We start from the raw sequence: 576716 nt of genomic DNA on the forward strand, positions 1-576716 counted from the left end.
TAAATGTGCCTATTATTATTATTTATTACCACTGCAGTCCCGGACACTAAAGGGAGCTACTTTGGACATGGATATGGTCCTTGCGAAAGGTCAGAATACCATCACTCACAGGTAAGGCATCCAACAGATAAATTGCAGTGTCAGAAACATACAGACAAACCATGGTAGCTTGAAACTTGGATGGGTGAAAGTCAAATCAGGATCACATATAATGATTGTATCTTATAATCCTTACAACTTGTAACAATATTTTTGGAGCCAAATACCCAGAGGCAAGTAAGAAAAAGCACATGAATCTCACACTAAATTGATGATGCTGAATTAATCTGTAACTTCAGGCTTCTGCTCTCAAATTCTTCTGTCCACAAAAATATATTTTAGTGATCCAATATTCAGGATTGACAACCGATAATAAACCTATATTGAATATTAAGTTACACAGCTGTATCATTAACTGTTGAAATTCAGAGCATAGTTCCAGTTTGGTCCCTTTTAATTGCACTTTTTTCATATTCCCGTCTTGTAAAGTGCATTGGAAATCTGTTACTTTAACAAAATATGTGACAATTGTTTCTTAAATAGACTTTCTTGTTGCTTTTATACATACTGAGTCCCACTGAATGTAACATTTATACACCCATGTAAGTACTCTAAAATACATAGCATTATGCCAACTTCGTCTCTTTTTAGGTCTCGCCTGGCGTTAGCAGCGCGCATGCGCTACTCTCGCCATGCAAGGGTTTTTGGTATGAATATAGTTTCGGAAGGGGACTTGAAGCCCCGCACCTCTTTGCCATTGGCTGCCGTCATCGTTTAGGGTAAACGCTGGTATCATTGGGAATCGAGCTTCTTTGTTACCGCCCTGTACATTTTTCGGACGGCCCATCTGGACAGACAGACACCATCTTTCTTTGCCATGACGTATGAGGGTGTGCTGGTAGCTTGTTTACTGGCCGCTCCTCCCTTCCCTTGGTCCATCCAAAACCAAACTTCCCACAGTTGCCGAGTTCACTCGCAGACAATTCTGATCAGGTCGCCCCTGTACTTAGACACCATGTTGCGCACATGCGCGGTCACTGAGGAACAGACACAAACGCTCACATTTACCCTATGCCGCACACGCCTGCCTTCGCCCTCTTCAGTCAGAGACAGGCCCTAGCTGCACTCACAAACATTAATATTCTACACCCAGGACGTGCGCGCAACTGCTGACTTCGGATGGGTCTGTGGGGCATCTGGCTGGACCCACACATCCGCCTCTTTGGTATTGGCCACAGCTCGCTGCCGGCGCCCGCAGACACATAGTCCTCCGCACACTCCAGCTCCGCACACCGTGAAGAGTCCCGAGCTCGCTCACAGACACCCCGTTCTGCCCAGCTTATGCTCTCACTGATTTGTGTACAGAAGCAGGTTTTGTGGTCTTATTGCCAACGTGCTCACTTTCCATGAGCAAAGCCCAGGCTGGCTCTGGCGTCGGAAAGACACACTGTTCTGCCTTACTTACTTTCCACCCGCAGCACTACCCATAAACAACAGCAAGCATTTACAATACAATAGGTCTCGCATTTAGGCGACTCTGAGCTATTAGCATTGTAAATTACAATTACTTTTATTTATGTTTTAGTTTTTAAAACATAAATAAAAGGCCTTGTCATTTACAATGCCAATACCTCAAAACTTCGACCTTTGCAAATGTTTGTTTCTTCTTACTTTGGGTAGACTTGTTCAATTCGTCTGGAAATGAGCTACACTTGTCTTAGATATACTGCTGCACTTGTGAATGCCTGGTGTTTGATCTATATTTCATCTCCAGATTTTAAATGTAATAGTGTAACTATTTACCCTTGCAGTTCTTAGGAACAGTGAACCCAGGCGATGAATAATTATTAATCGCCCGAGGAGTTGGATCCTGCCAGACTGCCATACGCGATTGCTTGCCCGTGCCATAGGCATCAATCCAGGCACAATATCGCCCCATTGCCGGCTCCATACTAAAACTGTCATCTCATCGCTAAGACCGCGGATCATCCATACAGCTGCCATTTCACCACGTACAGTGAACCCGGCTGGGTTCACTGTGAGTAATTTTTACTCTCCTTCACCCACAGTTTGACACACTTCACCCCACATGTGAAACAGCACTGTATACTCCGATGTCTCACACATCATAGGTCCTGACGAGACCCCATATTCTAGTCGGGTCGAAACGCCGTCAAGATACCATCAAGATAGCTCTCATGACTGTATAAAGTTGCTACATTATTCTGTATGACCTCTTTTCAAAAATGGTCGCTTCCTGAGATGAACATTCCTTTGAAACCTTGTGTATATTTTTTCACTTAATGTCACTTAACTGTGGATTTTCTTGGTTCTTATAGTACACTTGGGACACTTCGAACTGTCAGAAGTTTATTTTTGTACAATACTTATATGACTATGTAGAACCTTTTGCGATTTCTTTGAAACAATACAAAACATTTCTTTCAAACAAGCCTTGGTGTTACGCTCGCTCTCTCTTTAACATTCTTAACAAACCCCCTGTTAGATTTGCTATTATGCATTTTAGTTACCAATGAATATTATTCTAATACTCCACTGGAACCGTTGTTTTCTGTATAAAATAGGGTTCTAAATCAGGTCCTATATCTTGGGAGGTCTCGACTAAAAACCTGAAAACAGCTGTTTCCTCATCTGGAATAACTAAGACAACAGCACACTGGTGATGTTTTAAAAGATATTTATTCACTTTCAGTTTAAATATTCCACATTAGCCCACTGCAAGTCGCCATCTTTGCAAGGGGCTTGTTTTCGTCCTAATACAGTACAATTCAGAGGCAGAGCTCCGAAATCACACGAAGGAGCCACAAGAGAATCTCATCTAGCTAAACATTATTTCAGCACATCCAACGGTAAAAAGGAACAAGACACATTGCAAACTGACCCAAAATAAATAGGCATGTGTTCAACATTAACCAAGAATACAATAAGAGGGATGGCATTTCTTACATCCAACTGAATGTCCAAAATGTTGCTGGGAGGGAAGATGACCAGTGCTGGTGACACCTAGCAAATCGACAGCAAAGAAAGTAACATATCTTATACTTCCGGAGCGTACATACAGAGAGGATATCCAGCAGCCAAAATGTACTATTCATCCTTTATAAGGCTGCAAAACATACTACTCAGTTTTAACAAGCAGCTATTTACCTTGTCCCATAGCAATAATGGAGCACTTTAACATTTTTGCATTTAAGTGCTTTCCGTAACTGGGTACGTTTCTGGCACTGTCCATAAATGAAAGGATGGACTTTAACTAAAGAAGAAAAAGACCAATAACCTCAAGTTAAGATATAGTTTAATTTAGTGCTTTGCTCCAAATAGGTCTCTACTTTGGCAGGTCAGAATGAGGATGTGTGGATGCTGCAATCCGAGGGCAGTAATATTTTTAGGAGGGTGTGCCATTAAGAAAACTGCAATCAGGAAAGGGAGAAAAAAAATATCACCATGTATTCACATTTACAGTCAGGACCACAAAAGGCATTTGTAATCACTTTCAATAACAGAGATTTTCTACTCCCTTGGAATCTGTAAACATAGAATAGGAACCTGAATTCATAACAATCTAGTTACTTATGTCAGCTACAAATACACAACCCTAACACTGTTGAATCATGACAAACCCTGCCTAATGGGGAACACTATACTAACTTCCTTTACAAAGGCAGGTAGGACTTTTCCTGCCTTGTGCTAGACACAAATACTGAAAACACCACGTCCGCAGCACATTGTTCACAATTGGGAGGATGTGGTACTGGGAACATTTCCATTTTTTTGTTAGGATGGGATTTATGCGGCTTGGGAAAAAAACTACCAACATGTCCAAGAATAGATAGAAGCACTGCATTTAGGACAAAAAGAAAACACAACATTTTGTATACAACTTCTATGGCATGTGTGGGGCTTGGAATAGGGCCACGCTTTACAAAACCTTAATTCACGTATCAAATATATAAATATATACATATATATAGGTTTCATACACTTATTATCAAAACCCTGGGTTGAGCATCAGAAAAAGGGACAACACAGCTAAACTGAGGTACTATAAAACAGAGTTTAGACTCAACGTGCTCGACGGTCACAGCATCAAGAGTGCAGCTTTATCCAGCAACTTCCCGCCTTTCTAGATTCTGAATTAGTCAAGAGCCCAGAGTGAAGGCTTATGACTGGGGTAAAAGACACAACATAGGCCAAAAGAGCACCCCTGTCACCTGCAGGAGTGATTGGGACACCGGTGCAGGGCTTCAATAGCACCCTCCTTTGGCCGGTCTTGCAACATAAGCTCTCAAGGAAGTACAATGCCACATATACACAGTGGGGGCTACTTGCGCATAAAGTGTTAAACCTTTCAATCTACCCTTATTTGCTTTTCCCAGTTTGAGGGATAATGAGAACAACTACACTACATTAAGAACACTCAGTTGCAACTCAGCAATATCAACAAATGATTCACATGGCGCTAAACAGAGCATGGCGGTCATTCGGACTAGCTCTGCATTGGCGATATTCAGAAGAAGGCCAGAGGCCCCTCATTTGAAGAGCCAAGAGGAGAGCTTTCTCTGTATGCTTGTGCCAGTGAACCCCCTCAGCCCACAGCAAAATCATTTTAATACTGGTTTGTACCTCTCAATTAGGACTATAAGATTGCATTGGCTTGAGAGTTCTCTGCTTCACTCATTTTCAGAGCCAGTAAAATCAGCAATTCAACTATCCTTTTTTGCAACTAACTGGTGACCACAGGAGGTTGCAGCTACTTTTCCACAATGTTGTTTATTTTTAAAACTCTAATTAAATTATTACCCCAGCTATGTCACATAGACTGTTCTATGGAAAACCGTGGCATGTGACCGCCCATCCAGGAGAGGTTGTCCACCACCATACCTTCAAGTACCGCAAAAGCAGAGGTTTGACGGAACCTTATGATACTAAAATACTAGTACTTCCATATGTGCCTCTTTTCTGACTCAAACATATTTTGCGCTTAGTTATGTGAAACAATTAGTATAGGCCAGATGTACAAAGACACTGTAAAGCAACCAAAATAGCAATAGGTCATGTTGCAAAATTCCAGCTAAATGGGTCACAGAACGACCTGCCTAATGAATAATTATTAGTCAGGTCACTACATTCAATTCCCTGTAATTAGCTCCAAAGACGGTGACGGTGGCCTTTAAGGGACAGTAGACCACCATGCCTGGGTTTCCATTCCTAAACGGAAACCTTTTTCTCTTAAAGCAGTCCTTGTTCCTTAACAAGTATTATAGTAAAGCTGAAAGATGCCTCTGAAAACTGTTGGCCGTCCTGGGCGAATACTTGGATTTTAAAGCGCCCGCCTGTGAGAAAATTAAGTTAGTCAAACCTAAAAACTTGTGTGTGAATGAGGACACACAGAAGCACAGAGACCTTAGAATGACTCTCAGTTGCAATCTTCTGACATTATTGCCAGCAGCAGCTGTCAGTGTGAGGCCAAGAATTAAGAAACTGGAAAAAGAGTGAATACAATGAAATCTATTCTTCCTCTTAGGAGCCTGGAACCGTGTGACCTCTACTCTACAAACTAGTCCTAAAGTGGATGAATCATTTAAGGACGGTCTGATCATCTGATTTCATGGTTCTACAATGCAAATTATGGTGCTGATTTCTTTCATCTAAAACCACAGATTTGAGCTTGTAAACAAGGCAGAAAACACAGACGTTCAGTAAAATGCTCCACTTGAAGGTACACCTGCATGTCCATGTTTGGAATTCAATGTGCAGAAGAAGTGTGACTGTTTTATAATGTTTCTAAAAAAAGGAATACATCTACATAGGGATCTAGCTGTGTCTCTGTTAATGAAATGCAAAATGATCTATTTACTTGTACTATGTATGTGTTTGAGGCATTTGGAGCCATCTTATTGGCCTCTCTCTCCAAAATGTCAAAATATTGTACTTATTACCTTGAAAAACGATTTGTGTAAGCCAGTGGACCAACTCCTACACAATCCTTGGATAACGTCTTTGGTACCTTCATAGCATTTAGTGCCAAGCAGTTTATTTGTTCTGTTTGTGTTCATTCAGCAAGCATGTACTATATGTTCTCTGTTACACAAGTGTCTACCACAAGCAGGTAATTAGCTTCAATTAACGTTTAGTTTTTAAATTCAATATTTTCCTGGAGCCTCATATTTGGAGAGCATGACTCCCTGCATTTTTTTTTTGCAGAGGACCCTAACCAATTTTGGGGTGATCCCATCCAGAAAGGGATTTACTACTGCCCCTGTAAAGGATAAAGGTATGTCCAACTGTTAACACAGTAAAAATAGGTAACAAACATTTTTGCTGATACCCACAAAATCTTGAGATAGTTGAAGCCCACAAACATGCAGTGGCGACCTAAAAAGTCAAGGTTATGCCAATTGATTAAGATTTGCTTCTGCAATATTAAGTCATCGAGAAGTGAATCTGCACATGAATAGATCAATTTACGAATACAAATGGACCTGTTATTCATTCCTTATACTTGCAATTAAGTCCATTTGCCTATGTACATTGAACTTCCGCAGACACGTGACTGTTAACCTGGGCCAAAGTTGTCAGGTGGGCACTTGCAAAATTGTGGATGCAACACTGTGGACACAGTAACCAGGTTTGGCACAGCAGCCATGTGCAATCTTTCGCTCCAACATCCACCGACAGCTCCCTACCATACGGGAACTAGTAAGTGTTGCCACTGAACGACTGACAAATGAAGATTTAATTATACTTGTAGTCGAGCTCTGGACAAACTACCCTATTTTTACCTAATTGGGGGTCCTTTCTTTTCTCACACCGTGTTTCTGCCAGATTTATTAGGTTGGCTGTAATGGTACAGACAGGTGGGAGCCGGAAATAGGTCACTGCCATCTATGAACACTTCAAAGGGTGAGAAGTAGGAACTTCGAGAATGATCTTGACTAATAACATCTAATATAAAAGTTGAAATTGATTCTAAACGATATAAAATGACAGCTAAACATGAAAAAGACGGCTGCAGAACCCTGCATCTGATATAAAGATGCGTGGATCTTTAAAACCATTCAATGTTTGACATCATTCCTCATGATCTGCTCTATCAATTATTACTGACTTAAATGATGGGAGCATAGGTGGAGAGAATATTGAACATTTCAACTTTAATATTTCAAACAAACCTATTTACGTAAAAGCACAAGTAGGATCTACTTAGTTTGGAGCATGCGTCTATTCTGTAAACGCTTGCAGTCGGGTAGGCCTTAGCGAAGCATTTTAACTAAAATGAATTAAGGAACCATGTGTGCATGGGAGATCACACACATCACACAAGCACATGGAACCTGAGTACTAAAAACACAATTGTGCTCTGTTTACACTTGCACCAACTGTTTAGTGGGCGGTCAAATTTGTAGATTTGGATATGGTACAAGCTAGTCAACATCCCATAAAGTAAGCTGATGTCTGTTTTATTGTAAATAAAATCACAAAGGTAAATGACCAAATGGTATGTCGCAACTCAAACTGCACACCACATTCTAAACTTCAAATGCTGATGCAGTCCCAATCTGAACCTTCACATGCTGGACTGGGGAATGATTTGATCCTCAATGAGACCGCCCATGGGTTGACCAGTCTGCAGAATCGAAAATAGCGGTTTAGGGCACAACCTCAACAAGGAGAGACTATCACACCAAGGGCTACCACGACAGGTCCTGTGGCCCATAGTTGGCCTCTAGATTTTAGGAGGTATAACGTATGTGTTCTCAGCAGCATTTAAGCAGCAGGGAGGGCCACAGCAGTAAATCTTACAGCCAGGGAGGGTAGGCTTTAGCTAGAACATTTTGGTTAGACATTATATAAGGCATTACATATAATTCAATATTTAATGGCAACCAATGAAGCGGGTACAGAGTGGAGGCGATGTGGCCCCATTAATAAGCTATCTACACTAGAAAGGCAGTCACATTCTGGGTGCACTGAAGACAGGCGAAGGGATAACAGCATTATTAACAATGGCCCTGTTGGGGCTGAGGAAGTAAGTCCGAGTTCCTTTAAACATTGAGGTGGTAAAAGAAAAAAATAAATAAACAGACAGCATTTAGTACAGCAAAAAAGACAGGTTGCGGTTCCACACTAGTTCTTAATAAATGGAATAGGTGTGGAATGGGCCAAGAGAGTGCGGCTAGAATTGAGATTCCATCCATTAGCCGACAGCACCAAGGAGGCCAAGAATTTGATATCTGAAGTGGCCTCAAAATTGTGTCAATGTCCTGTTTAAGCGAAACTTGGACAAATGCTCAGCAATTACTCAATGCATCTTTGTTTTGCTTCAGCAGGACAGCCTCACCTGGACTTTCTATCCTCCCCATCAGCTCACTGTGGCACTGACAGCTCTTGTGCAATTATAGCATTTGCAAAATTCATTTGGGGTGCAGCCTTCCACCTACAAATCTCAAAGATGTATTGGGATGATTCCATTGAGCTTGAGACAGTAGTTTTCTTAAAATTCCTGTAAATGTGTTTCAGACAATCAGAGTATTTCTAGTTTAAAAATAATTAGAGCATTTGAATGATTGGGTCTCTTGAAAGGAGTCCAAAATAATGTAGTAAACAAAACTCAGGGCAAGAATGTTACACCTTTTGACAGTCCACGTAGAGGTTTGCTTACAACTACTGCGTAAGGTCTTGCAGATTGGCCATCCCATTTTACAACTGTATGTGCAGACGTGTGCCTTTAAAAAACAACAAACACGATTCTAAAACAGCAATCACCTTGATGGACGCAATGTCCTGCCGCTGTGTTCCGGCAAGTCGTCTCAGCGTGCTGGAAATGGTATTGAACAAAGAACAGCAATGACAACTATAGCACGTTTGTTTCGAAGGAGACTCCCAGATAACGGAAATGTAGGGTAGATGGCACAATCCCAATGAGAGACCCCTCCAGGCCACTATCGCTTTTCTGTAGTTCAACTACCCCTCATGGCGTATTACAATGTACATTTCTCTTTGCCAATTCCAAAGCAGAAGCAATGCAAGCCTTTACCTTACTGTCTGAGAGAAAAACCAATAGGGCAGATCAGGACACCAGACCAACACAGTGCCATGGTCAGTTCACTCTTAAGCAATGGACATCCACAGTTGATTATGTATACACCATAAATAACCACAATTTCTTCATGAACATCAAATACAGGGATGTATCTTGCTCCACTCCCTTCCTGCAGTTTTCCAAACATCCCTCAGAGTATGCTTGGAGGACCGCGGGTGTTGAGTAGTGCCATGTTCATCTGAAGGTGTTTCAGCCAGCATTGTAACCGATGCCCTTAATTGGCTACCCCATGAAATTAGCCACATTATTTGCTCCAATGGTGGAAGGAATGCTGAGAGCATGAATAGGTCCTACCCAAACTGCTGATGAGATAATTGCCAAGAGAATATGGCCAAGGTTTAATTATTTTAGAGTTGATAAGAAAATGTCAAATAATTAACAGTTTTCAGTGAACATCTAAGAGACGGAAGCCATCTTCCTTGAAAAGGAAGCAGTGGCCTTCTTACAGGCGTGGTGCCTTAAAGGAAGGTATTTCTCATTCATGTGCCTTTAGGTTTTGGAGCAAGGCAACCAAAATGGTCGCAACAATATTCTCCAGCCAGTTCACTTCATCTGATCCCTGAATGACCGTGCTAATTGCCAGTGTAGTTGGACTGGGACCCATACTGTGGATTAACTGCAGAATAGTTGAACAAGTCAATAGTGGTGCTCTCTGGTGGCCAATAACTGCTTGATAAAACTTTAAAACTTTTACCTTCATCTAAAAGGCCAGTAAGCGCCTTCTATTTTATCTGGATGTTTGCCGTACATCCAAGGTCGGACACTTAGGTCACCTTGTTTGTCCCTCACGTCCCCGGCTAGAAACTGTCCAATGATATTTATTTCCTGTAAATCGCCAGCTTCATTTGAGCAATGAAACTAGTATTTCAGTTCTCTGTGTTTTACTTACACTATATCAAGCAATATGGCTATTTCAGTCCATTCACGTGAAGAAGAGGTTACTGTGTAAGTCAGTACCGTGTGCCTGGGTTAGGAGAGGGGTCAAATATACAGTTTTCCACTGCAATAGTAAATAATCCTAACATTTCAATGCTCTTAAGTTGGGGGAGCAGCTATAGTAAGTGCTGATGAGTCAGATAAACTATTAAATGAACTCACAAGTATTTAATTAGATACTCTTGGATGTCTCTGAATGGTCAATGTACAGGATGCTGAAGTACATTCAATTGCAAATTATTTATTTACGTGCTTGTGTATCCCAACATTGCTAGCAGACTTGGCAGCTTTTAAGCTCACTTTCCCACCAATGAGCCTGTACATTGTGCACTCCTCAAAAAACCTTACACATATTAACTATTGGGTAAAATGTGTGAAAACCATGTACAGGTTAGTTAGCCCTTCTGACAACTCTCATATGTGACATGCTGGAATATTCCATTCTCAGATTTGGCCACTATGCTCAGGGTGATGCCAATCCAGTGGATCCTGCAGTCCCCAAATTCTCAATGAGGGGTGGCTGTGTGGAGAGGACAATCAAGGATGGTGTACACAAAAGAAACAAACAGGCCTATGCAGGACTTTCATGTGGAATCATCATTGCAAGAGTGATACAAGTACCATAACCTTTTTGTCATATTTACTGTTCAACTAAATATGGGAAGCAGTGGCTGCTTCTTGAGAAAAAAAAGCCCCAGAACGGTGAAGGTGAAAGGCTGTTAGAACCTACCCTGCATGTAGAAGACCTGTTTTTATCTCATATTTTGAAACTGGCCTATTATCATAGTTCTAATATTCCAGTGCATAATTCTTGGTGAAGGCTTGTTCGCCGACTAGAACCAAACATGATTTCCTGCAGCTCTACAGATGAACGGGGTAGTAATAAATTACTTAAGTGCCTCACAGCTGAATTGACTTTTTACAAGCTAGAAAATAATTCAATGTAAAAAATATTTTGAAATTGTGAACTTTTCTCAATTTTATCCTAGAAATTTTACAGCATGAGATACATGTACAAAATGTGCACAACTTGAAACATACACCATAATCCCTGAATAAGGCCACAGGTTTTGCCACTTTCTATGGACAAGAAAAGAAAGCAGCTGGCAAAACAGTCAATGGTCAATGAAACGATCGGAGGCAAGAACCTGTCTACGATATTGTCCCTCTTCTGCTGCACTCGTGCCACACACACACACACACGCAGAGACACACACATACATACAAACACACACGCACGAGCACAAACGCAAACACAAACCACACACAGCTAGTTTCTTTTGTTGGAAAACAAGTGCATTTTCTTCTCCTAGTTAAGTCCATTCCTTGGGCAGATCCATCAGTCAATTTTCTTAGCTGGAAGTTGAAGAAGATCCACAAAGTACTTATAAGCAGGAGCAAATGAATAGAACAGCAGGGTGATGAGCTTCCCGTGCACCATGGTCATGAGAGTCTGATGTCCGGATGCCCATATGCGGTATCGCGGTCCGTAGAAAGGATCAGACACTGCCGGGCACAACATATTGTTTAAATTTACTTCTGTGATCTGGAAAAAGACAACAATGAATAAGAATTGATTGAGTCAGACAATGGACCAATGACCATGGCAATACAAGTGGTCTCCAAAGACGTACACAGGCACTGACTACTGAGCACTGGCACACTGGAGTATGATATACACACATGCATACATGTCTACATAATTAGTATATATGCAAATGTGCAGAGAGTAATATGCTATATATTACTACTGGTGAGGGAGAACATCACCTCTTCTGACTCATGGTCCCTCCACACATTTTAAACTGGAAATAAATAGCATGTTACACGCTGTGCATTTGTGTATATATATATATATATATATATATATATATATATATATATATATATATATATATATATATATATATATATATATATATATATATATATATATATATATATATATATATCCAGTCATACCAAACTTGTAAATTTTGAAGAAAGCGCTGACACCATGAATCTGAATCCAAACTCGATTTATTCGATCAGTATCTGCTTAGACGCGTTTCGGCGTTGCCGCCTTGTTCACTACATCTGCATTTACTTTTCAATTCTACTTATATACATGAAACGAGTTATGGGCATGTCTATCAATTAACATACAGGCTCAAACCGGATGTTGCCATGGTTACAATGAGGCTCACCTGCATGTTAGGAAGGTCTTTTTTCAGTGTTAGACATGTGACACATTTACACTTAAAACAAAGTATTAAGTAAAACATGATCTAAAGTCTTAAATCACCCTAATGTGTTTATAAAATAATATCAACCTATAAGTAATGTAGCATGTTAAATTTCACAGCTAACATTTAAGGTACATAACATTGCAGGTGATTCTCTAGTGAGAAAGACAAAAAGAAAGTCTCATGCATTCATTAGCATATTTTGCTACTGCTTTCCCGTGTGCTTGCCATAGATGTTCCTAATAAAAGGACCTGATTTGGTAGGCCCCATGGTTTGCCTGTGTTTCACTTGTGTGGTTCAACCCAACATGTCACCATGGTGTTTTATGTCCTGCTCGTCAACCAGGTAAGCAGCAAAAGCGTTACAGATAAGAATTACCGCTGTGGGTTGTGCGCGCGTTTAGGATGCTGCTGTGACTTACAGTGATTGCATCCCAAAACTAAAGCACTGCTTCGCGCGTCCAAGTGTCCTATGGTGTTGCCCGAGTGGGCCTGACTGTTTGTGCGATCTTGGTGGTTGTTCCCCCAAATGTTTCGAAGGTGTCTGTGTATGCTTAACAACCATAGTTGATTTAAGTCGCTTTGCAGATTAAGATAAATCGCTGTCAGCGGCGCGCGCGTTTGGGATGTTTCTGTACATGCTTGTGTACTTGCTTCCCAAGTGTTGATATTGATGTTAGCGCGTCCGAGTTTTGTGTCGTGCTGCCCGAGTGGGCCTGACTGGTTATGCGATCATCATTGGGGCACTGATATTGAATGACATTGAATGACCACTAAATATATATATATATGTCAATCTCTGCTTCAAAGGTTGCAACCACAGAAAAATACGGACCACCACACAACTCCTCGAGTGTTCACAGCATAGGTTTATTATCCATTGACAGTTAAGGTAGGCATGACGCGTTTCGGGCAGGGACTGCCCTTGATCACATGGCGGACATGCAGTAGTGTTCACTTTAAATAGGGCACACACTCATTTTTTTCTTTCTCGTGATGACACCACGTGCTCTAGTGGTAAACAGTGAAGATATACTCCAAATGTAGAGTGTTTACATAATCAAAAGATTGGTAGCATTACAATTCAGCGTTTTACATAAGCAAAAGCACTTTTTAAGCCACATAATTCTTAGATTTTTCAAAGTGATAATTATACCTTATTACCGCATAAATGCGTTAGGCTGTGCAAAATAAGCTAGCAGCATGAAATTGTATGTCAAATACACAAAATAAATAACATATAAATATGTTAAAAACTATTGTATAAAAGACCATTTATAAAAGCCATTTAATAATTTTATGTTGCATACAAAACTTTTATAATTAAGCTAAAATAGATGTGCAAATAACATTATACGTTGATGCAATGGAAGTTCTCATTACATAAATGCTTTTTGTGTAAATCTATACTACTATAATAAAGGAAGAACTTTCAGCCTTTGAGGCGGGTAAACTCGGGAACCACAGCGCCAATCCACACACCCGATACACCGTTGGAATCGTCAGGGTGTGTAGATGGTTATAGGCTATATAAATGTAAAAAAAAAACGTTATTTAAAAAATGTACAGAAAAAAAAAGTAGTACCTCCGAAGTAGCGCCGGCCGCAACGTGCGTGCTTACGTCAGGAGCGCGGGGAGGAGCGGCGTCCAGGAGTGCGACGAGGAGCGGCGGACATGGCGCAGGGGAGGAGCGGTGACGTGAGGAGAAGCGGACAGGCCAGCGGCAGTGCGAGCAGCGGACAGGCTGGAGGAGCTGCGGCGGACATGGCGCGGGGGAGGAGTAGTGACGTGAGGAGCAGCGGACAGGCCAGCGGCGGTGCGAGCAGTGGACAGGCGGGAGGAGCCGCGGCTGAGGTAAGGGGACCCATGTCGGGGCAGGCGGGGCTCGGGGCAGGCGGGGGTCGGGGCAGGCGGGGGACGGGCCGGGGCTGCTGGACAATGTCGGGGCGGGCGGAGGTCGGGGAAGCCTGTTGCTCCCGGACAAGGTCGGGACGGGCTGCTAGTGCATAATAAAGCTGCCTCGCTAAGATCTTATGCTTGATCCTTACACTTCATGTTATGTGTGCAGTTGCAATTATGAACAACTAAAGTGCTATTGCTAGAATGGTTAACATGGAGTATTGGTCAGTCCCGCTCCTGGGAGAGATCCGTTATTTAATAAAGTAACCATATGTTGCAGATTCCCAATCCAAGTTTAAAGTGCTGAGTGATAATAGTGCAAAAAGGAGTTAAAAAAGTGATTTAGAAAGAGATAAAATTCAATGTCGAAAAGATGACGATAATAGTAAATTTCATGATATCGCAATTTTACAAGACAGCTATAGAAATTGCTAACAGGAATTACAGGCTATTTCTGTGACATTAATCAGAGAGACGGATGTGAGGACAAGACAAGGTAAGTTCGTTATAGAAAGGTTTGCATGTCCTCTCTATCGTTAAGACCGTTAGGGTGTTTACTGTTGAGATTGAGAATATATCTTGTCTCTAGTTGTCTTAATGCCTTGTCTCTGTCTCCGCCTCTTTTAGATACCGGTGCCTGATCAATTACAAAATAAGAAAGACAATTAACATCTTTGTTATGGCTTATTTTAAAATGTCTGGCTACCGGGTAGGCCGGGTCACAATTAATGATGGCACGAATGTGCTGTAGGATTCGCATGTATACAGGATTCTTTGTACTACCTACACATCTCAAACCACATGTACAGGTGAGAACATATACGGCATACTCTGTACGGCAGTCGTATTTACCCCTGATGGATTGTTCTTTAATTTTAAAGGGGGTCCTGTATGTGGTAGTGTTGGCTCCAAAGTTACATGCCCGACATGTCGCGCATTTGCGAAAACCATTACTTGTGGGTAGCCACGTTTGGATATTTTTGGTCTCAGTGGGGGTCTCTTTAGATAAAAGATTCGCCATGTTCTTAGATTTTCTGAATGTTACACTGGGACGTTCTGGTAACGTGGCTTTTAGAATTGGGTCAGTCAGAACTATGGGACAATTTTTATTCAAGATACCCCGTATCTTGCGTTCCTGTCTGCTATACGTGGTAATTAGTCTAGGTGAACTGTTTTCCTCTGTTATGTGAGTGTCTTGCTCAATGGTGTTAGGTAACAAGGCAGATCTTGGTCTTTCATTGGTTTTAGCTATGGCTCTGTTAAGGATGTCTTCAGTGTATCCTCTATGTCGCATACGATCCAAACACAACTTACTGCAGGTATCGAATTGTTCCGAAGTGCTGCAGATGCGCTTGGTTGACTCATGCAATTCCTCCTCTCCTCTAGTGTGGCTGGGTCAGCCACTTGCGAAAGGAGCAGATGAAAACTGACCATATGAAGTCAATGCAGATGAAAACTGACCATATGAAGTCAATGCACTATCATTGTGGGCTTTGAATTGTCTCTGGTTTACACCAGTCTTGTCTCAGAATAGGTCCAGGAACACAAGCAGGTTACTGTGTCTATCAGAAGTATGGAATGCTGGGTTGTAGAAATGTTGTGGGGCCAGCAGGTTTAGGAACTTTCCCGCACAGTAATGTAAGGAAAATGTATCATTTTAGCCAAAGTTTGAGACTTGCAGGGCAGTCTGCGTAGAAAGAATTAGTGGATCTTGCATGAAACCTACCCTGGACTCCGAAATGTCTGGATTTAGTAAGATTGTCAGGGTGTCAGTAGAGCCCGGCACCAAAGACTCCAGCTACCCACATCCCCAAAATGGGTCAATTTTCAAAGTGAAAACTTGATGTCTCCATATTACATTTCGGGGAACGGAAAAGTTTGGGTCCTGTCTCTGACCGGTTTGGACCTCAACTATCTTTCAAAAACAGAACAAAATAACAAGTCAGGATTACTTATCTAATGATTTGGACGGCACCCAGCCTGCCTGTACTGAGTGATTCCTTAATTGATTTGTGTATAGTCCAGCTTTTGGTGTTTCTGAATTTTGAGTACTTATTGTGTACAGTTTCAACACTTGTATATATTGCGCACACATTTTTGTCTGAATGTTTACTTGATTATTTTGATAAATGTGCCCTTGAAAACATGCTGATAAGACAACCAAATTTTGACAAAAAATAATAAAAAAGTTTTTCTAACAAACCCTGTGTATCACTTAGTACAGGCAGGCTGGGTGCCCTCCAAATCATTAGATAAGTGATCCATATTACATTTGGCGGCCTTTCCTGTTGCGGGTGATAGGCCCAGCCACACAAATCATATATTGTTTTCATTTGAGAAGCGTGAGAACATGTGTTATTGTAAAATGAATTTCTTCTGGCTCCCGAATGTAAGACGCTGTGCAAGAAAGATCACATTTTGCAAAATGTATTCTGAATCACACGATGGTATTGGTAACCATATATAACCACTACATCTAAACTCAGTATGTAGGGCATATTTAAAAGATACTTAGATTTCCGGGTTGCCTGTTTTTCCTTTATTACATTTTTCCATATGAATTGATGCATGGTCGGTACACGATGAAATATTGTCCATAAGCTGCAGCACACTTGTTCGTGCTGGGTGTCGCCCATTTTTAGACAACCAGCAAACGCAATATCTCACTGCTACCAGGCGTGTCTGTTTTTGAGTGCTAGATATCTAGAATTCCATAGCATGTCAACTGAAACCTTCAAACTGCAAACACACCTAGAGTAAGCCCTACCACAGAAAAAGCAGCAAAAATCAAAAGAATCGCACCAATAACAGCACAAGGAGATTTAACAAGTCTTCCATCTTACCAGCCCCAGGATCTGCAATAAGCTGAAGTGGTAGAAGAACATCAGGCCTGTGGCTAAAAGCGCCCACCAAAAATTAGAGAGGGGCTCAGGAGTGTAGATACCTGCAAGACACAAAAGCAGTAAGGGTGTAAATACTCATGGACCTTCAGAGCAATGGCATCCTATCTTTCCTAAATATATTTTTGTAATTATATTTTTTATTGAGCGTGAATAACAGACATAATAATCATGGTACATAAAGACAATCTTTCATAAAATCGAATCTCGCATTTCAATAGACAATAAATGACATAAGTTTAGTATTCTATTTTACTTAGTAATAACCAGCATTTTATATAGCACAACATAAAATACCTAGAATACAGATATAAGAAAGTACAGATTTAACAGTTAAAAAGCAGACACATTATGAATTAAAACCCTACATATTCCATTACACAAGGAGTAACCTGCTTTACACATTTTTGTCTGCACGTGAGGCCAGGACATAGCCCCCTCAAGTTGCCCTGATTCTGCAAAGCGCCCCTACCCTTTTTTCATTCGCCTCTTCAAATTGGTATGTCCGGTATAACTTGGGGAGCCACTGTCCCATTGTAGGCACCTTCTGAGATCTCCAGTTTTGCAACACCAAGGATCTGGCTACCGGTATAGCTATGAAAACAAAATATTGCCTGTAGTTTGATAGTTGACTGACTGTGTGAGAAAAGCCGAATAGGGCCAGCGATATTGAGGGTAAGATAACCTTAAAATTCAATCACTAATAAACCTAAAAGCCTCCTCCCAAAAGTGTTGTAGCCTAGGACATGGAAAAAATATGTGCGTCCAATCGCCTGCCCCGACAAATTACATCAAATGCATTTGTTTGGGAGTGATAAGAACCATTTATGTAGTTTGAGGGGAGTATGATACACCAAGCACCTAGAAAGAAAGGACATTCTCTTGAAGTTAGCTGCCCTCAGAGCCCTTCTCCCTAACTCAGACACTTATTGCCATTCCTTAATGTTAAATCAGCAATTAGTTTCCTGAGCAATTTTAGAGAGCATTGCCGCAGCGAGACTCTTATTTGAACCCTGTTGCAATAACTGATACCAATTTCCAACACCACTTAAATTCAACTCGAAGGCTGCTTTTAGGATTATTCTTTCCCTCTCATTAATTATTTTGTACTTATTTACAAGAAAGCATGTTATCTGCCTAAAACTAAACCAGTGATCCCGACTCTGAGGTTCGTATTGACGTACAAATGATTCCCACAATATCAAATTGGCACTGTTATAGAAATCTCCTAACTTGCGAAAGCCTAGACTATTATAGGACTGCAGTACCTTTTGAGAAAACTGAAGACCCCATAACTCACAGTCTTGAAGGGAGGTGTATGCGTGGCATGTTGGGTTATTGTAGGTTTTATAGAGCCGCTGCATACAGGTTGCAATTGGATTCGCAACCCTAGATCTTGTCTTTTTAGGTAGCTTTGCAGTGTGCAAGAATGCTGGTAGCTTGATTGCACTTTGTTAGCATGAGGCTTAGTAAAACATTTCGAGGAAGGGACCACTAGCTGAGTTAGTAAACTAATTAGCACAGCTTAGTAATAAGTAGGTTAGTGAGGTAATGCAAGTCCCCCCTGCTCTACATCTAATTATAAAATAGAGGTCTTAATGGCAAATATTTTAGCCCTTCAGGAAGATCAGCCTCCAGAGAATTAAATAAAAGACGCTTCGTTTTGGACTAATTAACGTTATACCCCCCCTCCCTCTTTATAGCTAATTGCTCAATAAAAAGTGAAACAAAAGGGGGGAAAGAGGGCAACCCTTCCTAGTACCCCGTCTTATCACTACTTCGCCTGCCTGATCTGCGTTTATGATTATTTTCGTAATTGCCCCCTTATAAATTCCTCTTAACATCTCTATCTAGCGGAATCGATAACCAAACGTCCGAAGGATAAAAAAGGGCCGGCCAAACCAACAGATCAAATGCCTTTTCTGCATCCATCATTAAAATAGCTGCTCTATCCTTCCTGGCTGAAAAATAGTCAATAACTCAAATAAAAATAAGGTATTTGCAGACATCGATCTGCCAGGCAGAAACCCTGTTTGGTCCCCATGTATCACCTGTTGCGCACATCGTAAAATGCTATTCTCCCAAATGTTCCTAAAAAGCTTGTAGACTAATTGGGCAATAGGAGCTTGGATCCTTAGGGTCCATATCCTTTTTCAAGATAGTGATCACTACCGATTCCTTAAATTTGTCAGAGATGGGCAACCCATCCATAATCTGATTATACAGGGATACCAAAAAGTGAGAAAGTTCATCTAAAAACAACTTATAGACTTCAATCGGTATTCCATCATTTCCACTTGCCTTTGCACTGGCTATTACTTCTATAATTTCCCTTAGTTCTGTAGATGTAATCGGTTCATTCAGAACCTTACAATCGTCTTCAGTGATCGTAGGTAGCTGAACTGAAATAAAATAATCCTAAGGGTCCTGATTGCTTAACTACCTGGTGCTCTGTGTAGATTTTATTAAAGTGAGACATAAAAATGTCAGCAATTCTATTGTTATAGCAAATCTGATTAGCATTACTGGGGTCTCTTATTTGATGAATTAGTTGCTAATCTCTGTTGCGTATTTGTAGTCCAAGCTAAGAATTTACCCATGTGTTGGCTGTCTTCATATACTTTCTGTTGAAATGCTTTGCTCCCCGAGATCTCTTCAAGAATAAAAATGTTTTCTAATTGCTCTTTCGCCTTTGTTAATTCCTGCTGAAGAACGTCTACCTCAGGATCTCCTGGGGGTCTGGACATAAGTTCTACCCTTGCTTGATCTACAGCATTCTGAAGTCTTTGGAACTTGTGTTGTCTAAATGTATAGAGATTTGCCCTGTATGCAATCACCCTACCCCGGAAAGCTTCATTAAAAGCTTCCCAGACTATAAAACCTGATACTGTATTAAAATGTTGCTTGTAAAACCATTGTATAAACTCACGAGTTTCAGAGATCCATATAGGATATGAGCGCAATATCGAAGTACCACCTGCTGTTATTTTTTTTTTAGGGTGGGTAGATGTATTTCCAAGGAGACTAAAGAATGGTCTGAAGACAACTTCGAAAAAATAGTGGTTTCGCCTCTTTCAAGTTGTTTATTTATCTTTAAAAAATCTAAATCGGGAAGCTGTTCAATATATAGCTGAGAAGTATGTAAACAGAGCAAGGCATAGGCGGTCGAGCCACCATGGATCTACTAGGGCGACATCTTCTTTCATAATTCTTAATAATCTAGCTGTCTTTGGTTTTAAATGCTGCTTGCCCTCATTGGATGTATCCAGATCTAGGTCTTGTATGAAATTGAAGTCAGCTCCCATTACTGTAGTGCCATGGGCATTTATCAACAGATCGTCAATCTGTTTCAAGGCCCTAGTATCGTCAAAAATTGGGCCGTAGTAGTTCAGCAACAAAATACATCATTAACTGAAACCTTGATCCAGATCCATCTTGCTCCTTCATCCCGAATCATCTTTCCTATCTCCCAGTCTAGGGCAGTGCAAAGTAGGATACCCACCCCGTACCGCAGTATGTGCCAAAGCAAAGTACGCATTCTTCTGGGGGAGTGTAAAGTTAGGGAGAGGATTTAATGCGTGTTTCTTGTAGAAAGATCACCTGCGGGGAAAATGAGGCCAGCCATTTTAACATTGCTCCTCTTTTCTGTGCATTTGAAAAACCTTTACATTACATGTGATTACCTTTAGTGGTTGTGGCATCTTTCAGAATAAAACATGCCACCTTAACACAACCCACAAATACACATTATGCTCTCTCCTTTACCATTTGTACTGTCCCTATGGTTGAAGTTACAAACCCCTTAGTGGCATACAAACCTCTGCATATCCCTTGCTACCTGAATTTGATTACATTCCTGTTCAGTTTCCTGTCCATTACTTTCCTGCTATTTCCCCGCCCCATTTTTTTCTGCTTTTCCCTCCAACCCCACCACCCTTGCCCCCACTAAACTACCCTGAGGAAGGAGGTAGCTCTTGCCTCGCCTCCTCAGCCCCCCCATGCCCCCAAGCAATCAAGGGCACCTTGTCTTAGCACCTGGTTACACATCTATCCTCCCTACCCCCTCTGTACCGTATAACATGTAACGTTTAGCCGCCACATTACCTCCTGCAGAGTATTTCTCGCTTAAAGCGCTATCATTCTCAAAAAAGTGCTTGAGATTTAGGTTTCCATCCAGATCAATTTGAGCTGGTTTTGCTGGCCATGGCCTATAATCCTTTTATCTAGGAATATACAGAACAGCTCATTTCTTGTTGAGAAAGGAAAAGTAGAAATCAACTTTACAACGTTCAATAGTTATTCAGGAAGAAGTTGCTACAAGCTTTTCCCTATCCACCATAGAAACTACCATAACTCCCTCGAAAGAAGAAGAAAATAAAAGTGCCATAGTAAAAGTGAACATCGTGCATAAAGCGCAAAATGCAATCAAGTTTTCTAGTACTAATACTTATACTAAAAAGATAGTACTTATCACAGGAGAGAGTACTAGCAGCTTTAGCCTATACATAATCCCCGTAGAGGAGAACAAAATGCAATAATAAAAATGCGCACAGTTAAAGTGAACATAGAGCATAAAGTGACTAAAGCGCAGGAAAACCGGGCTTAGATGCATTTCAAATTTCCATAACTATATATAGTTCCAGAATTCTGAAGTTCTAAGGATCTTACTCTGCTCAGATACCACCCCTTTCACTATTTTCCATTTGCTTGAGTAATCTTTTGTAGCAGTTCTTGAGCTTCTTCCATAAAGGAGCAAAGATGGAACTTTCCTTTCCATAGAACTTTCAATATGGACTGCTGGGCGATAGAAACCTGTGCCCCTGCACTCTTGAATTGACCCATCATGCCCTCGAAGTCCCCCTGCCTATGTGCTGCAGACGCTGACATATCGGAGTACACTCATACTTTGGCTGCATCGAGTAGAACAATGTCCCTCTTTTGAATCGCCTTAGTTAAAATAGCCTCCCGTATACGATAATCTGAGAAATTCACAATCATCATCCTGGAATAATTAGCCCCCGGAAGTTTCTGGAAGGGGACTCTATGGGTCTCCATCATAGTGAGATCCTCCGGTGCTTTCTCGAGTATATGGTCTCTAATCAGCGACTATGTAAACCAAAGGATTGGGCTGACCGTTGAGGCGTTCACTGTCCTCCGGAATCCCTATGAAACGCCAATTTGAACGTCTTTTGTAATTCATCATCTCATCCATCTTTAACTTTGGGGCCTGCAGATTTTGCTGGAGAGAGGCAATATCAGAGTAACATGCCAGGGATTGGTCTTCGATGTCAGATACACGTTTCTCCAGTTCTTTAAATCGCTCTGGTATTTGCTGTACCATAGTATCAATTTGATCTAACCTCTGGTGTAATAGAGAGAGCTCTTGGGCCAGCGAGGCTCTACAGTCTCGTATTTCTCCCAAGATTGTTTAGAAAAGCGGTTGCATTTGGTGGATCGAGGCCATTGGAGACTGGGCCATAGTGGTGCTTCCCCCAGCAGCGACAGACATGCTTGCAGCCCCTTGCTGACTATACGAATCCAGCTCATCGGCCAGGAGTGTAAACTGGAGACTGCGGGATATGGAGGGAGACAAAAGCCCTAGGCCACCTGGTGTCACTGGTTCATGAATGGGGCGTCCAGACCTTTTCCTTGAGCAGACTGTAGGCAATTCTAAACCTCTCTCTTGGGCAGACTGCCCTCTCTGATCCGTAGTGATATCAGATGGCGTATCCAGGGTGGTTTGAGCAACCTCTCCAGATGGTGGCTGGACCACTGGAAGCAGCTTGGTGTCCATCTGGTTTATCTTAAGATCTTTTAAAATAAAAAGGTAGTCTTTAGGAGTATTGGCTGTTTCGGCCATCATGTTCTTTGCCTCAGTTATTTCCCTAATAGCCATTTGGGGAACCAGAACCTCACTTCCATTGATCTCTTGATGCATGCTGGAAAGCCGTGGTCCACGCCTAGCTCCTTCTGCACCCTGCCTGGGACTGTGATCTCACCCCCCCTCCCCGAGACCCCCCCTTTTTCCCTAATGGCCGCTACCACTGGTAACACATTTCTGGTGAGGACCCTAAGGACACTGAGGAGGTCCATGAGGGGGTACACACTGGGGAGAGAAACCTGGGAGTGCAAGATCCATTACAGCGTTCATTGCCTCACCCTTTTTCTGGATGGCTCTTCTCCTTATAGTCAGAATTCAGGATTACGCTGCTTTTCTCTTCGCCTTTTGGGTCAACACTGGAGGAATGGGGGCCTCAGCTGCAGCTCTTGCTCCTGATCCTCTCCGGACCATCTGCCGCATACTTTCCAATCTCGACCTCCAAATGAGTAGCTCTCGTCTAAGCAATAGGACCTATAGGGCACTTCACTGCAGTTTAGCTTTGTGGACAGAGGTTGTTTTTTCAGCCAAGGCTATTTTCCCCTTTCAGTTATAGAGGCACAGAGCATCCGCGGAAAAACCGCCCAAGCCACCTGAACAAGGTGTCCCAGCAGAGAGTATACCCTTTTCCTCACATAAGAGTCTCCTCGGGTTTCACCAACAACCGCGATGGCCGTAAGGGGGTCTCGCCCAGCACCTGGTTACCTCTTGTCAAAGGGACAGTCCATTATCCCTGCAGCGCCTTTCTACTCCTCACCGGGTCCGATACTTGTCGGAATCCTCAAAAATAGCCGCAATCCAAAGTCTCCTTGCGGGATTCTCCCTCTGCCGGTTCCCGCTGTTATACTTGTACATCGCTATGGCCTTCCTCGCTGCACCCTGCTCATGGCTGAGCATGACCCGCAAGCAGCCTCACAGGAAAGAGGAAGGGGAGGAGTGAGGCGCCTCCGCAGCAGCGTAGCATCGGGATCGCCCACTGCCGTCTAGATTTCCAATGTGGCAGCTGCATCTTCAAAACAGCATCTTAATTTGCCAATGTGGAGAAACCCCAGGCACAACAATATGGATTCAAGGTTTTAGCAAAAGCTCATCTTGGAATCGCTATGAACGCAGAAAGCAATGATAAGCTCACAGCATCATGCTCTTGAAAGAGAATGAATGATCTTTCATCGCAACAATGAGAAGTACCTCAAATGTGCATGGACTTCAATGTGGTCTGTGCCAATATCACAGAGCTGAAACGCGTATCTCAACAATCTGGGCCAAAACCAATGTCTCTGCATTTTTATTTCACACACCTGCCCCTCAGCAGCAAGGTGGAGGCTGCAAGGAGAGAAAGGTGGGGCCTGGTCTTCAAGTGGTGTAGGTTTCTAAGGTTCAGAGATATGTCATCAAATTTTCTTTTGGACGACATGAGTCTGGTTATGGAATGAAAATAGCAAGAGGACCAAGCAGTGCAGGTCAGAATGGCACTGCCATAATGCAACAGGAGACGATTAAAGCGGGTGCTGCAACCATCAGCTGATTTGGGGATAGAAGGTGTTGGACTTTCTTTAATGAAGGAAGACAGAAATCGCCAGACATGGAAAGTTTGTGTGTTTGTTAAAATCAAAGACCAATGATTTTGCCACAGGATCTTGGAGAAACTTTTTAATTTGAGTTTTTCAAGGCGTTCTAGCTAGAATGCGTTTTAAATTAAGGTGTGAAAAGAAGGAATTCAGGTTTTTGTGGGTTTTAAATAACTAAATTGTCTGACGTCCACTGCCATTGCCTAGCTGCAACATTGTCTTCTCGCCACACTTTTCACCTACAGTACTGATGCTAGCACAAGGGCCTAAGCTCTTTGTCCAGTTCATCTGTAATCACTTTTGCCTCTGAGGCACTCAAATGTCTTTCTACAGTATTTTTGAATGGAAAATATGTTAAGGGAAAAGAAGCATGAGTTTAGAAACAGATTAACTGAAGCCCCTGTATTAGGTGATCTCACTGTGGTCCAAGTGGCCCACAATCCCACCTCTGGAATTTAGTAAGACTAGTCCGTATTCCTGAAACTCTGTAAGGGTGGTAAGGGGGTGATGGGTGCAGCCATGTTCCAAATCTTTTAGAATTGTATCCAATATTGCATGGATGTAAATGGGGAACAGGGCACGAAGGGCGTTTCCTTCTTGTCAGCCAACCGCATGATTCCTTGGGTCTGAGCCTAATCACATGTGGCGTCATGCAGTATTTATATTGCTGGAAGGAGTTTCACATTTCTGACTAGGGACAACAAACCAAAAGGAGTAAAAGGTAGTCTTGGTTGATCAGCAGTAGAGTGACAATACAGACGGTACAGAATTAATATAACGCTGTTCTAATAAAGTGCATCATACCATCTGTGTGCAATTTATAAACACTGTAAAACAAAATATGGGTTACTGCCACAACCAACGTAAGGGTACTCAATTTACCAACTTTAAAAGGATGAAGAGTTGAGCAGGCCATGCCAAGATTTGAACGCTCAGATGATGTCCGGGGTGAACGTTTAGCTCTTTGAGCGATCTTGCCAGTTAGAAGGATAAAATGGTCAACAGAGACTACCTTTTCTTCATTTTAGTTTGTTGAACCTAGTCAGAAATGTGAAACTCCTTCCAGCAACATAAATACTGCATGACGCCACATGTGATTAGGCTCAGACACAAGGAATCATGCGGTTGGCTGACAAAAAGGAAACACCCTTCATGCCATGTTGCCCAATTACATCCATGCAATATTGGAGAACATTGGGTGTATGATGTGTCACGTATATTCTATGCACAACCAACAATGCATAAATTTAATTTACAAAAAATGGTGCAGCTGAATAATTCATCCCACCCTAGGGAAGATGAGGAGAAACTCAGCCTGGATCTTTAAGAGTGAAAGGAGTTACTAAACCTGTACAGTGCCCACTTCTAAACACCATCAAGTCTTGATTCAGAATCCAAGGCAAGAGCCATTCATTTTTAACACGCCGCGATAGACGCATTAACCAAGGTTGAACACCATGAGGAAAGGTGGGAGTTTAAATTGCTTAAGGGCCCAAGGTACTTCTAAGGAAGCTTTGCATCTTCCACCACCCAGTTCCCGTCAGTGATACTTAACACCAGTGCCAACCTTTCCACCTAACCATCACACTCCTACAAATGTGACAATTTGTGCTTCCATGTCACCTAAACTTGTAAGAATGGCATAGAAGTACCAGCATTATTATTATTGTTCACTCTGCTGACCCAGAACACCAAGCCACTCAGTGTGGTCTTTTAAGCCAGCGTGTTGAGTTTCAGATCTGGAGATCCACCCTCTCTCTTTGCACATTAGCAGAGCTATGGGAAAGCTGTAAGGAAGAATGCGGTGCATGCAGATGTTACCAATAATCACCAAGAAAGCACTTGTTGCTCTTCCCTTTTGCCTTGGAGCACGGTTTAATACGATGGTAAAATGAGCTTTTCCAAGCTAAGGGCATGGAAAACTGAAGCTTCTGCAGCTGAAACAAACAACCAGAAGTTCCTTTTATTAGATAAAGATACTTATTAGGAGAATGGACAGTAGCCCTGCAGATAGAAAAATCAGTGTGCAGAAGATGGTGGATGATGACCCTCGTCCAAGTGTGATGATGAAGGGGTGATGTCAGGAGGAAAGGCAACAGATTTAACAGGAACCAAAAAGTAAAGTTTGTAGGCTGTTTTACCGCAAAAGAGGCCAAGCCCATCAAGTTGGCGCTTTCATACCCTCATTGTTCTCAGTGTCCTCTTTCAGGAGAGCAACATCGGCCTGGTGCCCCAAGGACACTCTGCCTTTTGCAGGGGAGCAACAATACATTGCTGTTCCCTCTGTTGTGAACCTGGGCGTCATGGCTAGCTGCATGCTCTGTGCCGGAGGTCTACAGTCACAACCCAAAGAAGAGGATAGGACTCGAGCATGTATGCAAGTATATGTGTATGTACTTATATTCATACACAGCAAACCTAGCTGTGAAGCAACAGAGTGCTGCACAAAACATGAGGTTTTGGTAGACTATCATAGATTGTGTACATCAAGTGGGGATTACACGAGTACATTTTGCACACATTTAGGCACAGAAAGATTGAGTGATTTGTCCAGAAACACACCATGTTGTGTCTATCGCAGAGGCCAGGATTCGAACCGGGGTCCCCAGGTTCCAAAGCTGGCACCTCGAGAGCTGGGCCAATCTACTCATTGATGCTTTGCTCGCTGCCCGGAGCAGACTGCCTGTTAACTTTACCAGGAAAATACCTTAGCTGCTTTCAGAAAGACTTCAGGCCGCTGCGTCAGTGCAGGTCTTCACATTTTTTTAGTCGCCCATGTACACAAATGCTGCCCACTCAATACATGTTTGACAGACATCCGAGGCACCCTCTGTTGACTGGCTGGAAGCACATCTCAAATCTATTTGAGCTTTACATAGAGCTATATGTTAAATCCTGCCTTAAGCTCATTACAATTACAAGCTTTATCTTAAAGGTAGTCTAAATATTTTTGCACTACAGGCAAAGTGTGCTGCACTTTCCTAAATGCTTAAGTAAAAAAAAAAAGAAAGTATAGGCGAGTGGCAGAAACCAGCAGTAACTGACCAGTGGCTTGCAGCCCAGACGTTGGGCACCCGTGTCAGAGGCAGAATGGCTCGATCGCCCAGGTGGAATGTCTCATGCACCCTAAGCGCTGATAGAGAAGGAATATGAACCAGAGGCGGCCGGCACGGATCGGGAGGGCATGGGGGTGTAAGAAAAGAAAATGTACCTCATCGCTGCGTCTCTCCCATGTAGTCTCTCCTCTGCATCGAGAGGAACAGGAAGCACCCAGGCTCCACTGAGCCAATCACAACGCTGCAAGGAGAATGTGCACAGTGCGCATGACTTGTTTGGCCGGCTAAACAGTCGGGTCTAGCAACTTGTGTCCTTTCACCTAACCAACGCTCAAATCACAAATTTACTGAAGGACATACAATGATGTCGCACAAAACTACGTATTCCTCTACTAAAGAAGACTACTACTCCCACTTAGAGAATTACAGGCGTACAAATAAAAACAAAATGAAAAAAAAAATCAATATCAAACTGCACATCGAGCTGAGGAGATGATAACAGCTGTGAGGAGGGACTCGGTAATCACAATGGGCCATTCCAGCAAATGCCATTTTACCTTTTCAGGAAGAGGGAGGCGGAGGGGAAGAGGAAGAAACAATACAAACGAAAAGAGTGGAATACTAGCAACAATTCCCCGAGTTATCTGGCTGTAATGGCGGGCTTCGCTCGCATCGCCTTTCTCGTGGGTTTTGGCTCGTGGGGTTTGGCTCGTGAGTTCGACTCGCGTCTTATCACGAGCCAAAGCCCGAGGCTAACTTTGTTTCTTTTCAAAAGTCGTATCCACGAGCTGAGGCCCGTGCTTACTGTACTAGCATGTTGTGTTTCAAAAGCCCTTCCTCGTGCTTGGTCGGCTGTGTCTTCCCATTAGCCATTGTAACCGCAGGCTTAACGGAGACAGGACGTCCATCACGGGTGGAGTCATGTACTATGGATTAAACTTCTCTTACCTGGAATATTCCGCCTCTTCCTAATTTATTACATATTTTGGCGACAAGACGGAGACTCCACCCCACCCACGCTGATATTTTTCCGTGATTCAAACCTCGTCAATCACAAGCATTTTCATTGGACGGTCGAATCTCTGGCTTTTCCAATCATTAGAGCTGCCTCTACAATTTCCCAAACCGGCAACTCTTATTGGACGGTGACAATCCTCTTCGAAACGATCGACCTCATTGGATATCCCTTTTCACAACTTTATTGAGGTATCGTACGAAGACTGGTTTCAAGACGCAGCCACAAGGTACTGTGTTGATTTAAAATATTTCTTTATTGTGCGCTCCTTCAACGATACGCACGTTGTAATTGAAAACTTTGCGTGTCACTTCAGCGACACGCACGCTTTCGACTTACAACGCACCTGGCAATTTAAATATCTTCTGTTAAGGATCCAAGCATCGCGTGTCATTTTCAACGATACGCACGTTGTTGTTGGATCGACATGTAAACATCGCGTATCATTTCAGCGATACGCACGCTTTCAGCAGATAATTTCAGGATATTTACAAGGTTGTGTACAGCGTATCTTTACAGCGATACGCACGCTTTTTCATGTGTTGAATTTACATATCTACAACGTTTTAGACGTTTTTGAAACATTCTATCATCATTTAAATAACATATTGTTAATGTTAAGATAATTGTGATTTTAGAACTATAAACCCCTCTCGTTATTCTACTTTCATATTTAACATGGCTAATAACCAGTGGCATCAGATCACCCAACCTCCACCGTTCTTGAGCAAACCAGGCACTCCAGACATAATTTGGTCTGAGTGGTTCGGGTTGTTCGAGAATCACTTAATTGCTATTGATGCCACTGAGTATTCTGACAAAAGAAAATTCGCTATTCTTTTTGGTTGCTTAGGACAAGCTGGTCAACGAATATTTAAGAGTATTGTTCCCATAGCACCACCTATTTCATTAGATGAAAGCGGAGACAATCTTTGGAACGTTTACATTGAAGCCATTGCAAGATTAAAAAAGCAATTTTGTGATGAACCTAACATTATGTTAGAAAGACACAACTTCTATGCCAGGAAACAAAATGAAGACGAGAAGGTAGAAGAGTACATCGCTGCACTCAGAGTTTTAGCTATCACTTGCAATTTCGAACCTTCTCCTGATAAATTTATAAGGGACCAATTCGTATTTAATTGCGCATCAAGGAAGATTAAACAGAGAATTCTGGGGTGCAAGAACCCATCTTTAAGTGAAGTCATAGACCTTGCTCTTAGCATTGAACGTTCTACTTTAACCAGCAAAGTTGTCATGGACCAACCTAAACAGGGTGTTAATGTTATAGACTGCTATGACTCTGATGAAGGAGAAACTCTCTGTGCCATTACTAATAAAGGCAGAATTCAACCAAATAAGTTTAACCAAAAGAAAAAAACTTACTTTTGTTATAGGTGCGGCTCAAAGGATCATATTGGGAACGCACCAAATTGCCCTGCCCTCAAGAAGCGATGTTCTATTTGTAAAAAAATCGGACATTTTCAAGGGGTTTGCAGATTCGCGAAGAAACCACCGAATGTTAATATGGTAGACTTTGATGCATGTACTGAGTCTTTTAAGAACATTATCGTAACTCTTGATGCTAATGGTGACATTGATTCTATTAAGGGTCCACTATGTGCAGCTATTATTGATAATGTACACCTTCAGGTCATGGCGGATTCAGGCTCCCCATACACTATCCTTAGAGATTCAACCTTTTATGAAAAATGGGACAAAAGAGTTAAACTGATTGAATCTGATGTTAATCCACTAGCATTTGGGGAGAAGAATATTAACATGCTAGGGTATTTTGTAGGATTAGTACAGTGCTTGGGGAGGGAGACTGTCACTAAAATTTATGTAGCAGAAAAAGGCAAAGACATCGTAGGCTGGAAAGACTTAGCCTTGATGGGTCTTTATTTAGTTCCAGGTGACGAGAACCCCATTAAAGTTGGGAAGTTACCTACCTTTAAATCTGATTTATCTGTTACTGTGATTGATGATCATAGCGCAAAGGTTCAAGAAATTTTGTCAGAATTCAAACCAGTATTCATGGAAACGGTAGGGAGTGTCAGAGGATTTGAGCATAAAATTAGACTCATTCCTGGGGCACAACCAGTTAGTCATAAAGTTAGAGCTGTCCCATTGAGTGTCAGATCTGAATTAAAAATAATGTTGGATGATTTGTGCAAACAAGGTATAATTTCCCCCATCAATTCTTCACAATGGGTCGCACCAATCGTGGTCGCACGCAAAAAGACTGGGGAAATTAGATTATGTGCGGATTTACGCACATTAAATAAGAACATTATTGTTGACTGTCACCCGCTACCGAGAATCCACGAGCTTCTGGCTAACATAGGCGACGCTAAATGGTTCTCTTTGATTGATCTGAGGTCAGCGTACCATCAGGTGCCTTTGGCGAAGGAATCCCAAGAACTTACCTCTTTTATTACTCCTTTCGGAGCTTTCAAATTCCTTCGCCTCCCTTTTGGGTTAGCGTCTGCTGGAAGTGTTTTCCAGAAGCTGATGGATGTGATGTTTCAAGGCATAGCGGGTGTGCAAGCATACCTTGATGACATCCTGATTTTTGCCAAATCATTAATTGAACATGACGCTATTCTTAGAAATGTGCTTTCAATTTTAATGTCTAGAAACATGACTGTTCGCGCTGACAAATGCAAGTTTGCAGTTAACAAGATTGATTATCTGGGACATACAGTATCAGACCAAGGTATCACCCCCAAGTTTTCAGTCATTAGAGCCATTGAAGACGCTAAACCTCCTCCTGATAAGGATGCTTTACGATCTTTCCTAGGTCTTGCAGAATATTATGCAAGGTTTGTCCAATCATACTCCCAAATAGTGGAACCTTTAAGAAAGCTTTTGAGAAAAGGGTCTAGTTTCGTTTGGACACAGGAGTTAGACAAGGTTTTTTGTGAGATCAAGAAAATGATTGTTTCCGCAAAAGCCATACATGCCTTCAGAGAAGATGCCACCTCAGTTATCACTGTAGATGCGAGTATTTCTGGTCTAGGGGCAGTTCTTACACAAAAAGTGAATGGTCAGGAACAAACTGTGGCGTTTGCATCCAGAGCACTCAAAGAGTTTGAACAGAGGTACAGCACCATCGAAAGGGAAGCTCTAGCTTGTGCTTGGGCGGTCCACAAATTTAAAATGTACATTTGGGGTAGGAAATTTGAGTTGGTCACTGATCACAAACCACTAGTTTACATCTTTGATAAATCCAGTTCAGCGTCCATGTCAGCTCGATTGATGAGACTAGTCTCAAAATTACAAGAGTTCAGTTTTACTGTTAAACATATTGTCGGTGGCAAGAATTTTCGGGCTGATTGCCTATCTAGAATGGCTATGGAAAAGGACGATGAGGAGGATTTTCTTGTAGAGGACGTCGAATGTGTTACCCTTGTGGATGCAGTGGATGAAGTTAGTGATGTGATTTCTGAGGGCGATTGGAAGGAAGCCACTGCTTTAGACAATGTATTGTTAAAAGTGATAGAGTTTACCACACGGTGTTGGCCTGAACCAAGATGTCTGAATGGCGACCTACGTAGTTTTGCCCAAATTTCTGAGGAACTGTCTGTCGAGAACGGCATTGTACGAAGAGGCGAGAAATTTGTCCCTCCTTTTAAACTGAGGGAGTCTATTATTAATAAGGCACATCAAGGGCATCTGGGGACAACTAAAACCTCTATGCGCATTAAGCAGCGCTATTGGTGGCCCTCAATTGATGCCCAAGTCAAAAAATTGATTGACTCGTGCCCAGAGTGTTTATTATCCGATAAACATTGGCGCACACTGAAAATTCCCCTGCATCCCACGGATTTCCCTAGTTCCCCTGGGAGAAAGTGGGGGTAGACTTTTCGGGGCCATATTCCATTCTCCAACAGGAGAATAAGTACATTATTCTTTTGGTAGACTATTTTTCGAAGTGGATGTACTTTGATTTTGTTAAGACTCCTGATTCTGATTCCACTATATCCTTTCTCAAGCGGGTGTTTGAGTTAGAGGGATCCCCCAAGTTTATCGTCACTGATAACGGAACTCATTTTGTTTCGGATAAGATGTCTAAATTTTTGAAACAATTAGACATCAAACAACTCAAAGTCTCCCTTTATTCCCCAGCTTCGAATGGTCTCGTCGAGAGGGGGAATAAGGTGCTTAAAGAGGGTGTTCAAACGGCGATTTCTTGTGGCTACAATGTGGTTGATTTCGTAAAACAAAAAGTGTGGCACTACAATACCTCCCCACACTGTGTAACTGGGATCTCCCCGTTTTCCTTGCTTAGAGGTAGAGAGGACCGTTCTGTACTATTCCCTTCATGGTTGCATCAGGACTCTGCTGGTAAAGTTATCGATTTGGATTCTGTTAAGAAATCTGTTCTAGAAAAACAGAGTCAAATGAAGCTACAGTTTGATGGTACCTCAGTTGGTAAATTAGTAGACCTGCAGGTTGGTGACTGGGTTTTAATCAAGAGTCCAGGTAAAGTAGTGAAAGGACGCTCAAAATTTTTTGCACCCATTCAGGTAATTAAAGTAAGTAGGGGAGCAGCCTTTCTGGGAAAAAAGGGTTGGTGGAACAAACGCCAACTGGTGAAAGTCTCTGATCACCAAGCGGAGATTATAAAAGGAAGGAAGCATAATGGTTACTCCAATAATTTGGATTGGAGTTTTTGGATGGATGTTCCTTCTGTTTCCAGTGTTCCCAACCATTCCTTTTCACAAGCTCCTCAGTCCTCATTGCAAATCCCTGGGGAGATTTCTCCGGATCCTGTTGTTAGTCAGGGTGCCCCTTCTTACACAAAAGTTTCTTCTTTCGGCAGACACATCAGGGCCCCCGAGAGATATAATGAGTTCATTAGATTTTAAGCATTTGTATTATTTTTGGTCAGATCCAATGTGTTTTTTTTTTTTTTTTTTTTTTTTCTTCTTTTATTGACTGTTGTAAGGGGGAAGGTGGTGTAATGGCGGGCTTCGCTCGCATCGCCTTTCTCGTGGGTTTTGGCTCGTGGGGTTTGGCTCGTGAGTTCGACTCGCGTCTTATCACGAGCCAAAGCCCGAGGCTAACTTTGTTTCTTTTCAAAAGTCGTATCCACGAGCTGAGGCCCGTGCTTACTGTACTAGCATGTTGTGTTTCAAAAGCCCTTCCTCGTGCTTGGTCGGCTGTGTCTTCCCATTAGCCATTGTAACCGCAGGCTTAACGGAGACAGGACGTCCATCACGGGTGGAGTCATGTACTATGGATTAAACTTCTCTTACCTGGAATATTCCGCCTCTTCCTAATTTATTACACTGGCCCAGAAACTGGTGCTCTCTCGTGGTAACAGATCCTCCAGAAGTTCCAGCCATCTTCTTCTGCACTCCCCCCAAAAACCAGACTGAATACCTCTACTGCCTCTTTCAAGAAATAAGTAAAGTCTCTACTCATGAGTAATCTCACACGAACAATGTATCTAACCCTAATAACTGATGTTTGTACAGCAAGACATAATTATGGCAAACAGTGTTCTTTTGTTCATCTTTCTTCCCTTGTTAAGCACTCTGATAGCCGCAAGGGTCATGTTCGAGCTATATAAAACCTTCAAAATTAATAAATTGGTCACTATTTTTACTGCTTGGTTAGACATTATGTTTTTAACAAACATTGGAGAATACTCAATATCAAATCCCACTGTTGATGATGAATGCAACTTTTATTGCGCACGGCTACTCTGCAGAGTGTCCCGGCGCATTTGTACAGGTCAGGAGAGAAGGCCATTTCTGTTGTTTCCATTTGCCTTTACAAGAGGCAGAGGTACTCAGGACTATGCACTCGTCGCATAGCTGAGCCATGGACACATGTGATGTACCCTGTGGAGCTTTCCAGTGGCCACTGGTCTCTTTCTATTTCAGAGCACAAGCAAAACCTAAATCTTGGTCTGAAAAGAAAGTGGAAACAGCAAAAATCACACATACTGCACTAACCAGGAAGTGATTTACTTGTTAAAATATGTCGGCATATACGCCAGGAGTGACACCACGAGGAGTGGCGCCAGTGAGCAAAAGGGATTTACTTGGTGCAAAAGGATGCAAGCTTCCATCCTCTTGCAGGTCAGTTAAAAGTTAAAGGGATTGGCACAGAAAAACAAAAGGGGACCAGACCCCTAGGGCTTTGAGATAGCCGGCCCATCTGACATTAGGCAGATTTAGGGAACTGTCCCTCCGCCCATCCCATATCGTTCTGAGTACTCCATTTAGAGGACTTGGAATAGGTGGCATCCTTCAATGCAGATGGTCTAGGACCAAGTATTAAGCAGCTGGGACATGATAGATAAACAGCTAATCAAGATGGGCAAGGGAAAGCTGAAGAGCCACTATGGTCTGCACCTGGGGAGCGGCCCTACGTATCCTGAGGAAGGGGACGGTGTGCAGTCTCGGTCAGAAATAGGCCAATGGACCGCTTCTGTGTCGCTGAAGCTCCCTCTGGTATGAAAAGTGGACGTCTCTGTTGCTGAGCAGATGCCACAGCCTCTGGCTAGCACGAGCAGGGAAGATTTCAGTACACCCACACCAGACTAATATAATCCTCTGACACAAAAAGTATTAACATAAAGATTGACACTGTATATCCCTGCTGGAAAACACTCTTCTGAGCAGGAGATTAGAATTAATTCCACGCCACATCTTTTGTTGAATGACGAGATGTTTCTGCAAAATGACTTCCACCCACAGAGATAATCCACAGAGTGTTTGTTACTATTCAGCAACGAAAGAAAGGAAGGCCGCGTGGATTAGATCGAGGAGCCGGAAGTTCCACGCGTGGGAAGGAGATCATGGGCAGCCAAGAAATTTAGATCATAAACACAGAGAAAAGAATGAAGCTTGTAGGCTATAAACACTGATATAAACCTTTATTGGTAAGTGTCAAAGTAATTACATGTCATATGTGTACAAAGGAGGGATTTAACTCTTGTAACCTGGATTCAGCAGGTCGACACAAAAAAGTGTGGCAGTAAAAGTGCTCAATGCCAAATCAAAAACCACAATGTTGAAGTATACCACACTACCTAGGCCAAGTACGCCATACTACCTAAGCCATGTACACTCCATCATGCACTTTTCAATAACAATCTGAGCACTAAAGATTATATTTCTTCACTTAAAACATCACTCCTAGAGGTCCAAAAGAGCCCTGCTTTAATTTTGTGCACTGTAAGTGCTGCCAAAAGTAAGTGGACCCTGAAAGACTAAAAAAAAAGAAAAGGTAAGTTGGGGGAATAGCAAGAAAATGGGCATGGGAAACTGAACACATCCAATACTAACTGGCAAAATTCGCCCAAAACATATTAACCTGTAAACATTCAGCCATCAATTGTAATGGGGGAATTTCAAACTATCTGTATAGTGGTGGGGGATCTCACCCCAGCAGAAGCCCCGAGATGCAAAGCTTGTAGCAGAGTATATCTTGCGGTTTACTTTTTAGAAAAAGATTAAATAGAATATATGTAAAAATAAAAGAAGACAAATACGTAAGAAACTAGGCAATGGTTTGTCAAGAGGTCATGCATTGTCAAGTCAAGTCAAGTCATAAAATTTATATAGCGCACTACATACCCAGAGGGTTTCAAGGCGCTTAGGAGGGGGAGGAGGATTATTTGTCAAATATCCACGTTTTAAGCTGCTTTCTGAACGCTAGGTGATTCTGGGTGAGGCGAAGGTAAGCGGGGAGTGAGTTCCATGTTCTGGCAGCCAGGTATGAGAAGGATCTGCCTCCCATGGTGGTCTTGTTGATGCGAGGTACAGTGGCGAAGGCTTGGCTGGAAGAGCGAAGTTGGCGGGGGGGGGGGTGTAGAAGGACAGTCGAGAGTTGAGGCAATCTGGTCCGATGTCGTAGAGTGATTTGTGTGCGTGGGTAAGCAGACGGAAAGTAATCCTCTTATTGACGGGTAGCCAGTGGAGGTCTTTAAGGTGACCAGAGATGTGTTCGTTGCGTGGGATGTCTAATATGAGCCTGGCTGAGGCGTTTTGGATTCGTTGTAGTTTCTTCTGGAGTTTAGCGGTGGTACCTGCGTAGAGGGTGTTTCCATAGTCCAGTCGGCTCGTGATTAGAGCGTGGGTGACTGTTTTCCTTGTTTCGGAGGGGATCCAGTGAAATGTTTTTCTGAGCATGCGAAGAATGTTAAAGCAGGAAGAGGATACGGCGCTGACTTGTCTGTTCATTGAGAGTGAAGAATCCAGGATGACGCCAAGGTTCCGTGCGTGGTCTGTCGGGATGGGTGCATTTCCGAGGGCTTCCGGCCACCAGGAGTCGTCCCATGCAGAGGGGGATTTACCTAAGATGAGGACTTCTGTTTTGTCTGAGTTCAGTTTCAGACGGCTTTGTTTCATCCATTCGGCGACTTCTTTCATTCCTTCGTGTAGGTTAGTTTTGGCGGTGCTGGGGTCCTTGGTGAGAGATAGGATCAGTTGAGTGTCATCCGCGTAAGAGATGATGTTGAGGTTGTGTTGGCGGGCGATGGCCGCGAGGGGGCTCATGTATACGTTGAAGAGGGTGGGACTGAGTGAGGATCCTTGTGGTACGCCGCAGATGATTTCAGAGGCCTCGGACTTGAATGGTGGGAGGCGGTGCCAGCGCAAGTTCGCTAGAAGGACCCCGGATGGCAAATCTAAGCCTGTTAACAACAGGAGAAGATCCCAAGGCTGGGAGAGTTCCATTGGTGTTAAAGGGTTTAGACACAATTGCAATGAGACAACAAGCATTTGCAATGCAATAGGAATCGCATTTCGAGAATTTGAGCTATTGCCATTGTAAATGACAATGTCTTTTATTTATGTGTTTTGAAATCCTGCAAGCGGTGCCTAAACACGCACTTTGTGCTTATAGTCCTTGCTTATGAACAACAGGGCTGGCAGTAAAAGAGGCGCAGTTACTGCCAGCCTCGCTTCTCATAAACAACAACTAGAAGTACAAAGTACAATACAATTAGTCGCTTTGAAATGTGATAAAGTCACTATATTAATTCGAGATTAGGTTGTACTCTATGTGGAGCTGATGAAGGGACATTTATAGAAGGCCTAATATAAATGAGATATGGTAGGTGCAGTACAGCAAGCTGCGCCTAGATGTCCCCAGTGAGCAAGGCACCAGCACTGCTTGTCTAGTGCCTAGAGGGCCCTAGTGAGCAGCATAAACTTTGAAGATATAGTAAACCTACCCTACCCATAATACATTGCATGCAAGACAGTGCCACAAGTACATTCAAATAGCTATGTCCATGTATACAATGAGTAGCTTTGAAATGTGACACAATAATTATTATATTAATTACAGGTTATGTTATAATCTATGTGGAGCTGATGAAGGGAAATGTATAGAAGGTCTCATATAAATGTGAGATGTGCTAGCGGGTAAAGTAATCACTGCCAATCTAGTTTAGGACTAAGTGAGTGTCCTGTCTCAAGGCCTTTAACAAAGTAGTGCCTTGAGGATTTAATTAAATCCTAGGGCGTAACAACACATGTACCAGGGGGTGTCCTCATGGGAGGACAAGGCAGTACTAAGGAGGGACTAAAAAGCATAATGACCAATGAAAGGCCACCAATACAAAGGACAGGGACAGGAGCCATTCATAAAGATGGGTGGGAAGTAAGTGGAGCTTCATCCGCATATCCTGAATACAGCAGGTCTCGAAGAGACAGAGCAAGCACTGGGTAGGCGAGACCGAAAAAGGTCCTGAAAATAATCCAGCCCCCTCCTCATGAAATGCAGGCAAAAGCTGATGAAAATTTTAAGTTTAACCGTATTCCACAGAATATGCGGTTTGCAATTATTCTGTACTTTTTCAACTGACCCTACTTTGTGATCTAGGAACCCAAGCGAAGTTGGACTGTTTTATTTTCGTTTGATGCTCTATCTCGGGTGCTATAATTCCTTTATTAGACTGCTAGGATATAGGAATAAGAAGTCAAATAATTTGCTTCCTGCTAGAAAACAAATCTAAGAGCTAACAAAGCTTTAGGCGCTGGCACATATTCTTTTACAAATTAAGCGCTGTAAAGGTTCCTCCGCGTTAGACCGCGTCCCTCCTATTCTAAAATGTCTGGCACAGGCTCTATTCTAGAAACTAAAGATTTCAAGGGCCTAATTTAACTTCCTACCTGAAAAACGTATCATTTTATCTTCAGGTCAATGGCACTGGGACAAATTTAATGGCATCACTTATGTGCAAGGTTTGTGAATTACTGGAAATGGCTTGCGGACACTGAATGTGACAAAATGGAGGCTATTCTTTTGAGTCTTTAATGCATATTTACCTTCGCCCAATTTCCTCAACTGCAAATATGTTGGAAGTGCCTGCCTAACTTAAGTACTGTCTTAAAAAAGTTTTGTTTGGAACGGAGACTAGAATCTGGTCCTGCAGACAGATCAGAGACCGTTGACCGTATAGGGAGAAGGACTGTTGATAAGGAGCCTGTCCTAGATTTAGAGCACTCTGGACTGTTAACTCATCCAAAAGGCAAGTGCGGACTGGAGATTCCTCTAACTCTCGCAGGAGCAATGGATATATCGTCGTATACCCTGTTTTAATGCTTACATCTGAAGTGCTCGTCACCTAGAGGCAGGGGAGCTCAGGAGGGAGGGCAGCTGGTATATATGCCAGTTTGTCCGATTTCTCATCGTAGTACTCAAACGCATATTGGATCAGAACTGAGCGGCGAGCTGACCAATCGTCAAATGCCTTATTACAAGTATCTGGGAATTCACGTTATTGAAAATTTTATAACATTTCAAGGAATTTTAAAAAAATGCTTGGACCTTGACAATAACGTGCTTCATAATGTGGTCAAATTAGACTAGAGCAGCTGTGGGATTAAAAAAGGCATTATACGGTCCTTAGTCATCTCACAAATTCCTGGTTTTGAGAGAAGTTGATGTATAGTACCTATTTTGGTGCATGACATATAACAGTCACTGAAGATAGTCAACACTCAAGCAGGGAAATATACTTAAGAGCTCAGATGGTTGAGAATACTGCTTGGTACAATACTGTGAAAATATAACACTGTGACCTGCAGTCATAGGGGCCGACTGTGCAAACCTGGGCCATGAAGCCTCTAGCATCCCTACATGATGTTCAGATCTCTCCCTATGCCAGAAACTCTTATTGACAGCCCTGCCCTGGGTAAAGCTGGGCACACTTAAAAGTGGGTATCTATGTGCTAGAGGACTCAAACTGCAACTCACTGATGAGGCGTAACCAGCTCAAAACTGGTCTGTGGTTGCTTTTGTTTCCATGAACAAGGGACATGGCCCAGAATTTCCTATCTGACTGTTCCCAGTTGAGCGGGTCCAATACTGATTTGCATAAAGTTGGATTCTCTCTAATGGAACAGTGAGCATAGGAAGTAATGTGCTGGGGTGTATCCCACAGCAACCACCAGCAGCAGATGGGATTAATTAAAGCGGTACCCCAATCACATTCTTGTTTTCTCTGTCAGTTTGCAAAAGTCATGAGGCTCAGACACTTAAAGGTAATGCACCAGCCCTTACTGTTGTGAAATCCTGGGGACGAGGGGATGACCTGCTCTTCCACTATGTACCCAGCTGCCTATTACCACTACGTACCACCCCTCCTTCTCTCAAGACAGGGAATTCTCATAAGTAGCACTCTTGTCGCAGAAAAAGCACTGATATTGGGATGCCGGCAGTAGCAACATCCCGAAATAACAGCACCCGCCAAATATACTTATTTTATACCTTAAATAGAGCGCACATCTTACTATTATTATAACTTATTATAAGGGCTTTGAGCAGTCTTCTCCATCCACTGGTCTGTTATTGTGACATTGAAATGTTTTGACTTCCACTACGGCATGGGGCAATGTGTCGGCCCACTTACACCATTGGCTAACTTCACTGTGAGTGACGGCATTAGACCCTTTCACAAGGTGCACATCCGCACACAAAGTAGTCCTCTCCAGTGCTTGGAGCTACTATAACCATGACACCGCTAAAATATTTTGGCTTTCTGTGCAGAAAAGGCACTGATAATGAGATATGGACAGTATCACCATCTCCAAATAGCAGCACCAGCCAAATAGACCTATTTTATTTTACACCTTAAATAGAACGCACACCTAGTCCTCAAAAGAGATGGAGGTTTTCAGTACAAAGGAACATTAAAAATAAGGCTGTCAAACAAACATTGCTACACGACACAAGAAAACAAAATAAGGAGAAAATGATCCAATCCAAATATAGCATACACAAAAAGAAAACACGGCAAAACTCAGTAAACTGCTAAAGTTAATTGACCTAAGGACATTTTCATGTATCCTCAAACGTTCAAATGTCCTCAGAAGAAAGATTGAGCTTGGGTAAGATGAGGTGAAGCAGAAATCTAAAGCGAGTTCATTTTCATCAGCTTCAGTCTGGCATACTTGGCGCATATCCACTTCTTGATGACACAACATAACCCTGCACGCTGGACACCAACCAAGCATGACTCGGGTTATAGTAAGTCAAGATGGAGAAAAGTACAGCAGCCCAGACATTGTAAAGTGAAATAGGCCAATTAAATAGGACAGGACACCCAGCCTCACTAATACATCAGATCTTCTTAGTGTCCCCAAACTTAAACCACCCAAGGACCCCAAATAAGCAAATTACACCCCAAAGCCGAATATTATAATTCCTCAAATAATTCCCAGGTCCTTTTCAAAACACCTTCTCTTTCCCTCTTACCATAGCTCTTTGACTCACAACAATTTCCCCCTCACTAGCCACGCCAATATATGACCATCGCCCTCCCTGCCTAGGCGCTGTTTGCACACTCAGTAATGAGTCAGTCCTTGCAGAGTCCTCAACAGTGTGTCCCACCTCCTGCCCACAGGCTGTCCTCTAGTGGCAGCAACATATGAAGACTTCAGACCTCTTCTACCAGAGGACCCTCAATGTGTCCATTAATAGCATTTCATCACCCCAGCTTTATGAAGCAAACTGAGAACCTATCTCACTTGTTACCTTCACAAGTCCCCATGCTCTACAATCCCACCCCACCTATCCCCTGGTGAATTCATCAATTTAAGCGGCAGGAAACGACCAATCTGCCAATCCACGGCAAAGGTGGCTGCTCCTGACTTGGCAGTGACCTACAACCCTCCTACACTGTCCCTGTTCTGACCCCTAGACAGTGCAACGCACCTGAAAAACCTGGCAATGTGATTTTTTTTTTTTTAAAAAACATCTTTATTCAAGCGTTGCTCAGCATACCAGCATGGGTTTAGACAAAATATCATGCTTTACATCGATATTACAGAAGTACATTTTGATGGTTGGCAGGGACAGTCCGTCAATCGGGGATGGTCCAGACCCACAATGCGTTCATAGTGCAATCTATAGTCCTGGTACAACTTAAATCCCTATGCCTGATCAGACCACATTTACAATTCAGATACAGTCTCAGTGACCCCTGTACGACCCCCATTAAACCCCACACCTTCTCCCACTTTTTGGGGCACCCCTACTCTGGTAAATCACCTTTTCGGCTTGTTGGCACCAGTCCAAGCCACTTTTCCAGTTGGTGGTGTGAAGGGTACCCTTAGATACCCTTCACACCTCAGGGACCTATGTTTAAATCCAGTCCCATAATGTTATGTAGTCCACAATTTCTGGTTTGACGCGCTAGAGTCCAGTGTGCTGCTAAGGGATCGGCGGTACGATTATTATTACTATTATTATCGAAGCTTATAGAGCGCATGGCTTTCTCCAACCGAAGTGTCCCGGTGCTAGTAGCACATCCATCCTGAGGGGAAAAACAGACCGGTGTTGGGCCGTTGATTCTAGGGCAAGCCGAATAGCCATGTTTTTAATGCTTTCCTAAACACGGTTTCAGAGTTAATTTTTCTCAGATGGTTAGGAATGGAATTCCATAAGGTAGCGGTTTTCACCAATCCTAGCCTTCGCAAAACGGGGAGTGACGAGAAGATTCTGACCTTTAGATCTGAGTGCTCTGGATTGGCTATATTTCTGAAGTCTCCGCTTCAGGTATTGAGGACCAGTCCATCTAACTGCTCTACATGCCAGGACCAGAGCTTTGAACTCCACTCTTCTCTTTACCGGGAGCCAGTGTAGACTGCTCAAGTGGGGGGTAATATGATGTTGTAGTGGCGCATTCCTAATTAACCTGGCTGCTGCATTTTCGATAAGCTGTAGTCTCCTGATCAAGTATTCCGGAAGACCAAGGTAGAGGCAGTTGGCACAGTCAAGTTGAGAGCTGACTAATTCATGCACTACTAATAAAAAATCCAGTACTTTTATATCGCACAAATTACCCCGAAGGGGTATCTCGGCGCTGGGGGCCGTTGGGAAGATTAAGCGAGCTATTGCCCAGAGTCGCATGGTGCTGGGCAGACCACTGCCGCCGGAGCCAGGGATCGAACCGTGATCCCCAGCGTCCAGCGTCAGTCGCCCTGGCCGTGGCGCCACACCTCTTCCCACTACTTACTTCCTGCAATACAATCAAAATATTAGCTGGGAGTACAGAAATTTTTGTTGGATAGAACAGTGATAATATTTAATCACAATTTTGTCACCACCAACTCAATAATTATCAAGCAACAGTTAATCAAAAGAGACAGAAAATATTTCATATATTCTTGGTATATTTTTTTCCTTTAAACTTCCAACAGCCGACGCGTTTCGTCCCGGATATAGGACGTCATCAGGGCTGTGAATGTAAACATAAAATACATATGTATAAGTAACATTTTCCTTTACATAAAAATAAACAAAGATGATTTGTACATTTGTATGTTACAATACCATACCATTTGGTGCCAATACTGTAATAATGTTCTCATGAACTATTATTATTTTCACTCGCAAACCAAGGGATTTGGCGGCAATTATTACCTACAACCTCTATCGGGATTTATCGTACCCGGGCGGTCGGAGAGAAGCGAGGCTCCTATTTTTTCGGTGAGTTATTTACAAGTAAAGAATGGTTGTACTAGAAGGAGTCAAGTTCTTGTAGATTAACCGGGTGGTGCATTTGTCTTTCTTTTTATCCTTATAGATTATGACTTTGGCAGGAAAGATATGAGGTTAGCAACAGGCATTTTCACAACATTAAATTTGGGGTGAGTAATGTTACCTTTGCATTTAGGTGGATAACTTAAGGTATTAGCCTGGACATAATTAAATAAACGAGAAGTTTACAGTTTGTACTATTTATATCAGAATAGGCGCAATAATTGGAGAAGCCCATTTGAAGAATAGAACAGTTGAATGAAGGAGTGGATAATATCAAGCTCAGTGGCTGACAGGTATATTCTTTTTTTTTGTGGATAATGGACTTAGCAATGAAGAGACATTGGCAGTAAAACTGGTTATGGCTTACATGTGCCTCTAGAGATGTCCAGGAATAGAACAATAGATGTGGGATTATGTAGGGGTCATACACACCCAGTACTTTCCCTGATTTAATAAATCATTATGGTACTGTCAGCTTATATTAAAATAATGATCAGGGTCACACACGTGACTTTACGAATGTTGAAGAACAGAACAATAGACATTGGAGTATAGAGGGTCTATATACAACTGGCACTTTCTTTGATAAAATATGCTGCTGTAGGTATTAGGTGCGAGGCATATGTCACATGCCCGGTGACTGAACCCTTTGATTAAAATATTAAGTAATGGTATTACACTTTTAGATTAACGAAGACACATGCTTGACGGTGGGAGCCGCGGATACTCAAAACGTTGAAATTTCGCAGATATTGGAAACATTGTGTTAACAATAGTTCAAGGTGAGCCCACAATTTGGTTCAACAGTTAATAATTTTTTATATGGCGTCATAAATGCCACATCAACTTAATTTTGAACTGGTTGCCTACATCATCCCGATTTGTGGAATACATGCGACTAAAGCAAGACATGGATATTTTTGTAGGTAATAATTGCTGCCAAATCCCTTGGTTTGCGAGTGAAAATAATAATAGTTCATGAGAACATTATTACCGTATTGGCACCAAATGGTATGGTATTGTAACATACAAATGTACAAATCATCTTTGTTTATTTTTATGTAAAGGAAAATGTTACTTATACATATGTATTTTATGTTTACATTCACAGCCCTGATGACGTCCTATATCCGGGACGAAACGCGTCGGCTGTTGGAAGTTTAAAGGAAAAAAATATACCAAGAATATATGAAATATTTTCTGTCTCTTTTGATTAACTGTTGCTTGATAATTATTGAGTTGGTGGTGACAAAATTGTGATTAAATATTATCACTGTTCTATCCAACAAAAATTTCTGTACCCCCAGCTCATTTTTTGATTGTATTTTAGGCTAGTATAGGGTTGGACGGTGCCCTAGTGGCTGGTAGTAGTACAACTAAAAAGACTAACTAAACTATCCCTCAGAGTGCACCAAGGCATACCCTACGTTGTCCGTTTCTTTTGAATAAGTACTTACTTCCTGCACTCCATGTGCAGGAAGTGAAGAAATCTTGGCAGAGCCTTCAGTTTCCAGAAACACCGTGAGGAGACATGAGCAATTTGCACCTTGCCAGTAAGTTGAGTCAAACTTGAACCCTAGGTTCCTGGCAGAGGAAACTGGTGACGGAGGCGGATTTTGATTAATTACGACCTATCACCAATATCCCTACCTTGGCCAAACTCTTAGAAAAACGTGTACACTTCCAACTGACAAAACACATTGAGCACTTTCACCTCCTCAATTCACATCAATCAGGCTTCCGAGCAGGTCACAGCACGGAATCAGCCATGACACACATAATTGATGACGCACTTTAAATTCTTGATCAGAACGATACTTGCCTCCTCATCCTTCTCTACCTCTCATCAGCCTTTGATACGGTCAAACACGAGAACTTACTCGATCTGCTGAATCTCAGAATGGGTATATCGGGGACAGTACTCAAATGGTTCACCTCCTTTCTGCATAACCGGACTCAGACATTCAAGATTAACAATACTATGTCCACACCAGTTCCTGTAACACTAGGTGCCCCACAAGGATCCTCCCTATCCCCTACTTTGTGCAATCTAGTCATGGAACCACTCACCTCACTGCTCCAAGCATCTAATGTACGATTTCACATGTACGCTGATGATACCCAGCTCTACCTTAAAATACACACCCTTGAAGACATCAAACTTCTCAACACAATGCTTAGGAACACACAGACTTGGCTGGCAGAGAATCATCTCAAACTCAACGCTCTAAAAACGGAATTCCTCCTAATAGCTCCTCCCTCCAAAGTCCCCATCACTCAGTCCTGGCTTAACCATCTCACTGCACTTAACGTTCAACCTACAATCGTGGACTCAGCGAAATCCTTAGGCATAACCCTCGACTGCATTCTCAATATGTATCACCATATCAGCAATGCTACGAAAGGAGCTAATTTCCAAATCAACACATTGAGGAAGCTGAAACCTTTCCTCCCTGCAAATGACTTCAGAACTGCAGTCTAAGCCCTAGTAATCCCTCGAGTGGATTATGGAATTGTTGACCTCTGTGGCCTCTCCATATTGACTACCGCACCATTAAGAGCCTCTATGAATGCTGCAGCCAGACTAATCACGGGCTCAAAAAAACAGTCACACATCTCTCCCGACTTAACCCTTTCTATGCTGATGACAGAACCGCTCCGTCATCAGCTGCGGTGGCGCTGTGCTGATGACGGAGCGGTTCCCTCAAGGCTCTGCCGCCGCGCCTGCGCGGCGCATTCTATTGAGCGGGCGGGGCCATGACGGAACCGCTCCGTCACAAGCACAGCCCAACCGCGGCTGGTGACGGAGCGGTTCTGTAACCAGCATGCGGCCGCCCCGCCCACTTAGCGCTGCGGCGGGATAGCCGCCGCAGCGATGTGGTTAATATCCTTGAACTGGCTGCCATACGAAGCAAGAATACACCTAAGAAAATCGCTTGCATGACACACAAGGCTATACACCATAACTCACCCAGCTACCTCGCTCAGAAACTGACCATTTTGGGTGGCCCAAGAGCTACAAGAAGCGCAGAAAACCTTCTTTTGAAACCCCAAAGATTCCACAAGGAAAAGATATATAAACGCTACTTCTCAGGAATGGCGCCCAGGATCTGGAATGATCTTCCTCCAGAAATCAGACTTATCTCCTCCACGGCATCTTTCAAAAAAGTAAAATCTCTCCTCTTAGCTAAATTCACATGAATTTAGACTAATGTACTCTCGTTACTCATTTTGTCTCCTTCAAAGACTATGTACAGTTGACCACCTACACACCGTTGCTACCTCACCTTGTTTCCATTTGTTTAACTTGTTTGCGCCTCTTTGCATTATATACTTGTTTAATTATTATTCCTTTATCGGATTATCCCATCTGTGTGTAAAGCGCTCGGATATCCGCAAGGATCTTGTTTGCGCTCTATAAAACTTTCAAAATAAATAAATAAATAAACTCAGTTGGCCACCACAGCACTGATCGGGGTGGAGTAGGTTGATTGAAAAATAAGACCTCCATCTTATCGGTGTTTAGTTTTAGGCAGCTGTCCGTCATCCATGATGAGATGTTTAAAAGACAGTCTAAAATTGGCAAAAGCGGTCTTGTTGCGTACTCTAAAAAAAAAACACCAGTTGTGTGTCGTCAGCATACGAGAACTTTCACCCCAAATTGCTCGACAATTAAAACGAGAGGCGTGAGATAAACATTAAAAAGTGTGGGGCTCAGAGCCGAGTCCTGAGGAACACACACATCAGGGGGCTGGAACTATAGACATGGGGATGAAGAATCACTTGTTGAGAGCGACCCTCAAGAAATGACCAGAACCTCCATGATTGATACTGGGCCCCCTCCACTGGCGATAGGACACGTGGATGAATGTGTGACCCTGAAGCAGCAATCTAGTATAGTACATACAACTCGGATCCATATAAGTGTTGTGGGGAGCCGGGGGCCACCCGGGGACACCGTACGGATGAAATATTTTGCACAGTGTATGTAATGTTTTGATGACAATGTCTTGTTTTCCTCTATGGACATGCCAATACGGCTGCATATTATTTGTACCAATGCTTTTTCTTATTAATAAAATCAGTTTTTAAAAAAAAGAAATGAACAGACCCATGCCAAAACAGTTCCTGTCACTCCTAAATGATGGAGTCTGTTCAGGAGGATCCTATGTGACATTGTGTCAAAGGCTGCAGACAAATCCAACAGCACCAACATTGCACAACTACCCTGATCTAAGGTTTCATGGATCGATTTGGCCACTTCAAGCAGAGCTGTGTCCGTGCTGTAACCCGACCTAAAATAGACTGAGAATCGTGAAGATGGTTGTTCGATTCCAGGAAGTCTGAGAGTTGCTCTGGACTTCTTTTTCCAGAATTTTGGCCGCGGCAGGGAGAAGAGATATAGGCCTAAAAATGTTTAGCTCTGCTGGGTCAGCATCCTCTTTCTTGAGGATAGGCTGGACATAAGCTTTTTCCAGCTTGTTGGATAGACACCAGTCTCAAGTGAGGAGTTCCAGATAGGGTTCAGTGTGGAGTTGAGCCAGGGGGCTAATATCTTAAAAAATCTGGCCGGGCATGGATCCAACGGAGAGCCGGATTTTATTCTATTTAGTTCCCCCAGTGATGCTTCCATCCCAAACGGGCGGAAAGCCGACCATGTATCCAGTGCGGAATGAGTTGTCATATCGGATAATCCGGATGATGGAAAGGAGGAATAAATAGTTAAAATTTTGTTCTGGAAGAAAGTAGCTAGATCTTCACAGGGAGCCAAAGATGGGGGGGATAGTGCTCTTCAGGGTTAGCGGTTTCATAAAACCTTGGACTATCTTAAAAACTTCTTTCGCGGGGTTGTCCGAGGACTTGATCTGCTTTGCCACGTAGTGCCTGATGAGCTTACGCTTCAGACTACGAAATTTCCTCGATGGGAAACAAATTGTGACACAACCTGAAGACGATCTTGAAATTTGATCCATTTAGAAACAATAAAAGGGGGCTTGGTAGATAATGAGTAATGCGGAGAACAAAAAAGCATATTTAATTTAATGTGAATGGCTGGAGAGGGTTGCAGTTAGAGCACTACAAATTAATACTGACAGATCTTGTGGGCAGACCTACTTGGTTATAGGATACCTCCACTAATGTCTGCACTTGCTGCTTTGATAACCGCGCAGCCTGCAGGTCACCGGTTTAAAGCCCAGGGCAGGACTCTGCCTTTCAATCTTTAAACATCATTAAATTGGGTAAAAATGAGCAGGGCAATAGTAGCACCAGTTACCTCTAGCGCCACCTAACACCAAATTTGTGAACGCTACAGTGCGCTCTGAATAAATGGCCATTTTCGGTTCAAGAGTAGAGAAAACTTTAGATTTTATTAAAATAATATGTATAATATAATTATTATAGGGGTTTTCCGGCAGCCCTCTACATCCATTGGTTTGTTAGTGTTTTAGTCACTTTATTTCCTCCCACTACAGCAGAGGGCTATGGGTCAGTCCACTTCAGAGAAGAGAGGAGACGGTAGGGGGGGGGCAGTGGAGAGAGGAGGCCGCAGTGGAGGGGGCGAGGGGGTAGCAGAGGAGAAGAGGCCGCAGCGGGGGGCAAGGGAGAGATGATCGAAGAGGCGCAGGGGCAGAGGAGAGGAAGCCCAGCGGGGCTGTGGCAGAGCAGAGTGAACGCGTTAAAAGGAGCCGAGGATAAGGCGGGGGAGGAGGCGAGGTCAGGTCGGTAAGGCGATTATTACAGAATCCGCATTAGAGCGGTTAAAACGAGCAGAGAGAGCGAAAGCAGCGTTGCAGGCCCCGGGGCCCTCCTGGTGCTTTCCAGTTTGAAGAGAAATTAGGCAACTGGGCTAAGCGTGGAAATACACAGGTCGCGAGGAGTCTATAAGTGGAGAAATGGGGAAATATAATTAGCGAGTTAAGCACTTCTAAAAAAAAGAACATTTCCCAAAATGTTTTCTGAGCGTTACTAAATTACAACGAATAAATTCGAACAAAGCACTCTTGTTTGTGCCAGTAAAGGAAAATCGCGGACAGCGCACTGCATGGACGTGACCACCAGGTGGCAGTAGAAGACTAAGAATACACAAGGAACTTTTGCGCCAGGCTATCCGCTTATTGGCCTTTATCAAAAGGTATATTTAAACCGCTAATCTTCACCCATGTTTACAGTTCTCAATACTGGCGTCTAGGATATTCTTTAAGCAGATCTAGGATTACCCAGGCAGGTAGCCAACAAATACCACCATTCAGTTGGGTTTTCGTAAAAAAACAACAAATAGGATTTTATGTTACAGAGTTCCTATCTAGTGCAGCGTCCAGCGATTTCACTGCCCCCTAGGTGTTTGGAATTGATGTCTGGTGATAAAGAATGCTTCACCTACCTGGCTATGTGATGCAAAGGGATTTATTCGGTATGACCACCGGCATACCCTGAAAACAGACACAGGGATAACATCTAGACCTGCCTACAGTGCAAATTAAAGGTTCTCCGCTGTCCTGCTTGGAATCTTTCTTGGAGCATAGAACTTGTAGCGCGGCCCAGGTCAGGTAGGCATCAGCTGCGCATCAAAGAACTACTCGAGAGACAGTGCTTTATCTCTCGGCCGGAAGACCACAAGCGGTCTTCAGCCCATTTATTTATACCCTCGGGACGAGCCAGCCCCGAGGGGTGTATGGATGCGTGAGTGTATCGCAACATTGTCGGAGAGAGTCCGGGGGGCTCTCTACATCCCTGATTTCTTTTGGTTCGAGACCATTAAGTTCTCTCAGTTCAGGGTGAGGTATATACAAGGTCTCTCAACCGTTGACTCGGCACCGGATTCGGCCGGAGACCATACTTCTGTCTCGGGCACAGGGAGACGTTGCAACCCTAGCCAGGGTTCCCTCAACCGACTAGGCAGCGGCGTCCTGGCCGGTCAAACGGGCACTACCATCACTTCCCTGACTGGCTTGTCTCGGCACTTCCGGCAAGGCGTTTTTCACATTTGGCGACACGGGGAGATAAGTTCTGATACTCAGAGACCTCGGAGACTACTTCTGCCTCCGTTGTCTTCTTGAAACTGGACACATTCCTCGTGACAGATTGTTGTCCCTTTTGAGCGGTTACCATGGTCCCTTGGACACTTACGACGACCCACGCCTCCGGCTCGTAGTACGTCCGGAACTTCCACCTGGGGTGTCGGTCTTTGATCACCACACGGTCTCCCACTCTGAGCTGAAGTTCCTGAGCTCTTCGGGCCTCAGTCGCCTTCCGGTTCGTTGTCTCCCTCCTCGACTGGACGGCTGCATCATACCGCTCCACGGGCACCCAAGTCGGGTCAGACGGGATACAGGAGATGAGCCAGAGCACACTTAGTCGTGCTATGAGGAGTCCGAAGGTACGTACCAAGGAATTGGTCCAAAGAAGTCAATGCTCTCCTGATGGAATGAGCACTTGGATTTGTGCAGATTTAGCCCGCAGTCTACCAGCCTTTTCAACGCGGTCCTGAGGTGCGAGTGATGTTCCTCAAGCGTGGTGGAGTACACAAGGATATCATCGCTGAGGTGGATTACTCCCTGCAGCCCCGACAGTGCTTCCCAGATAGCATTTTGGAAGACTTTTGCAGCTGATGACACTCCGAAGCTGAGCCTCTTGTACCTGCGTAGGCCCACATGCGTCAAAAAGGTGGTAATGTACCGGCTCTCCGGCTCCAGTTTTAGCTAATGGTAGCCGGCGTTCAGGTCTAGTTTGGAGAACCACTTTGCTCCATTTAAGTCTGCCACGTTGTCGTCCATTGTGGGGGTGATGTGGCGTTCCCTCTTCACAGCTGTATTCGGTAGTCTCACATCGACACAGAGTCGACTGGCTCCTGGTTGCTTGGGTTTGGGTGCCACGACCAGCAGGGACACCCATGGGGTAGGCCCAGACACCTTCTTGATTACCCCTAACTCTTCGAGCTTCCTTAGCTCCTCCTCTACTTGCGGGCGTAAGTTGAATGGCACCCAACGGTGCCAGACGGCCACTGGAAGGGTCAATGTGAAGCTTGAACCTCTTGCCTTTTAGTTTCCCCAGTCTTTCGAAGAGCGCCGGAAACTCCTTCAACATCGCCTCCGGATGGGATTCATGAACTTGATTGGCGAAGAAGACAAGCCCAAGGTCTTCGGTTTTGTGGCAGATGAACTAAGTCCCTTTCTTACCCTCCGTGATGAGGAACTTCACTTCGGTGGAGTAGCTCCCACTTGCGACCGTGGTCTGAATGACGCCACGGAGAGGGAGCGGCTCCGTCCCTCCATACGTGTAGATCCTTGCAGTGGATTTTGCGAGAGGAGGTCGGGGTGATAGGCGATCATATTGGTCGGAGTCCATCACATTGACGGAGGCTCCAGTGTCGATGAGGGCTCGTATGACAGTGCCTTCAATGGAGACGGAGCACATGGGAGGTGGCCTTCGACCAGTCCCCGTCCGGCTGACGTATGACACCACAAACTCTTCGTCGTCGTTCTAATCCTCATGTATTGGGGCGTCGATCCCGGGGTTGGTCATCTGGCACCGGCGGTAGGTCATCAAGGGAGATTTGGAGAACATGCTGGGACATAATTCTGGACCTTGACACTGTCGATCGGAACTTCCCACCGTGGCACACTCTGGCGTAATGGTTTAGCCTTCCGCAGCAAGAGCATGTTTTTCCTTTTGCCCCACAGACGCCGTCACAGGGTGATCTTCCCCACAGTATTCACATAGTCCACATGGTGGCGGTCCAGGATCCTGGTGCGACATCGGGGGCCGTCTCTGGATGGCATCCACCTTTTCCTTCTTGATTGGCGGGTGCCGGGACGGCCTCCATCTCCTCTGCCCTGGCGTCCGATAGAGTGTGGGAGCAGGGAAGGATCACGATCTCGTCCAGCGAGATTCCAGGTTGCCGGAGGATTAGCTTGCGCAGGAGTTTTGAGCGGCATCCTAGGATGATCTGGTCCCGGATTTCGTACCTCTGGTCCGTGAAGGGGTACATGCTGGCCAGCCGGCGTAGTCGCGCATAAAACATATCCACAGATTCGGTCTCGGTTTGCCACGCCCTCTTGAACTTCTCAAAGTCGTGATTGAGCTGTGGGTCTAACTGTCTGTTGAGCGCAACGACCGCCACCTCGTAGTCATCATCGGTTCTGGTATTGGGAAGCGTCTCAAAAAGATCATAGATCTCCGCAACGCCGTAGTAGATGAGGAATGACCGCTTGACAGTCCCATCGGTTTTGCGGGTCCCCTTGAAGTAGTGGTTGAGCCGTCCGACTCAGGCCTTCCATCTTGGCGCAGCTGTTGCGGGGTCCGCGGCCTCACTAAACGGGGGTAGTGGTGCGACTGCCATATGGGTGTGCACTAGTGGCGGAGGATTGGCGGCGACCGCCGGAATGCGCCCTCCATCTTGCTGGGCGGCAGCCCCTGCCGCCAGCATGGTGTTGCTCATTGCGGCTGGACACGAGTGTGTGGAGGCGCAAAGGCGCGGCTTGCGTGCTGATGTGCGGCTCAGGGGTATATCCCCATACGTGTCCTAGTTACCCTGACTGCACGGTGGCTCCTTGTGCCTGCAGGTGTGGGTGTGATACACCCTCTTGCTCACTCTTCTGTGGATGCTGGAGCGTGGGTAGGCTCAGTCCCCCAGTGTGGTGACCCACGAGGTGGCGCTTGCTGCACCAGCCAAGCTACTCCTTCCTTCCTGGAGTCCTGCGCTCCTTTTTCTACTTGCACCTGTCTCTGTGGGCTTGCAGTTGCCAATGCTTGTTCAGAAGTCCATGAGGCACTTCTTTACAGCACTCCCCTCAGCGCAGCATCACACGGGTCTCCTAGCAGCACGCGTAGCTGCGGGTGCAGGCAGCGGAAGGGGCGGTACAAAAGGGGGGTGGTGACTGGGTGTGAGTGTTTGATTGGTTCAGATGCTCCGTCCATTACCACCCCCTTTTGTACCGCTTTTGGCCGCCATAAGTGTGGCAGGGTATGCTCAGACATGAGTCCCTTGCTCACTTTGCCACTGGATTCAAGCAAGCTGGGCTGAAGATGGCTGGAATGCCAGAAACCGGTCCTCGGAAGCTTGTTTCCAGTCCAGGGAAGGCATGGCTTGGCAGTTCGGGCTGGACTGTTCCCATGAGGCACAGGGTCAGACTGATTTGCATATAGCCATGTCTGAACTGGGGTGGCAGAGTGGGCTAAAGAACGGTGATGGATTAAACCCAGATCTTTTGACTGGGTGTGAGTGTATGATTGGTTCAGATGCTCCGTCCATTACCACCCCCTTTTGTACGGCAGCGGAAGGGGCAGCACAGATCTGGTGCCTCGCTGCTCTGAGGCAGGCGTGCAGGAGCTTGTGCCTCGCGCGTGGCCGGGGCAGCAGGCCCCGATTCTACAGCGTGTGAAGAGCGGCGTGCGGGGTAGCAGGATGGGGCGGTGTTAGGTCTGTGGTGGGTCTTGATATTAAATAGTATGGGATGGTGGTCAGACCAGTCGATAGGTGTGATGGATTGAAGTGAGATCAGATACATTTTTGCTGATTATAGCATCTAGAGTGGAGCCTTTACAATGGGTTGGTTCATTTTAGAGTTGTTTGCGGTCATTTATTTCAAGAGGGTTAGTAACGAGGCGAACAGTGGCGTCTTCCGAGTAATTCCATTGAATATTGAAATCACCCAAGAAAACGTCATTTTAGTCAGTTAGGGATAACAGCGTTACTAAGTCAGTTAGTTCCTCGGAGAAGAGGGTGCGGTCACCAGGTGGGTGGTAGATGTTGTGAAGTTTGATAGGAAAGCTGCCTTTGGTTGCAAATTCAACTCTTCCAACAAGTTCGAGGTATTCAAAAGTGGAGTATTTTGAGGTCATTAAGTAAGCAAGATGGATTCCTTCTTTGTGTAGGATTGCCAGACCGCCACCTAATCTCTTTGGTCTGCCCTGTCGAATGATGGTACAGCTGGGAGGAATGAGCAGGTCTAGAATGGGTGTTGAGTGTTCATTGAGCCATGTTTCAGTGAGGAATACAATATCTATTTCATTATCCAGTATAACTTCTGCGATACCTGTGGCGTGTTTACCTGCTGATCTGCAGTTTTGGAGCATGCATGTTAGCAGGCTAGAACTATTGTTTGTGGTATGCAGTGTCCGAAAAGTGGTGTATTGAGCAGGGGGTCTAGGTGAGGTGAACATACAAGGGATTCTATTTGTGCTCATGATTACCGAGATACTGGACAAAGGAGTGTGGAATGTATTCTGGGCCATAGCGATGTAAGATTCTGGGGAAACTTCAGCTTCCAAATCTGATACATGGTTGAGAGCTTGGTGGGTCTGCAGGATGCACAACTCAATGGACTAGTCTTGTGGTTAAGGAAGGTGAGTGAGCTGCAATATAGGGAGGGCCTGTGTCATTGAGGTTGGAGAGGCGGACATTTTGTGTGAACTGAGAAGGGCCAACATTAGTAGAGAGGGGTGAGTCCAAGGCGAGTGGAATGGAGTTAGGGCTTGCATCATCCGGTTCTCGGTGTAGGTCTGAGAGTTTTGATACAGTTTGTTAATTGGTTAGGGTGGGTGCAATTGAAGTCATTCTAGTGATTACTTGGTGAAAGCGTATGTCAAGAGGGCAGCACAGTTGTTTAGTGTGTCAAGGTTTCAACAAAGGTGCACAACGGGTCAGTGGAGTCAACAGGTTACGGTCTGTTAAATTAAACTACCTTTATAACGTGTATCACAATTATTTCACTTATACAACCACTTTTTCAATTTGCAAATTCTTATTCTGTTGATATTCTTAATCTCCTACACAATGAATTATTAAATGTATTCATCTTTGTTTACAGAGATATAACAAAGTGAACTTAATCTACATATAGTATTGAATTGATGTGGGAACAGTGACTTGCAAACAGGAATATCAAATTAAGCGTCAAACTCTGGATTAAAATAGTCAAATCCTCTAAAGCCTCTAAATACTCATTATAATACACTACTGATAGCACATGTCACGTTAAGTAAGTTCTATGACCGTTGTGACACACTGTGTTCATATTTCAAATCAGGGGACTTATTACATATGTAGCTCAATAGTGAATGTGAAACACACAAGAGGTGATGAGAGGAATGCTTGCAATTAAGTGTATCCGCAGACAATCATTCAGTGCAGTATTCCAACCCATCCTTCTTTTGCCAAACATGATGCCTCAGTTTGACCCAGCCATATCCAAATTTAGGTTCATCTTTCTATTCCCAATGACATCAAGATCATTAATTCCTTTATATTCTTTACTTTTCAATGTGTGCATGCATGTGGAATTTCTATGGCCTACGCAGACGTGATCATGTTGGAAAGACTCCTCTAAATTGTATTTTTTTTTGTAGAATGGAATGTGTGTTAACCACAGGGCAGATGATTTTCATGCTTTTACAACAAATTCAAAACGAATAGTTTTTTTTGTTTGCCTTTAACCAATGTTGTTTTTCTAAAACACGGTTAACAATAAACTTACCGTGACCCAAAGTTATATCTTTAATCCAGCTTGAATATTATGCTTTACATCGTTTTCTTATAACTGTTTTTAGTCACACTATTTTCTTTCTCTTTCCTTCTTTTCTATCCCATTGTTTCTTCACTTGCTCTTAGTCTTCAATGTTTTTTGTACATTAATATATCTTCCTCACATCTGTTTCATGTGCTTGGTGATTTATACAAGGTAGGTTTCTACCAAAATGGTTATATACACTCTATATTATGGGTTTTAATTAACAGTGATAGTATACGTCTGTATCATTTTTAAACACTAAAATTGTGTTTGAATCACAGTTTTATTTATTACTCTTTTTAACATGCCTACATTCTTTAAGTATGTAATTAGATCTACATTTGGCTTACAAGGGTTTTGGCTATCAGAGAGCTCTTCTACTGACTATCTGGTTCCAAAGATTATATTTAGTCATTTGTAAAAAAGAATGCACCAGGTACATGATAGGTATAGACAGAGCACTTCTACTCTTGACTCCATGCCCTTATGCACCTTACATGTCTGCTGAGGTCATGCACCGAGGCCCAGATTCACAAACTATTTTGTATACCTAAGTGGTAGATCTGTGTGTTAAAATCAATTATGATAAATTCCACATCCTGATTGATAGGATCAGGGTAAGTAGAAATTTGGGTAAGATGCGCTTTCCACAAACGTAAATTCAGACTAAGGGACAGAACATGGGCCATTTCATCCCATCCTCGTCGCCAGTGTTATGAAGAAGAATCTTGAAGCTGAAGTAAGTGAACGCAGTCTTTATTCTATCACCTGCTCTCAAGGACTCCTGAAGAGGTGCCAACATTCTAAGTCAAACTCTAGTGGGGCATACCAAGAGGGGAAGGGTACAAGGGGGGCAGAATGTATCACCCGCATATAATATAGGAAAGAAGATTACAACACATACCCTGTAGAATTAGGTCAACAACTATACACAGGCTGCAGAGCTTCAGATATCTCTTGCAGGCAGCTTTCCACCCTGGCAGCCACAGAGCAGTCACAAAGAAATAGGAGGCAGTACAGTTTCAGTACCTCTACAAGGATAACCAATGTTATGATAATGATGCTTACATTCTTTCTCATCCTTAAAGAACCTCCAGCCACAAAATTAAATAAATAAATCTATAGGTCACTAAAATGTACGTAAGCAATACCAGTGTTATCAATATAAAGAGTGGGGTAGATTTACACACATGGGGAAAGGAAGTACACTTGCTAAGTGATCTGCAAAACAAAATGGCGACAGTACAGTACCTCCTTTTCGAAGTAAGTAGATTGGGATGACGTAGAGCATCACATGCTGGATATAATAGACTTCCATCTCAAAAGGAAGCTAGGCAAAGAGAATAAAAGGAAGACATTAATAAAGATGATGAGAGCAGTTAAAAGCAATTCATAAACCTTCACAAAATACTTATTACGGGCAATCACGACCCACAGCGAGTTTTTTCTGGATGCACACCTCTTCCGGGGTCATTGGTGTACAAGTCGCTGTGACAAACCTTGCTCCACTGTTCTGACACTACACAGTTGGGAACCACTAGAGTGCAAACCAATGGTCACCACAGGGCCAGACCATACGGGTGACACGGCTGCAGACCAAAAGAGAAACAAGTCTGCACACCGACTGAATGCCAAATCAATCCACACCAATAAGGCACCACATTAAAGCACAAAAATGTAATGCCAAGTGAGTACACAGAAATCGGATTTCACATTAATGCAATGCAACAAGGCCAATGCACACTAATCAGAAATCCTATTAGTACATACGGAGTAGTTGTAGAGCAGTTTACTATCAAATGATCACAGTTTAACGTTAAATAGTCATAGGTGCCACATCAGTGCATAAGCAGATGTCACACAAGTGTAAACCAACCATCAACACACAATCCCAAACTAATCCGGCATCACATTGAGGCCCACCAAACAGATACAGGGTCGAGGAATTACACTCAGTCATGAAACAGTCAAATGACAAGATCTACCGTACTTCACCAGCAAACAGCTTTTGGATGATGAATAACGAGATTCACTCCACACATCAGCATCAAACTGGCAAATGAGTGGAGAACCTGCTTTCTGTTGTGAATTTCAGTAGTATTACAATCAGTCTTGGAACATATTTCTCAGCTACACCAACAATGATGCATTAAGATGTTTCTCCCAAGGAGGCAGAGTTGGCCAGGCTCCCGGACAGAGGTCTTTCTGCGAAGCTCCAATGCTCCTCCTGCAGCAGAGCCTGGAACAGTGGCATCGGATGAGAGAGAGGCCGGGCAAGATCCTTGGAGCGGGCGTAGGAGCCGCAGCATGGAGTGGCCACAGCATGGAGTGATCCGATTCCAGGCCCTTATCTGCAATTTCTGCCCTCTGACGCTCTTCCCCCTCCACCACCAAGGTTTGTACCATGATAGCACCGTGGCCTCACCTGCCCATTTTCTTGTACAACGATACAAAGCAGAATAGCAAGTGTCTTTGGACTTAAATGGCTAAATCGAAAAGAGGTATATATACGAAAGATCTCTCCTGAAGCTTATCCACCGGGCTTCAAACTTGACACCATGGCAACCATTAAATAAAGGTGATCCTAGCGGCGACTCCGCTGCTATGGTGGAGGAGCGTCGCACCCGCTGCTGGCCAGCTTAGGGAAAGTAAAAAATATTATTATCATTATTAACAGTATTATCATTTTATTTTTTCTCTGCACGGAGCGGAGTATGTGGGGGCGGGGTCATGACATGAGAGGCATGGAAGGGGAGTGGTGGGCAGCATTGTTGTAAGTGCGCATGCCAGTTTGGCGGCCGTCTTAGGACGGCCAAACCGCCATGTGCCTCGACATCTCCCTAACCCAAGCTGCGTTGTGGGTGGAGAGAACCGCAGGCGGAGGCTTCCAGTCACCTTTGGAGATGAAAACAAGCCCGCTCAGGCCAATTCCAGCGCTTCTCTCATGCGGGCCAACATGAGGGAAGTGCTGGGATTGGCTGTGGGAGTCTGGGAGCCTCAGCACGTAAACAGCAGGAAGAAGAGAGGCAGAGCGGAGATAGTCGAGGTGCAGGTAATTTAATTCATTTATTTGTTTCGTTTGTCGACCCCCACCACCGCATACCACTCTCCCACCCCATACCCCTCCAGCCACTCTGCCGCAAGACCAGCCGCTACTGGGTGCCCCCCTCCAGTCACCGGTCCTAGGAAATATTGTCTTAGGCAACAGGTGTCACGGGGGACTGCAGTGAGGGGGGAGATGGCATTGTATTCCTAGAAATAGTATTAATGGTTGTCAATCAGATTATAAATAGTACACCAGAAAAACTGTTAACGTTTTTTCTTTAGATACACGAGGGACTGAACAATGTGGTAGTTAGTCCTAAAAATAAACAATATGAACCAACTGAATAAAGATCTCTGCAAACTCGTGCAGTTTTTGCCTTTAGAAAATGGATATTTGAGGAAAACGTATTAAGTGTTTTTATTCCTGCTTCTTTGAAAAAGGAAGACTTCAGCGGGGTTTTATCTTTCTTTGAACCAGCACAAAAAACTGCACCTATTTCGGCAACAAGAAAGAAGGCCATGATCTCTTGTTTCAACTTAAAAAGTAGTGGAACAACATTCCCTGAAGCTCATCTCCGCAACAAGGCTGTGGTGAAACGCTTAGTTCCCTCAGGGTCAAATACGGGTTTCAAAGCGCCTCATGTATTTAGAAACTGCAGCTGAGATGAGCTATCAGACCCAGAGGAGCCACGAGGACAAGGTTCCAAGGGCTGCACTCTGAGCAGCAGGAAAAGACAGCAGCCACCTGGGCTTGTACTGCATCTCCTAGGAGGAATAACGTCCTGATCCCAATTTGGAACGCTGCCCAAGCAGCTGGGTCTAATTGATACACGCCCCTAGGTAATGATGTCAGACGCACAGAGCACAGCAGTGCACAGAGCATGTCCACATGAAATGCAGCCTCAATTTGCTAAATAAGAAACTTTTTGTTTCCTGTGATTTGTGGGGTTTTAATTGGTGAGGAGAGAAATGTGTTCATTTAAGAATACATTATTTTTCATTGAGATCACGCATAATCCAATTATCATTTCTGAGCTGGCACGGTGGGCAAATAATTAATTTCATAATACCTGTAAAGATATTAATGTCAAAGCGAGGCAAGAGCCACTTGATATGCCAAAGCTTTGAAAGGGGATCACCTGATGCAGTAAATCTAGAACCAATAATCAGAAACAGGTACCTACTACTCTAAATGACTGATTTAGGTCCTGTGGTTTTTCCTGCTTTCACCGTTTCCCACCTCCTTGACAACCCCTCACTCCTACTAGGACTACTGATGGTGGCCGCTGTGCGGCCGCGCCAAAGGTAGGGCAGTCAGAGCCTGGACCGCACCCAGCGCCAGAAATCCAGGCCCTCTGCACTCCCACAGATACTCAGTTTCAGATCTCCATGCCATGCAACCAGACGCAACAACTGCTGCCTCACATTGCCTCGCTCCACAACTGGACCTTTTCTCCTGCATCCACTGCTGGTTCATCGCCACCCTATGACCCACTGTCATCACAGTAACCAGCGTCATACCATCCCTTTCGGCCGAGACTTCCCCGGAACAAATCGTCTGCTTTCTGACCAACGCAAAGCCGCTCTTCTCACCCCCACATTCGTCCCAGACATCACCATCACAACACCCCATTGGCTTCAAGATGAAACACAGTGACCGTGCCAGCAGAGGCGGCATCGCCATCGTAAACAAAGAATCAGTCGTCTGCATGACCACCGATGAGACCATGCCGATGATCATGGAACACATGAACTTCCAGCTCCACACAGACAACAAAACCACCACCAAAGGTCCACAGCCTACGGACCATGCACCAGCCTCAGTGATTCCATAGCGGAATTCATCACCCCGCTCGCCGTTGAATCCGATCACTTTGTATTCCTGAGAGACCTCAACTTCCACAAGGACGACCCCATTGACACCAACTCCACTGACCTCCTGGAATGATTTGACATCCGCAGCCTTAAGCAGCTGGTCACAGACCCCACGCACAAAGCAGGACACGCTAGACCCCATCTTTAAGTCCAGTCACAAAATCAGGGACAGCCACACCACGTAACTCACCTAGTCGGATCACTCCATCATATGCTTCACCATCGCTGGACCTCCCTGCACCACCCCCAACCGCCACAGCGCCCCCTCCCCAGCACCAACGGATCGACGCCCTTAGCATCACCCAGTCCAAAGTCAACTCAGAACAGAACCATGCAGAACAGAACCATGCAATAGAGAACTTTAACGCCTGCATCACTAGCGCTGCTGACGAGTTGGTCCCACCAAACCGGCCAGAACGCACAGATCCTCCAGACAAGCCAGTTGGTACACCCCAGAACTTAGCACATCAAAACGCAGACGCAAACAACTGGAAAGAAAGTGTTGAACCAGCAGGAACAATACGGATTGAGCCACTCTCCAAGTCGGCCCTCAGCAACTACCACTGCCAGCCAAAGCTGCGAAAAAGGAGGCCCTGACACACCAGATCAAGACCAGCACCAACCAAACCAAGGAACTCTTCACCCTCGTCCCAGAGCTCACCTGCCTGTCAGCCACCGAAAACTCAATCCCCTCCGCTCAGGAAATCTGCGATGCCCTCACTGACTACTTCCACAAAAAGATAGCAAACACCTACAGAAACTTTGATCCCTAACCCACCGACCTCCTCAGCATCCCATCGACCACTGCCACCAACCACACGCTCACCATATGGGAACTCAGTATTCCGAACACAAATACTCAAATGAACTCCATCCACTCGGGAGCATCCACCAACTTATGCCCCCACTGACTTTTCAACCTCGGAAGAGACCAAATAAGCCAACGGTTTACCACCACCCTCAACACCTCTATTGTCACAGCCACCTTTCCCGATGCCTGGAAACACGCAGAGGTCAGAACTCTACTCAAGAAACCCTCCGCAGACCCCAGAGAGCTCCAGGACTACTGTCCTATCTCACTGATCCAGTTTCCAGCTAAAGTCCTGGAGAAGGCCATCAACCTCCAGATGGGCAATGCCAACCTGCTGCGCACCCAGAGAATACACAAGGTTAGGATGGGTGGTAGAGCCTTCTCCGTCACTGGAATAAACTGCCACAGAACATCAGGGCTTGTAATAAGTTAACCAGCTTCAAGAAACTTCTAAAGACATGTCTGTTCTAGTTGCATTTGCCCAACTAGTACCTTGTCCTCGAAGCGCCGAGAGATCCCTTTGGGGATGATTTGTTTGCGCTATATAAATCAACAAGTAAAGTAAAGTAAATCACGAACACCTGGAGAGAAACAACCTGCTGGACCCTTACCAAGCAGGATTCAGAGCAAATCACAGCACTGAGACAGCCCTGATCGCGGCAACAGATGACATCCGCACCCTACTCAACAGAGAATCACCCGCCCTGATCCTGCTTAACCTCTCCGTAGCCTTCGACATAATTTCCCTCAACACCATCATCAACCGACTGCACCAGATCAGAATCATATGGCGTGCTCAAATGGAGGTGGACCCAGAACATCTGTCTCCCTCCCTTCATCTATCAACCCAAGCGCACAATCTGCGGTGCCCCTCAAGGCTCAGCCCTCAGTCCAACTCTCTTCAACATCTACAGAACGCCACTCAAGGTCATCGTCAGAACCCACATCACCACAGAGTCTCCCATACGGACGGCACCCAGCTCATCCTCTCGCTCTCAGCAGACACCACAACGATGAAGCCAACTTACACAACTGTATGAAGAGCATCTCAGCCTGGATGAACAACAACTGCCTGAAGCTCAACACGAACAAACCTGAAGTACTGATCTTCAGCAGACACACCTCTCTCTATAACGACTCCTGGTGGCCATTGGAACTCTGATCCACTTCCATTCCGAAAGACTACGCCCACAACCTTGGCATCAACCTGGACAGCAAACTCTCCATGAAACGTCATATCAATGCTGCCTCCTCAGCCTGCTTCAACACCCTCTGCATGTTCCGCAAAGTCTTCAAGTAGCTCCGAATCATCACCAGGAAAACTGTGACGCAGGCTCTCATCATCAGCTGGCTGGACTACGGCAACACACTCTATGAAGGCACCACCACCGAACTCCTGAGATGATTCCAGACAATCCAGAACACAGCAGCCTGACTAATCCGCAACCTTCCAACACCTGAGAGCCCTCCACTGGCTCCTCATCCATAAAAAATACCAATTCAAGATCCTGACCAGCCTACAGAGTCCTGCACGACCAAGGACCCGCATACATGAACCATCGCCTGAATTTCCACCTACTTCCAATGAACCTCCGATCTGCTCACTTAGCTCTTGCACAGATACCATGCATCTGCCGCTGCCGCACTGGAGGGCGCTACTTCTCCTACCTCACCGCCAAGTCCTGGAACACCCTTTCCCTCCACCTTCAAATTTCACCCTCACTGATTCACTTCAGTTAGGTAATCAAGACCTGGCTCTTTGACTAGCATTGCAGCACAGTGCCTGGATACCCTCTCGGGTGATAAGCAGCGCTATTTAAGTACTGATTGCATGATTGATTGATTTAAACTTCATAATGTTCAGAATGTAAACTATGATCCCAGTAGGTCCACACCTGAAGCAAAACTTCACATATGCCCCAGGCACTTGGATACCCGACACCTGTGATGTCAGACAAGTCCATGCACCCTAAGCTATGCATGTGTGAGAAATGCCATAAAAATAGCCCATCTCCCCATGTCTCGTGGTACAATCCTTTGCTGCTCCGATCCAACATAGCTGAAGACCAAGTTACTTAACTTCGGTAGCGCCTTATCTGGTAGAGGCTCTATCTAGCTGCAGATTCATTACCTTAGAATTATTTTCAGGCGTACCACTGAATCTGGAAAGTTTTCATGAGCAGTACCGCTGTGCGCCTGTAAGTGGTGCCTATCGGCTCCGTGTGATGCTGTCCGGCATTGTCCATGCCGGATGTGGTGTGCGCGGTGCCTATAGAGGTGCCACCCCAGTACACGGATGTTAGTTTTTTTTTACGACTTTCCACAGCAGGAGCACGAAGCCACAAAGAATACTGACCACTGGTGTGGAAAACTAGGTCCCTGAAAGAGGAAAGCCCCATCCCTAGAAATCAATTTGAAGAGCAGGGAGGAAGGGTGGGTCGGTAAGGAATCAGCAACTACATAGAGATTTTACCACACAAGGCATTAGCGAAGGTAAGTAACATGTTCATCTGAGACTTCTAGTCACAGATTCAAGACCTTAGAATAGATACCTAAGCAATATCTTGCCGGAGAAGGGTCTGCAAAACAATATCAAACCAAAAAGTCCTACAGGATCGAATGAGCAAAGTGACCATCCCTGCGGACCAGACTGTCCAGTCAGTAGTGTTTAGTGAATGTGTGCAGAGAGGCCCACTTTGCTCCCTGGAAGATGTCCAGGACCAGGACTCTGCATACGAATGCATTGGCCGCAGCCTCAGCTCTGGTGGAATGAGCTCGCAATCCCTCAGCGAGTAGCTTCTTGGCCAATGCGTAGCGGATCTTAATACAGAGCATGATCCATCGGGAGATGGCCCCCTTTTGCACAGCCTTTCCCTTCTTCCCTCAGACATACGCCACAAACAATTGGTCATCCATCTGAACTCTTTCGTGCTGTCAAGGTAGAATGACATCGCTCTTCTTGAGACCAGTCGGTGAAGTTGCTACTCCTCTTTAGAGGGATGTGGCAGTGCGTAAAAAGTAGGCAGGGTGATTGACTAGCCAATATGAAAGGGAGTGATGATGTTTGGCAGAAAGGAAGCTCTATTTTGAAGAAACTGCTTGTCAGGGTAGATGTTTAAGTATGGAGGCTTGGATGGCAAAGCTTGGAGCTCACCGACCCTCCCGCCAGATGTTACTGACACCAGGAAGGCAGCCTGAAAGGACAGTTGTGCAAAGGCTCAAAGGGAGCGCACATCAGGAATGTTAGAACTAGATTAAGGTCCCACTAAAGCATGAAGGAAGAAGGAGGAAACCAATGTTGCAAATCTTTCAATAACCTATTTTAACAGGGAATGTGAAAAAGGGTGTCGGGTCAGACAACGGCAAAAAGGCTGATATAGCAGAAAGGTAGCCCCTTAAAGTGGCTACGGCAGAGCCCTGCTGGTCAAGGGAAAGATTAAAGAGAGGAACCTGAAAAAGGGGGGAGCAGAAAGGGGGTCAACCTGTTTTTCTTCACAACATGCCACAAACTTGTACCAATGGTAGGCGAATACCGTTGTGGTGGAGGGGCCACCTGGCTGACAGAATAACATCACAGACTTCAGATGGAAGATCGAAAGCTATCAACTGTTGTTGCCTAATTTCCACGCAAGAAAGCGGAGCATTGACAAGTTCTAGTGGAGAACCCTCTCTTCTGCTGAGAGAGAAGATCTCCCAAAGAGGCAGTCTGATCGGAAGACCGATGGACATGCCCAATAGCTCGAGATACCAAATCCTCTGAGCCCAGTCTGGAGCAACAAGTATAACTTGTGGTTCTGGAATTCTTAAGAACTCTGGGCTGGAATGGTATGGGTGGAAAGGCATGCAGGAGGCTTGAGCTCCACTTGAGATGAAAAGTGTATCGGAGCAAGAGTCGCTTAGTTAACTCCATGGCATAGAACAGCCAACATTGTGTGTTCTCAGGGGTTGCAAACAGATCTAACCCATGCTGCACCCACTGCTGAAAGAATCCTTGCACCACCTCCATTTGGAGACGCCATTTGTGATCCGTTAGGCTGCTTTGGCTGAGTTTGTCCACCCTGGTGGTCAGAGAGCCCATCAGATGTTGAACCACCAGGGCTATGCTCTCATGTTGAGGTGGTAAGACTGGCGTCATTCTGGATCTATTTTTGGATCCAAAAGGCCCCCCTGGCGCCAGAGCCACCGCCCTGGAATCGGTAAGGGCCCCCCCCCCCCCCGAACCCGCGGTGCCCAGAAGCACACTGGCTGGAACAGGCTTCTCAAATATGAGGTGTATGTCCTCATAAAACTCATGGAGTTGAGCAGGGGTCAATCCGGCTACCGGAAACTTGGGGAAGCACAGAGCCGATACAGGTGCCAGCTCAGCCGTAGAGCCAGGACTCACTGGCCGACGGGTGAGGTGAAGTCCTCTTCGACTTCTTACTCTTTTTCTTGTCGTGAGACCTACCCTAGAGGTCCAACGACTTGGAATGCGACCAGGAATGTGGACCTTGCAACTGATCCTGGGAACTTTCTCTTGAACAGGATCGGAAAAATTGTGGTGTCGCTTGTTGGGCAGCAAGGATCGTGAGGTATTGCTCCCTCAAAGCCTAGGGTTGCAAGGCATAGCAAACTGTGCAGGTCTTTGCAACATGGTTGTGCTCGTGGCACCAGAGGCAAACGAGGTGCAGATCCATCACTGACATTGGTCTATGTCAGGCATTGCAGGGCTAGAAGCCGGTTTTCCTAGTGGACATCCCCGCCTCACCAGGAGAAGAATGACAAAATGTCGAAAAAGCAGAATCAAAAAGTGACTGAAGGGGTAGCTCTTTCCGGATCTGTGCTGACTGGCGTGGAAGAAAAGAACTGATGTCAGCGCTCTGGGGTGGTGCCTATATAGGCACTGCGCATGTCACATCCAGTGTTGATGACTCCACATGGAGTCTATCAAAGCCACTTACCAGGGAGTTCAGGTTCTGCTCAAGAAAAATTTCCGAATCCAGTCTGATGCCTGGGGATAATTCTAAGGTAAGGAATCTGCAGCTAGAAGTCTATCAGATTATGCTTTGCAGTGCATCTTGCATAGGGGAACAGACAGTAGCAATGTTAAAAGGGGCATAAAAGGCCAAAAGCCTGGACGAATGGTTTCTGAATTTTGCATAAGCACCACAATGTATTTTAAATTGCCATCTTGATTTTTAAACCCTGGCCTTCTGAAACCCACATGAAATTAAATGCTAGCATTTGTAAAGTGCACAGCTACCTCCAGAGGTGTCCCGGCGCTGGGGGCTGTTGAGAAGATTAAGCGAGCTATTGCCCAGGGTCACATGGTGCTGGGCTAACCTGTCACCGGCGCTGGGGATCGAACCGTGAACCATGTGGCCCGAGTCAGGCACACTGGCCGATGCGCCACACCTCTTCCACTGTAATCCACTTTGCTTTTATTTCTCTTTAAAACCAACATTGGCAAAGCTACAAGGCCCAACAGCGAACCAAAAGCAGACCTGGCAAAAATGTTCAAACCAACCACACACTCTTGCTCCTCTCATTTCACTCTCTCCTTTTCGCGGTCCTTTCTTTTTCCTCTCTCAAATGTAAAGCACCTGCTGTGTCTGCTGTAATTATCTGGGGAAGCTGGAGAAAGTAGCAGGGGCGTCAATAGCAGATTTCTGCCTTAAAAAAACCGGCCTCGAGCAGTTTGGGTCTAAATAGCTAATATTTTTAGATTTAATGCGCTAACCCAAGCACCTATAGTAAAGTAGATAGACTAACATGGGAGGGACCAAGCAGGAGAGAACAGAGGGCCATAGCTAGAAAGTAGTTGCTCAAGCAGTTCCTTGTAAGAACTCAAGTGGAGGAGGAAGGATATACCCAAACAGCCAATGGTATTAGGTGAGAGTTGAACACTAGGCTAACCAAGCCATGATTGACAAAGTTTCAAGCCAATGGCTGAAAGAGACTGGCCAAGGAAAGCCAATGGATGAAAAAGCGGGCTCTATGTCCAATCTATGTATATTCTTAGGAACAGATCTTATTGCGCTGCAGACCAAATACAAAAAGCCGCCTTTAGTAGCATCGATTAAAAATGGCATACAAAATGCAGGAAAAAATATTGGAGCAAAATCCACCTTTTTTCCCACGACTGTCTATAGGACGAAACTGGGTTAAAATAATGTCTGACTAAGCTCTTTAGGCGAACTGGGAAAAGGGCAGATTTCTATTTTAGGCCTTCGCTCCTTTACAACATTTGGTAAGCAGATTACACTGAAATCTGCACTATTTCGAACACAAACCTACTGTTTTCGTTTTACAGAGGGTGGGTTCAAGGACACCAAGAGCTACATTCCTTTAGCCAGTCGCTGGCGGTGCTGCGATTAATATTTACTGGCACTGCGGGCGAGCTTTCTTCTCAGAAGAGCACCAGAGCATGGAATCCCACATCAGCTATTAACTGTAAGAAATGCACAAGCCGACTGTAGAAATGTGAGGAGGGCTGAGGAAAGAGTTTTACAACAGGCACTGACAAATCCAATAGGTTTTACCTATGCAAGAGCTATTGGCTTTAGCATATGTTTTAGCCATGCTGTACACCAGTGTGGTGCTGATAAGCGCGGCTAAACATTAGTGGGGTAGAGGCGAGTGGTGTGGAGCGACAGAGTGGACAAGGGTCAAGTGTCATGCAGTAGAGTGTTTGTAGGGTGGAGTGTCATGAAGTGGAGTGGTGTAGAGTGTCATGGAGTATCATGTAAGGGCATAGAGTGGAGGAATGCAGAATGGAGTAGTGTGTTGTGGAGTAGAGTGGAGTAAAGTGTCGTACAGTGTCAGAGTGGAGTAGCGTGTAGTGACAGAGTGGAATAGAACATTGAAGAGTGAAGTAAAGTGGCATGGAGTGACTTAGAGGGAGTTGCATAGATAAAGTAGATTGTTGTGGCATAGATTGTAGCAGATATAAGTAGAGGGGAGTGGCACAAAGTGGAGTAGAGTGCCACAGAAGAAAGTGGCATAATGTGGCATGGAGTGGAGAGGAGTGTCATAAAGCGGCGTAGTGTGGCGGGAGTAGAGTGGGGGCGTAGAGAGTAGTGGCATACAGTGTCAGAGTGGAGTGGCGTAAAGTGGAGTAGAGTGTCATAAACTTGACAGGTAAAGAGTGCTGTGGAGGGAGTAAAGTGTCATGGAAGGAGTAGAGTGTTGTGCAGTGGAGTACAGTGGAGGGGTGTAGAGTGGAGTAAAGTGTCGTGGAGTGGCATAGCGAGTCAGAGGAGTCAGAGAGGAGTGGCAGAGAGTGTAGAGTGTCGAAGAGTGGAGCAACTTAGAGTGAGTAGCATGTTTTAGACTAGATTGTAGAATGGAGTGGTGTACAGCGTCGTAAAGTGGAGTGGCAGAGTGGAATGTTTTGAAGTAGAGTGGAGTAGTGTGTAAGAGTCTAGCAGAGTGAACTGGAATGAAGTGGCATAAAGGGAGTTGTGTAGAGTGTTGCGGTGTGTCGTAGAGTGGCATAGAGTAGAGTGGTGTAGAGTGGAGTGTCATAGTGGCATAGAGTGAAATAAAGTGTCAAAGTGAAGTAGAGTGGTGTGCAGTAGAGTCAAGTGGAGTAGAGTTATGTAGAGTGCTGTGCAGTAGAGTGTCATTTTGGAGAGTGTTGTGTCATTGAGTGGAGTCGCGTATCTTAGAGTAGAGTAGAGTGGCGTGTCGTGTCGTAGAGTGGCGTGGCATGTTGTAGAGTGGCGTGCTGTAGAGTGTCTTAGAGTGGAGGAGCGCAGAGTAGAGAGGCATGTCGTAGAGTGGAGCAGCATGTCAGAGTTGAGTGTCAGTGGAGTGTCGTAGAATAGAGTGGCATGGTGTAAAGTGGAGGAGCATAGAGTGGACTAGAGTGTTGTACAGTGGAGTGGTCTAGAGAGGAGTGGCATAGTGCAGTGTATGCATGGTGGGATAGTGCACTGCCATTACAGGCAACACATTTTCAATTGAAATTAGTATTACCTTTGCAGAAACATACAGTTTTACTGATAAAAGTATACAGCACACAAACAACAATTTGTGGAAATGTCTTCACCTAGTGTAATGATTTGTTTTGATTGTTTTAAAATATTAGCTTTCCCCCACACTTCAGAATTACAAAAAAATGCTTCACTAGTACTTCCCGAATTCTAATATACCCTGAAAATCTGCACGTTTCATTTACAGACGTTTAAATTGAGCTACAAAAAAGCCTTTACTTCCACAAAAGATTGTCAAATAAAGGCAGTAAACACTAAGCTCCATTGGAAGTCAGAACCTGACATTTGACGTCTGTCTCTTAATGCACAGCAGATGTGACATAAAGGCTTGTTTATATAGAGTGAACATTCATCGAAGAATACAAATAGATTATACTCCACAAGAGGGACGAAACCAAGCTGGACAATCTAAATCAAATAAAGTCTGCAAATAGAAAGCAAGCAAATGTGAGTTATAAAGCACAAAACCAAAGGTGAGCCATAGGAGGAATGCATTCCCAGGGAAGGTTTCAGAATGGCCACAAGATGTCGTCCACAAACCAGACAACTCTGCTCTCTGTTAGACTTCAACCTAACAAGGGGATGTAAATGATTTGTGGGTGAATGAATGACTGAATACAATTTGTAAAGAGCCTTGCTACTAGGTATGGGCGGAAAATCCGTTTCGCTCGCGGATTTTGCGGATTTTCGGTAAATTCGCAATCCGCGAGATTTGCGAATTTCCCGTGAAATCCGCAAATCCGCGAGCAGCGGATTTTATGGCTTGCTCGCACTGTTCGCGTGAGTTCGCGGCTTGCCAGTACAACTTCGCACCCCGCGAGTAAGTGCTAAATTGCAGAAATACGATCTTAGCAAAACTGAAACTACTTACCAGGTTCAAAAGTTCAGGCTCATCATTAGTAGCCATTTCCTGTAGTGCTTCCTGAGGGGCCTCTCCAGAGTTCAGTTGCCAGTTGCAACTATTATGTGACCCTGCTCTGAACCTCAGAATAGTTACACATATGCCACAAAGGTCCTGAATTACAGCTAAGGGAGACAAGCAGGAGCCAGGCTGGAAGTTAAAATCCATTAATCAGTCCCTAATTCATTATTGTCAGTTGGGGCAGGGCAGGTGTTGTAACTAATTTTGCAACAATGAAAGCACTTAGCAAGTGCAAAAGATCACTAATCAGGAAGCACTAAGGAAGCAGGTGCCAGCTAAAAAAATATTCTGTGACACATTAATCAGCCCCAAATTAATTCAGGTCACTTGAGGCAGGAAGGTGTGCTTTGCTTTGCCGAAAATAATGTACACTGGACAACCAGAGGGTGTGGTGATGAAACAGAGGGTGGCATGGGTGGGCCAGAGGGTGGCATGAGTAGTCAGAGAGTGGCAGTGGTGACAGAGAGTGGCAGTGATGAAGAAGAGTGTCCCAAACAGGCTGGACACGTAGAAACAACAAGTTCGCAAAACTTGCGACCCGACAGGTAAGTTCGCAAATTGCGAAATTGTAAAAACCCTCGCGAACTGGCAGAAACACGCGCGAACACACAAAAAAAAATCCACAAATTCGCGGGAATTCGCGGATTTTGCGGATTGCGAGTTCGCAAATCCGCAAAATTCGCGAACGCGAGATTCGCAAAATTCGCCCATGCTTACTTGCTACCCCAAAAAGGCGTACTGGTGCTGGCTATTAGCAGACAACACCAAAAAGAGAGGCAAGTTAAGACTAGGCAAGAGCAAAACAGTAACTGGGTTTTAAGGAGCTTTCTGACAATGGTAAATGTGACTGCCTACCGAGGTAAAGAAGAAGGGTGTTTGGGCACTAATAAGAACAAGCATTGGAGAAACCAATAGTTCTTGTCTATGAGAGCTATTGGCTTATGGGAATGTTTTGTAGCCATGCTGTCCAGCAGTGTGAATGCTTCACAGTGGGGCTAAAACCAAAGAAGACTTTAAAGAAGCGCAATGACAGAGCCAGGGTGAATGCACTGTCTTTAAAAGCGCATTAGCACTGGATAAATCATAGTCCTTTCATTTTTTTTATTGTTTGTAGTCATGCTGCACAGCTGCCATGCTGCTAAACAGCATGGCTAGAAATTATTTCCAAAGTCAGCAATGCCCATGCTGTACAACATGAACAAAAGGAAATGCCAAAGACTTAAAGGCGGGACATATTGGCTTTACCATTGCTCGTTAGGTCTAGGCACAACACCCCTAAGACTCAGTTAATCAGCCCAAGCATGAAAAAAACATAACATTTGACAAAAAAATCCTATCACATAAAGAAAGCAGTTGCACACATGTGTATGTCTAAATGAAAGTACATTTAGAAGCAGATAGCATCGGTTGTCACAACAACAACAGGTAACAACTGTATTCACAACAAATATCTATTTCAAAAGATAAATGGGTTTCTCCGGAAAGTGTGTGGCATAGTAAAATATAACCATAAATGGCAAGAGGTCCCACAAGTAGTGCCTCAATCATAGCACAATCAGCAGAAGAACAGCAATCAAGCTGAAGCAATCAGTACTTGGTCCATGTTCCCATTGAAATAAGATGTGAAGCCAGCAAAGGGTGTCCAATTAGAAGGCAGGAAATCAGATTGACAATGATGCCAATGAATGTTCGGCAATGGGTGGGCACCTAGTATACAATATATCTTGCGAGCGAAAGCGCATGCGCTGTCACTGGCAAGATCTAAATAATAACAGCCTCTTGATGAAGATTTAAAGCATGTTTGTGTTCTGATCTGCTCACCCCATGGCTACTATTAGCAAATAGACATGAGAAAATCTTGTTCTGCTTAAAATCTATATATGCATGGATCCATATATAGCTCTACCTTTGTCATCTACTAACACCCTAGACTTTGAGAAGTTATGGCTGCCTTGGAGACGTTGCCTTGCATTGCTTCTATCCAAAAAGGAATAGTTGGTTCTTAAAACTATTTATCAAGGAAACAGTTTGTGGAACGATAAATAAATTACATTAAAATCAGAACAATAGAGGTAATACAATTTGCAATCATGACAAGCAGTCGTTTTCCAGGGCCTGACCACAGCTACCTGCTCGAACTTATCAGTGAGATACAGTTTACGATCTTTTTACACAGAGACCCATGTAAAAATCAATAAAAACTCAGGAAACATTCCATTGAATAATTTTTTAACCTCAGCTTTCCTACAGATAACATCATGCACATCTGTCTCGTGATCAAAATGGATATGCCAGCCTCAACTGCTCTTGTTGTCTTGCCTGACTTCGTCTAATGGATATCAGACTGCAGACTACAGATTCCTCACCTAGTTGAAGTTAAGTCTCATAACAAATACCTCTATTACTAATGAAAAAGAGGTGACCTGGAGAAATGAATAAGTCGCCAAGGAGCAGAATATGTTGGGCAAGGGAGAAAATAAGTGGACAATGGGACATAAGTAAGCCTGAGAAGAGGAAACATGGGTCTAAGAATAGAAGAGGTGGGCCGAAGGAGAGGAGTGGCGGGCTAGGAGATAAGATGAGCGTGTCAAGAGGTGAGGGGGGTCAGGAAGCAAGAGTGATGAGTGACAGGAGAAACAACTTGTGCAACACTTTACCCCACAACAGGAGTGAATCTGCTTGAGCTGAGTAAGAAAAGGAATCTGTGCTCTATGATGTGTCAACCTTGGGTCAGGAAGAGTGTTGAAAGTCACTGATAGGACACTTCTGACAGTTCCCAGGGCCCAAAAAGACAACTGAGTACACAAATGAAAGAGAAGGTCAATGATGCAAGAAAGACTGTGGATGATACAGGGATGGTGTTTCGAAATTTGTGAAACCACTCAAAGTAATAAAATTGTTCAAACAAGTAGTAAAGTTAAAAGTTGGGAACATTTGGCACCTTGGTAACATTTCCACTGTCGTGAGGTGTCAGAAAGAGGACTGAGGTGGTCCATTTGCTCTGCCCATTAAGATTTCCTTCATTTACACTTACTGCTAAAACCTTACACTGATTTTTGCAGGTTTATGCTTTATAAATGTAACTGTTTGTGTATGATGTAGAGCTGTAATATGGTCAATTGTTTTCATTTTAATATTATTCCACACTTTTTTGTACCTGGGTGTGTTTTTCCTTCTGCTGCTTTCAGTGGGTTGAAGAGCAGAGGGAGAGAAGCATTGGGCCACTTGGGTTTGGGAGCAGGGTCGTAGTAATAAAAAAAACAAAAGCAAAATCTCTTGGACTCCTGGAGCGCACACTGTTTTATTTAGTATCCACGTTTTTTTTTTTACTGAACACTACATTCCAGTTACCAGTGAAGAAACCCTCCAGTCGCGTCATAGTAAAAAGTTCTACAACTCTGATCAAACGTTTTGGTTCGGCCATGTTGAAAATTTAGCACCTTTACCCAAAAATGCTGCTACTGTCCCACCAAAACAGTGGCTAACCTGTCAGATTTGAAGCTAGGCAGCTGGAGTTTTAATCCTGGCTCTCTCCCTTGGTCAAATGCAGCACTTCAGTGCAAACTATAATATCGTGACCAGGCCCCACCCACTCATAGAAGGAGACCACACGTGTTCTGTGTTAGTGGTCAGTCAAGTGCCTGCCACGCCCAGGGCCCTGGGCCTTTTATTAACTATACAGCGTGACCTCCGTCCCTACGTCGGGCGGAGCCAAATGAACACACGCTTAAGGGGGGAAATGTGTACAGTAACCCAACTCGTGGGCTAGGGTGGTTGCGCCCACTCCCACAACATTACATTCCTCCTTTACCCTAAGGAAAGAAAACAAACACAACAATATGGCTTCAAGTGTAAGCTTCTGTATACAGTCTTTTAGGTTTTCAAAAATGCAAAAGGAACAGTCTTACTTCTCAGGTGGTCGTGGGCCAGCTTGAGACCTCTCAGCGTCTGCAACAGGCCACAAAGTCCTGGTACTTCTGGGATGGCTTCGGGCAGGGGCGCAGATTGTACCTGCTCTGGCTGCGCTCGCCCGACTGGGTGGGGATTAGTTCTTCAGAGTCTTTAGCTTCTCCAGCTTCTGGGTGGTTCGGTGTCGCCTGTGGTTCACGCTCACTCCTGATTGGCATGGTCGGATCTGTTTGCGGAGTCTCTTCTTCTTCGCTGGGAGCATCTTCTCCTTCGGTCTCTCGTGGGCTTCGGGTCATCCTTGGGTGGTGGTCGGCTGGATCTGGAAGTTCGTCGTCCACCTGGTGCAACAACCTTTTGAAGAACGATACGTTCCTGGTGACTGTCTCTCTTCCTTTCACTGCAGTGATCATGGTACCATTTACACCGGTGACTGTCCAGGGGTGTAACTCAAATGGGAGGCGGAACTTCCCTCCTGGGTGGCGGTCTTTCACCAATACCCGGTCGCCAACCTGGATGGGGCTGTCTGCAGCTCTTCTTCGCCTGGACGCTTCTTTGTTAGACTTGGATCGTTGTTCCATGGACCGGTTGTTCGGGGCTGGAGTTGAGGCCCACACAGGATGGTGAGGGAGGGTGTCCACTACTGCTCTGTTGAAACACAGGCGGCTTGGAGGGACTCCGGTGGTGCAGTGGGGGGTCAGCCTGTACTCTCGCAAGAACTGGAAGAGGGATAATTCCAGGTTTTGGCCATCTGCCATAGCGATTTGGATAGTCTTATTCAGAGTTCTCATCAGTCTCTCAACTCCGCCGTTGGCTTGCGGCCACCTTGGGGTTATCTTCCTGTGCTTGATGCGGTGTGATTGTAGATATTCTGCTAGCTCACCGCCGTTGAAAGGAGGTCCGTTGTCAGTGCGTAGTTCCCCAATGAGGCCATGGGTTGCCAGGATTTTCTCTAGCTTGGGGATTACTTCGGATGCTGCGGTGGAGGGTAGTATTTCAATCTCTGGATACCTTGAGTAGTCATCTACCACTACAAACATATACTTCCCGCCTGGGAGACTCCCGAAGTCGGCGCTAGCTCGGGTCCACGGGGCGGTCGGCCCCTCTTCCGTAATTACTGGTGCAGGGGGGTTGGGCAGGCCGGTTGCTATGCACACTGGGCACCGTTGGATGACATCTTCGACCTTTTTGTCGAGTCCTGGGAACCAGAGTTTGGTTCTGATGCGATTCTTCAATTTCACAATGCCCTGGTGGGCGCCATGGGCCAGGAGGACTGCTTGCTGGGTGAGGCTGTCGGGTAGAACAAGGCGGGGGCCCCTCAGGAGGCATCCTTCGGGCGAGACGGATAGCTCGCTCTGGACTCGGTAGAGTGCTTTGAGTGTGGCCTGGGCTTCGGGCGTGCGAAACGACGCCGGGCTCTGTAGTGGTTTCCAGTTACCCGATTGGATGGCCTGAATGGCAATTTGCAGGCAGTCGTCATCTTTGGTGGCTCGAGTCACATCTTCCAGGGAGATGGGCAGTGGCCTTGAACGCTCCACAATCATCCTCACGTACTCCTCAGTGGCGTCGGTCTCAAATCCATCTTCGAAAACCACTTCGAACCCGATAGCTCACCGATGATGTCGTCGATGGTTGGCGTCAGGTGGCGTTCCCTTTTGATCGCGAAGTTCGGAATGCGCATGTCCACGCAGATCCGCACGGCGTCAGGTTGTTTCGGTTTCTTGGCCACTACGATGGGTGACACCCACGGAGTGGGCCCGCTGACTCTTTCAATGATCCCGGCTCTCTCTAGTACCTGTAGCTCTGCTTCCACTTTGGGCCATAGGTGGAACGCTATGCGTCGGTGTCTGAGGGCTACTGGGGCGACTGAGCTGTCTATGTGAAGACGGACTGCGGGTCCTCTTAAACAGCCGATCCCGTCAAACAGTGAGGTATGTTGTAACACCAGATGGTCGAGGCTGTGGGCTTGGACCGTGAGGGCGAAGTGGATCAACCTCAGGTCTTGGGCGGTCCGGCAGCCGAGCACGAACCCGGACCCTTCTTGTGACACATAGATCTTGGTGTGTACGTGGTGGGAGTCGTGTGATACTGTTATTCGGAACACTCCGCAGAGGCGGAGGGGTCGACTGGTGCCATATGCGTATACTTGTACTCTCGTGGGATGGAGTTCTGGTGGTTCGCTTAATGTCCGGTATACACTGGCCGCCATTAGGTTGATCGTGGCTCCGGTGTCTATCAGCGCTGCAAGTGCTTGGCCTTGCACATTTACTGTGCACATGGGTTCTGCGGATGGGGTGGTGGCTAGCGTGTTGAGCATTCGCACCACGTGGACGGACGCTGCATCCGCTTCGTCGTCGTCCATGTCACTGTTGGTGGCCGTATCTGGTATCGGTTCTATTTGTCGTACTCTTCGGGGTGGGCCGTTGGGCTTCTTCCTTTGTGAGGATAGACACACGCTTGCGAAGTGGTTGGCCTTCCCACAGGCGCTGCAGATTTTTCCATGTGCTGGGCATGTTCCGCTGTGGGGGGTTGCTCCACCGCACCACATGCAGGGGCGGTCGTGCGATGACTGAGCGGGGCTCGGCCGAGGTCTTCGGGGCTGTTTTGCGCGTGTGTCCGCGGTAGTCGTCTTGATGGCGCATACGGGTTCAACTTTGATGGCGACTGTTGGTTTTGGCTCCATATGTGCTGCTCGGGCTTTAGATAGTTCTTTAGATCGTCCAAGCGCCAGTATGTCGCGCATGGGCATGTTGTCTGTCTCTAGGACTCTTTCCCGCAATTTTGAGGATGCGCAGCCCTGTATAAATTGAGCGCGGATTTCGTCGTCTACATCCGGAAGGGTGCATGTGCTGGCCAGTTTCTTGAGTCTCGCGTAGAAGACATCAACGGACTCCTCTGGGAGTTGGCGGGCTTGGCGGAGTAAGAATCGTTCGTAATCCGCGCTGGCGAAAGGTTTAAAGTACTCGGTTATTGCGTCGCGTAGCGTGGTGTAGTTCCGGGGTGGGCCGCCTTCCACTACGTCCTTCGAGATGTCATGAATAGCTTCTCCTCCTAGATGTAGGAGCATCGCACGCCTCCGCTCAACAGCAACGTCAGCTGCCACAAAGTAGTTCTCTAAGCGTTCTACCCACTTTTTCCACCGGGCGGCTTGGGAGGGAGGTGTGCCCGTGATAGTGAAGGGCTCCAGCGGAGGTACCGTAGCCATCGCCATCGTGGAAAGCGGGGGGCTTGGCAGACAAAGGAGGTCCGGTCACCAGAAGGCCAGGAGTCCAGACACGCGCTGGTGGCAGCTGTGGGGAGGTCTAGGCAGCAGCAGCAGGGGCACGGCAGCGTTGCATGCGAAATGCGTGAGAAATAGCAGGCAGACCACACGCGAGATGCGTGGGATATGGCAGGCGGGCCGCAGCGGTGCACGCAGGAAGCGTGAGGGATGGCTCGGGAGGCGCGCGGCAGGCCGCGTGACGTCAGGCGGGAGGCAGGCGAGGTCCGGGTCACGGCGGAGCGGGGCTCACACCGGAGGTTGCGGGGAGGCTCACACTGGGGGCGCACAGGCCGGGAGCACGCACCTGAGGCCGAGGGCGGGTCCAGTCGGGAGACTGTCGGCTGGCAGGAGGACAGCGGCGCTGTACGCTGGAAGCAGCAGCGAGGTAGGCGGCGGATGGCCGGGTCCCGGTTGACGTGGCTGGGCCTCCGCACAGCAGGGTACAGAGCTGGGTGTTGGTGGGCCGGGAGGGCCTCGCAGGACGGTGGCTCCGGGGTTGGAGAGCGGGCCGCACCGCAGGGGGCCATACAGCAAAACGGTCTGCCTAGGGTGAGGGAAGGCAGTGCTTTGCACGCGGTGGGGTGGCGAGACCACCTCGTCGCCAGTATAATATCGTGACCAGGCCCCACCCACTCATAGAAGGAGAACACACGTGTTCTGTGTTAGTGGTCAGTCAAGTGCCTGCCACGCCCAGGGCCCTGGGCCTTTTATTAACTATACAGCGTGACCTCCGTCCCTACGTCGGGCGGAGCCAAATGAACACACGCTTAAGGGGGGAAATGTGTACAGTAACCCAACTCGTGGGCTAGGGTGGTTGCGCCCACTCCCACAACATTACACAAACCACTTTATATCCCTGGTGTTTACTTTCCCCATCTGTCTCAGAAGTAGAACTCCCCTTCGGATATAGAGGTCTGTGTGCGTCAAAGCTACGGTGCGACAGGAGCGATCTCATTAGCAAGAGAAGCCTCTATTTATGTTCAGGTTATTGCATGAAAAAGACAGACTGATTGGCTTTGTCAATGATAGGTTGACATAGTTCTTGGTTACTCACGTAGACAGCTGATAATCAAACACCCTAAGCCCATGTTAATGAATAACACTCTGAACAGAGCTTCACAAGGCTGTCAAGTATTCCCAGACAGTCTGATGTCAGAGTTAACAGCATAAATGCCCTCTAAGGGATCAGGTGGTTTCAGGGAAGTGTCTCACCACAAACATTTTATTGATTTTGTCATGCTTTCTCTTGAGCATCAACAGTGTTCACAGCTCCCTTGGGACCTGATGTTTGCGTAAACATATTGAGCTTGCAATGACTTACAATTAAGGCTCAAAATCTATATTGATTTTTCTCTGCACTGCTGTACACAAAGTCTAGATTGAATGACAAACCATGCATTAGGTCTACAGACTTTCAGCCCAGCACATTTACTGTGATATAGTAATACTATTAATAACATTTGTTTGTGTTGCATTAATATACTGGAGTGGAAATGATAATACAAGATTGAATCAATTCTTAAGTGAAGACTTTCTTTTCAGACTATCAAATCTTCTGCACCCATGTGTTTTCAGAAAACATGCCCCCTCTTTTTTGTGTACACTTTTATTAAATATATGTGGCTTGAATAATTCCATATTTCTGGATTCAAATATCTATATACCTGTCTATGTATGCCCATTAATTCCATTTATTTTGAAATCCTAAAATAATAATTTTCAATACGTCATAAAACTATTGATCCTCCATATTTCATACGGGTCCAGCGAAATAAGTAGGACTGTTCATCCGGACAACTTAACCGTCAGAATATGGGGAATGAGTCCATGCATATCAAAATAAGTCGGCTGAATTCCTAGCTAGCTCACAGTGCCCCTTCTGAACCCCTAACCATATCAGGGTACCAGATGGTATCAACCACCTCAGAACATGGCCACTCTAATTTCCCAAGGAAATCACGGAAACTGATCTTACCCTTTTGTTGTTGCACAGGCATGCCCAAGGGAGACCCAAGAAAGGTACAAAATGGCTTTTCAAACATTTATCGAAGCAATTGTATTCTTGTGTAAAGGACAAGAGCTGCAATTATTAGCAGGATGAAACATTGCACTATAACCAGCATTACAAGAATGGTGAAGAAAATATTCAGTGCAACCATTATGACAATAATATATGTTTATATGAATATATGATTATATTTTGTATGCTTATACTTCTACTCAATTCGACCTGCACTAGTGAGAGCATGGTGGGAGTCCTCTCTGCCCGATCCCTTGAAACAACCTGACCTCCATACCTGTATGTAAAGTATCTGGAAGTTGATCTGGAGTGGAACAGACTATGGTCCTTTAAAGGATGAAGGTTAGAGTCAGCAGGGCTACATCTCAGTCACAGTATACCGTGACAATCCCAGCAGAAGAAGTACTCCTGTGGCGAATTTGGGTCATAGACGGTTTATATAATAAAAGTACTGTTACAATTGTACAGTGTCAAAGGTGCAGAGCTGAGGTGATTGCTTGTCTTGAGAGTTGGAGCAGTCTCCCACCGGACAACCAGATGCAAGGGCATCACATTCAATGTTCTTAGCCTTGTACGGAGTCAGTGTACTAGGTAACTTGAGGATACACCTCCTCAAAATGTACTATATGCATCATTTTGAAGTATGTTATCAAGTACGTGAAAGCATGTAGAAAGCCACCATTTAAAAAGATATCAAGGTTAAACGTGTGATTTAAAAATGGAGACTTTGTTAGGGTGGGATAAGGGGTGGGTAGTGGGGTAGTTGGGTAGTGGGAGTTGGTGGGGGTAGGGGTGGGTGAGGGGGTTACTATTTTTGGTTTTTCTCCTATTATTGATTGAACATTGTACTTGTGATATAAACTGTGCCAAGACGCTTGGTGGTGATCTCCTGATTGTGGGGAGCCACATCTATTATTCTGCTTAAATCACTCAATAAAATTTGTTGTGAATAAAAAAAATGGAGACTTTGAGCTCAGGCCCTGTCGAACCTTACAACACATAGTTCCCTAAAATGTTTTGTGGGTCAATTGCATCCTTGTACCCATTACTTTCTGTAAGAGATATAAAATCGCCTTTCCATTGGCTAAGTAAGGTTGCAGCTTTGTCTAAAATCCTTTTTGGAGGATAATTGCTCATCATCATCTTTTCATTTACCGTACTAAATTATTGAATAAACAAGTGACTTTTTTAAATTAAAAAAACTGCTAGATCCTCTTTTATGGTGTGCAGAAAAACAACTTGCCTAGATTATGGGTATATGTGGGCATATAGGTGAATTTCGGAAGTACGTGTGAAAATCTGCATGACTTACTAGGCTTTTTCGTTCATGTGCCATTGGGATTTAAGTGTTGGATTCTAGAAAATCTTTCAAAGGGGCAGCAAAATAATAGCAATTATAACATTGGAATGTTGGGAGCACTACTGAAAACAATGGAGTGCTCCAGCCTTTAAATGGCTGGTAGAAGCCCGGAGCTCCAACATTTCAACGTTATCCTTCACAGCTGTTGCGGTGAACAAAGGCTACATGGAGCCCGAGGGGATTTCAATCCCCTCGGGCTCACTGAGGCCTTGGCTTTATTTGTTAGAACATTTTACCCTCTTGTGGCGAAAAGTTCTAATAGATTTATACCTCTCCATCGCTGGGCTATACAGGAATTAAAGACCTGCAACCTTGTTAAGGAACTCACCTTTGGCTCGGGCCTTTAACGGCCGGTATAGCACCCTAGGGCAGGCTATAAGGCTACCTTAGAAAACTGGAATGTTGAGAGATCCATTGAAGACGCAAGAACAGACACTAATTTAGGCCCGCTGCCGTCAACTTTTCCAATGTCCTAATCTTCAGCCTTTGACTCGCTCTCCCCTGCATCCATTCCGTGGACTGCGCAGGAGAATGTAAGAGCCTGAGGCTGTGGACGAATACACGGCGAGCCCTACCCTTACCAGCTCCTGTAGCTCTCTGACACTGAAGCTGTGGAAAGAAAAAGGGGATAAATCTCCACAGCTCCTGTATCTCTCTCAGCACTGAAACACTTTGGCTGAGCTGAGGCGAGAATAGGGCTGACGTCTGCCTACTTTCACACCTCATTCTGTCCATGTTTGATTTTGCAGTTAGTGCTGTGGCCCTGCGCGTGCACCGGCAACTATCGGACACACAGTAAATACTGTGAGAGGTACTGACGCTTCAGAGGCGTGAGGGCTAAACCCTCTGCCTCTATTGGGAGGCTGGTTTATTTTTTTTAATCAGGAAATTCTGCCCTCATGGGGCAGAATGGGGAGAAGGCCCACACCCGCAGGGGGCTTTGAGGGGCTGGAGCGTAAACCCCACCAATGCCCGGACAAAGGGCACACACCGAAACATTAGATATTAAACCAGGCCTTGCCTCCAACCTAATGGACCAGTTATGCGAGAACATCAGCCTAACCAAAACCTTATACCTTTCTGGAATAAACTAAAAACATACCTGTTCAAGATCCATCTACCAGATTAATATACTGTCCGCTACTCTTCCCTTTGCTTCTACTATTACAGTTTTATTGGTATCTCGTATGTTCTGTGCCATGATTTTTTTGTGTTGTGTGGGCCTGGGCGGTGAACTCTGCTCTGTTCGCTGAGTTTTCTGCACTCCGCGGAGCTTGCGGAGTGCAGAAAACTCCCCTCACCGTAGCGCAGCAGGGTTTTTTCCCCACTAGACAACGGTAAGTTGGTGAGCACGAGAAGCAGCTCGGGTAGATTTTGTACCTGAGCTGCAGGAAAATTGGCGTGAACGGTAGTTCACGCCATACTCCGCCGCTTGCAGCATTCCGCTGAGTTTTTATGTCACTTCATGGAGTTCGGTGCAGCGGAACTTTAACTCCATGGCTGCTATGCGTTTTCCCCCTCTGTGCTGCAAATTGTTGTTTTTCATTGTTTTATGACGAGCTGGGCTCGTCATGAGTGTACGAGGAGGCTACACCATGACGAGCCCAGCTCGTCATGAGTGTGGAAGGGGTTAAGGACTCCACCCAGGCCTGCGTGGTGCTCTCTGCTGCTCTTGCAGCTAGGTACGTGCTGTACAAATATCAAGAATAAAAGAAATGATAGGTAAGGCTTACCAAGTAGAGCTTCTAGAAGTAAGGCACCATACAGCGTTTGGACCTCCTTGGTAGATAACACAGGTGACTTTTTGACATGGTGCTTCCTGTATTATGTTTGTGTGACTTTACTTGCTCTCCAAAACACAGCCTGCAAAACATTTCCAATGAGCAACAGATGGTTAAAAAAAAAAAACCTCTAGAGCCAGTCCCTTAAGGGCAGTGGCGAATGCATCCATGCAGTAGCTAGTGAGGAAGCTTCCTGCTTGTGATAGTCCTAGCAAGTGGACAACTAAATGTACCCTCAAGAGACAACTGGCAGAGTAATGCTAACAACTGGGGGCTCTGATAGGCAGTAAGAATAAAGGTCCGCTCACGTCACCTGGCTATGTGGCTGATCGTGTAAAAAATTACCACAGTATGCACCAGCTGGACTTGGGAAGATGTTTTTTGCAGAATCGAGTAGTGAAGCAAGTAAGATCAGGCTCGGTTCTGGGTCTTCTTCCCCCGTTTTGCTAAGGGACCACTAAATGATTAGTGGGAGTTGCACGGGTGGCCTGGAGGATAGAATATGCTTTAGGACTGGTTTAACCCCTTCTACGCGGGGCTAATTACACCACAGTACGGGGGGCTGGGGGAGGGGCCACACACGGCGCCGCGGTACTCATGACAAGTCTGGCTCGTCATGCTGCACAATGGAGCTGTGCTCATGACGAGCTGGACTCGTCATGACTCTGCCCACTCTTATAGAATGCCCGTACAGGCGGGGAATTAGCCACGCGTGGGCCGGCCGCGGCAGTTATGTCGAGCTCAACTTGTTATGAGCACAGCTCCACTGTGCCTCATGAAGAGCTGAGCTCGTCATAAGCATTCAAGGGATTAATGGTATCAAATACCCAGAATTTGGACTACTGTCTTTTCACCATCTCATGCTAAATTTACCTTTGAAAACCCCTTGTCCCTTTCTGTCTCTTACCATGGATATAAAGGCATTTTTTGTACCACTGGCAGCCAGCTACACTTCCTTTGTGAGAAAGGAGGTAGTTTCGAAAAAAGCCACACAGCTACAGCATACGTCACAATTCCGAATTAAAAGCTGAGCCAGTTCAAATATTACTTCATTCTCCTCATACCTTCAAAGCAGGATGACAAGTAAGTTCATTTAAGTTCATGGTCAAGTTAGGAAATATTTTCTGCCAACTTTCTTCAGCTAAGCGCATTTTTTGAAAAATAATTGTTTATGCTGACAACTGGCTTCCGCGCTTGCAACAGGATAGCCGAAATCTATGGCAGCACATGAAAATGCCTGAATTATTCTCAACTATTTCCAAATATTCTAGTTACACTTCAAATTCATCCCTTTTTTGTTTCTTTTAGATCACCTTCGATTACAGACAAGGAGCAACCACTTAGTGGTAAACCAACCAGCTCTACTCATCAAGAGAGCATACACACAGGCTCACAGCTACCTGTGCAAACACAGGCTCCCATCGTACCTGTGCAAACACAGGCTCCCATCGTACCTGTGTCAACACAGGCTCAAAGTGTACCTGTGCCAACACTGGCTCAAAGTGTAACTGTGCCAACACTGGCTCACAGCGTACCTATGACAGTAGTGGCTCACAGCGTACCTGTGACGCACTGGCTCACAGCGTACCAGTGCCAGCCTTGGCTCAAGGCGTACCTGTGCGGACACAGGCTCACAGCGTACCTGTGCGGACACAGGCTCACAGCATACCTCTGCCAACACTAGCTCGCAGCGTACCTGTGCCGACACAGGCTCGCAGCATACATGTGCCACCACTGGTTCACAGCATACCTCTGCCAACACTGGCTCACAGCGTACCTGTGCCGACACAGGTTCACAGCATACCTGTGCTGACACAGGCTCACAGCATACCTGTGACAACACTGGCTCATTGCATACCTGTGCCTGCACTGGTTCACAGCGTACCTGTGCCAGCTCTGGCTCACGGCACACCTGTGGCCAGCACTGGCTCACTGCACACCCGTTTCAGCAGTGGCTCACTGCATACCTGTTCCAGCACTGGCTCACTGCATACCTGTTCCAGCACTGGCTCACTCCATACCTGTTCCAGCACTGGCTCACTCCATACCTGTTCCAGCACTGGCTCACTGCATACCTGTGCCAGCACTGGCTCATTGCGTACCTGTGCCAGCACTGGCTCATTGCGTACCTGTGCCAGCACTGGCTCACGTCACACCTGTGCGAACACTGGCTCATTGATACCTGTGCCAGCACTGGCTCATTGCATACCTGTGCCTGCACTGGCTCATTGCATACCTGTGCCTGCACTGGCTCACAGCGTACCTGTGCCAGCTCTGGCTCACGACACCTGTGCCAGCACTGGCTCCTTGCATACCTGTGCCAGCACTGGCTCCTTGCATACCTGTGCCAGCACTGGCTCATTGCATACCTGTGCCAGCACTGGCTCCTTGCATACCTGTGCCAGCACTGGCTTCTTGCATACCTGTGCCAGCACTGGCTCCTTGCATACCTGTGCCAGCACTGGCTCCTTGCATACCTGTGCCAGCACTGGCTTCTTGCATACCTGTGCCAGCACTGGCTTCTTGCATACCTGTGCCAGCACTGGCTCCTTGCATACCTGTGCCAGCACTGGCTCCTTGCATACCTGTGCCAGCACTGGCTCCTTGCATACCTGTGCCAGCACTGGCTCCTTGCACACCTGTGCCTGCACTGGCTCATTGCATACCTGTGCCTGCACTGGCTCACAGCGTACCTGTGCCAGCTCTGGCTCACGACACCTGTGCCAGCACTGGCTCCTTGCACACCTGTGCCAGCACTGGCTCCTTGCATACCTCTGCCAGCACTGGCTCCTTGCATACCTGTGCCAGCACTGGCTCCTTGCACACCTGTGCCAGCACTGGCTCCTTGCACACCTGTGCCAGCACTGGCTCCTTGCACACCTGTGCCAGCACTGGCTCCTTGCACACCTGTGCCAGCACTGGCTCCTTGCACACCTGTGCCAGCACTGGCTCCTTGCACACCTGTGCCAGCACTGGCTCCTTGCACACCTATGCCAGCACTGGCTCCTTGCATACCTGTGCCAGCACTGGCTCACGGCACACCTGTGCCAGCACTGGCTCACAGCCTGCCTGTGCCAGCACTGGCTCCTTGCACACCTGTGCCAGCACTGGCTCACAGCAAAACAAACAAGATGATGGACGGAATGTTGCACATTTGCAAAACATTCACCCCCAGTCACAGATCTGGGTTTAATCCATCGTTATTTGACAAGGTAGCTGCTGCTGCGAGAGCGCTTCGCGCGTTTTTGCAGTAAAACTGCTGTTTTAAAAACGTTATTCTATTATTTCTGTTGGTTTGGTCATTTTGACCCTTTTTAAAATTGCCCCTTACTTGCACCATAAATTGTGCCCCTTCGCCGCCGTTTGGGCGGGTCTGGTCCTGGGGTGGGTGCCCTACTCGTTTTTGGCGGACATCTTGGAGTGGGGTGAGTGGAGTGAGGCGTTTCCATCTGCTAGCGCTTGAGTGCGCATGTGCCGCCTGGGAACACCTATTTAATGCTTCTCCCCTAGCGCAGCGGGATCGCGCAGCGGGCGCGTCCTCGCGTGGCCGGAGTCGTGCCAGAGTCCTGCCCGTCTGCGCCCGTCCGCGCTAAGGCCGTGCGGGATGTGGCGGACTCTGGGCAGCGTTTTCACCTAGCACTGCCGCCATGCTAACATACTCTAGGGAGCGCTTGTATTCCATCGGCAAGGTGAACTGTCATTGCACTCTACAGCCTGTTCATCCTTTATGCGGTCCTTACCGTTGCCCTTGCAATGGTTTGGTGCTTGACCCCCCATTGCCTCTGCCCCGGCGTAGTCCCTCTGCCGCCCTGCACAGCAGGGGTTTACTTTCCTCACTGCGGATCATGAATCTCAATGATATTTGATGTCATTTGTAAAGCGCTAACTTTCGCTCCGGAGGGAGCATCTTGGCGCTGAGCATACAGAAGGTCATCTAGGGGGGCATGGATCAAATAGCTGCAAGAACCAAGGAGTCGGACTGAGAATAAATCCAAGTTTTCAGAGACTTCCTAAATAGGCTTTCTGAGGGAGCGTGCCTGAGGCTTGGGGGGAGACGGTTCCATGCCTTGGCTGCCAGAAAAGAGAAGGTCTTTCCACCCTTGGATTTTAATTTTATACGGGGTTCAGAAATAAGATTGGCGCCAGATGATCTCAAATAGCGAGTTGGAGTGTAGCGTTGGAAGCGCTTGGTCAGGTAGCATGGGCCCAAGCCCCTGTTTGCTTTGAATACAGTGACCAAGAGCTTGAATAAGATTCTCTTATGGAGGGGCAGCCAATGGAGAGTGTCAAGGGCTGCAGAGGCTGAGGACCTGCGGGGAAGTTTCAAAACAAGCCTAGCTGCCGCATGTTGGACACTCTGCAGCTTTTTCAAAGAGGACTTCTTGATGCCTGCAAGGAGGCCGTTACAATAATCCAGCCGGGAGAGGATAAGTGCCACCGCGACTGCTTTCCTGGCTGTGATAGGCAAAAATTTAAAAAATTTCTTTAGTTGCCTGATCAAACTGAAACAGCGCCATGCGGTAATACGCACATGTTTGTCGAAGCTGAGGGACGCGTCGAATTGAACGCCCAAGTTGCGGGCTGAGGCGACCGCGCTTGGCGGTGCTTCAGAGTTATGAGGCCACCAGTCTTTGGGGGAAAAGCTGGTCTCCCAGCCGTCTCATTCCGGGGGACATATTCTTGACCCTTTTTTCACCAATCTGACAGAGGCTAAAGTCACGTCGATTGCTCCTGTAGAATGGTCTGACCATTCTCTGGTGTTCATCTGTTGTCCTACATCAGCCACTACCTCTACCTCTTCAGCCAGACGGGTACCCAGGAGACCCTGGAGTAAACTCAGGCTGGAAGACTTCCACCATCTTCTGTCAGTGGAGCCCCTGGGCCCATTGAATAATGTAGAAGAGGGGTATGACCTCTTCTGCTCTTGGCTCACTAGGGCTCTGGACGCCTTGATACCTGTTGTAACGACGAAGATCAATCCTCGTGTGTCGAGCCCCTGGTATGATGACGCTCTGCGCGCCCTGAAGGGAGCCTGTAGACGGGCGGAGAGGGCCTGGCGGAAGACATATGGGGCTGAGCTAAAAGCTGCATATACCGCGTCCGTCAAGCACTACCACCGGGCCATTTGTCGTGCCCGAGCGGCCTTCTATGCCGAGGAATTCCGGAACAGCACTAACCCGTCGAAGGCCATCTTTAAGGCGGTCAAAGATCTTATGTCAAAGCGGATTACCTCTACGGCTCAGAGCTCGGTCGCACACTGCGAATCCCTCGCTTCCTATTTCAGGTCGATCAGGTCGATCCTGGTCGATCCTGGAACATCAGCAGAACGTGTACGATCTGATTGAGAATGAAGCCCCGGATATCTTTGCCTTAACCGAAACATGGCTTCAGGAAGCCGACACTGCCATCCCCAATCTTGTATGCCCTCCTGGCTACTCTATGTACACTGCGAATAGGCTATCTAGAGGGGGGGAATAGCCTTGATAGTGAGGTCTAGCTTTTCCTGTGTGTGGACCATCCTTAAGACTGCTGGCTGTGAAAGTGCCTCTTTCAAAGTCTCTGTCAGCCCAGAATTTACACTCTCTGGGATGGTGGTGTATCGTCCGCCGGGCAGTGACGTGGCGTTCAGGAATGCCTTCCCGGACACCGTTGCCACCTTGGTCACTGACTGCGCCAATTTTTCCATTCTAGGCGATCTAAATTTGCATTTCGACGCACCTTCCAGTCTGTCAGCACGTAGTATTCTTATGGACCTAGAGGCCTTTCAACTTTCCCAGCTGGTCTCCCAGCCTACTCATTCCGGGGGACATTTTCTTGACCCTTTTTTCACCAATCTGACAGAGGCTAAAGTCACGTCGATTGCTCCTGTAGAATGGTCTGACCATTCTCTGGTGTCCATCTGTTGTCCTACATCAGCCACTACCTCTACCTCTTCAGCCAGACGGGTACCCAGGAGACCCTGGAGTAAACTCAGGCTGGAAGACTTCCACCATCTTCTGTCAGTGGAGCCCCTGGGCCCATTGAATAATGTAGAAGAGGGGTATGACCTCTTCTGCTCTTGGCTCACTAGGGCTCTGGACGCCTTGATACCTGTTGTAACGACGAAGATCAATCCTCGTGTGTCGAGCCCCTGGTATGATGACGCTCTGCGCGCCCTGAAGGGAGCCTGTAGACGGGCGGAGAGGGCCTGGCGGAAGACATATGGGGCTGAGCTAAAAGCTGCATATGCTGCGTCCGTCAAGCACTACCACCGGGCCATTTGTCGTGCCCGAGCGGCCTTCTATGCCGAGGAATTCCGGAACAGCACTAACCCGTCGAAGGCCATCTTTAAGGCGGTCAAAGATCTTATGTCAAAGCGGATTACCTCTACGGCTCAGAGCTCGGTCGCACACTGCGAATCCCTCGCTTCCTATTTCTTGGGAAAAGTCCAGGCTATATATCGGACATTCCCTAATATTGGAAATGTGCTGGGTAGCTCCAAGGAGACACCTCATCAGACCACTCTGCTCTCATTTCCCCCTCTCACCTTGGATGGGTTTGACAAACTTGCCATGCAAGTTAAATCTGGGTCTCCATCTGATCCAGTGAGGCCTGCCCTCTTTCGAGACCAGACCTTTTTGGGACGCCCGGCTATACGCTCCCTTGTCAATCTTTCCCTGGAGTCGGGGGTAGTCCCCACTAGTTGGAAGCAGGCGGTGGTGTCTCTGATTATTAAAAAACCCTCCCTTGACCCGTCTAAGCCGGAAAGCTATCGTCCCATTTCGCTGCTACCCTGGCCAGCTAAGCTGACAGAGGCCCATGTCAATCTGGCCCTGTCTGAACATCTAGCCCGGTCCAATGCCCTCGATCCCACACAGAATGGCTTCCGTGCTGGCCACAGCACGGAGACTGCCCTTCTTGTAATGGTGGAACATCTCCGTGCGAGGTTGGATGCTGGTCAGACGGCGGCGCTGATTTTGTTAGACCTCAGCGCCGCCTTCGATACTGTTTCGCACAGCATCCTCCTGCAGCGGCTCGAGGAGATCGGTATCGGTGGCCAGGCGCTGCAATGGTTCCGCTCCTTCCTGGACAACCGTTCCTTCTGTGTTGCCATCCCTCCCTTCAAGTCCACGTTCCAGCCTCTGGCCATGGGGGTTCCGCAGGGGTCCTCGCTGAGTCCCACGTTGTTCAACCTTTACGTGAGACCGCTGGCTGATGTCGCAAGGCAGTGGGGCCTAACTCTGGTCTCATATGCCGATGACACACAGCTGGCGGTTACTCTCAGCGGGGATGCGGAACAGGATGCCCCCAGGTTTCAGTCTGGACTGAAGGCGGTGGCCAGCTGGTTGACAGGTAACTGTCTCCAGCTTAATGCCACAAAAACAGAGGTTATGGTTGTCGGGAAGGGAGTGGAGCTCTGGGGCGATCAGTGGTGGCCTTCGGAGCTGGGCCCCACTCCGACCCCGGTGTCGGAGGTGAAGAATCTAGGGGTCTGGTTAGACGCTGGTCTCACATTCGTAGGGCACACCAAAAAAATTGCAGCCTGTTGCTTTGGACTGTTAAAAAGGTTTAAGACCGGTTCTTAAATTCTTCGATGCCCCTACCAGACAGCTTGTAGTCCAGGCAACCATCATCGCCCGTCTGGACTACGCAAGCTCTTTGCTGGCTGGGGCTAACCAGGCTGAGTTAACTCGTCTGCAGCGGGTGCAAAACGCCGCGGCGAGAGCCATTGTCGGCCTACCTAGATTCTGCCCGGTGGCTAATGTCCTCCGCTCCCTGCATTGGCTCCCTGTAAGGAAGCATATTCTTTTTGAGGTCCTTTGTTTGACCTTCAAAATCCTAAGAGGTATAGGCCCTGAGATTTTGGCCAACTCAATTTCCTTCTATGCCCCTACCCGCAACTTCCGATCTCAAGGTCAGGCCCTTGCTGTTGTCCCCAGATTTAGGCTCAGCAGGATGGGGGGTCGTTCCTTCAGGGTGAAAGCTGCGTTAATCTGGAACACCCTCCCAGTTGAAATCCGACTGCTTGAGGACCTGTTGTCTTTCCGTAAAGCCATCAAGACTTTCCTGTTTTAGCCATTTCTCTGAGGCCCTATCTCCCTGTTGTGTTGTGTTGCTCCTTGTCTCTGCGCCGGGACGCTCCTTCGCTGGAGTCGCTGTGCGCATAATAAATTGTTATAACATAACATAACATATTTTGTTCACCAAGCCACCCCAGTTCAGACATGGACATATGCAAATCAGTCTTGGCCCTGTGCCTCATGGGAACAGTCCAGCCCGAACTGCCAAGCAATGTCTTTCCTGGACCGGAATCAAGCATCCTAGGACCGGTTTCTGGCTATCAGCCGTCTTCAGCCAGGATAGCTTGACTCCAGTGGCATAGTGAGCACGGGACCCACGTCTGGGCATACCCTTCCCACATAGGTTGAACAGCAAAACAAACAAGATGATGGACCGAATGTTGCACCATGGCAAAACATTCACCCCCAGTCACAGATCTGGGTTTAATCCATCGTTATTTTGCTCACCAAGCCACCCCAGTTCAGACATGGCCATATGCAAATCAGTCTTGGCCCTGATTTCATTTGATTTGATTTATCAACTTATATAGCGCGCAAATGCCCGAAGGCGTCTTGGCGCTTATGACAGCCAGCAGTCCCCTCTGAAACGGGCCACCTAACAGACCGCAGTAAAAAGCCAAGTTTTCACTGCTTTTCTAAATGAGCCTAGAGATGGGCAGTTCTTTATAGTGAGTGGCAGCCGGTTCCAAGCCTGTGCTGTGTGTACAAAAAAGCTCCTTCCACCCCAATTGGCCCGTCTAATTTTCAGGACTCTAATTAGTTTCAATTGGCTTGATCTGAGCAATCTGGAAGGTTCATACAATTTCAGATATGTTCTCAAGAACTTTGAGCCTGATCCCTGAACAGCCTTGTATGCCAAACACAATGATTTAAATTGCACTCTTTTTGCAATTGGAAGCCAGTGTAAGGTTTTTAATTTATGTGCAATTGGCTCATATTTGGGAATACCAAGTACCAACCTTGCAGCTGCATTTTGTAGGCGTTGTAGCTTAGATAAAGTCTGCACTCTCGCCCCGGCATATAAAGCATTCCCATAATCTAATCTAGATAATGCTAATGCCGTCACTACCGTCTTTCGAGTGTCATCTGCTATATAAGGTAGTATTTTTTTAACCATCTTCAGAATAAACCAGACTGAGGATGCCAGTTTACTAGCTTGAGCGTCAAATGAAAATTTGGTATCTAGGATCATACCCACATTTTTCACTTTTTCTGCTGGATCTGGACAACTGCCCAAGCTGTCGGGCCACCAGGCTGGGGACCAGATGTTAGAATTGGCTCCCAGCAGCAGCAATTCGCTCTTATCCCCATTCAGCTTCAAGCAATTATCCAGCATCCACTGGCTGACCTGTGACATACAGTGTTTGAATTTTTCTGCCGTCTCGTTCACCTCCTTACTGATGGACACCACTATCTGGGTGTCGTCGGCATATGACACTGGAGTGAAACCACATTCCCTTATAATTTCAGCTAGAGGAGCCACATATAAATTAAAAAGGGTAGGGCTCAAGGAGGACCCCTGGGGTACCCCACAAGGTGAGCTCAATGAATTGGACTTTGCCTCTCCCAGCTCAACTGAAAAAGTTCTATTATACAGATAGGAGGCAAGGAGGGCTGAAGCAGAGTTATGGACCCTTGCTTCTGTCAGACAGATCAGGAGTGTCTCATGACTGACCGTATCGAAGGCCGCCGATATTTCTAATAGAACCAGGGCGGCCGTCCCTCCATCATCCAACACACTCCTGAGTTTTTCCACCTCGGTCAGTAAGGCTGTTTCCGTCCGATGACCCTCCCGGAATCCAAATTGAGAGTGATCTAACCAGTTACCTTCCACCAGATATCTGGACAACTGTTTGTTTAATAGTCTCTCCAGGACTTTTGCTGCAAATGGAATCCTGGCTATAGGTCTATAGCTGCCAGGTTCCTCACTATCCAAATTCAGTTTTTTTAGGAGCGGTCTTACCGATATAATTTTCCAGACATCTGGAAAAATTCAGATTTTAGGATTTGTGAAAAAAGTTTCTCCAACAGTGAGCTCAACAACTCAGAAAAGAGCTGCATTACTTTGGGTGGACAGGGGTCCAATGGACTACCTGAGTGGATAGTGTTCACTTCCTGCACAATATGTTCTATTGTGGGTGGAGTAAATTGGAACAGTCGGATCTGCGCCGACCACTCAGCTGCTTTTATTGGGTCCAAAGAAGCCTAATCTAAGTTACCTGAATGGTGACTCTTCAAAGAATTAAAAACCGAGGATACTTTCTTAACAAAGAACTCACCCAATCTGTTACAGAATTCTGATGTCATTGTCTCTGAACTATTATTGTCAATTTTTACTAATTTCTTAACGGTGGAGAACAGAGATCCCTTTGAATCATTGATTTTTTGCACAAAATAATTGCTTTTTTCCGTAATAATTTTTTGTAGGCACCTAAACCCATTTTATACTCTTCTTTAAGCCTAGCATCATAGTTTGATCTCCATTTTTTCTCTGCTCTTCTGCAGCTCTGTTTTTGAGCCTTAAGTACTTCCGAAAACCATGGCTGTGAGGGGTTTTCCTTTTAAAAGTGATTTTCCTTAAAGGGACAGCCACCTGTACTGCAGTGTTTATCCACTCGTTAAGTTGTTCACAGGCTCTATTACTGTCTGAGGCAAGATCTGGGTAAGATACATGAAGATTATGTAGGAGAGTCTGAGAGTTAATCTTTGACCAGTCAGGATAGGTGGCATTCCTCAGCATTTCAACGGGTCTTCCGGTATTTTCCTTAATTTCTAATGAAAAAGTAATCACCTTATGGTCAGACCATGGGGCCTGGAGGGTGGCAACTTTATTTAAGCCCTGACAAGAAGTGAAAATACCGTCCAAGGAGTGACCAGCGGAATGCGTATCTAGAAAAACCTTTTGTTCTAAAGAGAAACCAGCCAAAGCGTCCTAAAAGGAGGCTACCTTAGGGTCGTCATTTTTCTCCAGATGTAGATTAAAATCCCCCCAAATAGTGTAATCGGGACCTATCAGACTTGATTCTAGGAAAGGACTGAGTAACTCAATTAATGGTATCTTTGCACTAGGGGGCCTATAAATTAATAGGCCATTAAAAGTGAAGTTATTAGTGGTCTTAATTTGGTACATTAACGTTTCACAATTAGAATTGCTGCCTTTATCCGAACTCTTAACCCTAAACCAGTCTCTGGCTATAATTGCTAGACCACCCCTGTGTTTTCCCTCTCTGTCCGCTCTGTATATAGAGAAACCCTCTGGGACAGCCAAGGCCAGATCAGGGTCAGAGGCTACATCAGCCCAGGTCTCCGTGATAAACAGTAGATCCAGGTTTTTTCTGCCGTGTGAGTGTTATGTTTTACCAGTGACCTTGCGTTTATCAGACCGGCCTTGATAATAGTACGTTTCCAATCAGATTTACTAGACTGAAAGTGAGACACACTCAACCCCTCGATATGTGAAAAGGCAAAGGTCTGAGAACAACAAGTACCGTTTTTGGGTTCCTGGTGTAGCTTAATAAAGGGACAACTGACTCTAGGTCTCATCGAGCGAAGTTCATGACTAGAGTACCTATACTTCCTTTGAGTTTGTGGAAATTGCACAGGGGTTGTAGCCCTGTGGCTCATGGGAACAGCCCAGCCCGAACTGCCAAGCCATGTCTTTCCTGGACCGGAATCAAGCATCCTAGGACCGGTTTCTGGCTATCAGCCGTCTTCAGCCAGGATAGCTTGACTCCAGTGGTGTAGTGAGCAAGGGACCCACGTCTGGGCATACCCTTCCCACATAGGGTGAACAGCAAACCAAACACGATGATGGACGTAATGTTGCGCAATGACAAAACATTCCCCCCCAGTCACAGATCTGGGTTTAATCTATCGTTATTTTGCTCACCAAGTCACCCCAGTTCAGACATGGCCATATGCAAATCAGTCTTGGCCTTGTGCCTCATGGGAACAGTCCAGCCCGAACTGCCAAGCCACGTCTTTCCTGGACAGGAATCAAGCCTCCTAGGACCGGTTTCTGGCTATCAGCCGTCTTCAGCCAGGATAGCTTGACTCCAGTGGTGTAGTGAGCAAGGGACCCACGTTTGGGCATACCCTTCCCACATAGGGTGAACAGCAAAACACACAAGGTGATGGACGGAATGTTGCACAATGGCCAGGTCTGAACTGGGGTGGCTTGGTGAGCAAAATAAAGATAGATTAAACCCAGATCTGTGACTGGGAGTGAATGTTTTGCCATTGTGCAACATTCCGTCCATCTTGTGTGTTTTGCTGTTCACCCTATGTGGGAAGGGTATGCCCAGACGTGGGTCCCGTGCTCACTAAGCCACTGGAGTAAAGCTATCCTGGCTGAAGACGGCTGATAGCCAGAAACCGGTCCTAGGATGCTTGATTCCGGTCTTGGGAAGACATGGCTTGGCAATTCCGGCTGGACTGTTCCCATGAGGCACAGGGTCAAAACTTTTGCATAAGGCCAGGTCTGAACTGGGGTGGCTTGGTGAACAAAATAACGATGGATTAAACCCAGATCTGTGACTGGGGGTGAATGTTTTGCCATTGTGCAACATTCCGTCCATCATCTTGTGTGTTTTGCTGTTCCCCCTATGTGGGAAGGGTATGCCCAGACGTGGGTCCCGTGCTCACTAAGCCACTGGAGGCAAGCTGTCCTGGCTGAAGACGGCTGATAACCAGAAACCAGTCCTAGGATGCTTGAGTGCCGTCTAGGGAAGACATGGCTTGGCAATTCGGGCTGGTCTGTTCCCATGAGGCACAGGGTCAAGTCTGATTTGCATATGGCCAGGTCTGAACTGGGGTGGCTTGGTGAGCAAAATAACCATGGATTAAACCCAGATCTGTGACTGGGGAGAATGTTTTGCCATTTTGCAACATTCCGTCCATCATCTTGTGTGTTTTGCTGTTCACCCTATGTGGGAAGGGTATGCCCAGAAGTGGGTCCCGTGCTCACTAAGCCACTGGAATCAAGCTAGCCTGGCTGAAGACGGCTGATAGCCAGAAACCAGTCCTAGGATGCTTGATTCCGGTCCAGGTAAGACACGGCTTGGCAATTCGGGCTGGACTGTTCCCATGAGGCACAGGGTCAAAACTGATTTGCATATGGCCAGGTCTGAACTGGGGTGGCTTGGTGAGCACAATAACGATGGATTAAACCCAGATCTGTGACTGGGGGTGAATGGTTTGCCATTGTGCAACATTCCGTCTATCATCTAGTGTGTTTTGCAGCACTGGTTCACGGCACACCTGTGCCAACACTGGCTCACAGCACACCTGTGCCAACACTGGCTCATTGATACCTGTGCCAGCACTGGCTCGCAGCGTACCTGTGCCAGCACTGGCTCATTGCATACCTGTGCCTGCACTGGCTCCTTGCATACCTGGCTCTGGCTCCTTGCACACCTGTGCCAGCACTGACTCCTTGCAAACCTGTGCCAGCACTGACTCCTTGGACACCTGTGCCAGCACTGACTCCTTGGACACCTGTGCCAGCACTGACTCCTTGGACACCTCACCTGTGCCAGCACTGGCTCCTTGGACACCTGTGCCAGCACTGGCTCCTTGGACACCTGTGCCAGCACTGGCTCCTTGCATACCTGTGCCAGCACTGGCTCACGGCACACCTGTGCCAGCACTGACTCCTTGGACACCTGTGCCAGCACTGGCTCCTTGGACACCTGTGCCAGCACTGGCTCCTTGGACACCTGTGCCAGCACTGGCTCCTTGGACACCTGTGCCAGCACTGGCTCCTTGCATACCTGTGCCAGCACTGGCTCACAGCGTACCTGTGCCAGCACTGGTTCATTGCATACCTGTGCCTGCACTGGCTCCTTGCATACCTGAGCCAGCACTGGCTCCTTGCACACCTGTGCCAGCACTGGCTCCTTGGACACCTGTGCCAGCACTGGCTCCTTGCATACCTGTGCCAGCACTGGCTCATGGCACACCTGTGCCAGCACTGGCTCACGTCACACCTGTGCCAGCACTGGCTCACGGCACAACCGTGCCAACACTGGCTCATTGATACCTGTGCGAGCACTGGCTCATTGCATGCCTGTGCCTGCACTGGCTCATCGCGTACCTGTGCCAGCACTGGCTCACGGCGTACCTGTGCCAGCACTGGCTCACGGCGTACCTGTGCCAGCACTGGCTCACGGCACACCTGTGCCAGCACTGGCTCACGGCACAACCGTGCCAACACTGGCTCATTGATACCTTTGCCAGCACTGGCTCACGGCACACCTGTGCCAGCACTGGCTCACAGCGTACCTGTGCCAGCACTGGTTCATTGCATACCTGTGCCTGCACTGGCTCCTTGCATACCTGAGCCAGCACTGGCTCCTTGCACACCTGTGCCAGCACTGGCTCCTTGGACACCTGTGCCAGCACTGGCTCCTTGCATACCTGTGCCAGCACTGGCTCATGGCACACCTGTGCCAGCACTGGCTCACGTCACACCTGTGCCAGCACTGGCTCACGGCACAACCGTGCCAACACTGGCTCATTGATACCTGTGCGATCACTGGCTCCTTGCATGCCTGTGCCTGCACTGGCTCATCGCGTACCTGTGCCAGCACTGGCTCACGGCGTACCTGTGCCAGCACTGGCTCACGGCACACCTGTGCCAGCACTGGCTCACGGCACACCTGTGCCAGCACTGGCTCACGGCACACCTGTGCCAGCACTGGCTCACGGCACAACCGTGCCAACACTGGCTCATTGATACCTGTGCGAGCACTGGCTCATTGCATGCCTGTGCCTGCACTGGCTCATCGCGTACCTGTGCCAGCACTGGCTCACGGCGTACCTGTGCCAGCACTGGCTCACGGCACACCTGTGCCAGCACTGGCTCACGGCACACCTGTGCCAGCACTGGCTCACGGCACACCTGTGCCAGCACTGGCTCACGGCACACCTGTGCCAGCACTGATTCACGGCACACCTGTGCCACCACTGGCTCACGGCATACCCGTGCCAGCACTGGCTCCTTGCACACCTGTGCCACCACTGGCTCACGGCATACCCGTGCCAGCACTGGCTCCTGGCATACCTGTGCCAACACTAGCTCACAGCGTACCTGTGCCAGCACTGGCTCACTGCAGGCCGCTGGTGTCTGGTTCATCTGGGGTGGGGCCATGAGGGGATCTAAACCCCAGCCCCCCCCCCCCCCGCCCCTTTGACAGGGCTCTGAACTCATACTTCAAAATCTATTTACAGATTTTGAAGTAAGCCTCTCCTGTTCATGCACAGCAGACAACAGGGTTAAAACTATTATATCACCAGTTACAGTTCCCTCTTAGAACCGGTGGGTGACGAGGCACAAGAATTATGTTATTGACCCTGGCCCCGCAAAAACGTTCGCCTTGCCTGCCTGGTGTTCCTAGCATGGGCCTGCTGTGTCCATTCTGCAGGAAAGGAGAGGATCAAAACAACAAATGGATTTACTCTTTGGAATAATAATGCTAGAGTAGAAAGGACCAGGTTCTACTCAAAGAACATTGCATTTTTTCAGTAACTGGGGCAGATTAACAACCTAGTTGGAAGAGACCAGAAAAACACGCGGATTCTCAGGCTCTAAGAGACCTATCCCTTAAAGATCAACAAGCATCGAAACTCGCCAAAGAAAATGCTAACTCTTTTACTTCTTATGGTCCTTGGTAAGGAAGAAGGGAGGTGGGAAGGAAGGTCTGACAATGTTGCTGAACAAATACAGCCATCAGCCACATCTGCCTATTTTGTGGCGCAGGGTCAGGTCATGCGAAAGGAACAAACAAAAAGACTGAATACACCGCCGGAGAGTTTTGAAAACTTTCTTCCACAGGAACCAGGACTGTGCAAAAACTGGCCCTGGGGAGAACAGGTGGTTGGGCAGGTTTCTTTCTAAAGCTTGTAATTTCCAAGGACCCACCCCCTTTAACACCTCAATGTCCAAATCTTCAATCTTTGACATCCAGGATAAAACATTTAGAAAGGGTCCTTTAGGCTAAGCATTGACCAGGTTTGGGGCTTCATGTACTTGCCTTTTGGTCACATTGACTTCACTGGTATAATAACAGAAGGAAAAAAGCAGAAACAAAATGATGACCAGAGCGTTCAATGAAGAAAGCGATTACGGCTGTAGATCCAACAGGGTTTGCAGCGGGAATTACTCTTTGGCGCATGAAAATACGAAGTAGAGGCAGGGATGTGAATGGAAAAAAGATAAGTTGAGGAGCTCGTGTGGTTGCTGAGAGCTCTCTATTTAGCCGGCATTCACACTAAGACCCTGAAGAAGATAGTTTCCACCTCTGGAGAGGGGTAGAGTAAAATGTAAATGTAAATTGATACTTGTATAGCGCACTACTCACCCGCAAGGGTCTCAAGGCGCTTGTACGAATACCGCTGTGGAACCCATCTTGGCTTTCCCTGTGGGCCATCCACTCCTGGGCACCCCCAAGGTGGAGGCCAGGCATCCTTAGCGTTGTGGGGGCTGTTGTGGAGCTAGCTGTTTTCGTGCCAGATAGCTTGCGAAGTGTATCCTGATGCAAACAGTACCTCTACTCTGATGCTATTGGCCTCATCAGCAGCATTTGGTACACTGATCATGCTATTCTGGTGCCAAAATATAGGGATTATGGGAAGGGGTCAGCACTGGTACCTACCTTCATTAAGACTGCTGGCTCAGTACTACCCACAATGTACCTAAGTAAACTGGTGCGTTCCAACAAAGCTGTGCATTACCTCTCCATAAACCCAACTGCACAGATGATATCACGATTCTAGCTAACCTAACTGATCAGTCCTATGACAGCAACATTTGGTAGATAGCTGGTCAAATGTCATCAAATAATAAACAGTCATTCTAGAAGGTCTGAAAACCTGGCAGCTGGACCCCTCCACTTTGGCCTACAGATGGTTCTCCATGGCCCATCTCAGTTGTCTTTAGGAAGCCATGTTTTCTGGTAGACAAAGTATTCCTCAGCTACTTCTAAATCCTGGTCATTGCTAATTCACCCCTTCACTGTCTCTAACTATTGATAAAAAGGCTAATCTATTAATGGTTTCCTCACTGCATCACAGCAGTTGCACCTTGAATATGCAACTGGTGTATGCCTCAGTAACTGCAGCACAGACTGCTGCAAAAGGAGACTGCACGAGTGCTGCTGCGTCAGTGACACTTGGATCACATACGGCTATATTAACTGCCGCTTTGTCAATGATAGAGTTAAAGACTATGGGCCCGATGTAGGTAAATCTTTTTTACCACTTCATAAATACCGAATCATACCGAATCGGTATTTAAGAAGTGGTCAAAAAGAGAAGGGCAGATGTAGGTAATTTTATTTTAAAAATTACCGAATCGGAAGGAATCGTTATTTACCGATTCGGTAAATACCGAATCGGTAATGCCCATTGATTCCTATGGGCATTGAAGCCCATAGGAATCAATGGGCATTACCGATTCGGTATTTACCAAATCGGTAAATACCGAATTTTGCAAGGGTGCAGGGGGTGTCACTTTGACACCCTCTAGCACCCTGAATTCAGGCACGTGTGCCATGTGGCACACAGACATGCCCTAAGGGCATGTCTGTGTGTCACATGGCACTGGTGTGCATGCACACATGTGCATGCACACCTGTATTCGGTATTTTACCATCCAATAGGATTGGATGGTAAAATACCGAATCTGACTGGCCTGTGGGACTCAGAAGAGTCCCACCTACATTAGGAAATTACCGAATCGGTAAAAAATACCGATTCGGTATTTTACCGATTCGGTAAATTTACAGATTCGGCAAATTTACCGAATCGGTAAAATGGCTCACCTACATCAGGAATGTCCATTTACCGGTCGGTAAATGGACACCTACATCGGGCCCTATGTGCACTACTGAAAAAGCATTACATGGGGGGGGCGTGGCTTGAACGCCGCTCAGGATGGCGGCTTAACTGCGGAGCTCCGCCAGTCGTCCACCGGAGCCAGCGACTTTCTTCGTCCATACCGGACCTACGGATGCGCAAATGATACCTACCGTCGTCGGAACGTGAGGTGAGCGGAATTAGCTGTCCTGCGCTCCTCTGTTCCGACGATATGTGCAGTTTTCGCCGGTGACGCGTTTCACCACTAGGCGGCCGCCATTTTCATACGCACCTCAGCGGACCTCTCAGTCACCGGGCGCCGCTCTCATGCTTCTGCGTCTGCGTGTGTAACACGGTAATTGCACGCATAAGCTACACGCTTTAATGAACCCAGCTCCTGCAGCAATACCCTTATAATGTGACTTTGTTTAGCGGTTTTTATACGAATTTACCGCTCTTTGTCTCTTCACTTTCCTCAGCATTGTCCCTCATGCCTCAAGCATTTCTCCCCACACGTTGGAAGCACGCTATTCTATATATAACCTCTTGAATCCTGTCAAGCTACTTTCAATATTTCAATCATTTGAGGACATGTGGTGATAATTATATTTACACAGACATTATGGCTAATTCTCCTTGAGGAAATGTTATCTGTTTTGTAACTGCTATTAGGTCACTTCTCAAAACCCCTTGTTGCAGTTACTTACGCTTCTTATCATTTTTCTTCATAAACCGTACCTCCTACTGCATATTTGTCACAGCTTCCTCTTCCTGAATTTGTGGAGTCTTTGCTATTCTGTATTTTGCCATTTATGGGGAAGCTTCGCACCCTTAAACTTACAGCATCCAAAACCAAGCCACAAGCTTCTTCAGACTCGGACTCCGCAACACCTAATACAATGGAGGAACCTGCTCTCCTCAAACCAAACGCCGCCCACGGCGCAATTCCCAAAACTACGCCACCCAGTAAACCTCTACAACCTGGTTCAACGAAGCGTTTGAAAAAAGACCCCCCTTCTCCAGGCTTCTCATCACACTCTGCCTCAATGGATCTTATTCTAGAGGAACTCCGTGCACCCAAACCCTTCATGGCTGAAACCACTAAAACCTTACAATTTCTCCATGACAAGTGGTCTACGCTGGAATCAAGGGTCCTTTTGGTAGAACAATCTACAGAGAATCTTCATGCCTCATGTGCAAAAATCTCGCTCTTGGAAAAAGATGTCTCTCTCCTCAAACGTCAGGCGGAGGAGTTGGAAAATCGCAACCGGAGGAACAACCTTCGCCTTTATAATCTTCCGGAACTTACAGAAGGATCCAACCCAACAACATTCTTCCAAACCTTTCTACCAAAAATCTTGGACCTTCCTTCTTCCACATCTCTGAATATCCAGCGTGCACATAGACTTGGCCCGAAAGTTTCCAACAAGCCTCGCGGAGTCATCATGCTGTTCCTTCAATACACGGATCTCCTCCAAGTTCTTTCGGCAGTGAAGGCTAAAAAACAAGTTATGTGGGAGGGCCGCAGATTATACCTCTCTCAAGATGTTGCTAAGGTCACAGCCGACCGTCGGAAGCATTCCTGGATTTGAGACCGCGTTTGAGAGCACTTGACGCCAGATATGGACTACTACATCCCTGCCTCTTCAAAGTGACATATAAAGACAGGACAACTACATTTGAAGATCCACTCGTCCTTGAAGAGTTCCTGCGTCGCCATGAAGCCGAAAACATGGACACTGCAAGATCCGTCTAACCGTTTTGTTTGTTTATGATTGACGTGTTTCCTCATTTGTCTGCTTATACGTTTCTCTATCATTCTTTGTTTCTGATCCCTGTATATGACCACATGCCCTCCACCCCTGTATATCTTACCTCTTTTTATATGATGTTCTAGTGCTATTTTTTGTCTCATTTACCATATGTATTTTTGATGTTCTTATCTACTTATCTACTTTTTTACCTTTTCACAGATCCTTTTCCCCGTGTTTCTTCATCCCGGTGTATCCGTACTTCCCTCCATCCCGTTTCTTCGCTGGTTCCCCAGGTGTTCGACGATGTGAGTCTCCGTTGTTGATGTCGTCTTCTTCTGGCGTCGTCATCCCTCAGTTCTTTTTTATCTCTCTTATCTGTTATCATATTCCTACTCTCTACATGCTTTGTTCTCTCTTTTCTACTGTTCTCTTTCTCTATCCCTTTCTTCAACTCTCTCACTTCTATCTCTTTACTACACTCTTTATATTCACTTTTGATCTCTTCCCTTTTACATTTCTTATTTCTTGCATTTCTTATTACTTTTATCTCTTTTTTCCTATTCACTTTTCAATATATCCTCTCTCATATCATTCTACTGACCTTCCAAATTCCGAGTAGTTACTTGGAATGTTAAAGGGTTAAATAACCCTATTAAACGTCAACGTGTCTTAACCCACTTGACGCGACTCAAAGCTGATGTAGCTCTCCTCCAAGAATCCCACCTTTCAGACAAGGAGGCTAGCAAACTTAAACGTTGCTGGGTGGGACATGTATTTCATTCTCCTGCTTTGGGTAAGAAAAATGGTACTGTTATTTTATGTCATAAAAAGTTAAATGTTTCAGTTGTATCCCATGAAAATGATGATAATGGTCGTTGGGTTATTACTAATCTTCTTATTGATAAAATTCCTATTGTTATCTTCAATGTTTATGCTCCTACAGGTATTGATAAATTATTTTGGCCTGCTATTTCTGACAAATTAGTTACAATTAATGAGAAATATGTTATTTTTGGTGGTGATTGCAATCAAGTTCTAGACCCCTTTCTTGACAGGAATTCCAAGGTTAAGTTTATTCCCTCCAAAATGCACTCCCAGTTTATTACTTCTATTCGAAATTATGCTTTAGTAGACATTTGGAGACTATGTAACCCTGACCTTAAAGAATACACGTTCTATTCCCCCACCCATCACTCCCAATCTCGAATTGATTACCTTTTCCTTAGCAAACCCTTAGCACAATTAGCCACTCATTCAGACATCGGTTCCATTTTAATCTCAGATCATGCCCCCGTTTATGTTGACATTGACCTTATTCCCTTCTCTCCTCATTCAGGGCGTTGGAGATTTAATAACTCTTTACTCCTAGATCCCATATTCTCCACTAAATTTACAGCTTTCACTTCTGAATTCTTTACACTAAATCATCTCCCTGGATCTTCCTTTGTCACGGTGTGGGATTCCTTCAAAGCAGCTGCTAGAGGTTTTATCATTGACTTTGTTTCCCAAAAGAAAAAACAATCAATCACCAAATCAACTCAATTATTGGATAAAATAAAGAAACTTGAATATACATACTATAACTCTTCCTCTGAATCCTCTCTTCGCGACCTTATTTCAGCCAAAATTGAGTTCAATAAATTTACCACTAACGCAGCATCAAACTCTCTCCTTAAGTGTAATTCCCGTTATTATGGAGGACAAAACAAAATGGGCAAGCTTCTAGCTAATTATCTTAAAATACGCAAAGAGAAAACAAAGATCGAATCGTTACAAGGTCCAACTGGTATTTCCCTCTTCAAAGATAAAGAGATATTAGCTCAATTTGTCTCTTTCTACCAAACCCTATACACTCCCGAATCTATCCCTGATCCTGATGATCTTCTTGCTTATTTTCGAGATATTCCTTCCCCGCAATCTTCACATGTAGATTTTCAAACGCTGAATTTAGATATTTCCCCCTCTGAAATCTCTCATGCCGTCTCAATCCTACGTAAAGGAAAAGCCCCTGGACCAGACGGTTTCACCATTGAATTCTATAATCATTTCTCTTCCCTTCTCCTCCCTAAACTTTTCCTGTTATTTCAGTCCTTTGTTGATTCTGGTTCCTCTCGGGGGACCTTCCAAGAAGCATTAATCTGCTTAATACCCAAACCAGACAAAGATCATACTTTATGTAAAAACTATCGCCCGATCTCCCTGGTCAATACAGATTATAAAATTTTTGCCAAAATTATAGCTCTTAGATTAGACCCTCTACTACCAGACCTTATCGGTCCGGAACAATCTGGTTTCGTTAAAGGTCGTTTGTCATCAGATAATTCTCGTGTTTTCTTTAACATTTTGAGTAGAGCCTCTTCTCTTACTTCCCCATTAGCCGCCATTTCTCTCGATGCCGAGAAGGCTTTTGATAGAATAGGCTGGGATTTTATGTTCCAAGCTCTTCGTTGGTTCGGTTTCCCACCTAAATTCATTTCCCTTATCTCTCTACTTTACTCTAGTCCCCATGCTTCTATTTTTGCTAACGGCATCACTTCTGATTATTTCCCCCTCCAAAGAGGAGTTCGTCAAGGTTGTCCTCTATCTCCCCTTTTGTTTATTTTGGCTTTAGAACCCTTTTTAACCAAAATTAGACGTGACGAAAATATTTCCGGTTTTCAATATGGTTCCCAACAACAACAAGTAAAATTATCGGTATACGCTGACGATATTTTATTTTACTGCTCAGACCCTCAAATAACCCTTCCTTCCTTCCTAAACCAAGTCTCCGCTTTTTCTAATGTCTCTGGGTACAGACTTAACACGGACAAATGTGAAATACTACCCCTGAATTCCCTTTGTCTAAAGCATCTATTCGACTCCTCTGGATTCTCCTGGCAACCCTCTAAGATTAAATATCTAGGGGTTTGGTTTGCCCCTCGTCTCTATGACACCCTCAAATTTAACTTTGAATCCCTTTCCACTAAGCTCACTTCTTCCATCAACCGCTGGAACCCTCTCTTTCTTTCCTGGTGGGGTCGCCTGGACTCCATAAAAATGATGCTAGCTCCTTTGGTTCTATACACTATTTCTATGATTCCCATTCGTATCCCCAATCATCATTTCAAATCAATAGATTCTATTTTATTGAAGTTTTTATGGAAAAACAAGAAATCCAGAATAGCCCTCTCTGCTTTAAAGAAGGAAAAATCTCTGGGTGGAGTTAAATTTCCTAATTTTCAATCTTATCATAATGCCTTCTCTTTAAAACAAGCCTTACGTTGGATTTCTTCGGATCTTCCGTACTATCCTCCACTTTGGCTCACACTCGAATCATCTTTCCTTCACCCTTATGATTTCAATGAAGTTCTCTCCTTCTCCTCTAACGTCACCTCTCTCCGTTCTCCCATCATCTCCCACTCACGTTCTCTTCTTCAACCATACTTAATATCCACTTACCCTTCTGCATCTTCTACTTCTACCCAACCCATCTGGCATAATAAACTCATTAAAATTCGAAATCGTTCAATCTATTGGAAATCCTGGCATTCCCGTGGTTTAAAATGGGTTTCTCAACTTGTTACTGACTCTTGTCCTCTCCCATTCCACCTACTCCAAACCCAATTCTCGTTACCCTCCTCTTCCCGCAAACAATACTTATCTCTACTTCCCTCCCTTACTCAATATCTTTCCTCTCTCCCTGCCACCAACACTATTCCTACACTTCACCTTTCCATCTCAAATGCTCTTGACCAATCCCCTTCTGCATCTTTTCTTTATAAATCCCTTCAAACATCTATTGAGCGTACTAAATCTAAAATTGAGTTGGCTTGGGAGGATGATTTGTCTCAAAATTGGCCTTCTATGTTTTGGGATAAAATTTGGTCTAAAATTCAAAGTACATCTAGAGCTGCCAACACTACGCAAACCTTATTTTTTCTATATAACCGTACGCTATACACCCCCGCAACCTTATCCTCTTTCTCTCCAGACACTTTTCCCACCTGTTGGTCCTGTCCCTGCCCACTAGCTGACTTGAAACATATGCTCTTTGAATGTCCTCCCATTCTTCATTTCTGGCATTTAGTTTGGTCTCAAATACAAAAACTCTTTAATCTCACTCTCCCCTTGACATTCCTTCATGTTTTCCTAGGCTCCCTTTCCCCTGATCTTTCTGGACCTCACCATAAACACAAACTACTTGATCTCCTGATAGCCATTGCTTTCCATCACATTACATCACATTGGAAACAGGCCAAAGATGTTTCTTTTTCTGCATGGTGGAATGCGGTTTGTTTCAATCACCGGCTAGACACCAATTTGGTCTCCCCTATTTCTCTAGCAATTAAACGTGACCTTCTATGGCTTCCCCTCACCGAATATTTATCTAGAATTGCCAGGCCATCTCCCAATCCTCCACCACGTACTGTTGAAGTTCAAAAACCACCGTGAATTGTTTTATCTTAGTATATGTAAAATTATTAATGCATCCTAATTTTAACTTCCAATGTTTTTACTTCACATTATTTCTTGGATCAATACCATTCTGTCGTAAGTGATTTTTTGTTTCTATAACTGCTGATTGTTTCTTCATGCTCTGTCTTTTCTTCTTTATGCCTTAATAAACTTCAAACTTAAAAAAAAAGAAAAAGCATTACATGGAGTTCAGACCTTTTAGGTGAGCTCGAAATAGCGCAATTCATTCTAAATTGTAGTCCGAGGTCTCCTCAGCCGTTCCTAGAGACCGTAGCTGGTATTCGGAAGCCTCAAAAGGCTGGCCGATCCTTCCGTTCCCTGGCTCCAGTATTGTGGAATGCACTTCCAAACGCTTATGTTCCAGCTAGGTCACCCTCTATTCAGAAAACACTAAACACTAATCTTTTCCAGAAGCAATTTTTGCAGTTTGGCTCTAACGCCAGGAGTGCAATAGTAGCACTAGTTTGATTTACAAGACTTAGTAACAATCTTCTGGAATACTACTCATATGGGAAAGACGCTTCGTCAGTTAGACTGGGAGGACTTCCTGAATTGATGAGATGTTACACTGTTACAGGGAACTTGGGTTCTGGATGGTGGTTTAACCAAGGGGTTTGTTGTTCTAACTATATCAAGAAAGGCATGGGGCAGAGGACGCCTCAGCGGTGGGAATAAAGGTGGCTTGCAGCTGGGAATCTGAAACAGCTAGTAATTAAAGTGATTTTACCATGATAGGAAGATTGGTGGAAACAGATTCGAATGTAGTCAATATTAATTTACTGGTAAATGAATATTTCCCATTTGGATCACGTTTCAATATTTTGGTGAATCAAAAAATTCCAATAGTGTGTGGTAAATGAAGAAATGTATATTACCACCGTGATATTGTCCTGATATTCGCAGAGATAAATGCTCTATGTACCGCTGGTAGCCGTAAAGCAAGTAGGATTAGCAAAAACGTACAATGTAATATTTCCAAACATACATTTAGCTTTCTGAGTAGCCAAGTGTTTGGATGTACTGACATGTAGGGGTGGTTGCCCGACAAGATTTCTAAGATAAACGGTAATCACACAACACATATGCACTATGCAGGGATAGCTAGGGATTCTTTGGTGAAGGAAAGGCGATCTGTATGGGAAATTGGACAAAAACAGGCTATATCTCAATGTATGGTGCTGAAGAATGACCTGGGAAAGGAAGATTGCATCCTTCTATAAGAGAACCAAGAACGTGAGATTCGAAGAAATAGAAAGGAAACTTAGACAAAGTCACACAGCACTCCTATACACAGATGGGCTTTCTAAAGCTGAAATAATATGGTGGACAAATTGAACATTAAACTTCAAGTGAATGCAAATGAGAAAGCACTTGGCCATAGTGGGATGGACCCCGGTACATGCCAGGCAAGCGACCCCAAGCAACGTCGCCCACCCTCCCCGAAAAAGGCCTGATGGTAGGCAAGAAAGATGAAAATGTTGATAGAAGATTTCGATGTATTAATCAACTATTATGACACTGTTTTCTTTCTTTCTTTATTAGTTACTGGGGAACCTTTACGCAAAGCACCTTCACCTGTGCTCATATTTACTAAATTATCTTATCTAAATATTTTATAACTCATATTGCACAGGTGGAATTTGCTCGTCGTTCACAGTATGCTTTGCAGGGGTCAAATCTGGTAAATGGTTCCGGTGCTGGGTAATTGTGCACAGACATTAGTAGCGGCCAGCGAGTATGAGAATGATATTCACACTGACCTTCCGGTGCGATAAATACACGCATGACGTGTGTTGTGCAAACTCTATTGCACCATTTCAAAACTCCATAGCACTGACGCCATGACCGCAATCAGATCACCAGATGTTTATCACACTGTGTAAGTGCAGGAGAGGTCACATCCGTCTCCGCCTCCCTGGGTGGAAGGTGCAGAGTTAATATTTCACCTGCTCTGCACCTCACCTCTTCCAGGTTGAGGAATGTGACCATCAGGTGAGATCAGGCGAACGGGTCATAGACCGCTAGAGGTCACGTGATGGAAGGGCTGCTTCTACCCAACAGGGGGCCTCTCCCACCTTCTCCCACTATTAATCCCTACGAATATGCACATTCATTTCACAAGTATAAGAGACTGGGTAATACACTGGAGCCCGCAGCCACATAAAGCACAATCAATCAATCAATCAATTAATTTGTAGAGCGCTTCTCGTCACCCGTGTGTGTATCCAGCCGCTGCATTTCAAAAGCGCAAAACGATTTAAAAGGAAGTGCCTAACTAACCTATAAGTGCACGCTATTACTGTTCTAGTTAATACATATTTAGATGAGTTTAAGTGAGAAAGTGTTACTCCTAGCTTTCATATGTCGACAATTTTATATTTAAAAAACAGAAAGAAAAAAAGGAACTTCGAATGAGGTCTCAAAGTGAACCTGTATCCAACTAAGCCTTAATATCCTGGTCGAATGGACAAACCAGCAGAAGTAAGAGCAGCGCCTATTTCAAGCGCACAGGTATACACAGCACTTCCTGTTCAGAGCAGACACCGGGCGGCTAAGAGGGTATGTGCAACCCAAAGGACACGGGGTGCAGGGATTCATCAACAACCCTTCACTTGGTCTAATGCATCTCTACTTTCTCTGCCAGGTGAGCTCTCTCGACGGCCTCACACCCTGGTCTGCGCGTTCATTCTCCATGTGCTGAGGTCAGGCTGAAGGGATTTCCGACCTGATGTCAGGTAAATCTATCAAGATCCTGGCCACCCACTGCTTCGATCCCTTTCCTACGCCTCCGGATTTAGGGATTTCACGAGGCGGCTTAAGGAAGCCTTAGGGCCCCAAATTACAACAAAAAGATTTTTTTTTAAGTCCTATTTAGGTCTGGCTTGACAGATCAGAATCCGCAACACCTGTTACGAATTCTTTAAAAAATACCTACAGTGGGTTGAGGCTCTGCCTACAGAAATACTCTCACCTCATACTACTGGCTGATTCATGTATCATTCCACCTCCTATGGAATGTTTGCACAACAATGACTGAGGGACTATTTTCCATCTCAAAGGTAACCTGAACCAAGACATTAAAATATTTGTCTCGTAGATGCTTCATGTATAGGGAGCAACATTTTGGTTTTTCTTTTCACAGTTGAAAGATTTTTCTGTTTTAATGAGGACTCAAAATACAACCCGGACCTGTTGGCTGTGCCAATGCTTGCTTGTATAGGGGGAGGAATCAAACTTGCTATAGTACCAGGCTTCCTGTCTGAGGATTCTCTCAATATCCACATATATTATTTTATTATTTCCCCAGTTAGTGTGAGCTTCTTCAGACTTTCGCAGTCCTTTCTCCAAGGGTCTCTCTGTTCGCCGACCTGGGGTGCGTCTACTTTGAGGCGATACTGGCCAGTGACCTCGGCAATCACTAGCCAGGGGGTGCCACCTTGGCTTGGCTATAGAGGCATCTCATACGACTTACAGTGGAGGGAGGCCAGATTCGGCAGAAGATCATTGGGTCTATGGCATCAAAAGTCCTTGCAATGGGCGGTCACTGCGGGCTCATCTACTCACGTAGGTGAAGGCGGGAGGCTTGCTCACGGCGGGCCGTAGTACGCCACCAACACGTGGAGAACAATTAATTAAAAAATGATCTCTACCTGCAGGGATATGAACGTCAAAAGACTCCTGAAATAGCAAACATTCGTAACACACCACGACAACAAAAACAGGGGCCTCCCAGTCTAAGGGCCAGCAAGGCTGAACCTGGAACTCTTCAGACGTAAAAGTGCTGAATATTGAAAGCCACACTTGGAATGTTCTGTATGCAGTCTCATCTGGAACACCCTTTGCAAAGAGAGGAGTTCAAATGCACGTACAAAACGGTGACTCCAAGGTGCAGAAAATAATGGGTCAACTCATAAAAAGGCTTTACAATAGTTACATGGCGTTTTAACATGACTAAAAATTGTATTTGGATGCCCCTCCTTTCATTTCCCTATCCTGAGGCATACAGCAATTGCACACACACTAGTCCAGAGGGCGTTGCCTCGCCAAACAGGATTAGTGAGAATAAACCTCGCTACACACTGTTATCATGTGTTTTCCCACTGTCACAAACTGGTCCGATTAGCCGGACTATTCGAAGTTCTGTTGGGTTATTATATGTGTACTGGTAGCCAGGACTGACAGAAAGGCAGAGGAAACCTCTCATAATTATGATAGAAAAGGTACAGGGAGCCGAAGGCGGATTTAGACTGTGGCGGAGGCTACAGAAGCCTCCCTGTGGGAAGGGGAGGCCACTCACGCAGCAATTAGGAGGAGGCAAGGGTAGCCAATCAGACGGGGTATCATCAACTCCTGAATACAAACCCAAAATGATGGTGCGGTCACTAACCTCCATCTCAATACCACCACCAAACACTATTTCCTGCTCCCTGCACCCATTACTCCCAAATCCCTACTTCCTAGTCTTGCTCATCCATCCAGTGTTGTTCCTCTGCATCTCAGCCAGGTTTTGTATTCACCTTTGTACAACAAAGAAGATTTGTTTTCTTCTTCCTTTTTGCCTTCAAACTCTTTAATGTAGACCACTGTAGTCGCAATATCTTTTCTGTTTCATAGATCAGTCTTCTTTACTACAATCTACTTTCACTACAATCCAATATTGGCTAAGTAGTAGTGGCACCGCCAACTCTACGAGAAAGTATCTTCTTGAGCTTTAAAAAGAAAATCCGGCTACCTCTGTATTAGTGACCCTCTTCATAAGATGCTCCCATTTGAAAATGACCAGAAGACAACACCTCTAACTGAACAACAAATTGCCAAATATATAAAGAAGGCCGGAGTTTTAGCAGCAGTGGGACCAGATAAAATCCCAGTGAAAGTCCTGCAGAGTAATCCAGAAAACTTGAGCATGTTCCTAGCCCCCCTTTTACTTATAGTTACTAAACTGGCACTGTCCAGAGCTCTTGGAAAGGAAGCATTATCATTCCACTCTTAAAAAAAGGCTTTTGTCTCTTACCCAGCAACTACTTTCAAATCACACTTCAAAACTCAACAGGGAAGATCTTCACGGACAGCATCTAAGACCATCTGAAACACTGGGCGACATATCTTTATCTGTACAACACGTTAGTTAGGATGGCTGCTGACCCTCACTTCCTCCAGATTGTGCTTCTTTCTGATTCACAAAACTTCCAATGGACAAAGGGAGAGATCTTTTGTGCCAACTCTACATATTCAAGCCAGAGTGAGCAGGTGTGAGGCTCGGAATCAGTATCACTTTGAGAAAGACTGTGGGCAAGGAAAAAGTTGCATCAACACCAGAATCAAGCAGATGTGTTGAAGGCCCATCTTGTACCCATGCCATCAGCTCTGATAGAGGAGAACTGAGGCAGGTTTCCAAGTACCCGTTTGATGTAAGAACTGGAAATTGAATCCGGACTGCAGTCATCACAGGACTAGAACTTTGAGATCACAGGATGTTCATCACTAAGAGACCAAATCTGAGTTTGAAGAAGATATACGTGAAGCCAGTTTGTCTACCCCCCCCCCCCCCCCCAACTACTATGAACGTCTCTAGACAGATAGAGTGGGCAGAAGAATGGTGAAGAAGGGAGGTGCTAGTGAAGTGACACGTAGGATAGATGAGAGCAGGACATGGATATAGCAGACTAAAGTGCCTAAAAAGGTACAGGGTGGATAAGAGAGTGGAATGGGGCAGAAGATGGTTGCGAGAGAAGAGCAATGCACAAATCGGACAAGAGAGCAATAAGAAAGATCATACAGGTGAATGATGGGAAGAAGGCACATGATGGATGGCAGGAGTAAGTCAGAAGACGGATGACAGTGGAGAGAATCACAGTTGACAAAGAAAACCAAGGCACACAGTTGGTGAGCGAGTGGACAAAAGTACAATGAAAGAAGTTAATACAAGACAGATGAGAGAGTGGAGCATGCTTAAGATGGCTAAAAGAAGAGCTAAGCCACAAGGTGGGTGGGAGAAGGAACCAGAACACTCAATTGATGAGAAAGGCATGCTGGACACAAGGTGGCTTATGAAGAGGAATAGCGTGAAACGTAGATATTAGTGAGACTCAAGATCACAAGCTTGCGTGTCCACAAGTGATATGCAGCACCTGGTAAACAATAAGGTGAAGAGCGGGAAGCTAGTCTGTTTGGAAGGATGCATATCTTATTACTGTACAGTAATTGCATTTGTATTGTGCTTACTACCTCTGAGGAGGTGTCAAAAGCGCTTTTTCGGCGAGTAGCATGCTACTCCGGAACCCATTAATGATTAGTGGTGAATTAGTATAGTGAAATATGAAAGTAATCGGAGTTTTGGATAAGTTAGTCAGTTATTTGGATTGAGAAGGATAGCGGAGGGATAGAAGAGGGAAAAGGGTTTGCATTTATATAGCCCTTGCTACCCCTGATGAGGTGATGAAGTGCTATTTTGGTGAGTAACACGCTACTCCAAAACCCATAAAGGTTTAGTGGTTTAGTGGTGAATTAGTAGAGTGAAATATGAAAGTAATTTCAGTGGTGGACATGTCAGTCTGTTATTTGGATTGAAAAGGATAGTGGAGGGATAGAAGAGGGAAGGATTAATGAAAAATTGAGCTCATAGTAGTAGGAGGAGGCTTGGGATGAGTAAAAGGGAGGTGGTGGGGGGATGAGTCAGAGGGAAAGGTTTAGGGAGGCTTGTTTGGGAGAACTGAATAGTAAAAGAGGTATGAGATGATGCAAGGAGGGGTAGAGTAGGGAAGAGTCTAAAGAGGTTTATTATGGGGATCATAGTAGTGGTATGGGGTTTGGGATGAATGAGAGAGTGGAGGTAGTGGATATATTGATAGAGGTATATGGTGAGAAATAGGGTAGTGCGTTGGATAGAGAAGTAGAATAAGGTTTGAGACTTGAGGTAGAGGATATATTGAGAGTTGTTCTTACAGCATGGTCAGAGACATTTTATACATTTGTGAGATGGTGCAGTAGTGTCAAGTGATAAACAATGTTGAATGTGGCTCTGAGGTCCAATTATTCGGGTGGGAAGTCTTAAGCAGGCAAACGCATCTACTGCAAGAACGTCTGCATGACCCCAAGTATACAGACGCAAGTCCAGCAGGTCTACTGAGCCTTTCATCATCCTAAGGTGGGATAAATGTGTTCCATTGAGTTACATAACACTAAACATTGGTGTTTCAGCTCAAAGATGGCCAAAGGTGAACCTGTGCTTTTCAAACACGTTATGTGTGTCTAGTAGGATGACCACACTGAGGAAGCCCTGGCCAGTCAGGGTTCAGATGTTTCTCGCAGTGTTAAGAGGGCTGTCTCTGTTGTGGCTGGACTGGAAGTCACATTGGTGAGAAGTATATGTAGATATTCAGTTTGGATTTCCGGCTGAAATAACTTCCTTTTCTATTATTTTGGACAACCCTGGGAGCTTTGGTATCAGGCAATATTTGCTGGAGTCATCAGGTTTGAAGGAAAATTATTTTATGTAAGGAGAGGTGCGTTTGAGAGAGAGAGTTGAACCTACTTTTAGGAAAACTGTTAATTATAGACGTGTGTGTGGCTGGAGTATCCATATAAGGGGCAGCTATGGACACGGACACTGGGCCGGGGTCACTAGAATGTTTGATGAGTCTCAGACCTATAAGCAGAGGAGGATGCCCTTTTCAGTGGTTGGATGAATACAACCTTGTTTTAGGTATCTTAGAGGATTACAGATGGCATGAGGTCTAGCCTGTCTTAGTTGGGTTTAGTTGAGGTGATGGCTATTCTCATCGTAATAGAGACCATGCAGATGTGGTGACAAAATGTTCTGAATGACCTTGAAAATGTCACATTTCCTGTGAAGCATATTTGTTTTTTTTGGGATGGGGATATTCAGATACGGCGTTTGAGAGGCTGGATCTGATGAAGAGTGACTGAGCCTTTCTCCAGAGTTTCTAGTCTGCGGTTTCTAGATTGCTAAATACACTTTCCATCTTATGCTATCCCCTCACATTGCTTTTTCTATCCATATCTATCAGTAATTTAAATAGACCCATTTGCTTCTTTTAAATTAGGCCTGAGCTAGGAAATGCAGTAAACCAATGATTCACTGCAACTTATGACAATAATTTAGGACAGTGTTTCTGACAATAACGTTTCACCTCATTGTTGCATATTTTAACCTGCCTCAGGGCACCAGTTAAATTATATGGCTAACAATCCTTAAGTGGATAGGTTCACACCTGAACAAAACATCATGACACCCGACACAGGCTAGGAACATGTTTTTAAAGTTTTTTCTGAAGAGGCAAAAATAAACTTCTTACCCGAAACAAGGATTATATGTGGCATGGAATATATATTTCATAACCAAGCTCGTAGACCAAAGGAATAAACTTGCATCTGGTAAATTATGACCTTATGAAATATCCATGTTTTCTGATGTCAAACTCATGCGGGTGATCATGAGCATAAAGAGCGGTGATCTCCCTTCCAAGATCTGATGTCGGAGGATGGATAAAAACTGCACATTTTTCTCACACCCTACAAAACAATTAAACAAACTGGAATAAATGCTTCATTTTTTCCAGATCATCGTTATTACACTGCATGTAGGGCTGAGACTCCTCACCCAATGAAACAAGGAACTGAAATCTTCAATTGATTCTGGGTATAGCCGCTAATGTCATCTCCTTGCATCGTCACACTGGTATTCACATCGGTATAAGTTTTATGTAGGTTCATGTTTCCTGTATAGTATCGTGTATAAACACTGTCTACAGAAATATGGATAAGGCACTCATGAGAAGGTAAACAAGCACCTGGAAAGCACTTAATACAGAAACTCATTACCAGAACATTGGCATGGTTCCTGCTATCCATATACACATCCAGGCATAAAAGGAAGGATTAATTAACAAATCCCTTACCTCCATAGACTTGCCTTTTTTGGTCACAAAAAGGGCTAATGGGGAGCAATTATTAACAGCTCAGTCCTGAGGACTGCTGGGCTAATGCAAACTAATGTCTGTAAAAGCCCACAAGGACTCTCCAAAGGACAGGGCACCACTTTCACTCCACTTAAGTCTCCTCTAATCCAGCTAATGAATTTGATAATTGATCTAGTGACATGCAGCCCATCTGCTGATGCTCTTAGACGTCTCATTAAGGCTCCTCCAAAGCGAAGACTGGTAGACGAAGGGCGCCTGGGCATACATTTGCCAAAAAGGAAGAATGGTAGATACAATCATGTAAAAAAAAATTGCGTCTCTGTACGTTATGATTCATTTTGACTTAAGTGGGAAATAAGTTTTTTGTTTTTTCTGAATACCCATTGACCTGTTTGATGTTTCTGCACTATATGTTCCAGAAAGTTTGTACAACGAATGCAGGTTCCAAACTTGGCATAGAGTAGCTTTAAGGCATTTCAGGAGGACACTTATAGAGTGTGCCACTAAAATCTTCAGTTTCATATTCGTTAAAAGAAGAATTGCTGGAAGCCTTATAAGACGAGACAGAAAAAAGACCAGATCCAAAGTAACGCTTGGTTACATACTCCTAGCAAATTTACCTGGTTGTATTTTATGGACAGCAATGGCGTTGGACATGTGGAAGGGTAATGATGGAATACTTCCCTTGTATGTGTAAAGTAGCATGATGAAGGACATCTGGGCAGTCAAGTTTTACAGATGGTCTGGTATCATCGAAGGTAAGAACATTGTGGTGTATAACGGGACTAGAAAGATGCTAGACCTATTCTTGGAGTTTTGTCTTTCTTTTCAAATGGTCATTAGATCAATACAGATATGATTATTCTAACGGTACAATATTCATGCAAATATTGCGTCTGGCTATGTTTCTTTTATGAAATATACATATTGTGTCTTTTAAAATCATTAAAAATTTGGCGGAGGAAGGTAAGAAATCCTTTAATGTTAATTCTAAGTTTTCCATTGTAGCCTAAACTACCAGACATTACCACCAAACATGGCATGAGAATACTCCAGAATAGGTACTTTTTGGTGGTTCCGTGTAAATATTTTTAGCATTTTTGGAAATATTGTAGGCAATTAAAAAATCTGCCATCTACACGTAGAAAGGTTATTTTGTGTGCGCTATCATGATTCCCAGATCTTTACACTGACTTATATCTCACATTTTTAACAAATCTAATTGCCTGGTGTCTTTCCCAGTCTGCAGGCCCACCCAATGTTACGTAAATTGTTTTCTCCGCCGGTCTTGTTGGTCAGATGCCACCTTGAGAGTACTTTGCCTCAGTGTCCTAAAGAAAATGACTGTATATTCCTGCAGGGTGAAAAATGCCTACAGGACCTCAGAAACTGTAGAATTTTATTCTCTGATGTCCCCAGATCAAATATTCCGCGTTTGTGAGCACCCAACTACATGGTGATCACGATCATATATAACCTGTACATTATACATGTTGTGACAACCTCTACATGAATACCACTGTTCATTTACATCACAATAGTAATCGCAAATGCAAAACGATCGCGGACAGTCTGTGGGCTAATAAAAGGATTTAAAAATCATATCAAATTCCACTAAAAAAAGAAAACATAAAGAGATACTAGGCTTGAGATCCACTTAAACTCCAACATTTAAAGAAATTGACCACGTATACTACTGAAACCACAACACACAAGGGCCACGCTTCAGCAGACTGAGCTTTGCATTTAAAAAGGGAGAGCGAAGAGGTGTCGATAATCATAACTTGCCAATTTCAGTGATTTTTTAAATTTACGTAGATTGCAACCATAATGAGGGAGGGAAGGAGAGAAAAAAAGCGAGAGACTGTTTCACAGGTGCCTCTGTAGATGAAGGTGGACATTTCACTGCATAGGAAATACAGAGAGAGTAGATGTGGCATAAGAGCCAGAGCTGCCAACCTTGGAACTGGGGAACTAGGTTTGCGTCTCGCCGATGACTCGGCATCCTGTGATTCTGGACAGATTACTTAATCTCCCATGCCTAAATAAAAAAACAGAAATGAATGTGTTCTTGTGTAATGTAACTGTTCCCACACTTTCCTTACCCACTAACCTTTTCTGCTCTAAGTGGAGCACGTGTTCCCCAGTAGCTGATTTATGCCCTGCGTGTAAAGCTTGCTCAGAATCTATTGTTCCTTTACTCTTTTTCTGTCCCTACTATGCTCTGAGAAAGAAATTGATAATACCCCTATGCAGAGCTGTTGGGCTGGGTCATTACCTTGAAATCTTGAGGCTACTGTCTACAGATACCCGTAGACTAGTGGTCTTTGGTAGCTCTCGGTTTTTCTATGCTCTGTGGATCAGGAGGGGAAAATCATTGAAATGAACTTTTTTTTTTAAAGATATTTCTTCTTATGTATGATTTTGTATAATTAGGAAAATGAATTGTTGTACCTTGTGTAGTGTAAAAAAAATTATGAAATTAACTAAGGATTTTATGTACCTGTGCTGTGATGTACTTTTTTGAATCCTTGAGATTGTAATAAAGTCAAATGATGATGTTCCTACACTTTCAAGTTGAATATGCGCTATATAAAACTGCAAAAAAAAAAGGAATTCCCATATTTATATTATAATTGAAGACTAAGCTGAGCTGAAGTTAAAGCAAAAGCTCTAGGAAGGTTAGAGAGGTTTCAAATCCATTCATGTTTCAAAAAAACATGGAAACAGCCTTAGGAAAAGCCATATACAAACAAGTAGTGGTAAATCGTTATTGCATGTTTAATAAAAACCTTTGCGATAAATTGTGTGATGAAACATCTGTAAAACACATAACTCGATCCATTTCACAGCATTGGAGTCAATTGACCCGCAGCAAAACTATTTGTACTGCTTTATCCTTAAGAGAATTAAAAAATAGGATCCGTACCAATACAGGCACTTAATAGGCTGTGAGGAGTTGAAATGCAGGTTCAACAAGAAAATTTCCTTTCTGTGCTATTATACTTCTAATGAGTGACAAAAAGGCCTACACACAAACCATGATTAGCTTTTACATCAAAATTATGACACAGATGATTAATACTACACACCACAAGTGATTACTATTTGTTTCTCAGATTTTATTTACTTTAAAAACATTTTCTTATCAATTAAAAACATAAGCAAGCATTCATTGTATATTGACACGATCACGTGCTCTGGTACATGTCAAAAAATTCTATCTAACAATTCCAATTACGGTTACTATCTCAGAGTCACTGATCCTAATGCTTCAATCAAACCAAAATTTGAATCACAGATTCTATAGATAAACTTGAAAATTACAGTCAATAAAAAACATGATACATAAAAATCCTTGGTCAATGCAGGTGTCATTACATAAAATTAGTTTTTCAAGAACAGAAAACACAATGAACACATGTTCAGTATATTTTGCAGTCAGAGACACCACCATTTCTTGCATGTCCTTGGTTTTTAGGTCTCGTGGCGTTAACCGCACGTAAGCGCGGTCTCGCCAGAGACCTTTTGTCAGCAACACAGCTTTCCAGGAGAAAAGAGCTGGCCGCGCCCATCTTGAAGAAGGCGATCGGAGCGGGCCACACGCGCACGAACATGCTCACTGTGGCCATCTCCTTTCTCCTGGGAAGCGCAAACACACACGCATGCGCAGACACACACATGAGCGCCCATACACGCACGCACACATACAGAGACTTCCCCCCCCGCACACATACACACACGCGCACACACACACACACACACACACACGAGCGCACCGACCCCCCCCCCCCCCCCCCCCCCGCCGGGGGATTACTGTTGATTTAGTTGTTCATCGTCAGCTAATGATGTCCAAGTATTCCCGTTTCAATAGAGTAACGTAATGGTCTTCCAGACAGCACGCTTAACTTGGAAAGTTGAAATGCACGTTCTAGAGCGCACACATTTCCATAAATGGCCGAGCGCCGCTGCGAAGAATCGACAAAACAGGGATGCAACTTCTCAACAGAAAAGCAGCAATATGTGGCGGACTACTGTAATATAAAAGGACTCTGTACGGATCAATTAGCTGGAGGAAGTACTGGCAGCGGTGGTGGAAAATGGGGATCCCACCCCCCCCAACAAACCGAACTAACCAATTAAACTTATACTAATCCCAAACCCACTGCACTCACCCTCAGTTCGTCACCCGCAGCAGGAAAGCGCAGCTGATTCACATGCGCAACACTAACCTTACGGTGAAGACGTCACCGCCACACTGTATCCTTATAGGCTGTATGTCTTTGACACCCAGCAGGCTCTGCGGTGTACGCGGAAGTACAACTAGAGGCAGCGTGAGTGGCTTTTACAGCACGTGGTGCGGGGAGGTAAGACTGCACCATCTCTTAACTTGCATATAAGCCACTTGGCCCATGTGTGTGTTTGGAGGTTGGCTACACCGTGACATTTTGTGGCCTCTATCAGCCTGATTCTAACATAGCCACAGCTACATTGGTTGTACGACGTCTGTGGTGGGAAAATTGTTTACTCTCTGGTATTGAGAAGTAGCATTTACTTTTAAACAAGGTCTCAAAGGACATGTGTATTGGACGTTGTCTTCTGCTTTACACAAGCAGTCTATTTGTTTTTTGTTTTTTTGGACTACAGTGGTAGTACGTATGTTATTGTGCGCGTGCTACCAGAGCACTTAGAACACATAAACAGTTGAAAAAACAAAATAGTCAGCTCCTGTCCTATATGGCAGGGGGTATAAACCCTGGCGTGCTTATACACAGGGGCTTTCTAAAAATGTGTTGTGTGGCTCATATTTTAGTTTTAATAAAAGGACCCCTAACCCCAAGTTGGAGCAGAATGGCTACAGCTGACAAACTTGGTGTTTAGGAAGCAGATTTGAGTCCCAGCGTTGTTTTTACATCCTTTGTTTCTGGGCAAATCACTTACTCCTCCGTGCCTACTACAAAATAAAAACATTGTTTGCGATCTTTAAATTACGTTGCGATGTACTGGTATTAAACAGTAGCATTTGATTTCAGACAAGGCCACAAACGGTGTGTGCATCAGGCGTTGTTTTCTGCTCTGCACAAGCAGCACAAGGGTTTTAAATTTTTTTTTTAAAGACTACGCATGTTATTGCGCGTGTGATACTACTGCTCATTTTCCAAAAGTTTGCAAGGTGCTGCATTACCTCAGGCCCTCTTCTCCTCTCATTCCCCTCCCTGTTCTCTTGTGTTTTAGCAGCGGCTCAGGCAGCTTTCCAACAACATACATAGGTGCACCCCTGTACTATGTAGATCTTTAAAAAAATTATAAATAGTAAAGTGGAATGCTTAGCTTGTTTAATATCGCAAATCCTTCAACAGTAATGCTATGTGTCAGCCCCGTGCGTGAGGTGCATCATCAGAGCTGTGTGAATAACAGCTGTGAGCCCGTGCCTGAGGTGCATCAGAGCTGTGTGAATAACAGCTGTGAGCCCGTGCCTGAGGTGCATCATCAGAGCTGTGTGAATAATAACTGCGTCAGCCCCATGCATGAGGTGCATCATCAGAGCTGTGTGAATAATAACAGCTGTGAGCCCCGTGCCTGAGGTGCATCATCAGAGCTTTGTGAATAATAACGGAGTCAGGCCCGTGCGTGAAGTGCATCAGAACAGTGTGAATAATAATAGCTGTGAGTCCCGTGCCTAAGGTGCATCATCAGAGCTGTGTGAATAATAACTGTGTCACAGCCCTGTGCTGAGGTGCATCATCAGAGCTGTGTGAATAATAACTGCGTCGGCCCCGTGCGTGAGGTGCATCATCAGAGCTGTGTGAATAATTCCTTTTTTTTGTATCAAAATAAAGCAGGTGCACGCGTTGTTAAAAAACGTCGGGTTGTGCCCTTCAACGCGTGCACCTGCTTTATTTCGATGACATGCCTTGCGATGTAACTGTAAACGCGCAGTATGCGTTGAGAAAGCATGCGATGTAACCGCCCCCGCAATGTAAAGGTCGCGATGAGATGGCAGTGTGATGTAATACTGTCGGTGTAATGGGTGTACCCCGTAGCGAACAGTGCATTCCAGGAGGAAAAAGTGACAAGTGTACAGGTTACAAGAGAAAAAAAGTACAATTAGAGGTATAATACTGCAATATATGCTAGACACTCAGGAACAAGAACAAATGTTATGTAGGCAATGGTGGCACTTGTGCAAGTATCAAAAGCAAACAAAATGTGAGAGGTGGCAAACAGTGTATTACAAGAGAAAAGTGGCGTGTGCATGTTACAAAAGAGTACCAAACACATATACAAGGATAATACTGCAATAAATGGCAAACACTCCAACCACAAGAACACACTGGAAAGGCACTTCCATAGTCATGTAGAATAGAATTTTCTGTAATGGGAGGTCTTCCTTCAGATAATAGAGAGGGCACAATGTCATCTTTGCATATTACTTTGTCCTATTAAGCGGCTAGAGTGCTTAGATGTTCACTGTGCTGCCCAAATTCCACCTCTAATGATCACCTTTGCATACTTTTCACACCAAAGCATGGGCAAGTAAAGGGCACCTTGAGTAACAAAATAAAGAAAAATGTTATAGCTCATATTCCCAAACGTAACTGCCTCTAGGTGCTTGAACAATTGGCGTTATAATTTCTCAATAGAACAAGTACGGTTGAGTTGTGTAACATTTAGAACTTATAAATGTTACACAACTCAACAGTACTGTGTTTATTGACTAGAAGGATAAACAGAAGACTTGGCCCTGCCGTAATTTGAAACTCTGGCTGGCAGGTCTACAGCAGGCGCCTAATCCACTCAACTGTCTCACTGACCTACTTTGCAGTATTACCTTGGAAGGGAAAATGTAATTTTTCTCGCATTATAGCTTAACTGGGTTCCCTCTTCAATTCTGACCTCTTGTTTCACTTCCCTGAATAGATATACCTCTTTAACACATCCTCAGTATTCAACAATCTCTGCCCACAATTGGATTCTTACTACGAGGCAGTGCTTAGTTTGTAAAGGAATGAGTTCCTGTGCTGAGAGGTCGGCGCCCTGAATTCGTAGTCTTGAATCCACCTCAGGCCTCTTTAGTCCACTACCAGACACTCCCCGACCCCATAGCTCACTCTTGCAGCTTTCTGCTTTCTCTCTTTGTGACCGTTTTAGGTCTTACTCTTCCTCCTTCGTTCCCATATGTTTATTTTTCTATCTCTTCCTTTCAGTTAATGCTTGAAGAGGAAAAACACGTTCCATTCCCCAATATATCGTCCCCACTGTCTCCTAACGGTCACACCCGTGTACACCCTCTACTAAACGTTCTGAGGGTTCTCTTTCTTTCTCTCACTCACAGACACACGCACGGATGCACACACCACACACACATTCCATATCTCACTGGTATCCAATTAAACACATTTTGTCGAGTTACACTCACTCCTGTCATCTCACCCCATCCACATTGCTCAGGTCACCCAAATTCCTGCACTCTCTACCACACTGCTTTCAAGAACAGCATACTCTTGCACACACTCTCACTGCTCACCAATTCAAAGTTTGCTAAAAAGTTTATGCAACGCATTGTCATACACAATGCCAATAACTCAAACTTTAATGCTGCGAGACCTATTGCATTGTAAATGCTTCTTAAATTTGTGGTCAGTTGTTTTTAAATTAGTAACCAAAACAAAAGTCCAGTGCATATGCACTGGTGTTGCACATGTCCACAGATGTTTAAAACAATAAAATCATAGGATAATCCTTCAAACCAATGTAAATTGTATATTGTGCATGTACCATGTCACAACATTTGCCTTAGCGCACTTACATTTTTGCGAATAGCAGTGGTTGCAGACACTACATTCTAAACCATACAAAAGCTTGCCACACAGGGCCTCACGTACCTCACACGCACAAATACGTAAGAACAGGCCACACTTTACGCAGGGTGACAAATAATAATAATAATAATCCACATTTGTAAAGCGCGAACCATCACCCGTTAGGGTCTCTAGGCGCTGGGGGCCGTCGGAAAGATTAAGCAAGCTATTGCCCAGAGTCACATGGTGCTGGGCTAATCTGCTACCGGCCCCGGGGATCGAACTGTGATCCCCAGATTCCAGAGTCAGTCACCCTGGCCGCAGCGCCACACCTCTCCCAAATCACTTTACTGCACTGTTCATTGACATCAAGATAAAGACATGAACAAACGCAGCATGGGCAAAATCCTGACATCTCCAGCTGTCACCCCTTCTCCAAACAGGGTAACCGCTTCTGTTGGATGCAAAACTCAGATTTCATCCAAAGTTAGAAGTCAAAGTAAACACATGAACAAAATCCATGTGGTTGAAGCCCTGACAAAAAACACATATGTCACACATGCAGGCCACAAGTTACATGAAGGTTAAAAACCCAACAGACCCTACTGTTTGCGAACATCTAACAACACACATCCGCAAGGCCCATTTGATACAATTACTACATCCATACAGACAGCAAGATACGCTGTCTTTCAAAATAAAACTTACCCCACTGTTCAAGAACAGCAAACTTAACACATCACAAAACAAACTTAAAATAATTTGCAAACTTCAATAATAATACATCACAATAGTGTACAGCAGCTTTAAAAAGCTTTGTAAAAAATATACATTTCAATAGATGCTTGAGAACATTACATATGCTTGAAACCAAACAGAGGTAGGCCCCCTACTGCAGTGTAGAGTTCGAAAATACTGACTTTTTATATTTCTTTATTTTAAACACCTCTCTTTCCTCCTCTGGCATTCTCCATTTAATTTTAGTGTATGGGCACACAACACTCATATTTCATAAAGACAATATACTGCAGGTCATTTTGTGTATGGACCCATCCCATTTTGGCTCTTTCATGCTCTACTATACTATTGTAAAGTGAGATGCCACTCCACAGAGGAAGCAGTCAGGAGTCCTGATCGTAGTGATTATCTGAACTTATACTTACCATATGCAAATACATTTAGAATCTGTAGTGATTTAACCCTTGTGGCTAACACTGCATCCTTTCTTTGTCTGTCTTTCACAGTTTTTTTTTTGTAAACCAAAACATATTGGGCAGATGACCATCAAGGTATTTATGCCTTGAAGTGCTTACAAGCAGATTAATAACACAATTATTTAAAACTCAGATTATAGAAATACCATCAAAAACTCTGAATGTCCTCCACCCATGGAACCTCACTGATTGGTCTTCAGCACCACAGGTATTGGCAGTGGCGGCTGCTACTTAACCCCTGCCCTAGCTTCTGTCGGCCAACGGCGGTCGCGAGCACTACCTCTGTAGTGCTGCGTACAATCAATTGGCTGACGCGGCCCCGGCCACTCAATGGAACGCCGGTTAATGCGTTAATGGCAGGGGGGGGCTGCTGGGAGGGGGAGGGAATGAAAAAACTTTTTCTTAAGTTCACTTACCTGCCTTCCAACTGCCGCCTCGGAGTTCTCTTTGTACGCTTCCAGGACTCCAGGGGCAGGAACAGGAAGCACCCAGGCTTTCAGACTCCCCTAGCCAATCACAACGCTGTTGATAGCAGCATTGCGCTTGGTCTGAGCGTCGTGGTTCAGCGCTCCGAGAGGTACTGGGAGGCTGGGCATGTACTCCACCAGGCTCTATAATACAGCCTGGTAAAGAACATGCAAAGTGTGCATGACTGTTTGGCTGGCTCGAGATGGCCGGCCAAACCGCCATTTGCACTAACAGTGCTCAACACTCCTCCCCGAGCTCCTGTCACAGCCAGTCCCGCCCTAAAAAAGCTGAGCAACGAATAAAAAAAAAATGGTAATACCAATGCTTTATAATATTTTTTTTTTTCCTTTTTGACCTGCTCACAGAGCAGTTGGGCGACGCTCCTTCTCCTTACCGGAGGAGCCGCTGTAAATGACAGATTCTACCCTTGTGTTAGTGCACATTCTGCAAAGGGCTCTAGAAATCAAAATACCCTTCCATATCAGTAGCTTTTCTCAAGGGAACTACAGCATCGAACAGAAGAGCAAACCTTTGACACAGAAGATAGAGAAAGGAACAGTATGTACTCACCAGACGGGTGTTCACCACAGGGAATAACAGCGCTAACAGAGCTCCATTCAACATGTGCATCTGAAGTCTGGCCAAAGAAAACAATAGAAAATAATTAATATACATGGAGATTTTCACCAGCAGTCAAAATCAATTACATCAGTGAGACAAACCTAAAAAACACTTCTGAGCTGTGTTAGTTCAATAATCAAACATTCGAGCACAATTAAAAACGTAGTATGTATAACCGGATCCACAGCCTAGACTCACCTGCTACTTTCCGCTTCTCTAACCTGGATTACGAAATTTTACAACTGGATATTCAGCATATAATAGCCTCATGTTCTCCTTTATTGGTCCAACTCCCTTGGCAAAGAGGCTGACTAAAGAGTGAACTAAAACGCACAACAGTCTGCTTCCTATTGTTGCCAAGACCCATAAGGGTATCTCGCGCTACCCCAACACCTTAGATGTAAAAGGGAGCTGTTCCTTACAGAATGCATTATAAAGCGGCGAAACATATAAAATTAAAACATTGCTCCTAAAATCCAAAGAAGGTGTTCCCTAGGTATTGTTTCCACCTAGGACAGCATGATGTTATATATATTTTTTTTTACAAACTGGACCCTGACACTTCAATATTCTCTGCTGTTTCCTCAAATTAGATGAGGCTCCAGTTGAGTGTAGGATTTTCTCCACATATTAAAGCAAGAGTACCATTTGTGGCTCACTGGTTAGAGGAGGCATACCCTGAAGCAGAGGTCAGACCCGGGACCAGGGTTCAATTCCCGACGTGGCAGGGTCTTGAGCCCAATTGTCCACGGACTCGATAATTCTCGCTTCGGTGCCCACTCTGATCATGGGTTCACACTGTGCAACTCTGGGCATTAAACTTGCTTAATCTCCACACCGCCCCCCCCGCGGCGGGATGCCTGGCTTTCACCCTGAGGATGCCCAGTACCAGTTATCTCACAGGGATAAGCCAGGACGGGTTCCCAATGCAAGCGCCGAGATGCCCTAGGGTAAGTCGAGCGCTATATAAGAACACACATACATACATACATTATGCGGCTCGTCCTGTTCAGCTACGTTTCGATATACCCTTGAGCGTGAATTTCAGCAGATCCTCTACCAATAACCGAAAGTTCTTGCTCTCAACTGCCGGACTATTAGGCATACATGCTCGAACCACTGCACAAAGAGCTCTGTGGGGCACATATAATAGTTTCGTACCACATTTCTACCTTGTATAATGCAGCCATCGCAGTCCACCTTGGCACACTTTTAGATCTTACCTAAATGCTGAACCTTCAAAATCAGAATTATTATTATTCAGCCCTTTCCTTGCAGGCTCTTCTAGGACTTTTCTGCAGCCTGGTTAATCCAGGAACCTGGTATGAAGAATCTTAACCCACAAATACCTGCAGCGCATTCTACAAGGTTGACCTCACCGGCATTTTCTTTAACCCCAGCCTAATCTTGATCACCTTCCTTTAGATTCCCGATACAAAAACACTTCAAAGACCGCATGTAAAATCCCCATGGCTTTTGGGGTTTTCCTGCAGGCTAACATTATCCGCAATGAGAAGCGGCACCGTGTTTAGAAGACCAGGCTGTGGTATGTCCACTACTGTTCTTCACAATTGGCCCACCAACCTGTTAAAAAAAAGGTCCTAAAGGAGGGCTATTAATTGGAACCGTTGCATTACCGCCCAATCACCTTCTCCTCTGAAGCCGTCAGTGCCGAATGTGAATTGAGACTCGGCACTGACGGCTTCAGAGGAGCGCATCGTCGTCCTGCCCTCTCCCTACATTGACTGGCTGACTTTTGCAGCCGCGTTTTGTGTATTCAGGATACCGGATGCATCTTCACTAATCGATAACCTTTGAATAATTTATGGATCAATAGATCCGTATCTTAGAACCAAGCTACCTCTATTACCCAGTTGAAAGTATACATATGGATTGACATCTCCCTACTGGATGGATATATGACCCTAACAATGTGTACCAACCACTGAATGGGACGCTGTACCCACACATGATAGGAGTGTCAGTCCTCTCTTCTCCCTCACTTTGGGCGCCTGGCTGGGCCCTTCTGTGAGTATTTTTTTCACACTTGTCTTGAGTCACACATTTTTATTGGTGCACCCTTCACACTGACAGTCAATTGTTCTCATTCCACGTGTTCCGCATTGTTTGGTCCAGATGAGATGGTAAAACACCATTACAACAACATTTTCTTTCCGCATACCTTTACTCAGCATACCATCATAACGATAGTACCATTACTCCGCAATACTTTTAAAACGCATACCATTACATCTTATATGCTTTTATCACGCATGCTTTGACAATGTTATTCGTTGTAAAAGCATGAATGGTAAAAGTATATGTTTTATAAATTTAAGTTTAAGGTAAGTATATGATTTTAGTTTGGGGGTGTTGGGGTATAAGTTTTAGGGGTTCAGGGATATTTTAAGGGTTTGGTTGGGTATTTTTAGGGTTAAGGGGGTAGGTTTAGGTTTTGGGGTGTAGGGGTTTTTATTAGGGTTCAGGGTGGGTTTTGGGTTATGTGGTACAGGGGTATTTTTAGGGTTCAGGGCTAGGTTTGAGTTTTGGGGTAAAGGGTATTTTAGGGTTCAGGGGTAGGTTTGGGTTTTGGGGTACAGGGGTATTATAGGGTTGAGGGGTAGGTTTGGGTTTTGGGGTACAGGGGTATTTTAGGGTTCAGGGGTAGGTTTGGGTTTTGGGGTACAGGGGTATTTTAGGGTTTATGGGTAGGTTTGGGTTTTGGGGTACAGGGGTATTTTAGGGTTTATGGGTAGGTTTGGGTTTTGAGGTTCAAGGGTATTTTTAGGGTTCAGGGCCAAGTTTGGGTTTTGGGGTACAGGGGTAATTTAGGGTTTATAGGTAGGTTTGGGTTTGGAGGTACAGGGTTATTTTTAGGGTTCAGGGCAAGGTTTGAGTTTTGGGGTACAGGTGTATTTTAGGGTTGAGGGATAGGTTTGGGTTTTGGGGTACAGGGGTATTTCTAGGGTCTGGATGGGTTAGTGTTTAAGGGTGCTAGGGTATTTTAAGGTGTAAGGGTGGCTTAGTATTTTGGGGTGCTGGGGTATTTTAAGGGACTTGGGTGGGATTCGTTTTTAGGGTGAATAAAGTGATCTTAAAAAATATATATAAAAATTAAAAAATATATATATATCTATACATATGCATTATTTATTTAGTGTGTATATATATATACATACATATATACATATACACACACATATACATATATGATTTTGGGTCTGACTTGTTCGTTTTTGAAAAGCAGTCTGAGCAGGATTGACTGTGATGCAGCGACAGCAGCGTTGAACGAAGAGTGAGGATATATATATATATATATATATATATATATACATACATATATACATATATATACATACATATATATACATACATACACATATATACATATATACACATATATACACACATATATATATATATATATATATATATATATATATATATATATATTTCTCACAAGGTGCCCAAAAGCATCGGGAGGGCACACAACGGCATTCTCTGTAGTAACAGCCTCGTGCAACTCGCCTGTCATTCCCCAGCAATTTCAAATGAAGCCGACGCGTTTCGAGGCATTCCGCCCCTTCTTCTTGGGCTGACACGGATACACTGCAAACTTCACCATTTGAAATCATTTATTCAGTGCAATGCCATTAGTGGGCGTGGCCTATCTCGGCCTGATGGAATACTGGGACAGGTAGTCCATAATGGTGAACAGTTCGTAATTACCTTTTGTAGGTGCAGTGTCCAATGTCACATTTAAAACAAATTGATTCCTTGGTAGGATGAGGTTATTTCACAGATGAGTTTTCTTTAGCTGGAAAACGCCGTGCTTCGTGATTAGGAAGGGTTCCAAATCACAGCCTTTGCAACCAGTTATTGAAAGTGGTGCTCAATCCCCGCGGCAAGGGCTGCCGTGTACATTTATTTCTCACAAGGTGCCCAAAAGCATCGGGAGGGCACACAACGGCATTCTCTGTAGTAACAGCCTCGTGCAACTCGCCTGTCATTCCCCAGCAATTTCAAATGAAGCCGACGCGTTTCGAGGCATTCCGCCCCTTCTTCTTGGGCTGACACGGATACACTGCAAACTTCACCATTTGAAATCATTTATTCAGTGCAATGCCATTAGTGGGCGTGGCCTATCTCGGCCTGATGGAATACTGGGACAGGTAGTCCATAATGGTGAACAGTTCGTAATTACCTTTTGTAGGTGCAGTGTCCAATGTCACATTTAAAACAAATTGATTCCTTGGTAGGATGAGGTTATTTCACAGATGAGTTTTCTTTAGCTGGAAAACGCCGTGCTTCGTGATTAGGAAGGGTTCCAAATCACAGCCTTTGCAACCAGTTATTGAAAGTGGTGCTCAATCCCCGCGGCAAGGGCTGCCGTGTACATTTATTTCTCACAAGGTGCCCAAAAGCATCGGGAGGGCACACAACGGCATTCTCTGTAGTAACAGCCTCGTGCAACTCGCCTGTCATTCCCCAGCAATTTCAAATGAAGCCGACGCGTTTCGAGGCATTCCGCCCCTTCTTCTTGGGCTGACACGGATACACTGCAAACTTCACCATTTGAAATCATTTATTCAGTGCAATGCCATTAGTGGGCGTGGCCTATCTCGGCCTGATGGAATACTGGGACAGGTAGTCCATAATGGTGAACAGTTCGTGATTACCTTTTGTAGGTGCAGTGTCCAATGTCACATTTAAAACCAATTGATTCCTTGGTAGGATGAGGTTATTTCACAGATGAGTTTTCTTTAGCTGGAAAACGCCGTGCTTCGTGATTAGGAAGGGTTCCAAATCACAGCCTTTGCAACCAGTTATTGAAAGTGGTGCTCAATCCCCGCGGCGAGGGCTGCCGCGTACATTTATTTCTCACAAGGTGCCCAAAAGCATCGGGAGGGCACACAACAGCATTCTCTGTAGTAACAGCCTCGTGCTGGGGAATGACAGGCGAGTTGCACGAGGCTGTTACTACAGAGAATGCCGTTGTGTGCCCTCCCGATGCTTTTGGGCACCTTGTGAGAAATAAATGTACGCGGCAGCCCTTGCCGCGGGGATTGAGCACCACTTTTAATAACTGGTTGCAAAGGCTGTGATTTGGAACCCTTCCTAATCACGAAGCACGGCGTTTTCCAGCTAAAGAAAACTCATCTGTGAAATAACCTCATCCTACCAAGGAATCAATTGGTTTTAAATGTGACATTGGACACTGCACCTACAAAAGGTAATTTCGAACTGTTCACCATTATGGACTACCTGTCCCAGTATTCCATCAGGCCGAGATAGGCCACGCCCACTAATGGCATTGCACTGAATAAATGATTTCAAATGGTGAAGTTTGCAGTGTATCCGTGTCAGCCCAAGAAGAAGGGGCGGAATGCCTCGAAACGCGTCGGCTTCATTTGAAATTGCTGGGGAATGACAGGCGAGTTGCACGAGGCTGTTACTACAGAGAATGCCGTTGTGTGCCCTCCCGATGCTTTTGGGCACCTTGTGAGAAATAAATGTACGCGGCAGCCCTTGCCGCGGGGATTGAGCACCACTTTCAATAACTGGTTGCAAAGGCTGTGATTTGGAACCCTTCCTAATCACGAAGCACGGCGTTTTCCAGCTAAAGAAAACTCATCTGTGAAATAACCTCATCCTACCAAGGAATCAATTGGTTTTAAATGTGACATTGGACACTGCACCTACAAAAGGTAATTACGAACTGTTCACCATTATGGACTACCTGTCCCAGTATTCCATCAGGCCGAGATAGGCCACGCCCACTAATGGCATTGCACTGAATAAATGATTTCAAATGGTGAAGTTTGCAGTGTATCCGTGTCAGCCCAAGAAGAAGGGGCGGAATGCCTCGAAACGCGTCGGCTTCATTTGAAATTGCTGGGGAATGACAGGCGAGTTGCACGAGGCTGTTACTACAGAGAATGCCGTTGTGTGCCCTCCCGATGCTTTTGGGCACCTTGTGAGAAATATATATATATATATATATATATATATATGGTAAGTTAATTTAATACGTTTAGAACTTCACCACACATGCTTTTGCGTAGTAAAGGCATGCGTGGTAAAGTTATATGCGGGGTATAATATTGAGGAGTGATGGTACTGCGGACTAATGACTCATGCGTTGTATTTACTGCGGAGTCATGGTATGCGGTATAAATGTTTGCGGAATTACGTCATATATTCAGATGAGACCCCTTAATTGACCTTTGAGTCGAAATGCCATCGACACGCATGTCAAACAAACCACTTTCACGACCTCTATTGTGTTAGAAGGCTGTTAATATATTGATTATACTAACCTTTGGTCGTCTTGTACAAACTGAAACCTTCTGTCACAACTTGTCACCCCTTTTTTAGACTCTAGTTCACTTGGGACACTGAGCACACGGTCTGACTTTATGACGCAAAAGGCTTAGTAAAGGAACTTTTGGAAACTCATGGTGTGTAGGATTTGGATTCCTTCTCGGACAATCCATTCCTATGAATATATGCCATTGAGCTTTTTAATGATCAAATATTGTAAAGATAGCCCACAGGAACTGTTGTTCCCTGTTACACTATAATATGAGGCAGGGTCAGATGCATCGTAACCAGAATAATAAGCAAACTTCTGTGCAAATGTTTTCAAACTACCCGGTGGTGGTGTAGGGGGAATGTTGAGAGTAATTGTAAACAGCACGTGGAATACTTGCTTTATGCAGGAAATGATGGCCGTAATGTTGAAAACAAAACATTTGTCATAAGTAGATGTACCTTCATATAATTTATCAGAAGAAAATACAGTAGAATGCTCTTGATCTTGTAGCATTTCTTGCATTGCATCAATGTGAGATGTCATGTAAATGTAAATGTAAATTGATATTTGTATAGCGCACTACTCACCCGCAAGGGTCTCAAGGCGCTTGTACGAATACCGCTGTGGAACCCATCCTGGCTTTCCCTGTGAGGCGTCCACTCCTGGGCACCCCCAAGGTGGAGGCCAGGCATCCTTAGCGTTGTCGGGCCGTTGTGGAGATAAAGCAAGCTATTGCCCAGAGTTGCAGAGTGGGACCCATGATTGGAATAGGTACCGAGGCGAGAATTATCAGGTCCGTGGAATTTTGAGCCCAAGACCCGCCGAGGCGGGGAATTGAACCCTGGTCCCGGGCTAGACCTCTGTATCAGGGTCTGACGCTCTAATCATTGAGCCACACTTCTCATGAGGCAGCAATTATATGTAGCTAGTCGGGACTTGCAGTGGTGAACTAAATTAGAGCCCTTTGTTAGCAAGCGGCATGTGGCAGATGTCTTCAGTTATATTCCATGCCTAATCAGGTGGTAAGGGGTGGTTAATTGCTGTGGACTGTTCCAGTACTGGGGGGTGGATGTGACCCATATCAGTGCTGTTTTATTAGCATGCCAAACAGTAACAGGGTATTATTATGCAGCCTGCATGAACTACAATTGTCTGACCTCTGAGTGTTATAACATTAGTTTTAGTGTAGGTTATATGTTGCATTGTATTGTAACTGCATTTGTATAGCACTTGCTACCCTGATGAGGAGTTCCAGCGCTTTCTGAGGACTAGAAGATAAGCTGAAAGTCATGGAACAGTTGGAAACCATAATTTGGTCATTTAAAATGAATGGCTGTGACCATCTGGGCTTACCTGTTCTTTATAAATGATCCTAAAATCATGAGGGGTAGGTAGCCAAAGCATACGGTTGGTTCTAAAATCATAAAATGTACGTTACAAACTAGAAAGCCAATGGTTTGCAACAGGCAGAATGCATTTCCAGGGAAGGTTTACGAATGTCCCCAAGATGTCTTCAGCAAATCAGACCGCTGCACTGTCTGGTAGGCTTTGACCTAAAAAGCAGTTTAAGTCAAACTCTAAGATAACATCAATGCTAACCATCTCCACACACACCCAGCCACACACACACACACACCCAGAGCCACACACACGCACACACACCCAGAGCCACACACACGCACACACACCCAGAGCCACACACACACACCCACACACCCAGAGCCACACACACACACCCACACACCCAGAGCCACACACACACACCCACACACCCAGAGCCACACACACACACACACACCCAGAGCCACACACACACACCCAGAGCCACACACACACACCCAGAGCCACACACACACACACACACACCCCCAGAGCCACACACACACACACCCAGAGCCACACACACACACCGAGCTACACACACCCAGAGCCACACACACACCCACCCAGAGCGCCACACACACCCACCCAGAGTGCCACACACACCCACCCAGAGCGCCACACACACCCACCCAGAGCCACACACACCCACCCAGAGCCACACACCCACCCAGAGCCACACACACACCCACCCAGAGCCACACACACACCCACCCAGAGCCACACACACACCCACCCACCCAGAGCCACACACACACCCACCCACCCAGAGCCACACACACACCACCCACCCAGAGCCACACCCACCCACCCAGAGCCACACCCACCCACCCAGAGCCACACACACCCACCCAGCCACACACACCCACCCAGAGCCACACACACCCACCCAGCCACCCACACCCACCGCCACACACACCCACCCAGAGCCACACACACACCCACCCAGAGCCACACACACACCCACCCAGAGCCACACACACCCACCCAGAGCCACACACACCCACCCAGAGCCACACACACACACACACCCAGAGCCACACACACACACCCAGAGCCACACACACACACCCAGAGCCACACACCCACACACACACCCACACACACACACCCAGAGCCACACACCCACACACACACCCACACACACACACCCACACACACACACACCCAGAGCCACACACCCACACACACACCCACACACACACACCCAGAGCCACACACACACACACACACACACCCAGAGCCACACACACACACACCCAGAGCCACACACACACACCCAGAGCCACACACACACACACACACCCAGAGCCACACACACACACACCCAGAGCCACACACACACACCCAGAGCCACACACACACACACACACACACCCAGAGCCACACACACACACACCCAGAGCCACACACACACACCCAGAGCCACACACACCCAGAGCCACACACACACACACACACACACCCAGAGCCACACACACACACACACCCTCAGAGCCACACACACACACACACACTGAGCCACACACACCCAGAGCCACACACACACCCACCCAGAGTGCCACACACACCCACCCACAGCCACACACACACCCACCCAGAGCCACACACATCCACCCACCCAGAGCCACACACACCCACCCAGCCACCCACACCCACCCAGAGCCACACACACCCACCCAGAGCCACACACACACCCACCCAGAGCCACACACACACCCACCCAGAGCCACACACACACCCACCCAGAGCCACACACACACTCCGGGGGCAGGGAAGCAAGCACAGCGAGGGGTTTTAGGCTATGTAAGATACACTATAGGGTAGCTTTTCCTCAACACAGTATCTAGAAACATGACTTGCCCCTGTGTCACTGTGATCAAGTTTCCACACAAAGCACAAGTCACTTTATACTGTTTTGCCCCTTATACACTGATTATAGGCAAGATTATTTAATTTCTGTTTCAAAGAATTCTAATTCAGGAATGCATAAAGAGGACTTGACCTTCTTAAAGAAACTTTCTACCCATGAGATATACTAAATCTGATAAGAAAAGTCCCTGAACTAAGGAAATATATGAAATGCTGGCATTATGAGTAACATTTGTAATTAAGAATTGTTAACCTGGGTATATTTATTTATTTAGAGATTTGTAGAGCGCGCAGCTACCTCCGACGGAGGTGTCCTGGCGTTAGAGACAATATCTCATAAGGTTCAGAAGGGATCACAAAGAAAAAGTGGACTAAACCAGGGAAAAGAGCCAGGTTTTAAGTTTCTTTCGAAACAATGGCTCAGAAGTCAAGAATCTCAGTTCTGTTGGAAGATGGTTCCACAGTCTGGAGGTGGTCACTGCAAAGGCCCTGCCTCCCGTTCGTGCTAAACGAAAACGTGGGCAGATCATGAGGCGGAGATGATTAGATCTGAGATCTCGGGATACTGGTGAGATCTTCAGTCTGTGTCTCAGATAGATGGGGCCTCGACCATTAAGAGCTCTAAATGCCAGGGTCAAGGATTTGAACTTTATTCGTAGTCTCACTGGAAGCCAGTGAAGTTTAATCAAGTGGGGTGAGATGGAATGCCGGTAGGGGATATTGCAGATCAGCCTGGCCACTGAGTTCTGTACTGTCTGTAAACGATTTATGAGATACGCTGGGGCTCCGGCGTACAGACTATTTGCGTAGTCCAGATGGGAGGTGATGAGGGCGTGGACTACTATCTTGCATGAGTCTAGTGGCAAGAAAGGGATGATTTTTTTAATCATGCAGAGTTTTCCGAAGCATGACGCTGTCACTTTGTTGATTTGGGTCTTGCAGGAGAGGGCAGTGTCAAATTGGAAACCAAGATAACGGGCCGCTTGGACAGGTACAGGAGGCGGGTCCAATTCGGCAGGCCACCAAAGGCTGGAAGAGATGGGGGATTTCTGATTGACAAATAAGACTTCTGTTTTGTCTGTATTTAGTTTCAAATTGTTTGAGGACATCCAGGCTGCGATATTCACTAAGCAGTGTCGAAAGTTTAGCAGGGAGCTTTCAGAGTGATCTTTAAAGGAAAACACCAGCTGAGTGTCGTCCGCATAAAAGATCACTCTGATGCCCCATGCTTCAACCAGTTTTGCGAGAGGTTTCAGGTAAACATTGAAAAGGAGCGGGCTAAGGGCAGAACCCTGTGGTACCCCTCATGTTAATGGTTTCTTAGTGGAGAAGAAAGAGCCCAGCATTACTTGTTGGAATCTATCCGTGAGGAATGATTTGACCCAGGCAAGAGGGGTCCCACTAACTCCCACCTCCTGCAAGCGTATAAGTAGTGTTTCATGGGAGATGGTGTCGAATGCTGCGGATAGGTCGAGGAGAACCAGCATGGTCTCCTCTCCCCTATCCGTGCATTCTCGAATCGACTCGGATACTTCAAGTAGAGCAGATTCGGTGCTGAAGTGCGGTCTGAATCCTGACTGAGTCGTGGAACAGCGAATTTGCTTCAAGATAGTTGGACAGCTGTTCTTGTACCGCCTTCTCGAGTACTTTAGCTGGTTTGGGCAAGAGCGAGATAGGGCGGTAATTGCTCAAGCATACTGGGTCGACTCCTGCTTTTTTTTGAATGGGGATTAATATTGCATGTTTCCATACGGGAGGGACAACACCTGAGTATAAGGAAGAGTTCCAGATTTCAAGCAGGGGGTTGATGACTAGTGGGGCAATTTAATTCAGGGTCTGGGCCGGAGCCGGGTCCAATGGGGAACCTGATTTGCATTTTAAGAATAGATTAAGAGCATACTCCTTGGTAAGAGGTTGGAAAGTGGTGAATATTTTTGTACAGGAGATGCCCGGATCTAAGGTGGCTTCTATCCGATTCTGAAGGATTGTTGTCGTAATGTTTGCGACTTTTTTCCACAAAGAAATCAGATAGGTCATCGCTAAATGCTTGAGAGGGGGTGACGGGTACCGACAAAGCAGTGGGGTTGGTAAACTCTTTAACAATATTAAAGCGGGTCTTGGCAGAGTTTTTGCATTAGTAATAGTTACTGCAAAATATTTACTCATCGTGTTGCGTTTGAGTTTATGAAACTCTTTGAGGGCCTGTCTGTAGAGAGTTTTGGTTGCAGAATCATAGGTCCGACGCCAAAGGTGTTCCTGTTTTTTACAACTGCTTCTGTTTTCCCTTAATTCCGGGGTAAACCAGGGAGCTGAAGGTTTTGACCTACGGGAAGTGAGGGTCTGAAGGGGCGCGACTTTCTCAATGGCGGTCATGAGATCTTTATTAAATGTGATGACCGCTTCATTGAGATCGTCAGGGAGTGCGTCTAAACTATTCAGGTACGTTTGTTCTAGGGCATTATAAGAGGTCTTGTGCCATTTTCTGTCTTGTGCTCTGATAGCAGATTCCTTCGTAGGAGGGTGGGATAGGGATACCTCGAACAGAATCAAGAAATGGTCAGACCATGTCATAGGTGTGGAAGGAAGGATTTTAAGCTTTGCACAATTAGAAAAAATTAGGTCAAGGGTGTATCCCGCAACACGGGTGGGGCCCTTAACCCTGTATAGTGCTGTGCTGGTGATGTAATCTGTTTGTGTTTGAGTTTTAGAAAATAACAAAATATTGTCGAATTGGTGCATTATGAGACCCAGTCCAATTTTTAGTAAAATGTGAACAAATTTAAATGCTTAATAAACAAGCAGCAGGCAGCAGAGGCAGACGCAAAACCGGAGCACAAGCAGCAGGCAACAGAGGCAGACGCAAAACCGGAGCACAAGCAGTAGGCAACAGAGGCACAAGCAAAACCGGAGCACAAGCAGCAGGCGACAGAGGCACACGCAAAACCGGATGTAGTTTCTGTGATGGCCTGGAGTGAGGTGGTCACCCTATATAGGAGAGTGGGGGTGACCAGTAAGATCACGAGGCCTAACGGAAGGTTGTAGCTGCATGCGAGAGAGAAACCGAGGAGAAACAGTGAAAGACAGAAGAGAGCTATATAAAAAAAATGCAGACTAAGCTACACAAAAATAAGAAATAAGAAAGACGAGATGGGTAGCGAGAGGAGGGATAAGGAGACAGGGAGAGAGAAAAAGAGACAGTTTAGTATAGTGTGAGAGAGAGGATCTATGGAAAGAGAGAAGGATAGGGGAGATAGATGGAGAGAGAGATGGGCTCTAGCACAAATATGCCCCCACGAGCCTTCGTGGCTCTGAAGACGAATGCCTCCGGTCGTGGGAGTCCCTCGTGGGGGACTCGAAAGAAATGCCCCGCTTTGGAAGAGCCTCGTGGGCTCTGAAAACAAAATGCCCCTGAAGCTGCTAAGACGCCCGCACTCACCAGGAGCTTCTGGCGGACACAGCGCTCTTCTGCCTGTATGCTCCGTGGCTCTTCCTTGCTCCTCGGAGCCCCGGGGGAAGCCGAAGGGTAAAGTTAGAGACCTGCAGATGACCCAGCGGACTCTGGGTGATCCATTTTCCCCTTCTTTTTCTTACACCTCACGGACAGCGGGAGGGGGGACGGGCTCACGGACAGCGGGAGGGGGGACGGGCTCACAGACAGCGGGAGGGGGGACGGGCTCACAGACAGCGGGAGGGGGGACGGGCTCACAGACAGCGGGAGGGGGGACGGGCTCACAGACAGCGGGAGGGGGGACGGGCTCACAGACAGTGGGAGGGAGGATGGGCACACGGACAGTGGGAGGGGGATGGGCACACAGACAGCGGGAGGGGGTGCGGGGACGGGCACACGGACAGCGGGAGGGGGTGCGGGGACGGGCACACGGACAGCGGGAGGGGGGGCGGGAACGGGCTCACGGACAGCGGGAGGCGGGAACGGGATTAAAAAAAGTATTAAAATATGCCGCTTACCTGCTAGCAACTCTTGGAAAGTGAAATCGTGCAGCCCACCCCTGCAAAGCACACATTGGTAATGAAACCAACATGCCGATACGAAAAAAAAAAAAACAACCACCCAGCGCCGCATGACTCACGGAAATAGGCAGGATGAGTAAAAATCACCGGAATGCCCACGAATCTGCTCGGGTAATGAGTGACGCATCTCTGTTCCAATGGCTAGCCTCCATTTATGGAGCTAGCCAATGGAACAGAGGCGGAACAAAACCCCATACTTGTAAACAAAAGTTTTCGCCTGCGCGAACACTGCTGCGCAGCGGATCGCCAGGCGAAACCTAAAAAGGAAGTAAAATCCATCCTCATGGCCAAATTCACATGAATATGGTCTTCTGAAAACCTGTGATGAGATGCACACGCGCACTAAACCACAAGACATTTGGATGATACATCTTACTATGCAGCTTTTACAATATGTTGTGTACATATATGTGGTTATGTTTATATTTCATGTATAAGTAACTTTTAATGGTTGTATAGCGCTCCGATATCCGTCAGGATCTTGTTCGCGCTCTATAAAACTTTCAAAATAAATAAATAAATAAATGTGCTCCTATGAGTCTGACTCCTAACGTTTGACTCCGTATTTTAAATAAATTGCTGTAGTAAAAACTTTCTGTAATGCCTGTTATAGGTTATACAAATCAAAATTAACTGTTTATTAAAGACAAATGTATATTTTTGTGTCTGAGTGGGACAGTCTATGCTGGCTGGCTGTCAGTCTCCCACCAATGCCCATTCTATTTCTGGCCTCGCAGTCTGTGTTCTGTTCCCACTGATGCCACGTGTGATCCGACAGCAGTGATGAGTGTGACACTAGAAGCCCTGGCAGCTGGAGGTGAACAGAACAATTAAAACGACTGTGAGGAAGGCGGAATGGGTCAAAGCGCCGTGAAGCGGGTCCATTTGCCTCGCGCTGCGTACGCTCCACGCCTCCGGCCTTGAGGAGAGCTGGAAGGCGGCACCCTGGCTAGAGCGGGTCCGGCACCAGGGGCTTCTCCCCTGGGCACAGACACAGGCAGTATCTCTTTCAGAAACATGGCACCGTGCCCACCAGCGGGGCACTGCCACCTCTGACCAGAAAGCGCTGAGTGACGTCAAGCTTCCTTGAAGCAGAGAGCGCCAAATCGTTTCTAGGCGCTGTACCAAGAAGCAGAGGCAACAGTGCGAGACACCATCTGCCCAGTATCACACAATGTATCCTAAGTGGATGCCGGGATCCAGCTCCGGTCTTTGGACCCAGAGTCCATTGATTTGTTGACTATATCTGCCCAGCCCACTCAAACTCACGGGAGGGCGCAGTCTGCACAACAAATAGGATGGATGGAGCTCAGGTCTTTTTTTTTAATGACTTTATTTTCTAAAGATAGCACGGGGTCACCTGCTCCAGGCGTTTCGTGTTGGAGTCAGCATAGCGGCTTCCTCAGAGCCCCCGCAGGCAGCTTTGCCCCGGAGCACTTCCTACACGCTCCCGAGGGGGGCTAATGTTCCAGGGGGGGGGGGTGCTGGAGGTGATTATCAGACAAGCGGTGACCTGAGCGAGTGAGTAAACTTCCCTCATTAGAGTCATAGACACGCAGATTTCCAGGAGCCCTGTGATGATTGCCCCCCCCCCGACCCCTATAACTATCAGGCAGCACCTGGAAGGTTAAGCCGCCAAGCACTCGCCATCACTTCCTCTAATGAGCACGTTTCCCCGCCCCGGCCCTGCTGGGCTGTGCGAGCACGTGCTGTGCGCGAGAAACAACCCCCCCGCCCCCTGTGTCCATTTTTGACCAGTTCTTAATATGTTGGTATTGGAGTTTTCATAGCGCCAACTACACCAAAACCCTCAAACTCTCTGCTCTCAGTGAGGTATAGATATGTGGTCACCCCTTAATTAACTCGTTGTCTCCTCTACACCCCCTCTTTACTTCCCCCTTGCATGTATGTGTAGCGCCTCACGGCCCGGTACTGTGAGATCCCTAGAGGCTGCTCTCAGTACTTCTGGACACGTATGTGCGTGTCGACACCCCCTCTCCTTTCTAACTCGTTCTGTCCCCTTCTACACCCCCTCTTAACTTCCGAGTGTCTGCATGTGTAGCGCCTCGCAACCCGGTACTGTGAGGTCAGAGAAGGCTGCTCTCAGTACTTCTGCACACATAAGCGGGTGTCGATACCCCTCTCCTTTCTAACTCGCTGTCTGCTCCTCTGCACCCCCTCTTTACTTCCTCGGGTGTATGCGGGTGTCGACACCCATCTCCTATCTAAAGTTAGCCGAAGGGTAAAGTTAGAGACCTGCAGATCACCCAACGGACTCTGGTGGATCCATTTTCCCCTTCTTTTTCTTACACCTCACGGACAGCGGGAGGGGGGACAGGCTCATGGACAGCGGGAGGGGGGATGGGCACACGGACACCGGGAGTGGGGGACGGGCACATGGACAGCGGGAGGGGGGATGGGCACACAGACAGCAGGAGGGGGGGACGGGCACACAGACAGCAGGAGGGGGGACGGGCACACAGACAGCGGGAGGGGGGGACGGGCACACAGACAGCGGGAGGGGGGGCGGGAACGGGATTAAAAAAAGTATTAAAATATGCCGCTTACCTGCTAGCAACTCTTGGAAAGTGAAATCGCGCAGCCCACCCCTGCAAAGCACACGTTGGTAATGAAACCAACATGCCGATACGAAAAAAAAAAAAAAACGCCCACCGCTGCATGAAAATGGGCGGGATGAGTAAAAATCACCGGAACGTCCACAAATCTGCTCGGGGAATGAGTGACGCACCTCTGTTCCAATGGCTAGCCTCCATTTATGGAGCTAGCCAATGGAACAGAGAGGCGGAACAAAGCCCCATACTTGTAAACAAAAGTTTTCGTCTGCGCGAACGCTGCTGCGCAGCGGATCGCCAGGCGAAACCTAAAAACCCAGACAGTCTCCCTCCTGGTGGAGGATGATGTAGTCACTTGGAAAAATAAAGTGACTGACCTAATGATGACACTATCCACCAGGCCACACGAGCGAAGATGAATTATATACTGCAAACTGTGAAAGTGTGGTTGAGGGTCTCAGAAACAATCTCTTTGAGACCCTGGTTCACTGACACGTGATTTATTTCCCCCCTTCCTAATTATTATATTGTTGTCTTTGGAAGCTGAATGAAACACTGCTTCTACCCCCATCTTTCCTTTCGAAGGTTCTCGCACACCCACAGCCAGGACACCATCAGACTGCAAACTAAGTGTAAAGAAGAAAGAAAACAAGACAACAGGCTTTTCCATCTATCTAGGATCGGATGTGGATCTGGAACAAAATTCCTGTATCCTACAGGAAAACCTCAACACTGCTCCAATTTAGTTGACAGCTCTCCTCTATAATAACACTACATCACAATGCATTAATCGTCCAAAATCCACCTGCCTCTCCTATTACTATTTGACTTTATTCTGATCCTTTGGGTGACAGCATGCGCTATATAAGTATGTTTTACATTACATTACATTGACCAGTGGCGGATCCTGCATAGGGGAGTTTGGGCATCGCCCCACTGCTTTCTCGCAGTGCGAGAAGCAGAAACATACAATGGTCAAAACAACCATTTTATGTTTCTGCTTCTCGCACTGCGAGAAAGCAGAAGTGCTTGGTTGGGGGTGGGAGGGTGGGCGGTCGTGCTCAAGGGCAGGGGGGAGTGGCTTACCCACTGTTGTGGGTACTGACTGTTTGGTCGGCCCCTGGAGCCCACCAAACAGTCAGTTCCCACAACAGTATGTAAGCCACTCCCCCCTGCCCTCCAGCGCGACCGCCCACTCTCCCTTGTTCTCTATACAGGAGAAAATGGCGCGGCTGGGGCGCTCTACCCTGCGCCTCACCAATCACAACGCCGCCATTGCAGCACTGCGGTTGGCGGAGGTGGAGGGAGGCTGCCTTTCCTGATGACGAAGTCACGAGGAGAGCTGCAGGAATTGGCGCAGGACGTCAGGAGTCGGACCCATCCATAAGCTGAGTAAGTACTTTGATTTGATATTTTGATTTAATTAAACCCCTAAGCAGCGTGTCCTTGTGTGCCTAAAAAAACCTCTGTGTATCTTCACTGTAAAACGTTAGCCCGCAGCCGCAAGCTTAACTTATGTGAGGTAATGTTTGACTTCTAACAGAAAAAACTTTCAATTCCACTGCAACAATGGTTGGGTCTCAATGGTAGGTGCAGCATTTCTTGCTCCAAGTGTCTTTGCCGCATGTATGTTTTGTAGATTGCCATGCTTTACAAACCTCTGCCATCTATCCATATTTACTGCCTAAATGCCTGTGGCCGAATCTGGCTCTAACTCGCTCTACTCGACACCTTCTGGCCTTTCGCCAGTCTATTAGTACATCTCTGGATTTCACAATAGCAAGAGTCACTGGAGACAATCGATTTCGTGCCAGCTCCGTATTTCTCATATTTATGGATGTTATCTACCATTTTTTGCATAATATGCAGATTTCCAAAAAAGTATTGAAGCTCAAACGACTGAAGTTAGTAAAAAGATAGCACAGGTGGTGGTGCGGAGAGACATGCATTTTTTGCAAAAAATCCAGTGGTCACCTTTGAGTTGCTGATGGCTGTATTTACGTTAAGATGGTAGTAATGGGGTGAGATGTTTGGCTATATAGTATTAATCTGCATTGAAATGTCGCAAGAGTGAAGTACTACCTATATAGTGTGTGCAGCAGTGTGCTACATAATTTACATTTTCTTTTTGCAAAGTTTAGTCAACCCCATCGTTAAATTTGATCTTTCTTTGCTGTATAATTCCAGTGGTCGTGCATATAAGCCATTTGATTTGTTAAATTCGGTCTTCCTTTGTTGCATAATTCCAGTGGCCCTGTATATAAGCCATTGCATTCCTATTCATTTTAAGTATGCCTAAGCCCCTGGATGCATACATACTTCTGTTTTTTGAGTGCTACCACCATGCCCCAGGGAGGTCGCCAACTACGCACGTGGAGCAGGGAACATTCAAATGATAAACTGGACTGACTTTGTAGGTTATCTCTCCTCTTCGAACAGTGTGAGACAAACAGCAAGCCGCTCGTTGGTCTGCTCTTCCTTGAACTGGACTGCAATTCGAAACTCACGACTGCAAAGCTCACCTTTGTTGTGAGATTACCGGTACATGCAAATGAATTCTAACCGCAAACAAGAAACTTAATTGCAAGTGTTTTTTTTAATGTGTGTTTTGTGAGAGCAGAGACAGATGCACTACATCAACAGAGGATTGTCCAAATGGGGTGGTTGGCGGGGAGAGGCGCAGTGATTATTGAGGTTAGTGGTTGGCTTGTTTTTACACTTTTGTTAAGACCTTGGTGCCTTTTGGGCCTCAGTTAGGATTATGCTGGCGTTTTCCAGCCCCTGCAAAAACACATTTATGAGCTGGGGTGGAGTTTACCACACCCCATACGTGGCCAACTTCTTACCTGTGGCGGTCTGGACTCTGCCAGTCACCGCTGTGCACCGGCGAGTCTGGTCCCCATCCAGGCAGCCTGAGCCTGGTTCATGTAGTTTTTTCCCTCCCTGGTGGTTGTCCCCGAGCCCCTCTGAAACAGCATATTTTCACTCCTGAGCCGGTTGTTCCTTGCGGATTCATACTACCCTCCTTCTGTGACTTTGTCGGATTGCGCCTGGGTCCATCGCTGCCGAAGCATCTCATTTTGCGCACGGCTTCTTTCCTTGTGAGAGAACCCCCTCTACCGCCTGTAGGTTGTTCAAGTCCCGCTATGCTCGCTGCGGTGCAGTATGACAATTTTACGCTCTACCACTTTCAAATGTCACCAGCCGCCACCGTCTTTGACTATGTACAGCCCTCAGCTAGGTTTGCTCTACATAAATACCATATAAATACACAAAGGAGACCACGATCATGAGCAGGAAGCAGTGAAAGGTCTAAATATGCAGGCAGTTTGAAGGACAGAACAGAGCTGCACTATTATGCTCTGCACATGCATCTGTTGCATGTGCGGGTGGGCTGTCTTGGCCGATAAATTGGGGTGGAAGGCCCCACACAGCACAGCAGACCATGATCAAAGCCTATCCTCCACAGAACTAGAGATGATCGGAGGAGTTGATGGGAGATGATTATTCAGCGAGCAGCACTTGGTGCAGCCTAACCCAATATCAAACCCACTCCAGTAGCATGGTGTGCACATGCATGCACATTGGCACAACTTAACACGCACGGCATAAGGCTGAGCTAGCAGACCCCCTACATTCTGAGCTCCTGAGAGCACTGGTTTAAGATCTAGAAGACAAGGGGGAGGGGCTGCAAAGATTGATTAGGACCACATAAAAAGATAGGGTCACCGCCTGCATACACCACCAAAATGTGGAAAGAGTTCACACCCTACCTGACCCATCAGCTCCAATAAACAGAGCACTTGGGCACATTTAATTACCAATTATCAAAAAGTCTTTCAGCCACTACATAATTCACTGCAACAAATGCACCGAAGCACTCATTAAGAATCAGCTGCTGTTGTATCTTCAGTGGTGATGGAGACCGACTGATTTCTAGAGCCTCGTGTTTTATGTACCGGACATTACGTGGTGTGGGAGTATTGGGACTAGTTTTACAGGGCACAGGAATAGGTCCAGTAAAATAAATGGAGCCCTCGGTTAAGGAACCTCCCACAGTTGAGTTCCCCTAGCCACAACGCCCTGCCCGCCCAACCCCTCGTATGTTCTCGTCCCACAACAAGCCATGCCCCCCCAATAGATTTTCAAATTCTCTAAAGTAGAAGGTAATTCTGAGCAGAATTTCCCAAAAATTTGGAAAAGGACTAATACTATATCCACGTGGTATTCCTCATTGTGGGGATTAAAACGTGCATTTTGCAGAGTTTGGGACGAGCTGCTGGTCAGAATCAGTAAATCTGGCACTAATAGCTCATCCTCTAAAATGATAATGAGGGCCTGTGTGCTCTAATAACCTCACTGTCAAGTGCTGGGACAGAGGACATCTTGAAAAATATGAATAACTCCTGCATGCAGACAGGATAATATCCATGTCTGATCAGATCAAAAGCAGAAATTGAAAACCCTTGCCTTATCCCCGTTCCTCTTTTCATTTCCAAAGTGCACAACTTCCAGATAAGGAAAAATCTAAATTGTGCTAAAGGTAACATTTACTCAGCATCTCCGGTTAATCTGCATGATCACCAGTTCAGCCTTATACTCATGGATTGAATCAGTCTTAATTTACTTACAAATCACCATTCGTGCAGAACACCACCTCGAAGTATTTCATTTGGTTTTCCGTCCTTATAAATTTAAAGGGCAATGATTCATACAGTGACAGTTAATCCCTGCTCACCTTGAAACATACACTTGCATTATTAATAAGTAGCGTCAAGTGCATGACACTGTACAACGTAAAATGATATTGAACGGTGAAAGGAGAACGCATTACTCACATTTTCCTTTCTGACCCTCGAGGAAGACTCGGGTGTCAACAAAAGCTACCTTTAATATGCTCTGTGGAAGCGTACACTTGGCTAGGCCTGAGCGTGAAATTCTGCTCCGATCGCGGAGTTCCAAAAACTCATACTCCAGATTACCTCTCGGTGAGGTTTCACAATGTGGGCGGTCGAAGCAGGCCGCAACCGCTCGCGTTGAGAAACCTTCCGCCTGCGTTAAGGAAGCTGCCGCTCGAGTAGAACATCTACTCGAGCGACCGAAAGAAGCAGTGCCCTCTCGTGCTGCGTGTGGTGCCGTTCACACTGATTTTACATGCGAGACAAGCTCCCAACACTTAAAATCAGCACAAGCAGCGCAACATATCGCACTCTGCCGCTTGCGTAACTCCACTTACCGCGGCGGAGTGTTTTTTAACTCTGCCCAAGCCTACAGGTGATAACACTGTTCACCATCATTGGTACTCGTCATGTTTGTCAAAGGATTCAAGTGTAACGAGGTGAGTGCTATATCAAGCCACTTTAGGAAGCAGACTTATGGAGTTATCATAAAGGGCCAGAAGAGGGGGCCAAACTCCAAATAATAGTATCAAAAATGTCCTTGTTGATAGGGTATTGGGAGCGCCAAAACAAGAAAATATAATTGAGTCTGTGTAAATTGATCATAGCATACATCAGTTACCCAAGACAAGAGACATTGAATTAGTTGTCTCTAACAAAGGCTTCTGAGGAGGCAATCAGCTAGTCAAGGGAGTTAACGAAGCAAGAGACGAGGGAGAAAGACACTTCTCAAACAAAGAAGCCGCAAACAGCAGCAGAAAAAGCTGCTATGCTGCAGTGCGAATCCAACTGTTGAAGAGACGAACAAAGCAATGTATTCACCTTTAAGTATTTTTGCCAAGACCCCTGCCAGAATCCACCATCCCTTTCTGAATGGTGTTGTCCTGGGATTTCAGTTGGGCACTTCCTATGTAGTATTCCAAGAGATGGCATGGCCAACAAACAGAGCTGATGTAAAAATCAACTATATTATCTGAGCATCCAAACTGAGGTACAGAAAGAAAATGTGCTGAGGATACACCAACAGGGAAATGTGACAAATGTAATAATTTCTCCCCATTTGAAGAGAGGCTGAGAAAAAATGCGAATACTTAAATGATAATAGTCATTACTGAATGCAATCCAATTTTATCCTTCATAATTTCGCAGAAGGGTTCTGTGTAGAGTAATGCTCCCTGTTCCCTTATGCAGATGACCATGCAGTAACCAAAAGACATGCCTTGGCCGTCAAAGTAAATGGTACACTCTTCAGGACTCTGATGGATGGTTCGTAAGATTCTTAAGATCCAAAGGAAGCTCTTGAATCTTGGTGGCAATAGGGGATTAGGATATTTATATGCAGTAGAGAAGTTCTGCAGAGGCCTTGTTGACAATACTCCCCGCTCACTAAGAGGGGAGAACCAGCTAAAGTTGCTAAAAGGCACACATTGCAGCTGAGTTGCAGGGCCTGCCAAACCTTTTAGAATTCCATCCCTTATTAAATACAAGACTGCAAATGATTACAAGAGAGAGAGGCTGAATGCACTGAGTAACACCAGGTACAATAATTTGCCAAATGTTGCCGAAACTGTAGGAGGGTGTGTGGAAGGCAGAATTACAACTGCCCCAGCTAGAGCAGCTCTAACACTGAAGGCCTGGAGTGCCAAAGGTACAGAGCAGAGGGTGGATATAAGAATCAGCAGCTGCAACCAACATGATAACTGGTGAAGGCCTCTGAGGGTCAACGCAGGCCATCAGAATCTGGAGGATCTGGTGAAACGTATTCATCCGCCATGGACCCTTGAGACAAAGGAAGGATAAGGGAACCCCACACCTTGGTTGCTAACATCAACGCATACAGCTGCATGTCACTCCCACACTGACACAGCTGGGTTCTGGAAACCACCTAGAGCAGGTTCAGGGTTATCCATGCCCTCGCTAATGGAATGAAAACCCTCAGCAGGTGTGCCCACAACAATGTTCCTATGATCAGGCGACACCGCGCCATCCCACACAATGGTTTCTACAGTTGATTATTAAGCCAAATTTCTGCAGAAGCAAATTCATGACTTTCCAGGCACAAGTTAAAGAAAAGAAGGAGCTAAACCATCACAAAGATAAAGGCAAACCTTTACCGGTGTACATGAAACAGGTCCAGGGCCAAGTCCTTAGCGGACACCTTTAGTGCCAAAGCAAATCGGAGTGGCTTGGCTGATAACCGGTATCTAATGACTTCCTGAATGAAAGGGACTGGTTAGTCTGCTGAAGGTTTATAGTACAAGAAGCCTGACGGGTGTATCTTGGAAACTACTGGAATGCAGTTGCTGCTCTGAACAGGAAGCATTTGAGAAGTCCTTCAAATCCAGGGCGAGAGTGAACACACCTGACCGTGCTCGAGGGAAGGATCGCACAGTCTTTGTATCCTGCCTTGCAACCTGGAAAAGATGAAGCAGTTCTTAGTTCAAGGAGGCTGTATATATAATGTAGGAGAGGGCTGCACACTTTCTGAGGCAGCTTTAAGCTTCGCAAAGGGACTGAGTGAAAGCATAGTTCCTGACCAATCTACCGCGTGAACCAAATCTCGTAATAAAGACGCCCACATGAAATATCCACTGATCTGGATTTCAAAACAAGCACCGAGAAAGACAAAAAAAGCTGGTAGACAACAACAGGTCTGTTTGGCTTTGCTAATGCTTGTTTCATCTTGCTGCGCTTTGGAAATCTAGAACTCGGCATTTTCCATGCCCCAGGCTCCTGCAACCACCACAGCGCCCGTCCCTTGTTATTTGCCCTGGGAATCAGCACGGGGTTTCTCCTGTGAGCGCGCGAGCCACTGGGCAGAAGGGCACAGACAAGACACGCCGTCGAGAATCGCAATGCACTCCGCGTCCCTGGGGTGCAGCGCGCGCTCACTTCATTACCTGCCCGCGTGCGCAGGGTTATTTTTAGCCTGGCGCGAGACTGCTCAGCCGTCAGATCAAAAAGCCACCGACCGCATGTATCGATTGCGGTGCAAAAAAAGAGCAAAATATTATGGCAGACAATGCACGCCTTCCAGCCGGCGCGCGGCGGCCCCCGTGGGACCGCGCGCCCTGCTGGGGAGAGAGAGAGAGAGAGAGAGAGAGAGAGGCCTCGGCCGTGGAACAATCAATCGCACGTCTATTTTTATCGCCGGCCCGGACCTTGATAATGAACATTTTAAAAGCCATCATGGAGTGTGAGCGAGGGAAGGAGAGGCGGTGTCTGCTCCCGTGCGTGCGCACGCGCGCCCCTGGGGACGTCCGGTTCCCGCTCTGCAACAGCCAGGCCTGTGGCAGCTTTGTGGAGATTGAGAGCGGCAGAGCACTGAAAAGACATTTTCAGGAACAGCAAACATGATCTGCTTGAGGCAAACATGAGCTGGTTGAGGCAAGTATGTGTCAAGCTAAACGTGAAAAACCACAATATACACACGGCGCCAGCCCCAGGAGCGCTCCGCTGGCTTCCACCGCATCAAATTAAAAGTCTTCCGCACCAAAACATACATAGTCTACAGAACAAAACCCCAGGCTATCGGATACACAAAACCAGCCACAGCTCAACTACTTCACACGCGATCATCACTAACAAAAATATTCAAACAGCTGAAGGTAGGGTGACCAACTGTCAAGGGTGCAAATTCAGGACGGTGAGTGTAAAAATTCAGGACAAAGGGTCAAAATTCAGGACAAAAATTCAGGACAAAAGGTACGTTTTACAGACACATCAGAGGAGGTCGCGCAATGGTATATAAGTAATCCCATTTATATCCAAACATATTCATCCATTTGCAAACCTATCCATAGTGTATCCTTCCAGCCATCATTTCACTCCTCCATCCCTCCATCCACACTTTCACTCATCCATCTATCCACCTTTTCACCCTATCCATCCGTACACTAATCCATACACTCTTCCATCGATTTACTTTTTCACCCATCCAGCTATCCTTTCACTTACTCATCAATCCAGTCACTCATCCTTTCACCCATTCACCTTTTCAGTCATCCACCAATCCTCCCTTTCTCTCTCCATTGACCCTTTCACTTAGCCATCCTTCCTTTCATCCATCCACCCATCCTTCTACTCAGGACTCGAGTTGGAGTACCAAGCAGGTGGACGGCATCCCCCCCGACTTATTTTACCGGGTGGACACCATCCCCCCTGCCAAACAGCTGGACATCACTCTTTGGCCTCTATTGGACGAGTAGCTTGGAGCTCACAGCACGCTGCTCACGCGCTGACTCTTCAGATGCAATCGCATCTAAGGGGTGAGCGAGTGGAGGCAATGAGCCTGATGGTGCAAGTCACCTTTTGTGATGCCACTTCCTGTTGTAACGTCCCTTCCGGTGGCAGCGTCCCCCCACTTCTTTTTTTAGGACTTGTGCCCTGCTTCAATCATTCACTCATGAATCCATCCATTGACCTTATCACTCATCCATCGTTCACTCATCCATCCACCCAGTCACTCACCGATCATCCACCCTTTCACTCATCCATCCATCCTTTTGCCCATTTTCCATCTAATCACATTTTCAATCCCCCATTCACCAATCCATCCAGACATCCATTCATCCCTTCACTTACTCACTCGCCAACCTTTTCATATTAATTATGAGCTGAGCCTTCGTCTGCAGAGTTACAGACAGAAGAGACCCATCAAAAATGTCACCCTTGCTGTAGTTCCTAAAGCAAGTGGTGGGTGGCGGAGGGTTCACTATGCCCCTGCACATAGGCAATCTGAAAAAGTGGAAGTCATGAGTCATGCGTGATGCACAGTGCCAGGATGTGAAGTGACTGTGACATGGTGTTGCTTCCAGGGCTTCAAGCGGGATGAAAAGGGGGGGGGGGGGGGTCGTCTCTCAAAAGGGGGTGTTCGATGTAATTAAGAGCGGGGCTTAAAACACCTAAACTAGAAATCTGTGTTTAGCATAGTGTGCCACTGGACTGGTATTTTGCCTCTTCTGCCATTGTATCCAGATATATAACAAGTAACGTTACACATACAACAAGCCAGAAGTATTGGCTGTGTCAGTGGTTGTTAGAGGCATAAAATAAAAACGCAGCAACCATAGCTTTGTTCAATATAATATTGAAACTGCACTTTTCTAAAATGATGAGCCAAAAAGAACTCTAGCCTGGGCCCCTTCTTTTCAACTTGTTTCACCAGCTTCTTTGAATGAACTGGATTCTGTAGCAGCATTTGCGTGTTTGCACATTTTTTCCCAAAATGCGCTGCCCTAGACCGAGGCAGGAGGAGGCCCACCACATGCAGTAATACTCCAGACGGCTTATTGTCATTCTGTATGTGGCAATCATCAGCCCATACAGAATGACAAAGGGCGGGTGAGGCTGCTCTTGTGCTCCAGGAGGAGCGTGCGGCGCCCCTTCAAGGGGCTAAAGTTTCTCACAGGGGAGCAGTGCTGCTCCCTGGGATAGACAAAATTACGGACAAAAGGCGTCCGTAAAAAGGATCCTCACGGACAACGGACGTGAGGTACAATTTACGGACTGTCCGTGAAATGCCCGTTCAATCCACCAGAGATCGAAACCAAAGCAACTCAGTAAACTAAACTATTCAAAGATGCCTTCTACTCACTGCAACCAACCTACAGGTGGGCCAACTTTAAAAAAAAAAAACACAAGAAACCTGCCACCTGGACCCGTCTGCCAACAAAATGGATTCCCCGCGCTTTGGCTGAACCTTCTTTTCCTGTAGGGGCAACATTCTGCCGTCAGTCACTATGTTTGATGAGGAACAGGATAAACTTTTGTTTTTATCTGCTTGGTATTTTTTATGTACGTTTCCTGTTTGATGCATGCGTCCCTCCAATGAGCAACGATGGACAACAACTGGAAGGTGCAAAAGTTCCAAGGAATTCGTCGGAAGGGTATGCTGAGGAGTGTGGAATAAAAACACCTGTTGAGGAAGCACATATGTTGAGGAAGTGGGTGCCGATTGGGCAGGGTGTCAAATCGATGAGGGGAAGTACATAAGTTACAGAACTCACTGAACGAACAAATGCTTGTAGCGGAGATCGAAGTTCGATTAGCTGTTAAAAAGCCAAGTTCAGCCCAGGACAGCAACAATTGCCAAGAATACCGAAAGGGTGAAAATGGTGCCCAATAGCACACTCTGGAGATTTCCATGCCACCTATAACTTCACCCCCAAAACAGATCTGTTAGGATGGTAAAAAAAAAAAAAAAGTTTAAAAAAAAGTTACAATGTAAGAAAAATGGCTTATTTTTGTATCTTCACTCCGCAAAAAAACCCAAACCAAATAATTTGCTCAGCTCTAAGCCCACCAAACGTAAGCAAATTCACAACAGACTAAGCAACAACTCGGATTATTTTATTTTTATTTATTTTAAAAGTTTTATATAGCGCTGGCTAGACCCGGAGGTATCAGAGCGCTTTACATGAGCATCAGATCATAGTTACAGGTTACATCGTTACAAAGGTTACACAGTTCTTAGAGCATGGCAACATAGTTACTTGTAAGGTTGAGCTAAACAGTAAGCACAAATACGTACACAATGTATGTGTTTCTCTAGATGTTTTCTGGTCAGCCAAATAAAATGGAACATGACATATAAACCTTCCATTGCACGTCCTCACCAGCAGAAAAGCGGAGTAGGCTTCGCAATACTGTATCAAAACACGAAGTGACCCTCTACCTTTATCTTAAAATTGACCCCACAATGGATAGTTGTACCAAAACTAGGATCTGCTTTTAGTCTGACCATCTTGAAAGCTTTAATTTCATAAAAAACACTTCGGAGTATCAAATGACATACTTTGACTATACTCTTTCTTTAGTTCATTTACATCCTTAGTATTCATATCATCTTATTCTGTGTAATTAAAGTGCTCTATTGCTCACAAAACATTCATGATTATTACTCTTTGGTCAATACAGATAATCATCATGCCCTTCTGTACAGCATAAAATAAGTGTAGCGCTTGCATGATTACATTTTAGGATAAAAGGAGAGGGTCTCTTTATTTTCTTAAGCTGTTTCTCCCCCTTTCCACTACTTTAACAGGGTTCCTTGTTTATGAGATTGGACTTTGCCATATTGGACATCTTTCGTCAAACCGCAGCTGAAGAAAGCGAATCCGAGCAGTCCGCTCCCATTTATTTCAGACTGTAACTGCCAAAGGAGGTCAGGCTCGACCACTCTACCAATTACACCACTAATACAAACCCCGTCCCACAATTCTTCAATCCCGCTTGGCAAAGCTGGCTAACAGTTACGCAAGAGGCCCTCATCAGGACAAACCACAGTATTTGCAATACTTCGAGGAACAATAAAACAAATATGCGGAGAAGGGATGGAGATATCTGTACTCCGTTACACACTGTGACTCAAAGATGTACTAAAACTGTTAAACTGTAACTCTATGGTGACATGATGATGCATTACAATAACCTTGTAATAAAAAAATAAACAAACAAACATTAACCCCTTCGCTGTGGGGGTAATTCCCCCGCTGTGCTGGGGGGGAGGGGGGCACGCACAGCGCCCGCATGCTCATGACGAGTTGAGCTCGTCATGAGCTACAGTGCTCCTGTGCTCATGACGAGCTCAGTTCGTCACAGCTGCATTGGCTCCAGTGGAACGCTCAGCACAGCAGGGGAATTCCCCCCGCACCCGAGCGTTCCACGGCCCATGACGAGCTGAGCTCATCATGAGCACCGAAGCACCGTGCCTCATGACGAGCTCAGCTCGTCATGAGCATGCAAAAGGTTAAGAAGGGCTGAAGAGATCTGCATTCCGTTATACACTGTAGCTCAAAGATGGTGCTTCCGAATACGAACAATCCATTGATAATGTAATTTTCTGCCCCAAGATACATGACAGCATCAAGCTCGTCCTAACAGAGGAGAGCGGCTCTCTAGCATTTAAACTGATGAACCTGTCAGATGGATGACGTAGTACTAATAACCTAGGATTCTGGGTGAATTTCCATTTCTCAAACTGTGAGTACTGCAGCATACTGTTATGTGTACTAGGACCCTCGTGGTTCTGGGTGGACTCTGAATAGGAAATACGTAATACACGGGGAGTTGTTAGGGTGTGGTTAATGGAAATTAGGATGTAAAGAGCAAAGTACCATCTAGCATTATTATTATTATTATTAAATTAAATTTATATTGCACACAGCTACCCTGAACAGGGTTTCACGGTGCAGGTAGTTGGAATACTGCAACTGAGTAACCAGAACTCATCACTGAGATGAGCCATGTTCCTAAAGCTACTCTCGCCTTTCAACACTTCTGAGAAGCAGAACTTTGGTGTGGTGGGCTGCGTGTATCGAAGCATACAATTACTCCATAGATGTGCTGGAGGAAGAAGATTACAATATTTAAAAAAATCATGCAGAGGATGGACTGAAAAGAGTGCTAAAGAAAATCTCACAATCTGATGGAAATGTGATTTAAGTGAGGTCTACCACCTTTTTAGATAACAAAGGGGGAGATGTAGCATATTGATGGTATGCACACTAGGACGGTCCTGGTTCTGGGTGGACTCTGAACAGGAAATACGTAATACGCAGGGAGGTGTTGTGGTGTAGTTAATGGGAGTATGACGTAATGCGCAGTGTGAGAGTGTATGCTGGAAAATAAAAAAAATGCTAGACCACAGCTCTCACGTGGCGACGTCATTTGGATGCTCCTGTGCTGGGGAAGACGCTACAAATATGTGTCATATAATCTGTTGTTGTGATGTACTCTTTTCTCAACCATCTCATTTTCCTGCTCTCCAATAAGATGAGGTACGCTCTTAGCATATGTCGAAACAGGCTGGCGGTATAGTGATGTAAATAAATGTATAATACAGCAAACAGTCCATCAGAAAAACATCTTCCAACATACACCAAACCCGTCTCATGTTTCAGGTTCAGCAGTTGCCCGGATCAAGTGAGCCCCAAGTATATCGTCAATCAGTACCTGCCCAGCATTCACCACTTTTACCCCAGGATTCTTTACATATTTTTTACTAGAATATTCTACATCTCAGCATGCAAGAGATGGATACAATTCATTTGTTTAAACATTTTACTCTTTACTACTGTGATTATTTCGATTTCTCTTTTTGACGTAGTCCCTGTGCCTCTAGCTCTGGCTTGAAATAAACGACCTACTTAGTGATGCTTTCAAATATTCACAATGTAGACTCTGCCCACACAAGTCAAAATCTCCCTTTTCATGTTTTTGGCACTTGTTGACATAGCCCTCTGCCTCCTATTCAGTGCTTACTTTTACTTCTCCACATGCATTTCATCATCACATATTAAATTCTGTATCTCACAAATGCAATGAATACAAAAAACATTGGTTTGCTTCATTTCTTTTGCAGCATACCAGGTATTTTAAAAGGCTAGTCAAAAGTATTGACTTTGCGGTTTGCTTTGAAGGGGATGTCCACCTTATGCAATTTTGAATTGCTTACTTCAATTATTGCTCTCCATCAGGGAATGCTTGCTCAGCACATTGAATTGAATTTATTAATGAAAATGGTATCTGTAAAGTGCTTACGTACATTAGGAGATCATCCTAATCAGTTTAGAGGTTTCTACGGCTCTGGTAAAAAAAAAAAGAAAAGTCCAATGGAAAATGATAAGAGTAGCTGAGAGCAACCAGGTGCAATACTTGCATTTGGCAGGGCCCTTATTGAGGTGGCAGGGGGTTTAAAATAACGATACACTGGGATGCGGCCCAAAGTAACTTCCAGTGTCTGAGATTACTTCAGGCATTCCATCCATCACTACAGTACAACGCTATAAGTGAGACTAGTAAGCTCAAAGATGGGCCCCATGCACATTGTGCCACTGGACCAAGCAGCACCTGACTAACAAGCCCCAATCAGGGTGAAAGAGGCCTTCGGTTGCTAGTTGCTTGCATTCTGGTTCAGGATGGACCTGGTCTGACAGTTCAGGCTGGATTTTTTGTGATGTGGTCAGAGTTTAGGCTGATTTGCATATAGCTGTCTCCAAACTGAGGTGGCATTATGCTAAAATAATAATGCACTAGGAAGAAGTTCCTTAGTAACTACCAGTGACTGAGATTAATTGAAGCATTCAATTGATTACATTTGGTACACTTACGAAAGAAAGCTAAGAGACATACCGTGACTAGGATGTGGTCTAAAGGTTAGAGCAGTCAACCTCGAAGCTGGGGAACCGGGTTCAAGCCTCAGCAGGGAGGCTCAACATCCTGTGATTCTTGGCAAATCCCTTAATCCGCCTGTGCCTAACAAGAAGTGAATTTGTCAGTCAGTAACACAACTAGTGCTCTTGTAAAGCGCTCGGACACCTTCGGGTCGACTTTGCACAATATAATAATCTCCACCCCCCCCCCCCCCCCCAACAAAAAAACAAAAAATCATAGAAACGCTTGAGGCCAGCACCCCAAAAACTGAGGGCAAACACCGAGGATGTAAGAGTGGTCAGGAAAGTTTAAGGGCAAAAATGCTATTCGGAAAGGACTTGAGCACAAGAACAAGTGAGATTGGTCCAAAATCAAATAGATGTCAAGAGACCGTGACCCCACCAGTAGAAGCCACTTTACAAGAAATTCTTGGAGAAACTCTGCAAACAAGAGAAGGCAAGAAGAGCTAAGGTTGCAAAAGATGCCTAAAGAGGCTGTGATTCATTGTGTCATCAGCATCTGCCTATGTTCCAATAATCACCATTGGAGGCTCTAGAAACTGCCAGAAGAAATTATAGCCATTACCCTATCCGGAGAGATTACATTCCAAGAGCCAGCAGGAAAGAGTATGTTCTGGGAGCCATCAGGTGATGACAGGCTTTCAGAGGGGACAATCGAGGTCCAGGCTACAAGAATCTCAAGCACAACTGTCTAACCCTGGAGGAGGTATGGACCCCAGGCTATGGGAAGCCCAGGAAACAGCTTTTCTGGAGAAGACAATGGATGCTTAGTCTCCTCAAGAAAGCAGAAGCCAAGGAAGGGCACTCTCAAGTGGCCAACCTGCAGGGAATAATGCAGAAATCTATAAGAGAAGCAGCATTTTTTAAGTGACCAACATGACAGAAGCCGTTAAGAGAGCAACCCATGATGTCCGCTCCTATCTTCCGACAAGATATAAGGCACACATCCTAGAACAACAGCAAAATCAACCTCCCCAGAATTTGCCAAAAATGAAGAAAGATGTAGTCAGGAATGTAGTATGGAAAGAAGAATCCACCATACAGAGGTATCCCCACTGCCCATGAATAAGTAAAATACCACTGTCCAAACGAAAGTAAAATGTTCATTAAAGGAAATTAAGATGTCCCTGTCCGAAAAGACACGCAATATACATTTTCAGGAGAAAATGAGACACTCACTTTCCAGGGGATAATTCATTCCCCCTGTTCATGAAACAGGTCCACTGCCCATAAGTAACGAGATGCCCACTGCCCAAGAGGAAATGATATACCTAGTGCCCAGGAGAGGCTTACTGTTTGCTGAATCTTGACTTCAAGATTTTGGCATGGATCACAGTCAACAGAATAGATCTCTTGCTGTTAGATCTGGTTCATCTTAATCAACTAGCTTTATTCCCCACAGGTGTACGGTCTTTAATATTAGACACCTTTTCAACATCATTGGGGAACGCCACATGAAACAACAAATACCCATAGTGATGCCAACAGATATGGAGAAGGCCTTAATAGCCTTATGATTGGGACTACTTATTTGAAGTACTGGAAGCGATGCGTTTGGGAAAGCGATCCTCAGGTGGACCGGACTGTTATACTATGGCAAGAGTTAAGACGGGCTGGATAATCTCATAAGGGTGGCTAGCAGGTGTGTAAGGTGTGGCCAGTACCGATCGGAAGTAGGGGTTAAGGGGAGGATGTGGGAGGACAAGCGGCTAAGAAGAAATGTAATTCAAAACGTCGCCTGTCTCTCCTCCGTGGTCCTCCCTTGCTCGGCAACAGGAAGCACACCCAGGCTCCCAGTCAGCCAATCACAACGCGGCCTCGCAGCGTTGTGATTGGTCTGAGCGCTGTTTTTCAGTGCCCAGATGTTGACTGGCTCCCTGGGCATGTTCTCCACGTAGGCTGCGATGCAGCCTGCATGGAGACCATGCAAAGTGCGCAACTGTTTGGGGTGGCCAGAGAGGGCCATCCAACCAGTCATTGCGCACTTTAGGAGAGTGCTCCACTTCTCCCCTGCCCCCGCCTCCTTACACAAAGCTGTGGGTAGAAGTAAGAGAAAATAAAATAATAATAACGCAAGTTATTATGATTCTATTTTCTATGTCTTTCACTGCAAAAAAACTGTGGGGCGACGCCTTACCGGAGGAGCCTCCACTGGCGGCTAGTCGAGCTGGGTATGCGCCAGGGGTGCCTGCTCTCGCCACTCTTGTGTACCTTAGCCATGAAGCCTCTGTCATCGTTATATGCAAGAAAACCTGAGCAGTGTAGTATCATTATTATCCTGGGCACACATATTGTTTCACTACATGTGGATGATGTCATGTTGTACAGATGTAGGGCACCGGAGGATACAGGACAAGTACTAGACACTCACAAGGGGTTTGAAGATGTATCTGGTTTGATGGCAAGCTCTGCAAAGTCCTGCATGTACTTCAAATAACGTTTTAATCAGACTCTGTCTGGGACACTGCATGTTCCTGGCTAGAAATGGGGTTTCTAGTTGGCTAAGGTATGTACTCAAGCCAGGACGAATCCACCACTAAGGTAAGTCAGATACACACCCTAAATTAGCCTGTGCTCACCCTCTGGTAGCTTGGCACAGAGCAGTCAGGCTTATCGTAAGTGGTAATGTGTAAAGTATGTGTGTAACACTTAAATTACAGTAACAATGAAAACACCACGAAAAGACTCCACACGGGTTTAGAAAAAGACTATTTATAAGAGTACAACTAGACAAAAACGACAACAAACCAAGAAGTTGAAGTTGAGATATTAATTTTCAAAGATTAAATGGGAAAACAGTGCTTAGAACTACGTAGCGGTCAAAAGGGTACTTGAAGTCGCGAGGGACTGGTGCAAAGTCAAAGTTCAGGCTGACCACGATCGATGGCAGGCAGACCACAGGACCAGACCGGTCCAGCTGAAGAAATACCTTAGATGAAGCTTTGGTCAATGTTGAAGCCTCGAGGCAAAGAGATGAGGGGGCGATGCATCATCGATGATCGGTAAATGGAGGCAATCCCTCTACGGAAGCATTGATGTCAAATGTCTTTGTGATGCAGGCGCTGCATTGATGTTGAGCCGCAGTGTCATCGTCAAACGGTTTCGGTGGTCGGATCGCTGTTGTTACCGAGCCCGCACTGGAAACGCTGTCGAACAGCTGCTGCGACTGTGTTGAAGGGCAATGAGTTGGCCCCGGGCGGGGCAAAGTCGGGGACACTTCAAAGGTTAAAACAGCTGCAAAAACTCACTTCTGATACCTAGGACAGGAAAGGGCACCTCAGGCAAGGGTAGAACTTACAAATGGCAGAGTCCAGCAGTGCCAGGAGAGTTGAAAGACGTCTTGTGTCCTGCAGACTTCAGAAGAGGAAAGCTCTGTGAGTCACTCTGTTTTCAAATGAGATGGTGATGGGTCCAGTCCTTGTCCTCAGCAAGGCGCAGATCAGCAAGCAGTAGGGCAGGTCAGCAAAGCAGAGAAGCAGTTCCTCAGAACAATCACGGCAAGGTGGCAATCCTTTCAGCACGGCAGTCTTTACTACAAAAGATTTTCTCCTAGATCTAGTAGTGTACTGATTTGATTGAACCAGAGTCCTGGTAAATATACTCAAAAGTGCATTTGAAGTAGGGGATGACTTCAAAGGAGTTCCAGAAAATGCACATGGATCCATTTCAACCCAGCCCTGGCTCCAGACTACCAGTGGGGGGTAACTCAGCCCTTTGTGTGAGGGTAGGACACAACCTATTCAGATCTAAGTGTGAGCCACCTCTCCACCTTCCTGCCCAGGAAGGCTATCAGTTTGCAGATGAATCCCCTTTGGCACCCAGGCCTTCATATGTTGTGGCTGTTTAAGAATGCACAAGTGTAGCTCTCACCCAGCCCAGACATGTATGGGATACAGGCTGCAGGCACACAAAGCAAGTTAAGAGCAGAGAAATGTACACTTTTAGAAAGTAGCATTTCTAAAATGGTAATGACAAATGCAACTTTACCATTAAAAAAGATTTATCACCACCATTTCACAGATATTAAAAATGAAGTTGCCACTCCTTTTCTAATCAGGAATTATAGATTAAAAGGTGTTTTGAGGAATCCCCCATACTAAGCTATGGAAGGAGTAGGCCTTACAGCCATAGAAAACAAATTTAGCTGTTTGTCACTGCCAGGACATGTAAACCGTTAAGGAACATGTCTTGCTTTTTAGTTACACAAAACCCTGCCCTTAGGGTCTACCTTAGAGGTGACAAATGTGTAATAAAATGAGAGTTTTAGGCGTGACAAGTGGTTTTAACACCTTACGCGCTCATGACAGAACCACGCCGTCATGAGCCATGGGCGGCGTATGCTCATGACGGCGTGGTTCCGTCATGCAGCTGCCGCTCATCCCATGCGCCATTAATTCCCCACCTGTGTGGACGAATTAGGAGCGGGCGGGCTGTGAAGGAACCATGCTGTCATGAGCACACACCGCCAGTGGCTCATGACGGCGTGGTTCCATCACCATCACGAGTACACCCCTCACTCCCTGGCAAAATTCGTGCCACGGCGAAAGGGTTAAATGTCAAGAAAAAGTCAGTAAACTGCACACACACAAGGCCTGCAATGGCAGGCCTGAGACAGATTTGAAAGTCTACTTGTGTGGGTGGCACAGCAAATGCTGCAGGCCCACTAGTTTCATTTAGATCACAGGCCCTAGGTTCATGCTGTACCACTTTAGAAGGGGCTTACAGGTAACCTAAATGTGCTAATCAGGTATACATCAATGTCAATATGTTTAGGGGAGAAGCACAAGCACTTCAGCACTGGTTAGCAGTGGTTAAGAGCTCAGAGTCCTAAAGCCAACTAAAAGAATTCAGCAAAACAGATGAGGAAGAAGGCAAACAGTTTGGGGTAACCCTTCAAAAAGGCCCATTTCCAACAGTGCTCTTTAAAGTGGGTGGGAAAATTTCCTTTAATTACTTTGGTGTCCAAATATACCAGAAAGAGGAGGATCTTGTAGCAGCGAATGTATCCAGATTACTTACAGATCTGGAAGAGAGTCCCTCTCTCATTGCAAGGTAGAACTGCAGTGACTAAAATGATAGCGCCCCCCCCAAACTACTTTCATTACTTAACTATCATGTAAGTAAGATTATCCAAAGTATATGTAGGAGTACAAATATAATGCAAATGGATTTAATTTGGGGATCGCGTAGGCATTAATGATACCTGAATAAATTGCATTTGCCTGTAACAAAGCACGTAACTGGGGCACTGGTCTAGAATTATATGGCCGGGCTGCACAAGCTATGTCGGCCGCCAAGTTGTTGGACGCTGCTGCAGAAGACCGAAATAAGGCAGCTGAGTGGGAGAATATACAATTTTGTGTCTGCTGGAACCCTATGACAATCACACTAAACACTCCAGACTGATGACAAAGGCTAGACAGTAACTAGAACGATAACAGGTACAAAAACGAAAGCACCATTTGTCCCAGATATGCCCTTTAAGTAGCTCTCAATCCTCCATGGAATGGGCAATAGGCTAGACCAGGGGTCTCCATACCGGTCCTGGAGGGCCGGATCCATGCCAGATTTTTATAAGAACTACATGTATCTCAATGGGGATATCCAAAAAATCTGGCATGGATCCGGCCCTCCAGGACCGGTTTGGAGACCCCTGGGCTAGACACACGAGCTTGGGAGACTGGAGGCTTACTAGGGTTTCACAATTTCATTGAGCATGGTCAATTCCAGAGGTGCCTAAGCCCCACACAGAGTCACCTAATACATGTGGGTCAATTTCTCTCTTTCAATGCAATGATCTAAATAGAAAAGGACACATTATTAGAAGCAGAGCACCCAGTGGCACACGGAGTGTTACGGAGATTATAAACAGTGGGTAGCTTATTCAAAGCAGTAACAATAATATATAAAAGCTTCATAAACTTGACTGAAACTAACACTGTTGAAAGAAATATGAGCAAAGGACTTCGGTGAAGAGAAATGATAATGAATGGTGTGATATCATTGCATGCCCCAGAACGGTAGGTAGAAAGTCAAGGTTCTACTACAACTTATGTATGATGCAGCTAATGTACTGCATCATATGTATCCAACGCCTAACTTAACTACGTTGGATATTCCCTGGTACATCTGATTGAAGCCCTAGACGCCAGTCTTGCACCGTTGCACATGTTCTGGGCCTACCCAGCACAGACAACTTAATGGTTAAAATATTTGCTGGTATAAAATGACCCTCCTTGGCCTACTCCCAAGGTTGAAACTGCACAGGGTGGCTTTTAGGTTTGCAGACCTTAAGCTGTTGTTGGGTAGATGACAAATACCAATGTTATAGTAGTGAGAAAGCCCTGCCGCTGGGTCATGGGGAAAAAAAACTTTAGGGGTGAGCAGAAGTTAGGCTCAAGATATTTAGTGCGCTGCCGGGCACAGGGAACTCGCAACGGAGACTCAACAGGGGGACACGTATTGGACTCAGTTGGCCAATAAAGATACTAATAGACCCTTGAGAAGAATTTAGAATATCCCACACATTATAGTGATAAAGCACTTGCATACCAAACCATTTAGATTGGCCAAGGTAGTTTTTAACAGCGCAGGATGGCACAAGCATAGTATGGTGATACATGTTGTTTATCACGTAGTTGGGCTAATAATGTGAACAATGCTCTTTGATGTAAGTGGCTCAAGTGTCGATGTGAAGATGCACAATCCAGAAAATTGGGCCTGCAAAATTACATCAGTAATATTAATGCTGTAATGGACGAGACAATATTTATAAGTAGTAATGCATTGTATGACATGCCTTATGTTGATTGTTAGTGCATGGAAAACGTAATAAAATATATTTTAAAAAGGGAGTTTTTCACTTTCAACAAGATGATAAAATTCTGTTCAATATCCAGGAGAGTAAACAAAAAACGCTTTGTTCAAATGACAATGTTGGATATTCATAACTAAGTATTTTTCCACTTGTCTTCGAACAACCCGTATCTCTATTCAGAATGTACAGCTGGAGTTAATTTAGATAAGCACATTAAACAATACAGTTACATTAATTAACACAAAAATCCAGTTCACAAACGTCTACTCCAGAGCAGCGATTCTTCACCTTTTGTGGATCATTACTGGAATCAAAGGACTTCCACTTATTCATTATTGAAATCCGGGAAGAGGGTGGGAGCAGGGGGCACCAGCCGAAGCAATGTCTACGTTTTGAACCTCAAAATAATACACAAAAATACCAAAACAAACAAACAAATACTCAAATATTTCTGAAATTCATATCCAAATATAGAAAAAGCTTTCAAATTTTCAATTTTGCTTCTTTATTTGTATTTTTATACATTTTACTTTATTCATTTTATATTTTTTTCCTTCTGTAAAGCTGTTGAAGATGCCCTGAGTAAGCCTCGGGGATCCCCCTGGACCAGTGGTTAACATCCACTGCTCTAGAGCAAACAAGCATGGTGGTAACCATCTCCGATTTACTCTCATATGTACAATACAGGTACTGTAGCAAAAGTCAAAATATTTGGATCATCTTCAAGATGTTCTACAGCAAATTTCAGATTCCCTTTGTACAATCGCCTTAAAGATGCCTTAATGTGCATCTTTGACAGCTGTGCTCAACAGAGGACATAAATATGAGACTCTGATAGGTGCTGTGTGAATTAATTAAAAGTCTACAAACTACAACCAAGTCAAACACTGTGACAAAGACCCTCATACATGGGATGAGGATTTTCAAAATGTAGACTGCTCGATTAAGACATGTAAATCATTCTTCAGAGATTCTAACAAGCTTTACCATGAAGGATGGACTGCTGGGTAAGAATGCTTGTCTTTTTTTATATTTTATTTTTAAGGCAAATGAAGTCATGTCCGATTTTCTAACCACTATCAACTCGGGTGCAACTAGAGCCACTTATGCAACTTGGCATGCCCGGGTGGACACCAAACCTTATATCACGATTTAACCTAGTTTGGCAATGAACACAAACAGAGTGAATCCACTGGCATTACCAGACCAGTCAACACCTAGAGAGCGTGTCAATATACTGCAGATCAAATATTGTAACAGAATGACTAATCAGTCAACAAGCACCAAACAAGCACGGAAGTGTTTGTGCAATCGTGAGGATTTTCTCTCACTTTCATATTAACACAGTGCAGACATGCTTGCCTAATTTGTCTTGCAACCTATCGACGCCTCACTAATACTGCTGCTTCTGGGAACTTGACTTGCTGCACGAGGCACGTACACATCCGGCCACCTTGCCAAGACCACGTGAAACCAGAATGCGTGCGCACATTCCTGACGCAGTTCCTTAATGTTGTGTTCTGTTTCTCACACCGGCCACACAAGTGACCACTGATCCGTGTAACTAAAGATCAGACCCTCTGCTTTTCTAATTCAAGTTTCATCTGCTTACTGAAATGGTCTCACGTAATTCTGCCATACAGGCTTTTGTCATAACAGTGCACGGAAGTGGTGTCGCAGCGCTTCTTCAATTGGATCTGTCGGCTACAATCCACATAGTTTACGACACTCTGTTAGACAGACGACTGGGGATAAAAGGAATCGCCAAAGTCCTAAAGAAAATAGTGTGGGCGAGGGGAGTGCTAATTACCACAGCCAGTTCACAAATGAAGATACAAGAAGTGATGTCACGCCCATATAATAAACGTTACTTAAAATTCCAAGGGTCTATTTTGCAGAAATAGCAAACTAACATGATCACAAAGATAAAAATAACATTTAATATAGAATATGATAATATTCACTTAATAAACGACATGTATTGTTTCCACATATCAAAAGGTCTAACGGCTTGAACGTGACAATATACTTGAAACAGACATGTGGAACTCGTAAAACACTTTTATTTAAACTGCTTTTATTGAGCAAACAAAAGATGTGAGTATTTTCTTTGTCAAGAGTGAACTTGCTGTTAAGGCTCGGTTGTTTTCTGTTAATGGTCTTTAACTATCTCCGAAGAACCAAGCGCTTCACATTTGCAGTTCGTGAGCGGTAGGAGGGTTCAGCGGGTCAAGTTCTCTCTTCCTCGATTGAAAAATAACCCTCTACTGGGCCATCCCCACAAATCAAGAGGATGCTGCAAGCCGGATGGAGGTTACACCATCCCTAGGTCAGGTTACACGCTGAAAGTGTTTACAAACACAAGCAGCTGCAGTGCTAGGGCAGAAGGTCGCACCTCTTCGGTTCCGAATAAAGGGAACGGAGTCCCCTTTCTAAAAATAGTGGGGGGACCCCGTCCACCCACCCACTTGTGCCCAGGAATCACCCCGGACGAAACAACCCAGAGATACTAATCACCTAATTTCCCTTATGAACAAAATATATATATATATTACAATATATAACAGTTCAGCTTTTTACAGGGTATTTTGATAAAACGGATTTAACCGGTTATTTATTTTTCCCTGAATTACTGCTTGTAAATACGGCAATAAGACAAAGGTTTTTCGCCTTTTTGTAAGAAGAAATTTTAATGAATAAGAACTATAATTATATTTATTTTTTAATAGTTCTGTGGCATATTTTAACAAATGAAATCCAAGTTATAGACTACTTGTATTAATGTGTTGAATATGTCAATAGTGATATTCCGTTTTAGCAGTGGTAATATTGTCATAGAAGAAGAAAGCTACGATACACAGTATTTTTTCCATGTTAATACACATGTGGTCTGTGATGCAACCAGTAGGTGGGGCGCTTTTTGCACTTTAAATTGAAATCATGGTGTATGCAACTTTGTGACACGTGATCAAGGGCTTACGGGCTTGAAACGCGTTGTGTTTGGGTCACAGAATAAAAATTGCCCACTTGAAAAAACTCCGGAGGTCTGCGTCTCTTTCCTCGCCTGACTGCCACTGGGAGAATTCAGGAAGTGGTTTGAGGGTTTTCCAGATATATATATATATATATCTGTGATGTTGCTTCCTTGCCCCCACACTATGCACTTAGCCACTGTAGGTGTAGAACTTCTTTATTTAATATAATTGCAAGGTAATATGAACATAGGGCACCGAGCGTCTATCTTCCACCAGCTCCGGTCGCTAACTGCCGTTTTCCCCGTTCGCGCCTTTCCCCCAGCTCTTCCGCGCATGCGCGCGCCTCGCGCTCCAGTCTATGGCGTGACGCATCATCGCGTACACGCTCATAGACTAGAGCGCATACTACATATCTCCCCCTTTTTTATATAAACAACAAACAACATTTCCCCAACTCTCACTGTGTGTCCATGGTCCCCAATCTATGTCTCTGGGGGGCGCCCGGAGACGACCATGCCTATGACTAGTGTCCATTCATTTCAAAGTCTCTATATCGAGAGGGCACGGTAACTGCCCTGCCACTACGGGTGTGTCTTACCGGCATGTTCTCTTCCATCTCGCTCTCCTCGTGATCTCTCTCCATCTCTCTGATCTTCACTCTGTACTACACCGGCCGGTGTATCGTCTCTGTCGGTAGACTCCGTGTTAGGATTGTCCGCTTCACTGTTCTCTCCAATTCCATCCGACAGTTCTCCTGCGTTGTGCCCCGTTTGAGGTCTTGCTTCTTGGGAGTCCACCTGTATCTCTTCCTCCTCGGACTTGGGCCACACTACTATCTTGTTGACTCTGGCCATGCGGTCTTGGGACCACACCTTGCCGTCGCTGAGAAGAGCCGCCCTGCCTCGCACCTCCTTGACCTGTAAGGGCTGGCTATACTTGCTTTCACCTTTCTTTTGTATGGTAGGGAGTTTGACCCTGACCCATTCTCCTTCTTCCAGTTCTGTTCCCTTGGCATTGCGCCGTTTGTCGTAGTGTGCGGCATAAATCCTCTGAGCCTTCTCCAAGTTGTGCTGGACCACCGCGGGGGACCATTTGCTGGTGATGGTCTTCTCCCTACACACTACGTTGTCCCGGGTGAACGGATGTTGTCCTCTTAGCTCTTGGAATGGACTGTACCCCACCACCGTGGGGGTGATCCTGTAGGCCCACAGCATACTCATCACTTCGGTCTCCCAGTCCTTTCCCTGCGTGATGGCTGCCTGTATGGAGCCCATTAGCACGCGGTTGAACCGCTCCACTTGGCCATTGCATGCTGGGTGATAGACTGCCGTGTGTTTTGACTCAATCCCGTTCCTCTACATAAACCTAATCCATTTGTCCGAGACAAACTGCGGTCCGTTGTCACTGAGGATACATTTGGGTATACCTTCTCTTAGGAACACAGACGTCAGGAATTTCAGTATCGTGTCCGTATCCATGGACTCTTGTATGTCCACTTCAGGCCATTTGGAATACTTGTCTATCACCACACATAAATATTTGTTCACCCCTCTGCTGTCCAGGACGGGTCCTAGTATGTCGATAGCCACGTTCTCCCAGGGGCTTTGTGGTGTGTCAAACTTTCCCAAGGCTGGTCTGAGTGGTCGTAGCACTTTGTCCGCTCCTTGGCACTGCCCACACTCCCTCACTTGTCTTTCTATGTGGACATCCATGCCTGGCCACCAATACATTTGCTTGACTCGAGCTTTGGTCTTTACAATACCCAGGTGTCCTTCATGCAGTTGTGTTAACAATCTGGGTATCAGTGATTCTGGTGGCACGACCCTTTCACCTCTGTAAATGAAAATTCCCGAATCACTCAGGGACAGTTCCTCTCTCATTTCGTAGAATCTCCGTACCCCTTCAGTGAGCTTCCTTTTGTCAGGCCAGCCAGACGTTAGATGTCTCTTTATCTCTACCTTCTCCCCATCCTGTTCGTAAGCTGCCGCCCATTCCTGACAGCTTATCGTCGTCTCATGGTCCTCCATGCTGGCCACCATCTCGTCTCTGTCCGGGGCTTCCTCCGGCGCATCTTCCATCGCCGCAGCCCTGCTGAGGTAATCTGCAACCCTGTTTTGCGTCCCTGGTAGGTACTCCACGTCATAAGTGTAATCAAGTAGCTTCAGAGTCATTTTCGCTATTCTCGGGGTCGCTGTCTCATGGCCTGAGGACGTCAAGACTTTGATCAGGGGTTTGTGATCGGTTTGAAGCTTGAATCTTGTGCCCCAAACGAACTGCCGAAACTTGCCCATGGCCCAAGTGACCGCCAACATCTCTTTTTCAATGACGCTGTACCTTTGTTCCGTCGGGGACAGCGCGCGTGAAGCAAAGCTGATGGTTTCAGTGGATCCATCATCCCTTTCCTGTGCCAAGACCGCCCCTAAGCCCTTATCGCTTGCATCTGTCGTCACTATGGTCTTGCCCGTGGGGACATACCCTTGCAGTGGAACAGCTTGGCTGATGCAGTCCTTTATTGTGTCAAATTCCACTTGCGCTTCTGAGTCCCAATCGAATTTCGTCTTGTCTCTGATGAGTTGCCTCATTCTGAATGTTCTGGTGGCGAAGTGCCTCATGAACTTGCTATAATACTCGGCCATTCCGAGGAATGACCGCACTTCCTCCTTGGTGCTAGGAGCTTTGGCATTCCTGATGGCCCTCACATTTTGTTCCTTGGGTGATATTCCTAGCGTGCCGATTTCATGGCCCAAGTATGTCACTGAGTGAGTTCCAATCTTACATTTGCTCCATTCCGCAGTCAACCCTTTACTTTGTAGCACTCCCAGGACTCTATGTAGCTTCCTGTCGTGATCTCCCTTGGAGGAGCCCATTCACAAGATGTCATCCTGAAAGTACTGTACCCCCGAGATGTCCTTGAACAGCCGATGCATCAGCTTCTGAAATACGGCCGCTGCAGATGCCAGGCCAAAGGGCATCCTCCGGAACTGGTAGCACCCAAAGGGCGTAATGAAGGCGGTGTACTTCCTACTCAAAGGATGCAGCTCAATCTGATAGTACGCTGACGTGAGATCTATGGTGGAGAAGTGGGTTACACCCTTTGTCCTTGCCAGCATCTCCTCGATCCTGGGAAGAGGAAATCTCTCCACTATGAGGTTTTTGTTGAGCTCGCGGAGGTCAACACAGAGACAAACCTTTCCATTGGGTTTCTTGACCACCACCAAGGGGGACAGCCACTCCGCACTGTCCACCGGCTCTATGATGCCTTGCTCCTCCAGCTTCAGAAGTTCTTGTTGTACCGCCCCGCTTGTGGATATGGGTATGTTCCTGACTTTGTGTACCACTGGTACTGCTCCCTCCTTGAGGACCATTCTGTGGACGAACTTGTCCAGCTTACCGACTGTGCCATCAAAAACCTTGGGGTATGCAGATTTCCAGTCTTCTTCTTTCGTGAGGGGCCACTCATCCGTTAATAGTATCTGCTCTCTCCCTCCTGGGTTGAGTATGATTCCTAGATCCCCTGCGTCTCTCCATCCCAGCACTGATGGGCCCTTCTCCGCCACGTACAGGGTGCATGTGGCCGACCTTCCTCTGAATTCAAATGTGAAGTCTCGGCACCCCACCAGTGGAATGGCGTTCTCTGTGTACGAGATGGGTTTGATGTCCGGCGGCCATAAGTCTGGCCCCACTACCGGTGCGAAGTCTTCTTCCCATATGGATCTTTGTACGATGGTCCAGGGAGATCCTGAATCGACAGCCACGTGTACCTTCACTCCCCCTATCAGCATGTCCGTGCGAGGCTTATCTCTTCGCTTCCCAGCCACCTCCAGCACTTGGTCCTCAATGCATAGCACCAAATCGCCATCTTCCAGGTCATCTTCCTCGCTGATGTCCGCGGTGGCTGAATCGACGCACTTGACCGTGGACTTCTTCCCCTTCTTGCGGCATACCTTTTCAAAATGGCCGACCAGGCCACAAAACGCGCATCTGGCGCGGAACGCGGGACAGCGTTTATCCTGGGCCGAATGCGCCGTGCTGCCACATCTGTAACACGCAAACTTATTGTCTGTGCTGGGGCGGGCTGTCTGTCTCCCAGTCCATCTCGAATCCTTCCTCTGGTCTCCATACGTCCCCTTGGGTCTACTGGACTGTGACGCCTCATCGATCTTGTTAATCATCTGCCTCGGTGCGCCCTCTCGTTTGGCTGCATCTGCACCGCGTTTCGACATTTCTGCCTTTTTGACCATCGCCACGACTTCCTTGAGTGATGTCTCGTTCTGCGCCCATAATTTGTCTTGGACGGCCCTGCTGGTGGTATGCATGACGATCTGATCTTTTATGTACTCATCCTGTAGAGTACCGTACTGGCACGTGATGGCCAGACGTCGGAGCGCTGCCACATAGTCATCAATGGATTCGCCAGCCTCTTGTTTCCTCTGTTGAAAGTTATAACGGTCTATGGAGACACAAACTGCTGGACGATAATGGCTGTCCAAGTCGTCTAGTGCATTTTTGAAGACATCTGTCTCAGTCGCGTCCCTTTCCTTGGGCACCAGGTTTTTGAACACTCTCACCCCTTCCGGGCCTAAGTTGTGTAGTAACAGTCTCTTTTTCCTTTCCGGGGTGTATGCCCCGTCATTTTCATCCTCAAGTGCCTCTATGTAATTTTGAAAGTATTCCTTCCAATCCTCCCATTTTAACTGTGGTTCACCCGGTCTGGGCAGGAATGGGACGGGGGCCATCAGGGCCGACGCTTGATTCGCCATCTTAGCCTCGCCTCTGGGGTCTACTGCCTGGGCACTGTGTTGGGCGGGTACACCGGATGCTCCTGCACTCCCTGCCGTGTCACTTTGCCCTCTGGGACTACCTGGGGTATTGTCCCTTATAGCCTGCGTGGGGTTGTCAGTCTGCGCCCCTTCCTCTGGCTTGGGGGTGGTGCCTTTGGCTGCCAGGATGCTGGCTGTAAGCTCTATTCCCTAGGGCAGCACTGACCTGAGTGTCTGGGCTTATCTTCTCGTTTATAATCGTGCTGTTGCGCTGCTGCCACGCCCTCTGCTCATCCTTGTTGCTGTTCTGTCCTTCTGGCTGGTGTGGGGCTGTAGAAGGGTGCCTGCTCCTGTCCACTGTGCTCAATTGTGTTCTTGGTCCCAGCCTCGTCGCCAATGTGATGTTGCTTCCTTGCCCCCACACTATGCACTTAGCCACTGTAGGTGTAGAACTTCTTTATTTAATATAATTGCAAGGTAATATGAACATAGGGCGCCGAGCGTCTATCTTCCACCAGCTCCGGTCGCCAACTGCCGTTTTCCCCGTTCGCGCCTTTCCCCCAGCTCTTCCGCGCATGCGCGCGCCTCGCGCTCCAGTCTATGGCGTGACGCGTCATCGCGTACACGCTCATAGACTAGAGCGCATACTACAATATCATATCTATATATATATATATCATATCTATATATATCTCAAAACAAGAGTTGCCCCTTCGGAAAAGCCACACAAAGGTATGTATTTCTTTCGTTTATTTCAGGAAGTTACAACACAGCTGGCATGACACCCTGCAGCAAACTTATCAAATTCTCCGACACGTTTCGTGCTCTGAAGCACTGTTTCATTGGCCTGATTGTCCAAACAGCGCAAGGCAGTTTGTGCACTCTTTTTCAAGTCCTGACCCCGCCTCTGTGGGTGTTGGCTCCTCAAAAAGCCTGTTGGTATCCGTAGTGCACATAAATCATTCTCCAGTAAGTTGCTCAATTGCGGTGCCATACTTTAGGACTAACTAAAACCACGGTGGGAGTGCAAAATGTCACGCTCATGCTGCGCTGTTTGTAATACCTTCCAAAACGGCCTCCTTTCCCAAAACGGTGATTTAATGTTGAAAACACCATTGGACCACTTTCATGCAGCTGGGCTTTTCCACGACTGAGCCAGCCGTATAAATCCATCAAAACAAGAGTTGCCCCTTCGGAATAGCGCCACACAAAGGTAGGTATTTCTTTCGTTTATTTCAGGAAGTTACAACACAGCTAGCATGCCACCCTGCAGCAAACTTATCAAATTCGCCGATGCAGTTCCTGTTCTGAAGCACTTTTTCATAGGCATATTGCTTTGCGGCATGCGCCGAGTAAGGCGGGAGAGCCTGCTGGGAAGGGCGGGACTCCGTGTAAATAAATGCAGGTGTTTCAAACTTAGCTGTTGCTGTCTTACCCGTTTGGTGCTCTGGAAAAAGGATTCACCTCCGAAACGCAACGAGCAAGTTGCAGTGTTTGTTTAAAGAGCAAGAGCCTGCCGCTGGAGAAGTGTGGCTCAAATGGTTAGAGCAGCAGACCCTGATGCAGAGGTCTGGTCTGGGACCAGGGTTCAATACCCACCTCATGGGTCTTGGGCTCAATTTCCTCAGACCTGATAATTCTCACCTCGGTGCCTATTCTAATCATGGGTCCCAACTCTGGGCACTAGCTTGCTTAATCTCCACAACGGCCCCAACAGCGCTGGGATGCCTGGTTTCACCTTGGGGGTGCCCAGGAGTGGACATTCCACAGGGAACAACCAGGAAGGGTTCCTAAGCGGTATACGGACAGCGCAGGGACACCTCCGTTGGAGGTAGCTGTGCGCTTTACAAAGTCCCTGCGCTGTACAAATGGCATTTACATTGTATGAGATTATGTGATCGTGAGGGCTCTCTCACTTAAGGGCAGTGGAGCTTTTTGGGGGGTGGCCGACCGGAGGGAGGCTCGCCCCCCCGGGGATTTTGGGGCCCCGGGAGGAAGGGGTGGGGAGGGATTAGCCGGGGGACAGGAAGGGTGATTGGGCTGGTTGGGCTAGTCCAGGGGGAATTGGGCTGCATTGGGCTCTTTTTGGGCTAGTGCCTTTAAGAGCGGTCATTTTGGGTCACTGTGCACCATTTCGTGGGACAGTGACCCAGCAGCCGGTGGCTGGTTAATCGTTGTAGGGAGTTAATTAGTTAGGGTAGTGGTAGTAGGTTATTGTGGTTGGTTGAGGGGTAGCATTGGTGTAGGGCGATTGTAGCGAGCGTCGGGACTTGGAAGCAGCAGTGCAGACGGTGGGAGAGCGTTCCCTGATCGAGAAATGGCGGCGGAGGCGATGGCGGATCCCCGTGTGCTCGAGGCTCTACGCCTCTTGGGGGAAGCAGGCAGGACGGATCTGCTGCGGGGCGATGTGCGGGTAAGGCCCCCGCGGCGCGCTACAGATGGCGCGGCGGCGGCGGTAGCGGCTTGCGAGCCGCCGCGTTCTCGCGTACGGAAGGGGGAGGGGGGGTTGGAGGAGCGGCGCGCGGTGGCGGTCAGCGGGCGGCTGGGGCGCCGAGGCGGGGAGGGGGATCGGGAAGGAGGCGCAGCGGCCGGAGGAAGGCACTGCTTCAGTTTGTGGAGGGAGCGGGGGGGCGGGGGGGGGGGGGGGGGGGGCGGCGGAGGCGGGGAGGCGAGCGGGAGGCCAACGGAAGGCGCGATGGGGGGGGAAGGGGCCTGCCAGGGAACAGAGGGTTGGGGGGGGGGTTCTCAGAAGGTGAGGAAGAGTGCCAGGCTGGGGGGGGCGTGGGGGGGATGGGGACCAAGTGCAAGGAGAACAGGAAGGGGGGGTGCACGGGGGAGGAGGGGATGCCGGGGGAGCATCTAGAGGCCAGGAGGGGGAGAGTGGAGGAGTGAGGGGGGGCGGCCGGGGATGCAGAGGGGGGAGCAGGGGGTCAGGGGGGAGGAGTGGGGGGCTCACTGCTCTTGATTGAAGAATCGGAGGAGTTGGAGGGGGCAGGGGAGGGGGGTGAGAGCAGGCTGGACTGGGGGTCTTCGTCAGAGGAGGACATGGTGGGTCCCAGCAGGCCGGTGTCGCTGCGGGGGGTGGGGAGGGGTGCGGGGCGGGGAGGGGGTCCGACGGGAGGGGATGGGGGCGGGGCGGGGGGGTGGAAATGCCACGGGGGTTGGGGGCGGACGGGGGCTGGGGGAGGGGAAGAGGGGGGGTTTGGTGAGTGGGGCCACGGGGAGGGGGAGGTAGCGGGGGTGGGTCGCGGGGGTGTGGGGCTAGTGGGGGTCCAGGGGGGGTGCGTGGGGCGGCCTGGGTGATGCGGGGAGCTGGGGGGGGGGGTGGTGGGGGCAACCGGCGCGGAGGGCATTCGGCGGCATGGGGGAGAGGTGCGCCAGGAGTGTGGGGGGCGAAGGTAGTGGATTTCTCTCGGCATGCTGGACTTCCCCGCTTTTTTCTTGGCAGGAGCAGTGGGCCAGGGGCTTGGGTGAGCAGCATGCAGCTCCAACTCGCAGAGAGGATGGGCCGGCTCTGCCTAGTACGGGCGGTCGCGCTCCAACGAGGGACTATGGACGTGCTGACAGCGGATGGCAGGGCCATAGGTCTCCAACGCCCCCCTCCCGATGGGTCGTTCCGGCCGCCGGGGGACGGGGATGGAGCAGCAATTTGGCGGGCGACTCAGATTACCAAGCAGAGGGTAGGAGGAGGGGGAGTGTGGATTTAGGGACACTGATGACGGCGTGCAGGGACAAGGCAGGTCTGAGCAGGGTGCACACAGGAGGGGTCTTGGTGGACGGAGATGGAGGTGGAGAGATGGAGTCGGAGGAGGAGGGGGAGCTTCGGGAGGGGGAGGGGGAGGCGAGTAATGTTGTTGGCAGTGTTTTACAGGTATGCCCCCGGCAGACGGTGCCGCGAGTGACGGCCCCCCCAGCGGAACTGGTTAGGCGGCGGGATCCAGTGAGGACGCCAGCCTTGACGCCAGGTAAGACCGGTGCACGGTTGGGGAGTGGCTTGGGCGGGCCTCATGGAGGCCAGGCGGCTGGGGGTGTGGATGGCGGATGCCAGGTGTCGGTGGGGACGGATCCTGGGGGAGGGGAAGAGGTGAGATTGGTGAAGGGCAGGTACATGATGGATGCCGGGGTGTGTACGGAGGCGGCAGGTGACGCGGCGTCTGTGAGCACGGGGACGGGAGAGGCGGCGAAGTCCGGAGGGTCGGCGGCGTCCAGCGCCGGGGCGAAGGAGAGCTGTGAGGTGCCGGTAAGGAAGCTGCCGTACATGGGGGTGGCGAAGCCACTGGGGGCGCATCTGTCACTGGCAACTAGAGAGAAGATCTGGAAGGGGGAGTATGTGGAGATTTTGAAGTTGCTCCACAGGGAGTTGATGGCAAAAGAGGGGTCGAAGGAAGAGGAGCAGGAGTTAGCCAGGCGACCTAAGGTGCCGGTTACCATTGAGAATTGGTCGGCGGCTTTCCTGATTTATGCCAGTGTGTACTGAGAAAAGTACCCCGACAGGGCGGTCGCACTGTTCAAGTACATGGACGTGGTGCGGCGGGCGCAAGTGACGTACGGAGGTAATGCTTGGTCGCATTACGATGAAGAGTTTAGGGCGCGCATGGCGTCGGATCCGGAGGCGAAGTGGGGAGAGTTGGATGCGGATTTGTACCAGCAGGCGATGAGTGGGGCAAAATTTGGCCGCACCATCTACACGGCCAGTGGGTTGCCGCTGGCGCCGCCCCCCTTTTCAGCCCACCCCACCCGTGGGGGGGTGGGGGCGGGTGGAGCCGGAAGTATTCACAGCGTCGGGGCCTGCTGGGACTTCAACAGAGGTTCCTGTCTCCGGCAGGCATGCCGTTTCCGGCACAAATGCTCCACGTGCGGGAGGCGCCACCCGGTGGTGCGCAGCTGGGGGCTTGGGGGAGGCCCCGCACAGGGCCAGCATCCGGCATCCGTGTCCGGTGGGGGGAGAGGGGGCGGCGTGGGGGGAGGATTACCTTGGGAAAAGGCTCATACACCGGTTAGGCTGGACCGACTGGAGCCTCTTTTGGTGGCTTATCCGCGGGCGGACGATGCGGCCGTGCTGCGTCGGGGTTTCAGGGAGGGTTTCCGGTTGGGCTACGAGGGTCCGCGGATCGCTAGATGGGCAGAGAACCTGAAGTCTGTGAACGCGCCTAAAGGTATCGTCCGGGAGAAGCTCTTCAAGGAGGTGAAGGAAGGGAGGATGGTGGGGCCTTTTGAGGAGGCGCCATTGCCGGATTTGATCATCTCACCAATTGGGGTGGTCCCGAAAAAGGAGCCGGGTCAGTTCAGGCTGATCCAGCATCTCTCTGGGCCGGAGGGTACGTCGGTGAACGACTTTATCTCAACAGAGTTGGCGTCGGTGTAGTACTCGTCTGTGGACGTCGCGAGGAGGTTGGTGACGACGGCAGGTCGGGGGGCGCTCATGGCAAAATGTGATGTAAAATCAGCGTTTCGGTTGCTGCCGGTGCATCCGGCGGATCATCAGTTGCTGGGGATCCAGTTTGACGGCTTCATTTTCGTCGATAGAGCGCTGCCCATGGGGTGCTCCGTGTCGTGTGCCTTGTTTGAGAGATTCAGCTCCTTTTTGCAGTGGGTTTTTTCCTGGCGCACAGGCTCTGAGGCGATAACGCATTACCTGGACGACTTCTTCCTGGTGGGTCGGCCCGGTTCGACGGACTGCCAGCAGCGACTGGACAGTTTTACGGACCTGATGGGTTACCTAGGGGTTCCTTTGGCGCCGGAGAAGACGCAAGGGCCCAGCACGATGCTGTCGTTCCTCGGGATAGAGCTCGACTCAGTGGCCATGGAAGCACGCCTACCGGAGGAAAAGCGGGTGGTGATGGTGGACTTGGTGAAGGGCATGTTGGCCAGGCGAAAGGTGACGGTGCGGGAGGTGCAGGTGTTGCTGGGGCATTTGAACTTCGCGTGCCGCGTGGTGCGAGCGGGGCGGACTTTTTGTCGGCGACTGGGTTTGGCCTTCTCCGGGTTGACGCTGCCCCATCATCATGTACGCCTATCGGCGGGCTCGAGAGAGGACCTGAGCATGTGGTTGGCGTTTCTGGGGCGTTTCAATGGAGTGCCCATGGCGCCCCCGGAAGATTGGGAGTGGGACGTGACAATGTCATCGGACGCAGCGGGGGTTGGAGGTTTTGGCCTCTACTGGGCAGGCAGGTGGTGCGCGGAGCAATGGCCAGAGCAGTGGCAGGCGGGGGGTAGGAGCATTGCGTTCTTGGAGCTGTTCCCGTTGGTGGTGGCTGTGACAGTGTGGGCGCAGGAGTTGGCGCACAAGCGTGTTTTGTTCCGGGTGGACAATATGTCGGTGGTGCAGGTGGTGAACCGGCAGTCCGCGAGGGAACCCCAAGTGCTGAAGTTGATGCGCGTTTTCGTCTTGAGGTGTTTGGAGCACGATATCTTGTTCCAGGCTCAAAATGTGCCGGAAGTGGACAATGACATTGCAGATGCTTTGTCTCGTTCACAGTGGCAGAGGTTCCATGGGCTAGCCACGGAGGCAGCGGCGGACAAGACACAGGTGCCGGAGGAGCTGTGGTTGGTGGGAGAGCGCGGGTCGTTCAGTTGGTGAGGTCGTCCCTGGCAGCGTCCACGTGGAGGAGTTATGAGCAGGCTTGGCTGGAGTTTCTACGTTTTGGAGCGGTAAGGCAGCGCGGCAGGTGGGTCGGGAGGAGCAGGTGGTGCGGTTCATGCTGGGTTTAATGGACAAAGGACTGGCGAGAGTGACGATCGCGGGAAAACTGGCAGGGGTGGCTTTCATGGGCAAGCTCTGGTGGGGTTATGCACCTTCGGCGGGAGAGTTGGGGGGGCGTCTTCTGGAGGGTTGGGAGAGGGAGAAAGGGGCTCGGGCGCGGCGGAGACGGCCAATTACGGAGGCGATGTCGGAGGGTTTGGTGTGCCGTTTACCGGTAGTGTGCAGGGACCAGGCGGAGACGGTGTTGTTCTCCACGCTGATGGCATGGATGTTTTTTGGAGCCTTTCGGGTGTCGGAGTTGGTAGGGTTGAGAGGACGTCCGGGTTTGACCAGGGGGGAGGTGGAGTTGCGCTGCCTGGAGGTTGCGGTGCGGCTTCGGCGGTCTAAGACGGATCAGCGTGGAGAAGGTACTTGGGTGGTGTTGGGTCCTGGGGGATCGGAGGCAGTGTGTCCGGCGGAATGGGGGAGGAGGCTGGCGGCCGGACGGGTGCAGGAGGGTGCGGAGGTCTTTGGCAGGAGAGAGGCCGGTCGGGTGACAGCTGCGCAGTTGCTGTGGGTCCTGCGGCATGCCCTACGGTCTATGGGTGAGGACCCGAAGGAATTCGGGACACATTCCTTTCGCATTATGGCGGCGACGGAGGCGGAGCGAAAGGGTTGGGGAAGGAGGAGATTAAGAAGTTGGGACGCTGGAAATCAGACTGCTGTAAGACATATATGTCAGAGTGCGGGGGGTAGAGGTGGAGTAGCTTTGAAGTTTGGGTACGCTGCTTACATATGTATCTTTGCAGGTGCGGTGGCGGGGCCTACTGCGGCAGCGATGAGCATATACGTGGTGGGCCATTCCTTTGTAAAGAGAGCAGAGAGGGCCGAATGGGAGAAACACAGGAACCTCAATCTGGAATTGGATGAGCAGTTGTTTAGGTGTCATTGGTGGGGAAAAGGGGGCATGCGTTGGCACGAGTTGGTGCCGGTTCTGAACAATGTTGTGCGGGGGGGGGTCTGTCCGGATGTGGTAGTCATCCATTTGGGTGAAAATGATTTAGTGCAGTGTAAGGGACTGGCACTGGTGAAACAAATGAGGAGGGATTTGCTGGAGATCAGGAGACAGTGGGCGGGGTGTTATGTCATTTGGTCGGAATTCATACCCAGGAGGTGTTAGAGGGGGGCGGAGAGACCAGGGGCAATTGACAAGACTCGGAGGAAGATTAACAGGGAGATGCGGGCCTTTTGTGAGAAGGAAGGATTGGGTAGAATGGAGCACCCGGAGCTGAGATATGGGGCGGTCTACTTTTTCATGGAGGATGGAGTGCATTTATCGAGATATAGGATGGAGCTCTATATTGTGCAGCTGAAGGAGGCGGTAGACCGAGCTGTAGGGGTGCGCAGATATCCAAAGGTGCAGGGGCCCTAGCGGGGGGTCGAAAGCAGTATGGGGCTTTCGAGTGGCGCTTTTTCCTAGTTAAAAGGGGGGGTAGGATAGGAGGAATGAGTTTTCCTGGCAGAGGGGGAGGGAGTGTACATATGGCAGGTGTTTAAACAGTTGAGGCAGGCGTTTGGGTAAATTGGTACTGATGTTTATGTTGTTGGCGGGGAACTGTTTAGGGGTGGGGGGTTTGGTCAGGTATATGTATAGTTAGTTAGGCCTAGTTTTGTACGGCAAAGGCCAAGGATGTGGTATATTTTCAGGATACACCTGTTTCCCAATAAAGACGCCTTTATCACACCTTACATCTGTCTCCGGTCGGTTCTTCCCCTCCCCGTCTCCCGATGGGCCCCAATCTTGACTGTTTGGATTTTGAGCGGCTTTGTCCAAGTCGCGAGATTGCCCCGCCGCAAAGGAGCGGACCTACGAAGTCGGGAGACCCCTGGCTCGAGTTGGGACGATTAACGCTTAGCAGTGGGTGTTGTTTTTACAAGCTGTGGGCACAGCGCTTCTACATTGACTCACTGGAGATTTTATTTGTAACAGGTCGTCATCAGCGGCACCCACTTGGGTTGTTATCACTCAAGCGCCGGGCCACGCTTTCAATTCACCCAAGGGCTCCCGCAGTGCGGGATGCGTGCGGGAGTGCCCGGGCGCTGCCCGGGCAAAACACGGGCCAAGGGTGGGCAGTCCGCGCCCGTCATAGCCCGGAGGAGGCTGGGCCACCCCCCGAACATCTTCAGAACTGTAAGGACACTAACAATTTGTTTGTAATTGTTGTGCTAAATTGATTGATTCTTAGTTTATAGTTCAGGGGTAGGCTAGGTGAGTCCGGTAATTGCCTACAGCGTGAATTATTGCATTGATGGCGGCACGTGCAGGGAAAGGGAGGAGGGTTGCGGCGGTGGGAACCCTCAATGGTACATTAGATCAATTCATAACCAGGGCAACATCAGTGCTAGAGCACGAAATAGCCCTGACGGAACGTCGCCTCGCATTAGAACCGATGTATTTGAGACGATCATCTTTGGGAACTATAATGTCGGCCACTTCCCCAAACCAATTGGAAATGCAAGCATATAATAACCGTATTAATGTGGGAGATAGTAATTAACACCAGACAGAGAGGCCACTCGATTTACCTGTGATAAATGTGAGTGGTTTTATAGTTTTAACTAATAATTCTGCCATGGATGACACACCTAAAGACGCTGCCCCACGCTCCTCCACAAGGTCTATATCCAAATATAATCCTAAATCTCAAACTTTAAAACAAAATGCAGGATAAGAACATACTGCTAAGAGGAAACGTGGAGGGGGCCCTCATAAGGGAAGGTGCCCAAAGATAATAAAAACCTCCAAAGTAACTAATAATGGCATAGACGAGACCTCTGCCCCCCAAGCTACCCCATTGTCACCATCTGCACCGACGCTTATTCCGTCTTTAATGTTGCCAACTACCAAGACGGTTGACACCACTTTGCCACCGCTGCAAACCACTGAGGGTTTTATGGCGCATGTCGAGCAACTGATTAAGTCTCTAATCCTACCCCTCTCAGAGAGGACAAACATAATTAGTGAAAGGCTGGGGAAACTCGAACAGGCTACCGCAGAAAACTTTGCCACACTAAAAAAGCTGGTTGAGTTTATACCTAGGCAATGTACAGCGGAAAATAACATATTACAAGAACCCGCAAGTATAGCTACCCTATTGCCCACCCGATTGTAATTAATACATCCTCCTTGGCATTAAATAGAAATAGCCAAGCCACCTCATCTCCAGAAAGTAGGGTAATGACTTTAGAGACAGAGGGACGACCAGGGGTGAGGGAGGGGAGGTTGGTACAGGAGCAAGGCGTTGTGGTGCAGACTAAAGAAAGCATATCTGTAGTCAAGGAAACACCTAACACTATAAAGCAAAAATGTGTTTTAAGATGTATTGACTTACCCCCAGACTCCTTCCCATAGGTCGTTGTACTCACTGAGGTTCCTGAGTTAGAGAACGACAAAACAGAAACTTACCCTGAACTAAAAAATAAGGTAACCTTCTGGTTAAACAAGAATAGACCCCTCCTGAGTCATATAAATGGCAAGAATTTGTGTGCTCGTGAGTATGCTGGGTGCGGCAAAAACCTAAGGATATAGCTGGTGACTGTATTATTGTCCATTTTAGGGATTTGTGATCGGTATCACCAAAGAGGCAAGAGTGGCGTAGACACTTATGATTTAAGCTACTTTTACCACCCAAACCCCTTTGTAACATCTAACCTTAATCATTTTGGGGTTCAACGAGTAGGGACTCTTGGTGGGTTTAAAAACCAATGTAATATTCCCACCACTAACCGTTTTGAGTTGTTATATGGGCTTGAAGGAGCAGACTGACTGAGAACAGTAGGATCCAGTACATTACTAGGTTTTGGTACTGTGGACGACAGAATAGTAAGTGTGTGTAATGATGTGACCTCTAAAAATTCTAAGTGTTAGGAACTCTGAGCATTAGTAATATGGCCCTTGTGTTGCCCCCTAAAAGTAACAGAGAGGATTTACTCCTTAATAGCACTAACACTGAGGTTGCGATTAATGAGATAACTAATGAGATAAGTTATGCACATCCAATACCTAAAGTGAAGGCATCCGATAAACATACCGCGATAGAAAATCAGGCCGCTAAAACTAAAGGCCACTGTAACACCAGTGATGATTTATGTAATAATACAGAGCCTACACAACTAGTAGAAGTCAATAATATAAGGATAAACGGTAATATACCCGATACAGGCGCAAAATCTAATAGCTAAATCTAATATAAAGTTAACGTCCTGGAATATAGCGGGTATTAGGAAAAATCTAAGTGATCCCATGTGGCAGGAGTAGATTGACAGTAGTGAAATTGTATTATTTCAAGAAACTTGGGCAGTTGAAAGTCATATTAAAGTGGGCTACAAAACTTTTAGCTTACCTGCTATTTCCTTAACCAAAGGAAGACCCTCTGGAGGTCTGGTAATTTGGACGAAAATCACCCTGGGCATTGATTTTAAGCAAATTGATTCCAACTTCCAGGATATTCTAGGAGTCAAGTTTATAGGGCCCAATAAAAGGGAGGTTTGCATTTTGAATGTTTACAGTAGGCCATCCGCTGCCAATAAAGAAGTGGAAGCAATTGAGCAATTAGACCGTATTATCTCTATGCTCGATCACAGAGCTATGGTAATTATTGGGGGGGATTTTAACCATAAGTTCGAGCCGGTAGTAGGCCTAGAAAATATTTTTGAGGTGGAGGATAATGCAAATGATATTCCTGTAATTGAGACCAGTCCCGCAGTCCATTGTTCATATGCTGTAGCACAGTTACTGCGATTGCTGCAGCCCACGATCTACGCGCCTGTAATGTGCCCTTACCATCAGATAGTCTAAGCCAGCCAACTTTTAAGCGGGGTAGTTGCAAAACCATATAGATTATGTAATGGTTTCAATTCCACTCTTGCCCATGGCAAGTGATTTCGTAGTGGAAAACCGTATAGAGAGTGATCCTTATCCTCTCAGTTTGATGCTTCGTGCGCCACTATTCCACTTAACTGTCAAGGGAAAAAATAGCCTTATATATACTGAAATTGAGCCTATGGTTTCAAATAATCGTAGAGCACTCAAATGGCCGCTAGTATTAGGGAACGAAATTACTGTTAAAAAAAATTTATGAGACATATGTAGAATCATTCTCCCAATACAGCAATCTTCCAGTAAAAGAGATCCCTATTATGCGGATTCATGACAATATGTTACAGGGACTTGTACAAATACTAACCAAAATCCCCAAACCCCCAAAAAATGGACAATTTGATTTACCGATCAAGGGTGACTTATGGTTCAATAAAGAATGTCGCAATGCCAAAAAGGAACTCAGAGGCAGCAAAAAGTAATGATGTTTTAGTATTAAGGGAGAAAAGGAGGTGCTATAAGGGTGCAGTACTTAAGGCAAAGAAATGCTGGGATGAGAACATCTGGTCCGAGTTACTTCACGCATGTAAAGTAAATGATCAGGCCATGTTTTGGCGCTTGATCGCTAAGGGTAATTGTAATGGAATTTGTCGCAGGATCTGTTTCTAGACACCAATACTTGGGTATCCCATTTCTCTGACTTGTATTCCCCGACCAACAACGAGGTTATCCTCGGTAATGATGACCTAATTTTCCACTTAAGTGAGACATCATTGTCCTTTAGCATGTCAGAAACCATGGAAGCCATAAATGCAATTAAATCAGGGAAGGCACCCGGGCCGGACAGGATTCCCGGGGACTTATGGAAGCATGAGAATGAGATATGGGCCCCGTATATTAACTGTCTGTGTAATGCCATTGCAAAGGGTGCTCCTATCCCTGATACATGGCGGGGCGCAGAGATTGTAGCCAATTTTTAAGAAAGGAGACAGTATGAATCCGGCCCAATATAGACCAAGTAGTCTAATTGAGGTCCTACAAAAGGTATTTGCAAGACAAATTTTAATCAAACTGAGTTCTTGGATTGGGGAAAACAGAGTCCTAACCAAGTACCAGGCAGGTATTAGAGACAGAAATCAGCACAATCCATCAGGTGTTTAGATTCTTCTGGATCATCTGGAAGTATATTAAAATAAAAAGGGCACATCTGTATATTGCATTTGTTGACCTCAGGGCAGCCTTTGATCTGGTCCCCAGAAACGCCCTGTGGACAAGACTGAGGGACCAGGGTGTTCCTGGGGAACTTTTGATACAGATCGTTAGGCTGCATGAGGCCAACAATGCTAGGGCGAGATGGGGTCCAAATGGAGAACTGACAGACCGCATTAATATAATCAGGGGTGTAAGACAAGGTTGCGTGTTGGCCCCACACTGTTCTCTTTATATGTGAACGATATACCAGATTTCCTCTTGGGCTGCAAATATGATTCTCCCAAGATAGGCGTGGCCCACGTACCTGCACTCCTGTTTGCAGACAATACTATTTTAATATCACAGACACCCAAAGGCCTACAAAATTTACTTGACACTTTCAGATCTTATTGTGAAACCAAAGGATTGGAGATTAACTCATCTAAAACCAAATATATGGCGGTCAATCCGCATAGAATTTGAAAAAAAACCTTGACTGTTAACACAGAAAGGATCGAATATGTGCATAGTTTTAATTATTTAGGCATTACTTTAGACAATAAACTAGATTGGAAACCTCAAATAGATAAAAGTAAAACTATCCTTACTCCAAACTTAGTCCCGACAGCAAGGCGGCATAAGAGTAGCCAATCCAAGGCTGTGTCCCCTGCATTGGAGCTATATAAACACAAGGCACAATCTGATTCTCTTTATGGGGCAGAACTATGGGGTTACGCGGCAAAACATACTTTTGTGCTACAAGAGAACATTTTTTTCTTCAGCAAATTATTAGGTATTCCACGGCGCACACCTTTATTTCCTCTCATAATGGACTTAGACATTCAGCGTACTGATGACCATGCAGCCTTACGGCCCTTACTGTATTGGGTTCGCGTGTGGTTAACTGACAAATTAGCCGATTAAAGAGAAGCACTAAAAGAAATACTGAGAATAAAAAACAATCCGAGGTTGTCATGGTTGATCCATATCGAGGACTGGCATATTAAGCTGGGGTTGAGACATTACTGTGAAGACCCTGAAGGTTTAACTTTAAGTTATAAAAAAAAGTGTTAAAACTAAGTTATTGGGAGTTTGTTTTAAATTCCCATCTAAAAAACCCCAAATTAGGCACCCTGTCTCTGAGGTATCTTGCTATGAAAACAGATAGTAGATTCGAGCCTTTCATGGATTAAATTTTACCAGGCCTCGCCAAATTCCTGTGTTTAAAATTCCGCTATGGCACCCTACAAATTAAAGCAAACACCACTAAATGGGTGTGTAAAGCAGGGAAGGAAAACGTGGTTAGTTGCAAATTTTGCAATACTGGTGCCAAAGAGGACGAAGCACATGTATTATTCTTCTGTCCCGCTTACATTTATCCTAGAGGAAAATGGATTGCCGCCTTTTGGGTTTTAGACGTTTTAGTGAGGCGGAAAGAATATTCAGAACTGAAACTACTCAATCTATTGTCTTTAGCATAAGCAGATACCCGTTTTCTGTGGATCTAGTGAGGAGAAGTGGCTCGAAGTTATAGGGACTTTCAGCTCAATCCTTAGATGAGTTTAAACAAGTATTAAAAGGTGCGATATGGAATCATGAGTTTAATGTCAGTAATGCCTATAATTTTTTATACTTATCCTTTTCTTTTAAGAAGGAAGCAACATTATGTAAATAAAGTTTGTTTAAATGAATTGATAATCGTAAGTTCGCGATCATGATATTCTTGATGGATGTTCCATGATTTTAGACTTTAAAAATGTTATTTATTGTTTTAATATCTGTAATAACCTTTTTTGGGCTCTCAATTAGTACACTCAAATTATGTTGGGACAGATGAAATGAAAAAAAATGAAATGAAATGAAAAACAGTTTTATTAAGCGCTACAGCTGCCCTGAGGCGTCCAGGCTCTAAAACTAGAACAGTGCCTTCAGAAAAAAGGATCAGGAAGAAATCTAACTAATTAAAAAGAAAAGTCTTGAGCTGTTTACGAAAGCTCATTAGGTTAGAATTAGTTCTAAGATGGAGGGGAAGATCATTCCATAATTTAGAGGCATTATAAGCAAAAGATCGGCCTCTATGAATCCTAGGGACTTTAGCCAAAAAAGCATGTGAAGAACGGAGAGCTTTGTTGGGTTGGTAGGGTGATATCAGAGAGGGACTGATTTCTGGACCGGATTTCCAGTATTCTTGGTGGGCAATGCACATAGATTTAAACTTGACTCTCTCCCTGATGGGAAGCCAGTGCAGAGCTCTTATGCCAGGTTTTATTGGGGTTCTGCGGGGAGTTGCAAGCAGTGTGCGAGCTGCACAATTTTGAATCCGCTGCAGTTTTTGTAGATTGTACTTGGGCGCCCCCAGGTACAGAGCATTGCTGAAATCAAGGCGAGATTGGATTAGGCCCTGTATGACTGTCTGCCTGGCCTCAAAGGGAAGAAGTGGAAGAATTCTTTTTATCATCCTGAGGAGGCCAAAGCAGGTCGCTGAGACTTTGGTTGCCTGTGTATCGAAGGTCAATGATTCATCCAGCCACACCCCTAGACTTTTGATGTTATCTCTGGGGGTAGGGGCTGCACCCATGCTCAAAGGCCATAACAGCTCCAAGGTAGAAGGGGCTGAAGGGCCCAGGAGCATAAGCTCCGTTTTATCGTCATTGAGCTTCAGACAGGACTTAGTCATCCAGCTCTTGACCTGTTCCAGACATGTTGTTAGATTGGACTGTGGTTGTGGGCTGCTCTTTTGCACAAGGGAGACCACTAGCTGGGTGTCGTCCGCATAGGTAATGATGTTAATGCCATGTGGACGAACAATCCCAGCCAGCGGTCTCATGTATGCATTAAAGAGCGTGGGGCTCAATGAAGAGCCCTGTGGCACCCCACAGTCCAAAGGCTTGCTAGAAGAGACCGATGTACCATCAAAGACCTGGAAATGGGCGCTGAATTGGAAATTTGATTGTTTTTTCATTGTATGTATATCTTTTATGTTTTTTTACAACCAAAATAAAGATTATTGACTTGACTTGACAAGAACTCAAAGCTTTTTTCACTATGGAAGGCTCTGGGCATTCTACTGGAAAACTATAGAACAACTTAAATATGAATTCTGCTATCTCCGGTTTGATTCAAGCACTATTTTTAATATTTATTAATGAAAATAAAAATCAATTAATGGTAAAGTAAGATTTTTAATAAATATTTTTAAAAAGTAACTTTTAGAAAGTTGTAATTTCTCTGCCTTAAGCTCCCCGAGGCGGACTTGCTTTAGCTTAACACCAGCTGCCCAGCCAGTGCTTGACCTTAAAGAAGTGCGAGAACTGCTCCCAGAGCAGAAACAATGGCTTGGATAGAGAGCGGTTTTTCTTCCACTTGCAGGAAGGCAAGTTAGGGTGGGTCCAGGAACTTCATTATCTTGTAAAGGGCCTGCCCTTTCACAAGTATAAGGAAGTTTAAATAACGTATATACACTGAGGTGGATATGCTTTAAACGATCTGCACATCAGAATGTCTCCTTTATGTAATAATCAGACAACAATATATTAAATCAAATCTTAGGTGCAACCTTGGTGTCCAACACTCATCCACCTAGAGAATTAATTCCTGAATTCACAATGAGTGATACAGGTCCAATTTAACAGTAAAGACACCAGAGCACATCATACATAGGTTACTTTCATCCCTCGTGCATTAGGCACTCTCAGCAACAATGTCATCATATGAGAAAAGAGTTCCACATCGTTAGATATCAACGTAGCTGTAGATCAGTTACATTTTATTTCTTTATAGAGCACAACAGCCGACGCGTGTTTCGCCCCGCTAGGGCTTCCTCAAGGCTCACCTATAATAAAGCTAGCACCCTGTTTCTCCAGTGAACAATACAAATGGTTTTAATTCCAACAAAGATTCTCATATATCCAAAGTGCTAATTATCGGGTTCTTGTTATGTTCTCCTTAATATCGTACGTGAAAATGACTGCACTTCATGTGCCAAATCTCAGTCCTTTGTGTTCATCAGTGTTGTGGAGCCATGATGAGTTTCATCGCGCAATTCACCTTTCGTGTTCGTGTCCGGTTGGACTTTGGAGATACACAGACGTTGTGAACACGAAAGGTGAACTGCGCAATGGAACTCATCATGGCTCCACAACACTCTTTTTTAAAAATGTATTTTATTATTATTATTTTTTTTAATAGTTTTATAGAGCGCGAACCAGACCTGTGAGGGTATCAGAGCGCTTTACAGGATTAAGGGGTAGTATACAAGCGTAGGGGCGGGAGGGATAAATTGGGAAAGGTAGGGGATACATTATACAAGAAAAACACACTGCATGTTTAAAGTCCAGGCTACATGTGACATAACAATTAAAACAAGTAGATACATTATACAAGAAGGCATGCAGTCTCAGCTCTTGGGGGGATGCCTAGGAGTGCAGAATAAGTATCATCCATATAAACCATGGATATTGCCGAGGTGGAGAATGGGGCAAGTCAATGCGGTGATTGTAAAGTATTCGTTAGGCGAGGTATTTTCCCATTAAGAAGGTTTTGGTTTCCTTCCTAAAGTGTGCCAAGGACGGAAGTCTTCTAATGGCGGGTGAAAGAGTTCCAAATTCTTGGCGCGGCCCCAGAAAAGGCCTGATTGTAGGGTTTTTTCTTCCAGAAGCGTGCTGGTTGCAGCAGCAGGTCTTTGGCAGATCAAGAGTTTCTGGCTCCTCCGGATATCACGAGTTTTTGTGTGAGAAATTAAGGGGAATTGGAGAAAAGGGCTTAGTTTGTATTGGATTCTGGCCTCTAGTGGAAGCCAGTGCAGAGGTTTGAGGTGGGGGGAGATGTGGTCGAATTTCTTTGAGCCAGTTAGGAGTCTGGCGGCAGTATTGAGGCAGTCTTTCAAAGGGGCCAGGAAGTACTAGTCTGGAAATGACTAGTGCCTGAGTTGCCACATCGAGGAAGGGTTTTAGGTTTCTTAGGTAACTCAGGTGGAATCTGGCCATTTTGACCATCGAGTTTATATGGTCGTGCATGTTCAGGCTGCCGTCAAGGGTTACTCCAAGAGATTTCGCCGAGTCAACAATGGTAGGAGGGCAGTTTAGTGCTTTGATGGTCTTGATCCATTCCTGGATGTCTGGATTGGGTTTGGGTGGGGAGATCAGGAGAAATTAGGTTTTATTGCGTTGAGTTTTAGTTGGTTGGCGGTGAGCCAGTGGACTGTCAGCTTCAGGGCCTCGTTCAGGGAGAGCATGTCTTCCAGGGAAGAGATTTTTATGTAGATCTAGTATCGTCAGCGTACATAAGGTAAGAGATGTTGGCGGCACGTAGCACCTTGGTGAGAGGTTCAAGGTAAAGGTTGAAGAGAATAGGGAAGAGGGTTGATCCTTGGGGGACTCCAACCGTAACCGGAGAGGGGGCGGATAGATTACCTTTGATGAGGACTCTCTGTGAGCTATTCTGGAGGAAGGATCTAAACCATTCAAGGTATGTGCCATCCTACCCCATCCTAAGTTTGAGGCGTTCTAGGAGAATTTCATGGTTAACCGTATCAAAGGCAGAGGACAGGTCTAGGAGGATTTGGAGACAGGATTTGCCGAGGTCAAGGGCTTGGAGGGCGTCATCCACTAAGTGGAGGAAGGTGGTTTCCGTGCTGTGACCAGGTCTGAACCCTGATTGGAAGTCATCTAGCAGGTGAAAGTTGTTGATGTGTAGGCTTAGCTGCTGTTGCACACATTTTTCCAGAACTTTGACAAGGAGTGGGCTGTTGGATATGGATTTATAGTACTCGGCGGAGGCAGGGTCCAGCGTTGGGTTTTTTAGGATGTAGATAACTTGGCTAGCTTTGTGCGAGTCAGGAATTAAGCCCTGTAGGAGAGAGGCGTTGATTATTGAGGTCCAGGAAGTGATGATAGCCTGAGAGGCGGCAGCCAGGCAGTTAGAGGAGAAAGGATCATTGAAGTGATTGTTTGGTCTTAAGGAGGTAAGAATTCTCAAGATAGAATGTTCGTCATAGGTTTTAAACTTGGACCAGTGCACTAGGTTTTTGGGTGAGGCTTGGGAGGACAGGGCGGAGAGAGAAGGTGGAGCAGGCAGATTTTGATTTTGGTAGTGAGTAGCGGATTTAAGTTAATTTCCAAGGACAGAGATTTTGTCGCCGAAGAAGGAAGAGAATTCCTCGCTTGATATTAGGGGTTTAGGTGTTTCTTTGGTGGTTTTCGCTAGTTTCTTGGATTGGTGTTTAACCAAGTCGAACAGCTTGCAAGGTCGATTTTTGATATTCTCTACTTCAGATATGAAGAATTTTTTTTTGTGTTGAGGATTTTCTTATTGTAGGTATTAATGTTTAAAACATTATTTTGGGTAGAGTGTGGAGCATGGTTAGGATGCATGGTGAGTTTTCCCTTTTCTTTGTATTTTTTTCTGTTGCCGTCATGTGATCTACAATAACCCATACAGTCTTTCCAAAGGCAAAAAACCTACTTGAGTGCACCAAAATCCAAAGCAAGGAGTGCCTCCAGCACCTCCACGTTAGTCTAGTGACATTTGCTTTAGAAGAAGTTGAACACCCCCAAAGGAAGGCACGCTCGCCATCTCTAGGCAGATCTAAGATGGTGGATAAGGCGCAGATGAGGAACACACTACACACTTCACCACACTACAAGAGCACTCAAGTGGCTGTGATGACTCACTGGTTGTTGCCTTGGTGGGAAGAGGGCGTAGGCAGGCCTATCTGGATTGTTAAAAAAGCCAAGTATCAACTGACACAGAGGGGAGGGTGTGGACACCGGCAGGGAACTCAATTCGGCGGGGTTGCACTTAGCTCACTGAACTTGCACCAACAAATATTGGCTTCTCTTTAAACACCCTTGTAGTGGCTTTAATCCCCACACTCCTCAAGGCTGTGGCCAATGTTGGAGGAGTCTTCAATGAGCTTCACCTAAGCCCTGGGCTGGCTGCCGTGACTGATCATCCTGCACCTAGCTGCGCTGCGTTGCGTTGGTCCTGGCCATAAACGAGTGTTAACAGGCACTGCTGAAGAAGGCTAAGGAGCCTTGGGATCAGATCAGACTGCAACTGAACATCTCCTCCTGCAGGACACTAGAAAGGGTGATGGACCACTACTAGGTCAACAAGAGAGGACTATAGGGATCTTCGTGGGTAAAGTGAACACCACAAACAAGCACACAGGCCACAAAAGCCAACAACCTTCCCCACAACGGGGTCCTTGCAACACTGATAAAGGGGAAGCTAACCAACCTCATCCGCTGAAAAACTTGCCTGCATTCAGTTTTTAGGACCAATCCCTTCCCACCATTTTACTAGTAACTAAGTAGCAGTCACTATTGTAGAGAGAAAAAGGACATTCGACCCAGGTATGACATCTGTTGCAAAGGAATCACATGCTTAGCTTTAAATAAAAGTGTCAGGGGCGAAGAAAGAAGACAAAATTCAAGTCACTCATCCCATACGTCGTACCACTCATCCCATACGTCGTATCACTCCATGCATCGGTTCACTAATACCATGCATCAGATCACTCATACTATGCATCAGATCACTCATACCATGCATCAGATCACTCATACCATACATCAGATCACTCAAACCATACATCAGATCACTCATACCATACATCAGATCACTCATACCATACATCAGATCACTCAAACCATACATCAGATCACTCAAACCATACATCAGATCACTCATACCATACATCAGATCACTCAAACCATACATCAGATCACTCAAACCATACATCAGATCACTCATACCATGCATCAGATCACTCATACCATACATCAGATCACTCAAACCATACATCAGATCACTCATACCATACATCAGATCACTCAAACCATACATCAGATCACTCATACCATACATCAGATCACTCAAACCATACATCAGATCACTCAAACCATACATCAGATCACTCATACCATGCATCAGATCACTCATACCATACATCAGATCACTCAAACCATACATCAGATCACTCATACCATACATCAGATCACTCATACCATACATCAGATCACTCATCCCATGTTCCAGAGTGCCAGTCCAAGGTTCGCAGACTATGCGGTCATCAGAGGCGGACGGACACAGATTCCCACAGCCCCGCTCTCTGAAGATAGGCTGAGATTCCCCATGTCACAGTACACTCCGTCATCCCCGCGCAGGTGCTGCGGGAGTCGCCGCTCTCCGACTTCATAGTAGACAGTAGCAGTTCTCCTGTGGCACTTGTCACTTCTGTACACTGCCGCCATCTTGGCAGTGCACAGAATAGCCCTCACAGACCCACAATATGACAGAGGAAACAATCTGCGAAAATTCCTTTACATTGAAAGTTGTATCTAAAAAGTTTTTTTAAAGTTCACTAGTTTCGCATGATTCGGTCTGGGAAAGCCAGGAACCACCAACAATGTACTCCAGTCATGAACCTCCAAAAATTCCCTCACCTCCAAAAACTCACACCAGAAGTTAAAGTTACTAACAATTAAGTTCTAACTAGTGTCCGTGCAGTGGCTTAGGAAGGTGGGGAGGGAGGAGGAGGGGAGGGAGGGGTGGAAAGGAGGGGCGGCTCGCCCCGCCTGGCAAAAGTTTTGGGGGCGGCGGCCTCAATTTTGAATGAAATCTTTGGTAGCACGATTGTATCATGGTGTACGGTTTCAACTCCCCCCTCCATCGGTCTGCGTTTCCAAGCACATGATTGTATTTTCCTAGGAACAAGCAACATTAATACATATTTTATAAAAATGTAACTAGGATACTTTGCTTAAGCAACATACTATATTACAATCTAAAATATGAATGCATACAATACAACAGCATCTGTCTCCAACGTTGTTCTGATAGTCTACAGTTCCTTGAGGATACATAGTGCAAGCATTGACAAGAGAAAAAGACCTGCTCTCATCAAATGTTCTCAGACTAATGAGCGGTAAATTACTATTATTTTCCTGCGACATAATTTCATGAAATTAATCCAGTGGCTCTGGGAATACTCTACTAGGAGTCAGAAAAACAACTATAATTGGGTTCAGCTAAGCAAGGCCTAGTCCTATATTCCTAGCTTGACATTTAGTGTTTTCCCTGCTAACGTGCTTGTCAGATAAAGAGTTGCTTATTGATCGACCAATCCAGCGAGCCGGAGCCATACACGCCCAACATGAACCCTTCAGAAGGCCTGTCAATATCAAGAGCAAGGGTTGCTGGGTAACAAAGTCCCACAAATATTAAACTTAAAGGTTATGTTAAACAAATGTTTGATACAGAACATCCCAAGCACTCTCCACAGTTGTTTTCACGGCATAATTCCATAGAGTGTCATTCTCTGTTTCGTGGTCAGTGTAAGCGAGCGGGATTTGCAGACTTTGGCCCGTTCTGCTACTATCATTAGAAGTCACCTCTTTCTTTGTAATTTAGGAAGGGACAGAAGATCCATGATCTTTCCTGCCAACATTAAACGGTTAGTGAACCAGCAACATCTACGTTTTTTGAAGTGTGAGTTTGCAATGCATGTACCAGAAGTAACTTAACATATTCCGGGTGACCAATGTAACCCAAGTCTCTGAAAGATATTTTTATGACTTAATTTTTTTAATTTCTTTTTCCAAATTCTATAGTGAATCATTTCCTTGTGCGACTCCAGCTGTAGAAGTGATTCTCGCGCTCACACCCCTGGGTAAGAGAACTGTGTGTCTAACAGGGTGGCCGTGTTTTGCCTCCAAATGATCAGAGCTGAGATGATCAACACCGATCCACAAGGGACTGATTTAAGGATTCTAATTTTGATGCGATGCGTGTAAACTTTTTTCATATCACAACTTAGATCTTGTCTTGGAACAATGCTGGACATCCTCGTCAACAGGAATGCATCTTTGAGTGTATTTATCCATAATGTATAAAACAAATCATGACAGAGAAGACTTACCTGAAGACAACCATGGCAGTTCTACAAGGAGGGCAGGCGAGGAGGAAGATCTGAAAAATTCAACAGAGACAACAAAACAATCAGTATAGTTTGCATAAACGTACTAAAATACATCAGTCACAAACATCACAAACCAGAAAAAGCAGTAATTTCTAACACAGGTTATCCAATACGAATAAAATGTACTATCACATGATTCTACAATCAAATTCCAATGCAATTTGAGGGAATACATTTATTTATTTGCCAGATAGTGGAAAGACCGAGAACGGTAGTGGGAAATGATTCCATCAATTTGCACGCTATTTTTAAATCTTAGGGTTGTCTATTTAAAACCATTGTTTGTAAAGTATGGTATTTTTAATGTGGACGATGCAATGAAGTTGATTTATAATATGAACTCTGCGGACAAATGTTTTTATATTGCTACTTTTATATGTAAATCTATCCAGTCTAGAAAAAGTATGATATTTTAAAACATTCGTCTTTTTTAATCTGTACCTGTTATACTGCATACATTTTGCTTATGTGCTTTTATGGTCATTGTTTTTATGTACCGAATAAAGCTTCATGAAATGATTCCATCAACCAGGTCTAGGGTGAAAAAGTCAGGTGATATTTTATAACAATATGGGGGCGTGTGCAGATTTGGTAACAACAATATTACGATTACATAGGGCTTGGACAATGATTAGCTAGGATATGTAGGTGCCTCACTGAATTATTCAGGTAAGGGGGTTTAATGAGCAAAAACTGCTTCACCTACGTTTCAAGATCAAAAAGAGAAGTCAATATACCTAGTGAAGAAAACTCTGATACATCAGGACACGCTTACCTGGTGAGACTATGTCCAAAATATGAGATACTGTGTATTGCTAATGTGATTAACAATAGCAAAACTGGTTAAAATATCACATATCCATTTATAATAAACTGCATACAATATTTTGTAATGCTTCATAGGTGTAAAACATATATAGGCGACCATTCCTCAGGTGAAACTTAATTGTTTTGATTAAAAAAAACATTAGCACCAGAATTAAATATCTTATTACATCTACATTTCACCCATCGGACAATCAAACATCCAGCAATGTACAGATAGGGCCTTAGTGGCTATTATGTAGGTCCCTGTATCATTAAAAACATCACAATCCTATAACCTAATGCATCTAACAAGACATAGGTATAAAATAAGGCCATTTATCACATGGTTCATAATATCACTTTTCACTAAGACACCCCATGCAAAACATCCAACAGCACATATAAGACCAAGCCCTCAAGAGAGCCCTTCTAACTACACTCCATCAAATACCAACAACCACATAAAACACAGCAGGCAGAAACTGTAACATACAACTAATAGAGCGCCAATGCACCCTACAAGTGGCAATTAGTGTATTCAATAACCAAGAAATACCATACAATAGCACACCACAAACACACACACCTCCATCCGCCAGACAAGGCACACCTCTGCCAACTTAGAGGAAGAAAAAAGTTCTTTGTAAAGGACTGCAGTTTGAACATTTAGAGGCCAAAACCATAAGAGATAACACCCCAACAAAGAAACAAGCCAAATACTATACTTTTAACACATCACCATAGGCTGAACCACTAAATTCACCTGGATTGCCGAACGAGCTACAAAGCTAAACCAGCGCCATACAAACACCAAGTCCTAGCATATCTGGGAAAGTGGATGAGCAGGTCGGACAGATACCCCGAGCCATAGGTGCCCCAGGCAGAGACATTTTCAACTAGGAAGAACCTGCCCCATCTTATTTGCCTTTCCTGAAATATCCAGTGATCAGACACTTTTTTCTTAAGCAAGAACAAACCTGTCCGAGACAAAAACCAAGAGACAAGAAATCTAGCCTCTGTTCTACTGCCTATGTGAGTCTATCAAAGCGAGAAATTGCACCATGCTACTGTACAAAGCACAGCCCGATGGATTGTTTGCATATGGAATACCTGAAGTTCAGCTGAGCTCACCCCCCACGATGATCAGTTCCCAGCCACAACACTCACATACTATGGAAATTTGAGATGCACGGATGAGCCCCTGGCTAGAGCAGTGGGGAAACAGGGCTTTGTCAATTTCGAGTTCTCCTCAGGCTCTTCTGGTATAGGCTGTATACAAGCTGGGAATGAAGTGCAGGCTACTACTGGTCTCTGCGTTGTTCATTTCTAGGTACGGCCTAAAAACTGCTTTAGCTGTCTTGCCAGTCTCAGGTTAAAAAAAACAAAATTCATAAATACAGGGGCGTAACACAGGCCCCCGCAGCCCATGCGGTGCGAGGGGCCCCTAGCTCCATGGGGCCCCCTCGGCACTGAACTCTGGCCGGAAGAGCTCCTGATTGAGCCCGGAGGGGGCCCCCCTAAGTACCGTGCAGGGAGGCCCCCTCACTTTTCGTTACGCCAGTGCATAAATACACGCACACCCGCTTTGGTCCGCATTCTTTATTCATTTGTCGGTTTATGTCATTTCGATTCCGTCCACCACATCTTACAGCATGGGGCAATGGGTCAACCCTCTTAAGCCACTGACTCTCTTGACTCAGTGACAGCATTTGGCCTGATCACGTGCACAGTCGCCTGAAAACGAGTGCACTTTAGTGCCAGGGCCGGAGTGCATGGGCTGCTCAAGTGCTTCTTTATTTTTATAAAGTATACAAAAAAGTGATGGGTGGAATGCTTGAATTAATCTCAGCCACTGCTAATTACTCGGGTCGCATCCCAGTCTATTGTTATTTTGCACACCATGCCACCTCAGTTTGGACCCAGCTATATGCCAATCAGTCTGGACCCTGCTCCATTAGGAACAGTCCAGGCCAACTGCCAAGCCAAGTCCTCTCTGAACCGGAACACAGGCAACCCAGGACAGGTTTCGCTCTGGTTATGGGCTCATCAGCTGGGTACAGCTTGGTTACAGTGACCCAGTGTGCACAGGACCCATGTCTGGGCCTACCTGTCCAAATTAGGGCCACAAACAAAAACATATTTTTATATGTTGGTATTTGTTTTCTAAATACATCTGCATATTGAGTATTTCCTCAAAAATAAGTGCATGAATAAAAACCATTAGCTTGCAGGGGCCAGACATGCTGGCTTTGCCAATGCTTGCTATAACTTTATATTGACAATTTCCCTACTTTTTATCTAGTTTTCCACCCCTAGTCTTTTTGTTTGTTTCTTTTCCTTACCTCCTATCTTCCTCTTACTCTGTGCTCGTTTTATTTATTGCAAACATTGTAAATTGTTTGTATTGTGCACAAAGGTCACCATCTGGCCGAAAAAATTGAATTGAAATTGCCTGACAGGCACAGCAGAATATTTAGTGCATTATATTCAGGCGTTCTATGCTCTTTTCAAAGACGTTGTCCTATTTGCTACTGTGGGCTTTGATTTTCTGACAGTGCATTTTGTGTTTTTGGGATGCTTAAAATATTGCTAGCAACTCCAAGATTTTCTAAAGCCAGTTGGGGTGGTAGAAGCTTTAGGGTGGCAGCCCCTAATCTTTGGAATGAACTTCCTTTCTCCATTAGAACACTTACAACTTTGTTTGCTTTCAGAAAGGCCCTGAAAACTTGGATGTTAAGTAAATAATGATCTGTGCCTTACATGAACCTGCTACTCCAGTCCTCAGCGCCAAGACACCTTTGTGTATTCATGCGCTTAATAAATATATTAACAGAACAGAACTATGTGAACTGAAACAAATTAATCTTTGCTAATTCGCATGCAACCAATCCTTCTCTTTGTTTAAAGTCCACATTATTTCTGGGAAAAAAAATACAATTTTCCTGGATTATGATAAAAATACATGTAATAACATACTCATATACGGAGACTCAAAGTGCCCCCCAAGAGCGATCATGCCTTACGCCTTGTAAATGGTATTGTTATATAGCTCGATTACAGAGTATTGAAATCATAATTCATTCTTACATACCCATGCCTGGCAACGATGAACGTCCAACCACAAAATGGGAAGCAGTTATTTCTCCACTCCTAAAATAAACCTACAGAATATTTCAATGGCCTCGCTAACCAATGGCCCATTATGGACCTACCATCCACGAGCAAAAGCACATGCTAATCATCTCTTGCATGACTATCGGTAAGGTTTCAGATCATGCTGCAACATAGAGACCTCTCGCTCTTATACATCCTAGACAATGCACTCCTGACCACAGATAAAGATGACCCTGCCTCCTGATATTGCTGCAGCTCTCAGCGGCCTTTGATCCAGTAGACCATCCAATCTACATTTGCACCATGGGGTTTCACATTGGTTTCATCAGCAATGCCTCAATAGTTCTCCACATCCCAAAAGATTCCCATCACCTGCAGAGTCCCCTGGGGTTGGTTCTCTACTGTCACCAGTCATCTTCAAACTCTAAATGGAGACTCTTGGTGCTCCTCTCACAGATAACAATTTCAAGATTCACCAATATGCCGATGATGCATAGCTTTGCTTGAATGTTTCCTCCAATGCCCTCCCATCATCCAGACCACGAGGCCCAGTGCCTTCCTGCAGCTCAACCCAACCAGGACATAATTCCGGCAAATTGCCAAGACCATCAATCAAGAAACAGTAGAAATTCTGCTCAATGACCTGCATCCTATCTTTTCACTGATTGCCATGACACTCTGGACACCACCCTCCCCCTCAGGGAACATACTGTCACAAAAACAAAGTCTGCCTGGTACCAGCTTTCTCTTCTAATGAAAAAGAAACCGTTTTTTCCAGGAAGCGACCGCAGAGGTGCTATTCAAGCCCTTGTACTCTCACATTTGGATGATGGTAACACCCTGCTTCGTGGCCTCCCAGCATCCACATTGGCACCCCCCTAAGGGCACCCTTTCAGTGCCTACATAAATATGATCACATCACCCTCATCCTAATGGAACTCCATTTGCTCCCATTGTTGGTACGCCCCATCTTCAAAACCAGCTGCAACTTTAACAAAACCATCACAACCAGCACCCTAGCTTATTTTCTCAGTGCAATCACAGCCAGTACACCATCAAACTGCAAACTAAGAAGTGTAAAAAAAGAAAACAAGCATTTACAATGCAATGGTTTCGCCTTTGGAAAAGTTAGAGCTATTGGCATTGTAAATGACAAAATTTGTATTTATGTGTTGGTTTTGAAAACAGATAAATAAATGGCATTGTCATTTACATTGCCATTAGCTTAATCTCTAGCAGTCACTTTGCAGTCACTCTGCAGTCCCTAGCACTCCCTCTCCACTCTGCACCCTCTCCACTCTGCACCCTCTCCACTCTGCACCCTCTCCACTCTGCACCCTCTCCACTCTGCACCCTCTCCACTCTGCACCCTCTCCACTCTGCACCCTCTCCACTCTGCACCCTCTCCACTCTGCACCCTCTCCACTCTGCACCCTCTCCACTCTGCACCCTCTCCACTCTGCACCCTCTCCACTCTGCACCCTCTCCACTCTGCACCCTCTCCACTCTGCACCCTCTCCACTCTGCACCCTCTCCACTCTGCACCCTCTCCACTCTGCACCCTCTCCACTCTGCACTCTCTCCACTCTGCACTCTCTCCACTCTGCACTCTCTCCACTCTGCACTCTCTCCACTCTGCACTCTCTCCACTCTGCACTCTCTCCACTCTGCACTCTCTCCACTCTGCACTCTCTCCACTCCGCACTCTCTCCACTCCGCACTCTCTCCACTCCGCACTCTCTCCACTCCGCACTCTCTCCACTCCGCACTCTCTCCACTCCGCACTCTCTCTACTCCGCACTCTCTCTACTCTACCAATAGCACTTTCCCACCTCTCAAAGACCAGCAACCCTACTCTACTAAAAGTCTAACAGAGTAGCAGTCACAATATCACAAGCACTCAGACAAGCACCACACACTACCAGCAGCGCTAACAACCCTCCGAGAGTAGCAGTCACACCCCTCACAGACTAGCACCACACACTACCAGCAGCGCTAATAACCCATATATACATAATTCATATGTTCTACCTGCCTATGCTCAAACATATGGTTTATATGGGTGTGCACGTACATGTACACAAATTCCTACATTTGCCAGAGTGTGTATTTGTTTCCGCGCAGCAAATACCACACAAATGGAAATTGATTATTCCAAAAAAGGCCTCGTCTCCCCAGAGCACTATTTATCGTGAAGTAGTGTGCAGGAATTAGTAGGGGCACAGACATGCACAGCTTGTTACTTGCAGCCCTTCTCAATTAATGACCAGACTTATCTGCCAATGCATTATGCGGATGCAGAAAAAAACATTTAATGAAGTTAATTGGGTAGATAACATAGTAGGCAAAAACACAATCAGATGGCCTTTGAAACATACAATCAATTAATGCAAATTTTTTATTAGTGATAAAAGCACCAACCATCCACTATAAAAAGAAGTCATTATTGGCCACCAGGGTCCCTGTCAGATACCCTAAGTGTGGCAATGCAATAAATCCCGTATTGACTTTTACTTAATGAGACAACACCAGGGCATCTGCGAACCTCGGAAACCATGCTTGTATTGAATGTTTGCACTCGAGAAAAGTTCATTGGGTCCAGCGGTTGGATCGGGAGTTTGAATGGAGTCGTGCAGACCTATGCGTTAGATGCTGTTGGAATGGCGGGTTCGTCGGTTCCCAAAGGTTGACAGGTTTATAAAAGTCCTGATTGCACCTCGTGGCGAACATGGTACACCCCAACTACTTTCAAAGGAACCAACCCACGTTTTTTAAGACAGCGTACACGCGTGTGGCTAAGCTGCTGGTAGCTGTGTGCAGGGGGTGTCAGACTCATAACATACAATACTAACACAAGGAGTAATACCGCAACATAGAGGGAGTCTGAGAGGAAACTGCCTCCCTGGGGAGGATTTACTAAAACACAACACCATCCCCAACTGAAAATTTGCCTTAATTACCGAGTCTAACACGACCTAATTTATTACATTTGCTTGGAAAAATGTTTTGAAGTGCATCCGATGTTGTATAAAGTGGGCAGTGTAAACCTGAAGGCCGGAAGTCTTGCTGAAGTTCCAGGGTCTGCTGGCGGTGCCAAGTATGCAGCTGTGAGGGAGCACGGAGGCCAGCCCTGCCCCATGAGGGGCACACCTGTCACACGCCACAGCGGCCACGCTCCGTCACAGAAGGGTGGCACTGGAATGGTGAGGGGACAAGACAGGCAAGTGCGTGGGGGGCGCAGACAGAGGCCACAATCCACGCACATACCTCTGCTAGAGCAGTGGTGGCGTGCGGTGTGATGAGCCCGTCGTCTCTCGGGAGCAGCCTTCAGATGTCAGGGGACGGGGGCTCTGCTCTGCTCTGCCACTGGAACCGCTCTAACAAGGAGCGCCACACGGAGAGCGGGAGGGGGGACGGCGGGAGGAGGGACACGGAGAACTTCAAAACTCACCGGACTGCTCCCAGGAGGCGGCGGGGGCGCTTGCGGTGTCCTTCCTCTGCCGGGGCCTGGGCTCTCTTCTTGGGTGCCGCGGGCGGGGCTCTCCTGCACCGGGGCCTCGCTGGCGGCCGCACTCCTTTCTCCCGGGCACTTTTCCCCTGGCATAGAACAAGCGGCGGCGGGACTTCCGGCTTGCCTGCGGCCCGGCCGGACCAGATTCGGGGGCGTTCCCAGCTTTTGGCTGACGTAGCATGGCGTAGCCAAAAGCCAAAAATTCTCGGGAACGCCCCCGAATCTGGTCCGGCCATGACGGACGCCTCTCTGTTCCAATGGCTAGCCTCCATTTATGGAGCTAGCCAATGGAACAGAGGGCGGATTCCCGAGCAACATACTGTAACTCATTAGATTTCTCCTGCGCAAAAGCTGCTTGCGCAGCTTTTTTGCAGTCGAAACCTAAAAACTAAGAAGTGTAGAAAAGAAAAAAAAGGCAGTAGGCCTTTTCAATCTATGCATGCAGGTTCTTGAACAACATTCCCCCATAGCCATCAAGATCACCCCAATGTTGCCCCAATTTAGAAAACAGTTGAAGACTTACATCTTTAAAGAACACTACAACACAATACATTAAGAGTCCACAAACCAGCTACCTCGCCTATGGCTAATTGATGTTGTACTGGTCTTTCACCCTGTACAGAGTTTCGCTGCTTATGGCCAGGTTTGCTCTATAGCAATACCACATACACAAAGTTCGAAGAGAGGTAATGCTAGTAATGGCCGAGTTCTTTCCAATATCCAAGCAGATTTGTTTTGTTCTTAACCACAACACTGTTTAGAATGCTTTTCTTTCCCTTAAATATGCAACTTGCTCTTCTTGATTACTTCCCTGTAAAAATATACAGCTCACATCCTGGTAAAACTTTTTTTATTTTATGAGGTGCAACATATACAAATCGTTCAACTTCTATTTGGACATTTAGAAGCTTCACTAAAGAAATTCTTTTTCTAGCCTTCTCTGATATACTCTGGGGTTTGGCAAATGTATGAAATTCTCAAAATGCATCACCTCAACAACCAGCCACGTCCACCTCCTGCTAAAAAACATGTGAAAACATGCTATTCCCAGCTCACCTTCCACTGAGCTAAAATCCACATAAATGCGTCAGTCCTCCGCAAATGTACATAGTGCAACAGGCTACTCTATGTGATCATACTGCCGGTAGCTCACAAAATCCTTAATTGTTCTCACCAACCTTGCACACTGCCCTCCTCCTACCTTCTTCCAACAAGTTGATTGGCTTCCAATTTACCACAGATCGCTATAAAATACCTAATCCTTGTTTTATATCAATTCACAAACCAGTGCCTCTTGGCCTTCTCTTCCTATACTAAGACATGCACTGCAATTTGAGACACTAGACCTTCTCAGTGAACTTGAAACACCCTCAGTTTGTTTTCCGTCCTTGCAACCTATTGTTTGAACGCGCTGTGCCTCAGCGTAATGATCAAGAAAACACCAAAAGGCCTTGACTCGAACTCAGTAAGGCTGAGTCTATGTAAACTAAAGATACAAATGCCAGTACTGGACTAAACTCACCACAAACTTATAGCTAGACCTTAAGAATAAAACATAAAGATCCGCTTTTTAAATTGCACCAATAAATGATTTATTCCACTTATTTACATTCAATTATCTTCCAAAGAGTAAATTTTTGTGCATATATATTCATATGATACAAACCAACGGACTATGTACATTAGATACAATTCATTCAGACCATACACCTATACTCACTCAATACGTATCAACACAACGCACCTGTCACAAATTTGGCCAAAGCAATAGTCTCACACACTCCCACACCATCCATCCAACAGCCCAGTGTGGGTCAGGCTCACTGTTGCGTGACCAACACCATGGACCACAATATTCCCAATGTCAAACGACGATACTAAATACAATGTGTTCCCCAAATCATATAGATATGTTTTTCCATATTCACAACAATCCAATAGATCTTCAACTATTCACAATTTTAAGACAAATTATATTTGACATGGGAAAATAACAAGGTCTACGCGTTTCGAACCCAGTAGATTTAGGGGTTCTCCTCAGGACCACAAGACTCCTAAATCTTCAGGGAATGAAACCCCTCTTTCGTGTACTTATTCCTGTGTCAGTAATCCTACGCTGCAAGCAGCAGTCCCCTGTTGACAGCTCAAAATCTGTTGATGTCAGGGCTGCCGCACAAGTAAGCAGCAATGCTGGTTAAGTCCGTCTGAATGCTCGACAGCCTTGACATCAACGGATTTTGAGCTGTCAACAGGGGACTGCTGCTTGCAGCGTAGTATTACTGACACAGGAATAAGTACACGAAAGAGGGGTTTCATTCCCTGAAGAGAATACCGCTCCACAAACACCGACACCATATTCAATACTCACTTCCCAGGTACTTCCAGGATTCATATTGATCATGATCTGAGTTCTGTCCACCTCTCGGCTTCACTGGCCGTGAGATGTAATGTACTGTATGACACTTGCTTTGTTGCACTCTTCCATGCTGACCTACCCTTTGGGTCTTTCCCCACCTACTGTAAAGCTTTAAGTACCACATTAAGCAAAGCATGCATAATGAGAAGCTGACCCCCTTTTTTTCCCCACAGCACTTTCCCAATGCCTGTTACCCCAACATATTTATCAAACAGATGTCTAAACGCATATTTTTTTCACACTCACTTCTGGACCCTAGCATGCTCTGATGCAATCATTTTCAGTTCTACACAGAGTGTTAAACAAACACCCCTATATAATACAATGTTGAGCACAAGAGATGCTTATTAAACAATTTCACTCAGCTAAACCATCTCAACACAAGTTGTACCTTTTGGTGTGGGTCCATCATGAAGCACAACATTTGGTGACTGCAGAAGAATTGAAAAGGTGTGGTGTGCCTGGCCGCAGAAAGGTCAGTCCCGACAGCCTGGCCTGCTCTGAGGAGACTAAGTAGATGAAGAACACCATCTCAAATTAGAAAAAAACCTCAAGGGACTCATCACAATAGGACAAACGTTGCCTGGGATCCTTCGGCTACAGGGACACTTCCCACATATTCAGGGGAAAAGAAAAATATTATTGTCATTGTAGGGGAGAAAAGTAACAGTACAAAAGAGTACAGTCAAAAAAAGATTTAGAAACAGGTCTCTAGGGTAGGAGGAGCCTCTAATCCAGGTTATCAAACGCTGGGCCACTAGTGTCGGAACAGTCCTGGATTTTTCAGATAGCCACAATGTATGTTTTCATATGTAACAAATCTAAACTGCAACCATTTACTTATTCAAAGGTTATCCTGAAACCAGCTGCCTTAGTGAACAACTACAAATGGCCACAAGTGGACACCATATTGCCACAAGTCGCCACCAAAGGGCATTGTGGATAGGGATTAAGGTGGCACCCAAACGGAAAACATCCTTCAGCCTATGGCTTCGAAAAAGATTGCGTCAAAGCGGCCTGAAACTATGGGATGCCTCCGCTAGACATGGGGAATGTTTCACAGCCCTCATTCAAGCTACATGATGAATCAGAGGGTTTTAATTAGTTTTTTCCCCTTTCTGTCCAAAAGAAGAATATACAGATTTAATAAGAACGACAGTCCTACCGACCTCCTGATAAGGGGTGCTTGGGTCTCCCTAATCTCCTACAATACTATAAAGCGCACAACTACGGTACCTGATGGAATGGAGTAGGAAGGAATCAGAGAAGCGCTGGTTATTTCAAGATAGAGCAATTGCGGACAGCACCTCTGGAAAGTTCTCTTCTTGAAAAAGCCACCTCGCCAGAGCAACCTAAACTCGTCACCCATCACCAGGGCTATGATCGAAGTATGGGATCAGGTGGGACTTTGTAAGGGTCTATCGTCATGCCGCTCTCCGCTGACGCCTATTCTGGGCAAAGCCGACTTCAGCCAGAGTACGAACCAGGAGGTGTTCTCACCATGGCAACGGTCAAAATGCCGTTTGGTGGGGTCTGTATGATGAGGAGGGTGTGATACCATTTGATCAATTACGCATGGAGTATGCGCTTCCTGAAATCGAAAGGATGCATTATTTGCAGGTGTGACATTGGCTGTTGCACCCGTCTAACCACCCTGGGGCACAGAGATATCTTACACCTTTTGAGAAATGACTAGTAGCCAAAACCTTGGATAAACCGCTTATTACTGAATTGTACATCATTCTTCGCCAACCTACCCTGCGGCTTCCCATTGCAGACCAGAAAAGGTGAGAGACTGAACTAGGAAGGCAATTGACACTGAAAGAATGTGGTAAGGCGTATCATAGAGCACAACATACAGCATGCAATCCAACCAGCAATGCAACTGCCACCAAGATAGCTACGTAATGGTACCTCACACATGTGCGCCTACACAAAGGAAATCCAGAGTGGAGCCCTGACTGCTGGAAGGGTTGTGGCTCCTCCAGAACGTTGCTATACTTGCTAGGGGATGCCCTAAATTAGCGGAGTACTGGGCCATGATCCTAGATGTATTTGATCTACATTTGGACACGCAAAGTTCCAGATTTCCTGCTTACACAATCATGGGGTGCATAATTTGCTCCCTTTCCCATTAAAATCCAGTAATGCAAGGTAGATAGGGTTGGCTCTGGGAGCAGCACTCCAGAACATATTAACGCATTGGGACACAGGATGCACCCCGACACACCAGGGTGTGGCTCCATCGCCTCTGGTACATATTGGGGAGGGAAAAGTTTACCCTCTCTCCCACTGCATAGAGTGCCTCATATGAGAGGCACTAGTGCCCATTCATGGCCCTTCTTTCGGCAGAGTTCCAGCAGCTTTCCTTGCCTGACTGATGTCACCCCCCTACACAACCAGTAGATTCCAGTTAAACAGACCCTTGAAGAGACTTTTAGTGCCATGTATATCATACCTCTGTGCATGGAGTACTGAGGGGCTGGGGAGGATTTTTGTTTAGAAGGGGACTTCTTCATTTTCTCGTTGTAACAATAGAGCACATAAGAAGAGCACTACAGTGCTCCATTTAGTGCTATTTTTGTATGAAAACTGAAAAAATGGAGATATCTGAACCATAAAACAAAAACTCCAGCTGGAAGTACTGTGGCTCCAAGAGGGGCAACTTATCTGCCCATCCACCTCCACTATCAATTGGACTAATAAACGGAGAAAACAGACGTAAAGCATTGCCCACATTTCACAAATGGTGGCAACTACGTTGTATTTGACAAGCGGCAACAACAAGGTGATGGATAGAATGTCTGAATTAATCTCAGCCATGGGCAATTGCTCAGACCGCATCCCAATCCATAGTTCTTCGACCACTCTGCCACCTTAGTATGGACTCAGCCAAATACAAATCAGCCTTGACCCTGCTCCTCATAGGAACAGGCCAGCCTGGACTGCCAAACCTCCATGAACCGGAATACAAGTGACCTAGACCCGGTTTCGGTCACTCTAGACCCGGTCACTCCAGATATATCTCCCTTACCAGGGAGATATATCTAGATTCCAGTGGCACAGTGAGCACGGGACCCACATCGGGGCGCACCCATCGCACTTAGAGCATCAAGTGCAACAGCAACAAGGGGATGGATGAAATGCTTAAATTAATCCTTGGACTCAAAGACAATTGTGGAACTCGCTATCCCCTGACCTCCTGGTCCTTTCTTTCTTTCACACGAGCACAAAGCCTCTCACACTATGCACTTTACTCTTTCCTGGTAACCCCCTCTCTTTTTTGATTTGAAAAAACTGTATATTTTTGTATAGCAATGTTGAGGAGGAATTTATTGAAAATAAACAGTAGAGTCCTTTCTCCTCTACTACTTTTTTAAAAACAATTGAATATCTCTTTTGTGTGCTTACTGAACACCTGTTTTTGGGCTATTGTTTTTTCCTTTTTTTTTTTTTTCTTCAAAACAGGATTGATTGCTCACATGGAATAAGAATTAGGAAAGTTCATTTGCAATAATATCAAACATTGTGTGTGAAATTTGTGTCTAGGACCACCTTATCTGTAACACTGGCAATCACTTGGGCCGCATCCAACTCCATCACTTTTTGCATACTGCAGTAGTTGACAAGATGGCAAATGTCAAATACAGCATATTGCAGAAGGAGGAAACATTGCCACCCCCTGAGACCCACTCCACTAATTTGCACCGGTGACAAAGTAACCACCAGAGATAAGTGCTTTACACCACTAGTAACTGCCTTACCAGCAACTTTCCCACTAAAGCAAAGACAAGAGAGACTAAAATGGTAGCATCTACAAACAAAAAGAAAATCAGCTCTAAGTTGCACTTAAATAGTATCAAACTCAGTGCTTCAGACCAGCTTCAGAGACATGGGTGTTTGTTTGTTACCTCTTAGTTCACTTTATAATTATTTCTGGACGTGATTTTACTGCACCAACCAGTTTGTATCTCTGAGGATATTTCTTCACTGCTCTTCTGTATAAAATGTGTTTCACTTGTGAAATATTAGTCTCTGTGGTACCACTGGTAGTAACACTCCCATAATTTGGCAGCAATACACAACGCCGAGGAAAGAACAAACCCGTGGAGAGGTATTTTAAAGGTAATTTCAAAATACGGTCATAGGCTTTTACAGGTTATGTGCCTATTTATATTTTAAAAAGTACATTTGACAAAAGAAGAAACCTAAACGTTTAAAGCCATATGGACACACAATATCTTGGGATCATTACTGGATGAGAATGAGGTACCAAAGACTGCCAATGAGGAGAGATGTCTAGACAGAATAAACTGTTTACAGGCTGTGGATAGTACAAACATGAGCTTGTTAACTGTTTTGTGTTTGCATATGCTTCAACGAGAAGAGAGTCAAAAATGCAAGAATAGTGACTTCAGGAAAGGCAGAATGAGGGTTCCTATGACTTTTAGGATATCCGCATGAATAAAACAAAAAATATCTGTAGGAATAATTTCAGCTGGAGTGGTAAATGAAAAACCTCGACTTTCTCCTAAAATTATGTCATTAAAGCAGTCTGTCTAATTGACAATGACAATAAAAAATAATTTTAGTTGAAGAGATTGCAGCACAGTGCAACAAATATTAGTCCACTCTTCACTAACTCTTTAATTCTTTTACCCCACTCCCACTCCAACAAGAAACAGGCCCGGCTGCAAACACTGCAGCCCCCTTATTAAATGTGGTGCGCTTATGAAGCGCCTCATAAGCATCAAGGCACCTAATAGAGGTACTGTTAACCTTCTGACCGCACTGAAGTTCCTGCTACCCATTCACCTTTTCATAACCACAGCCCAGGTACTAGCCCTCAGCAAATCACTCCACAGGCACAGATGCACAAATAGGTGCAAGTGGAGGCACGAGGCACAGACAGAAAGACAGACGGACAGACACACACAAACACCCCCAATGTCACTTCCTCCCAGTTTGCTCCTGCATTACATTCAAAGGCCTCTACATCAGTCACCCAGGTACTCCAAGAACAACAAGCATTGGGAACGCCAATGGGTCTGGCTTTAAAGAAGTGTTGTGTGATAATGTGAAGCATTGCACAGAAACATATGAATGAATATGTATTTGTGTGGAAGCAAGGAACTGTAGAATAATATTGGTGTGCGTTAAACAGATAGGGGACAGTTCCACTGTCAAGCCAGATCTAAAAATCCATGTAGGTCGATGACTGCCCTCCTCCTATCTGTGCTGATGCCAGTGGCAGACACACACAATACATTATCTAGTTAACTAAGACATGTTTACACCGTTGTAATGTCATGCGTGCCCTTGAAAGTTCAACCTCAGCCAGCAAAATAAACAAAATGCTTATAGGTACTGTAGGGGGCAAGCACTTTTTTGTGGAAGCACATTTCTGTCCAGTCAAAATGTGTACTCCTGGCTTTCAACATGTGGACGGAGCCAAAGCCCCTCTCCAGTGATGCTCATAAAGTTGTCTGGCGACAGCTGCGATCTCACAGCAGACCCTAAACACCTGCCTCCAGAAAATAACACTACTATGAAAAGGCAGCTCAGCTCGTCATGAGCACACAAGCACTGTGCCTCATGTAGAGCTGAGCTCGTCATGAGCACCGAAGGGGTTAAAAGGCATACATATCATTAGATGCAAAGTAATCCTGGAAATAACAGTGGCAAATTGACCCAAGAGCAAACCGCACCTTTTCGGCCATGCCCCGAAGACCTGCAACACGTTACCAGGGTGTATACGACTAAGCCCTGCGCTGCTCTCTTTGAATAGCTTTGAAGACTCATCCCTTCACAGTCCCAGCTGGAAATACCATGCATGAGCCGACCAGTATGTCCATTCTTCACCTGCCTTCCACTTATGTACAACTTTTCCTACTAAATACTTGATTGCACTCTTGTCCTCTTGCTGCAGAGTAAAGAACTGAAGGCCTCACCAGATGGAACTCCAACCAAGACCAAATGACTAACACAACCTAAATGCTTTGCTCAGCACCCTACCCTCTCTCCCTAGGACAATCCAGAGAGTAGTAAAAGCTCCGCCTGAGCCATCATTTACCCATTGGAACGCCACAGAAGCGCCTTCCCTCTGATCCTGTTCAATTTCTGGACAGCCCTTTCTTCTAAACACTGCCGTCCTATTGCTAAAACGGAGTGTACAACTCGCCAATACCATCCTAACTGTAGAGTTTATTGTGAAAATACACCTGTAAAATATGGAAACGGAGGTCATCGTGAGCCTGTACGTGAGTAACATAAGGAATGATTTAATTACAAGAACAGAGGCTACATTATGCATTATTCCTTTAATGCAGTCCAAGCAGCCGCATTCATCACAATATTAAAAGGTTCACGAATAAAACAATAGCAACACATGAAAGGCATGAGCCATCAAAAATCTGCCTTTTTTAAATGCGGCTCCAAGCAGATAAGTTCATTTTCCTTCATTACCATTATTAATTTTTTTATCCCTATTTTGAAGTTCCCTTGTGTGTGGCTTAACCCCCCCCCCTTCCCCCCTCTATACCGATTTCCAATTTACGGAGATCACCCTACACCCCCTTTCCTTGCGTGACTGACCAGATTAGCCTGCCTTTTCTTTCAGCTTATGTACTATTTCTAATGTTTGAATATATTTAAAGATTTTTTGATGTTTAATCAAACCTTAATATTTTGTTTTTCGTGTAAACGATTATTCTTCAATTTCATCCTTGTTCTACATCCTCTGCATCGCTACCTTTTATTATTTCGGATTTCATCCGCAAGTTGTTATTGTTTTACAAACTTATTCATTAAAAAAAAAGGGTTTTAGCAGGAAATCCTCATTTAACTGGCCTTTTTAACATTCTATAACAAAATTAATTATAATGAGCGGAATTATTCTCTTGACATTCCTTCATCTATAAACCTGGTCACTATTATTAAGGGAAATCCTCCCTAATTATCTTTCATTAAAGGGCTTTACCACTTTTTACAAGTTAACACTTCCTATATACCATGTCTGACTCTGACAAGGCTTCTGCCCCTACTCCTAACAGACAACGAAGCCCTGCAAAAAATCCTTCAGGAATTAAGGTCCTGCATGTTTGAGACCTTAAATCAGATCATGTCCTCTAAAAGGTCACTCCTTGATGAGGACTAAATCTCAGAAATTCCACACCTCTACTCTGACAAGATCACTGAATTAAGGGGTAAAAGACTTAAGAAAAGTAAAAACATTGATAAGAGCAATATAGGTGGCACAAGCACCTTATCAATTCAGGGAGGTCTTAGCACCTCAACTTCTATTGGAGGTCCTCGCACCTCAAACTCCCAAGGTGTCCGTAGCGGCGCAAAACATCTGGGTGTCCGTAGCGGCGCAAAACATCTGGGTGTCCGCAGCGGCGCAAAACATCTGGGTGTCCGCAGCGGCGCAAAACATCTGGGTGTCCGCAGCGGCGCAAAACATCTGGGTGTCCGCAGCGGCGCAAAACATCTGGGTGTCCGCAGCGGCGCAAAACATCTGGGTGTCCGCAGCGGCGCAAAACATCTGGGTGTCCGCAGCGGCACAAAACATCACAATGCTCTTTACAATATGGGAGATAAAGAATCTATTGATATAGAATCCTCAGACACACCTGATGAGTATGTCTTCGATCTTGATGAAGATGATCAAGAATTTTACAATCCATAAGAGGAACTCCCATCATCCTCTAAGGACATTATCCTTGACCCCTTAGGGGAAGAAATGTTTTCCCCATTAAATCTGAAACACCCAAGAAGTTCTGAGTGGTTCCCTCAGGACGACGTTGCAAATTCATAAAAAAATGGATAAGAAACCTCTTAGACAGGGGCACTCGTAACATCCTTAGAGCTGAATGCTCTAGACCTTCTACTGAGGATAAAAGCTGCTACACCCCCAATTTGGACCCTGAACTCATTAAATTCCTTTTCAAACTTGGACGTGATCCAAGAAAAGGGATGGAAGAATCCCTGAAAGGGTGCCAAGACCGTCTTCTCGACATACTTGGACCATTAGCCAGAATCCTAGATTCCGCAGAAGACCGCCACATCAATGGCACCCCTCTCAACACCAATATCATCAGGGGATGGAGCCAGAGAGCATTAATTCTACTGGGTAATGCCAACGTTAGCATTAATGCAGAAAGACAAAGTCGTTTTGACTGAAATAAATCCAAAACTAACTGACATGGCGGATAAAGAACCCTGGCAAAACCCAAAAGGTTTACTCTTTGGAGAAGACCTCATTAAATCCTTGGGGAAATACGTCTCCACTTTCACCGCCCTGGACCAGGCACAGCAAATTATGCGCAGAGTTTTCAATCTTAACATTTATGTCGCGCCAGAAGACGGGTCCTCTCTTGGCCACTTCAATCAAAGGCCATTTCCAAGATCCTGTGATTTCGGAAGAGGGTATCAGCAGTACAGCGTGCCTCAAATATACCCCCAGAGAATTAGAGGCCAAAAGCATCAGAGCATTTCGATCCTGTGGAACCTTCATCTCAAACAACCTTGCAAGTGAGAACTCTCTCCCCTCTCCATTCTTCTTTCCCCCAAAAAGTGGGTGGCAGACTCAAATACTTCCTTCACTATTAGAGATTGATCACTGAAGATCCTTGGTTCTTAAACACTGTAAATGGGTTTATGATAGATTTGACTCACATTCATTTAAAAACTTCTTTCCCAAGAGACATGCCTCTTTCTCCAAGAGCAACAAAAAATAATAGTGGAGAAGATCTCCTCTATGCTTCAGAAGGGAGACATAATAGAGGTCCCATAAGAAACTTTAAGATTTATAGACACACTCTTTGTTGTAAAAAAGAAAGACAAAGGTTGGAGACCTGTCATAAACTTAAGAAAACTAAACAAATATTTTGTTTACAGATACTTCAAGAAGGTGGGCATCCATCTATTTAGGGATTTTGCTCTAGAGGGAGACTGGCTAGTCAAACTAGACCTGAAGTATGCTTACTTCACCATTCCTATGGCCGAATCCCCCCAACCCTTTCTTCAATTTCTCTGGAAAAATCACCTTTACCAATTTCAGGCTCTCCCCTTCGGACTCTCCTCTGCCCCTTGGCTGGAACGGAGATCGAACCTGTCCTGATCAAGAAGCCAAATCGGAACTAACCTGGTGGCTCGAGAACCTAGACGGTTGGAACGGAAAAGCAATCTTTGGTTCAAAACCAGAGTTTGTTTTAGAATCAGATGCAAGCCTTCATGGCTGGGGAGCTTGCCTTCTCAATCAGAACACTGGTGGTATCTGGTCACAAGAGGAATCATCTCACCACATAAATTATTATGAACTACCAGCTGGGCTTTATGCCCTCATGAGCGCACCAAATCTGTGAATCTCTCAAATCTAGCAAAGTAACTTTGGATGTTCTGTCTGGAACATAAGATCGCTCTCAAAGTGGAATACCTTCCGGGGAAATCGAACATCTCTGCAGACTGGAACTCAAGTTTCCTGTTAGATCACAGCAATTGGAAACTGAATGTTTCTGTGTTCAATACCCTAAACAAGATCTGGGGCCCTCTAGAGATAGACTTATTTGTGAGCAGACTAACCTTTTAACTAGGGAACAACTTCAGCTGGATGCCCGACCCGGGTGCTCTAGCAGTCAACGCCTTACTACAATCTTGGAAAGGAGCCACGGTGTACGCATTCCCTCCCTTTGCCATGATTCAGAGAGTTCTTCAGATAGTGAGACAGGATCAGTGCTTCCTTGTCCTAATAACTCCCTTTTGGCCATCCCAAGCATGGTTCCCCACCACTCTAGAACTAGCTTGCAACTCCCCCTACTTAATTCCTACCCTAGAGAATCTTCTTGCAAACATAGACGGAGGAGTTCACCCCCTAATTCAGAACAGGAGTTTAACCCTTCTTGCCTGGAGAGTGTCAGGAGATCCAATGAAATCTTAGGACTTTCGGCGACAGCTGCAACTATCCTCAGAGAGTCTTGGGCCCCAGGCACTCACTACAGATATAACATATGGAGAATCTGGGTACGTTGGTGCCTGGAGAGGAACCTGGATTCCTTGGAAGCACCTATTGTTGACATAGTTAACTTCCTTGTTAAACAATTTGATAAAGGCCTGAGCTATAGAACTATCAATTGCTATAGATAGGCTATTTCTGCTTGTCATGTCCTTGTCAATGGTAAAACGGTAGGTAAAAATGTCATCGTTTTTAGAGTGATGAAAAGCATTCGCTTAAGAAGACAGCCTAAACCTAAATATGTAAGCCTTTGGATGTCAAACTAATCCTTGATCTTTTCAATAACTGTCCTGTTAATACTCTTCTCAATAAAAAAAAAACCTTTCCATTAAGCTGGCTACTCTACTATGCCTAATCTCATGCAGAAGGGTTCTGATGTCAAAGCCCTAGAGATTACGAATAGATCTTTTAACATGTTCGGAGTCAAATTTGAGATTTATAGAAGAACAAAGACTATGTTTCAATCTCTTACCCACGTTTTAATTTATGTTCAAAACTTTGCGTTGTGGACTGCATGAGAGAGTATGATCGCAGAATGGTTGCTCTTCGCCCTCAGGATGTTAACCAATTACTTATACCTTTCGTTAAATCCTACAAAGGCGTAACCTCGACCTCTATTGCTAGATGGGTTAAGACTGTTATGAGTTTAGCAGGTATTGACTAAAATACATTTCAAGCTCACTCCCTTAGAGGGGTGCTATGGCCAGTAAATCTCTCTTGTACGGAGGTAAGTTAGACGACAATCTCAAAGCTGCTGACTGATCAAATGCTAGCACCTTTGCACGTCATTATTGCAAGCCTATTGAACATATGTCTGATGTTGTTTTACAAAGCTACCAACATGCATAATGTATCCTCCGTTCTTGTAATAAAAATTGCGATTCTCATTAACATGACTAGAGAATCTGGATTTCATTAAAGACACGGAGGCTGACATTATCCCTCACATCCCACCCCTTGGTGGTCTTACAATGATTTAATGCTGTTTTTGTTACAGTTTATTACGGTACATTTTATTAACAGTACTTGTTTCATCTCTTGTCCTTTTAGCTCGATAAGATTGACACTATTGTTTACATTCAAGATATATTTACTTCTTTCTCTTTTCAAGTAACGCTCCTTAACTGTGTGTTGTCTGGCCTTTAGTTTTACCTTCGTTCTTCCTTCTCCTTCATACTGCTCATTAGAAGATCTTTTTGACGTTTCAAGTTTCATGAACTTATTTTCCTCCACATTTAAAAGAGACAGATTGTTGATGGCTCATGCCTTTCATATGTTGCTATTGTTTTATTCTGGAACCTTTTAATATTGTGATGTAAGCGGCTGCATGGACTGCATTAAAGGAATAATGCATAATGTCAGTCTCCGTGTCTTTAATGAAATCCAGATTCTCTAGTCATGTTAATATGAGAATCGCAATTTTCACAGAAAGGGAATAAATGCTTGGGCCCGTCTGCTCCACAATCCGAAGTTTAGAGACCAACCTTATAATCTGAAAAAGTGGGCATTTATTAAAGAGAAGCACCTATACTGAGAAAGCATTATACCCTCTGGATATCAAGCAAAGTCTGTGTTCATAAGGGACCCTGAAAGGCATCATGGTCCTGGTTGCCTTTTATATTTTTTTAAATTTCAGGTGTATTTGTTTCTCTAGAGCTTTTCAGTGACCTGATCGATCACGGCTCAACCACAGCCAAATGGGAGATCCTTTGCGAAAGAAGAAAATATATACTGATCGATAATAGATGAAGACAGCCTGCAGAATGAACAAACAATGCTACAAGTGTTCATATTTTTTCAAGAACCTTGGTTCTTTAGAACAGATAATAGATCTCAGTTCCATTTCATCTTATACCAAGGCAACAATTTAACCTTAATCTACCTACGCAGAATCATTCTCTTTTTATAGCTCGGATATCTTTAGATCTTTGCACAAACAGCATCTGGAGAGCGACCTACTTTCCAAGTTTCCAGCGGATTCGTCAATTCTCTTTGCTCGAGGGCTCTGCAGCAGGTTTCGCTGTGGTATAGACCGTGTAAGTTCCCACAGACAGACCCCCTCCTCACACGCGGAAGTAAAAGCAATGAATAAGTATTTGAATGGGATTTCAAAACCAAACCTTGGACTTCGATTCATTTATTTTCCTAGTAGAATAACCAGCACCATAGACGAAGAAATCCAGGAGAGTAAAGTAACTTCAATGCAGACAACATTAAAAACTGTATTGTTCACGTGCAATTCAATTAGGTGGAGATTCGGGAACAAACAAAAAGTGATCTGTCCAGAAGCAGACAATTTGGGTTGGTGGAAATGCTGGACTTTGAACCATGGTCTCCTCATTCTGCAAACTGCGTCTCCTAACCTCTTACAAGCATAGCAAGCTAGCTGCAACCTAAGATTGCACAGGTGTGCATTGAGTTGCAGTCTGTTAGTGTTTACAAGCTGTGGGCAGGCCGGGCCGGGCCTCTGCAGCAAAAAAAGGATTGCGATGGAAGAGTTTCAGAAAACCTTTAAAAACTCATGTTTTCACCTTGGATTTAGAGTAAACTTCTCCACAAAAGGCACACATGACAAGTGTTTCCTCAGTCCTACCAGTCAAACACCTAAGACGAACTTGCCCGTCCCACCTGGACTCTTCTCTTTTGAAAAAAAAAACACATTGTTTTATTGGCATTAGTATGTATAACCAGTCAAGCAAAGCATAGATAGAAGGGTCTCAAAAACCTCTCATTGACCAATTAAGTGTCCTCGGTGGTTGGCACCTGCCTGGGCATAAAGCAGCAGCTGCGGAAGCTGGCCCCCTTGCTCTCACCTACCACTCTACAGATCGTATCTGCCACGATCGTGTCCAGGTTTGACTATGGCAATGCCCTTTATATCAGCCTCCCTAAGAAACTAATCAGCAAGATGCAGGTGATCATGAACGATGCAGCTAGGCTGATTTTTAGGCTCCCCAGATGGGCTCATGCCACCCCTCTGCTGCTTAAGCTGCATTGGCTCCCGGTCAAACAGAGATCCAAGTTTAAAGGCCTTTGCATTGCCTATAAAGCCATCTTTGGCCAGGTGCCGGCTATATTAAGGCACGCCTTTTGGCCCCCTCACGAACCAAAATGGCATCGATAGGTGGCAGAGTGCTCTTTGCTTTAATTCCCCAAATCTGGAATTAATTACCGGAGAACCTTCGTAAGGAACTCACCCTCCTTTTTTCAGGAAGAATCTTAAGACTTATTTGTTTAGGGAAGCCCTGGCTCTAGTCTTAAACAATGATTTGGTGCTTTTCTGGGATATCAGTAGCTACCCGAGCTTTCTCTACACGCGCTAAGCGACATGCTGGTGATTGTGCACTATATAAGCTACAATTAACATAACATAACAAGCAAGCAGGATGGAAGAGCTAATAGCTCTTTGACATTTATCACAGAGGAAGGCTCTCAGTAGGTGGGGTTTTGTTCGGCCAATGCCTAGAGGTTCAAATGCCCTCTGGACAAGTACGAGTTTGGGGATGGAATGGGATGTTGGTGGCATGTCAGGTAGAGAGAGAAGGCCTTGTGCTGAAAGTCTCTCTCCACCGTTGACTGCCTCTGAAAGAACTGTAACAAGCTAAAGAGGAACAATACCTACCGTTTGTTGACAAAAACATTGGGACACATGAAGGAGGATCATGTCAGTACCCTCTCCAAGTTTTAGCAGTGCCCAAACATTTTCTACCTGGCTTTTTATCCCAACTGCACAGCCCAGCCCTCATTATCTCCAGGTTGAGAGACCTGAGGAGCACATAGTTCAGTAACCTCTATAAGCCCTCAGAAACATGCCTTTTAACACCTAGTTAACATTAAATATTCTTTCAATAAAGAAAACCCATGCTTTAACCTAATCAGCGCGGCGCAAATTCGTGCGCTGTGCTGAACGTTCCATTGGGCTTATGGACTCATGACGGAACCGTTCCGTCATGAGAATCGAAAGGGCTAAAGTATTCCTACATTTACCTTATCAATAATATTAATTTCACACAACCTAACATCATCCCTGGGCAAGCCCTTTTTCCGAACCAATCCACTTCTTCCTTTCAGCCATCTTGGAAAAATGGGTTGCTTCCAGGAAAATATTAAGCCAGGGAATAAAAGGATAACAAACGTTGCAGCTTTCTACTGCTGGAAAACGAGTCTCTGACGTCAATCTGGACTACTTAATCAGAAAGTTTGGTCACGTTATCCTGCCCAAGACAATGTAAACTCAATGTAAGGCATGTATATGGCGTGGTGTGGAAGGAAGCAAAACTCCCTAACCTCCTGAGAAATTCAGCTGGAGACAGAAAGATCAGGGCAATGGGACACATCAGTACATGTAAAACTTGATCCAACTATGCTAAGTTTGGAACACACAAGCAAGACCTAGAACATTTCCTTGCACGAGTGCAAGGATGGATACCCCCAAGTTCAGAGGCACATTGAAAGACAAGATCCCCTGGCCCTTGCACCACCCAAAAAACAAAAACACTTGGTTTCCAACCTTGCTAGGAGGTGAGAATATGTAGAGGGACAGGCAACAGGATAGACTCTGGTTTAAGCTACAATCGAGGTGCAGTCCAAGGGCAGAGAGCACTCTTCCTGTACAGGCACAGGAGGGATGTATGGGTAAGGAACTGGTGTCCCAGTGGTAAAGCCAGGGCAACAAAGAGTAAACAGAGCAACACAAGACACAAAAGCTAAGGCTTATCATTACACCTGCGTTGCTTTCAGATATGGTAAAGAACCAAGTGTGTGAAGTCCACGTGCCACACTATAGAATCAATGCATGGAACAACATTAAAATTATAACTGTTATGAGGAAAAATGTAGGAATGTAAAATTTTTAGCAGCAACGCTATGTGAATAATTTTCCTTCGCTTTTCCATGCTTCTTATTCTCTGAGCACAACAGTCTATCTTTAGAGCGACCTGTATTTAGGACAATGATTTCGCACTTTATAGTCAAGAGTGGAACCAAAGTGGGAAAATTGAAAGAACTGTGAAAAAAACACATCCTTCCAGTTCTCCAGCTGTCGGCTCCTGGGTTGTGTATTTATTTAGCTTTAGCAGGCACAGCTGTTAAGTTTAAATCTAGCCCCAGGAAAGAAACGCCTTTTTTCTGGTTCTTCTGTGTCATATTTTTAGAGCTAAATTATACATTTTCATAAGAGATCTACTGAAAAAGACAAGGACAGGTTATTTTGTATTTTGCCCAGCTACAACACTTATATTAACATTTTGCTTCCCATGGGCAAAAAATTACCAACACTAAAAGACTTCAGCTTGAAAAAACCAATACCCAAGAGAAAATAAAAATTCCCCAAATCTCAACACTTAGAGGCTATACCCATACCTGGCAACAAACTTGAGCTGTAATACAATATGCTACTAATTGAAAAGTCATACCAGTCCATAACAATTAGACTTGTTTTGGTTACTGTATTTGGTCTTAATTGGTTTGGTTTCTGAGCGCTCTGAAAAAGGGATCACATCAGTACAATAGTAATCAAAGTTCGGTACCAATTTGACAACCTGCACCGATGAACAATGAAGAACAACATTTGCCGACAAATATGATCCCGAGGGGATGTGAAATTCTTTAAGGAAAAGAGTCCATGGATCCAGCTGTGGCTGGCAAGTCAGCCTTAGGTGTTTGAATGTCAGGGCTGAGGAAACACCTGGCATTTGTGTCTGTTGCGGAGACGTCCATCCAAAACCCAAGCTAAAAAGATGAATTTGTATATGTTTTCTGGATTTGCAATAATCATTTTCCAGCATAATATGGTGGAGCAGTGAGTTCTATAGAGAGGAGCCCTAGAAGTGGAAGGATCGGCCACTGGACCTTCCTTGTGTGAAACTGAAAGATAGAACTCCCATGTTTGTTGATCTCCGACTTCTGGTTTGTTGGTACTTAAGGAATCGTTTGCAAGATAGTTTGATGCGGACCATGTAGTGTCTTTTGAAATAATGTTCTGAAACACATTCTTTATGGTAGGGATTTGAGTGCAGCGAAGAAATGGACCTGCCGTTTCAGGCCAAAAAGTAGACGAGCTGCATCATTTTAGACACAGTAGAGCTGAGAGAAGTGTGTAGGAGCCAGTGTAGTGGCGCTTACAGTATAGTCTTAGATGAAACGTCACCATGGTAACTCTGCTCTATGGGTCAACATGTGTAGCATGAAACATATTGATCCTTAGAGCAGAGCATAGTTGAACTAAAGCCTTAAGTTCAGATAACTGCCACTCTTTTCACTTTTTTAATCCGGTGGATAGCCAGTCTGAATAAAAGTATCTTTGGACTATCCAACTTGTTTTAATCACTCCCTACCCATCTACACTTTAATAGGCTCCTAACTCCCACTGCACCACATGGCAAGGAACAAAAGATCTCCACTGAAGGAGATATCCTCATCAGAAATCATGCCCGGGTTATAAGCTGTATACAACAGGGTGAGAGTTGGTGGCCGCTTCCGTTGGACAACGTAGTAGGAATAAACACAATCAAATGTTTTTCAAATTACACAGTTGTGTAACTGGCACATTGTTTTGTTGTGTCACTTACAAATAATGCCAGTGATTCCTTGAAGTGTTCCTAAAACATACAAATACTCAGATCTACGAGGACACATGATTCTGGACCCCTCACTAAATGTTGTCTTTTTTATATTTACCTAAGATCTGCTGGGGAGGGCAAGCAATGTGTGCTATCTTGGGTTGAGTGGAGGAATGTTGAACGTGTAGTGAAGAAGATTTCATTAGTTTTTATGGATGTATTGTGGAATGCTGGAGGGTAAGTAGGTGGTGGGATACTGGTGGAGTTGGAGCCAGCGCGGTGGATAGAGCCTGCATTGTGGAATAACCTTACTTCTTCCTGAGACAAATGTCCTGCTCTTTATTCAGCTACCATATTTTGTCGACAAGGAAAGCTCTACATTTTGAGACCTATGGAGGCTTTAATACAAATTGAATTTGTAGTTTATTTCAACGGAGCAGTTCTGCTGGTGATGAAGGCAAGCTTTACTAAATATTTTTGGGGGTAAAATCCTACCGTGTTTTGGACATACAGTGGTTTGTATGCAGCAGAGCATCATTTATCTACATATCTGACCTGGAACTTTCTTTGGCAATTTTCAGCAGTTTCAGAGGCTCTACCGTGTGCAGTGCTCACCTGCAAGGTCCAAGAGGCACGAGGAAGCCGCAAAGAACGGTTCCATTACCCCTCTGTGATCAAGCTGGATAAGAGGGAGTGCTGGTGCTCGTGCACATTAACGTTTGCAGTCCTGAGGTGACGCTGCTGGATGAGTCACGCGTAAGGGGCCTGCGTTATATGTGGGGTAGACGTGCTGCATTGCACGCATTGTGCCTCCGTTACGTTGTCCGCCATCTTGGGAGCAGTGAATTCTCCTGCAGACTAATACAGCGTGCATCACACATACTCTGTCACACATTGCCTACATGGCCCACCATCTTGGTAGTATTCAATGTTTGTTGGGGTCTGCTTGATCACCGCCGCAATGGGTAACAGTGGGTTCGATTTTAATTAACGGTGACTTGCACACCTTTTATCACACTTTTCAGCAGACACATTAAGGCACTGCACGTCAGTTGATAAAATAATTCAATTTAAGGCCTTGTGTATTGCCCATAAATCGTTGGCGGCCAGTACTCCTCCGATTCTCCAATCTATAATTTCCCTGTATGTCCCTAGAAGACCTCTTCGTTCTGAGTTGAAACATCTTGCCATTGTTCCTAAATTCAATCGAGCCCGGAGCGGGGGTCATATGTTATTAGTCTTGAGGTCAATCACCTTCTATTCCGCAAGCATCTTAACACTCTCCTGTTTTCTTGATCTCTACTTTACTTGCGGTTTTAGGTGTGTCTTTTAGCGCTGGGAGGCCTTAGAAAGCTATGCACTTACAAGTATTTTATTCAATTCAATTCAATCATGGTGATCTGCACACCTCTAAAGTGTTTTACCAGCTAATTTTACACGGTTGCAAGTCACTGTGTACTTCAGTGATTCGCACACCTTGGTCTGTAGCAACTTATTGTTTACAGTGATTTGCACACCTTGGGCAAAAATTGTATTTCAGGACACCAGGTATTTGGTTTTTATGTACATTGAGTTATTGGGTTCTTGATATAGTGGATTTATAGTTTTGTGCCTACAGTTGCAACATTGGAAAAGGAAGGGAAATATGTATGCCAGTGTCAATAAACCAGTGTTTGTGTTTATATATTCTCCCAGTGGTTACTTTGTGTTATATTGTCAATATGCAAAATGCTTCTCCTCCTCCATTCTTTTTGTCTACTCTGGGAGAGCCTCTGATAAATTGGTAAAAGTGGGAAAACAAAGAATTCCAAGTATGTGGCACTAATTTGAGTTCTGAGAGAAAGGCATTCCTTATTTTATAGTTAGGAATTTTTTGAAGAAAACATTTGTACTGCTAAGTTTGTTAAAGAAAAATGTGGAATTCAAATGGAACAAACAAATTTGTTCCCTTGATGGAGGAAATGAAGTGTCTGCAAAATTTGAAAAGCTACTGTCCTGATAACGAACAATTTGCACATGCGCAAGTCTGAAAAGCTTAGGTGCAACATTCATTCAAAGACATGATGGCATTGAAAGAACAGTGAATTTCATTTTTCGTGCTCGCATACCAGCAGAAAGATATTTGGTGATGGAGTGTGAGGCTCTTGCCATTTTTTTGGGGTGTGAGAAAAATTACGTTTTTTTTATGGGGCAGGAACTTTACTATAAGGACGGCTCAAACCATTAAAGGAAGTATTTTTGACGAAAACTGAATAATGTGACAAGCAAAATCGCAAAATGGGTAGTGGCGCCACAGGAATACGATTTATTTGGAGGTGCATTTTCCATGGAGAAGCAATACAGTGGCTGATTGTTTGTCCAGGATGGTTTGTGCAAATGTAGTGGAATGTGAGGATGATTTTATGGAAGATGAAAACATGTGTGTGGTGAGTTGTGTAGTTAGGGAGTTGTTGGAGAAAGGAAATGGATGGTGGTAAGGTGTTGCAAGGTGTCATAGTGAAGTTGGAGAAAGAGTGAGGTGAAAAAAGACTTGGATTGTGAGATTAAACCATATTGGAGTGGCAAGGAGGAATTATCAAAGTGGCAATGGGATGGTGTTCAGAGATACTAGATTGATTCCTCCAGAATCTGTGAGAAGATAATTGATGAACATGGCGCATGAGGCCATCACAGACTCTTCAGATCAAAAGAGTGCTTGGGATCCTATTATTGGTGGCCAACAATGGATAGAGAGGTAGAAAGAGAGGCGAGGCAGTGTATAAAGTGCTGTCTTAGTGACAAGGTATGTAAAACAAGGGAGCAACCCATGATAGTGAAGAGTCTGCCCAACAAAGCGAGGGATGGAGTGACATTAAATATTTTGGACCTTTGAATGACAAGGGACAAAAGTAATGCATTATTGTTTAGGTGGATCTTTATTCAGGTGGCTGGACCTGAAGGTTGTGAATGAAGTCACCTCACAGAAAGTTATAGAATTTTTATCACAGGTGTTTGCAAGAGAAGTGTTGCCTCAATCAGTGTCGACAGACAATGGTGTCCAAATTGTTTAAATAGAAATGGAAGAGTTTCTACACTGGAGGCATTAAACACAAGAAATCTGTGTTATATCACCCAGAAACCAACAGTACAGTGGAAAGGAGGATTAGTACCATTACGGAGGCTATACACGTTCTGGGAAGGAGTGGATGTCTGAACTCTTGAAGTGGGTGGAAGTGTATAGGATGACAGTACATGGTACCACGGGAAACACTCCTTTTGAATTACTGAAACGCAGGAGGGCCAATTCTGTGTTGTCACCAGCATGGGCAAAGCACTGTACTGGAGTGAGTGAAAGTAGGGAGGATGATCGATGGAGGGAAAGAGGGATGGAAAAGATGATTGGGAGGAAAACAAATACTGATAAGAGGAAGGCTGTTAAAACTTCGATTGTAATGAAAGGAGATATTGTTAGGGTGAAAACTCCTGTCACCCATGGTTTGTTTTCAAAATACAGTTGTCCAAAGTAATCAAGATTAATAATAATGCTTTAAAAACCGAAGATTGCGGTATGTAGAATCACAAAAGAGTGACTAAAGTTTCAAAGGAGGATTTGTTGGAAGAAGGTAAAGGCAGTCTGATGGTTCAGAAGGAAGATCAACGGAAGCAAGGGAAAGCATTGGACAACAGAATTGATGAAAGGAGTATAAAACAATGGGGTGTTGGGAAGCGCAATCGGATGCATCCAAGGAAATTTAAAGATTATTTTATCAAAAGATAATCTGTACCATTTTATGGAATTTTTATGCATATATTAGATGCGTTTTATTTTGTTTCTATATGTTTTGTTTGGTTGTTGGTATAGGGAAGGAGATATATGGTATCGTGGGTTGAGTGGTGGAATGTTTAGTGAAGAAGGTTACATTTGTTTAAGGATGTATTGTGGAATGTTGAGGGTCAGTTGGTGCTGGGACACTGGAGGAGTTGGAGCTAGAGATGTGGATAGAGCCTGCATTAGGGAACAAATGTACTTCTCCCTGAGACAACTGCCTTGCACATTGTTTTAGCTACAATACAATGTTTCTGTTATGCTTGTGGAGGAGGAACACCCACCACAGTTGGGGGCAAAGGGGATAGTGGAGTAACAGAAGACGATATAATGAAAGACATTCATGATGCTTAAGCCTGCTAGTAGTGCAAACCTACCAAAATAAATAAACAGAATATTTTAGATCAGGGAGGAAAAAGGTAAGGGGACTTAGGGAAGGTGTGCAGTGTTGACAAGAATGAGTAATGGTGATGAAACAGTTGTGGTACATCCCTCGTGAACTGGCACATGGATGAGTAATTAATTGAAAGGGAGGGATGACATGTAGAGCAAATCAGAATGGGCAGCTGATGCACAGCTGCAAGCCTGGCTCAATCTATGCAGGAATGGCATGACCTGTGTGGCCCTGAAATGCATCAGGCAGTAAGGGAAGTACACTATCAGGAGTTGTTGCATGTTGTAATCGGTGGGGATAGAAACCAACCTCCATTTGTTTTGTGGAGGGCTATTGCCTGGGGATGGATCATCAAGAAACAAATGCATATTAGGGACCATCGTTGAGCTCTAGGTTATGAACCGCTCACCCCCGCCAGGCACTGGTTTTCCAATAAAGCATTTGGTCTCCCAACCTCCAGCAGGTGGTAGCTCCTGGATGTTGTCAGATGTGGAGTGAGGACAAAGCTGCCTGATTCCATGGGAGGAGGATAATATTGGAGGAAGCCCAAACAAACACTTCTAATCTAATAAAACCACACAGCTCATGGTGGGACCTGCTGAGGTGGAGACACAATGGGTGGGGTGCGAGGTACGACTGTGGAGGGGACCGTTGCCTAATAAGGGATGGCGTGCGAGGTAGGACTGTGGAGAGGACAATTGTCCAATAAGGGAAGAGTATTACCTTTTGAAGTGGAAAATGCCAACTAGTGTCTGTTAGAGGGGATTACTGTACTATAACGATGAGATGTGCACTTAATTCACAAATGTGTTACCCTGCCCAACTATAATTACGGGGATTTGTTTTTTCTAGTGGTTGTCAAAAAGTTAAGAGAACGATTAATAATAGGGCTTGTGCACTGGCGAGCTTCCTTTTGAAGGCGTTGCTCTGCTCTACTTAAAATAACATTACTTCTACACGCTTTCCCACCACTGGTAGAATTCTCTTTCTCCAGTGGGTTCATGCTAATGAAAATAAAGAGGAGGTGAATTAACAATCACTGGAGCACCTCCCTAAAACACCATGACTGTGATAGACAGAAAACCAACTCGAGTTCAGAAGGACCACTCAAACCTGGTTACTTTACCAACTGATACACGCAAAAACACAAAAACTGGGGTCACTGTTCCAAATAAGGAGAGGTATAGCCAGATTTAACAGTTTGAACAAAGATTGGGCACCAGTAGAGTGACAGTCAACAAGACTGTATCATGTGGCCCTCACACATCCAGAGGGATGTCGTGCTTCATCGTAGGGCTGTTCCTCCTCGTTGGGATGGGACTGCAATGCCCCACTGGTCCCCCAGCTCTCAGATCTTTTGTTTCGATTGCCGTATGATGAGTGCAAGAAAGTGTCTAAGTGGGGTGATGTTAAGTGTGTTAGGATGAGAGTTAAAACTGGATTAGGGATGTTGCCAAAAACTTTAATGACTTTACTTTGCACATTCCGTTTCCACTCCAGCGTTGGAATTAACCTGATCAGAAGTAGACTTACGTCCTGATTTGTGGACTGACTGCAGCAGGGAGCTCGCACCTGCAAAAACGCTGAACCAATTCTACAGTTCACTTCTATACATACCAGTGCCTAAGCCTGGTTTACTGAGTACATAGGCAAGTTTATGATTAGGGCGATGATAGAGTGCCTGGATTTATGAGTGAGAAGATGGATAAATATATAAACAGGTGGGTGGATAAGTAGGTGGGTGGGTGGGTAAGTGCAGCACAGAATGGAAGGTGAATGAGTAAGTAAAAAAATAGGTTAAAAAAAATAACAATGGCAGAATGATGGGTTCATGAGTAGGTGGAGGGGTAGAGGATGGGTGAGTAGGCAATGATCATAGATATGTGAGCAGGCAGGTGATAGATGAGTGAACAAATGAGGGAGTAGGTGCAGAAATGGGTAGATGGAAGGATGAGTAAATGGGTATAGAGGTGCATGGGTGAATGAATAAGGGATTGCCCATGAGAATACAGATGCTTTTGTAGTTAGGTGGATGGATAAGTGAGTACCTTGATAAATGTATGGTAGATGGTTGAATCAGTGAGCGGGTGGATGGAACTTGTCTAATGAGAAAGACAAGTCATTGATAAGTGAGTAAGTGCATGGTTGTATGTAGATGAGGAGTGATTAGATGGATGGGTGAATGAGAGCAAACAGGAGGATGGTGAATGAGTAGCTGGAACACTCTGCAAGGGTGGGTGAATTAGTGAGTATGAGCACTGATAACTGAGCAGGCAGATGAAAGTGTGTATTGTTTGATAGTGAAGTTGGTTGGTGAATATGTAGGTGGATGTGTATTTAGACAGCTTGAGCAGTAGATGAATAGATAGTGGGTGGATGAATGGTTAAATCGATAACTCCTCCCCTACCTGCGCCCTTTCTAGCACTGTTAACGGATACCTCGCCATCGTAACACTAAAGCGGCAACTCCAGCACGCATAAAACAACCTATTTCTAAGCACATCCGACAGGGACTCTATCTCTGCAATTTGTTGTGGTTGGGAAAAGGCTGTAAAATACGAGCATTAAGGCACGAAGGACCATATTACAATGTTGGCGGGCAAGTTACTCTGTGACAACGGTGAAGGATATCCGGTCTGTCGAAATATATATTCTGGCAGACCATCACCGTTGTGATGGAATAACCCATACGCCAAGATCGCACTTGGGCCCTAAACCCGCTAGCTCAGTCCATGCATCTTTTATAGCATGTATGTAATCAGACCTTATGACGTCCCGGCTACTGGTAATGGGATTGCAGGGTGGCAGCAAAACGCCTACTCCAGCCAGCACCTGCCTCGCCCCAACCCAGCTAACATTTAAGTTCGAAAGAGGAGGATGCAGGAGTCAGTACATTTCGTTTTCATTTGATGGGTCCTCGCCCATCTCCCACCGCCATGTTTACAAAAAAACATGCTGACAGGATGGAGACCACACAGGGAAAAAAGCATTCCAGCGGAACGGACTGCAGCCATAAAGAAAAGAAAATGTGACGCAATACCCCCAGTGCCTGCCAAGCTAGAAAAGATGTGACGCAAAACCCCCAGTGCCTGCCAAGGCTATATCACAATGTGCCCTTAACGCAGAGGTCACTTTTAGTGGACAGCTCACTGTAATTTTTAAGACAAACATGGCGTGGGTTCCGGTCAAGAGCCTCCAAAAGCACACAAACTCACTTCGAAGGTATAGTCTAAACTAAACCATGTTTTACATTGACTTGATACATGCAGGCACCTTTTGAGCATCTGCCTGTGTTCGTTTTCAGGAAAGAATAAAATAAAATATAGTTTGTCATTAACTAGACCTTTTTTTCGAATGTTTTTATTGACAGTATGTTTAGATGAACCAGAAATCATCTGTAGAACTCCCGATATATAATTCCAGTGCGGCATATCATAAATGTAGCACATCACAACAGACTAAAAATACAAAGTATCCCATTTGTTTGATTACACATGAAAAATCAGAAGTTTGTTGTAGATGTTTTTAAAAGCTTTCACTTGAATCAGAAGTGGGCTTGTATTGATATGTAAGCATGTGTAGGTTTCACTAAATAAGGACAATGTGCAAGAGATGTTTTTTGACTGTATTTTTTAAAACATTTTTTATTACGTATTAAATGTGAAACAATGATTTTTTATATATTGGTATAATCATTTTTATAATAAAACCTTTCAAACAGGAAAGAGAATAATGCATGTTTATTAGAGAAACATTTCTTTATATACGTCTGGCAGTGCATTCTGCTAAACTATTGGTTGATCAAGAAATCTTTAGCACAAAGGGGATTCTTTGTATTTTTAGTGTGAACTATCCAGTCCCTTTTTGGCTTTTTTGGGTAACTCTCCGCATTTGGTACATCACAACAGGCAATTACAGGCTGTTCGAACAATATATATGGCCCCTGCATGGGTACGTCATTGCGCAGAGGTAAGCAAGTCATATGAACAGAGAAAGATAAACCTTAAACAATTAACCACTGCGAGCTCTCATTAGGTCCTGAACAAAGATCCATAACGTGCGAGTCTTCCTGTGGTTGCGCACCATGTGTTGTGTGAGCCATTGTTATGTATGGATGCCCCCTTCAGGGAATGGAGCCCGTCGGGGAGAATGTAGGAGATCAGCGACCCATCCGTGCGCCACAGGTGGTAGCGGGATAAGCGAGTGTGTACACACTCTACAAGTGTGATGGCAGCTGATACAGCACCTGTCGCAGCCCATTACGCAGCCCGTATCAAGCGTGTGTGAATCAATGGGTAGTGCGCTAGCAACGGCCGAGCATATTTATTTCATATTTTCATAGTTTGCGGGTTTGTAACACGCTAGGATCACCTCCCAAAGGAGTATCTCCGCGCCTTTGGCATCCTTCTTGCACATAGACAGTGAATACATGTCCTATCTAATAATTTTGAAATAAAAAGGTTTTTAATTGTTTCCTAAACGGAAGATATTCCTTACAGAGTCTTAAGGAAACTGGGAGGCTGTTCCACAGCATTGGACCCGCAATTGAAAGGGCTCTACCACCCTGTCTAGTCTTTTTTGCTCTCGGGACCTGCAGCAGAGCTTGTTCACTGGATCTTAAGGATCGCAAAGGTTTGTAGGGGAGAAATTTATTTAAAAAATACCCAGGGCCTTTCTTCTGGAGACACTTGTGTATTATGCAACAAGTCTTGTACTTCACCCTTTGCTTGACAGGAAGCCAATGCAGGGTGTTCAAGAGGGGTTTGGAGGGGGTGCAAGGAGGCTGTTTTAGAACAAGGCGGGCCGCAGTATTTTGGACCACCCGCAATCTGGCAATTACACCCTCATTGGCTGACAAAAGCAGCCCATTACAATAGTCTAAACGACTCAGACAGTGCTCTGCTCGACCTGCCATCTCTGGCCACTGGGACAGCCAGTTCTCGTTCAAGGGGGTCGCTCATCCGTTTTGGCTTCCACTGTGAGCAGAAAGGTTTCCCCTCAGTCGCTTCCTGTCCGGGACTCACTTGTCATTCTAATCAACCTAAGCGTGTGCGTCTCTGCTCTGGTCCAAGTCAGCAAGTCATGCAACCACTGTTGTGTGTCTGAGGGAGCAGGAGATTTCCATGCCATGGCCATCTTGCTAATTCCAATAAGGAGCTCCACAAAATACTAAAGGAATTTACCACTCCTCCTGCCCTGCCGTGTAATCCTTCTTCGCAAGAATGGGCAGACACACTTTCCTCCTTTTTTGAGGAAAAGATTATCACGATTCACAATTCGTTCCGCATCATGTTACATAAAAATTCTATAAGTGACTGACAGCACCCTTCCTCTTTTAGAGGAGCTCACCATGCCCAGCTTAGATGAAGTTTAAACTGCCCTGGCCAAGATTAAATTGGGCTCTCCAGTAGACCCGGTTTCACCCCATTTTTTTCCAACGATTGCCCTCCTGCTCCTTAGAAACCCTACTGATTTATTTAATATGTCTCTTTCACAAGCAGTGGTCCCAGTCAGATGAAAAACAGCTAGGGTCAGGCCCATTTTTAAAAAAACACTGCTGACCTCAAGGTACCTAGTAATTATCCAATTTCTCTGCCTCCTTATTTTGCAAAGGTACTTGAGTCCTTGGTCAATAAGCAGCTCACTGCCCACCTGGAGAGTCACAGATTCGCCAGTCAGGGTTCAGGGCCACCCACAGCACCGAAACAGCGCTGGTGGATGTCACTGACAACATCAGACTAGCCCAGGATAATGGGAAGTCAGCCATGCTTATCCTGTTGGATTTGTCAGCCGCCTTTGATACCATCTCTCACAGCATCTTAGAACAAAGGCTCTGGGAGATGGGTGTCATTGGTGTAGCCTTGAACTCGCTCAGAAGTTATCTAACTGACCAACACCAGGGTCTCCCGCAGTCGGCCAGTAAAGATGGGAGCCCCCCAAAGCTCCATCCTTCGCCCTATGCTCTTTAATCTTTATGCAACATCTTTATATGGTGTCACAAAGATTAAAGAGCATGGGGCTAACAATGGAGCCTTGGAGGTCCTACGGTTTCGATATGGTGTCATATGCTGATGAGACTCAGCTATTGATTACCCTAGGCCCTGATCCCACTGACACAAAGACTTGTTTAAAAAACTGCATGACCCACATTGATAACTGGATGCGTGCCAACCATCTTCAGCTCAATGGTAGCCAGACTGAAGTCATTCTCTTCAGTAAGGCACCCAAATTTTGGACGAATGACAGGTGGCCCCACAATCTGGGTCCCTGTCAATTTCCAAAACCTGTGGCGCGGAACCTTGGAGTAATGATTGATAACCAGCTGTCAATGAAAAATCATATAAACCATATAATCAGCACCTCTTATGGAATAATGCGCAGCGTACGAAAAAAAATATCAATAGATTCCAACTGATTCGAGGAAACCACTTGTCCAGGGACTAATCATAAGCCGTATCGATTATGGAAATGCCCTGTTGGCCTGGATCAATGAAGAGCTCTACTCTAGTCTTCAAGTCTTGAAAAACACTACCACCAGACAAGTCCTTAACCTTCCTTCTAGGTCTCCATCAGCGCCTAGTTTGAAGAATCTTCACTGGCTCCCCATTAGGAAGCGAATCCGTTTCAAGATCCTCTGTCTAGTGCACAAGAACATGTATGGAAGCGGCCCAAGCTACTTAGCTGGTACCAGCCAACTAGGACGCTCAGGTCAAGCACCAAATCGATTCTCAACCCATGTAAAATTCGTACCGCCAGGTATGGCCGGAGATCTCTTTTCTTGCACCGACTCTCTGGAATAAACTTCTATCCTAATTACTCTCCGTAACAGATCACAATCGAGTCCACAAGGAATTAAAAACCTGGCTATTTGATCATCTATAACGTCCATTTTTTATCTGTCCTTCAGCTCCAGTGGTGATGAACGCTAGCGCCATGAGACCTCCGGGTGATATGTGCGCTTAATAAATCTTCTTGACCTTACTTTGAATAATACAAAACTCAAATCTATACACAGTGTGTTTGCCGCCCTTCACTCAGGGCGCAGCCCCAATAGGCACAATTCAGGTGTAGGAGAGGGAGTGTTGGTCGCCATGTAAGAAATCAGAGCAGTTATCTTTGTCCACGTAACTGTCATGGTCACTAGAGGAAGGCGGGAAGGGTCCAGTGTGTAATCCTCTCCAGAATTCCAGAATTGTAAGTTAGTTGTTATCTTGCAGGCAGAGAGTTTACATAACTTAGCCGCTTGAATTAAGAATACATTTAGACGAATGCAAGATTACTTGACGGAAGGGAAGAAAATAAGGCGTGGACACAGCCTGGATCGAAGCGCTCTGACATGGTGGCAGGTGCAGTTTTTTAAATGCAGGAAAAGAGAAGCACAAATGGTATGATCAGCTGTGGGAATTGCTCCGACATTGACGCGATTAGCAACAAGTACCCTGTGTAGAGACTCAAGTGAAGGTGAAATGCGAGACCTGTTATTAATGGTGTGATGTGGTCTCCCAGCTGCATTTTGGGTTGTCTGTTGCTTCTGATTCTGTTGAAGGGATGCTCCGAGGTATGCACCATAGGTATAATCTAGGCAGGAGAGCACTACATTTACGGTAGCTTGTACAATTATATATATATATATATATATATATATATATGTATATATATATATATATATATATGAGCTCGAGTGTAAAACACCAACCACACACCATATATTACCTACCTGCGGTCGCCAGTAGGTAGTTATAGTTAGGATTATTTTGTATAGGGAAATCGCAACATTCTATTGGGAATAACTTTGGCGCCGATTGAGGGATCTGCCTGTAATTTTCCTGAAATTTGCCTCGCTGCGCTCCGCTCCTTCCCTGAAAGTTTGGGGGGGTATTCGTCAAGCGGGGGCTGAGATAAAAGGGGGGTCCCAAAACGTGTTTTCCCCATGTTAATTTCCATAGGGCGGTTGCTCTCACTTTTAGCCCGAATGGCTGAATGGATTTCCACCAAACTTGGCAAAATTGTAGGGATTGGTAGCCCGATATGGCTTTGCTATGTCTCAAGATATGTGCTCCAGTGGATTTTGAGTAATTTAGGTTCAAAAAAATATATATATCTATAAGCGCGCCCCGGTACGCGCACCGGGGCGCACACCAGCGCGCCACGCGAGTGGAAAGCTGATTGGCTCTCGGGTATCTGTCAACATTCCAAACAGTCCGGAGCGGCCGCCATCTTGTGTCTCGATACACAAGAGGTGGCAAAAACAAAGGGGGAAATGACCAAAAGGGGGCAGGGTAGACCCCCCTGACCCCCTAGGTTTGATGTGGGGGCTATAAAAGGGCCCCGCGGGGCACAAAAATATATTTTTTTTCTTTTTCGATTTGCGCGGGGGAGCGCCCGGTACGCGCACCGGGGAGCGTACCATGGGGAAAAAAGAATGACAGTTTTTTTTAAATGTAGCATTTTTTAATAAATTGGAGGTAGTTTTAAAAAACAGTTTTTTTTATTCTTTTGTTGTTTTATATTTTTTTTATTGTTTTTGGAACATTTTTTTACTTTTTTTGGCTTTTATGAACAATTTTATATTTTTTGGGGAATTTTTATGGGGACAAACAAAAAACAGGGAATTGTAAATGGCTCAACTGGAGCAAATTAAAATCAGGAAAAAATTAAGGTTTCTTAGTACAGTTGTGGTTGTCACCAGCACGGTTGATGAATTTTATACTTTGCTCGCCATAGGAAATTGTTTTTCCACAAAATATACAAACTATTTTGAATTCTCCAAACTTGGGTTGGATGTTTGGGATCATCTCCCTTGTCTCTGGACCCGATGGAGTGGGTTGTTTACTTTGGGAGGTGCTGGGAGCAGATTGGGGAGGGTTTCTGGTCAATTCCCTGACCTCTGCCCTAGCATAGTTGTTAGGGTGCCAGCATTGCATGTGGCGAATCATGGTGTTGTTGCCAAAAGAGTACTTTTTGTTAGGGTTCCACCTTGAAAGTACAATGCCACAGATTAGACAAGTCACCTTTGGCGCATTTACTTTCTTCTGGTCCTTTGGGATTGAAAAAAACTCCCAGATAATGTGCTCCTTTGGCTTATATGGGGTAGTATCTTCAGGCAGGAACCTCCTCTCCTCCTCTCCTCCTCTCCTCCTCTCCTCCTCATCTCCACCACTGTGGTGTTGTGGTGGTCCTTGTGGTGGTGGTGGTGGTGGTGGTGGTGGTAGTTGAGATGCTCCTGCTGCAGCCATTTTTCAGTCCAAATAGGTACAGAGAGGTCGGCAAACAGGTCTTCCTCACTCAAAGTACAAAGTGAGAATGAGGAAAATAGGTGGGGGCTTTCATCATTTGGAAACCAAAACTGTTCTGAACCAATGAAAAGTGTTATTTTCAGGTCACATGACCCGACGCGCTTACGCTATGCGACCCGGGGCGCGCCCCGAGGCGCTTACGTAGCACGTACGTATGCGCGTGGGTGCTTCAGGGAGCGCTTACGCCATGTGTATCACGCGGACGCGGCTACGCGATATGTCACGATGATGTTTTCGTTCGCGGCAATAGCGCTAACGGGACGCTCCCCGGTATGCGCACCGGGACGCGCCGCAAGACTGCGCTTACCGGCGCGCTCACCGGTACGCGAACTGGGAGCGCTCCAGGGCAAAAAAAAAAAATGAATATACATATAAAAAATAGTAAACATAAATATACAATATAGGATTCATAAAAAAAATATTATATTTGATAGCAATAGAAATTTGGTTCATCGAGGGCGTTATGACAATACATTTAAATTAGTTCGTGGACAGGATACAAGCGCCCAGGTGTGCCTTCCGATTAAGGAACAGGAGTTAACACGCTTCACCCCTCTACAAGGGAAGGGACAAGCTTTGCATATCCATCCGAACCACAAATGATCAGCATGTGCAATAAAACAAAACAATTAACTACGACACTGTCACCAAATTACATTACCGTTTGCCCCAATTCTCGGCCCCTCCAGCCCAAACCCCCCTCTCCTGCTCCCACCCATATGTGTTACTTGAGAAGTCTCATAATCGGTTTCAATATCTGTCAAATGTTCTGGCTGCTTATCAGCTGTTTCAGAAAGGAAGCAAGAGCACTGCTAGGGCGGGAACGCTCTTTCACATGTCGGACATGTTCATGCTCTCAAATTACCACAGTAACCAATGTGACAGGCATGCAGCTCCCACAGCAATGGCATTTGGGCCCACAACACATTAGATCCGCCTGAGAACTCGCCAGACAAAGAGATGCTTGCGGGTTGTGCAATAACGGAGTTTGTGGTGCTTGTGTTTACCCCGAAAGCTGTTCTGCAGCGTCCTGGCTCAGAGTCAGCAAGGCGTACTTGTAAAAACTAGACTAGAGTGTGCCCACTGTATATGAAGTAGACCTTTGTACATCTCTTCCTTGTGTGACTTTACGTCTTGTACATTTGCAATTTTTTCTGTTCGTATCTTTTATGTAACACATGTAATCCTAAATCCTTATTTTTTGCAACTGGTTCTTATGTAATGCGCTCTGACACCTTCGGGTAACGTTTGCGCTATAGAAAAGCGCTTCAAATAAATAAAAAAATTAAAAAAATAAAACAACTGACATTCAAGTCTGGAGTAGATCAGCACCGGGGTAAATTAAGAGAGCAAGTTAAAAGCTCTTTAACAATGTCTAAAACAGAGGAAGGCTACAGAACTAAACCGCTGGGCTTCGGGCGTGTTGTGCTCATGTAGCTCTCACACAGCCCAGAATTGCCAACATTGGGAGAACAAAAAGACGTGGGTTTTTCCAGGAAACAAAACTGCCAATTATCATAATGTCAACGTCACCGGAAATGACATCATACGACCCTCGACCCTACAGTCACATCAAGGAAAACCACAGAATATGAAACTGGATCCGGAGCACAAGAGATGATTATTTCTTCTGGCTTAGGTGTATGCACAGCTCTCATCGCTGCGGCCAGATGAATACACCGCGTCATCACCACACGGAGTGTGCCAGCACGCGTTTCAAAACTCTATGCCCTTCAGGTTGGTAATAAAGTCACAATCATGTCAAGTCCATTCGCTTTCGTCAAAGTTATAACAGCGCTGGTTCACAAAGGGAAACGAACGGTGCCTATGGCTGTCCGCGGGGAAAAACAGGAAGGGGGTTCAAGATGTATCCGGAAACGACGTTTAATACAGAATATGAATGTCAGCCCAGTAAACCAACATATCAATACAATACACGCCTTAAAATAAAGGAAATTGGGGGCACATGTAAAAGTCTGGAGTTACTTCAGGAGTGCGCTAGACTCTTTCAAAAGCAGTGCCGGTAAGTGGGCCAGGTATGACCTATCTGGGAGGTTTGTCCACCGACCTCTAGGGCATTTACCAGTCCCATGGTTTGCGTACATGTGCACACCATGATGGATGCAGCCACTCACTCTGCAAAGATCCATGTTTTATTCAAACATGTGCCCACAATTATATGGTGAAATCGGTGGTTTCTGAGGGGGTCCTCTTATCTTCCCTCCCAACCTAATGGTGTGTCTGAATCTCAGACTCCCTCGCTCTACCCAGGAGATGCACACCTGTGAGAGCGCCTTTTGAGCGGCACAGGAAGGCCCATGGACCCCCTCCAAGGATACCTGTTGTACAGTGCTTTGCTTCTTTCCTTGGCCAGCACTCTAGATTCCTTCCTGGGTTCTGGAGTTCTCCTTCGCCCTGTTGGCAGTTGGAGCTCTGGTTGGACTGGGGTCTGACCTACCTATACCTGTGCTGCAATAAAGCTTCTGCTTCACTTACCTGCTTGTGGAGTCATCTTCTATTTACAACACTTGGCGACTTGGACTTGTGGAGTGTCCAACCATTTCTTCTCCGCGTGTTGCTGCAGCCACAGAATCTACTACAGTGCGGTAGAGCTCAGGAACCCCTCAAGAACCCCGTGTGGATAGCGAGGAGCGAGGACGCTGACATCAATTTTCGTCCCAACGTTGACTGCTTGCCAAAGGTACTCTTTTCCGATGTTTTCATCGTCGGAGGACTTCTCATTCAGTGATTGACGTCATCTCTACTGAGTCAGTATCACGGTGAGTCACCTAGCAACGCGCGTTTGCAACTGTGAACCAGGCGTATACGTCACTAGAACGTTAGTGCAGCAGCGACAGCATCACTGAAGCGCAAGCTCAGACAGCGTCTGCGTCTGTGTAACGCAAACGGCGGATGTGACATCTCTTAAACCGGAAACAGCGTCATTGAAACGCAAGCAGATGTGTCACTGGAACGCACCGCTACAGTGAATCAGCGTTTCCATCAAAGCATCTCGTTCCTGAAGCGCATTTCATTTGCGCATAGACCCTCGCTATAGTCACAATCTCTAACGTCATACGCACAACGTTTTCGGCCATTTTCCAGATATTTTGAATCTCCATAGAAACGCTCGTGACCGAGCGCTAAGCATCTGTTCTTCGCAAACATCGGTTCTTCGCCTCAGTCCTTCTCTTTGGTAAACGTAAGCTTTTATTTCATACTCATTGTAATCTATTTTGGTGTACTTATTTATTTACCCTATTAGTGGTCCTTAAACATGGCTCAAGCGATCAATGTCGCTCTTCCTCCTCAGTTCCTATCAGAACCAGGCATTCCTCAAATAGCTTGGGAAGACTGGATAGACATGTTTTATAACTATATTGAGGCTCTGGATGGTGAGGATTATTCGCCTAAACGGAAAAAAGCATTACTAATGACCACATTGGGTAAAGAAGGACAACGTTTATTCAGATATTTACCTCAAGTACTACCTGTAGGGTCACAAGCTGACTTTGATGAGTTTAAAGAAGCGATAACAAGATTGGAAACCCGTTTTGGCAAAGAGGAAAACCTTATCCTTCAAAGATATAAGTTTTATAAGAATAAACAATTACCTGAAGAGAGCATTGATGAATTTGTAGCGAGATTGCGCGAGTTATCTATCAAATGTAACTTTGGCCAGATGGCGGACGAGCTAATCAGAGACCAGCTAGTTGTTCAAGCCAACAATAGAAAAGTACAAGAACGTCTATGGGCGGCAAAGAACCCAAGTTTAAAAGATGCTATAGAACTTGCCAAGGTTGTCGAAGAAAGCGAAAAGTGTATGAGAGAACTACAGAAAGGTAGTTTGGAGACTAAAGTGGCAGAAATCTCTCATAAGAGTACCCATAGTGAAAATAGTGAAGATGAAGCCGCTGCCATTGCAATCGTTAGGAAGAAAGGCTATGTCCTTCAGAAAAAGAATATACAACAAACTTCCTTTAGCAAGAATAATCAAAAGATTTGTTCTAGGTGTGGTAGTTTTTCCCATCCTTCTGATGGAAAATTTTGTTTTGCAAACAACAAAGAGTGTCTAAAGTGTGGTAAGACAGGACACTTCGCTAAAATGTGTAGGAATAAGAATAATTCGAGAGTTACAGTGGTGAACGAGAGTGATGATTTGAGACGTGATGTCAACAAAATCTTAGTCCTGACTGACACTGTGTGCGCGTGTGATAACCAGAGAGGTAATCCTTTTAAGGATGATTTTGTTATTGATGGAAAAGTCATTACACTCATGGTTGATACAGGTTCCAAGTGGACTATAATTCCCAATTCTTTGATGAAAAGTGTGTGGGGCGAAAGAGTGTTGGAAATGTGTGATATTTTCCCGTCTGGATACCAGGGGGAGAAAATTGACATACTGGGTTTCTTTGAAGCTGAAATTGGTTTCAAGGGAAGATTGGCGTGTGGCAAGATTTACATATCTGCTGATGGTCCGGCAATCTTAGGCCGTCACCATCAATATGATCTGCACATAGTGGTTGATCCTAGATCTGATAATCCTATTTCTATTGTTGAAACCCCATCCTTAGAAGTCATTTTAACTAAATATAAAAATGTTTTTAGAGATCAGTTGGGTGAACTCATTGGCTATTCGCATCGTATAGTTCTCAAGGAAGGCAGTTCACCTGTACAACACAAGGTAAGGAGGGTGCCCTTTGCTCTGCGAGATGAGGTCAAGGCTACCCTTGAAGAGATGCTCCAAGGGGGAATCATTGAACCCATTGAAGCGTCTCCTTGGGTTTCGCCCGTTGTGATCTCGCAGAAACCGGACAACAAGATCAGGTTCTGTGTGGATCTTCGTTCCCTCAACAAGTGTGTTGTAGCTGATGTATTTCCCCTACCTAACATAGGAGAATTAGTGTCAACCCTTAAAGGAGCAAGGTTCTTCAGTAAGTTAGACCTCAAACACGCCTATCATCAGATTTGCTTGGACGAAAGCTCAAAGCATTTAACTGCCTTTATCACCAGCGAGGGCACATTTCAATTCACCAGGCTACCCTTTGGGCTAGTCTCAGCTGCTAGCGTATTCCAGAGACTTGTCTCTGAAGTCTTTAAGGGTCTTGATAAGGTACTGTACTTTCAAGACGATATCTTGATTTATGGCAATTCTCTACAGGAACACAACAAAATCTTACAAGATGTGTTAGTCAGAGTGGATGAGGCTGGTTTGACTCTAAGAAAAGAGAAGTGTGCCTTTCTACTGAAAGAAATTGAGTATTTAGGATTTTGTTCATCAGAAGAAGGCATCAAACCCAAGAAAAACTTACTTGAAGCTATTGAGTTAGCACCCTCCCCAGTCGATAAGGATCAGCTTCGGTCCTTTATGGGCTTGATCGAGTTTTACTCGAAATTTGTAAGAGACTTCTCATCCAAGACTGCTTCTCTGAGATCCTTACTAAAAAAAGGTGTAAAATTTAATTGGACCTCTGAACATGAATCCTGTTTTAGACTAATCAAAGGAGAACTTAAAGCTGCCAATGTCCTCACCCCTTTTGACACTGCTCGGTCTTCCATTCTCATGGTTGACGCCAGTGCCATTGGCCTTGGTGCAGTTCTCTTACAAAGACATGGTAGTGTAGAGAAAACCATTGCTTTCGCGTCTAGACCTCTGTCCACCTCTGAGTCTAACTACTCGGTAATAGAGCGTGAGGCTCTTGCCGCAGTCTGGGGAACAAGTTATTTTCGAACCTACCTATGGGGTTACAAGTTTGTCTTGCGTACAGACCACAAACCCCTGTTAAATGTGTTAGCTCCTGGTGGGGCTGGTAAAGGTTCTCCAAGATTGGCGAGACTGGCCTCTCGCTTGCAAGATTATCAGTGTGAGATCGAATTTGTTCATGGGTGGAAGAATGTCCAAGCGGATTGTCTGTCGAGACTCCCTATTCCTTCCACTTGTTCTGGCTCTGCGATCCCGTCTGATGATCTTGCGGTTGCTGTGATGGAGGATGTTTTGGCGGTGGGCGGTGGTTCATTTTCTCATGATGAATGGTCCAAGGGCATGGCTGAAGATTTGACCTTGAAGGCTGTCATCAGTCTTATTTCCAATGGTACTAGGAGGGAAAGTACTGTTAGTCTTTCAGTCAGACCCTTCCTGAAGATCTTAGATGAACTTTCTTTGGAGGGTAAAGATGTTTTGGTGCGAGGTGACCGTTTTGTCCCTCCCTCTTCATTAAGGAAAAGGATTTTAGACTTGGCCCATGAGGGGCACTTGGGTCAAAGTCTCACTCAACGCCGTGTCAAACTGAACTTTTGGTGGCCCTCTATCGACAATGATGCAGTTGATTGTGTTACGAAGTGTAGTTTCTGCAAGGAAGGGGAGAAGCGCCTCAAAGTCTTGGGCTCTCAGTCTACGCAAAAAATTGTTTTTGATAATACTCCCTGGCATAGTGTCTGTATTGACTTCTTAGGACCTATGAATGAACTACCTATTGATTATCGTTTTGCAATTGTTTTAATCGATTGTTTTTCTAAATGGCTGTGTGTTCAATTCGTAAAAGAAATCACCACTGATGCCACCATTAAGTTCTTGAAGGGTACTTTTATCAACGAGGGGTACCCTTCTGTTCTCATTTCAGACAATGGGACTCAACTCACGTCTTTGAAGATGACTGCATTTGTGAATGAGTGTGGTATCAGACATCAGAAGACCAGTCTTTACAATCCACAGGGCAATGGCATATGTGAAAGGGTGAATCGTCTTGTCAAGGGTGTAATTCAGTTGTTCGTTGAGACTGGCTGTTTCTCTACAGAGCGTGTCCAGGAATTGGTCTGGGCTTACCGCTCCACACCCCATAAGAGTGGTGAAAAGTCTCCCTTTGAACTTATGCGTGGTCGCTCGCCTGTAAGCAAATTGACCCCCGCATGGTTGAAAAGTTCGAATAGCGATGTTCCTTTAATTCATGACAGTATTCCCATGCCCATTTCTGTGGGTGACCTGGTTAAGGTTAAGCCAGGAAGATTTGCCAAAGGTCTCAGCAAGTTTAGGGGTCCCTACAGAGTCAAGAGGGTTTTTCCTCACTTCATTGTCCTGGCCAATGGTGAAAGTTGGAATTACCGGAGGGTGGCCCTCTACCAGAAACGCAAAGACTCTTCTTCTGATGATCTGCTTCCGGCTCATAGTGATGGTTGTAACGGTTATTTACTGTCTTCTGGTAGTCCTACTCTACCCATTCCCTTGCCAATTGAACGGGGGGAGGTGGGTGGTGGTGATGCTTCTACATCTTTATGCACATATCATAGTGGTTCTGTGGTTAATTCCGCTCCTGCTTCGCTTATTTCTACTTCTGTTCCCGTTCCTGTCTCCTCTTCCTTGGCTGACGTTGGTTTAAGGAGCTCTCGCTCTCGTCGCCCTCCCATGTACTTAAATGACTATGTGCATTAGTATGTTTTCTTTCCCTGTGTTTCTTTCGTGCAATGGGGGGAGATATGTTGTACAGTGCTTTGCTTCTTTCCTTGGCCAGCACTCTAGATTCCTTCCTGGGTTCTGGAGTTCTCCTTCGCCCTGTTGGCAGTTGGAGCTCTGGTTGGACTGGGGTCTGACCTACCTATACCTGTGCTGCAATAAAGCTTCTGCTTCACTTACCTGCTTGTGGAGTCATCTTCTATTTACAACAATACCCCTGAAGGTGGACACAATCGCACCTGCTGGGTCTCTGCCACCGTTTGAGAAGCCAGGTTCCTGCCTGCAGTGAAAGGCAAACCACCAGCTTCGAAGAGCCAGTCCACAATTCACTAATTAGCGGTTCATGGTGCTGATGCGACCTCGTGCCTTTTGAAACCAACCACGCGTCCTGCCCGGGTCTGCACCGGATGCACTACAGTGCACACAGGAGCCATCCACCAGAATCAGATTCTGGGCCCCTGAGTCAAAATACGCCTGTGGCATGATGGCAGAAAAGATGGTTGACTCCGTACAGGTGCCCAAAGGAAATTTACAAACATAAGGTGCAGTTTGGAACTGCACCATGGACTGCACTAATATGTTATATATGGTGCCCAGACTTCTCCAGATACAACACAAGGCAAGAAACCAAGTGGAAGGAAGGAGTTCAAGAGGTACTGTTAGAAGCATGTGCTGAGACTTCAAGATGTGTACTAACAATGTTTGTAGATGAAAGAGCGGCCATTAAAGGATGCCGAATGCAGCAAAAAACGTTTTGCAAACACTACTGCAGTTTTGTTGATTGTTGTAAATTGATGGTTTCATCAATAGAGATATTTTAAAGCAGCCAAACAGTGGAGTCCCAGGCTCTGCAAGATAACATGGACTACTAATGCAATTCAACCAGTGTGGGGGGGGGGGGGTGAGGGGGGGGGACAGGATCAGATCACGGTCCATACAAGATAAGGGGGTTTGAAGGATGCAGGCGGCAATTCGGTTGTCGGCTGGTGATAGGTGGGTGTCATGAGCACAGCACAAAGGTTATCCAATGCATTCTTTTATAGTTCTTGCTGTCACAGACCCATTGAGTAAAATATAACACAGAGTAGACTTTGGGTGTACCCACTTCTCATCATTGGTTGGTTTCTATTTCAATGTAATTTCCTTGGTTCATCCTCAATGGCTTTCTATCCTCTCCATCAGTTTGTCCCTCCCTTGAGTACAGCTGTCTGTAGTCTTTCTGATACGAGTTGTATCCTTCCACTATATATATTTAGGGAGCTGCTTTCTTCTTTCATCACTCCGTGGGAGTGCAAGTGTTTATCCCTCACTCTATTTGGTGTGCTTACTTTGTTTTATATCTTGGCACCTCATTTGCATTGTGCATGTAGATGCTCCCGGTTTACTCCATTGCTCTCCCACCCCTTCCCAGTTCATTTTAAACAATTTATTCTGTTTCCCCCCACTCACCTTCCCCTATAGTGCTCCCCTAGCCTACCTTTCCGTGACGCAATTTAAAGAAAATTAGTTTTTGTCTCTGCCAGGGCCCGGCATCTGGATGTAGTTGCCAAGCTGCTCACCTTTGCGTTGCCACAAGCTACCTTTTTCATTTGTAATTTACCGTTGTATTACGGCCAATCACCATGTTGGAACAGTATATTAGAAATTTGAAAATGACCACCGGTCAGTCACAAAACCTGTGCACTCTTGCATCACGTCGCATACCGGTGGCCATCTTAGCATGACTTTTGCTTTACTAAAAATACCATTTCAAAATGGCCACCTGTCTTTCGACCAGTGTTGTCACAACTGCTGGCATTCTGGAATTTGTTTTTTATTATGAAGCACCAGTATGCCGATTTACAGGCATCTCAGGGCACTTGGAAACTGTGGGATACAACCCTTATTGACATACTGCCTACAAAGTTTAAAATATCAGAAATGTGGGTCACTCTCTCGCCCACCAGTGTTTACATTCTGGCGGAATCTGGATAGAAGTGTATATTTGTAGAGGCATTTATACAGTGCAATAAAAACTCTCTACAGGAGTAGGAAAATAAATCAAGATCATGCACACTAAAGAACTATGGGTGAGGTTGTGATGTGTGTACTCAGAGGGTGAAGCCTAAGATGAAGTCACAGGGCTGTGGCAGCCCTGTATCAATGAATATTATAAGAGTCTTGCATAGCGTGCTCTGCTACCACACAGGGTTTCCCAGCGCTTTGGCAACAGGTCGGGTCTAGCAAAGTTACAACAGAATCACAACATCCATTGAACACCCAACGATGGTGAATACGCTCCTCCTCAAAGACCGAAAGTCTGTTGTCTTCACCAACAGGTAGTTCTAGGTGCTTCTAGCCACATGTCTCTGGTTGCACTGCAAGCAAACCTAGTATGGAAGGATCTTTTCCAAGCTCAGGCAGTAGGTCGCGTCGGTGGGAGCTCTGCACCTGGTTTGCGCTGGTTATCAGGGGAGGAGCATTACTCTACTAGTGTTCTAGAAGCCTTTGGTTTTTGACAGAGTTGGGATGGGGTCCTCGGTGAGGCAAGATGAACCAAACTCTGGTCAGTGGCGCAAACCTCCAAAACCTTTGGAAAGTAACCCCGGATGACAGAAACTGCTGCAATGGCCAAACCAATGGCTGACTGCGCGATACTCAAATGCCAACAATATAATATTGATTCAGCCTAATATTCTGAGGTGGACCTTGGGAACCCTACAGGTGTGGCGTGGCTCTATGGTCAGTAATCTGCTCGCTCTTTTTCTCCTTTGTGCCTGCCCTTTGCAGTGGGTTAGAAAGCGCCGGGACACTCCTCGGAGTAGCCGAGCGCTATATAAGACACCCATAACATTAACATTAACATTAACAGGTAAGGTACAGTGGTTATAAAGCCGTCCAAGCAATAACCTCAAACAAGCTCTTCGGCGACAACGCGGCTCAGCTCAAACAAGAAAGCAATGAGTCAATGAAAATAATAACAGTGGGCCAACAGCTGCTGCCCTCCTCCTCCCACTCACAGCCTGCGCAAGCAGCTAAGAAACAACAAAGCAGCAGGGATTATTTTCTTCCAGAACAAGCACGCAATAACTCATTATCCGCAAGCAGCACTGAAAGGCTGGCTATTCAGACCTGGGATTCCAATTTAGCCCAAAAGGAATGGAGAAAGATGAGCCCGGAGTAAATTACATGCGCTCTGTAGGAGTAACTGGTGAGCGAATAAAAGGAGTGCCAACAAAAGGAGACAATAGGAGAAGCGTGCCGGGAGCACCTGCCGCACACAGTAACCGCACAGCCAATGGCAGCTCTGAAGGTTTGAATATAGGGCTAGTGCACAACTGTGCACGGTGTTTCCAATAGGCTTTCTGGTAATGCACCAAAACAAGACAAAATAGGACAAAGTGCCTCTTTGGGTCCAGTATGTCCTTATCAAGTTTTATCAAAATGTATACATGTAATGTATTCATTTGTTGCATTGGAGCCATTTAAAAGAACAAGGTTCAGAGGAATAGACCTATTAGATGGGATAGTCGCCCCAGGTCAAAGATTTTCTAATAGGTCACTGGACAGCCAATCTTCAGTATCGGGGTAGAGCATATAATCCAAGAAACATGTAGGACCCTCAATGTTTCAAAGGGAGAATCGGTGGGTGAGGCCTGTGGAAAGGCTCCACGCCCATCCAATCTCTGATGTGCACGACTACATAATGTGGCTTTTCTTGTTGCATACTTTAGGTAACACTGCCACATGATGTGATCTTCCAATCCGAATAAACATCGTTTCTTGGACAATGGTGAAGCACTGAAGAATATGTTGGGGGCTGGCACTATGACGATTTAGCCCTTATTTTCCAGGCACCTGTGACATATGTTCCTCATTTCATGAGACCTGGTTAAATAATGTTTTTTATACCACTGCTTTTTGTGCAATAAAGATACTCAAACATGAAGTATAGGATAACCAGCAATATGTCATTCTTGCATTATCCAAATAAGAATTTGAGATATGTATATTAACATATGTAACTTTTCCCCCCTATATTGAAAGTATTTTTCCAAGTTAAGAATCCCCTTTTCTCTAAACATACTTGAAATGTGGGCGAGTTTCAACTCTCACGTTCAAGCCAGTCTCGTGCAATGAAACATCTACATACACTTCTGGTGTGGCAATGGCCATGGAAAATGTTTGTGAATATTCACAAGACTATCGCTTCGTGGGTATGCCAAGCATGCTCTACATCTTCCCTAGGAACATTCATGTTCCTGGCACTAACACCGTAAACCTTACTACCATGGGAAATCCATCACCCTTTTAGATTTTTCAATCAGTAAGCCATCTGATTACATAAGTATCCGCAGAATTTACAATTTTGAAATTCGAACTTGAAATATAAGTGTTTGCACACTGCAAAGGTTTTGTAGATCATGCCCTTTGTCCTTCGCCAATTACATGGATTGTACTTGGTAACACCAGCACCTCACACATGGAGACCCTATCTCTAAAAGATGTTCAAGTCCAATGCCTGGTCCAAATGGACCACTCGAGGCAGAAGCCAGGGATCCTAACTCTGTGGTGCACGATGAGTACATAGAAAGGCGGTTAATTGGTCACACAGGCTAGTTTCCTAATCTCTTTCTCCAATGTTTTGTTGTATATGCTTAGGTATACCATTTGACACAAACTGTACTGCACCATCTGTTTTTACAGTATAAAGCAAGGAATATAAACAAGGTGATGATTTTATATTACTAATGTCATGGATTAGAAGTAAGTTACTTTTTTTTGTTTTGAACTAAACAATACATTTTCTATTTAGAGGATGTTGCACCAATTTGTGAGCTCATCAATTTAGCCAAAAAACAAATGTCTTCAATAAACTTGGAACCACAGCAACAATCACCAAGCTAGCTCTTTAAGGGACATTTTGGTTCACAATAATGGCCATAAAGTATCAATAACTTGATACTGTACTTTCAAAAGCACTTTATCCCGAATGTAAGCAACTAAAGAAAATGTGTCTATGCATGGTGAGCCGGAAACCTAAAAGTAGGAAGTAATGATTTCCTTCAAAACCATCTGAATATCGGAAAACTCAACACCAAAGCTTATATTGTCTCAAATTTAGCAGCTGTGCTGTGGCCCCTCAGCTTAGTTCTCAAACCGACTTTCTCAACTTCAAGTGGCTCAAATGGTTCTTCCTCTTCAATTCTGACAATGGTTCTTGTGTGCTCTCCGCAGTTCTGCCAGAGCTGCATGTGAAAACAATCCCTCCTTATGTGGCGGCCATATTTGTTGACAGGCTCGCCTGGTGCCCATTGTGTACAGCGAGCTGCATTCATCACTCCATAACCCAATGCAAAGCCTTGACGTTTTCTGGCCACTAGCCCTCTCGAGGCAAAACCGCCCATATTTCTTATATTAGAGTACACTCAGCTCCCATTCCTAAAATGTAACAGAAGATACCCATTTAGTGTTTGGATTATCATATGAAAATTGTGCAAAAATTTACATTCCCTAATGGAGTGCAGAATTCCAAATTCAGGGAGTAAGGTTAAAAGTAATTCTTGACTCAAAGTATAGCTCATGGGCATACAACAAATTATTTGGCTATTCATATCAGATGGCAACCATACACACACACAAACACAAAAAGCAGACTCCATACATTTCTCCCGCTACACTCAAAGGGTTCATTACTTTCTTTACTGCCATCTTTACAATAAGTCGTTGAAATCTCATCCCATGGCATTATTCTATAATCCATGAATTTACTTCACCCTGCATTCAAGGGATACTACTGCATTTTTCTCACTGCACATGTTTATACCCTTTTTGGGAGGTATACAAAAATGCGGTGGATAGAATCTTTTTGAGAGTTATACAAAAACGCGGTGGATAGAATGCTTGAATTGATCTCCTCCACTGGTGATTTCTCAAGCCGCGTCCCCGTCCATTATTATTTTGCACGCAGTTCCCTCTCAGTTTGGACCCAGCCATATGCAAATTAGTCAATAACCTGCTCCAATTGGAAAAGTCCAGCCCAAACTGGCAGGCAGGTCCTCTCTGAACTGGAACGCAAGACCAGTTCTGGCATTCCATCCAGCACTTTTTGTATTCTTCAGTGTGATACCCTTAGTGGTATGGGTATGCGTAGACATGCGTCAAGTGCATTGTGCCACTGAAACAAAGTTATACCCAGCTGATAAATCGTAAAAATGGTGATATTGGTCTTGGGTTGCTTGTGGCAAAGATTAGGGAGGACCTAGTCCGGGAAGGACTGTTCCTACTGGAGCAGGGTGAAGTCTGATTTGCATATGGCAGGGTCCAAACAGCCTTCTTCAGGACAAATGGAACAACACTCAAAACTTTAAATATTATCAGTGGGATCTTGCAGGATGGAAATGCAAATACTTTTGGAGGATTTCGTCCAACCATTAAATTAATATAGTGTATTTAATGTACTTCTACCTATCCTACTATTCCAAAAGATAGTATTCTGCATCAAACTTAATGCAAGTCCAGAATGTATACATCCAGTGGCAGTTTTTAAATTAACGGAATTACCTCGTTCTGACTTATTCAATATAAGACTGAACGGTACGAACTGACCGTTTAGGAAACAAAACACATACTCCCATATATGGAGGATGTTGATGAAATACCATATACAAATTCTTTTACTGAACGTGGTTCCCCAATATCTTATCACAAATCGTTCATGATGACATGCTATTTTCAGAATAAAAACCTCGGATAAGAAAAAAAAGCCTTGAGGCGGAGGGAATCTAGAAGACAAAAACATGGGATGTTTAAAAAAATTGAATGTCTACAAGTAAGTAATAAAAGAAAGGATAAGTGTAATAGTTGCGTTTTGGCATACAGCAAATTTAGGGGTAAAAGTTTAAAGTAGAGGCACTGGGTCAGGGTATGGGAAGGTAGAGTTGAGGAACTCACAAAAAGAAATTCAAAATGACTGAAAAAATTATTTTAAAAAAATAGGACCATAAAATGATTCTGCTCAAAATGAATTATTAGCGGTTAATTTAACATTGATTTATTAATCCCAAATTAACACTAGTAGTTGCAACCACAGTTACAGGACTGCCTACATCACTTTAAGAGAATGCAAGTCATGACGTGGCTGGAATACCTTATATCCTTGCATTCACAAGGTGTGGCCACACCACCCTTACGGCAAAGCATTATTAGGATGCGGCTGCAATAGCCCATGCCTCTGCACTACCATGAAGGGGCTGCAATACATTAGAGCTGGCCATTCAGGAGACCTGGCTGCAATAATTGATGAGACAACATTCATCACAACGTGGCTACAACAGCTTATGCCATGGTGTAGCTTCAATCCCTTATAACAATGCATTCGCAGCACATGGCTGAAACACATTATGCCAAATAATTAATAGGACTTGGCCTCAATGCCGTAGGCCAGTGTGTTTGCATGATGCCTCCTACTACTTCATTCACAAACATCCATTAAGAGTCAGTTAAAGAAGTCAAGGCACTGCAGCTATGGACTAAACAAGTTGTTTCCTACTCATTCCTAGCTACAGAGGAAAGAACAAACAAGACCATTTTCTTCAGAACATTTTGATATTATGCTCTTGAAATTTCACTTTGTACTGTGAATAATTCACCAGGCCAATGCAAGTCATGCATAATGTAAACTTGCACCTTTCTAGACGCCACAAATCATTTGTAGGACAAATGGAACTCTAACTCTTCACAAACAAGGATGTTTCCAATTGAATTTTGTTGGTGTGTAAAACTGTGCTGTTGTAGATTCTGGCCCTCTCAACAAAGAAGGTGCATCACACGCAAAGGTTGCAGAAGAGGTCAAACAGTCAGCAAATCACAAATGAAGGAGGGAGTCTTTGGGCTGCTTTGGGAGGAGAGAGAGTGAGTCAGGATGGAAAAGGTGGGTTGAACCAGCATACTGGGATACAAACTACACTTTCTAATTCAGAAACAAGAAACCAGTCCCTCTGTCTGAGGTAGACGGGGAAACAATTTATAAAATCTTCTCTTCCTACCAGACCGGTCACCTTACATAGTCCTGTCTTTCATCTAACCTCACACGGAAGACACAAATTGTTGTGTTGGACGCTCTAAAAATAGTGGAGGGAAAACTTGAATTGATATCTGTGGATCTTAAGGACAAGCTTCATCAATCAATACTTTTTAAAGGGGGAAACAAACAAATGTTCCATTGTAGCATCCCGTTTTGGGCCTTTGCTGTCTCGACTACTGGGAATGGCAAACAAATTTCAAGTCATGGACCCCCTATGGACGCATATGTATCTATGTCTTCATCAAGCAGGAATCTAGCTATGGGCAAATGAATGCTATACGCAAGAAGAGTGTGATACTATCAGAATAATTTGTAACAGATCAGTAAAAATATATATATATATTGATGGTCCAGTTGAAGGCGAGGAGCCGAAACGCGTAGACCGTCCGTTTTGATGCACTTTATTTTGCACATGGTGTGTAAATAAAATCTGTGAAAAAACCAACCTGTTGCTGTGCCGTGTCTTCATCTACGGTAATCGTGGGAAGAAGAAACAAAAGAATATATATATATATATATATATATATATATATATATATATATATATATATATACTTACTTATGTAGGCCCGATGTATCAAGATACCGTTTTACGAATCCTAAATAGCGATTTTTTGCGAATCGCTATTTAGAATTCGCAAAACGGTATGTATGTACAAAATCGCAATTTTTCTGCTATTCCTTATTATTCTTTATTTGCGAATTCGCAAATAAAGAATAAATTCCAATGCATTCGTATGGGCCAGGAGGCCCATAGGAATGATAGTGCAATAATTCTCAAATTGCGAATTCGCAATTTGCTAATCGCAATTTGAGAATTATTTGAAGGGTGCAGGGGTGTCTCAAAGACACCCTGCTGCACCCCTCAAATCTACATGTGTGTGCATGTGGCACACATACATGCCCTATGGGCAAGTATGAGTGTCACATGCCACCCTTACAAATGCCAATTAGGGCATTTTTAAAAGAAATCGCAAATTACCACCAACTACAAGTTGGTTGTAAATTGCGATTTCTTAACACAAATTCGCAAACCAAAAATGTGTCATACATATCATTTAAGGAATTGCAAAATTTCCGATTCCTTAAATGTTATGGCAAAATAAGGAAACGCAAATAATTGTGATTCCTTAAATTGCGATTTTTTTATACGCAAAGGCCGAAATTCTGCAAATTTCGGCCTTTGCGAGTCGCAAAAGCATTGATACATCTGGCCCAATATCTCTCTGCAGGGAACAACACTGCGGTTGCTGTGGTTTGAAAAAAATGGCAGATTACCCCAAATAATGGTCTTTAAAAGTATTGGGGTTTCTGAATAATTTATATATTTTTCTCAGTCTATTTGAGTTTAGAAAGAAAGTGAAATATAATAAAAGTTGATGACAGCTAGACTTTGCCAATTTGTAGCCTCTGACTATGATACTTGTTAATGGCTATTACAGCCAAGACCTGAACTTATAATTGAGTTTGATGAATAATAAATAGCAGGATGGTTTATTTTTTGCATATTTAGATTTATATCTTGGCCGAAGTTAATACTTCTATTTATTAAATGATAGGCGTACACTCCAACATATGAACTCACAAACATTAGTAGTCAACATGGGAAGAAATTACAGATCGATTGTCTTTCTTCAATCTTTATGATTTTGATAAAACCACAACAGGGCATTGTACCAACACACTAATAGATATCAATTGTAAATGTAGTGTGATTATGAGATTGTTGTGAACTGTAACAATGTTATTTGAAAGTAATCATGGAAGTTAACCATCCACATTGTTATATATACCTGGAGGTGTTTTCTACAGACCGGAACATGGGTCTGTCGGCTATGTTTCACTTTGTATTTTTGTTTATTTTTATTTGCACTTGCTTGGAAATTTTGGTATGTGAACAAAGCACTCTTGGGTTCGAATATTCTACGCAAAGCAGTCCCGGAGTGACTCCCAGGTTTCCTACACCTTGCCACTACACTAACACGTGCAAACAAATTAATGTGGAAATAATTTAACATCAGTTTCCTATGGGATGTTATTATTTTGTCCATGCATCCATTATATTCAATGATAGTGGGCGGAAGTACTCACAAGTGGTCATATGTGATGCTGGATTTACTCCAAGGCTGGGCTGGAGTTCATGGACTACAGATTTGGGTCTTTTTTGGCAGTAGTAACTTTAGAAGTGCAGTTTGTGAAAACGAAAGGACAAAACATTTTTGTGGGTGGGCATATGCATTTACTCCTTAAGCCCATACCTAAGCTGCTCCTTGGCCCTCCCAATTAGTCGCAAAGATTCCCCATTTTCCAGGCACTCCACCAAGTTCCTCCCACATTTATTACTATAATCTATACCTACGCATGCAGAATTCTCTGAGCCGGTGGCAGAGATCTCCGAATAGAAAAGAGAGGAGAGGCGGCGGTCTCAATTCATAGTTTTGTGAATATAGTTTTGTAGCATGTTGGTAGTACTACTGTAATACGTCTACATAGTCTTCATATCTTGGTCAGCCGATTAGATAGATCTAAGGGCGCTGCATCACTTACCAGCTTTGAATCTGCCTAAACAATGTTATTGTTTGGACACTTTAAACCTATAAGTGCATCCATCAGCCAGTTACTAATGGATAAGGGCAACGCGGAGTCACTTCTGCATCAGCCTTCAATCTATGACATCGCACCGCAAGGTGTGCTGATGTCATAGATTCCCCACCAGAGCGGCTATAAGGAGCAGGCGAGTGCTCTCTCCCACTATGGTGGGCCTCCCCAGGTTTCAAGGAGGCCTTATTTGTGGTCTCCCCTTTCAAATGTCAGTCAAAAAGTATAGTTTTCATGACATGCTCCTTAGAGAACTAGTAGCTCACAATAATGTTAAAGTATATCCAAAAAATGGTACGAAGGGGAAAGACTACAATTCCCACAATGCCCAGCACCACTTATTAGCAGGAAACAGAGTTCCGCCCTGTGTTAGAAACCGGAGCATTACAGCAGCGGTAGGAGTGAGCGTCACGCAGCCCCTTGGATTCTCAAGCATTGCCTCAATAGACGGAGGTAAGATAATCATGAACAAAAACTCTGTACGCGTTTCCCCCGCGTAATAATAACCGAAGCGGAATGAATGTCGAGTAACGGTCGGCATTTTACCTCTGTTCACAGAACAGCTAACTGTGTCCACGAAAACGCTTTGACCAACGCAAAGTACAGCAGTGCCGGGGTCAGCTTGTGGCGTCTGAATAACAAGTAAGCACGGTTGCATAACAGCGCGTATAACAATGCCACATTCGCTGCAAAGAGTAGGTGGTAAATTCGATCTGTATTTCATATTTAAACAGAACCCCAACACCGCGGAACCATAATTAGATTCCCACAAACGGCCATTTCACCTCTACGAGGGATCAGGAACATAAGAAGTAAGTGATAGGGCAGCGCAAAAACAGTTAACATGTGTCGATGAGTATGATAAAGTTGGAAACTCAAAAACCCACCATCCTTTAATTCCATTTAGGTAATGGTGACAAAATATGGATAACTTGATGTCCCGTGCCTGAATATTTCAGCTTTCAACAACGTTGTAAAAGGTAAAAATCCTTGAAGGTTTTTCCTTTACATTAAAGATGTTAAATAGTAGAGAATAGGAGATACTGAAATGTCCCCTAATTTTACACCGTAGGCATACAGCTCAGCCCTGAAGAAGAACCCACTGGAAAAAGAAGGGTTTGGAAACGCGTCGGCTATACGGCTGTCTGAAAGTCGAATGAACCCAAATGTTAGGGGTTGACAAACATAGGGCGTCGTAACTAAAGTCGGGTTGCCCAATATGCCAATTCACAAGTAAAAATTATTTGTAACAACATCAGTCTAGGTGTATATGACTTACTGCCAACCGGATTGAAATTGTAATCGCACTTGAATGCTTTGCTATTTTGTTTTGTCTTAAAAAATTGTTTTGTCATGTTTTGAAATTTTCTTCCTATTGTTTCCTCAGTGAAAAGAAATGTTTAATCTTCTGAAGTAACATAAAATGTAAATATGTATTGAAAAATTTTCTTTTGAAATGTCTGCACAAATACCTTCTTGAAGTAACTCAAAGAGGGCACACATCAGCTGAATAAATAGGCTGTTGTGATCTGAATTCGAGTCCTGGCATTTCCTTTTTTGATATACCTTAGAGAACTTAAGCAGTATTCACCAGCATGTTTGCTTCGTTTCAAAGACAGATATGCTCATTCAGTTTGAGGACTGTAGGCCCCCAACTTGCATCCACAAACTGGAAGGAGTTGTATTTACCACAGAGAGTACAGTAAAGAAACATATAAAACATGTTTTCCTGAGCCTGGTGTGGTTGTCATGGGAGCCATTAGTAAAGGTTCACTAGGCATGCATCCAGTAATGTTCAGAATGGCTGTGGGTGTTTAACAGGTGGTAAAAATGTAGCCAAGCTGTTTATTCTTTTCTGAAGGTTTAGATGCACCAGTTCAACATGTCTGGACATATGTTTTTTACAGAAGTTTGTTTGTGGTGGGTTTGTGTGCAATTTGGTTGAAGACTGGTTGAGAGGTTGTCTTGAATGGGGATTCCGCCCTGTGGTGTATGAATGTGATGGCATCATTAGGTTGATGTGAGTGTGCTGATCTGTTGGATTGGGACCTTGGTCGGCGGTATGAAAGTCTTGAGTGTAATGTGTGAATGGCATTTTAATGGACCATAAAGCAGTTGGTGCCTTGACAAGGCTTCAGACTCACCTTCAGTAGTCTTGGCTGCAATATTCAGATACTACGGTAAGTATTTGTGTTTTGAATCTTCCATTTCTAGATGAACTTCAAAAATTAGTACCAGACTTTTTGGGGCAATGCGGGTAGCTGTTTTGGGCCCAAGCTGAGCTGGCATCAAGGCAAAACAATGTATTCTTGGAAACTAGACAACCAGGGTGTGCGTGATTTGTGTGGCTCACACCAGTTCATTTTACACAGAAGCCCTTGCAACATCGAATGTTTGTAAGAAATGTACATTTTGCTCACATTTCTGTGACAAAGTTCTGGAATCTGAGGAGAGACTCAAATTTCCTACCAATCTAAGTTCCCACCCAACTCCCAAAAAGAACGGTACCCCACTTGTGGGGGTAGGCCACAAGACCACGACACAAAAGGCCCTAAAGCGTACACTGAGAGATAAGCAATAGGCACTGACATTTATGAAAAATAGACTACAAGGGGAGTACAGAGTGGTGTGCTTTGGGTAGATTTCACAATGCTCTGCTAAACTCAAACTCCACCTGAAATCACACATTGTTCTTCCATTTCTGTGATGAAAACTTCCGGAATTTGCAGGAATCCACAAATTTCATAACACCCTGTATCACTGCACTTGTGGCAATAAAACACTGCTCCTCTTGTGTGGCTGGTCCTAGTGCCTGCTGCAGGATCTTATCAAACCAAGGTCAATGGGAATCACTCTATGCCATTGCATCATAAAAAAATCTGGCACCATCTGCAGTGCTTGCTGCAAACTGCTAGCTTCCAGAAAATGCTGCAACTATCAGAGTCAACCCTTTTATAAGTTTTGATGTCTTGAATCTTGAAATTAATAATTTCCTTTGCCAACATAAGATTCTGTGGTTAAAGCAGAGTACAGTGTCTACTAGGGCAGAGCCTTGCACAATGGAGACGTGTTCTGTTGGGTCCTGGACTTGCGCGAAAGCACAACTCTGGTCTACAGGTCAAACAATGACCGCTCATACACTGCCTTCTAGTTTGGTTCAATGATGCTTTGTGGGCCTGTGGAATGGCGACTAGATTGGTGGCTCTCCAGACACGTGTGGGGAGGAAGGTGGAGGATTCCAGATGATAGATCATCCATCCTCCCTCCCTTGCTGCAGCCATTAACCATTATAGTTCAGTGCTTGGGATGGTCAATGCACCAGCTAGTACCTGAGACAAACCGATGTAGGAGAATGAATTGAGCTCTGTCATACCCATACCTGTTGCATCTTTTTAGGTCCTCTTGTGAGCTTACACTATTGTAGAAAGAATGCCAGAGAGCTGGTGCCAAAATCCCTTAAATTAACTGAACGCCAAAAGATGAAGTTGCCCGTAGGATGCTTGCTGGCTGCGATGAGTCAGTTTGTGAATAGAGCATCTTCATTACTGCATTGTTGGCAAGTTGCCAGGCTTAATCTCTTTCCTGTACATGCTATGGCTCTCAGTAGCGGCTGGTGTCCGGGCAGAGGGATGGGGGGTGGAGTGACGACATCAAAAATGCACACACAAAAAAGAACGTACCTGCCGCACCGCAGCTCTTCTGCTCCTCTCTGGCTCCACTGCAGCACAGGCTCCCAGATTCCCCTACGGTCAATCCAGACACTGCTCTCATGCTGCTGGCAACATGAAAGCAGCGTCACGATTGGCCTGAGCGCCCTGGATTTGCACTCCCGGAGAGCCTGTGTCTGCTGTCTCCAACTAGTCAACGCAGCTAGGGATGGAGACATCGCTGTGCTCATGTTGGTTTGGTCGCCCTCAGACGGCCGGCCAAACAGACATGCACACTGACAGCAGTACCAACCACACCCCCTGTGTGACTGTGATGACATGGCCCCGCCCTCAAAATGCGGCCCTTAGAACTTGAAAATTAAAACTATAATAAAACTGCTTTATTATCACTTTATTTTTTAAGATTTGAGGCTGCTGGCAAGAGGGGGTGGGGGGCGGGGGGGACCGACGCTCCTTCTCCATAGCAGGGGAGCTGCGGCTGCTGGCTCTATGGTCCTTTGTATCCTAAGTGCCTACACTTGCAGGAGAGAACTATACAAGGGTGATAAAAATAAGGGATGTTGCCCCACCTCATCAGACTTCCTCCCCTACACTGCTATGATTGAAGAAGACTAACCTCTACCAGGCCTACCTCTGGTATTCCACTTTGAGGTTCATTTTCCCAGAACAGCTAGCTCATTCTCATGGTGTACAGTTAGTTATGTGCAAATTTATCATTGACATAGTCGCCAGTCTCGGAGTATGCGGACAGCTCGCTACCGGCATTTACGAGGTCAAGTACACTGTTAACGACTGTGAATGCCAAATTCCCATTCAATGCTAGAACACTTTTCAAAAGTACAGCAGTGCTTTTTTTCGCTTCTCATCTGTTTACTATATCATCAGTTATGGTCACAGCAGCCAGCACACTTTTTTCATAGAGCATCTAAGAAAGTCTCCTACTGCCAATTTCCCATCATCAGATATGCTCTCCACATTCCCAGAGATGATCCTATTTCATTAACAAGCCTTGACAAAGCCCACGCGTGCATAAAGGTAAAAACAATGAGACACATGCAAAGACAACTTTCAAAGACAGACCACACACATTCAGGCTCCCTTAAGTTGCTATTCTTGCCTCTTTTCTCTCACACTGAAAGGGTCTCTCCTCAATCTTCATCCTAACTTTTGGCTCTCAATAGCCCCGCACCCCTTTCTGAGAACAAAGCTTGGGGTTGCTTCATAGCACTGAGTACCCCAAAAAGCATCTTGAAGCTACCCTGAAAAACTGGCAAAACCTGAGTTCTGGAGATGTCAAGATAATATTCTAAAACAAGACATCACCCCGAATAAGCAGTTTTACATAAAAATACATATTCAGCGAGGGCACAAAATATTCAAAACAATGGTCAGAATGAATCTAGCAATCTTAATCTGTTTTACAATTAACAAGAGGGCGAAATGCCAAAAACATTTATGGAAATTTAAGACGGTGGTTACAAGTACACCTTTTGTATCATGTCAAAAGCCTAATACAAAGACTTTGCATGAAGATTTAAATACAAAGTTTCTTTAATAATGCCTAGGCTGGTGGGGTTAAAAACTGGGGTGACAAAACAACTATTAAAGAAAGGCGGTCTCATAATACGGGATTCTCCGCAGTGTGGAACAAAAGCCCCATGAAGCTATCAGTCATCTGCATTAATTTATGTAGGACTGTTATTCAAATGTAATCTACCTACTTTCAGGTGCCTCAAAGCACTCCGCAAAGAATAGAAAATGTAGACAGTCTATCAGAGGAAGGCGTGGACAAACATTTGTTCACGAAGGTGCAAGCTTGTGCTGTTTCGCATTACGCTTCGTACACGAAATGATCAGGATTATTTATACCATTACGCCACATCATATAACTAAGATGTAATTTGGGGTAAAAATCATAATGTGGGAGCACAGGAACAGAGCTTGAGTGGCGGTTTGCGTCATGGGCAATTTTGTGGTATGTTTGGCATCAAATGTGTCCTCAAATCTGAAATGGGCGCAAAAATGTATTTCGCGCTACTAAAAAAAAGCACAAAAATGCGGACAAACTTTTTGCGTAATTTGTGTAAAGGATATTGGTCGGGGGATGATTGTCGGTCGCATCAAGACACCCCTGACGTAGGAAGTTGCTACTGGGTGTAAAAGTCAGGAAGAATCAAGCTTCACAAGGGCCTTGTTCTCGGTCAGTATCGCATTCTGTCTGGTGAATGCAGCTCAGACAGGATTCAGCATGGAAGAAATTGGCAATTCATAAACATTCTACAAACCCTGCGAGTACCGGGGATTAAAAAGTCAAATCCCTTCTCGCCACCTACTCTGCAAAGCATCCCCTCATTACTCTAATGATGCTCCACTGCATGAGGCAATCCGCACGGCAGCATCTGCAGCTCGGGGCATCTGCTTTTTTGACATTCTGAGACTTAAACTGATTTGGCGATGAATGGCCTGTATTTTACTCATCTCCATAGCAACACATCCCACTCGGAATTATACACTTTAAGTGGAAACCCTGGACCGTAGGGCTGAAAGATTGATTGAGGCAGAAGATTATTATTTACTAGAAAGCTGGAGGAGAGGGGATGTATAGTGAACATATTGTTTACAGGGTAGCATGAGTGAGTCTTGTCCCTTCCCTACCCTCTGGGCATGCACAGATGCCGGCCAAGGAACAGAGGCTGATCATGGAGGAATATGAACAGAACCCATCTGATAATGTGCAGACTCTTAGCTAAGCAGGGTCAGAAAGTCACCAGGAAGCCTTACGGCAGCATCCTTGAGGGGGTGCAGCCTGTGGCCCTTCTCTATACAGGCTCAACAAAGCAGCCTTGTGCTCTTGAACTGGAGGAGCCATGGCATGCCACACAGCAGCAAACCACCACATCACTCCACCACCTGCCTCATTCTTTTAAGTGAACCCAGCTGGTCCTGGGGGGAGTGCAATGGCAGAGGCAGAAGCCTGGATACAGCTGAAGTCCTCGGCCAAAAACCTCCAGGATGCATCCGGACACCCAGAGTGAGATAAGCGTCAACACTCCCCACGAGTGGAAAATGGAGGCCGCAGACCCACAGCAGAGGTGCATGGTGGGAAAATCTGTACAGCCATGGCCTGGGACAATGGAGTTCAACTTGGTGGCAGTACGCTGAAAAGGGGAATGGCATCTGGATCTTCAAACCTTCCCAGGCCCAGCTGATACCCTGGAATAAGTTGGTGACAAAATGATTACTCCTGTAGATTGCTATTGGGAATATAACCACCTTGGTCACAGTCAGAGAGTTGAGGATAGCCATGGTCCCTCACCGAGGAAGCCAGTCACAGTGGATGCAACAAACAAATCAATCATATGCTCTTTCTCCAACTTTGAGACCCATGCCCCTGTGTATAGTGTTTACTCAGCTTTAGCATAGTGATGGCTTTCAGCATTCCCATTATGCAATGCCCCTTCCCCCAGAGTTTACAGTCGCATCTTTTGAATTCAGTCACAACTTATATTTAGTTCTTCCAGTTACTTAGCCCCTGTGGATAGTGTTGTGCCTTTCTTCTATGCTTAGGCTTTGGACTTTTTATGTTGCACCATTTCATTTCACTCACATGTCCACTTGTAGGCATATGTTAATCTTCTGAGCCTGGGCGCTACTCCTATCCAATCATTTTTTAGGCTCACACCCTAAATGGTAGGCATAAACTTTTCCAGGACCCTTTTTTTTAAAAACATTTTTTATTGCGTTTAACAATCATGCAATGCATAAATTGGTACAGATGGTCTTTCCAGCATAATAGTGAATAGTAATGAAGGCAATTGTGTATTCCAACATGTAGTCACAATGATCAAACATAAAATCTCTAGCCCAAACTCTTCCCAATTCCCCTGCCCTTTTGCAGAGCATTGCCGCGTCTTAGGGACGTAAACAGGTCAATTCCCACTCCGAGCTCGAGTGTTCTCCTGGTCCTGATCCCTCCCACCTCAGTTAGCTGGCTATTGTGTCCTCTGGGTCGTGTAGCGTCAGACTTCCTGGTAGGGATCGCATCAGCGGTGTGGATTCACCTGAGTCTGGTTCTGAGTCTTTCGCCCATCGAGCGTTCCTGAGCAAGACCCTTCCCTCGCATCCCACCCATTTTGCTAGCTCCTTTTTCTACAGTGATATTCGAGGTCCTTAGGGTGATTTCCAGTGCCTCGTTATTTCTCGCTTAGCCAGGATAAAAGCCAGGTCCTGAAACCTGCTAGTGACCCATGTTTTGGAGGTGTGAGGGAACAGGCCCAGGAGGCAATGGGCAGGGGTGCAGGGAACTGACTGCTCTATGACTTCCTCAAGTGTGTTCGTGACTTCATCCCAATAGTCCTGTAAGGTCAGGCAGTCCTGAGCATATGCAACAACTCCACCCCTAGCTCTCCGCACCGCGGGAATCCAACTTTTTCCAGGACCCTCCAGCTACTCTATCCATGGGCTAGCGAGGCAATAAAGTTTCCATTACATTCTAATATACTATTTTTGTTCTGGGTCACCTGAAATTGTCCTCTCCCTAAGTCCAAGTTCTGCACCTTTAGAAAACTAAGCCCCAAAGAAAAATAATAATTAGAGCCATAAAAGGCAGAAGGGCGGGGGCCCGAGTGCCCATGCTCTGAAGTTGAAGCACTGAGGATTTGTTCCAGCCCACAATCGAGATTCTGCCCCAGTCTGGTGAGTTCTGAGATGTTCCATTCCTGTTCGGTGCCACGCTACCCGAGGGGGGCAGTGTGATCCGCAGGTGGCTTTGACACTCATTCCACACTTTTGGAGTTAGCAAGTGAATGGACGCTCCTATCCAAATACAGCTGCCCTAAACATACATTTGTGGGCATGGGAGAGTCCTGCGCTCAGATACTTAGTCAAGACCAGTAAAGAAAATCTTTCACAATTCTCATTGTTGAAGATTCATTCAAATACTCAAGTTTTCATTACAGATAACAGTTAATCATAATCAGGCAATTAGCATTCATCAAATCAGAATAATAAATCCTACATTTTATAGATCCAATGTGACCAACCCATAACATAAAATAAACACCAGTTCTCTCTTTTCTGAACAGAGCCAGCATGATAGAATAATAATGCGAGCAAAGCCTCTTAAATTAAACAGTCCATCTTTAAATGTGCAAAACAAAATATAAACATATACAACAACAAATCGGTCTGAATGTCTAGGGCAACATGGCTAAATGTTTAAAGCAGAAATCAAAATTCTCAAATCCCTAATCCTAAAAACCTAATGACAATGTTAGAGATCCTTTATAATGTTTTAGACAGAGAGGGCACGCAGTTTCAAAGCATGACCTTACGTAGAGAGGTGTTACTAAGATGTTACTTGCATAGCAAACCAATCAAACTTCATTTCTAAACACCTACTTGCAAATATTTTTCACTGTATGGAAACATGAGAAATGCAATTTAATACAATTGACTGTGCACATGCATAACAACGAACATTGCAACAATGTTTAACACATTAACCTTCAAACTGTTTCAAATACATCTCAGGGCTAAGGTAGCTAACAATGATACTTTGCACATACAGAGACACAAAGTGACTGCAATTGAATTTCAATGAATTTCTGAAAAGAAATGCATGTGGCCTGGTTATCCTAACCTAACCAAACATATAGTAATCATTAAGTGCATCCTGTTAAAGTACTTGGTGATTGCACAGTTGGAACTGCGTCTTGTGAAGCTTCCAGCTCAAAGAACTGGAGGGCTCCGGCGTGAAAGACTTTGGAGACATTTGGGGATGCATACGTCATCACCCTAGTGGTCTTATCCTGGGAACATAACGTGCCTTTTAAGACGACAAGAACGGCACTGCATATGAAGGATATCCAACAGGGAATAAAGAAGGAAATATATCCAAGAACAACAATATCCAACTTTTGTTACTGGTCACTGGGCTGACAATTTTGCGAAACTCACACTTAGGGCCTCATTATGATGTTGGGGGGGAAACTTTCAGGCCAGACTGCTTCCCGTAATCGGTTCCGACGGACTCGCAATCAGTGGTTCCACACGATCGATTACCATGTTTCCGAACACCGTTCGGTTGGACTCCCATCTACTCCTGTGGCAGCCCGTGTTACGACCAACAACACTGGCTTCTATGGGGAAAATGGGTGTCTGCGGAAAACCTTGCACCCTGTATCGAGAACCCCATGGTGCCTTCCACACAGAGCATGTTTTTAAAGGGGGTCCCTTGGGTTGCCCGACAGCCCCCAACCGGAGGCCTCAGGATAAAGGGGGGCCTGCTAGAGGCTGCCAAAGTCAGTTTCTGACAGCCTTTTCATGTCGGACAGACCGAGTCGAAACGGCTGTTGGAATCAGACATCGTAATCGGTCGGGTGGAAACACGGTCCGTAGAGCTATAAGATTTGTCTCCGACCAACCCGTATTCTCCGAGAGCCAGTCAGAACCGATTCGGTATGTCCAAGCCATTTCCCTTCCGACAGCGAACATCGTAATCGGTCGGGCAGATTGTATTCCGACCGAGTCGAGAGGATGGATTCCGACACAGGGCCAGATTACGATGTGGTTTGGAAGGCTACGCCTGACTCGGATCGGGAACGTGTCTTTCCGACCGAATCGACAAGTTTTCCGACCGACCGAGTACAATGAGAGTAAGGTGTTAGGACTATCCCAATCCGAACCAGACGCCATTCGGAATGACCGAGCCATACGGAGCAGAATCGTACGTCTCTACGGGCCACGTTTCCGAACGACCGATTACGATGGAGGATTCGGAAGCCTTTCCAAATCGTGCCATCCGACTCGAATCGTCAGTTGGAATCAGACCTGGACCCTTCCCAATCGGGCCAGTGGGGGTACTCATAGGTGCCCCGTTACCAGCCATGCTCAGTTGGGAAAGGAACCAGGGGGTGCCCGCCACAGGGTGCCCGATCTTCCCCAGCCACCTCTATCTTCAATGGGAGCCTATGCATTCGATCGGAACATAGGCTCCCATTGAAGTCAATGGGAGTCGAACCAAATCATATCTGGAAGCATACGGATGCTCGTAATCGGTTAGTTGGACTCTCCCGATCCGGGTGGTTCGGAAACCATTCCCAAACCGATTCGGTCCGGAACATTTCCCAACCCCATCGGAAATAGGCCCACAGTCTGGGAGAATCAGACTGTCGGTCAGAGGCTTTCCGCTGGACATCGCAATGAGGCACTTAGTGACTTCCAATATTCTTCTCTTTCATTTCCTGAAAGGGACACTATTCTGTTCCCTCATGATGCTGCAGTATAATCCTAACCCCAGGTATGCTGAATCCTGTCTGTACCCTGACCAGAATGTCTGATGTGGACTCTTGAAAAGCACTTTACAGCAATTAAATTATTTTCACACTTGAGCCCGATCGGACCAGTGACATTTACCCGTTTATACGCATTGATATCAAAGAGATACACTCTCAGTGAATTCCTTCTTTTTCCCTCCCTCCCTTTTATTTCCAGAACTTGAGCACCACAGAGATGTGTTCGCCTTGTTTCTTCTGCTCTGCACCTGAGATGCGTTCCCTTGTTTCTCCTACTCTGCACCAGAGATCTTCCCTTGTTTCTGCTGCTCTGCACCGCAGAGATGCTTTCCCTTGTTTCTGCCGCTCTGCACCATAGAGATGCCTTTCCTGGTTTGTTCCTCTGCACCACAGAGATGCCTTTCCTTTTTTCTGCCGCTCTGCACCAGAGATGCCTTCCCTGGTTTCTGCTGCTCTGCACCACAGAGATGCCTTCCCTTGTTTCTGCTGCTCTGCACCACAGATGCCTTTCCTTGTTTCTGCTGCTCTGCACCACAGAGATGCCTTTCCTTGTTTCTGCTGCTCTGCACCACAGAGATGCCTTCCCGTGTTTCTGCTGCTCTGCACCAGAGATGCCTTCCCTGGTTTCTGCTGCTCTGCACCACAGAGATGCCTTCCCTTGTTTTTGCTGCTCTGCACCACAGATGCCTTTCCTTGTTTCTGCTGCTCTGCACCACAGAGATGCCTTCCCGTGTTTCTGCTGCTCTGCAACAGAGATGCCTTTCCTTGTTTCTGCTGCTCTGCAACAGAGATGCCTTTCCTTGTTTCTGCTGCTCTGCAACAGAGATGCCTTTCCTTGTTTCTGCTGCTCTGCACCACATAGATGCCTTTCCTTGTTTCTGCTGCTCTGCAACAGAAATGCCTTTCCTTGTTTCTGCTGCTCTGCACCACAGAGATGCCTTTCTTTGTTTCTGCTGCTCTGCACCACAGTGCCTGAGAGGGTTGGGCCACATCCCTGAAGAGGTCATCCACTGAACACAAGCTGACCTCTACCCACCGCAACAATTCGGTAGCTGTGAGAACTTCTCCCTTTATCAGGGCCCTCCCTTCTCCTAGTAGCTGTTACCATGCTCCCTCTTGGTGCTCTAGGTGTGGTGCATTATATTCCCCTTTCCCAGTGCATTTCTATACATGGCTACACCAGAAGTGCTGTTACATGTTTTGAGCATGCCCCACATAGCCCAATTAATGCATGTCATTGAAATTCGCATTGCCCAATCGTGTAATTTTCCTGCAAAGGATGCTGAATGCAACAAATAATCTAAGAAACTGGGTTGGGCATGGCCAAGAATGTGCTATAAAAAGTGACGTGTGATTGGTAACACCAGTTCAATTTAACACTGGCTGAGGCTTCATGAGGATGGAAGAGATGGCAACATTGAGTTTTAACAGTTTTAGTCTAGCTCTAGAGGGAAGATGGAGGTCTGTATACTGATGCACTACTAAGGCAAAGACCAGGGCCAGACTGGCCATAGCGGGCACCGGGCAATCCCCCGGTGTGCCGCACGGGTGGGGGGCCGGTTTTGGGCCCCAGGGGGCCGTTTTTGTTACAGGGCCGTGTTTGCAGCATACCTGCAAAATCGTTCCTGTAACAAAATCGGCAGAAAATAGGGGGGGGGGGGATGGGGAACACTTTGCCAGGGCCGGTTTTGGTTCCCAGTCCGTCCATGGCAAATACTTTTGTAGATTACTGCAAAGAAACATATTAATAGTATCTTCTGTTGCTTGGTAAACCCCCCTACCCGTTGTTCCGTCTTGATGGAAGACAGAGACGGTGAGCAATTTAAGGGGCTTAAACTAGTTCACAGAAGTCACTAATAGTACATATTTGTGTGAAACTTTTACTTTCTCATGTTTATAGGCGAGGAATAATAAATTGTATAGCAGGGCTAGCCTGGGAACCCAAAGCAGTCATGGCAAATTTTGGCAGACCAGCCCCTGTACGTTGTGTGGCGAGGGAGGGCAGCGAGCAAGCCGAGCCACTACAAGGAGGGCTTGGGGGTAAGAGGGAGAGGCTTCTTGCCCCAAGAAAGTTTAGGGGGAAATGACAACAATGGTGCATCTTACAACACATTTTTCAATATATATTCAATTGTATTAGCTTTTAAAGCATCGTAAATGATGACCTTACAGTGCACCAGGATACAATAATCTTGGTAGGGGCCCTTCAATGGTTCCCTCACTACAACCCTCAAACAGTGCCTTTGATCTCTCCGTTGCCTATGGAAAAGTGTAAATTCTATGTTAGCATAAGCGGCAGCCATTTTGTCTGTTGCGTCCATTTCGTTTTGTCGTGTTCATTTTACTCTCTGCTGTTCGCCTTTTCACCCAGCCTGTGTCCTTAACTTTAGCTGACCTCTCTGACATGGTCAATCTGATACACGTGCTGGGGGGCTGCAGCTGCCGGTGCACCAGGTCTTAGATTTTATCAATTGATTGCTTATTGCCGCCATGAACATTCTTTACTCCATCTCCTGACCACCTGGTCATCCATCTGCTCTTGTTTGCCTGTAGCTATTTCTGTGTTTAAACCTGTTTCCTCCAGTTTTCCTTCCCATGCGATTACTCTGCAACAAACTGTATAGGGTGATGGTTTTTCAATGTATTTCATCCCACAACACTCATGAGCATTTAATAAACTTGGTTTGTTTAACTTCACTCCAGTGCGATCTCTCTTTTGTTAGTCTTCGGACCCGTGGACGAGAGGGTGACCCTGCACCAGTGTGCCCTCACTGGGGTACATTTCCACAAGCCCTCTCTCATGTATTTTATTTGTTTCATAGCGCCTCTTATACCAGATTATGGTGTTGGAGCACTTTACATCAAACGGACATAAGGACAATGAATAATATGTGTGTCAGTGTATAGAAAATGTTACCCAAGACCAAGGACCCTACGAGTTGTAGGCATTTTCTAAGAGTGCTTGGGCTAGGGAAGCACAAACTAAGGATTCAAAACTTAAACAGTGGTTAGGGTTACATTTTCTAATAAGAAGGTATTTCTACCAAAACAAACCCTTTTAGCAACATTAGGACAATGAAAGACTGGAAAAAACATAACATTCTAACCTGCACCATGCAGTTTGCATGAAGCTCTTTGATGGTAGTGTATAGCTCACTGTGCTAGATTACTATTGTAACTTTTGAACTGCAGTAACAAAAGGATCTCTGTGACAAAAGCGGTAACCCACAGAGCTATGCACATAAATGTTAAATGTTAAATGTTGTATACTTGTAAAGCGCACAGCTGCCCCAGCAAAGGGGCGTCCAGGCGCTGTATACCGCTGGGGAACCCATCATGGCTTTTCCTGTGAGATGGTCCCTCCTGGGCATCTCCAAGGTGAAGACAAGCATCCCCGGCGCTAATGGGGTTGTTAGTAGAGATTAAGCAAGCTATTGCCCAGAGTTGCTGAGTGGGATCCATGGTTGAGTAGGCACCGAGGCGAGAATTATCGAGTCCGCTGACCATGGCCCAAGACCCTGCCGCGTCGGGAATCGAACCCTGGTCCCGGGCCGACCTCTGCTTCCGGGTCTGCCGCCTCTAACCAGTGAGCCCCACCACTCCACATAAAATACATTTATGTGATGTGCTACACATTCTTTGCATATTAACCCTCAGCACTACCTTAGATGAGTCAAAACTGCCACTAGACAAAACTCCAGCTGTCTCTAGTAGGAAGATTAATCACCAGAGATATCTTGACACTTTTATTATACCATATTTCAAAATACAGGGAGGCTGGAAACGAAAGCGAGTGCTGTGTGAATTATGCTGGCCTGCTGCTTTTATTACTGGGGGCTGACATTGCAGCACTGCTGCAAACCCCCCTCCCCTGGCCCCCATTGCAAAACGGGTCCTTCATCCTTCCAGGGTCCTGGGGAAACGCCTGGTATGCCCAGTCCAGCCCTGACATTCTACGACTGCCCAACAAGGACACATCCAGTTTAAAAAGTGCAGTGAGTTATGTTAACAATATACATTCCAAGTGTTAACTAAACTGCAGTATGGAGGAAAGCATCACAAGACACGCAATCTTCTGGAGAAAAAAATAATTAATTGCGAAGATGGGGCTTTGTTGGTATCCCTTGATCGGTCCCATAAGAGAAGTTTTGAGGCATTCCTGCACACTAGAGGATTGATAGACTTATCATTCAAGCAAGAACATAAAGCAAATGTTAGGTATCCAAGCTAGACTACAGATAGTTTCATGAAGTCATGGTGAAACAGAGTTGAATGGGAAAAGACACATGAAATGTTACTTAGCAATTGCCTCGCTATGCACTTAGTAGTATAGGATAGGATACTAAAGAGGGTGAGACTAGTGTAATTAGGAGCAAATGTAAGATGTGTCGAGGTTTAGGGAGCAAGGTTTAATTTCTTAACACTAGCAATAAGATGAGTGAAGAAATTAACAGCAGCCATGACAAGAGCTTCATTTTTTCCAATGTCCTATGGTCAATGATGTAGAAGACCAACTACACATTTAAAAAAAGAGGCAGCATACAGGATTCAAAATAATAAAGTATCGTGAACACCCTAAAGGGTAGTGGCCTTCGAGATCCATCATAGACCGAATCTAGATTGGCAGTTTTGGAGGCAACGGCAAGAGCTGCTGTGTTCAACATAGCAGGCAACAAGATTCCAATTCAAGAGAAGCCGATTATGGGACAGTGCTCGTTTCAAATAAATATGTTCAAGCACAGGACGCATTCTGGTCAGATTTAATGTCTGGGGAGAAACACCTATGGGAAAGGAAAATGTTGATGAAGGGAAGCTGAAGCTCAAACTGTTTTAGGGAGTTATTCGGTGAGTTTAGGAAGCATGGCGCTTTCACATTAAATGCTACAATGGTGAAACGGTACGTTAGCAGGAGAAGTTTGATAAAAACTGGACCATTATAGGAATTAACAAGCTGAAAGGACTTGGAGGTGAGAGAAGGGGGAAATAGACGATCTCATTCTTAATTCTGACAATATTTACTGTGAAAAAGTTGGCAAACTCCATTGCTTTGGTGGTGGACTAAGGCACACATGGTGCGGGTACGAGGAACATTTAATACAGTTGTTCTGATCTTTGAACAGTGCCTTTGGTTGACTTAGTGCTGTTTGTTTATGAAAGGTGTAAGGGTCAGGACTGTGGATGTTTCTATGTGGGCCACCCGACAAAAGTAGGCGGGCGCCTACCCGCGCATAACCCTGTGGGTATTTACACAGAAACACAGGAACTTTCGAACACTGTAAACACCTGTCAATCTGCTCTTACTAAAGGTGGAAATCCACAAGCTGTCTTTATATGATGGCCGTGTAGGAAAAGTAATAGCTAAAGCAAAATAAAGTTTTGCCTGTTAAGGAAGAAACCAAAAAAAAAATGACATACGTAAAAGCTCATTTGTGTAACTTTTACGGCTGCAGAATAAATATGTGTTCCATCCCTGGTGTACACAGCATCTAGGTCTGTCAAATGCTATTAATTCCCTGGCTTTTACAACCACCGAATTTGGGTTTTTCTTCTCTTTAGCTGTTTCTCTGCAGACATGAAACCATCAGGAGCAACAGCGCTTTATCAAACGCTACAATAAATGACTCCCTGTGCAATTCCATCAAAAGTCGGATATTTGCTCCAAATGTAGGATTTCTCCCACAGGAGAAAATTAATTCTAGACACTGTCAACTAAGCCCAGAATGTCCAAGTGTATATCAATCGAGAAAACGATGAAGGCAAAAAAAAAAAAATGTTGCACAATATTAAGTAAAAAGATAAAATTCTGTCCGACTATTAAAATGCCCCATATCTCCTCCTCAAAGCCCCTGCATAAAAGCCCTTCACTTCAGTATCTAGGCACCGAGGTGAGGTCGCCATCTCTTAAAAGGTTCACCAATCACGTGGTGAGCAAGCAGCCAACAATGGCTGTTCATGCGTCAAGCACGTCACCCTGCGTCCCTTCCTATCAGCCAAGAGCTCCTTACTTCACCAGTGCAATTAATTTTGCGCAGTGACCCAGTGCTGAAGCCAGATGCAGTGTTGCTGTAATTGGCAGGAACCGGGGAAAGGGGCGGGGCCAATTGCTCCAACAAAATAGGCTGTGCAATGATCCAAAAAACAGCAGCTTCTCACGGGACCTCCTTCGGTTAGACAAGAGATGAACGCCTACTAATTGCTACGCATGTATTCACTTAAGGAAACCAGTTCAGGGACCTACAAGCTTCAAAGCTGGTTTTTAATATAGTGCATCATTCTGCAGGCCTGCCATTTTAAGCTCTTTAATTAGTGTGTACTGCTGTTACCCCAATGTAATGGCACCAAATTCGGTTGAGTGCACTTTCCGGTGTACAAACTCATGGTCTGCAGATCAATATTATCGTCAGCGGTGAGCGTTTAAGTCGGTCCCACCAGCTTTAAAGAAACTTCCCAATGATATCTGATATTTAGACATGGGATCTGTGTAGAAGAAAAGTTTGAGGACTTCATTCTACAACTCGAGTTGGGCACAGTTCTCCACGTGGCTGTCTCTACCAACAACCTCTATTTTGTGACTTTACCCATCAGTACCCCATGGAGTCTTCTGGTTGTGGTTTCAAGTGAGTATGCACAACGGCAGCTCCTCCGCAGTGTCAGAGGAGCGCCGTCCCCCGGCTCGTAGCCAGCAGCTGAAAAATAAAATGTTATTGCATTATCATTTTATTTTTCAGGCACTGGGTGAGCCATGCTTGTGCAGGGAGGGGCGGGGCCAGGGAGGAGGAATGAAGTGGTATGTGCACTTCTAAGTGCGCATGTCTGTTTGGCCAGCCGTCTTGGGCCATCCAAACAGACATGCACATTTATGTTTCCACACTCAGCTGTATTCCCGAGACCGGTAGACAAACTGCACAGACTCCCTGTGCCTGAGCGGAACGTCAAACCAGCCCGCTCAGGCCAATCCGGACGCTGCTCTAATATGAGAGCAGCATCTGGATTGGACGGGAGTCTGTCCTAGGGGCTGCCAGAAGCCGCAGAACTGAGGAGCACCAACGCAAGCAGCAGGCAGGATCAGGTACGCTAAACTTTTTTTTTTATTAATTCAACCACCCCCACCCCCACCCATTCGCCGCCACTGCTCCTCTTCCGCCTCCTGCTGCATATTGGCACCAACCGCAAGTGTGTATATCTTTCAGCCAGGCACACTGATCTTCAAGCCACTACAGTCCTATTCTGGAGCGAAAGACGGCTTTTTAGGGGACACCTGGGAAGGCTTAGTAGCTTTCCGAGTTGAATTGACTAGACTGCCCTATCCTCAGAGCACTTCTGCATTACCTTGTAAGGATGCCATATGTCAAAATATGCACGGATGCCCCACATCACCTCTGCCCACCTAGGTAGGCCACTTCTCAAATAGGAATGTAGACAACGCAGACTTTAGAACGGCTGCACTCGTCTGTGCCCGCTATAAATGATACAACACCCCAAAGGAAACTCCAAACTATCGGTGGCAAAGCCAATAGGCCTTGCCTTTGGGACCTTAATGGCTTTAGCCATGCTACACAGCATCCTCAAAGCTGCGATGCACGTCTAAAGAATGGAAAACAAAAAAAAAAAAAAAAAACTTATGACGCCCCCACTTTTTTTTCTTTTTAGTTACTGTTACAATTTGGATAGGTAACTAAAAGGAAAAGAAAAACTAGTAGGGACGTTGAATCCCGTGAACATATATTACAACAAGCATTTACAATGCAACAGGTCTCGCAATTACATTAATTTGAGCTATTGGCATTGTAAATGTTATTTCTTTTTTCCCCTTCGTGAAGCATTAATCAAATGGTGTAATGCAAAATGGCAATAGCTCACTTTGTTGTAATTGCGAAATATATTGCATTGCATTTGTATTAGTGGGAGTTTTGTATTGTAAATGGTACTGGCTTTTATTTTAAAAAAATTATCACGTTAATCTAAAGCGATTATTATGACCACTGCCTGCTCCGCTTATGAGGAGTGCTGCAACAGGCAAGGAACCACTAGTCCGTAATGAAGTGCTTCCTGTTGCAAATGGCCACTGTATGCTCTGAAGACAGTGATACCCATTGAACCAGAGCATGTGTCAGGACCTCAATCACACATCTACTCTTCCCATACGGGACACACAAAAACCACACGCTCTCCCAACCACACATACAGACCGGCCTCTCATTGCCATGAAATGTTTGAGTGACAAAATTTCACACTGGTTGCTGGTGAACGCTATAAAAAGGCCAGATAACTTAACTAATGAAGAAGTAATCAGCACACAACACGGTGGGAGGGAGGGTCCCCCTATACTGGCGTAAGGTCCCACAATCATGCCAACTGCTTTTGCACACTTACAGTACCCTCTTCAAATTTTATACAGCATAAAAGCCGCAGCTTGTACCCACTGGGACGCGGCTGTTCAAGAATGTACCCTCCTAACCCCACAGTGTGCCTCATGAGTGGAAGTCTCTCCGCTTCGTACACGTCTTGTTGTGCCCGCCAAGTGCTTAGAAGCCATCTATAATGGTTTCTGAACAGGCAATTAATTATTTTAATTAAACGCTGTATGGATTTCAGAAAACCAAGGCATTTTCCTGGCTACCTCACTTGACCAAACTGTTTGATCCTAGTCAAATATTTAACTGACAGGTCTTCCTTTTTCCCCCATTGCATTTGAGAGCACTCCCTGGGGGCCAGGTGTTTCTAAGGCCTTTGAGCCATTTGCACCTCGGCCCCCTGGCGCCCATGCATCCCAGAAACGGTGTTAGTCTCAACACCTCGCCCACAGCCCTTCACATTCAGGGCATAGTGGGCGAGGAAGAATGGGTCTTGCTGTGGGGGCCTGGTGATGTTTGGAATTTTTTTGTTTTATTTATTTATTTATTTATTTATGCGATTTCATGTAGCGCGGACTTTACCCAAAGGTGTCAGAGCGCTTCACACTAGGAACAGCAATAATACATGAGGAGAAAATTATAAGTGGAAAAATTACAAAAGCAAACGTTAAGTTACATGAATCAAAAGTGACAATAGTGAGCAACCAAAATTCAAGAGGAGCAAACGATACATTACAGGAGGAAAAAGAGATATGTGTGCAGGTTACAAAAGCGTACAGAATACAAGTAGTGGTATAATACTGCAATTAATGGCAGACACTCCAGCACAAGAACAAACGTTACGTAGGCAATGGTGGCACTTGTGCAAGTATCTAAAGCAAACAAAAGTGAGAGGTAGCAAACAGTGTGTTACAAGAGAAAAGTGACTTGTGCAAGTTACAAAAGGGTACCATGCACAGGTACAAGGGTAATACTACAGTAAATGGTAACCACTCAAACTGCCAGAACACACTGGGAAGGCACTTCCCATGCACCAGCTTCACCTCAGCCTCCCCCCTGGCTACCTGGCTACCTGGCTACCTTGGATGACCCAGAAAGCTGTGTTTTGTGCTCCCCTACCAGGACATTTTCCCAAGGCCTGGAGGGTTGATTAATTTACTAATTGCAGGGGCCTTACCTCTGTTCATGTGCTCCTGAGATGAAGGTCTGGGGAGGGCTGAGTAGGCTAGTAATAGCAGGGGCTTTGCTGCTTTTCAGGTGCTCCTGTGCTGGAGGGCTGGAATAATTTTGTGACAAAAAGGGGCCTTGCTATTTTTTTTAGTTGCTCAGCATGTAGGCCATTGTCATCTTGGCCCTGTGTCGTGTGCAAGAACAGTATCCTCCCACTTTCATTCATTGTCTGTGCAAATGGTGTTTCATGAAAGGGCACGCCACTTGAATGTGGGCGACGCCCCTTAAATATGGGCCCCACCTCTTGAATGTGGGCCACTTTTTTCGTCAGTGCCTGGGCCGAATTGTGATCCCAATCCGACCCTGCATACAGCGTAACATGACAACGGACTTGCCTATTAACTTACTAATGGCATGGCTGGGGTTAGACGGACATTAATATTTTTTAAGTTCAGGTTTAAAAGCTGTAATTTTTATTAAATCTCTCAATGCAGTGATAAAATGTAATGCGATAAATTGAAACACGTCTGCATGTTGAAGAAGGTCACTTTTTAAAAATTTTGTAGCCATCTTTTACATATTTTTATGTTTGTTGCGCAGTTTATGCCCCATACATTTTCAGGGCTCGGGTCGTACATGGGCTCTGAGAGCCTTGTCAGACCCTGGGCTCCGCTCGGTTCTCTCTGTTAATTTAATGACTCGAACAACTCTATCTGTAAAACCATACTGCCCCAGAGGCGCAAAAAGCTGGTCCACACACATCCATTGTGACCCGGAGCACTATATATAGTAGAGCCCCAGGGGGCATGAACCAGGCTCTGGGCGTGAGGGGGATGGGTTTAGAGGGGTCCTTGAAAGGGATGCAGCAATGTCTGTCACCTTGTAGCGAAAGGCAGACGAGCAGCTTTAAACAGCTGGTCCGCCGGTGTAAGGGCATGTTTACATTTGTGCTAATATCGCGCTTTGTGCAAGTCCCTCTATAACCTGCACACCAAGCAAAAGGTGGGTCGCGCCCTATATGTAATACGGGCCCTGTAGTCATATTTGCTCCGTATATTACATAGTAAATTAAATGACGCAGAACTGCTTTCTTCATTTTTTGTCTGGGAGAAACAGTGGAATTGCGCCTAAGCGTCTTTCTGCGCGAGACTCATGGCCATTAAAAGAAAGGTGCTCTAAAAATAGCATAATAAGTAGAAATATTTATGCCACATACTAGTCACTAGTAGGTAAAAGTAAAACACGGGGGTGTAGTTGCTGTTCAGGAAGGGGTATAGAAAGTAGTTTATGAGAGTTTGCGTGCAGCCCTTAATGACCCGAAATTCTTCAGCAATGACCGTCCGCGTGCGACATCTGTTTGATTTCACAGAGGCAGTCAACGGTTTTCTCTGCTAGCCAGCTAATGGTGTCGACGACACTACATACAGTACAGTGTCTATTTTAACCTTGTCAACCCTGGTGCACGGTTACTACTCTTGGAATCCAGAGAAAGATCAACAGACCGAGCCGAGCCAAAGGAACGCCCACCGCCATTCTGTCCCAAACACGACTATTTTTTTCCGCAATAATCGGACGGTCCGCCACAGAAATGTAAATGGAGAGGATCCACACCATTTTCACACAAATGTGCAGCGCTAGTGAAAGAAAGATCAGAAAAAAATACACATCCGTTTTATCGGTTTAATGGGCAATAAAATCAGACATGAAGAATACATACAGTAGTTGCTGCAAAGAAACAAAAAATTCAAGTAGGATTTCTACTGGCTGCAAGTGGCGCCGTGCTGGATGTGTACCAGAAAACTCCCCAATGCCAGCCCCTTTTCTCCCGCCTCAAGTCACTGCCTCACACGCAAGAGCTACATATCCTAAAATAAAAAACTAACTCTGCTGTTGGCTTGCCTTTGTGTGACATCTCTGCCTTAAGACAGCCAATGAGTCTCTTAGGAGTGTCAGAGGCATTTCCTGTGTTCCTTTTAACCTTTCAACTTCACGAGAGTTCCAATGGATTAGAGAAAATGACATAGAAAAACAAGCATTACACGGATGCTAAAAAACAGATGGCCCCGGTGCGCGCAGACTCGGATGCGAAATGAAATCAAGACAAATAACAGATGGCTCCCGTAAAGATAAGAAAGTGCTTTACGACAGGTGTGAAGCAGAAGAGCCTGTCCGAATGGGCCGTCTAAAAAGGAGAAAGGCCAGCGACTAAAAGAACCCATTTCCAATGACAGGCCAATGTTTAGCATAAACAGTGACGCACGCCAATGGAAATGAGGGGCGGGGCTTAAGCCCCCTCCTAAAATCTCCTAACTATAGGTCTAGCCGTGCGTGCAGTGCATGCGCTGCAACTCTAGACGAGACCTAAAACTACAAGGCCCAGAGAGCAAACTACTCTTTGTGGTTCAAAAAGCCAGACTGGCTCAGTAGATTGCACATGAAATGGGTGTCACATCGCAAGTATGCTTCTGCATGTTTGGATCTGTCAAGACCTGTGGGTTGCAGCTTTGTTTTATTTTCTGATAGATGTTTAGTGTAGGTCGCTGTAAGAACAAGCATTAAAAATGCAACAGGTCTCGCCTTTGATTAAGTTAAAGCCATTTGCTTTGCTAATGGTATTGTACAGCAAAGCAAATGGCTTTGAGTTAATAAAATGTGAGACCTGTCTTGTAGGTAGCACGGCATATGGTCATACGGAGGGCCGGTGGGAGGGCCTTCCAAAAGTAGGACTGGCTCATGAATCACGCTCATTTAAAGGTGGGGTCCCGGGAAAGGCAAGGAACCCGGTTTTGTGCCTGGAATTTGTAATGCAGGTATGTGTGGGAAGAGCAGGCAGTACCTTGTGTGTGGTGCAGGCAGTTTTAAACTGAGCTCTCTCCTCTGCAGGCAGCCACTACAGGGGCGGCAGAAAGGAGTGGCATGGTCAAACTGCTTGACACTAGTAACAAAGTGGAAAGCAACCTTTAGAATGGCTCTGAGCATGCCTAAGTGAACTTTGGGATGCCTGTAAGAGTACGGTCCCGTAGCCAAGTCTAGGAAGAACCAGCACCTGCACAACTAATTTTGGGTCCCGTTCTGGGGTGAGCTGCCGGATTCATTCCAGCAGCTTTAGTTGGACCTGCGCTCTAGGCCAAGGCTCTGCTAGGACTTTAGAGGTTGGACCGGCAGTCGAGGGTGAAGGCAAGGGACTTCGGTTTCTGAACCATGGAGAGTTGGCTCTTTATGGCAGAGAGGTGATTCCATCTAATCTTGTGCAGATAGATTGACTTTCCTCAAAGCTAGAAGAAGGACTTCCGTTTTCGAAGGGTTCATGGTAAGGTGGTGACTTGACATCCATTACTGAATACTTAGGGTGCCCTATAGAAGGGTGATGCTGTCCTGGGATGTGAGCCTCAAATAGAGTTGGGCATCCTTAGCATACAGGTGGGCGAGGGCCCCAGAGTTCCTGAGGGTCTCACAGGCAGGTGCAAGAGAGAAACTGAATAGGGTAGAGGGACTCCCTTGTTGCAGGCTAACTGGCTTCTGACCCCAGGACCGACCCGAGAGAGCATCTGTGTTGGTGGGTGGTCCCTTTCTATGCGCCTAGAAGCTACAGAGTAGCTGAAACACATCACTTCTGATATTGTGCCGGTCTTTAATCCGCAGCTGAGGTGTGCTGGCCTCACATTTAAGAATTTGCTGAGACAGCGCCGTCCGCAGACCTATCCCACAGTATACCCTGGTGCCAGGAGGCTGCCCACAGAAGCTTACACCCTTGCTAGAGTGTCAAAGGTGGCAGAGGCAGGCGCAGGTGCCAGCTCCCACAGGGCAGGCTCCAATTAAGTACCCTGTGCCCCTCTATATGTGTCACAGCAGCAGACGCCACCACCTCCTCGTAACACGCAGCACCCTCGGCTCCAGAGCTTGGAGCTATAATGAGCTGTTGAATAGCACCTCGAACCCCTCCACCGCTGAGCTAGAGGTAAGAATGACTCAGAATTATAAATAATCAAACGTGAGAAATACCCTATAATAAGCAATTGTGTGCTCTCAGGAGCATTCCGCTACAGAGAACATCATCCAGAACAAGGTGGGTGAGTGAGCCTTTCCTTCCATTGCCAAGGCTCATGTGTGTGTGATGGTTCTAACGCTTCATTGTGTTTAGGCCAGGGGCTTTATACCATGCCGAGATCCATACAGTCACCAGGCCATGGTGGTTTTAAAACAAACAAGAGGACTGAGGAACGTGCGTCGGGACAAGCGGCAGTGAAAGCGATCGCTTTTTCGTTACTATGACAACGAAAGCATTGCAAGATGGTGTCGGGCTGTCCAAAGTCCGACCGGCACGTGCATGCTGCCTGCTATGGACACATGGCGAGAGCAGCCATGTTTGTCCATGCAGATGTGTGCATGCAAACCCTCCGCAGAATTGATTACAAAATGGTACTCGCAATAGCTAGAGCAGCGCATGCGCTGCTTTCGCTAGGCGAGACCTAAAAAGCCCACGGACAAGCTTTGGAGTAATCCTTTAATTGGAGCCCCACAGCACCGTGGTTGCTGTGGGGCTCCAGGTCAAAGGGCAGCGCCATTGTAGTCTGTAGAAAAGAAAACATACTATGGACTGCACACACACAACCTAAAAAAAGACAAACTACACACACAGCTACTAACCATCATACCCTACAAGTGTGGCAATTCAGACTATTCCAGGCCCCCAAAGCTATAATAGTGGCTTGGGCGGCAGGTATAATCCATTTTTTATGTATATTGAATTAATATACAACTGTTTTGCTCATCTCTAAATTAGACAGACAGCGCCACCATGTGGTAGAATGTCATAAGCGCTGGTGTTGACAATTAAGTGCCAGTGCCAAGCACATGAAACCACCTGCTCAAATTAAGCAATTGTTTTCAGGCAGCTGCCTATAATGCCGAGAGCCAACCAGTGGCAGAGAAAGACATTTAGAGTAATACGATCATACCATTTAATTTCTGCCACTCGCCCTTTACAACATTAAAACAAAAACACAGAGAGTGGGTGGCGGGGCAGGGGGGAGTGAATCAATTAACTGCATTTGTATTCTGCTGAATAATTCCTTCCGCTCCTCTGTTGCTTCGAAGTCCTGTGAATAACAGATGTCACTGTTAAGTAATATAAGATGCTTAAATAACCGGCCATGGAACTAGACGGAAGGCTGAGTGTGCTTTGCTGAAATTTTAACTTGTGGTCATCGAATCACTTCAAATCTCAATAATAAGTGATTACCTCACTGAGCCATCCTGCGTATTTTCGAGTCTAGCCACCAGTTGAACATCCTGGGCAAATCACTTAATCTTACTGTGGCTAAAAATAAATGAATGTGTCCTGGTGTAATTTAACTGGTGCTCTTGTAAAATTCTCATCTTCTCGCTATATAAAAAAGCCACACAAAAAATGTAAGCTTCAAGTATGAATAGATTAGTTTACGAGGGTGGTTCGTCATTGGGTGCGTTCTAGTAAATCTCTTATACAATATTTGCTTCCCTTCAGTTGTGGACGCCCTGTTAAAAGTCACAGCAGATTCCTCCAAGATGACAAAATGAACTACCTGGGGACCAATATTCATGAACTATGACGCTATCCTGGCAACGAGGAAAGTGACTTTGCCACAAACATGCCTCAGAAATTACAGGAGCTAGGCAACCATGGTGCCTAAAATATTTTTTGTGGGTGATCAGGAAAAGATAACCTAGTACTTACCCTTTTGTTATTTGCAAACACAACTGCATACGTGATGAGGTGAGCAAACCATTTTTTCTTTGGACAATTCAGCGCAGGAAAAGGTCTTGTCTCTTTATGAGGGGCGCAAGACAGACAATAGGTGCAGCAAAATACAGGGGGTCGTGGCACAGGTGGGAGGGTGTCAGTTTAGAAAGGTGCACAGTGATGGGCATATTAATGCAATTTAGCAGCAATAAGAAATTCATTTTTTCAAGGCATTGTCCATAAACGATACCATATTTATGAACCATATTAAACACGTTGTGTTATAACATTCACAAAATATGCCGAGGAATTAGGATGACGACAATTATATCATCCGAAAAACACAGCAATTCACTTGAATAAGCAGGCCACTGGGCGTACGGGAGGTGGGGCAAATGGAGTGATGTTTGTAAAGCTGACATTTGCCCGGTGGTGTCTTGCACTCTATGTAGGTCTCTTGCTGGGTGTGGCACACGCTGTACCATGATAATGGAGCAAAAAAAAGTATACGTTGCGTGGAGGAATGAGTTTCGCGTCCCTGAGGCTGGCGAGACATTTCTTCGTGTTACTCTGAGGAGGGGCGGCAGCGTCCTTTGTCCTGACGTGGAACACCAGCTCCGAGTGGAGGAACCCACTGCCACGGAATCCTCCATCGCTGCTGCAATCTGACCGCATTAGAACCAGAGAGCGGAGGGGTCCAGACCACAACCCTCCCAGAAATGTGCAGAACACAAACAACAAACGGAGTTTCACATCACTGCAAATGCATGTCCCTTTTTTCAGGGTTGGTGCCAATACGCACCCCTGTCTGACTCCTCTTCTCACCGGAAAAGGTTTAGTTAATTCTCCCTTTGGTCCCCATCTTACCATAGCAAAGTTTCCTGTATGTAGCCTGATTAATTGCCTAAGTAGTTCTGGTGGTACCCCAATTTTCTTCAGTGTGTCCCCTAACTGGGAACGTGGGTGCAGATCGAATTCAGCCCTTAAATCTATAAAAGCAATGTATAGGCCGCCCTTCCTAAAAATAAGAGATTTCCAATAAATACACAGAAACCTAAATACTTGATCAATAGTACTTGTTTTTGGTCTAAACCCTGCTTGATACTTTGATAAAATATCCATCTCATCCATCCATTCTAGTAATCTATTTAAAATATGCCTAGCATAAACTTTTTGCAAAATGTCAATTAAACTGATTGGGCAGTAGTTAGCTGGATCATGGTGATTGCCCTTTTTAAAAATTGTCACAATCTCTGCCCCTTTCCACGTGTCAGGGATTGATGTCCCAGCTGCTATTGAGTTACATAAAAAGTTAACATAGGGGCTCCAAACTTCTGAATCATGTTTTAATAGATCGCCTGGGATCTTATCCGGGCCAGGCGCCTTCCCTGATGTAATGGCCGCTATTGCATTTTTGGTCTCCTCTAAGCTAAAGTGCAAATCAGTATCTACAGTTCCTTCTTCTAATTCATTTATTATGGAACATGCACCCCCACTACTATCATGGTAGAGATTAGCAAAGTGGTCTACCCATGTTTTCTCGTCTAAGAAGAGATCTTTGGTACTTTTCCCAGTCCTATTGCCCTTCGTAATTAGGCTTCAGAAGGCAACCTGGTCTTTAGTTTTTGCAGCAATGATTAAGTCCGACCATGTATCGTTATTCCAGGCTTTTTTTGCGTCTAATAATATCCTTTTATATTTTTGCCTAGTTTCAAATATTAAAAGCCTAAATAATCCAACTAGGATTTACTAGTGCCCAAGTTCCCTTTTTCTATACTGCAACCGCAAATTCGGAGACTCTCCCAACAAAAACCACCACCACAAGATTCAAGAGCACCCTTACAGCTTCCGACAGTAGTTAGTGACATGTGCCATGGAAGAGAATCTAACAAGAGTCCAAATTGGGCACAATCAACTTTCATAAACAGATTCATGACAAATGAAGGAGTGTCTTGGGGTAGAAGAAGATTCACTAGAAATGATAAATTGTGAAAAAAAAAACTAATATTATACCAACCGAAACGAGGGGGCGGGAGGGAGAGTGAGTGTGTACTTGTTCTATCATTCATTTTTATAAGGTGCCTTATAAGGTGCCTTTAAAAGACAAGTTTGTAAAGATGATCAAATATTGAGGTCAGTAAAACTGTCCGTTTTCCTACATGTCACAAAGAGATGCTGATATAGAGACAACCAAGCGTGTTATTAACATTCATGATGAACACAGCACTGGCAGCAAGCGGTGTGGTAACGGGAAACCTACATCTCATCTACATGCACGACCACACTTGAGGAAAACATTCTTTTTAGAGTAAGTCACAACACTACAAATTTGCAAAGCAAGAGCGCTAAAGTCTTCTTGGGTGAGGCCTATGAAGCAATTTGCTTGAGAACTGTGGGGGGAAGTTTTTGCCTCGCCTTTTCCGAAGAGGGAGGAGGTATTCATTCGTCAAGTAATAAGTCACATGATAATCTATAATGTTGGGTATTGCTTCACTAATTACCCATACTGAAGGCATTTTAGATTTAAATCAACAGAACTTAATGTTGTTGTACGCATATTACCATTACAATTTGGGCTCCCGGTTTTATGGTATTTTTTTTGACATTTCCGTTTGTATTTATCCATACTTATGATGGGTTTTGTGAAAAAAATAAAGCTGAAACTGGCATACTTCCACATTTATTTAACCAATAAATACGCAGTCATGTTTAAATGCCTGCCAGGTTTCAGTGATACGAACACCCACATAAGATAAATCAATACACTTATAAAAAAAATATGAGCATTTCAGTATCAGCTTTGTGCATATCTACTGCTGTTTCAGCCTCTTTACTAAAATTCCTTTCTTTTTTAACCCCCTTACCTATCAATCCACAGTTATGGGCCTGGCAGTCATGGCAAAGCGTATTTAGAATCAATTAAAAAAAAGCACCTAATTTCCGTTTTTATCCACATTTAAAAATAAATACAGACAAGAAAATAAATGGTTTTCTGTAAAAATCAGTAAAAACGGAAAACAGGGAGCCTTAATTACAATACAGTGGGACTACTCAACTGCTTGGTCAATTTGCATATAACCATAACGATAAGTATCGTAATCGAGCAGTTCACTAATATTTTTTTTGATGATATTCTGGGCAACCTCGATAGTAAGAGTTTGTTGTCATCTATGCATAACGAGACCTTTGGATTTTGAAGAATGGTAATAATTGAGCAGTGAGTCTCTAGGAAGACCGCTAAATTCAGGGCAGGTATCTCTGCTTGACTGATAAGCAAACAGGTCAATGACACAATCTTTTTTTTTTCTAAAGGCGTTTTATATAGCGCAAACTCGACCCGAAGGTATATAGGTGCTTTACATGAGCACCAGTTGCGTTACAGACAGACAGATTAATTTTATTAGACACGGGGAGATTAAATGATTTACCCAGAATCACAGGATGGTCAGCGTCCCTGCCGAGACTCGAACTCTGTTCCCCAGCTTAGAGGTCGACTGCTTTAGCCGTTAGGCCACATTCTCCCCCCATCTTAAACTTCCCATAATACAATATTTATATTAACAGAAGTCTTCTTTCAACGCATGTGGCTCGTTGAAGAAGAGCATTTTTTAAATGCAATTAGACCATAAAAGTGTTTAAAAACAACATACAAAAAAATTAAATCATCGCCAATGTGTCTGACTTTGAAAGTTTACAATACCCTACTCAACAATTTTCAGAGGGAAAAAAGATGGTGCTTTTAATGCAGGCATCTCGGGCTGCCGTGTAGGCGCGCTTAGATATTGGCATGGGAACATGGTCTGCCGAGACATTATACACGACTGCCCATGTTTATTTCGTGTCCCTAAAGAAATTCACACAAACACAGGCATCTACCAGAGTCCTAATTAGATGGCAGGTGCAAATGTCCCTCGTCTCATTATCTCCTACTCGCTTAGGGTTTTCCTAGAGAGAAATTGTCTTGCCTGTGATCACCGCCTGAGAAGGGAAACAGCCTGAGGGTACAGTACAAAGCAGAATACAAAATAACAAGTACCAGCAAAACCAATGGGTTTGGTGTTGGCCTTCAGCTTTTTGGATTTGTCAATGCTTGTTTCGCCAAAAGTTAATGTTGGGGTAACTGTTAGGCACTCAATCCAAAAAATAATTGGCCATGAGCAAACATACCTTTTGGTTTCAAAAAGCACACAATGCCACAGTAGTCTCTGGCACGGACTGTAACTGCTCTTTGAAAGTGGGCATAATGAAAGGGCATAATGTTGCCACTCGCAGTGAACCCGGCCAATGACTAAAGTGGGCTGACCCATTGTACAGATGAACGAGAAGAAATATGATGAAGAGGGGCGGCAGAAAGCCCCTATAAGTAAGTATATTCCACCTAAAATTGTATTAAAATAAAAAGGTATTGGCCAATACCAAACCTAAAATCCAAAGGAAAAGAAGGACGGAAGCAAACACAGGCAAAAGTGTCAAAAAGAGGGTACAGTTGTGAAGAGCAAGGCGATCAAGGAGCAGTATCATCTGGTTACTATACTTTATGTATAGAAGCTTTGGGGTGTGTTTAGTCCACTCCGGTATCTGTAGTGGCTCTGTTACTTCTTGTTTTAATCCACTCTGGAATCTGTAGTGGCTCTGTTATGTCACATCTTTAGATAGAGTCTGTGCATGCTGGTGCATAAGCGCATAAGTCTGAGTGACAGAAAAACAAAAGTATATACTAGATCTACTTTATCATGGAACCAAGTGGAGATCCCATGTAGTTAGAGGTATACTATTATTTCGGTGTTCCGATGAATAAGGAATAATAGTGCTGGGTCAAAAGTGACTACATTTTTTTCAGCAATGGAGGTACCAAAAGACCAAGGCTATTTTACCTGCAGCTGCGGTGATCTTGCCAAAAAGTAACATTTCTGTCTTCATATCATTAGTGCACAGCATACTTTATTTGCTCTTGTATGTGGACAAGGCAAGTTATGAGGTCCAGTGGGCTGCCTCATTTCCCTGCATTCTGTCCATCAATTGTTCTTATTGCATTTGTCACCCGAGTGGGACGGATATGCCCAGACGTGCGTCCCATGCTCTCCATGCCACTGGAATCAAGCTCGCCTGAATGAGGAGGGGCGATACCCCGAAACCCGTCCTAGAATGCTTGTTTCCGGTTCAGGCCTGGCAATTCGGGCTGGACTGTTCCCATGGGGAGCAGGGTCAAGACTAATTTGCATATGGCTGGGTTTAAAATGGAATGGCATGGGGAGCAAAGTAAACGATGGATTCAGGACCAGATCTCTGTACTGGGGTGAACGTTTGACATTGTTCATCATTCCGTCCATCAATTTTTCTTTCTGCATTTATCATTTCCCTAGGCAGAGCAAAATCCTTGGGTCGTTTGTTCACATATAAAAAGCCATCAAGAACCATCGGTAACTGGCAGCTCTTAGGGCCTTCCTGTCTGCCAAAAAATGCTCCCTCTACGCTGTGGTTCCGTAATTCCTGCACTGCCCTGTTACTTCAACACTACCCTCAATTTACTGTTTTAGAGGTGCCCATACATGCAACTGGCACGACAGAGTAGCATATTCCCTCAACACTTGGCTCAGACCACACAGCTTACCCGCGCTCTTCCTCATCCGGTGGTGGTTCGTATATGGCTCCTGCAAAAACAACAGTTGATGGACAGAATGCAGAACAATGTCATACATTCCTCCCAGTACAGAGATCTAGGCCTAAATCCATAGTTTCTTTGCACTCCACACCACCCCAGTTCAGACATGGCCATATGCAAATCAGCCTTGACCCTGTGCCTCATGGGAACTGCCAAGCCATGTCTTTCCTGGACCGGAATCAAGCATCCTAGGACCACTTTCTGGCTATCAGCCATCTTCAGCCAGGATAGCTTGACTCCAGTGATGTGGAGAGCATGGGACTGACGTCTGAGCATACCCATCCCACTCGGGGTGACAAATGCAAAACAACAGTTGATGGACAGAATGCAGAACAATGTGATACATTCACCCCAGTACAGAGATCTGGGCCTAAATCCATCGTATATGGCTCCGCCCCTACTTCGCTTCTGCTCAGAGCGCCACAGTGGACTAACACCCGGCGTGCCAATAAAGCAACAAAGGTAGTGGTGGTTTAGACTGTCGCACTTTCCAATCCTGTACTTAGATTTGTTGTTAGAAATAAAGCGATCAGTAAACCTTGTTTCATTTATAAGAGATGGTGCCCCTCAAGGTAACATTTGACATCCCACTGCCACAGATGTCGGCTTCCACTTAGATCCCAACGGGGTCAATTGTAGGAGACTATTAAACAAAGTTTGTCGTGCCTCGGCACTCTAAAAATGTAATATCATAGAAGCCAATGCTTCTAAAGGAGTTTATTCCCCGTCTTGGCCTGTTTAGAGTCAAGACCGCCTATGGCTCATATGCACTGCACCAATATTTATTCATAGAGAGAACATCCGAAAAATGCAATGACTTTGAATTTTTAACAGATTATTTAAGAAATATATCTGTACAGTCTTTTGCAGTAGTAACACACAAAATATTGTAGTCAAAAGGTCCTTCTGTACTGTAATCCCTGAAGAAAGGACGAAACGAACAGCCGACACGTGTTTCGTTACTGAAAAGTAACTTCCTCAAGGCTTCTAAGATCTGTAGCTGGAAAGTATCGAGGCCAATCCGGAATTTTTCATTAATAAGTGGGTTGCTATACCTTAAATTTGGTGAATGGGTTGTTTACCCGTCCTATAGGTACGTTTACTGTGCTCCCAAACGTCAAAAAATGTAACTCTTTTGCGGAGTTTTTCACTAGTGTGTTATTGGTTCACTCATGTCCAATACATATCATGTCAAACGATCATTAACCCTGAAAGGGCGGTGACATAAGCAAACTAATATTTCTAACTAGATTAATTCAATCGATCCTATTAGCGAGTGCAGCGGTGAAGTACTTCTTTGGCTTTCAAGTCTGTGATTAAAGTTGCAGCAATGGGAGCTATAATAGGCCCTTTGAACCCCGTCTCGCGGCACGGTGATCTGGCGTCTTCCAGAAGTATAATTAGGACCCGGCGTGCCAAGTTGCTGTTGCTGTATGATAATCCCGATGAGCATGTTATGTTGTCAATATCCTGTCATATTTTGTACTGGTAAAATTCCTCACTAAAAAGAATTTGCACAGAAAATAAAACTAAATTTGGTAGGCTTACACAGCTCAGTGGGAGCACATTAAATTGCACTCCATTGCTCACTTGGTTACAATTTGCCTTTAACACTGAATGAAAACTGCCCCCACTTGCGGTCCTCAGTTTTGCAGTTAAGGAAGGGGGCAGATTGTGCTAGACTGCACAATCCCATGCATAAACAGCAGACAAAGAGATCGCACTCCTGTTCTCTTAGTCACCTTGGATTTCCCATCCCATGATTCACCCATGACCTGATCTTCTTGAACGTGCTTTACCCTTACTCGACTCTTTGCTCTCGACATGTCGCTATTTTCCGTCCAACCATCGGAGTTGTGTGCCAGTCTTAACTTACATGATCACTTTCTTAAAATTATCTTTTAATAATGAAAGTTTCATTACTCCCTCCATATGTAGATGGTCATCTCTTACCTGCAGTAAATGAGCAATCCTGTGCTGCGAGGCCAGAGAAGGGAATGGCTAAACTTTGGAAAAACTAATAGTTTGGCTTCCTTTCAGGCGCTTTGTGGCCAATCGTGGGAAGTTTACTCAAGTAATAAGGAGTTAACTAGGTAGAAGAGCGATTATTTCCACATATATAGTTACCTGCTAGCATCTGTTTTTCATTGTGGCAAGTTCTTCTCTTCCTTATCCAGCGGTTGAGTCTATGGTCCCATCTTGGTGGCCAATTCTGTCTTCTTGTCCTAACAGGGCAGTCTGCGCCTTTTTCCAGTGGACAGGTCATGTCCCAGAGTCCCAGTGTTCTCAGCTGTGAGTTTTTTTCTGTGAGTTTGGTACTAGGGTCTGTGTTCAAGGCCGGATTGGCCACTTATTCCATCTCCCCAGTGGGTTGCAGCATGGGCGGCTCTATGCTCATGGCGGCCCTGGGCAGGAAGCGTAGGTAGGGGGCCCCAGAAGAGCGGGTCCGGGCGGGGCAGAGAGCGGAGGCCAGTGAAGAGGGGGTGGGGGGTCAGAGTGTTTGGAAGTGGAACAGAGCCGGAGGATGAGTGGGGGGCAGGGTGTTTGGAAGTGGAACAGAGCTGGAGGCCGCCAAATCCCTGCCAGGGGCCAACACGCAAATATGTATCCATCCTCAGAGGATTATTATATTATGGATATATATTGGTGTGGTGGCCCCTGGGGTTTGGTGGCCCTGGGCAGGTGCACAGCTTGCACATGCCTAAGGCCGCCCCTGGTTGCAGTCATTGGAGGCCGGGTTCAAAAGTCCCACAGCCTCCTCTGGTGCCTTGGACACTTACTGCTGCAACCACAGAAGGGGGCATCGGCAAAGATAGACAGAGAGAGGAGGGAATAGAGATAGAGGTGAATGAATGAGTGGAAGGAAATCAATAGATATCCGAGGGATAAAGGAGAAAAGAGAAGACAAAAAATGGATAGATGGGCGAGAGAGAGGACGGAAAGTGATAAAGGTGAAGGAAAGGGAGAGACAGAAAATGGATGGATGATGGGAGCAAGAGAAGGAGGGGAGGGAAATAGAAATGGAAGTTAATAAAAGAAGGAAAGGAAATTGAGAGAAATCAAAGTGAGAGAGAGGAAAGGGGAGACAGAAAATGGATGGAAGAGAGAAAGGGAGCGCACGAAGGGAGTCTTTTTTTGGCCATTTGAGCAAGTTCTGCTTCTGGTGCCCATTGTGGCCCTCTTTGTAGAGGTGTATGCGCTTCTCCTGGTGGATTGATCTCCCCGTCCTATTCATTTAGTTTCTCCTGTCCCATTCGCTACATAAGTGCATGGCGGTGTAGGCGCCAGCATCTCATCAGCTACAGGTCATAGTCTCCCCAACCCAGTGCCTGGGCCTCTTAAAGAACAGTAATTCGTAATATTCACAAACCAGACAACTTGTTCGTGTTGGACTGACTGGTTTTTAGAGTTTCACACTGTCCACCAGAAGTGAAAATGGCAACTGGAAATGCTTACTTTAACCACAAAAGAGCAAAATCTTGCCAGTTCAGACTCCTACTCCAAACCCAACCCCTAACTAGACACCTTCACGTACCAAAGGGAAAGGGTGTCATGAACTGCAACTCCACCTTTTTTATGTTCACACAGTGCTTAATTTGAGACAGGGGGGGGGGGGGGGAGGAGTTCCAGTGCTCTGCACCGGCACTTAATTGTCAACGCCGGTGCTTGTGAAAGTCTGCCACAATGTGCCGCTGCCTGGCTAATTTAGAGATGACCACAACAACAGGTAATTGTTAATTCAATATTACATTACAAAATGACTAATACCTGCCACTAATGCCATTCTTATAGCTTTGGAGGCCTGAAATAGTCTGATTTGTCACACTTTGTAGCAGTGCGATGGTTAGTAGTTGTATTAGTGCTGTTACTGGCACCTCGGGCATTGGGCCATGTGTGGTGCAGGCTGCTGTGCCCTCCTGATCAGAGCTCTGGCACTTATTTTATTTTCTACAAATTAAGCACTGTATTCACGTAGATAAATCCTCTCCCGCTTCTAGGGCTCAGACAGTCTGGGCCATTATCATTTATTTATAGTAAATACCTCTTAAAGGGAACTGTGCCACACTGTGTATTAATTATTAATTCTATTCAATTTTATGTTGCTTCCACTCCACTTAATCAAATATGAAGCCAACAAACATGGCTTTTAAAACCTTGAATGCAAGTTAAATACAGTAACTGCATTACTTTTACAATATGGATCAAGTTTCAGTTCCAAGTAAGCTTAGGGGAGTTTTTTCTTCATATAAATACAATGCTATGATGTCACTTGCTCATTCATGGCAGACACCAACTTTCACACCTCAACGTTATCCGGTTTTATTAATTATCACCATCAAATGCAAGTTTACATCAAAGAAACAGTGTATGGACATAATCCTACTCACTAGCAGTTCATTAGCAAACGTGTAAATGATATAAAGCGCTAGACGCAAACCCTGCAAGTTATCCATGGCGCTATACGCAACCTGTAGGAACAATGAAATATGCAAATTTGTCCTCAAGTAAATAAACGCTGTTTCCCGTTTGAGTATTATTTTGAAATGTCAAAATGAAACCTTTTGCAAACCTCCCCTGCTTTGAAATCTCAGAATATCCACACACAAAACCCTCGAATATTTAGTTTAAAAAAAGCATCTTGCAATGTTTTCAGATTTGCTAGCTTTCATGCGCCATTAAACCAGCAGGATCGCTCCCACTTGGAACCTTGCAGAAATCAAAGGACACCGCCTCTGTTTATTAAACAGCTTTCTGGCAGATTTCAGAGTACCAGGGCTTTTACGTTCTCATTGTGTTTTTTCTCCAACTCATTTCATTTGCTTTTTAAGTATTTTTACAAAAAAAAGGTGAATTCAGCTTAAATGCGCAGTTTGCAGAGACCCAAAGGCACGTTTCGATTTTACTTCTTTACTGTTCGACATCTTGGCGCTATACTGCGGGGGATAACAAAGAGAAAATGTGGCAGAGGGGCTGACAATAAGTTACATTGACAGTGACACGCTTTATCAGGACCTTGGACAGAACGTCTGCAAGGCTCGTTCAAAACTTCTGAGTGAGAACCGAGGCATTTGCGGGGGCAGATAGCGGGGGTAGATAGGAGCGTGTCCGGTCTATCCTGTCTGATGAGAAGCGACGGCCGTGTGTGCTAAAGAAGTCTGCCCCGCGGTGCAACAGCCTCACTGTCCTTCCTACAGAGCGATACCACAACACATAAGAACCTGGCTTTTATACAGCGCCTCATACTGCAGATCTCATGTTTTCTAAGCACTATAAATAACAGGTTGCATTTCCAATTGTTGTAACTGGGTTACCTGGGTAGGTAAGTAGGCGACCACGGGTTCTGGAATGAAGTGGAAGTCATGGCTTTAAGTGGGCCGGGTCCTGCCGGTTCTCAGCACTGGCAGTTGTAAAAAGCAGGTGCTGGGACGGGGTCCTATCGGGCTCTCTATTTTCGCCCTCACCCTCAGGGTGAAAAGAAAAACCTTAATTCGGCAGCAGTACCACACTTCATTGCCTTTGATGCAACTTCAGACACACGTTAAATTTCCTTCCTTTCAGAACTGACACACTTTCAATAGGTTATACAATGAAGCCATAGTTGTTGCTTGTTTATATTATGCAACCTACAACCATTGCCAAAGCCAATAGTCCTGGCTTGTTGTAGGTGTAATGTTACTTGTTGTATTAAATATATGGATGCAATGACAGAAGCAGAAAAATATCAGTCGGGCGGTACACTATGCTAATTACAGATTTTTATTTTAAGTGAATGAAATGGTTCGACTAAAGCCTTAACGACTAAACAGCCAAGTCTTCAGCGCCTTCCTGAAAGCTAACAGATTATTCTCATGTTTCAGATTTGTTGGGATAGAGTTCCACAGCCTACTAGCACCAAACAAAAAACTTTTCCCTCCCCAGGAGCATTTTTTCACCCTGGGAACAACAAGGTTGTTGGAAGACTATGAACGAAGGTTACGTGCTGGAATGTAAAATAGCAGATTCCGTTTTAAAAAACCTGGTCCTATGTCCTGAGTGGTCTTGAATACAATACATAGAGCCTTGAACTCTATATGTTTTTTTATTGGCAGCCAATGTAGATCCTTCAGTGCCGAAGAAACGGATTTATATCTTGGGATATTCAGCAGGAGCCTGGCTGCAGCATTCTGAACGACCTGCAGTTTGGCTAAGCATTTTTTGCGGAGTAAAAAGCCCATTGCAGTAATCGGCTCTTGAGAGAACAAGTGCTGAGACCACAAGCTTACGAAGCTCAGTTGGGACGAATGGAAGGATTTTTTGAAGGATTTTTAATGTATAAAAAGAGAGGGAGGTAACCTGATTGACGTGGTATTCAAATGAAAGTTTAGAGTCAAAAGTGACTCCCAGATTCTTAACCTTGGTTACTGGTGTAGGTAGTGGTCCCAATTCCAGGGGCCAGAGATCTGGTGACCAAAAGTTGGTGTGAGTCCCAAAAAGTAAAACCTCCGTCTTACTGGAGTTCAGTTTTAAGCAATTGGTAGCCATCCATTCCCCCACCTGACGGAGGCAGGAGTGGAACCGCTTCAGAGTGTCAGTAGGGGATCCGGACACAGACGATAATCTGCGTATCGTCCGCATAGGAGATAGCAGAGAACCCCAGGGGTCTAATCAGTTTCGCCAATGGTGCAACATAAACATTAAAGTGGGGCTCAGGGACGATCCCTGCGGCACCCTACAGGGTAGTGTGAATTTGGTGCCCTTAAGTGATCTAAAGACAATACAAGGTTGCTGCATCCCGTTCGTGCACCTTGGACGCCTGCATATGCCGAAATTGTGTATCAGTTGTTCCAAATTGGATGCCCTTGAGCACCTGGGACCGGAGTATTCTGTATGAGCCTCCGGCCCCCGCTTCAAACAAGTTTCTTTTTGGGCCCGTCTTCATCGCTGCTTTCACCCATCGTTCAAACTTTATCTGACCTCCATCCGTCCCATGTGGCCAGCCGCATTACGTAACTCCACCTTAGAGGCAACAGCGTTCTATCTTCCTCTGGGACTCCCTCTGCTGCCTTGCCTCCCTTGAAACCTATATATCTTTTTGCCTGACTGCCTTGGACACTATTGTTATCTTGTATCCCCCCATCGCAGCTTTTTGATTGTCTCCTAGCGAATTATTGTGCTGCAAAAAGTTTTTCGCATCTTCACATTTTATGTGACCTGTATTTACCCTAAAGATAACCCCACATTTGTCTCCTTGGAGACACGTGCCCTGAGGAAGGCGAGACCTGTAATAGGTCAACACCGAAACGTACGTTGGCACCACTACAAAAAGAAACCTGCGGATTAACCACATATTGTTATATTTTATACCAATTGCCTTTGTCTGTTCATTATCCTAAGTCTTGGTTAGACATTTGGCCTGTATAAATTCTATTGTATAAACTCGTTATATTTTTGACAATTGATTTTTTTTTGTAAATTGTCAGTTAAAATGATATCTATGTAGGAATGCTATTGGTCTCTTAGGCCTATCATTTAGTACTGTGGTTTCTCCGCCTGTCTTAGAATAGTTTTAACTTTAGCTTGAATGATTGGATCCTTTAGGATCAGGACGAATGAGATTGAGTGGATGACGAATATGTGTTGAGTTGAATGCTTGAATGATTGTGTTGTGGGGATGTGTATCTTTTCTTTAACTTTTTCTTTTGTGATATTACATCAATGAATATTAATCGATTGTATATACAAATAAATGCTGATCAAAGTTAATCTATGAATATGTAATGACATTGTTTATTGGTCGTTTCTTGCTGGGAGGGAGATCCAATTCATGGCGACTTTATTAGCATCCTTTTGATATATCCCCGTGGAGACTTTTGTTGTATTGTATTGTCCTTATTCCCCCACGTCTCCGCCCTTGTTTAATTTCAGGGGCCCCCTTGTTCTAGAGGAACTTCAGTTATCTAAAGCCACAAACTGTTCTCTACCAGACAGGAAAGATTCAAATAGGGTAAGAGCCTTCCCTTTGACACCGATCCCCCTCATAACTTCCAAAGGTTTCTGATGGTTCACGGTGTCAAATACCGCCGAGAGGTCAAGCAGCACAAGTGCTGCACGGCCCCCGGGTCGACAGTTTGCCTAATCATTTCAGAGCCTATGATTAGTGCCAATTGGGTACTGTGATTTTACGAAACCCGAATTGAGTGTCACCAAAGAAATCGTTCTTTTCAATGTATTCTGATAGAATATTGTTCATGGGTTTCTCTGCCATCTTAGCAGGTAGTGGTAGTCTAGAAATCGGATGATAGTTCTTGGGTTCAGTATCATCCAGGTTTCGTTTTTTGTAATAGGGGAGCACGGAAGCCAGCTTCGAACTGGTAGGGAAAATACCAGACAAGAACATTTTTATTAAAAATGGGCATCAAGTGAGATGCAAATATCTCAGGTAAGAGATGAAAGATTTTTGGAGGGCAAAGGTCCAGTGGAGAACCCGATTTAATTGATTTTAGCAGGTTTATTGTTGCTTCCATTGTCAGCGGCAAGAAGGTAGATAATTCAGGAGTATTGCTACTGTTACTACACTCAGCACAGATGCCTGGTGCAATGCAGGCAATCTCAGGTTTTGCTGAGTCCACTGATAAGGCAGTTATTCCATGAACCGTAGGCTAAGCGAAACGGTCGTAGACCTCTAACTTGTTTTTAAGCCACACCCTTAATTGCAACGGCCACGCCCCTTTGAGAGACCCCCCCCCAGGTTTTTACTCCCACTTAAAGCCCTTGTGGGAGTGACATTTGGAGGAGATACTGGTGACGTTAGGTGCTGCACGACTGCTCTCAAATAAACCTACTACTTACTCATCACCTGTACGCATCTTCCTTACATAAATCAATTTAATTGTACTTGCACATTATGCCAGTCCATGCGACCAAACCCCTGTGCGCATGGCATGCACAGTGGGGGCTGGCCACCTGCGGCGGGGTGGGTAGCCAGGCGCTGCGCCTTACCTCTACTGTGCTTAGCTGAAGGCGAAGCAGGGGTAGGTCGCAGGACCTGGTTAGAAGCTGGGCGCAGCGGATAACCACCGCTACACACAGGCAAAAGGTGTGAACTGCGGGTTTGAGAGGACTGAACAGGGGTTGAACATAAATATGAGGGTAGGCACTAGGAAAAATTGGATGTGGTATAGGGTCAGCAAACAAAATTAAAAAAAATAAAAAATAAAAAAAATCGCTGAAAAAAAAACCACAAAGGTTTAAGTGAAGTTATGGTTAGCTTGGTTTATGAGAACATAACAGACATGTTTTTTTAAAAAACCTCAGAATTTCACTGGAAATAGAAAAGAAAAACAGTGAAAATGCAAGTAGGGTTACAAAACGAAACCTAAACATCACTGAAAATCGTGCGTTATAGTAAACTACCAATAACTCATGCTGCCATCATGCATGGCTTATGAACTCACATATGACATCACTCTTGACAAGATATTTGACATCATTTTTGGCATGAAGATGACAACATCTATGGCAGAGCTGATAACACTGGACTATGTACCATTAAAAAAAAAATTGTGAAAAAGGGCCCTACAGCCACGTCCTGTGGTCAACCCCTAGTGCACATGCCCAAAGGCCAAGCAAGCGCAGTAGGGGTTGAGTTGACTGTAGAGCATGGCCAAAGGCTAATCCCAGCTGAATACCATTTGTAGCAGGGAAAGGCAGCAAGGCTCTAGAGAATGCTGGGAGCTGCAGTCTCAGCCTACCATTCGCCACGAGTCCTGGCAGCAGTGAATAAAAGAGCATGTTTTGCAGCCGTGCTCAGGTGTAGTTGTAGCAGGGAGCGGTGTGAGACCCAGAGGAGTGTTTATGTACTTCGGTGTCTGCAAAGCAGCAATTAACCACGGACTCTGAATCGCTGGGTACTACAAGAACAATGTTGCTTGATTTATATTGTAACTCATTTACCCATGGTACTATAGTGGAAGACATGATGAACTACAGAAATTCCATGAGTGACCAAGGAACGGTCTATTTGCAGGACACTGCTGGCATTTCCCACCTGGATTTTGGGATTTTGCTTACTCAGTACTTTGCCCTGAAGAAGCCCTTTCCAGGGCGAAACGCGTGGGCTGTGCCTATTTGTCAAAGAGGTTTAATAATCAAGAATCTTTCTGCGAACACAAGAACACAGTGAAAGGACTATTATTGAACATTGAAACATCTTGTACAAATTGTATTGCCTCTCATCTTTCTGTTTACCATGTGTAGCAGGGTTGGTCGCTGAAAAACATTTTGATGCAGGTCCAGGCCCTACAGCCCACCACTGCTGCACGTAGACGAAGAATGTGCGCAGTGGGGATTGGTTACCTTTGGATAATTGGGTGAATAGCCTGGCCATAGGTGCAGCCAAACTTTGCTGCACTCAGCTGAAAGATGTGGGTAAGGAAGGTTTTTGCCCACAGAGGGTTGGGAATAGTGTTTATCTGAAGGCCAAACCTTACAGCCAACCCTTGCTACACCTGCTAAACAACTATGTGCATCAGGGTTTGGCCACCTGTGGAGGGATGCGTTAATGGCCTGGCTGTAGTTCAAGCCCCGCACCCAACCTCTGTTGCACACAGCTAAAGGCCACGCACAGCAGGAGCTGGCTGGCGGCTGAAGATTGGCCAAAGCCCAGGCCCTCTACACAACCACCGCTGCTGCTCACAGACCAAAGCCATAGGCAGTGTTTGCTGGATGCTCACAGAGCATTGGGAAGAGGGCCTGGTCAGGTGGCTACCCCCCACTGCACACAGCCAAAGATTGGTACAAACTGATGCGGTCAGCAGTGATGACTTGGGAGTTGACATAAGTGATGTCAGATGTAAGGTCAAAAGCAGTGAATGACAGGCATGCGTTATGGCTGGTTTACTAAATCGTAACTGCAGAATTTCAGTAGTTTTTAGGTTTTGTAACAATTACCCCACTTTAACTGAGGTTTTTCAGTGAATTCCTGAGGGTTTTTTTTAAACATACTTGAAGGCCATGTAACCAAAGCCAACTATAACTTCACTTCAAAGACAGACAGACAGACAGACAGACAGACAGACAGAACGAACTCTGCGGCGAGGCAGTGTACAGGCAGAGGCCAGAACTGACTGAATGAGAGGTAGAGATGAGGAGGAAAATAATACACCCCCCCGGAGTGCTGAAACCGGATTAAAAGTAGTCCGGTCATGGCAGTAGTAGATGTAAAAAAGACTTCCAATCAGAAGCGATGTGAAGAAAGTATGCTCCAGGGGCTGTGAAACACATAAGAATGTGAAGGAAAGCCACTGAATAAGGAGCAAAGTATTGGTACAGACAAGAAATCCACCCAATCAAGAGCAAACAAGTGACTCGAAGTCTGCTATGTATATTGTACAGTATGCAAAAGGTCTTCGACCAAAAAAGCAACACCGAAAAAGAAGGTTTTCCAACCCTTAATCATCGGGGGGAGGGGTGTGATAGTAGCAATGCCACAAATATTACAGGTATTTGAAACGTGGTTATGTCCAGCTGGCAGTAGGTCATCTTTTTTCATGCACCAGCCCACAGGAACAGTTTGAGAAATGTGATGCTGCTTTTTAAAAGTGGCTATTTGCATCCATCTATATGGGCCTCAAATTCCTGTTTTTAATGCAGCTCAAAGTAGTAACGGAGTGGCCGAGGCAGGTACATCCTGCCATGGTGTAGCCGCACAGCTGGTGAGCAGACCACACTTGTCCCACTTTTTGCCCTCCACTGTCAGCAAATACATTTATTGAGTGACAGAGTGTGCCAAAAAACATACCAGAATTGAAGATCTTTTCTCACATGTTCGAACAATTCAACATTTAAGGAGTTGGCTGTTACTGTTAGGGTGCTCAGACCCTTCTGAAACAAGGTCCTTGTCTTAGCTGTCTGTGGGGGCAATTTACTGGTCCCCAAAACCAGCACTGGGTTAAGAAATTAGAGACCTCATCCTTGCTAGACAACCATGTGTAGCATCTGAATCATCACGACTACAACTGAACACAACTAGCTTGTGATTCTTTCCTAGGATATCCTAAGGAAGCCGTATACTCTGAAGGCTTTCGGGTCAGCCACGTCCTCAACACCTATCGAAGCAGAGATGCTTTCGTTCACAGCTCACCTGCCGTAAAAGCAACCAACAAGAAGCTGGTCTGCAGGCTTTGTGTGTCACAGCACTCAATGTCAAGGACATTCTTTAGCTTTGAAAAGCAGATGTATAAGTGGCCCAAATATATCTCTCCGTGTACCTGCATTTTTCTGTTCTATGAGATTCGATTTTCATTGGTTTTAGGCTTGTTGAAGAACTTTCTTTAACCGGCTTCTACGGGTTTCATCAGGATAAAGGGCTGGATGACACCATGTCTTGTCATTTAATTGGGCTCAAAGGTCTCATTATGTCATTTCCTCTGATGCCATGGATATCAAAGAGCATGAGAAGATTACTGCAGTCTACTTAATGAAGTTAACCTCCCCCGATGACACTGATTTTGCTCTTCTTCAATGATGTGAACATTTCAGGCTAAACAGTTAAAACACAGCATGCTTTATACAATACTGTGGATAAATTTACACGTTACAGAGTAAGGAAAATAGCGTAGCTATCTTCCTACGCAAGTGTGAGAATGGCTAACTTGGGGATAATTGTGAAGGCATTGTTAGGCAATATTGTAATTTTTATGGGACATTATATATTTAAAGGAAGACAGTTTCACGAATCTGCTTGGAAGGAACTTACCTCCCTGCCTTGCTCACGGTGTGGCTGGTGGACTCAATGATGAGATTACTTTGAAAGAGATAAGTAAGGCAGTTAAGAACATGCTTTATGACAAATCACCAGGTGGTGATGGACTCCAAGTGGGGAGCTATAAAAGGTAACTGGCAGGCTATTCTTGCTTTAACACCTTGGCTGCTATGGAGATTATCCTGATGTGCTGGGCCCCTATGTTAATGGGTGTGGCCGTGACGGAACCATTCCGTCATCAGCACAGCCCAACCGTGACTGATGACGGAATGGTTCCGTCACAAGCATCGAAGGGGTTAATAGAACAGGTTTGCAATTAAAAAATTCAGAAGAAGTTTTTCAACAATCAGAGCAAAGCAGCTGCTGTGCTCTTCATCCTGGAGAACGCGATTTTCTCAAAGGTGCAAAAGGGATCATCCAATAACACTATATAAAATTTACATCAGGATCCGATCTACAGTATATATCTGGAGAATGGGAGAATTTGTGAATGCTATGGTTATTACGCGACAAGCAACGTTTGCTTCGATGGTTGGGCATTGGCCAGCCCAAGAGTGTTACAAGATTAGACACAAGTTGCCAACACCAATATACAACCTGGTGCAATATTAAGACAAAATGCAAATAAAGTGATCGATAATATGATGTGGAAAATTATGGTGAATGCAGGTTTGGATATTATTTTGCTTTTAGGATTATGGCAGGTTATGAAGCTCTTATTGAAGTGTCTTAACTAACTGGGATCTATCACAAAACCTTTCACTCCAATAGTTTTCAATATAGATATTGGACGCCGACCCAAAATGCTGGTGAGTTACCTCGATTCCGGGCTGAAAACTGTTACTAATTGCAAATGTAAAGGAATAGATTACCTTTTGCTGAAAACATGTTTCAAATGCAGGCTATAGGGGGCCAGTAGGAGTTACGGGAAGTTGGTTTTGGTAGCCAAAGACCTTCAACGTTAAGATATCAAGAATATTTCCTTTCAAGCATTTCATCAAGATCTGGACTGGTTGCATTTCAGGTTCATTATATCAGTAGCATAAAGTAAAACACAAAATTGCTAACTATATGGAATCTAATTGGTCACATATCGACATAAATGTGACCCAACGCAGATTCTCAGGATTCACACTACTTTTTAAATAGCAAAGATCAAAAAAATACCATATCCCAATCATAGCCTACAAACCAAGCACCAAAGAAAAGAACACACTAAAGTTGAGCAACTGGAGGCTCGCTGAATCCGATAGGATGAGCCCCCTGTGATTATTTTGGGTACTTTGGGCGTCAAGAGCAGATATCCATAGGGCCGCGAACAAAACAATTGAAACAGTACAGGAGACAATCATCATAAACAGGAGGTTTACCCTACCTTTGTGATGAATAACAACATGGATAAAAAAAACCTGTGTGCATCTTTTTCAAGTGACACTAGAACATACCCAGAATCTCAAAAGGAAGCCCCTACAGAACCACCTAAAACAAATACAACCCCAAGCACTAACAGACCCGTCCAGCTGCACATTGCTTCACATAAGCTTGCAGACCAGGCGACATCTTAATTTCAAAACAATTTACAATCATTCTTATACTAGCAACTTTTTCTCAACATGCAGTTTTCTTTTTTAAAGTGCTTTTACTTATGTTTAGCCAACAGAATAAAACAATCTCATCCCCCATACAAACGAAAAAATCTGGAAGATTCTTTGGCTAGACTGCACATACAGCAAGACATCTCACAATTATCTTCCAAGTATCTGTTCAAACATCTCATTTAGTTACTGCAAATCAGTGTGTGCCCGAAAGGAAACCTTGCATTAGTTATCAGAGGAAAAGCTACTGATGGCTAATTCAGGGTCATCTCGGGTGCAACAAAATTTGACAACATTTGGCGTCAGTCAAGTAGATGTTGCTGGGATATTTCATCCATACAAACAACTAACATCCCCTTTTCTTCAGCCAGTCTCCACCTTGTGACCGTTTTCCCCTAATTTTGGATCAGTGAGACAATCCGCTGCAAACAAAGTATCAAAAAACAATTCCACCAGTATCAAAAAATACCTCTACCGATCTGTGACCCAGTTTTCTCTTTTAAGTGGTGGGTTGCAGCCCCAGGATACAATGTTCACTTGTACATCCAACCAGACTACCTACCACTGACTTCAGTCTGGAAACCGCTACATTTTACAAGCTAGCACCAGCCACACAGCTCCAAACCATATGAATTAAGTTTGAGTTTTCAGAGGTGCTTCTGAGAAGAGACTCTTGGCAGGACGGATAGATGTTCTGTATCCTAGTTAGGGTAATGTATGTTCTGTGTAAATACTTCCATTGAACAAGCTTGACATGAGCATAACTTGAGGTTTCAATGATACACCCAATATCTTGGGAGTCAGACAAATGTCTTGGCAGGTCCCCTATTTATCTGTTCCAAAATCATCATGGTTTCTGCTTTTTTACCCGCTTTATTTGCTTTGTACAGGGTTGAGATCCTCCAACCTCCCTTTCCGTAGATTCAGAAGTAATGCCAGCAGCGTGGATTCCTGGGTCTGCCCAAAAAGCAGGCCACAATATTTTAATTGTCCCAGACTCTTCAGGCTGTCTGAGCAGGAATTGGCCTGCTGGTACGTCATACGATTCCTTTGCCTCCTCAAACATAACCAACCTTTTGTCTTAGTACAAATCACTCTTTACTAGGCACATGCTTCTGATCCACTCCACTGCAGATTTATATCTCCAACTTATTTCAAGGCCATCTATGCCCTTTCTTCTCACAGACCCACACATGACAGCATAGCTTGAAAGAGATCTGGCTAAATACCAGTTCAGGAACCACCAACATTTGTATGATTCGCTGGGAGATGCTGAACAAGCGTACGATAGCAAGTGAAAGACCCACCAATGAGCACTCCAGGTGGCATGCAAGGATGAAGGTGCATGTTTATCCCAATGGAAGGTAACCTTGAGCCAGGTGTCTATGGGCAGGCACCATAGAGGTTACACCAGCCCCACTTCTCTCCCTGGTACTTCAGCACACATCACACATGTGCTCACGCTCAGTGCATCAAGAAAATACTTATTGTTAAAGTGTGCAAAAATTACAATGCAGAGTTTAAAATTACTATGTAGGCTATTTAAATCCACAACTTGAGGCCACTAACCCCCACGCTTAACAGGGAGGCGACATACAGAACACATTCCACCCCATCTCTGATCAATGTTTTTTCTGGAGTGATGCACGCTCAGAGCATAGCAGGGAGATGCACAATTCGGTTTATGTACATTCCTGACGACATTTCCGTTTTTTCCACGTCGTAAGGTCACCCATTCCTAAAAAGAAAGTACCTCATTCACCAAGAATTTGCAAACAGAAATAATTCTGCAACTGTGGGGCAATCACAGAAATATATCAGTCTACACTCCTTCTACTGATGGCACAGAGCGGGAGGGACTCCACCAACAGCTCTTCTCTTGAAGGTACAAGGGACCATGGTTATTAAGACGTGTCCACCCAAGCATAGCATCTCTTATAAGTGCCTTTTGAATGCACCATTGTAAATGCAAACTCCACAGACGCCAAAATTTAATCGACCAACCTCGCAAAATCAGTTCCAAAATTGAGTTTGGATCCCCTCCATTTTAAACAGTTGTGGGTACGGTAAAGCAGTCAATGTGCTTGTTGGATAATCACTGCACGCATGATATGCTTCACACCGTGTGATACCGCCTCCTCCTCTCGGTGTGTCCCAACACAGTACAAGTTGCCCGGCCCCTGACACAGCACTGCCTCCAACCTTTAGTGTGTCCAAACACAGTATATTCCTCCCCCGTCAGCCCCTGCCACAGCACAGCGGTTCAGAACATCTGCAGGCATGAACAAATACCTGCATAATGAAGCGTTGCTAGTTTAGGCATGTCCTCAACATTCTCACTCAATCAGAAGCTTAAACAGATGAGAATCTGGCCTAAATTTCAAAGGTGTCATCACACAGTGGATTGATTTGAGTGATGTTGGTATTTTAATATTGAAGTATACCTGATGATAGCTCTTTTTATGATGAGTTTTATGAAAATGTCCTTTTTTTTTAATTGCCCATGACTTTTTATTCTTTGTATCTTGTAATAGGGGAGTATAGAATTCTGTCATTGGTGTGTTATAGTTTTTATTGCAATAAGATGCCTTTTGACCCTGTGTTATTGTGATTTTTTTGTGCTTTTATGGTGGATGGACCGAATAAAGTTGTTTGCTTTCTGAATTCTCAAGTGGGTCAGTCAAACAGCTGATATATTCAAAAAGCTTAACGGCGCACGAGCTTTAATTGAGTAACAGTGCATATACCAGTGATGGAAGGATGCAATGTGGCTTTATCGTTTCACTTAAACACCAACAAAACAAGCAAAACCTTGCAACACAAGAGCCATTTCAAAACTCTCAGGCGTGGAATAATGATGCATTGTAGCACAGCAACTGCAATGTGTCTTCCCAAAAGCAACCATGATATGCGCAAAAACAATCCATTTCAATGTAGGGGGGGGGGGGGGTCATCATTTCATCTGTGTTTTACTTTTTCGGATTGAAAAATGCCATCTTCAGTCATTCTATGGTGAAAGGTGGGTGGGAAGCTTATCTCAACACAAAGGCCTACATTTGACTGGCAAATGGTTTATAAGGTCTTGTACTGTGCATTATACATCGATTGTCAATTTCTTAAAGGGGCTTGCAGTGCATGTACTGTAATCCCTTAGATGAAAATATGGTTTAAAACCGACCACGTTGGTTACTTATAAAACACACACATCTCATGCGCACCGCGTCATGGCTGCTTTGCGCCACATCGTTTCCCCTCGAGCGGTATGCCCAAACAGCTCCTACGCGCTCAACTGCGACGGGTGAATGTCACTTACCTGCATCATGGTGACCACGTGGCAAGGGTTCAACAGGTAGATGACGGTCTTGGTTGCAAACTTGAAGCCCACCTCGACCCCAAACGTGAGGCACAGGGCAACCAGCAGCAAGTTCTTGCCCAGGCTCTCCTGCCTGGCGGGTGCACCTCGGGGCCAAGGGGCCACCGGGGCAGTCTGGTCTCTAGTCTTAAAGCCCTGATGGTGATTGGACGTCGCGCCCTCACACCGCCCGGAGACATCATCCTGTGTGATCGTGGCCACCCCATCCCATTGATCCTTCGTCAGCACGCACTGGTGGCCCCCTATCTGCGCACACTGTTTCGTCGTGGGCTTGTTATTTTGCTCAAAGGGTCCCATGGAGTTCTGATCCCTGGTCCCCTTGGATTCATGCTCGGAGGTCGCGGCAGCATCCTTGCAGCATCCCACCGGGCGCTGCTGGGCATCTGAGGCCACTGCCCGCTCCCGGCCTGTGCAGCCCCCGTGGCACAGCCTGGCCTCCTGTGCCACCGCGGTCCCTTGGCACGGACATGCTTCCCCGGGCAGCGCGCGCTCCCTGCAGCCCCCTCGCTGCTCCGGGGGCTGGGTGATCCTCCGGAGGGCCAGGCCCACCTCCAGCAGGGAGAGGCAGAGCAGCACCAGGCTCTCGAGCAGCCTCTGGCCCGGGGGTAGGAAGGCTGCGCACTCGGGGCCCCCGTTGCCCTCGAAGCTGGGGTCCACGCCGCCGTAGAGCCAGTCCAGCATGGCGGGGAGCGTGTAGCGGGCCATGGCTGCGGCCGCCCCGCCGCGGCTCAGCTCATGGAGCGGGGGCTCGGCTGGGCAGCGCTGGAGCGAGGCAGGAGGTGCGCGGGGAAGAGAGGCGCCTCTAGGCGGAAGCGTCAGCGCATGAAGGGCGGCCGGAGGGAGGCGGGGCCGCTTGGAAGGCGGCGTGGAGCGGCGGCGGTGCCCAGCCAGCGGCGGCGGCTCTCCGGGGATAGATCTCAGGCCCAGCCTCTCTCGGCTTCGGGGAGGAGGGGCTCCCTGGGTCTGCGCTGCGCCGAGCGCGGCACCCTCCCGCCCACCAGCAGCTCGGTGCGCACTGTACTCCCACCGACCGCCCCCAGCGCGCACTGCACGACAGCCCCTCGGTACGCACTGCACACCCCCCAGCACGCCCCAGACCCTCGGTGCGCACTGCACGACAGCCCCTCGGTAAGCGCTGCACCTCCTCCAGCACCTCAGTGCGCACTGCAGGACAGCCCCTCAGTGGTGCGCACTGCACACCCCCCAGCACGCCCCAGACCCTCGGTGCGCACTGCACGACAGCCCCTCGGTAAGCGCTGCACCTCCTCCAGCACCTCAGTGCGCACTGCAGGACAGCCCCTCAGTGGTGCGCACTGCACACCCTCCCGCTCTCCCCCAGCCCCTCGGTGCGCACTGCACTCCCTCCCCTGATCCCACACTGCGGGCCTCCGCAGTGCACAATGCGCCCTTCACTGGCAGCGTGCCAGGCCCTGCGCTGCATGCTTCTTGGTGGAGTCACGAAACTCGAGGGTTCCCCATGCATGGAGGCCCCCCTGCTCCGACCCTGACTGGAGGCTTGTTTGTTCCAGACACGGCGCTGCACGCCTCTCTTCAGTGGTATCACAAGACTCGAGGGAGACCCCATGCAAGGTACCTGGAGGGGCCCCCCATGCAAGGTACATGGAGAAGGCTCCCATGCAAGGTACCTGGAGGCCCCTCCCCCCGCTCCGACCCTGACTGGAGACTTGTTTGTGCCAGACATGGCGCTGCCCGCCTCTCTTCAGTGGTGTCACGAAAGTCGTGGGGGCCCATGCAAGCTACCTGGAGGGGGCCCCCATGCAAGGTACATGAAGGGGCCCCCTTGCAAGGTACCTGGAGGGGCCCCCATGCAAGGTACCTGGAGGGGCCCCATACAAGGTACATGGAGGGGTCTCCCACGCAAGGTACATGGAGAAGGCTCCCATGCAAGGTACCTGGAGGAGGCCCCCATGCAAGGTACATGGAGAAGACTTCCATGCAAGGTACGTGGAGGGGTCTCCCACGCAAGGTACATGGAGAAGGCTCCCATGCAAGGTACCTGGAGGGGGCCCCCATGCAAGGTACATGGAGAAGGCTCCCATGCAAGGTACCTGGAGGCCCTTCCCCCCGCTCCGACCCTGACTGGAGACTTGTTTGTGCCAGACATGGCGCTGCCCGCCTCTCTTCAGTGGTGTCACGAAAGTCGTGGGGGCCCATGCAAGCTACCTGGAGGGGGCCCCCATGCAAGGTACATGAAGGGGCCCCCTTGCAAGGTACCTGGAGGGGCCCCCATGCAAGGTACCTGGAGGGGCCCCATACAAGGTACATGGAGGGGTCTCCCACGCAAGGTACATGGAGAAGGCTCCCATGCAAGGTACCTGGAGGAGGCCCCCATGCAAGGTACATGGAGAAGACTTCCATGCAAGGTACCTGGAGGGGTCTCCCACGCAAGGTACATGGAGAAGGCTCCCATGCAAGGTACCTGGAGGGGGCCCCCATGCAAGGTACCTGGAGGGGGCCCCCATGCAAGGTACATGGAGGGGGCCCCCATGCAAGGTACCTGGAGGGGTCCCCATGCAAGGTACATGGAGAAGGCTCCCATGCAAGGTACCTGGAGGGGGCACCCATTTATTTATTGCATTTATAAGGCGCGACAGCTGCCCAGAGGGCTTCCCGGCACCTTGGATCTGCACTCAATTAGGAAGGGACACTAGATATTTATCTCCATGTACCTTGCCCCCATGCAAGGTACATGGAGAATGCTCCCATGCAAGGTACCTGGTGGGGGGCCCCATGCAAGGTACATGGAGAATGCTCCCATGCAAGGTACCCGGAGGGGGCCCCCATGCAAGGTACCTGGAGGGGGCTCCCATGCAAGGTACCTGGTGGGGGGCCCCATGCAAGGTACATGGAGAATGCTCCCATGCAAGGTACCCGGAGGGGGCCCCCATGCAAGGTACCTGGAGGGGTCCCCATGCAAGGTACCTGGAGGGGCCCCCATGCAAGGTACCTGGTGGGGGGCCCCATGCAAGGTACATGGAGAATGCTCCCATGCAAGGTACCCGGAGGGGCCCCCCATGCAAGGTACCTGGAGGGGTCCCCATGCAAGGTACCTGGAGGGGCCCCCATGCAAGGTACCTGGAGGGGCCCCCATGCAAGGCACATGGAGAAGGCTCCAATGCAAGGTACATGGAGAAGGCTCCCATGCAAGGTACATGGAGAATGCTCCCATGCAAGGTACCTGGAGGGGTCCCCATGCAAGGTACCTGGAGGGGCCCCCATGCAAGGCACATGGAGAAGGCTCCAATGCAAGGTACATGGAGAAGGCTCCCATGCAAAGTACCTGGAGGGGGTCCCCATGCAAGGTACATGGAGAAGGCTCCCATGCAAGGTACCTGGAGGGGTCTTCCATGCAAGGTACATGGAGAAGGCTCCCATGCAAGGTACCTGGAGGGGTCTTCCATGCAAGGTACATGGAGAATGCTCCCATGCAAGGTACCTGGAGGGGCCCCCATGCAATGTACATGGAGGGGGCCCCCATGCAAAGTACATGGAGGGGGCCCCATGCAAGGTACCTGGAGGGGGCCCCCATGCAAGGTACATGGAGAAGGCTCCTATGCAAGGTACCTGGAGGGGTCCCCCATGCAAGGTACCTAGAGGGGTCTTCCATGCAAGGGACATGAAGAAGGCTCCCATGCAAGGTACCTGGAGGGGTCCCCCATGAAAGGTACCTAGAGGGGTCTTCCATGCAAGGAACATGGAGAAGGCTTCCATGCAAGGTACCTGGAGGGGTCTTCCATGCAAGGTACCTGGAGGGGTCTTCCATGCAAGGTACATGGAGAAGGCTTCCATGCAAGGTACCTGGAGGGGTCTTCCATGCAAGGTACATGGAGAAGGCTCCCATGCAAGGTACCTGGAGGGGGCCCCCATTTATTTATTGAATTTATAAGGCGCGACAGCTGCCCAGAGGGCTTCCCGGCGCCCTGGATCTGCACTCAATTAGGAAGGGACACTAGATATTTATCTCCATGTACCTTGCCCCTATGCAAGGTACATGGAGAAGGCTCCCATGCAAGGTACCTGGTGGGGGGCCCCATGCAAGGTACATGGAGAATGCTCCCATGCAAGGTACCTGGAGGGGTCCCCATGCAACGTACATGGAGGGGGCTCCCATGCAAGGTGCCTGGAGGGGGCCCCCATGCAAGGTACATTGAGAAAGCTCCCATGCAAGCTACCTGGAGGGGTCCCCATGCAACGTACATGGAGGGGGCTCCCATGTAAGGTACCTTTTGGGGGCCCCCATGCAAGGTATCTGAAGGGGTCCCCCATGCAAGGTACATGGAGAAGGCTCCAATGCAAGGTACATGGAGAAGGCTCCCATGCAAGGAACCTGGAGGGGGCCACCATGCAAGGGACATGGAGAAGGCCCCCATGCACGGTACCTGGAGGGGGCCCCAATGCAAGGTACCTGTAAGGGGTCCCAATACAAGGTACATGGAGGAGGCTCCCATGCAAGGTACATGGAGGGGGCCCCCATGCAAGGTACATGGAGGAGGTCCCCATACAAGGTACCTGGAGGGGTACCTTGGATAGCTTGACTCCAGTGGCATGGAGAGCACGCCACACTTCTATGTGCCAGCCCCTGCCAAAGCAAAGCAGCAGTTTCCCTTGCCATAGCACTCCCAAGCCTCATTCCCTGTCACACTTCTCTGTGCCAGGCCTTGCCACAGCAAAACAGCTGCACCCTTGCCGCAGCACTGCTCTCCTCTTACTGGGCAGGCATGGCGTACAGACTGCCCACTGCTGGTTGAAGATGGCATCCAGAGAAACGGAGGCAGGAGTTTCAAGTAAGAGGAAATTACACCTTAGGGCAGCAGCTTTTTTCACTGTCGGTGGATGAGACACCCTAAGGCAGCACCCCTTGGACACTGTTGATTGGATGAACGCCTCTTTCTATAGATGAGAGCGGAGTTAATTAAAGAGGCTGAGAAGGGGCTTTAATAGGAATTAAAGTTAACTTTTGGAGATATGAATATTTTCTTTAAAATCTCACAGGTGTAAAGTCAAAACGAACAGTAGGGGGCAAGAATCGGCAGCACTGGTGTAGTTCTTCTCAAATGATCTAATACTGCAATAATGCTCAACCTGGCGTAACTCCACTACTTAGAAGTCATATTTAAGAGAAACACCGGTTCCTCTGTCAATGAACAACAATGAGGTCAGGGAGCATAAAAAATCTGAACAATTCATAAATCAAATACAGTCAGTCTTTCAATCCACAAAATTCCAATAAAGTATAGCAAAGGGAGTCTTGAAAGATGTTGTATTCAAATGCTTCTTTTATTTGCAAATCAGGTCCATAAATGCATACATCAGCCCAGCCAACGCGTCTCATCCCACATGGACTTCCTCAGGGTCTGGTATTAATCTGTGTTAATTCATGTAAAAGATCTTCTTTCCAATATGTGCGCTGGGATTCCCCTGTGGCGTCTCCTGAGTCAAGAGGATAATTGCCTCAAAATCCCATCTGCTATGTGCAGAGACAAAGTAGTCGTGCCGGTCGAATTTTGTGGATTGAAAGACTCTGACTGTATTTGATTTATGAATTCTTCAGATTTTTTATGCTCCCTTACGTCACTGTTGTTCATATAAGAGCTGTGTCCAGACTAAAAATTAGCCCTATCCAATTTATCCAGGTGGGTATCCCAGTGGAAGCAGGTAACTCTCTTTTTGCCACCCTGTTTCTTTTCTTTTTTAACCTGAAATGTAATTCACTATTAATAATAAGCAGGATTGGCATAGCCAATAGGTCTCACCTTTGGGACATTGTGAGTGTTTAGCCATACAACAGTTGATATTGCACCAAGGATATTGTGCTACATAATTAAATACTTATAAGGTCCCAAAGGCGAGACCTGTTGGCTATATCTATGCTTTTTTAGGTCTCGCTGAGCCAGCGTATGCGCTGCTCTGCGAGACATTTAGTAAGTGGGTTTTCAAAGTGCTACCCACAGGCTTTTTCTGGCCTCATTTCTAATATAAACAATAGTTCTATCGGGTAAGAGTTAGTTCAAGTTTTAGAAAATGAATTCAACATTTTGTTTTTTGCCACATGTTGCAGTAATAACTTGCTCTGAAGATACAAAACACAAATACAAGTACAAATACTAGAACAGACTGGTTTCACAAGCTACGAGGCAAAGAGCCAAATGATTGATGCCTTGAGCTGTCAGCAAGAAGGAAACGAAACGCTGCAGCGCGCAAATTTTTTCCAGCATGACCAAAGAAGAGACACGCAAGAAGAATCTGAATCATTCAATTCTGAATTAGGATCCCCACTGGAACCTGAGTACTCTGCCTTTGAGATCCAGTGGAAGTCTGGGTGTGCGCCTCCTCTCTCTTCTTTCCACCCACCGGCCCCCAGAGGCGACATCACCCCCTTCGCACCAACCCCCCCCCCCCTGTCCTGATGAAGACCCACTCTGATGCACGAATCGGGCGTCATTAGGGTCGAAACTTCAACAAAGAAACCCTTGGACCAACAGAGAGTATTCCATAGCAATCGCTAACCGCAGTGGCACAGAGGAATATCTCCAATTGAAAATGCTTTGGCCAACATTTTTCCCCAACCTTCCTTCACCTGTATATAAGTCACTGGTATTATCTCACCACTGCACGATAAATCACTGCACTCAAATATCACTATCACCTTATTCTGATGCGCCGTTTTTGTAAAACTATCTATTGTATGTATTGAATAAAGGGTAATTATGAATGACACTAAATTCATAAAATAATCTGTTTATACCCTATTTGTCTTTTGGATTTGCATTTTGTGTTTTGTATCTTCAGAGCAAATGTTTCCTGCACCTGTGGGAAAAAAAGTGCTTCGAATTCATTTTCTAAAACTTGAACTAACTCTTACCCGACAGAACTATTGTTTATATTAGAAATATTGCCCAGGTTCTGAGGGATACTGGGTTATCTCATAGTAACTTACTATTTGGCTGGCCTCAAGCGTGCGGTTATGCTCGAATGAACGTGCACAGCTCCAACCCCTTGCTCTCTGCTCGCACTACCCCCTCCCTTCAGCTTTGAAGATACAAGAGCTTTCTTTCACATTCCTGTAGCCGATAGCTTCCTTGTTTACTAAACTCCTTCGAGCCCTTCTCACACATTTTCGTTATTATTGTGTTACTGTTTACTTTCTTTTGGTTTGTGCCGTTTATTTTAATGTCCTTCTTTTCCCTCCGATTATGTTGGTATTGCAGTTGCACGTTGCAATTTTTTTTTTACACACACGTTTTCTCTTCCATGGTGTGAGTTTTTCTGTTTGTAACTTTTCTTCTTTTGATTCCAATGTCTTGAGTTGCTTGCATACTCCTAAGCAGTGCATGTAATCTGTTATTTTTTTTGTCGTCAGTTCTTTTTATGCCTGAGTTGCATCTGTTGTTTGTCTCACTAGCTGTTTCTCTTTCTAAATGTCTTTTTCCGCTTGTTGGTCAAATTTTTGTTCCCTTGTTGCCAATCCTCACAGCAGTTTGCCGTTCGTTTTTTTCATATACAACATTTATTAACACGTCAACGATTCACTTTTATTTTACTTTTCCTTTATTAACCGCATTTAACTCTGCTTTGACTAGCTCATTCCAGACATTCTCTTTTTTCCATTTGCTGTTTTTTTCCATCTTTTTTGCCTGTTCTTACGTTGTTGTATCTGTCCATTGCTTCCTCCCACTCGCATATTTTTATTTTCATATTTGATCTCTTTTCACCATGTTCGCCCTTGTCCATTTGTCTTAATGGCTACACAATACCCTTGCGTATTGCCCCTTATTTCTACCATTCTGTCCCCCCACACACACACACACAAAATACTATTTTTCTTCAGCCTTCAAGCCCAATATCCAGCGCTCCCTTCTCTTTCTGCGGGTCTGACATCTCCCTGCCCTCTCACCTGCAAACTCCTCAGCTGGCTGGACCACAAACCCTGGCATGTCTCTTTACTGCCTCTCTCGCCAGTACAGGGTATCCCTTTGCCTGGCACGTGTACTATCAGTAACCCTCTCACCCATCATTGTCTGTTCTTTCCCCTATGTCCTCACCCAAGTGAGCAGCGACCCTTCACTTTACTGCTCTCTCTTAGAGTACTGTCAGTGAGTCACTGGTACTGACTGCCCCACCACGGGTTGGTTGGTGGGTTGCCTAGTAACTGTCCTCTTTACTGTACTGTCAGAGGCCCCCTCTCCTCTGTCTTGTCATTGACTAGCTGCACTCTCCCTCTGGTTCACTCACTCCCTCTCCCTCCCGTGCTATACTGTCACTTCTGACCAGCGTCTCCTGTCTCTGCAGATCGTCCCTGTCATTCTCTCTCTGACGCAAGCAGTCCCTGACTTCTCTTCTCTCCCTGTCCAGGTGTAGCGATCTCCACTGGTCCGGCTGGTGACTCTCCCATGACAGTCTCTCTGCTCACCTGGTCACTTACACCTCTTTCCATAGCCTGTTGGTTACTCTCTCCGTCTGCATAGACTTTCACCCCTCCTCCTGGTCTGCATGCATCTCATTCAAAGCTCTGCACCTCGACATTCAACATACCTAGCACGGAAACTGAGCGTGCCAGGTAAGAAAACAGGAACTCGATGGACAAAGAGGCGCTGAGAAATGCAGAGATTCAAGAAACAAAAAAAAGCTCAGCCATTCCTTCTCTGATGCAGCTAAAATAATATGGAACAGCACATGTTATATAAAACATAAAAACAACAAGCATTGGCATAGCCAATAGGTCTTGCCTTTGGGACCTTATAAGTGTTTAGCCATGCAAGAGTTGATGTTGTTACACCAAGGATATTGTGCTGCAAAACTAAATACTTGTAAGTTCCCAAAGGCAAGGCCTATTGGCTATGCCAATGCTTGTTTAAATTATGGTATGGTTAACTTCTACTTGTATACTGGACATGCTAAGACTTTTGTTAGAGTTGTGCATGTAGTGGTATTTTAGTGCACTCCAGTGCAAAGAGCGGGAACAAGCTAGGATAGGTCAGTGGGTTAAATGCCAAAAGCAGTAACAAACAGATCGCAGCTTCAATACCTTGACTGGCTGACTCCGCCTTTCATCTCGCAGAGGTCGATATAAACGTGATATCTTTGAGTAGGCTAATAATCCATTTAGCAAGCACCCAGAGTCAATTACATTTGTGGAGTGTCCTATGCACAAGGGCAACACTGCTCTTTAAACATTGCTTGTGGTGGTGTTGAAAGTGGCACTCTTGTTAGAACGTATCTAGGCAGTGCACAGGCGTGGCTGGAATTGTGTTGGTGCTAGTGCACATGTTTGGTGTGTGCTTGTAAACATAATTCACTAGAGATATTTTAGTATTAGTGTGCAAAAGTGCACTTTTTGGCCTGGGTCCCTCACTGGACAGTGAGAGATGTGGATTTAGCTGATGACTTTGAATACAGTAAGGCCCACGCACCATGTAAACTAATCAGCCTCTTTGAAGGTGAATTGTGTGGATTAAGTTTGAAAAGACTGAAAGGCTTAAGTTAACACTTCATTACAAAAACACGAGTGGCGATTAGGTTAAAGGTAGACAGTTAGCCCTCTAAGGAAGCAAGCTGATATGTGGATTATTGCACCTAATCACCTTGTGAAAGAAGCCAGCGTGTTGGCTAGAGTGGGCGGGGCATCTTCGAGGACTGGCCAATGAGGGGCTGGCAGGAGTTACCTGGGCCTGAATGAATGGGCGCCCCTTTAGACAAGGGACTTGTCGGAGATCCATCAGGGCACAGTGGTCAGCAGCTGCCCTGGGAAAGAGCGGTCTTATAAGTGTGTGTCAAGGATTTGGGCTTGTGTTTACCATGCCACCTCTGGTGGCAGAGTGGCAGGCAACCTAGAAACCCTGTTTTTGGAGACACCCAGGGCCTTGCTTGGGGTGTATATTCGCCACCGGGTGGAGCAGTGAAAAACAGGCCCACGCGGAGTGTGTGCTGAAGAGTGTGCGGCACGCCCTCCTGTCACTCACTTAAGTGTGCGCTGGTTCTTAACATGTATTGTGTCGCCTGTCACTTCCAGTGTGAGACAGATGTGCGTGATGGGTGGGACTAGAGAGGGGCGTGGAGGGCTACAGACTTCCCACACATCGCACTCAAGGGGCGTCTGGCGGCGGAGGTGGATTATGTCTACTCACTGACACTTTTTTAAAATGTTAAATTTGCGAACGTCCAATAAAATGTGCACAGGCTGCAGGTACCAGAGAGCTACGAGAATGGAAGAGAACTTACCGGTGAAAGAGATGATGACAGCATCGCAGACTCACTGAATCAGAGGGGACGGGGTAGGCGCACGGATAAGTACAATATCAAGCACAGTGCCCTCTGCCAGGAATGCCAGGAATGCGAGGGATGCAGCTGGCACCAGGCCGCGCTGCTGCTCACTCCCAAGCTCCCTAGGCCAGGGGAGAGAGAAGGCCGGACATGCACCTGCCTTTGGACAATAGCGTGCTGTCTTTCTTAGAAAGACGCACCCAGAGGCCAATAGGCTGTGAGCAAAAAAAAGCACACGCATGAGTGTGGTACGAGTTAGAGGCCCTTACAAAAAGCCTTGCAGAGCAACGCGTTCAACCTCGACTCAGGCGAGACCTAAAAATTGAAAATATCTCAGCAGAATTTTTAGCAGGGCAAGAAGATGACTCGTCGAGGAAAATAGAAATAGCAGTGATGCCTGGTACCTGAAATAATGTTTTTGGTTCGCATGAAAGGGTGAGTACTGGAGGGTAGCACTGGGTGGGACGATTTAGTATGGTTCTGTTGGGGCTGCAAGTTACTTTGCATTTCGTTTATTCACCTCCACATGCACATAGACTCAGGAATAGCAGGGCCGCCTACACCTGATCCCAAGACAACGTATCTATCCAAGAGGCTATGAGAGCATGACTAACACACGGACTGTCTAGTAGTGGACCAGGGGCATACAGGAGATATGACTATAATTCTGCTCTACAATGCTTATGATGCAGCATCTTGTGGACATGCTCAATACCATGAGGCTACATGCGGCTTTAGAAGAGACACAGACACATACCCAAACAGTGGTTGTAGTAAGGTGTGCTCCACCTTATCAGTATCCATCCATGCGGATGGTTGGCCGTCTGTGTGCTTTATTCTCAATGCACAAACACAGAGGCAAAGAGTAAACCAGTGAAGACCCATCAACATGGCTGAAAGTTTCTTTCATAACATAATAGACATATTTAAAAACCGCATATTCACTTCTGAGGATCCTTTTGAGCCTATTGACAGAAAACCGATGTTTATTGTCACAGACTCAGGGGTACTAAGTTTTACCGACCTTGGAAGGATGAAAATCTGAGTGAACTTACTGGGATTTGAGGTTGTGACCATGATATCAAACATATATTCTTAAAGTGGATGCGTGACCTATTCCATCCTGCTAATTCAACGTCGGATGAGATTCTTGCTGAGTTCTTGGTGAGTTCTCAGATCTTTCGCCCAATAACAGAACAATGAGACTTGTTCATGGTAAGAAATGTCAGAGCAGGAGAGTCCAGTCACACACCACCATGTTTATAGGCGCCACCACCAAGCCATTGCAGTCTGAATCCGTTCTGACACCTGGGCGTTATGCTGGAGCTCTTCGAAAGGTGATCCCAACTGTAGGACTGATGCCAAACCAGAGGCTGTGTAAACATATGCGACTTCTTTTCTCTATGTCCTGGGGAGTTCAGTGTTTACTGGGCAGTATCAGTGATGGGCAGAGTTGTGGGCCTTTGGTATCCCGTGGCCGCAGCTGCTATTGCGCTACAAATGGATAACCAAGTTACTAATTTTGTACATTTCACTCTAGAAGGGTTGGTAGGTTGATTAGCCAAGGTTTACTCCAGGTGGTAGTAGTAGGTTTTAAGCTCGAATTTTGCTCGAGACAGTAATCAGCACACACAGTAACCATATGTGTAAACAATGTACAATCATAGCAATGCATTTTAAACATGTATGATCTTTATCCATTACAGGCAGGTAATGTAGGATAGTTATAATGATGTTTGTAGGAAAGTGGATACCTGACTATGGTTACCCCAGATTTTTTGCCTAGTGTTTAGCTGGTTTTTGACTTAGTTGGCCTGGGACCCTGCTAATCAGGGCTCAAGGCTATCTGCTCTCACTGTAAAATGGACTCCATGTACTTCAGGTACACCTCCAATTGGATATTGGGTCACCTTATGAGCCCCTGTATAGTGTACTTTAGGTACCCAGGGCATAGGTGCATCCAAGGCCCACCTGGGGCTGCAGCATGTATTATGCCACCCCTGGCTGGCCATCCAAATTGACACAACTGGCTGATATTTGATATTTGATATTTGATATTTGTGGGGTATTTCTAGAGCGTGACGTTCGCTCCGGAGGGAGTATCTTGGCGCTGGGGATCCCAAATTAACCATTCCAGGAAGAGTTAGATGGAAGCTTTAGCGGAGGCGTCAGAGAGATTAAAGATCCATGTCTTTAGAAGCTTTCTAAAGGGTTTTTCCTGGGTTTGTTGTCTGAGAGTTTTAGGCAGTTTGTTCCAAGCTTTAGTTGCAAGGAAACTGAGGGTCTTCCCACCCTTCGTTTTCAGATTGTATTTGGACGGAAGGATGAGGTTGTCGTGGGTTGAACGAAGATAACGGCAGGGCACGTAATGGGGAAAGCGTTTGGTGAGGTATTTAGGACCTGTTTTGTTGTAGGCACGAAAAGCTATAATCAGGATTTTGAAGAGAATCCTCTTGTGAAGGGGGAGCCAGTGAAGTGAACGAAGTGCTGCAGAGATAGAGGATCTGCGTGGTAGGCCCAGGACAAGACGGGCAGCAGTGTGAAGTACGCTCTGTAGTTTTAGGATGGTGCTCTTTTTGGCGCCTGCGAGCAAACCGTTGCAGTAGTCCAGACGCGAGATTATGAGTGCTACTGTCACTGTTTTTCTGGCATCGATAGGGAGAAAGTCGAAGAATTTTCTCAGAGATCTGATTGTTCCGAAGCATTTGCCTGCGACGGTTCTGGCATGCTGATCAAAGGAGAGGTCGGAATCAAAGATTACGCCGAGATTCCTGGCAGACGACACTGTCTCGGGGGGGGCAACAGAATTATCCGGCCACCAAAGTGCTGGACAGAAGGAGATATTTGTGCCGATCGGGAGGATCTCCGTTTTACTTGAATTGCATTTCAAGTAGTTATTTTCCATCCATCGAAATACTTCGGTCAGACAGTGTTTCAGATTGAGTTCAGCTTTGGTGGAAAGTTTGTCCAGTGGTACAATGAGTTGTGTGTCATCTGCATACGAGGTGACAGGTATGCCGAATGACTCTATAAGATTGAGGAGAGGGATGAGGTAAATGTTAAAAAGGAGGGGGCTCAGGATGGATCCTTGCGGGACACCTGAGGAGACGAGTTTGACTTTGGAGTGGAATGGGCCCAGAGAAACGGTTTGCGAACGATCGGAGAGAAATGACTTAATCCAGGATAGGGCGGAGTCAGAGATGCCAATGTCTCTGAGTCTACTGATGAGGATGGTATGGGAGATGGTATCAAACGCCGCCGTTAAGTCGAGAAGGATAAGGATGGAATTTTTTCTCTGATCTTGGAGGGATTTTATAGTGTCAGATAGTTCGATGAGGGCGGTTTCTGTCGAATGCTTGGGGCGGAAACCGGATTGTTGGGGATGGAGGAGGTTGTTGTCATCTAGGTATCGTTTCAACTCAGTATGGACCAGCAGTTCTGTAATTTTACCCAAGGCAGGGAGTAGGGAAATTGGGCGTAGGTTGGTTAGGTCCGTCGGGGGTTTATTTGCCTTCTTCATCAGGGGTTTGACGATTCCTTTTTTCCAACGGCTGGGTACTAAGCCAGAGCTAAGCGAGGAGTTGATTAAGTTGTTAATTATCGGGTTAACCTCGTCGATTAACTGGTGGAGTATCTTGGGGGGACAAGGATCAGATGGGGCACCGGATTTGCAGGCTAGGATGGCTTTTTTCGACTGTTCTGGAGTGACAGAGGAGAAGCAACTTAGTGTGCAGCCTTGAGGGACCAATGGGGGGGGTACAGAAGGAGTGACGGGGGGGGGAAGTTGATTTGGATTGAGGCGATTTTGTCCTCAAAATAGTCAGAGATTTGGTCACAAAATATCTGGGAGGGGGGGATTTCAGGCAAGAGTGCCTTTGGCTGCGTGAATGATTTGACTATTTCGAACAGCACCTTTTGTTTTTGGCCTGCGTTTTTTATGGCGTTGACGTAGTAGTTTTTTTTTGCCAATTTTATTTCCGAGAGGTAGTTTTTCCTTGTGGCGATATAGGAAGTACGATTTGTAGCCTCGTATGTCTTTCGCCATTTTCTTTCTGCCTTTTTACATAGCAGATGTGCATTTGCAAGTTCTGGTGTAAACCAGGGGGCGTTGGTTTTGGTTTTTCCCCGGGAGGTCCGGGGGCGTGGGGGCGGGATTCTGGATTTAATTTCTTGAGTGATCCAGTTATGGAAACGATCGGCGTCAGTATCGACATCGCCGGAGAGGATGGGAGCTTGAGTATGCATTAAAGGATTAAGGGTGATGTTATCCTGAACCTTTTTCCAATTGATGTGAATGTCGGAGCGAGAAGCAGCTTTGTCACGATTGGGAAGATTTTCGCTCAGGATGTGAAATGGGATCAGGGAGTGATCAGACCAGATCTGAGGCGAGGGGGGTAGTGTGATCAAGGAGGGAGAATTAGTGCAGACTCCGTCGAGGGTGTGACCTAGAGAGTGTGTGGGTGAGGTAACGAGTTGCTTAAAATCGAACATATCGAGGGTTTGTACGAATTTGATGGTTTGAACATCAGTTTTCGATTCTAGATGGAGGTTAAAATCACCAAGGACGGTGAAGAATGGGTATCTGAGAGAGAGTTGTCCTAAGGAATCGTACAGAGAGTCGAGGAACTCAGATGCGTTGCCGGGTGGGCGGTATATGAGTCCACCTGAGAACGAAGTGTGTTCGTTCAGTTTGATGGAGAAACCTAGTCCTTCCATCTTTTTTAGAGGCTCTAGACTAAAGGTGTGGCACGGGAGAGTGTTTTTAAGGATGATTGCAACACCGCCGCCTCGGCCCTTGGCTCTATCTTCCCTGAAGAGAGAATAGCCCGGGGGAAGGGCAACAGCAATATCCGGGTTACTATCTGCTGTCAGCCATGTCTCAGTTATCATGAGGCAATCGAGGTCGGACTCCAAGATAAGGTCGTGTATATCTTGGTTGTGCTTGCACATGGAACGTGCGTTGATCAGACCGCCTATGAAGGAGGGTTGAGGGGCTTGTGGGATATGGGCCGATGGGACAGCTGAGTGGAGTTCAGTGGACCAGTGGCAGTGTATGCAACTGACTGGTCCTGAAAGGGCAGCTGGGTCGAATATACATGGACACCGTTTAGTGACCTGTAGGTGATGGAGGTCGCTAGGTTGGTAGGTTATGTGGGAGGGAATAAGGGCAGAGTTTCCTGCGCCTGTCGCGGTCTTGTCGCGGACGGGCGCAGACGGGCTTGCCTTAGGCGCGCCTTCGGCGCGCAAACGGCGCTCCCGCTGCGCTCGTCCGCTGCGCTTCCTCCAGTGGCACATGTTTATAGTGTGGGGAGGCAGGGGGGCGTGGCCAGCGAGGGGGCGTGGCCTCGTTGCACGCCGTGAATGGCGGCGGCCAGAGGGCGTTAGCACGGAGTGAAAGAGGGCACTGCTCGTAAGCAGCAGGCTCCAGGTGAATCAAGTAGGCATACAAGGTAAATCAATACACTCAAATGGTTAAAAATGTTTAAAACAGCTTGTAACAGGAAAATGCGGCTCCCGGCTTTTCGCCTCAGGAGTAGGGATCTGTGAGACACCAGCGCTCGTATTCAGCGCTTATGAACTCGGCGGGGGGGCGTGGCCAGCGAGGGGGCGTGGCCTCGTTGCACGCCGTGAATGGCGGCGGCCAGAGGGCGTTAGCATGGAGTGAAAGGGGGCACTGCTCGTAAGCAGCAGGCTCCAGGTGAATCAAGTAGGCATACAAGGTAAATCAATACACTCAAATGGTTAAAAATGTTTAAAACAGCTTGTAACAGGAAAATGCGGCTCCCGGCTTTTCGCCTCAGGAGTAGGGATCTGTGAGACACCAGCGCTCGTATTCAGCGCTTATGAACTCGGCGGGGGGGCGTGGCCAGCGAGGGGGCGTGGCCTCGTTGCACGCCGTGAATGGCGGCGGCCAGAGGGCGTTAGCACGGAGTGAAAGGGGGCACTGCTCGTAAGCAGCAGGCTCCAGGTGAATCAAGTAGGCATACAAGGTAAATCAATACACTCAAATGGTTAAAAATGTTTAAAACAGCTTGTAACAGGAAAATGCGGCTCCCGGCTTTTCGCCTCAGGAGTAGGGATCTGTGAGACACCAGCGCTCGTATTCAGCGCTTATGAACTCGGCGGGGGGGGCGTGGCCAGCGAGGGGGCGTGGCCTCGTTGCACGCCGTGAATGGCGGCGGCCAGAGGGCGTTAGCACGGAGTGAAAGGGGGCACTGCTCGTAAGCAGCAGGCTCCAGGTGAATCAAGTAGGCATACAAGGTAAATCAATACACTCAAATGGTTAAAAATGTTTAAAACAGCTTGTAACAGGAAAATGCGGCTCCCGGCTTTTCGCCTCAGGAGTAGGGATCTGTGAGACACCAGCGCTCGTATTCAGCGCTTATGAACTCGGCGGGGGGGCGTGGCCAGCGAGGGGGCGTGGCCTCGTTGCACGCCGTGAATGGCGGCGGCCAGAGGGCGTTAGCACGGAGTGAAAGGGGGCACTGCTCGTAAGCAGCAGGCTCCAGGTGAATCAAGTAGGCATACAAGGTAAATCAATACACTCAAATGGTTAAAAATGTTTAAAACAGCTTGTAACAGGAAAATGCGGCTCCCGGCTTTTCGCCTCAGGAGTAGGGATCTGTGAGACACCAGCGCTCGTATTCAGCGCTTATGAACTCGGTGGGGGGGCGTGGCCAGCGAGGGGGCGTGGCCTCGTTGCACCCCGTGAATGGCGGCGGCCAGAGGGCGTTAGCACGGAGTGAAAGGGGGCACTGCTCGTAAGCAGCAGGCTCCAGGTGAATCAAGTAGGCATACAAGGTAAATCAACTCAGCTGGGGCAAGGTGGTGTAATCACCCTTTGCTTTAGATATAGTATACCTATATCTAACCTTATATATAGACACATATATACCTATAAGTCACTCCTATGGCAGGCCTCAACAATCCTGGAGGCAGAGTGCTTGGTTTTATGTGAGATGAGGCTCTAGCATGAGCTGAGCCTGTCTGCAGCTTTCGGAACCATGTCCTTATAGCTGTTCTATGATATAGCTATACCATATACTCTTAAGTGCATTATCATCCTCGCTGTTGAATGCTAACTTTGGTTTGGCCTTATCAAAATATGTTGTGTAAGGTGTCATACGCTTTGGAATACTACCCCCTCGCCAGTTCTGGCGACGGGGGTACCATTCCACCCTTCTAGAGGGAGAAGACATGTTGTTCCCACTAAACCCGGTTAAAGTTAACCAGAGCCTCAGCATCACAAAATGGATGCTGCTGCCACAGACACAAGTCTGACCTCCTGCTGCTGGGAGCCCTTCCAGCGAGGGAGGCCTGGACAATAGGTTTCCTGTCTTGGGAGGTGCTAGCACCACCCCAGACAGGCCATAGTGTATTGGGACGCTAGTTGTCCCATGCAAAGCCCGGTTCAAACAGTTGCTGGGCCACTCCAGCCCCAGGTCTGGCGCCCAGCTCCTGGTCGTCATCGAAACCTCCTGGTCCACGTGGCTGCAGAGACAAGCTTCACAACATCACCAGATTGCTTCGCAACATCGACTGGTTCCTTCCTGGTTCCTTCCTGGTCACTGGCTAGTGACCCAGACTCTGTCCCCTCTGCTTTCAGGTACTCTTCATCCTCGATCCGCCCTTGGATCCAACCGGACACTTCTCTCCTGGTCGCCTGCAGCATCTTTCTCCAAGGCTCCATAGGATTCAGCGACGAAACCCAACACACTTTGACACATATGCACCCGCTTCCTGTGGGTGAGGTAACGCGAGTACTCCGGTGCTCCTGTGGGTATTAACTATCCTAGTGTCCCAGTTTCAAATAGCTTTCTCCTAGTACATCCAGAAGTGACCTAAAAGAACTAGTTGCCAATTCCTTTGTTCCCATTCTAACTCTATGGTAACTTGTATGTGTGTAAAGACACTGCACACGCATCCCGTGGGCCTCCTACTTCCTATCCTTTGGTAGTACAGCCCCAGTGATTCCCTAGGCCCTAGGCCTATCCTTTGTTCGTGACGTGGTTCTTATACCACTATATTAGTATATGGTTTGACGTGCCCCTAGGGTGCTACTGTATATTGTGCAACTTATTGTATGATAATTAAGTATCTTGTTATGTGCTTGTTCCTCTGACCTCATAAAGACTTCAGAAATGTTGTGTTAGAAATAAATACATATATATTTTATATATAACCTGTGTGGTGTCCTTTCATCTGATATTAAAGGGGTAACATATGGTAAAAAAGCTGGCTTCACATGCCCTCTTGAGTTTAGCCTAAGACTACTTTGGGTGGAGGGGAAAGGACATGTACCAGGAGCCGCCTGTCAAAACTGGCCTGCAAGGACTCCAACCCACCATGGAAATGCCCGGTGGATCCCAGCATTGACTGCTGACTATTTGTACTCAACAACTGCATTCAGTTCTATGGCAGTAACCGGCATATAAGTGGTGGGGATTACAGGATAAAGACATAGTTTGTCTTGAGAATTTGTGAACGCCCACAAACTCCAGAGCTTCTGGATGTTCACAAAATCCTCTCCAAACTTTTCCCACCCTCGAAGTGGGCTGAGGTTTGCTTTAGCAAAAGGCTGGATTACATGGGCCTCATTTATGAAAAGTGACGCATCGCTGCGTGAAAACAGCAATGCATCACTTTTCTTTGCGCCCTCAATGCGACACCAATGATGCGTCATATTTACAGTATGACGCATCATTGCGCAAGGAGTTACAGATACGTCAGTATTTTTGACGTATCTGTATGGCGCAAAAGTGACGCATTGCTGGAGTGTGTCACAAAAGTGACGCAACTCCAGCAATGTGTCCTTTCACATGGAGCAAGTCCCATGTGAAAGGGTCTGCGTCAGTCTTACGCCTGCTGTGAGGCAGGCGTTAAATTTTGACGCATTTTAGTCCTAGAAGTGGCGCATCTCGTAGATTTCACCGCCTCACTTCCATGACCCTTTCTTGTGTCAATAAGCCCCCTTGCATATATTATACCTGGCGCAGGTATAATGTGGCGCAGGGGTTTACAAAGTGGCGCATCTGCTTAGATGCGTCACTTTGTAAATAGTGCGCAACAGGAGGCATGTTTTACGCCGCCGATGCGTCACAAAAAGTGACGCATCGGAAGCGCAAAACTGACGCAAGGCCTCATAAATGAGGCCCCATATCTTTTATGAGTGGAAAGGGCCACAGGAATACCTCCAGCCTTCTTGAGGTGCGGTTGAAGGCGATTCTCCTCAGGGAAAAAAAAAGATTTCCCAGTTCAGGAAAGAAAAAAAGTGTATGTTTACAGTGGGGCATACACTGTGCATAATTGTAGCGTGCTATAAATTCTGCATCGTGGAACAGTAATTTGTAAGTAATAATTCTTTGTACTCTTAAAGGTAGCAGTACTTTCACAGGTACTGAGTTAATACTATTGTATGGATTTGTATCTGGACATTTGAAGTGCCTTCTTGGCCCAGATATGGCCTCCGGCTGTTTAAAAGCTCTTACGTGACATGCTATTATATAATAATCAAGATGCATGAGCATGTTGTCCCATGGGATGAACCTTTCAAGTTCCTTGTGATATTGGATTATCCATTGGTGTCAGTTCCAGTACTACCTATCAACTGTATTTTTATTTTATGGTGGAGATAACTTTACAGCTGCGGTTCTTAACCTGTGGTCTGCGAACTCCTGGAGTCTGCAACGCCTACTTAGGGGGTCCACCACTGTTTAGAAAATTAACTGATTTTAGTAGATTAACTAAATATATATACATAAAAAACTAAATATAAAATTAGAATTTTTTACACACTCAGTAAAAGTGAAGGAATTTGAAGCTGGAGGCTGAAAATTAAGTTGGTCTTCCTGGGTTCATTTGTGGGAGCAGTGCAAGTACATCAAATAGATTCTAGTGTGGACAATTGGTGGCCTCAAATACAGCACTTGTATGTGCCGACAAAAACAGAGCATGTATGAAGAGCAAAAAAGACAAAGCAATAAGATGCAGTCTTGCATATCACTTCTTCTTATAGAAATAAAGCTAAATATTGAAAACCTTCCCATTAAAATGAAGATGTTTATGTTTTTTTCGTGTAAATTAAATAAAATATGGAGTGACTTTTGTATTTGATTTGTGCCTATTTGCTTCTGTATTTTTGTGTACTGTTTTGAGGTTCAAATCATAGAAATTGCTTAGGCGGGAACCCACATTTCCAGGACTAATTTGTTGGGGGTGAACAGAAGTATAAACATAAAGAACTCCCTGCTGCACAGTATCCAACATCTATGCTCCATCTGCCCTTTGTCTCTCTGCAGCCTTGGTTACGAGAGGGTTCAGATCAGAGTGTTTGAGCCGAGGCTACCGAGAACTTCCACAGAACCCACCATCCAAACGTGACCTGGGAGTCCCAATCTACAAACTTCTTTCAAATCTTTGATCTCTTATTTCTTCTTAGAAATCAGGTACCCTGGATCCATACATGCAGACACATATAGAATATCCCCTGTATATGTACATACTCAAATAGGCAGTGTGAAAGTTGCTTCAAAACATATTTGTGCCTTTAATGTAAGTCAAATTTACAACAACCTGTAGTTCAGAATGATTAGAAACATGTACAATAAATAAACAGACAGTAGTAAGTGTCATCTTATCAGCTAATGGCCGCACCCTTTCAAGGAGAAATAGTTCTGTGGAAAGAGTGCCGATAAGCTATCTATTTAATGGCTCAAGTAGCAGTCATAATTCTATTTAGTGACTTGATTTGAATGAAGTTTATATAGTGTGCAGCATATACCACAGAGGCTTCTTGGCGCTTCGTCATTGTTTTGCCTTTCACACTGTCTGCTGGCAGGTGGCATTGTGTTATTGCAACCCAACTACAGCACTTCTGTCATTGTCATGGCTTGGAAAAGTTAATTGACTGCAGGTCACACATTGAACTTGGATTATGTGGTGATGAGAAACAAGCTCTGCTCGGCAGCTCCCTCAGCATCATTCCATGACGTCATCACAAAAGGGTATTGACATGCAGTCTAAAGTAACGTCAGGTTAAGGTCGTGTGTCCAACTTAGGTTGACAGCTAGATCCCTGGCAGATTTTCCAGATATCTTCTGATTTTGTAAATTAGTTCATTTTACATTTATTAGCATGTGATTTTATGTGGATATCTTGAAAATCTGGCACGTATCTGGTCTTTCTGGGCATATGTTAGGTGCACCCATGCAAGGAGAGGATTTGACAGTGCAGTGTTTTAGGTGCCAGGGTAGGCGTTTAGTGTAAGTTTAAGGTGGCTCCATTAACTTTGTTCATCAACGCTAGGAACAAGCATTGGCAAAGTCTAACAAACCTATTGGCTTTGCCAATGTTTTTTAGCTATGCTGGACATCATCACGGCCGCTAGGCAGAATGGCTACATAAAAAAAAAGAATGACTAACCACCGCGTCTTTTTATTGGCATGCGCATGCTTCTTTTTCTTTACAGATCCAAGATGGATTGGTAATTAAAAAGTACTTTTTACAAAGAAAACATGAGTTGTGGGAGCAGGTTGGTGAGCGGGTAGAGGGTGAAGCAACAACGCGTTCAGAGGAGAAGCAACTTGAGAGAGAGAACAGGTGGGCAAAGGTAGAAACAAATGGGCGAATAGAGCAATGTGGAGGGGTGCTAGGGTGATGCTCAAGGATGAGAGAGAGCAACATGAGTGAAGATGGAGACAGAAGCACATTGGCAAGCGAGAGCAAAGTTGAGTGGGGAAGAAAAGCACACAGGGGAGACAGCTAAAAAACACATACACTCTCATGGAGTACTTGAACAAAAATAAAAAAGTAGTTCCCATAAAACGAGTAGGGGAAGCATAGAAGCTATCCAATGAAACAGATGGTAAAGAGGCCATGCTCCATGTGAGAGACAAACACAAGACAGACAGGATAAAGCATGGGCATGGGGAACCATCCAATAGAAAGTAAGCAAAAAGCAAATAAGAATGACAGTAAAAGCAACCAATGGTAAGCAATGACGGGCCACAAGACCCTGTATTTTCCTGGTAAGCCTACAAAGGAGCAGAGCGGCCACTATTGTGCTAAATATATTAGTGAGATGTAAATGTTGCACTGCTGCACAGAAGGGGACACTTTGCTAGTTCGTAAACTTAGAATGACCATTTATCCTACCCTCCTAAACATGAAGTATGCTTTTCTTTGTCATTTGGCAATAGCATTCCTGAAACATCATCTATTTCTCTTTATTTTCAGTTTTGAAAACATGTATACACATATTACAAACATATTTTCTTGTTATCATTAATCATACATACTATTTCCATGTTTGTGTCGATGTTGTTTCCTCGTTTGTTATATCCAACAATCAGTGAGCCAATCCAGATATGGAGAATATTTTGTCCCTGGTCAAGGGTCGTGGTCCATCACGGAGGTCTTTCAAGACTACAAGGATTGTGTCTCAGCTATTATCAGAGCACCCCCCTTCACCCCCCTGCCTAAGAAGTGTGCCTTTATGCCATTTTCAGCGTTAACCCATCTTTCTATCTCTATTAGCCTTAGCTTGATGTTAGACGCACACGTCACCTTCTCAGCAATAGCTATTCCTTTAGCCTGAACATCGCCAGGTTAGCAAATGTACTAGTTCTCTTTAAATTCTTAGCCCAAGGTATTGTCCTAGGAACCATGTCATACATGTGCATTTTGGTCTTCTGTTTATTAATTCCCATGTGTGTGTGACTGCTGTTTCCCAGAAGTTCCTGAATACTGCACTTTCCCACACTATACGATAGGGTCAATGGTGTGTTACATCTGGGGCAATCATCGGAAGTGCCTTTATACTTCTGATTAAGTTTAGGGAGAGTTACCTAAGATGTACATGGTTAAATTGAACTATATTATTTTGTGAATTGTAAATATTTGCTCCATTATGATTCTGTGCGTTCTTTTCCAAAATGTGTTTCTCCTTTTTCTTTCAATCCTGCTATGTCTATGTTAAATGCAGATAGTGCCGATTATTTTTCAGTGAGACTGCATGTCGATTTTGGCTATGTCTCAGCATGACTTGTAACAGTTCTGATTTAGGGAAGTATGAAAAAGTGCATTATTAGTTAAAGTGAGCGGTTGTCCTCTTCAAGTAATGATGGCACTATGCCTGACTAATGTCTCAATAATTTAAACCGGAGCTCAACCCTTTTTAGCTGCAACACAGAGCAGAACAGACAGGCCTAATTTAGGAGAAATTTGTAAAGCATTTATCAGTACAAAGACAATTAAAAAGTAAAAATATAAACAATGCACAATAAAACTCTCACTCCAGTTTACAAAAATAAAGTACGATTTAATGAGCAAACATACACCAAAACGACAAAAATCAGATGTAGGGACATTGAAATATGATTATTCAAGTTTTAGAAGTTTCTAGCCCCAAAAAGCACTAAAGGGCCAACCCCAAGTCAAAAGTTAAGGCCAACCACGGTGGAGCACAGGTTGAATATAGGGACCAGTTTCAGTGGGGTGGAAAGTTTTACTTTCTGACTTAGAAACTTTTTCGGAAGTTGAAAATCCTCAACAGGGCAAGGCAGTAGGATGTAGCCAAGATGGGTTACACAAGACCGGATAAACATTGGACTAAGTCCTGGTGAAGCCATTGACTTTTTGCAGGAATGCTCAGAGTGGGAGAAATTATAAATTTGCGCCCAGTAAGGTGCCTCGCCAGCAGGCTACTTTCAGCATCTTCTCCCTTTACACTCAGAAACGTTTTTGAAAATGTCAAACTTCTTTCAGCGGGGCAAACCAGCAAGTTGAATCTGATCGGCGATGCAATGTCGGTGGCTGCGGCTTGGCTGTGGTCCAGTCGTAGCCTCTTGTTCTTTTAGAGAAAATTTTTTGGAAAAAGTTTCTATGTGTCCAGTTTTGCAGTTCTTGTTGGAGAGAGAGTCCAATCTTCACCAGGCAAAGGTCCTGGACCTTTTGTGCTCCACTTAGGTGTTAGTACACAATTTCCCAGAATCCACCAGCAGGGTCCATGGTAAATCCAATTGAACCTGGTCAATTGGGCTCAGCTGAGTATTGGGCTTCTTACAGCTTATGTGTTCCTGGAGTTAGTAGGATAGCCAACCGACCCTTGGAAACCACTCTTCAGCCCGAGGTAGAAATGAGAGCAGGTCTAGCAATTGGGGTCTCTTGCCACAGGTTACAGTAGGTGCAGTCCTCTTTCTGAAGTCCTGGGTTCAGCAGGTGCAGTCCTTTTCCTGTCTTTCATAGCTATGTAGAGGTGCTACTTTTAAGTCTGGCACTAGTTTGTGGTTCGGGGAAACTCCCTGTCCAATAGGGAAAAAGTTCTTAGGAGCAGCTCCACCCACTTTGACATTACTTCCTGGCGGTTTGCCTCTAAACAATCCCTGTGCCCTGCTCTACCAAACTCCAACATGGCAGAATCCTTCTTTCCCTGTTCAGAGCTCTGAGCACACCCTTGAGGTTAGGCAATGGAAACGAGGAACTCCCCCAGCAAATCAGTTCTGGAACATATTTTCCTCCCACTTAGATTGGTACCTGTTAGAAATGGGATCTCTGGCTGGCCAAGGCTTGCGCCAAAGTCAGTCAGAGACCACCACTCTAAGTCAGGCAAGGGAGTTCCATGCCAAGATAACCCCTGCTCCCCCTCTAGGTAACGTGATGCGAGCAGCAAGGCAAATCTCGTAGGCTATGTAGATTTTGCGCCCGCACCCAGCAACAACACCCAAGGCTCACCACAAGGGAAACTCCACACAAGGTTATATATAAAAATAGCCTTTGTATTATACCAAAACACATTAGATAGAAACACACACTTTACAATGTACCAACAGGCACGGGCAAGATTTACAGGGGATATGTACAAGACTGGATCACTGTCAGGGATATGCACTTTTAGACTTAGGAATTAGCACTGGTAGGAATAATAATTAGCATATAGCACATATAATAATAATCCCTGTAGCACAAAATAGAACATAAAGCACACAACCAGTAACCACTGGTAACAGGTAAGTACCACCTACGCCACCCTAACCACCTTAGGAGAATGTCACGCAGGGAATCAGGACCTCACTAGCAACACCTGTACTAGGAGAAAAACAACCACTTAAGTATCACCATACATTTAGGGGTATAGGCAAGAACACATAGCACATGACGTATCAAAACACATTCAGAGGTGCAGGGAAGGAAAACACATGATGCCTAAAAACATTCAGAGGTGTAAGAACAATTGCGCAGCACTCACATAAGTCACCACCTGTGACTGTACCCAGGCCAACTGGCCTCCCTGGGGCTAGGACGCCCTGTGTCCCAATGTCAGGGTCCTAAACGGAGCAGCTGCCCACTAAGTGCTGGGCAGCTGTGGAGATGGAGCCTCGCAGGCTGTGGCCAAAGCATTCGTGTCCCCCAAGAGCCTCGAGGCTCTAAACAAACAGAATGGCACCCCAGAGCCTCTCAGGGCTCGTAAAACAAATATGCCCCCTTGAGCCTCTCTGGGGCTCTTCAAGAATTGTGCCCAGTGTGGGGGGAGCAGCTCGCTGTGTGCTGGGGTCGCTCTACCACCTGAAATGCAGGAGCCCTCATGGGCTTAATAACAACTGCCCCCGTGGGGCCTTTAAAGAACCATGGTGCCCCCGTCACTGGTGTCCTCCCTCTCCGGGGGACTTGCTAACAATCGCACCCTGCTCCACTCACCGGCTGTTTGGGGAGGCGGTATCTCTGCTCTCTCCTCCGTCGGGGCATGGCTCTTGCTCGGTGTGGAGGCAAGGGCAGGCATGGGAAGGTGCCTCGTGCCCCTCCTTCCGTAGGGACAGGCTGCCGGCCGTAGGGACAGGCTGCCGGCTCCTCCACGGGTCTGGGGCTGCCGGACTTCTTCTCTTTGCCGGGCAGGAGCGCGGGGTGGCCTCCCGTCCGCTTCCTGCCTGGCCTACTTTATTTCTGGGCCACGACTGTGGGACCCAATCGCAGCGCGGCCAGGGGATGTGGAGTCGGGCACTTCCGGGTCGCACTATGCAGCGGCCCGGCAACGTTTCAAGCACTCCTGGGCTGCGGCGGTGAACTCGGTGCTACGAGGGGTGGGCTCACTCTAATTTAAATAAAGAGCGAAGTGCAATGAGCGGCACAAATGCGAGGTGGGCACTCGCTTGGGGGGCATAAAAATGGCAAATAAGCGGGTGGGCTCCCGCGCCGCAGCTTCGCAAAAAGGGGGGATCCCCACCCTGGGGAATCCCTCGAGGAAGGCAGGATCACAGCACTGGGCGCTGGGGGCAAATCCAGCGCTCCCAGGCACTGTAGGACCTCAGCAAAGTATAAATAAAGGGCTTCTCATGCGCTAGGGCCCCTAAAGTCTTGCACAAAGTCCTTCAGGAGGTGAGGGGGGGGGCAAGGCTGGGCCCAGAGCTAGCTCACAGGGTCCTCCTAGGCAGGGAGGCAATCCCCAGTGGCGGTCCTCCTGGTGCCCAGCAGCAGCCCCCCTCAGTAACAGTATCCAAGAAGAGAACAACATTCATGGGGACACACCCCCTTTTTATATACAGTATTCCTTTGTCTGGCTTCAGGGTGAGGAGAAAAACCAGTCGAAGCTGGTTTGTGAGCACTCTTGATGTGCTCAGCCCCTCACTCTATTCACTGGCAGGGCTAGGGACATTAGACGCACCACAGGGGGTGGAGCCAGCATTGTGTGGGGAAAGCCCAGCCCTATTTAGGACCCAGGTTCACTCCTCCCCAGCCATCAGCATGCTAATCTCCACACTCACCACCGGGGCAGACCCATCCAGACTCCTGGAGCCAGGCTCACCAGCCAGCTCCAGCCAATCACGTGCCAGCACACTCATTGCACACGTACACCCATGTCTAGAAGTGGCACTTCGACACTAGACACGAACACGCCGCATACATCATTGCGCAGCATTCAATCACACGAGTCCGCACATACCAAACTTGAGCCTGCACACCTCACGCATCAGGAACTACCAGGGACACAGACATTCCCCATGAATTCCTATGGGAGGGCAGGCCAACCTTACTCCACGTACTCAGAGTGCGCACGCACTTTCCACTGGGACACAGTGAAAGTGCGCAAAAAACAAAAATCACTACCACCAATTCACATTTAAAAAGCAAAAAGTTTAGGGGTGAACCTGCCAGAAGGGCCAAGTCCAACAGTACCGCTCTGGCTGCTTGGACGGTGGCTGTGGAAGGTCTATGCGTGAGTTATATCTGCCTGTGACAGCAAATGCCCCTTTGAAGCTTGTGCAGTTGGTGGATATACCCCTCTCTCAGGAATCCTGTAAGGAGATGGTCTCACCTCCTCCCAACCAAGGCCTTTTATCCCTTTTCTGGGAGCGGTTCACACCTCCCAGAAGGCTGCCAGGTGACAGTAGGAGTTTAATTGTAGAAAAGGTTGCTAGAGGTTGTAGGCAGGAAAATGGCTACTTAAGTTGCCATTTTAAAAATAGAATTTTAAAATCTAACTTCACCATCAGGTTGGATGTTAAATTCCTATTAATTTGAGTCTTTGAACCATGGTTATAGCGATTCCGAAACTGAAGTTATGCATTATAAAATGTTATACTATTTACCATTTTACTTTTTTAGGAGTGCCATCCTTGCTGCAGTGAAAAACGGCTTTGAGGATTTTACCCTTTCCAAGACATGTAAAACGTACGAATGCATGTCCTTCTTTGTAAATGCCATGCCCTATGGCCTACATTAGGGGTGACCTAAAAGTATTAAAAAGAAAGGTTTAGGCCTACAGGTTATTTTAACGGGTCGAAATGGCATTGTAGGCTGCATCGTAATGTAATGTAATGTAAAATGAAATTATAGAGCGCACTATCACCCCACGGGTATCTTGGCACTGAGATTACCTTAAGTTCCAGTGAACACATAAGCTACCAAACCAGATGGAATTTCCATAAGCGGTGGCTAGGCTCCATTATACCCTAGGGAAGAGCCAGGTTTTAAGCTTTTTTTCTGTTTGTCTAAGATCGGCCGGGAGTTCATTCCATAGCCGCACAGCTACAGAGCTAAATGCTTTGCCTCCGAGCCAGGTCTTTCTGAATCTGAGTATGCTCACCAGTTTGGCTGCTGATGAACGAAGGCTTCTGGTCGGGCATACCAGGTAAATTTACTCTGCAGTTGCCTGGGTCCCATACCATGTAATGCCTTGAAAACAATGCAAAGAGATTTAAACTGTATTCTTTGCATGATTGGCAGCCAGTTAAAGTCTTTAAAGGACAAAGAAGCAGATGACCTACGCTGTCTCTTTAGAGTTAACTTGGCAGCTATTGTCTGGATTCTTTGAAGCTTCTTTATCAAAGAGTTTGGAGCACCCAGTAGCAGAGCGCTACAATAGTTTAACCGACTCAGGATAACGCTTCTCACCACCAGTGCTCTAGCTGAAGTCGTTAGCCTGGGAAGTATTTTCCGTAATACTCTAATGTGAGAAAAACAGGTTCCAACTATTCATTCACCTGGGTATCTAAACTTAGGATATCATCAAACATCACCCCCAGATTGCACACCGTCTCAGAGGGAATCAGTGGTTTTTCTGTTGGGGTTGGCCAAAAATTGGCATTGGCAGGCCTATAGTCATGTTTTCACTTGTCACTTTAGTGGTTGCACAATAGGTGCTGCAGTCCACTAGTAACATTTAACTTACAGGCCCTAGAAAAACAGAGTAGGATCTACAAGGGACTTAGAAATAAGCTAAATATGCCAGCCCGGGAGTATCCAATTGTACATGTTTTATGGGTCAAAGCAAATACCCTGGGAGTGTTTCGGCGAGGATGATCTGGTCAGAAATCTTTGCATCAAGGAGCTTTAAACCCATCTTTAATGAGATAATTACCAATGATGCAAAAGATAGCGAATGTACCCATGAAACCTAAGTACGCCACAAATGTTGTACACCGATCAAAGTAGAACTTGGTATGAATCAGCTGTTTACATGTGGGGGTTCTGCACACTTTAAAGAGCCAGGAGAGTGTTAATATCAGAATGGCTACCTAGCGACACTTCAAACCAATTGATAGTCTGATTGTTATCTGGAGGGGACTACTTTTTCTCTCTTCCAATAGCTTTCTCTACATTGGACCTTCTAGACGGTTGACAGACTTGGTCTTAAGGAGGAGCCAAACTGCGACACAACACATTAAGATTGGAGAAGGTTTACAAAGGTAAACACTATCCATAGGCTGAAAGAAATGCAAATGCCACTGTAGTGAAGGAGCATTTTTTGGACTGTACAAGTGATGCACAACTAAAAAAGTACTGCAAGGATACTGAGATAGTGATACTCTACCCATTAGAAGGACAGTGAAGTACTAGGAGCTCTACTGAAGACTATGAAGCCTTTTTGTTTCTCTCTGTGGAAGTTAGAATATTCGTTCCTCAGTGGATGGACAGCGCAAATAGCATTATAGCTTTTCTGCCTCGTACTAGACTGGTAGCTAAAGCCCCTCTCCCTGCATCTCAGCCCTGTAACGCAGTTAGAGGGCCTTTAACAACCGGTAAAACCTCGGCTGAGGGCTATAACGCTGTTGTTATTTTAATTGTATTTATTCAACGCTTACTATCCCTGATGAGGCGTTGAAGCACTTTTTGGAGAGTAGCACGCTACTCCAGTACCCAAAGAGGATTAGTGGTGAATAAGTATGGACATTTATTTGAGTGATGACATGTGAGTTTGTTATTTGGATTGAAAATGAATAGCGGAGGGATAGAAGAGGGAAGGTTTTGTATTGTTATAGAGCTTGCTACCCCTGATGAGGTGTCAAAACTCTTTTTTGTGGGTAGCACACTACTCTGAAACCCAAACAGGATGAGTGGGGATTTAGTATAGGGAGAAATGAAATTAATTTGAGAGGTGAACATGTGAGTTTTGTTAGCTGGATTGAAAAGGGTAGTGGAGGAATAGGAGAGGGATGAGTCTAGAAAGTGTTTTTTTGAAGATCAAGACGTATCGTGAAACACCATGGTTTGGCTCAGCCTGGTTGAGTTTCAGGACTTTAGTTCAGGCACGCATACAGAATAATAGTGTGTGAACGAGGCAGAGACGCGGCTCCGGCGAGACTAAGAACATATCCAGTTCTGGGGAGGAATCGAGTTACCCTATGCCCGTTCAAGGAAAGTTTTAAAATGCCACAAGATACACAACCAAAAATTGCCCAATAGATCGAAAAGACGAAAGAAAGACATCCCAATACAAGGAGCTCCTTTTTAAGGAGAGAGGACGTAGTTACAAAAGATTGCAGAATCCAAGTGCAACGCTACGCAGATCCCATTCTGGATCCTCTTCCACAGACAGTGGGGAGAAGGTGCAATTAACCACTTTTTGAAACCCCAACAAAAGAAGTCCTGAAGAAGGTGCCACAGAATCAAATGTACTGCACCGAAACGCGTCGACGCATTTTTTCAGATATAGAGAATCCAACCAGGGCCCAGTAAACACTGGATGGACATGCAATATTGTTACTAATGTTTACAGAAGCTAAAACAATATAGGCCTGTGGATCTACTGATATATAGTGGCAGAGATATCCAGGAGCCACAGTCATACTAGGGGTTCTTTATGGTGTATTTTTTGTTCCTTGTTTATTGTCTATGAACTGCTGAAATGTTATACACATGTCTCTATTTGTTTTGTGTATTTTTTAATTGTGTTTGAAAAGTATTGGTTTCGAGTGTTTATAATTTCTCAAAGAATATTTCTTTGATTTTAATTGTCTTGTATTTTAATTGCTCAGATATATGGTTTTTAATAAAATTAGATTGTGAACGATTTTATTTCTTTGTGGAAATTATTATATATTCACCAGAATACAGTGGACTATAGGTTCTCCCCCGTGTCTTTGTAAATGTATGTTTACACGGGTCTGTGAGGTTCATTAGTGCACTCCAGGGATTTCCCTTTGACTTGCTGTACGCATACAGAATACGCCTGTCTGAAAGTTATTATATCAGCTATACCAAGTCTGAATCCCAAGCTCCTTAGTCACTGTTTCCAGCAAGAATACAGTCTTAATTTCAAAACTATTCGGTCTGTGAGCCCGTGTTATGTATAAAACACCATTCATACACTCGGTCGTGCGCTCCTTGACTCACTCAAGTGCTCACTCACTAACTCATTCACTCAGCCACGCACTCACTGGCTCACTCAAGCGTTCAATCACTCTCTCACTCATTTACTTAGTCACTCAGTCACTTTTGCACTCACTCACACACCCACTCCCTCACTTGATTGCTGACTTACTTGCTCGCTCACTTGTTCACTCATACATTTACAGTCACTCGCTCTCTCACACACTCAATCAGATAAGAATAATTTCCCACTCGTCCTATTTTGGAACCTGCCTCTGTTCTTGATCCATAAATGTCAGTTGTACCTTCCTCAGTGTTCCTTGTGCTGAACAGAGGCCCGTCTACTACATGCTCTCAATTTTAGAGCAGTACATAGTCGTGATGTGGAGAGACAGTGGGTCATTGTAGGAAACTGGCTCTATACATACTACACCAAAATGAGGTATAGTGTGTGTAGAGTCCAAGTGACCCCAGAGGTAGACAGAGGGTAAAGTTAGATAGAACCTTACTCTAATTGTGGTAGAGTGGTCGAACAGTAAGGCAGTATCAGACAACAGTGTTAAGCATTTGATGAACACACTCAATCAGTAAATGAATTCACAGACTCAATAACTGAACTCCAGGCCAATTGCAGTTGTATGGAAATATATACTGTTGTTTTTTTTAGAACCGTGCAAGCCTGGCACAGGTAAGCATGAACTACTTTTCAGTAATCAGTTACTGGATATAGAACAGTTTAAAAATGCAATAGAACTCGTACTTTTTTGAATTACAGGGGATGCAGTAGGATGCAACACTTAGCAAATACAGTACATTGAAATGAATAGGCTTTTTCAGTAAATTACAGGTAAGTTACTTTTTATGTTACTTTTCTAACTCAGTGCTGGATACCTAGATTCAGCACTGAGACATTTTCTGTGAACAGGTAAGTAATGACGCTTTGGTTATTCGTATGATTTTTAAAGAATATTTTCAGATTTCCAAACTCCATACTTAAAAACTTTTTAGAAGAAAATTGTCAATGTTAACCTATGGAGGAAAACAGGTTAACGGTTCACAGGTAAGTTATCGTCTGTGAGAGTTAAGGTTCTGGGGTTAGACTCAGGGGTCTCACAGGGTCAGTGATGCACTTTTGTTTTACCCTCAGTGGCACTAGGGCAGCCGGGTGCAGAGGGTTGAGGCCCAATGTTATCCAACGGGGGATAAGGGGCCTCCGGTTGGTGGCTACTGACGAGCAGGCCACTTGGCTGTGGGAGCAAAGCTCCTGGACTTTAGCTCAGGGCAAATAGGGAAACAAGCCAGCACAAAAGGTGCACCCTCAGCGGCGCTGGGGCGGCCAGGTGCAGAGTGCTGTTTTGGCATTGGGTGCCATGTTGTTTTTAACTGGGATTTTTGGTTTTGTTTTTTAGCTGCAGGCTCGGTCCACGACGACTTACCGGAGGAACCAACAACTGGACAGGTAAGTTGGAGTGGTCGGGGGCGTAGGTGCACCTCAAGTTCCTTTCTCCAGGGCGGCTGGATGCAGGGGTGTCCTTTCAGGTCAGATTTCACCTTACCGGGCCACTTGCGGTTGGGGGGGTCTCCGTGCAGAGGCTGCAGGCGCATTGGGGAGTCCTGGAGGGGTCAACCTATGGTGGACTCGGACTCTAGAGCGCTGGGGGACCTCGCTGGGCCCGGTGGGACACTCATACTCAGGCCGTAGGCCACGGGTGCAGTGATAGCTCCAGGCGGGTTTCTTTGACCTCAGCAGGCTCAGAGTCTGTTTTCAGAGTTTCTTTTGAATTGGGCTGCTGTTTACAGGAGATTTGGTCTTTGTTGAAGGCAGTCAGTCCTCCCAGGTGTTCTGGAGGCCACTGGCTGCAGGGCAAGACGATTTTTGGCGCAGGATTTCTGGAAACTGCAGACGGGCCAGTAGGGCTGGGGCCAAGTCGTTCTCTGCAGTCTCCTCTGCTGGGCGTCTTCTTTTGTCCCTTTTCTTCTTAGGTAGCGGGAATCTTCTTTCTTGGTTCAGGGCTGCCCTCTAAATCTGTATTTAGGGGGCGTTTTAGGGGTCACGGGTCAGTAGCCAATGAGCTACAACTGAAGAGAGAGCTTCTCCTCGCCTTCCCCACCTGAGGGGTGGATTTGGCAGAGGTGGACACACCTTCAGGGCTGGCTAGTTTTTTCTGCATGTCTTCCCCCTGAAAAGCAGGGGAGACAGGAAGGGGGCCTGCTCCTGGTGAGGAGGAGAGGCTGGGGGTCACATTACAAAGGCGGCCAGGCCTTTGAAGCTCTCCTGCCACAAATGGCTCTTCCTGGCCGAGATGTGAACACCTCCGCCCAGGAAAGGCTTTATTTCTGAGCTCAGAGAGCGAAGGATCCTCCTCCTCCCAGGGGTCCAGAAACATGTCTTGTGGTGGCAGGCTTGTGTGTACCAGTCAGGGAACCCACCGGAGGCTGGTCGTTTTTCTGGGTGCATCTCTAAGATGCCCTCTGTGCATTTTTCATGAAATCTCAAACTGGCATCAGTGTGGGTTTAATGTGCTGAGAAGTTTGATACCAAACTTCCCAGTTTTCAGTGTAGCCATTACGGTGCTGTGGAGTTCGTAATGACAAACTCCCAGCCCCCATACTCTTAATGGCAGCACTGCACTTACAATGTCTAAGAATGGACTTAGACACTGTAGGGGTACAGGGCTCATGTACCTGTACCCTCACCACTGGTATAGGGCACCCAGCTAGAGGGGTGACTGATCTATGCCAGGGAATTGGGTTGTAGGCATGGCACACAAGGATGTCGACGCTTCACTTTGTTGTGCACCAAAATACACAGCCTGCAAAAGCAGTGTGTGTGTAAAGGTACAGGGCCTCTAAGGGTGGCACAATACGTGCTGCAGCCCTTAGAGGTCTTCCCTGGTCACAGTGCCCTGGGTACCTGTGGTACCATTTACCAGGGGCTGACCTGTGGCCAGAGATGCCAATTGGGTTAGTTTTGGGGAAAGAACACTGACCCTGGGAACCTGATTGGCAGGGATCCAGGGCACACCAGCAAAAAGTGCATCAGTAGTCTGGCAAAAAGTGGTGGGGCCTGCTACAGAAGCCCACATTCCTACCATCAGTACTTCACCCTGTAAGCAGTATGACTCTGGAACCTCTTTGCAGTGCTTGTTCTGCTCTCAGTGATCCTTGAACTCCAGAGAACTATGAATACATAACTCATCCCTCAAAGATGACTCCCAGGGCCGCACTGGCCACAAGGGGCATGGGGAACGAGCAGGGGTGGCATCTACGGGGAGGGGGGGTCTTGCTTGTGAATAACTGAAAAAAACACTTACCTAAAGACCAACATGATGTCCTCCGTTCCCGGCCGCTTCTTACAGAAACTAAAATCTGCAACTCCATTGACTAATACTGGTGGAAGCGGCCTCATTTGGCCCTCCACAGCGCTCTGGAAGCCTGCACTTGCTGACAGCTGGGTTAGAGATGTTTAAAATGTGCACGTGTGGCTGGCTGGCGCCTGACAGCCGGCTAAAAAGACATGCGTACTTTAAAAGGTGCAAGGCAAGTATTGCACCCCCCCTAGTCCGTGGACCATTAGCACTTCGTGGCGCCAAATTTTAAAAGAAAAAAATTAGTAGTATGATTTTTTTTTTCTTTTAAAATGTTGTGCCCCCCCTAAGGATTTTGCACCTCGGACAACCGCCCCCCCACGCTACACCACTCAGTACATATATATGCAGCCAATGTTATACTTTTAGTGGCAAACCTAAATGCTTCAAGGAACCAACACATTCAATCTACGGGAGCCATCATTTACCTTTTCCTCGAACTAATAGTATGTGTATGGGAGGCACTTACACAGCAAAATCCGTGGCCACCCATTGCTGGTGATAATCTAACACAATCTGTAGGCAAAGAAGAACAAAATTATACTATATGGTCATGTAACAAGAGTTACAAATAGGGAGTAATTCCATAAACCAATCCTATTAAATGAGAGTGCCATGTTTCAGTAGAGGCGTTAAATTGAGCGCATTTTATAAAACAAAAGTGACTGCAGCTGCAAAATGCATTTTTTTTTCTCTGAGCAGCCCGGGGCCTTGCTAGAGCAGAGCAGGGGCCTGGATTTGTTCTTTTTTACCACACAGCAAGACACGTTGTTTGGTTCTGCTCAGCCCTCTGTCCTCTTCACCCCATCTCAACAATCTGTCAGGGGGCGTGGGTGCATTTCCTCTGTCCCCCCTTGTTCATGCATCAATGGATTTGAGTGAATCTGGCAATAGGCTGAATCAAAAGGGGCCACTAAACATCCATAATGAGGCCAGACGATTAGATGTAAACATCAAGTGAACTTTCACCCATTTTTATGCAAAGCAATTAAACAAACGGTAGCCAGGCAACAGGCTGGACTCTCAATCCATAGACAAGGTAAAAACACTACAGGTTATACAGATCTGGGTTCACCGACGGTAACCTGACCCTTGCTTTCTCCATTGGCATTGGTAACAAAGAGCAGCTATCAGGGCTCCAGGTGTGGTATGTCTTCAGGTTCGACAACTATGCGGTTTGTAGCTTTTTATGACCCCTAAGGTAAACCCAGCCCTTTATCCAGCTAAAGATCTGTACACACAGCACATGCCAATCGTTCCTGTGTTCACAAACTGTACACAATGTCTTAAAACCTTCCAGGAGGCAGGCCTTCCACTGGGGCTATAACTCAATGTGACCTGAGAAGTTGTTTGTCAGGCGCAACATGAATGAATGACTGACTATACATCATTGGGAACTTGGCAGTGATAAAGTAACAGGCAAGCTGTGTTTGAGAGAGTCGGTTCTTAATTAGATATTATATTGTAAGTTAGATCCAGGCAGGCAGCTTCTTTGTACTGTAGGAGGTGGAGCTTGTGGGATATTTTGAACGTAATGAATGAAATGTAGGGTTTTTTAGTCAAGGAAAAACATATCGAAATTTGAAATAACTCAAATAAAGTAATGAAAATAGATGAAATGAAATGTTGTTGAAAAGCAGTGCAGCCTATTGTATTGCACCGTACTATGGTATTTGCGTAGAAGCAGCTGCCGCTGTGTGGGGTGCTGAAGTGCCGGCCCACGCGGGCAGCACGCATGTGAGTGTGGGGTTGGAAGAGGGTTGTCTTTGCTTGAGCCTAAGTGGGAGGTGTTTCCATTTGCTGTGGGATGACCACCCAGGTGCAGTTCTTTTGTTTTGGAACCAGCCCTTAGCAGTGTGACAGATGAAGAAGTGTGAGAGATAGATGCACATAAAGTTTGTGTTCTGCTCACAGCACTGCAGGTCCCTGTATTGTTTTGGTAGTTTAGCTTTTATCTTCTGTAACCAATTTCCTCTGCAGGCCCTGGCAGGAGCTTATCCACTCTCTGATCTTGTCGATCTTCAAAAGATGACCGGTGTTGATAAACAGTAAGGGGGGGTCAAAGATCTGCTCGGAAAAATTGTGTTGCAGTCTTCCTTTATATGATTGCTATTATGAGATTTCAATTGAAGAGATTTCCGAGATGAGTTGAGTGACTGTCATCCTTTTGGTCATGATGCTTAGAGTGTGAGACTGTTGTGGACCTGTGGGTGGACTGTGTTAGAGTCGTCTGTTGACCAGCAGTTTGTGGCAGACCTCTTTGGTCTCTGCATCATTGCTGGGTTAGCAATAAGTGGTTATTTAGGAGTGTTGGTGTAGCCTGGACCTGTGCCACCCACTTGCCAACAAGTTTCCACAGGCCATTTCCAATATTATATACCTGTTCCATCGATGATGATGGCTCAGGTAATTAGTTATTATATAATATGATATGGCGAAATGGATTATATCAAATTGATACTGAGAAGACTAAATTAATTGTCCGGCATCTTGTGGTCAGAGGTAGACAGTAGGGTGTACATAGTTTACTATGTCGGTGAAGTCTGTGGTGGAGGGACTATGACAAGAGTCACATATATTCAAGGTAAGCTGCGAGCCTTCAGGTGCAGAGTTGCAGAAGATACTTCTAGTGTTGATTGGAGAGATGTAAATATTATATTCAATCCATTTTTTGAGGTCTTTATGACGTCATGCTCAATGGATCTCCCCAATTTGGTTTGAGTGACTCTGTCTGGCCTCTTGGTATGGTCAGCTGGTTCTTACCGTTCCATAGGTCTCGAATGTGTTTATACTGGTCGATGAATTATCTTCCTTTGTTCTATCCGAGGGTCAGCCGTTGATGTAATTATCTTGGGAACAACTATTTTTTCACATCTCTTCTGAACTTTAATACTACTGGGCGCATTGAATCTTGGCGGGAAATGAGTTTCAGAGATTCTCTTCCAAGAAGGAAGTCTTCAATGGATTTCTTATTGTAAGGTGGTACGACAAGCTGTGGTGCCGGAATGCAAAATTCAGACAAATACGCAATTATACCACAATACATAATTACTGGAGTGCAGGAAAAATGCGATAGACCAGAATGTGAGCAGCTGTTGTTCGTGCCACATGTGTTTTTGGTACTACTTTCCTTTTCCAATAAATGTGTCCTCCAAAATCAGTACAAGGATGCATTTCACACTAAAGCATAGCATTAAAATACAATGTTTGCATTTCACGTAATTATGTGTAGTTATACATAATTTTCATGAAATTTCAAATAATTATGCAAAAGCAAATTACACAAATTTTACACACCTCTACTGGCATCCTGACTTGCTGCTTCTTCCTTCGCTCAATCCTTTTGCTTTTGATGAATGATTCTTATGTCTCCAGCCAGACTGCTGCCTGAAAGCAGTACAACTGTTATCACCTTATTTAACATTTCTCTTGTGCAATCTTGTTATGATCAAACTTAATCTAATCTTTCCTCCTTAGCTTTCAAATGAAGTATGAGCCATAACATGAACCAGTATATACCCATTGTGATGTTGGACGTATTGGAAAGGCAGCAATGTTTTCTGCTGTTCCTTCATGGGCTTATTTTCAATAGTAAAGTATACAAAACAGTGATGGATGGAATGCTTGACTTAATCTCCGCCACTGGTAATTACTTGGGCTATATCCCAATCCATTGTTATTTTGCATATCATTTCACCTCAGTTTGGACCCAGCTTAATGCAAATCAGTCTTGACCCTGCTCCAATCGGAACAGTCCCTCACAAATCTACCAATAAACAAATTCAATAGAAGACACAAGGATCAACGAGTCGAGAGCTTTCGAGATAAGTCATCAGACTCAGGGCTTAGAGATTCAGACACACATTGGAAGAACTTCAGAATGTACATGCCTCTGGACCAATGCTCTTGCATATCTTACATTGTCATTGTTGCCCTAATGTGTTTCTGCATCCTGGGAACTCTCAGTTCTGCATATCACACTGTGAGCTGGCCTATGACCCCTACATCAAGCAGCTGTGAAGCACGGCCCTGGTGTTTTCGCGCAGCACCTGCAGGTGGCGTCGCGACTCATGGCGAGCGGTATGCCTTACCGAGCATTGCAGTCTGGTGGGACAGGACTCCATATGGGCTGCTGGTCGGCCCTATATATCTCCATGACCCCGATCGGAGTGTCTGACCCCTTACTTGTTCACCTTGCAGGTAATTACCTCTAAGCACAGGTCCCACAAGAACAAGCTGCGTGGACTTACACATGGATTGCTAGGGTAAGCCACCACTCCTGCTATCCATCAGTTTAATTCTATCCAAATCCTTGGGTTCCCCCACCCTATTCAGGGTGACATTGGCCCCTCATCAACGCTATACTAACCTATGAAGTCTGTGGTATCATAAGGAAACAGAACTCTAGTCAGAGCTAGCATCCACAAATTTTTTGGTCGTCATATATTTAATAAGCATTTCGAGTGTCTCTCTCTCTCTCCCTTCACGAGTTCACCTCTATACCTCCGAGCACCTGGATGATCACTGATGCCCGGGTGATATTTCTAGACTTTGGAAGATTGTGACATGCAAGAAGTTAGCATGTACTATTTTGTGAATAATACTTTCTTTTCACCCCTAGGTCTGACTTTGTCGCAGGACCACCAGCCTGCACTGGTTATTGACCCACCAGGTTGTATATTGTATACACTTCAACCCATCTTTAGGCCCCTGATTAGTTTATGAGCACTATCCAGTCCTGAAGAATTGCCTTTAGGGCATGAAACATGTTGACCACATATGAGGGTTGAATGAGGCCATACTAATGTAACTCTGGTTCTCGGTACCCCTCATCTCACTTTTTAATAAGGCGGTTAACCACACGAATAAAGGATACCTAGTGGACTAACCAACCTTTTTTAATCACACCCTGCTCACTACTTCACTTTTCTAGGTCCCTCACGCGCTCTCAAACCACGGCAAGGAACAAAAGATCTCCACAAAAGTGTAACACCCGCTGTTACCCGTCAGGCATTGCAGCGCCAGCTTGACGTTGGAGCAAGAAGCCGATGATGAGACAAGACAACCATAGGGCTGAATGAAACAAGTCATCCAGCTGATTAGTTATGTGAGGTTTCTTAGTTCCGACAAGGGACCTGTCTGGTTCCCTGACTGTCGACTTCACAAGTTAATTCAGAGAGAGAGACTCTGTTACAAAATTATTCCCAGGGGAACTTTGTACAACTTCTTGGTTACAAGCACATGTTTGTACCATCACAGACCTTCACAGAACATGGCATTCTTAACGCCACAGTGGTTGCCACACAACTATTCAGTGTTATGTTCTGACCTATACCAGGGCCTCAATGAATCTATCCCTCCTCTGTCTTCCCTCATCATGAGCCTGGACAACACTATTTCTGTCTTGTCAATGAATTTTTGGGTGATGTTGCACTCTCCATCATCAGGGCCATATGTGCACTAAGTGCTGCTTGACTGGAAGTCTCATCTGATGGTGTTATGTTATTCGTTGTTTTTGTGTTTCGGCACAAAAAGCTCTTGTAGGATTTTGCTGTATTTGGGTACAAAACTTCCTGCAGATGGCCTTCCATGTTGACTTCTCCAGGGCCGTCAATGCTTTGGCAGAATGCTACTGCTTCTCTTATGCAGTCGTCACTCATTAGCAAGGCTATGCATTTAATTTTGGGCAAAAGCATATAGTTTTGCATGGCGGCTTGCGCATGCTACATTGTATCACCTGTCTTGGGTATTACTGGTTCTACTTCTCTATGTTTTTTTGAGGTGCTGCTATATGTCTCAGTCACTGCATTGTGTGATATATGTGTGTACTGTGGTATGGCTCTTGTCAGGTGGTTGTCAGTGGCTTCTCAGCAGGTTTCTATGTGGTAGAATTAGGAGATGTTTGTGACAGTTTTTGGCCAAAAGAATAATAGTTTTTTTGGAAAGATTATACTCTTGTCTGTTCCTTATTGGGGGTGCTTCACTGGAAGAGCTTCAACTTGCAAAAATGGACCACATTGAACAGAATGCTCTAGGAGGGCTACTGAGTCATGTTTCACTTAATACCCACAGTTGAAAGCTATTGGTAAGTGCCAGTTCTGTTTTGAGTGCTGCCTAATGGAGATTTTTGCCTTTTCCATAAAGGGGTTCCAACAATGGCTACACACCAGAGGGAGATATCCTTTGCAGTAAGTAACATACAGTTTGATGAACCGTTAGACAGGCACTAGTCTTTAATTGGTACACTGCAAACATATTTGGCACTCAGTTCTTACTGTGCTCCACCAAAGAGATCATGCAAAAAGAAACAACTGTCTGGGGCTACAAAAAAGAAAGAGTGGACAAATTACTAGTTATCATTGCTGCACTGGAAGAGTTGCAACATTGCAAAGATGGACCACATTAACCAGAATGCACTGGGAGTGCTACTGAGGTGTGTTTTACTTGAAACCCACAGCTGAGGGCTATTGGTTTGTGCCACTCCTGTTTTCAAGTTCTGCCAAAATGCAGGTTTTTGTATTTTACTCATCGAGGTGTTTTGGCACTGACAAAAATGGAAGGACCAAATATTGGTTTTCTTAATCATATTCCATTCCTGTTCTTTCTACCTGTTTTGTGTCTATTTCTCTTGCTTCTCCATGATCACCAAGGGTTGTATATCTCCATATCATGCTTTTTTCCATTAATCTACAAAAGAATTTAGGCCAGAATATTGATTACCACTATATCGTCAAGGTATACACAACAGTTGTACCTCAGCACTCTTAAATTCTACATTTCCAATCATGTATGGTAGAACCTATTTCTTGATCCTTTCTCGGGTCAAATTTGATTGGATGTTGATGCTCAGAAATGAAAGAATAGATATCGGCAATTCTGATTATCAGGATCCCCTTTTGGGACGACTTTTTAATTTGTTGCTTTCGGTTGTCAACTGACAAATAATCATCAATCATATGAATATAAGCCTTGAAGAAGTTACAACTGTAACGAAACACGTGTCGGCTGCCATCTTCACATACTAATTAGGAAGCTTCAAGAATGGGCCCTTTATGTGTTGAACTATGAACAGTATTACAGGATATGAAACAGTCTTTGTTATTAGTCTATTTGTGCACCGTATATTTGAATGCTACTTTTTGAATGAAACATTATCAATTAGAAATAAATAGGAGTTCTTTTGCATAATTGACTTTTTTTATTGATTTTCCTGTGAGTTGCTACATTGATTTTGAATCAAGAAATATGTTCTACCATACATGAATGGAAATATAACATTTAAAAGTGCTGAGGTACAACTGTTGTGTCTAGTTTAACAGGGGAATTCTCATGAACTTCCTTGTGCTGACATCCGTGGTAGTGGGGTGGCATTTTTCTGTTACCTTGACACGCACCATTATTGACAAGATGCTATAGAGTATGGACGTAACCATTTATATCTTCGAGAATTGATGTGCTACGTTGCATTCCTCCTGAATATATTATATCGTCAAGGTATGTACAGCTGCGTAAGTATACATTTGCTATTCCTAACTCCACCTCCATATACCATAAACTTGTATCTTCAAGGTAGATGTGGAGTTAAGAGTACTAAAGCTATACTTACCTACAACAGTAATCTGTGATTACCTATGTACACTATTCTGGATTCAGTATTTTTGTAGGTCGATAAATAAAACACTCAGTGCTGTTGTATAACAACCCTAATATTGACAGTGAAACGGGTATCTTGCATACTTAACCCATTGACTGTGGCGCGAATTCCGCCGCGGTGCCGGCGAATTAATGAGTGGGCGTGTTTCGGATGGCCCCCGGCCATCCTCCGCACACGCCCACTGTGACGTCGGACGTCCGGGGGCCGTACGACGCAACCAACGGGTTAAATTGTGTACCATTTGCCCACCCTGGTAGGAAGTATGTCAAGGTGTCGAGTGAGAAAACATCATCCTGCAATAATATCATCTGCAGAGTATCAACTACCACAAAATCATGAAGGTAAGTTTATGTAGGTTAGCGTAGATTTGCTATTCTTTACGCAGTATCTATATAGATATATATACACATAATACATTTATATACTCACTAAAAACAACTATAAAAGGGATATTATAGTTAATTGTTGGAATGAGACATAAGCTCACAGGGGCCATGACCCCAGGCCTTTAATGGCTTCCACAACATATCGTTCATGTTGTGGCCAGCAAATCAGGATTGACTAGCCCCATTTAAAATGGCCAATCAAAGCATATTTGGACACCAAGAGTCAAGATATACCAATTTTTGTAAACCCTTCATCCCTACCCTGAGCACAGCTTTAAACAAAATTTCTAGGAAACAACTGAACAGAGTTACACCAAATCCAAAGAAGCACGTTTTCTGATTAAAACTCTGAGTTTTCATAAAATTTGGTGTAATTCCGTTCAGCCGTGGTTTTTTTTGTACCAATGACTGAGGTCTCCTTCCAAAATAAATATTGGTAATCAACATTTTGGGACCCCCCCCTTTTGCTTGGGCCTGCTTGATAGACCACCTCAAAACTTTCCAGGAAGGAGCTGAGGCGGGTGAACCTTTTTTTTGGAAAGTTTCCTGCAGATTTGTCAAACGACACCAAAGTTACTAGAAAAACAAAAGAATAATTTCCTATGGATACACTGTGTATATGTATTATTATATCATCAAGGTACGTTGATGTGGAGTCAAAAATAGTAAATCTGTACTTGCTGAAGGCAGAAACTATCCCGTCCAGGTGAGGAGTCAGCATAATGACTGGTGGCTAATGTAACAGTTATGACTGAACGTAATGCTGTGTAATTTCACAAATTTTGCGTTGCACCGTTTACATGACATTCCTGAAATTATTCAATTGCATCATGCCGATTCGGAGCCAGAAACAAAACAAACAATAACAGCTGCTACTAGTCACAGCACTTGTTGTTTTTACATTATTTTGTAGCACAAAATGCATCCTTGAGTACTAAATGGACCCAAGGACGCATTCCGTGCAAAAATATAGTGATAAAGATCTGTTCTGCATTTTGTGAAATTTCATGACATGTTCGCAGAATTGCACGTAACTATACTAAAGCAAATTACATCAATTTCTTACAACCGTACATTAGCTGTCTGTGTCTTTCGACTAATTATGTTATGCATATAAGCTCTCTGCTGCCCTTGGTAGTTTTTTCTTGGCAATGTGTTCTCAAAAACTTTGGGGTCCATTAGGATGTTGGGCAGATCGCCACTGCCCATATGGCGATCCGCCCTACATTCTTCCCCGCCACCCTTTTCCCCCCACCATATTAGTATGTGGGGGGTACCGCGGCGGACGGGAAACCGTCTGCCGCTTTTCCGCTTGGTCGACGTGTCGACCAGGCTGAAAAGGGTTTAATATGGTGTCAGTGTCTAGCAGACACCGCCAACCATATCAGGATGCAGGCGGGAGGCAGACTTTCCGTGGCGGCATTGCCGCCACGGAAAGGCATGCCAATTTTGAAGATGGGGACCCTTTGCGGGCCTCCAGGATGTTGAGGGGTTGGGGAGCACATAGGGGGTACCTATTGTACCCCCCTGCATGTGCATGCACAACATGGCAGGCACTGCGTGGTGCCTGCCACGTTGTGCATGCATATACACAACATGCATTTTTGGCCTTTCGGCGGGTGATGCTGAATGCACCACCCGCCGCAATGCAGGATGCGCCCACCAGTGTGGTGGGCACATCCTAACCACCTCCGCGGGACCGCCGCACTTATGGGGGGCGGTCCCTTTTTTTTACGTCAGGAAGGTGGGTGGACAAAGTCCGCTCGCCCTCCTAATGATGCCCTTAGGGTCGGATTATGATCTTGGCGGACAGGGTTACTCTATCACAAATGTGACAGATATTCCGTCCGCCATATTACAATTCCATTGTATCCTATGGAATTTGTAATATGGCAGACGGGATGTATTCCATCTGCCAAGATCGTAATCAGGCCCTTAATCAAAGATTGCAATGTATCTAGTACCATGTCCACGTTGTCCTGAACGAATATGTTATTGATCTTCACTGCTGTGCCTTGCGGGGAATGCATCCCACATCTGCCCCTCCTGTGGGGTGCATTAGTGCTCATGTACTCATGCCCTTGGTCCTGCCCTTCAGAAAGTGCTTTGGACAAATAATTGAGCCCTGTGGGGGTTTCACATTCGCTTTGCCCTTTGTAGTTCCTTCTTAGTTGTAGTTCTCTTGGGACCGGTTGTCGTCATGATATCTGTATTTGATATGTTATGATGTTTTCAAGGGGGCGTGTTTGTATTTTTTCACAATCACTGTGATTTAGTTGCACAGGTTATCTTTCAAATGCAGGGGCATATTATCAAGCCTGTGCGCTAAAATTATCGCCGCTTTATCGGCCGAAAACGGCCGATAAAGCGGCGATAATGGGCTTGATAATATGCTCTATGGAATTCCAATCGAAGCCCATGTTGGATGTGAAGACATCTAACATGGGCTTCGATTGGAATTCCACAGAGCATATTATCAAGCCCATTATCGCCGCTTTATCGGCCGTTTTCGGCCGATTAAGCGGCGATAATTTTAGCGCACAGGCTTGATAATATGCCCCGCACTTCGGCAGCTTATCATCTGAACCTTTCATTGATAGGCTTATTTGATGCTTTTTAAAGTCATCTTTTTATTTTGCAATAATCATGGAAAGAACAAGCATCCACATTCCAGTATCAAGAGATCTAAAGAGGACTACAAAGTTCTTTTTAAGAATGCAGGCGCTGCCCACCATAACTTTCGAGGCCCCCTCTCACTCTTAGGAAATTGGAAAATGATCACATATAATGCAGACAGTATGTTTGGGACCTTGAATATAGCTGGCACAAACATGGCCTACATTCGTTATATATACATCGTACCTGGATAGGGGGCAACTAGCCGTAGAAGACAGGTTTTATTACAGCAGTGTGGCACTGAAGTCATAGGGCCTGATTTAGAGTGTGAAGTAGATTGCACTCTGTCAGTGGGATGGAGGAAAATACTGTTGCCATGACAGAGTACCCGTCCCCCAAATTTAGAGGTGTCTTCTGGCCAGTGGCATAATGAAACTTGAGGGGGCCCCCTGCAAAGCACATGGAGCCCCCAGCCCCCCCCCCCCCCCCGGCGGCCAGGCCCACCGCCTAATACTTTGCCCCACCACCCAAAAATCTGGCATATTTTGATTTGAAACCTCCAACATTTAAATGAAATGCCTCTATATTGTCTTTCTCAAAGATCTAATGAGAAATTTGGAAACCCTCTTAACATATAAGCTACGCCATTTGTAACAATAATGTCAAAAGCAGATTATTTAACTGAGGCAGCAATCAGAACAAGGCCAAGGAGCGATCATATTGGCTCAGGAACTACCTCCGGCTGATGAACAATTATACTTGAAACTTTGAAAGACATACCAAAACCTGCAATTCCATAAAAACGTGACTAACAATATACACCTGTGCCCATTCATGGATTGGCTTTGCCCCTTGCTTCCCCAGTGGCCATCAACAACCTAAGCCTCAGATAACAAATCAGAGAAGCAAGAACAAAAGTCCTTAGTTGGCTGGGCTATTGAAATCAGGGGTGCAACTAGACCGAACTTCAGGGAGGCTACCATTCCCAGCCAGTGCTGGCCCTAGCACTGGCACACATGATGCAACAGTTTTTTTGGGCGCCCCACCCCCATTTCCTCCTTTTCCATGAATTCCCTCACTACCACTCAGCAACAATGCACCTCGTCCCTCTATAGTACCTTTCTGACAAACATTTCATATTTTTATAGCGCTACTCATAGTTTACTCACACTCAGTTCTGTGATCTGCAAGTTCTTTGTAGCAGGCACATTAACCTTTTGCGCTTTATGGGTGGTAGGAGTGCCCATGTGAACGCACAGTGAGTGATGCGACAGTGTGAGAGTAGGGTAAGAGGAGTGACAGCAGGGTGAGTGAGGTGACCATATGAATTTGGATGCGGATGTAAGTGCAGAGTGGGACGAAAGAGTATATGGTTAGTGATGGGCTTGTTTGAGTGAGATTGCAGATTGAGCAGGGAGGGGGACAGGTGAGTGAAGTGTCACATGAGTGCAGGGTGAGTAGTGTGCTCGTGTGACTGCAGGGTGAGGTACAGGATGAACAGCGCAAGTGCATTTTAGTGCAGTGATCACAGTGAGTACAGAGTGAGCGGGTGAATGGTGGGAGTGCATGGTGATCAGTGTGAGTGCATTGTGATTGCTGTGAGTGCAGGGTGAGCATAAAAGTGAAAGGCGAGTATAAGGAGTGAGTTGTCTGAAAGCAGGGTGCATTTCCAGACACTTGAAGTAACTCAGCATGTTATTGACGGCAGTATAAGAATATCAGATATAAGTTAAACCCAGTGGTCAAAGTGGGGGGGAAAAAGTAGGGAAACTGTGGGCGGAGAATCAGAGGGTGGGATTAACCTGTGGATTGGGTCAGTGGGCGGAGTCAGGGGTGTGGCAGAAAGAGCAAAATATCCAAATATTTTGTATTTGTTTCCCATTTCACTAACCGGTTACAGCTTATTATGGTTTTTAATTTAACCAATGGCTACACATGTTTATTTAAGGTTTAATATCAGTTATTTACATTAAAATAAATTCACATAGTGGGATACGTTTCTAATCACAGAATGTCCCAAATATCCTTAAAAGTGGAATCACATACCATTTGTCTCCGAGCCATGGGGTTTCTATCATCAGCACTTCTCCCTTTTTCCACAAGAGCAGTTCAAACATGAATGACAAAATATCCTTGTTTGCAAATGTTTTCCACATAATTATGGCTCTACCATATTTGCCACATACTACATAATCCTCCTCATAATCTGACGATTTTGACTAATAAATTGTTTATAGCACAAACAGATCAAAAGTTACTAAAAAAATGTGATTTGTGCTGCTGTGAGGTGGAGGGCCCTTTGCAAAGGTTGACAGGCCCCCTTTCTCACTGCTGCCCTTGTATGTTCTACTGGTACTAATAAGGCAAAATCTTTGCAGAAACTGTTAGCATGTGTAAAAATTTCAAAATAATAAAGTATCAGAAAATGTACAGCACCACTAATACCAGTGTAGGGTGTGAGAGCACTTTACATCACACACAACACAGAGACAATCAATTATATGTGTGTAAATCGCTGTATAAGAAATGTTACATAAGACAAAGAACTACCTCACTTTTAGTAGGCTGGTAAAGACATGGCTATTCTCCCAAATCTAATTTTTCTTAGGTGTTGTTGTCTCTCTTGGTGCTCATTTTAGAGCTGGGTCGCCCCGTTGCTTGGGCAGCCATGCGCTCTACAAATGTTTTTAACATTAACATTAACTACAAGGTGTAGGAGTCACATGACAACCATACTAGTAGGCAGCATAGTTTAATAGTGATTGGTCTGGAGAAACACAAACTCAGAATTTAAATTGTAATACCATGGTTGGAGGTTCTCTTTAATAATCAGAAGTGATTTCTACCCAAACTAACCCTTTTTTGCAACTTTAAGATAATCAAAGACAGGGGAAAAAACCATAACGCTCTAATTTATACCTTGCAGTTTGCATGCAGCTCTTACATGACAGTTCATAGCTCACTGTTCTATGTTGGGATTTTAACATATTAACTGCAAATAACAATAGGTCCTCTCTGACAAAAGTAGTAATCCACTGACCTATTTATATTATGCGCACTTTGTGATCTGCATGGTACATGTTCTTTGCAGCGGGCACATTAACCCTCTGCACTTCCTTTACATGAGTAAAAACGTCCACTAGACAAAACACCATCTCTCTCTATTAAGAACATTAATCACTGGAGTTATCATGACATTTTTATTTTTGTCGAGAATTGTTGGAGGCCAGGAAGGAGTCAGCAAGTGCTTTTGAAATCATATTACACTTGCAAACACAACGCCCCCACCTGAAGTCAGCGCCAGCCGCAGTCCGTGCAGGTAACAGCGGTGGGGCAGGGTAAGAGGGATTTCGAGGAACGATGCAGAGGGAAAATTAATTATTTATTTAATTTTCCCTCGACATTGTCCCTCAAAATCCCCCCTTACCTGGCCCCTCTGCCCCAATGCTGTTACCTGCATGGACCACAGCTGGTCAGCGCCTGGTGCGGTCGCACTGCCCTATAGCCACCCTGCTAAAGGGTCCTGTGACCACAGTGAATGAATGAATGAATGAATGCTGGATTTATAGAGCGCGTGGTTACCCTGACAGTCACTTTTGCTCTAGGGAGTGCTGCTTCAGAGGCCTTTATAAAGGAAACAGGCGGTCCTTAGCATATGAGAATAAGGGTAAACAGAAATATTATATAGACCACAATGGGCTACTATATAGTTCACAGTCCCTTGTCCAGCCGGACAGGGAATTTTTAATGATCAAGTAAAACGTTTAATGTAAGGGTACAAATCATAACCAAAACATTAAAGTTACAGTAGGGCACAGTCCTGTACCGTACGAAGGAGGAAAGTAAAAAGGACAGAAAGTGAAAGAGATATCAGGCAAACAGGTTGAGCTTACAGGTCGCTGTCATAAATTTAAATTAGCAGTGTGTCCTGGAGTTAACCATACATACAATATTACAATGGGGGTAAAGTGTATGATTACTCAAAAGGAGTCGACGTTTCGATTCCACGCTCAGTTTATAAGGGGATCATCTTCAGGACTTGGAGAAATATTTTGCCTGAATAAGACTTTTAATCGCCTGTTAAGGAAAAAACAGGGAGGAAAGCAAAAAATAGGTGCAGTCAATTTACGAAGGGTTAGAGCGATAGTCAGCACTAGCTATTTACTTACAATATTCGGATCCGCAGTGAGGGGTGTTGCCTGATGGCGTGGGCATTCAGTGCATATATATAGAAGACCACAATTATGTAAAAATATAAAATATTTACAATTCACATGTTTTTACCAATGTTTTTATCACTTTTGTGAGGCGGCCGCAGTGTTTAAGAAGAATGGTCTGCAAGTGCTGGTGAACGAGGTCTATTGGGGCGCACAGTGGTGATTTGGCGTGGCGCCGTGGTGTGGAGAGTGAGGCGGATTACGTGTCACAGATCCAGTGGTGGGGCAGGGTAGGATAGTTACCGCCGGTTTAGTGCATGGGCGTGCAGCAACCGACCGGGATGGTGGTATTGCAGGTAATGGCTGAGATGGGAGACATACCACTTGCAATTCAATTGGAGGATTCAATTCAAATTGGCCGGAAGAGTGATTACAGGCTGGCATCAAAACACACGATTTATGATGCAGTTGTAGAGCCCCTGTTGAGAAGGAAGGGATATTTAAAAGCCGGGTTAGGAGTGAATGTGAATATCGAATTATCAGAGGCATCTCGTTTTACCGTTATTTTAAACGAGATGTCTGGGAAGTTGGGTTTCCAAGTTGATATTTGAGGGCACAGCAAGGGCTACGCTTCCGTGCAATGTTCATTTGTCACGGTGCGTGATGTGACGATTGCATCGCTGTGGGGACAGAAGACCTTGATTAGTATATAGTTGAAGGGGAATTAAGATAATGCGCGAGGGAACAAGCGCCGCTTTACCGTTTGGTTTCCTTCAGAGTGAGTGTTTTCTTCCAGAGTTAGTGATTTCGGCGTGGGCAATGGCGCCGTCTGCGGGAGCACGGTCAGTTGAGTGACTGGTCCCTTGGGGATTTAAGAATTAAAGTTGCGTGATGCCAAGATTGCATCGCTGTAGGGACAGAAGACCGTGATTAGTACAAAGTTTGTGGGGAATTGTGATAAAGCGCGGGGAAACAGGCGCCGCTTTACAGTTTGGTTTCTTTCAACAATTAGTGAATTCCGAAGCTCGGCGTGATCAATGGCGCCGTCTGTGAAATCGCGGTCAGTTGAGTGACTAATCCGCTGGGGAATTAAGAATTAAAGTTGTGATTAGATCGAGTTCGAAGTGTACTCGTTCAGGGGTCAGTGGCAGGGGGACTTACCGGGTGGTTTAGATGATGTCGATGTGCCGATTGCGAGCTGTGCCTTGCCAGATCGCTTCCGCAAAATGAGTTAGGTGACTTATTATTGGGCAACCGGCAGTCACGTGTCAGAGGCCCTATGGGGTCCAGAGCTGCATCGCTTTTTTACGGCCACCATCTTGGGGTGGTCAGAATTAATATAGGGGCTAGGGAGGTAGGCGCTAATGCGAGGATTTTTGCGGCCGCCATCTTAGACTGGTCAGAATTAATACAGAAGCCAAGGAGGTGGACGCTAATGCGAGAATTAGGAGCTGTGATAAGGCATTGTCATTTAAAGTGAAGGTGCAGTTACAGAGGCCTGCCCACAAAACTGGAGGTGAACTTCAGTATGGATTGTGCCTTTAAGGTTAACCCACACTTGCCATTGCTATGGTCCACCTGCTGGTGCTAAAACACCAGGGGCCTTATTTATGAAGGCCTTGCGCCACTGGTGCGTCACTTTTTCCCATTTTAAAAGTGACGCACCGGCGGCGCAAGGCCTTCATAAATAAGGCCCCAGGGCTTTTAAGATCTTGCGGGCCCTCAGGGGGAGTGGTCAGGTGGACTGATCATGAAGGCTGAACCTGGTTACCAGTTCCAAATTCAGCAGCTCGTACCATAGTGTCACATTCTCTCCCCCACTGAACACCAAACTGCCTCGCTGAAAGAAACTCGCACTGCCTTCAAGTACAACCCCATTTTGCCCCACTATAAACACCTGGATGTGACTCAATTCAAATTACGCACTAGACTATAGCAATATGCTGCCTAAAAAAATTAACATCTTCGAAAAAGCAAACACTCATAGGGAATGCAAGATTAAGTAAAGCATGTGAAATGTAAGCAGGAACAACATGGTTACCTTTTTCTTTTTACACTCATTATTCAGAAAGTAGTGAGTCCTTTTGCCTGCAAAGTTAAGGACATGACTACAGGGGCCGGAAGAGACCTATTTCAATGTCCATTGCTTATATCCTCACAAAACTGTATGGTTTAAAAAGACCATATTGATTAACACACAGCCGCTGTACACATCTTGTTTTCCAATTCACCCATCAAGCAGGTATTTCAGTATCTCCAGGAATAGTGCACTTTCCCACCCAGGGAAAACAATGTTGTTCAAAGAGAGAGGAGAAAACAAAAGTAGCTCTTCACTGGCAAACACTGTAAAGTGGCGCTAATGTGTTTATTAGGTGTGTATACATCAATCTGGCCACCTTACAACCACTCTGTCTTACTTTAGTAAGTTGCTCGACAACGGGGAAACAGCGGCCCTCATCCTCCTGGACCTCTCTGCATATGTTCGACGCCGTCGGCCACCACACCCTAGTGCAGCGCCTCAGCATCATTGAAATCCAAGAGAAGGCACTGGAGTGGATCATCTCGTTCCTCACCGGAAGAACCCAGAGAGTCCACCTCCCCCCGGTCAGATCCGAAGCCACCGAAGTCATCTGCGGTGTACCATAAGGATCATCACTCAGCCCAACCCTCTTCAATGTCTACATGAGCCCCCTCGCAGCCATCGCACGCAAACACAACCTCAACATCATCTCCTATGCCGACGACACCCAGCTGATCCTCTCCCTCACCAACGACCCCGCCACCGGCAGAACCAGCCTGCACGAAGGGATGAAAGACGTCGCGGAGTGGATGAAGAACAGCCGCCTGAAACTGAACTCAGACAAGACGGAAGTCCTCATCCTAGGCTCATCGCCCTCCTCCTGGGACGACTCCTGGTGGCCCCCTGCCCTGGGCACCACTCCCAAGCCAACGGACTACGCACGCAACCTGGGCTTCATCCTGGACTCCTCCCTCTCGATGACCAGACAAGTCAACGCCGTCTCATCATCATGCTTCAACACCCTGCGCATGCTCCGTAAGATCTTCTGATGGATCCCCACTGAAACCAGGAAGACGGTCACCCAGGCACTCGTCACCAGCCGACTGGACTACGGAAACACCCTCTACGCCGGAACCACAGCCAAACTTCAGAAAAGACTCCAGCGCATCCAGAATGCCTCCGCACGACTCGTCCTGTACGTCCCCCAGCACAGCCACATCTCCGGCCACCTGAGAGACCTGCACTGGCTCCCCGTCAGCAAGAGGATCACGTTCAGGCTCCTCACCCAGCACACAAGGCCCTCCACGACCTGGGCCCCAAGTACCTCTACAACCGCCTGACCTTCTACATGCCCACTCGCCAGCTACGATCGACCAGCCTCACCCTCCCCGCCGTACCACGCATTCGCAAAACCACCGCCGGGGGAAGATCCTTCTCCTACCTGGCAGCCAAGACATGGAACTCCCTCCCCATCCACCTCCGGCTGACCCAGGATCACCTTTCCTTCAGGAAGCTCCTCAAGACCTGGCTCTTCGAACAGTAGCGGACCCCTCCCCCCCAGCGCCTTGAGACCCTACCGGGTGAGTAGCGCGCTGTACAAATGTCCATGATTGATTGATTGATTGAGTTATTTTTCATATTTTAAATGTTTTATTTCAATCCACCCAGAGGCTGCACTTAGAAATTAAAACATTTCAGGAAAAAAAATGACGTTTCCAGCAAAAGTGTTTTTGGATCCATTTCACAGGGGAGCAAATAAATGAAAGGAGGAAAGAGAAGGTAATACCTGTTTCTTGAAGTCTTAGTTTTCACTAAATGAGGAGAAGCGAGACAGAAAGAGAGGGAAGAGGGCTCACCTCACACTGAACATAGATCTAAATTGGGTTGTCTGCAGTCTAAGCCGGGTCTGACGGTGTCCTTGGGCGTGGCCTCGGCGGAGTAGGGGTCAAATGTCAGGTCCATCGATTTCTTATCTTTTAACCTTATTTGAGCCCTTTACAACCAGTGCCTCGACGTCCGTTTGTCTGTGTGCGTGAAGCTGTAAAGGCGCCAATGTGAGGGGGGACTCGGTGAGAGCGCACGCTTCTGATCCCTCCCGGCCTTTTCAAAGTCGTGCTTGCCCCAGGGGGCTCCGGTCGTTGCACACATAAGCCCGGGCCCTGCCTGCGTGCGCATCGACTGTGATCTTAGGAGTAATTGAATGAATCCCCGAACTCTCAACGAGTAGGAAAAAAATGCACAGCTTCTCTTCTTCACTACAGGGATCTCTGTGCTGCCCTTGCTGGCTCCGCTGAGGAGGGCCCTGGATTGCGGGGGCCCCCCGCAATGCGGGGGCTGCGGGGGCCTGTGTTCCGCCCCTGCTCCTGGCGCTGCAGGCATCCCTACTCATAGGCAGGAACCGTTGTTTTGCACATCACCTAATTTTTGACTCAGCCATAAGCAAATCAGTCTTCACCCTGCTCCAATAGGAACAGTCCACCCCGAACTGCCAGGCGAAGTCTTCTCTGAACCAGAACTCAAGCAGCCCAAGAACAGTTTCACACTGATTGGAACTCGTCAGTCAGTGCAGTTTGGTTCCAGTGGCACTGTGATCATGGGGCTCGTGTCTGGGCACATCCGTCTCACTCAGGGCATCACACTCAAGTACACAAAAACCGTTAGCACATACCCTAGCCACATCCCAGTCCATTGTTATTTTGCACTCAATGCCTCCTCAGTTTGGACCCAGCCATAAGCAAATCAGTCTTGACCCTGCTCCATTAGCAACTGTCCAGTTCCTTGTAGTGGCACAGTGATGACTGGACCAATGTCTACATATACTCGTCACACTTAAGGCATCGCACTTAAGAATACAATAAAGTGTTGGCTGGAAGGCTTCAATTAGTCTCAGCCACTGATAATTACTTGGGTCCATCATTATTTTGCACACCCTGTCACCTCAATTTGGACCCAGCCATGGGCTACCCTAGTTCCAAAACCAGAAACACAACGAGGATCTGGCAATCACTGTAGATGGAGGACCGAACATTCACTGCAGATGGAGGGCCTAGCAATCACTGTAGATGGAGGACCCAGCAATTACTGCAGATGGAGGACCGAGCATTCACTGCAGATGGAGGACCAAGCATTCACTGCAGATAGAGGGTCCAGCAATCACTGTAGATGGAGGACCGAGCAATCACTGAAGATGGAGGACCGAGCAATCACTACAGATGGAGGACCGAGCAATCACTACAGATGGAGGACCGAGCAATCACTACAGATGGAGGACCCGTCAATCACTGCAAATGGCGGACCCGGCAATCACTGAAGATGGAGGACCCGTTAATCACTGCAAATGGAGGACCCGGCAATCACTACAGATGGAGGACCCGTCAATCACTGCAAATGGAGGACCCGGCAATCACTGAAGATGGAGGACCCGTTAATCACTGCAAATGGAGGACCCGGCAATCACTACAGATGGAGGACCCGTCAATCACTGCAAATGGAGGACCCGGCAATCACTGAAGATGGAGGACCTGTTAATCACTGCAAATGGAGGACCCGGCAATCACTAAAGATGGAGGACCCGTTAATCACTGCAAATGGAGGACCCGGCAATCACTACAGATGGAGGACCCGTCAATCACTGCAAATGGAGGACCCGGCAATCACTGAAGATGGAGGACCCATTAATCACTGCAAATGGAGGACCCGGCAATCACTACAGATGGAGGACACGTCAATCACTGCAAATGGAGGACCCGGCAATCACTGAAGATGGAGGACCTGTTAATCACTGCAAATGGAGGACCCGGCAATCACTAAAGATGGAGGACCTGTCAATCACTGCAAATGGAGGACCCGGCAATCACTAAAGATGGAGGACCCGTCAATCACTGCAAATGGAGGACCCGGCAATCACTGAAGATGGAGGACCCGTCAATCACTGCAAATGGAGGTGATATTTTTGTCCATTGAGAGGTCAGTGTGAGAGCTGCTGCCTTACACTTCTAATTCAAAATCCTGTAAGATCTAGATTAGCGTTATATATATAGCATCAAGTTCAGGGGCATAGTTTCCATTGGTGCAGCAGGTGCAATTTCACCGAGGTCCATACTCCTGAGGGGGCCACTGAACCCTGATTGTTGCTGTATTGTATAATCGAAACACCAGCCAAGGGCACCGTTTCCTTTATTGGGCTAGGGTCCATGACACACTGGCTGCAATACAGCAGTTGTGAATGCAGACCCACAAAAACACAGCAAACACCCAGAAAGCAAAAGGGCTGCATTGTTTATGATGACAAGCCAGTGATAAAGGCCTTTGCCTGATTGGTTCATTGGAAAAAGTTATGGCAGAGGTCAAATATTTTTATGATGACAATTTACGACAAAGGCGGTAGGTGTAGTACCTTGCCCCAGTGACCTCACCTTACTCCTAGCTGACTTCTTGAACCCAGAATGCCATAGGTTTGATATAGGGGGAGTATGCAGGAGCTCACTGGACATCTGACACTGTTTATGCACAGTGCAAATGGGCAGAACCTCATATTTCGACCCTAGTAAATGGTGCTCGCTGTCCTCTGCAGTCAGTCACAATGGCATGCTTTGTGACCGCAGGGGTTAGTTGTCGAGCAGCTGTGCATGCCCTGTTGTGAGTCCAAGGGGGAATAAAGGCGTTTGCCACCCGCTCCTTGTCACTTCCATGGGTTTGCAAATTAATGTGTGCAGCGCCGTCGCAATGGCCACTGTGGAATGCAGTGCACAGCTATGCATTACAAGGCAGTGCTATGAACTTTTAAATTAAGTTGAGCTGGATATGCGGGGGCTAAGGACATTTGTGACTCTAACCCAGTGTGTTGTAAAACAAACAAAACATATAAATGAGAGAAGGTGATCGGAATGGAATGCAGGGAACAGAAAGTACTGTACACTGATGTCATATCCGCTTTAAAAACGTAACCCTATGTACGTGAGCTGCTTACGGAAAGAGCTGCACTGTAACAAGAATTTCAGGAAATGCAAGAAGGTCCATCAGAAGCGCAGCCTCTGTGGTACTGGCTCTAATGCAAGTTCAATTATAATTCAATAATGTTTTTTTAGTTACCTCTTTGTTCCGCTCATCACTTATTGAAACGTACTTTGAAGGAGTCCGTCGTATTTGTTAATGACCTTCTGCATCATTTGTTTCATCCTGGACTTCCGCCAGCAGGGTTGGATTCAGATCAAAAATAGGCCCTGGCATTCTAAAACACAGGAAGCGGCCCAAATTTGCAGATTGCACCTTTTCGGAAAACAGTGCTTCAGTGTTTTAAGTACAATAAAAGGAAGGGGTGGGGGTGTTTCTCTAAACGGGGTATGTTTTCTGAATATCTCTGAGATAAAAAGATGCAAATGTTGCCAGGACTCTGTGCACGGAATAATTAGTTCGCACAAACCCATTAAAGGGAACAAAGAGTGAAGCTGGGTGACTTTTTGTCCCCCTCCAAACCAGTACAATGTGGGGTCCCTCAGGGATCCTCTTTAAGTCCCACACTTTTTAATATCTACATGGCCTCACTTTCCAGGGTAGTGAGATCTTATGGGTTTGAGGTGTTGTCGTATGCCGACAACACTCAAATCATGGTCTCCCCTACACAGTCTGCATGGAGGCTGCATCCCAATGGATGATCCAGAACTTTTTAAAACTTAACGGAGAGAAGACGGAGGTCTTGATCTTCGGGGGTAGTCAAGACAATTGGCAAATGACTGGTGGCCGGCCTCCCTTGGGGATTGTCTCCTTCCCTCCTACTCTGCTAGGAATCTGGGGGTCCTGATAGACATTTCCTTTGACCATCAGGTCAGTAGGACTGTGTCCATCTGTTGTGGTATTATTAGGATCCTCAGAAAGATTGCATCTTATCTTTCTCCTGATGCATGGAAGCAAGCCACAGTGGCCCTCGTATCCTCGAGATTGGAATATTGCAATGCTCTGTATGTGGGCATAAACAAGAGCCTTGTTCATCGCCTACAGATGGTGCAGAATGCCGCGGCCAGGATGGTCCTCAATCTCCCTAGCCTTTCCTCTGTACCCCTGGCCAGAAAAAACCTTCATTGGCTGCCCGTCCAGTCTAGGATTTCTTTTCAGCTTCTTTGTCTTGCCCACGGGGCTATTTATGGCTCTGGATCAGAGGGGATTAGGTCCCTCCTTCATCCTTATTCCCCCAGTAGAGCCCTCCGTTCATCATCTAAAAATCTCCTCCTGGTACCTAGATTTGCAAACGCAAGATGGGGAGGTAGTTTTCTCCACCTTGGTACCTAAACTCTGGAACTCCCTCCCCCCAGAAAAGGTAGGACAACCCTCTCTGGCGCTTTTTCGCAAAGAACTGAAAACCTGGTTCTTTTTAGAGGCGTACCCGTAGACTTGCTTCCGGTGAATTGAGACTATATGACCTGTTTGGTGCCTTGATGCCCTTGGGCTAAGTTGCGCGGTATAAGTCTCCCTCACTCACTCACTCACTCACTCACACACATGAATTATAAGTGAGGAAACTTCTGCTCAGGCCCCCTACCCCTGCTCAATCTGCATATATTAATGGGCCGGCCCAGTGAGAGGCTGGAAGTGGCACCTCCGCCCTGTTGGTAAAAGGAAGGTAATAGAGGCCCATCTGCCTCGAAAAGGCTGCTGGCGGCATCTTAAAGCAAAAAGAACAGTTGATGAACAGAATGCTGAACAATGTCAAACATTCACCCCAGTACAAAGATCTGGGCCAAAAACCATTGATCCCCATGCCATTCCAGTTTAAACCCAGCCAAAGGCATATCAGTCTTGACCCTGCTCCCCATGGGTACAGTCCAGCCCGAACTGCCAGGCCAGGTCCTCCCTGGACCCAGAAACAAGCATCCCGGGACCATTTTCGGGGTTTCACCCCTCATCAGCCAGGCTAGCTTGACTACTTAAGCCAGGCTAGTTTGACTCCAGTGGAATGGAGAGCACGGGACCCACATCTGGGCATACCTGTCCCAGTCGGGGTGACAAATGCAAATAAAATTTATGGAGAGAATGTTGAACAATGTCAAGCATTCACTCCACTACAGAGATTGGGACCTAAATCACTTCTTTTTTTGCACCCCATGCCGTTCCAGTTTAAGCTCCAGCCATATGCATATCAGTCTTGACCCGGCTCTCCATGGGAACAGTTCAGCCTGAATTGCCAAGCCAGGTCCTCCCTGGAGTGGAAACAAGCATCCTGGGACCGGTTTCGGGGTTTCACCCCTCAACATCCAGGTTAGCTTGACTCCAGTGGCATGGAGAGGACAGTATCTATGTTCGCCCAAGACCAGTTTCGCACTGATTGGAGCTCGTTAGTCGGGTGCAGTTTGTTTTCTGTGGCACAGTGAACTTGGGACCTATGTCTGGGCATATATCCGTTGCACTGAGGACATCTCACTCAAGTATACAAAAAACACTGGTAATTACCCTGGCCGCATCCTAGTCCATTGTTATTTTGCACTCCATGTCTCCTTAGTGTGGACCAAGCCATAAGCAAATCAGTCTTGACCCTGCTCCATTAGGAATGGTCCAGTTAGTTGTAGTGGCACAGTGATCACTGGACCCACGTCTACATATACTCTTCACACAAAGGCCCTTTTCATATTGAAAATCAAAGCTTCCTTTCATTCCAATTGTCTATTCTCCTTTGTAAAACAAGATTATTTATTTAGTTCTAAGGTCCCGGTCTTTGATCTAAAAAAGAGGTTGTGATTGAGACTAAAAGATTGAAGAAGAAATAATTATTTTCTGGTATAGAATTGTTTGTTCCGGATATTGTCGGGAGAGACAGTCTATCACTATATTTTGTCAGACTGGGATGTAAATATTTCATATTAACGTTGATTATTTGTCTTTGTGGCAGTCATTAGAATATCATTTGTGAACTGACCTGATAATATGGCCAAAGAGGTCTTGTAAAGGGACGTCTGACCCTGGCACCTCTTAGTCAGAGTTTCTGAAGTATTTTTGAAGGACCTGACATTCAGCCAGAGAAAAGGAATACATTGGCCTGAAAGCTACCACAGAACCAAGGACTAGAACAATCAAAAATTTCGATGAGGTGTCAAAATAGAACCTTTAGGTTCAGAAAATATGTCTAGATATCCTTGATATTTGGATGGAACAATAGATAGATGGCAATCGTTTTGGAATCTGATGGTTCTTCCTCTGAAAGAGACTTAATTGTTTACATGCCAGAAGTGTAATTTTGAAATCAGTATCCAGATCCAAGAAACTGTTGGGCCTATTTACAGAGGTTGATTTATTCATGGAACTGTACTCATGGGTACATTTATTCATACACCTTGGAGTAACTTTACTACTTTTTGCTATTCACCATTTCTGATTGTAAATTTACTCCTAGTTGTATACTTACATGTCCTTACCCCAGCAGTTCAGGGAGTGGAGCATGCTACAACACAATTTACGACTGTAAAGTTATTGCTAATAACTTTACGGCCATATCTGGTGGAGACCTCCACATGTGTAAGGGAGACTGCGGCATGGAAGGGAATAGAATAATTACATGAACCTGAATATACACACACCCAGCACTCATTCATTTTGAACTACATAAATACTGGCCACATCATAATTCATGATGTTTTACTCCTCCTTTGATATACATGCAGCCACCATATTCTATATGAATAATGCAGAGCCCATCTTCTGCAAAGAAGAGACATTTTACTAATGAAGAAACAGCCCTTGTAGTCAAATTTGTGGTAAAACATACAAACACCAACGTGGACTGGCTTCATTCACCCTTAGTGGAGCACAAAATGCAACCTTGTGGTAGGAGGCATCAGACTTTGCCAATGCATTGGGGGAGGAGTTCCGCTCCACGAGGGGCATTACAAGGAAATGGTAAGATGAAAGGAGGCGGGAGAAGGAGAAGTTCTTCAAAATTCAGTATCTAAACCTCTTCCTGCATGAGCACCTGGATTTCTTCTCTGTCTCACCCCCTCACGGACACTTTTCTCCTACAATGCTCCCTCAACCGCTAAATGGGCGACCCTAATGTGTTGCCAGGTAAGATTCCTACCCCTTTCCATCACTACAAACTGTCTGAAAAATCACTGACCCACCTCTGTCCTCCCCACATCTACTTTGCTAAGCATATGCCACAGACAGGCCCTCAAGCACAGCCTCTAACACATACCCTATAATAAGTTGATTTTTATATTAACTTTCTTTTACTCTTTTGTCATTTCATACAGTTACTCTTCAGAGTACAGTGGTTGTTTCAACTAGGGCAGGAGTAATTCCAAGTGCCGCAGGGCAACACGCAGGTCATGTCTCATGCTAGCAGACTCTCCACCACATTGTAGGTGATTTATATAATTTAGTTCCTTATATCTTGACCCTATTTATCACATTTTTTTTATTGTTAATTACTGTACTTAGATATGGCTTTGAAATGAATAGTTGCAACCAAAATATTCTCATAGACTGGTTTGTGCATTACCACATTTTTCTCAACAAAGATGTAAAGTCATCTTTTACAGAAATTTGGTGGCTGTTATGTAATGTACCAGTTATGTGACAGAAGAAAATGTTGCTTTATCATTTCTTCTTTATACATAAGCAGAACTTTCGTCCAAGATATATATTATAAATGACCACACCTACAGAAATAGGGTCTTGTCAAGGAAATAAATAAAACATATTTATATAGAATACAAGGGCAATTTATGAGAAAGCTGGAGCACTGATCCGAATCTTGACAGAATGCCTGTGTAGAATGCCGGTGTCTCACTCTGCCTTAAAGCTTAATGGAGAAAAAACCGAGCTGATGCTCCTGGGTAATTCCAGCCCCTCCATTATTGCTAGTTGTTGGCCCCGGTCTCTGGGTGACCCACCATCTCCCAAGAAGGAGATCAAGACCTTGGGAGTGTGGTTGGAGGAAGATCTGTCCTTTAGGACCTACGCCAGGAAGACCGCGGGAGTTTGTTTTGGTCTGCTGCGGTCAGCCCGTAAGGTGTTACCACTGCTTCCTGATCCAGCAAGGAAGCTTTTGATGCGTGGTTTAATCCTATCGAAGCTCGACTACGGGAACGCGCTGTTTCTCGGTGCTCCCGAAGCGACCTTTAAAACCCTCCAACAGGTGCAAAATGCAGCTGCGAGAGTCCTTATGGATGTTCCCAGAAGGCAGTCTGCCGCCCCGGCCCTCAAAACGCTTCACTGGCTCCCCGTGAAGGAGCGGGTGAAATTTAAAGCGCTATGCACGGCCCACAAAATTCTGCATGGCAAGGGCCCCCCCATCCTTTTTAACATGGCCCGTCCTTATAAGCCCACACGTCTTTTGCGCTCGGACCAAAAACATCTTCTGCAGTCAGCGAGAGTAAGGAGAGCTTGTTCGGGGGGCTGGCGCTTCTCTGTGCAGGTGGCGACTCTGTGGAACTCGTTGCCCCTTAAGATTCGCTCAGAGCCCAAGATCCTACTGTTTAGGAAACTTCTCAAGACCTATTTGTTCCCACAGTAGTGATTAGATTGAGCCTCTCCTTGTGGTCTGTGTCGCGCCGGGATGCCCCCGGGTAATCTGAGCGCGTTATAAATTTCATATAATAATAATAATAATAGAAATACAGCTACTTTACTTCAATAACAAAAGTACTCTTGGCAAGCATTTTTAAAGCATATAAGTATTATGGAATGCTGGAAATAAAGATGCAGTGGCAGGGTGTTACCACTCATTTGCTTTTTATAGGGAGTGAACAAGTAAGAAATTATATATGGTATTTATGAGATGATATTAATTATTTGAGGCCCTTCTGTAAATTTGATCCTAGACCTGTTCTCAACTTTAGGAAATTACAATCTTTGCACTCATTCTAATTGATTTTATGTGTGGGGTAGAAGAGCTATCTGAAACTAACCAAAAATACTAATCTTTATAAATCCCCCAATTGTGCCACTAGGTTATTATCTACTTAGGATCTTGATTTAAATAATATGGAGTTTAATACTTTATTATATCCCTAAGATCTACCTTCTCTGGTCGAATCACCTACACCAATTTCAATGGAAGTCATCTTAGAGGAAATCAGAGCACTGAAACCACACAAGCGCTAGAAGATAAATGGTCTTTCATTGACAAACAGTCATGGACATAAAGCAGAGAGTGAGCGGTTCACGAGATGTATCGGTTAAAATTAATAGTTTGCAGTTTGAAGTGACATCACTGGTTTCCCACCAAAACAGTTTTTAAAAGAAGAGGCCAAGTAAGAGAACTCATTTCCATCATCCATCTTCTCAGGAAGTGACATCACTGGATTTCCCATCATCCATCTGCACAGGAAGTGACATCAATGGATGTACCATCATCCCTATACACAGGAAGCGACATCACTGGATTTCCCATCATATATCTACACAGGAAGTGACATCCCTGGTTTCCTGCTAAAACTGTCTTTAAAAGGAATAGCCAAGTAAGAAGACTCACTTTCTACATCCATCTGCACAGGAATTGACAACACTGGATTTCCCATCATCCATCTGCAATGAAACGGACATCAGTTTTCCCATTAAAACTGTCTTTAAAAGAAGAAGCCAATCAAGAGGACTCATTTACACCATCCATCTCTACAGGAAGAGACATCACAGAATTTCCCATCATCCATTTTCACAGAAAGTGATATCACTGGATTTCCCATTCTCCTTCTGCACAATGACTGTTTTACCAAAACTGTATTTAAAAGAAGAAGCCAAGCACGAGGACTTATTTCCATTATCCATTTGCACAAGAAGGGACATTACTGAATTTCCCATCATCCATCTGCACAGGAAATGACATATCACTCCTCCGCACTCCCAGAACCTATTTAGTGGCTGCTACAGCATGGATACTCATAGGGCGCATTCACCTGGTTCACTGCTGGCGCGCCAATGGCAAGCCCGTCTGTGCCAATCCGCACCTGGGCTGCAACAAGTGTCAGGAACCATAGTCGGACCTCCTCTCGCTGCTTCCACGCTGCAACCAATAATTTCCTGAACCAGGGTTGCCAGCTTTTTTCAAAACTTTCAAGCCCAAAAGCAACCAAAAACTAGCCCAAAGTAGCCCGATGTTACCACTCCATTAACTTACGTGTAGCCTGACCTTAACATACAAATATATACATATATTTCAAGGATTCTATGTTAAACACCCACATTAATCAGACTTTGTATATTTTATACACTAAAATCCAAGTTGATCTGTCAGGAAAATTGTCACTCACTTGATATATCATGATGTGGAGCATGCCGCCCTAAAATGTTCTTGGTCCATTGTTGGGGACTGCAACTGCAGAAGTGTTCTTCAGGTGAAAGGTGCTCTTCAGCATGAAGTTCATTTTGCATACTCACATCAGGCCCCCCAGAGTAATGGGAATATAGGCCAGCGCTTCATGTTTGCTCACACTTGTTTCAATGCTCCAAAAGCAATTTAAGGGTAAATGATGAACATCTCTTTACATATGCAAGTTACATTGGTTTCGTACTTTTTGGTACTTATCAGAAGAGAGCAGTCCATTGCATGGGGTGCACAACTTGCTGCTTGATGTTCCTGTGTGCTAACACCCAATAAAGTGAAAGTGAATTTTGCAGGCTCACAGAAGATTCTCCATCCCCTACTCTTTACCAGGCAACAGTATGGTGGATCCTTGTTCAGGCAGTGATGAGTTCAATTGTGCCAAAGAGTTCTTCTGGGCATGGAAACAAAATGAAATTTTTTATTTGTAAAGCGCGAATCTGCTACTCCAAAAGGAGCATCCTGGCGCTGATATGGAGGTGAGCAGCTGTACCGAAGTTCTTAGATGAGAGAGAGGCTCCGAAAATCCAGGTCTTTAGTTCTATCCTATATTGTGTTTCGGATTTGGGTGTTCTCAAATTAGGTGGCAGTAGATTCCAGGCCCTGGTGCCTAGTGCGATCAGTGTTTTTCCTCCCCTAGTTTTGCATCTGAAACTGGGAGGTCTGAGAAGGTTGGCTGATGATGACCTGAGGGTTCTGGTTGTATTATAAGGGGTAAATCTTGATGAGAGGTAGTGAGGCCCTAGTTTAAGTGAGGCTCTAAAGGTAATAAGGAGAATCTTGAAGAGTATTCTCTTGTGTAGTGGGAGCCAGTGAAGAGTTTTTAGGGCTGTGGAGGCAGAGGATCTTCGCAGAAGTTTTAAAACCAGCCGTGCTGCTGCATGTTGGACCACCTGGAGATTTTTTAATGTTTGTTTGTTGGCTCTTGCCAAGAGACTGTTGCAGTAGTCTAGCTGTGTTAATATTAAGGCGACCCCTACTGATTTTCTTGCTGCAAGTGGGAGTAGGTCGAAGAATTTTTTCAGTGATTTTATAAGGCTGAAACAGGGCCCTGCGACCTTTGGTGCGTGTGGTTCAAAACTGAGGGCGGAGTCACACTGCACTCCTAAGTTTCTTGCTACCGTAACCATTTCCGGTGGGGGCGACATATCCTCAGGCCACCACTCCTCTGGCAAGAAAGAAACTTCTTTACCTATAGGTAGTATTTCGTTTTTTTTCCATGTTGCACTTAAGGTGGTTATCCTTCATCCACTGGAGGACCTTGGTGAAACATTTTTTAAAGTTAAGATCTGCCTCCTTAGAGTCCAGAGAAGCAGCATCCTTCATTGTCTGCAGTGGCACGGTAAAGAGTAGCAGTATCCTTCAGGGTTTTCAGTGGCACGGTAAAGAGTAGCAGCATCCTTCAGGGTCTGCAGTGGCACTGTAAAGAGTAGCAGCATCCTTCATGGTCTGCAGTTGCACTGTAAAGAGTAGCAGCATCCTTCATGGTCTGCAGTGGCACTGTAAAGAGTAGCAGCATCCTTCAGGGTCTGCAGTGGCACTGTAAAGAGTAGCAGCATCCTTCATGGTCTGCAGTGGCACTGTGAACAGTAGCAGCATCCTTCATGGTCTGCAGTGGCACTGTAAAGAGTAGCAGCATCCTTCAGGGTCTGCAGTGTCACTGTAAAGAGTAGCAGCATCCTTCATGGTCTGCAGTGGCACTGTTAAGAGTAGCAGCATCCTTCAGGGTCTGCAGTGGCACTGTAAAGAGTAGCAGCATCCTTCATGGTCTGCAGTGGCACTGTTAAGAGTAGCAGCATCCTTCAGGGTCTGGCAGTGGCAGGTTGAGCTGAACAAAGGAGTTCCTCTTGGTAGGTCATGTGCTGTGGAGAAATATGCATGTGGAGCTGGTGTTTTGCCACATAAAAAAACCTGATAATGTGTGATAGACCCAATAGCCCAATTTGGTATGTGAGGTGTTCAGTGTGAGGGCTGCTGTTAGCGAACAAAGGTTTGAATAAGCTGGTCAGCAAAACAGTAAAACAATTTATTGTAAATACTGCTGTTGAACTTTGCCAGCAGTTTCGGGGAGTGCCTGGATGAAGATGAATTCAGACCAATGCGCTTTAGTCCACATTTTATGTTATGTATATTTGCTAGCAATTTCAGCCCCATTCGGTAACGGTTCTCATTATTAAGCAGGGTCATTTATGAGAACACTCTTTCCACTTGTGCATTTGATATGGGCAGGGTCATAAATGTAATAGCACCCATGGCCAACTCCTGAAACTGATGATTTCCAGCTGCATCTGTATAATTGGACACTCCTATCCAGAAAGAATCCATGCCTGATGAGTTATTGAACGAACATGAAGTCACAGTTCACCACTGCATTTCTAAGACGTGTATTGGGTGTGCGAAAAACTATTTTGGCAAGTCAGTAACCAGAGGTTCAGGATCTGAAAGCACATTTTGGGCTTCAAAAGTTATAAATGTCTTAGAAGGCTCAGCGAATCTGGCAGGCACATCTGATATTCTGCTGCCAGAACTTTAACAAAGTCTGTGCACCGTTTTTCGATGCAGTCCTTGGCAGCAGCAGGCAGTTTGCTTTCTTGGAGCTTCTTGCGGAAGTCAAGGTCAAGGTCAACATCCTCCTGTGCAAGATAAATGGCACTACCCTGAAGATCTAAACTACGCAACTGCTGCTCACTATTGGTACTGATAATACTTTGCTTTAGATTTTTTCAGAGAGTTGACCTATATAAAGTTTGCAAATCCTGAAATATGAGGAGGACATCACCAGATTCAAGCTGAAATGCTTTGTTCACTACCTTAATATCCTGCAACATAGGTTGCAGGAAAATAAGATAGAGATCATTTGTCTCGTCATTGTGCATTTCTTGCAGTTCCTGGAGACCCTTATGGGTGAGTAGCTGAGCGATATAAACCCCTGATTGATTGCAGCATTCTAAGTGCATAGCAATGTTCTACGTATGTTGTATTGCAAAAGTGCAGTTTTAGTACATGATACTGCTCCAGAAAACGCTCCACAAAATCCACCATGATGAGCTACCGCATTTCACATGGTGAATTAAGCTTCAGCGGCATTCCTCCATCCAAGGTTTGATACAAATCTCTGTCGACTGCCTGGCCCTTTGGAGAATATGCAATTCAGTGGTAGGTTTCTCACACCATGAACTCCAGATTGCTGGGCAAACTGCATTACTTTTCTAGCAACAGTGTTGAGCGAGCTGCAGATGCAACATACAAGCTGCAAAGTAGGATGCTTTTCTCTCAACAAAGTGCTTGTGGGATGGTTTTTGCCACACATCACGCTTGTGCCATCCATTCCTACACCTACCAAATTCTCAGTTTGAAACCTGCTGTTTCTGAGGAACTCAAAGTAACTACTCACAATTTTGCTACTTTTCTGACAGAAGTATTTTACACAGATGAACAGTAGTTTCTTTACGGAAATGTCAGTGGATTTATCCTTGATCAAAGATTGAGGTGCACTGTCCATATCTCGAAGGCGCTCCCCATAGAAATAAGGGCCTAAATGTCCACTTATCAAAGCGGAGCACTGTGTCCAGTGCATACGGAAAGGAGGAAATTTCTCCCAGTCTGTGCATGTTGTTAAAATGGTTTACTACATGCTGTTTTCACAGCAATCCAAAGCTCTCTCCTTTTCTAGTCATTTGATAATTGAGGAACTTGTGGGGCAAAAGATGCCATGTTTAGGCTAAGTGTGTTTTAGCATGCACAATGTTTTGCTGAGGATGCATGAAGCTTTAAATCATGGTAGTGTGCACATAGCTGTATATAACAGTATTTACAGCTTGCCTTTGCTCCATCTGTTTTTTACAGGGGCAATCCACTTTTTTTAGTTTGGAGTTAGACTCCCAATCATTATTATTATTATTATGTTTCTTATATAGCGCCTGAATCGACCCCCGAAGGAGTATCTCCGCGCTTGCCTTGGGAACCCGTCCTGGCTTTTCCCTGTGAGATAGCCCCTACAGGGCATCCCCAAGGTGAAAGCCAAGCATCCCGCCACGGGGGGGCCGTTGTGGAGATTAAGCAAGCTTAATGCCCAGAGTTGCAGAGTGTGAACCCATGATTAGGTCAGGCACCGAAGCGAGAATTATCGAGTCCATGGACATTTCAGCTCAAGACTCTGCCGCGTCAGGAATTGAACCCTGGTCCCGGGTCTGACCTTTGCTTCAGGGTCTGCCTGCTCTAACCAGTGAGCCACACTTCTCCACCTTCCTTCCTGGACACATTCCTGTACTGTGCTCACTTTCCCATTTTCAAAGTTACTTAGTTGGTGGCTTCTTAGGATCTGGCAGATGACTGTAAAATCTCTGGTGTGCGGAGGGCAAGTATCACAGAATATTCATCATCATCCCTAGTTCAATGAAGTTAGCCAAAAACATAATGTCATTTAGTCCCAAGTGTCTGTTTAGCAGAGAGGATCTTATGCCTAGTTTTGATCTGGTGCATGGTCTCCTGCATTGATCCCCGAAAAAACCCACACAAATGGGCAAAATAAAATTATAATTGAACCTTAAACGCATTGCACACATGTTCTGACCGGGTTTTTGTTCTATTTTTGAGTGAAGGTGACTTTAGCCTACTATCATTCTAATAGAGGGATTAGAGCGTTAGATTTGGCCTATTTACAAGATGCTTGATATAATTCCCTATTCTTTTCTCTATTCTAGGGCCTATAAGCTTATGTTAGGGGATAGATTCCTTAGTATTGGTATTATTTCGTCCTTTTGTAAGGTTACTAGTATATTCCTGATAGAGTTATTCATCTTTATGCTTACTTCGGGCCTTGTAGGCCTCAAACGGGAGAGACTCCATCTTTCTTTCTGCCTCGGCTGCTTGAGATGCTTTTAGGTCAAATCTGATGTTTTAGTTATTAGGTGTTGTTCGCTTGGAGAGAACCGGCTCGAGCTGGCCCTTATCAAACAACTGTATTTTTCTTCGTGTCGAAGACGCAACATCAGGGCACGGGGTGGTACAAGAATTTGGTGGGCGGCAGGTTACTGGCTGGAAATTTCCATGCATGAACAGGGTTCTATATTAGCGAAAGTACAGAGAGGAGGAGAGTTCATTCAGTCAGTTAGTAGATGGCAGCTAGTCGTTAGCATTTTTGCAGTTAATCAACTTGGAGCAGACAGTCGCCATTTTGAAGTCTGAAAAGACCGAAGGCTGATAATCTCTCAGAAAAATTGAAGTTATTTTAATTGGAGCAGTTAGTGAGCTTTGATACTGAGATCAGAGCATGCAGAGTGAAGAAGTTAGTGGAGCGGACGAATACTAGAGCGGCAGAAACTGATTTATAAGATCAAAGTCGGAAGTTGAAGATAGTCCGTGATCGAGAGGAGAGAGGAGTAGTGCAGAACAACGAGAGTGAGACAGACGAAACAGAGAACAAGAGAGAGGTTCCAGTGACTTGGAGGGGAGCAGAGGAGACAGAGCATAGCGGTGCAGACATGTGTCCGTGACTGCAGGGGTGATCCTAAGATGAGCCAAGGCACAGACGAGAAGGGAACCCAGATGACAACTGAGTCCAGACTTCGTACTCATAAGGTGACGTCGACCCTTTCTTATTAGCGCGCACACACATATCTTAATTCTTTCCTTTGCTTTTCAGGCTGTATGTTATATTGCAGTATTATATTGTTGTTATAATTTGCTATTGTGTAATAAAGGGACCCCAGTTCTTAGTGAACCACTGTGCAAATGTTGCTTTTACGATGAGACTAACCTTTCTTCTAGTCAGATGCTGTTATGTGGACGGATGTGTTCCCCGTCCGGGTAAGTGGTAACTGAGCAAGGGAGCAGGGAGCGCCTAAATCAGAGAATAACCTTTGCATACCGTGATTTGGCCATTCTTGTGTGAGAGGATTGAACTGTCTATCTATCACATAAAATATGATATTGTGCATGAGACATTCCCAGTAGATATTAGACATATAGAGAAACTTCCCAACAGAGAGAGAGAGTTGAAGGTATCAATAGGACAGTGATTGCCGTTGTGTAGCGGCGTTACTGAGAGCACCGGGGGGATACGGTGTGTATCGTCACCTGATTGTGGCGGCAGCGTGAGCACCGGAGGATACGGTGTGTATACCCGCAAGATTGCGGCTTGAGAGAGCACCCGGAGGATACGGTGTGTATACTCACAGGATTGTGGCTTGCGTAGGCACTGATTGAGGTCAGTGTGTAATGGTAAGTGATCAGAACTGCCCCCTTCACTATGAGGAGGAGGGTAGCATAGTCTGGGCCTGAGTTGCCGCGAGACTATAAGGTATGAGTGTGGTGTAGAATATGGAATTCCGTAGCAATTAGTGATTGTTTCTAGTAATTCCTATGGATTTGGTGGTGTTTTTGATGATATGAGCTTTTTTATATTGCTAATTCCCCATCCCCAGGTAGGTACCCAGGTACCGAGGTAAGTAGGTCCTGAGGAGGGAGGTGGTTAAGTTTCGGCCAGGTTGGTGGTGTCTTGGTGAGCTGATTCTATCTGGTCCGAAAATCCGGTCGTTACATCACATCACCTATGTCTCACGTACTAGGCTCCTTCTTTGCTTTCCAGTCCATTTTATTGTTCATCCCAATATGTAATGCAAAGTAACCTTCAACATAGCTCCACCTGTTCTTGCCTTTGTAAATATTTGTTTATAGGCAGGTCCACTGGAATTGTGTGACTGTACAGCAGAGGCATTTTTCACATAATTATAGATTTGCCACATTTGCCACAATCCATCTGCTGCATAAACTGTTAATTTGACCAAAATAAATTGTGAGACTAATAAGTGTATGCAAAGGTTTGTAGATACATCCCCTGTATGAGGCACTCCCTAAATGTTCATCGAAATGACTCCAAAGTTTAACGATGCAGTTTGGGTTTATTTGTCAATTTTAAATCATTGGAATGATGTTTCAAACGATATTGTCATCATATCATCGTGTTACATCCACAGTCCTGTATATACGCGTGCTCCAATGCATTTCGGGCTGCTCGCCCTTTATCAAGGAGAATTCATGGCGTGAAGCCGTGTAGATCTCCGGTGTGACTCTTACAGGGGATGTATCTGCAAACCTTTGCATACACTTATTAGTCTTATACTTCTAGGCGCTGGACGGAACCGCCTCCCTGGAGAGCACCCAACACTGCTTTAAAACCATAAACCTAAACCACCACCTACTGTGTAGTGCACCTCCCAATCATCTCGTTTTGTCAAAATAAATTGTGTCCACCTGAAATGGATCAAAAGTTACTTAAAACACAGAGACGGGTGTTGCCACTCAATGGCGGACCCTTTCTGAAGGTTGACTGGTCAGATTTCTGTTGCTTACTGTTAGCTTTCGGTGTTAAACCGGTACTAACGAGGTGCAAATAATACCCATACAGAATTAACAATACACAAATAACAATATGGCACTTCCTATGGTATAGTCGGCTTAGCTGGTTACAGCACCGGGCTTTCCTTTTTTTCATTTCACCCTCTGAGGCGGAAGCCGGAGGTCCTACTGAACTTTCCTCTATCCTATCTGCCAACAGAATTAATTGCTGAGGGAAACGAGCATTTTAGAACGGGTCCCGAGTGACCTTTGCTTTTAATCGGCGCTTGATTTTAAAAAGCGTGTTTGCACTTTTGTGACTTCTCCTACCTTCCTCTACCTCCTGGGCTGCTCTCAGCTGAGTGTTGACGCTGAGAGCTGGTCCCGGGGAGGCGAGGGTGTCATAGCGGCCATCTTGGGTGTGGGGTCGCACTCTCGCACTCTAGCTGCCTTAAAAGGGGCTCAGGTAGCGTCTGACCAACCTTTCATTTCACCTTCCGAGGCGGAAGCCAGAGGTCCTACTGAACTTTCCTCTATCCTATCTGCCAACAGAATTAATTGCTGAGGGAAACGAGCATTTTAGAACGGGTCCCGAGTGACCTTTGCTTTTAATCGGCGCTTGATTTTAAAAAGCGTGTTTGCACTTTTGTGACTTCTCCTACCTTCCTCTACCTCCTGGGCCGCTCTCAGCTGAGTGTTGACGCTGAGAGCTGGTCCCGGGGAGGCGAGGGTGTCATAGCGGCCATCTTGGGTGTGGGGTCGCACTCTCGCGCTCTAGCTGCCTTAAAAGGGGCTCAGGTAGCGTCTGACCAACCTTTCATTTCACCCTCTGAGGCGGAAGCCGGAGGTCCTACTGAACTTTCCTCTATCCTATCTGCCAACAGAATTAATTGCTGAGGGAAACGAGCATTTTAGAACGGGTCCCGAGTGACCTTTGCTTTTAATCGGCACTTGATTTTAAAAAGCGTGTTTGCACTTTTGTGACTTCTCCTACCTTCCTCTACCTCCTGGGCCGCTCTCAGCTGAGTGTTGACGCTGAGAGCTGGTCCCGGGGAGGCGAGGGTGTCATAGCGGCCATCTTGGGTGTGGGGTCGCACTCTCGCGCTCTAGCTGCCTTAAAAGGGGCTCAGGTAGCGTCTGACCAACCTTTCATTTCACCCTCTGAGGCGGAAGCCGGAGGTCCTACTGAACTTTCCTCTATCCTGTCTGCCAACAGAATTAATTGCTGAGGGAAACGAGCATTTTAGAACGGGTCCCGAGTGACCTTTGCTCTTAATCGGCGCTTGATTTTAAAAAGCGTGTTTGCACTTTTGTGACTTCTCCTACCTTCCTCTACCTCCTGGGCCGCTCTCAGCTGAGTGTTGACGCTGAGAGCTGGTCCCGGGGAGGCGAGGGTGTCATAGCGGCCATCTTGGGTGTGGGGTCGCACTCTCGCGCTCTACCTACCTTAAAAATAGTACAAGGCTCTCCGCGTAGCGGACGCGGTTGCGGACGCGCCGGATGCCCGCCGGAGTCACGCCAGAGTCCAGCCCGTCTGCGCCCGTCCGCGCTGAGGACGCGCTGGGCGGCTGGACTCTGGACTCAGCCGAAGCCATTGCACCCCCCCATAGATACTCCCTCCAGGAGTTGCTTCGCCTGAAACCTCGAAGATCAGGGTGTTCGCACTCCTATGAGCCTGACAAACTCCTTTTTCCCTTACGATGTGGCCGTCACCACACGCGTAGGCCTTCTATTTCTGTCCCCCGTCACCTCTCCCCTGGCCACCCCGACGTTATCAGCCCTGGGACAGTGGGAGTAGAAGGCATCTTGATTAATGCCCGCTCCCTTGTCAAAAACAAGATAATGTTCAGGGAGATGGTCCTAGACAGAATGCCTGCCCTAGTGTTCGTCACTGAAACATGGGCTAAAGACTCATCTGGTCCTGACCTAATCGAAGCGGTCCCGGAAGGGTACTGCCTGGCTAGACTGGACAGACAGGGACGAGTGGGAGGGGGCATAGCGATCCTTCACAGAGACCATCTGCAATGCCACACTGTGCCTATACCCGACTTCCCGGACTGCTTCCAAGCTTTTTATTTCACAATAAGGGAAGTGCAATGTTCCTTCTTTAATGGAATCCTTCTATATCGACCTCCTGGCTCGAGGACCGATTTTACGCACAACTTCCTCCAGTCCCTGGAACCCTACTTTGGTCGAGAAAATTTCTCCATTCTAGGTGATTTCAATTACCATTTAGAACGACATGATTTATCTGATACATCATGTCTCATTGAGGCTTTGGCGTCCTGTGGACTCACGCAGCGAGTTAGCGGGGCCACACATCGTGCAGGCCACACACTAGATGGTATTTTCTCCAATGACCTTCGTTTAACCATCAAGGATCCGGTGCATCTATCTTGGTCCGATCATCCTGCGGTTCCATTCCTCTTGGAATACCACAGGATGGATGGTAGTAAAAAAGGGATTCACATAATGGAAACTGCCAGAAATTTTAGGAATATCAGCAGTGACTCCTTTGCGCCTTGGGCTGCCAGCCTTTCTATTACTGGCTTGGACAGCGTACAGACCGCGGTCAGCCGTTTCGAACAGGTCACTACTAGGGCCTTGAATGAACTGGCCCCAGTACAGACCCGCCGCCGAGCCAGAAAGAGACCATCTGCCCCATGGTTCTCAGATTCCCTCAGACTCCTCAGGCAAGAAGTGAGGAGGAAGGAGAGGCTCTGGCACTCTAGTTGGGACCTTAAGAACAAGGAAGCCCATAAACTCCTGGTCAAGAAATACAAAGCTGAGATTGTACAGGCCAAACAAGATCACTTTGTGGCCTTGACAACTTCGCTCTCCTCGCCGAAGGAACTTTTTAAAATCGTTGATTCCTTAGTCAACCTACAAGCCCCTGACCCTGTTGTACCATCGCAAGATCTATGTGATAGGATTGCCTCCTTCTTCCACACCAAAATACAGGACATCCACCTGGCTCTCGAGGAGCAAAGAGCATATACCAGTGTGCCTCCTGCTCGGGTTGAGATGAATATGACTACCACTGACATCTCCCCATCATGCACTTTGGACTCCTTTCCCCCGCTGTCTTTGCAGGATCTGGAGATCTTGCTTAATAAGACCAAATCTGGTTCCCCCTGGATACCTGCCCACTGAAAGTCATCAAGCAGTGCAGGGAGACCTTCCTACCTCCTCTGCTAGAAATAATGAATCTAGCAATGAGAGACGGTATCTTCCCCCCGGAGTGGAAGAGCGCAGTAGTAAAACCCCTGCTAAAGAAGGCCTCCCTTGATCCAGAGGTCCTAAAAAACTTCCGTCCAATCTCGCTGCTCCCAGCTCCAGCGAAGATGCTAGAGTCACATCTTAACAAGCATCTCGCTGCCTTTGTGGAAAGCTCGGGTTGCTTGGACCCCTCCCAGCACGGATTCAGGAGGGAACATAGCACCGAGTCGGCCCTCACCATTGTGCTTGATAAGATCCGCACGACAGTAGATGGGGGCCAGACCACCCTACTGGTCCTACTAGATCTAACTGCGGCCTTCGATACCCTCTCCCCCTCAGTACTCACTTCTCGCCTGAGGGATGTGGGGGTGAAGGACGCAGCTCTAGATCTATTGACCTCCTTCCTTGATGGGCAGGAACAAAGAGTCAAGCTGGGGGAGTTCCTATCTCCATCCCGACCAGTGTTGTGTGGGGTCCCACAAGGGTCGGCCCTTAGTCCGACCCTATTCAACATCTACGTGACCACACTAGCCAGACTAATAAGAACTTTCGGGATGGAGGTAGTATCCTACGCAGATGACACCCAAATACTCGTCTCTCTCCCCCATTCAGATGTACAAACTGCCTCCAAGTTTAGATCTTGTATGGAGGCGGTTGGTCATTGGATGATCCAGAATTCACTCAAACTGAATGGGGAGAAGACTGAGGTTATGGTGTTTGGAGGGAAAGAGAACATCTGGTCAGCCAGCTGGTGGCCTGACTCGCTAGGAGAGTGCCCTTCCCCCACAACATCTGCTAAGAATCTTGGGGTGATGATAGACCCCGCCCTGGATATGGGCAGGCAGGTGAGTAGAACCATCTCCACCTGTTGGGGCTTAATTCACACCCTGCGAAGGATCAGGAAATACCTTTCTTTACAGTCCAGAAAGCAAATAGCTGTCGCACTCATCGGCTCACGTCTGGACTACTGTAATGCGCTGTATGCAGGGCTAAATAGGAGCCTCCTGCAGCGCTTACAGGTAGTTCAGAAAGCCACAGCCATATTTGTTCTGGATGTTCCCAGACGCTCCTCGGCCACGTTGGCCAGGAAAACGCTGCACTGGCTACCGGTAGAACATCGAGTACGGTTCAAAGTCCTATGCATGACCTATAGAGCCATTGCAAAAAATAGCGTTATGGGAGTTGGTTCCATCATCTCCCATTACATCCCCGGAAGGAACTTGCGTTCCTCCGGGAAATCGCTCCTGACAGTTCCCCGCATACGAAGAGCCAAATGGGGTGGCAGGGCCTTCTCCACCCTAGCTCCCAAATGGTGGAACGTTCTTCCTCTGGATCTTAGGTCTCTACCCTCCCTACAGAAATTCCGTAGTGCCCTTAAAACTCGCCTCTTTCTGCAAGCCTATATGTAAGGATTTATGTTTCGATTTTCTGATTATATTGTTAGGCGCCTTGATACCTGCGGGTTATTGTTCTGCGCGTTATAAATTTTTATCAAATCAAATCATGTGATATTTTGTGTATAATTGTGGTCCTCAGCTGCCATGGTTGGAGGGAGAGAGAAGTGGAAAGATCTGTTTTGGAGGTCATTTTCAACATCAGCCCATATTGGAGTCTTTTTGTGAGATGTAAAGAACACATTCTTTAGGGGGTTTTCAGGCTTTAATGCCTAGCCCTGTTGCAAGCAGTCTGGGGAAACTAGGGTCAAAGGTAAATAGGAATAATGACAATTAAGTTATGCAAGTCTGTGAGAAAGCTCATGTTCACATTTCTCACATTTGACGTAATTTGTTTCCCTTACAGCATTTCTTTTTTTAACCACCACATTGTTTGCCTGAAGTTTTTTTCATAATATGTATTAATCTTGTGCTGTGGCCTTGTTGCTCTCAGGTATCTCTGAGTTCAGGTTTTAGGCAGGTTTTACCCAACAGGACATAATTAAAATATGTGGTTCATTACGGTGTTTAGATTACTTGGTCTCTCTACAGAGTGCACATAGCAGTAGTGGCAAGTGCCAATTGTGATTACATAAAAAAGTGTGTGATGGTGTGACAAAGCTGTTGAAATATTAAATAGAACCAAAGACTCTTTAGTGAACTGAAAGGAAAGACAGTTGTCATGTACATCATGTAGATGGCCCAGATTATTATAAAACAACATTGTAGTCTATTAAATTAAACACAGTAGGTTTTTCTAAAACGCGTATGCAAGTACTTTATTTGAAAGTACTTGCATACGCGACAATGAAGAAAAAAGTTTTAGTAACATAAATATTAGCGTAAGATCATACAATGTAAGCAGAAAGTTGCTATTTATCCAGGCATACTGGTATCACTTTGCACAAGTGGGTGTCTATTTGTGCTTTGTTTTACCTCATTGTGTATTTTTTGCAGGTTATGTATAGCGTGTACTTGCACAGTAGGTATTGAAGCACTTTACATGAGCACCAGTTTGATTACACAAGGTCACATTCATTTTTGCAGGTACCAGAAACACTATACTATAATCCTATGTGCTACTAGGAAGAGGTCCCATCCATTTCAGAACCCCCGGTCCACTTTACAAGGGTAAACATTAGGCAACACTTGATGGAACATACTGGGGAGATAGTAGTAAAGATACACATAGGATAGAAGGGAGAGAAGCCCATTATAAGGCACTGTATAATTGGTATCCACATCCATCTAAATCACAACCAAATCTGGATGCGATTGTCCACATATTAAACCCTTCTGGGTCGAAATACCAGCTGCCATGAAAACAATATTAGGAAACCCACTCCCTATGAAGTTAGGTGACTTACTTGGGCTGAGACCCTCCGCACAAACATCAAACTGAGGCCGGTGGAGCACTGATATGGAGTTGCCTGGCAGCGGCCATAAACAGTCAGGCAGCTTATTGGAAAAGGAAAACTGCCCTTTGTAGAAACACTTGTACTTGAGACTGTGGAATAGTGTAGTAATAGAATGCTTTTCAAACTCAGTCACTTTTATAACAAGAGACTTTGAATCCATATGTCATCCTTCGCTTGATTTCCCTGCCAAATATTACACACCTCTAAAGTAATATAACCACCTCATTATTCTTGCATTTTATGCTGTTTTGAGGGTGGAGGGGGTATTAAGATATTATGAACTTTAGCAGGATGCATTTTGGAACTGACTGCATGCACCACTGAGCGTAGTACAACCTTGTCATCTATAGAAATGCATGGGTCATCATACTGTTTGAATGAAAACCAAATAGTTATAAAAAAAAGTGAAAGTGTAACCAAGGTACGCACACTAGAGGAAGTCTACAGGGTCAGGGGCGTGCTCTGGGGACCCCCACAATAACAGATGCATGGCTACGGCTCACCTTCGCTGTCACCCTTTCCCGGTTGCAGTCACTGGCACAGCAGAAGCCAGAATGCAAACTAAGGATGAAAATCATCCCCGCGTGTTTTGTGCTCCTTCCCTGCCCGCAAACACCCTGGGTCAGACCTAGCGCTGGGATGCTCCCGGGTAGCCATGCGCTTTATAAATGTTTTTTCATTTAATTTCTTTTCATTTCATGGCATGAGCACAGAAACACCAGTTCATGGCTCCTTGATTTTGGGATTGGAAACAGCTGCTCCAGAGTGATGCGTTCTTACATTCTGTGAAGCCCTTTACACGAGCACCAGTTTGATTACAGACGGCCAGAAGGTCACATTCATTTTCACAGGCACCAGGAAATTAAGGGATTGGGGATCTGTGAATCACAGAATGGTGAGCCGAGCATGGCCGCCCCTAACACCACACCACGGGAAGAGGGGGGAGTGGCAGGCAGAAGCCCCTTATGGACTGGAAATTCCAACAGGACCTCGAGCTAGGCCAGGCTTCAGGGTTGAGTTTTCAATTGTGTCACCACCTCAAATATCTGGACACCATAACTGGAAGCTAAGAGAGGCTCCAAAATACTATCCAGGCGGCAAAGGGAAAGATGAAGAACAACATTCACCCCTGTGCAAACGCTCCAGATTCAGAGACAGCTGCCAAGATATTCAGATTTAAGAATAGTACAGATGCCACATGGCTCTGGATTGAGACGAGCGAATCACTTCCCAAAACTCTCAAATAGAGCTCTTTATTAAATGGGCAATAAGTGAAGGGGCAAATGAAGTGTTCTGGTTTATGAGAGCCTTTTTTAAATGTCTACCAGCGAACTTGAACCAAATATATTTGATTTACATGAGCAGCAGGTATGTTGCCCAAGGACACAGTATTGCTTTAAATAAGAAGTACTCGCAGTACTTACAGCAGCGTCCCCTTAATTTACAACACATGCTGTAGTGGGATTAATCAGAGCAGCTCGTCTTAAAGCGGCTATAGTGATGCAGAAGATGAAACACGAGTACATACTATGTCCTCCGTACTCACCTTTGAACGGGCTTGGGGCTGGCAAAGAGCTTACTCGAGAACCGGAGCCCCATGGCAAACAAATGCTGTTCATCTTAAAGGGCCCATAGTGGCGCAGAAAGTGAAACGTGAGTACATACATCCAGGGCTCGAGTCAGGGTACCACACGGGTGGACAGCATCCCCCCACTTATTTTACCAGGAGCTCGATAACTGAAGCAAAAGGAGCCACACGTTCACTCTTTGGCCTCTCTGGGGCGAAATCGGAGCTCCTTCAAAACGCTGCTCACGCGCTGGCTTCTCTGATGCAATCGCGCCAAAGGGGTGAGTGAGTGGAGGCAATGAGTCTGATGGTGCAAGCCTCCTTTTGTGACGTCACTTCCTGCCGTGACATCAGGGTCCCCCCACTTCTTTTTTTAGGACTTGTGCCCTACGATACATCCTCCCTTAATCACCTTTGAAATGACTGGGGGCTGGCGCAGAGCTTCCTCAAGCACCAGGGCTCTTAGGCAAACAAATACTGTTGAATGGAAAGGGCTGGGTCAGGAACAAACATCTGACTGCTGGGCAGGCGGCAAGTCCCATGGCTGAGAGTACATGTGATGACAGGAGGCATCCTTCCTCAATCAATGTGGTCCTGTAGTGGTCCGTGGTCGCAGCAGTGCAGGTAAAAAAAGGATGAACCCCAGAAAATAAATGGCAAAAAGATATGTGGCGGCCCGGTAAAGTGTTGACACGCCCACCAGTGACAAATGGATCTGACTACAATTGGGTCAAAGAAACTAGAAGGCAGGTCAGCATGGCATGGGGCAGGTCAGAGATCACTTTGGGTCCCCTATAGGAAGGATCTTCTTGCACATCAAAAGATTATTGGCCATGCAGGTGTTACTGTGGGCAAAGCACACACCTAAAATCAGGAGAAGGGGTGTGGCACGGCAACCTCGGGCTGCAGCATGGCTGCGCAGCACAATTCTTCGAATCCGCAGCACACTTGGTGGATTCTAGCCCCACCCAACATGCTTTATCCTTGCACAACCAGGCAAAAAATTCACCCAAATGTGCGAGAACTATCCCAATTTGGCAACCCTGTTCTCAGCACTGGCCTCCACTCCACACTATACTGCCTCGCTGCATCACATAACACTGAGGGAGCATTCTCCTTTGCTTCCTGAAAGGTTTCATGCACTTATCCATACTCAAAACTCACTACACCTGCGCCATCAGCAACCAACAACCTAGTCTCTCACACTCATGCATCCCTGCAATCACCAACACAACACTCCACACTCGCATGCATGCTCATCTTCACCCACTCACTCACCAAACATGCCACAGATATCTGGGACCTGCTGCTCGACAATACCCTGGACCTACTTTTATTCATGTAAAAAATGGCTGAACCCTGCATTTTCACTGACATTGCCATAGCCATCTCACCCAGCTACAGGAAAGCCAGGCAAGAGAGAATTCACAAGCCCAGAGACAGAATCACCATCATCCACAAGAACACCTTGAGCTGCACCACATCTATGGATATGTCTTCCCCCAACAAGAAACACCTGTTGTTCAAGCTCCACAGCCAATTTCACCCTAAACGACACTCTCATTTATAGGACCGTGCACCAACTTCAGTGACACCATTACAGACTTCTTTGCACCTCTCACCCACGATGCTAGCAATTACATCCTGCTTGGAGACCTGAACTTCCACTTGGAATACCACACTGACCCCAACTCAAAAGCGCATGAGGACTTTGGAAGCCTGGGCTTCAACCTCAAAGTAAAGGGACCAACCCAAGTCTCCATCCACCTCTTGGAACCTAATTTTGCCACCTTCGACTACATCAGAGCCAGTGAGCCCACACAAGTCCCCTGGACAGACCACACCTGTGCCAAGTTCAGCATCCCCATCCTAACCCAATGCACATGCACCATCACCAGACCAGCCAGCTGAAACTGGAACAGCATCAGTGACAAGACTGGAACACCATTATCAAAATCCGACAACCCTAATACTGCAAAAGCCTCCTCAAAACCATCAAGAATTTCAACAAGTGGATCACCTCTTGCGCCAAATCCCTGAACGCTCTTAATCAGCCTCCCTCCCAGCCATTGTCAGAAGCCACGGAATCAACATCGTCTCCTACGCCCACAACACCCAGCTGATCCTCTCCCTTACTAACAAACCGACAGCCACCAGAATCTACTTTCACTGGGGAATTTAGGCTGTTGCTACCTGGATGAAAGACAGCTGCCCAAGCTCAACTCATACAAGACTGAAGTACTCATCCTGGGACCCACCCCCTCAGCCTGGGATGACTCCAGGTGGCCCACTGCGCTAAGAACCCCTCCCACCCCTACGGACCACGCATGCAACCTCAGATCATACTGGACTCCTCGCACTCAATGAACAGCCAAATCAACTCACTACCCTCATAGTGCTTCCACACACTCCACTTGCTTCAAAAGACACTCGGATGGATCCCCACAGAATCCAGAAATATCACCCATCCACTCTTCACATGCATACTTGACTACGGCAGTGCACTCTATGCCCGCGTCACCCAGAAACAACTTAGGAAACTACAGAACGTCCAGAACACCGCTGCCAGACTGGTCCTCGACACCCCAGCCGCAGCCACATAACACAACACCTCCGACAACTCCACTGGCTCCCAATCAACAAGAGAATCATCTTCAAGCTCCTCACACATGCCAACAAAGCTCTCCACAACATAGGACCAGCATACCTGAACCACTGCCTCGCATTCCACACCCCTCCCAGACAACTCAGCTCCGCCCAACTCACCTTGTCCTCTGTCCCAATGATCTACAGACCAGAAGTGGAGGAAGGTCCTTCTCCTACCTCACCGCCAATACCTGAAACACCCTGCCCCTCCATCTCAGGCAATCCGCATTGCTGACACTTTCAGGAAGGATCTCAAGACCTGGCTCTTTGATTGAACCGCCAAACTCAGATGGATCAGCAGCCCCCCCACCCCCAGCGCCTTGAGACCTCACGGGTGAGTAGCTGCGCTATGCAATCCCATGATTGATTGATTGATTGAAACACAGCAATACAATATAAACCTCAACAATCACACCTGCTTTCACAAACCTTCCAGACACCTCTGATCGTCCGGGCTCCTACTTGCACATATCTTTCTCATATGGAAAACTAGACCTGGCTGTTGAGCTTCCTCCTACTTCACTCCTAAAGCATGGAACAACCTGCTGCTACACCTAAGAGCCTCCTCCTCACTTCTTGAATTCCACAAGAAGCTGAAGACCTGTTTTTTTGTGTAGTCTCAATAGGCCCTAGACTCCCACCTGCTCAGTGCCAGGATACACCCCCAGTGCACTCTACAAATCCAAATATTGTAACAAATAGCTGAACTTACGAAACTTGCAGAAGATCTTGAAAACTGGAAACATGGAGATAATCTCAGAATCTGTAGTATTACAGAAGGAGTAGAAGGAACTGACCCAATTGGGTTCTTTAATTTTTTTATTCCAAAAGTTTTGGACCTACAATCATCCACTCAACTAAGCATTTGGAGAACTCAAAGACATGGCCCAAAATCAATTACTAAGGTTAGAGGAATGATGATATTGTTTTTTGAGCATACTGATCTTCTTAAAGTTTCTCAATGCAGCAAAGCTAAAGGAACAAATAACATGGTCTGATCATAAACCTTGCTTTTCCCATGTTGCAGCCAAGGCAATGGCAGAGAGAAAGAAAAAGTTCATGGATCTAAGGATACAAATAAGATATCTTAATGCTGGATTTGGATTGTACATCCATGCCACTTTAGAGCCACCTATAAAGCTAAAACAACTAATTATGATGACCCTTCAATACTACCCAAAAAATCTTTATGATAGAAGTGAGGACGAGACATCTACATCTTAATTACATGTTTTTAAATGTAGGTGTATGACTATAAAATTCTTGAAAGGTAGAATTGTTATAATACAATGTAGGAAGCTGGCTCTCTATATTGTGTACTAAAAGAATGTACACTGTGCAGAGATCAGTGGGTTCCCAATTGGTTGACAGAGGCTAAAGTAGCTAATACTAACCCTCTCTTTTGTCGTAGTGTGGGTGAGCAGGTCATCTTATCAGAGGGTAGTGCTAAACATTTGTTGTACTAACAGTGGCAAACAATTCCTGTCCGCTCTTCCTTCTTCCATCGTCTTTTTTTCCTGCTTTCCTTTTTTCCTTCCTTTCCTTTAATTTCTTCTTGAGAGGGCAGTACTTAAGACTGCCAATTTTCAAATGTACGCCTGTACCAAGCTTTTGCCCAGCAACTGTATATGCGTCCAATCATGTCAACGATATGCCTACTGTGACCATACAGCGTATAACGACACCAGTATTGCCTTCGCTATATATGTACTGTAAAATCTCTCGAATAAAATCTTTTTGAAATAAAAAAAACAAAAAACAACAAATCCGATCTTTACTACATTGTAGTGCCAAAATTACATCATGTGGATTATCATTAAGAAACCAGTGATACTCTATTAGATCTTCCATTTTTTCTATTTCAAATGACCAGAATATCATCAATGCGTCGGACCCAAGGTGTCATGTTTAAAATCCTCATATAGAGATCAATCTAGGTTTGCGCCTTCTCATGTATCCCGTAATGTTGTTGGAATAAGAGCAAGCAAATCGAGCCCCTGTTGCAGTCCGTTGATACCCAACTGTATAGAAAATAATTATTATCGAATATAGATTTGCCATTTTCAACATAATTTTTACATTATTTAGGTGAGTAGCCATTTGGGTAGAGAAATTAGTTTTTGTACTCCGAGGCATTGCTTGTGATCAGTTCTTTATAGACATTTTATTAAATAGGTTTTCCACACATTAAAAAACAAAGAACCTACTGGCAATGACAAGATTTCTAGGGCACTAAAACATTACAGACAGCATATTCATACCTTTTCTCATCTTTCCCATTTTTTATTGCTCTGAACTAGTTCTACAACTCTAAGCTTGGTCAGGTTCTTTACATTCCCCTTCTCGCTTCCCCATGTATATCCCTACATACATATACAAATAAACCCACATAGTCTTTTTTCGGTAGTCACAATGTTCCAACTGTTATCCATAGTTGGATGTATGACTTTCTCTCAGCCAGTGCTGTCTAGCAAATAATCCTAAAAGAACAATTGATGGACAGAATGCAGGGCAACATCATACATTCACCCCAGTACAGAGATCTGGGCCTAAATCCATAGTTTTTTTGGCTCACCATGCCATTACAGTTTGAACCCAGTCATATGCAAATCAGTCTTGACCCTGCTCCCTATGGGAACAGTCCAGCCCAAACTGCCAGGGCAGGTCCTTCCTGGACTGGAAACAGGCATCCTGGGACTGGTTTCCAGGTTTCGCCCCTCATCAGCCAGGATAGCTTGACTCCAGTGGCATGGAGAGCACGGAATCCACGTCTGGGCATACCCGTCCCACTCGGGATGACAAATGCAAAAAGAACAATTGATGGACAGAATGCAGAACAATGTCATACATTCACCTCAGTGCAGAGATCTGGGCCTAAATCCATAGTTTTAAAAAAAATATATATAGCATCTTTCTTCCTTCAGATATTTGTCATTCCCCTTCCTTTCTAAGTCTATTGAAGAGGGGGAACAATACCTACATTTTGGTCTTTCAATTGAGATTGTTTCTTTATGTATCCCTCCTCTCAGCGACGGCTCCTCCGCTATGGCGGAGGAGCATCGCCTCCCCCTGCTGAGTGCCCTGCTGAGTGCCTGGCAGCTGACAGAAACAGAAAAAAATAAAATGGGAATTAATTTGCATAATGCACTGGGAAATATACTGTTGTTTATATATCGTACTGTAATGTTTTCCTTTTTATCGTACCTTTATGGTCTATTTTTATAGATCAAATATACTTATATGGTCTATTTTTATAGATCGAATAAAGTTTACTATGATGATGATGATGAAATGGGAATTAAAACATCTTATTATCATTTCATTTTTCTTTCTGGTAAAAGTAGCCAAGTCTGGGCGGAGCCATGACGAGAGCAGGGGAGGAATAGTGCACACTTTAAGTGTGCATGGCGGATTGGCCGGCTGTCTAAGGTCGTCCAAACTGGCATGTGCTTTTTGATCTCTCTCCATCCGAGCTGTGTTGTACAGCCGGGTGGAGTGAAGGCACAGGCTCCTATGACCTGAGCGAGTGTTAAACATGCCCGCTCAGGCCAATCACAGCGCTGCTCTCATGAGATCAGCATCTTGATTGGCATCTGGGAGCCTGTGCAGTGTACAGGGACCGGTGCAGAAGAACCCAGAGATGGCGGCCGGCTGCGCAGCGGCAGGTACATGTTTTTTTATGATATATATCCCTCCACACCTCTCTCCTACCATGCCGCACCACTTATTATGAAAGGGAGCCACTACTGCCTCCTCTTCCCCTGTTCCATATTCCTCCTGCACTTTCAAGGAGGGCTAGTCCCCAGTGGGTCTGTAAGCGCTTGGACCATTGCAGCCGATGCTATTAAAATGGCCTGACAACTTATCGTCGCACCTGACCCTTTTCATATGGGATTCTTCTGCTGCAGCCTATTCCAACATTTCTCTCATCCATGCCTCTGTGGGGGGTGATCTATGGCTCATCCAAAAGACCTCTATGCATCTTTTTGCCAGTATCTTGTCCAGCTTCAAGAGCTTTGTCCCCATGCACTTATCTTCCCCTTTAACCTAATGATGTTGAGGAGGTATAATTGTATTGATATTAAACCTCCCTTTACATATTGTCCAATCTTTTGTGTGACCTTTTACCAGTATGTGTTCATGACTGGGCAGTGCCAAGTGATATGTAGACCACATCATGGCATAGACCACATCATGCAGACTTATCAGGTGTATATTTTACGCAGTTTGACCGGTGTGAGGTATGCCATGTGCATATAATTGTACTGTACCAGTTTGAAATGTGCATTAGTGAACACCAAAGGAACCTCCTCACATACCCGCTTACACTCCTTGTCATCAATTTGAAAAAGTTCAGCTGGTTTGTCTGTTCCTAGCACTTAATATAGGTTTGATACCAAGTGTCGGCACCGGGGAAGAAGCAGCAGCATGGAAGTTGTCTGCATATGTGGAGCAGCCATGGAAGGAAGCCCAAATGCCCCTGGCCATCTGGGCCAACCGCGTGTGCTGGAGGAATTGCTCAGTAACACATCTGAAGGTCTTTTGCGCTTCTTTAAAAGTGATAAACCAATTGTTAGAATATAAATCTGTTAGGGTTAGCCATCCTCCCCTCTTCCGACCCTCCACACAGGGGCGGCTCTAGGCTCATGGCGGCCCTGGGCAGGGAGCGTAGGTAGGGTGCCTGGGAAGAGGGGGTCCAGGCGGGGGTGGAGCGCGGAGGCCAGTGAAGAAGGGGGGAAGGGGTCAGGGTGTTTGGAAGTGGAACAGAGCTGGAGGCTGCCAAATCCCTGAAGGGGCCGCCACGCTAATATGTATCCATCCTCAGAGGATTATTATATTAAGGATATATATTGGCGTGGCGGCCCCTGGGGTTTGGCTGCCCTGTGCAGGTGCACAGCTTGCACATGCCTAAGGCCGCCCCTGATCCACAGATATTGTTTTAGTTATTTCTGCAGATGCCCGGATGCTTCAGAATGACAGTTCTGGTGCATACAGAGGTGTGCTCAATATCCTCTCATTTACATTGTCCCATGGAGCACATAAAACGAGAGTCGCAGGACAACAAATCTGATCGAGGTTCCCCATCGTGAGTGCCCTCAAGGAGCCTCTTATCCCAGTCTTTCCCTTCATCCAGGCAATGTATTGCATGTTGCAGCTGGGTTGCCATATAATATAGTACCATGCAGGGACTTCAAGCCCGCCTTTTCCTATTCTCGTTTAAGTGTGTCCAGGTTAACTCTGTTACGTTTCCCCGCCCATATTAGCTTCATCAATAACTGATTTAGGACCACGAACACTTGCATAAGAATTGCATATGTGGAGCCCTGCAGGAAATATAAGTATCTGGGAAAAATACCATCTTTGCCACAGCCACTCTACCCCATAACCGGGATAGGCACTCTTCTATTTATAAAAGAACAACAAAAACATTTAAAAGCAATTCAATGCTGGCTTCTGTACTGCTCATGGAGTCGCTTTAAGGGAGTCTCCAGGGTCACGGGAGATTAGGCCCCCGCATCCCCCAACACAAATGATGCTGTGTGGTGCCCTGGGTGAGCACTGGGGCACACCATTTGTTTTTTTAAAAGGCAAAAAAATATTGCTGGCTCCAGTGCGTCCCCCTGGAATGGGGCTGCTTACAGGGAACCGCGGGCCGTGTGTGTCCTGGTTCTGTTGCCATTCACAGCAATTACTTGTTGGAATGATTGGTTCTTGACTAATAAATAAAACTAAGTGACCCTTTTCAGAAACACCATAGCACCCTGAAGTGGATACAAGGAAAGGAAAAGCACTTTACATAAACACATAGGGCCCGATTCACAGAATGAACTTAAGACTCAATCCTAAACTTACTACTATTTTGGTATTCACAGAATGCACTTACTACTTTTGGAATTCACAGAATGAATTTACTACTTTTGGTATTCACAGAAGTTAGGATTTTGTCTTAAGTTTGTCTTAAGACAAACTTAAGACAGACTTAAGACAAACTTAAGACATACTTAAGTTAGGATTTTGTCTTAAGTCTGTCTTAAGTCTGTCTTAAGTCTGTCTTAAGTTTGTCTTAAGTCTGTCTTAAGTCTGTCTTAAGTTTGTCAATTTAAGACAAAATCCTAACTTCTGTGAATACCAAAAGTAGTAAGTTTATTCTGTGAATGGCAAAAGTAGTAAGTGCATTCTGTGAATACCAAAATAGTAGTAAGTTTAGGATTGAGTCTTAAGTTCATTCTGTGAATCGGGCCCTTTGCCCATAACTAGTGTTCACAGCACTGAAATGGTTCCACAGATAGAGTGTGAAACTGAGATCTCACTTCTTCCAGCTGTATGTGGGGTGCCTCAGGGCTCATCCATGTCACCATCACTTTTTGGCATCTAGAAAGACTTGAAACAGGGCAAAAGTACAGGTCTAACCCTTGGCCAACCCTGCCTCTGGAAGAAGCTTGATACCCTACACCTTGCTCCCCCTTTGGTGAGAATGTGCTCATCAAAATTGAAGTTATAAACCTAAAGGTTATGTAGGACTTGGATCTGTGCCTAGAATCTGAGGTAGGTGCAGATGTTAAATCGTCATTCTACCACTCTCCCCTTATGATTTTGGAACCATGGTAAATTCCCAGCTTGATGACACATTATTTGAGTGCCAGAGGCAATTGAGTAAAAACAATGCACTCATTAATGCCTTGCAGGAGACCAGTAGGGCTACAAGGCTGATCACTACTTTGAGAAGACATGTTTTTCAAAGAAGAAATATCCTAGCCACATTATGGCCTAGCTGTGCTCCTTGTGGTTCCTAGGGCAGGTGATGTTTATAATTGACTTTTATAAGATGACACATATAATGTGTACTAAAGTTGTAAAGCAGGACTTCGAATGCAAAGAATTTCAATACAAATGGGCACATATGAAAATATACACGGAAATACACATGAAAAATAAATACATGACAGGCAGACGGGGCACCTGGAGCACTGCAGTGTAGGAAAGTCCCTGTAGTCGAGGTATTTCAGCAGTGGCTGTATGTGTTTCAGCAATGGTTGTGTTTCAGCAGTGGTTGTATGTTTCAGCAGTGGTTGTATCTATTTCAGCAGTGGTTGTATGTGTTTCAGCAGTGGTTGTATGTGTTTCAGCAGTGCTTGTATGTGTTTCAGTAGTGGCTGTGTGTTTTTCACCTGTGGTTCTATGTGTTCAGCAGTGGCTGTATGTGTTTTAGCAGTGGTTGTGTGTGTGTCTACAGTGGTTCAATGTGTGCAGCTGTGGTGGTACGTGATTCTGCAGTGGTTGTATTTTTTCAGCAGTGGCTGTATGTGTTTCAGCAGGGGCTGTATGTTTTTCATCTGTGGTTCTTTGTGTTCAGCTGTAATGGTACGTGATTCTGCAGTGCTTCTATGTGTTCAGCTGTGGCTTTATATGTTTCACTAGTGGTTGTATTTCTTCAGCCATGGATGTATGTGCTTCAGCAGTGGTTCCATGTGTTTCAGCAGTGGTTCTATCTGTGCAGCAGTGGTTGTACATGCTTTTCTAGTGGTTGTATGTGTTTTATCAGTGGTTGTACATGATTCAGCAGTGGTTGTATGTGTTCCAGAAGTGGTTTATGTGATTCAGCGGTGGTTGTATGAGTTTCAGCAGTAGTTGTGTGTTCAGCAGTGGCTGTATGTGTTCAGCAGTGGTTGTATGTGTTTCAGTGGTGGTTGTACGTTCTTCAGCAATGGCTGTATGTGTTTCAGCAGTTGCTCTATGTGTGCAGCTGTGGTGGTTCATGATTCTGCAGTGCTTCTATGTTTTCAGCAGTGGCTGAATATGTTTCAACAGTAGTTGTATTTGTTCATCAGTGGATCTATGTGCTGTATGTGTTTCTGAAGTAGTGGCTGTATGTGTACTTCAGCAGTGGTTGTATGTGTTTCAGCAGTGGCTGTATGTGCTTTTGCAATAACTGTATGTGTTTTTGCGGTGGCTGCATGTGCTTTTGCTGTGGCTGTACGTGATTCAGCAGTGGCTGTATGTGTTTCAGCAGTGGTTGTGCGTTTTTCAGCAGTGGTTGTATGTGTTCAGCAGTGGCTGTGTGTTTTCAGCAGTGGCTGTTTGTGTTTCAGCATGGTAGTACATGATTCATTAGTGGTTGTATGTATCTCAGCAGGGACTGTGCTATGTGTTCTTCAGCAGTGGGTGTATGTGTTCAGCAGTGGTTGTACATTATTTAGCAGTGGTTGTATATGTTTCAGCAGTGGTTGTATGTGTTCAACAGTGGTTGTACATTATTCAGCAGTGGTTGTATATGTTTTAGGAGTGGTTGTCTGTGTTCGGCAGTGGCTGTATGTGTTTCAGCAGTGGCTGTATGTTCTTCAGCTGTGGTTCTAAGTGTTTATTAGGGGTTGTATGTGTTTCAGCAGTGGCAGTCTGTTCTTCAGCAGTGGTTCTGTGCACTGCATTGGCTGAATGTGTCCCAACAATGGTTGTATGTGTTCAGCGGGGGTTGTACGTGCTTCAGCAGTGGTTGTATGTTTCAGCAGTGGTTGTATGTGTTCAGCAGGGGTTGTATGTTCTTCAGCAGTGGTTGTATGTGTTTCAGCAGTGGTTCTATCTGTGGAGCAGTGCTTGTACATCAGTTTCCAGTGGTTGTGTGTTTCAGCATTGGTTGTACCTGATTCAGCAGCAGTTGTATGTGCTTCAGCAGTGATTGTATGCGTTTCAGCAGTCGTTCCATCTGTGGAGCAGTGGTTGTACATAATGTTTCAGTGGTTGTACATGATTCAGCAGTGGTTGTATGTGTTTCAGGAGTGATTGTATGCGTTTCAGCAGTGGTTCCATCTATGGAGCAGTGGTTGTACATAATGTTTCAGTGGTTGTACATGATTCAGCAGTGGTTGTATGTGGTTCAGCAGTGATTGTATGCGTTTCAGCAGTGGTTCTATCTATGGAGCAGTGGTTGTACATAATGTTTCAGTGGTTGAATGTGTTTCAGCAGTGGCTGTACATGATTCAGCAGTGGTTGTATGTGTTTCAGCAGTGGCTGTACATGATTCAGCGGTGGTTGTATGTGTTTCAGCAGTGGCTGTACATGATTCAGCAGTGGTTATATGTGTTTCAGCAGTGGCTGTACATGATTCAGCGGTGGTTGTATGTGTTTCAGCAGTGGCTGTACATGATTCAGCGGTGGTTGTATGTGTTTCAGCAGTGGCTGTACATGATTCAGCAGTGGTTATATGTGTTTCAGCAGTGGCTGTACATGATTCAGCAGTGGTTGTATGTGTTTCAGCAGTGGCTGTACATGATTCAGCAGTGGTTATATGTGTTTCAGCAGTGGCTGTACATGATTCAGCAGTGGTTGTATGTGTTCAGCAGTGGCTGCATGTGCTTCAGCGGTGGTTGTATGTGCTCAGCAGTGGTTATATGTGTTCAGCAGTGGCTGCATGTGCTTCAGCAGTGGTTGTATGTGATGAAGCAATGGTTTATCTGATGCAGCAGTGGTTGTATGTGTTCAGCAGTGACTCTTTGTAGCAGGCTCGAGTGAGGAAAAGAAGCAGCTGTGAGTAAAACAGCAGCATCTTGGCTTTTGATGCCGGAACAGCTGCCTCCCTGCTGTTATTTACAGATTGGACGATCTACACCCGCACACTCATAAAATCGTAACTCATATAAATGGGACACGTTCTCGGAGAGAAGCCAAGGGGGGGGGGGGGGGGTGGCGATGTATCAGAACAGGACCCATGGGTAAAAGATATTTGACAATAGACAGATTTGATCACACACAACTACCCCCCTCCCGCCACCACCTCTACGACCCAATGATGCAACGAATTGTTTTAATTTCTATCCTGTTGAATGATGAAAATATTTTTGCCAAGAACATTGGAAAAGCACGCCACAAGATCTTAAAACCTCTAAAAAGCGCCACGTGGATCCCTCTCTCTCTCTCTCTCTCTCTCTCTCTCTCTCTCTCTCTCTCTCTCAAAAGCTAAAATGAAATGGCATGTAAACTGCATCTTCTACAATGTGGAATCTACTTTACATTTCCTACACAGAGCAAGGGACACATTTATACTTACGAGGGCCAGAGACAGGGCTGGACAAGACCTTTATTCCAACTGACATTTTACCAGTGGGCTGGGGGGGGAACGGCTGGAACAACGCGGGCAGCGCTGCGTGTGCTGGAACAACGCGGACAGCGCTGCGTGTGCTGGAACAACGCGGGCAGCGCTGCGTGTGCTGGAACAACGCAAGTGCAATCGTGCTTAACTGAACAACGCAAGTGCCTTAAGCACGATTAGAACATTGGAATGTTGGGAGCTCCTTTGAAAACAATGGAGTGCTCTGGGCTTATAATGGCTGGTATAAGCCTGGAGCTCCAACATTCCAATGTTTCTTTGTTCACAGCTCTGGCTGTGAACAAAGGGTTCAGGGAGCCTGAGGGGATTCCAATCCCCTCAAGCGCCCAAAAGGCTTTGTTTTTTTTGTTAGAACATTCTGTCCTCTAGTGACAGAATGTTCTAATAGCCTTATAGCCCTTCATAGATGGGCTATACCGCTATTAAAGTCCCTCTCCCTTGTTAAAGGCCCTCGCCTTTGGCTCGGGGCCTTTAACGCTGGAGAGGGCCTTTAATAGCCGGTATAGCCCTCTACGGCGGGCTATAAGGCTATAATATGCGTAGTTAAGGGAGATAGCGTCTACTGTTCAGGATGGGTGGGAAAAGAAGAGGAAGCATCGGAACAGTAAGCTGCGGATGCCGACAGGTAAGTGGGGTTGGGGCCGGGTTTGAGGGGTGTTTGGAGTGTGTGGGGGTAGTTTTTAAGGGTTGGAGCTCTGGGTGGGGGGGTGGGGGGGGGTTGGGGTACTTTTGGGAAGGGGGCAGGTTTTTAGGTTTCAGGGCGGTGGAAGGGGTTGGGGTAGTTTTAAGTGCCCGGGTGTTGGGTTTGAGGGAATGTTTTTAGGAGTTGGTGCGGTATTAGGGCTCAGAACAGGGGGATTGGGTAGTGGAAGGGATTGTGGTAGTTGTATGGACAGTGCAGGGGTAAGTTTTACGGCGTAGGACAGGGGTCGGGGTAGTTTTTGGTAGGGGCAAGGTTTTAGTCCTCAGGGCAGGGGGAGGGAAAGGGATAGTTTTAAGGGCAGAGCTGGTTTTAGGCCACGGGGGCGAGATAGGGAATTAGAATTTTAGGCCTTAGGACAGGGGAGTCAGTCGTATCAAACTCAACCATGCATAACCCCTTACCATTCATACTGTTACAACGACATTTTGTGGTAAAGGCATGTGTGGTGAAGGAATGCTTGGTTAAGACACATTGGTGGTCCGGGCTGCGGGGTAGAGGCATGCTGGGTCTAGCCATGCGTGCATCTGCCATACAACCGTGGACTGGAGCCCTTGGAAGGCGTTACTGAATTCCCAGGGCCTCTCCTAGTGTCCCTTACATTCCCCAGCTCTCCCAGATTAATTGCAGCAGACGTAGTACTTAATTTGAGCCTGTGTTTTCTGGTACTGGCCCTAGCAATTACTTGCAAACACTGCAACCCGCAAATGAGATTCTTCACAGGGTCCCGCTGTGTGTATAATTTTGAAGCAAAGTTAATTTAGTAAAGCATTTTAAGTGTTCAGTATAGATCAAACTCGAGCTTAAAACTGAAGTTTAAAGTAACTTTGTAGGTTCGGCCAGCTGCAATGGACCGGTGTGTTGTACCTTGGGTCCTGGCACTTAGGGGCAGATTTACAAGAAAGTGACGCATCTGTAGAGATGTGTCACATTCCCTGCGCCACCCTGAGAAACCCTTGCGCCACCATGGATGCGCCGTATTGTAAATACGGCGCACCATGGCGCAAGAATTGACAGATGCGTCAGAAATTCTGACGCATCTGTTTGTGTAAAAGTCCTGCATTGCTGGAGTTGTGTCGCAAGCACAACACAACTGAAGCAATACATGATGAGGCCTATCGTCATTGTGCTGTGTCACTCCTTACGCCTGCTCCAAGCCGGTGTGGGTTTTGAGGCAGTAGCGTCCTAGAAGTGGCGCAGTGAAATCTTGTAGATTTCACTGCGTCACTTTTACAAGACTTTCCTGCGTGGGAAGGCCCACCCTGCATACATTATACCTGACCAGGTATATTGTGACGCAGGGCTTTACAACGTGACATATCTCCCTAGATGCGTCACGTTGTAAATGGGCCGCATTTTTATGCAGCCGCTGCGTCACAAAAGAGTGACGCAATGGCTGCGCCAAAATGACGCAAGGGGCTTGTTAATCAGCCCCTTAATTTTTTACAAATTAAGCACTGTAAGTGCAGCAGGGACAGCAAGCTTGGAGAGAGAGAGAGAGGGGGGAAAGGAGAAGTAGAGAGAATGATGGATGGATTTAAAGAAAGAGATTGTGGAGGAGAGGAAAGGGCGGGAATGGTTTGAGTTTGTTTTTCCCAGCTCTGCTGTCCGTTTTGTAGGCCGGACCCGGCTTGCTAGTAAATGTGCATCAACAGGCACTGTTTATCTTTCACTGGGTGTGTGACTTTCTCATTTCTTTTTCTTGTCCCGTTTTTTTTTTTATTTAGTGTTTGAGTAGGCATGGCTAGATCTGCAGATTAACAGGCGCCCATCAAACCTGCAGGGCGGCACAAAGAACAGAATGTAATGTGCGGATTACAGGAACCAGGATATGTAACACTGAACTGGGTCAGCCCTCTGCACCGTTGCCTTTCCCACATTGCACTCTGCACATATTTTCAAAACAAGCATTTGGGGATTAAATGATTTGTCCAAAATTACATCATTGTTTTATCACGTGCCAAACCGGATTCGAAACCGGCCCTTCAGGTTCCATTGTCAGAAGACGAATTTAGCCTCTGCCCCGCCGTCCCTCACTTAGCACCGCCTGGCAGCTAAGAATGGAAACTCCTGCTGTGCATTTATTTATATACTCCGCGTGGATTCGATTAATTTAATAACATAAACAACCTTGCCGGAAGGCTGAAAGCTTCAGCTAATGTTTTCACGGGATTGTTTCCTAGATGTATTATAGCCAGGGCCACTGGAATTATGTAGCAGGGGAGAGTCAAATTATGCAGCAGGGTTGAGTAAATTATGCGACAAGAAAAGAAAAATTATGCAGCATTATGCAGAACATTTTGGGATAGAATTGCTTCATTATTTTGTTATTTCATAGCTTGTTAACACTGCCTGAGCTCCTGAGCATTAGATGTACCTCATTAGTACCAGTTTAACGACTAAATATAGCAATTTGCTACAGAAAAGTGACCAGTCAAACTTTGCAAATGGCCTTCCACTACACAACAACACGTGTCGCTGCTTTTTTATCGATTTTTTGAACTTATGTAGCAAATGTGAGAAATACACGATTAGGTGAAAATCGCCACGGCCGCTCAATTGCATAATTTCAGTAGCCCTGATTATAGCTATTCGAAGCAGGGCCGAACTGGGAACCCAAAGCAACCCTGACAAATTTTGTCAGACCAGACTCCATACGGTACACAGTGAGAGCACAACCTAGCCTGATCCCCTTCAAGGAGGATTTGGGTGGGGAATTCGGCCCCCAGGAAAATGTGGACAAAGATGGTGCATTCTACAATACATATTTCATTATATATTCAATTGTATTAGTCAATCAATCAATCAATCAGGAGTTTGTTAAAGCGCTACTACTCACCCGTAAGGGTCTCAAGGCGCTAGGGGTGGGTGAGGGTGCAGGTTCCATTCCATCAAGGAGGGGGGTCTGTCGAAGAGCCATGTTTTGAGGTTTCTTGCGAAGATGGGGAGCGATGTTGTCTGTCTGAGGTGGAGCGGAAGGGCGTTCCATGCTTTGGCCGCGAGGAAGGAGAAGGAGCGGCCTCCCGATCTGGTCTTTCTGGTGCGGGGGACCTTGGCGTAGGAGAGCTGGGCTGATTGTAGGGTCCTTTGGGGTGCGTGGAATTTGAGCCGGCTGTTCAGGTATGCTGGTCCGGTGCCGTAGAGGGCCTTGTGTGCGTGGGTGAGCATCTTAAAGGTGATTCTCGCCTCAATGGGGAGCCAGTGGAGTGTGCGCAGGTGCTGGGAGATGTGGCAGTGTTTTGGCAGGTTGAGGACCAGTCTTGCGGCGGCGTTCTGGATGTTCTGTAGCTTGTGGATGAGGTTTTTGTTTATTCCGGCGTAGAGTGCGTTGCCGTAGTCGAGTCTGCTGGTGACCAGGGCGTGAGTGACTGTCTTTCGGTGTTCGAGGGGGATCCATTTGAAGGTCTTACGAAGGAGGCGGAGGGTGTGGAAGCAGGAAGATGAGACAGAGTTGATCTGGCGGTCCATTTTGAGCTCGGAGTCCGTGATGATTCCCAGGTTGCGTGCGTGGTCTGTGGGGTTGGCGGGTTTCCGAGGGCGGTGGGCCACCAGGTGTCGCTCCAGGCGTCGGGGTTTGGGCCCATGATGAGTACTTCTGTTTTGTTGGTGTTTAGTTGTAGACAGCTGTTTTTCATCCATTTGGCGACGGCTTCCATGCCTTCTCGAAAGTTGCGTCTGGCGGTGTTGGGCTCGTTGGATAGGGAGAGGATGAGCTGGGTGTCGTCTGCGTATGACACGATGTTGAGTCCGTAGGTTCTGACGATGGGGGCAAGTGGAGCCATGTAGACGTTGAAGAGCGTCGGGCTGAGGGAGGAGCCCTGGGGGACTCCGCAGGTGGTAGGTGTGGGGTCTGAGAGGAAAGGGGGGATTCTGACATGTTGCGTCCCACCGGAGAGGAAAGAGCAGATCCAGTCGAGGGCCTTGTCCTGGATTCCTGCGTCGTAGAGTCTGCGTATTAGGGTGCGGTGGGAGACTGTGTCGAACGCCGCTGATAGGTCTAGGAGGATGAGGGCTACTGTTTCTCCTTTGTCCAGTAGGGTGCGGATGTCGTCTGTTGCGGCGAGGAGGGCGGTTTCCGTACTGTGGTTTTTTCTGAAGCCGGATTGGGAGGAGTCGAGGATGTTGTGTTCTTCAATGAATGTGGCGAGTTGGCTGTTGATGGCTTTCTTGATGACTTTCGCGGGGAAAGGGAGCAGGGAGATGGGTCTGTAGTTTTTGAGGTCGGTGGGGTCCGCTGAGGGTTTCTTCAGGAGGGGCTTGACCTCGGCGTGTTTCCAGTCGTCGGGGAACGAGGCGGTCGCCAGGGAGCGGTTGATGGTGTGGCAGAGCATGGGTGCGATGGTGTCAGCGGCTCTGCTGAAGATGTGGTGGGGGCAGGGGTCCGTGGGGGCCCCTGAGTGGATTGACTTCATTGTCTTCAGTGTGTCTTTGGTGGTGAGGGCTGTCCAGTCATCAATCGCTGGTTTCCGGGTGTCGGGGTGGTTGGTGAGGGTTCAGTGTGTTGGTTGTCTTCATCGAAGTTGTCATAGATGCTCTTGATTTTGTAGTGGAAAAAGGTGCTGAGTTTGTCGCAGAGGTCTTTTGAGGGAGGGATGTCGGTAGACTCGCTGGTGGGTTGGGCGAACTCCTTGATGATGCTGAAGAGTTCCTTGCTGTTGTGTGCGTGGGTGGAGATTCTGTCTTCAATCGCTTTTTTCCTCGTTTCTCTGATGAGTTGATGGTGAGCGTTGGTGGCGGCTCTGAAGTTGTTGTGGGCTTCTGTGGATTTGGTGTTTCTCCAGGCCTTTTCGAGGCGGCGGCATGTGCGCCTGGACTCTCGAAGTTCGGTGGTAAACCATCTGGCTTTCTTGGCATGGGTATTGTTGTTTTTCTTGAGGGGGGCTATGGAGATCCATCTATGCAGGGTTCGGGCTGCGGTGTTGGGGTCGTCGTTTTCCGCGATGGTTGGGGTGGAGTTGTTGTTTGAGGAGATGAGCTGGTCATCAGTGATTTTGGTCCACTTTCTTTGTGGAAGCAGGTGCTGGTGTCTGTGGATGGTGGGTGTTCTGAAGGTGAAGTGGACGCAACGATGGTCGGTCCATGGGAGTTCGGTGGTGTGGCTGAAGGTGATGGAGTTTCCTGTAGTGAAGAGGGGGTCAAGGGTGTGTCCTGCTGAGTGCGTGGGCTCGGTCACGATCTGGCAGAGTCCAATGTTGTGGAGGTTGTCCAGGAGGCATGTGGTGTTGGGGTACAGTTGATTGTCGAGGTGGAAGTTGAGGTCTCCCAGCAGGGTGTAGTTGGTGGATGCGATGGCCTGCGGGAGATAATGTCCGCGATGGAGTTGGCGAAGGGTCCGCAGGGTCCAGGGGGCGGTAGATGAGGGTTCCTCGGAGGGCGGCAGTGGGGCTGGCCAGTATCTTGAAGTGAAGGTGTTCCATCAGTTCTGTGGACTCGTCAGGGAGTGTGCTCAGGCGGAGGCTGGATTTGTGGATGATGGCAATTCCTCCTCCTGGGTGGGTGGGGCGGTCCTTCCTGTATCTTATCTTATGTTAAGGGGCTCTTATATAGCGCACTGACACCCAAAGGTTTCCTGGCGCGGGCTGAGTGCTGTGAGATGGGGAGACGGGGGTCTAGCCAGTCTGCGTGAAGAGGTAAGTTTTCAGAGGTTTTCTAAATGCCAAGAGGGAGTTGGCAGATTTGAGCAGGAGGGGCAGCTGATTCCAGAAGGCGGGGGCAAGGTAAGCGAATCTACGACCGCCAGTTTTTAAAGTTTGGTAGAAGGGACAGCTAGCAATAGGCGATGGGAGGAACGGAGATTACGTACCGGACGGTAAGGGACGACCAGTGATTTGAGAAAAGCAGGGGAGGTCCCGAACACAGCCTTGAAAGTCAGGCAGCCGATCTTAAATGCAGTCCTCTGCTCCACCGGCAACCAATGGAGTCTGTGAAGCAGTGGTCTTGCAGATTGCCACTTCAGTGTTTTATAGGCCAGTCTTGCCGCTTGGTTCTGTACAATCTGGAGCCTATTAAGGAGGAATTTGGGTAGGCCGTAGTACAGGGAGTTTGAAAAATCCAGGCGGGAGAGCACCAAGGCAATCAGGACTTGTATCAGGGCCTCCGGTGTTAGGAGGTGAGAAACTTTCCTGATTTTTCTGAGCTGGAACATGCATGATGACACAACCGCACCCACCTGAGACTTAAGAGAGAGCTCCGAGTCAATTATGACCCCGAGGCTCTTTGCTGACTTAGCCGGGACGGGTGGGGAGCCTGTAGATCTTGTATACTTGGGGGATGGCGATGGCGATGTCCGGTCCTGAGGTGGCGTTGGTCCAGGTTTCGGTGAAGAATGCTACGTCCGGGGTGGTGCTGTCGAGGAGGTCCCAGATTTCTGTGGCGTGTTTGTGGAGGGATCGGACGTTGAGGAGGATGCATTGCAGGGTCTTCGGTTCGGTTGTGTTCTTGTGGGCAGGTTGTGCTGGATCCGTGTTCTTGGCGGTGCTGCAGGTGTGCCGGCAGCGGTGACAGCTGAAGGGTCCATGGGTGTCGGCTGGTGATGCTAGCTTGCAGTTGTTGTTGCAGCCTGGGTTGAGTGCGTGGAGTGCTGCTGGGTCGTAGTGTTGGCGGGGCGGAGGTCCAGGGTTCCTGGTGCTGGTCGTGGACGGGTCGCGGACGGGTGCAGACGTGCTTGCCTTTGACGCGCCTTCGGTGCACCAGCGGCGCGCCCGCAGCCCGCGGCCGCCATTAAGTAGGGGTCGGGGAGGGCTGGACAGCTGGGAGGCGGGAGGCAGGAGCGGGGAGAGGAGCTGGATTGGGCCGGTCGCGCTGGGGGGGAGGGGCCACGGGGGCAGCAGCGGCGGGGAAAGGTAAAGGGTGGAAAGAAGGGATAAAGAAAAAAGGGAAAATAAGCAGAAATAAGGCACAAAAGAGCAGAGATGCAGAAAAGGGCAGAAAGGTGAAAGATGGAAAGGGGAGTGAAAACGAGTGAAGGAGCAGAGGGAGAGAAAGGGAAAATGGGCAGAAATAAGGCAAAAAAGAGCAGAGCTGCAGAAAGGTGAAAGATAGAAAGGGTAGAAAAACGAGTGAAAACGAGTGAAGGAGCAGAGGGAGAGAAAGGGAAAATGGGCAGAAATAAGGCACAAAAGAGCAGAGATGTAGAAAGGTGAAAGATAGAAAGGGTAGAAAAACGAGTGAAAACGAGTGAAGGAGCAGAGGGAGAGAAAGGGAAAATGGGCAGAAATAAGGCACAAAAGAGCAGAGATGTAGAAAGGTGCAGAAGGGTGAAAGATAGAAAGGGTAGAAAAACGAGTGAAGGAGCAGAGTGAGAGAAAGGAGACAGAGGTCCACTGGACCACCAGGGATGAGGCGCAGGGAAACCTGCGGGTGGAGGAGGGCCTCGATCACCAACACTCAAGAGTGCAGGGGCAGGGGCACCTCACTTAATGGTGGAGCTGCGAGGGTGGGAGAGCAATTTCACTGACAATGAGTCAGTTTTAAAACATAGCAAATAATGACCTTACAGTGCACCTGGGAGCGTCAATCTTGGCCTGGGCCCTTCAATGATTACCTCGCTTTCACCCACTAACAGTGCCCCTCATCTTTCAATAGTGCTCTCTCACATATATTTCATTTGTTTTATAGCGCCTGTCATACCACTCACTGTGCTAGGCTAATATTGTAACTTATCAAATGCACAGAAACAAAAGGGTCTCTGTGACAAAAGCAGTAAAGCAGGACAGTAATACTGCTCTGTTATGTGCAAGGTACACATCCTTTGCAGCAGGCATATTAACAAGTCAAAACTGCCACTAGACAAAATTCTGATCTCTCTCCTGCAGGTCCATTTTTTATTATTTCTATTTATTTATAGAGTGTACAGTGACCAGACTAGTATTCTTGCGCTAAGCAACAATTATGTATAGGAAAGAAAGATGCTGTTACGGACATCCATTATTTTGGGAACAGCCAAGTCTTCAAGGCATTCCTGAATTTGATCAAATCTGTGAATCACCAGAGTTATCTTGCCACTTTTATTGTTGCCTGAAAGCTACTGGATATACAAGGAACGCTGCAGCGGGTGCTTTCAAAAGTCCTGCACTGCTACAAAAACGGGCCCCAGTAACAAAACCATCCCCCGCCATCCAGGGGAAACACCTGATGCTTGTTGGCCATGATTAGGAAAGGTGGGGATCTCCGAATTCCTGAAAGACATATTGCACCCTTTTCAGGCATGTTTCTGGCCAGAGAGGGGGGTCAAGAGATGCCCGTTGAAGTTTTGGGGAGCTAAGGCGTGAGCACGATCATGAGCATTCCATTTCATTGCACTGGACATGTTAGGAGGTCCCTCTGGAGCCTTTGACATGTTGGACCACCAGATATTGCAGAAATATGTCACTTACATTCACGCATAACTCATAGTTTCATAAATCAAGTAAAGCCATATATTTGACTTCCTGTTTTTAATCCGATCATAGAAATGACCCCGGTACATTTTCCACTCCTCAGGTGTGCAACTGTGTGTGAATGTGATTTCCCCCTTAGAGAATGTGATTTTCCCCTTTGAGAAACTCCTTCTCCTACATCCCTCTCGCTCCCCCCCCACCCCTCCTTGGAAAAAAATGTATGCTCATTTTGAGAGTGGGAAACCACCTGCAAAGGGGTTGTGGCTACTTGTGAATTTGTGGATGTTCACTACGTTTTGCAGGTGTTCCCATCCTGGCACTCCCTCACCTGACTCCTGTACAGAGATCTACTAAAGCCTTCTAGCCCACTCCCTGGGGAGAGGATGTAGCCTAAAGGCTAGAGTGGTCGACCTTGAAGCTGGGGACCAGGTTCCAGTCTCGGCAATGACGCTCAGCATGCTGTGATTCTGGGCAAATCACTTAATCTCCCCATGCCTGACAAAAATGAATGTGTCCATCTGTAACGAAACTGGTGCTCATGCAAAGAGCTCTGATACCTGATATCTCCGGGTCGAGTTCGCGCTATATAAAACTCTAAAACAATCTAAAAAAAAGGTTATTAAAGGCCCTGAACTCGAGTTATAGGCTTGCTGAGAGCCTAATACAAGTGAGAGGGCCTTTAACAACCTATATTACCAGAAGCAGAAGGAGTATAAGGCTATTCATTAGATCATTCCACCCATTGAGGGTAGAATATTCTAAATTAAAAAGGGAGAAACAGAAAAGCAAACATTGTAATGTTGGAAAAGAAGCTTATGCCAGCCATATAAGCCCGGAGCCACTGCATTGTATCCAACAGATCCCTCAACATTACAATGTTCCAATCACACTTAAATTACACCACACTGGGACAAGTATGCGTGCAACCTCACATTTTAATAAACACAGGGGCATATTACCAAGCCCCTATTGCCACCACAGCGTCACTTTTTGTTACGTTGTGGTGGCAATAGGGTCTATTACCAAGGCAGCACTAAAACACATAATGCGGCCAAAAGCCACGTTAAGTGGCTTAACACTGCCTTCGTAATAGGGCCCCTTCATGCTAAAATTAGCGTGAAGGGCCTGCAGTGGGTGTTGCGGTGCGCTTTCCACCGCAACACCCAATCACTTCGACACTGCCACCTATTCAAGAGAGGCGATAATAGGTGGCAGCGCCGAACTTAAGACCAGGAAAATCCTGGTTTAAGGTGGCGCAACGAAGAGAAATGTTTCATTTCTCCTCGTTTTTGCTTTTTCCATGTGTGCTGCCTTGCACAGCGCACATGGAAAAAGCAAAATGCCATGCTTGTTTATGTACAGGAAGGTGTCCCTTCCTGTACATAAACAAAACCTTTTTTAAAATGCCATTTTTCAACTTACATGTGTGCTGCACGTAGCAGCACACGTATTTTATTTATTTATAACGTTTTATATAGCGCGAACAAGATCCCGAGGGATATCAGAGCGCTTTACAATATGCATGGGAGGGAGGACATAAATGCAATATCCACAACATGTAAGTAAAAAAAAAATGCAGATTACAGGACAAATGTACCCCGGAGGATAGCTCCATCAGCAAGAGTAGGCGGATGACAAGTAAGGGTCATGCATATGCAGTAGAGAAGAGCCGTAACAAGTGGAGGTACAATAGTAGTAAGAACACTGAAAACAGGCAAGTGAAGCCTATCCCTCTTAAGGTAAGAATTTGTTCATTAGAAATCTTTTGGCTTCCAATTGGAATATTGTCACTGAAGAGATTTTGCATACTTCCGGTGGCAGGGAGTTCCATATCTTTGGGGCAGCGCCTGAAAAAGCTCTGTGACAAGTTCTCTTTTTGTTAAGAATCAGTGTTCAATATTCAATATTGCTTTATTTCGATTTTGGTTGCAAATCATAAAAGCATACAAAAATAAACATACATATATGCATAAATATATACAATCAAGTAACCCTATATGGTACAATTTAAAAGATACAATATTTACAGATTAAAATATAAAACGATTAGCAACCAGCAGAATGAATTCATTAAAAAATTTAGCATTGCTTATTGCAGTGTTAGATTTCAGACTTGGCTGTTGTGCAAAGTACAGTCTAAATTCATAAGATGTCGAGCAAGACATTTAAGAAAGCTAACCACTATAAGTACCAACTGCTCACCCTGTAGCAGCTGTAAAAATAGCAAGGCTGGACGACATTGTCTAAAACCAGTGCGCCTTAAAAGAGGTATGAGCCGTTTTTTCCTGAGTTCACAATAAAATTTGCAGAAAAGAATGGTGTGCAAGGTAGATTGAGGAGAGGTGTCGTCACAAGGACAGAACGATTCAGAAAAGGGGGTGGTGATGGACAGAGTATCTGAATTAAACAGAACACTCATACCCAGTCAAGAGATCAGGGCTTCATCCATCACCGTTTTTTAGCTCACTGCACCATCCCAGCTCAGAACCTGGCTATATGCAAATTAGTCTGTCCCTGGCCCAGTGCATCATGGGAACAGGGCAGACCAAACTACCAAGCCAATTCTTATACTGGGTGTGGCAGGGTATACTCAGACATGAGTCCCTTGCTCACTGCACCACCAGGATTCAAGCAAGCCGGGCCGACGACGGCTGAAATGCCAGAAACCGGTCCCCGGAAGCTTGTCTCCTTTCCAGTGAAGAATTGGCTTGGTAGTTTGGTCTGCCCTGTTCCCATGAGGCACGGGGTCAGACTAATTTGCATATAGCCAGGTTCTGAACTGGGGTGATGCAGTGAGCTAAATAACGGTGATGGATTCAGCCCTGATCTCTTGACTGGGTAAGAGTGGTCTGCTTAATTCAGACACTCTGTTCATCACCACCCCCTTTCCTGAATCGTTTTTGGCCACTATAGGTGTGGCAGGGTATACTCAGACATGAGTCCCTTGCTCACTGCACCACCAGGATTCAAGCAAGCCGGGCCGACGACGGCTGAAATGCCAGAAACCGGTCCCCGGAAGCTTGTCTCCTTTCCAGTGAAGAATTGGCTTGGTAGTTTGGTCTGCCCTGTTCCCATGAGGCACGGGGTCAGACTAATTTGCATATAGCCAGGTTCTGAACTGGGGTGATGCAGTGAGCTAAATAACGGTGATGGATTCAGCCCTGATCTCTTGACTGGGTAAGAGTGGTCTGCTTAATTCAGACACTCTGTTCATCACCACCCCCTTTTCTGAATCGTTTTTGGCCACTATAGGTGTGGCAGGGTATACTCAGACATGAGTCCCTTGCTCACTGCACCATCAGGGTTCAAGCAAGCCGGGCCGACGACGGCTGAAATGCCAGAAACCGGTCTCCGGAAGCTTGTCTCCTTTCCAGTGAAGAATTGGCTTGGTAGTTTGGTCTGCCCTGTTCCCATGAGGCACGGGGTTAGACTAATTTGCATATAGCCAGGTTCTGAACTGGGGTGATGCAGTGAGCTAAATAACGATGATGGATTCAGCCGTGATCTCTTGACTGGGTAAGAGTGGTCTGCTTAATTCAGACACTCTGTTCATCACCACCCCCTTTTCTGAATCGTCACAAGGACATGGCAACAGCACTTTGGCCCAGTTCTTTCTGGTAGGAAATGCAACCAATCTATGAAAAAGATTCATCCTGAACCTTACCAGGAGAAAACGCTCATAGCTCGTGGTGTTATAGGTGAGATACGGCTGTATAGTAGGTACCGCTTGTATAAGCAAACTGTGAATAACGGAAGGTTTAGTGACCTCGCTCATCAATCTCAAGTTCTCAAGATGAGCCAGGCATTTCTTTTTTAAGACCTTCCTCGGTACCTCGCGAATTGAGGAGGGGTTTAAATAGTATTGGTCCCATCCTAAATCGTGAAAGAATCTCGCTATATACAGCAACCACCTAGAGTTATTAGCATTATCTATGTTTAGGCAATCGTAGAGAATAGATTGGGTAAAGGTTGCTTTATCTGAGGTCCAAATCCTGTGCCATAATAGCAAAGGTTCAATTTTTGCTAAGTCCGTCGCATATGGGAGACCCAACTCAGTATGGCAAGCAAAGGTACCCGTACTACTTGGTACAGCGAGAAGGAACCTCAAAAAGGAGTTTTCTACCCTCTGGATACTGTCTGTGGCCACAAAGCCCCAAAGACCAGCCCCATATAAAGCCACAGATAAGCATTTAGCTTTATATATCATGATAATTTCTGGGGGAGCTCTCTTTCCCAACTTTCTGGTAAAATTAGTCAGAGCTGCTGTAGTTCTTAAAAAAAGCAGTTTGCGTGTTTCCACAGCTGGTTTCCATGAAAGTTTATGGTCTATTGTTATGCCCAGGTAGGAGTATTTATCTGTTGTCACTATTTTTTCCTTGTTAAGGTAGATCCCCCTCATTTTATTTTTGCGACCTGAACCTGCCCTCATAACAAAGGTTTTACTAATGTTTATTTTCAGGTCCAGACCTGCCATAAACGTGGAGTATCTGTCCAGGTTCTTTTGTAGTTCAAGGGGGGTGAGAGCTAGTATGACGGTGTCGTCAGCGTAAAGGAGTGCGGGAATTGAGCGATTGTTTACCATTGGGAGATCCTGGCACCCCTTCAACATCTCTCTTTCCAACTTTCGAGTCTCATGTCCATTGTAAAGAGTAATGTTCTGCATGCCCAGTCCAAGCAAAAGGAAAATTTCGATGTAAGGAGAGGTGCGAAAGAGAGCGTTTTGGAAGTTGGAGACTGTGTGAGGATTAGGAAATCTGTCCATGTCAGTAAAGGGGAAAGCAAGTTTGGGCCTCCTGTAAAAGTGGTTAAGATTGTGGGAAATGCTGTACAAGTTGAGGGAGGTTTCTGGTGGAATCTCAACAGAGTTGCTAAGGTTGTTAGTACCACCTCTGTTGTCACAAAAGCTTCTTCAACCTCAGATGTTTCTAAAAAATCCACCAATTCCTTTCCCACGAAGGCTCCTGCCACCGATTTCGGTGTCAGGAAGAGTTCTCGCATTGTTAATAGACCTTTGAGGTTTAGAGAGTAATATTTCTGTTTCTGTTTGTTTCTCTCTTGTTTACTTTGTTTTTTTTAATTTTTTTTATTTTTGTTCTTTTGAGAAAAGGAGGTGATGTAGTATTCTATGTATTCCATCTCTATAAATTGCATTTCTACTTATGTTTATCCCTTAAGTTCTGTTACCATGGATTCTTGGAATCCTGTTGTGTTCTCAGAGTGCATTCCACAGGCTGATCACTCTGGCCTAGACCACGACATGATCTGATGTTTGTTCTCCTCGAGCCTTACCTTCTGTGTCCGAGTCTCCGATCTCCGACATTCTTGTTCTCTGAGGAGTGCGTAGTCCATCTTCACGTTGCTCTGTGCGCGTCATCACTTTTCTGTATGCTGTCTTCTCATTGGATAAGAGCGCATCTTCTCGCTTCTGTGTACTGTCTTCCTACTGGACGAAAGTTTGGCAGTTCGGATTGGCTACTGTCTACTATACTTTGTGACGTCCACGTTGCCCAGCAACGAATTCTCCGTGCTCATCGCTGATGCGCACAGCTCACATTTTGTGACGTCAACGTTACTTCGACGAATTCTCTGTGTTCTTCGCTGATGCGCACAGCTCACGTTTTATTTCCACATTACAGCGCACTACGCATTGGTTACCAACTTCTCATCATTGTTGCACACATTTCCCTTTGGACCATCTGCTCACCGCTGGTGCGCACAGCTTTCATTTTGTTATATACATTTCATTTTACAACGTTTTGTTACAGCAGGTGTGAAAAGTGTTTATTTATTGTTTACAATTTCAAGTTTCTAGTTCTTAACAAGTTCATCTACAGCTTTTCTGTTATTTATTGCTGTTTTGCTTCACATTTTTTTTTACTTATAGTAAAGTTATGTCTACCTTGCAATCTGTTAATCCACCTCCTCCTTTTTTAGAAACTCCTGGTGAACCTCCAATTAGGTGGGAAATTTGGCATGATGCATTCGAAAATTATTTAGGAGCGATTGGAGCATCTAGATTTCGCCCTGAAAGAAAAAAGTGCCTTCTTTTACATTCTCTAGGCTTTGAGGGGAGGTCTGTTTTTAAGCATCCATGGTTTCTCTCAAGGAATTAGAAGACAAAGTAATTGAACCTATAAACGCTTTAAGTTTGAATTCTTCTTCTAAAGTCAACAAAAAGAGATCCATGTCTAACTTTATTAAAGGGAAGGTTTTGAATAAGTCAGAATCTTCATCTTATTCTCAAATGTGTATAAGGTGTGGTAATCCGCAACACAGAAAGGGTTCTCCTTGTCCTGCTTCTAGTGCTGTTTGCAACTACTGCAACACTTTGCAAAAGTTTGTTTAAAGTTGAAAAACAAGAATAATTTCCATAAACCTGTTGTTGGTGTTGTTGATTCTGATTCTTCCTCGGAATCAGAAATAACTATTGGTGTTGTCACTGATTGTTCTGAGGGGTCTATCATTGAAGGTGATCCTGATTCTTGTGTCGACCCTATTATTGATGTTGCTGTTGGCGATAAGATTTTGAAACTTCTGGTCGACTCAGGTGCAAAGATCACTATGATAGATAAAGAACTTTTTGACAATACATGGAATGATGAACAACCTCTTCTTCCTCCAGACTGTGCTCCTGTGTCCTACGAAGGAAGGAAAATTAATCTCCTTGGTTTATTTTAGGACATTTTATGTTTTCAGGGGAGAAAGATAAGAGGGAAAATCTATGTTGCGATTAAAGGGCTCAATATATTGGGTTGGTTCCATCAAGGTCTCTTCGGTATGACACTTAAGCCTGGTGCAAAGGAACAAGTTTTTATTGCTACCTGTTCTGATTATTTACAAATGCTTAAATGCAAGTTTCCTTCTGTTTTTAGTTCCAGATTGGGTAAAATAAAAGGGTTCAAACACAAGATTATTGTTAAAGAGGGGTCAACACCTGTTAAACATAAGCTTCGTGGTGTACTCTTCAGTGTCAGAGATGATTTGAAGAAGGAACTTGAGATGTTGTGTGAGAATGGTGTGATAGAACCTGCAGAGTCTTCCCTTTGGCTTTCGCCTTTAGTTGTAGCTCGGAAGAGGGATGGAAAACTTAGGGTCTGTGTTGACCTTCGCTCTGTCAACAAAGTTATCTGGGTCGATTCTCATCCTCTTCCCCGGATTAATGATCTTTTTGCAGCTACCAAAGGAGCAAAGTTTTTCACCAAACTAGATTTAGCTAGTGCCTACCACCAGGTCGAGTTACATCCTGATTCCCGTCACTTGACTGCTTTCATCTCTCCCTTGGGAACCTTTCAGTATCGACGTATGCCTTTTGGCCTAGCTTCGGCCGCGTCGGTTTTTCAGAGAGTTATGAGTAATATCTTGGAAGGTGTTAAGGGAGTGACAGTCTTTCAAGATGATGTTTTGATTTTTGGCAAGGATGTTTCTTCTCATGATTCTGTCCTTGATAATGTTCTGAGTTTGTTTCAAGATCATGGTGTAGTCTTGAAATTGGAGAAGTGTAAGTTTATGTGTACTGAAGTTGAGTATCTTGGTCACATTTTGACACAAGATGGAATCAAGCCTAGACCTGGACTTTTGGATGCCATTTCTAATGCTCCAATCCCGTCTGACAAAACTGGTGTTAAGTCTCTTCTAGGTATTTGTGAATACTACTCCAGGTTTATTCCCCATTATGCGACCATCGTACGTCCTATTAGTAACTTGTTGAAAAAGGGAGTGAAGTTTGTTTGGTGTGAAGAATGCGTTAAGGCTTTTGAAGAAGTGAAACTGTCTCTGACGTCTGATTCTGTCCTTAAACCATTTGACCCTGCTTTGCCGTGCTGTTTGACTGTTGATGCAAGTCGTGTTGGTCTTGGTGCCACCTTAACGCAAAGTGAGGGTGGAGTTGAAAGAACTATCAGTTTTGCATCCAGGGTTTTGAGATCTGCCGAGATTCAATACTCCGTAATAGAGAAGGAGCTTTTGGCATGTACATGGGCCATTGAGAAGTTTAGACCGTTCATTTGGGGAAGGCGTTTCTTACTTCAAACTAATCACAAACCCTTGGTTAACATCTTGGGTGGTGGTATTACTAAATGTTGCACACCTAGGATTTTGAGGATGGTGACCAGGCTTTTGCAGTTTCATTTTGATGTTGTGAATATTGCTGGTGGGAAAAATGTAAGGGCAGATTTTTTGTCCCGGTTTCCGCCTCCTGTGTGCGATGATGATGTTGACATCTCTTTTTCTAATCTCATTGAAGAAGACTGTGATGATTGTTTAGTTGCCTGTGTAGACATCCCTGAACTATAAGTTTGTTCTGAAGCGGAGTGGAGAAAAGCTTTTGAACAAGATAGTGTTCTTCAGGATGTTTGTAATTTTGTTAAGTTGGGTTGGCCGCGTGAGAAGGTCTTGTCCTCTCCTCTTCAACCCTATTCTAAGGTTGGCCATGAGATCTCCATTGAAGATGGTATTTTACTTCGCAATGATAAGATTAATCCTCCCTTTGCGTTTAGAAAAGATATCATTGTGAAGGCTCATGAGGGTCATCTGGGTTGTTCACTTACTAAACATAGAATTTGTGAAATGTTCTGGTGGCCCGCAATGGATTCGGATATCGATCTTTTTGTTGCGGACTGTTGTATCTGTAAATCTTCAGATAAGAGTCTCAAGACTTGGGTTCCTCCTCTTATGCCGGTTGAGTGCCCGGATCGTCCTTGGGCTAAACTGGGTATTGACATCATGGGACCTTATTCTGTGCTGAGTGGTTCTTTTGAGAAAAGGAGGTGATGTAGTATTCTATGTATTCCATCTCTATAAATTGCATTTCTACTTATGTTTATCCCTTAAGTTCTGTTACCATGGATTCTTGGAATCCTGTTGTGTTCTCAGAGTGCATTCCACAAGCTGATCACTCTGGCCTAGACCACGACATAATCTGATGTTTGTTCCAGTACTGCTGACTTAAATAAAACATCTTTGATCAACAACCTTGCCTCCCGTGGATTTCTACAAACTCATTTGTATATAGTGTAAAGAGAAAGGGTGCCAGCACACACCCTTGCCTCACCCCTCTTTCTACTGGAAACCCGCCGTCAGCTCCCCCCCACCCCATAGCGAACTTTTGCTGTGGCATTTGAGTAAAGTTCTCTCAGAAACTTTACTTCATTCAATGGTGCCCCCATGTCGATCAACAATGACCAAAGTTTGGAGTGGGAGACACAATCGAATGCGGATGATAAATCCACGTAGACCATGTACAGGTCTCCTCCTTTGATGGAAACATACTTATCGATCAGGAGTGAGAGATTTAAGGCCTGTTCGATGGTCCCTAAGCCTTGACGAAACCCGTACTGTAGGTCTGAAATGATTCTGCCATCATCTGCCCAATCTTGTAGTAGTTCTAAAATGACTCGACCAGACACCTTACCAAGGGAGTCTAAAAGAGAGATTGGGCGATAGCAGGTAACCGACCCCCTGTACCCTTTTTTAAAAATGGGAACTACCACGGACCTCCTCCAAGATTCCAATTGTCCAACGTTGCAAGTTGCATTCAGAACTCTGGTTAGAAGGAGGGTCCAGAGGTCCATTTGGGCTTTAAACAAGTCGATGGGAACACCATCGGGACCCGGTGCCTTCCCATTCTTACCAGCTTTCAAAGCCTGTCCAATTTGCTTTGGTGTAAATTGTAGATCGATGGGATAAGGGCTAATGTTGAATTTGGGGTCCTGTGGATTTAGAGGGTCCGAAGTCAGAGAAAAAATCTTAGAGAAATGAAGAACCCAATCCTTCTCCTCTATTGCTACCTCTAGCTTTGGGAGCTTATTATTATCAGTTAAAAACGGAGACTTGACCACTTGCCAAAAGGCAGCCGAATTCTTATGAGTGCAGCTTTCGTGCAGTTCGTCCCATAATTGCTTTTTTAATTCTTTTTTCCTTATTTTCAGTGCAGAGTTAAATAGCTTCCTCAAATTTTTTACCTCTTGTGGGATTCTAACTGACTTCCTCAAAGCAGTTTTTAGGTTAGAATAGGCAACCGTACAATCACGATTTTTCTGTGTGGATTTGTGCTTTAATTCAACCCACAAAGCCTCATTAATCGTTTTTAGGTTTCGGCTACCGTCCCACTGCGTAAGCAGTGGGTAGGCGGAGCCGAAATCTTTTGTTAGTAGTATGGGGGCCTGAACACGCCCCTCTTCTCCATTGGCTGGCCTCGTAAATGCTGGCCAGCCATTGGAGGAGAGGAGCTTCACTGAGTTCAGGGCCCGCCTTGACGCGATTCGGGGGTGTTTCTGGGTCTTTTTTTAAGTCCCGCCCTCTCCTCTTCCCATTGGCTGGAATTTTACCTTCCAGCCAATGGGAAGGGGAGAGCACGCCCCCGAATCCCTACAGGACGCTGTGCTTTCCGAGCAGCGTCTACGGAGGCCATGCGGTAAGCCTCTGCCCCCCTGTTTGTGCCGTTGTTTTAATTTGTAAACGTTTAAATTCTATGGCATATGCTTGTAAAAAAATAAGTAGCAAAATGTATGCTCGCTGTAGCCAGGCCTATTGGCTTTGACAGTGCTTGCTTTGTGAATGCACGTCGGCTCGCAGCTCCCTGCTCGGGGCACGGGAGGGCACTGTGGCTGAAGGCAGAGGGGCAGACAGCGGGCAGCAGCTCTTATCTAATGCTGGTTTGACGTCTCCCAGCGCGGCTCCGTCTACCCCCGGAATTCAGCGAATTCCTCCCTGCGCGGCGGCCGCGGAGGGGGCAGAACACACTGTGCTTGCTCGCTCTTCTGGACAACAACACCCGCCTTGTTTTTAGTTAGCAACCAGGTTTCAGAACACGCACAGCCCGAATATCACGTGAGGAGATTTATCTGCACCAGCCGGGTCGACTTCATTTTAATCAAACACGGGAGTGATAAAGGGCAGAGTGCATATGCGAGTAGGGGAGTGAGTGGATAGATGTGGGAATGAATGCATAAAAGATCAAGTCAGTGAGTGAAGGAGAAAGCAAGTCCGTGAGTGAGCGATTGTATGGGGGTGAAAGCGGTACCAAGAGGGCTGCGTGACGAGTGAGTCAGTGTATAGGTGAGTGAGTGAAAAGTGAATGGACGAGTGATTACCAATACAGGAAAGTTATTGCGCGAATAAATGCGTTTGCATGAATTTTTGAGTAAATGTCAGGTGAATGGGTGGGTGCGCGTATGAGTGAGTGAATAACATAATTAACAACAGGATTTGAACCGGCTGGTGGTAGCCACGGTGCTTCAAGGCAGGTCAGGCGCCGGCTCCACTATCTTTATTTACAGGAGGACACGCAAGTGATTGTCAAGCGCTACCGGAAGTGAGGCACCCCTGGAACAGGCTAGAGACACTGGCGCAAATCGCGGAGATTCCCAAGTTTCTACCAGAGTAGAAGTGTCCAACAGCCGTTAAAGTAAATTAAATAATGCACCACCTCCTCTGGCTGCAAAAGTAGATGTGGTCACTTGTGTGCAGTGGAGTACCGTACGTGGGGTCGCAGCCGGTGCGTCACTTTTAATATGGGAATAGTGACGTACAGGCGGCTAAGGGGCTTGTAAATAAGCCCCGGTGTATTCTCTGTTTCTTCTTCACATATAAACTGTTAAGCGCAGAAGTTTACCGCCTCTTCAAGGATGTGCTGCGCCGAGAGAACCACCCAGGTGAGTCCTCTCTCCCCAAGCAAAGTGCTCAGGCCCACTGTGACTGCCTTCAGCGCCTCACAAGACAGCCCCTCCCCCAGTCAAAGTAACGCAGAGAAGTCCCCTATCACGCTCGCGCCCCTCAGCAAAAGTGTTTAGGTTCATTATCAGTTTGTTTAGGTTCTAATTTCTGCAGCTGCGTTGGAGGCTTGGAACGCTGGCGCCTTCTCATAACATGTATATAATCATATATATCCAAATGGCTTAGTTGTACGGCCAGGGCAATATATTTTAGATTGGTAAAAGAACACGGGAGAGAGAGAGAGTACCATCAACCTAGCGCAAGGAAAAAGGTGGCTCAGCGAGCTGAATGCTGGCCACTTACAAAGTGCGGTGTTGTGAAGGTCACGAATTGAAATATTGGCAGGATAGATAACATACCAGCCTTTAAATCGGTAATTTCGAAGATGAATTTGATATAAGTAAAGTGTCATTTGCAATAGTTAGAGACTACAGAAATGTGGATGTAGCACTATTAAACAGATGTGTTGTTACTATTACAGGGCGGCGGCGTTCAAAAGCAGGTGGCTCCAAGCATCCCTGTTCTCTCCAACAATTACACCGTGAAAACGCTCACGGGGCTGTGGGTGGCAGAGAACTGAGCAACAGCCGTGTGACAAGTGAGTGCGGGTGAGATGGCAAGAGTCCGTCCCCCCCCCCCATCCCCCCCCCAAACCCCCAAAAGCTCACACTGAAGTCATGCGCCTGCTCTGTCCCCCACTGTGCATCAGCAGACGGGCAGCTGGGACTTCAGTGATTAAAGATGCCCCCTGGGGGGGGGGGGGGGGGGGCTCAACTTTAACCGGGCAAAGATCAAGCGCTCACCTGCACATTCTGGCCAGGGAGGTGGGAGCCCCAGCAAGGGGGGGTTGTAAAGCAGCATTTCCCACGATCCCTCATGCAGGGTTGGGATCCACGGAGCTGCCTTTATAGCGCTTATTTCCAACATCCGTTCGTTCTAAGCACTATAGATATCAGGCGATACTATATAATATTAATAGTACCCACCCCATCGACCTCGGAAAGATGAACGGTAGATGGCCATGCCGAGGCCTGAACGTTTGCCCTGAAATTATACACATACATAACCTTATGTTTTATTAAAATGTCAGTACCGTAAATCAGGAATGAAAAGACCGCTATGACCTGCTGGGAGGGGGTTTATCAGTCCATTTTTACCGAACCTGTGATTCTGACTACTCGGGAGGGGCCACAGCCCATTCCTCTCAGATTTGAGCGTCTCACCCAATAGGGCGAAATGTGTTTGCGATTGTGACATCATTTTGAGAGATGGTTGTCCTCGTCTTACAAGCCATCCATGCCCGGCGTCGGTACAGGGAGCTCTAGGCCTAGATTTCACGTTCTTCATGCAGTAGAACACTTAGTGAAAAAGTGCAGCGCTTTGTTGTAGGAAGAACCAAAGACAGTGCAGCACCTGAGGGAGCGGGGGTCACAGGTGACGTCATCAGAGGTGCCCGTGCTAACAACGGGCTGTTGTGCACGATGCCCAGACGTGCACCGTGGGACAGAGGCGGCCAGCAGTGTCTGGGGTAGGAATAACACTCGAGGCACCCCCCACCCACCCCCATGACAAGTGCAGATTGTGAGTGCAGATTGTGTGGGTGGCTCTGTGTGGGTGTAAATGCAATAGGTCATGCATTGCGAGCGATTAAGCTATTGGCATTGTAAATGACAATGCCATTTATTTATGATTTTTAAAAAAAAAACACCCCCCAAAAAAATGTTATGAGCAATGCCAATAGCTCTACCTTTAATAATGCCGAAACCATTGCATTGTAAATGCTTGTTATAATTGTCTCAAAATTGGCAATGACTTCTAGGTCTGTTGCGTCTACGGCAAGACATTTTATGAGGGAGAGAAGGCCCTTGCTACCATTCCCTTTGTTATTTCTATATGGTCTACTTTCCCCCATTTCAATGCGTAACCATTTAATCTGCCAAATTATTTTGTGCTAGGATGGAACTAAAGCCACTCGTTGGGTTCTGGGACAATGACATTGAGATACTAATTGGGCTATGATCACTTAGTGCAATTTTGTGTGTGGTAAACACTGCATCTACCAACATTTCTCCATTTGAGACTAAAATATAGTCTATGACTGTTTGTTGTCCCCTCCCATGGAATGTGGGAGCAAGTGACAGATCTGCCTTGTTCAGATTGTTTGCTAGAACTAAGTCTAGTTCGAACAATGTTTCATTGAGAAGGTTACCTAGGGTGGAATGGCTAAAGTGTGTAATGGGATTTCCAGATTCATCCAGGATACCACAAATGTCGTTTCTGCCAAGGATGCATGGTCCCAGATTGAAATCCCCCCCCCCAGATAATTACCTCCTCCTTGGTTGCCTTTCTTTTGTGAGCTAATAATATAGAGCGAATCAGAGATCCCACATTCAGTGCTTCAACATCTGGCAAATTATTATAGAAATTAACTACGAGGAAGTTATCCTTGTTGTTGAGGCATAACCTAAGAATCTGAAAGTTTGGATCTAATTTTATGGGGAAAACTTTGATTGTATTAAGGAGATTTGCAACATAAATTGTTAAACCTCCTTTCGCTCTGCCTGAGGTGGACGGTTTGGCAGGTGAAAAATAGGTCTTAAAACCCTCCATATGTATCGCGTCGCATACCCAGGTCTCCTGTAGTGCTATAATGTCAAATTTAGGAGTGAAATCCATCCATCTGTCATTAGTCACTTTGGACCGTTGCCCTGCCACATTCCAGAATAGAATTGTGATGCAGGGTTTTTTCTCGACCCTTTTATATCCCCCATTATCTGGTGACAGTCTATTAGTGGATTTAGAAATTAGGTCCTGTTCAAAGATGGAAACTGAGCCAGGTTGATTCTGGCCCGCGGGCTTAGCCGCAGGGTCAATCACTGTATCCTGCAAACAGATTTGTTTTGGGAACGGGACAAATGAGATACCATTAGAAGATGGTTCTGTGATCATAGGCAACACCTCTTGTAAACTGTCATCAGCATTATTAAGCATAGTCCCAGAATTGAGTCAGTCGACTCCCTCCATGCCCGAAAAAACCGCATATCGGTTATAGACGGGAATAGGATGATCAAATTGCTGTTGGGAGTAGAACCTAGAACAACCTTCCAAATTTTGAGAAGGAGGCCTGAAACAATCATTCTGGTTTCGAAATGAAGGCCCTCTATAGTTACTCTGGGATTGAAACAGGGGCCTAACGTTGCTTACAGGGGCCATTGGACCTCTAGGATAGAAGTATGTCAAATCATGTGCAGTGATTACATTACTACCATTTTGGGGGAACCAATTAACAATATGCCCAACGGCTCTTTCATCTCTAAAATTTATTATTATAATGTCTCCCTTTATGTCCTTTTTTCTTTGTCCCAGCCAGGGAAGGCGCCTGACATATAGAATTTTGCCGTTTATATTTGGTAGAAGTGGGCGATTCTGTCTTAGCCAGAATATAACTTTATTTCTCAGTTGGTATTGAGCTTCTGTACTACCCTCCTCTAGAGGTGGCACTCCAGTGAGAACCACCACATACGGAACTGCTTCCGGCGGCAATTCCGCTATAAGCCTCTTAGATGGAATTACCCTCGCAGCGTTTTCTTTGTATTTGCTTTTGGGACAGTTCGTGGAAGGTTAGGTTTTCCACCTGCTTGAGCCTCCTTACCTTTACTTTTGGTATTTGACCCTGTTGTTTTAGGAGGAATTAATTTCGGCTGTTTTGTTTTGGGTGAATTCATAGTTTTTGTTTCTTTTTGAATTGTGGTATTTGGAGCTGAACCAGAAATTGGGGGTGCTGGTGTGAACTTTAATAGGTCCTTAGTAGCCCCTCTGATTTCCCCAATAGCTTGTTCCAAATTTCCCAGCTGTTGGGCTATTCCTTTCAGCCTCTCTGCTAATGGCAATATACGTGATCTGATTAAATGTTCCATATTGCCCACTAGATCAGTAGTAGATGAGTCTTTTATTGGGACATGTGGTGGTGTAACTACTACAGGTGTTAGGGGTGCGTTGTTTGAAGAGCTTTTAGTATTTTCCAGATTGGTATGGATGATCTTGTTTTTCTGTGGACCACTTCCCCTCTTTCTCCTTTTTTTCGGGGGTGGACCTTCAGCTTGAGGGGTTTTGAGAGTCTTCTTTGTTTTTTGAATAGACTTTACTTTTGGGGGAGGAGTAACTGACAAAACGTCTACCTCTGGGACCAGGTTAAGAGAAGAGGTTGAGACATTTATAATCGGGTCGCTAGTTTCAGCTAGTGTAGGGGATCTGTCCTGGAAAAGTAGTGGGATACTATCGCTAAGGGATACCTCACAACCCTCCCTTTCACAATTAGGACTTAGAACAGGCGAAATAGCTAGCTGTAACGTGCCCAGAGACGAGCGCTTGTTCTTAATGAGTTCCACTGAGCGGCGTCTCTCGGCCCGTTACTCTGCAAGCCTAGTTTCCCTGTCAATTTCTGTGGTAACCCTGAAGATGTAGTTATCGAGTGTACCTCGATTGGCTCCCCCAGCCAATAGAGACTTGTCCTTTGGGAGAGAAGACATCATAACAATCACTAGTGGCAGTGGGGACCTGGTTAAGGCACACTAAAACTCTAAAGGTGGTCTAAGACAAATCACTATATAAGCATTTATAACAAAAGACCAAAAACAGTTCTTTTAAATGAGTCTGCTTACTCGGAAGTTATGGTAAACGTCCTTATCATGTGATAAACATCGATGTACAAAAGGAAAGGGAGGGGGCCCAGCCCGGCCTCCTTCGGCCTCTGAGGACCTAAGAGGGCCCGCCCTTTGCCCGGGCTTCGCCCGGCGTCCCGCGAGGCGGGGCTGACGCAGTTTTTATGCGCCTCCTGGCGCGGTTTCCTCTAGCGCGGGCCGCATGGGGTGATGGGATATGAAGTCCCCTGGCGCTCTCTGCTCGGCGGCACCACTCAGCTGTTGTAGTTACCGTTTGGGGGGGCGGGAGGCGGGCAGGCAACTCCGCAGCGGTTTGGAGGCTTAATGCTGCACACAGGACTGCGCAACAACGAGGTAGGTCCCAGAGTCAGTCGGACAAAACAATTTCAGCAAAAAGAATGAGTGGTTTCAGGAGGAAGGTCGAGGCGCTTCTTGAGGCTCTTTTCTCACAGGATAGTTCAAGTTTTTGAGCCAGGTACAAGGGGTTATTGAAGTGAAGAGCTTTGTGCATCAGAACAACAATCTTCAACTGGATTTGTGCTTCACAGGGCAGCCATTTGAGAGATTATAGTACAGGGGATATATGCTCGTGATAGAGCGGGCAGGTCACCAGACTAGTCTTTTACCAATACTCACCTGGGCCCATGATAAATAAACTTAAAGAATTAAGCAATCTAGCAGGTAACCTTTGTTCTACTATCAGTGTATTTTATTCATTTAGGACTTTTGACCTTTATATTTGACTTACCAATCCATGTCACCAGTACCTAAAGCCCTACGGGATCAAGGGTGTTAGAATAATAGGAAAAATAACATTTGCACTCATATAATAACCACACACTTGGGAAGTTTTAAACTCTTTATCTAAATTTCTTAAATGGTCATGATCCAAAGATTAAACACCAAAAGACTCTCAATAATGAAAATCAGTATCAGAATGTAACTATGCAAAAGATGTATTAAACAGTTTTCAAACTTTTAGCAATAGGGAGGGTAAGAAAGGGAACATATAGTGCAATAAACAAAGGGAGGGTAAGAGAAGGGAACATATGTAATCAAAGCTTTGAGAGTAGGAAGGGTACAAAGAAAGAAACAATACAATGACGAACCCACACAAATTTATATTTACCTAGAATGGTGTGAAGACCAACCATGGCCACGGGCTGGACAAAGGACAGAAAAACCCAAAAGTTGCTGTCGCCAGTAGGCTTGCAGGTGCAGATCAGAATCAGGACAGGTAAAGCCAATTTGGATCTGGACAGGACCACCAAAGGTAAAGACTGGCACCCGCAGTTCAGTTGCAAGGCCTGCGCTACTCCCTCTCTGCAGCTACAGTCAGGACCCCGATTGGGTTATCGATTTTCCCGACAAGGTGCTTCGTCAGCACTTCAGATCCCAGAACCCCTGTTAGGGTTATCGAATCTTGTGACAGAGTGCTCCGCAGCCCTCTGCTCTTGGTATCCTATTGAGTGCTTTGAATCAGTGACAGGTCAGCTATTCGGACAAGTCGGACAAATTAACTAGCTAAGCCTACCCTAGTTATACTATTTTTCAGGTCAGTGTACCACCCCCCAATGTTGCAAGTGTAAGGATACCCAATTTTGATTGGACAAGGAATGAGGAGAGTTCATCACACCATACAAAAATTTAACTTTTCGAGATGAATATTAATGTTTGCTTACCCGCCCATCAATGTATTTTCTCATACACTTTTATTCCACCCGGCAGTGAATGTATCAATAATGATTACAATGTAGTCCATATTTTAGTTTAGCTTCCTTCACAGGGGTCAGAAGTTGACTTTCCCACTTTCCCAAGAACATCTTCTAGCAAGTCATGACTTGGCTGGGTTTCAATGCCATTGCTTCAGAGTTTGTGTTTCTTCTGCTCAGACGCAGTTTCTTTCAATATTGAGTTCAGCGATAGGCGTCAGGCCCAAAACGATTTACATGTAAGACTAGAAAAGAAACAGTTTGAAAACACAGAATAAATGAATGCACTGTATGCCACTTATCTCTATTCTATTCCCATTACTTTATTTTTAACTATTGCATTAATGTTAAGCAGAACGAACAGCTTAGCAAAGGCAGCTGAGCAAGCTTCATGCATGCGGTTACACAGAGCAGCCATTTTAGTTCTAGTGCGCAGAAGCGAAAGCTTCCCTCTAAGTGAAAGATATGTCACGTGAGTGTGACAGACGCATGCGCAGTAAGAAATCGCAGCAGCTATTTTATTTGCAAGCAGATTAACATTAGTAGAAACACATATGCTAGCTTCTTCTAGATACCCAATGTTTTGTGAAAGGCAATATTAATATGACAAACATGTTGATTAATGTATTAACGTTATGTCGAGAGGACTGATTACAAGCAAGTCGCATTTCGTGCGAATCCTTGCTCCATCACTCGTTTCATTTGGTATCTGTAACCAGTCTCGCTGCAGCATTTAGGGGAGCTCTTAGTGGAGCCTGAGCATACAAGGGAAGTCCACAGAGGGTAGCACTGCCGTAGTCTATCTTGGGAAGGACGAGCGCTTGGACCACCTGCTTGAAATCATTTAGTGAAAGGAAAGGTTTGATATTTCTGAATGATCTCAACAAGTGATTTGTTACCTTACATACATTGCTGATATGATTTTTCATATTCATGTGCTTGTCCAAGGTGATTCCTAGTGACTTGGCTGAATCTAAGATAGGAGGTGTGCAGTTGAAAGCGGTGAGGTGAGTCAACCATTGGTCTAGTTTGGGGATGTGGTTCGGAGGGGAGATGAGCAGGAATTCCGTTTTGGAAGTAATGAGTAGAAGGTGGTTCTCAGTTAACCAGTTTTGAGTAGATGTTAAGGTGGTATTGAGTGAGATGATGTTTTCCAGGGATGAAATTTTCAGATAGAGTTGCGTGACATCCGCATACATGTTCATGGAGGTTAGTGAGTTTGCAAGAGGTTCTAAGAAAAGGTTGAAGAGAACAGGAGATAGAGTGGACCCTTGGGGGACCCCCATGAGTACAGGAGAGAATGGTTTGCCTTGACTCTTTGTGTTCTGTGATGTAGGAAGGATGACAACCACTTCAGCACCTGATCCGGGAAACCCATTCTGTTTTGCAGGATGAATAGGAGGTTGTTATGATTAACCACGTCGAAAGCAGAGGAAAGGTCTAGGAGGATTAGGAGGCAGGATTCGTTTAGGTCAAGCATTTTTAGAATGTCATCTATTACGTGAGTGAGAGCTGATTCGGTGCTGTGACCCTTCCTAAAGCCGTATTGATGTTGATCTAGGAGTTGGTAGTTGTCTATATGAGCACAAAGTTGGGATGTACATATTTTTCTAGGAGCTTTGTTAGGGTGGGGATGTTGGAAATGGGGCGGAAATTATTGAGATCAGATTTGACAGCGTTAGGTTTTTTTAGTATAGGAGATACCTGAGCTGCTTTTAGACACTCTGGGATCGTACCTTGAGACAGAGAAGCGTTAATGATCCTAGTCCAGTTGGGAATGAGTGTAAGCTTGATTTCTTTGAAGATGGAGGGAGGCAACGGGTCACTGAAGTGTTTGGAGGGGTTAATATTCTGCAGAAACCTGTAGTTGTCATTTTCACTAAAAGGGGTAAAGGTGCCCCATGACGCATTGTTCTTAGTGTTCGGGGTGGTCGAATTGTGTTTTTCCATGGGGTCAATGGATGAGGCTGTACTGGACGAAGGTAATAGAGCCTTCTTAGAGACGACGTCAGTGGAGATGATTCTTGATTTCTCCGTGAAGGAAGTGGCAAAATCATCGCTTGAATATGGGTTGCCACCAGAATCCGCGTGGTTAGGACCGACGACTGATTGCTGTTTGAAAAGTTTCTTAGGGCGGTTAGCAGCTTGATCCAATTGGTATCTGAAATAGTCAGCCTTAGCACTCCTAATTTGTTTGTTGTAAGAGCTCCTGACATCTCTAAGGAATTTTAATTGATCCGAGGAGGGATTGGATCGCCAGGAACGTTCAGCTGCCCTTAGGTTGCGGCAATCCGTGTTTAAGTTGTCATTATACCAGGGTTTGGATATCTTTGTTGAGGCATTTTTTTGTTGCAGTAGAGCAATGTTATCCATGATGTCAGAGATATTTGAATTGTAAGCGTCAGTGAGTGATTGCACCTCCACCAGGTCAGCTTGGGAGGAGAGGGCAGATTTACAGTGGGCAGCAAGATCAACAGAGTTCATTGATCTGAGGTCCCTTTTCCATAACTTTGTATTCGTTGGTTGAGCCTTCTTTAGCACCACTTCCTTGTTAATGTAAAAGAGGATGCTGTGGTGGTCGGACCAGTCACACGGGGTAATGGAATCAAGTGTGATAGACTGCCCTTTGGAGATGATGAGGTCTAAAGTTTCTCCTTTAATGTGAGTTGGTAGGTCACAGTGCTGAGACAGATCTTGATCATTCAAGAAAGATTTAGGGCAAGATACAACGGGGTGATTGGGGTTAGACCAGTGATGGTTGAGATCACAAGGAAGATTTGGGACACCGCTGAGTCAGCATTGCTAGTGATGATTTCCATTAGATGGTCAATGAAGGCGAGATTATCTCCCGGGGGTGGTAAAAGGTGTGAAGTCTGCAAACCGGTATTTTCTTACTTGAGATGCTGAGACAGAGGTATTCGCAAGAGGAAGGTGTAGAGGACTCTAAGTGAGATATCGAAAGTGTGTTCCTGTGAATACAGGCTAGGCCACCACCCAACTTCAGAGATCTGTCTAGCCTAATTATGTCATGAGTGGGAGGTACTAGGGGGTCTAGGAAAGGAGTGGAGGCGGAATTTAGCCAAGTTTCTGTGAGAATGATAATGTCTAGATCATTGTGTTTGGATGAGGTCGAAATTTTCGGAGGCTTGTTTACTGGCAGACCTGAATTAAGTAATACACATTTAAGTCATAGTGGCTTAGAGGGAGTCTGGGTGACGTTCACATGGGTGAGGTTGTCAATATTGCTGCCTCTAAGATTGAGAGGAGGAACTCTGTTCGGGTTGGAAAGAATGGGGTGTATTTGTCTCGGTGGGCTCATGTTAGATTTAGACTATGTAGGGCAGGAGTTGTGTTGATCAAGGAGATCAAAAGACTCTGGGTTGGACTCATATCTACTGTGGCTGGTGGGGGTGTTGGGTGAGGGAATGGATTCCGAGGTGGGGGGTAGAAGGATGACCCATCTGATCACTATCCTTGGTGGACGCCTTGTGCCCACTTGTAGAGGTGATGATAGCGCTGATCATAGGGAAAAAATCTGTTGCGAGGGCTTTCAGGTCATGTAGCTCAGAGGTGAGAAGGTGCAGCTGAACAGATATGTAATCGTGGCGCGCAGCCAAGTCCGTTTGTTGGGTGAGGGGTGGCGGCTGAGAGGGAGACGCAAGGGGCAACAGAAGACCTCTGCGTAATCCTGCGTAAGCCTGTTGAGGCCTAGTCCTAGTCTAGCCTGTGGCAAAGTTATAGGTATGGGGGAAAGAACATCGTCTGTTAATTGAGAAGGCTGTGGGGCTTGAGGGATCCTCTCTGCTTGAAAGTCATCCTGTATCGGCCTGACCGTCTGTGAGGAGAGTGAGCCCATAGAGACGCCCACCAGCTGAGAGGGTGATCTAGTAGGTTGAGAAGTAATGATAGGGGACAAGACGGCTCTGGAAGCCGCAGAAGGAGGTGAGTGGAAAGGGGAGAGTGGAGAATTCACAACTTCTAAAGGGGGAGTACTGGTTAGATCCAACTGAGACGTGGTGGTAGGATAAGGGACAGAGAAATTGTTGTAAACCGCTTTTCTGAGAGTAGGGTACATATTGGCCATCTTAACTAGGTTGATATTGGAGGCTTGGATTAAGATGATACCATTATTGTAGAGGGTAATAGTGGTGGTGGCTTTGACAGTGGACGAGGGAGAGGTTGGCAGTTTAAGGCCATGTGAAGTTTTCTTAGAACATGTTATTCGAAGCATGGAGTGGAGCACCGTTTACCTGCATGCCCGTTTTCCGGTATAGAAAATGAGGTCCTTAACTAAAGTCCCCCTGTTGGTGCAGAAGTAAGGGTCTGAGAATAATGTTTCTGGTCTAGCTTTGAGTATGCAGTGTTTGTATTATTTGGCCACATTTTTAGTGAGGTTGGTTAGGTAATTGATGATATATGACCATATGGTGCAGCCTGACGCTTCCGAAGTGGCAATGACAGGCGTTAAGCCAAGGAGGCTAACGACTCTCACTGCCACTTCCTAGATAATATGCCCCAGGGTCTTGAAGTGATGTTAATTGTGATTAAAAGATCAGTTATTAATGCAAATAACTTGTGAATTAGGCCCAAAGACGGCAGAAAGTAAATGCGCATTAACTGTGTCTGGTGGAATTTCTATATAATTGTTTCAAGAAAGCGGTTTACCTATTGTGGTATGTAAAAAAGGTCCATCAGCACCCTCCATGCTGACCTTTCCTATATCTGCAACACCACAGACTCTACATATGCACCAGTGTGCCTTTTCACTGATCCTACAAAAGATGTCAGTATTTTTAAAACCGTTATTGTCTCTTTCAAAGAGAGGAAAAAACCATTATCATCATAACAATTCTAAAGTACATCTTAGACGAACATTCAGCAAGACCTACAATCTTGTTTATTTTAAATACACAGCTTCAACAAACCTTCACATTGAAAATAACTACCTCACACTATCACTCACTAAACAAACCACAAATCAAATGTCTGTGCTCAACACACAAAAGACGTTGACCATGAACAATCAATCAATCAATCAAGGGATTTGTAAAATGCACTACATACCTGTGAGGGTCTCAAGGTGCTAGGGAGGAGGGGTTGGGGGGGGGGGTGAGCCGCTACTGCTCGAAGAGCCAGGTCTTGAGAAGTCTTCTGAAGGTCAGCAGGTCTTGGGTCTGTCAAAGGTTGGTGGGGAGGGTGTTCCAGGTCTTGGCGGCGAGGTGGGAGAAGGATCTCCTGCCGGAGGTCGTTTTCCGCATGCGTGGGACTGCGGCGAGGGCGAGGCTAGCTGAGCGGAGGCTGCGGGTGGGGGTGTAGAAGCGGAGTCGTCCGTTGAGGTATGCTGGTCCGGCTTTGTGTAGGGCTTTGAGTGCGTGGATGAGGAGTTTGAAGGTAATCCTCTTGTTGATGGGGAGCCAGTGTAGGGCTCTTAGGTGGGGGGTGATTTGGCTGTATTGGGGGATGTCGAGGACCAGTCGTGCCGAGGTGTTCTGGATGCGTTGCAGCCGTCTTAGGAGCTTGGTTGTTGTTCCTGCGTAGAGGGCGTTTCCGTAGTCCAGCCTGCTGGTGACGAGGGCCTGGGTGACGTTTTTTCTCGTTTCGGAGGGGATCCACTTGAAGAACCTGCGAAGCATTCGGAGGGTGTTGAGGCAGGATGCGGAGACGGCATTGACCTGCTTGGTCATGGAGAGGGTGGAGTCGAGGATGATCCCCAAGTTGCGTGTGTGGTTGGTGGGTGCCGGTGCTGTTTCCAGCGAGGTAGGCCACCAGGAGTTGTCCCAGCCTGAGGGGGTGGAGCCGAGGATGAGGACCTCCGTCTTGTCAGAATTCAGCTTCAGCCTGCTGTCCTTCATCCATTCGGCGACGGCCTTCATTCCCCTGTGGAGGTTGGCTTTGGCTGTGAGAGGGTCTTCAGTGAGGGGGATGATCAGCTGGGTGTCATCGGCGTAGGAGATGATGTTGAGGCTGTGCTGGCGGGCGACGTGGGCGAGTGGAGCCATGTAGATATTGAACAGCGTTGGGCTGAGGGAGGATCCTTGCAGTACCCCGCAGATCATCTCGGTGGTCTTGGAGCGGAAGGGTGGGAGGCGGACGCTCTGGGTTCTGCCGGAGAGGAAGGATGTGGTCTAGGCCAGCGCCTCCTCTTGGATTCCGGCGTCGTTGAGGCGCGCTGTTAGGGTGCGTGGCAAACCGTGTCGAAGGCGGCTGAGAGGTCTAGGAGTATGAGGGCGGCTGTTTCTTCTTTGTCCATTAGGGTCCTGATGTCATCGATGGCGGCGATGAGGACGGTTTCGGTGCTGTGGTTGCTGCGGAAGCCGGACTAGGATGGGTCCAGGATGTTGTTGTCTTCGAGGTATCGGGTCAGTTGTTTGTTGACGATTTTCTCTATGACTTTCGCCGGGAATGGGAGTAGGGAGATTGGCCGGAAATTCTTGAGGTCCTTGGGGTCCGCCTTGGGTTTCTTCAGTAAGGCGTTGATCTCGGCGTGCTTCCAGCTTCCCGGGAAGGTTGCTGTCTCGAAGGAGATGTTGATCATTTTCCAGGGATGGGGGCGATGTCTGTGCTGGCTTTGTTGAAGATGTGGTGTGGGCATGGGTCAGACGGGGATCCGGAGTGGATGAAGTTCATGATCTTGATGGTGTCTTCGTCGTCAACGTTGGACCAGGTGCTCAGGCGGCTGGTGCGCCTGGTGGTCGTGGGGGTGGTGGGCTCGGCGGTGGATGTGATGGTCGTGGCATTAAAGCTGTTGTGGATTTCGGCGATCTTGCGGTGGAAGAAGTTAGCCAGCGAGTCGCACAGGTCCTGAGAGGGGAAAATGACGTTGGTGTTGGAGAGTTCTTTCACGATGTTGAAGAGCTCTTCGCTGTTGTGTGCGTTGTTGTCTAGGCGGTCCTTGAAGGCGGTCCTCTTGGCGGTCCTGATGAGCTGGTGGTGTCTGCTGGTGGCATTCTTGTGGGTTGTGTAGCTGTTTGGTGTACGTTCGCGGAGCCAGTTCTTTTCCAGTTTTCAACAGGTGCGCTTTCTTGCTGGAGTGGTTGGTGGCGGGGGCCTGAGTGGAGCGAGGGTGTCGGAGCAGTCGTTGATCCACTGTTTGAGGTTGAGGGCGGCAGTCTCAGGGTCGTTGGGGTCAGAGGGTGGTCTCAGGGCGAGGGTGGTGGTCAGTTGGTCTTCGGTGACCTTGCCCCAGCGTCGGCGTGGCATCTGTTGGGTGCGGTGGCGCGTGGTGGGTTTTCTGAAGATGAAGTGGACGCATCTGTGGTCAGTCCAGTTGGGTTCGGTGGTGTGGTTGAAGGAGACGCGGGGACTTGTGGAGAAGATGGGGTCAAGCGTGTGTCCAGCGGCGTGGGTGGGTGTTGTTACGAGCTGTTTGAGTTCAAGGTTGGCGATTAGGGCGGCGGTGTTGGCGTTGTTGTTGTCCGCGAGGTGGAAGTTCAGGTCCCCGAGGAGGATGTAGTCCATAGAGGCGAGGGTGTGGGTGATGATGAGGTCGGCGATGGAGTCGCTGAACTGTGGTCGGGGTCCGGGTGGTCTGTGGACGAGGGTTCCTCTGAGGGTGGTGTTGGGGTCGGTGTGTATCCGGAAGTGCATATGCTCTGCGGTGTTGAGGGTGTCGTCGGTGTTGGTCGAGACTCTGATGGTGTTCTTGTGGATGATGGCGATTCCCCCTCCCACTCCGTTGGTGCGGTCTCTGTGGGAGATCTTGTAGCCTTCTGGGATGGCGATGGCGATGTCTGGTGCTGAGGTGGTGTTCAGCCAAGTCTCCGTCAGGAAGGCGACTTCGGGGGCGGTGGAGTCGAGGAGGTCCCAGAGTTCGATGGCGTGTTTGCGAGCGGTGCAGGTGTTGAGGAGGATGCATTGGAGGTGGTTGGGCTCTTTACTTGACGGTTTGGAGGGCTGGATGCTGGTGAGGCTGCTGTTCCGGCAGGAGAAGGGTCCATGGGTGCGCTTCAGTGTGGCCCGGTAGCAGGCGTGTTCTCCTCCGGGGTTGAGTGCAAGGAGGGTGCTGGCGTCGTAGTGCAGTCGGGTGCGGGGGTGTCTTCTGGGTTCAAGGGGTTTTGGCGCTGGGCGCTGTCCAGGCGCGGATGGGCGAGACAGGCTTGCCTTTGGCGTGGCCGCGCAGCGGCCGCCATAAGAAGGGGAGGTGGGAGGGAGGAGCAGCTGGGTGGGGGGAGAGGGCCAATGGGGGTGGGCCGCAGGGGACGCAGCGGCGGGGAGCGGGATCGGCGAGGGAGCGGGCGCAGAGGGGGAAAAAGCAGAGGCAAAGGCAGAGAACAAAGTGGCAGAAGCAAATAAGTCACAAAGCAATACAATTCAAAGACAGAAGCAGATACAGTACAAAGCAATACCAGAACAAAACTACAGAGCGATGACAGGCAAAAATGTGAGCGGGCACAAGCAAACCTAAAGCCTACCACTGGCCACCAGGGATGAGGCGCAGGCGGTAGCCTGCGGGTGGGACGGGTCTCGAATAACCTCAGGAGCAGCGGCTGGTCACAGAAGCAAGGGCGCAGTCCGGTGGAGCTGCGCGGCGTGGGGAGCGACCTGCCTGGAAAACAGGAAACATGCAATATCTGTGTCTTTGCTTGTGTGTTTTCTGGAGTAGGCTGAGGCCCCATTGTAAGAGGTTTGGCAATCCTGATTAATGCACCCTTCGGGAAACTAACGGGGGCATCAATCTGAGTTATGTTATGCAATTTTATGTAGAGTAAGTGTATCACCTAGGTGGGTTTCCTGGCACTTTGGGAAGCAGGGCGGTGCCCTGACTGGGGCTTATTGTCATAACAAAGTTTTCAGTGTCTCCCAGATTTCTTTCTTGGAGTGAGCTGGTAACTGTAAGGTGAAGGGAGAGTTTGTTCCAGACTTTAGGAGCTAGGTACAAGAAGGCGCAGCCACCGGCTCCGGCTCTTCGGATGAGGTACAAGAAAGTGCAGGCGCTGGCTCTGGCTCTTCTGATGAGGTACAGGAAGGTGCAGATGTCAGATCTGGCTCTTCGTGTGAGGTAGAAGAAGATATAGCCACCGGCTCTGGCCTCTTCAGATGTGCGGGATGGAGGCGAGCAGAGAGATGGCAGATCAAAAATGTCTGGAGCGGGTCTGAAGCTGATGCCGATGACTGCTAAAATAATGCAGACTAGGGTGCAAGTTGTATTGTATTGTAATTGCATTTATGTAGTGCTTACTATCCCAGATGAGGTGGCAAAGCGCTTTTTCGGCGAGTAGCATGCTACTCCGGAAGCCATAAAGGATTACTGGTGAATTATTATGGTGAAATATGAAAGTAATTTGAGTGGTAGATATGTCAGTCAGTTATTTGGATTCAGAAGGATAGTGGAGGGATAGAGGAGGGAAAAGATTTGCATTTATAAAACGCTTGCTACTCCTGATGGGGTGTTGAAGCACTATTTTAATGAGTAGCTCACTACTCCGGAATCCATTAAGGATTAGTGGTGAATTAGTATAGTAAAAATGAAAGTACTTTGAGTGGTGAATATGTGAGTCATAAATTAGATGTTGGATTTCTATCAAGTCGTCTAAATTACTTATGCACCATCATGGTACTGTAAATTGCTTAGCACCTTGGGTGCTCATGACGGCTTCGGGCCGTCATGAGTCACAGTAGGCATGTGCTCATGATGGTCAGGAGCCGTCCGAACGTTGCCGCTCCGCCCACGCAGTATTAATTCCCCGCCTGTGCGAGGGAATTAATTAGTGGGCGGAGTTTGAATGACTCCCAGCCGTCATGAGCACACTCCCACCGTGATTTATGATACCCGGTAGCCGTCCTCAGTAAGGGAGCACAACGCCCAGCCCCGCCCCACTTCGCACCGCGGCAGAATTTTCCCTGCAGCAGAGAGGTTAATACATGTTCCTCCAGTAATGCCTGACTGCTCTTTGCCACATTACCATGATTGAGCTAAGGATTATTGTTGTTGAATCTAAAGATCATCTCTGTGTATTGTGTGAATATTGGATGGTAAGGCCTCCCAGCTATGTGCAAACCGGCCCTCGAGAAGAAAGATGTCGGGCTGAGTCCCCTGTGGTGTGCTCTCTTCTAGAACTACTCCGGGACTGACATTCCACCGGCCTGTAATGGCAAAATCTCCTCTCATCTAAAGTTATAATAGTATCAAGTGGTGCTTAAAAGGCGTCATGAACATTTCTCTGACCTGACGTGGTGGTGGTGTCCCAGGAGGCTTCGAGGCTGTCTGCTGCACTTGTGGTTTGAGAGGTGGCCGGCTAGTACCCGTAAATCTGGTCACTATCTGGTAAGCTCCTCCCTCACAATGGCGCCACCATGAAAAAGTCCTCTTCGTGGAGGTCGTGTGGGAGGGGGGGGAATACAGCAGCAGCATCAACGAGGCACCTGTAGGTGCCACATCATCAGGAGACTTGGATGGCAGTCTGCGTTCAGCAGAGAAGAGCCCGATTCCCTGGTCGGCCATCCTATTATGAGACTTCTGCAATCAGGTAGCGCAGCCCGCCTCCTTCTGGCATGCATTGAGGAGGATGCTAGTCCGGACACATCAATGGTGGATATGCTGTTGGACGCTGTTCAGAAGCCGGCTACAGGAATCGATTAAGATGCCCCAGTGCCTTCTGAAATATTGGCCCTGGCAGGCGCTGGCAACACTGTTACAAAGGCCTCTCTAGCTCAGGTAGCCCCCCAACGAGGTAACTCTCTCAGGCAGCTGATTCCAGTCTGTGCGGATACCAGCAAAAATGTTGCAATGTTTTCTCCAGCCCGACGGCATTACAAATTCAGCTTTTTTCTTTTTCTTCTGAGACTAAGCCTGGAGGGATCATCTCTGAGGGCAAGCCGGATAACATCAGAAGTCTACGAGGAAGGGTCAGGGCCAGTAAGTGGATGTGACAGGACCGAGGGTTGCTGAGGTAGAGGGCTCCCCGACCATGGTGGGTACCTCCGTGGGGATGCCCCTCCAACAGAATAACTCGGGGAGGAGGGGTCCAGTGAGATTGCCAGGTACCTCAGTAGCTGTGGATAAGGAGTGTTTCTGCTCACTCTGAAGCAGAACGGGAAGCGAATAATATAATGCCCGAGTCTAAGGCTGGCTCTGTTGACCTTACTAAGCAGGTAATTGGATCTCTGTGCAAAAAATCAGGCACACAGAAGGCTTCAAGTGGTCGAGGTGACTCAAAGAAAATTCTGGACCACCAGGTGAGCAGCAAATCCAACAACACAGTAGCAGCGCACCCCTGCGTAACTGGGTCACCTCTAGGGGGGGGAGTCAAGGCTTTAATATCTTGGCTATCTACTGCCTGCCCACCTAGTCAGCTAGTATCGGGAAGGGTAGACATTCACTAGCAGACTCCCACCTTAACACTACCCTCAGTTTCAAATCTGGCAGATTTCAGGGGGGAGTCTTTGACTCCTCTGGCAGCATTTCCTCTGGGTGTTCCACACCAGTTTTTGGGTCTAACACTTCGAACCCCGAAGATGCGGCTGATCCTAAGGAGCCATCGTTGTCTACAATGCTACAGTTTCTGCAAATACAAAGAACCAAAGCACAAGAACACTATGTGCAAGCTAGGGCAGACAGTTTGGCATTACATTAGTCTTTGTCTGAGGTAACCAGTAGACTGACGCTGCTCACTCAGGAACTGGCTGAGCTTCAACAACGTGCTGCCGGGGCCGAAGAAGTTGGCTCAGCACCAGTTAAGTCTTTTAGAACTCATGAGAGCCAACTGCTCTTTGTTCAAAGCAAGGTCGAAGATTTGGAGATTCGTCAATGGCGAAGTAATTTGAGGGTCTTTGGAATACCCAAAGGGAGAGAGGGAGATGCCCCAATAATGTTTATTACTAAAAACCTTCATTTCCGGAGCTTGCAGACTATTTATGTATTCATTTAGAAGCTTATAAAGCGCTCAGCTACCCCCAATGGGGGTGTCCCGGCACTGTGACAGGTGTCAGAAGCAGGTACCAGGAAGGGTCTAAGGGCTGGAAAACAGCCAGGTCTTAAGAACACGTCGGAAGATAGTTTCAGAATGGCAGGCTGTTCCAGGTTTTTGCAGTAATCACTGCAAAAGCTCTGCCACCCATTCTAGAATGGCAGAAACTGGGCGTCGCCAGGAGGAGAAGATGATTTGATCTAAGGGTACAGCTGGACTGGGAGTACTTGAGTCAAGCTCTAAGGTAGGCAGGACCACGACCCTGAAACGCTCTGAAAGCCAGGACGAGAGACTTGAACTGAATACGTTTGATCACAGGAAGCCAATGGAGCTTCCTCAAATGGGGTGTGGTCGAATGGCGATATGGGATTCTGCATATCAGTCTAGCCGCTGCTTTTTGAACAATCTGCAGGCGTCTAAATAAATATGCTGGTGCCACCAGATAAAGACTATTCGCATAGTCGAGATGTGAAGTGATCAACGCGTTAATGATGGTCCGACAGGATTCCAGGGGGAGAAGTGAAAGATTTTGTGGCGCATGTGCAGCTTACCAAAGCAGGCCCCGGAGACCTGACTAATTTGGGATTTGCAAGACAGCTAACTGTCAAACCGGAACCCAAGGTTCCTAGCCGAGTCTACTGGTTAAGGTGGGGGATTCAGCTTAGATGGCCACCACAGCGATGGAAGAGGGGGGCTTTTTTGATTAAAAAACAGAACCTCTGTTTTGTCTGAATTGGGCTTAAGCGTGTTCAGTGACACCCAGGTGGAGATATTACATAGGCATCGTCTGAAATTTGCAAATGCTGCTTCGGAGTGATCATCACATGAGAACACCAGTTGTGTGTCATCGGCGTAAGCGATCACTCTCACCCCAGAGGATTCTACCAGTGCTGCCAAGGGGGAGAGGTAAACATTGAAGGGTGACCAACCGTCCGTAAATTTCACGGACCGCCCGTAATTTGGGCCTCTTGTCCGTTGTCCGTGAGAAATTCTTTCATGGATGCCTTGTGTCCGTGATTTCAGACATAGGAGCGAGCTAGCCCCTGCAGTGAGAGTTCTGTAACTCTCACTGCAGGGGCCATGCTCCTGCTGTGAATTCAGTGGCCCCTCCCCAACCCAGCACAGACTGCTATTAGCCCATTATCATTCTGTATGTCAGCATAATTATCACATACAGAATGATAATGGGCCTCAAAGGGCACTACGATAGGCAAAGTGTATATGAGCACCCTCTCTCCTCATACCCCCCCCCGTGTCAGACTTTCAGGACTATAATATGCTCCACATCAGCAACAGCTGTGGTGATACCTGGAGAGACAGAAATGCAAGGAACGCGCATAAACAGAAGCTTAGTATTCGTTTTCCATTTACACTCTGACCACACTAGCAGTACATATGATCACTAATAAGATGTCTGAACTGGCCTTCCTAATGGTACAACTTGGGCATTTCAGCTGATCTGACAAGTGCAAGAGCGCCATGGCACTTGATATCAGCAGTGCCAAAAATCACCACCCGGCAGCATAACTAAAGCAAATGCACAGTCACGCTGCAAAATGTTACAGTGCAAAGGTGCATTTTAGCAACATCAATGCAATGACTCAGAAATTTCAGCAGTGCCCGAAAACAAAACAACAGTGACTTAAGAGACTGCAGCTTTGTAACAATAAGTGATTTAACTGGAGGTTACCTGTCATGTATAAGCTTACAAATGCCTATCTGCTTATAAAACAGGTCCAACTAAGCCTATTGTACAGGGCACTAGTAATGTGTGTGAATTCCTTCTTGGAAGGCCTGTTTAGTGTGAACTATCAATCGCATTTGTGAACCATGACACACCCCCTTCCACCTCCCACACTATCCTGCCAACGTGTTTGTATCTCAGTCAGTGGAGTTAGCAGAGTGGAGAGGGTGAGGTGGGAATCAAGCTTCCTCCATCAGCCATAAACCAGGTCAGTGAATAACTAGGTCTAATCATAAACCAGGTAAGTGACTAACTAGGCATAACAGGTATCAGCAAGACTAGACAAATCACAGAAGTTTAAGCACTAGTCAGCAAGAAACCTATCAGGTTACTCAGATCTTATTTTTGGTGCAAGGTTCACAGAGGGAATCCATCCTTCTGCACATTTAACAGGCCCTGAGAGTAGCCCATCAGATTAGGAAGGTCTTATCTGCTCTGTCTTCAGAGCTGTTCATCGGGTTACCAGTCCTGTCAGAAAGTCTTGCGATACCTGTATTACAAACACCATGCTGAGTCCCATTTTGACTTGAATACAAAATATTTGCTGTAAAATTAGTTAGATGTATAACATCCTCTTAACTGCATACTAGCAATTAAAGGCAATATTACTGGAAGCTTGGATGGAGGAGTTTACAAGGAGTTGGCAAGCATGTCAGAAGTTTAGGAGGGCTGGGGCCAAAACCCACCACAGTTTGTATGATACATTTTGGGCAGCCTTTAAGTTTGTGATCCAAGAAGCAGCTCGTAATTTGAATGACAAATACTCTAGGGAAAGTGAAAACACAGAATTTCGTATCACTTAGAGCTGTTGCGGTATCTGCAGTCCGAAGGAACAGGTGAGGCCTTGTTTTATTATTTATTTGTTTTTTTTAATTTCTACACAGGTTGTAGCAGGACAGTGGGGCCCGATATGAGTGGGTCCAAGGTTAAATAATTCCATTCGCCCTCTTCTTGTGAAGAGATCTGGAGGTTGGGGATTCTTCCCCAAGGGCGTTTGGGAAATTAGTGGTAAATGTTTTCAAGCATACTGGGCCAGCATCACTTGGCAGGATTGAAAGACTATATAGGAAGGTTTACAGTTTTCTGAAAGGTTCTTTCTTTAAAATATATGCACAATTTTGCTTTATGGATTTGAAAGTACTGTGAATTAACAGAACTGTGTAAGCTGGTTGAAGCAGCAAATATCAAACCTCTCTTGGCACCCTTTCCTAACACTTTCTGCAATTTTTGATATAGTTTGGAGCTCAAGAAGCTCAATTACATCACAGGCCCATGTTTCCTGTAAGCAGATTATATTGAGAACCATACGAAACTCCGTTGCATCAATGCACGAGGTTGCACAAGTGCAATGTATGCCACATGACAAACATTCAAGTGAGTTTACCAGAAGAAAACTAGGTGGTGAGTTATTATTTGTCTATGGAGTGTTGGGAAAAGGACTTAGGGCTGATTACAAACTCGGAAGATGGGATACTCCGTCCGCTATATAACAAACTCCAAAGGATATGATGGAATTGTAATTTGGCGGACGGGATATCCATCACGTTTGTGACCTAGTAACCCTGTCCGCCACAATCGCAACAGACCCTTAGACTTGAAATTCAAGATGGTGCAAGCCAAGCCTAGTCTCAAGCCTATCCCTCAGTATATGCTTATTGACATTGGAGGTTCAGGTGCGTAATCAGACATGATCGATTACTCAAGGCCTACATCTCTCCCCTCCCCATCCTACATAAAAGTCAGTCTGCCTCAATTCCATAAACTTCTTTTATTTCCAATTCCTTCATGCAGGCACTTGATTCTTCAACAGTATTCACAATTGCTATCGCTTCCTTCGATTATAATTGTTTTCGCCCATAGTCTCTTCTGCAGAATTTTTCTAGCAGTTTATAAATGAAACACACGATGGCATTGCGATGAGTGGTTTTAGTCAAATGTTTACTTCCAGATTTGATAAACAAGAGGAATTACATGGGGTTCATCATACACACTATTGATGCTGGTGTGAAGTCAGGCATGTGCACTAAGCAGGGAACGCGTTGCTTCCAGATTTGCCAAGCAGGAAGAACTTCATTCAGTATGGAACTGATGCGAGTGACCCTTGTGCACTTGAGTGAGACATGTGCACATCGATGGCAGGGATGAAAGGTTGCGGGTGTGCACTGAGCGAGGCACAGGGACAAACAGTCACACCTATTGCTTAGCAATGTTACAGTTTCATATGGTGAGTTCTGTGCAGTGTGGCAGTTGAACGTGATGGCATGATCAAAAATAAACATAAACAGGTGCTCAGTCAATTATTAAAAATCCATAAAGGTGTTTGTTTCAGAATCACTATGCCAAAAAGAGAAGTGCCTTACTTAGTTCAGACGAAACAATAGGTTGATTCCTTTTCTCATTCGCAAGGTGTGGAGTGGTTTCCTCTGTCTCTTCACCTTGGTGTTGGTCCAGATGCTGCTGGTGGCGCTCATTGCCAAATTGAAGTAGTGGCACACACTGGTTTGAGTTTCAACAAATGTTTTATTATTTTATCCTTAGACTAGGAAGGTAAAGGTCCATCCTGGCAGCCAGCAGCAGCCAACTTACTGGTTCGAACCTCACTGTGATCTGACTGGAACAGGTTACTAGTCATCCTGCAAGTGAAAAAATGTACAACCGGTAACTTCTCAGACTCCTTTCATTCTGTAAATTAATTTCTACAAGCACTCAAGGGGATCCCCTTTTCACACAGGCAGTTTCCACAGTTCCTTTATGCCAGCGTTTTCCCATCTGCATTCTCATCTTTTATTTTATTTTTTCTATTTTATTTTATTTTATCAATTTATAAGGCGCAACAGCTACCCAAAAAGGGTTTCCCGGCGCCTAGACACAGCTAAATTGAGGACAGAGAGGGAGGTGACTGTTCAGTGGTTATTGCTCATACAGCCAGGTCTTTACAAGCTTTCTGAACCTACAGTAGTTTTCTTCCTTCCGGATACCGGGGGGAAGCGAGTTCCACAGGGAGGGTCCAAGATAGGCAAAAGATCTGCCACCTGTTCTTGCACGTTTAAACCTTGGTATGCAGAAGCAAGCTGCTGTCTGAGACCGGAGGTTTCTCTTGGGCGTATAGAGGCAGGCAAGGGATTGGAGATATTTTGGTGCTACTCCTGTTTTTATTCTGAACATGTAGTTCAGGGCCTTGAAACAAATTCTGCTCTCTATCCTGAGCCAATGAAGATTTCGCCGGTGGTTCGAGACTCCAGAGTTCTTCGGAATATTGCAAAGGAGTCTGACCGCAGCGTTTTGCGCTACCTGTAGTCGTCCGATGACAGATTTGTTTGCGCCCAGATAGAGGATGTTGCCGTAGTCAAGCCTTGATGTGATAAGGGCATTGACTACGGTCTTTTGTGTTGACATTGGCAGCATCCACAGGATCTTCCTCAACCATTTAGCTATGGTGAGACACAGGCCGGTTACTTTACTGGCCTGTTTGTCCATGGATAAGGCATTGTCCAATATAAAGCCCAGATTTCGAGCATGGGACACCGGGGTAGGAAAAGTGCCCATCTGGTCCGGCCAATGTGCAGGGTTCCAGAGAGCTTGATCCTTTCCCAAGATCAGTATTTCCGTCTTGTCGGCGTTCAGTTTTAACTGGTTTGTTGTCATCCAGTTCAGTATTTTTAATAGTCCTTCCTTGAGTAACGACGGGGAGTGGGGACAAGATTCAGATAGGGAAAAAATGATTTGGGTGTCGTCGGCATAATTCATAAGCGTTAGACCAAGCTTTTCAACAAGTTCTGCCAGAGGTTTAAGATAGATATTAAAAAACAGAGGGCTCAGGATGGACCCCTGAGGCACTCCATGAGATGCGGGTAGGGTGTCTGACACGGCTTGTGCAGATGCGATCTGAAAGGTTCTGTTTGCCAGGAAGGATTTGATCCAATCCAGAGCCTTTCCTCTTACACCGTTTGTATATAGCTCTTTAATAAGCGTTTCATGAGAGATGGTGTCGAACGCCGCACTTAGGTCCAATAACACAAGTGCGACCGTCTGGCCTTGGTCAAGAAGTTTTCTGATGTGTTCAGTGACACCTAATAGGGCGGTTTCAGTCGAGAAACCAGCCCTAAAGCCAGATTGCGAAGGATGGAGTAAGGCGTTTTCTTCTGCAAAGGTGGCTAAAGTAGAGTGTACGTGTCTCTCAAGACACTTAGAAAAAGCAGGAAGCAGAGATATAGGCCTATAATTGGCCAATATTTCTGGGTTTGCAGTTGGCTTTTTCAAAAGGGGTGTCACCATGGCATGCTTCCATAAGGCTGGGACAGTGGCGAGATCGAGGGACGAGTTTAAGAGATTGGCAATGATTTCCAAAGACTGGTCATCCAATTTTTTAATAATTTTAATAGGGATGGGGTCCCTAGGGGAGCCGGATTTGACAGTTTTTAAGATTCCTTTCAGATTCTCTAATGAAAGAGTCGGCCAGGATTCCAGTAAATTTTCACCCAAAGCAGTGGATTGAGGCAAAATTGGGTCAGAAGGAGGGGGTGGGTCAGAAACAGAAATTTTAGTCTTAATGTCTGAGATAATTTTATCGATTTTCTCAGTAAAGAAACAAGCTAACGCCTGGCATTGTTGTGTGCTTAGTGGGGGTGCAGCAGCTGTGGTATGTGCGCCCGCCAATTCCTTAACTTTGGAAAAAAGAGTTTTAGGCATGTTAGTTGCTTCGATAATTGTTTTAGAGACAAAAGCAGCTCTCGCTTTTGTACAGACAGCATGATAATGATTTCTGGCTTCATGATAGCTTTTTTTGGCATTGGGGTCGTACTTTTTACGCCATTTGCGTTCCAGTACTTTGCATTTTGATTTTTTAATTTTAAGGTTGTCGTTAAACCATGGGGCCGGGGGACGATGCCTACTCCCTTTGGTGCGAGTAGAGGGCAGACAGTTATTAGCTGAATTTGTTAGCCAGTTTTGTGTTTCTATTGCTACGCGGTCCATGTTGGAGTTTAGGCTTGGAGGGTTATGTTTTAGTGCCGCATTTAAAGTATCGATGTCGACTGACTTCCAATTTTTCCTGTAAGTAGCATCAGTAGTTAGTTGACAATCCTAGAAGGACATTTGGAGACACCACGCGCCTCTCTCTGATGAATATTCACAGATTTTCCCCTTGCTTCATTCCAGAAAAAAAGAAGAGACAGGGAAGGCCTGACTTGAACAGTAAGATAGCAGCTGATTAGCACAAAGTAGAAGGTAGCTATCGAATTTCAAACAAGTATTTGCAAAGACAAAAGGTCCAGGTTCAATGCGTTTATTGATTTCAGCATTAGTATATTAGAGTGAAATCCACAAAACACAGCCAACAGCATCAGAAAGAGAGGGTAATAGCTGGAAAGTAGTCCCTCATGAATTTCAGTGCAAGCACGCAAGTGGAGGTGGAAGGATACACCTAACTAGCCAGTAGCGTTAGGTGAAGGGTGATAACTCCACTGGGCTAGAGTAAAACGTAATTGCCAAAGACACAAGGCCTTTCCGCTATGGATCTTTTCCATCACTCAGTACTCTACCAGCCCCATAATACAGGATTTGTAAAACACAGCATATCACCTGCGAGGGTCTCAAGGCGCTGCATTATAGGCATGGAGAGATTAAGTGATTTCCCAAAATCACAGGATATTGCCTTTGCTGCTGAGACTCGAACCTGGGTCTCACTGGCTCCAAAGTCGGCAGCTCAGGCCATTACACTACAACCAGTCATCACCAGCTGAACAGAAATGGAATGCTTGAAGCGATCTGACACATAAAGCTGGTCACTCGGAGGACTGCACTCTAGTCAAGCATTGCATTCTTCTACATTCTATGCGTGCTACTTTACATCTCACAATGGCACTCAAATATGAGATGCCAGTAACAAAGTCCATCTAAGCAGATCTTCCTGACCACTTCTCTCACCAAATATGCCTGCTCAGAACCATGAACTGTAAACAAAATATCAAAATGGACAACCCAGTGCAGTAACCATATAATTAAATTATGACCATATGAAATACCATAAAAATACCTGCACAGATGCTTAAAGCTGCATGCATACAGAGTAAACCGTGAAGTCCACAATCATCACAACTTAATATGAACTTATTTTGACTTGTACTTATGTTGGTTGTCTATTTATGTACTTATATACTATTGAGCGACCTCCTCTAATATGTCTGTAAAACCTACCTTTTGTAACAATTTTTTGTCCTGAATCTTTGTCCTGAATTTTTACACTCACTGTCCTAAATTTGTACCCATGCTAGTTGGTCACCCTAGCCCTGGGGAACCCCACAACTCAAAGATTTCTCCTCGGAGTCGAAAGGATGGAGAGAGACTTGTTGAGAACGGCCGCTAAGGTAGGATCGAATCCAGGACAAAGGGGTGCCTTGGATCCCAAGGTTGTAAAGTCTCTCTAGCAAGATGGAATGAGCGACCGTGTCCCATGCCGTGGACAGGTCAAGAGGCACTAGCATGGCAGCTTTGCCTGAATCCACGCAGTCTCAGAGACTTCAAGGAAGGCAGTCTCAGTACTATAGCCGGATCTAAACCCAGACTGGGAGTTGTGAAAAAGATGGCAGGATTCCAGATAGCTTGACAGTTGTTCCTGAACTAGTTTTTCCAAAACTTTGGCTGGGGCTCGTAAGAGGGAAATGGGTTGGTAATTTTTAAAGACAGACGGGTCAGCATCAGATTTTTTAAGGATTGGCACTAGGAGGGCCTGTTTCCAGATTGAGGGGAAGGTACCAGTGTAAAGGGAGGAGTTCCAGATCTGGTTCAGAGAAGAAATAATAAGGGGGGCTAAGATGCTAAAGAACTGCGTCGGGCAAGGATCCTTAGATGAGCCAGATATGCAGGTGAGCTTTTGAACTGAAGTATGAATGGGGATAGGTTGCGAGATAGTCAGCGCATCGCTATTAACCGCACCAGTGTTCAGTATAGGGGGCAGTGATGATGGGGCACACGTTGAGTAAATATCCAAAATGTTATTGTAGAACAAATCAGATCCTGGGTAGGAGGAACTGCGCTCAAACTTGCAGACGGCTTGGTGAAATCTTTAACTATTTTGAAAAGAGTTTTTGATGAGTTGCCGGCGGTGTGGATTTTGTTGATGAAGTACTCTCTCATCGCAGAGTGCTTAAGTTTATGGAAATGCTCTAAGGCGGCTTTATAGACTGATTTAGCCGTGGGATCATAGAATGATCTCCAGCTGCACTCGGGTTTCTTACAGCTGCTTTTCTCAACACGAAGCACCCGGGCAAACCAAGGGGCTGATGGTTTTTGTCTTGAGGAAGTAGTAGGTTTAAGGGGGGCAACAGTGTCAAGGGCCGAGGAGAGCCAGCTATTGAAGTTTAACACATCGAACTCCGGCTCACCTGCCAACTAAAGGGGGGTAGAGGAAAATGCAGGAATCATGGAATTGCTGGTAATTTTAAACCATTTCCTACTGTAATCCCCGGTGGTGGAAGGGTTAGACGATCAAGGAGGTAGTGCCATGGTGAACAGGATTAAGAAGTGGTCAGACCACGTAAGTGGTAAGGGAGAAGCTGTAGCCAAATTGTGGCTATTAGTGAAAATAGGCCAAGCGTATGACCGGGCCGGTGGGGGAGGCCGCTAACCAGCTGGGTCAAATTAAGACCCTCTAGTGTCTCTAGAAGCTGGCGGGCTTTAGTGCAGTGCATATCATACACATGCACGTTAAAATCTCCAAGGATGATGAAGTGGGGTGTTTAAGCGACAGGTCCGCAACTATATTGTAGAGTTCTAAAAAATGATGGGGCAGGTTATTGGGGGGTCTATAGATTAGAATGCTGACAACTAGACCAGTGATCAGCAGATCACTACAGGGAAGACCTGGGACATGTAGCTTTGTCCCCCCCCCCTGTAAGCGTATGCTAGTCCAGCGTAGGGGTGTGAACAATGAGCCCGGGGCACTGGGTGTGGTTCAATTCTGGGCTGGACAAGGAAGTGACTAATGCGTGTGCCTCTGTTGTAGTGTCGGGGCCACCCGGACCGCTATCTGCAATATTGCACTCTGTGACTCAAGTCACACAAGAGCAACATGGATGTAAGGGGGAATCATTGACCCCACATTCATCCATACTTTCACACTTGAATGATCATAGACATGACACATCTGTGCGAATTAGAATGTTTCATTCACATTCGGTGGAGTGTTGACGCTGGAGCAGTACAGGGCCATGCAAACCCCACTGTACATCGTTGGCCCGTGGAGGGCCAGCTATAGTCCTTTAGGGATTGACAGTTTCATCAGAAGAGGAAGAGTTCAGTCCGCAGTGAGTGTATCGGGGGACAGTGGAAGGTGATGATGCAGAGGGCAGAACCAAGCAACAACAGGCCATATGACGGAGATGGATGCTATTGCATCCTTCTTACCACTGAGGCAGAATCTTATGCATCTTAGTCCTCTGATGTATCATGTGCTTCACGTGGGTGGTGTTTTGGTCGCAGCACTGTGTGGCATTGACGCATCAGGGGCCGGAGGTGGACTGTCTGCCGCACAGGGAGGCATTGACACATCAGGGGGCGGAGATGTGGATGGAGTAGTAGCAGCAGCATTAATCTGCGCCACGCTTTGTGGCAGCAATGCCATTATGTAGATCTGTAGGGCATGGTAGATCCCAGCTACATCTCCCTGGTGTGCAGCCGTGGCAGCCATTCTTTCCACCTGTATCTGCTCATTGTTCTCCATGATCCTCCGCATTTGTCCCAACTCCCGGCTGACATCGCTGGAGCCACTCTGACTAGACAGTTGCTCTTGTCTCCGAGTCAGGACTCTAGCGATGTCAGCCATGGATCGTTGGAGAGCATAGAGCAGACTGTGGGTGTATGTTAGGGACTGTAAGTTGTCCCTGATGGGAATTAGACACCCACGAATGGCATCTAGTTTGGCTGCCATGAGGTTGAACCCCACCCTCACCTGATAATCTTCTCCTGGCACCCCAACACATGGTGTTGGAAGGCGATGTGTTGTTTGTGGGGGTCCTGGGAGGCAGCCATGGTGGTGGGTGCTTCCTGCTGTGTGGTCTGTGCAGGAGTGGGGTCTCCTCGATGCAGCTGGGCTGCCCTGCTCCTGGAGGTGGGGTGCCGAAGCTGTCCATGAGCTCTTGGAGAGCGTTATTGTTGAAGGTATGGAGGTCCTCTTTGTCATCAATGAAGAGATGTATGGTCTGCTCTGCAGGAAGTGTTGATTCTCCTTCTGCAATGTGAAGGGGAGATGCAGTTTAACATTGTGTTCACATGTATGTTGACGCATTGTACAAGTTACATACAGACTGCATGACAATGTACATTGTGACTGTTTAGGAGGAGCTGGCTATTTAATGCGGGACAGTGGACATTTTGACAACATCACTGATGTGTGTTTGTACTTGTACATTATCATCTTACATTTCCCTCCTGTGCCAAATGTGATTGGCCAGTTTCTAAACACAAGCAGCAGCAGTTGTGTCCTCTGTTCTGTTGTGAACGTGTCGCAGTTTGTAGCACATTGTTGTCAATGTTTTTTTTTTTTTTTTAATTTTTGAAAACCTTTATTTGAAAAAATGGATGCTTACAAATACGGGCCTACAACCCGGGGGCCGGCCACGGAACAAAACTGGAAAGCACCATTATCAATTAAAGGCACAGAGTGGTTAGACGATATTACCGAACGCTGCAAGTCCATGATACTAACTAACTGGAACCACTCGACATAGGATCAAAGGAGGTTAATTTTTATATATTGAAAGAATAAAGGATCAGTTGTATAGGTGGCAACCTGGTGTACGTGGCGGGGAACAAACCAAATATATCATAGCAGTACAGCCACAAAGCAATAATCGGAAAAGTCCAGAGCATGCAAAACATAGGTTCTCTTACAGTTCCTCATTGGTAATGTCCACGCGCGACCTCATGTACCCAGAGACAAACTGAACAGTATTTCCGTAACAATAAAAAAAACCATCAGGGAGACAGATAAATTGCAATCGTTATACAACCCAACCCGAGAAATAAGAAAACAAAAGTACTAAAAAGAGGAAGTGTGGGGACTCCCCGTTACTGTACCCGCCCCACGGTGGCAATGGTGATCAATAATACAAATAGCGAACGTGCTTAGGGGCGGGGCAACTAATTCAGGATATACAGAGCCATGGGTACCATATTATATATAATACCTATTCCTCCCCCCCAGTAACTTACCCCGCGGGACTACGTACAGTCGTGGAGATCCGAGAAAAGGACACAAAAGAGCCATAGAAACAAAGAACTATCTAATAGACCCTAATCCACCCGCCCCACCCTGCACCCCTGCAGAAGGCTACGGCCTACCCCCCCCAGCAGCGTGCCTGTCGCCCTAATTATGAACCCGAAATATAGAATGAGATGATATAGAGAAAAGGAAAGAGAAGAGAAAAAAGAAAAGCCTGGGGAGAGGAACCATGTAGCAGATGGCGCGGCCCCCACCCCCCGCCCACATAAACCATGAGCGTGGCCCAAAACGAAACTGGCAAGTATTCAGTTATACGTAAATATGAAGGAATCAACAAAGTATCACAATTTGGGGCAGTCCATAACTCCGTTCACCGATTAGTAGTCCTCCGAAGTAAGAACCGGACTCATCCTAGTCCTTTCTTAGCTAACGCCACGATGTGCGTCGATGCAGTGGTCACAAAACATGTCGATGAGTAAAGGCCGTGGAAAAGTCGCTGGACGATCAATGGAAGCATCCCTTGGGACCTCCTCTGCCGATTGCAATGCAGGAGCTGTTCACGGCAGTCGTGTATACCAGTGTCAAGGATCACCAGCGGTTCTACCCGCTCACGTATCGGATCATCGCTACCCCAACCAGAAAGTGGGGAACAATCAACGACCACCTCGGGCCCATCCGCGTCCTCAAGAGACGACCCGGGAGCAATGGCGGCCATCGCATCGTCCTGTACACAAGAGTCCCGGGCCATGGTCAATTTCCAATTCTTCAACGCTTGCAGGACGTCGCCAATCGTGGGTTCGCGCTCACCAGTGCAGGCCCAAGCAGAACACAAGGGCAAGGAATCGGCATCCCGGGACGTTACACAGAACCTGGCATCAGACGCCATTTTGCGACAATTACGCCGTCTCTTCGGAATCATCTCCAGGGGTGGGCTCACCAGTAGGGCCCCCGCAGGATCCCCCCCAAGCGCTCAAACCGCACCCACGGCGCTAAAATGATGACCACCAAAAGAGGGGGACCCGCCGGCGACACCGCTCCGCTAGAATCACTCTCCGCCACCGAGCGATGGAGTCCGGAACGGCCGGACGGCAACAAAGGGGGGAGCCACCAACACGGCGTCTCCCACACGCAACTTGCCGCACACCACCTCTGGAACACCGGACGGTAGTCCCAGGCGCGTTCATTTGCCTCCGGGCTCTTCGCACATCGGCACCTTCCGGCCGGCCCCAATCCTCCACTCGATGCCGCCGCCGGCACCGTCTCGCCGGCAACTCGCTAAGGGCGAGGCCCCGGTCTCAACCCCGGAGAGGCCGCACTTTACGGGAGGACGCCGCTGCGGACCCGCTGAGCTCCGGATCCACCAGGATGGATGGTAAGTGACTGCCAAGCTTTGCATATAAGTTGTTGTCCTTTTTGGGCAGGATTAGTGACAGGATATTCGAATTTAGGCAGGTAGGACTGCGGAGCCGAGCTAACGTGCGGCCATCTCGATGTCGAGCTTGGCTCCTCCCCCATTGTTGTCAATGTTGATGTGCTCTGAATGTTATGTGTGCGTGCTGCATTTTGGGAGACTCGGCCCTGCAGCTCTGATTTTGCTGGCCCGTATCCCTTTCAGGTGGTGCGCCTTTGACTTCTCTGCTTATACAGTGCTGAACAGTTGCATATTTGGGAAAATTGGACTCTTGATATGAGTTGTGACTCTGGGGCATGGTTTGTCCGCAGATATGTTGTTGACGTCAGGGGTTCTTTGTGCACGTGGATGTGTCAGAGTGTGGTCCATACTCAGCCACCTCAGTGTCGTGGTGGGCAACATGTCATGATATATTGACTGCTGCCATGCTATTCGTCATGCAGTGTCACTCGCATTGTCAGTGTGGCTCACAAACACGCCGCTTTTTTGTGTTTGGCACATGTGAATGGGTTGGTTGTGAGATTGGTGATGTGTGGGAAGGGCCCCCTCTGGGCACATAGATGACAGGGGCCTACTTGCAGTGTGCTGCGGTGTGCCAGGGGGATCAGGGACATGATCCAGAGTCATCGTGGGTGTGCAGTGTGCTATATTTAATTGTGCATATGTGTCATTGTGCCCATCTCCCTCCGGCCCCCAGGCACTGGTCGTTACTCACCCTGTTGCTGTTGTATCAGGTCATGTTGAGCAGTGTCCGGTGCCCCAACTCTTGCCACCGTCTCCCCACTGATGACTGTGGACACCATTACCTCCATCTCATCCAGCTCCTAATGTGGCGCTGGACTCCCACCTCCAGTCTGCATTGCTGCCTTCTGGTTCTTGCCAAGCTTCTCCTTGGTTTTGCGCACATCATTCAAGCGCGTCTTGACCTCTTCCACCGTCCTCCTCAGCATTCCAGCTGCATTCACCCTATCGACGATGGACTGCCATATTCTATTTTTTGTTGCGAAGGACACAGTGGAGGTGACGAACAGTAGTTGATGGTGCTCTATCACCTCCGTTATCAGGATCCTGTTTTCCTGCGGATTGAACTGCGTCTTCGTCTTCTTCTTCTCCTTGCCCTTCCCTGACCCCAAGATCCCAGGCTGGTCCTCCGTGGGGCTTGTGGGGTTCTGGTTGTCCTCAATACTTGCTTTGGCTACCTCTATTGTGCTTCACAGTTGTTGTGTTTTTGTTTGTGGTTTTTTCACTGCTTTTAAAGTGATATTTCCTCGCCTGACGGGTGTGAATCGCAGGCCTGCCACTGCTTATCGCAGATTTTTTTCTCGCGGTTAGGCCTATCGCCACTTTTTTCACGTTCGGCTTTGGATTTTTATCGCTGTCACAATCATTTTATCACGTACATTTGGCGCGTTTTCTCGAGACTTTCTCTTGTTACCGCCGTGTTGTGAATAGGACGTTAACACAGAGTTATTTTCCCGCAATAGACGGCGATATGAAAAATTGCGTTAATCTATTTTGGTGATGATTATCGCACATTCTCCAAAGTGTATAAGATGGAGCCGTCCTTTGGGGCTAAGGCTCTAGCCTGCATGAACAGAATATCCATTCCTTATTGCACAGTGTACATATTTGTTGCATGATTTACTTGCCAAATATTTTCAGAGCTGGGCTCATGCATGCGGTTAAGGGCAAAGCCACACCCTTATCTTGGCTCTCCCTGGTAACCTGTTGGCTCACCCATCTTTAGGACAGTGCAACTGGACTGATAAGGGGGTGTGGGGGGATTTGCTGGGGCCTAGATTGTGAAAGAAAAACACAGCCACTTCAATCCTTAAAAGCTTCAGCCCACTTCCTGGCAAGTTAAGAATCCTGTGTGCCTGTCTACCGAACCTGCAGGTGGCACACGGAGGGGCGGTATGGGGGGAGGGGAGGCCAGACAGACCATACAGAATTCTATGCGTGCAACGCGCATTCGGCCGAAAGGTCTTCAAGTGCCCTGGGTCAGGTGCCGAGAGAGGCTTAACAAAATGTGAGTGCCCCCCCCCCCCCTTGCAGGATATGCTGCTCACACTCACTTCAGTAGGGGCTGAGGGGCCTCCTTCAGTATCATAAGCCTGGGGCCCCCAAGCACTGCGGCGGCTGTGGGGGCCTTTGTTACGCCCCTGCTTTATAGGCCTCTTCTGTCTGCAACTCAGTAGACAAAGGCTCAGCTCATAATTAATGTATAAAGGTGGGTTAGTGAATAAGTGAAGGAATGGGTAAACGGCTGGATGGATTAGTGAAAGGATGGATGGATGAGTGAAAGCGTGGATGATGGGTGAGCGAATGGGAGGATGGATGAGAAAAATTATGGATGGATTGATGAATTGATAAGTGAAAGGGTGAATGGATGGATGGATGAGTGAAAGGGTGGATGTAATGATGGAAAGGGAGGGTAGATGGACAAAAGGATGGATAGATGAGAGAAAGGGGGGATGGATGAGAGACAGGATGGATGGCTGGATGAGTGAAAGGATGGATGAGTAATAGGGTCAATGTATGGATTCATGAGTGGATGAGCAAATGGGTGAGTGGGTGATTGGGTGAAGGGTGGATAGAAGGACGGGTGGCTCGGATGAATGATTGGCAGAATGGATGGGCGAATGGGTGCATGGATGAATGAAAAGAAGAATGTAAACATCGATAAGCGTAAGAAGGCATACATGAGTGAAAGGTAGGATGGAGAGCTGGAAGAAAGATGGATGGATAGATAGAAAAGTGAAAGGTTGACTGGGTGGATGGATGAGTGATTGGGTGGATGGATCAGTAAGTGAAAGGATGGCTGGATGGGTGAAAGGGTAAATGGTTGGATGTATGAGTGAATGGATGGCTGGGTGGAAGAGTGGATGGATGAGTGAGTGAAAGGGAGGGTAAATGGACAAAAGGATGGATAGATAAGTGAAAGGGTGGATGGATGTGAGAAAAGATGGATGGATGAGTGATAGGGTCAGTGGATGGATTCATGAATGAGTAAATGGATGAGTGGGTGTGTGGATGAAAGGTAGATGAAAGGATAGGTGGCTAAATTAAAGGGTGATGGAGAGTGAAAGGAAGGATAAATGGATGGATGAATGAGTGAAAGCATCGATGAATGATTGGCAGAATGGATGGGCGAATGGGTGCCTGGATGAGTGAAACGTAGAAGGTAAAGATGGATGAGTGAAATAATGCATACATGAGTGAAAGGGAGGGTGGAGAGCTGGAAGAAAGGATGGATGGATCTGTGAAAAGTTGAATGGATGGACAGATGAGTGACTGGGCGGATGGATGAGTTAGTGAAAGGATGGGTGAAAAGGTAAATTGTTGGATGGATGAATGGGTGGAAGAGTGGATGGATGAGAGAAAGGATGGCTTGGGTGAAAGGTTAAATGGTTGGATGGATGAGTGAATGGGTAGATGGGTAGAAGAGTGGATGGATGAGTGAAAGGATGGATTGGGTGAAAGGGTGCATGGATGATGAAATGGTGGATGGAGGGATGGATGAGTGAAATGAGGGATGAAAGGATAGGTGATGGATAGGTTTGGAAATGGTTGGAAAGGTTTGGATGTGGATGGGCACACAGATGGAAGGACAGAATGAATGGTGAAAGACTGAATGATGAATGAACGAATAAATAGATGACATTATGAATATTTGAAATGGTGGATATCAGGGGATTGATGGAAGGATGAATGGCCAGATCCTTGGACAAGAGAGCCCTTCTGGGGAGGATTGTGATGACTTACTTTGCTTCCTTGCTGCCATAAGAGCTTTAGTTCAAAGTGGGAGGTATTTAAATGTTCTGCCTACTCCCTTGCCAATGTGTTACCTTTCTGTAGTTGCTGTGTGCTTATGTGTGGGATCTATACATCCTGCATATGACATTTTGAGTGACACTTAACGGCTACTTGAATGTTACACTAGCAATTGTAAATGTTTGCATATTTTGTTATAGGTGTAAGGTATTAGGGAGAGCCTCATAGTGCCATGAGATGTACTTGAGATGTATGTTGTGTTTGCAGCAATAGGCAATCGTCAAAAATGAACTCTGTAATAGTGTATCGACAGTGCCTTCTTTAAGAAAGCTGCAGGGAAGCACCTTTGTGACTTCCCTCAGCTAGTGCAACTCTCTGCAAAGCCCTCATAAGCAAAGTCAGATTCCATATTTTAAGTTCCACTTGCTGAAACACCCATAATTCGTTCTCTACAGTGGGTTCATCAAAGCAATCCTCCTTTTAGTTCACCTATGTGCACCGCTTTACATCTCACAATGACACTCAGATATGAAATGCTAGTAACAAAGTCTATCCGAGCTGATCTTCCTGACCACTCCTCTCACCAAACATGTCTGCTCAGGACCGTGAGTTGTAAATGAAATATCACACTGGACAACCCAGTGCAGTAACCATATAAATAGATTATTATCCTATGACATACCACAAAAAGACCTGCACAGCTGCTCAAAGCTGCGCGCATACCGAAAAACCACGACGTGCATGATTGTCTCAACCTAATATAGACTTATGTTGAATTGTACTTAAGTGGTTGTCTATTTACTTACTTTTATACTATTGTGCAACTTCCTCTGATGTGTCTGTAAAACATACCTTTTGTCCCCGTTTTGTCCTGAATTTTAACCTTCTGTCCTGAATTTTTCACCTCACCAGTACTGAATTTGTAAAATATTAAGTGTCAGGGCCCAATTATTACACATGGATACACTGCAATTGGCACAACCCTCATGCCACTTTCAACAGCAGGTTAAAGGCCATCTTTTAGCATTTTTTACCGATTTATTATGTAGTTGCTTAAAAATACACAGAGTGCTACAATGTGGTGGTTTTTCATAAACGTGTACCAGTGTTTACAATAAAGTGCTCTGCAAGCCAAGGGGGAATCAAACGATGACTTGACGTGGAGAGAGAAAACTTACTGTACCTCAAGTGTATTACTTTTTGGATTTTTTAAAACAAATTGGGAGTTTGTTTATTAGTGGATCGGGAGCCATTTTGATTGTTAGGGAGTTTGAAACTCCCTAACAATCAAAATGGCAGCCGTCCAACTAACTCTTCTGCCTTTAGAGCAACCTCGGCCCCAGCCGTTGTTCAGAAATCACTGAACGATATATATAATCACGTGTTAGATTGTTTTTTCTATACCAGATTAGGGTAACGTGTGTGTGGGGGAGGGGTTACCAGCCCTTTGAACCTGACCATGAGTCATTATACGTCTATGTGTGAAATAATCTATTTTGAGGTTCGCAGCTGGTTAGTAAACTACAGTAAGTGGTACGGCCAATACCGTACTAAAACTAGCAAGAGGTAAAGGCGCACTTCCGGCTCAATCATGAGGAGCTCGGGTCAAATACAGGTATTGAGAAACAGTCCGGAGGGGTTGCAAACAGCAAAGAAAACCATCATTTTCGTCATCTTCCTGCCTTCCTTGAGGTGAGAGGATGTTGTGTAATCAGCAGTGTAATAGACATTGCTGAAAGCCAGGCTGAGAATGTTTCAAAATGTGAAATGAGCAGTTCTGGGTGATATGAGATGGACCACTGGAATTATGCGATTGCCTGGTCACTGCGTTTTTCAAATAATTATAGATTTGTCACATTTGTCACATAATCCATCATCTTTTGCGTAATCTGCAGATTTTGACAATATTTTTTATTTTATTTCTAGCTTAAACGGTTCAAAGGTTACTAAGAACACAGTGACCTGTGTTGCAGCAGGCCCTTTGCAAAGGTTGACCGGTCACCTTTCTGTAGCTTATTGTTATTTGGTACTAATGAGGTGGACCTAATGCTTCAGACAGTGTTAAGAAGCTTAACAAGCATTTACAATGCAATGGTCTCGGCATTATTAAAGGTAGAGCTATTGGCATTGCTCATGACTTTTTTTTTTTTAAATCATAAATAAATGGCATTGTCATTTACATTTCCAATAGCTTAATCGTTAAATAAATGGCATTGTCATTTACAATGCCAATAGCGTAATCGCTCGCAAATGCAGGACCTATTGCATTTACACCCACACAGAGCCACACTGTGTGTGGCGCCCGACTTGTATTTTGCTGTTTCCATCATTGCATCCAAATATGTGATACACATCATAAATACAAAGTGTGCCGCCCGACTTGTATTTTGATGTTTCCGTCATTGCATCCAAATATGTGATACAAGTCACATCATAAGTACAAAGTGTGGCGCCTGACTTGTATTTTGCTGTTTCCGTCATTGCTCCAAATATGTGATACAAGTCACATCATAAGTACAAGTCAGGACTATTGGCTTTGTCAGTGGTTCTTAGTTGCACAAGATAAATAAACAGCAACTATGGCTTGTTTGTAATATTGAAAAAGCTTTGTGCTCGGAGGAGTCAGAAGAATGCCACCTGGGACCATGAGCCAAAACAGTTACATCGCCGACCATCATAGATTAGAATTGGGCCTTCCAAGCCATCACGTTTGGCGGAGTTATTAGACTCTGGCAAACACAAGCACTGGCGTTACCAATAGGTCTCGCAGTAGGAAAGTTGGAGCTATTACAATTGCAAATAACAATGCCTTTTATTTTTGTTTTCATTTTAAATACATAAAGGGCTTTGTCAAACCAATAGCTCCAACTTTCCTACTGCGAGACCTATTGGCGGTGGTGGATGCGGTGGATGTGGTGGATGTGGTGGTGGATGTCATGGTGGATGTGGAGGTGATGGTGGATGTGGTGGTGGATGTGGTGGTGATGGTGGATGTGGTGGTGGATGCGGTGGTAGTGGTGGATGCGGTGGTGGTGGTGGATGCAGTGGTGGTGGTGGATGGGGTGGTGGTGGTGGATGGGGTGATGGTGGTGGTGGATGGGGTGATGGATGTAGTGGTGGTGGGTGTGGTCACACACACACACACACATATAGATGTGGTGGTGGTGGATCTGGGGGATATGGTGGTGGTGGATGTGGTGGTGGATGTGGTGGTGGTGGTGATGGTGGATGTGGTGGTGATGGTGGTGGATATGGTGGTGGTGGGTGTGGTGGATGTGGTGGTGGTGGGTGTGGTGGATGTGGTGGTGGATGTGGCTGTGGATGTGGCTGTGGATGTGGCGGTGGATATGGCGGTGGATGTGGCGGTGGATGTGGCGGTGCATGTGGTGGTGAATTTGGAGGTGGTGGTGGTGGTGGATGTGGTGGTGTTGGTGGATGTGGTGGTGGATGCGGTGGATGTGGTGGTGGTGGATGCGGTGGATGTGGTGATGGTGGATGTGGTGGTGGTGGTGGATGCAGTGGTGGTGGTGCAGGGGGCGCCTCTAGCCCAGGGAGGCTGATGAGGCAGGCGCTGGCCGAGTGCCTGGGGACCCTCATCCTCGGGGTGAGTGTGCAGGGGGCGCCTCTGGCCCAGGGCGGCTGATGAGGCAGACGCTGGCCGAGTGCCTGGGGACCCTCATCCTCGTAGCGAGGGTGCAGGGGGCACTTCTGGTCCAGGATCGGGGCAGGAGCTGAGGCAGCAAAGGTGCAGAGCCCCCGCTGGATCTCCAACAATCAGCACGCACCAAGTCAGTTACTTAATATAGCTCCTTAGGTTCAGCACCTGTTGCAAAACGCTAATTGTAACAGCAGGTGGTTCATCTACGGCGAATCGACTCGACCCTGCCTCACTCGCTGCCTTTCAAAAAACTGAATAATCTTAAAAGTATCTGCTCTTCAGTATACAGTGCTTCTTCCTGTTGTATTAGTTCTAGCGCATCGAAGTGGTGTTCAAACCGCGATCGGCGCTATGCTGAATGAGACAAGGATGGACTCTGAAGAGGCTCTGTTGTCTAACTGCAGTCTAACGCTGTTTCGAAGAACTGGAAATGTTCGGCAACTGCGTAGTCAGGATCTTCACATGACGCTCGCTAAACATGAAAGCAGAGTCACCAACTAGCCGAGCATATAGGCATTGCTGTGGGTGATTGGGGAGGGGGTGGAAACTGCAGGTCATTGGGAGAAGGCAGTGATTAGCATGGCCTCCTGTTAATCAAGTTTGCGGAGAAGGAAAGGTGGGAGGGAACACGGCGTGGGGGTGTTGTTAATTTTGAAAGCGGGCGCCCGTGTTCTTAATCTGAAAGTGGCACTGCTGTTGTTAATCTGAAAGCGGGCACCGTGCTCAAGTGTAAAGCGTGGTGCTCGGGGGTGGGATAGGGATGAGGGGCTGCAACCAACGGGCTCCATTGTTCACATGCTTTGATAGATTTTGGTGAACCAGGCATTACAAAAGAAATGCGCAGCCGCCATACTCTATCCTGAAGCATGCCTCAAGTTTTAACAAGAAGTCAGCGGCAGAGAAAGCATTCGCTTTTACAAAGGGTCAACTCTATCCTGAAGCATGCCTCAAGATTTAACAAGAAGTCAGTGGCAGAGAAAGCGTTCGCTTTTACAAAGGGTCACTAGGAAGACAGTGGGTGAGGGGGGAGGCAGGAGCGTTGCAGGGGGCGAGAGGAGGCTGCGTGTGAAAGAAAATGCATAGGGGAGGAGAAGCCGCAGAGCGCACGCTGGGCGAAGCCCTTTGATGTGCTGTGAGCGGCCGGGAAACTGAAAGTACGGCCGGCCTGCAGCCGGCCATGAATAATTAGGGGAGGAGAAGCCCTTGCTGGGAAACTGAAAGTAGGCCGTGAATGCGCGTGCTTGTTTGCTCACGTGATTCACGTGAACTTCAAGAAAACCGCAGCAGAAAGCCCTTGGTTTGACGAGGATTTTGGCTACTTTGTAGTGTAGTTCCTATTTTCCCAAGAGGCCCTGCGCATTGGAATAACATAAACAGTAGTATCGACGTAGAAGTGCGGATCTTCCAGGCCTCTACTGACTATGCTAAACTTAATTGGGGTTGTTACCAACTAGCTCAGAGGTCACTGGAAACTTTCTTGACTGAAATAGGAAGTGATCAGCTTCCCTGGCACAGCCAAGAAGGGATTCAGTTTTCCAACAACCGTGCAACATGACAACTTTGCTCCTCAGATCAAGAGTCAATCTCTAGGGTCGTGTGAAACAATAGACAGTTATTTTACTCAGTCAGTGGTTGTGCAGTTTACTTTCACAATATGTAGAGAATAGAGAGACGGGCGTTTTCAATAAAGGGTAACATTTATTGAACAGTCTTTCTTCTCGTACAAGAGAAATGAATTGCCACAATTGCAAGACTTGTTATTATAAAAAGTATGTACAGTAAGATAAGTATTGCGAAATAATACTGTAAAAGCATTGATATGGTTTCTTAGCCATACAATGGTTTAAAATGAGTAAAACATATATACATTCATATATACATTAGGCTAAAATACTCAACTGATGCTTCTAACTACGCCTACCCCAGTGTACCTGACCTAAGCCTAATACTTGGGAGGGGAGTAAGTAAGTAGCTTCAAGTTAAGTTGGTTTTGCCAAGGTTTGCTTCAAGAATTCTCTCTAAGGGTTTAGTCAACACCATACCTCTGGAATAGAATGATGGAGGTCTGGTATCTCCTTCAGGGGGTCGATATCCCAGTCACCCGCAAGGGTAGACCAGAAACGCCGGAGCTGGATTTCTCTGCAGGAGAAAGACAGCGTCTCTTCTCAGTGCGTCGAGGAGGAGGAGGAGGGGCAGCGTCCGCGGGCAGCTTGCATCTGCTGGGCTCTTGCAGGGGGACGCCTGTTCAGCTCCTAAGTTCACCACACCATCGTTCGCTAGTTAGCAGCGATAGCAGTAGCGATAGCAGCTATGGTATCATCAGCATGACAGCTTCTTCAGCAGCAGCGATGGCATTGATAGCTTCAGCGAAAACAACAGCAGACAGCGTTTGCTTAAGGCAACGTTGGTAATATTTATACCTTAAAGGTGCCTTGTTTGACGTAAGTTTTTGGACATAAGACGTCAATAAAGATGTCACTAGGAAGTGATCGTCTATCAGTGCTCATTAGAGTTCTATTACTAATCAAAACACAGCAAACGGGGATTTCCAGGTTGCTGAGTTTTTATCTTGTTGAAGAACTCAGAGTGTTAATCTAGGAATCTCAGATAGTAACTTCTGCTATGTCATTGCACTAATTGGTTGCAAAGGAAGTGGCAGAGAAAGCTATTCTGAAATGTGGCTCTGTTCGTGTGAGGCCAGAGACGAGTTTCTGAATATTGCACTTGAACGGTTATGCCAATATAGGGAATAAATGGATTTATAGCCGAATAGGGGCATAAGGTCACAGTATCGATCAGGGTCCTAGATTAGAACGCAACACCCGCTCCACGAATTCATGTCCAGCAAATTACTAAAACTAGAGCAATAAGATGCATGTGTAACATTGCCCACCCCAAAATACATATATGCATTTGAAATAGGCGTATTTGTAATACGTGAAAATTTAGGTACTGTATGTTTTTGAAGCATAGAAATCATTCAAAAATTATAGCATATGAAATCAATGAACGATTATGCAAAAAGAATTACACATGAAATATCTCTGAAACAGAAGAAGGGCGAGATAATTTCATCACATATAAATGCATTGCAATAAAATGTGCTAGAGGCTGGTGTAAAGCTATTATGTCTCTAGATGTATATAGCAATAGAAGTAGAAGCTTCTGTTCTCTATGAATAGTTTTTACTTTAAGCAAAGAATTTTTCGTGCCAAAAAAAAAAGGTGAATATTAAAAAGTGTTCAATTCAAAAGAATTAATGCTTGAACGGGGAAATCAGAGTTCCAACGCTTTTTGCAGCTTTTGTTGTTCAAAACTGAAGGCCGAATTCAGAGTTCATTGGAACGCTGTGTGTCGGAATGCTTCTCTAAAGTTATTGTTTCTGTTCGGGTGAGAACATCATATCAGACAGGCTCTCAAAGAATTGGTCTACAAAATCAGGTGACAGTTCAACCAAATTCGATAGCGCTGTAACTTGGCAGGTGTGAGAATGATTGCTGTCATCAAAGTCGGGATCAGCAATGCTCACAGAAGGTCGTACCTGGGTGATGTTGCTTTTGTCACTTGCTCTACTGTTACCACCTAGTCGTAGCACAGGAGTCTCAACGAATGCCGTCATCAGGATTGGTAGCCGTTGGGGACAACACAATGCGTGAGCCGTTATCGGACTGAGCAAAGTATCGATATCCATTGGTACTGCTGATGGAAGTGAAAGACAGATGTCCAACACGCACTCATCTCCGCATAGCATACATCGTAGTACAGGTAAGATGCAATTTTGCCATATCGGTCTGAATGAAAGGAACCAGGTCATGTTTAGATCTCTCAGCCTGGCCAATCCAAGGACTCTAGTTATTCTGTCCCGGTAGCGCACTGCTAGGATTGTTTCTTCCATTTCCATAGGAGTCATGTCTGAGCTGTGGCTTGCCATAACGAAGCAGGAGAGTCAAAAATAAAATCCCTGCTACAAGTCCCAAAAATAGGGGTATGCCGCCAAAAACAGAGTGGACAAAATTTGGAACGATTCCCAGAATTGCTTGAAATGGTGTTAGCAGTCCCGTAAAAATCGTCTTAAATATGCCTGGGATGCCTGTGGCACTAGACATGTTAAGGAGTTGGCTCAACATTTCTACGAAATGCACGGGGCAATTTGTTGATAAAAGGTCATGAACCTCCGTAGCTGTCCTTGCCACTAGGAGATCATACGTCTCTTTTGATGACGTTATGGGCACTGTTGTCTGCAAAAGCACAGACTTCATTTTGCTTAAAGTATCAATTTGTATAGAAGAGAATTGCAGACGAGGCCATATGGGAGTCTCTATGTCTCCAGGCCCGCTCAGGAACAATGCTTGCATACAGCATTTGACCAGGGAAGTTACGCTTACGAGATAACTTTTCCCTGGCACTAGGCCACAACATCTGTGATCCGTTCTTAGAATGTAACTCCCATTCGCGAGTTGCATAAAGAAGGGCTCTATTTGCGTTGCAGGTGTGACAAGCTGGTGGCATGAAAGGTTGTTAGAATTACCTTCACAGGCTCCGTGTAAATTAATACCCTGGCACAAAAGTATACCGCTTAGTGAACGTTTACAGTTTTCACCACTAAGAAATACATTTTTGTCGCTGTCACTATAGCATGAATGTGTGTATGGTAATTTCCATGCTGATTTTACATATCCTTTACCCAATCGTTCATACTGGCCAGTAGGTATGTATTCAAGGCACTTTTTAAATCGGAAAGTTGTTATCGGAATAGTGATAATTCCGTGTATTATCCATTCAATGACAGGACTTGTTTATCAGTAAGGTTAAAAATAGAAAACAATGACATTGTGTTGATTAAACGCCAAGGCACATAGCCTGAACGAAGATTTTGCAGCGTCCAGCCTAATTGTACAATAGAACGTAATTGTGACTGGCCATGCTGTAACATTAGCAAGTCTCTGTCTATTATGTCAAAGGCAGAGGATACAATATTGTCCAACGAATATATTCTGGAGGACAGAGTCATTAACCCATTGTCCACTACAGAAAGTGATTTTTCCAAATTAATACGATCAATTTCTCGTATTTTTTCTGATGTTTCAATTTGTGTGACTTTCCAAGCCTCGTTGTACGCAGCATAGATACTGGTCGCTATGAAACGCTTTTGACGCTGTTTGCGTGGTCCAAGAATGAAATCGCGCAAATCAGCACCATCTTTAAGTAAAGATAAGTGTTGCTTAATTTCAGCCAGTGTGGATGATCCTAGCCATTCGAGGCAGAGTTTCCCTACACTGTATGTTGTTACTATCCCTGGATGTTGTCTCTGGGAGTATCTAGGGTCTTGTCTGGTCATTTTTAACCCCTGTGTTTTGTTCAGGAATCTATCTTGACAGTTGTTTGTGTCAGTAGGCCAGATTAACCACTTTTTCCAATCAGGATGTGTTCTGTTAAAATGTAAAATTTTTGTTACGTCTATCTCAATATCTGTTGTTGCATTATCAGGTATTGGCTTCGGAATAGACGGTTTGTTTAGGTCTTTGATCTTAGCTAGGCCAAGACAGGATGTTTGGTGAATTGTGTCATTTAAAAACATCATTTGTTCAGGTATCATGCAGGTTCTGAATAGTGCTTCAAGGCCTTGTACCTGCCAATCTTTCGTACCCCAAATGGTTTTTGTTTCAATGTTATTTTTCCAATAATCAAAACCAAATGTCATCATTTTTTCATAAAATGCTTCTGAATATATTAATTTAGTGTTTGTCAGCATTGTTTTCATTCCTGTTTTATCTAACAGTTTGTAATAAAACGTTTCTGCATCACTGGTGTTAAACCCTGAGAAGTACTTGAATTTCTCAAAGAATGTTTTAGAACTGCTTTTAGGTGGTGTAGCACAATGTTCCCATTGATTATACTTAAAAACATTTCTAGCTTGTGCAGATTTATGCAAATAATGATAGCCATAATGTGTAAAACAGAACAACTGTTCATAACTAGACGAACCTTGTAAATAATCATGTTCTGTGAATCTAGCTGACATTACTAAATCAGACATCATGTCATTAATACTGTTAAAGTCCCAATCATCAGAGAATGTACTAGGTTTTACAAAGTCACTTAAGGAAACCTTCAGTTGATGAGGATACTTCAGGATCTCGACCGGACCATAGATCTCATAGTCAGTTTTCTCCCATACTACCCCACCAGGTATTGGAATGGCTGTGACATTTACTGTTGACAGTTCTCTTTTCTTCACGTGGGATGATCTGTGTGGTTTGAGGACTAAGTTGATGTTCTGACTTGCTGTGTCCATTCAATTGTAATAAATTTTCCTAAAATTAAAACTAAAATTAGGCATAGTAGAAGTATAAATACCCCTGAAATAATCCAATGCTCAATCAACGGTGTATCCAGATATAATTCTTTGATTAGTTGAAGGAGTTCTGTTTTATTTTCTTTAAAAGTCATTTTTGTTTCTGGCATCACTTCGGGGTTACTTTGATCCTCGGAAAAGTTGTCGAAGTCGATGAAATAACCAGAGGCAGTTCTGTCAATTGTTGGGATTGTTCTTTCAATCTATCTATCGGTAGCACTTTCTGATGCCACATTATTGTAGACTGGTGTTTCTTGATGAACTGTTTCAATCTGTGTCTCAAGAGGCACCAGTTCCATGGCATTATTGCATAGTCCTTCTCTGTGCACTGCAGGCTGATCGAATGTGATTAGTCTTTCAGTTTGAACCTCTTGGATTGTTGCAAGTTTGGGTATTCTGTTGTTTCTTGGGAGTCCACTGGGCCTACTGTTGATTATAGGCCACATGCTTGTGGTTTTACCAGGTCGATAGATACAACTCTGTTCTCCTTTTTACCAGCAAGGGGCGGTAGTACTACTGATCTTGTTCCGGTGATTGCCAAGACAGGTACTGCTTTTCTGTAAGAAGGCCCAAATTCCTTCTTCACCGCAATTTTTTCTCTGACTAGATCCCCAATCTTTGGAATCCAGACAGGCCTTGCTGGGGCTGTTGCTTGTGGTGCCTCGTCAGTGGTATCTGGCTGTTGCTTTAACTTTATGTTGCTTAAGGATTTTCTTGTTTCATTCAGGTCCTGTAAAACAGCCAAACGATCTTTGATGTCAAAGTCTGTTTTCTTATCTTGTACCCCTGATACTTGACTATCTAAGTCCTGAATTCTCATTCTAATTCCGAACAATAGTTCGTATGGGCTGGAACCTTTTAGAGAATTTCTTGTCAAATTGTTAAGACTGGTCTGGACACTTATTAGATGTTTGACCCACCCAGCGCCTGAACCTAATACCTTCGCTGTTATAGATCGCTTTATGTCCCGGTTTTTTCTTTCAACCACACTATTCCCTTCGGGGTGTGACGGACAAGAATACCGCAACCCAATTCCCATGCTGGCCATGGCCTCCTTATAAGCTCGAGAGCTAAAAGCAGGACCCTGGTCAGAATGGAACGTGGTAATTGCGTATGTGCCGATAAAGACTAGCAGATCTTTTATAACCGTTCTAGCGTCAGCCGAGCGCTGGGGGCCACATTTTTTAAGTGTGTTTAGCCTTAATAATTAATAGGACGCAGGATGGGGTGTAGACAGCGTTACGCTGTTTCTGATTGGTAGCCGGTAGCATGGTTCACTACTGCGATCCCTATTGCAGTTTTCACAGTTGTTTGCATATATTTGGTGTTGTACACTCATTCCCGGCCACCAGTATACTGATTGTAATTCAGTCAGGGATTCCTTGATCTTTCTGTGCCTAGGACCCAAACCCATGTGTGCGTCTGCTATTAAAAATATTCTCCTGTTCGTGTTTGGAATTACCCTATCCCCCACTCCAGGGATTCGAGCAAAAGGAACGGAGTTTGCATCGATTACGTATGCATAATTGAGTGGATAGTTTACGGGTAGTGCTGCACAGTCGCCTTTTACGGTTGTTTTTACTGCCAGCATGGTTTCCCCGTCTATGTATTTTTCTGCACGCTTTTTTGTGGCTACGGAAGCCGGTTTAGTTGCTTCCGCTGTGGCTGTATTAGCCAATGAATTCCCTGCAACGTGAACGCCATCACGTTGAAGTCTCTGTGCGTGTATCACGTGAGTCTTTTGTAGTTCTTTCTGTAAAAGAGCTACCTGTTTCCAGAGCAATTTATGCTTTATTGTGGCACCTGTGTCATCTTTGTAATCGTTTTCAATCCAGCTCTGCAGTTTATTATTGTAAGAGTTGACGCATAAATGAGAATCGCACACAATTAGTGTCGGGAATTCACGCTCTGCATTTTCAAGCGCCATCTTTAAAGATCCGATTTCAGCTCTCTGAGCCGAACAGTTTCTTACTGATTCAGTTTTTGTTACTTTCGGTCTGAATTTACCGCACAGCCAATGACCTTTAACAATCGCACAGGCTGCATCATAGGATTTGCTCTCTACGTTGAAATGCTGTACAAATCTATCTGTATAGATTATACAGGCGTATTGTGGGAGAGGCAGAAGTTCGATTGGCAGAGGATATTCTTCTTCATATTCTAAATCATTCAGTTCTTCGAATTGCGGGGCGAAATAGTATTTCACATCTTCCGCTCCTAGAGAATCTACACACTGTATCCATTTCGGATCCAGTGACACTGTAGGCAGGTTTACTGGGCTGAATAGCGCCTCGAAGGCGGATTCCGCTGTGAGGATATTAATCCTTTTGCCGTGTGCTAATTCTCGTTCATTTGCTAATGCAATTTGCACTGCTTTCACAGTTCTTTCTGTGTGACTTAATGTTTTTTCTACTTGTGTGTACAAGTGAGATTTAATTGAAATTGGTACCTTTTCTCCCTCATTAGAGGTTAGGTACGTGAATCCGCATCCTCCTGGGATGACTCGGATTACAAGATCGCGTGTGTTGTCACGTGTGTCTAATTTTGTTTTTGCTAACATGTCTGTTTGCAGTGATCTCAAAATTTCTGTGTGTTTTTGAGTCCAATTGATTTGTTTAAAATCAGGTTTAATTAGTTCGTAGAGAGGTTTAACCCTCTCTGCGTAATTTAAAATGTATGTTCTTCCGAAATTCAGAAAACCTAGTATGGATTGTAAATTCTTCAGCGTTTTTGGAGCTTTGAGTACAGCGCACTTCTCTAAGAAGTTGTCCGCTAGGCTTTTTCCTTCACTTGATAATTCGTATCCTAAAAATAATACTGTCAGATGGGCAATTCGAGACTTTTTAAAGTTGAATTTGTAACCCTCTGCTGCGAACCCAAGTATAATGGTGTTCACTCTTTTCAAGTGAGTATCCAAGTCGTCGTCTGTGAGATAGATATCATCTACGTAAGATAATGCCTCATCATCATATATTTGTAGTAACTCTGTTACTCTAGCTGAGAATAGTCCTGGGCTGTTCTTGAACCCCTGTGGGAGTCGCCAAAATTTTTTTCTGCGACCCAAATACTGAGAAAGCGGTCAAGTATCTGCTTTCTGGTGCAATGTTTTGACAAAAGAAACCATTAGATATGTCTAATGTTGTTTTATACTTTTTCCTAACTATGTTATTCATTAGGGCTGCACTATGCGAGTTTTGTACTGCAAAAGTTTTGCAACATGCATTAAGGTGTCTGTAGTCCAAAACTAGACGATATGAATTGTCTGGCTTGGAGACAGGAAACAAAGGATTGTTCATTTGAGAGGTGCATGTTTCAATCACCCCCTGGTATTCAAGTTGATCTAAGATCTCCCTGACTTGTTTTTTAGCTTCTTGCTTAATGGGATACTGCCTTTGGGCAGTTGGTTCACTTTTTAATTGGATTTTGTGAGGAGGTGAGTCCTCATCCCATCCTACATGATTTTTATATAATGCCGGTGCCTGAGCTACTGCCCATTTCCTTGCATAAGTATATTTTTTGTGAATCGGAATGTGATTCGAGAAGGCAGGCATAATCATTTCTTCGCCACGAGGGCACTCCCTGACAAACTCCGGGGGCCAATCTTTTTCAGCTAACAGAATATCATAGCCTTTTGAGAGTTTATCCCAAAATAGACCCTTTATTTTCCTAGTCTTATCACCCTCTATACGCAATGTTATTTCGTATATTTTATGGGGTTCGCTAAGTCTGGTGTCGGCAGTTTCAACCTAAATGTATTCATTCGTGTCCACTGTCTCCAGATGACTCATCAAGATCTTGCGGGCTATACTGATTTCTGCTGCACTGTCTAACATTGTCTGTGCCCACTCCCCGTTTTTCAACTGTGTCCTCAGTATTCTCGGCATGGTTGATTACTCTAATACTGGCTACCTTCTTTTTCGGAAATTGAGATTTTTTACTCTGAGCAGGTTCCTTGTCTTTGGACTTGGTGTGCTCTCCTGGGTCTGACCATCCTCTTCTTTCCGATTTCTGCGAAAAAGATCGAGAGGGAGGTGTATCAATACTTTGATATCTATCAGGTTTTTTCAAATTATCCCTATTTCTAAGGTTATACCTTTTCTCAGAGGGCTCCCTCTGGGGAGACTGGTGTTCTCGAGTCGGAGTTCTTTCCCTCCGTCGAGGAGACCTTCCTCTGGACTGGAAAACTTTTTCCTTGGGAGTGGATTGTTTATTTCCATCCCAGCTCTTTTTAGGAGTGTTTAAATTATTTTTAATAAATAATTTTTCAGGATTTTCGAGTAGTTGGGGCTTTACTGGTTTTCCACCCAAGCTGTCTTTACCTAATTCTTCATAGCATTTCTCTATGATTTTGGCAAGCTCAACTGGCTGATCTGTTATATCTGTTTCCTTCAACTTCTGGCGGATCGCCACAGATGCTGCTTCTCCCTTTATGTTGGCTAATAATATAGCCGAGACCTGCTTGAAGTCTTTCAGTAATTTCATACCAAGAGTTAAAGCAGGTTCTGGACCGTATTCATTTTGAATCTGTTTTAGCACTTCTGGTATTACCGCCATAGACGGAACACCATGTGTTTTTGTGTAAATGGAAGCAAAGACTGTACCCCAAGTGTCGCAGTCCTCCACGTGTGATGCGATTCCCATAGGAAGGCAGATGGTCAAGATTCTGTGTTTTTCAATAGGGGTAGTATCCGGAAATACTGCCTCTATTTGAGTGATTTTCTGTGCTAACCAGAAAGGAATTTCATCCCGTTTTACGGGTGTTTTACCAAGACATGATTGTATGTTGTGTGGTGTAACTTTATTAGTGTTCCCCTGATGAGGGGTCAGCTGTGGTACATTAACAGCTGGTTGGACTGTTGCAGTCCGCATTACATATTGCACTAATTGCCTATGTATTTTTATTAATGTTTTTAGCTGTACTAACAGCTCTTCTTTTGACATTTTTGCAATGTCCGGATGTGGTGTGTAGCTGGCTAGAACCGGCCACGTTGCTCCTGGTCTACCTAGTGGACCGAGCCTGGTAATATGATCATTATGTTTTAGGGCGCCATTAAACCAGAGCAGGTGCTCTTGGAATTTTAGTGGGATTTCAGTCTCCTCGAAAGGAGCGTACTCATCCGGAGGTTTCTCTATTTTGTAATAGTGAAACTCTTTTGTTCTAGCGTTTGCCGCTGGAAAGTTTATCCATGAATAGAATACCTCTGTCTGCCGATATTCGTGTGCCTCTATCACGAAAATTACTGTACCACCTTGTGGTGTCAGTCCGTTTTCTATAAGTTTTAAAGTTATAGATTTTCTTAAATGTGCCGGGATGATTATTGCACCCGGTTCAGTAGTCCCGTCGGGACCCTGCTGAGTCGCATCTGATGCGGCCCCAGTGGTTCAGTTTTCTAAGTCTGACATTTTATAAATGCAGGCTTTGCAGAGTAGGTCTCCAAGGAGACAAAGATTAGGTGCACAATATTTTGGAACACTGTATCCTTCAACGTTGAATAAACCAGAGCTTTACATAGGAATCTCTTCCTACTGAGTTCGGGCGGATGTTAACCTTTCACCCACTCCAGACGTCTATTGGAGTATTTACGGGAGAAACAGGTCTGTGTGAAAAATGCACGACTGAGTTACTCTAACATCTTGCGTTAGTTTATCGCCTTACCAAACGTTTAGGTGCCATGTAGTGTAGTTCCTATTTTCCCATTAGGCCCTGCGCATTGGAATAACATAAACAGTAGTATCGACGTAGAAGTGCGGATCTTCCAGGCCTCTACTGACTATGCTAAACTTAATTGGGGTTGTTACCAACTAGCTCAGAGGTCACTGGAAACTTTCTTGACTGAAATAGGAAGTGATCAGCTTCCCTGGCACAGCCAAGAAGGGATTCAGTTTTCCAACAACCGTGCAACATGACAACTTTGCTCCTCAGATCAAGAGTCAATCTCTAGGGTCGTGTGAAACAATAGACAGTTATTTTACTCAGTCAGTGGTTGTGCAGTTTACTTTCACAATATGTAGAGAATAGAGAGACAGGCGTTTTCAATAAAGGGTAACATTTATTGAACAGTCTTTCTTCTCGTACAAGAGAAATGAATTGCCAAAATTGCAAGACTTGTTATTATAAAAAGTACGTACAGTAAGATAAGTATTGCGAAATAATACTGTAAAAGCATTGATATGGTTTCTTAGCCATACAATGGTTTAAAATGAGTAAAACATATATACATTCATATATACATTAGGCTAAAATACTCAACTGATGCTTCTAACTATGCCTACCCCAGTGTACCTGACCTAAGCCTAATACTTGGGAGGGGAGTAAGTAAGTAGCTTTAAGTTAAGTTGGGTTTGCCAAGGTTTGCTTCAAGAATTCTCTCTAAGGGTTTAGTCAACACCATACCTCTGGAATAGAATGATGGAGGTCTGGTATCTCCTTCAGGGGGTCGATATCCCAGTCACCCGCAAGGGTAGACCAGAAACGCCGGAGCTGGATTTCTCTGCAGGAGAAAGACAGCGTCTCTTCTCAGCGCGTCCAGGAGGAGGAGGAGGGGCAGCGTCCGCGGGCAGCTTGCATCTGCTGGGCTCTTGCAGGGGGACGCCTGTTCAGCTCCTAAGTTCACCACACCATCGTTCGCTAGTTAGCAGCGATAGCAGTAGCGATAGCAGCTATGGTATCATCAGCATGACAGCTTCTTCAGCAGCAGCGATGGCATTGATAGCTTCAGCGAAAACAACAGCAGACAGCGTTTGCTTAAGGCAACGTTGGTAATATTTATACCTGAAAGGTGCCTTGTTTGACGTAAGTTTTTGGACATAAGACGTCAATAAAGATGTCACTAGGAAGTGATCGTCTATCAGTGCTCATTAGAGTTCTATTACTAATCAAAACACAGCAAGCGGGGATTTCCAGGTTGCTGAGTTTTTATCTTGTTGAAGAACTCAGAGTGTTAATCTAGGAATCTCAGATAGTAACTTCTGCTATGTCATTGCACTAATTGGTTGCAAAGGAAGTGGCAGAGAAAGCTATTCTGAAATGTGGCTCTGTTCGTGTGAGGCCAGAGACGAGTTTCTGAATATTGCACTTGAACGGTTTCGCCAATATAGGGAATAAATGGATTTATAGCCGAATAGGGGCATAAGGTCACAGTATCGATCAGGGTCCTAGATTAGAACGCAACAACTTGAATTCTCGCTCCCTCAATGCGCTTGCGCGCATTGTAGGTCACGAGACCTAAAAAAGCGTAGTAACAGGAGGCGATATCATCTACTGCGTTGTAATGCCAATAACCATCTGGGACACAGCAATCACGTGGTAACGGCATGCATGCGATGTATTTGCGTGCTATGTCATTGTTTTGCCGATGTTAAAACTACGTTGAAATACCATGCGTTGTTACGGTTTGCGATGTATCGTCACACATCCGTGTGCCGCCCGACTTGTATTTTGCTGTTTCCGTCATTGAATCCAAATATGTGATACACATTATAAATTTAAAGTGTGCCGCCCGACTTGTATTTTGCTGTTTCCATCATTGCATCCTAATATGTGATACAAGTCATATCATAAATACAAAGTGTGCCGCCCGACTTGTATTTTGCTGTTTCCGTCATTGCATCCAAATATGTGATACAAGTCAAATCATAAATACAAAGTGTGCCGCCCGACTTTTATTTTGCTGTTTCCGTCATTTGCATCCAAATATGTGATACAAGTCACCAGTGCTTTAAATGGAAAAAAATAAGTGCAGGTACTCACCTGAGATGTGGATTAGGGGGCAGGGCTAAAGGAGCGGGGCTACGGGCAGTGCTAAGTGACCGGGACATTTTCGGAATATTTACAGTGCAATTCTGCTATTTGAGTTGTCATATAAAAAAGCATTTTTGTTCTGAGAGTGACGCCATTAACAAAACCCTTTACCTTTTCCAACGCACGAGTTTTCATTTCTTGTATTGATCCAACTTGTTGGCTCTTCTGAAGCCGGTTTGGAAGCTTAGTTGTCAATATGAAAGGGGAGATGCAAGCCTGTCTATGCCTCCTACCTAACGCTTGCTTGGCTAAGTAAGAGTCTAAGACTGAAGGTAAGCACAGAGTAGTGCAACAGCTGATGCTGCACCCTTCCACAGCTCTGTAGAAAGATTTGTGTCAATGAAGTGTGGGAAACCCCAGGAAAGAGTCCGAAATATTTCACACCACCCGGCCAACTCTTTTGTGGAATCCGAACCCCCTCAAATCAGATGTATTCATTTTGTCTCTTATGATAATGTCGACTTGTTGAAATACATCGTCTGCCATGTGGTATATAACACAAAAACCAGTAACAAACCATTACTAGCAGGTGTGAGGTCTTGGGATGAACACGAGATACTATGATGCCCTCAACCTGCCTGTAGCTGAAGCCGCAGGCTCCACACTTTCCCAGCAGGACAAAGATGCCCCCAGCTGCTGCGGCCTCTTTTGAGTAAAAGGGATCAAATACTGTGACGCCGTCACTGTGCGCATAGGTACTTACAGATCGTACCGATGTTGCACCATTCGGGCTAATCTATGTGCATCCAAAAAATCTTTGCCAGCAGGAAGCCTACTCTTAGGTTTCCCGAGTCAGGAGACGTCCCTCCTAGCAGGCCCTTCTCGCACACCTACAGTGCAATTGTCTCCCCTCCCAGCCTGCTTTGATTGAATAGATATGGGCGTTGCTTAGTTATCAGATTGTAAAGGGAGATTAGCACTTCACACTTCACCCTTCACGGACCGACTCCTCAGCTGTGTCACGCTTCTTTCTTTACAGGCCAAATTGCACTGAGTTCGTTTGCTGCCCCATGAGCACCGGTACTCTCTTTGAGACAAGAGAAAGTTCCGGTACTCAAAGGCAGAAAATGTACTTAGTACCGGTGAGTACCGGCCCATTTAAAGCACTGCAAGTCACATCATAAGTACAAAGTGTGCCGCCCGACTTGTATTTTGCTGTTTCCGTCATTGCATCCAAATATGTGATACAAGTCACATCATAAATACAAAGTGTGCCGCCCGACTTATTTTTTGCTGTTTCCGTCATTGCATCCAAATATGTGATACAAAGAGAAAGCAAAGAGTAAGCCAGCCTCTGGGGATCAGAGTTTAAGCAAGGTGGGGAGGAAAAAGATAAACAAGAGAAAGAAATTGGGAAGGTAGAAAGAAAGGAAGAAGGAGCACGTATGGGAAATGGAGAGAGACGAAGGAAGAGACAGTAAAATAGAAAGAGTAAAAGGGATGGGGAATAGTGGGTCGGTTAATATGCACGTTTTTTGTCAGTCATGAGCCGATGTTTGTCGTTTGCTCCACTTTCGTTACGAACGTGGTAGGAACGGTCTGCAGTGATTTTATTGTAGACGTTTGAGCGTGTTTTACTTCAGAATGAACATTGTCAAGTGACCTCAGAGTGCTGATTTTGAAGCATGTGTGGAGATAAGAGTTGAAGACGGAGCGAGGAGAAACGGAACGGGTGAGAGACGGAAAGGGAAACAAAAACAGAAACAATTGGGGATAAAGTGTGAGAAATAGCTAGAAAATGAGAGAAAGGGCATAATTGTTTTAACCAGGATGAGAAGTGCCGGGCAAGCGTGTCCAAGGCTTCTACAGGAGGGGGTCCACATGGCTGGGGGGGCCTCTGCTTGGTATGAGCGGGTCCAAGAGAGCTAGTTCGGTGCCCCAGTTTGCGTTGTGGGCCAGGGACCGATGTGAACGAAGGAGGGGTCAGCTCAGTCACTGGTTAGTCAGGCGTACGTCGGTCAAAGGGAGGGTTTCTCGTCCGTATGATGGGAAGCGTCCCTCCCTGTCTGTCACCGCCCCTCCAGATCCCTGTGCAAACACCCTTTGCTTCATGTCCTCGCCTGCTCACACCACCAGTGACTGGGGACTCCTGACGCCATGAAGCCTTCATCCTCCAACCAGCGACGAAGAAACACTGACTAAGCTTCAGCGGCCGGCCTTCAATGCAAGGACAACTAGACTAACGAAAACATTGCTGCTGCGTGGGAGGCAGTTGTGGGCAGGCGGAATAAATGAGGTAGCAAACGGTGCCATACAGGAGGATCAAGCTGCCTGCGGCCGCATCCTAGATTAAGAACGGCGAGGAGGGGGGGGGGTGCAGACAGCGGTGACGCCAGCCCCCCCACCTCTCCCCCCCCCCGAAAATGACGGGATTTTCTCTGAGCCATTTGTGAATGATCTTGGAGAAACATGGTGGTGTGGAGCGCTTCTCTCTTGCCTTCCGAGATCGTAAGGCAAGAGAGGAGCGCTCCACACCACCATGTTTCTCCGAGGTCATTCACAAATGGCTCGGAGAAACGCCCAGAATTTTTTTGGATTGAGGGGCGTGTTTAGGTCAGACTGGGACCTTGGTGAGAGGGAGGGTGTAACGCCCACCACTAGAAAAGGGGCAGGGCTTAAAAAAAAAGAGAAAAACGCCCCCGAATCTGCTCAAGCCGGGGCTAGAACCGAGTGACGCCCCTCTCCTCCAATGGCTGGCCAGCATTTACGAGGCCAGCCAATGGAGAAGAGGGGTTGGTTCAAGCCCCTATACTACACAACATAAAATCTTCGGCTCCGCCCACTGCTTACGCAGTGCGACGGTAGCCTCGACCTAAAAATGACAAAATAATGAAGTAATGCTATCACAAAATGTGCCTCATAATGCCACATAATTTGGCTTTTCTTGCCACATAATTTACTCAACCCTGTTACATAATTTGGTCCTCCATTGCCGCATAATTCCAGTGGCCCTGGATATGACTTCCTGCATAGGGCTACTTTTATAGAAAAACATAACATGTTGCATAGAATACAGATGTTCCAAAACATATGCATCAATCATGTTGGGTCATTTATGTATTTATTGACGATATTAGCATAGTGTGGACTTTTATGAAGAGGAGCAATTCACATATGACAAACAGAAATACAGTTGAGTAAACAATGGGAGCGGGAGTAGAGGGACGTGAAATGCTAAGGGTGGTATTACCATTTAAGTAGATCATGAAAAGGTGATTCTTCAGTTTGTTCTCGAAAGATAACAGGTCTAGATTAAGGGTTAGTGCCACATTTAATATTTGGCAGGTGCCTGTTAACATACCAGTTCAGCTAGAACTCTGTTTGCCACTGTATTCAGAGGTCCTCTCTACCTAGCAGGGATATTTGGGCCCGATTCACAGAACTAACTTAAGACAAAATCCTAAACTTACCACCATTTTGGTATTCACGGCAGGCACTTACTCATTTTGGTATTTACAGAAGTTAGGACTCCTAACTTTAGGACTCCTAAATGCCTTCTGTGAATACCGAAATTCTTAAAGTGAGGATTTTCTCAGTTTAGGAGAAGTAAAGTTAGGACTCCTAACTTCTGTGAATACCAAAATGAGTAAGTACCTTCTGTGAATAACAAAATGGTAGTAAGTTTAGGATTTTGTCTTAAGTTAGTTCTGTGAATTGGGCCCTTTGTGTCTTCAGGGTGTCTGCCTATGAGGCAGATGCACTGATAGGGCAGATGAATGTCAACTGGACGCCATGTTTGTTTGACCTGCTCAGTCAAACGTCCTGTGTTCCAGGAAAGACGTTCCATAATGTGAGTTATTTTGAGAGGTTTATTACATTATTCAAACAAGATGCAGCCACAAAGACCCCCACAGCACAACTCCTGCTGGAACCCTTCTTCTGAGCTGAATGCAAACATTCTTCAGCTGAACACACATTATCTTCTTAAAGAGGTAAGAATACAACACCCTGCATTCATATTTTCAACACCAGAAAATCACCCAAAGTGGGAGTTTTTACTGAATAACAAAAAAGCGGCCTCACGTGCAGGGTGTTTTCTCCCTGCTTGTTGGTTTTCCTTGCCCAACAAGAAAAATTAGTGCCACTACTTCATCGTGAGGAGGCCCATGGTGGATGGGCCATCATTGTCAAGTGTTTTCAACGGTGAAAGCTCAGCTGGCTGTGGCATCAATTTGCCTGACTCTAAATGAGGTAGTGAAACCACAAGTTTGGCAGGCGGGGAGCTCTGCCAGTTTATGGCAGCCGCGGCTTGCACAGGTAAGTGCTGTGGGGCGGTGAGGCGTGGTGGGGTGGGGGGTAGTGGATTCCGACATGCGATGGCAATTTGAAAACAAACTAACTAAATAAATAAAAACACTTGCCTTGCGCTCGCCGCATCACTGAAATCTGCGATGCGGTGAGCGCAGGGTAAATGGTTTTATTCACTTATTTAGTTAGTTTTCACATTGCTGTCATATGTTAGTTTCCACTACCAGCACCCTGCCCCAACCTTGCCCCTCCTCACCGCCTCACAGCATTTACCTGTGTGAGCCGCGGCTGGTTTATGGTGGAGCTCCTACTCTGAAAAACTCTAAATGATGCCCTAAATTCTTTAAGGAGAGTCCATATTCTTGGTACTTGGTAAGAATAAGCCTGATTCAATGTTTTTCATTTTTATCTTTTATTTTGGTTGCAGAGACATGAAAGGCAAAGATGATGTCTCCTTTTTCGGTCTCGCCTGAGAGAGACATATTCACTGTCGCTTGCAAGACATTTTGTTTACTTATAGGGAGCTTAAAGCCCACACATTGCTTACCATTGGTTGGCTTCATCGTCACTCTCATTTCCTTGTTTCTCTTTGGCCAGCACATGCCAACTTAAATTTGTGTTTTTTACCCTCCCCGGAGCATAACCCAAGTACTGCTTCCTTACCCAGAGTCCTTTTTCTGCTCGTGCTACTTTTTTCTTTTCGTTGCAGCACTCCACAGGAGTGCATGTGTTTGCAGCCTGTCTCCCCATTCCTCCTTGCCCCGTCCAGCCCCACATTGTTGCTTGCCTGTGTTGTTGCGTTAAAACAGGAGTCACCAACCTTTTCTGTAATAATGGCTACTTATGCTCAATTAAAATAATCCCGAGCTACTAATATTATTAGCATTGTACCAGTGACCACATCCACAAAGATTACATTAGTGGCCATCCTATGTGTGTTCACCAGCAGTGATCGCCTCAGTGCATTGGGCAAGGTTGCCAGCAGCTACGTCAAAAAAGTTTTTGTGACTTTGAAATGTCTTAACATAGTTAATAAATAACAGCCATTGCTGTGATGCTCCTGTCATAATATTAGTCATAAGTCTCACAAATGTCACCTCATTAATCAGATGTCAGGCATAAAAAAGTATTTTGGAAATGCAATCTTTTTTTCTCCAAACATCAGCTTATCAGTTCGGAAAGTACACACATTTTCGTCTCAAATATACACTTTTCAATTTTGGTATCAACATAATACTTTAGCCAGACAAAAGCTTCTAATGTAGCAGGCTGCGCTGCACACTGTAGAGCTACTTACAGGTAGCTGGCGAGCTGCCAGTGCCTCACGAGCTACTCGTTGGAGAAGCCTGCATTAAAATAATATCACATTTCCAAACTGGCAAAGTATATTTTTTTTAACAATAAACTTAACTTACAAGTTACAAGCTTAACCCATTCCAATATTGCCTGGCAGAGTTAGCTGCCCCATAGTTGATTGTGGCCCACATTCCTTTATTCCACTATGCAGTAACGTTGTATACACAGCAGTAGATGTGCCTTTTATGTGTGAGCTCCCACAGTGACTCGAGGCCGGCGATGATAAAGATGTTGAACCTGGGTGTCTACTTTCCTTTTCCCTTTTCTCTGGCCTCACTGCTTTCAGCGATTTCACTGCTTTCGTCCTGTTCTACCTGTTCACTGCCCCACCTTCTTTCTCAGCAGCTGGTGTATGCGGAGAATGAGTCACACCTGGCAGGTACTGCTCCACCACACCTGAGGCTGATTAGCTGTCCAAGCCACTGTAGAGAGCTGACCAGGAAACCCAGGGGACTGTCACTAAACTTCAGATGAACCGAGATACACCATTCACACACATACAAAAACAAACACAAGCATGCACAGACGCACACTCTTGTATCAGAGATCCTTTGATTTTAATTTGAGTGACTAAAGACCGAAATCAACTACTGTAGTACAGTAGTGATTGCAGACATGTTTATAGTTCAACTCCCATCCTAATCATTAGAACAAACATCACCAGTTGAAGTAATGAACAAACATACAAAAAAGGATTGGCAAAGGCAATAGGTCTCGCATACGATGGCTATTACTGTTCTCAAGGGTTAAAAAATCTTTATTCGGTCAGCAACATAACCATAAAAGCACATGTTACAAACAAGTACAAACAGATCACACAAATCAGTATCACAAATTTCAATTACTAAAATATACGTCACCATTGGCCTTCCATATCAACATAGATATAGTTATTCCTTCTTTTCTATAGTGCGAACATGTGCCAAAAGTGGATGTCAGAGCGCTTCACAGTACAAAAGCATTCAATTTCCATAGTTATACATGGTTTAAGCGGGCTACCACATTTGAATGATCGTTCTAAAAGTAGTACTCAATTTGCTTTTATGAATAATGCATATATTGATTATTGCATGGTAACAGTTCTTGGAACAATTTTATGTGAATAACCAAATACTTATTGAAGCTGTTTGGCCAAACTTGTCAATCATTGATAGCGACCTGGAGTAAGATGCCCCAAAATTCCAATGTCTAATTATGTCGGGACTATTATCCTGTACCATGGATCCTACAGGATCCGCCAATAGACGAGGAACGAGAGATTGACTGTTGGATAGATGGATCATGCAGCATATTTTTTCCTTAAGGTCATCGCCTGATAAATAAAATTCAACACTGCATAACAGGTTGTTGGGGACTCGATACGTTGTAGAACCTATAAACCCTCCTGATGTGTTTTAAAATGTTTCCCAGATATAATTGGCCATAAAACCCGGGTTCTAAAAACTGAATATAAGGTGCAAAATAACATAAAGCGCTTAGTGTACTGTATGGACACTCTGTCGCACAGACAACAGAGTAATGAAGCAAACCAAGTCCCAGTGAGGGGACAAAGCCACTAAAAAATAAATCAAATTCAAGTTAAATAGAATCTTTGTTCTGGTGCGTTTATCCATGATAGATAGGGCTCCATGCCTTCGCAAGTTGACAATGGAATACATCAGGGCCGGCCCTAGGCATGTGCAAAGTGTGCACCTGCACAGGGCCGCCAAACCCCAGGGGCCGCCAGGACGAGGATCGGATCGGAAGGATCAATGATACATCGTGGCACTGGCGGCCCCCTGGCAGGATTTGGCGGCCTCCGGCTCCGACCCCGGCTTCCTGACAACCCATGCAAATGACACAGAAGGGCAAACATGCCTTCAATTCCACGTGGAGCCTGATCTGCTGTTATTACACAAAGTAGAGCGCCCTAGTTTTGTGTGGAAACCTAGCTTCAAACTAATGAATACCGGCGAAACACTGGGCAAAATGTGTATCACGTGACACTTGCCACATAACATGTATTTCTGCAAAATTAAACATATTATGCGATAATGCTGGGTGGTTTGTGCACAGAAAGATTTGTACTTAGAGGTGTGCCTTGAGGACCAGAGTGACACGAGAAATCAGTTGGTCACAATGTGTTTTAAATTGTGCAAAAAGGCGTTTTTAGCACCAATGTAGCTGAGACATCGTCCTTGAAGCATAGCAAATTACATCACTGCACATGTTGTCTTGTTCGTAAAACACTGCAGATTTCCAATTGCACATGTGCTGGTACCCATGGGTCTGAGTTAAAGAAAACGGCAAACGCACATAAATTCCTGTTCATGTCTTTTAGCACTGCCCTAATCCAGTTTGGAGGAGCTCACCTTAAACTTCCCTGGTTTCTTTCCGTCTCAGTGCCTGCCTGTCCTGCGCCTACAATACACTGCTCTACAGGGCTTTGAAGGGGGTAATGAGTGTGTTTGGTGTCAAATCTTAATGTCCTTAGGCTCAATCCTTGCTTGTATAATCAGAGTCAGAAATCCTTATTTTATAGAAAAGTTGCAGATCGGTACAGCGGAAGGATTACCTAGCAGACTGCCGAAGAAATACTTCAGGGATTTTACCCTCACAAATTGAAAACCGGATTCTAATCTTGAAATCTGCACAAACGATGATGGACTGTAAAGAACAAAATATACTGTAAATAGCCTTGAAAAAGCCCTGGCGCAATTCGCCACAGGGGCGAAACACGTGTCGGCTGTCCATGCTTTTATCGAAATAAATAAAGAGCAACTTTTCTATAAAATAAGGATTTCTGACTCTGATTATACAAGCAGGGATTGAGCCTAAGGACATTAAGATTTGACACCAAACACACTCATTACCCCCTTCAAAACTTTATTGTTCAAAAACTCAAGAGGTCCAGAGTTTTTTTGAGTATGTTCCCATTACAAAAATTATGTGAAAACTGATATAGACTTGGACTTTCCTGTGGACCACTCTCTCTCTGTAGAAAACTGCTCTACAGGGCCTCGTCCCCTGATGGGACAAGAACCGCACATAGGCATTCCATAGAATACACTTACCTCGTCTCATGCCTAGAGCCGGTCACTGAAGAAACGGTTAACTGACAGTATTTACTTTGTGCCTACGCTCACATATTCCCTCGGTTATTATCCTATGCTAGTTTATTTATGGAGTTATTTCCACTCATGTCTTAGGTTGTAGTTTAACTTCTATGACATCACTTACGGAATTTCTAGTTCCTGTGTACGGCGCCAAGCCTTTTTAAAAATTTTGTTTGATTGATTTTAGTTGCGCTAAACAACGACAAGCCGTCTGCACTATGGATTTCAAAAAGCGACACGTAGCAAACATCCACTAAATGCGTCAATACCACCACATGGTATTTTCGCTCATTGTTTTACTACAAATAAAAAAACAACAACATAAGACCAAGTCTCTTCTAAAGTTACCAATATCTTCATTGTGATGTCTGACCATAAAAAAATTGAAAAGATTACAGTCAACAAGCACTTAACAGTATAGGACAGAAATAAGATGCTTCTAAGCCCACTTTTGTGATAGCATAAGAAAGATGTGACGCTATGTTGGCTATTATTAGGCACATGAGTAAAGTTTTTTGTTAATATCTACAACTTCAAACATCCCCTTTCACATCTTGAAAACTTTCACATTAAGCATCTACTCTACTCCTTATGAACAAATTTCCTCGCTAGACCCTAGGTTACCCATCCCGTCGGAGAGTGCTAGGGTTAAGGCTAGATTGGGCACGCCAGGCATGCACACCAAGGGGCAGATTTTCTTTATCGCAATGCAGCACACCAACAAAAGTTACTGACCTGCACAAGGGTGAGATTAAAGCAGCACAGAGCCGTATATATTAGATATGGCCTGCTGCTGCTCACTACTCGCTCGTCACATTACTTGTCCTGACCTGCGTCCCCAGGGCAGCAGTGGGCGTGGCAAACACAGGGAGGTCAAAATTACTATTCTAACTCCACGTTTTTCATTTGCCTGCATATCCTACAGTCAGTTTTTGCATACATTGTTATGTATCATTTTAGGACCCTAGTGTAATTTTCCCGATGAATGCCCTTTGCCCTTATATAGGTATAGATCTCCATATCCTTATATAGGCATAGAAATCATAACCAATGACCGATTATTTCTCTGTGGGGGTTTGTGGGGGTCCGGTGCCCCTGTCATGGCCCTGGCACTGCAGCTGTCTGTGCGCCCAGTCCCTCATGTCGTGTGTCACAATGCCCTCCTCCTCCTAAATTGTACAGTTCTGAGACGAATTCGGAAGGGTAGGAGCAGCCGCAGGTACTGGTCAATCATCTAACGACTTTTCTGGACGTATTATTAAAACACCTTCCTGAGCTCCGCCCCGTCCGGACCCCCTCTTCCGGGGCCCCCACCTACGCTCCCTGGACAGGGCCACCATGAGCTTAGAGCCGGCCCTGAATACATGAATGGACAGCAACCCTGTCTAGAACTTTCTCAGGTCCACTCTTATCTTTTTAGACATGATATATGTTGTTAACCAAGGTCTTCGTGTGTGAGCTATTTTCGCAAGTATTCTCAAAGAGACTAGATAATCCTAGGTCTTGAAGAGTGTTTTTTATATACTTAATCCATGAGTAAGAGCTATCATGTTAGTCTGTTTCATGCAATCCTCCACGATTCCCCGAGTGAATCTTAACTCCTGGGCGAACCATGTTTTAATCCACAGCAAGAGGCCCACCATACCTTCTAAGAAATCTAGGCCAATTTCATTGTGTGTGATAAAACTTGAAGTGGATCTGGAAGGTACTACAAGCATGGTAAAAAACATATTTTCTGCTTCCTGAAGGGTCTTTACATACGTATGCATCCATAATCCTGCACCATATGTGCCCATTGACATACATTTACATCCTTAAAGCATTCTCAGTTCTTTGGGGGGTGTATGTCCCAAATTTCTTTCCAATCTAAAGAGAGATACACATACCTCCTGCATCGAATGGGACTTGTGAGTAATTAAACGATCCCATCTCAGATTGGCGCTAAATAAAATGCACAAGTAACTAAAATTCATTGTTTTTATTATCGGTGTATCTCCACTAAAAAATTTCTTTGAATGGGTGGTCTTTGGGCTACATGTTAAAATATAGGATTTGTCATTATTTACCTTACCGTTCAACCCCTGCATAAAACTATAAAACACATCTAAAAGTGCTTGCAGACCATTAGCAGTGTGGGCCAAGACAACAGCGTCATCCACGTATAGTAACAGAGTAACTTAACGCGAACCAATTTTCGGGACGTGAGAAGTACAGTTGGATAAAAACGAATCAAGGGCAACAATATAAAAAAGAAATAAAAAAAGCACCAAGATACAACCTTGTCTCACACCACGCGTTACTTGGATAGGGGGAGTCTGCTTGCCTGTCTGAGAATAACGACTCTCGTATTTGTATCTTGATGGAGGCTTGTTGGCAAACTCAATAAAGATAAATTCACTCCTGCATGTCCCATAATTTCCCACAATTGTTTTCTGTCCACTAAGTCAAAGGCACAGGAGAGGTCCATGAAAGTCATTTGTATAGCGCCTCTCCTGGCCTTGACATATTTACCCAGAATTAGGAAAAGAATTAAAGCTTGTTCAGTATTAGCCAATCCTGAGCGGAACCCATATTGCACTTTCTGAAGAAAGGAATTTACACTCACCCAGGCTTCCAACTTCCCAAAATGACCCAGCCAAAGTTTTTCCTCGACGAGTCAAGCAGTGCACCTGAACGATAATTAGAAGGGACGTTCTTATCTCCTTTTTTTAATTAACAGGAAGTGTGACTGACTGCCTTCAGACTCAATCATCCACCCACTTATTATAGACCTAATAGTAAGCAATGGGGCCCAGAATTCTAAATTATGTTTATAAATCTCTGCTGGCACCCCATCTGGTCCTGCTGCCTTGCCTGTTACTGAACAGAGCATAGCTGTATCTATTTCCCCCACTGAGATGGTTTTGCTAAATTCAAGTAAAATCACAGTGGTTGCAATGGGTTCAACTGGGAGTCTCTGACTTTTGTCAGGCATTTCTGGGGAAAATATTTTTGCAAAAGGAAAAAACCCATTCATGCTTCATTATATGACAATCCAATCCTGACTCTGGCTTTTTAGTGAGGATGGGCCTGTCCACTATTTCCCAAAAGGCTTTATTATCTTTCAGAGCCACTGCTTGTTCCAGATCGTCCCAGGCTTTAGTTCTTGTTTCAGCCTCTCTTTTTTCAATGACTGTCTTATAGTTCCTTCTAGCCACTCTCAACACCACTGCACCCCGTGGGATTTTATGGGTTACACTTTTTAACACGTTGGGATCAATTACGATGTAATCTGGAAACTCTTCTGACTGAATCAGGTTCTGCAAGTCCGACTGATCGATTACAATGCTTCTGCACATCAGTCGGTCATACTTCAATGGGAGAACACAGGCTCCCATTGAAACAAGCATTGGCATAGCCAATAGGTCTCGCTCTTTGGCCTTTTTAAGTTTAGCCATGCAGCACATTATTCTGGGTGCTACAACATTAACTGTTACTTCACGGGCCACCGGTGACATAATGAGACTATGTGCAACAAGGCTGTATGCATACGGAATGATAGGTGCTACGGATGAAGGAAAAAATGAACAACAATCCGTCTTATATTAAACTAGCAGCCCGTCACGACGTTGTCCGGGTATGAATTGCTGCCGCCCAGTAGTATATTGTTTTGTAGGATTTCGTTTCGATAGCATTTGTTATCTGTGACAGGCCTTTGAAACGCTCCGATTCACAGTACACTGCTGATGCACTTAAGAGTGCGCGTTCAGTAGTGTGTGAACTCGAGTTTCCCTACTTTATTTTTCCTTGCAATATTATATAGTGTGAACTCAACACCATGGCATGAGCACAATTTACATTACAGAAGAACACATACATTTGTGGTAGGCACGGGGAGACAAAGCGATTTGCCTGGAATCACAGGATGTTGAGCTGAGGCCGAGATTCAAACGTAGCTCCCCAGCTCTGAAGTTCGCAATTCTAGAACTTGTGGCGGGAGGTGTGTCTAAAAGTGTATGTCGGTGCTGGCGATCAATGAGAGAGACCTGTGCATTTTTTAAATCGGTGGTGAAAAAATATGAGTATGTTGCTGGAGATGTGGGCCGCCGTGCCACCAATGTACTTACCGTGGTAGGGTAAGCACCCATTATTCCGCAACTTTCTTTCCGCATACCATCACTCCGCATACTTTCATTACGAAAGTACCATGACTCCGCAATGCCATTATAACGCATGGCATTACATTTTATATGCTTTTACCACGCATACATTTACAACCAAATTCGTTGTAAATGCATGAATGGTAGAAGCATGTTTTTTTTAATGTTTGGACAAGGTAAGTATGGGTATAGGCGTATATGTTTTGGGGTACTGAGGTATATGTTTTGGGTGTTTGGGTATTTTAATGGTTCAGATATAGTTTTGGGTTATGGGGTACAGGGGTAGTTTTAGGGTCTAGGGATAGGTATGGGTTTTGGGGCACAGGGGTATTTTTAGGGTTCAGGGCTAGGTTTGGGTTTTGGGATATAGGGGTATTTTTAGGGTTCAGGGGTAGGTTTGGGTTTTGGGATACAGGGGTATTTTAAGGGTTCAGGGCTAGGTTTGGGTTTTGGGCTACAGGGGTATTTTTAGGGTTCAGGGCTAGGTTTGGGTTTTGGGGTACAGGGGTATTTTAGGGTTCAGGGGTAGGTGTGGGTTTTGGGGTGCAGGGTTATTTTTATGGTTCAGGGGTAGGTTTGGGTTTTGGGGTACAGGGGTATTTTGAGAGATCAGGACTAGGTTTGGGTTTTGGGGTACAGGGGTATTTTAGGGTTCAGGGGTAGGTTTGGGTTTTGGGGTACACGGGTATTTTTAGGGTTCAGGGCTAGGTTTGGGTTTTGGGGTACAGGGGTATTTTTAGGTTTCAGGGGTAGGTTTGGGTTTTGAGGTACAGGGGTATTTTTAGGGTTCAGGGCTAGGTTTGTGTTTTGGGGTACAGGGGTATTTTTAGGGTTAAGATGGGTTAGAGTTTAAGGGTGTTGGGGTATTTTAAGGAGTAAGGGTGGGTTATGATTATGGGGTGCAGGGGTATTTAAAGGGAGCAGGGTGGACACCCGGAGCTGGAATGTACAGAACCTGGGAAGAAAAAACAATGAAATATTGGGCACAATGCTCGCTTCCCATGCCCCGCACATGCCCACGCCCCCAGCACACGATATGAGACATGGCATGAAGGGCAGAACGTACCACAAGCCCCTAGCGTTTGTCACGCCCCCAGCACGCGCCCACAGCACAACGCGACACGCCCACAAGTGACTACTTTGCTGGCATGGTTCTTTTACCTTTTAAATGCATATGGTGGGCGTCTGCATAGCTTATGTCCTTCTGCTGCAACTGCCCTTTCCAACGCTGTATTGGGTGTTGTGATTGGTGCTGTGGTTCCTGAGATTACCCGCCTCAAAGGTTTGGGCTCTCTCTTTATTATATTAGTATAGATAAAGCTGCCCAGAATGTTAAACCCTATTATCAACAACCACAAAGGCTATGGCACTCTTTTCAGCTACTGAGAAACATTTGAACACCAAAGCCAGCCATGCCCTTCACCCTCCACGACTCAGATCTTACAGTCCCACCGCTTAGACAGAGTCATGCATGCAACTTTCCGGGGGAAAAAACCTTGGGTGCTAAGCAAGCCGAAATATTTGTGATATGAGAACAGTTGACAATATGCCCAATGGATAGGACTGGGACTCAGTAATCTATTGTGTGGAGAAATAGCATGACATTGTTCCGCACTCAGGATTCCAGGGTTTTACTCACGGTGCTGGCGTAGGTGCACTCTGCTTTGCAGCCTTGGATTACTTATTTGCAAGCTCAGTGTTGAGCTTTTTAAACCTTCCCCAGCAGTTTCCACATTGCCTCTGTTGTTTGGTTACTCATATGTTAGATATAATAAGCATCGAAACTGCAATTGTACTAGTAGCACAGACTAGACGTGCTCCAGAGACGCTGGCTTTCTCAAAAAAAAAGTCTGGAGAATTGTTGATGTTTATTTCAAGGTAGCCGCCATCTATGTGCAAAGCCCCCCAATTCCACCATGCTCAGGGGCTCCCAAAACTCCGCCAAACTTTTTGCTGGCTACTTTGGCAGTGATGCCACCAGGTGCAAATATTTGCATTTCCATCTTGCATGATTATTTTTCCTCTGGTGAACATGACCAGATCACGCAAAAAACACCAATGCTTGGCAATTTAGGAGTGGATTTGGAAGTGATGCAGGCTCTTTCAGACCACTCCTAAAGCGACAATTGCACTGAACGACTGGCAGAAAATGCTTTTTCAAGAAAAAAAAAGAGGAAAAATGCTAATCGGATTCTTTAGCAGAACGACCTGATACTACAAGGAAATTGCCAGGAAATTGGCAGCATTACTGCCAGCTCTATCTACGAGTACAGGAGGCAATTGCTGGAATCAGATGGCAATTACACCTTAACTTTACCTTATTACCTATCAAAGAAGTGCCGCACCCCAAGTCCTAAATATTTTACCTCTGGGAGAAGGACGTTGAGAAAGTAAATAAAGGGATTAAGGACGGTCGGTTGGCAACCTACTCTATTCTTTAAAAATAATCATATCAAGAACATTCATATGACACCATAAAATAACAATTTGCAATGGTAATGATGTCTATGAGTGAGGCATGAATAAGGCCTCGTTGATTTCCGGCACAGGAAGCTACAACAACTCAAAAAGTGTGATACAGGTGATTGGTTACATCACTACAATTCCAAATGGCGCCCTCACTGCATGTAACTCTTCTGTGTGGGACCTGCATGCGGGCTTCTAAGCTCTCATCACTGACGTATTCTTCCTTTCTAGGCTTATGTTTTTTACGATGGGACTGAGGGTGAGAGGCCATAGATGGTAATTAAAGTGAATGCATCTCTTGTTTGCATTAATTAGAAACAGATGCCGCTCTGCGCGTAACCGCAAGCCCTAGGCCGTGGTCGGTTACATTTGCTGTGAAGGGGCGGGACATTCACTCTCCTTTACCCAATTGCATGCTGTCTTTTAAGGAAGACGCACGCAAACACCAATAGAACTATTGGTGGAAAAAATGGCACAAGCACGAGCTTGTGAAAAGACCTGGTCAGCTGCAAGAGGTTGTTTTCCTATTGCAGCGCATGCGCGCTGCTATAGGCTCGACCTAAAAAGGGGTGGTTGGGAAAAACCTTGCACCCTGTGGCGGGCACCCCATGGTACCTCCCACACTGTGCATACATGGAAAGGGGGAACCCATGGGTACTACCACTGGCCCAATTTGGAGGGCCCCGGGTGAAGGGTGCCTGTTACGGGTCCCCAAAGTCAGATTCCGACATCCGATCCATGCCAGAACAAATGATTCGGAAAGGCTGTCCGAATCCGACATCCTAATCGCTCGTTTGGAAACGCAGTCCGTAGACCTGTACGAGTCGGCTCCGATTGACTCGGTTACTCCAAATGCCATTCAGAGCCGAGTCAGACAGTCGGAACGGTTTCCAGACACCATAATCGGTCGTTCAGAAAAGTTTCTGAGTCGATCGGAAACAAGGCTTCTGAATCGGATTTGAACTAATCGAATGCCGTTCTGAGCTTTTCCGAATGACATTGTAATCGACCCCTTACTAGGTACTTGTGCAATCTGAGTTAAACCATGTACAAACATGGCGCCCCATCCACGGGTTCTTAATCAGTAATAAATCAGAAACTGATTTAAGTCCTAGAGACATTCTCACATACACTAGCTGGCTTACAATTTTCTCCCAAGGAATTTAAAAATGCTGCATAGTTATTGCTCACCATTTCTATGAAACTTTTAATAGGATCAACAGGTTGTCATTTTCAACGTTCCCCCTTATTTTTTAGTAAAGGTCATGGGCTGGGTTTTACCAGCCGTGAAAGTAACTGGAAGTATGCAAGCAAGCATAACAGTAATAGGATAATGATCACTAAAAGGGGAGGAACATACCTTACAGTTGTTTTACAATGGACCAGGTCACCTGACACTAGAATATGGTCGATGGTGCTTCCTTTGCCTCTCCCCACAAAGGTTCGAATATCCACATATTTTCAACCATTAAATCCATTGTAAAGGGCAAGCTACTAACTAATAATAATCTTTTTTTGTTGACAACCAATTGTATTGAGTTTTGGATGTAACAACCAACAGCACCATTCAGAGCCACGTTGTACATTTTCAGAATAGGGAGAAAACACATCACAGTGACAGCAAGATTGCATAAAGAAATCAATAATAGCTTATCCACATGAATCCGAAGAGCGGACCACGCCATCTCAATCATCGAGTACCCCGATCCATTTACCCCACATGCGGTGAAATTTCTCAGGGCACCCCCTGGCTACAAATAAAGGCCGCTCCTGCGCAGCGCACCAATCCAGCCCCGACGCCAGCGTCCTAGAGTGGGAGAAGCTGTGTCCAGCCAATGCCCTGCAATGTCCCTCTTGGCGACCACCAATGCTGTGTTGAGGAAGAGCTTCTCAGCCCTGGAGCCGTACAATCCATCGGTGACGCCAAGCAGAACATGGATGGGATCAAGATATTAATCTAGTTAATGTTTCTACATATGCTGAATGCTTAAAATGACCAACAGGCTCACCCAACCCATTGTTGATTTCACAGACATGGTTCCCGCTAAAGGCACATTTAGTTATATTAAATCACCCGCCCATTAAAGAGAAACCACATTTGGTTCTTTATCTATTAGATCCAAGAGAACGAGCTCTAGATCTTCGATACTCCACACCGGTTGAATTCCAAAATAATTATAATAAAAATTGATTAAAATTGAGTTAAACTCTTTAGGATAAGACATCTTCACTAGCTGGAAATGAGAGTAAAAAAACAGTTTGTTTACTTGAACATTCCTAACCAGGACTAAAAGACCACCCTTCCCCCTACCATTACCGTTCACAATGTTTTAGCCATGTTGCGCAAAACAAGGTATATTTCGATATTGCTTCTAAAATGTTAAGCGATTGAAGGAGCTCTAGTTTGTCATTCGCATCCCTCCTACATTTTCTCATCCTTTCTCCACAATACATAATATTTTTTTGAAAAATGTCTTACTCATGAATCTTCTCTGTCTGCAGAGATTTCCGACAGCATCACATTAGAATTCTGCTAAGTAAACAACACATTTACTGTGAGATGCTTTAAGCCACACATTATTGCATAGCTGACAGAAGAAGGAAATCTTTTCGGGTCTGTCAGCTGTGCCAATAATTGCTTTAACTAACCAGCCATATTTTCCAAATCTTGTGTCTGAGTTATGCCAAGTGATTATTATATTATTAGATCCTTTGTTAGTTTAAACCAAGCTGTGAGGTCGTCAGTTTAACTCTTTTTCTTCACTACATTTGAAAAATCCAGATAGGATTGAATTCTTGTAGAGTAATGGAAGCTTTAGAATGGGGTCTTGGAGGGCAACCGACCACAGGGAGGTTTGCCCCATGAAAATTTTTGGGAATGGAGCAGTCCAGCGACTCCTGCGGTTTGGGCCCGGTTTGGGCTAGAAGGTAGCCCAGGGGTATAAAGCTGGCCATTTTACAATACCAGCTACCATTTTATAGCGGTGTCACAGTGACTGGTATTAGGCCCCGGAGAGTTTTATCCTGCCCTCCCACTCCCCATTTCGGAGGTTTTAGGGTCTGGTCTTATTGAGGTTGGATTACTATGGCTTGCTTTACCATGGATCAGGTGTATGGGCGGGGAGAAAAGCATTTTTGGTTGGTGCTTTGAAGCAGGTGCAGGAGCAGGTGGCTGAAAAGTTGGCATGGGTTAGCGAAGTGTATTGTTGACCGTCAATCCAAGCTGAAAGAGAACGGGTAGACAAGTTCACACCTGGATGAGGCAGGAAGTTTAATGTTCATTATGAAGTTAAGTTGGTTAGAGGTTAATAGTTGCATTAAAACTCTATCTGAGGTTAAAGGTCTCAATTGCTGAAGATCATCCCAGGAAGAGTTATAGACTTGCAGGTTTAAGTTTTGTGGGGGGAGGGAAATTTAGGTGTGGGAGGTAGTATAACATAAGTAACATATTTGTGTTGTGAGGTTTTAGTTTTGTAAGACAAAAGGCCGAAGGTTTAGATATGTGATGTGCACTTATTTCGATAAAAGCAGACTTTTTCGCACAAATCCAGTGTCAGTGGTCTGTGCTGCCCTCCCTCTTTCCCAAATATTCTGTTATCAAGAGAAACTAATACTTACACACCCAGGGCAATGTCTCACACTAACTCCCCCAGGGAAATGTCTCACACAAACTCCACCCTTCTGACAGCTGGCATTGTTTCCACATTATCTACAGAGGACATCAGCAGGCTTTCAATTGGATGGTTACCTACTTGTTGCATCTTCCCACCTGCTTAAATCTCCCCTTTTCCTAAGGACAGGAAAGTGCTGAGAGTATGTAAGGTCCTTACTGTTCCTGCTATTTGATACTAAATCGTAACATCATTCTTTAGGAACCCACATTAAAATGGCAACCTCTGAATGCATCCACTCCTAACAGCTGGCTCAATCAGTCAGCGTATTAAGGCTGCTGGTCCTAGTGGTTCACCTGTAAACCTCTCACGGCACTACATTTACACAAGGATTTGACTCTACCGAATTTGATTTTTTCATTTAGGAGCCTGAAATGTGTCCCAGGAGAGGGTGTCACAGGTAGGTTCTTAAAATCCTGGCACCAGTTGTATGACAGAACCCCGTCGACTTTTAGTCTGCACGCTTTTACAATGCAGTCAGCACCCCCGCGTGCGACATTACCACGTGTTAATTTAGCACACAAGTCGTTACTGTGACTTGCTTTAGGGGGGCACTGCACATTGGTACAGTATAAATTACTATTCCAACAGTAGGGAAGGTGTTGGACTTAAAAATCTAACACCAGTCCAACAACGCGCCCCCTACAGCAAGTCGTTATAACGTTGTGATAACGTAACATAACATGGTAAAGTAACGCATGCTAACGTCGCATGGGGGTACGAACCTCGTTGTAAAGACTGCAGGGTAAATTATATTTCCATCTGGGACCATCATGAATAAATGCTCTTCAGGAAACGCAGTGAGCATATCTTTCCCATTCTTCATCTAAATCCCGAATCTTAACTAACTGCTTCATACCTGCCTTCAATTAGCACCAGCCCCAACATCGATGCACCTCTGGCTGGCCCTAGAAGTTCCCCTGAGTGAAAGCGCACACATAGCATTGACAAAACGGAGCCCAGTCAAGATGTAAACAATCACACGATCGCTATAAGGCTTCACATTTAAAAAATATTCCTTCCAAACCAGAAGCACTGCACTGTCCTACCTACGTAAGGCACAGTTCACCTATATCTCAATTGCAGCCCTGTCAAGCAGATGCCAAATACGGAAATTCTGATTGCGCGCGTCACAAGGAGTACAGACATTTTAACCAGAGCTCCTGTACTAGAGAAATCAATGAAATCAATGATTGTATCTCTTTTAAATGCTGCAAAATGTGCACAACCTAACCTAGTTTTATTCACAAGCGCCCACAGCCCCTCTTTACCACTCTCTCTTTATCTTTCAAACTGTAACTTATTTGCCAACACCTCGCTTTGCAACTCCTGACCCATTCGCTCACTTTCCCTATCACTACTTATTGCCTATATAATATTGTTATAATCAGTAAAAACCTTACCACTGTGGTAGATAACCAATCTTGATTTACTTGGTTTTGAATGTCCTCATTTTATTGCATGCTCACTTCCTGTCATTCTTCCACTGTTCAACTAACCTCCACCCCTCTCTAACATCAGTCCTCTCTATCAAAACCCCTCAGCTTCACAAAAATACACTCTCAACCAATCCACATCTATCATTCAACACAGCCAACCTCCTTCACTTGCTTCTCACTTACCTCTCCATCATTCCTCTCATCCCCACATACACCCTTACTTCAAAATCCATCTCGGACACCAAGACATTCAACCCTCTCCATCATCTGGGTAAGGAACCTCATCAACTCCCTCCAGTGATGAATCAAGCCATACCTCAATACCCTTCCAATTCAATCAGCAATTAACAACACTCCCATCCATGCAACACCAAAGTCTCTTACAGGGGCAACTTCTGGCAGTGTGACACTGTCCTGTGCAACCATCTCTATAATGCCCTATAATATTGCCTGGACACCACAAACATACTTTAGTCAGGGTTATCCAAAAGCCACAAAAATGAGGTTCTTGAAACACAGACTAGGCATCCTGCCAAGTACTGAGCATCTACCACCATGGCTCAGAACAGATGGCAACAAGGCTTGCCCGCTCTGCAATGCAAAGAAGGGGGACATTCTTCACGTCACCTGTCTTTGTGAAGAATTCCAACAAGCCAGCCAACAGCTTCTTTAGGATCAGCTCAAGCAACAAGGGATCAGTACCAGAAGGCAGGCGGTGCTGGCATGCCTGAACCCTGAAAACACCAAACTGAATTGTAGATATGTCAAATTTCTTGCGATGGTCGAGCAAAGAACCTTAAAACTGCCAAAACCAGGGTCGAACAATATAAACACAGGCTAATAAGCAGACTGATAGTAGGATGTAAGAGGACCACGCTATGCTGTCTTCAAAAAAAGGCGTATAGTCAGCCATACTGTACTTTTTATTGCATGTTCTCCTTTTAACGGTTTTATAGTATGATATTTTATGATCTTTTGTAACATGTTTGCACTGGTTTTAATTAACTATGGATAATAAACTTTACTTACTACCAGGAAGAGACACTGGACAGGGTTACCTTCTGTCTCCCCTACGTTTTAACCTTTTTATTGAAACCATATCAAGCCAGATCAGTAAAAAAGTGTAAAATGGAGGGAGGTATAGCTTTCCCAAACTTTCAACTATACTGCTGAGTGTTTTAGTTGAAAAATATAAGAATTCTGTTAAGAAGAAGATTTTAATTGTCTTCCCCCTCCAACATGCTCTAGTGAAAAATCTCCTGGGAGAAGAAGATTTCTTTTTATTTAAGTTTGGACACCCAAATTATTTCAAGAAGATTAGGCTGAAGACTTTGCAAGCAGCCTGTAAAATATGGATTTAGGTAAGGCGGACTTTAGAAATACCATATTATAGTGATCTAGCCCCGATATGAGACTCACTAGGAAGCCCAATTTGTCTATTGGTTGAGCTGGAATGGACTTTTAGAGAGGCCGGGATAACAAGGTGGGGCAATTGACGGAATGGGGTACCCTGAGATCATGGGAAGCACTGTCTCATCTCACCAAAAATCGGGTTTCAAAATGTTATTTCATCAACTAACGAGTTGGGCACGAGAACAGTGTCAAGGAAGTACTGATAGCTCAGAGTGGGAGGATAATTTCTAAAATACCACCGCCCAAAACAAGTATTCATGTGGTATTGGATGCTGGTGCAAGATGAGGATGAACCCCCTTACCCTGCCAGAAGATATCTGGAGAGCGGACATGCCATCACTGGAGGTCTTAGATCTATGGCAAGTATCAATGACTACACTTTGGGCTGTTGTAAAATCTGCACCTCTGAAACGACATCATTTATTCACAGTGCATAGAGCCTACTGGTCTCTGAAGAGGTTGTCGAAATTGGGAGAGCAGAAGGTGAAGTGACAATGTACATCTCTTTTGGCAGTGCCCGGCAATCCAAGATTTCTGGCAAGAAGTGGGTAAGGTAATGAACACGATAATGAAGCAAGACATTAAAGTACGCCTTGCACTGATAATTTTCGGCACTTTAGAAGGTGAAGGCACTGAAAGAAAACTTGGGTCGGCACAGTCCCGATTTCTTTTTATAATAATATTAGTTGCACGGGGAGAAATATGTTTGAAATGGATGTTCAAAATTCCTCCAACAGGCTCAGCATGGGTCAAGTCTGCTCAGCGATTTGCTAAACTGGATTATATAAATGGGTCCAGGAAATTGATAAACATATGGGAACATTTCCGGGAACAATTCTAACACTAATCTAGAAGTCTGTAGATTAAAGACGGAATTCAACATGTGAGGCAGACCGACTTGGTTTGGGGAACTCCCAAAAACAAGTTGAATGAAGGCCTACCCAGAGGTCAATGACCCTAGGCTAGAGGATCATCACCGGAAGGTCACAAAGCACTCATCACATCATTTTTTCTCCATTGCTTCATGCCAACACATCCCAACTACATACACATGCACTCAGTACTCAAACTACGAAACCGTTTCAGAGCTGCTAAAGTCCAGCAAAAGGATGTACCACAGTTTCCTTTTCAAATCTCTACTAGGTCTCCTTGAGCAGGTAGGTGAATACTTTGAAAACACTGAATGCACCATAATTCTAACCACTGTTCCCTTAACTCTTACAGACATTTCTCATCCCATCACATAACACTCCGACCAACCACCTCCAAAGCTTAACGCAACAAAATCATCAGACTTAAAAGCTGTCTCAACCTTCTGCTGTTCCCATGTTTTCTACCCCCACACACCATCATCCATTCCTAACTGCATGTTGATCAATGCAAGATCCATGTGCAAGAAATAGCCAAAATATCTATGACTTAATAAATGATTAAAAGCCATTATTTCTCAACATAACTGGGAGATGACATGGCAATACTGCTCCGTGAAGCAATCCTGCTAGGTTACCAATGTCAAGTTGAAGGCATAGGATCATCACGTTATGTATGAGACACTACTAACAAGATGCAGCCCTACTCTTATTTTCTCCTAACCATTGTATGGTTACACGGGCCAAAGGCAAACAATGAACATTTTATAGAGACCCTCCTAAATATTAGACTTATCCATCAAATACCCTAACTTGTGCATCATTTGAGACTTAAAGATCTGTCTTGACAAACCAAACCAAAAATGCAAGGAAACAGCCCTCATAGCAGCCACAGATGACACCAGAGCCCTCATGGACATGGGAGAAACCACAGCCCTCATCCTCCTCCACCTCTCTTGCAGCCTTCGACACCGTGTCACACTGTATCCTCCTCCATGGCCTCCACTAGATGGGCACCCAAAGAAAAGCCCTCAAGTGGGTTGCCTCCTTTCTAACAGGCAGATCCCAAAGAATCCCCCTCCCGCTCTACTCCTCAGCACCCAAGGATATCGTCCGGGGAATCCCCCAAGGCTCCTCTCTGAACCCCATCCTCTTCAACACCTACATGGCCCCTTTAGCCACCATGGTCAAATCTCATAACATGACCATCACATCCTCTGCGGATGACACCCAGCTCATCCTGTCCCTATCCTCTGACCCCCACCAACACTAAAGTCAACTTCCACAGGTGCATGACCAATGTCGCTAATTGGATGCAGAGCAAGTGCCTCAAACTTAACACTGACAAAACCAAGGTACTCATCTTTGGAACCACCCCCTTAAAACAATATCTGGTGGCCCATCAAACTTGTCCCCCCACCCGAGCCCACCAAACACACAAAAAGCCTAGGCATAATTCTGGAAAGCAAACTATCCATGAAAAAATAGGTAGACGCTGTCTCCCCAGCACGCTTCCACATCCTCCGCATGCTGAAGAAAATGTAAAAATGGCTCCCCACCGGCACAAAAAGCACCATCACCCAAAAGCTCGTCATCAGCCGCCTTGACTACGGCAACACCCTCTATGTAGGGATCACCACCCAACTGCTAAACAGGCTTCAGACCATACAGAACACAGCTGCTAGGCTCGTCCTCGACCTCCCGAGACGGACCCACATGACCCCCCAAAGCACTGCTCTGGCTCACCGTCAACCAACGCTGCCATTACAAACTCCTCACCCACACCTACAAATCCCTTCACAACACGGGCCTGCCTACCTCAAACAGAGAGTAAACTTCCACCAGACAACTATCCCTTGCCTCCCGCTACCTTTCTTGCACTCCTTGCATCCTCAGAAGCAGAAGTGGTGCCGCGCTGTCTCCCACACACCTGGAATGCCCTCCCCGCGCCACTAGGATCAGCACCAACCCACCAGGAGTTCAGAAAGAAACTGAAAACCTGGCTCTTCAAAAAATAGCCTGGAGCAGCACCCCTGACCCGTCCCCACCCCCTGGAGACCTTCACGGGTGATAAGTAGTGCTATATAAATTCTGTTTGATTGATTGAGGCCAGAATCAAATAATAAGTACTCCCACAGTCACCCGTCTCAACTCATATCCGGACCTACCCATACAGCAGTAGACAATTATGTGATTGGATGACAAAGCTTTTGACAGAATCTTCCTCCTAAAACATTTTACAAAACAAAAAATATAAAGGAAGACTCCATATATGAGTGAAGAAATCAAAAAGATAAAAATACACATGGGCCCCTTAGAACACGAATGGCACAAATTAAAAAGTTGATGCTACCAGCCCTACTTCTCTAGCACTTTGATAACTTTATCCATGTTTTTCTTATTCATTCGTTTTTTGAAAGCAGATTTGACAGAGCTCACCATGGCAGGATCCCACTGTAGCAAAACAACACCTGTATTGAGTCTTCTGAGACAACTATGAATATTTACAGCACGTGGACAAAATATGTCAAGTGCCCACGGAAGAATGACTTTGGTCCAAAATGCATGGTGTTTACAAAAATTGGTATTTTAACATATGGATTATAGATCAGAAGTAGATTTTAGATAGATTCATATGAATCATACACATCAGAAATCCTCATTTGTATCTAACAAATTAGAAAGAAATGAAACTGATGTGGTGCGTCATTATTTTGAAAAATTAAGAAATTTTTTTTTACGAGCACAGAGTCAAATTGTTTATGATAGTAATACATCATAGACAAAGAAGAAAATGGTGATCTGGGGGTCCTGAGGTGATGGGGGAGGACGGCATCGAAAAATGGCTCAAACAACTAACAGCTCCCAATTGCACCCCCACATTTTGAATCCACCAGATCATTAGGCATAATTCCGAACAAATACTCGAATATGCAAGACCACATCAGCACAACCACCAGAGAAGCCAATTACCAACTCAACACTCTAAGAAAAATCAAGCCGTTCCTGCCTCCAGATGACCTACAGCTAGAAGTCCAATCCCTTGTTATCTCCCATTTGGCAGTGTTACCCAAAGCTTGGCTGGCCCCTTTAAGGGCTACACTGAACTCAGCTCCACAACTCATCATGCAATCAAGAAAACATGATCACATCAGATCTAATACAACTCAATTGGCTCTCTCTCAAAGGAAGGATTCAGTTCAAGATAGCCTGCTTGACCCACAAAGCTCTTCATCATAACGCTCCTGTTTACGCGGCAAATAAAATAGAACTAAGAAGTCTCTAAGAAGTTCTAACACTCTACTGTTGAAACAATAGGAATTCAAAAAGAATATAACCTATAATCTCTTCTTCTCCAGTCCTGCCCCTAGAATATGGAGCACACTTCCTCCTGAAACCAGATCTAGCCCTTTGACCTCATCATTCAAAAAGGAAGTAAAACTGTTACTCCCAAATAAATACCTTGCACAATAGGCCTGTAGCCACTCAAATAGACTATTGATTTGTGTATACAGCTCCGAAAGCCTATTCCACTACGCAATTATGTTACTTTATATCTACTGTGTTTCTTGTGGTTCCCTTTTCTCATTTTGTATACTTAACCTGTAGTGATATGTACAGTATTTGGAATTTGCATGTGGACTTGTTTACCTTGTCTGCTCTTTGTGCAGCGCTCTGATACTCGGACGGGTCATGTTCGCGCAATATAAAACTTCACAAATATATAAACATGATGCAGAGTAGAAGTGCCAATGACAGGACACTGTGCAGATCTGTCAGGCTTCCTTATTGATTGCCCGAGGAAATGGCAATTCTTCCCAGTTGCCATTCCTTGCACTTAATAGCACATGTGAAAGGGCCCAATGGTCCCAGTAGAAAAGAGAAAAAAATAAACGGTAAAAAAACCTTCATGTAGTTCTTGATTTAAGATCGTGTTTTACGCAGGATTAGATCAGCAAGACACCAAACCCTCAATGACATCGGGCAGAGAGAAGTACCTCTAGAAAGAATCTAAAGGAAATGGCAAAGGAGCCAAAATCCGTGACAAAAATACTAGCAAGTAGGTAATAAATGTGATGAAAATTAATAGTACCAAAAGCTTTCCAATATTTCCATCAATCAATGCCTCCATATATATGGCTCAAACAGGAACTGACATCACAGGAAAATAGATAACTCCATGTTGAATTGGGAATTTCAGACATGAATCTCTAGACAGACCATCACTTTGTAAATGGCAATTCATGAGGTTTGATCACCCCACTTTCTTCCAAGCATGGCATCTACCAGGCAAACAAAGAAGATACTCTACTTTGACAACTCTCCTCCAAATCAAGGGTTTATGCTCCAAAGCTTCCTTGTTAATGATCCATGTGGTCACAGAGCACACCTCTGGGGCACTATAACCACAGAAAAATGTTGATGCCTACTAGACAGCAAGGTTGCCCAGCTGGGTGCCAAGTGCCAAGTTCAGAGATATGCTGTTTGACTGACTATAAGTGCACTTCCTTCCTTCCAATACTTGGGCCAGCAAGTAAGTTGCTGATGTGAATGTAACAGTTAGGTGCATCGAGCATTGTATCAATCAAATCGTAGTATAGACTATAGACAATATATGCCTCCAAAGATGCAACAGCCAATACTTAAATCAAAAAAGAAAATAAAGCTCACCACTGAAACTGGATATCCAAAAACTAATTCCCACCAAAGGGACTCTACAAATTGCTATATGAATTTTGCAATCAAGAATGCACATGTGTGTCAGTGCCTCAGTTACAAGCCTTTTTCCATCTAACAGCAGATCATCACTTTTCACACTAGTCAAAGCACTGAATTAGTGTTTATTATACAAAACAACCAATTTCCAACCTAAACACATGGAAAAAGAAATCTTTCAAAATGGAAAGCCCTTACTCTTACTTCCTTTCTCTAGTTGGGCCTGCTGGAATTCTGTGATCTGGTGAAACACATAGGGCCAGTTCATGGAATGACTTATGTTAGTGATACTATTAAAATGGCCCCTCTATCATTATGGTTATCTATCTGGAAAAGAAAGACGGTGCAGTTCAACCAGCTCATTTTAAAGGGCATTATAAATTTAGATCATGCTATTAAAATTCCATGGTTGCGTTACGATAGGCAGTTTCTTTGGATTTGGCGAATCATTACGATAATCAAACACACTGTGAAACCTTCCCTAAAACTAAATTAAAAGATGTTTTTATGCCCAAAAACTCACTTGACAGATGGGGTAGAAATAAGGAAAAATCATTTGTATTATATGTATTAAATGCTTTGCCTTTTGTATTATATGTATCTGCTTCCTATCTTGCTTTTGTCAAAAACCCTCGCCACCGATATATCTCCATTTAAATTATGTTCCTTTAATGTTGGGGTACCCTTCAAATGTATTTGCATTGATACAACTTTCATCTTGTCCATGTACGGCTATTTCAAAGCAAACAAAAGACTATAGCATTAGAACAATATAAGAAGCAGTGCAAAAGTCTCAAGTAAAATGGGCTAAGTGAATGTTACAGTATAGGTGTGATCATAGAATCATCATTAGTACATTGCCCCTAAATAGGCTGAGTGTATATACTATGTACAGTGGTGGTGAAGTGCAAAGGTTAAATAAACTTATTTGAAAAAATATACTGCCACTGTATCCACGCATTTTTGCTGTGTCTAATAATGGTATATTCACACAAATATTCCGCCCTTAATGGACTCCCTAGAAATGGTTACTAATTGCTTAACAATTCAGGCATGCACCTTATGCCACTGAATACAACTGTTGTTAGATGATTAATATTTTTCCAATATGTAACCCAGATGGGCTTATTAATGTGATATCTTCACATGTGTATTCCCTTCAGCTCACGTTTAACTCATTTTAACAATCTCTAGATGTACATACATCTGTAATTACATTGCTCTTAACACCTCACTCAAAGTGTAACAGTTGCAATACCTCTTTCAATGAATCTCTCAAAGTAAGATTAGAAAAATATGATTTTAAAAATCACAAAGAAAATAAACAGTGCCGTACTGTGAAGAAAACGGATGTGCCCAGGGCAGGGGTACTTATACTGACAAAATGCCAATCTCAGAATTTAGGAAAGATTCAGTTCAAATCTCCAAGATGTGAGGCCAATTCCTCATCGCTGTTGAGCCGTAGGGGTATTTTGGTATGGAGATATAAGATATATCAAGATTCAAGTCTCCTCAATTTAAGGACCCTATGTCCTTCTCTTTCTCCTGACGGTACATGGTCAAGACAGAAAAGTTCAGTAGATTTCTGTTGCTATTATGACAATCTTCTAAATGTCTTGCCATGGAATAGGAGGGGTCCCAGTTAGGGATGTCTCACACAAGTTCTAAAACGCACTTTTTGGTGGGATGTACCGCACTCATAATGTACTTCTTTTTCCAGGAGCTCACCAGGCAGTAGTTGGTATAATCAATGTTACAATTCATTAAGTATCTCATCTTTTTAGGAGACTTTTGCCTTGGTACTTGGTAGGTGAGAGTTTTGGAACTATTTCTGCAAGCTTTGCACTTAGTGCTGGGGAAGAATCCCTTTATCTCTCAGACGTTCAGCCTGTGCACTAGAAGGTCTTTGAAAGACATGCTTTTTCTATAGAAAACCAGTTGATTTATTTATTTATTTATTTATTTAAAGAGTTTTATATAGCGCGGACGTGACCCTTGGGTATCAGAGCGCTTCACAAAGACATATACATGAGTTATATAATTCGCACTAAATACATACAAATTGTTATATGGCGAGTGAGGTAGGTAAATATGTGGCTATATGGTAGCATATCCCACTGCTATGAGGTAGATAGGTGAAGGTCATATAAAAGTTCTATAAAAGATTCCATCAAAGTTCAATAAGGTACACATTTACATTTCTGTGAGGTAGGGTCTGTATAGGTCTATCAGGGACATATCATAGCATATTCTAGTATAGTCTAGTATTTGACATCTGTTTACACATTATCAGTATTTTCAGTCAGCGTCTACGGCTCTTCGAATATATTTGATCATTATATTCCTTTAAATATAGATCAGGTAAATTATCTTTGTTTGTGTATACTTCTTCTCGGTTTTGGGTCCATAAGGCACTTGAGGCAAGTTCCCATCTATTTTGCGACTCTCACTTTCTTCTTCTCTTAGTCCGTAGGGAGAAGTTTAGCACATGGTGTTGTTGAGGTCATTTCCTGGCTATGTAAGGAACTTACTCATTAAGAAGATCTTGGTTTCCTTTTTGAATGCTGTCGTGTTAGTCATTTTCCTGATATTTGGAGGGAGTGAGTTCCATATTCTGGGTGCTGCTCCTGAGAAGGCTCTATCGTATGTTTTCTTTTTTCGGAAGATGGGTGGTTTCAGTATCAGCGCATTGGCGTTCCTGGTTGGTCTGACTCCTCCTGAAAGTTCAAGCTTCTGGGCCAGATATCTTGGTGTTTTGAAATGAAGTGCTTTGTGGGTGACACATGCCATCTTGAATTGGATTCTGGCTTCGTATGGCAGCCAGTTTAGCGCTTTTAGATGTGGGGAGATATGGTCAAATTTCCTCGATCCGGTAACGAGCCTTGCTGCTGCATTGAGGCATGCTTTCAGAGGTGCAGTGGAAATTTTCGGTAGACCAGCTAGGGTTGTACATCCGTATTCGATTCTTGAGATAACTAGTGATTGAATTGCCAGTTTGAGATCTGCTGATGAGATGAAAGGTTTCATCTTCCTTAAGTAGTTCAGGTGAAAGCGGGCATTTTTTGCCATTACATTGATGTATGCTTTCATGTCAAGATTTTTATCTAATGTGATTCCCAATGATTTTGCAGAATCCACTAGCGTAGGGGTGCAGTTTAAAGCTGTGATCTGTCTGGTCCATTCTTCTACCTCCGAGTGTCTCTTCGGAGGAGAGATCAAAAGGAATTCCGTTTTTTGTGCATTGAGCTTCAGGTGGTTGCTGGTTAGCCATCTTAGTGCCATTTTCAAAGCCTCATTCAGTAGCTTGATGTCCTCCAGAGATTCGACTTTGATATACACTTGTGTGTCGTCTGCATACATATGATAGGATATGTTTGCGTCTCGTAGGATTCCAGTCAGAGGTCGACATAAAGGTTAAAGAGTGATGGAGATAGTGTCGAGCCTTGAGGAACTCTGATCGAGTTTGGGCTTGATGTGGATAGTGTCTGGTTGACCCAGAATTTTTGTGTTCTGTTCTGAAGAAAGGATTCAAACCATTTTAGTGCATTTCCCGACATTCCCATCCTGTTGTGAAGTCTGTCTAGTAGTTTTACATGGTTTACAGTGTCGAATGCAGATGATAAGTCAAGAAGTACTAGAAGACATGTCTTATTGCTGTCCAGGGCCTGTACTGCGTCATCAACTATATGTAGGATCGCTGTTTCCGTGCTGTGACCTGTTCTAAATCCAGATTGGCAGTCGTCCAATAGCATGAAATTAGCGATGTGCTGGGTCAGTTGGTTTTGAACGCATTTCTCGATTAGCTTGGCCAGAACTGAAATATTAGTGACTGGGCGGAAATTATTGGGGTCTGCCGGATCCGCTGTTGGTTTCTTGATGATGGGGACCACTTGGCCTGTTTTTAAACAATCTGGCAAGATCCCTTGAGATAGGGAGGCGTTTATTATTCTTGTCCATATTGGGATGATGACGTGGTGTATTTTTTGTATACATTTGGCGGGGAGTGGATCATTATAGTGGTTGTTCGGTTTGATATCCGCTAGTGTCCTGGCGATGGTATTCTGATCGTAGAGCTTGAAGGTGTCCCAATGCGCTTTGTTTTTTGCTTCCACTTGTTCGGCTGGCAGTGTGGTCTTGTTCGGAGTGTGCGGTTGGTTGTTCAGTTGGAGCGGTTGGTTGTTCAGTTGGTCCGCTGCCGTCTTGAGCTCTGTTTCCAACTTATTTGCCTTTTCGGTGAAAAAACTAGAGAATTCCTCACAACTTAACTGGGTTTTAGTTGTTTCTTGGTCCGATTTTGCTAATTTGTTGGACTGTTGTCTTAAAATTTCAAATAGTTTCCTAGGTCTATTTTTTGCATTGTCCAATTCTGACCTAATATATTCTTTTTTGGATCTGAGGATCTTTTTGTTGTATTCGTTTCTGATTTTTCTGAGTGATTTCAGTTCAGGTGTTGCAGGATGTTCTCTCCATTTTCTTTCAGCCATTCTTAATTTCCTTCTCTCCTCATTCAATGCACCATTGAACCATGGGTTTTTGTCCTTTTCTGAGATTCTTTTCAGCTTGAGTGGCATGGTGTTGTTAACTATGTTTGTTACGGTCGTCTTGTAGTGCTCTGTTAGTTCATTCACATTCCCCAATTTGTTAGGTGGCTTCATCTCCTTCCCACAGTTTTCCACTAACCGTTCGATGTTCAAGTCTTTTGTGTCGCGAGTCCACTTTTTGCTTTTGATGGGCTGTGAGATATTGTTCCTTTTCAATTTTGGAGTTTGGAAGATTATTGCATGGTGATCCGACCAGTCGCATGGTGCAATTGAGTGAATCACTATGTTCTTTTTTCTTGCTATTATCCAGTCTAGTGTTGCACCCTTCGAGTGTGTTGGTTGTGTGCATGCTTGATAGAGATTTAGCTCTGTCAAAAAGTCTTTCATCGCGTTAACCTGTTTGTCTTCCCTGTCTTCCCAGTGCAGGTTGAAATCACCCAGGTATATGTTATTAGCTTGCTTGTTAGAGTTATCCGTGATAATCTCCATTAACTGGTCTATGAAAGCCGCATTATTTCCTGGGGGATGGTACAGGGCATGTAGGGTGCATCTTTGATTGTCTGTCGTCTTTATATTAATACCTAGGTATTCACAGGATTCCATATGATCTGTTTGAATTTGTTTAATTTCTATGTCAGTTCGGTGGATGCATGCTATCCCACCTCCTGTCTTTTTCGGTCTATCCAATCTCAGTATGTTGTATTGTGGGGGCACTAACAGGTCCATGCAAGGAGAAGATGAATCCGAAAGCCATGTTTCAGTTAGGATTGTTATGCCAATTCCTTCGTTGATGATAAGTGCTGCGATGTCTGAGGAGTGTTTTACAGCGGATCGACAGTTGAGCAGTAGGCCTTTCAGAGGATTTCTTGTAATGCTCGGGTTCCGTTCTAGCTGGATGTTGGATCGCTGGACTTGCTGTAGGTTGTTAAGGTTTGGTTTTCTAGTCTTATGTCTTGATGTTCTATTATTGTCGATCGGAACTGTCTTAATTTCCTCCCCCCTCAAGTATTCTGTGGGCTCGTACGTCTGGAGTAGAGGAAGGGTTTCTTCTTCTGATAAGCAACTAAGGATTCTGTTTGGCCGGTTGTGTCTTTCTGTTAATGTCATGACTCTCTCCTCTGTTTTTCCTAGAGACTTTTGCATTATTTCTTGGATGAGTTCCACTTTGGAGTTTGTGCTTGTCGCAATTTCTAGGATCTCAAACATTGTTTCCAATGCGCCTTGGATGTCTTGTGCCATAGTGCCAATTTGTGCTTTTATTTCTTGGATGTCTCTCCGGGTTTGATGTGGTGTAAAGTCATTAGTTGTCCTAGCAGTTTGGTCTTCCGCGTTTGTGTTGATGTCTTTCAGCTCCGTTCCTTTTCTCGTCTCCCTCGCGTGTGGTGTATTCTTAGTGGTCATCCTCTCCATTTGATCTTCAGGGTTTGAGTTGATATGATTCCGCTCCATTCCTTTTCTCGCAACCCTCTCCTTTGTGCTCTTATTCCAATTATCCGTATCTTTATTATCTATTAGGTGCGATTTCCTAACTGATTCTTGTGATCTTTCTCTCCCTATATGTTGGCGGTCCTTTCGTGTGTTTCCAGCTGGGCTATGTGTTGTATATGGGGGGTTCGCTAGGAGGGTGGCTGGAGTGTTCGCTGTGAGGGTGGAATTTTCCATATCACTTGTGGTTATCTTTCTGCCTAGTGGGCTATTATTAGGCGATGCCACCTTCTGTGTGGGCCGTCCCGTTGAGTCTTCCCTACACGTATGCTGCCACTCACTATTGCCCGGTATTCTGGTTAGATCTTTTTTCATATACTCTACATCTAGTCTCTCTTCCCTCTTCTCCAATTCTCCTGGTGTTGTTGCATGTTGTGAGATCGACGTTTCTTTGTTCTGTGTTAGTGCCCGCGTGATATTAGCCACTAGTGTCTGTGTTTCTGTGCTCTCAGTACCCTTTCCGTCCAAGCTGTCTCCTGTCACCGTTGTGTTTCTTGGTTGCGTTGTGTGTTGAGGTTGTTGTTGTTCTCTGGGTAGTATACTTTCTGTGTTTCCTCTTAGTGGTTGGTGCTGTGATTCTTGAGGTTGTGTCGGCAGTGTGCTGCCTGTGGTGTTAAGGTGGATGTTGCGTTGGGTATCTGTTTGTGCGGTCCGTGGCTGTCGTTGGTCTCTTGGGCACTCTACCCATTGTTTTACGGTGGGGAAAATCATGTCAAATTTCTCTAATTCTTCACTGGCTGCTTGTATAAGCACTATACCGTTTTTGTATAACGTTATACAGAGGTCTGCTCTAAGTCTTGCTGATGGTATGATTGTTAGTTTTATACCATGTGGAATATTGTTAGTCTTTTTTATGTTGAGCTTTTCTGTGATGACCGTCCGCCATTTAGCCGTTCTCCTGGTGAAGAATATCAGGTCATTGACGATCATGCCTTTGTTAGGGTTAAACGATGGGTCAGAGATCAATATGTCCGTTTTTTTCCTCATTAGATCATGCTTAAACTTTTTGGCTGCTGCTTTGGATAGGCCTGGTGGATATTTTATGGTATGTGTGTTTATGCCTGCCCTTTCTATGTTGTTATCTGTCATTTTTGCTAGATGAGTTATGTGCTCTGCTTTGATGTGTCTTCCAGCTGTGTTAACTCAGTCCGTAGTCATTTCTAGGTTATCGGCCACTATTGCTAGATGAAGTTATGAGTTATGCGTTGATGTATCTTGTAGCTGTGTTAGCTCCTTAGGTAGTCATCGTATATTTTCGTCTGTAGTTGGTGTAACGGCTAAATTTGTTTGTTGTATATTTGTTTGTTAGAGGTGCACCATTAATACTCTGTCAAGTTCTTTTCCTACCCTATGTGTCCCTACCAGAGGATCGAAATTCGAATTTACTCCTACTCATTTTGTAGCTTTTTTTGCTCAGTTCGCTATTTAGGGGCACTCATACGGGGGTCTTGTTATTCTCCTTTGTTTTGCCTTCTTATCAGCAAGGTTCTGGCTTCGATGTTTGACTCAGTCGCCATTTTGAATCAGGACAGGGCTGTTCATGTTTTTAGCTATTTTATATTTTATATAGCTTCTAAAACCATCCTCTGTTATTTTTAATCTTATAGGTCTAACAATGGTGGGGGTAAATTGACCTATATCGTCTAGGCCATTGGTGGCAGAACAGTGTCAATAGTCCCCATCGCTCTCCTATGGTGTTTGCTTCCAGTTACTACTTTATGAACCGCTATGGCTGCCATTTTAGGGTCAGGCGGGGCGGAACTTTCTTTTAATATTTGCCGTTTCCCGGGTTGTCCCCCTTCTTTTTCAGCGTCTTATTAGCTACCGGGAGAGGGAGGGGTATCGAAGTAAAGGTGCGGATGTAAATTACCTCGTCCCGCCGGATCTCCGCACTTTGGACTCGGCTCTTTCCTCCTCCTGTAAGCGCCGGCAGTGTCCTGTCCCCTCTTGCAGTCCTTGCGCCGCTACGGATCCTGTTGCTGATTTCTCCCGATGCAAGCCTCCATTGACGCCCGAGTGGCCTTAGTGCACTGTGGGCGCTGTTGAGGGACCCTCCCTCCTCCTCTGTGGCGTCTGCACAAGGGGTCTCCGTGTCCTCCTCAGCCCGTGCCGCTAAAGGGACCCTCCTCGTCCTCCACTGCGGTCGTTGCCGAAAGGATCCTCCGGGTCTTCCAGCTGCATGTACTGCCAGTACTCCCTCTGGATCCTCTGTGATCGCTCCTGCAGGCGCTGCCGATTTATCCTCCGTGTCCCCCTCCGGTCCAGAGCCGACCTTCCCGAGCCTCTGTTTCGGCGGGCTCACGGCCGGGGTAGCCACCCCCGAAAATTCTTTGATAATTGTTGATAATCTGATAGGTCAGGGACTAGTATTGTATCGGCCTGTAGGACATGCCAATTCTTCCAGAGTATCCGATAAATATCACTTGTATCCTCTGAAAAAACAGTGATTAATCTGAATTTATGGCCTCCTTCTGCCTGTGGTTTTTTCACTGATAGGTCTTTCCTCTTAATTTTACATACCCTTTCCTCCACTCTCTTTAAAACTTTGTTTGGGAATACACCGGCTTGAAACCTCTTTTAATGACATCCCTTGCTGCTGCATTATATTTCTTCTCTCGGATACTGTTTATTTTGATACGGAGCTATTCCCCATAGGGGATGCTCTACTTCAACTTTCTCGGGTTAGTACTCATTGCATGCAGCAGGGAGTTTACTGAAGTGGGCTTTCTAAAGAGGTACATAAAGATTGTCCTTTCAGTTAAGAACAGTCATAAATCTATGAATGTCACAGATTCTGCACTAATCTCGCTTGTGAATCTCAGGTTTACATTGTTGTAATTTAATGTTGAGATATATTCTTGTGCCAACTCTTTACTCCCTCTCCAAATAAGTCAAAGGTCATCTATATATCGTGTTCGTACAATAACCCGCTCCAGGGATCTTTCTCCTCAGACCAGACTGCCTGCTACTCCCACCAGCCCATGAACATGTTTGCGTAGCAGGGGTCGAAGCAGGTACCCATCGCCGTTCCGTATACCTGCCTGTAGGTGACCTGAAAATATGAAAATGTTGTTAGTGAGACAGAATTTCACAAATTCCAGCAGCATCCATTTATGATCATGATATTTTAAAGATCTGCAATCCTCATGGCCTATATTAGTATAAAGTCTAATTGTATCCATGGTGATCATTAAAAATTCCTCTTCCCAACTGATGTTCTCAATTCCTTGAATGAAGTCTTTGGTGTCTCGTATATACGAGGACGCATTTGTCACCAAAGGAAAAAGAAAATTATCAATGTGTATTGATGTCTTCTCAAGTAGACTTGATTTGGATGACTTTATTGGCCATCCTAGAAGCATGGCAGTGAGTTTGTGAATCTTGGACAAGTGGTAGAACGTTGGAGTCTGTGGATGTAGGCATCTCAAGTATTGGAATTCTTCAACATCCAGCATTCCTCTATCATACCATTCCTGTATCATATTATGAAAATCTATAATGCTTCTCAGATATTCCTCTCTCTGAAAGGGAAGGTAGCAGGATTGGTCACTCAATTGTCTCAATGCCTCATTGCAGTAACAATCCCTGGTAAGAAGGACTACATTCCCCCTCTTATTCAAGGGTTTAATAACAATGTGATAGCCCTTTCTTAGGCTTTCCAATGCTCACCATTGTTCTTGTGATATGTTGAATTGCTTTTTATTTTAAATAAGTTTATTACACCTTTGTAATTCACTATCACTGTACATAGTGTATACATGCACCCTATTTAGCCCACTGGCTCTTGACTTTCCTGACTCTGATTGGATGCTATTGCTTAGCACAGGGACACTACGGGCCGATTCACAGAATTATCTGAGATAAAATCCTGAACTTCCTACTTTTGGTATTCACAGAAGGCATTTAGTAGTAGTAAAGTTAGGAGTCATAACTTTGCTACTACTAAATGCCTTCTGTGAATACCAAAAGTAGTAAGTTTAGGATTTTATCTCAATTTAGTAGTAGTAAAGTTAGGAGTCCTAACTTTACTACTACTAAATGCTTTCTGTGAATACCAAAAGTAGTGAGTTTAGGATTTTATCTCAGTTTAGTAGTAGTAAAGTTAGGAGTCCTAACTTTACTACTACTAAGTGCCTTCTGTGAACACTAGAAGTAGTTAGTTTAGAATGTTATCTCAGATTAGTTCTGTGAATTGGCCCCTCCGTCGGGGCAACCAGGCTCTTTAAAATCCTAAATTCATTCATTCATTTGAGGCAATATACTAATCATGATTCTATGGTTACACCTGTACTTCATGGAATAATTTAATACAGTATTAATGCAGAAAGAACTATAGTTATGTAAATGACAAGCCTCATTGAGGCAGAGTTCCTCTGCAGGAATTAAGTCCGTATTTCAGCATACTGCAACGATTTCTTTGAGGTAAACCTATTTAGGGTGCATCATTTGTAATATATTTTCAAGCACGGTGCACTGTAGCCCCACGCAAGAGGAATGCCATCATCATTCCCTGGGATAAGCCCATTCATGAGTATAATCATTGTCTTTCATTACATTGTCGACATTACCAATAGGATGCCTTTGTCCAAGTTACAACATATTGAGGATGTTTTGATAATTATACCCACGAAATGGCTGTCAGAGCATGTACCATTATGAATTAATTTTGTTCTCTCATGTGGTGTATACGATGATTAATTGTGGTAATGATATTGAAACACTACGAAGATTGAACGGTGTTAAGGTGGCCGCAACTTTATTAATTAAGGAGACTCTACTGCCCTAATTTACAAGAGGCCTGTGCCACCAGAGTGTCACTTCTAATGACAATCCTGTGGCGCAGGCATCTCAATAATATCTATGAGGCAACGCAAAGCCACCCTGTGTAGCTTTGCATGGCCTCATAGATATGGAGTAAGGCAAGGCAGCACAGAGCCTTGCCTTACTCTACATCGAGGAGACATTCCATTGGCATTGCTGTGGGTGTTCCCACTTAACACCCATGGATTTTACAACATCATGTGAACCTGGGGCAGCACTAAAAATGTATGCGTCCCCAGAGCAAGTGTAAAGATTAGAATTTTTTACATTATTCCTTGTTTCTCCTTTTTCCACACGTTCTGCATTCTGCAGTACACATAGAATGAGTAAAACACCTCTTGTGATTGCTTTTGTGCAGGAATGTGTGCTTCCTGCACAAAAACAATCACCTCAACAACACAGACACCCTTGCACCATTGTGCAAGGGTGCCTGTATTGGCACTCTGCTGCAAATTGTGTGCCAACTTAAATTAAAGGACAGGAATGCACCGTAACTTGTAAATACAATGAATTCCTGCCCGTTGAAATGGTTCAGGGCAGCACAGAAAAATGACTACATATATATCTATATATATATATATATATATATATATATATATATATATATATATTCACTGAAAAAACCATAGGTTTCACACCAGTTATAGTTAGGAATTAGCATTTAAAAAACCTATTAAATTCACTGACAAAACCAGTTATAGTTAGCTGGAAATTTTACTGATATAAAACCAATGAAATTCCACGTTATAGTTAGTTGGACTCACTATAACTTGCGCGTGCAATGCACTGCTGATGACGTCACATATTACATCACTCATGACATGGTCAGTGACATCACTCATGACATCACTGATGACACCATCCAGTGAATATGTGTCTTTCTGAAAAATAAATATTAGTGAGTAATGTTTAAATATTTAAATATATATATTATTGTTTCACTTTGTTTATAAGTGGCTACATGTGTTGGTAAGTAGCTACATGCGTATGTATATGGGTTATTAGATGTTTCTCTTAGTATCAGTATGAGTGTCTATATGGTTTGGTGGGGGTATTACTTAGCACATAGATGCATGAGTGACTGACTCGCTGTTTGTATGTGTTTTGAAGACAGCATATGTGCAGGACTGTATGGATGGATGAGTGTGTATATGTGTTTGTTAGTGAGTGAATGACTGTCTCACTAGTGTCTTTATCAGTAACTACATATGTTTTAATCTAGTATATGTGAATATTGATGTATATAAGTGAGTATATGTGAGAGTAAGAGATTGTAAGAGTTCCTGTTTAAATAAGTATGTGTTTCTATAAGTGATTGTTTAAGAGAATAAATATGTGTAATTTTCAATACAAGTAAGGTGGAAGTGTGTGTATAACTCTATATTCAAATAAATGGATGTTCAATAGTTTATTTGCACGTGTGAGTATGTGTGTGAGTAACTTTTGGATGACTGTCGGTGTGTAACAGGATGTATAGGTGTATCACTTCATATGATAAGTGAGTATATGTATGAGTGACTATATAGAACTGTTGGTGAATGACTGGATGTGCATATAGATGGTGGAATTACTGAATTGCTTGTTGTAACTGATATGGGTATCTCCATTTTTTTTTAAATTTCAGTTTCTATTTTTGAATATGTGTTTCAAGGGTTACATTACACTGAAAGGAGGTCTGTCACTATGTCACAAGGATGGTGTCATCAGTGATGTCATGAGTGATGTCACTGACCATGTCATGAGTGATGTAATATGTGACGTCATCAGCAGTGCATTGCACGCGCAAGTTATAGTGAGTCCAACTAACTATAACGTGGAATTTCATTGGTTTTATATCAGTAAAATTTCCAGCTAACTATAACTGGTTTTGTCAGTGAATTTAATAGGTTTTTTAAATGCTAATTCCTAACTATAACTGGTGTGAAACCTATGGTTTTTTCAGTGAATTTCAAAGGTTTTTTAAATGCTAATTCCTAACTATAACTGGTGTGAAACCTGTGGTTTTTTCAGTGAATTTCAAAGGTTTTTTTAATGCTAATTCCTAACTATATAAGACCTGAAAGCCCACCAGGAATCTCCAGTATGCGCCAGGGGACTGCATTGCAGAGAGGTGTAATGAAGCCACAACCCTTTTTACACCTCTCTGCAACGCAGCCCCCGTGCATGTTTGAAGAGGGGAAACTAATTCCCCTTGCATACTGGGGGCCCCTGGGGGCCTATTAGCCCACCTGGAACCTCCAGTATGCGCCTGGGGCTGCATTGCAGAGGTGTAATGAGACTATGCCCCTTGTTACACCTCTCTGCAACGCAGCCCACTGCCGCGTTTGCAGAGGGGGAACTAATTCCCCTTGCATACTGGGGGTCCCTGGGGTCAACTAGTCCACCAGGAGCCTCCAGTATGCACGAGGGAGCTGCATTGCAGAGAAGTGTAATGAGGCCACACCCTTGTTACACCTCTCTGCAATGCAGGCCACTGGCGCCTTTGCAGAGGGGGGACTAATTCCCCTTGCATACTGGGGGTCCCTGGATCATATCTGCCCAAACACCGATATTCCGAACGATTGTAAATGACTTTTCTTGAGAAACATTTGGATTTGGATTATCATGTCCTATACTTTGGAATTTTTGAAAGACTGACTTTGAGGATGCTATAAATTACTCAAGTCTGCCCGAATTGTGTGGGTAAAATTGATACCTAGTCACTTTTAATAAGAATATACTTATGTCTCGTCTAACATTTGGAAGAAATATCTAGTTATATGACAACGGGATACCGACATAACTTGAAGGAAATAAGAACGCCCTGAAGAAGTTCTGTTGTACAGAACGAAACGTTTCGGCTGGCTGTGGTACATAAACTTAAGGAAAATAAAAGCATTTGAATATACACCAAGATTCAGCGCTTCAATAAGTACTCTAAGTGATATGATTTGATTGGACTCATTGTGAAAGTGGTGCTGTGCCAAACTTTGGAATATTCTCCACTACTCTCTACTACTTACTCTCTCCCACTCTCTACTACTCACTCTCTACTGCTCTCTACTACTCACTCTACTACTTACTCTCTACTACTCTCTACTACTCAGTCTCTACTACTCACTCTCTACTACTCTCTACTACTCACTCTACTATTCACTCTACTACTCTCTACTACTCACTCTGCTACTCTCTCTACTGCTCTCTACTACTCTCTACTACTCACTCTCTACTCTCTATTACTCACTCTCTACTCTCTACCTCTCTACCTCTCTACCTCTACACCTCTACCTCTCTACCTCTCTCTACACGCACACATATAGACATATATGCATATATATATGTGCATATGCATTTATATATATGTATGTGTATATATAAAAAAAACAACTAAACATTTTTTTTTCTAATCAGCTACTTTTAAAACTGTCATTCTTTTTCCCCATGGTACACTCCCCGGTACGCTTACCGGTGCGCGTACCGGGCGCTCACCCCGCGAAAATCAAAAATTTTTTTTTTTTTTTTTTTGCCCCGTGGGGCCCTTTTATGGCCCCCACATCAAACCTAGGGGGTCAAAGGGGGTCTACTCTGCCCCCTTATGGTCATTTCCCCCTTTGTTTTGGCCACCTCTTGTGTCTCGATCCTACCGAGACACAAGATGGCGGCCGCTCCGGACTGTTTAGAATGTTTACAGACACCCCAGAGCCAATCAGCTTTCTCCGCGCAAGTCGCGTGACGCGCCCGGTGCGCGTACCGGTGCGCTTACCGGAGCGCTGCTATAGATATATATATTTTTTTGAACCTTAATTACTCAAAATCCACTGGAGCACATATCTTGAGACATAGCAAAGGCACATCGGGCTACCAGTCCCTACAATTTTGCCAAGTTTGGTGGAAATCCATTCAGCCGTTCGGGCTAAAAGTGAAATCGACCGCCCTATGGAAATTAACATGGGGAAAACGCGTTTTGGGACCCCCCTTTTATCTCGGCCCCCGCTTGACGAATCCCCCCCAAACTTTCAGGGAAGGACCGGACCGCCATGAGACCATTTTCCTGAAAATTTCAGGCAGATTCGTCAACCGGCGCCAAAGTTATTCAAAATAGAATGTTGAGATTTAACATTGAAAATTATCCTAACTATAACTACCTACTGGCGACCGCCAGTAGGTAATATATATATATATATATATATATATATATATATATATATATATATATACTTCCTGCCTAAGGTTCATAAACAGACCAACCCAGTGCCAGGGCGCCCTATTATATCTGCGCAGGGAGGATTGATGGAACCTATCTCCAAATATGTTGACTTTTTTATTAGAAACAATGTGGAAGCCCTTGACTCATATATTAAGGACACAGGTCATTTTTTGGAGAAACTCAGTAAAATAGTATGGTGTGAGCAGTACTGTTTTATTGTCATGGATATTTGTGCCCTGTATACTAGTATTGAGCACGAACAGGGTCTAGCAGGAGTAAGATTTTACCTGTCTAAACGTGAGATCAAATTCCATGAACATAACAAAATTATCCTGCAAATGATAGATATGTGTCTCAAATATAATTATTTCCTGTTCAATGCAGTGGTGTACCAACAACTCCGGGGTGTGGCGATGGGGGCGTGCTTCTCCCCTAGTTTTGCATGTTTACATGTAGGCTGGTGGGAGGAGCATGTCTTAAAGCCCATCCTGGAGGAACACTTCTCTAATAAGGTAGTTGCTTGGTGGTGATTTATTGATGATGTTTGTGTCATATGGCAGGGCTCTGTAGAATCAGCTCAAACATTTATTAATGAAATCAACATTAATGATTTGAATCTCAGATTCACGGCTAATATTAGCAAAGAAAGAGTGGGGTTCTTGGACGTAGAAATTTATATTTCTAAAGGCAAAATTAACACCAAACTACATAGGAAAGCCATGGCGGGTAACTCCATTCTTCATGCCAGCAGTACCCACCCGAGACACCTTATTAAAAGCATCCCATATGGAGAATTTTTAAGGATTAAAAGAATTTGCAGCAATGATGAGGACTTAAAGGTCTGCCTAGATGAAGCAGTGCAGAGATTTATAGCTAGAGGATATAAAATAGAGGATCTCAAGAAATCATTACTGAAACTGGAGACACCTACTACTATGCCAGATAAGACCCTGTTAGAAGGTAATACCGAAACTACGAATGAAAAAGCGCCTATTAGATTAATTACAGCTTACAATTGCCAACATAAAAAAGTAAGACAGATAATAGCTAAAAATTGGCCCAAACTTAAATCTGACATAACTTTGGCACCTGAAATTGAAGAATCCCCTAGCATCACCTATAGAAGAGCTCCTTCTATGCGGGACTCTTTAGATAGGACTATGCCGGAGGTAGCTGCTAAAGTAAAAATGAAGAGTGATTGGCTAACTAACAGTAAAGGTTTCTACAAATGCAGCTCGTGCAGAGCCTGCAAATTCGGTATTAATATGAGGGAAGTTCAAGATACTTTTTCCACAGAATTATATCAATTGAGAGGTCTTTTTTCGTGCAAAACGGAATTTGCAGTTTACGTCCTCGAATGCACTTGCAAACTCAAATATATAGGCAGTATAAAGTTACCTGTAGCTAACCGTATTTTACAACACTTACGAGCTATTGTCAATTCGGACGCCAGCTACTCTGTGGCCCGCCATTTTAAACTTGTACATAATAATAATCTTAATGATTTAACTTATTTTGTATTAGATGCGGTGCCTAAGGAGCTAAGAGGAGTAAACAGGGATAAAAAATTAAGACATTAATTGACATGCAATTTGACACTAAGATACTGAATGGATTAAATACAGGGGAGGATTTATACAATTTCTTATTAACGTTTTTTAGCGGAACGTTTAAGAAATATTATGAGTCTGTTTTATATTTGCTGGTATCTTAATATTCTGCATTATGGATGATTTTTATGTTTAGATTTCATAACTGTCTTTTATAGTTTTTATATGTGTAGATGGTATTGTGTGAATTTTTTACCTTATTTATATTGGATTTTAACAGGTTTTACCAATTTTTTGGTTTTACTGGTTTTTATCTGGTGTCCTTTGGGTGGAATGTTTGCGCTTTGCTATTTGCACATATATGGACAGCTATGTTTTGTGAGCTTAGCCTACTGGTATTTCTTAACCCCTTTATCAGGACTATTGCTTGTTCCTTCTTTGCACTTCCCACTTTATATTGTAGATGCCACCTTATATACACCTCCAGATACTGAGATACACCTTAACTGAGAAATAGAGGGATGTTATAATTTGATTAATTGAAACTAATATGAAAAAGAAATAAGGTTGTGTGGCATTCATGATTAGATATTCTGATTTTCTTTGGTTTTGCACTAGTCATTTTCATCTTGAATAGGTGAATGATAAGAGACACAGAAAAAGTTATATACACGGATGTACAGATGGATTATTATTATTATATATTTTCATTGAACATGATGTAACAAATTGATGAAATATGCTTCTTATTAGTTATCAAGGATTCGAATAATGATTAGATCTTTTATTTACACTATGTGGGTTCACTTATACAATATATATTAGAATAATTAACTGTTTTCTTTTTCTATATGGGCTCCTCACCGTTAATTTTCAGCTTTGGACTAAATGTACAATAGGACTGTTTTATAATAAATATATATTTGGTGTAGTATGAGGGCATCGACCCAAAATCCAAATTGAATACTTGGTGGACATAGGACATATACTCCTCTGTTATTATGGGCACTTGTCCATTATCCGCAGCCCCTTTTAATATTAATTGTATTTATGTCCTAGTTTTCTCTCAGTTTTTTTCACATTATTGGAGAGAGAGACTTTTGTATATATACACATATCAGATTGCATGTATCTATTTATGTATGTATTTAGATAATCTCCAAAGTCTGTTTTCTATATTCTTTGTAAATAAGGGAGGAGCCTAAGTTAAAGGAAAACAGTATTTATGCACTGTGGTGGTCACGACATGCCATGTGATCAAGTCCGGGGTGACCGGACGAAACGCGTCCTGTCTGTCTGATGGGAGATTAAAGCACCTTAATTTTGGAAACTTGCCGTGTGGTCCGTGTCCTGGTTGTTTTCCGTCTTTACGGTGAAATTGGGAGCTGTTTGATATATATATATATATATATATATATATATATATATATATATATATATATATATATATATATATATTTATATCTATATATATATATATATATATATATATATATATATATATATATATATATATATTTATATTTATATTTATTTTCACAGAAAAAACATTGGTTTCACGGACATTATAGTTAGTTGGAGATTTCACTCGTACAAAACCATTGAAATTTGGCCATTATAGTTAGTAGACCTGGAGTGATTGGATAAGTACACACATGCCACATCAGTCCCGCCCCCTCCCTTCACCACTGTGCAAACCCGCCCCCAGGCAGGTTTTAAGTTGGGAGATTAATTCCCCTTGAATCCTGAAGGTCCCTGGGGGCCAAGTAGCCCATCAGGTACCTCCAGTAAGCGCAACAGAGCTGTGTTGCAAAGAGGTGGTCCAAGGCCACGCCCCTTTTTACACCTCTCTGCAATGCATGGTTCCCGGGGCGTGTGGGGGATGTTATTGTTAAATTCAGCCCCGCATTTTTTATTTTAAATTATTAAAATGAGCCACGGGAAGGTGGCGGTCCCCGGGCCGCCGCAACTAATACATCTTTTCCCGGGGTGGTGGCGGTCCCCGGGGCAGCGTGGGGAGATTGGGGCCCCCCGACATTCTTTTTTCAGTGCCCCCGGGACCTGGCCCATCCGGGGGTTATATACAACGAAGCGCGGGAGGCCGAGCTTTGTTATTTAAAAAGATTTGCGACCCCAGCGAGAATTCGGCAGATTTTTTTTGTGTGCTTTTTTTGGCCCTGGGGGTCCTTGTGGGCCCCCCTGAGCAGGCCTAGGGGGTCAGGGTGTTTCAACCCTGGCCCCTTTTCTTGTTTAAAAAAAAAAGAAATTCACTGTTTTCTTGTGAATCGTTCTACTGAGCCACAAGATGACTGCCAACACTTCCTGCTTTGGAGTGTTGGCAGCCAATCACAGTGAAGCTCGTGCTCGGAAGGGGTCGCGACTCCACCGCGTCCCTAGTTATCTAAACTTTTTCTTTTTCAAATTTCTCAGGAACTACTGAACCATTTAAGAAAAAGGGCTCTTTCTGAACCAAGGGATACCTTTTTGCCAAATTTGGTGTAATTCAGTTCAGCAGTTCGGGCTGTAGCTATGTCTAAAGTTTCCTTTGGAAAATTACATGGGGAAAACACGTTTTGGGACCCCCATTTTTTTCTCAGCCCCCGCTTGTCAAATCACCCCGAAACTTTCAAGACAGGAGCTGATCGGAGCGGGCCACTAGTTTTAAAAATCTCGTGAAGATTGGTCAACTGGCGCCAAAAATATTGAGAAAACAAAAAACGCTTTTTCTATGGAAACTAGGTCCTAACTATAAGTACCTACTGGCGACCGCCAGTAGGTAATATTTGCATATATATAGATTTGAAAGGGTTTTGTTTGACTTAATACTGGGTGCTCCCTTGTGTCTGGACAGAGCTATACCTCTCTGAAGAGCTCTAATTAGAGCAAAACACTGTGTCAGGGGTTGATTTTACTCATTTCAGGTTGGCTTGAGTTGGTATTTCACTAATTCAAAGCTGTAATATTGTGCCTGGAGTGATAAATGGCTGTTGTAATTTTACAGCTCGGCAAGGACAGCACTGTACTAGTCCTATGCTTAAAGACTATGCTGTATAAATTGCAAAAGACTTTGTAATTTTCTATCTCGGTGTGGATAGCACTGTGCTAATCCTATGCTTAAAAACTTTGATAGAAAAACAGACATTTGAGGTGAGCAGATCTAGAGTGTCGCTGGTGTTGAGAGTGCTCTAACAGGGGCTGCTTTCCACCTAAACTTGAGAACTACCTAGAGTTCTCTCCTTCTTTTTTGCATAATTTATGATTTATGCGTCACTCTATGCCTGAAAGGGTTTTGTTTTGATATATATATATATATATATATTACCTACTGGCGGTCGCCAGTAGGTATATATAGTTAGGATTTTTTCCCTATGGGATTTCTGAAAATTCTATGCCTAATAACTTTTGCGTTCGTGGACGGAATTGGCTGAAATTTTCAGGAAAATGGCACATTTTGTTTCTGAGCAGACCTTGAAAATTTGGGGGGGTTTTGTGGAGGGGGGGCCGAGAAAAAAGGGGGGTCCCAAAACGCCTTTTTCCCATGTTAATTTCCATAGGGCGGTTGGACTCACTTTTAGCCCGAACGGCTGAATGGATTTTCACGAAACTTGGCAAAATTGTAGGGACTGTTAGCCCGATGTGCCTTTGCTAGGTCTCAATATATGTGCTTCAGTGGATTTTGAGAAATTAACGTTTAAATCAAGATATATATCTGTAACAGCGCTCCGGGCAGCTATCCGGTTAGCGAACCTTTCGCGTAACGGAACTTTGCGATGAGAAGCTGATTGGCCCTCCGGTGTCTGTCAACATTCTAAACAGTCCGGAGCGGCCGCCATCTTGTCTCTCGGTAGGATCGAGAGACAAGAGGAGGCCAAAACAAAGGGGGAAATTACCATAAGGGGGCATAGTAGATCCTCGTTGACCCCCTAGGTTTTATGTGGAGGTTTTAAAAGGGCCTAGGAGGGTCCAAAAAAAAAAATTTTTTTTTGCGTGGTAAGCGCCAAGTTCGCGAACCGGATAGCTTTCTGGGCAGCGAACTTTATGGATAAAAGAATGAAAGACTTTTCTAATACTGTATGTTAATTGTTTGTTGTTTTTCTTGTTTTTTTTTGTTTTCTTTATTTATTTATTTTTTTTATTATGATTGTGTTTCATACTTTATTAAATTTTCTAACATTTCATTGTCAGAAATGTCATAATTTATTATAGGGTGTAATTGTTTTTCATTTTGAAGCAAGTTGTCTACTGCTTCAACACATTGTAGAAGTTCGTGGTCTCTACTGTCATCCATAAAGTCATCAAGTTTGTCTTGGCTGCTCTCCTTCAGTTCAATCGAAAATGAAACTTGCTGCTCGCCTTCCATTTTGCCTGAAATTTGGATTAAAAAAATATATATTAGTAGAGATAGGGCACTGTTGGGATTAATTTTAGATAGGCAGTTTTTATCAGTGAATTTATCTTTTGGCAGTGTATAGTATGAGAGTGGAAATAGGACTAAAAAAAAGTGTATGTGATTTAACCAAGACACTACTACTACAGAGGGATAGTGTATATGTAGCAGAAAAAGTCTACTATATTAAGTCATAGTGCACAATATATTAAATTATAACTTACCTTCACAAAGAAGTTGAAGTTTTTTGAAGCTTTTGAAATAGGAGGTACAACAAGAAGTAGTAGTCAAAATGGCTGTGTTTCCTTCTCTCCCTTTATATATATACAGGTATATAACCAATCAAATGTCAGGTAATAAAAGTAGAAAATGAAAGTAACATTTTCATTGGTTGTCAATTCCAACAATTCAGATGTGTTTTGTGAAGTAATTTACCTCACGGTACTTGGAGAGGTCTACAGGCTAAATGGCTAAATGGAATTTCAATGAAATTTGTGAGAATGGAAGGGATTGTTATGTAGTATGAGCTAATCTATATTTGGTGAGAGTGTTTCTAGTCGTTATTCTGTAAATTACTTTCCCGCCTTTTTTTAGGACCGCTTTCCGGGAAGCTGCCCGGTTAGCGAACCTTAAGCGTCACGGGAGTCCACCATTTTGTGTTTCGTTCGCATTAAGATACAAGATGGAGGGCAAATAATGTTTAGAATGGGTAGAAGGGGTCATGGTAGACTTATCTTGACCCCCTAGGTTTTCTGAGCGTGGCTGAGGAGGCTTATATGTGCGGAAAAAAATTTTTTTTTAAAAAAATTCCGCGAGGTTAGCTTTCGGTTAGCGAACCGGGTAGCGCTCCGGGGAGCGAATTTTGTGGAAAATTAGTGAAAAAAGTTAGAGAAAAATAATAATTGTGAGTGATCAGATGTAGGGTAGCTCTGAGAAGAGCTTTTGGGTTTATGGTACATTTAGGTACTTATAAGTAGGTACCAATGCACAGTCTTAAATTCAGAATGAAAATTCTGTTGCCCTCATCTGAGAAGTGAACTCCATCTCCTCTGTAGATATCTTGCATGTAGTAACGCAAGTTATTGTTGTACAGAGAGCCCATTCCATGGTCTCTCATGTAAGCTGAAACAGATTTGTTTACATGCTTCCTCGCTTTCTCAATTTGTGGACAAAATTGGTTGGACCACCTCCATTTCTGTCTTTGGCATATATTGGAATATACCAAGGCAGTTTGAGGAAAAAGTGCCATTAATTGCTCCAAGGTGTCCTTTAAAAGCATTTCCAGACCTACCCCTGTCAAAGTGCCCAAATCATTACCTCCACAGTGCACTATTAACAGGTCAGGTTTTGGCAAATGCATAAAGGTTTTCACCAATGGTATCAATTGGTGACATTTTAATCCTCTTTGGCCCAACCACTTAATTTCCACATCTTGTAAATTGAGGTTGTGTAAATTTCTGCTCTCAGCATACCTTTGAGCCCAGTGGATGTAACTATGTCCAACAATCCAGACGTTAAACATGGTGGAAGAAGGTTGTTCTGCAGTCAGATGAAGTGTGGTAATGAAAGGGCAGTTGAAACAGTAGGAGTTTCTAAAGAAAAAAAACTGTGGATTTACAATGCTAATGATTCATTAGCAGTGATTGGTGCATTTCCATTTCTGAAAACAGAAAGTTAGGGTGCATGGATGTGTTCTTTGAAAGATGTAATTTGAATGGTCAAGGAAGAAACATTTAATGAAAGATTGCACTGGATACGCAGGTGCACTGAGAGTTCAGAGTTCAATTGAAACATTGTTGTGTGAATTTGCAAACATGAGAGGTCTTCCAGGAGGTGGTTGCTATGGAAACAAGGCAGACAGGGCAGAGGGGGGAAGGGTTTTGATTTGAAAAAAGTGAGGGAAGAGGTATGATTGGCTAATATGAGAGATATGTGAAAAGAATATCTGTATTTCTGTGCTTTCAATAGCTGCAGCCTTTGGAGTGCATCCTTTTTCTTCTGCTGAAGACAATTTGGTGTATTTCTGAGACTGTTTTCAAAACTCAAAAAATATTTGCTAAGGTGAGAAAAGATTTATTTAATTTAGATAGAGAATAGTATGATTTAAGGAGAAAATGATGAAGAAAGCTGTGTTTTTAAAATGTGGTTTTGTCTCTAGTGATATACTAATAGAATTAGTTTCAAAGAGAAATTATAATTGCATATTTGGTGTAACATTCTGGCATGCAGTTACACAAGATATTGTAATACATGGAGGCCATTTCATGGTCTGTTATGTAAGCTGAAACAGATATGTTGCTTTTAAAAACGATTTAAGAAATCAATTACATTTCTAGATATGTACTGCTAGAGCTTCATAGGTTGTTTTGGGCCATATTTATAAGGTATTTGAGTGTCTAAGATGTTGTGTTCGCCTTTTAAAATGTAAAGTGTTCCTCATGGGACAAGTGTCTTGTAAATACGCTCCCACTTGTGCTTGGCAAATTTAGATTTTGATTATGGGAGTTACCTAGCCATGTTAATAGTGTCCCAAAAATGGTGCTAGGGCATTCCAGAAAACACTTTCATGTGTCTCAAGGACATTTTTAGTCATTTCTTCATGAATGCAGGTATACAATTGATTTATATGCTGTGTTTAAAAACGAATTTTGAAATGAATTAAATTTCAGGATATGTACTGTTAGAGCTTCATAGGTTGTTTGGGGTCATATTTAGAAGGCATTTTAGTGTCTTTGAAGTTATTTTTCCCTTTTTAAATGGAAAGCGTTCCTCATGGGGCCCTGAGCAGTTCTTAGCCATGTTATTTAATAGGAAGTGGATAACATGGCTAAGAGCATTTGCTGGGAAATGCATGAATATCGCTGATTTTTCTGCTATATTCATGCATTGTGGCCGTTTTTTTTCACATTGCTTCATAGGTTGTTTGGGTTCATATTTAGAAGGCATTTTAGTGTCTTTGATGTTATTTTTCCCTTTTTAAATGGAAAGCGTTCCTCATGGGGCCCTGAGCAGTTCTTAGCCATGTTATTTAATAGGAAGTGGATCACATGGCTAAGAGCATTTGCTGGAAAATGCATGAATATCGCTGATTTTTCTGCTATATTCATGCATTGTGGCCGTTTTTTTCACATTGCTTCATAGGTTGTTTGGGTTCATATTTAGAAGGTATTTTAGTGTCTTTGATGTTATTTTTCCCTTTTTAAATGGAAAGCGTTCCTCATGGGGCCCTGAGCAGTTCTTAGCCATGTTATTTAATTGGAAGTGGATAACATGGCTAAGAGCATTTGCTGGAAAATGCATGAATATCGCTGATTTTTCTGCTATATTCATGCATTGCGGCAGTTTTTTTTCACATTGCTTCATAGGTTGTTTGGGTTCATATTTAGAAGGCATTTTAGTGTCTTTGATGTTATTTTTCCCTTTTTAAATGGAAAGCGTTCCTCATGGTGCCCTGAGCAGTTCTTAGCCATGTTATTTAATAGGAAGTGGATAACATGGCTAAGAGCATTTGTTGGAAAATGCATGAATATCGCTGATTTTTCTGCGTTATTCATGCATTGCAGGCCTTTTTTTATCACATTTGCAAGCACTTCTTAGCCATGTTATCCAATGGGAGGTGGATAACATGGCTAAGAGCATTTGCTTCAAAGGTTGTTTGGGGTTATATACCATTTTTGGGAAATTATTAACATGCCTATCTAACTCCCATAATCAAAATCTAAATTTGCCAACCGCAGGTGGGAGCGTATTTACAATAAATTTGCACCATGAAGAATGTAAAATAGCATACTAGATACTCAAATAACTTATAAATATGATCCAAAACATCTTATGAAGCACTAGTAGTGCATATTTCCAGAAATGTATTGGTTTTCATTTAATGATTTACTTCATTGGTAGGCCTTCACATGTTTTTTTACCTTGGTTTTTTTTCAGTGAAAATCTTATCTGCAACCATGTGTTGGCCTCACCTCAAATAAACAAAACAGGTGATGGACTGAATGTGGATCAATGACACACATTCACCCCAGTCCAAAGATCTGGGCCTAAACAAACCTTTAGATAGGCTACATCTTATCGTCATCCTGAATTAATGATTTAAAATATTAGGGAGTGATTTATGAGTGTTGTATGCCTGTTTTGTACCATTGAGTGTCATTTTTGTGATGCAGTGCTGGTGGAAAATATTTGCTATGTTAAATAATTAGTACAGCATTAAGTTTTAGATGACTGTTATTTATTTACTGTTTGGTAATAGTGGTTAATAACATTTTATATTATATTTTTTCACAGATTCAACTGCAGATTCTTTCATAGTTTGGAAAATGCCTTCCAGAAGTCGAATACGAAAGGCTAGAAAACGTCAAAGACAGCAGGATGATGTTTTATTGCAGCAGTCCTCTTCCCCAAATACTTGTCAAAACACCAAGAAAGGTCCGGGTAAGAGCACGAAATCATTCTTAAGAAATATTTGTAGTAAAAAAAATTTTGCTCAAAAAAATGTGTCTCTTAACAAAAAGAGAAGTAATTTAAATGGAAAGGAGAGACCCATCACAAATGTTACTGGTAGAGGAAGAGATAACTCTGTGCATGATAGTAGAAGGAAACAACAGTTTAGGGACATTCGACAACGAATGTTCCGTAATAGGATATTAGTTAATTTATTGAAAAATATTAAAAAGAAAGGCCAACAGAAAGCGGCATTTTATAGGAAGAAGAAAAATGTAGAGAAAATTATTGATCATGCTTTTGAAATCAAGCGAAAGTTGTTTATTTTGGTAATCAATAGAATTAGGAAACTAAGCAAGGTAATTTCTGATTTCAAAACAAAAAGTAGATGGAAGAGAGTAGTAAATCGTACTAACTTTTGTGAAGTTTTTTCTGGAGAATGGATGCATAGTTCAAGTTCTGAGGCATTTTTTAATGAGGAGACTTATTTTCAGGATAATGATTTGGTGCATGCAGTTGACATCAGTGGTCGAGCTTATGAAGTGAAGGATGGTTGTCCAGTTGAAAAAGAACAACTTGTGACAACAGAGACAGAAGAGGCGCTAAGTGATGAGGTTTTAGGAAGACGTCCTAAGGGTCCTGTGTACATTTGGAAGTGTAGTTCTATTTGCAGTGTGCAACAGGTTTCCATCAATTTGCTATGTGATTTTATACGGACATTTAATAAGAAAAGTTTGAAGCAGAAAATGAAGTTGTTGCAAGATTTAGATCCTTGCAGAGTGAGACAAATGACAGGTTTGCGTGGTCATTCACTGGCTTGTCTTTCCAGGAGAGTATGCCAGAGTGTTTTTCATCATTTCAGGATGCTAGCAGTGCATCATAATAAAGTGAGAAAATTAGTGAGAATGTTGTATTATGCTAAGAGTCCAGCAATTATGCTTAAACAGTTATGTGCTGCTCTTTTGCATGGTTCTGAAATAGATGTGAAGAATCTTTGTGAAGAAATTGAGTTTTGTTACTTTGGTAGTAAAGATGAGAATGTTCAAATTGACCCTGAAGTAGAGGGTAATGTGGAAGATAATGTACAGGTTTCCAGTACAGATAATTTTCAGAAGGAAATTGCCACGTTTCAGATGAAATCAAGTGAGAGGCCTAATTTCACTTGTGTATGTTGTCGACGCACTTATTATAAGAATCAGACTAAGGTAGTGGATTTATATGCAAAAAGTGAAAGGGAAAATAATAGTGAATGGAAGGATTTAGCCACATACTTGATGGTAGAAAATTATTTTGATTTGGGATCGGATCAACGTGTGTGTACTTATTGTTGTAATAAATTAAACCAAAACCAGATGCCTGCTAGGGCAGTTCATAATAATCTGGAATTGGTTGAGATTCCTTCTGAATTGAAGGATTTAAATACTTATGAATCTATTTTGATTCAAAGTATCCATCCCTTTCAGGCTATTGTAAGAATGGAGCCAAAGACAGGGAAATTGCCTCCAGCAGATTTACAGAGAGGATTAAAGGGAAGAGTTGTTTATTTGCCTCTAGATTTGAACAAAAACATTAACACAATTGGAATAGAAAAAGTGGAAGAGGAACCTCTGGTTATCTTGGTTAATGGGGTTCCGACAAAGAATAAGAAAATATGGCAAGATTTAGTGGATGTTAGGAAAGTCAAAAAGGCAACAGTGTATTTGAAGAAAAATAATAAGTACTATAAGAATGTATATGTTGCAGAAGAGGAAGTAAGTGATGAAGAGGATAGCGATTTGTGTGCTGGCCAAATTGAGAAAGTAGAGGCCTCTAAAAGTGAAGAAATATATGAACATTATAGTGTTCATCCTTTGCATTCCAAGGAAGTGATGGGGAATGCTATTGAGTTGTTTCAAATGAAACAAGCCAAAGGGAGTCCCATTAGTGTTTGGGAGGAAAGTTTGGAAGCTCGGTGTTTCCCACAGCTATTTCCCACAGGTCAAGGAGGAAGATATGATGAGCGACCTCGTGAAATTCCTGCGTCTGAATACCGGACTTTACGATTGTATGCAGAAGATCCTAGGTTTCGGCAATGCATTCCCTATTTGTTTCATCTCCTGTTTGAAAGCGATCTGTCTGGACTGTCATATGCAGTGAACCACATCTTAAAAAGTGGTATACAGATGCGAAACATCTCGGCAAGTGACTTTATGCATAAAGTCAATGTCCAAGACAGTATTTTGGATTCTCACTTAATTAATCTCATGGCGTGTCAGCGTGGTACTAATGAGTACTGGTACCGTCGTCATGGTGACTTAAAATGTATGCTGAGGAACTTAGGAACTCCGACATGGTTCCTCACTCTGAGCTGTGCCGAGTATGGCTGGGATGACTTACTTGAATTTCTACGAGAGGCAAATGGAAATATTGAAAACATTGAATTCAAGACACCTGGAGAACTGTGTTCTTTGGATCCTGTGAATGTATGCAGGTACTTCAATCATAGATTTGAAGCTATGATGTCTTTCATCACAAATAAAAAGAATCCACCTCTTGGAGAGGTGTTGGATTTCTTCTGGAGAAAGGAGTACCAAGCAAGAGGTGCCCCTCATATACATATGTTGCTGTGGATCAAGGATGCACCTAAATTTGGAACAGATCCGGATGACTTAGTGATGAATTTCATCGAACAGTATTCTACGTGTGCTGTTCCAAACGCAACGGAGAAGAAAAGTCTAAGAGAACAAGTTCTACGTTTCCAAAGCCATCGTTGTGGAAAGTACTGTCGTCGTAAATTCAGAAACAAGGACAAGTTCTACACCAAATGTCGTTTCAACTTTCCACGACCGGTGATTTCTAAAGGAAGAGTGAACAGTTTGATGTCTTCGCTGCGACATAATGTGACGAGGAAATCACCCAAGAATACATACAATTTGAAAAGGAACGAAGAGTCCAAGTACATCAATGACTACAACCCAGTGATTTTGTCCATGTGGAATGCCAACATGGATATACAGTTTGTGGCTGACAACTGTATGGCTGTGGCTCGGTATGTGACATCTTACATCACCAAAAAAGAAAAGACCGAACTGAAGGATATGTGGGAGGACATTTCCCATGAAAAGAGCCTCAGCAAGAAGTTGTACAGTTTCAGTCTGAAGATGTTGTCGCATCGAGAAATCGGAGCTTACGAATGTTCTGATCGATTGTCTTCAGCAAGTCTCTATGCCAAATCCAGGAGTCTCGTTTGGGCGAGTCTTGGTCTTGCTGCAACGCGAAATCGAGTTCTAAAACCTGTTCGGGAAATTGAGTATTTGGCAGAAAAGGAACCAAACAGTACCGACATTTTGAAGACCAACATGTTGGATACATATTATCCAAATCGAAGCAGTCACCTTGAGAATATTTGTCTATATGAGGTTCTCCAAAATTATATATTCAAGAGGAACATCAAAGAAGATATTGAGAAAGGAGTGTATGCTGTAATTGGAAGTGAGGGATGCCTGGTCAAGCAAAGAAAATGCCAATTAGTAAACCATCGAAAATTAAGTGGCGAATCTCCAGAAAAAAAGGAGTTTTTCTATTTAGCACTTTTGCAACTTTTCAAGCCTTGGCGTGCAGAAGAGGAACTGCTTGGAGATTTCCTCTGTTACGAAGACTCTTTCAATGCAGCCAAGGAGTCCATAGAATGTCCTGCTTTTTCTAAATATCAAGAAATGCTAACTTTGGAAATTGAGCAGGAAGCAACGATTGCAGCCGAGATTGCCAGAGACAGTTCTCAGGACAGTCAGAGTTCTGTTTCATTGAGTCAAGATCCACTTGGAGGACCTATTATCGAAAATGAAGCTGCCACTGCTATGAATGAAGTAGAAAGAGCCATGGCACATGCTCAGGAGGATTCAGTTAACTTACAAGACTTGGAAAAACAACTCAACGTTGAGCAGAGGAAAATATATGATGAAGTTACCAAGGAAATTGAGCACGGATTAAGTCATGAGAAGAAAGAGTGCTCGTGTACGTCGTTGAAGCCTGTCCGACTGTACGTGAGTGGAGAAGCGGGAACTGGAAAAAGTTTCCTCATTAAAGCAATCTCTTGTTATTTGCAGGAAAGGACTGAGTCATCGCTGTCTTGTGTTGTCACCGCTCCTACTGGACTGGCAGCACATAATATTAAAGGTATTACTTTGCATCGTCTATTGATGCTGCCGGTGGAGCATGACAACAAATTACAATACAACAAGTTATCTGGAGATGCTTGCTGTGAAGTTTCAAGAGTTTTGAGGAAAATGAAACTACTTATCATTGACGAAGTAAGCATGGTTTCCAATGTCATGCTTGCCTTTGTGCATTTGAGAATGCAAGAAGTACTTAAAACTGAATATGATGTCTTATTTGGTGGGAAACACATTATTGTTTTCGGAGATCTTCTACAGCTGACACCAGTAAAAGGTCAACCTGTGTTCAAAATACTCACGCATGAAGATACCAGGAAGTGCCTAGGGAGCATTGGCAACGTCAATATATGGTTAAACTTCAATTATGCAGAACTGCATCAAAATATGCGTCAGGCAAAGGATGAAGATTACAAGAATATTCTACAAGATATTAGAATTGGAAAAGTGACCGAGCATGGGAAAGAAGCTTTAAATGCACGGTTACTGTCAAATTTGTATCCCAAACAAGATATTGTGCCTGAGAATATTTTTCAGAAAATTACTGAGAAGAAATCCGGGATATGTCTCATGCCAACTCTTGCAGAATGTGCCATCTTCAACAACAAAATGTTGAATTTAGAAAAGCAAGAGATTGTGAAACTTGAAGCTATCGACAAATTAGAGCATATGGGATCAACAATTATTTTGTCAGACAATTTGAAATCAAAATTGGATTCATTAGAGAAGACTATATCTAAAACAGCGGGTTTTGAAAAGACTTTGAATGTGTGTTTAAATTGCCGAATTATTTTGAGAAGGAATTTACATGTAGAAAGAGGTCTGGTAAATGGATCAATGGGTAATGTTGTTGATTTTGAGAAATACAGAAATAGAGATGGAATAGAATTTTTAAAAATTAAATTTGATGGCATTGAGGAAGTACAGCAAATTGGTCGTTGTTCTGCTAGGTTTTTGCTTGTTAAAGATTTATATGTTCGCCGTAAACAGTTTCCTGTTTGCTTGGCATATGCGGTGACAATCCATAAATCGCAAGGTTTAAGTGTAGACTGTGCATTGGTGAATATTGGCAGTTCTGTGTTCAAGGAGGGTATGGCATATGTGGCATTGTCACGAGTTAGAACTTTATCGGGATTGTACTTGATTGACTGTGATGTCACAAACATTTGTGCGGATCTAGATTGTGTTAAGGAATACAATAGGTTAAGAAGAGAGTATGCGCCACATTTGCCTCAATATCCTTTGTTTGAGAAACGTGTGGTAGGCCGCAAACGTAGAAATAGCAGTAATAGTAGGGAGGTTGTTGCAAAAAGACTAAAAGTCAATGAACCGAAAATTGTTAGCAGAAAGAAAGTGGATTCTGTTGAAGATGTTGTCGGTTTTCAATTTGAAAACAGTTCTGGTGTCAACTGCTATGCAAATGTAGTGGTTAATGTTCTCTTTTCACTAGAGAGTTTAAAAGAACAGATTCTGTTGAATTCTGAACAAATTTTATGCTGTTTGTTGAATTCTGTTTTCGAGAAATGTAGCAGTGATCGAACAAAAGTAGAAAGTGTGTCTGAAGTTCGTTATCTGTTAGATGAATGTTCAGGTCAAACAGACTTCTCTGAAAATAATCAGCAAGATTGTCAGGAGTTTTTAATGTATATGCTTGATATATTGCAAGTTGAGGGTGTAGATGTAGATCACCTGTTTGGGCTTTCTTATCAATGGCAGCATGACTGCGAGAACTGTATGGTATCAAGTACTACTAGTGTAGACTCAGAAAGATTTATATATTTAACTTTGCCAGACAGTAAATCAGTCTCCTTTAATAAGCTAGTAAATGCAGCGGATCACAACATGGAGTGTAGCCAATGTAAATGTGATATGATGTCAACATTATTTATACGTAGATATGGCCAGTATGTCATTTTAATGATGCAACGATGTAGGCCTGATGGAACAAAATTGTCAACTTTAATAAAAAATTTTGTGGCTTCTCAGCTGTCAATATCAGGGAGGACTTTTGTTACTGTAGCAATTATCTATCACGATGGTCCATCAACAACATCAGGACATTATACAGCTTACTTAAAGTCTGGAAACGGCTGGTCATTCTGTAATGATTCTGTTGTAACGTTCAAAAAAAAATTGCCGTTTGACCTTAAAAATTCTTACCTGGTGTTTTTAAAACCAAAATTTTAAGTAGAGGGAATGTAAGTCTGCAATGCTGTCTCGATTAAAAATTCAACTATATAAACCTAATGCAAGTAAGTCTGCTTCATAGTAAGCAGTATCAGTGTCATAGGAAAAGGAGAACATGACTGACAAAGAAGAGTAAGATATTAGTAGTCCAGGATTGTGAAAATAATCTCAAATATTTTATTTTTGAAAGTTGCGAAAATAGAAAATGTCGGGATTTGATTGGAAGAATTACAAGATTTGCGAATCGCGGCAACATGATTTGGCCTAGTGGAAACATGTGATATAATGAGAGAAGTTTTTTTTCTATGTAACATATTTCACGTATCGATGGAGGTTTTCTTTCAGAAAGTGGCGGGCTGAAAATATTTAAAGCACAACAGAGTGGATGCTGTTTATAGGAGATCCTTCGACGCCATTGAAAGTAAGTTAATTTTAAGAAGTTTTGAAATCAGATTTCTTAGGTTGTATGGGTTTTTTAAACACAGTCATTTTGATTGTGTTTTTTTTTCCCCGCTGTTACATGATGAATACCTTCAAGTCACTGATTTAAGTGAAATTTGATACATTCTGAGAACAGCAAAAATAAACCATTTAACATGTATAATTAATGTTATGCTTTTTGTCCTTATGATATACATTTAGAAATGTGTGGTACATATGGGTAAGGTGAGTTCTGTAAATATCAATTTTAATGCTTAGAGTGCTGTACTTCTGGGTAGTGTTTTTTTTTTATAAAAAAAAGAGGCCTCACCTCAAAGAAAGCTCTTGAAAGCACACATCTTATTTGCATCCTAAAACAATCATTTACAATGTTAGACACAATTTTATTATGACTTTACATCTTTTTTGCGCTGCTATTGCATCACTATTGTGAGACATTAGCAGTGCAAGAAAAACATCATGTTTCAAAATAGGCCTCAGTTCAGCAATATCAAGATACAGTTTCTTTCGAATATATATCTTTAGGATTGTGTAGGGAACGTAGAGAAGCAGAGACTTCTGTAAATGTCAAAGTTGTTGAAAAACTGTTTGTTTTTGAACCTTTTCCCTTGTCTTTTCTAATTTTTAAATACATGTTTTAATATTTTTTGAAATGTTTGTTCTTTGTTTTACAGATTGAAAGTATGAAAAAATATTTAAAAAAGGTAACAAGAATTATAAGGTAAATGTTTTCCACTCTTTTTACCCGCAATGCACTGCTGATGATGTCATTGACAGTATCTCTCATTTACTCTCTCTAGCTGTCTTTCTTTTTACATTATTCTCTGTTTACTTCCCTTATACTAACTCTTCTTTTTTTTTAAAAAAATATTTTTTTTAGTTCGCTTAAAGTTCGCGAACCGGTCAGCGAACTTGAAGCGAACCAAAAGAAATAGAGCTTGCCAGAGTGATAAACATTCTAGCAATTTTGTTTGAAAGGGGAGGTAGTTCTGAAAAGAACTGTTTTTTTTTGTTTTTGTTGTTTTATGTTTTTTTTGTAATTTTTTGAACATTTTTTGATTTTTTTGTATTTTTAGAACTGTTTTATGTTTTTTTTGTGTTTTTTAAGGAGGGGAGACAACAAAAAACAGGCTTTCAAAACGGCTCAACTGGAGCAAAAAAAAAGAAAATTACTTTTTGGGTGCATTAGGGCACTTATGATTTTCATATGCAATGTTCATGAGGTTGACACTCATGTTGCCATATGACAGCATAGCACCACAGTAAATACAAGACAACTTCATGTGCTGGAAGTTAGGTTGGATGTTTGGCACAGTCTCTTGTGCCTCTCTTCCCGTCAAAGACAATGTGGATGTAGATCTTGCCACAGGAGTTGCCGTCGGATTGTCTTCAAGATCCCTCAACTCAGCCCGGCTGTAGTTCAAGGGATGCCACCTGCTCATGTGACGGTGCATTGTATAGTTCCCCATACTGTACTTCTTTTCTGTGCCTCTCGACAATCTGTAGTCACAGATGAGGCAGGTGGCATATTTTGCATTCACTTTCTTGGTTCCAGGAGGGATGGTGAAAAACTGCCAGATGAAACTGGTTTTTCGTTTAGAAACCCGGGGCAACTCATCAACAAATTGTTGTCCCTCTCTCTCCTCTTCTTCTTCTTCCTCATCTTCCTCCTCTCTGTTAGTCATAATTTGACTGGGTGGTCCTCTCTTCTTATGGGGAGGTGGAGGTGGTGGTGGGGGTGCACCAGCTGCAGCAACAATGGAAGCCATTGTGGATCTTCAGATAAATGGTCTTTCTCTCACCAAGATGAAAGTCAGAGTGAGGAAATAAGGAGGGGTTTACTTGATTTGGGGAAAACAAAAGTTCTGAGCCAATGAAAAGTGTTATTTTTAGGTCACATGACCTAGTCATACATCATTTGGAAACCAAAAGTGAAATGAACCAATGAGAAGTTTGATAAACAAGTCACATGACCTGTTCCGCTTACGTTACGCGGCGCGCGCCGCGTCCCAGATCGCTTCCGGTTCGCGGTCCGGAGCACTTCCGGGAGCGCTAACGCGGCGCGTCATTAGACGCATTACGCGATAACGTGATACGTCGCGCTTCCGCGGCGCGTCACTGTTCCGCTAACGTAACGTTGACCGGTTCGCGGACTAGATCGCGGCATCAAGATGAGCTAACGGAAAGCTTCCCGGTTCGCGAACTAGAAGCGAAGAAAAAAAATATTAAAAAAAAAATTATCAATAAACATCTAAATATATTTTGGGATTTAAAGAATAATACATTTTACAGCTACAGATGTTAGCTTTTAAAAAACCAATGAAATTCACTGAAAAAACCATAGGTTATAGACCATATATAGTTAGAAATTTGCATTTAAAAAACCATTGAAATTCAATGAAAAAACCATAGGTTATAGACCATATATAGTTAGGAATTCGCATTTACAAAACCTTATTTTACTCGCATAAAACCATTGAAATTCCATATATAGTTAGTTGCGCTAACTATATATCGCGCACCCGCAATCCACTGCTGATGATGTCACATATTACATCATTCATGACATGGTCAGTGACATCACTGATGACATCACTGATGACATCTCAAATGACATCACTGATGACAACATCCAGTGACTGTATGTTTCTGTGAAGTTAAAATATGTCTTACATATTGAAGAATGAGTGGATGTATAAGTGTCTGGATGAAGGATTTAGTAGGTGCATGACTGACTGTATGAGTGAGTGATTAAATGTGTCTCACTGAGTGCATGGGTTAGTGACTAAACTGTCTTAATTTGTGCATCATTATGTCTGTTGTTCTGTAAACTGTTGCATGTGTTGATAAGTAGCTATATGAGTAACTATATGGGTTATTGATTGGTTACCTTAGTATTTGTATGGGAGACTGAGTGTGTGTGTGGGTGGCTGGGAGGTGTATGACTCTGTGCATAGATGTGTGAGCAGTTGATTCACTAGAGGTATGGTTTCAAAAGTGCATGTGGTAACAGCTGTATGGGCGGTTGACTGTGTGCATGAGTGTATTGGTGAGTGAATGGATATCTCAGTGCTACATGTCAAAGTAAGTACATATGTAAAACACAGTACATGTGAGAGTTGACATATATAAATAACTGTGCATAAGAGCCAGTGAATGTGTGAGTGGCTGTATGGATCATTGTGAACTTGTATCAGGGATTGTATAAGAGAGTAAATATGTGTTAGTATATGTTTGAATAAGTAAAGTTTGTATAACTGTATAGTTGAGGAAATGGAGGTGTGATTGATTCTTTGCATGACTGACTAGGTGTGTGAGTAACTCCATGGATGAGTGACAGTCTGTGAGTGTCTGTTTACACTGATTGTATCTAAGGTTATATTAGAGTCTGAAGAGGTTCATCGTATTATCACATGAATGATATCATCAGTGATGTGATCAGTAATGTCAAATGAGATGTCATCAGTGATGTCATCAGTGATGTCATTTGAGATGTCATCAGTGATGTCATCAGTGATGTCACTGACCATGTCATGAATGATGTAATATGTGACATCATCAGCAGTGGATTGCGGGTGCGCGATATATAGTTAGCGCAACTAACTATATATGGAATTTCAATGGTTTTATGCGAGTAAAATAAGGTTTTGTAAATGCGAATTCCTAACTATATATGGTCTATAACCTATGGTTTTTTCATTGAATATATATATATATATATATATATATATATATATATATATATATATATATATATATATTATATATCATATAATATATATATATTAACAAACACGAGGAGCGCATTAAAATAAGAAAAGTGCACAAGTTCGCGAGGGACTTGAAGGACTATGAGACGGGGCAAATTTATACGTTTGCCAGAAAGTATGATCGAGCCAAGCAAGCCAAATTGAGCAAACAAACTGCCAAAGTGGGAACAAGCAGTAACTTGGCACAAGCAAATCAACAGGATGATGCGATGGAGAATTCAGATCCAGATACAGTCTCTCTGGCCAGCTCGTCCAGTATGTCTCTGTCTGAAATTAGTAACACAGAAACACAACCGGGAAGAATTTTAGAAATCGGTGAAGAAATGGATTTTTTAGTAGACGATCGGCTGCAAACTTTGCGTCCGAGGCACAAAAAGAACTACAACGCAAAAAGCGTAACGCAAGACGCCACGCAAGACGCAAAAGGAGGAAAGCAACAGCAGCCTCAACAGCAAAAGAAAAAGAAACAATGGTTCAACAAGAAGAAGCAATAAAGGATTGTACCATTACCAATCTTTCCGATGTTACCCTTACCACAGCAGAAGAGCAATTATTAGCTCTAGGACTCAATTTTTGTCCAGAAAGTTCGTTTAATTATACCAACACAAGAGCGGATGTTTTTAAGTTTATTCGCAAGCTTAAACTTAGAAAGTTCTTTGCATCCAAAAACGCAACCAAGAATAGGGAGCGTACCACGGGCATGACAGCAAACAGCAGTGCCATTGCCACCGCCACAGCCACAGTTCCAGCAGTCCCGGCAGCGAGAGATGCTAGACTCTTGCTCACCCTGTGTGATCTGGGTAATACGGCGGCCTCAACATCGGTGGAGGATGGTGTTCTAAATACACAAAGAGAACTGAGTAATGTGGATATTCGCCAAAGAGGAGCTGGAGAGAGTCCCTTCAAACCGGTAAGCACCTTTTTACCCGTCATGCCTAAAGATGCAATTGACATTTATCATGAGTGCGTGACGGAAGATTTAAAAAGACTTAACCGTACTATACAGGCACAATCCAACAAAAACAATGCTAGGATCATACAATATAATACTCTAATGAAGAAACTTAGTCAAAATCAGGAAGTTGTGATTAACAAATCCGATAAGGGGGGTAATATTGTCTTATGGAAAAAGGAAGAGTATGTGGTCGAGGCCATGAGACAGTTAAATGACCCCACCTGCTATGAAAGATCCAATGGGATGGCCTATAAACGAGCCAAAGACAACTTGAAGAAAATGTTATTGTCTTATAAAAGAACCAATTTGATCTCTCAAGCTGAATTTGACTACTTGCACAGAGAACATCCGGTGTTACCAAGATTATATCTGATCCCAAAAATCCACAAGCAGAAAATACCCACTCCGGGCCGCCCCATCATAGCAGCCATAAACAGTGTGGGGGAGAATATTTCACATTATATAGACTTTTTTCTGCAGGACATTGTTAAAGATTTGCCTAGTTATCTAAAAGACACAGGGGACTTTCTCACCAAACTCAATTCCATCCAGTGGCGTCAAAATTGGTGTATTTTAACTTTGGATATTGAGTCTTTATACACCTCCATAGACCACACCAAAGGATTAAACGCCATCACTCATTATCTTGGTTCCCGATCCTGTGAATATTATGCACATAATAAGATGCTGTGTGAATTAGTGCATTGGTGTTTGAACAACAATTACTTCATGTTTGCTAAAGATGTATGGAGACAAGTACGGGGTGTGGCGATGGGATCGTGCTTCTCCCCCAGCTATGCATGCTTACATGTAGGCTGGTGGGAGGAGCGCGGTCTCACCAACACTCCCGGATTTGAGAAGGTTCAATACTGGAAACGGTTTATTGATGATGTGTTTTGCATTTGGGAGGGGGATGAGGAAAGCGCTAAAGTTTTTGTTGATGCTTTGAATCAGAACAATGATAATCTGTTCTTCACGGCCCATATCAGCAGAGAGAAAGCAGACTTCCTAGATGTACATGTTGCCATTGCCAATAATACTATTGCCACTTCGTTGTATCGTAAACCAACGGCTGGCAACAGTATATTACACGCGAGAAGTAAGCATCCCCAACACGTAATCACCAATATTCCTTATGGAGAGTTGCTCAGAGTCAAGAGAATTAGCAGCACTCCAGAAACCTTTGAACAAGAGGCACAGATCACGATGAATAGACTGAGAGCCAGGGGATATAACAATAAGGTTCTCAACAGTGCACTTAGGCGATGCCGAGCAAAGCCTCGGGAATCCCTTCTGACAAGTGAAACTGTAGAACAGGAATCAGACAACCCTGCCCCTCGACTTATACTGGCATTCAGCAATCAAGAAAAACAAATAAGATCCATTGTGAAGAAGCACTGGTCTATTCTTCGAACAGACAGTGTCTTGGGTGATATTATCCCCAGTGCCCCCATTATAACATACAAAAAAGCACCTAGCATGCATAACTGTCTAGTCAAAAATAGCCCTGAACTAAGTAACGGCAATGCTTGGCTCAAACAAAAAGGTTTCTTCAAATGTTCCTCCTGTAGGGCTTGTAAATTTGGTGTCAATACATCTCACTATTTTACACCTTTCAGTTCTAGGAGGAAAGCCATCCGGGGATACTTCAACTGTCACAGTGAGTTTGCAATATATGTCCTGACGTGTACCTGTGGCCTACGATATGTGGGCAGTACCAAGCTACAGGTGCACGCCAGGATCTTGCAACACTTACGTGCCATTGTGAACAGTGACAACACGTACCCAGTAGCACGTCATTTCAAGTCCACACATAACAATGATTTATCCAACTTATCTTATTATGTTATTGATGTGGTTGCGCCCCTCATGCGAGGAGGCGACAGAGAAAGACTGCTACGAAAGAAAGAAACCGAATACATTATAGAATTAGACAGTAAGTACCCAAATGGGCTGAACACCACTGAAGATCGGCATCATCTGTTATAGCTTTATCTATCGTTAAATTCTCACGTGGTTTTCTCCATATTTTTCTCCTCAAGGTCGTTCTGAAAATAACAACTGATACCAGATGGCGCCGACTAGGCATCATATGGGAGTCCAGCTAGGATTCATTTATCACACTAACCTTGAGGGGTTTTGCCTTCATGTAAATATTATCTTTCTATCCATTCTAAAGAATATATTGGTGTCTAATGAATTTCAAGTCAACCAATAACTTGTTTTTATCTCACGATTTCGCACTTTCACTATTCTTTCAATATAGATCATATCTTGATTTATCACTAGTGGGTCAATCCAATATCAGTGTTGCCACGTTATAAATACATGTACATATTGATGTCATACATCCTTCCAAATCATTGTTAATAACTGTACATTGGTATATGTCCTTTTGTCCATCTTAATGCCATGAAATTTCCAAATGGGGTGTGTAATGAATGTAAATTTGTAAATAAGAAGGAAGTATATATTTTTGTAGTGTATAAATATGTATATGTGTATAGGTATATATATATATTTTTTTTACATAACATTTGGATACTGTTTATAAGATAGTTTGTATATATATATATTTTTCTAGGTGTATATACATGGATTTGAATTTGATGGACACGTTTAAGTATGGGATGGATGGGTGTATATACAATATATTAGTATTTGTATATATATTTTTTGTACATGGTCATGGTTTAATGAGTTAAAATTATTGCATTCATGCAGTTATAATTTTTCTTTGAGCCATCAACACTGGTATTTGGTTCAATTGTATATAGAGGTGAGCACGTAGTTTATAATTGAATACGTGTTTTTTCTATGTCTACACCTTGTAACCCACGAAAATGGGTGGAGCATCACTGGTAAAAAAAATGTATAAATTTGTAGCTGACCTGGTGCGCGGTGTGTGACCAAGGGCACTAGGTGCTCGAAACGTGGAACCAGCGAGGTTTTTATTAAAGATCTCCTTGACTGCAGCCATTGGGTCCGTGTCTTTGTTTTCCACGACAGGAGTGTGGTTATTTGAAGATTACTTGGTTCATATATATATATATATATATATATATATATATAGCGCTCCAACTCCTCCTCATTAGTGAAGAAGACAAACCGCACTCGAAGGGGTTTTTTGCCAATCACGCTGATTTTATTTCGCGGAAGGGGCTCACACAGACGCGTTTCAGCGTGCTGCCTTCGTCAGTGTGTGTTACACAAAATGCATTATCGACATGTTAATAAAGCTTTCAAATGGTCGTGCGCATGGACATTGACAAAGGACTATCATCACATTGCTCAAAGGACGCGCCATCTTGGAGTGACTTGTGATATGTCATATATCTCAACCAGTCAATACAGTTGGATGTAATACAGCCCTCAGATGGGCAAACGCTTTTTGAAAACAGTGATGCATATGTTATTCAAATTATTATTAACATAAACAAAAGATCAAGCCGTGGATCGGCTAGTGTCCTTCATCGATTCATGTCCACATTTTCATCTATATTCAAAAATATATTTTCATTCCATACTCTGCGGAAGGATTATTCTTGAAAAGAAAAAGCAAACTTAACATACAGATGCGAGAGATTATCAGCGGAAAAAGAGGCATGGCATTACAATATTTCAGTCAACTCTATAAATAAATAGATCATATAGTCTCTGTCTCTGTGTATATCTAAAAACTGTTAGTTCGTAAAGCAGTTATGGTTCCATGGGCCTAGATAACTAGTCCAGAGAGAAAAAACTTTCGCCCATTGAGACAAAATCTTAACAATATTATGAGACATTCCCAATTCATTTCTAATTCATGATTGCATGATTACTTCGCTATTAGCATAATTCATGAATGCTACAGTATTCGGCTCAGATTATAAGATTCAAAGTTTCAAAATGTCATCATTTAACAATCAGGAGTTCATAGTTTCAGAAAAAAAGAAGAATCAAATCAGATCGAATCAGATCTGATCAAGATTCCAATTAAGAGTTACCAGAACAAATATCATAACAAATATCAAATATCAGATGAGAACTACCCAGAGTTCTCTCCTTCTTTTTTGCATAATTTATGATTTATGCGTCACTCTATGCCTGAAAGGGTTTTGTTTTGATGGCAGGCGTCCAGCTGAGTGCCCTCCCAAGCTCTAGGGCGATTGAGTAACAATATATATATTCACTCTACAGTGGCTTAAATGACTCAGCCCACCATGCAGCGGCACAGACGAAGAACGAGAATCCAGGACTCTCCATGGCTTTCGACAAAAATGTATTTGATTAATTTTAAGCAAACGTGTATCAGAATGGTATGGGCTACAACGATTGCAGCGACTGACAATGACCAACGCATTTCAGCAACCGCCTTCAACAGGGTCTCCTGATTAACGTGGTAAACAACTAATTTAAACATTAATACTTTTTCTATTTCAATGACCCATATGAACACTTTAACGCTATCCTCAAAACAATTAATTTTGCACAGAGGTCCATGTAATTGCACATTTCTCCAAACGAGATTCAAAAACAAAAATCAATATTTTTAGGAGACAAAGCAGTTCGTAAGTTAAGGTAAGAGTTAAGGATAATGAGGAACACTTTAGGGGTAATGACAAGGCATTTTCTCCTAATTCTCTCTATGTCAAAAAAAATAATAATTCTGGTCTTTTTATCTTTGCACAGCAAATTAAATGGACAGTCCTTTTGATCTGTGCTCAGATGGTGCACTGATGTATTGTACAGTTTATTATCTAATCACTCTCTTTCCATGATTCTAATATCTATTGCACATTATTTCTGTTAATAATCATCCAGTAGACAAGATCCAGTCTCACAAATAAAGTGCATAGGTGCATTCATAAAATCCAATTAAAATGATAAAGACATAGTTAAAATGCATCACGTTCATAACATGCATGGTGTTCCTTTACCCTGGATTTTATCCCATGATATCTGTTATTCTTATTGTGTGAAACAGGTATGTTTCACCTGGTGCAAACTACGCAATTAGAAAGTGCAATTCGATCTATGTGCCACCATCCCCACTGCACATTAGTTCTGTTTATGAAGTGCATGGGTGCTTTCCTAAAGTCCAATTAAGATGTTAAAATGCATCATAATAATAAAGTGCATAGTATTTATCTTCTCTAGATTTTTGGTTATTCTAACTGTGTGGGATGAATATGTTTCACCTAATGCAAACTACGCAATTATGAAGTTCAATTTAATCTATGGACCGCCATCCTCCCTAGAGGTTTTCAACCGCGATCTCCCCATATTCCAACTATCAATTCATTCTAAGAGCATTAACTGTAAACTATGAATTCATTTATTAAGTGTTATAATTGACATTCTATACATTTCTACTACTATCCAAAAAATACATAATGACATTCCATGCAAATATAAAGTGTCTCGTGCTTCGGAAGTGCACATCAGTATGAGAGCACCCACATTGTGGCGCTCCCATATCCTGTTAGGTACATTTCTCCTCGGCCCCAGAAACCAGGAAGTTAAACATCTCAAAATTCAGAGTAAGTTTCTCTAAAATGTTCCTAAAACAATGCAATAGTGTCTGATGTAATTTCAGAATCAAAGGTGTACATATAATTCAGCATCAGCATTATGTTCCCAAGGTATCTCAGTTCCTATTGACAGGATCAATCGAGATTCTTGTTTCCTTAATACTCTCACGCGATATCCTCCTCTTGGGTGTGCCCTGACATGCTTGATACCAAAATAACCAAATGTGGATAAAGATCGGTTGTGGAATTTTTGAAAGTGACAAGTCATGGGGTAGGTTATGTCTCCATTTTTCATGGCTCGTATGTGTTGTAACATTCTGAGTTGAAACTTGTTAACGGTGCTACCCACATATAGCTTGTTACACCCACACCTGAGGGCATAGATCACATGATCCGTATTACAGGTAATGCGTTCATCAATTTGTACTTCTCGTCCCTCAAAAGTTCAATAGTTCTTACAATTTATTCCATATTTACTTGCCTTGCACAAGTTATATTTTACAAAACCTTTTGTATTTAGTGATAACCAATTTCTAGATTCATTCCTCGGATAGTAGTAGCTTGATGTCAGGATGTCCCCCAAAGATTTGACTGCGGGCCTGTATCCACAATGTCCACTAGATGTTCATCTTTCTTTAAGACATGCCAGTTCTTTTGCAGAATCGTCTTAATGTCCTTTTGGGCGACATTATAATCCAAAAGCCCTCTCTTTGGCATACTTTTCTATTCCATTGATTTCAGTGTCCATCTACCGCATTGCCTCCATCACCTGTCACGTCTAATGCTATATGTATGTTTGTTATATGTTTTTTAACACATTTTTGTAAATGAATTGAAAAATATTTAAAATTAATGAAAGAAGAGAGAAAAGATGATTTAAAAAAAAAAAATATATATATATGTTTGGAATAATAAAATGAAAGCATAGATCCAACAATTGGGTAGTTAGTCTTTGTCTTGTGGGCGTTTGATGATATACTCACTACTGTCTTCCTGTGATAATTTCCTTCATTAAGTTAGTTCACTTATCTGTAGACCTTTCTCAAAGCCATTGATTTATCATTGCATGGGAACAGTAGTTCATTCCTTGTTTTTTCATTGACTCTCCTCTTGGCATCGTTCAAGACATTAACAGAATTTCCCCTCTTCCGGAAACATTGGACCATGTTGTTTAATTCACCGTCAAGTAACTCCGTTGTTGAGCATACCCGCTTCGTCCTAAGCATCTGGCTGTAAGGAATGCTCCATTTCAGGGCATGTGGGTGTCCACTATTAGCGTGCAGTAAAGAGTTTGTTACTGTAGCTTTTCTGTGTATCTTTCTTGTTAGTGTCTCATTTCTCACTTCCAGGGCCACATCTAAAAATTCACATTTTGTGTGACTCTGAGTACTTGCTAAATTGTAAGTTTAATTTCTTGAGATTCAAGACTTGTAGGTAGGCTTCAAATTCATTCTTACTGCCCTCCCATAAAATGAATAAATCATCTATGAATCAAGTCCACATGGTGATCTTTTCAGTGTAGGTATCATTCTCTTGGGCCCAGGCCACCTCCTTCTCCCACCACCCCATGAAGAGATTTGCATAGGTGGAGGTGGAGGATGTGCCCATGGTCATGCCCTGTCCCTACAGGCAGTACTTGCCATCAAGGATGAAAGTGTTATGAGTGAGACAGAAAGTCAGCATTTCCAATAACATTTGTGTGTGGTCATACCATTCCGGGGTTGGGGTGGGGGGGTCTCCCAAAAATGCTTGCATGCCAAGATACTTTTTTTATGTTCTATGGATGTATACAAGGAGACCACATCCAGTGTCACCATCAAATAGTCTTGTTTCCAAGGAATTTGTTGCAATCTTCTCAAGAAATCTGTGCTGTCCATTAGATACGAGGGTAGATAGACTACGTACTCCGGCAGAAATAAATCCAGATATATTGAAATGTTCTCTAGTAAGGAGCCAATGGAGCTGACTATTGGTCTCCCTGGTAGAATTCTGAGACTCATATGTATCTTGGATAGGAGTTATATAGTGGGGATCTTAGTTTTTTTAACTTTCAAATACTGGAATTCCTCCCAATCCAATAGGTTCAGGTCATGCCACGTCTTCAACTAAGGCCTTCAAAGGGTTTTCTGTATATATATATATATATATATATATATATATATATATATATATATAAATATACTAGCAGCCCGTCCCGAAGTTGTCCGGGTATGAATTGCTGCCGGCCAGTAATATATTGTTTTGTAGGATTTCGTTTTGATAGCATTTCTTATCTGTGACAGGCCTGTGAAAAGCTCTGATTCACAGTGCACTGCTGATGCACTTAAGAGTGCGCGTTCAGTAGTGTGTGAACTCGAGTTTCCCTACTTTATTTTTCCTTGCAATATTATATAGCGCGAACTTGACAACATGGCATGAGCACAATTTACATTACAAAAGAACACATTCATTTGTGGTAGGCACGGGGAGACAAAGCGATTTGCCTGGAATCACAGGATGTTGAGATGATGCCAAGATTCGAACGTAGCTCTCCAGCTCTGAACTTGTGGCTGGAGGTGTGTCTAAAATTGTATGTCGGTGTTGGCCATCAATGAGAGAGACCTGTGCATTTTTCAAATCGGTGGTGAAAAAATATGAGGATGTTGCTGGAGATGTGGGCCGCCGTGCCACCAATGTACTTGCCGGGGAGGGTAAACACCCATTATTCCGCAAATTTCTTTCCGCATACCATCACTCCGCATATTTTCATTACGAAAGTACCATGACTCCGCAATGCCATTATAACGCATGGCATTACATTTTTGTCAAGATCGCGACTTGACCGAACTACAATTCCCGGCACGCCCTGGGCCGAAACTACAGTTCCCGTGATCCTTCGCGTCAGACCGCGATTGCACGAGAAAACAATAAAGGAAGCTGGCGGCTGCAGAGCTGTGTCGGGAATTCCTCTTGTGTTTTGGTGTTCGGATTACTCGGCGTGCCTGGTGCGGTAAGGGTGCCTGGCACAACAGCGCTTTTCAGCGGAATCGCTGATTTCTCGGAGTCTTCATGTTTCAAGCTACTAGGTAACGGCTGTTACCGCGGTGTAGGTAGTGACCTGTGGATAATGGATTTGGCCCGGTTGGCATTTTCGGACAACGGAGAATACACAGACATGGTTTAGTGTGTGCAGGGTGCCCATTACTTTTGTGGTTACTTTTGACGCATACTTTGGATTATTACAATTTACCCATATAAGAGGCATTATTTGGGTAATTGGATTAACGAGAGTCCCAGTGGCCCTCAAGTGTTTGTTTTCTTGGAACTGATATTTCACCTAAGGAGTGGCAGTGTGTATTGCATTGTGTATTAGGTGTTAACTATTGTATTTACCTCTTCCACTTAACAGGGGTATTCTGGAGGTGTATGGTTACACTCTTCCCCTGTGATGTACGCTGATATATCGCCCACCAGGCAATCTAGGAGACTTTCCGACCAAAATTACTGACCAGACCTCCACCAAATGCACGTCCACTACTAACTTCCTATTATTAGGAGACCTGAATGTACATTTCCTGGACCCAGACGACAAGCAGGCCAATGAACTACTCCAGGATCTCACCTCAATGGGCCTCGACCTTAAAAACCCACAGGCCACTCACGAAAAAGGGCATCTGCTTGACCCCATTCTCTCCAACATCCCCAACCTGAGAACCCTTGACCATATCCCCCTTCCCTGGACGGACCACTTCTTGGTCCCCCTAGTATGGGACATCATCACTCTGCCCCCTCCACCCCCAAAAATGAGAACGTATACCAGACGATGGCAGAAACTGGAACCAAACTCAGAGAAAACGTTCCCCATCCCCCCCATGACACCTTAGTAGGGGACAAAAAATTCAGTACCTGGATTACCCAATCGCTCGACGCCATTCTGCCCAAAACCCACTCTCTCAGACACATAAAGAGAGTTAATCCCTCACCCTGGTATACCCCGGAACTCAACCTGCTACGTAAGGCTTGCAAAAGAAATGAACGTATCTGGAGGAAGGAAAAAACCGAGGAACGGAAAGAATCATTCCGCACCTCCGTAAAAACCTACAAAAAAGAGCTCCGCAACATCAAAACTAGTTTCTACGAGAACAGAATTAAAAACGCTGCCTGCTCGGCCCATGAAACCTATTCAGTTCTTAAAGAACTACTCCACGCCCCTGATCCCCCACTCAAACCCCTCGATCCCAAAGAAGCTGAAACTAAATGTAACAAATTAGCCACCTTCTTTGACAAGAAGATTCAAAACATTCTTCTTACCATACCCCCCCCGAACAGGACCCCATACAGCAGGATCCTACCATCTTCACCACCAATCCTCCTTTGCTGCCAGCCCCCCAACCCTCCCTGGACGCTTTCGGTCCTGTAACAACGGAAGAAGTAGGAGCAACGCTGGCCGCAATCAAAAGTGGTTCCCCCCTCGACCCTGCCCCCCTCCGTTTCCTAAAAAAAGTATCAAGTACCATCATCCCTCCCCTCACGGCCCTGATTAATTCCTCTTTCTCGGAGGGCATTGTCCCCCCCCAGCTGGAAAGCGGCAGCAGTCAAAGGTCTACTGAAAAAACCCTCCTTAGACCCGCAGGATTTCGCCAACTACAGGCCCATATCCCTTCTCCCTGGAAACAGCAAGATCGCAGAGAAGCTGGTAAATAAGCAATTATCGCTTTACCTAGAAAACAACAACCTCTTTGCGGCCTCCCAGACAGGATTCCGTCCAGGTCAGGGCACGGACATCGCCCTCCTGACAGCAGTGGAGAAGGCCAGAAGCATTCTGGACATGGGAGGATCAGTGGCAGTGATCCTCCTAGATCTCAGTGCGGCCTTCGACACTGTAGACCATCCCACCCTAATCCACGACTGGGAGAGATCGGACTAAAGGGTATGGCCTTGAAATGGCTAGAATCCTTTCTAACAGGACGCTCCTTCCAGGTGCGGGAAAACGACAGCTGTTCATCCACCATCCCCCTCCGGTGTGGAGTACCGCAGGGCTCATCTTTGAGCCCTACACTTTTCAACGTGTACATGGCCCCACTGGAGAAGAGGGTCAGCTCGTACGGCGTGTCAGTTATCAACTACGCCGACGACACTCAGCTGGTCGTAACCCTTTCTCACCCTCACCACGCCCCATCCGATCTTCACAGCTGCCTCTCCGAAGTCCACCGATGGATGAATCTCTCTTCATTGAAATTGAATGGGTCCAAGACTGAGATCCTGCTGATGGGCCACAAGGGGCCCTCTCTACCATCTCACCTTTGGCCTAGGTGCCTAGGGGACCCTCCCGCACCCAAGGAAGAGGTCAAGAGCCTTGGTGTGTGGATTGAGAAGGACATGAGTTTTAAAACCCAGGCTAAAAGAACCGCAGGGACATGTTTTGGGCTACTCAGAGCCTGCAGGAAGATCTTTCCCCTGCTTCCCGATACCGCAAGGAGGCTCCTCATTCAGGGTCTAATCCTGGCAAGATTAGACTACTGTAACGCCATATACCAGGGAGCCCCTGAAGCCACCCTGAACTCACTGCAGAAAGTCCAAAACGCCGCCGCCCGTCTACTCACGGGCACACCAGGAAGATCCTCCGCCAGGCCGGCCCTCAAATCTCTCCACTGGCTCCCAGTCAGAGAAAGGGTCGTTTTCAAGGCCCTCTGTCTGGCCCATAAAACCCTCAACAACAACGGCCCCCCACTTCTGAAAGAACTCTTAATCCCATACAAAGCAGAGAGAGATCTCCGGTCCAATGTAGAAAATCTTATTGTAGTCCCTAGAGTCAGAAAAGCCAAGACCGGTGGCCGTCGCTTTTCGGTTCACACGGCCAAACGCTGGAACCATTTACCACGAAAACACAGGACAGAACCGAACTACCTCCAGTTCAGAAAAATCTTAAAGACCCTCCTTTTCCCGCAAATTTAATTTCATTAGTTGGCTGAAACCCTTGGAGAAGCAGGTCAGCGCTGGGATGCTCTCCCGAGTTACTACGCGCTTTATAAAAACCATTAAATAAATAATAAATAAAATAAATGTACTTATAGAGGGATACTTAGGTAGGTTTTCATTTATGGGTTGCATGTTATAGAAAGACTCTGAGGGGTATTGACAATTGTCTTATATCTGTTACATGCATTTTGTATTGCTATAGTTACACCGCAACAATTCCTACGCTGCCAGATACCTCTACACATCTCCAAGAGTTATATATTCCTTTACAGGTATAACTCCTATACGTTGGTTTCATATGTACTGTTGGTTCTGATTGGTGCAAACATCATCTTATGCGTGTGCTCTGTTTATGTCTTGCAGATCTCCCTCCCTGCTGTCCCCTTCCTTCCCTTCCCTGATCAGTTCATTTCTTTTCCCCTCGCTTGATCCTCTCAATGCTTTGTGCCCTTAAGGCAATTCAGGCGCTGAGTCGATCTAGAGGTGGGCATACTATTAAACAAACCGATCCCAAGGACGTCAACATAACAATTTTATATGCTTTTACCACGCATACATTTACAACGAAATTCGTTGTAAATGCATGAATGGTAACAGCATGTTTTTTTTAATGTTTGGATAAGGTAAGTATGGGTATAGGGGTATATGTTTTGGGGTACTGAGGTATATGTTTTGGGGCGTTTGGGTATTTTAAGGGTTCAGATATAGTTTTGGGGTATGGGGTACAGGGGTAGTTTTAGGGTTTAGGGATAGGTATGGGTTTTGGGGTACAGGGGTATTTTTAGGGTTCAGGGCTAGGTTTGGGTTTTGGGGTATAGGGATATTTTTAGGGTTCTGGGTAGGTTTGGGTTTTGGGGTACAGGGGTATTTTAAGGGTTCATGGCTAGGTTTGGGTTTTGGGGTAGAGGGTTTTTTTTAGGGTTCAGGGCTAGGATGGGTTTTGGGGTACAGGGGTATTTTAGGGTTCAGGGGTAGGTTTGGGTTTTGGTGTACAGGTTTATTTTATGGTTCAGGGCTAAGTTTGGGTTTTGGGGTACAGGGGTATTTTTAGGGTTCAGGGGTAGGTTTAGGTTTCGGGGTACAGGGTCATTTTAGGGTTCAGGGGTAGGTTTGGGTTTTGGGGTAGAGGGTTATTTTTAGGGTTCAGGGCTAGGTTTGGGTTTTGGGGTACAGGGGTATTTTTAGGGTTCAGGGGTAGGTTTGGGTTTTGAGGTACAGGGGTATTTATAGGGTTCAGGGCTAGGTTTGGGCTTTGGGGTACAGGGGTATTTTTAGAGTTTAGGGATAGGTTTGGGTTTTGGGGTACAGGGTATATTTATAGGGTTAAGATGGGTTAGTGTTTAAGGGTGTTGGGGTATTTTAAGGAGTAAGGGTGGGTTATGATTATGGGGTGCAGGGGTATTTAAAGGGAGCAGGGTGGACAACCGGAGCTGGAATGTACAGAACCTGGGAAGAAAAAACAATGAAATATTGGGCACAACGCTCGCTTTTGTTTTTCCGCAATCCCGCGCCCGCACTCGCCCACGCCCCCAACACACGATATGAGACATGGCATGAAGGGGGGTACGTACCACACACCCCCAGCGTTTGTCACGCCCCCAGAACACGCCCACAGCACAACACAGACACGCCCACAAGGGACTACTTTGCTAGCACGGTTCTTTTACCTTTTAAATGTATATGGTGGACGTCTGCATAGCCTATGTCCTTCTGCTGCAACTGCCCTTTACCAACGCTGTATTGGGTGTTGTAATTGGTGCTGTGGTGCCTGAGATTACCCGCCTCAAAGGTTTGGGCTCTCTCTTTATTATATTAGTATAGATATATGCGGGCTTGCTGGGTGGTAATTCTATTGAGAAAATAAAGCACTGCATTTTTGCACCAGGATTGGGTTTGACTTGTTCGTCTTTTTTGGAAAGCAGTCCCAAGACAAGGATTGAGACGTGTAGGCGTCGGACGAAGTGACTGGAGGCTCCTAGTATTCAAACGTGGTTACCAGTTAAAAATGGTTTCCTTAAATGTGCGACATGTCGCGCATGTAACTTTGGCGCCAACACCACCAAGTACAGAACCCCTTTTAAAACTCAGGATCAAATAATCAGGGGTAAATTTGACTGTCGCACAGAATATGCCGTATACGTTCTTACCTGTACCTGCGGGTTAAGATACATTGGCAGTACCAAGAACCCAGTATACATGCGAATACTACAACACATCCGTGCCATCATCAATTGCGACCCCGCCTACCCGGTAGCCAGACACTTTAAGACCAGTCATAACAGAGATGTCAACTGTTTATCCTACTTTGTTATTGACATGGCGCCGGCACAAAAAAGAGGCGGGGACAGAGACAAAGCATTGAGACAATTAGAAACTAGATACATTCTAAATCTCAATAGCAAGTCTCCCAATGGCCTCAACGACAGAGAGGATATACATACCTTTCTGTAGTACATTCCATCTGTTACATAACTATGCTAATCCATCTGCGCATGGGTACTACAGTAAATCACAGTGACGAACTTATAAATCATTAACAGAAGCTTAAAAAGAATGGTTTATTATATTAGCTGCTATTTTTCTACATTCAATCACATAATTTTAATATCACCTATTTAGCACCAATTTTTTTGCACTATTAACACTCAGCACTTTTCAGACTAGGGTTGTTAAGACATATAGATAATTGAAGAGTAGTCGGTCAATCCCGGGAGCGGGACTGATCTAAAATCTACAAAATTATCCAAGCACTAGCACTTTACCTTGCGATGATAGCAGTTGCACATATTATACCACAGTTACATCTAGAATAGACCTCAGGGAGGCAGCATCATTTGCACTTTTGGTTCTGCATTCATGCAGGGAAACCACTTTGCACAATTAACAGCAATATTTGCACACAAACCTGTGCATACATTTGCACATGTAACATTAAAAATATTTATTCGATTTTTATACTGGGTTTTATTACAGTGATTTTAACATATTTATGTGTGTTAATATGTTATTTATGTCAAATTATGTGTACAGAATGTGCTTTATTATTATGATATAATTTAATGCTGCTTGCCTGTTTGCACAATTTCACGCATTCATGCGGAGATAATGTGAGACATATATGATCATTGGCATGCTTTAATGTGCTTTAATTTGCATTCTAGTCGTAGAACAATAGTGCTTTAACCCAGTTGATATAGAGCACATTTTTTCATAGTATGTCTTCACTATTCATGATTTGGGTCACGTGGTGATTCCACGAATGAGAAAAGAGTGTTTTGATATTTAAAGGTGACCATTACTGCATGTCCGCTATGTGATCAAGGGCAGTTCCTGCCCGAAACGCGTCATGCCTAAGAAAACCTGTACAAGGATAATAAACTTACCTGTGACACTCGTAATGCTGCGTGGTGGTCCGTGATTCCTGTGGTCAAAACCGATACAAGCAGAGACCTGATCATAAATATATATATATATATATATATATATATGCATTTATATATATATATATACTGATACACTGTCACACTGCTGGCTTCCGTCATGCACCAGATCAAAGGGCACGTCTGCTTGATGGTGGGGGCAGCACTTTCGCCTTAACACTTTACCTGTCCTTTTATAATTACGTTAAGGGAGCCAACGCTTCGCCAAAGAAACTGGAGTCATGCAATATATTATGGTTGCAAAATGTATTGCATGCTACCAAAAACCACCAAATACGTTTCAGCTGTCCTGCAGCATTGCTCACTGATAGTGAGGTGCCATTTTCAAACCCTATTTACACAAAGTGGCCTGTGACCGCAGGAAAGACTATCAACAATGTTGTATGCATCGTTCACTCTAAATACTCAACATACTTCATTTTTGAGTTAAATACATTAATTGTGAACACATAAACATATTTAACATGCGGTCGAATCATTTTCCAAGTTCATTTGAAATCAATGCACTCGACCATAGTGCAGAGCCTTTACACATTATGCCCACAAATGGGCTTCCATTTTTCGTAGATTGCTGCTATCTAATGCAGATCCAGGCCTAGTGGGCACACTCTATTTGATGATGAAATTCATTTTTTCTTTACTCATAAATGATCTCCTATTTATTGTGCTGCGCTCTGGATGCATCAACCATTGATTATTGCAAACCATATTTCACAAATCATATTTATCAGGGCAATGGGAAATAATGGTGGTATTCTCATTCCAATCTAATGTTCCAACAACTGAAAGATTTTTTTAGGAAGCTCAAAAGTTCTATCTACATGCAAGCTTCAACAATGAAATGCATATTAGGTAAATGGAAGACTTAGAACCATGAACGCATACAGTCACAAGGATGTACATTGCATAAAATTATATATTAATCTTGCCCTGGTGGGCAGAGACACAGTAAGTATCTAACCCTACCAGCAAAGAGCTGACTTGTACTGCATACAGTCCAATGTACCTAATACATTTTATTACATAATGTAAGTTGAAAGGTAACCTTATACTGAAATCTGATCAAATCCAAATGGGCATTATCATATAACCTTGCAATTTGCTCCACTCATAATTATAACCACATGACTAAACTACAAACAACATCATGCAATATAATGAAATGCACTTGAGGGTAGGGATTAAACAAACATCTTTTGTAACTTTTTAGAAGTAAAATTTTATATAGTGAAAAAATGTACATTTTTATATTTATGAAATGCACTTTATGTAATGTAATGTAATGTAAGGATTTATTTATTTATTTATTTATTTATTTATTTATTTATTTATTTATTTATTTATGGTTAGGAATAACCAAATAAATGTTCTTTTGACTTGAGAAACAACATCACAGCTATTATTCTAAAGAGTATTGTTATGTATGATAGAGTTAAACACCCCATAAATGCAAACACATGAAAATAACATCACACGTGGAATCTGCACAAAATTGCAATAATGGGCATGAGAATGATATCACAAATGTCATGGCACAGAGTGGAAAGAACATGACTAGCCACACTGTGATGTTTGTGTAAATCATTAACATTGGGCTCCCATGGAGTAGCATGCTACCCTTCCTAAAAATGCTTCAGTGGTTCGTTTGGACTATTACATGCTTTAAAAATACCCACATCATACCTTTTTCACCCAACCAAACCAAGATGGAAAGCCTGAGAAAGGTGTAAAGAGTGCTGCAGGAACGTTTGAGCAAAAAGAGAAGAGAGCTAGATGTCAAATGAATAAAAGTGAGTACCGAAAACAAATCCTGAGTGTAGAAGTGGGGGAAGAAGGAGAGAGGCATGAGACAGATGGACATAGTATTGAAGGGTGCATCTCACCAGAGTCAATTGATTTCTTAGTCAAGTCAAGTCAAGTCATAAAATTTGTATAGCGCACTACATACCCAGAGGGTTTCAAGGCGCTTAGGAAGGGGAGGAGGATTATTTGTCAAATATCCACGTTTTAAGCTGCTTTCTGAACGCTAGGTGATTCTGGGTGAGGCGAAGGTAAGCGGGGAGTGAGTTCCAAGTTTTGGCAGCCAGGTATGAAAAGGATCTGCCTCCCATGGTGGTCTTGTTGATGCGAGGTACAGTGGCGAAGGCTTGGCTGGAAGAGCGAAGTTGGCGGGAGGGGGTGTAGAAGGACAGTCGAGAGTTGAGGCAATCTGGTCCGATGTCGTAGAGTGATTTGTGTGCGTGGGTTAGCAGTCGGAAAGTGATCCTCTTATTGACGGGTAGCCAGTGGAGGTCTTTAAGGTGACCAGAGATGTGTTCGTTGCGTGGGATGTCTAATATGATCCTGGCTGAGGCGTTTTGGATTCGTTGTAGTTTCTTCTGGAGTTTAGCGGTGGTACCTGCGTAGAGGGTGTTTCCGTAGTCCAGTCGGCTAGTGACTAGAGCGTGGGTGACTGTTTTCCTTGTTTCGGAGGGGATCCAGCGAAATGTTTTTCTGAGCATGCGAAGAATGTTAAAGCAGGAAGATGATACGGCGTTGACTTGTCTGTTCATTGAGAGTGAAGAATCCAGGATGACGCCAAGGTTCCGTGCGTGGTCTGTCGGGATGGGTGCTTTTCCGAGGGCTTCCGGCCACCAGGAGTCGTCCCATGCAGAGGGGGATGTACCTAAGATGAGGACTTCTGTTTTGTCTGAGTTCAGTTTCAGACGGCTTTGTTTCATCCATTCGGCGACTTCTTTCATTCCTTCGTGTAGGTTAGTTTTGGCGGTGCTGGGGTCCTTGGTGAGAGAGAGGATCAGTTGAGTGTCGTCCGCGTAAGAGATGATGTTGAGGTTGTGTTGGCGGGCGATGGCCGCGAGGGGGCTCATGTATACGTTGAATAGGGTGGGACTGAGTGAGGATCCTTGAGGTACGCCGCAAATGATTTCAGAGGCCTCGGACTTGAATGGTGGGAGGCGGACTCTCTGGGTTCTTCCGGTGAGGAACGAGGTGATCCATTCCAGTGCTTTTCCTTGGATTCCGATGTTTCTGAGGCGTTGTAAAAGGGTGCTGTGGCAGACTGTGTCGAAGGCTGCGGAGAGGTCGAGGAGGATGAGGGCGACTGTGTCTCCATTGTCCAGTAGAGTTCGAATGTCGTCTGTTGCTGCGATGAGGGCGGTCTCAGTGCTGTGTTTGGCTCGGAAGCCAGATTGTGAGGGGTCGAGTGATTTGTTGGCTTCGAGGAAGGCGGCGAGCTGGTTGTTGACGGCTTTCTCGATGACTTTGGCCGGGAATGGAAGAAGCGAGATGGGGCGGTAGTTTTTGAGTTCGGTGGGGTCTGCTGTTGGTTTTTTCAGAAGGGCGGTGAGTTCAGCGTGTTTCCAGTCTTCTGGGAAGGTAGCGGAGTTGAAGGAGCAGTTGATGACGTCTCGGAGGTGCGGTGCTATGACGGAGTCTGCTTTGTTGAAGATGTGGTGAGGGCATGGGTCTGTGGGGGATCCGGAGTGGATGGAATTCATCAGGCGGATGGTGTCCTCAGTGGAGATTGGGTTCCAGGCGTTAAGGGTGTTTACGGGGGGAAGATGGTCAGCAGATGGTAGGGTGGGTTGGCTTCCGGGTTGGTTGTCAAAGCTGTTGTGGATGTCAGCAATCTTGTTGTGGAAAAAAGAGGCTAGGGAGTCGCAGAGGGTTTGAAAGGGGGTGATGTTGTACAGAAGCAAGCCAAGGATCTCATTCCATCTAGATAAATTTGAAAAACAAAGTTGTAGAACCTTTAGTGGGTGATGTTCTACCCCATATCTGAATTACCTGCTGTCCTCATAGGCCAAATCATACCCAGACCAAGTGCAGAGATGACTTTCCAACACTGGAAATTTGACAACTGATGGATGTATTCTGTGAACTTCTATTACTAGTCTAATGTGCATCAGTCCCCACTCTGGCAGTCAAGACACTCAGTCTACGTATTAGCACAGGCTTATAACAAGTGATGGTGACCCAGGAAGAATAGGGGGAACGCACATCAGAAAACTAAGAGGATTGAACTGAATAAGGCAAGGAAGCGGAAGTGGTATTGTGCCACAATTAGGTGTAACTTTTATCTGGTATGTCATTGTTGATCACAGTGAATCACTTTAATAAGATTATTCACTAGGGTGAGAGTGTTTTCTGTGATTACCCTGGCAATTCCTCTTGGAATGGTATGATAGCTTGGTGGAGGATTTGTTTTGGATGTGTTAAAAAGTACTTTAAAATATTGTTCATCTCTGTTCTACCACTGAGGATGTTGGTGGCATACCAGGACCAATGCCTTAATATGTTGGCTAGAGGACCTAAGTTTCTTGACTAAATTTACTGGGCTTGGAAGATCTATTTTGGATGGAGGGCTGAAGGTCTAAGAGAAAGGAGTAGCAGGTGACTTGTAGGAGATTTGGAGCTCCTCAATCGTGCTAGAATTGAACTTCAAAGAGTTTGGTTGGAGCCAGGCAGCAACCGAGGTCATGCACTGATGGAATGCATCAAAGTGAACCAGCCCTGTCTTCTTTAAAGTAATGATCAGATGTGTGTTGTCTGCTTAATTCATGCAGGCGACACCATAAGACCCGACCAAAGTAATCAAAGGGCTAAGGTAAATATTAAACAGGGTTGGAATGAGTGCAGACCCTTGTGAAACCCCTTGACTCAAGGACTTACAGGTCGACACAAAAGGGGTAGAAAGTATACTTGTTGTCTGTTCTTTAGATAATATTTGTACCAGTGAAGTGCTCTTCCCCTGATCCCAGCATCCACTAGTCTGGCATTATGCCGTCTCCCCCCGCCCCAAGAGTACACCTCGCCAGATGGAGGACTGATAAGGAGTGCTCCAGACAGTTGACTCAAGGAATGCCACCTCATGTTTACCTCAATGTCAATACTCACCAGTTACAGGAACGGTGAGGAGGCCCCCCATCCCAGCATTGGAGAGAAGATCATGCTTTGTAAATTTTTATTTTTATTTCTTAAACCCTTACCGCTTCTACTTTTATTCAAATGTAATCTCGAGCCAATCTGCAACTTGTATATATGTAACTCTAACCACTAGTGTCTGTAGTAGACATTTGTACTTACTACCATTCTTATGTGATTTTAGAGCTTACCTGTTCATATCTTTCCCGAGTGAATTTGCAACTTGTATACATGTAACTCTAACTACTAGTATCTGAGGTAGAATTTTGTACTTACTACCATTCTTATGTGAATTTACAGTTTTTCTATTTGTATCTTTTAAGTAAGTCATGTACTCTGAATTCCTTATTTCATGTAACTGGTCCTTTTGTAAAGCTCTCCGACACCTTCGGGTAAAGTTTGCGCTACATAAAATCACAATAAATGAATAAATAAAAAAGGATGAAGTGAAACACTGTGGCAAACACAGCTGACATATCAAGATGCCTCTGCTTTACCTTGTCAGCTGACATTCTAAGGTCATCAAGTACAGACACCAGATCACTTCTGCTCTGTATGTCAGTCGAAAGTCAGGTTGCATCGGTTCTAACATATGATGTTGTTTGAGAAAACACAATAGTAGTTGGTTTACATGTTTCTCCAGAATCATAACTGCAAATGGGAGGAGAGATATGGGCTGATAGTTGGAAAGAACTGCTTGTTCTGCATTGGGTCTTTTCAGCGATGGGACTATTAGGGCATTTTTTCACTCTACAGTCATCAATGCTTTGGCGAGAGAGCTGTTACGCATCTACAGAACTGATTTAGTCAGCATCCAAAATTAAGAAGGATGGGATGGAATGGGGAGACAAACATGCTTCCACTCGCAACCAATTGTTCTACCGTTAACTAGTCAAGCGAAGGTTTGGTATGTGGTTTGACTGGAATTTCTGAACATTTCGAGAGAGAGATGAGTCTTATCAAACAGAACAGGATGTTCGGCTTTTTGGGTGGAAATGTCCATTGAATTACAGATTATATTAATTTTATCTTCAAGGAAGTAAGAAAATCTCTCTACATGGTCTTGAGTAGGAGTAATAACTGAGATGGCACAGTTAGGAGAGGCTGAAGACTTAACTAAGGGGAAGATTTTCCTAATGAATTGACCCCCCCCCCCCCAATATACACATGGTGAGATACTTGATCTCCAGTGGCATCTGAGAACTTTTTACTTCTTCCCTTAAACCTAGCAATCAGACTGAAGAATTGCTGTGCTAATCTCGGGAGCATAGACTCGTTTCCTCAATAAAGTTCACAAGAGAGGTCATCATACCGCCTCAACCGCGACATACCTCTTGGGCATATAGTGCTTTAAATGCCTCTTTTGGGTGGTTCACGTAGTGTACCTTGGACATTAGATCAAGATCATTAACTACTTCAGCATGGGGAGTCTTGAATTGACTCAAGCTGTGTTTCACCTCTCTGCCCCCACGATCGTGACATTTAGACTCTCATAAGGCCCCCACAAGTCATTTATCTAACTCACAAATGCTGACTCTGGGAGTTACCTCCCCCTAACTGGTGTGCATTCTAGGTCTCAAGCCCATCTACACTGCTGTTGTCCTGCCACATCAGAAGTTAAAAATGAACCTTCTTTCCTCTCTGTTGCATAGGTTGCTAAATGTTATCTTCACCTTCATCTTCTACACAGGTTAGTCCCTATGGTTCACCAGGCTGCCTTTCCACTTCAGTTCTTTCACGCCTTCAAGCTATGGCGCTTTCAGTTCCTTCATTCCTCTGGTATACCAGCAGTTTAGTTTTGTTCCTTCTGGGAACCAGACTACTTTGAGCTAGGCTGTTCTGGATAGCCGGTCAATCCTTTGCTCAGATTTTCCCTTTTCTTCGTCCTATTTCACCGAGTTGAGTTTCTACGGCAACCTGGGCAGAAGAGCAGCCATCTAAGGCGACCGACCCAAACCTCCCTTGTGTAAGGGATCATCCCTGGCCTATCTCTGCTGTGCCATCCCTGTTTGCTCCGGTGCCTGACAGTGGTGTAACAAAAATAATGGGACCCCTTCAGAATGCTAAAATTTCACGCGGGGTCTCCCATATCTCACAGCTATTCATTGGCCTTTGGCTAAATGGCCCCTGTCCCTAAAGGCTTGAGAGGACCTGAATGAATGGCGGCCCTCCTGTGCCACAGGGGCTGCTGGGGCTTGCGTTACACCCCTGGTGCATGGCGCCATTGGAGTCAGGGCTCACTAACTGTGCAGAGACCTGCTCTCGTCTCGTTTTTGTTTTGCCGTGGTTGAACCAGGCTCCGCGTTGGACCTTGCACTTACTTTTCTGCTTAGTAGGATTGCTTCTCTCTCTTAAGTAGCTTTCTATGGGCTCACATTTATCTGTAGTCAGGGCTTTCACTATTTTTATATCCTGCTATTTTGCTGTTGCAGCCTTTAAATGTGCAATTCATTTTCCTTGATATTCTGTGTTCACTCGCTCTGTTGGATTGATCAAGCGTGATATTACTGGGGATCGAGTCGGTTTCTGGGCAGGCCAAAGCAGAGAGGAAGAAGGATCTCATTACTCTTCGGCCATCTTTGCACACCCCCTAGAATGTAGTTTAAAATGAATGGATAATATTTTGATATTGATTGTGTTTTTTCTGAGCTCAATCATGTCATTCGAATCATGCCTATCCTGAAGCTTAGTTCATGTCTGTCCTTTAAGGCAAATTTACCGGAAAATGCAGGCGACCTACACAGGATGTATGTGAGGCAATCTCCAAGTATATAATAATAACAAATGTAGCACATACCAAGCTTCTGCTTTTTTAAGCACTATAGGTAACAGGTGTTAATATTACTCAAGTTAATGGTTCTCCATTTTACTGATTTCAGAAGCATGGAAAGCTCAGCTGGTGTTGTGAGGACTTGAATTTATGACCACTCATCACTGAATCATCCCCTACATCTCTTGTCGCTATGCTTCCTCAGTAGTGTCACATAGATTCCTGTTCTGGCAAGACCCCTCTCCCTTCTAGAGCAGGGATTATCATGAAGGTGACCTTCGTGGTGTGTTGTTTGTTGTTTTTGAAGAGCTGAGCATTGAGCAGCAGCAGTTCAGAGTGATTTACCCTGTAATTAGCCCCGTGCTCTGCTTTGATAACGTCAGCGGACTTGTCGATGTACCAGCAGTAGGTGGTGAGAGCAAAGAGTGGAGTACATACAGGCAGAGTTTTCGGCCCATGAAAGTGATGTAGTGGAAACCGCATTTTATTTGTAGGGGTGCTTTATCCTCTGCGATGCGTCAGACGGCCCCTGGCCGTCCGACGTCACAGTGCTCGTGTGCGTTGGACGGCCGTTGAACTGCGCACGCATCAAATTCCGCCGCACCGTGGCAGAATTTGTGCCGCGTCGAAGAGGTTATATTCACACATGTAGAGCCCACCCGCATATAATCCTTTGTCGTGTTAACATGGAGTGTTAGGCTCTTCAAATGTAATAACGTGAAACGTGATGTGAATAGGCCATTGAATGGTACCATGTAGAATCAACCTGGAAAAGTAAATGTAACTAGCAGAAAACTTTAACATGAAGAATTCATGTTATGCAACTGACAATCATTCATTTAATAAATGTGTTTATTAATGCGTCATTTTATGTATGGGTTGGAATATTAAATGTGCCTTATTTCCTATGAAATTTTGTAAAGTTCATATGCCATTTTTTAATGTTAGCTGGATTTGTAGGCATGAAATGCAATTTCCCTGGAAACCCTGCTTTAGAATTAACAGTTTGAATTTCATGTGTATAGTGGATTGCATTCTTTCTCACGTTTTGTGTTGCAGGTGGAAGAAGTGCCCTTGTTAGCTAGAATAATGTCTTTATTTTATTAGTCAGGCAAGGAGAGAAGGATATACATTGTAAGCTCAAGCCGATAAAATAAATTGTTGTGTTTTCACACCAGAGAAAGCCTGGGAATCAAGGTCAATATGTTACAGTTCAGGAACACCGCTATACCGTGGAAATTATCTTTGAGATCGTGTTCAGAGCGGATGGGAGTGACATATAAGGACTCTTGGGAAAAATACTTGTAATAATGCGATGTTAGAGTAGGGAAAGTGCCCACTTCTTCTCTGCCTTCGGAGAGAGAGCATCTTAGAATGAGCTCCTTCTCTGTAGCTTTCTGCTACTTGACTTAATATTGTGGAGAGACTTCTTAGGAAGACGCCACATGCTGACACCTTTTATTCCTTTCCCTGAAGATGCTTAAGTAGGAATGTCATACTAGTGCCAGTGTAGGGATAGATTGATACTTTATTTTCATCAAACCTCGATTCAGTGAAATTTGGTCTCATGCTTTTTGATCCTCTGCATCCTATTTCTTGACTAAATTGTTTTGTGCATGTTGCATCGCCTCAACTTTATTCACAGATTTGGCTTTATGCAGATTCCCATGTATTTTTACATGCTCGTTTTGAGGTATCTCTATGTCCAGTTATGTTTGGTTAAATTAACTACCTTACGTGGTGGACTGTGGTTACTGTGTCCAGAGAAATTCCTGTTGAATTGATTGACATTAATAACAACCTATTCCTGTCTGTAATTATTTTTAAAAGTGGAAAAATACAGAAAACTGTGCTTCTAGTGAAAGACTCACCTTGTTGTCATTCATGAATTCCAGACCAACTGCTAAGTAGATCACGGGGATTTAAAAACAGGATGAGATTACCTTAAATGCAGTCATATGTTAACATATATTTATATATAATGCTTAAATGTACCTTTTGGTGTAGTGTTTTGTTATATTTGGCAGGTTAATTTGCTAAAACGCGATAGATATCAAAGTATGAATGCATGTTTATGAGTTAAAAAAATTTGGAAATATCCCATATTACGACCTCATTTAGTTTCCAGGACCTAAAATAAATATGTATAAATACCAATAAAATGGACAAACAAGAAATATGGATAAATACATTGGAGAAGAGAGGAGAGAACTACTTGCCTGTGGTGTCGGGAATTTCCAATTCGACTCAAGATATGGTTGGCGGTATGAAGTGCGACAGCGGACAGCTGTGCCAAACAGTTATGGGAGTAGGAATGGCAGCATCAACAAAGGAGGTATCTAGTGGGCCTGGTGGTCCAAATAGTGAGACAAGAAATGGACAAGCCATGTCCAGAGACTTAAACCATGTCTAAAATGGGGTGAACAGTCTAAATATCGAGTTTTTAATTTCGACATGCAATAATATTGAGTTGGAAATATCGTAGGGACACAACATCGAAATCAAGAATATCGACGACCAGAATGTCGACTTGAAGGTAAGAAATATCTTTTTTGTTAATATCGAAGTTAGTAATATCGATAGCAAAAATATCGATGTTACTAATGTCGATATTTATATTAGTGTTATGTATTTTATTATGTTTTTTATATGTTTGTGTTTATATTTTTTGTTAATTGTACTAGTTTTAGAATATATGTATAACATTTTTAGAAGTTAGTCATTTTCTTTAAAGTAAATTATGCATTTTAGTACCGTAGCGGGTTGTGGGTTTATAGGGGAATAGGGTGGGAAGTAATTTAATTATAGTAAATTAATTTAAAATAATTAGGAATTAGGAATTATTTTTAAGTACATTTTGCGTTTTAGTTCTGTAGTGGGTTGTGGGTTTATAGGGGAGTAGGGTGGGAAGTAACTTAATTGTAATAAAGTAATTATTTATTTTATGTATTTGTATTGATAATTAATTTTATGTTAAATAATTATTAATTGGTAATTTATTTTTATTAATTGGTAATTATTTTTTATTAATTGATTATTTGGTAATTATATTAAGTGTATTCATTTATTATTGAAGTGTGTTGTGAGTTTATAGGGCAATAGGGTGGGAAGTAACGTAATTGTAATTAAGTAATTATTTATTTTATTGTTGAGTATTGATAATTATTTATTGTTAATTCATTATTAACTGGTAATAACGTTTTAGTAATGTATATTTTTTGTTTAGGAAATTATTTTATTGTTCATAAATGAATAATTGGTCATTCATTTTGATTAATTAATATTTATTGGTATTTACCAATACTGTTTTGTTAATTAATTATAACTTGTTAAATATGTTTTTAATAATTATAGTTTTTTGCTATGGGAAATTAAATATTTGTTATTTAATTATTATCTTGTCATTCATTTTTAATAATTATTATTTAATTGTATTTATCATCAATTTAATTGTTAATGAATTATTAATTGTTCTTTATTTTTAAGTAACTTTTTATTGGTATTGTTAATTAATTTATTGTTACTTAATAATTACATTATTATTCATTTTAAAAAAGTATTTCAATTATCAGTAAGTCATTTTTACCCCTATGCCATCCAACACCTTCCCTACTGTTGCACTCTCTGGAGTTGGAATAGTAATTTGTACCACTACGCTATCCAACACTTTCCCTACTGTTGCACTCTCTGGAGTGGGAATAGTAATTTCTATCCCTACGCTATCCAACACTTTTCCTACTGTTACACTCTCCAGAGTGGAATAGTAATTTACCATAGAACTCAAACTATACCCTACCGAAGAGCTCTAAGTAAGGCAAATCAGGTCTGGAATTGCTTGTGGTCCATTTTTTAGGGATTGCTGGCAGTTTGGGACAGACTAATTCCACGAGGAGCAGAGTAGGTACTGATTTGCATAATGCAGGCCTTTGTCTCGAGTGGCATAGTGTGGACTGGAATGCGCCTCAAGCATTGGGCCGCGGCTGAGAATCATTCAAGCCTTCCATCTATCACCATGTTGTTGCAGTTAACACATAAGAATAGTCCTAGTCTATGAGTAACTTTGGGTCCCATGCATATGCGAACAACTCATGGCATAATGCACGTGTGTATCAGTATGGTATTTGAGTACACTGCAGACAGGTTATTACTATCCTATGTGTACGGATGCCACCCATTCCATACATTTTGTGCAGTTAGGTTTAAGAAAATTGGAAAGTACAAGTACTAATTCACACCGTTCATTTTCAACAGATATGTGATATGAAGATCTATAGAAAAATCTAGTTAATTTTTGTATTTTATTAACTAAGCTAACAAATCATTTTCAACAACCACCTGTGATATTTACACACTTCAATATAGTTGTGCAAACTTTCAAAAGCACGTACTCCAGTACTATTATAGTAATGGACAGTTTATTGTGAGACATGGATTCCAAAATATTTGTGAATACATACAAGGCGACAACTCTGAGGTGGGTTCCTCATTAGTTGTGTATTACTCTGATCACTCCTCTGTTGTCAAAATGACATGTGCATAGGACAGAGGTCTTCAATCTGTCGGCGCAACCCCCAGGCTGGTCATGGAGTCCTGGGAAGGGGGTCGCAGATTCTGTCAGTTTGCCGTAGTGGCGTCGGGCTGATTGAAGGTGCTCATGGTTGAGGCCTAATTCACACGAGGGGTGAAAAACATCAAAGCCTCATTAACAAGGAAAAGGTCTTTTAAAGACCTGTGAAGTACTCCGGTGTGGCTTTGTGTGTGTCCAGTGAAGCTGTTTCAGCCGGGCTCACATACACGAGGGGAGGGGCGGAGTGGGGTGGCTGGGGGAGGAGGCTGTAGCCCTTTGAGTTCAATGGGTGTTGCGCGCCTGGAGCTGTGGGTCCCGCCAGTAAAGCACGTGAAAGGTCCTCTCCCCCCCCGACACGTCCCATAAATCAATGGTTCAAGTCCCAAGAGCCCTCATGCCTGGCACCTGTGGGAGAAATGTGCCTGAGAGTCTGTTCTTCATGGTGAGATGTTGTACAGCCTGTCTGCCACCTTCCCCCTCCCCACCCCCCCACCCCCAGCAGGGAGGCACAGAGATGCCCTTCCATGAGAGAAGAAGAAAAAGGAGGAAGACACAGAGAGATACTGACCCCCCCGAAAGAGGCTTAGAAAAGGTGGGTGGATGAATGATGGGTGGATGAAAGGGTGGATGGATGAAGGATGAATGTATGGATGGTAGGATGAAAGGGCAGATGGATGTATGGATGGACGGATGGAAGGATGAAAGGGTGGACGGATGAAGGATGGATGGATGGATGTAAGGATGAAAGGGTGGATGGATGAAGGATGGATGGATGGATTAAAGGTTGCATGGATGATGGATGGATGGATGTGTGAAAAGGTGGGTGGATGAATGATGAGTGGATGGATGGATGAAAGGGTGGATGGATGAAGGATATATTAATGGATGGATTGAAAGGGTAGATGGATGAAGGATGGATGTATGGATGGATAAAAGGTTGCATGGATGAATGATGGATGGATGTGCAAAAAGGTGGGTGGATGAATGATGGGTGAATGGATGGATGAAAGGGTGTATGGATGAAGGATGGATGGATGGATGGATGGAAGGATGAAAGGGTGGATGGATGAAGGATGGATGTATGGATACAAGGATGAAAGCGTGGACGGGTGAAGGATCGATGGATGGAAGGATGAACGGGTGGATGGATGAAGGATGGGTGTATAGATGGAAAAAAGAGTGCATGGATGAATGATTGATGGATGTGTGAAAAGGTGGGTGATGAATGATGGGTAGATGGATGGATGGATAGATGAAAGGGTGGGTGGATGAAGGATGGATGTAAGGATGAAAGGGTGGATGGATGAAGGATGGATGTATGGATGGAAGGATGAAAGGGTGGATGGATGAAGGATGGATGTATAGATGGATAAAAGGTTGCTTGGATGAATGATGGATTGATGTGTGAAAAGGTGGGTGGATGAATGATGGGTGGATGGATGGATAACGGAAGGGTGGATGGGTAAAGGATGGATGTATGGATGGAAGGAAGAAAGGGTGGATGGATGAAGGATGGATGTATGGATGGAAGGATGAAAGGGTGGATGGATGAAGGATGGATGGATGGATGGATGGATGGATGGATGGATGGATGGATGAATGGATGGATGTGTGAAAGTGTGGGTGGACGAATGATGGATGGATGTGATGAGGTATAACAGGCGCATTTATGGTTGTCAATAGTTGTTAATGATGAGGAGTACCAGTTTCTAGACACTTTTGTCAGAAGGGAATCCTTACGCCTAAAAAGGTTTTACAAGGGGGTCTCGGCATCAAAAAGTTTGAAGACCTCTGGCATAGGATAAGACTGAAAAGTGTAAACTCCTCAAACAGATCTAAAATTAATTGATCTAACATTAAAAACGAATGTGTCCTTCTGTAACCAAACTGGTGCTATCTAAAGCGCTGTAATACCCGGTGTCTCGGGTTTAGTGCGTGTTTTATAAAACTCTTTAAAAAGAAATTACAAAAAAAGATCTATGCCGACTCTTGTAAAATAGGTTATATATCACATTCACTTAAAAGCATGGACATTCTATAACTACCCAGGTGTATCCCAAATTAAATCCTGAAAAAATAAGCTGAAACCAACCAGTGCAGAAACGCTGCATAAACATTTTTGTACGTATATTACCGATTTAGGTCGCTGGAAGTGGGACCATCTCTTTACACTCAAAAGTCTTCTTTTTTGTTTTAATGTAATCTGACTTTAGCTGACCCTATGAGCCTTGTAACTAGAACTTCAGCCTAGAGCTATGTTGTGTAACCATAGTAACAGGTCACAATGCACACAAGGATGTGCTAACTGACACAAATAACTTGAGAAGAATGTCTCCAATAGAGCAGGGATTGACCGATGTGTATTAAAAGCAGAGAATTTAATATAGCCGAGGGCTATACTGATTGTTAAAGGCCCTGAACCCGAGTTTCCTATAAGTAGGGAGAAAACTTTAGCAACCGGTATAGCCAGAGGTAGAAGAGCTATAAGGCTATTAGAATATTCCACCCACTAAGGGTACCAATTTCTAAATTAAAAAGGGAGAAACATGAAGCCAAACATTGTAATGTTGCTGGACCGGGTTTATACCAGCCATTATAAGACCAGAGCTCTCAACATTCAAATGTTCTAATTTTCTGTTTAGGAGCAAATTCCGTGTTGGGGTACCTACTCCACACCGCCTACTTTGGTTAATAATAGGACTTTAAGTTGTGCGTTTTTGAATTTTGAATTACCTCTATATATTAAACTACATATGTTTGTCCTTATTTACCTGCACTTGTTTCTGCTCCTCTGAAAAAGTAAAGGAGCAGCTTATTTTGTACCTCATTAATTTCAAAGAAAAATGTACACTTGCCCTTTTGGCTCCATTTTTTTAGTGTTGCATGGGAATCCACCTCATTCTTGTATTACATCCTTCCAGTTGTACAGGTTTAACAGGCTCTGCCTTCGACCACCTCCATCCAGTTACACAGCCTCAGGCTCAAGCAGTAGAACTACTAATTACAGGAGTATGCAAGTCCTTTTTTGTTATGTTATGTTATTAGTATTTATAGAGCGCACGTTGACCAATGGTTTCTTGGCGTATACACACACTAGTTCTTTGACTGAGAAACACAGAAAGTTATCATTTGCTGTCATAGGCCTGTTTAAAAAGCCAAGGGGCGTACCTACAAGCCCCTATCACCACCACAACGTCACTTTTTCTGACAATGTGGTGGCGATAGGAGCTTTGCCTTATTCACAAGGCGGCTTTAAGCTACCCTATATTTACAAGGGCAGCGTAAACATGGGGCAGTGCCCAAATGAAGACCATGGAAAACATGGTCTTAACTGGTTCCATGCTCATGACGGAGCCGCTCCGTCATGAGCCGCGGTTGCGCTGTGCTCATGACGGAGCGGTTCCGTCATGGCCCTGCCGCCGCGCCTGCGCTGCGCGTTCCATTGAGCGGGCGGGGCCATGACGGAACCGCTCCGTCATGAGCACAGCGCAACCGCGGCTCGTGACGGAGCGGCTCCGTCACGAGCATGCGAGTGCCGCTCGGCCCCCCCCCCTAGCGCTGCGGCGGAATTGCCGCCGCAGCGAAGGGATTAAACAGGCACAACGAGGAGAAATGTTTCATTTTTTCTGTTTCTGTGTGTGCTGTGTTGTGCAGCACACAGAAACAGCAAAAGGCCATTGATTGCGTATGTGCAGGAAAGGACACTTTCTTGCACATAAACAATCTCCCCCTACAATGCAGGCACCCTTGCACTATGGTGCAAGGGTGTCTGCTTTGGTGCTAGAGAGCTAAAAATGTGTGCCAGCGCAGGGGGAAACTCAGGGCTGCACGGTATTCTTGTAAATACTGTGCAGCCCTGCCTTTTGGAAATGGCAGAGTGCGGCGTTAAGCCAATGCCGCGCTACGCCACTTCATGGTAACCATGCCCCTAAGTTTATAGCAATGCACTAAATGTCTCGAAGTCCATTTCCTGATGGATTTTATCTGGTAGGGCATTGTAAGTGGCCGGAGCCAGTACTGAATAACTCCCCCCCTGATCTATATTTACATACTTTTGGAACAACAAGGCGATTTGCCTTTGTTTACCTCAGATTGCGAAAGGGTGTTTAATTCTTAATTCTTTCCTCCACAAATCCTATTTTCAGCGGATTTGCTAAATACATGCTTAATTTCCTGGAAATTATCAAATACATGGCAGCTAGTAAATACTGGTCTTTGGCAGAGGGGACACATGAGAGGGCACCTGCAGAATCTTCTTGGGATTCCTGTGGTCAAGAAACCTAATAAAATCTGTGGATTTGTTGTAAGGATAGCCACAACTCTGGCCTGCAGTTTCTGTGTACTCGATTGGAAAGATATGTTTGTTTTAGAAATCTCACATTAGCCAAAGCCCACTTGCTGTATCTTGGGCGTGAGGTGTCAGACTGGGAGGTAGGGTTTTCCTTTTTATCTGCTAAAATATGCCGTTTTTTATCTATCTATCTGAACCCTCATCAATTTCCTTGTAGTCTGCAAATGATTTCAGTAGTACCTTTTCTCTATGTTTGCCTTAACCTAGTCCTTGCTCCCCACCCTCCTAAACCTCCCTTGCGAGGTCACTGCTGTATTATAGCGCTTCAACGCCTCGCCATGGGTGGTAAGCTCTATATAAATGCAATTACAAAATAGTTTTAATTATTCATTAATTCATACCAGATTACGTACTTGGGTGCTTTACATGGCTGAAACGGTTTAATCATGTGATACTACCAAGTTACATCTTTTGTGTGTCTGTGTTAATATTAGTACAACATTCATTCACTGTGGAAGAGAAGCAAATAACTATCAAATGAATACCCAATTCCTGCAGATACCTGCATCTGTAGTGAGCATTGGAAGGACTTAATCAAATTATACTGTTGGTGAGAGGTTTGTGAATGAGTACACAATTAAAAACCTTACGGCATGCCCAAGGAGCCCCTGGTTTTAGGGTTACGCTTTGCTCGTGAAATCTCTTGTAGTTAATATATTTTTTTTTAATTGGGCTCTTATCACTGAGAGAGCGCAAAACTCTATTAGAAATTGTAGGGGTGCATCACATTTACAAGTAATCTGCACCCGCATATATAGAGGATTATAATCATGTTTAAGTGTGATACAACTGTGAAACCATGTACCAGAATTTACATTATTATAGCGTAAAAGTATTTCTTTGAAATACAAATGTCATGTTAACTTAGAAATGCATTTGTGAAATAATGCTAATTCAGTTAAAAGACGCTTAAAGGGGCATTGATGTATTCTAATGCATGTTTAGTAATTCATTATTGTATTCATGTAACGACATAGAAGTGTTTAGTTGGAAAATGTATTCTTTCTTTTGCTATAATGATGTAGGCCTAACGAGTAGAATTGTTTGCCAATGTTAGGGGGTGACATCTCGAACGTGCAGAGGCCCAGGTGGGGATAGCGGATTGTGTAGGCCGAGCTAGGAATGTCTCTGTTAACATTAAATCATGGAACTGCCTTTTTTCCTAGAAGGAATTAATTGCAAATAGCATGCAGCCGCAAATCGATTTATGTGCGTTCCTTTGCAGGTGCAAGGTTAACCAAAGATAGTAGAGAAGGGCCCATTGTGTATGAGAGTTAGGATGGTAGTTACAGACCCGGAGGAGTGGCTGTGGAATTTTAGGGAAGCAACTTCAAGAGGAGACGACTGTGGGACCCAAGGCCGTTTTTCAACGAACAAGGATGAAGATATCATGATGAAGACCCTTTGAAAACTAATACTTTGAGAGGGGCGTCCCTTGGGGCGTGTCATCCGAATTGTGGGTTTCGTATTAGGGACAGCACCCCGGGAGGAGAGCAGAGTAGAAGCGCACGAGGGCGAAGAAAGATGCTGGGTAGGCAGAGAGCTGCTGTGCGAGATGAACTCAAGAGGCTAAGTCCGAACTGAGTGAGTGAACTTCTTTGGAAGTCACCACGGCTGACACCTTTTGTTAGGAGAGAACCTGGTTGTAGGGATTACACTTAGTATAGTGTAGGGACAGACTTATCTTGATGTATTTCTTCTTTTCTTCCATGCCTACCAAGACCCAAATCATAGCAATTCTTGCAAGCCTGGTGGTCTTCGAAATTATATTAGTGTTGTTTCTCAGTCGCTTGAGACTTTTTCGTAGGATTATGTTTGTACTAGTACCTGTGTATTTGCTGAACCTTTTACTGAGGTGTTTATATACACAATTGCTTTTGGCTTTATAATACATTTTGAAACTTGACCTTTTGTCAGTGGTTCTTTGGGGAAGGAGATGGAAGTGGTTCGAATTAATTTGTTGAAAAAGATTGCCTTCTACACTCTATGACAGGTACAAAGGTCTAATCCACCTGTGACAGGATTCTAGAGATCTGGTTCAAATTCTAGATTGAAATTTCCCGCCTTTCCAGTTGGTAGCAGAGTAGGATGGTTTATCTTCTGGAGTGAAGGTAATCCAGATAGGCTAAGATTTCCCCAAGGCCCATAGAGACCTGGAAATGTGCGTCCATAGAGCAGCGGACGGAGGATGGCGATCCACGGAAGATGACCGAGAGTGACGGTGCGGCAGAAAGCAGCAGGTCGTAAGAGTGTGAGTATAAAAAGGGTCATGCGTGTTTGATTGCGGTGTGTATTGTGTTGTCGTATTGTATTGTCTAGTTGAGTGCCTGTAGTGTGAAAGGAGATCAGGTTGTGCGCGCGCGCAACCGGTGAAAATCTTAAGCTCAAGGAGAGTTTAAGTGGTTCGGGTGTATCGAACACCCACAGAAATTGTCGACCATTGAAAGGGGATCATGAGGTACCATTGATTGCCCGCAGGACCGAGATAGGGGGTATGAATGTGTGAATGCGTGGGTAACGGACGCTGGTCGGAAGTTACCGTGTGTATGAAACCTATCAGAGAGGCGATTGTTTGCTCTTTAATTGGACAGACATTTGCCAGTCGGTGACAATTACAGTCAGACTGTGGACGTACAGTCAGAGAAGTGATTGCTTGGTCGGGAGTGATCATTTCAAAGCGTATGATTGGGACGCATGCATGACCGAGAGACGAGCGGAGAAAGGAGGGGAACTGCTGCAAACGGAGGAGAGTGACGTCAGGAAGCGCCGCGCTGGGATAGGACGGTTAGCGTGAAGCCGCGCTGAGATAGGGCGGTTAGCGGGAAGTGAGTGACGTCAGTGAAGAGCCGCGCTAGGATAGGACGGCCAGAGTGAAGCCGCGCTGGGATTGGTGGATTGTCATTGTGAAACGAACAAAAGTAGTAAACAAGAAATTGGGGTGGGTATCATCATGAAATGTTTAAAAGGATTGCGAAGTTGTTTTTCTGGAGAGAAGAGGCTAGAACCTCGGGGTGGGGAAGAGGCTCCACCCGAGGACACGCCAGCTCATTACATGGCTACGAACGTTGGGTTACATACTATATTGTGGCTTGAGAACTGGTGTAAGATGACTGAGGGGAATGAGGAACTGACGTTTCCTAAGTACGGGACATTCAGATTAGAGGTGTTGTACCAGCTAAAAGCGATTATGTTTTCTTTGCGACCTTTGCCTAGACCAACACAGTTTGAGGCATTGAATGCGTGGATCAGGGCAGCCCACGAGAAGAATAGGGACAGAAGATAGGAAAGAGTGAATAGATCAGTTAGAGAGGTGCAGGACGCGAGGTGGGACGCACTAGCCAAGAGATGGAGAGTGCAGACCATAGAAGGGGATAGGTTGTACCCATTGTTGGTTAGTGAAAAGGAAGCGCAGAAAAAGAATACAGAAGACGATGACAGTGAAACGGAAGATAGTCTGATAGAGAGGCTGTTGTCGGACAGACCAACTCCACATAATCCAGAAATAGAAGGGACCTCACCACCACCAACAGGAAGAGAGACATCGACAGTGGACGGTGGAATCCTAAGGGAGAGTGACTTAGGTCCGGTGGGGAACAGGGCCGGCTCAGTGGAAAGTGAGGTACCTCAACAGGCCCCGGAAGCAATTGTAGTGGGAAGATTCACTGTACAGAAGGTACACTGTGAGGAGGGGGCCAATGCTCAGAGGTTACCAGATGCCCTTACGGTACCTGTTACCATAGGCCCGATAGTGTCAGTATACAATCCAGAACAAACACAAACCGAGAGTCTGCCACAGATGGACAGGGAGAGAAATACCAGCGAAGGTAGGAGTAATGTGGCAGACGAGTGGAACCAATAGTCCAGACCTGTAGAAAGGAGCACCCCTCTGGCAGCATCGGCAGATTCTTCTAGGGAGCAAGGGGGCTTAAGAGGGCCGATGGATCTGAGAGGACCACGGCCCCGGTCGATTAGGGAATTGAGGCCAGATTTGAGAACTTGGGAGACAGTCGCGGATACTCAGAGCGACAGGTCAAGAGACGATAGTAGACATTGGGGTTTGGAGAATAGGGAAGGATCCCAGTGCAGGTCTAATGGAAATAGACAGGAGGGGGACCGTGGGAGTGAGGAAAATAGGGGTACGTTTACCCCTGGAACAGCAGAAAGAAGACAAGAGTGGGACTGCGAAAGATGTTATGTTATGTTATGTTATGTTATGTGTTTTTATTAGGCGCACAGATGCTCCAGCCAAGGAGCGTCCTGGCGCCCGACAAGGCAGCTGCACAACACAACAAAACAATAAATCAGACAAATTTAGACTAAGGGAATAAAAAAGTTTTCACCGCACGGCGAAAGGAGAGCAGATCCCTAAGAGCACGGATAGCCGGGGGAAGGGAGTTCCAGAGAACCGCCGCATGAACTTGAAAAGAACGCCCACCGGCCCTGCTCGGCTTAAAGCGTGGGACAACAGCCAGTTCTAAATCCGCAGATCTTAAAGCTCGGGCTGGAATGTAATGAGCCAGAAGTGTAGCAAGAATCATAGCTGGGGACCCCTTCAGAATCTTATAAGCGACACAGAGGACCTTAAACTGGATCCGCTGCGCCACCGGGAGCCAGTGCAATGAGCGCAAAGTACTAGAAGTGGGGCACGATCTAGGTAATCCTAGCACCGATCTTGCTGCAGCATTCTGGATCCGTTGTAAACGCCCAATCTCTGCCTGGTTCAAACCTACCAATAGGGAACTCGCATAATCCAGCCTAGAGATGACAGTGGCTTGGATCATGAGTTGCCTAGTGGGGGCATCAAAAAACTTGAGCACAGGACGAAGCCCGCGCAAGATGCCAAAACAACAAGCCGCCGTACGTTTGGTATGACAAGCAAACGTAAGGGAAGGGTCCAGCCAGACCCCGAGGTTTTTTAGCTCGGCAACTGGGATGGGGGTAGGACCCAAATCCCCTGGCCACCATCTCTCTCCCCAAAGCTCCGGTTGTTTTCCAAAAATAATGACCTCGGTCTTACTAGCGTTCAGCTGGAGACAGTTGGTCGTCATCCAGCCGGCGACCGCCCGCAGTCCTTGTTGGAACCTGGGGGCATCGTAACCGCTAGCTGGGTGTCATTGGCGTATGACACCATCGTCATACCCCATTGCCTGACAACCTCAGCTAGCGGTCTTACGTAAAGATTGAACAGCGTAGGGCTCAGCGAGGAGCCTTGGGGAACCCCCAAGCCCAGCGGATGGTATTTGGACTGGTAAGGCGGGACGGTCACGCTAAAGGCCCGATTCGCTAAAAAGGACCGGAACCATTGGAGAGCCACGCCGGTGACACCAACCACCTCTAAGCGACGCAGAAGGATCGGGTGCGATACGGTGTCAAAGGCGGCGCTCAGGTCTAATAGCACCAGCGCCGCCGTTTGCCCTGCATCGAGCACGGAGCGGAGATGCTCCACCATATACAGCAGAGCCGTCTCCGTGCTGTGACCGGCCCTGAACCCATTCTGCGTCACATCGAGGACGTCAGCGTGAAGTAGATGTTCCGAGAGGACCGCGTTGACATGCGCCTCAGTCACCTTAGCAGGCCACGGTAGGAGGGAGATTGGCCGATAGCTCTCAGGCTTGCTACCATCCAAGTTCGGTTTCTTGAGAATAGGACGAACCATGGCTTGCTTCCACTTCAGTGGGACGACGCCGGATGTAAGCGACGTGTTGATCAGAGAACATAGCGGTGAGATGTCATGTACCGCTAAGTCTTTGAACACCTCTGGGCAAAGCGGATCCGCTGGGGACCCCGACTTCACTTGACGAGCCAATTTGTCAAGGCTTTCAGGTGTTAAAGTAGGAAAAGAATGCAACCCCTCTGATGTTAACGGCTTAAAAGGTGGATTAGCCGGAGGAGTGGCCAACGGAAAAGCCCGGTAAATGGCGTTGACCTTTTCCAAAAAGAAATCCGCCAGTTTTTCACAGTGCTCGACAGAGCTCTGGTGGATCGTTGTTACCTTTTTGGCAGTGAGATCTTTCAGCACCTTGAAAATAGCCTTAGACGGGTTCGAACTAGTCCTAAATTGAGCGGCATAGAAGGCGGCGCGGGTTCTGCACACTGCCCGGTGATACAATTTCACCGCGGACAAGTACAAAACTTTCTTCACGCTGTTATAGGATTTGCGCCAGGCCCGCTCTGCATGCCTATAAGAAACCTTCAATGCCCGCAGCGAGTCATCGTACCAAGGGCTGGATTTGCCGGTCCTGGATTTACAGCATACAATGGGGATAAGAGTATCTAAAGCCCTGGTAACCCAGTTGCAGAACCTATCATAGACCTGATCTGCCGACCCAGTAATGTCGAATGAGTCGGTCGATAGGAGATGGAAAAACTCTTCCAGCTTAAGTTTATTCCAGCGTCTTCTTGGAATAGAGCACACCACTGGCTTAGATTGTATATGGGAGAGAGGAAGTGTTCCCCATAACTCCCCTGAGGAAGATAGACGAGTGAGTCAGGAATGTAAAGGGAAAGACCCAAGCTAAACTTCTAGTCAAGGCACATTGAGAGCGGTGATAAAGGCAAGGAGAATAGATGTGCTAAGACTGAAGTCAGAAGTAGAAGAGATAGTGGAAGGTACAATCCCTCTAGAAAGAATAGAACTTTACGAACCAGATGAACTGTTGTTTGTAGCGAAAGATGTTACTCTCTAGGACAGCTCACGAGAAGCTAACAGAACTAGCGAACAAATACTCAGTGGATCTGACCAGGACAAGGGCCTTGCAGGGTGGCCATAGGCTACAGTACTCAGATCAAGAACTAGATGAGAAGAGGGCGATCGGATTAAAAACCCACATTAGAGAGCTAATAGTGGGTATCCGAACATGGATACAATTGGATAAGTGGGAGGAAAGGTGGTTCAAAAAGAAGAGTGTTAGGCGGAGCACTATAGAGACTTCTCCAGGAACAGGGCTAATGCATGCAGAAGCCTACCCCTTGAGAGAGGTTGCCCACGGAGGATATGTGCACGTACCCTGGAGTAGGGGAGATTTGGCTGCCTTTACGAACACATTTCCAAAATTGAGGGAAAACCCAGTAGAATGGTACAAGCAGGTAGAGAGGTTTGTCAAAATCTCAAAGGTACTGTGGGTTGATCTGAACACACTGTTTGACATTGTGGTTCCGGGAGATCTGTGGGTAGCGTGCAAGGTCAGTGTTGAGTGGCCCACAGAGGAGCCAGAACGGGATGCAAATACGAATGGACCTTCACCAAGAATGATGGTAAAATATGAGCAAGTGATTACGTGGTTAAAAAACAAGGTGCCACCACAAGACATAGATTGGGTAAAAATAGACCGAACTAGACAAGAACCGAAAGAGACCGTTCATGAATACTATGAGAGACTGTTACAGATATTCAAGCAGTGCAGTGGCCTGGCTGTGATGGATCCAAAGGACATGGGACAGTTTGTGTCCAAGTTTGTTTTGGGACTGAGGCCCGAGATCTGTCTAATGATACAGCAACATTTGATCTGTTGGCAGAACAGGCCTCTAGACGAGATCCTGAGGTACGCGAGGTACTGCAGTGATGAGATAGATTCTAAGACTAAGAAGCTTAAAGATAAGCTGATGCTAGTCCAAATGCAATCGGGAGGACAGGGTCAGTCAGGAAGTGGAACATTGGGGAGAAGATCGAACAGCCAGAAAAGGGACAGTGAGGATGGCCCAAGGCCAAGGGTGGATCTGGCGACTCTGAAAAAGACAACAAGGTGCCATCAGTGGCACGAGATCGGGCACTGGAGACGTGAGTGTCCCCATAACCCGGAAAATCAAGTACAGGAGGAGGAAGAGGAGAGTCAGGCTCCCCAAATTCAGAGATCAACAGTAGTCAAGCTGAAGGTGGCAAAAGGGGGGTCTTCCGCTCCTAGAGCTCCCGTTCCCCAGCCACCGAAGATCGGAGCAGGGAACAAGATATACCAACAGATGCCTCTCCTGATAGACGGAGACGAGTATTAAGCCTTTAACCCAGTGACAGGAAGGTGCCTGGATGGAGAGGAGGAATGCACCTTAGGAGCAGCATTAGAGATAGACCAGAGAGGGCCCTTTGTAGAAGCGGATGTAGCCGGACACCCCACTACCTTTCTGGTGGACACGGGTGCGACTCGTTCTACTGTACGGTCCGCAGTGGTCCCTAACCTGCCTCTGTCAGGACAGACCATTCAAGTTGTGGGTGTAGCAAATAGGAAAATGACGAACCCACTGACCGAGCCAGTTCCAGTAAGGATAGGAAATTTCAAAGACAACCATCAATTTGTGGTATGTGATTCTAGTCCTGCGTGTCTGTTAGGAAGGGATTTACTGTGTAAACTAAACTGTACCATCTACTGTACACCAAAGGGAGTAGAGTTGGAGACAAATGATGATGATGCTGCCTTTAAGGTTGCAAACACACGTCTGTGCATAGAATTGTATTCTGCACTAACAGTGGAGGAACTCCCCTGGGACTTAAGGGAGACAGTCAGACCGGAAGTTTGGGATTTTACAGGAGAAGAGATTGGGCTGCTCAAGGGTTTAGAACCAGTCAGGATACAAATAAGACATGATGCAGAATTTCCAAGAACACCCCAGTACAAGCTGACCCCAGAAACAATTGCGGGAATAAAACCTGTGATTGAGTCCATGATTAAACAGGGAATCCTAAAAGAGATAATGGGCAGTCCGTGTAACTCTCCGATTATGGGCTTGCAAAAGCCTAGCGGAAAGTACAGGATTGTGCAGGATTTACGAAAAGTGAATGACATTGTTATTCCATGCTGTCCAGTGGTACCGAATCCATCAGTGATACTGTTTCAGATTCCAGCACAGGATGAGTGGTTCACGGTGATTGACCTATGTCAGGTATTTTTTTCAATACCATTACATGAAGAGAGCCAATTTCTTTTCGCTTTTAAGCTGAAAAACGTGTATTAACATGGTGTTGTATCCCACAGGGGTATACAGAAAGTCCATCGATCTTTAATCAATTATTGAAGAAGAATCTTGAAAGTCTAGTACTGCCCCAGAACTCGGTTCTTGTACAGTACATAGACGACCTCCTTGTTGCGTCAGAGACAGAGGATGCCTGTAGAATAGACACCGTTTTTGGACACAAGGGAACCCAGTAGGGGACCTTCGGACCGTGGGTTACTTAACTTGTTTTAAAGAACAGGGGTCCTAAGGATTCACAATATCACAAGCAGATAACCGTGAACGGCAACATTTTAATTATCTCACAGCAATTGATGTTGCAAACCGGGTGAAATCCCTTCCACCGGTAAGAAGAGCTATTCCAATTATAGGCGACTAGCAGTAGCGCCAGGTAAGCCTTACCTCTTAGTGCTAATGAGACATGGAAACTGCACACTCATGGCACGACCAGTGAGCACCACTCACTACCTGGCAGCACCCATCTCCCTGAACAGGGAGTCTAACCCTGAAATCCTGGCTCCTGCAAGGTTTGACTCTTGCCCCCATTGGAAGGTGACTGCCCCTAGGCACTGTTTCACTCACCAAGTCACTTCATCACAGAGCACTAGAATGCAATAGAAGCATCCCCCATGTCACCACGCATATATCACAACTTTCGATGAATGACACCAATGTCACTGCGCCGTTTTTTCAGCACTTTTCCACTTGTAAATAATCTCTTTTAAAATTCACAATCACACCAGCAAAGAACCGGCGAGTTCAAGTAATGAAATGGCTTTTTAAAACTTATAATTGTGCCCTGTCGAGTATTAAGCTTTCTTGTACAATTCTTTCTTTCTGTGGGCCTAGGCCTTACATTTGTCATTATTTCTTCCCCCCTTTTTTTACAGGCTATATTTACTGCAGGCACTAACTGTAAAAATTGTCCTGATGATGATCCCATTGTATTATGAGCCCTTAGGGATCGAAACGTCGACGCAATATGCAGTGTAGCATATTACTTAATATGTTTATTTGAAATTGTTGACACTGCAGGGTGAATTTGTTGTAACTGTATTTACTGTAACTACAAGTCACCTTCTGGCTCAAAAACTTCTTCCTTGCCTGAAAAGCTTTTTCCTTGCTCTATCTCCCTCTTCCTGGTTTATCTCTTCTAAACCTTTCGGGATAGGTACAGGACTGTACCCTATCTTGCCACTATCTTTGGCCTCTCCATGGGCCAACACAACTCTACGTTATTCTATGAATAAACTTACGTCCGGCTGGACGTTTTTCAAAAATATAGTACTGATTGTAGTCTATATTGTTATCTGCTTCTGTAGAATAGACACCATCACCTTGTTAAACCATCTGGCAGAAAATGGTCACAAGGTATCTCCTAGCAAGCTACAATACTGTCTTCCTGAAGTACAGTATTCGGGACACAAAATAGAGAAGGGAATAAGAAAAGTGTCCCCAGACAGAATAGAGGCAATAATGAAAATGATGGTGCCTACCACACAAAGGGAGGTTAGAATGTTCCTGGGAAGGGTTGGCTACTGTCGCCAGTGGATTGCAAATTTCTCACTAAAAGCGAAGCCTTTACAGAAACTGACGCTCAAGGACGTGAGTGATCCGGTACCATGGGACACAGACTGCATGATGGCTTTCCTAGTATTGAGAGAAGACTTATGTCATGCTCCGGCCCTGGGAATGCCTGATTACACCAAATTGTTTTCATTGTTCTGCTGCGAGCGAGAGGGTTGCACGTTGGCAGTTTTGACCCAAGATCACGGAGGTGCCCGTAGACCAGTTGCATATTTCTCGGCTACCTTAGATCCAGTAGCCGCAGCGTTGCCCGGATGTCTCAAATCCGTTGCTGCAACAGGTTTCAGCATTGAGCGTTGTGAGAGCATTGTAATGGGGCATCCATTGGTGTACACGTTCCACATTCAGTAGAATTGTTAATGACGAGGACCAAAACGCAGCACCTGACTAACAACAGGCTCACACGTTACGAGCAGGTTATACTTGCCGCAGAAAATGTGACCCTAAAGAGGTGCTCAGTTTTGAACCCTGCTACGTTGATGCCATTGCCAAATGCTTTAGATGATGATTGTGAAGACTATGACTGCCTTGAAGTGACTGAACTGTGCACCAGACATTGTCGATGAGCCTTTGGAAGACCCAGATGAAATTCTCTTTGTAGATGGCTCATGTGTAAGGGACAATGCTGGACAGCTAAGGGCGGCTTTTGCCGTTTGCACGATTCATGGAATAATTGAAGCTGCCTGTTTAGAAGGAGTACACTACGCTCAGGTAGCTGAGATAGTTGCATTGACGCATGCCTGTTTGGCAGCCAATAAGATTCGAGTCACCATATACACAGACAGCAGATATGGGTTCGGTGTGGTTCATGACTTCGGTCAGTTATGGTCTCAGAGGGGTTACATGACATCATCAGGTTCCCCTATCAGGAATGGAGAATTTGTCAGGTTACTGCTGGAAGCTCTGCAGGGCCCAGCAGAAATTGCAGTGGTGAAATGCACAGCACATAGCAAAGGTGGTGATTTTGTGCTCCTGGGTAACAGATATGCGGATGAGGTAGCACGTTATTGTACTGAGCAAGCTTACTTCTTTACTGACCAGGTTGTTGAGGGAATACACAGAGGGACCGAGCTAAACATGGTACTTGAAGTGGCAGATACTTGGGATGAATTGAGGAAGATGCAGGAACAAGCGTCAGATTTTGAGAAAAGAGTGTGGGTGACTTCTGGCTGTACCAAAGGGGATCTGGATTTGTGGATTTCGGCAGATGGGAGAGCTGTGTTGCCGAATGAACTAGTGAGCCCGATGGCCCGACAAATACATGGCTCTGTGCATTTGGGAAGAGATGCTATGATACGAGTGTTCAGGCAGACTTGGTATAATCCCAAGTTCAGAACGGCAGCAGAAGCGGTGTGTCAGAGGTGTGTTACATGTCAACAGATGAATGTTGGAAAGAGGACACCAGTTACATTAAGTCATGTGGGGAGGTCTGGAGGGCCTTTCAACAGAATGCAATTGGATTTCATCGAGATGCCAAAGTGTAACAGCCTTAGATATGTCTTGGTGATTGTGTGTGCGTTCTCCAGATGGGTCGAGGCATATCCCACTCGTAGGTGCGATACACTCACAGTAGCTAAATTATTGTTGAGGGAGTTAGTACCTAGATGCGGGGTCCCGAACTCTTTGGAATCGGACAGAGGAACCCATTTCAACAGTGAAGTTGTGAAGATGCTCTGTTCTGCATTAAACATTGATCAGAGATTGCATTGTAACTATCGGCCGGAGGCTTCTGGCATAGTGGAACAAATAAATGGAACTCTCAAAGCACGAATGGCGAAAGTGTGTTCATCCACGTCCCTGAAATGGCCAGATGCTTTGCCGTTGGTGTTGATGAGCATGCGTAGTACCCCAGACAGGAGAACAGGACTTTCACCCCATGAGGTGCTAATGGGAAGAGCTATGAGATTGCCATCAGTCCCTTCAGCAGCCTTGCTGAATATCACAGATGATCTGATTCTTGATTACTGCAAAGGACTATCTGTCGTCATACATTCTGTGTCCCATCAGGTGCAGACGGCAGAAATCCCGACTTCTAGAGACCTCTGTCACGACCTGTGTCCCGGAGACTGGGTTCTCGTGCGGAAGCACGTGAGGAAGAGCTGCCTGGACGTCCGTTGGAGAGGGCCGTTCCAAGTCATCTTGGTGACGAACACTGCTGTGAAGTGTGGTGGACTGCCAAATTGGATCCACGCTTCCCACACCCGAAGAGTCCCAGCGCCCCTGGAAGAAACAGCTCCTCTCGTTGAAGAAAATCCAGATGTGGAGGAAGATCCACA

General features: G+C 44.9%; 1 protein-coding gene across 1 annotated transcript; it reads right to left on the minus strand.

Annotated features, from left to right (window-relative positions):
• Window positions 1-8627: 8627 nt before the first annotated feature.
• Window positions 8628-303273, minus strand: TMEM164 (transmembrane protein 164). The gene is made up of 6 exons (XM_086918442.1): window positions 302372-303273; window positions 194766-194815; window positions 126246-126312; window positions 57419-57497; window positions 17067-17167; window positions 8628-11645 (listed from the first exon to the last, which is right to left on the minus strand). The coding sequence occupies exons 1-6, from the start codon at window positions 303134-303136 to the stop codon at window positions 11439-11441; spliced, it is 1269 nt and encodes a 422-aa protein (XP_086774568.1). The 5' UTR covers window positions 303137-303273; the 3' UTR covers window positions 8628-11438.
• Between the last annotated feature and the right edge of the window lie 273443 nt (window positions 303274-576716).

Source organism: Lissotriton vulgaris, chromosome 4_1 (genome assembly GCF_964263255.1).
Source record: "Lissotriton vulgaris chromosome 4_1, aLisVul1.2, whole genome shotgun sequence".
In the NCBI taxonomy this organism is placed as follows: domain Eukaryota; kingdom Metazoa; phylum Chordata; class Amphibia; order Caudata; family Salamandridae; genus Lissotriton; species Lissotriton vulgaris.

Excerpts from the sequence above, each read along its gene's own strand:
- TMEM164 (XM_086918442.1), bottom strand. The coding sequence starts at position 303,136 with ATGGCCCGCTACACGCTCCCCGCCATGCTGGACTGGCTCTACGGCGGC. Across the intron at positions 57,498-126,245 it reads CTGTGGTGAACACCCGTCTG|CTTCCTTTTGAGATGGAAGT; the intron begins GTGAGTACATAC and ends CTCTTTGCCTAG. Across the intron at positions 11,646-17,066 it reads TATTGCAGATCCTGGGGCTG|ATCACAGAAGTAAATTTAAA; the intron begins GTAAGATGGAAG and ends GTCTTTTTCCAG.